General features: G+C 43.2%; 1 protein-coding gene and 1 long non-coding RNA gene across 2 annotated transcripts; both read right to left on the minus strand.

Annotated features, from left to right (window-relative positions):
• Positions 1-112,745: 112,745 nt before the first annotated feature.
• Positions 112,746-113,404, minus strand: LOC120940611 (secreted RxLR effector protein 161-like). The gene has a single exon (XM_040353566.1). It carries the CDS (start codon positions 113,390-113,392, stop codon positions 112,769-112,771), a length of 624 nt encoding a protein of 207 aa, XP_040209500.1. The 5' UTR covers positions 113,393-113,404; the 3' UTR covers positions 112,746-112,768.
• A 369,960-nt stretch (positions 113,405-483,364) lies between these two features.
• Positions 483,365-488,489, minus strand: LOC120939624. Its single transcript, XR_005749320.1, has 3 exons — positions 488,361-488,489; positions 483,693-483,832; positions 483,365-483,529 (listed from the first exon to the last, which is right to left on the minus strand). It is a non-coding gene; the product is annotated as an uncharacterized LOC120939624 (long non-coding RNA).
• Positions 488,490-576,716: the final 88,227 nt, after the last annotated feature.

Genomic DNA, 576,716 nt, shown 5'->3' on the forward strand with positions numbered 1-576,716 from the left:
ACTCTGGAGCCATCTGGAAAACGCTGTCTGGGAAAAGACTGTATCATCCGACATCCGGCCATTATTCCCCATGTCCACATTTAAAAACTCATATGTCGCCGACACCACCGCCATCAACACGATACTATTGAACCCCTTAAAATTAAAATAGTATGACCCTGAATGCAGTGGTGGTACGATGTGGACATGTTTCCCATCTATTGCTCCTCCGCAGTTGGGAAAGTCCCACCAGTCGGCAAATTGGGAACCCACATTCTGCCATTCCTGTTTCATTGAAGGAAACTGTGGAGTCAAACCAGAAAAAAAAAATACTTTTGCACATAACATTGCAAGCAGATTAGACACAAACATTCTTGGCCAACATCAGTATACATTTTTTTTAAGGAGTATTTAAAGACAAAAATATAAGGTCCACTTATGAGATTCCTCACCCCCTCTGATGGCCCATTGTAAAAATGTAATGGGGGAGGGGTTAAAAATGAGTTTGGTATCCCAAAAAGGCCTCTAGCACTCTGCCTGAATTTAATGAGAACAATAACATGTCTACACATTTTAGGGGTGTTTAGGGTAAAGAACTACAATAGAGCTGACAAAATACATTGTTAAGTGACTAGGCTAGGTGTGTATGGGCCCAGGGTTGCATGCTGGAGAGGTTAGTGAAGGCAAATATGCATGTAGGCCAAAAAAGAAGCATTAAAATCTTACAGTATGCATGGGGACAAAGGGAACATTCACAGCATATTACAATAATGGTAATTAGGGAATGATGAAAGAAATACATACATTAGCATACATTAAATACATAAAATGTGATGTTAAAGGAGAAAACTTAATATAGTCCTTCTGCAGGACTTGGATGATGGCTGATGGCAGATCAGATCTCTGGAAAATTGATCCCCAGAGCCTGGGGGGAGATACCTGTCATGAACTTGAGGTCCTGCAGACTTCTCCCTGTCGCCAAGTACCGCAACGTGGCGACTAGCCTTTGCTTAGGGGTGATTTCTTGCTGCAAGCAGGTGTCCTGCTTTGTGATATAAGGGGACAGCAAAGCCAACATACGGTGAAAAACAGGGTCCATCATCCGGAGATAATTCCTAAAATCATCAGGATTATTCTCCTGGATCTCCCGCAGCAAAGGCATATGACAGAATTGGTCACACTGGAGCAACCAATTCTTCGTTCATGAACTCCTCACCATCCTCTTCATGGACTGAGCTTGGGTCAAAGCAAGAATCCCAAAACCAAGCCCCCCGTACAGTACAAACTCTACGACGAGTACGTACCTGCATAATGTCTAGAAAACGGTCAGTTGGTCAGAACGAACTAACAGAATACACTGAAGAACAGAAAGGCTTATTATGAAGGACCTGAAAATTAGAAACAAGCGGACAATAACGCACTAAAAACCAGATACAAACTGACTACACGCACTGAAAGCAATGTCTCTGTGACTCAATTAAAATAGCATGTGGCTGCACAGCATAGTCTCATAAGTCAAAACCACAACATGTAGTTTAGTTGAGATTTTACAATTTTTTTTTTTTTAATTTTGATAAAATTGACATTCAAGGATGAATCTTGGTCATTATTGGGACACTTCTAGCATACTCTATCCATGTAGTTTATTCATATACATCTCCTTTTAACTGTATCCATGGTCCTTAAGCAAATGAAAAGAGATGCGTGGCTTGAAGAGAGGTCACACATTTTTTTTCAATTGTATCCTATGCTCTGGGTCTGATTATGATACTGTTTTTAACTGAAAACACTTACAAAACCATACGTATTTACTTGGCATCTCAGTAAATTCGTCTTGTACAACTCAGATGTGTTTGCTAACATTTCAAGCCAAATATCCAAGTATTTTGCTAGTATTAGCCATTAAAAAATGTAATCCAGGCATGAGATTGATTTGCTAAATCAACAGTGTCTGTTTACCCAGAACTAATGTATTACTTAATCCTAAAAGAAAAAATAGCTGTGTTTTCTGGCAGAGATTTATGGATCACATTGACTGGATGGAATTACAAAAACAGTTAAAATATGAGCATTTTAACTCCCTGCTAGTTATAGGGTGGACGTCGAACTTTAGGCTTCATTCACACCTGAGCAGAGCAATTTTCATGCATTTTTATTTGAGAATGTTTTAATTATTTTAGAAGTGTATTACTTGCATTTCAGGAGTGCATTACATTTTACATCTTTTGAGTCTTTTTGTTTTGTCGGTAGAAAACACTAGAGGAAGGAAATGTCAAGGAGATTAGGGGCTAAGGGGATAAGAGCTGCTGTTTGAGCATAAAACACACAACAAATAGCTTGTAAAATGTTCATGTTGTGCATGTTCAGCCATTCCCTTGAAATAAATAGGATTTGCCTTGTTGAATGTTTTAGAGCTTCAAGCAGAAAATAGCTGAATGGGGCCTACAGATTGATGTTCTGGAAATTGATAAATTAATCCCAAATATTGCAAGTTCAGTTCTGAAGTGCAAGAACCTAACATCTATGATATTTGAGTGCACTAAAAGAGGAGCTCCAGTCTCCTGTGTAAAAATTAAAAGTCTGAAATTTAATAAAAAAACACTCACCTGTCCCATTAGCCAGTGATGTGCTCTCCCCAGATGTTTTCACCTGTCATCTTCTGCCTTCTGCGCCAGCATCTTAACTGTGGGCAACTGGCTGTGACAGCTTTCGGCTTCACAGACGGAAGCCCACTGCGCATACGCGAGCCATGCTGCACATTGGGAATGGTCCCACAATCTGTGATCTGTCAAGTGTATCAGAAGGCTGCGGGGGAGTAAAACTTCTGCATCCCAAAAGTGCCACTACTGAAAGAGGAGAGGGGGAGGAGGCCTTAAAGCAGAATGTCCCCTTTTGGTTGGAGCTCCATCAATTAACATTATTGACCACCAGTGGCGGCTGGTGCTCAAATTTTTTTGTGGGGTGCAAACAAACGCAAAAAAAACAAACAATTGCAGCCTCTCTGTGCCCATCAAATGCAGCCCCTGGGCCCATGAAACGCAGTCACTGTGCCATCAATTGTCACCACTGTGCCATGCCATCAAACGCAGACACTGTACCATGCCATCAAACTCAGCCACTGTGCCAATCAATTGTCGCCACTGTGCCAATTGTCGCCACTGTGCCCTTTAATTGTTGCTACTGTGCCCTTTAATTATCGCCACTGTGCTTTGTATTTGTCGCCACTGTGCCAATTGTCGCCACTGTGCCAATTGTCACCACTGTGCCAATTGTCGCCACTGTGCCCTTTAATTGTCACCACTGTGCCCTGTAATTGTCTCCACTGTGCCAATTGTCGCCACTGTGCCCTGTATTGTCGCCACTGTGCCTGTAAAATGCTGCCCCCCCCAGCCCGGCACTTACCTTTCTGGGGTCGGCCATCCTCCTTCCACGGTCCCTCAATGTCTTCTCCCGCCCTCGATGACGCTTCAGCCAATCAGGTTACCGGTAACCAGGACCGGTGAACCTTATTGGTTGAGACGCCTGTCAGTCTTATCCAAGGAACGCACCCCCCAGTGCTTCCCTGGATAAGTATTTGGAATCTTGTTACAGCCTGAGGGATGTAATCAGAAAGCCTATCAGAGCCGCTGGCTCTGATAGGCACTTCCACAGCCAACCAGCTGCCTTATATTTAGATGGCCGGCGCTCACCAGGGAGCCGGCCATCTGAATAGTCGGCGGCAGCAGCAATACATAGATTCATGCAATGCATGTATTAGCAAATCAGTCTCATGCCTGGATTACATTTTTTAATGGCTAATACTAGCAAAAGGGGAAGTTCCAATCGGATAGCGCCACTCTTGGGGCTGCTTTTGTGTTAGTAAAAGACGATTCACGCTTTTCAGTCTGTTACAGCGTGATGAATATGCTATCTCCATTATGAAAGCTAGTTTTACCAGAACGAGCGCTCCCGCCTTATAACTTGCTTCTGAGCATGCACGTTTTTTTTTCATGCCGTTAACGCCCACACACGACCATTTTTTACGGCGTTAAAAATGACAACGTTAAAAACGACGTGAAAAATTAGAGCATGTTCTAAATTTTTAATGCCCATTTTTTACGTCATGATAAATGCTCTGGTGCCCACACACAATCGTTTTTAATGACATTAAATTTTTTTTAATTTTTTACAACCCAAAAAACGGTTATGTGTACGCGGCTTTAGCAGCATGAAATCACAGCATTATCTGCTATAATCATGTTGTACAAATCATAATCAAGTAAATTCAATTATATCAATTCATATCATGATTAATAAATAAGATTGGATAATTAAAATAAATAAAAATAGATTATTGACTTCTACAAATAAAAAGTTGTGTTTTATGATATATATATATATATATATATATATATATATATATATATATATATATATATATATATATATATATATATATAAAATCAATTACACAATTATATCCTTCCCACCTAAAATCAACTTTATTATTTAATCATGTGTGGTGTGGATTGATATAATTTAATTGATTAGATTATAATTTTAACAACATGATTATAGCACGGTTTCATGCCGACAACGGTTAATTCATTGATAAGTGGGCGATGCATATATAGGAGGTTTCTTCCGTAATGCTGTTGACTTGAAAAAGTGGGATACGCCTCCCAAAAAAGCATCATGGCTACCTAATGACACCAAGCTCCAGAACAGCTGGTGTATTTTGGTTTGGAGGTTCTGGAGGTTCCCTTTAGCCATAAGGGCATTCAGCCTCTCTCAGCTACTGGCTCAGGTACATGATCACAGATGCCAGCTTTATCCTTTGTGATTTCGAAGCAGACTTTGAGCCTCTTAGCTGCAGACATTACTAGTAATAATTTGGTTATTAGTGCAGGTTGGGCAGAAATGTATCTGAAATCTATACAGCAGGTTTGCACACCTGGGGTGCTCCTCAGGATACCGAGGTCGGCATACTAATTGATGGGCTTGTGAATTTATCTACAAACTACAACAAAAGACAGAGTGCTACTCCTCCTAAACAGTGCATTAAAGGACAATACATACAGTTGAAACTCAAAAAATTTAAATATCGTGCAAAATGTCATTTATTTCACTAATGCAGTTTAAAAGGTCAAACTAATATATGAGATAGACTCATTACATGCAAAGCAAGATAGTTCAAGCCGTGATTTGTCATAATTGTGATGATTATGGCTTACAGCTCATGAAAATCCCAAATCCACGATTGCTGAAAATTAGAGTATTGCGAAAAGTTGCAATATTCTAGGCTCATAGTGACCCACTCTAATCAACTAATTAAGCCATAACACCTACAAAGGGTGTCTGAGCCTTTAAATGGTCTCTCAGGCCCTGTACACACGAGAGGATCCATCTGCTGGAATTGATCCGTGGACCGGCTCCAGCGGATAGATCCTCTGGTGTGTACAATCCAGCGGATCTGTTTCCGCGGATTTTTATCCCCTGGGATGGATTTCCAGCGGATAAAAATTTTAAGACATGCTTTAAAATCTATCCGCTTGGGGGCGTGGCTTGGCGCTTGATGGCGACGGACGCACACTAGAGAGGCTCCGTGAGGAAACCCGGCTCACAGCCTAAAACCCTGCCAGATCCACGCCAGAAATGGGCAAAAAGCTATTCCAGACCCCGCAGACGCGATCCAAACGTGGCACAGCGGCGGTACCGGCCCGGAACATACCAGACCTCTTTAAAAACAGCGCGGTCTCCAACAGCAGCATGGCAGGCCACAAAATGGCGCGGCCGCAGCGGGAAGAAGACGACTCGAGCGAGGACTCACTCTCGGTGACGGAGGACTCAGGTAGGGGATACAACCACCCCAACCACCCCCTGACTTATGCAGACATGTCAGGATTTGCAGCGGACATTAAATCCACTTTCTCAGCTGCCATCACCGACCTCAAATCCAACCTGCTTGTCCTCACTGAGAAGCTGACAGCAGTGGAGGCAGGTGGACGGCACAGAGATAAAAGGCTGCAGAGACTGGAGAGCGCAGTGATCTCCCATTCCTCCCATCTTATTGAGATAAATCGACACCTGGAGGACTTGGACAATAGAGGGAGAAGGGCAAATATTAGGGTAAGGGGGATCCCTGAGTCCGTGGAGAACGTGCAGATCATTCCTGCCCTACAGAGAGTGTTCAACAGCCTCCTAGAGAGACAAGAAGATGCAGCTATTGACTTTGTCCGCGCTCACAGAGCCCTCAGACCTAAAGGCCCTGATACGGCGCCTCCACGGGATATAATTTGCTGCATGCAGAATTACCCACGTAAGGAGGAAATTATGAACAGGGCACGGAGAAACGACAGTGTTGTGTTCAACGGAGAGACTATCATGTTATTCCATGACCTATCACAGATCACTCTCAGAAATCGCAGGGCTCTGCGGCCTTTACTGGAAGCGCTGAGAGAAAAAGAACTGACATACTCATGGCGATTCCCATTCGCTCTAGCCGTAACACGCGCCGGCAGACAACACGTGCTGCGCACTCCTGCTGACCTTCCTGACTTTTTTGAGGCGCTGGACATAGAACCTGTTGCAGTCCCGGAATGGTACCAGGAGTTTGCTCTCCCTAAAGCTGAGGGAGGCCAGCTTCGTTCCCCGCTCTCAACTCCAGAGAAGAGGCCTACCAAACGCCCTAAACAGAATCGAGGCCACGGTTCACAAAGCGGAACACCTAGGCCCAGGCAAGGTCCGCTTAGGGCTCAAGAGGATGAATAAACAACGCAAGTTCTGAACGGACCGGATTCTTTTTCTCCCATTTTTTATTTTTATTTTATTATTATTATTATTTTTTCTCCCACCATATCTCAAGTCAACACCCTTGTTACGCGATCTCCCCAAATATGGTCTGGGAAAGCTCTAAGGACAACAGTGAGCTGCCACGATCACCCTCATGCAGGCCTCAACAGACCCTATGGTCATCTTCCGCCATCTACTGGCCATCCAGAGGAATGACGCTTAGTATAGAGCGACATGAACATGATAACCTACTGACAATTGCCAATGATGTCTGCTGAAGGGAGAAAGCCAGACGGGGTCATACCACATGACCTAAAGTGGTACAATACACTCGCCACCCAGAAGGGTGGATACCGTACTCAGGGTTATTCCGCTGACCTGATGAAGGAACCACACGGCTTAGTGTTGTCTACTTCACATGGGGCTCCATGAGAAAGTGCCTAGTTAGAGGAAGACACTTTATCCGAAGTAGCATAACGCCTGAGATTCACCGTTCTTAATTTTATTTTTTGTTTTTTGTTTTGTTTTTTCTCCTCTATGTTGCCTGCTAGTTTTGTGTTCTGCTCTACATTGATGGCTGATGTACTCTACATGTTTATGCTTACACCACTGAGTGATATAAGGCCAAAATATCCTGATTTACCTACCTATAATCAAACCTCGCAGGGTTTATATGTCATCACTCCAGCCTCCATGCTCCTTGAGTATGAAGGCTGGACATACAGTATTAATCAAAGGCCGGGTTTCCTCTCTTCTTGCCTGAGCTGTGAGAGAGAGTTGTTATATACTTTTTTTAAATTTGTTTAAATTTTTATTTTTCATTTTGCCAGATTTACTTCTGCTACAATAGAACAGCTTTTTACTGACAGTAACGGATTCCACGGACTGCAGTTTATTGGCAGGGACGGGAAATCCTGTGGCAGCCTCCTACGGGTGCCACAGCGGCACCCGCCTCCGTTGTTGTCTTGTTGCCACGCTACGACCTCGCAGAGTGGGCCCGCGGTGATCCTTTTTTACGCTGCGGACCCATTACTTCTAACCTCGGGGTGATCATCCCATCCCGAGGTGCTAATTGAACCCTCTCCTTACCACACCTTCCCCTCTCCCTCTCTCCCCTCTTTTCTGGCTCTCTCCCCCACCCTGTCTTTCCCCCTGGCCCTCACTCTTATCACTGGAACATTCAATAGTGGGAGAAACGTCATATCACCACACCAGTACCTGTCTAACCGGTTGTCTCATTTTTCAGATTCTGTCAGATAAGACACAAGTGAACACTCCAGATGGCGTACTCAACACTAGGTAACGGACCTACGATCATCTCACATAACGTTCAGGGTCTGAACATACCAGAGAAACGGACCACACTGCTTAGAGAATTAAAGAAAGGTAAACCACATTTCGCTTTTTTGCAGGAGACTCACTTTCAGACCAATAAGGTTCCGAAACTGACTAACCAATATTTCACGACGGCTTTACACGCGACAAATGACCTAAACAAGTCTAAGGGTGTTTCTATCCTAATAAGCAAAAATGCGCCCTTTCAAATGACTGAAAGGCTGACTGATCCAGAAGGCAGATACATATTCGCCAAGGGTAGCTACGCTGGCTCCCCAATTACGCTAGCGAATGTCTACTTCCCCAACTCCGCACATGTGAGCTTTTGCCAACGTATGGTACGGGCCCTGACAGGTTTTATGTCCGGTTGCCTAATATTGGGGGGGGACTTTAACATCCCACTGCACCCACTGTTGGACACATCGACAGGTAAAACTTGCATATCCTACAAAATCCTTAAAAAAATAAAATCACTCTTACAGTCCTTACATCTGGTGGATACGTGGAGATTTCTCCACCCAACAGATAGGGACTTCACTTTCCACTCCATACCGCACAATCGATACTCCCGCATCGACCACCTGTACATCTCCCAAAGGGATTTGGCCAGAGTGACCGAGGCTAAAATAGGACTCCAGACCCTGTCGGACCATGCACCCACTTCTTTGACGATCATTGAGTCCACACCCCCGACCTTGTCAGCCTCCTGGAGACTAAACGCGTCGCTCCTGACGGATCCAGAACTGCTACCTCAAATAACAGACGACATAGTGAACTTTTTTAAACAAAATGAATCTGAAGAGACTGACCCTATGATGGTATGGGGAGCTCACAAATGCACAGTCAGGGGTGCCCTGATTCGCTTAGGAGCCCGACGCAAGAGACTACAGGAGGCTGAAATTACTAAACTACTGAGCACAATCTCCACGCTAGAGGCCAGACACAAACAGTCTCTGTCTGAACAAACGGCCTCAGAGCTGTTAGAGGCCAGACAGAAACTACAGGCTGCTATGGCCATCAAAACAAAGCGCTTCCTCTACTTTAGGAAAAAAATATACTATGAGGCAGGAGACAAGTCAGGTAAATTGCTGGCGAGGGCCCTGCGAGATCCTCACTCCTCCGCTCATATTGCTGGGATCAGGAATGATTCCGGGGCTCTGGACGTTAGGACGGAGGACATTGCGAGACACTTTCACGAATACTACACAAAATTATACAACCTGCCACTACAACACAGACCGACGGGGGGGGAGGGAGATAGGAGTCAAGCCATATTAGACTACTTAGAACAAAGCGGCCTACCCAGATTGTCAGCAGATGCTACTTCCGCCCTAGAAGAACAGATCTCCCAAGCAGAAATTCACGCTGCCATCAAAGCCTTGAAATCAGGGAAAAGCCCAGGTCCCGATGGCTTCACCTCGATTTACTATAAGACCTTTAGCAATATCCTGATGGGCCCTATGCAGAAGGCTTTCAACTCCCTAACCAACCCCAGACCCCTCCCACAAGATTTTCATGCTGCACACATCACGGTCATCCCGAAAGCAGATAAAGACCCTGAGGCATGCGCTAGCTACAGACCCATCTCCCTCCTAAACATCGACCTGAAATTGCTGGCGAAAATCTTGGCAAACAGATTGAGGCCACTCCTACCCAATGTAATAGGCCCGGAACAAGTGGGCTTCATGCCGGGAAGGGAGGCGAAGGATAACATCATTAAAGCCCTCCTACTGATGCAGGCCTCCCGTACGCAACATGTCGAAGGCCTTCTCCTGTCCACCGACGCGGAGAAGGCTTTTGACAGAGTGTCATGGGACTTTATGTTCGCGACGTGCGCCCACATAGGCCTCAGTTCACGCATGATGGCGTGGATTACATCCCTATACCACCACCCCTCTGCCAGGGTCAAAATTAATGGGACATTATCAGACGTGATAGAGATTCGAAACGGGACACGTCAGGGTTGCCCGCTGTCCCCTCTACTGTTCATCCTCGCCCTAGAGCCATTCATCCGTATGGTGAATAAGGACAACGCAATACAAGGGATCTCGGTGCGAGGTAGGGTGTACAAAACAGCGGCGTATGCGGACGATCTCCTTTTCTTTGTAACGGGTCCACATATCTCCATCCCAAACCTTCTGAAAGCATTTGGCCACTATGGGTATCTCACCAACCTCAAAATAAACTTGACGAAATCGGAAGCGATGAATCTTACGTTGCCTGACCTGACTCTCTCCAAAACACAGACCAATTGTCCTTTCAGATGGGAAAGCAAAGCCCTAAAATATCTGGGAATATGGCTGACTCCATCCCTAGCATCACTATACGACGCAAATTTCACACCACTACTACACAGAATAGAGGCAAACCTCAAGCTGTGGAATACAGGATACTTTTCGTGGTTTGGGAGGGCAGCCATCATCAAGATGGTGATGTTGCCCAGGCTCCTGTACCTTTTGAGGGCACTGCCCATAATTCTACCCACTAGATTCTTTAAAAAACTCCAGACCGCTCTTCTGACCTTTCTATGGTCACATAAAAGGGCAAGGATCAAATTCGCTCTCTTGACCAGGCCAAAGGAAGGGGGGGGTATGGGATTGCCGGACTTCAGGAAATACTACATAGCGGCACATGTTACTAGAGTGGTGGACTGGCACTGCCACAAAAGGGCTAAGGACTGGGTGACTCTGGAAGAGGATCTTAGTCCTTGCCCTCTCCTTTTTTCCCCCTGGAACCCTGGAGTAAGAAAATCGCGCTTGCTGCTCCACCAACCCCTTATAGCTAACACCCTGAAGGTGTTTGACATGGGGACCAAATGTTCCCCCATTTCATCAGTAAAGGGCCCGCTCACACCACTCTCAGACAACCCAGACTTCCAGCCAGGAGTTGGTACGCGGACGCTTAGCCGTCCACCTCCTAAAACACAACTCAAGGCTGGAGACTGCTTTAAAGAAGGGACATTTCTGGAATACCAGACACTTAAACAAACCACCGACCTGCCTACCCTACCGTTCTGGACGTACCTACAAATACGTAGCTATACTTGTGACAAGATGAACAAACCGCACTTCACCAGACAGCTGACTGATCTAGACGAGGTCTGTCTCAAAGGTGATCTCCTGCAAAGAACGACGTCAGTCATATATAAGTGGTTGCAAACATCCTCTACTACAACAGAGGATAGATTTCAAAAGGGATGGTCCAAAGCATTAGAGAGGACCATTTCAGAAAGACAGTGGCGAAATGCTTGTATCCTTGCACACAAATGTTCTATTAGCACGAAAATGCAGGAAACGTCCTACAAACTACTCACGGACTGGTACGTTACACCAGCTAAGCTGAATTCCTGGTATGCTCAGACACCTAGCGCCTGCTGGAGATGTGGAGAGGGAGTGGGCACGCTGATACATATCTGGTGGTCTTGCCCTTGCTTAGCTACATTTTGGCAACAGGTTAAAGATTTAATCAAACAAATCACAGAGACCAGTCTGGAGCTGGACGCTGCGTGCTGCCTACTCCACATCTCTACCTTTTCATTGAAGCGGTATAAGAATTCGCTGACGAAACATTTGCTGAACGCCGCCAAAACCCTGATACCGATTCTTTGGAAGACCCCGAAGGCGCCCACGGTTAAGCAGTGGCTAGGAAAGATATCGGAGGTCTATGAAATGGAAAACACACTTGCGCAAGCCTCGGATAGTGTAGAGAGATTCCACAAGACTTGGTCCCCCTGGTTTGAGTTCCGCTTCTCTGAGACGTATGAGACACTTCTGGGTGACTGCTGAGCACCTGAGAGTTGTCCTCTAGTCGCACGACTAGGTGCTGGTGTGGTAGATTGACTGATATAGATAGTGAATGCTCCTCACCTCACTGCTCCCCCCCCTTCCCCACCCCACTCTTTCTCTTTCATCACTGACCCCCTCCCCTGCCTCTTTCCCCTCTACCTGCTACGGCCCTATCTATCAGGCCCAGCAGGATGGTTAAGCCCAACCTCAGGGTATGGTAGTGAGGAATACACACCAAAAGTTATGGATGTCTCTTTCACATTACAACATTGTTTAACTTTGTATTGTCGAAGCTTAACCTATAGTTTACAAATACTGTTATGTATTCAAACATTTGAAGACCGAATTCACTTTCAATGTTGGTTGAGTTTAGCTTAATGCATATCACATCAAGGAACATGATGCCTATAGTTCACCGAAACAGTCCTGGTTGTCAACTGTGGATGTATAAAAATTTTGTGTGTAACTGTCATTATCATCCTATACTGTTATGTTGGCTGCATTTGCTACTCTGTTCTTTTCTGGAACACTAATAAACTTGGAATGTTTAAAAAAAAAAATCTATCCGCTTGAATCCATCCCAACGGATTGATCCGCTGGTCTGTACAGACTCACCGGATCAATCCGTCCGAATCAATCCCCCGCATGGTGAGTACACTCCGATGGTGAGTACACTCCATCGGATCAAAATCCTCGGAAATCCTCGAGAGGATTTATCCACGGAAACGGTCCGGTGGACCGTATCCGCGGATAAATCCTCTCGTGTGTACTAGGCCTCAGTCTTGTTCAGTAGGAATCACAATAATAGGAAAGACTGTTGACCTGACAGTTGTGCAGAAAACCATCATTGACACCCTCCATAAGAAGGGAAAGCCTCAAGAGGTAATTGCAAAAGAAGTTGGATGTTCCCAAAGTGCTGTATCAAAGCACATTAATATAAAGTAATGTGAAAGGGAAAAGTTTCAAGAGAAAGGTGAACAAGCAGCAGGGATGACCACAGCCTGGAGAGGATTGTCAGGAAAAGGCCATTCAAAAGTGTTGGGGAATTTCACAAGGAGTGGACAGAGGCTGGAGTCATTGCATCAAGAGCCACCACACACAGATGGATCCTTGACATGGGCTTCAAATGTCATATTCCTCTTGTCAAGCCACTCCTGAACAACAAACAACATCAGAAGCGTCTTACCTGGGCTAAGAAAAAACAGACCTGGTCTGTTGCTCAGTGGTTCAAAGTCCTCTTTTCTGATGAGAGCAAATTTTGCATCTCATTTGGAAACCAAGGACCCAGAGTATGGAGGAAGAATTGAGAGGCACACACTGCAAGATGCTTGAAGTCCAGTGTGAAGTCTCCTGGCTGTGTTGATTTGGGGAGCCATGACATCTGCTGGTGTTGGTCCACTGTGCTTCATTAAGTCCAGGGTCAATGCATCCCGCTACCAGGAGATTTTGGAGCACTTCATGCTTCCTTCCGCAGATGAGCTCTATGGGGATGCTGACTTCATTTTCCTGCCCACACTGCCAAAAGTACCAAACCTGGTTTAATGACCATGGGATTACTGTGCTTGATTGGCCAGCAAATCCGCCTGACCTAAACCCAATAGCGAATCTATGGGGCATTGCCAAGAGTAAGAAGAGAGACATGAGACCGAACAAAACAGAAAAGCTGAAGGTCGTTATTAAAGCATCCTGGTCTTCCATGACACCTCGGCCAGAGGTTGATTGAGGTTGATAGCTTCCATGCCACACCATATTGAAGCAGTAATTGCTGCAAAAGGGGCCCAAACCAAGTACTGAGTACATATGAATGCTTATACTTTTCATAGGTCCGATATTGTCCTTGTTTTATTGATTAGTTAATATTCAAATTTCTTGAGATTGTGGATTTGGGGTTTTCATGAGCTGTAAGCCATAATTATCACAATTATGACAAATCACGGCTTGAACTATCTTGCTTTGCATGTAATGAGTCTATCTCATATATTAGGTAAATAAAGTGCAGCGCCAATACGGAGCCCGCCCCTAAAGCGGGTTCTAAATGCTGTGTCACAAAGGAAAATAACACCCTTAAAATTATGACGTGGCTAATACATATGCTATGGAGTAAAATTAAATATTGTCTTTAGCGCTAGCCAATAGTGAATAAAGTGAGGTAAAGCCAAAGAGAATGTGCAATCAAATCAGAATGCTGCTCAAATCTATGTGTACAAACACTAGAAAAAAACTTTGGAATAGAAAAAGGGGGTGACGAGCACAATCATAAATGCACTGTATCGTGAACAAATAATAAATAATTAGGGGCAGATCCACAAAGCGAGTTTGCCGGCATATCTACTGATACGCTGGCGTACTTTCAAATTTCCCGCGTCGTATCTTTGTTTTGAATCCTCAAAACAAGATACAACGACATCTGGGTTAGATCCGACAGGCGTACGGCTTCGTACGCCTTCGGATCTAAGATGCAATTTTTCGGCGTCCGCTGGGTGGCGTTCACATCATTTTCCCCGTCGAGTATGCAAATTAGCTATTTCCGACAATCCACGAACGTACGAGCGGCCGTCGCATTCTTTTACATCGTCTCTAGTCGGCTTTTTCCGGCGTATAGTTAAAGCTGCTGTTTCGTGGCATATAGTTAAACCTGCTATGTTAAGTATGGCCGTCATTCCCGCGTTTAATTTGAATTTTTTTTTTCGTTTGCGTAAGTCGTCCGTAAATCGCGGGATGGACGTAATTTATGTTCAAGTCTAAACAATGACGTCCTTGCGACGTCATTTTGCGCAATGCACGGCGGTAAATTTAGGGACGGTGCATGCGCAGTTCGTTCGGCGCGGGGATGCGCTACATTTAAATGAAACACGCCCCCTACCCGCCCAATTCAAATTCCGCGCCCTTACGCCGCGAGAGATAGACTACGCCACCACAACTTATGACGCAAAATCTTTAAGGATTCGAACCAAAGCCAGGTAAGGTACGGCGGCGTAGCGTATCTCAGATACAATGCGCCGGGGCAGATCTTTGTGGATCTGCTCCTAAATCTATAAAACCCACATACGTGTTATATAAAAATCAGGCAATGAGCAATTCTAAAAAAAACAAACAGGTGAAAAAGTAAAAGGTTTAAAATACCAATCAATCTAAACATATAAATGACACATCTGTGTCAAACCTCAAATATAGATTAAATAGTGTAAAGGAATAATAGCTGGCTGCTATAATAGACTGTGCCAAATCCTGTGAAGGAAATCCATAAACGCAAAATAAATGTCCAATAGCTGTCAGATGAATGCTATCAATGGCAACACACATAAGCTTCACAGATGAGCCTTCCTAGATGATGGGCTCACAGAGCGCTTACCTCCCTCTTGTAAATCAATAGCCTGAAATAGCTGCAACCATGCTTGATAGATACTGCGGCGTCCTGATGGCTGTGCTGCAAATCCTGATCTTCAGCAAGATGGAGACTCACCGTGAAATGCAGAGGTCAACAGGGAGGAAACAAAAAATAAGAGGCTACCATCGTGAAGTACATAAAACAGGGGGGGGTTTATTAAAGAATAAAAAACTGCTTACAAGCATGTAGTTAAAAAACGCGAATAACGAAAGTTCCGGTCGGACGGGATTCACGGCACGTGACTTCATCAGAGGATTTCCTTCTGATGAAGTCACGTGCCGTGACGTAACGCGTAAGGACAGCTAGACGTGACCGGAAGTGACGCGGAATACCGTCCGACCGGAACTTTTGTTATTCGCGTTTTTTAACTACATGCTTGTAAGCAGTTGTTTATTCTTTACTAAACCCCCCCTGTTTTAAGTACTTCACGATGGAAGCCTCTACTTTTTTGTTTCCTCCCTGTTGACCTCTGCATTTCACGGCGAGTCTCCATCTTGCTGAAGATCAGGATTTGCAGCACAGCCATCAGGGTGCCGCAGTATCTATCAAGCTTGGTTGCAGCTATTTCAGGCTATTGATTTACAAGAGGGAGGTAAGCGCTCTGTGAGCCCATCATCTAGGAAGACTCATCTGTGAATCTTATGTGTGTTGCTATTGATAGCATTCATCTGACAGCTATTGTACATTTATTTTGCGTTTATGGATTTCCTTCACAGAATTTGGCACAGTCAATTATAGCAGCCAGACATTATTCCTTTACACAATTTTATCTATATTTGAGGTTTGACACAGAGGTGTCATTTATATGTTTAGATTGATTGGTATTTTAAACCTTTTGCTTTTTCACCTGTTTGGTTTATTTAGGATTGCTCATTGCCTGATTTTAATATAACACTTATGTGGTTTTATAGATTAATTATCATTTATTATTGGTTCACGATACAGTGCATTTATGATTGCGCTCGTCACCCCCTTTTTCTATATGCTATGGAGTGATATTGAAAGTGTCCAAAGCAAGGACTCCCCTCTAAATGGAGTATCCTTGTAACTGAGTGTTCATAAACAGTAAGGCCGGGTACACACGGACAAACATGTATGGTGAAAGCGGTCCGTCGGACCGTTTTCACCATACATGTCTGCCAGAGGGCTTCTGTACGATGGTTGTACACACCATCGTACAGAAGTCCGCGCGTAAACAATACGCGGGGCGTGTCCGCGGTGTCGCCGCGTCGATGACGCGGTGTCGCCGCGACAATGACGCGGCGACGTGGGCGGCCCGCCTTTAAAATGCTTCCACGCATGCGTCGAAGTCATTCGACGCATGCGAGGGACGGCGGGCGCCTGGACATGTACGGTAGGTCTGTACTGACGACCGTACATGTCCGAGCGGGCAGAATTCCAGCGGACTGTTTTAAAACAAGTCCAGGAATATTTGTCTGCTGGGAAAAGGCCCGGCGGGCAAATGTTTGCTGGAATTCGGCCCGCTCGCGCCCACACACGACCAAACATGTCTGCTGAAACTGGCCTGCGGGCCAGTTTCAGCAGACATGTTTGGTCGTGAGTATGGGGCCCTAAGTGTACTCCAGTGAAGTGATGAGTAGTCCTGTGAAGTTCAAGGGTTAAACCTAAAACACCCAATCCACTTCAAATAATTATTAAGTGTCCATACACTCTGGAAAGTGATAATGAAACAATCCCCGTGAGGTCAGCAAGGAAGGTTCCCCTCAAACATGTAATCCCAGGAACTCAGAAAAGATGAAATACCCTTACTGGAATACGTGGACCCATAAACACACCATACGGCGGTGGGTCACTAATGCGTATTGGGCCGATTGCCCTATCTGGTCACTGTCGCAGGGAAATTCATTGCTTGCGCTAGACGTGGTTCACCTTAAACTGCGTCTGGATAGGACTGCCGCCAGATATGGAACTCCAACCCAAATTCCAATGGATGAATTCAGCTGTGCTTAAAACAAGCTCCAAACAGGGGAAAAAGGAGAAAAACTCCTCATAGTGTAAAAAAAGCTTAACATTTTATGTTAAAATTGCAAAAACGAACCCTGAAATCGAAAAATCACCACATTCAAATCCACATCAGTCAAAAATCCACAAATTGAAAATGCAAAAATGTCATACAAATTGCGCATCGGGAGATGGATGGGACCAGTGTACCCGACCGGTTTCGTCTGCAAAGACTTCTACAGGGGCATACACTGGACCCCCATCTCCCCTGCACTTTAATAGATGTCACCATTACCCTTACATGAGACCCTATTCTCCTGCACACCTCCGAATCGACGTGCATGTCAAATCACTTCCTGCTTCCGCCCTGCGTCTGAAGCGTGCACTCCAAGAACCGGAAGTGGAAATAGTGGATCTGTCCCCTAATTGGACAGTTCTAATCCTTCAACAAACATGGGCTCCACCTGTTCTATGTGCACTTCTCACGCACGTCTACGCATGGCCAATTACCTTACTGCGGTGATGAGATGGACACCACCGTGCGTGACGACGTGCGCTCCACGGGCACGCAACCAATCATCTTGAGGCAATAGGGAGGCAGGCACCACCATCAATCCCACGTGACTGGGAGGCGGCACTACTTCCCATTACAGGTCATTAGGTCACATATTAGGGATGACAGAACTGCCCCCATATCTAAATATATGGAGGAGGGCAGTATCTCATCCATCCACATCAAAGACCTCCCATGATGTACAACCCATTGTCCAGGCGATACCATCTTATTTAAGAGACACACATCATACCATCTCTCGGTTACAGGAGGTTAGATACAGCGAAGACATTTTGTTAGGAACGGCAGATGTTGCCTCCCTGAATACATGCATAGCCCATGACTTGGGATTTTCAGCTGTTGAGTCTTTTTTGGGTAGGGTAAACAACCTTTCTAATACCCAGAAGAGATTCATTATGGACCTTCTGGAGTTTGCTACAAGACACAACTACCTTTGGTATGATAAAGAGTTCTATCTCCAACAAAAATGGGTAGCCATGGGGGCCAAGTTTTCCCCCAGCCTGGCCAATATTTTTTATGGCCAAATGGGAGGAGGATGTCGTCTATGCTTTAAACCGACCAGAGATTGTTCTCTGGGTATGGTACATAGATGACATCCTCCTCCTATGGAAGGGGGATCGACAATCCCTTGATGATTTCATGGCCAATTTGAACCATAATCAGATTGGGATTAACCTTTCCTATGAGGCCAGCTACTCGAATATACATTTCCTTGATCTAGAGATTTTGGCGCAAGACAATCAGCTGATGACTAAAACATATTTTAAGACCACCGACCAGAATGGGTACATTCCGGTAGACAGCTGTCACCATCCGTTGTGGTTAAAATTTGTGCCAATGTTTCAAGATTTCCATATTCAGGCACAGATTTTGAAGGCCAGATTCATTGATAAAGGCTATCATAGCCACCTAATAGATCAGGAGATCGATAGGATCACCACAGTGGATAGGAATATTTTGACACTAGAACGTCTAAAACTTATTCAGGAACCAAAATATAAAAATTCTTTCATTACTACTTTCTCTACTCAACATAAACAAATCAAAAAAATTATAGAGAAACACTGGAAAATTTTGAAATGCGATCAAGTTCTGGGACCCTCTCTCCCTGTCAAGGCTGGGGTGATTTATAGAGGAGCGATGTCCCTTAAGGGCCAAATCGCACCCAATGTACCAGACCCCCCCTATTCAGCCAGCCTTTTTCCCTCTTTCAAAAGGATTTCATTCTTGTCGGAGATGTAAAGTTTGTATACATAATGTCTGCGGAAGGAAGAAAACTGTATGTTTTAAGTCCACTACCACCTCTTTGGAGTACCCCATGAAACATTTTTTCACCTGTGCCACCAAGCACATTGTATACCTTATCACCTGCCCTTGTGGAAAACAGTACATTGGTCATACCATACGGGCCTTTTCCACAAGGGTAGGTAAGGTGAACATATTACCAGCATTAAGAAAGGCCGCACAAATCATACGGTGCCTAGGCACTATCTTGAGCGACACAACAAAAATGAAGAGCGTACCAATTTTCAGATTATAGATACATTTGTTCCCCATTGGAGGGGTGAACCCAATGCAAGGGGTGTATCCAAGCTTGAAGTTTTCTGGATATACCAGCTCAAATGCTATGTGCCTTATGGCCTTAATGTGGACTGGGACATCAACGCCTTCATCAACCAGTCATAATTTAATACTTGTTTTTTGTTTCTTGCTTAAACAATTTAAGATATTTTGAGTTTAATTATTATTTTGTTGCTCCTTTTTTGATGACCCACATTGTCCCAACTATTTGGGTCATATTTGGGACTGTGGGATTATTTATATAATGTGTATTACCCATATTTAAACTATTCGTGAGACCCACCTCATAGTTAAATCATCTCCATAAGGTACATTTGGCATGATCCCCCAGAAAGACCAGTGACCATTTGCAAATGTGCGGTTCGTTTTTGGGCTGCACGTCCCCATCATGGGAGGTCTTTGATGTGGATGGATGAGATACTGCCCTCCTCCATGTATTTAGATAAGGGGGCGGTTCTGTCATCCCTAATATGGGGATGTGACCTGTAATGGGAAGTAGTGCCCGCCTCCCAGTCACGTGGGATTGATGGTGGTGCCTGCCTCTCTATTGCCTCAAGATGATTGGTTGCGTGCCCGTGGAGCGCACATCGTCACATAGAGGAGGAGACTTTATGGGGAATCACCGAGCATCCTCCAATGCGCATATGATGAGGCCTGCAGCGATACAATTAAGGATTAGAACAGTCCGATTAGGGGACAGATCCACTATTTTCACTTCCGGTTCTTGGAGCGCACACTTCAAACGCAGGGCGGAAGCAGGAAGTGATTTGACATGCACGCCGATTCGGAGGTGTGCAGGAGAATGGGGTCTCACGTAAGGGTAATGGTGACATCTATTTGCTGACCTCACAGGGATTGTTTCATTATCACTTTCCAGAGTGTATGGACACTTATTAATTATTTGAAGTGGATTGGTTGTTTCAGGTTTAACCCTTGAACTTCACAGGACTACTCATCACTTCACTGGAGTACACTTACTGTTTATGAACACTCAGTTACAAGGATACTCCATTTAGAGGGGAGTCCTTGCTTTGGACACTTTCAATATCACTCCATAGCATATGTATTAGCCACGTAATAATTTTAAGGGTGTTGTTTTCCTTTGTGACACAGCATTTAGAACCCACTTTTGGGGCGGGCTCCGGATTGACTCTGCACTTTATTTACCTATTTTTAATACAACATATCCTTTTGTTGTGTTGGCTGCCCACTTTTTTGGTCATTTTAGGATTAGCGCAATATATTCACTTTTTATATCTCATATATTAGTTTCACCTTTTAAGTTGCATTAATGAAATAAATGAACTTTTGCACAATATTCAAATTTTTGGAGTTTCACCTGTATAATAAAAAACACACCAGAAAAAAACACAGACAAACAAAACATAGACCAGCAACATGTGATCATTCTGATAGTCAGAATAACTAGTGCACTCCCAAAGGATGCTTGTATAGTATAAAAAGCATAACTAAAGTAGAATAATTATTGCTTTGCTTCACCTCTATATTTTGTGTATTGAGCTGTTAACTTGATTTAGTGTAAAAAAAAAATCTAATCTAGTTCTAATTTTTTCATCATTAATCAATTTTTAAGAAAGAATATAGATCTGACTACATGATATATTATAATTTTATCACTAAAATTGCAGAGATACAAGTTATAATCACAATTTTATTGTGAACTTTTCATTCACACAATATATCTTTTAACTGGTGTTGTAATTTTTAAAAATACATTTTACTGCTGGATGAAGTTTAATTCTAAAGAATAGTATTATAGAATCACAGAACATTTGCAGTATCATTTGTCATACTTACATTTTCCATCTCAATGTATGTATGTAACTTACATGGCTGTATTTCTAATGCAGAGGTTTTTTTTTGTTTTTTTTATATATTTCCTCTAGTAGCCTTATGTATATTAAACATGGCAGTTAGGAACTCTTCTATGTGATAGAAAAGAACATGATAAATTATAGTCAACATGTATTTAAAAAATACTGATGTTCTGAAACAAATTCTTAAAAAATTTGTCAGATAGATGAATGTGACAGATATATTGTATGAATTCAGAAGATATACTGTAAGAGAGATGTAAACAAATAGGACCCACATTTTAAGTATTTTTGATGTGAAAAGTCATTTTTTACATTTTGGATAGAGTAGAGGATGGTGAAAACCCCTGTCAGATGTTAATTTTCCACTAATGTCCCTCTATGGTGGGGGGGGGGGGCGGGGGGAGTCTAGGGGAAAAAGAGAAAAGGAAAAAGAAAAAAAGGTATATATATATATATATATATATATATATATATATATATATAACTATCTAAACATAGAGATTCAGCTAAGGAAAGCTACTGCCTCCAGGGCAGAGTAATCCTACTGTAGGTAGTGGTAAGGCACCACAGAGTCCCGGCCATCGGAACCCCCACAGAACAAACAATCAAATTCTGATACACCGGTAGAACCATTTAAGGTTAAAAATGAAACTCAAATAAACATTCAAGAACACAAATATAACATGTAAACCAGGATTATAAATGCCCTTCATTGGGTAGAGCCAACATCCAGGTATAGCAAAATATTATGGCTCCAAAACCAATAGGGCCCCGGGTTTATTAATTAGTACCAGAACAGTGCAGTGAAATGCAGGAGAAGCCATACCTCCAGGAGCGCAAAGGGCAGCCAGGCAAATAATGGCACACATGCAATATGGAGACCATTCTGAGGAAATGAAAAAAAAAAAAGCAATTGGAGCATGTGGTCACCACTGTGAAAGCCCACAATGCTGGCAACGTCACATCTGCAAGGGGGAACCATCTCTATGTCAGCGGATAAAGCGGGGCGATCACAACAAAGTAGAGACTGCCCTTCTCAATACCGGCTGAGGGTCTGGCTGCTCAATGAGCCCCCTGGAGGAACTAAACTGACATCTAATAAAAGCAATAATGTATTGCGGTTCAGATGCATTAAACAGGCAAACAATTAACAGCATAGGCCATGTGGCATTTAAAGAAAAACCTGCCAAATTACTAACTTGGGGAACCCAAAAGGCTAATACGGGCAGACCTAAACTCTCAGATCACCCCAGGCTGAATCAATGAAAGAATCAATTCCCATGGGATCAGCACAAGTCAAGGGGATGTGTAACCTCAAGTTGCACCACAGTCCATTTTGGTCAGCTTTGTTATCCCCAGCTACTGCATGTCCAGACCAGGGTATCAGGGGTCTGCAGCTGGGTGGTCCTGAAATGAACCATGTTGTGAGCATTGGTTATTCCTGTTTATTTGTGGTTTGCTCTGAGAAGCTCGACATTGTGGGCCTGTGGGAGGAGCAAACACTGTGAGTCAGTTAGACACAGGAATCAGATCCATGCCAGCAAAGGTGAACAGATCTGGGAGTTCCGATGAGTGGCATAGGGAAAAGGTATCTGGCCCCTTATGAACAACGAGGTGGAATGGGTGGCCCCACGTATATGTGAGACCTCTCTTGCCCAGACCATCCAGAAGCAGTTTAAGGGACCTTTGCATTAGCAAGGTTCTTCTTGAGACATCTGGAAGGAGATGGATTGCTGCCCCATCAAATTCTAGCACGCCCACTTGCCAGGCCCGCCGCAGTATATACTCTAAGGCCTCGTACAGACGGGCAAACATGTACGATGAAAACGGTCCGCCGGACCGTTTTCAGCGTACATGTCTGCCCGGAGATTTCTGTATGATGGCTGTACACACCATCATACAGAAATCCGCGCGTACTCGATACGCGGCGACGAGGCCGCGCCGTCGCCGCGGCAATGACGCGGCGACGTGCGCGACCCTGGCAGTTCAATGCTTCCACGCATGCGTCAAAGTCATTTGACGCATGCGAGGGATGGCGGCCGCTCGGACATGTACGGTAGGTCTGTACAGACGACCGAACATGTCTGATGGACAGGATTCCAGCGGGCATGTTTCTAAACATGTTTAGAAATACTTGCCCGCTTGAAAAAGGCCCGGCGGGCAAATGTACGTTGGAATCCTGTCTGCTTGGCTGTACAGACGACCGAACATGTCTGCTGAAACTGGTCCGCGGACCAGTTTCAGCAGACATGTTCGGTCGTCTGTACGGGGCCTTAGAGGTTAATGCAGGCAGCACAGAAAATTCCTAGTTCTGTCCGACACAGTGGATCTCGGGCCCAGGGTTCTGTGTACTCTGCCGATAACTATGTCTGAGTGAGATGGTCGATCGAGATAGTGATTAAAGATGGAGGTCACTGTTGGGTGGAGCTCAGACTGTGGGACAGTCTTGGGCACTCCATTCAACCGGATGCTTTGTGTGCGTCTGGGATTTTTCAGATTGTCTATTAGTAAATTCAGCTTGATGATCTAATCTGTAAGGTCAGTATTGGAGGATCATAGGTTATGCACAGACTGGGACATTGTGGCCTGCTCCTGCTCCAGAGCAGTAACGTTTAGATTAGATACATCCTGCTTAAGGTTCTGCATCAATGTATGGGAAGGCAGCCAGTGATCTGGTAAGGCAAGGAGAGAGGTCACTAGGTGGTGAGAAGGGCGGCATGAATTGATCATCTGCCAGCTGCCGAGAGGCCATGTTCTGTGACAAGTCCCGCTGCATCACATCATGGCGAATCTTCTCCATCTTGTGGAGCGCTGGGGTAGACACCTCTAGCTGCTGCGGCCTCAAGAAGCAATCCATAGCCCCACAAGTTGATGCAGAAGCGTGCACATGCTATCTGGGCTCCAGAGGGACTGGTAAGTACCAGCAATCAAGCTTTCATCTGATGTGGTAAGGCTGCAGTAGAGCGGATGGCCATGAGCTCCAGGAAAGAGCTTCCTCACACCGCCATGCCAAAGCCACGTCCCAGTAAGCTACCTTTCTTACTTTTTGCCAGAAGATATATTTAGTGATACATTCTGGGGTTGCAATGAAGTTATATCTTTTTAGCCAAAAAGGGAATTTTTATTTACATTTATCCTCACTCTTAGGCCGCGTACACACAATCGGTTAAACCGATGAGAACGGTCTGATGGACCATTTTCATCGGTCCAAACCGATCGTGTGTGGGCGCCATCGGTTATTTATCCATCGGTTAAAAAAAAGCCAACTTGTTTTAAATTTAAGTGATGGATTCCTAACCGATAGAAAAAAATCGTTAGTAGGCACAACCATCAGTTAAAAATTCACGCATGCTCAGAATCAAGTCGACGCATGCTTGGAAGCATTGAACTTCGTTTTTTTCAGCACGTTTTGTATTTTACGTCACCGCGTACTGACACGATCGGATGGTGTGTAGGCACGACTGACAATCAGTCAGCTTCATCGGTTAACCAATGGAAACGGTCCATTAGACCATTTTCATCGGATGGACTGATCGTGTGTACAGGGCATAAGGGGGAGTTTATATTTTTTGCAGCATGTATGATCATGATTACTAACCATGACCATGCATAATATGATAGGAAGGATTTTTTATTTATATTTTACTTTTTTGTCCTTTTTATTGCTTTTCATACAGTTTTGATGTTATTTAGATGTTTAAAAATGTATTAAAAGAGCAACTTGTATACTTTTAACACTGGGCTTATATTTTATATTGCTCTCTATTATTTAAATGCTTTAGATTGATGTTTGGACATTTATATTATTACAATATTTACCTAGCTTGTTTTTTTTACTAACTAACAGATTGAGAAGTGACACAATGATAATGAGGCTATTAGAAAAAATATAACTTTTGCATTAGATCAGAAGAGTGCACCTTATGAGGTTGTATCCATGCCTTCAAATGACAATGGCAATCACCATTCTTTAGTACTTGTGCATGCTGTGGAAGAGTTTGCAGGCATGCCAACTGCAATAAGCAATGTGGTTATATACAGACCATTTCACTTTACTGCATTTTCCTTATGTTACGCTCTAGTTAATTAAACCCACCCAATTAAATTAGGAAAAATCTGTCAAATATAAGTCTTTACATGCAGCTCAAGAAGTTAATACTCTAAATGTCAAAGCCTGCCTTTACTCTCACATCTCCCACACATTATCATTTGCTTATAACTATAAGACAGGATGGGGTAAGCAAACTTTGATGCTACCAATAAGTCCCTGAGCTTTACCAAGCAGAACTGCCCAGGATTTGGTTGAAATGGGTGATAGGTGCCTGCACATACAGAATCTTGGCACTGTTAGAAAATTACTGGCACAGCCATCAGTAGCTTTCCCATGTAATATTGCTGCATATGCTATAACAAGGGTCGGCAAACCCCGACACTGGTGCCGCAAGCGGCACGCAAAGCCTCTTTTTACGGCACTCGACTCCTTCCCCATCAGCAGAGCAACGCAGGGAAGTGTCAGTGAGGCACTAATGCATTCGTCGAATTTCAGAGTTCCCCATGCTGCAAATGCACTGTGCTCCCACACATTGTAAAAGATTGGAAACATTGTTTGGTTTTTTAACTTTGCTTTAGCTGCGATTGTCAGCTTTTGTGATGGGGAAGAGATTGGGTGCAGTTCTAAAAAGGGGGTCCCTGTTTCCAGTAGGAGGAGGAATGTCATTTGCCACTGCTAAAGCCAATCACAGTCCTACCATCTGGAGATAAATGACTCATTTGGTTGCCACTACCAATCTCAGAATGAAGGGATTTTACTGTGATTGAAAAAAACACAATCAGGTTACAGTTTGTGGAATTACTGTTGAGCTTCTGGGAACTTTGTTGAAATTATTTCTGAACCTTTGTGTCACTTACTACTGTACCCCTGGACTCTTTTTGCCACACTATTTCTCAGCTGCGGGGGCCCAACTCATAATCATGCACACATGCCCACTGCTTTCAGAAAATGCCATTGACCGAAGCTCATAATTGCGCATCTATTCCAAATGCTTGTATGTGACATCACATACAAGCATGTGGGCTGAATGTGAGGGTTGGATCAGCAGGGTGAATGTGCCAGGACAGGTACATGCGTCTCATCTCTGCTTCCTTTCACCAATTTTCATATCACGCATATCATAGATGAAAAGGGGGTACAGCGGTGGAGCAGATGAGCAGGAGAATACAGCGGTGAGGAAAATGAGCAGGAGGAGTTCAGAGGTGGGACAGATGAGCAGGAGGGTACAGAAGTGGGGCAGATGTGCAGGGAGGTACAGTGGTGGAAGAGATCAGATGGGGTTCAACAGTGGGACAGAAGAGCAGGGTAGTACAGTGGTGGGACAGAAAAGCAGGGTGGTACAGTGGTGGGACAGAAAAGCAGGGCGGTACAGTGGTGGGACAGAAAATCAGGGTGGTACAGTGGTGGGACAGATAAGCAGGGGGTTAGAGAGGTGGGGCAGATGTGCAGGGGGTTACAGTGGTGAGGCAGATGAGAAAGGGGTACATTAATGGGGCAGATAAGAAAGGGGGTACATTGGTGAGGCAGATGTACAGGGGGTTACAGTGGTGGGGCATAAGAGCAGAGGGTACAGTGGCGGGACAGATGTGCAGAAGGTACTTTGGTGGGGCAGATGAGAAAGGAGGTTACAGTGGTGGGGCATATGAGCAGATAAGTTCAGTTTTAGGACAAATGAGAAGATTCTTCAGCGATGAGACAGAAGAGCATGGGGTACAGCAGTGGAGCACATGTGCAGGGAGGTACAGTGGTGGGGCAGATGATAAAGGGGGAAATTGGTGGGGCAGATGAGCAGGGGGACATTGATGGGGCAGATGGGCAGGGGATTACAGTGGTGGGGCAGATGAGCAGGAGATTACAGTGGTGGGATAGGAGAGCAGGGTGGTACAGTGGTGGGGCAGATGTACAGGGGTTACAGTGGCGGGGCAGGTGTACAAAGGGTTACAGTGGTGGGACAGATGTGCAGGGGGTTACAGTGGTGGGACAGATGTGCAGGGGGTTACAATGGTGGGGCAGATGTGCAGGGGGTTACAGTGGTGAGGCAGATGAAAAAGGGGGTACATTGGTGGGGAAGATGTGTAGGTTGCTACAGTGGTGGGTCAGATGAGCAGGGGGGACAGTGGTGGGGCAGATGTGCAGGGTAGTACAGTGGTGGAGCAGATGTGCAGGGTGTTATAGCGGTGGGGCAGATGAGGAGGGGGTACAGTGCTGAAACAGATTTTCAGAGGGTACAGTGATCTAAGGTGTGAAGGTGCATGAATTTGAGCTGATCTGAAGTGTGCAGTTGCAGGAATTGGGGCTGATCTGAGGCGTGAGAGTGCAGGATGTTAATTTCTCACTACATATGTAGTTTACAGCATTTCACAGAAAAAAAGGGAGATAGCTGTGCCAACCCAAATAATAATATATATCTTACCACACCTCTTAGAACAGTGAATATTCATGAATAACCCATCAATGATATATCAAAAAGCCATTTAGTGCATATTAAGTGAACTAAAATAAAAACAAGTAAATGTTTATATATTAATAAATTAACAACAATCATATGACAGTATCCAATTGTGCTTCCTGAAGACACATGATTGGATGTGAAATGCATAGAGGCTTCTGGGTAACACCAACGTCACTTCCTGCCCCAACCCGCACCAGATCGAGGCTTGGAGCGAACGATAGTTCCAGGGAACCGAACGACACATACTAGCCCCAAAAGTATCGCTGGAAAGACTGTGCCGGTCCATAGGCACCATATTTGTGAGTGAGAATATTTTTTATTCATTTTAACAAGTAAAGCATAATATATTGCGCAATTATGGCTGTTTGCTTTCTATGATATCTCTTTTTGGTTGTCTGTATATAAAATGAATAAAAAAATGATTTGATTTAAAAAAAGAAAACTATGTTTGGTAAATTATCAGCAGAAAATATATCCTATGTTGCAAGAGTTTTTCAACCATTGTTACTATAGCAATTGACATCCCTCTCTATATTCATTCAAAATGGTGAGTAACTTTTAAGGTCATATATCCAGCGGGTCTCCATTCTGGAGATTTCCCGCCAGATATTACTACCCTTCGAATGTGGAGAAAATCTGTTAATTCCCAAAATCAGTGTCCCCTTTGGGTTCTTTGCATGACAAAGCACGTAATGCTTGGAAACACTGTTTAGGAAAACCATGCCGTATATTGCCTAAATGTTCATTGACTCTAATTTGCATAGTTCTAATTGTCTGGCCCACATATTGCAGGCCACATGGGCACTGTAAACATTTTTTTTTTGAGGAGCAGACAATAAATGATTTGATGTCATATGTTCTGGAGGTTACCACAGAGCGACAATTGCATACCCTTCTCTCTTTTAAAGCATTAATGCTGCACATAGCACATTTCCTACAGGGGGGGAAAACAATTTAAGTTTTAAAAAAAAAACTTTTTTAGGATTGTCAACAACATTAGGGGCCACATATAGCCGTAAAGGTTGTACTCCTCTGTATACAACCTGAGGTTTATCTCCTAGTCTAGGGCCCAACAGGTTATCATTTTTAACCACTTCCATACAGGGCACTTATACACCTTCCTGCCCAGACCAATTTTTAGCTTTCAGCGCTGTTGCACTTTGAATGACAATTGCGCGGTCATGCTACACTGTACCCAAACAAAATTTTTATCATTTTGTACCCACAAATAGAGATTTCTTTTGGTGGTATTTTATCACCTCTGGGATATTTATTTTCTGCAAAAAAAATTAAAACATGACCGAAAATTTAGAAAAAAAAAAGTTTTTTTTGGTTCTGTTATAAAACTTAGTAAATAAGTACGTTTTCTCCTTCACTGATGGGCACTGATGGTACTGTACTGACGGGCACTGATAAGGCGGCACTGATGGGCACCGATGAGGTGGCACTGATGTGGTGGCATTGATGGGCACTAATATGCGACACTGATGGGCGGCACGGATGGGCACTGATAGGCGGCACGGATAGGCGGCATGGATGGGCTTGGATAGGGGGCACGGATGGGCACAGATAGGTGGCACAGATAGGCGGCCCGGATGGGCACGGATAGGCGGCATGGATGGGCACTGATAGGTGGCACAGATGAGCACTGATAGGTGGCATGGATGGGCATAGATGGGCACTATCATATGTGTTGTACTAATGGATGCCAATCAGTGCCAAACAATGCCTGCCAATCAGTGATGCCCATTGTGGGCACTGATTGGCATCCATTGCAGCACTGATTGGCATCCATTTTTTGTGTCCTCCTCATCCCTGGTGGTCTAGGGTGGCATATTTTTTTTTTAATCCCTGGTGGTCTAGTGGCCATCCCTGGTGGTCCTGTTGGCATCCCTGGTGGTCCAGTGGGCATCCTCGGGGGGGCTGTGCTGATAATTGATTAGCACAAACCCCCCCTGTCACAGGAGCTGAAGATCGGCTCTCCTCTACTCGCGTCTGACAGATGCGAGTGAGGAAAAGCCGATTACTGGCTTTTCCTATTTACATCGTGATCAGCCGTGATTGGACACGGCTGATCACGTGGTAAAAAATCTCCGTGAGAGACTCTTTACCTTGATCGGTGTTGCGGGGTGTCAGACTGACATCCTGCAACAACGATCGCCACGATGCGCGCCCCCGGGGGCGCGCAGCGGCTCAGAATCCTGAGGACGTCATATCTACAACCACTTTGCCGACGTCAATTTGTCATTGGCGGGCGGCAAGTGGTTAAGGACCTTCCGATGACGGGCAATTATTTGTTTAATGTCTTGATGTTGATTGGAGTAAGTAACAATAAAAGAAAAAACTGTTTGATTCAAATCCTTCTTGATTCTCGGCTTGTCCTTTAACAGCTGTGTTCTATCTAGAATAGCAATCTCAGAAATATCACTATACAGCTCGTTGGGATTATAACCTCTATCAATAAATCTAGTTCGCAACATGGATGCCTGTTGATGATAATCATTCAGGATGGTGCAATTCCAACATAGTCTGAGGAGCTGGCTCTTAAGAACCGATAGCCAAGAAGGATGATGGCAACAGTAATTAAAGCACCATCCCTGACCTCCACGTTTAGATCCAGAAAGTGAATATTTTCTTTGCTGGCTTCATGTTGTAGGACAATACCCAAAGTGTTATCATCCAGAAAGTCAATGTAGTTGTTTAGGGGAGGAGGATGTCATCAATATACCTCTGCAATAGGAGGAGCTCAGACCTCCGATTAGTATAGACGACATTCTCCTCCCACTTGGCCATGAACAAGTTCACCATGCTTGGCGCAAACTTTGCGCCCATGGCAATGTGAGTGCACTATATATAGTTTTTAAATAAAATTGTGGTGTACTTACATCTTTTGAGGTTAAAAGGCTGCAGTATATTCATATATACATCCACTTACCTGGAGAAAGTGCTTCCTGGGCTGGAAATGCATTTTCCATAACTGACAGGAGTTATGATCTTCATCACATATGCGTTCCCTGACTCTTTATGATTTTAGAGTCAACTTCCTCTGGTAAGCAGGATTGCCTCTACACACTGGTGGTGATGTGTGCATTTAACCGGTTTTCACAGTGCTGGTGCTAGGACTTCTTTACCAACTTGTAATCCAACATTGTTGGCAGTTTTTGAATAGGACTGTTCATCACAGAGCTTATATTGCAATTTTTACCTATTGGCACTGCACCCTCATATATTTGTTTTTAGTGGTTCTATGATCAAAACCTTTAGTGCTGGCTGCCGTGGTCACTGTTACTAGCTTCATTTTTTTGCCAAAGCACAGATTTAATTTGTTTTTATATACTGGGGAATGGCTATAGGCAAATACATAGTAAACGGAACAAATAATTAGGAGACCCAGTCAATTGTATCTAGTAGGTTTATCTATGCTGTAAAAATATCACAACAAATCCCCTTTCACACTATAGGGGAAGATCCACAAAGAAATTACGCCTGCATATCTACTGATACGCCGGCGTAATTTCAAAATTCCCGCGTCGTATCTTTGTTTTGAATCCTCAAAACAAGATACAACGGCATCTCGGCTAGATCCGACAGGCGTACGTCTTCGTACGCCGTCGGATCTTAGATGCAATTTTTCGGTGTCCGCTAGGTGGCGTTCCCGTCGTAATCCGCGTCAAGTATGCAAATTAGCTATTTCCGACGATCCACGAACGTAGGACCGGCCGTCGCATTTTTTTACGTCGTTTTCGTTTGGCTTTTTCTGGGGTATAGTTAAAGCTGCTATATAGTGGCATACTTAATGTTAAGTATGGCCGTCGTTCCCGCATTGCATTTTGAATTTTTTCCGCCGTTTGCGTAAGTCGCAAGTGAATGGGGCTGGACGCCATTTACGTTCACGTCGAAAACAATGATGTCCTTGCGACGTCATTTGGAGCAATGCACCCTGGGATATTTTAGGGACGGCGCATGCGCAGTTCGTTCGGCGCGGAGACACGCTTCATTTAAATGAAACACGCCCCCTACCCGCCAAATTTTAATTCCGCACCCTTACACCACGAGAGATACACTACGCCACCGTAACTTACGGCACAAATTCTTTCAGGATTCAAACCAATGCAAAGTAAGTTATAGCGGCGTAGCATATCTTACATACACTGCGCCTGGCGCAGATGTATGTGGATCTGCCCCATTGTATTTTAAATTTCTTTAAATAATTAGGGAGAAAATTATAGGGGATAGGGGGAAACTCTGCCTAGTTCCATTTGTGATAGCAGACAGGGCTGGAAGGTATCTTGAAGTCCATGTGTTGACGCTGGAACAAATGTATAAAGTGGTTATAGTGGTTAGAATGTGTCCCGTAAAAACAAACCTCCAAAGTACCTCAGTCATATTGGGCCAGAGTACCCTAACAAATGATTTTTCAGCATTCAATGAGATTAACAAAGAGGGTATATGGTAATGTTCTGCCCATTTAATACGATTAAAAGCCTAAAGTTTGGTATACAATTCTGTGTTCATATTAAGGAGGGAAATGGGGCAGAAATATGTGAAATTATCCGATGTCTTACCTGGTGTGGGGTTTGTCACTATAATAGATTCCAGAACTCTTTAGGGCATGTGCCACGGTCTATACTATTAATAAAGTAGTCCGTTAGGTAAGGAGTCAAATTAATTAAAACATCTAGTATTCATTACCAAAACCATCAGGTTCAGGGTCTTTGTGTAGAGGAAGATATTTAATTGCTTTGGAAACTTCTGCAGGGGTAAACAGGGAGGAGAGTTCCATTAGCTGAGCATCAGAGATAGAGGGAAGGTTGGTGGAGTCTAAGGGGGTTATTTACGAAAGGCTGTTGTGTGTGTGTATATATATATATACAGTATATATATATATACTATATGGATAATATATTACATAGACTGTTGGTTCTGTTTCACTAGTGACTGGTCTTCTTTTGGTTGTACAATTAACCAGGCATTAATAATGCCATTGTCTTGGGAAAAGCTGAATCAACACTGGTTGGTTGACTTAACCACTTAAGCCCCGGACCTTTAGGCAGCTAAATGCCCAGGCCAGGTTTTGCGATTCGGCACTGCGTCGCTTTAACAGACAATTGCGCGGTCGTGCGACATGGCTCAAAAACAAAATTGGCGTCCTTTTTTCCCCACAAATAGAGCTTTCTTTTGGTGGTATTTGATCACCTCTGTGTTTTTTTTTTTTGGCGCTATAAACAAAAATAGAGCGACAATTTTGAAAAAAAAACAATATTTTTTACTTTTTGCTATAATAAATATCCCCCAAAAACATATATAACATTTTTTTCCTCAGTTTAGGGCGATACATATTCTTCTACCTATTTTTGGTAAAAAAAATCGCAATAAGCGTTTATCGATTGGTTTGCCCAAAATTTATAGCGTTTACAAAATAGGGGATAGTTTTATTGCATTTTTATTAATTATTATTTTTTTACTACTAATGGCGGCGATCAGTGATTTTTTTCGTGACTGCGACATTATGGCGGACACTTTTGACACATTTTTGGGACCATTGTCATTTTCACAGCAAAAAATGCATTTAAATTGCATTGTTTATTGTGAAAATGACAGTTGAAGTTTGGGAGTTAACCACAGGTGGCGCTGTAGGAGTTAGTGTTCACCTAGTGTGTGTTTACAACTGTAGGGGGGTGTGGCTGTAGGTCTGACATCATCGATCGAGTCTCCCTATAAAAGGGATGACTCGATCGATGCAGCCGCCACAGTGAAGCACGGGGAAGCCGTGTTTACATACGGCTCTCCCCGTTCTTCAGCTCCGGGGAGCGATCGCGACAGAGCGGCTATAAACGAATAGCCGCGCCGTCATCACGGATCGCTCCCTGCGGGTATCCGACCGCCGCATGTAGCGGGGGGGGGGTCCCGATCGGACACCCGATCCGCGGAAAGGCGGGGACGTACCTGTACGCCCATCTGCCTGTACGTGCCATTCTGTGGACGTACATATACGTACATATACATGCGGCGGTCGGGAAGTGGTTAAGGGGTGATCTTACCCTTTGAAACAATGGGGTTATTTACCCTGGCTTCCTTTTAACAAAAGCCTTGATATCTAGAACTCAACATACCAGGTGAGTATTATCATTTGGTTTTGTGTGAGGTGGCACCATTGTTTCCACATAAGGTTTGTCTTTTGACCTCAACGCTCCTCTAGATAGGATGATTCACTCAACCTTTTCTGGTGGGGGGGGGGGGCGCTCCCCTGGTATGACAACTCCTTGGCTGAGTTTCACAAATTATGAACATTTTAATGTATTCTGGTCATGACAATGTGAACCAAGAGCTACCACAAGCTGAATTTTGAAGAGGCAGAGGAACTAGAGATCAAATTGCCAACATTCGCTGGACCATGAAGAAAGCAGGGGAATTCCAGAAGAATATATAGTTCTGCTTTACTGACTACAGGAAAGCCTTCCATTGTGTGGATCACAACAAGATGTGGCAAATACTGAAAGAAATTGGATTACCTGACCACCTCACCTGTCTTCTGAAAAACCTGTATGCAAGTCAAGAAGCAAGAGTTAGAAAAACACATGGAACAACTGGTTAAAAAAAATTAGAAAAGAGTTGGGAAAGGATGTATATTGTCATCCTACTTCTTTAATTTATTTGCAGAGTACATCATGCAAAATGCCAGAATTGACGAATCGCAAGCCGGAATTAAGATCACATGGAAAAATTTCAACAACCTGAGATACAGTATGCAGACGATACCACACTAATGCCAGAAGGTAAAGATGAACTAAAGAGTTTCTTAATGAAGTTGAAAGAAGAGAGCACAAAAGCAAAAATGAGCATTAAGAAATCTAAGATCATGGCAACTGTTCCTATCACTCCTTGGCAAAGAGAAACAGAAGAAATGGAAACGGTGACAGATTTTATCTTCCTAGGCTCCAAGATCACGGCAGACGGTGTCTGTAACCATGAAATTAAGAGACGCTTGCTTCTTGGGAGGAAAGCAACGGCAAACCTAGTAAAAGGGACACCGCCCTACCGAAAAAGTGCCTTATAGTCAAAGCTGTGGTATTCCCAATAGTAATCTATGGCTGTGAATGTTGGACAATAAGGAAGGCTGAACACTGAAGAATTGATTCTTTTGAACTATGGAATTGAAGAAGACTCTTAAAAGTCCCTTAGATGGCAAGACGATCAAACCAGTCAATTCTAAAGGAAATCAACTCTGAATATTCACTGGAAGGACAGATCATGAAGCTGAAACTTGAATACTTTGGCCACCTAATGTTAAAAGAGGACTCATTGGAAAAGACCCTAATGCTGGGAAACATGGAAGGAAAAAGGAGAAGAGGACATCAGAAAACAAGATAGACAGTGACATAAAAACAATGGACATGAAAATAAGCAAGCTCCGGGAGGCAGTGGAGGACAGAAAAGCTTGGAGCGCTATAGTCCATGAGGTCAAGAAGATTTGAACACGACTAAATATCTGAACAACAAAAATTTATGAAATTGGCAATTTCAGATTTTTCATCATGTTTATATAAAAAAAATGTATTTTGGAGGAAGCCACTTTGCATTTAACAAGTTTAACTGTTTAACAAGTAAAATGAAGGACAAAGTAATTTGATGTAATAGTCATAAGCATGTTTAAATAAGTCGCTAAGTTGAGACCAAAGATCTCTCAATTTAGCAGCTATGAAGGGATTTAATCGTTGCCATTTTGGATGTCCAGGGGGTGTGAGCCACTAAAGAATTTGGTAAGCTTGCGAGACCCACCGGAAGATTTTTTCTTCAGGGACATGTTGGCGGACAGTAGTTTTGGGACTCACATTGCTGCAGATGCCAGTGAGATTGCAGCTGTAGTAGATGTAGGGACCGGATAGTTTCCCCATGCAGGGCCATCTCTGTGCGTGGCCAAGCTCCACCACCTGACTGACATAATAAATCAAATTTTATTTTGGAACAACATGTGTCTTATCTCTTCTTTTATCATAGTAGCCATGTAAAAATGCTTGCATAATGTGCAGCAAGTCTATGCAACATTTCTGTCTGTTGTCCTTGAAAAAACAAACTAGTTGTGATTCCTGGAATAAAATGTATTATGGGCATTCGTCGAGAGTGCCAACTATGCCTGCCTTTTCCACCCTCCTCCTCTTTTCATAGACGTTGTACTATACAATGGCTTTCAGCAATGAATGATATAGCTCACCTCCTCTTTTTGTAGATTATTTTTCAAGCACGCAAATAGAATTATATCTCATTTTCTTTCAGAAAATTATAAATTCTGAGACTGAGTTGAGTAGATGGGTAAAAAATATGTAAAAACTTTAAACCCTGTGTGCCTGCAAAAAAGTAACAAGCTACTGTACCAAAATGTGCCCATAGGTATTGCTTTGAAAACTATTACAGCTCAATTATTTAAAGTTAACTATGAGTAATGAGATAAAGACAAGCAACAAACTGGTGGAAATTCCTCATCACAAGATTTTTCTAAGAAACTAAATGATGTTAATGAATAAAACAGCTTACAAGCATCTACAAAAGCTAAAATATTTTCACCACATACTTTTGTTGTTTAGCACAAAGACCTTAGAGCCTTCTTTATTTTTGATATTTGTTTTTAAGAAGAACAAAGTACATGCTTCCCACAAAGAGTTTCAATTCAACATATTAGCTGGGTAATATATTTTATTCTGAACTTGTTTTTTTTATCATCTGGAGTATGTAGCTGATTCATTCTTTGGCAGAAATAATTACATAACACACAAAGAACAGGTTAATGTAAATGATGCATGCAATTTTAAATTGTACAAATGTATTGGTCATGCAGACTGCTATTGTTTTCTTTGAAAAAACAGAGAAAGAAAAAAAAATCATGTAAGTAAGATGTATTGGCAGGAAGCCATAAACATTCACCAGCTGCAGAGCTAGTTGGGACATTATGTTTCTTGACAGAAAATGTGTCATTCAAGTCCACAGTGCCATTGTATTCTCACAGCGTGAAGTGTGTATTGGACGGGCAAATGGGTATGTTAGTTACAATTAATCCTTTTGTCAGCCAAGGCTTTGGTAGCTTCTTGTGTTACCGAATGCTAAAAATATGTATGTGAACACTAGAAAACAAGTGACTCCCCTTGGAAAACCAAGCTTTTAAAGTCAGTCTTATAAATTAATTTATAAGCAAAAATAAGGTCTTCCTCATAGGAAAGAAAAAACAAGATGACTTAAAGTACATAACCAACTCATTTTCCTGAAGCAGTCACATTTGTAGCTACATGAATTCTTCCAATTGTTTTAAATAGTAAACAAATAAATCAGGTCATGAAAAATGCATTGAAATCATGAAGGCATATAAATAAATATTTTGCACATAAGATTATATACAATTTCTGGTAGCAGGTGTCCTTAGGCGGTAAGACTTTGGATGTAGCAGTTTCTGGAAGGTCTTTACAAAATGTAGAACAATATACTAATATATATTTAATATGATTTGAAAAATAAGCTCTATCTGTCCCACATTATCCCAGTAGTTTCATTAGATAAGTAATATGGGATGTTTAACCACCCCAATACTGGGCACTTTCACCCCCTTCCTGCCCGGGCCAATTTTCAGCTTTCAGTCATGCAACACTTTACCCATAAGTAACAAATAGAGCTTTCCTTTAGTAGTATTTAATCACCACTGGGTTTTTATTGTATGCGCTACAAATGAAAAAAGACCATCAATTTTGGAAAAACATTTTTTTCCTAGTTTCTGTTATAACATTATGCAAATAAGTAATTTTCCCTCATACATTTTGACGAAAATGTTTACTGCTACATTTCTTTGGTAAAAATAACCCCAAATCAGTGTATATTATTTGGTTTGTGTGAATGTTAGGGTCTACAAGGCTATGGAACCAATCATTGAAAATTGATCACACTTGATTTACCAACATCCTATCTCATTTCTTGAGGCCCTAACATGCCACGACAGTACAAATATTCCCCAAATGAACCCCTTTTGGAAAGAAAACAGTCAACGATATTTAGTTAGAGGCATGGCAGGTTTTTTTGAAGCTGTAATTTGTTCCCACAATTCTTTGGAAAATTAAAAAAAAATATTAACAGGTTTCAGGTATTTCTCACACACAGCATAGGCATACTTGTAACTTCATCCCAAAGCACATTATGCTACTCCTCCTGAGTATGGAGATACCATTTATGTGAGACTTTTCACAGCCTAGCCACATAGAGAGTCACAACATCCAAGGAGTACCTTCAGCCTTATCTACTTTAAGACCAGATCTTATTCCGGCACGTTTTGTAAAAACCTGTATTTTTGCTAGAAAATTACTTAGAACCCCCAAACATTATATATTTTTATAGCAGAGGCCCTAGAGCATAAAATGGTGGGCTTTGCAAATTTTTATGTCACACGGTATTTGAGCAGCAGTTTTTCAAACACTATTTTGCACATCATTTTACACACTAACACATAATACATTTTAAAGAATATCAAAGCACAGAGACAATATAATATCCAAATTTTTAACAAAATATAAAATATGGTGTTGCCCTGGGTAAATAGATGCCAAACAAATCACGCTTTAAAATTGTGCACGCTTGTGAAATGGCGCCAAACTTTGATATTTAAAAATCTCCATAGGCAACGATGTATAAGCCTTTATTGGTTACCAGTTTAGAGTTACACAGGATGTCTGGTGCTAGAGTTATTTCTGTGATGTTCACAGTAATACCTCACATGTGCAGTGCGATTGCCATTTATGTATGTGCATGGGACCAATGTGTGTGTTCGCCTTTGCATGCGAGCATGGAGCATGGAGGGAATTTGTTTATTAATTTATTGGTGGGACACTGGTACACTGACAGATGTTTTGTGCACTTGTACACTATGACAGATGTTTATCGTCCACAGGCGGACACTGACAGATTTTGATGTCACAATGGACACGATTGCACTATTGCAGATGTTGCATGTGTGATGCATTTGCATTTTGCAAATTGCAGATGTGATAGGGCACTGTGACAGATATTTTGTGCACTGGCATAGATGTTATGGGGCACTGTGGCAGATGTTTTGTGCACTGGTACAGAGGTTCATGGGGAAACTGTGCCATATGCTCATGGGACAGGAACAGTGGTGCTTGGTGTACTATGTGTGGGGATGGCTGCCGTCTGTAAAATCTGTGACAGCTCTGTGTGTAAAATCATCATCTACGGGAGGAGCATGTGTGGAAGCTTCCAATATGGCTGTGTAAGCCGGGATCTCATCACTGCCTCAGTCAGCAAGCAACCCTGGCTCCGGAACCAGGCCAACAGACAGTGGGAATCGCTCTGGGAACACCCCCGCAACATTCTTATGCCAGGCAGTTTGGCCCACCAGGATCTGGGACCGCAATTCTCCCCCGAGGGAACCCAGGCCGAATCCAAGATGGTGGCCACATCTCAGCCACGAGACCAGCATGCAGGGGGACATACTGAAAGCAGGCAAGACATTGCCCCAGCCATTGCCCAGATTCAGACATACCCCAGAATGCAGGAGATTTATTTCTTAAACTATCTTGAGAGGGGCCTATCTCACACAGCAAACAAAATAACTAATGACCATCGTTCTGATTTCCAAAACCTGGGCTCCAGAATGGAAGCAATCGAACACAAGCTTGACATTACAGTGTCCAGGGCCAACCAAAACACTGACCACATCCATGTTATTCAGGAGCAACTAGATATGGCCCTGAACAGGATCGACCACCTTGAAAATCATTCAGGAGGTATCCCAGAGTCTATTACGGATGTCCCCAAAGCAGTCCAGGACCTTATCAAAGCCCTCATACCTGCCATCACCCCACACAAACTGGAGTTGGACAGAGCCCATAGATCACTGGCCCCCCCAGGAAAGACAGGTCCCCCAGGGATGTGGTAGTGAAACCGCACTACTATGGTATGAAGGAGGAGATTATGAAAATCTCACGCCAACAATCTTGCATCTCCTTCCAAGGACATGACATCCAGATCTTTGCGGACATTTCTCCCATGACCAGCCAAAGACGCAGAGCCCTTAAACCACTGCTAATGATCCTCTCGCAGAAGGAAATCAAATACTGGTGGACTTTGCCCTTTGCTTTAAAATTTGCCTATAAAAGGTAAAACCAACTCCTTCACTAACCTCCCGAACGGGCGAACGGGTACTCCTTTCCCTGAAATTCATCTTGCAAGACCTAGCAATAGACACTTCAAATCTTTAAGCAGGATCCTAGGCCCTGTACACACGAGAGGACCGTTTCCGCGGATAAATCCTCTGGCGGATTTGGATCCGTTGGCATGTACTCACCATCGGATCCAAATCTGCACGGATTTCAACCGCGGTGACGTGTCGCGCCGTTGCCGCGATGATGACGCGGCGACGTGCGTGACGCTGTCATATAAGGAAATCCACGCATGCGTCGAATCATTACGACGCATGCGAGGGACGGGTTCGGACGGATCGATCCGGTGAGTCTGTACAGACCACCGGATCGATCCGCTGGAGCCGATTCCAGCGGATAGATTTGTAAGCATGCTTACAAATTTTTATCTGCTGGAAATCAGAAATATCCGCGGATAAATATCCGCTGGAACGTACATACCAGGGGATCTATCCGCTGAAACCGATCCGCTGAGATTTTTCAGCGGATGGATCCTCTCGTGTGTACGGGGCCTAACTCCTACAAGTCTGATTTCCCCCACATGGAAATCAAACAAAAGCAGGTGAATTAAGGAATCCATGCCCACCTGACAGCTGAGAAGACGCTAACCCTTCCATTTCACTCCTTTTGGCTCAGCCCTGTTCGGCAATTTAAACTTGGATCTCCTCTCAGATTCTGTACTCCTGACACCCCTAAAACCACCCTATCCGCTTTCTCCAACAGGATTGACTTTGCATCCGCTTTCATGAGCAATCGCCCTTTACCAAAATAGCGGGACAGAAGGAATCCAGCCTAACAAGCGACTGGCTTGAGATGCAACATGCAAAGACTTTCATGGATCCCATGCTGGTCTCACGTCAGTTTTCCCGAGGGACAGTCCTCACCCCCCCAGATCACGGGGGGGTGGACTAAAGCAATTTTTCTGATTTGAGGGTCCCTCCTGGCACCTCTCTCTAAAATACTTTGAAATGTGATACTGTACCTAACCCCTACCCTCCCCCCTCCCTGACCCGTCCATTTCCCTCAATTTCCTTCCCTTCTTCCCTCCCATTCCTTACCCCTTTCTCCCTGACTTGTTTAAAATGACTAAGTTCTTGCTTTCCTGCTGACTTTGATCCATTCACTTGCTAAATTTATAGTTTTTATTAATGTTACTGTTTTTTCTAATCCTCAGGGATGGCCGAGGCTGGGGCAGCAGTCATGCTACTCCATCCATCTTTTGACTATGGTTTCTCCATTTTCGGGTGATGGATTGTTAGTCCACTTTGAGTGCTACAACTGTTCTTTGTACAGCGACAAGGGGAGGGACCTTCCCCCTCCCATTGTCGCAGGTCCATTTTAGGCCAACTTGCACTTTGTTTTTCCTTCCTTTTTCTCTTTCCCACTAACCTCTTTTCTCTGGTTGCCAGCCCACAGAAGCTACTTCTACTCTTTCCCGCTCCAGGTCCCATGTCCAGGTTCATACTTCACTCAAAAATCGCTCCATCTCCCACAGAGAGGGATAAGTGATGTCTGTAACGTTATGCTCCTCTCCTCCACATGTCATGCCAATTAACACCATGCTCCTCTCCTCCCTCAGAGTATTCTCCCATAATGTTTAGGGCCGTAATTCAGCTATCAAAAGAAGAAAAGTGCTCCAGGCATATCACTCTCAAAAAATGGCAGTAGTTCTGCTACAGGAGACACCTGGTACTCCCCCTCCTTTCTACATGCTCATTACCCCCAATTATTTCTAGCAAATGCTGAAGATAAGACGAAGGGTGTAGCGATCCTTTTTGCGAAAACATGTAAGTTTAAGGCCCTACAAGTACACAAGGACCCCAAGGGCAGGTATCTTGGTAAAGGGGGTGTTAGATGACCACGTGTTCTCATTCATCTCTTACTATACTCCCAATAAGGGCCAGGCAAAATGTTTCCAATTTTTCTTTAAACCTTAGGGCCACTATTGGAAGGGACAGTGATATTTGGAGGAGGATCCAATATTGCGTTCGAGCAACGTCTTTACAAATCAAAACTTACTAAGGCACAACTCACCCGTCCCATGATAAATAGCTCCAGGATAGTGAAATTGATCTACCAACAAGGTCTGGCCGACATTTGGATCTTAATCCTACAAAACGGGTCTACATAGACTTCTCGAACCCCCACCAATCTTATTCCAGAATTGATCACATATTTATCTCATAAATACATATACCCTCAGTAAACAAAGCCTACATTAAGGACACAGCCCTATCGGACCATTCTATGGTTATCCTCACTTTACAAGGCCACCTCACCAGACCCCCCATATCACACTGGCATCTTAACGAAACTTTGCTTAATGACCCATCAAGGTCCTAGAACTTGACAAGGCATTGAAAGAATATTTCCTCCATAATGACATAGAGGGGACCTCAGCTGAGACTTTATGGGCGGCTCGCAAAGCAACGATCTGGGGAAAGCTCATCCAAATAGCATCACAAATTAAAAAAGAAAGAGCCTCGAACTAAAAGAAACTAGAGAGAGACGCTTTATGCAAACAGCACAAAAAAGACCTGTCAAAGGTTCAAATCGCCCAGCTAGACGCTGCCAGATTAGCTTTAAACCTATCGCTCACAGTCAAAGCCGAGAAATCCATACGTTGGAGTGGTGCAAGATTCTATCAGCAGAAAGACAAGATGAGCACAATGTTAGCGGCTAAGCTTTCTCCCAAGTTTCATTCCTTCACACTCCAAAAAATCCGATTACAGGATGGCTCCACTACCCTTAATCCCCAATGCATCCTACAATCATTTCAGGCATTCCACACCAAATTATACCAGAAAGACAACTCGGCAGATGAGTCCACTATAGAATCCTTTTTAGATGACCTACCCATACCCACCCTAAATAAAGACCATAGAGATATCATGGAAGCTCCAATCTCAACAGAAGAAACCCTAGAGGTGATCAAAAAACTAAACAGTGTCTTGGCCCCTGGTCCTGATGGTCTCTCCTCCCAGTACTATAAGACTTCCGCTCACACCCTAGCCCCACGTCTAACAATTTTTTTAAATTCTAAACAGAAGGGGGACCCAGTAGATACCCACCTAAATGCAGCTTTTATTTCTGTAATTCCCAAACCTGATAGAGACCCAGAATGAGTAGAAAACTACAGGCCCATCCCTAATTAACAATGATTAAAAAATACTAACCAAAATTCTAGCTAATAGAGTAGGCTCCTTTATCAGCCGCTATATTAACAAAAAACCAAGTGGGATTTATTCCAGGGAGATAAGGCCCAGACCAAGTAAGGCGGGCAGTGGACATTGTCTCAATCCTTCAATCTTGGTGGGATGGAGGCCCCTACCAAGAGGCCTGCTTCTATCATTGGACCTTCAAAGACCTTCGATTCTCTCTCCTGGCCTTACCTTTTTCAGTCCTAAGACTCTGGGGGTTTGGTGAAAACTTCCTGGGGCTATTGAGATCCCTCTACTCTGAACCAGAAGCTAGGGTCAGATTGCAGGGTTACTACTCCGACCCCATTAAAATCACCAGAGGGACCAGGCAAGCCTGCCCTTTACCCCCCACTGAACTTTACAGTTGCGATTAAAACTCTGGTCATTGCGATTAGATCAAATCAAAACATCAAGGGTGTTCGCTGCGGACAGGCTGTCCACAAGTGCGCACTATTCGCGGATGATACTCTTTTCATCGCCTCGCCAATAACCTCACTACCCAATATAAGCAAGCTCCTTGAATCCTTTGGGAACGTTTCAAGTTAACATGACCAAATTCCAAGCATTAAATCTCACTGCAACCTCCAATGGTAGAACAGCTGAAACCATCTTTTAAACTTAAATGGAGTGACTCCTCGATCCGATATTTAGGCATAAATCTAAGCCCCAAGAGCGAACAACTATACCAGGCAAACTTCCCTCCCATGTACCGCAAACTTGAAACTGAGTTTAAAGAACAACAGGCAAATAGCTAAATATACAATTTAAATACATATGTACAAGGGGTCTTCACAAAGTTTCCACACTTTTTTTATATTTAATAGAGTTAAAAAAAGTGTGGAAACTTTTTGTTTTAAAAAACCTTTGTGTATATATAAGTTGTTTTACTATTACTAGTTATTTTGGCCAGCCAGCCCTAAGATTTAAAAAAAGTGAAGAGACAGCAAAATACTTAAAGTCATTGTTGTGCTCTCTACTCCCAGCTAAGCAATCCATAAATTGATCAAAATTCATTCACTTCCGGAGGGACAGCTGAATTGTGATACAAGTATAGGCACTGAGGTTGTACAGAAGTTGATCTACCGATCAACTACTGTACAATCGCCCTGTTTGAATTCACCTTTGAATGTGTGGATAGGGGAATCGGGTCAATTTTTTCCATTCAACCTGCTGGTTGATTGCAAAAAACTGACTCATCTATGGGATGTTTTAGTTATTTCCAGTAGTGCACCTGATAGCGTACCTGATAGCTCCCTAGTTCTGCCCCTCCCTTTACCAGTTTTGAATGTTATTGTATTAGAGATTACAAAAGGCTAACACCTACAGTAGTCAAATATAGGCACTGCACTTGCTGCACTTAAAAATAAATTGCATTGCCCTCTATACATCAAATCATGTAAAGACAGCTAGTGGGTTAATCTGAGACTCATAGGTCCTCCTATTACAGTAAGTGGAACAATAATTACAGGAGTCTGACCCACCCACTATCATTGCACAATTGTTTTCATTTACACAAAATATTTTTATTGACAAATTGAGTAAAGAGTAGACTACAGTAGGATAAATGAAGGGAGGGGTGAGAGTATAGCTACACAATTCAGTCTAAACATTGGGTTTCAGTTATGGCGTCCCCCATATAATAATAAAAACATGCAATGATGCTTTTTAAAACTGTCCGGTAAGGCTGCGAGCGGCGAAAGAGCTGCACGTTGATTAGCGGAGGCCCGAGCCAGGACTTTTGTCCATGCTAGCCACCGTCTGGTTTGAATTTGAACACAGGGGAGGCTGGCTGGTTAATCGGAGCGGAAGGGATTCTAAATATATGGAGACTTCATTACAAAATAAGCGATGAGGACCAGAAGCAGACGTCGAGGGTAAAGCCAGACCTAGGGAAACGTCTGAGACCTTCATCCCCAGAAGCCGACCCACCGAAAGTTCGGGTGGCAGCACCAGGCCCTGCATGGCTCCTGCAGTTGCTTTACCTAAACCTCAAGTAATTGGTCGGCAGTCTCTTCTAGTAATGAATGCAAGAAACAGAGCAAACGCATCAGCTACAGCTGTGACTGCACCAGCACCCACTCAGACAGCAGGCGCAAAGAAGCGTGCAGCCTGGGATTTAAAGGGTCAGGTCAATGATATGAGGGACAAAGTGACTTCTTATAAGGGAAAGGTGCAGTCCCTCTCCGGAGAGAACGCTCGTCTTGCGAGCACTAGGGATGAGCCGAACATACCCGCGTTCGGTTCGCACCAGAACGTTCGAACAGACCGACCGTTTTGCGCGAACATTTAGAACCCCATTGAAGTCTATGGGACTCGAACGTTTGAATTCAAAAGTGCTAATTTTAAAGCCCAATATTCAAGTTATTGTTGGAAAACGTCTTTGAGAACCCGGGTCTTGCCCCAGGGAACATGTATCAATGGAAAAACAAGTTTTAAAAACTGTAGTTTTTTCTGGAGCAGCGACTTTAACCACTTCCATACAGGGCACGTATACACCTTCCCGCCCAAGCCAATTTTCAGCTTTCAGCACTGTCGCACTTTGAATGGCAATTGCGCGGTCATGCTACACTGTACCCAAACAAATTTGGCGTCCTTTTTTCCCCACAAATAGAGCTTTCTTTTGGTGGTATTTGATCACCTCTGCGATTTTTTTTTTGTGCGCAACAACTAAAAAAAGACTGAAAATGTTGAAAAAAAATATGTTTTTATTTTTTTCTGTTACTTTTTTTGTAAATAAGTACGTTTTCTTTCAATTACGGGCACTGATATGGCGGCACTGATGGGCACCGATGAGATGGCACTGATGGACATCGATGACGTAGTACTGACGGGCACAGATGAGGTGGCACTGATTGGCGGCGCTTGTATGCGGCACTGATGGGCACACATAGGCGGCACTGATGGGCACACATAGGCGGCACTGATGGGCACACATAGGCGGCACTGATGGGCACTCATGGGCGGCACTGATGGGCACTGATGGGCGGCACTGGGCACTCATGGGCGGCACTTATGGGTGGCACTGATGGCTACTTATGGGTGGCACAGATGGGCACTGATAGGTGGGCACTGGGCATGGATGGGCACTGTGGGGTGGCACTGATGGACACTGTAGGGTGGCACTGATGGACAATGTGGGGTGGCACTGATGGACACTGGGGCGGCACTGATTTAGCTATGTTGCCAGTCAGTGCCCATTTGTGGGCACTGATTGGCATCTTTTTTTTTTAATGCTTTTTTTTTTTTTTTTTTTTTTTTTTTTTTTTTTTTTACAGACTTTTTTTTTTTACAGACTTTTTTTTTTTTTTTTTTGCCCACCCTGGTGGTCCAGGGTGGGCTTCCCTGGTGGTCCATGTGGCGATCCGAGGGGGGGCTGCGCTGATAAACAATCAGCGCGAGCCCCCCCCCTGTCAGGAGAGCCGCAGATCGGCTCTCCTCTACTCGCGTCTGTCAGACGCGAGTGAGGAAGAGCCGACAACGGCTTTTCCTGTTTACATCGTGAACAGCCGTGATTCGACACGGCTGATCACATGGTAAAGAGTCTCCGTGAGAGACTCTTTACCGAGATCGGTGTTGCGGGGTGTCAGACTGACACCCCGCAACAACGATCGCCGCGATGCGCGCCCCCGGGGGCGCGCAGCGGCTCAGAATCCTGAGGACGTCATATGACGTCCGGTCAGGATCAGACAACCACTTTGCCGCCGTCAATATGTCATTGGCGGGCGGCAAGTGGTTAATGATGCTTAAAGTGAAAAAAAAATAAATCCTTTAAATATCGACAATAGTCTATAGTAGTGGCACATGTTTAGAAATGTCCCTGCACAACATGAAATTACTCTCAGAAAAAAGTAATTTAATACTTCTTGCGGCTTTAATGTAATGTTTGGTCCCTGCAATATGGATAAAAATCATGGAAGAAAATAGCATGACTCACTGTGAGTTTCCCCGCCACTACTCCCCCCAGGTCATTACAAGACCCAGTGCCGATCCTGACCTCCCTGGGGCCCTAAGCAAAATGACATGGCACATTAAAAATGAGAAGCAGGGGGCGCTGACGACAGTGACATGTCACATTAAAGAAAGTTGAGAAGCGGTGTGGTGGACGTGCTAAAATGAAAATGTTATTTTATGTTATGATTAGAATCACTGAAATATTTCTCTTTCTATATCCCTCATACTGTTTATTTGTTTTCATACGCATTATGCATATGTATGTATGGGAATGATCAATACTGCTTATTTTCCTTGATACGATTTGTCAGATATGATATTAAGTTTTAAAAGTCAAAAGAACACAGCATTGAAAATGAAGGATAAAGCTATTTTGAAACCAACAAATGTGTTCAGCCCATCCCCCCACTGCATTCCTAGACGGCTTTTATTCCAAAACCCCCTTTCTCGTTCCTTGCTCAGTTGTGACAGGAAAAGCACTGATGGCTACTTATGGGTGGCACAGATGGGCACTGATAGGTGGGCACTGGGCATGGATGGGCACTGTGGGGTGGCACTGATGGACACTGTAGGGTGGCACTGATGGACAATGTGGGGTGGCACTGATGGACACTGGGGCGGCACTGATTTAGCTATGTTGCCAGTCAGTGCCCATTTGTGGGCACTGATTGGCATCTTTTTTTTTTAATGCTTTTTTTTTTTTTTTTTTTACAGACTTTTTTTTTTTTTTTTACAGACTTTTTTTTTTTTTTTTGCCCACCCTGGTGGTCCAGGGTGGGCTTCCCTGGTGGTCCATGTGGCGATCAGAGGGGGGGGGCTGCGCTGATAAACAATCAGCGCGAGCCCCCCCCCTGTCAGGAGAGCCGCAGATCGGCTCTCCTCTACTCGCGTCTGTCAGACGCGAGTGAGGAAGAGCCGACAACGGCTTTTCCTGTTTACATCGTGAACAGCCGTGATTCGACACGGCTGATCACATGGTAAAGAGTCTCCGTGAGAGACTCTTTACCGAGATCGGTGTTGCGGGGTGTCAGACTGACACCCCGCAACAACGATCGCCGCGATGCGCGCCCCCGGGGGCGCGCAGCGGCTCAGAATCCTGAGGACGTCATATGACGTCCGGTCAGGATCAGACAACCACTTTGCCGCCGTCAATATGTCATTGGCGGGCGGCAAGTGGTTAATGATGCTTAAAGTGAAAAAAAAATAAATCCTTTAAATATCGACAATAGTCTATAGTAGTGGCACATGTTTAGAAATGTCCCTGCACAACATGAAATTACTCTCAGAAAAAAGTAATTTAATACTTCTTGCGGCTTTAATGTAATGTTTGGTCCCTGCAATATGGATAAAAATCATGGAAGAAAATAGCATGACTCACTGTGAGTTTCCCCGCCACCACTCCCCCCAGGTCATTACAAGACCCAGTGCCGATCCTGACCTCCCTGGGGCCCTAAGCAAAATGACATGGCACATTAAAAATGAGAAGCAGGGGGCGCTGACGACAGTGACATGTCACATTAAAGAAAGTTGAGAAGCGGTGTGGTGGACGTGCTAAAATGAAAATGTTATTTTATGTTATGATTAGAATCACTGAAATATTTCTCTTTCTATATCCCTCATACTGTTTATTTGTTTTCATACGCATTATGCATATGTATGTATGGGAATGATCAATACTGCTTATTTTCCTTGATACGATTTGTCAGATATGATATTAAGTTTTAAAAGTCAAAAGAACACAGCATTGAAAATGAAGAATAAAGCTATTTTGAAACCAACAAATGTGCTCAGCCCATCCCCCCCACTGCATTCCTAGACGGCTTTTATTCCAAAACTCCCTTCTCGTTCCTTGCTCAGTTGTGACAGGAAAAGCTTTCCCCTCCCCCTCCTTTTCACTCGGATCTCCTGAAAGCTTGTGGAGGAAACTTGTCTGCTTTACTGAGAGAACTTTGGATTTGCAAGAAGAGCATGGAATGGACTTGTGAGAAGAAACCACCCTTTTATGTGAACTGATCAATGAGAAGCTTCATGCCAAGGACAAGCCACACAGGGGAGGAGGGTAGAGTGGGTGTATGATGTGAACCAATCGGGGGCGCATGCGCGGCGCGATGCTGGACAGACTCGCCTGAGCCGCGCTCCACGAGACCCGGGCCTTCTAGGCGGATTACCCAGGGCATTTTAAAGATTTTAGTGGCGAATCCACCTGGCACCCCTGCGGGAACATACAGCGCATGCCATCCGCTAGGAAGAAGCGGAATCGGAGCTCCGGGCATACCCTCACCAACTTTCTCATCGATATGGAGCAGAGGCACAAGAAGGTGTCCCAAGATGGCGCCGGCCAGCTCGTGTGGACACAGGCCTGCACAGACTCTAACTCATCCGAGGCACATCCTGAGCAGCACAACAGTGAGTACAACTCCCCTCTCTCCAAGGCTGACCTGGATGAGAGCCTTGCTGCTATATTTAACAAACTGGTGGAGAAAATAGAAAGTGAAGTACACAAATCTACAGCAGCCCTCTCCCAGGAGATTGCCAGCATAGGCAATCGTACTGATCTCCTGGAGACAAAACACGATGAGCTCGCCCTGGCTCACAATGATCTTAGAAAGGACCATGAGAACTTAGCTGACAACTTTGCTTTCATGCAGGCACAGGTTTAGGACCTTGACAACCGAAACCGCCGCCATAATATTAGGCTGCAGGGGGTCCCAGAGACAGTCACAGATCTGATGCCTGCAGTATCTAAGTTCTTTCATGATCTTCTACCAGACAAACCACCATCTGCCTTCATATGTGACAGGATTCACAGGGCGCTGCGACCAAAACCCCCTTCAGACAGTCCACCAAGGGACATTATGTTGTGTATGAGGGATTTTCTTATTAAAGAAGAAATAATGCGTGCCTCTAGGAACTCCACCAACCTCACCATGGAGGGTAAAAGAATCCAAATATACCCTGATATATCCCCTGCGACTCTTGATAGGAGACGCAGGATGAAAGAAGTAACCACCATCTTGCAGGCTGCCAGGATTAGGTATCGCTGGGGGTTCCCCTTTAAGCTTACGTTCCCACACAACGGATCGACATATACGGTCTACAATGTCATCGAGGGCAAAGAACTGCTGGTGAAATTGGGCCTGTTAACTCAGGACCCTCTTATCCGCCCCCCCGCTACACCTAGGCCTTCACCGATCTGGTCCACCCCATCATCTAGACATAGCCAAAGAGACCAAAGAAGATTGATCCATTCCTTTCAGAATCATCCTATGTGAGCTGATATGATCATCCCACGATTTGACTTAAGTTATTTTTTTTTCTCCCCTCACAGGAACTTTTTTTTCTCATTTTATTTTATTATTCCTCTCTTCAAAAATGGATACTGGCTCGGGACACATCATAATTTTTCACCTCAGAATTCTCCCGTGGATTCATCTCTAATGACCTCCCCAACTAACCTTCCTCCTACGGATGGACTATGGTAGGTCAACACAACCATCATGAGTTCATAACCACGTGTCCTTGCTCTTACACTGCCTGAGCATAAGCTTGTCATATCCAGAACTTACACTCTCACTGCACGCTGGTCCAGTCTCATCCAGACCTTGCCAGTTTAATTATTTTTTCTCTTGTTTTAAATTTTTCTGATCAACCTCTGTTGCTTTCAATTACCAGCCACCTGACTCGCAATGTGTGATACTAGATCATCTGTTCCACTTCATCACTCCATTTACTCCGGTGGGGGCTCCCGCCAAATGCACATTGAACCAAATCTTGTTTAAAGATTATTTCAAATTTTTTCTATTATTTTTTTTTATCAAGAAGCCTGGAGCATCCGTCGTCGCTAGATTGACCCCACTCCCACAACCGTTCTCGACTGCTGTTCCATTTCAGGATGGGGCATCACTCGAGCAGTTTGTGGGCCAGGGACATTTTTGTCCCATGTCCTATTACATGTTCATATTGTAAGTTTAAACAAAGTAAGAATATGATAAGCGCTCCAAATATAAGGTAAATCACAACAAAGGTATAAACATGTGATTAAAATGAATATAATAAACCAGAATATGTGACAAAACTCTAATGTGTATAAAGAGTGTGTCCAAAAGGTGATGCAGGGGTATGACCTCTAGCTGTGGTGGGTATCTACCCTCTGCGTATCAACATGCATCAAAAACCACAGAATTGTGCAAAAAATGAGTGATAAAAATCAAAACAAAATAAGTGATGATCTAGCAGTCTATGAAAATGATGATATATGATTCCAATTTTCAGGTTCTTCACTCTGATTGTAGTGCAATATCCACACAGATGTTGTAGTGCCCTTACCTTAAGGGTGCTATATGTGCGCATATAGTATTATCTCTCAAAGTCCCGAAGTCTCAGGTCTCATCTGTCCCAGGATTGCTGGCTTGAGCTGTTCAGATGCTCCAAAGGATCCAGGTTCAATGATTCCGAATGTGTGGTGTAGAAGGGAAAAAAAAAAAATGCCTCCAATGGTGTAGTATATAAAAATCCCAACAGGGTTTAATGCACCAAATGCGGGGAGTTGCACAGGCAAAAAGTAGATAAGATGTACAGGCAGCGTTTTGAATATCGCGGGGACGCGGCGTACAAACTACTGCCTTATGTCCTGATGGCCATTATTTTATTTACTATTTCATTGTTTTATAAGAGATATGCACACTTACCTTACACATTTTCTCAAACTGTATATGATTTTGTGCTGACAATTACTACATATTTGCTTGTGTGTTGGGTTAGAAATCTGCTTTCCTGGTTTTATTCCCGATCAGAACTTATTCTGTCGATAATTCACATAGTGCCTACTCATGGGTATTAGGATAATTTCCCATAACACACAAGGATTTAACTCGCCTCACAAACGTAAAAAAGCATTTCAACATTATAAGAGATTAGAAGCTGATATTGTCTTACTCCAGGAAACGCATTTTGCCACATCCAATCATCCTACTTTTTTTAACAGATCATATGGACAACACCATTATACTACTTTTTCTAATAAAACTCGTGGAGTAGCAATTTTCATTCGTAACTCTGTCATCTTTGATATCCAACATATTTTAAAGACCCAGATAGCCGTTTTATTATACAGTACTAAAGGGCACCATTAATAACAAAGGGATCACTATAGCATCGGTATATGCCCCAAATGACTCTCAAACTTATTTTTTTTCAGATTTTTTTAACACCCTAGATAGATTTCATTCCCCTCACATAATTCTTGGTGGGGACTTTAATCTAACGGCACATCCTGCTCTAGACAGAAGTAAAACTACCCCCTCCACAAAATCTTTCTCCAAAACGATTAACAGACTCATCAATAAGAACCAGCTAATTGATTCCTGGAGGGCCCACAATGTAGGAACAAAGGCCTATACACATTACTCCCACCCACATGACTGTTACGCCAGATTGGACTACATCTTTTGCACCCCCATCCTGCTAGCAAACTCCTCGCAAGCACATATTCACCCATGCCCATGGGCTGATCATGACATCACCTCTTTTGACACATCACATATAGGCCTCCCCTCCTCTACTTATAATTGGCGCCTTAATGACTCTATTCTGACAGACCCGGGGAATAGAAACTCCATTTCAACACACATCGACAATTATTTCCAAGACAACATCAATGAAGACACACCTCCTACTTCCCTTTGGGTTGCCCATAAGGCAGTTCTAAGAGGCCACATTATTAAAATTGCCACAACTAAAAATAGAGAAAGACTTGCTGAGATTAAATGTCTGACAAATGACTTAAACCACTTATATAATAGATTACAACACACAATGTCCCTAGAAATCACACAACAGATCCAAGCCAAACGTAGGGCCCTTGACCTTATTTTATCGGCCAACACGGAAAGATCTTTGAGGTTCTCAAAGGCCAAATTCCTTTTACATAGCAACTCGCCCTCGGCAATGTTTGCCAGGAAATTGAACCAGGATGTCAACCCCACACATGTCTACAAACTACGTGACAACCGCGGAAACCTCATTACACATCCTCAGGGAGTCCTTGACATCTTTACAGACTTTTACAAACAACTACTGTCGGACCCATGTACTGATTCAAACACACTAGCCAACTCCTGGTTAAATGACCTACAACTCCCCTCCTTAGACGACCATCAATCAGATTCCCTAAACAGACCTTGTACGATTGAAGAGATTACCAATGTAATTAAATCCCTCAAAGTATCCACAGCCCCAGGCCCGGATGGATTCACAACATCCTACTACAAAAAGTTTGCCCCCTTATTAGCTCCTAGTCTTATGAAATTATTTAATCACGTCTTGGAAGGTAATCATTTCCCAGAAGAGATGCTCTTAGCTAACCTCTCCTTGATCCCTAAACCCGATAAGGACCACACCCTCCCCCAAAACTTTCGTCCCATTTCAGTATTAAATAACGACCTTAAAATATTTGGCAGAATCCTTGCTGACAGACTGGCCACAGTAATCTCTCCCCTAATTCATCAAGACCAATCAGGATTCATCCCTGGCAGGCAAATAGTCGACAACATCAGACTGGTGACTAATGTAATCCAAGATGCTAATTTGAATTCCAGACAAGCCCTCCTCTTGAGCTTAGACATCCACAAAGCTTTTGACAGCGTTAGCTGGTCCTACTTGAATAAGCTCCTCCCCAAATTCGGAATCGCAGGCAATTTTCTTCAGGGATTTAATGCCCTATACCATTCCCCTCACACTCGCATTAAGATCCCGGGCAACAATTCGGAATTCTTCCCGTTAGGCAGAGGCACTAGACAGGGATGTCCCTTATCCCCACTCCTCTTTGCTCTAGCCATAGAGCCCCTCGCCCAAGCAATTAGGTTCAACTCTGATATTCGGGGATATCTGAGAAACAACTCAGAATTCAAGATCAGCCTATACGCTGACGACGCACTAGTATTCCTTACAGAACCCCTCCTCTGTAACCCAGTTCTCCTGGACACACTAAATACTTTCCATGCCCTCTCCGGCCTTAAAATCAACCCTACCAAATGCTCAGCTCTCCCACTTAACTTAAACTCCGATCTACAGGCCACACTACGTAATAACTTCCCATTCGTATGGTGCCCGGACTCATTCAAATACTTAGGGGTTAATATCACCTCATCATATAATCACTTATATAGAGCCAACTATCCCCCCATCATCACTCGTATTGGTTCCCTCCTCAATTCCTGGTCCTCCTATCACATCTCCTTTCTGGGCAGGGTCTGCGCCATTAAAATGAACATTACCCCTAAATTATTGTACTATTTTCGATCCCTCCCAATACTTGCCCCAAAAACCAAAATTGAAAGCATACAAAGAACTATTAACAAATTTATTTGGGCAGGCAAGAAACCTAGATATGGCTACGCTCTCCTACACCGTCCACAATTGAAAGGTGGCCTGGGTCTCCCCAACCTTTGGCATTACTATTTGGCCACAAAACTCTCCCAATTATCCCAGTGGTTCTCCCCATTAAAAAATTTACCTTGGAAGAAGTTCGAATCTATAACGGTCCTCCCATACCACCTTCAGGGCATATTGTGGTCCAACACTGTCCTTTATAGAAAAATATCCAAACGTAACCTTGTTGTTGCCCATCTCTTTCAATTATGGGTTAAAATAAAAGACTCCCACTTTCTCTCATCACCCATATCCCCTCTCACATCATTTCTTGGTGACACCAGATTTAACCTCGCATTCACAACCAGACCACGGTTCTCATATTGGATTGATAATAACCTCATAACCCTAGCCTCACTTCAATCTAATTGGGACTTTAAATCCTTTGCAGCGTTACAGAGGGACTGTGGCCTTCCATACTCAGAGCTAGAAAACTACAGGCTTATAAAATCCTTTTTTGCACAATTCTTTTCTCTCTCCACCCTCCCCACTAGAACCTTATTTGAGAGGATATGCCTAACCTCCTCAAGAGATAGAGGGATGATTTCTCGTTTATATGACTACCTCAATAACACAAATATGAATGAAAAATCCTCCCAGATGCTACATTGGGAAGAGGATTTAGGTATCACAATCTCCCCTGAGACATGGTACTCTATGGCGGAGAATCTCCGTAAATGTAACAAAGCCATAACCTTTAGAGAAACACCAATTAAGATATTCTCCAGATGGTATTTCACCCCCTCTAAGCTACATTCCTTCTATGTATCTGTCTCCCCAAACTGTTTCAGAGGCTGTGCGGAACTTGGTACCCTATTGCACACCTTTTGGAGCTGCCCCCTACTAGACCAATTATGGAAAACTGCTGCAGCAAAATTTGAAGCGACCACAGGACACAAAATTTCCCTCACTCCTCAAATCGGTATCCTCTATGCGGGGATCCCTGACATTCCCATACCAAGCGTCAGACTACTACACTTCATGTGTAGCTCTATACAGTGGATGGTCGCACTTAACTGGAGAACCAGCACAATTTCCTGGCAACAGGTCTTGGATCGCATGGAGACTCTTAAACTCTCTGAGAGAGTCTACCATACTCTTAATGATAGCCTACATATATATTACTCTAAGTGGTCTACCTGGTCCACCCCTTATTAGGACTGACCCCGTCTCCTCTCCCCCCACCTTCACTGTTTGTGTACAACATCATTTCTTTTCTATATGTAAGCAATGGCTCTAGTTCTATATAACACAAGATTAAATATAGCTATTTGATATCTCGTGCAAAATTTCTACATTATTTTTATACCATGATTTATGTACTTTCTATTACAACACTTGGCTGTATTTTGTTCTGCCTATTTTATTATTGTCTGTATGCCTATTCACATTTAAATTTACAATAAACCTTGGTAAACATGATGTGAACCAATCAATGTATGCTTTGTGATTTCATATGACTAATAAAACTAAAGTGAGGAGGGCTTCCTCTTCCTGTTGGGACTGAAGCTGAGAGAGGTGAGATGTGAATCTTTTTGTCTGTAGATTGCACTGTCTCACCATAGTAATTTCAATCAGACGGCAGAGATGGGTTAGGCCTGAGATTGTCAGGAAATCAATTAATTAGTCCATATCATTTTGGCCGCCCAACGTGTATTTTGCTCTATTGGGGGGGATACAGCACCCGGGATGCGGTGGGGTGCGTCTGTGCGGATGGAGACAGATCACCTCCATGGATGCGCTTTTTGCAGCAATCTGCTTCCGTGCAGACGCACTTCATTCTCTCGGTTGTGCTGTGCCTCACCCAATCAAAGATGGGAAAACGTTCTTGAGCAAAATGTTTGACCCATCATCCCTTTCTGCCGGTCTGACGTTTGTTTTCTGTTTGATGTCTTTGTTTGATGTTTGTGTTTTTCTGTTTCACGTGTTGTGTTAGTTTGAATGTGGCTGTTTCAGGGGTCTATGTCTGTAGGCGATGGGTGGACAGTATTTTTCCTTCAGGGGTCCTGAGCCGGCCTTGGGGTGGAGATGTTTATGTGTGCATGCTGTCCCTGGATTCCTTCCTGAAACATCCATAATTTGCTGGTGTTGGGTTAAGTGAGGTTGGCAGTATGCACATGTCAATATGTCTGGTCTGAAAGAAGAGGTTTTTGGGGTTCATTTAATTTTTTTTTTGGGGGGTTGACTTTTGGGGGTTGTCTTGGCTAAGGGCGCTAGGAGGTATGTATTGGACAGACAATACATACACAGAACACAAAATACACGGAATACGACGTTTCAGCCCTCTGTCTGTAGAGCGTTAATTCTGAACCCCTAACCCCAAAAATATGTATATATATAAAAAAATATATATACATAAATGTATCTTGTCTACATACACATATGTAAAATGTAGCCAAATACCCTTAGTACCCCTAGTTCCCCCAAATCCTGGCCCCGTGCCAGGCCAAATCTCAGCTCACCTAGCCAAGCAAAAGCAACCCCCCGTTATATCCCCCAAAAAAACTCACTTAGCTCCACTTAGTTAAGTGAACCCCAAAACCTAGCTCGCTTAGCCAGGCCAAAGCACCCCCAATTTAATCCCCCCAAAAAAACTCACTTAGCTCCACTTAGTTAAGTGCCCTTTGCCAGTTTGATTGTTGTAATGTGATACCCAGGGCCTGTTGCTATGGTTATTGCCCCTTCATTTCCCTCATGTTGTGCCCACGATGCACCGGCTGGTGGAGACATGGGCCCTGCCCGAATGCTGTTCCCTGCTGGAAGCATGGGCCCCGCCCGAATGCTCAAGGCCTTGCCCCGTCCTGCCCCTATCCCATGTGCTCAGTATTGCCCCGTCCTGAACGCAGATGGTGTCACCTCCTGCCCGCTGCCCGCTGCCCATACTGGATTCTGTGCTATACGGCACATACCCTCATTCTCTCCTTCGTTTTTGTCCTAAGGGGGGCTATTATGCCATTTTGTTGGACAAAAAGCGAAAGGATGAGAATACCTGTTCTGGATGAACATGATTGTTCTGAACTCATGGAGGTAGAATCCGCTCATTTGCTGTCCTGGATGCCCTGACCCCAATGCCTTGATTCACCTTGTATGTTGCTGGCTCCTAAGGTAGCGCTGAGGTGGTAGAGAGTGAGTAAATCCTTGCATTCATTGCTACAGTCCTTGTGTTCACAGTCACAAATGAAGGATGAGGAGATTCTGGGTATCACATTGGAACATTTAAATGGTTTTATTCCACATACCATGCCAGGCCACCCTCAGGGTTAGTGGGTAAGTGGCCCCAAGGGGGGAGCATTCATTATCCCCTTTTTGAAATCTTGTTTGAGACAGTCTCTAGATTAGGTTGTTATAAGCTATGACAGTTGCAATTACAGTCTGATACTTTGAGAAATTATGTGACCGCCCTTGGAAAATAGTTAACTAATATCCGTGTACAAGTTTTTTCTCGCATTTCTGATGTAGGTACTGATAATTACCGATATCCCCTGGGTGATGATTAAGAGGTTCCTTCGAAAAACATTCTCTGGAGATGAGATATGATGGACTGTGCCACCCACATCTGAATGAAACTTTATATCTTTTTTCAAATACATGTGATTGTGACCACTGGGGTTTGTGGGTTGGAATATCCCAAAGGGGGGTCCCGGATTTGAGTCCAATAATCACTGTGATATATTACATAGGGTAATTAGTTAATTATTGTCAGAGTGTAAAGAAGTTCTTTAATGAAATAATTAGGTTTAATTCTGCCTGTAAATGTTTATAAATATGTTATCCCCAACAACTGAAAATATATTATGATATGTCAAAGCATAAACATGGGATTAGAACAAAGGTTTAATAGAAAAATTGTTGATTGAGATTGTGTGAAGAATTGTATACAATTCAGATAATGGTAAACAACATGGTATTTTGTATTTAACAGGAAATCCTACATATCTGGTTGTAAGAATTAATAAGTTGAGGATTGAGCAATGTTTACAACAGATTCTAAACTTGGGTTTGGTTTATTATAAGGTTCCCCAGGAAAAATATTAAAATATGAAAGTTATGTTCAATCTAAAAACTTTATAAAAAATTGTAAAAATAAAATTAAAAAACAAACAAGTGCTAAAAGTTCTTATAACATGGTGTTTATGACAGGGTGGAGATATTGGATTGGGAGGAGGAGGTTCTCGTGAAAATGGCCACTTCACAGTTCATTAGGCTGGAGCTAGTCTGTGAATTTCGCGAGTTTGTCCTCTAAACGATCTTTTGTCGCTGCTGTAGTCAAGAAATGTCATATTATAATGTAATGTACATGATTTTTGGCAGATGTACAAACCAAATATGTTTAAAATTTTTAGAAAAAGGGTTAAAAATGAGAAAAACGATACAATTTGATTGTAGTCAGATTGTATGGTATATGGTGTATCGTATAGATCTTGTCCAATTTGGGCAAAGGGGGGGGGGACAGATGTTTCCTCTTAAGAGATTGTCGAACAGATGTGTTTTCCTGTGGAGAGCACTAAGGACATGTGATCTGGCTGCTAGAGATCAGGTTACGCAGCCTGACAGAAGCCATGTAACTTTCTACTGATGGGTTTTAAATGACTCTTAGGCCTCGTTCAGATGGGCAAACATGTACGATGAAAATGGTCCGCCGGACCGTTTTCAGCGTACATGTCCGCCCGGAGATTTCTGTATGATCGCTGTACACACCATCATACAGAAATCCGCGTGTACACGATACGCGGCGACGAGGCCGCGCTGTCGCCGCGACGATGACGCGGCGATGTGCGCGGCCTTGGCAGTTCAATGCTTTCACGCATGCGTCAAAGTCATTCGACGCATGCGAGGGATGGCGGCCACTCGGACATGTACGGTAAGTCTGTACAGACGACTGAACATGTCCGACGGACATGATTCCAGCGGGCATGTTTCTAAGCAAGTTTAGAAACATTTGCCCGCTCGAAACCGGTCTGGCGGGCAAATGTACGCTGGAATCCTGTCCGCTCGGCTGTACAGACGACCGAACATGTCTGCTGAAACTGGTCCGCGGACCAGTTTCAGCAAACATGTTCGGTCGTGTGTACGGGGCCTTAGAGTCCACTGCGATGTTTGAAGGCAAAAATATATATTTGTCTGAAGTAAATATTAAGTGAACTATAAAAGCATATTATAGGGCAAATCTTTATTTAATAATAAAAGGTAATTTGTACACAATCATTTGAAGATCTGTAAGAAAGCCCATATTAATTTAGTAGTTTGGTTTGATATAGAGATCTCTCTTTATTTCTTTCTCTCTATTTCTCTCTTTCTCTCTCTTTCTTTCTTTCTCTGTCTCTCTCTCTTTCTCTCTCTCTCTTTCTTTCTCCCTCTCTCTCTCTTTCTCCCTCTGTCTCTCTCTCACACACACACACACGCACACACACACACACACACACACACTCTCTCTCTCTCTCTCCTAAAATATGGTGTTAAACTGCATAGCTAAAGAAAAGGTCAGTTAAAATAGTGAAAAATAAAGATACAACATGAACAGATGATGCAGTATGATAGAGCCATATTTATGGAACAAAATGTCACTTTCCAGGCTTCAGATTGACAGATGTATTAATGGAAGGGATGCTGTGTCCTTTATATTTGGATCCATGTGGAGATACAGTTAAACTTTCTGTATGTTCGTTTATGCTGAAGGCTGCTATGTTTGTTTAAACAGTCATGTGACAAGAGTATTCATACTGTATGATCAGTTCTGAAAACTAGTGTAATGTAATGAATATGTTTCGTTAGGAAATAAAATATTTAGGACAGAGCCCAATATAAAATTAAAACACTTATGAAGGAAAATATAGTAATTAGGTGAAATGGATGCTTTTATGAAATTTAACTTAGTAATGGGAATGTAGATTGGATAAATTATGTTTGCTATGGTCAACAGAGGTTTGTTAACTGTAAACAAGGATGCATTCCAGCATATTACTGAACACCTAGTGGCCACTTCACAAACGTCTTTGTTAAAATCGCATGACCCTAAACATATGGCCTTATACATGATATTAGGTGACAAGGGGGGTGCATCTGGAACCATACCTGCGGACCGTATTTTGGGTGATAACACATTTGTGCTCAGGTATATCAATTTTGTTTATATTGGTCACGATAATGTTTTGTTATATTGACCGTGTCCTCCATTACCGTCATCTGTTAAAGAAAACACATACCACATTTTCACGTGAGGGAAAGAATAATGTTTGACCGCCTCCTGAAGTTTCGTTGAAGAAGGACAACGGATAAGCCCTGTCTGGGAGCTATACGAAAAATAAAAGAGTTGACAGTAGGGAGGCCAGACCAGGGACAAAGAGAGCATAGGGCAGTACTGATAAAATAGTAATTTTAAGGGGGGACTGTGGTGGACGTGCTAAAATTAAAATTGTATTTTATGTTATGATTAGAATCACTGAAATAATTCTCTTTCTATATTCCTCATACTGTTTATTTGTTTTCATACGCATTATGCATATGTATGTATGGGAATGATCAATACTGCTTATTTTCCTTGATAAGATTTGTCAGATATGATATTAAGTTTTAAAAGTCAAAAGAACACAGCATTGAAAATGAAGGATAAAGCTATTTTGAAACCAACAAATGTGTTCAGCCCATCCCCCCACTGCATTCCTAGACGGCTTTTATTCCAAAACCCCCTTTCTCGTTCCTTGCTCAGTTGTGACAGGAAAAGCTTTCCCCTCCCCCTCCTTTTCACTCGGATCTCCTGAAAGCTTGTGAAGGAAACTTGTCTGCTTTACTGAGAGAACTTTTTTATGACACGTGGATTTGCAAGAAGAGCATGGAATGGACTTGTGAGAAGAAACCACCCTTTTATGTGAACTGACCAATGAGAAGCTTCATGCCAAGGACAAGCCACACAGAGGAGGAGGGTAGAGTGGGTGTATGATGTGAACCAATCAATGTATGCTTTGTGATTTCATATGACTAATAAAACTAAAGTGAGGAGGGCTTCCTCTTCCTGTTGGGACTGAAGCTGAGAGAGGTGAGATGTGAATCTTTTTGTCTGTAGATTGCACTGTCTCACCATAGTAATTTGAATCAGACGGCAGAGATGGGTTAGGCCTGAGATTGTCAGGAAATCAATTAATTAGTCCATATCAGTGGGGGGAGGGGGTGTTCTGCTGTCGGAAATGACTCAGCCAGCAAGTTTAGAAGCGGGGTGAGGGGGCGAAAATTACTTCTCACCAGGCGGGGCCTCTAGTAATTTGGGGGGCCCTTTGCAGCTTTGCGGGGCCCTAAGCGGCTTTCATAGTGAGCCTATAGGGAGGAACAGCCCTGACAAGACCCTTTGGCTCTATATACTTTTAACAGCAATATACATGCGGTGCAAACAAGATAAGGACTGTAGGTTTCTTAAGAATTATATGAACCATGTCAGACTTTGCTGCTGCATATTGCACAATTTCCTAAAGAGACCCCCAACAAACTACATGACACTTGTGACTGATGAGGCTACTGATGTTCCAGTGGTGGTGGCCCGTGAGACTGTCCATGCAGGCTTGGCCCCCCAAAGCGCACGTGCTGTGTGGCAACAATATGTCGATTATTTTAGGGGTGGGGGGGCCATTACAATGCCTGATCTTGGCTCAATCATTTTTTTTTTTGGGAAAGAAAAATTCTAGAAAAAAGGGGGGTTGCCATCCGGGGCCCCCTTTGAACAAATTCTGTGAAGAACTCCTGTTCTCTGAAGACCTCCATTATTTCTGCAAGTCAAAATTAAGCAAAAAAAGCTAATGTCAGTCAAGCCTTAGCTTTCTCCCTATATCTAACCCACAAACTCATCCACTGATCATAAAGTCCAAAAATCAAGTTTTGTATCGTGGTACTGCACGATCGTTCTCCCGACGTTTTCTACCGACTGCGAACGACGTTCTCACTTACGCAATATCCCTTATACACTATGCATGCAAGAAGCTCCGCACGCCTCCCCGCCCATGACAATCGTGCTAGTAATTACCGCGGTCGGTCAGTGCACTTCACTGAAGACATGATGGAGGACACTCAGGAGAGACAGGAAGCTTCAACCCTCAAGTAAGGAGAGAGGCCAGGCACACACCAGGAGCAGGAGCATGAACAAAGCCACCAACATGACCTTCGATGAGATGGTGGAGATGGTTGCCATTGTTGAAAAGGGGGACTATGATTGTCTAAAAGGGCCTTACAAGAAGCCCAAGAAGGTAAAGGCCCAGATAATGTAGAAGGTTCAGATGACTTTCCATGAGAAATTCAAGGTGCAGAGGTCAAGGCAGCAATTAAGGAAGAGGTGGTCAGACTTGAAAAGAAGAGACCCGGAGCAGATGGAGAGAATTTGAAGAGTCCTCATAAGACGTAAGTAATTTTCATGTGTACTCCGAGTATTTGTTTTTATTATTTTGCGGCATGTGCTTTTTCTTTCAGGTTGTGTATATATACAGTTCAAGAATAGATGTCTCAAGGTTCATGTTTGTGGGCATAATAATTGGTTGTTCATTCTATTTATGATCATTTTATGTGAGACCAATTTTTTATTTAATGTAGATGTGTTATTAACTAGATTTAAATAATTCAACTTAAGTCAATATACAGTAAAAGGAGAGTATGCTCAGCACAGCAGTTGATTACACATATGGACTCAGTAGCACAATGGTTGGCATGGCCGATCCACCTTATAGGCTCACTATGCAAGCCGCTTAGGGCCCTGCAAAGCTGCAAAGGGCCCCCCAAATAACTAAAGGCCCCGCCTGGTAAGTCATTTTCGCCCCCTCTCAACTCGCTGGCTGCATGGGAGAAGAGGCAACAAGTCAGCACCCCTTGCTTCTCAATTTAATGTAAGATGTCATTTCTGACAGCAGAACACCCCCTCCCCCCACTTCTCAACTTTCTGTAATCTGACATGTCACTGTCGTCAGAGCGCCCCCCGCTTCTCATTTTTAATGTGCCATGTCATTTTGCTTCGGGCCCCAGGGAGGTCAGGATCGGCAACTGAGTGTTGGTCACAAGAACAACCTAGTTAGGGTGTCACACAGAGGTGATCCAGTGTATACTTGTTGTTTTTCCATGTAGGAAACTTGGCCAAAGATAGAATAATGCAGCAGCTTTGGTAATGGAACAAACCTTGTGTTAAGCTTAGATGGATTGTAAAAACAGACAATTTTACCACACTTTTTAAAAAGAATGATTGATATTCCTCTTTCAGGCCTCTAATCTTTTTGATTCATCTATCTCTTTTTTTACAATCTCATAGGGCGCAATGAAGCTGCAGCAGTGGAGCCGACCAACCCCACACAGAGCCAAGCCCCACCTTCGCTGGATGTGCAGGAAGTGCAAAATTCCACCACATCAGGTCAGTGTCATACAACACAGCTTCAGGTAATACATGTAGGCCTGCATAATTTTAATACATGTTTTTTCCAAATTTCAGGAGGTGTCCGAGCTGTTGGGGGCGGATTGGACACCTACAGTGCCCATGTTCTAATTGGGGAGATCATGTCCTGCAGGGCAGAAATAGAGGACACAAACCTCACCCTAGAGAATAGTCTAAACAAAAACAGAAAGCTGGAACAAAAAATGAAGAATCTTATTGATATTTTAGATTTGTGGTGTTTACATTGACAATGATGAGTATTTAGTACAGGAAAATAAACATGACACTATGATAACGTAGGAGAAAGCTAGAATGAACTCAAATTAGAAAATAATCAAACAAAGAAAAGCCCCTCACAGATAATGTAATTGGAGCGCAGCAAAGAGCCACATGCAAAGTATTGCATCAAAAATTGTTATTAGACACCCCTGTTAAACAGGGGCAGAAACATTGGGCCTTAGGAACAACACAACACTGCAGCCCCTCACAGATACTGTAATTGGAGCTCAGCAAAGAGCCACATGCAAAGTATTGCATCAAAAATTGTTATTAGACGCCCCTGTTAAACTGGGGCAGAAAAATTGGGCCTTAGGCACTGGTGGCAGAGCCCAGAAACAAAAATGTTTTACTAGCTATCAGCAAGATCAGTGAGGAGGAAAAGGATATTCAGTCAGAAGCATAACAGGACAGTCACTCAGCATCAGCATAGGCAGTATCCAAGGGATCTGTCATTTCCAAAAAAATATTCAGTTACATCAGCATCAGGTGCTTGGTAGCTGGTGTTGATCCAAGCCTGATTAATTTTTATGAAGGTCAGTCGATCGACGGAGTCGGTGGAGAGGCGCACCCTGTGATCGGTCACAAAGCCTCCAGCAGCACTGAATGTGCATTCTGAAAGAATGCTGGATGCAGGGCAAGCCAGTAGCTCAATTGCGTACTGTGCAAGCTCTGGCCAGTGATCCATCCTCAAGACCCAGTAAGCCAGAGGATTTTCGGTGGGGAAGGTGTCCAAGTCTGATCTTGTGCCTAGGTATTCACGCACCATGTAAACCAAACACTGGCGATGGTTGCTGGAACCGGTCATACCTTGGGGCTGCTGACTAAAAAATTGTCTGAACGCATCGGTCAGACGGCCACCTTCTCCACCGCTCCTTCTGTGACTCACCGAAGCCTCAGCAACACGTTGTCCAGGAACAGGATTTGGTAATCCCCCAGGTTCTGGAAACGCGTTGCACAGACCCTTCTGCAAGGCCTCCTGAAGATGTTTCATCTTCTGCTCCCTCTGCGACGGCAAGATAAGCTCCGCAACCCTACTCTTGTAACGTGGATCAAGGAGAGTTGCCAGCCAGTAATGATCCCTCTCCTTTATACCACGAACACGAGGATCCTTACGCAGGCTTTGCAGGATCAGGGAGGCCATGCAGTGTAGGTTTGCTGAGGCATTCGGGGCACAGTCCTCTGGGTCACTGAGGACGACAGGATCCGCAGCCACCTCATCCCAGTCACGTAAAAGTCCACGGGTTCCTTGGGACTGTAAGTGATCCCTTGAAGACTGCTGCTGCTGATGCTGAGTGCTAGGCTCCACCTCCATGCTGCTGATACAATCCTCCTCCTCCTCCTCCTCCTCCTCATCCTCCTCCTCCTCTTCCTGTGTTCTAGGTGGGCAAGCAGGAACAGTGTCTGGATAAAGGGGGCCTTGAGAGGTAAGGAAGTCCTCCTCTTCCTCCCTCTGTTCTGCCTCAAGGGCCCTGTCCATTATTCCACATAGGGTTGCTGCAACATGTGAATAAGCGGGACAGTCTCACTGATGCATGCACTGTCACTGCTCACCATCCTCGTGGCCTCCTCAAATGGTGACAGGACAGTGCATGCATCCCTGATTGAGGCCCACTGGTGTGGGGAAAAAAAACAAGCTCCCCTGACCCAGTTCTGCTGCCCAGAGGCAATTTAGTTTGCATGTGCCGCGCTATATACGTTTTTCATTCATTCATATTGGCACAGGTACTCATTGATGGCCCTCTGCTGCGTGTGCAGCCGCTGCAGCATGGACAATGTAGAGTTCCATCTGGTGGGCATGTCACAGATTAGGCGGTTCTTGGGCAGGTTGTATTCCCTTTGCAGGTCTGTCAGCCGAGCAGTGGCATTGTATGACCTTCGGAAATGCACACAGACTTTCCTGGCCTGCTTCAGGACATCCTGTAAGCCCGGGTACCTGCCCAAGAACCGCTGCACCACCAAATTCAGAACATGAGCAAAACAGGGCACATGGGTCAGTTTTCCCTGTCGCAGGGCAGAGAGGAGGTTGGTGCCATTGTCGCTAACCACCATTCCTGGCTTAAGCTGGCATGGCATCAACCACCTCTGAGCCTGCCCCTGTAGAGCTGACAGAACCTCTGCCCCAGTGTGGCTCCTGTCTCCCAAGCACACCAGCTCTAGGACCGCATGGCATCTCTTTGCCTGCATTCCTGCGTAGCCCCTCGTATGCCTACGGAGCACGGCTGGTTCAGAGGCAACATCAGCACAGGGAGAGGCCACAGAGGAAGAAGAAGATGAGGGGGTGGAGGAAAAAGGTGTGTCACAACCAGTAGTAGTGTTTTGGAGTCGTGGTGTCGGAACAACCTCCAACACTACTGTACCTTGCCCTGTGTCCTTCCCAGCTGCCAGCAGAGTCACCCAATGCGCCGTGAAAGAGAGGAACGTCCCTGTCCATGCCTGCTGGACCATGAGTCCATGGTAAGATGCACCTTACCACTGACCGCCCTGTCCAGCGAGGCATGGACATTGCCTTCCACATGCCGGTAGAGAGCGGGAATCGCCTTCCGTGAGAAAAAGTGGCGTTTGGGTACTTTCCACTGAGGTACCGCACATTCCACAAACTCACGGAAGGGGGCAGAATCTACCAATTGAAAAGGTAGCATCTCGAGATACGCCGCGTAAGTATAACTATGCGCCGTCGTATCTATGCGCCGTGCCCACAATCTGAGATACGCCTAAAAATAGGCTTCCTACGACCGACGTAACTTGCCTATGCCGTCGTATCATGGGTGCATATTTACGCTGGGCGCATTTGCCGATCCCATAGATTTTCTATGTACATATGCAAACGGGGTTATACGCCAATTCACGAACGTACTTGCGCCCGGCGCATAATATACGCGGTTTGCGCAAGTTGTACTTTCGGCGTAAAGTTATTCCCCATATAGGAGGCGCAACCCATGCAAAGGTATGGACCAGGGAACACAGCCGTCGTATTTTACGTAATTTATGTAGTGCGTGAATATGACTAGGCGTAGGTTACGTTCACGTCATAGGCAGTGATTCGACGTATCTTAGGCAGTTGTTTCGACGTGATTCTGAGCATGCGCACTGGGATGCGGCCACGGGACGGAGCATGCGCCGTTCATTTTAAGTACTTCTATGACGCTTGGCCCATCATTTGCATGGGGTCACGCTTCATTAGCATGGCTCACGCCCACTTCCACCTACGCCGGCTTACACCGAGGAAACCCAGCGTATCTTTAAGGCCCCGTACACACGACCAAACATGTCTGCTGAAACTGGTCCGCGGGCCAGTTTCAGCAGACATGTTTGGTCGTGTGTAGTTACGAGCGTACATAATTTCACCGTACATTTGCCCGCCGGGCCGTTTTTCAGCAGACATTTATTTCCAAACTTGTTTTAAAACCGTCCGCTGAAATCCTGTCCGAACGGACATGTTTGGTGGTGAGTACACAAAACCAACGTACAAAAACCCCGCGCATGCTCAGACTAAATGAGGCCATGGGAGCGCTCGTTCAGGTAAAACTCACGTTTGTTTGGGATATGGCACATTCGTCAATAGAAAGATTAATTCTAGCAATAGAACACTGAAGAAAACGAAACAATAAACAACAGTTGATGCCGTAGTTTTATTCATTCTTCTCTTGCTAGAAATAATCAGTTATTTAGCTCATGTTATTTCAACTGAGTTGTTCCATACTGAAAAGTGACATTTGTTAGCTGGGATGTAGTAAGATTTTAGCAATCTTTTATTGGCCCGACGTATCATATTTTTAGTGGTCCTCCACATGTATATTTTTTATTTTTTAAGGTTTAATGTTTATCTTTGCCACTTTTTTTATGTGTTTATAGTTATGTCACCATTTAGAATTTTTTAATAGCAAATTGTTAGGATTTTGCTTTTGTTTGTATATTTAACTGGATTATTTTGAAGGTTGTTTAAATTGTCTACCATGTTGGCACACCAAATGCCCCCCCCCCCCCCACATGAGTTAGTGAATTTTTTAGATGAAACATTTTATTTGTTTGTAATGTTTGATGCCTAAAATAATCCCCACAGTATTACAAACAATAGGCACGTTTTTAAATTAAAAAAAAAAACGCTTTTATTTTAGCAAATGATAAAAAGGAACAAAAACAGAATGGCAGCACTTGAACAGCTAGCAAAATACATGCAAACTTGCATTGTCAAACATGGTGAAGGCTAAACTAGCCAACCTCAGGAGGCACACAAACTAAAATCTGAAGCAGCAGCACATAACACCAAAGGAACCCAAGCTGTGGTAGTCCAAACAAGATGCCATTTGTGGGGGATCAAATGGAAGGCAGGGAATCAACGTCTCCTCTTCCTTGCAACCTTCCTTCCAGGCTGCCTTCCAGCGGGTCTTCCCTGGGCCCTTGCAGGTGGGGATGATGTGGCAGCAGGAGTATGGTGTTGAGCAAGCCGGGCCGGGTCACATAGCCCAGTGTCTGGGGTCAGCAGCTCCCTCTCCATCCACCAAAGGGCCTGGTTGATGACGCCCTTTGCCAGTTGCCTCTGCTCCTCCGTGCCTTTGTTTAGATCATGTGCCAGGGAGGCACTGTAGGCCTCAGTGGGGTTGAGGGGGGCCCTCATGATGGCACTCGCCTCCCTAATCATTTGGAGGCTGGCTTCCTCCACTGCCCCCAATTTCTTCTTTCGGCCTGGTGGCCTAATATGGAGGGGAGGAGCCTGGCTGGTGGTGGTTGTCCTGGGGAGCTGCTGAACGCCACTGGGCCCGGCCTCCTCCTGGCTGCCACTGACCCCTTCGGCCTGGCTGTCAGTGAGGAGAGGATCTGCCACCTCCTGGCTGGTCTCTTCTTCCTGTGTTAAAAAAAGGGACATGTTGTAATATATTTAGAAATATAATCACTCACATTTTCATGCTTGAATCTTCTTTTTTGCCGCTAATTTAAACTTGAAAACAGACTCACCCTCTGACCCCTGCAGTTGTCATCCCTGACACCTATTTGTTTGCCCACGACTTTTGATTTTTGCTTCCCAGCTTGTATTTTATTAACCAATATCAAGTCAAGAATCAAACAATAATTAATATTATTCCATAAATAGTTATGAAACTACTATACCTCATCATCGTAGAGGCGCAGATCTGCCTCTCTGTCAGCCAGGCCCTCTTCATCCGACTCTGCAGGGCTGTGGTGATCTGGGGAAGTCCCGCTGGAAGGTAGCGTGGAGGGAAGGCTGGGATTCAGACTTGACATAGATGGCCTGCCTTCCAGTTGATCCCGCAAAAAAGACATCTGGTTGTAATACCATAGCTTGGGTTCCTTTGGTGGTCTTGCTGCTGCTCCAGATCTTAGCTGCTTTTGGTGAGCTTTGTATGCTCTCCTATATGTGCCCCTGAGGTTGGCAAGTTTATCCTTCACCATGTTGGCACTGCATTCTGGCACCCATGTCCTCATGTATGCTGCTAGCTGTTCAAGTGCTGCCGCTCGTATGTCCTTGTTATGATAATGGTCCTGCTTTGAATCCCACAGGATGGGCATTTCTCTAAATTTATCCAGCAAATGCTGGATAATGTCTTGGGTCTGCAGTAGATCCATTGTAAATTTTTATAGTTGTAATTTTAGTCTAGATTACAAAAAGAAAAAGAAACCAAAAACACGATTTAAAAAAGGCTCAGCATTTACATTGATAGAATATGTTGTTAAAAAAGTAGGACCTATATAGAAATACAAACACAGTGTCTCTTGTTTACAAAATGCTGGCCAGCTCTGCCCCATTGGTTGGTTGTAGCTAACATTTTTTTAATACATGCCGCCCCTTTGGTTCCATTGCAGGAAATAATAGAAATCTACAACCATACACAATTATTACAAATGACAGCATTCCTCAAGGCACTATTGCATGTGTAGATATCCTGCCCCTCAGCATTGATTACATGAAAGACACTTCCTAATGACCTCTGTCCAACCAACACAGAACAATACTTGGCCTGATCTGAATACACCCTACATAATTGGTAATGAGTTACAGCATTTTTGACATCTATATTTTGTGATGTCTACAAAAGCATTTGGGTACGAAAATCACATTCTGGTATCCAAGAGACATAATAGCTTAAGAAAACTGTGCAACCAACAGACCAAACCCCCATCCCATGGCTCTACATTTTATAGCCCGCTGCTGATCCCATGTTTAAATTTCTTACCTGCCTCTCTCAAAATCCTCGTTTGTTACGCTCGATGAATTAACACGTAACCAACGTAATCACGTCATGCGCCTTTTATCCACTCCGCGTATGTATGAAACGTCGCCCTCGTCACCTTTGCCATGCCCCTAATCAATTGAAAATGTAAATATGGCGTTAACTGTGTAGGTTCTGGAATCGCGCGAATATTCTCCGCGTAACCTAGGTCAATACGTTGTTGGCATTCGCGACACTCCGCATATGCAAGAATCCCCGCCCTCATCTCCACCCATGACGGGACATTTCCTCGTTTCCACGCCCCTAATCTCTGTGGGAAGGAAAGATGGCGATGTCACACGAGCGGGCACGGAGCTCTCATGGCGCAAGTGAAGGGACAGAGGCAGGACGTCCCGATCCAGGCCTAAAAGATATAAAGCCACTAATATGGCGTTTGAAGAAATGGTGGAGTTGGTTTACATCATGAGGAGGAAGGATTATGATGGTGAATGTGGGCCCTACAAAACACCGAACCGTAGAAAGTCACACATAATGGACAAGGTGGCAAGGAGAATGAGGAGAATGTTTGGTGTCACCAGGTCCAAGGAGCAACTCCGGAAGCGTTGGTCCGATTTAAAATTGAGGGAGCCACATCACATGAAGAAGATCCTCAAAATTCTGCGTAAAAGTAAGTCCATATTATTTAAGGGGGGGGGGAATGTCTGCAATAATGTTTTGATATGTAGTTTTTGACATCTGCCTCCTTGGCCTGCTTGTACTTTTGAACACGTGTAGATACTGTATTGTGTTTATGTCAAATAACAACCTTTACCAAATATTGTGAAATAGTTAACACGCGTAATATGACATTGTTTCGCAGAAATGCGAGGTTAGTCCAGGAACAACACACCTGGACATGGCTGACTGGCCACAAACTTTGTTTGCAAACATTTTTGAATAGCAAAATCACAGAAATTTACTTGAGTGAATGTGACAGGCAAACAAGATTCATTCTCCAAAATGCAAATAAAGCTGATGTTTTAACATCTGGAAATGCAAAGCACCTGTGTCTCAAAAATCAAAGGATATTTATTTGGAGGGTCGACGAGAATTAATGTTTTGGGGGGACATCCATGTGTGTCACTTCTTTGCAAAAAAGGGGCAGGATCAGAGCTTGGCCTAGAACTATGCCAAAAATGGAGGATTGCTGAAAGAATAAACAAACAAAAATCATCATAAATGTATCGTCTATGCAATGTGTGCGATTTATGATATACAATATCTGTGTGCTGATGAGTATACCTTTTGTTTTTTCGTATTTCTTATAGGGGAAAGAAGACGCCAGCAATTGGAGGAGGCAGAGAGGGCCAGACACCCACAAAATCAAACACCTCCACATGTGGAGGAGGAGGAGGCTGTGGAAGGAAGAGAGGAGGCTGTGGAAGGAAGAGAGGAGGCTGTGGAAGGAAGAGAGGAGGCTGTGGAAGGAAGAGAGGAGGAAGACTTAACTCTGGATTTAGAATTTGGTGAAGATGAGGCAGAACTGGACGAAGCAGAATTACGTGATTTTGAAGGGGTATTGATGGATAAAGAAGGAGTTCTGGAAGAAGATGGAGGAGTCGTGGATGATGAGGGGGAGGTGGTGGAAGAAGGAGGAGTCGTGGAGGATGAGGCTGAGGTGGTGGAAGAAGGAGGAGTCATCGAAGATTGTAAAATTGTGGATGTGGAAATTATCAGGCCATCAGGTCAGTGTCACCCCAACATTAATAGGGCCAAAGATATGCAGATAGGCTGGAAACTCTTTACATATTTTAAATGCCAATTTGTTTGTTTTTAGGGGATGAAGATGGTGTAGCACATTTTTCACGTGCAAGTGCTTCAATAATTGTACAGCAAGTAATGGAGTGCAGCACGGAAATGGACAATATGCGGGAAAGGATGGTCGTCATGGAGCAGAATGTTCGAAATGTCATTTCAGAGTGCAGCACGGAAATGGACAACATGCGCCAAAGGATGCTAGTCATCGAACAGAATTTCAAAAATATCATTGACATGATGGGCCGTGTCAAAGACTGAAACACAAAAGCCCATCCCCCGCCCATCCCCCGCCCACAAAACCATTTTTAATTTTTGTACTTTATAATACGCCAAAATTTCTAAATGCACACACAGTGTGCCAATATGTGCTATCTGCCATCACAGACTATCTATTGTCTGTGCTTTGTGGGTACAAACCCCTCCTCGATCCTAAAGTAGTTGAGAGGAAGAAGGGTTTGCTCCCACAAAACACAGACATTGATCACCCATGATGTCAGATAGCACATGTGGCCATTTGTCTGTTTAACCAATGACATTTGGCGATTTTTCACTGAATGTGTGCATTTAGAAATTTTGGCGTGTTCCAGTGTGAAAGCACACCATCCATGACTGACTGCTGTTGTTATTTTTTTTTTTTTTTTTGGTGTTGATCTTGTTTTGGTTGTAAATGTTTACAGTTTCAGATCACAAAACGAACAAGAAATATCACCTAAAGAAATAAGTTAAATAATTAGCTTAAAAAAATACCAAACTTTTTGGTTGTGTTAAAATTTATAAAAATAATATATACACAAAAAAATACAAAGCACAAAAATGTTTTGTAGAAAAACACTACCCAAAAATGTTTAAATGTAAATAAATTTCGTAGAAAAAACAAGCAAATTGTAAAAAAAAAATGTAAAAAATATTTTAAAAAACACCCCAAAAAATAGAAACATATAAATTATTCTGGGTTACTGAAAACCAAACTAAATAAAACCTTTAATTTTGTTCTAAAGTAGTAAAAATATATGTTTAGAAGTGTGTGTATATATATATATATATATATATATATATATATATATATATATATATATATATATATATATATATATATATATATATATATATATATATATATATATATATATATATATATATATATATATATATATATATATAGATAGATATATAGGAGACAAGCCAGAAAATTCTGGGGTATATTTTCACAGAAATAATTATTACATTGTGTTTCGATCAGTATTCTTGATAATCACTGTAAATAAAGAAAAAAATGAAAGAATTACAAGCAAATATTTACACCACAAAATTTCAAAAAAGTGTTTGAATCCAAAAAAAAGCATTTTTTGGGGAAAAAGGACTAAAATAAAAAAATATAGTTGTGACATCAAAAGCTGAAAAATGAGTGGCTTCTTATTTCTAGACTGAATACCCAGTTTGTAGATGAGTGAATAATGTGCAAATGTGGTTAGTTAATACATCTGAGTAAGTAAATTTTGCACTAGAAGTGCACTATTTTTGGAGACAGAAAAATAGAGAAAAAGCAGTAATGACAAACAACTGTATAAAGTCCAATGGTCTAATTATTTATTAGTTCTGAGAATATTCCTTTCTTTTGGGGGCCGATTTAGAAAGAAATATGATCTGGCATAGCAATGGCCCCCCGACCCATGAAGTACTCAACATATTTGTCGCGTACCTCACGAGCAGATTGGGGGGCCAAGCCAGCGCGACCAGTGTCCAGGCCAGGAATGTTCTCTGAGGGTAGTCCTGCCTCAGAGCCCATGGGGGCTAGGTACGTCTGGAAGTGCCTGCGTAGAAAATTGTGCAAAATGCAGCAGGCAAATATAATGGTGTTCAATTTATATTCCGCCAAATGTATCAATGTCAGGAACAGGCAGAACCGGTTGGTGAGGATCCCAAAGGCATTCTCGACTACCCTCCGAGCCCTGGACAACCGAAGATTGAACACCTTCCTCTCTAAGGTGAGGGTCCTCTGGGGAAAAGGCCGCATTAGGTGAGGTCCAAGCCCGAAAGCCTCGTCTGCTAGGAACACAAACGGAAGTCCTTCCACATTATCTTCATCTGGTGGCAATGCCAGACCACCAGTTTGGAGACGATCATAGAAATCAGTCCGTGAGAACACTCCCCCATCTGACATCCGGCCGTTCTTCCCCACGTCCACATATAGAAACTCATACTGTGCCGACACCACCGCCATCAACACAATACTATGATAACCCTTGTAGTTATAATAGAAGGACCCCGAGTGGGGTGGGGGCACTATGCGGACGTGTTTCCCATCTATTGCTCCACCGCAGTTAGGAAAATCCCACCGCTCAGCAAATTGGGAAGCCACAGACTGCCATTCCTGTGGTGTGGGGGGTAGCTGTGGGGACAAACAAAAAAAGAGATTTAGTATTTTGGCACATAAACATTCCAAACATAATCCTACAAGCATCCTTGTGCAACTTTACATTTTTAAAATAGCATTTTAAAATTATGAAGGGAGAATTTCGGGGCACAAATAGATAGGCCCACTTAATTAATAAGAGACTCCACAGCCCTCTGATGGGGACAAAAACACTTTGAAGGGGGGGGTGGGGGGTGTTTAAACTGTTTTAACAAAAAATAAATAAAAAAAAAATAAAGTGGCAAGGTGGGGGTTTGCCCGAAGATAGCATGCTGGACAGGTTAATATTGGGTAAGATCCAAATATGCAGGTAGGCCAAAATAAAAAGAACATGTAAAAGCTGATATCAACATGCATAGGGAGAAAAGGGAACGTAAGTTAAACACACAGCATATCTGGGAACTTAAAAAAAATGTTAGTTGCCAACATTATTAAAGACACATTGTGAGGTTAAAATGAGGAAACTTACCTTAATATACTCCTCGTGCAGAACTTTGATGATGGCAGCACACGTGTCCGGTATGATGACCCCAAGCGCCTGCGGAGAGATGCCTGTCGAGAACTTGAGGTCCTGCAGGCTCCTCCCAGTCGCCAGGTACCGCAACGTGGCAATAAGCCTCTGCTCGGCCGTGATGGCTTGGCGCATCACAGTGTCCTGCCTCGTGATATAGGGGGACAGAAGTTCCAGCAGACTGTTGAATACGGGGTCCGTCATGCGGAGAAAATTCCTATAGTCATTAGGATTATTCTCCTGGATTTCCCTAAGCAGAGGCATATGTGAGAACTGGTCACGCTGGCGCAACCAATTATTGGTCCAGAAACGCCTCCGCCCCCTGTTTCTGGCCAAAGTACTGGAATAATGAACATATCCAGCAGCCATCCCATAAACAGCACCAACTCGCGAAAATTGACGCTGCTGCTCCATCATGGCTTCAAACCGGCCGGCTGGTCAGTCAAGAACACACTCCAACAGAAAGCACAATCAAATCCAGCGGTACCTGCAAAGAACGCACGACACACAGATACGATCGCACAGTACGAAACTGCAAAGCAGAACGAACTGCACGCCTGTACCCGAATGCCAACTACGTACCCACAAGCACACGCACTGAACCAGAAAATACTACCTGCTAAAGCCTGGAGACCGAGAAGCGCGAATCAGCTCTAACCAAACGTTCACTAACACGAGCAAAGCCGTAACTAGCAAAAGCGGAACAGAGAGCGTCGCCATTGACTTTGGCCTTTCCCTTTATAGTGACGTCAAACGTGGATTACGTGCACGCGTTCTGGTCCGCCGGGAAATATGGTCCGCTGGTGTGTACAAGCCAGCGGGCCAAATGACAAAACAGCCTTGTACGCCGGAAACAGCCCGTCGGACATTTCCAGCGAACATGTTTGGTCGTGAGTACCCGGCCTTAGAGCGAGTGGGAGCAAGTGCTTTGTGAATCCAGTGCTTGCCTCTCTGCGCTGCGTCGGCGTAGCGTATTTTAGATACGCTACGCCGGCATAAATATGCGCCGATGTATATGAATCCAGGCCGTATTATTTTGGTTTTATGCACATGGATGTTTAAAAATGTCATTTAAAATGATCGTGTGTGGGCTTCACAGCATTTTTCGGGTTCTGAAAAACGACCAAATTTTTTTTCAAACATGCTCTATTTTTTCACGACTTTTTAAACAATGTTGTTTTTCGGGTCGAAAAAAATGATCGTGTATGGACTTTAACGACGTGAAAAACCCGCACATGCTCAGAAGCAAGTTATGAGATGGGAGCGCTCGTTCTGGTAAAACTACTGGGGTAGATTCAGGTACAGCTGCACGCTCCTTACGGAGGCGCAGTGTACCCTTTTTACCCTGCACCTACGCAAATTATCTGCGCTACGCTTCATTCATGAAGCAGTAGCCATGTAATTTGCGTGGGCGCTCCTCAAAAATGCCCGGCGTACGGGCGCCTAATGTAAATGATCCCGTAGGGGGCGGGAATCATTTAAATTAGGCGCGTTCCCATGCCGAGCGTAGGGCGCATGCTCCGTCGGGAAACTTTCCCGACGTGCATTGCGGCAAATGACGTCACAAGGACGTCATTTGCTTCAAAGTGAACGTGAATGGCGTCCAGCGCCATTCACCATTCACTTACGCAAACAACGTAAAATTTAAACCTCGCGACGCGGGAACGACGGGTATACTTAACATTGGCTGCCCCTGCTATTAGCAGGAGCAGCCTTACGCGAAACCCGACGTACGCAAACGACGTAAACTGCGTACGCAGGGCTCGTGTAACATTGTGAATCGGCGTTAGTATGCAATTTGCATACTATACGCTGACCACAATGGGAACGCCCCCTAGCGGCCAACGTAAGAATGCAGCCTACGATATGACTGGCATAAGAGCCTTATGCTAGTCATATCTTAGGCTGCCATCGGCGTAACAAGGTTCCTGAATCAGGAGCATTCGTAACGCCGGCGCAAGTAAGCAATTGCGCTGCGTAACTATGGTTACGCAGACACAATTGCTTCTTGAATCTAGGCCAGTGTTCGTAATGGAGTAAGCAAATTCATCACGCTGTAACGAAATCAGCTAAAGCAGCCCAAAGGGTGGCGTCATCCGAATGGAACTTCCCCTTTATAGTGCCGTCGTATGTTTTGTACGTCACCGCACTTTGCTAGAGCATTTTTTTTAATGATCGTGTGTAGGCAAGGCTGTTTTAATGATGAAGTTGAAAAAAACATAATTTTTTCTAGAGCCTGAAAAACTTTGTTTTTTACAACCTGAAAAATGATCGTGTGTACGCAAGCATTAGTCTTAGCAATTTTTTCCACTTAGTGCTGTTTTTCTGTCTGGAGCATCAGGTTGATCCTTGGTGCCCTCAGCCTGGGTTGTGGCAATTTAGAAACTGCTGTCTCCATGTGATGCCTTCTCCTCTGGTGCTCCAACTAGTCAAACAGGGGCAGCTGGTTTTTGCCTGTGGAGGATTGGATCTGGATTCCCTTGGACCCGGTGCTATCATTGTGCGGTTAAATCAATCCATGGTCATCCTATCTGCTTAAGGCTATTCCCTCTTATCGATCTGGTAAGAGGCTGTCTATGTGGTGGTGGTTTCACTGATGATTTTATCCTGCACTGCGGTGTTGTCAGTTTCCAGCTGAATACCATTTATTGCTTCATTTTTACTGGGACATTTTTTAGGACTGTTTCACTTTGATCAATATACTTACCTTGTTCTGGCATCACAGCTGGCTACATTTAGTTGGCGCAGTTTTTACCTTTTTTTATTAGTCTTATGCCGCGTACACACCATCACTTTATATGTTGAAAAAAAAAACAACGTTTTTAAAAACGTCAATTAAAATGACCGTGTGTGGGGAAAACTTTGTTTTATGTCTTGTGAAAAACCAAAAAAAAAAACTGAAGCATGCTTCAATTTTTTGTGTCGTTTTTCAAAACGTCGTTTTTTGTGTCACAAAAATTGACCGTGTGTAGCTAAAATGACGTTTAAAACGATGTTTTTATACCCGCGCATGCTCAGAAGCTAGTTATGAAGCAAGCTTCAATGGAAAAGAGTGGTGAACGTAACCTTGCTTTGCTAGAGCATTTTGAAAAAACGATGGCGTGTAGGCGACGTCGTTTTTGAAAATGAAGTTTCAAAAACGTTGTTTTTTTACTTCACAAAAAATTTAGTTTTTTTTTCATCACATAATGTGATGGTGTGTACGCGGCATTAGAGCTGGTGGGAAACTGGCGGGGGACAGATGCTGCATCCACCTAGGTAGTAAAAAATACTTATCTTTTAAAGAAATAAGTATGTTTTCAGTTAAGTGGGCATAGAGGCTTATGTTATGGCATTAAAGTGGAGTTCCACCCAAAAATTGAACTTCCGCACCCAATCTCACCTACATTTACTCAGTCACAACTACAGTTTCTATTACTTGATAGAACATTTGGTTTCTACAAGCAACAGTGAATTGAAGAGACTGTGTCATTTGTAGATACCTCTCTAGAGCGCAAGGCCATAGATGCTCTTTCTTGGTGGAAGTTGTCATGTCACAGGATTTAGAAAGGTATTTCTCTTAAACTGTGTGGCCCGGATTCAGATAGGAGATACGACGGCATATCTCCTGATACGCCGTCGTATCTCTGAGTGCGGGCCGTCGTATCTATGCGCCTGATTCAGAGAATCAGTTACGCATAGATTTCCCTAAGATCTGACCGGCGTAAGTGTCTTACACCGTCGTATCTTAGGCTGTATATTTACTCTGGCCGCTAGGTGGCGCTTCCGTATAGTTACGCAAGGAATATGCTAATTAGGTATTTACGCCGATTCAGAAATGTACATCCCGCCGGCGCATTTTTTTACGTCGTTTACGTTAGGCTTTTTTCAGCGTATAGTTACCCCTGCTATATGAGGCGTAGCTAATGTTAAGTATGGCCGTCGTTCCCGCGCCAAGTTTTGAAAATTTTACATTGTTCGCGTAAGTCGTTCGCAAATAGGGCTGGATGTCATTTACGTTCACGTTGAATCCAATGCGCCCTTGCGGCGTACTTTGGAGCAATGCACACTGGGATATTTCATGAACAGTGCATTCGCCGTTAAAAAAACGTCAAAAACACGGGGTCATCTTAAATTTAAATAAATCACGCCCACAACATCCCCATTTGAATTAGGCGGGCTTACACCGCCACACATACGCTACGCCGCCGTAACTAAGGGCGCAAGTTCTTTCTGCATACGGAACTTGCACCCCAAGTTACAGAGGCGTAACGTATCTAAGATACGTTACTCCCGCAGATAGATAGAGCATTCTATCTGAATCCTGGCCTATATTTTTAATATAAAAAAGTGAAGTTGTATTATGCAAATATGTAGTGGAAGTAATAACGCAAACTTACTTGTATTCCAGAGTTCAGACTTGAATGGAATATTATATGTATGCAAAAACTTTAAATCATGCACCATTATTTAACCTTTTCAGTGTGATCTTTTATAAAGATTGCACAGTTTGGCTTCCTTATATACTTCATGAAGAAATTTGTTCTCTTTCTTTGGCATTTCCTGGCTTAGAGATGCAACTGAATTTTAATGCAGTTGAACGGATACAAATAAAGATGTAAAACAGATGCACTTAGAATCTCAGTTTTAAAAATCTTAACAGCATATCAAAAAAACAACTTAGAGCACAGACATTTTAAGTGATGCAGCCTGGAGCTTACAAACGAAGGTGTCATGCTTTTGACTCCACAACATAGAACCAAGATATTTTAATATAGTAGTATCAGAGAAATTCAACTTCCTTTATTGGAGTTAATTGGGTAAAAAATAGACTCAAGTATCCTTGGTTGGATATTATAATACAGTACAATGCATTGAATATATTTCTTTAAAATGTAAAACAAAAAATACCTTTGGAATCAGATATTGTGGGCCAGATTCACAAAGGACTTACGACGGCGTATCTACTGATACGCCGTCGTATGTCCGAATGAGCGCTGTTGTATCTATGCGCCTGATTCTTAGAATCAGTTACGCTTGAATTTGGCCAAGATACGACTGACGTAAGTCTCCTACGCCGTCGTATCTTGGTGGCATATTTAGGCTGGCCGCTGCTGTCTATGGCCCCATACACACGAGAGGATTTATCTGCGGATACGGTCCAGCGGACCGTATCCGCGGATAAATCCTCTCGAGGATTTCAGAAGATTTCTATGCGATGGCGTGTACACACCATCGCATTGAAATCCGCGCCGAAATCCTCTGGCGATGACGTGTCGCGCCGTCGCCGCGATTATGACGCGGCGACGGGCGCGACGCTGTCATATAAGGAATTCCACGCATGCGTCAAATCATTACGACGCGTGCGGGGAATCCCTTTGGACGGATGGATCCGGTGAGTCTGTACAGACGAGCGGATCCATCCTTTGGGATGGACTTCAGCAGATGGATTTGTTGAGCATGTCAGCAAATATTCATCTGCTGAAAATCCATCCCAGGGGAGATTTATCCGAGGATAAATATCCGCAGGAGTGTACACACCATAGAATCTATCCGCTGAAACCCATTTGATGGGATTTATCTGCGGATAGATTCTATGGTGTGTACGGGGCCTTAGTCTACAGATGCAGCAGCAGGAAAAATGTGTGTCATATTTATTTGTGTGAATCCACAGGAGTAAGCATGACATAAGTATGCACAAATCCACTATGAGCATGCTATTAAATATGACGTTTTTAGACATATGCTCAAAATTTCATAACTTTAGTAGGGCAACTTATGCCGCGTACACACGGTCGTTTTTTGTGATAAAAAAAAACGTCATCTTTTCTCATTAAAAAAAAACGACGTTTTTCAAACTTCATTTTAAAAAACTACGTTGCCTACACACCATCGTTTTTTCAAAATGCTCTAGCAAAGCGTGGTTACGTTCAGCACATACAGCGGCACTCTGTTCCATTCAAGCTTGCGTCATAACTTGCTTCTGAGCATGCACAGGTTTAAAAACGTTGTTTTAACTGTCGTTTTAGCCTACACACGGTCATTTTTTATGAAACAAAAAACGACGTTCTGAAAAACTACATAAAAAATTGAAGCATGCTCCAATTTTTTTTTGTCGTTTTTCAGAAGACATAAAACTATGTTTTCCCCACACACGATCATTTTAAATTACGTTTTAAAAAATGTCGGTTTTTTTTCATCACAAAAAACGACCGTTAGGCTTAAAAAATGTATCTGTATAGGGGTTGGAGTTTTAGGCTTCATATTTTTGGCTTCAGGTACTTTTTTAGGGCCATTAATTTAAGAAGCTCTCTTTACATATACAATGTACATTTACATTAGCCCCTGCCCTCTAGGAGCTTACAATCTAAGGTCCCTAACTCACATTCATACATACATGTACTAGGAGTTAAAATGTAAAGTGTTACTCCTCTAACCCAATAAATAAAAAAAGAAGACGAGCAAAAAACAGCTGCTTAATAAGAATGTGACAAGATTTTGGAGTAAAGGATGATGTGAAATATAGCGCTAAGAATAGTGTACAGGAAACAATGTAAAAATGGTATATAAATAGTGATTGGTTGATGAAATCAATCTTAAATATAATAATCATATATGGGTGAGTAAAAACACAAGTCAATCAAGTCCAAACAGTGAATGAATCCTAGGTTAGGCGTGTAAAGTCCCTCACGGAATGGTAAAAGAGAAGGATCGGGGCAAAATGAGCACAGTGGAGGCAAATATGACATGTTTGTTAATTTGTTATTTAAAAAAAAAAAACACAAGGGTTTCATAACCCCTTGGGTGAAGTTCTGACTTCAATCATCCAATGTGTCCCCACTGTGGCTACTGCTGCTGCCACTGCAGTTATACAGGAGTGAATCTACCGATTCACTTCTGTTCAGCCACCCAAGTCTGAGTATTCTACCCACTGTCAGAATATAATAGGTATATAGAGTACTTGGATCTAAGGTCTGGTGTCGTTGTTTGGTTGTTATTATTTTAATTTTGTAACTGTCTTTCTGTATTTTGAAATAAAAACGTATCCTTTTTTTATACATTTTTATCTTGCTTTGTAACTCTACACCGGTACCGCGATAGTCCGCATTGGCCCCTTTTGCTCCTTCTTGGCTCTCTGGTTCAGGGACCTTAGACCCAAGTACTCTATATATCTCGATATTAAGGATGATGGTACCCCCCACTACAATATTAATTCATCGTACCACTGAGGCTCTCTTTCTCAGAATATAATAGGTGTAGTGGGGAGGATTCCCTCATGAGCAATTTGTGGAAGGGGAGCCGGTTCAGTTTTTTCATTCATCACACTGGCTGAATGAAAAAAATTGAACTATGTATGGCCAGCTTTATTTACTACTGTGTGTTTAAACTTTCTAATGGTCATAATGGTAAAAACAAAATAAAAATAATATTTATATTATATTGAGGAAAAAACTCTTTAGTATATTAATACATTTGACTGTAAGCAGCTCCTGTTGAGTGTCACAGAAAAAATATCTTTATGTATGTAAATGCAATATGTGACACCTTACATTGTAGATACTTGTTTATACTTTTACCCTGCCTTTTATTAAACTTTATTAAACTTTATTTGACAATATTCCTTCAGTTCAGGTTAATATTAATTATATTTTTCTCTCTGAATTATTAGGTGCACTTTGCTTTCTTCACGCTCTGCTACTTAGATCTAGGGATCATGTTACTTATCATTAATTTGCAGTTTTATTTCACTTTACACTGCTGAGGTTACTAAAAAGAAAGCAAACCAAATGTATAAAGATAAAATAATTAAAGGAATATTCAACAGCTTCAATAATATTTGAATTTATGGCTGGCAAGTTGATAATTAAATTAAATGGGTGTAAAATGTTACACATATAATGCAAATGAAAGCCTTACATTTTAAAAAGCTGCTTTTTATTTAATTTAAATGTATTAAATGGCAGTCAATCTTATTACCAAATCAAGTTAAATATTTGACTTGTGGGTCAGAAGCAGAGAAAAATGACTGAGCCAACCTCTGCAAGGAGACTACAGGACCCTTTAGGCTGAGTTCACACTATCGCTGCATAAGGCTTACAGCAGGGGTCCGGTGCATCCCTGTTCAGTTTCAGCCCAATTTTTTGACTGAATTCAGACCTGAAAGGGAACAAAAGACGCACAGGACCCCTGTGCAAATTCGCACCGGAGCCTCAGAGGAGATATGTGAATCGGCTGCATAGAGAGTGGGTCAAAATCTCCTGCTATTGCCAATTCAAAATAGTGTGAACCCAGCCTTAAACATAGTAACATGTTTGCGGATAATTAGTAATTTGTGTCATCCCTAGTATCCCTTCTAATGTTTTACTACCATCCAAAGAAGCGAGTCAGCAGGGATGAATGGCATGGGGACTCACCCCATCTTAATCCACAGAATATATGCTCATATTCAGGGCTCTAGTCCTGCGGGAACGCGTGGGAACGGAGTTCCTGCACTTTTTTCACAGCAGGAACGCAGTTCCCTTTGCAGGACTAGAGCAGCTGAGCCGCCTGAGCCAATCCTTCTCTAAGCGGCGATGCCCAGCTTGAGTCACTGTCAGGGGCAGGCCAACCTTAGTAATCCTTTATGTTACTGGCCGCTTCCTGTATATGGATTCATCGGGTAGTGTGCGGGTATTCCATCACTTCCTCGATGCCGTAATGTCTCCTGGGAGCTTTTGTCATTGTTCCCAGGAGACATTGCGGAGGTCTGCTGCGAGTTATTGTGGGATTTAGAAAGAACTTGCTTAAAAAAACATGCAGTTTAGTAATTTTGCATATGAGCGTATTATTTTTTATTTTTTTGGTGGGGGAGTGGATCTTGGGTGGGAGTTCCCACACTTTTTTCCCCAGGACTTGACCCCTGCTCATATTGCCATTTATGTGCTATGTTGTGTAGTGAGGTGAGGGGCGCTATATCAAAATAGTGGATGCGTGTCACAATGTGCGTTTGAGTAGTACACAGTGTAACTGTGTGCCCAAATCTATGTGAAAAACCAAACAGATTATAGTTTAAACTCTATAAGTACAATAGTGCCAAATGCTGTGGAAAATAAATAAAAAAAAAAAAAAAAAAAAAAAAAAAAAAAAAAAAAAAAAAAAATTAAAATTAAATTAAAAGAATGTCCAGCAAATAAATAGTTAAGTGCAAAATGGATCCAGTGTTGTATCAAGTCCTGTTGTACCTAGGAGGCTGAGGTGGGATGTTTACCCCAATGATGGTTTGGAAGATCTCACACTAGCAGATGAATGGTTCCAATTTTTTAATGCTTGCGAGCAAAAACTCTTACAATTAATGATCAGGAGACGTAAGGCTAAAAATGTTATCACAGAAGCCCATATCACTGATCTCAAAACATCTATGGGACCCTTTATGGGATCCAAAGAGTACTTGGAGAGGGCTCAAACCCTCCAAAGTCACCTGACCAAATATGATGGGAATATAAAAAACAAAAAATTAAAAAAGTACCACAGGGATACCAAAGACTACCAGGACTCCAAGGTATACAAATGGCAGATCAAATCTGACCCTATTGGCTCCAAAGATTCCTCCATAGATAGAGACATCGAAGTACACAATTTAGTTACCTTAGCCGCTAACAAATTCAAAACCCAGTCCTCTACCCCCAAAAAAACGAAAAAAACATCACAAGGGCCTCAACAGCAGGGAGGGAGGGGACCCCCACCCCAGCCCCCATACAATAGTGGGTACCATCCAGGACCTCCTAATAATTATCAACCTGCTCCATATATGGCACCCAATTACAACCGGTTTGCACCCTTGGACAATCGCCCAATGGATTACAACTATTCCAACTATTATCAGGGTCCCCAACAGTATGCCCAGAGACCCCCTAGAGGCAAATCCAGGGGCAACCATAGAGGCAAACAGGGACAACAACACCCTGGACAGCAGCCAGGGGGGGAATGGAGGGGCTGGAACGAGCCCTACAAGATTCCCACCAATTCATCCCAGCCCCCGAAAATAAACGCAGAACCAGAGGCAAAAGAGGGGGAACCGGGAAGAAAAAGAGCCAGGGACAACTAGGGGAAGGCATTTTCAATTTGGCGGGGGTAGACCTTTCTCAGGCAGAATTAACAGTCCTGTCACAGGGTCTAAAATTCGCCCCCAACAAATGCCTGGATAAATTTGAGGCCTTCATAGATGTGGAAAAATTTGTGAGAAAATTAAACATTAAAAAACATTTTTCAAAACAAACCACATATGAACCCCAAACAGAAAATACAGGATTCCAACACAGCGGGTTAAGAAACAGTTCGGTATTCAATCCACAAAAAGGGACTCACCATCATGTGGAAGTCTTCAAAAGTATGGTGCAAGGGAAAATCCAAGATTTGGAAATTAAACGCACCACTCATAGTAACAAATTGGTGATGGAGGGAATTAAAGCATTGGAACAGAATAAAAACATAGTAGTACGCCCAGCAGACAAAGGCGGAGGGGTAGTCATACTCAAGAGGGCGGACTATTATGGAGAGATCGACCGTCTTCTGAGTGCTACTGACACCTATTTACCACTCTCGGGAGATCCGCTGGGTAAACTTAAATTAGAACTTTCACTATGGGTGGAAGATGGGAAGGTGCAATCCATCCTAACGGAAAAAGAAGCACACTATCTAGTGCCCAAAGTACCTCGCACACCTGTCCTTTACATTGTGCCTAAGATACACAAAAACAAGACCCATCCACCAGGAAGACCCATCATCAGTGGGATAGGATCACTCTATTCCAGAGTGGGAGAATATTTGGATTTCTTTCTCCAACCCCTAGTTGTACAGGGGAAAGCCTATCTCAAGGATAGCAAAGAACTCATAAAATCGTTAGCATCCATCACAGTTTCAGAGGAAACGTGGTTGGTAACTGTAGACGTAGAGTCGCTTTACACCAACATCCGGCAAGCAGACGCAATTCTGGCAGTAAAGGAGGCCTTGGAAGAAAAATCTTCATTACCCCAGGCCCAAATTGGATATTTGGTGAAGGGTCTTAAAATAGCTATGGGAAACAACTACTTCTGGGCCCAGGGAGACTTCTACAAGCAAATCAAAGGAGTCGCAATGGGCGCCAGGTATGCCCCCAGTGTAGCTAATCTGGTACTTAACAGATGGGAGGAAGAGACCATTTTTAAGGACAATATTACATCGCTTATATATTACCGAAGGTATATAGACGATATTTTACTATTCTGGGAAGGTCCCCAAGCATCATTGGAACAATTTTTATCCAAAATGAATACCAACAACTACGGTCTCAGTTTCACAGCAGAGTCCAGTAAGACTTCCAGCCATTTTTTGGACCTTACGCTAACGAAAAAGGGCAGCCGGGTCCTCACAAAAACGTATTTTAAACCAACGGACCGCAACGGATTCGTGCCTATTTCAAGTTGCCATCACCCAAAATGGCTGGGTGCAATACCAAAAGGGCAATACATGAGGATCCGTCGAAACTGCGATGATGTTGCGGATTTTGAACTACAAGCCGCAATATTAACTGAGAAGTTTATAGAAAAAGGTTATACCCAAAATGCATTGTGGAAAACGCAGCAAGAAGTCTTGGCAATGGATAGGGAGTCCCTCTTGGAAACTAGAGTGAGACCCCCCAGAAAAGAAGATGTACCTTTTATATCAGGTTACAACAGGCAATATAGAAGTGTGGAGAAAATTGTCAAAGAGTTTTGGCCTATACTTTTAAAAGACATGGATTTGGTCAAAATCCTGCCGAAACATCCCACCTTTATCTATAAGAAAGCACCAGGCCTGAGAAATATGGTAGCCACCAATGTCCCAGATCCTCCAGAAAAGCCATACACTTTCCTGGACGGATCCAGCTTCCACTACTGCACCCGCTGCAGATCCTGTAAGAAAACAAAAAGGCAAGGAAAAAAGATCAGTAAGTTCACGTCCAGTGTAACTGGACAAGAATTCACTATCAAACCATTGATAACATGCCATTCCAAATTTGTAACGTACGTCCTAGAATGTCCGTGCACTCTGCAATACGTGGGCCGGACTACCCGCGAACTTAAAGTCAGAATAAACGAACACGTGGCCAATATAATTAAAGGGTACCCAGAACACAGCGTGTCTAAGCATTTTGACTTGTACCACAACAGGGACCCAAGTCTGTTAAAATTCTATGGAATTGATAGGATTACCAAACATTGGCGCGGTACTGACCTTACTAAGGCAGTATCTCAGAACGAGACTCAATGGATACATCGTCTAAGGACTATGCGACCACTAGGGCTCAATATAGAGCTCGACCTTAATTGTTTTTTAACTGATACGTGAACGGCAGACCTATGGGGTGAGCAAACCAACAGTTTAGTGCATCATTCCATACACACACCCAGAGGATTTTGGGAGATCCCCACTCCAAGGGGCTGGGCAGTTTGCACATCACCCATCGGCCAACCCATCTTGAATTGGGCTCACACAAAACAAAAGGGTAGAGGGAAAACATACATTCCTTGCACCACCCGAGCCTTGGAGTGTAGAATTTTGATTGTTTTACAACTATAGTTACATACACACTCCTTGTATTACTCGAGTTGGATTGTATAATTTTTATTATTTTTATTATTTTATAACCTATTTTAACTAATTTACAGGCTACGCAAATGGCACACATATTAAATAATAATATAACTGGGAGAACTAAAAACGCACTGCATCTAGATGGATTTAGAATACTGGTGCTATTTTGCACAATACCACATAACCCCTCTAGATGGCGCACAGAACACTATGGACCCATTGCATAGCATATTAAAAATGACAGAGTTTTAAACAAATTCAACATGTCCAAATAAGAATTTAAAGATGCATTTCAGGTATTTTAAGCAGCGAGCAGATACATGTATGTATTGATTTATGATTGGAGACAGTTTGCACAGCCATAATGTGTTTAATATGTGAGCTTTGGTAACTGGGACAGAGGCTGTCACATGATCCGATTGCCCCTCCCACAGGCTGATAAACAGACCTATATAATAGATGTCTGTTGCGTGTGCTGGATACGCTTCCTGAAGACGGTTTAACTGAAACGTGACGTCGAGGCGGTATCCAAGCGCGCACGCATAGCCACGCACTTCCGGTCTCACTGGTTGATGGACAACTAGCGGTGGAACGCACGCTAGTGGACCAGGACGCGGCCATCTCTTATCTTGTCTTACTATCCCCACCACCTACAGCCTCAGTGCCGGGAACGGGCACCAGCAACAGTAAGAGGCCATTTGGCATTGTAATTTTAACTTTTGGATATTAAATGGTTTTACACTATGGTGGTATCTCTTCTCCTTTCTTGGTACACCATTTGCTGCAATCGCTGACATTGGAATCCAATGAGACCCTGCTGATCCTCATTTAAAACAAGCCTGATTGACCATATTTTAAGTAATCTGGTCAACACCGTGTGGTAAGGAGCCATCCATTATTATTCTGGTGACCTATAGGTGAAGGCGGATCACTTCTTTCTCGCACTTTGGCTATTTTGATGATTCACAAGCATTTTAGCATTTGCACTTTTCCCTGCGATTTGGGATTGGATTATTTGCATTTTGCACCTGGACTTGATACAACACTGGATCCATTTTGCACTTAACTATTTATTTGCTGGACATTCTTTTAATTTAATTTTAACTTTTTTTTTTTTTTTTTTTTTTTTTTTTTTTTTTTTTTTTTTTTTATTTTATTTATTTTCCACAGCATTTGGCACTATTGTACTTATAGAGTTTAAACTATAATCTGTTTGGTTTTTCACATAGATTTGGGCACACAGTTACACTGTGTACTACTCAAACGCACATTGTGACACGCATCCACTATTTTGATATAGCGCCCCTCACCTCACTACACAATATATGCAAGTCAGTCACCTGATTTTATTTGGGAGCAGCTTCACTCAGTTAGTCACTTGATTTACCAAGTATATAATTTAGTGTAATTCATTTGGCGCGAGATTTATTTTTCCTGTACATTTATGTGCTATGGACTAAGGAGCAGGGCAAAAAAAAAAAGGTAGTGTGGCACTTGAAATTTAGACAGAGTAGAAATATTTCCAGTTGAGTCTGTCAAATCTGTCAGCTGGTTTACAGTGTCCTCTAAACATTGTTTATCATTTTTCTCTGCAAGTTACTTTAACATTAGTGTCTAGTTAGATTACTAAGTGGCTCAGTTCTTGTGCAGTAATGTTCACTACTGAACTCATACAGCTTGTATAATTTTACTTTTCTTCTAACACTTTAGAGTCAATATAATATCGAATTATTACCTGATATAGGTATACAGTACCTGTTTGTTGTAACTGCATTTTTTATGCATTCTGGGCCAGATTCACGTAGAATCGCAGTGGCGTAACGTATCGTATATACGTTACACCGCCGCAAGTTTTCAGCGCAAGTGCCTGATTCACCAAGCTCTTGCGTGAAAACTTAGGGGCATGTGCCATTTAAATTAGGCGCGCTCCCGCGCCGGACCTACTGCACATGCTCTGTTTTGAAATTCCCGCCGTGCTTTGCGTGAAGTGACGTCATTTTTTTGAACGGCGACGTGCGTAGCGTACTTTCGTATTCCCGGACGTCTTACGCAAGAAAAAAAAATTGAAATTCGACGCGGGAGCGACGGCCATACTTTAACATGTGCTGTGTAAAGTTAGGGCAGGTAAATGACGACTAACTTTGCGAGGGAAACTAGACTAGCAACGACGTAACGAACGCGAAAAACCGTTGTGGATCGCCGTAAAGCCTCATTTGCATACCCGACGCTGGAATACGACGCGAACTCCACCCAGCGGCGGCCGAGGTACTGCATCCTAAGATCCGACGGTGTAAGACAATTACACCTGTCGGATCTAAGGGCTATCTATGCGTAACTGATTCTATGAATCAGTCGCATAGATACTCTGAGAGATACGACGGCGTTTCAGAGAAACGCCGTCGTATCTCTTCTGTGAATCTGGCCCTCTGTGTTTAATGCTTTTACATGTATATGAGATACAGAAAAAATAGGAAAATTTCCAGATGTATAAGGGCTCTTTCACACGGAGCGGATCTGTATTGATCCGCTCCGTTAGCCCGTTTGGCTCAGCGGGGATTCCTCCGTAAATCCCCGCTGAGCTGTCGGCGGACAGGGCGGTCCCCGCACACAGTGCAGAGACCGCCCTGTCTCTCCTCCGCTCTCCCCTATGGGGAATCGGATGAATACGGACCGTGTGTCCGTATTCATCCGATCTGTTCCGCTGGACGGAAGAAAAATAGGGTTTTCTTCCGTCCGCAAAAGCGGATCTTTGCGGACGCGGATGGTTGCAGAGGTTAGCGGATGCATCATCCGCTAACGTCTGCAATCCCATAGGGATACATTACAAGTCCGTAAACAGACTTGTAATAAACGGACCGTTTGTCCGTAGGTGTGAAAGGGCCCTAAGGAACATAAAAACACTGGGCAGCTTACAGCACAAAAGTCCATCAATTATAAAAAAAAAAAAAATCAACAATCAATGACTACAGTAGGGATGAGCCCGATTTTCGAGTCAAACGTAATAATAGAAATAATGCACTTCAATCGTTCGTTTTTGCGATACGGCACTGTGTCGATTTAACTGACAATTACACAGGTGTGCAATGTTGTACCCAAACAAAATGTATGTCCTTTTTTTCCCACAAATAGAGCTTTCTTTTAGTGGTATTTGATCACTTCTGTGGTTTTTATTTTTTGCTCTATAAACAAAAAAAGAGCAACAGTTTTGAAAAAAAAATATATATATTTTTTTAACTTTTTACTATAATAAATATCCCCCCCAAAAAAATTCTTCATCAGTTTAGGCCAATATGTATTCTTCTACATATGTTTGGTAAAAAAAATGCAATTAGTGTACTTTGATTAGTTTGCGCACAATTTATAGCGTTTACAAAATAGGGGAAAGATTTATGGAATTTTTTTTATTTTTTATTTACTAGTAATGGTGGGACCGTGACATTGCAGTGGACAGATCGGACACTTTTGACACATTTTTGGAAACTCTGACATTTATATAGCGATCTGTGCTATAAAAATGCACTGATTACTGTTTAAATGTCACTAGCAGGGAAGGGGTTAAATGTGTTCCCTGGGAGGTGTTTCTAACTGGGGGGATGGGACTGACTAGAAGAGGAGAGAGATCTATGTTCCTAATCACTTGGAACAGCAGATCTGTCTCTCTTCCCCTGTCAGAATGGGGATCTGTCTGTTCACATTGACAGATCTCCGTTCTGGCTTTCTGTGCATCGATCACGGGTGGCCAGCTTACATCGCAGCCACCGGCCATGCACAGGTCCTTTTATACTCCTAAATACATGTATAGAGCCATAACAGGTCCTCTTTATACTCCTATATACATGTATAGAGCCATGACAGGTCCTCTTTATTCTCCTATATACATGTATAGAGCCATGACAGGTCCTCTTTATACTCCTATGTATATGTATAGAGACATGACTGATCCTCTTTATACTCCTATATACATGTATAGAGGCGTGACAGGTCATCTTTATACTTCTATATACATGTATAGAGCCATGACAGGTCCTCTTTATACACCTATATACATGTATAGAGCCATGACATGTCCTCTTTATACACCTATATACATGTATAGAGCCATGACAGGTCCTCTTTATACACCTATATACACGTATAGGGCCATGATAGGTCCTCTTTAGTTATCATGATATCAAATAATGGATGTGGGGGCCTTTTGGTGGGCGTGTTTTTTTTTTTTGGGGGGGGGGCAGCATTTCATTCTTGGTACCAGGCAGCACAATATCTTAGGCCGGCCCTGTGTCTTTGACTTGACTAGAAGACCGCTTTGAAAACAATCGTTCAACACAGCATTCCCTTTACCTTCAAGTACTTCTATGAGGTAGGTAGACAGCCAATTAAGTGAAATATATAGAGCAAAGGGCCAACTCTGTATGGCTGGAGCACCGCCCCCTCTGGCTCTCGCACAGCCACTGAAATACATAGATTCATGCATGGCAGGAATCTATGTATTTTCGCCGCTGCCACGCACTATTCAGATGGCCGGATGCTGAGTGCCGGCCATCTGAATAACGGCAGCTGGTTGGCTGTGTGGAAGTGCCTATCAGAGCCTTCAGGCTGTAGTCGGCTTCCTGAATGCTTATCCTCGGGACGTACCGGCGGTGCATTCCTTGGATAAGACTGACAGGCATCTCACCCAATCAGGTTCACCGGTTATGGTTACCGATAACCTGATTGGCTGAAGCGTCATCGAGGGCGGGAGAAGACATCGAGGGACGGTAGAAGCACGACTGACCCCAGAAAGGTAAGTGTCAGGCGGGGGGGGGGCATTTTACAGGTCACAGTGGACGCATTTTACTAGGCGACAATTGCGGGGCACAGTGGCTACAATTGCTGGGCACAGTGGTAACAATTGATGGCACATACAGTACAGGTCACAGTGGCAGCATTTTACTGGGCACAGTGGTGACAATTGCGGGGCACAGTGGCTACAATTGCTGGGCACAGTGGTAACAATTGATGGGCACAGTGGTAACAATTGATGGCACAGTGGTAACAATTGATGGCACAGTGGTAACAATTGATGGGCACAGTGGTAACAATTGATGGGCACAGTGGTAACAATTGATGGCACAGTGGTAACAATTGATAGGCACAGTGGTAACAATTGATGGCACATACAGGTCACAGTGGCAGCATTTTACTGGGCACAGTGGTGACAATTGCGGGCACAGTGGCGACAATTGTGGGGCACAGTGGCTACAATTGATGGGCACAGTGGTAACAATTGATGGGCACAGTGGTAACAATTGATGGGCACAGTGGCGACAATTGTGGGGCACAGTGGCTACAATTGATGGGCACAGTGGTAACAATTGATGGGCACAGTGGTAACAATTGATGGGCACAGTGGTAACAATTGATGGCACAGTGGTGACAATTGATGGGCACAGTGGTGACAATTGATGGGCACAGTTGTGACAATTGATGGCACAGTGGTGACAATTGATGGCATGGCATAGTGCTGACAATTGATGGCACAGTGGTGACAATTGATGGCATGGCATAGTGGTGACAATTGATGGCACAGTGGCTGCGTTTGATGGCATGGCACAGTGACTGCGTTTGATGGCATGGCACAGTGATGACAATTGATGGCACAGTGGCTGCGTTTGATGGCATGGAACAGTGGTGACAATTGATGGCACAGTGGCTGCGTTTGATGGCATGGAACAGTGGTGACAATTGATGGCACAGTGGCTGCGTTTGATGGCATGGCACAGTGATTGCATTTGATGTCATGGAACAGTGGTTGCGTTTGATGGCATGGCAGAGTGGCTGCGTTTGATGGCATGGCAAAGTGGTGACAATTGATGGCACATTGGCTGCATTTGATGGGCACAGTGAGGCTACAATTGTTTTTTTTCGTTTGCACCCCCCCAAAAATGTTGAGCACCAGCCGCCACTGCTATATAGTAAGATCAAATTACTCTCAGACATTGAGACCAGGAGCGAGGCCTGTGCCTAGTGCAGCACTGCTGTCCCCACCCACCTCGGCACCTCCTCCTTCTCTGGCACCCAGCGGCAATCAGCAGGGACTGGTGTGATCTTCACTCTCCAGATAGTGATGCCACTCCTTTCCTTCTACACACGTGGCTCATTCAGAGGGAATGACGGCAGCACTGCATCTGGTGGCAGGCTGGCAAGCGGCGCTGCATCTGGTGCCAAGTGGCACCTTCACCTGACAAATAACCCGCCGCCAAATTCCCCATCAACCCTGAGGCCCCGTACACACGACCAGTTTCCTCGGCAGAATTCAGCTTCCGACCGAGTTTCTGGCTGAATTCTGCCAAGGAAACTGGTCGTGTGTACACTTTCGGCCGAGGAAGCCGACGAGGAGCTCGACGAGGAAATAGAGAACATGTTCTCTATTTCCTCGTTGTTCTATGAGAGCTCTCGTCCCGCCGAGCTCCTCGGCGGCTTCAGGGCTGAACTGGCCGAGGAACTCGATGTGTTTGGCACGTCGAGTTCCTCGGCCGTGTGTACGAGGCCTGAGACTACATTACCCCCCCACCTAATCTTTTTTTGGGGAAGGTGAGAGAGGGGGTGTGTCCCTGAATGACAGTTTAGAAATGTGGTCACCCTACCCTGCACCCACTGCCACCCCAAGGCCTGGCATCGGTGGCCTTGTCGGGAATCTGGCCCTGGGTGGGCCATGTGTCCATGGAGTCGCCAGGTCACTCAGGTTTCAACTGTTTAAAGTTATCTTTTCATGTGCAATCTAGCCAATAGAGCCAGGTGGAAGTCAATTTAGACTGTGGGCCAGATTCTCAGCAGAGTTACGACGGTGTATCTCAGGAAACACCGTCGTATCTCTGTTTTTTGGCCTGGGTATCTATGCGAGTGATTCCTAGAATAATTTTCGCATAGATACGGCCAAGATCCGACAGGTGTAAGTGACTTACACTGTCGGATCTTAAATGTAATTTGCCGCCGGCCGCTAGGTGGCGTTTACGTTCAGGTCTCATTTGTTTATGCAAATGAGCCTGATACGCCGATTCCCGAACGAATTTGGGTCGCGTAGCCGTCGCTTACGTCGTTTGCGTAAGCGTAAGGTTACCCTTGCTATATGAGTGGTAACCTTACGCCAGTCCGCCGTATGCCATGTTAAGTATGGCGTCGGTCCGCGTCGTCTTTTCCCATCGGGTACGTCATTTTCCTAAGTCGCTCTTGAATATGTCAGGCGTCATTGACGTTTTCCGTCGAGAACTGGAGCATGCGCACTGGGCTATTTTAAGCCCGGCACATGCGCAGTTCGATCGGCACGGGGGCGCGCTTAATTTAAATACAAGCCGCCCCTTTGAATTACGTGGGGATACGCCGGGCCTTTTACACTACGCCGCCGCAAACTACGGAGCAAGTGCTTGAGGAATACGGCACTTGCTCCAGTAAGTTGCGGCGGCGTAGTGTAAATGGCTTACGCTACGCCCGCCGCAAAAGTACGAGAATCTGGCCCTGTGTGTTTTTCAATGAGGCAATAAGACTTTCTATATTCCTAATGTTCTCCACTAGTCTGATCCATGGTCGGTAAAGAGGAGGATTTTCTTAGCACCAGAATGCATGATCGAACGGTACTTATTGGTGAAGGACAGATGTGTGGTATGTGTTTTTCGGGAAAGGATTTGTGATGCAGGAGATAAAATGCAGGTGATTTGGAGCATTGCTTGGCTCCGATGCTGAATGGCTGCCTGATCTACTGACCTACTAGAGGAGGTAATAATGGCACTTACTATCTGGAAAAACAACTCGTTGTGCCTTGGCTACCTGCTTTCAATCCCCCGGGACAACGACACACAGTTAAGGCAAAACACCCTGGAGATCTTCCTCTCTCAACAGCGGGAGTCCTAAGCTCCCTCACAGGCCTGCTATAAAAATTCACTGACTATGGTGTAAATGTCACTGGTAGGGAAGGGGTTAACACTAGGGGCAAGCAAGGGGTTAAATGTGTGTTCCCTCAGTGTGTTCTAACTGTATGGGCATAGGACTAAGTAAGATGAGACATATTGTTGTTCCTGTTAACTAGGAACAAACAACATGTCTCCTCTCCCCCGACAGCACAGGGATTTGTGTGTTCACACACACAAATCCCTGTGCTGGCGCATGTATGCGAGCGTGTGTGGCCGGCGGTGATCGTGCCCACTGGCCACATGCATCGGGTCCCCTGCCGTTGATCGGGAAAGCGCACACTCTCGCAGCTCTTAAAGGGCCGCTGACATACCCATATAGGATTTTACGCAGCGGTGCCACTTTGCCAATGTATATCAGCGTGAGCCGGTCGGCAAGTGGTTCTAAAGGCAAAAGTTATTTTTTTTGTATCTTAATACATAAATGCATTAAGATAAAAAACCTTCTGTGTGCAGAAGCCCCCTTCAGCCCCCTATAATTACCTGAGCCCCATCGCGATCCTGCAATGTTTCACAAAAATCTTGGCTGTCCGGGACTCTCCCTCCTGATTGACTGAGACACAGCAGCGGGCGCCATTGGCTCCTGCTGCTTTCAGTCAGTGAGCCAATGAAGAGAGAGAGGCGGTGGGGCCGAGTCAAAGCTCCATGTCTGAATGGATACACAAAGAATTAGCTTGTCTCAGGTGCCCCCATAGCAAGCTGCTTGCTATGGGGGCACTTGGCAGGAGAAATGGGGCCAGAAGCACCTGTGTGGGAACCGAGAAGAAGAGGATTGGGGCTCCTCTGTGTAAAACCACTGCACAGAGCAGGTAAGTACAACAAGTTTGTTATTTTTAAGCAAAAAAAATAAGACTTTAACCACTTGCCAACCACCCTATAGCCCATTTACAGCTACAGGGTGGCCACACTTCGCAGGATCACATGATCCTGCACTTCTGGGTATCAAGCGTGAATGCACGCCTCTGGTCGCTGGTTTCCAATAAAGTGTCAAAAGTGTCAGTTAGGAGTCCGATTTGTCCTCCACAATATCACAATTCCACTATAAGTCACTGATCGCCCCCATTGCTAGTAAAAAAATAAAAATAAATATCAATTCCATAAATATAGCCCATAGTTTGTAAACGCTATAACTTTTGTGCAGACCAATCAATATACGCTTATTGGGAATGTTTTTTTACCAAAAATATGTAGCACAATGCATATTGGTCTAAATTGATGAAGAAATTAGATATTTTACATTTTTTATTGGATATGTTTAAGAGCAGAAAGTAAAAAATATTTAATTTTTTTTCTAAAATGGCGGTAATTTTTTTATTTATAGCGCAAAAAAATTTAAATGGTGATCAAATACCACTTAAAGAAAGCTCTGTTTGTGTTGAAAAAAAGTACATACATTTTATTTGGATACAGTATTTCACGACTGCGTAATTGTCATTTAAAGTAATGCAGTACAAAAGAACAAATTCTTCTGGACAGCCGCACTCCGAATAAAAATTGCCTTTATTGTAAAATCCAAATAGAAAAACAGCACTACATGTCATAGCACACCGGCAGAGCTGAGGCGTTTCACACTATACTTATGCCCTGTACACACGATCGGTTCATCCGATGAAAACGGTCTGATGGATTTTTTCATCAGATATCCGATGAAGCTTTCATCAGTCTTGCCTACACACCATCAGTTAAAAAAACGATCGTGACGTAAAAAAAAGCACAACAAAGTGCTGAGAAAAATTAAGTTCAATGCTTCCGAGCATGCGTCGACTTGATTCTGAGCATGCGTAGATTTTTAACCAATGGATTTCCCCACAGACGATCGTTTTTTTCTATCATTTTTTTTAACCATCAGATAATTTTAAAACAGGTTCTAAGTTTTTTCACCGATGGGAAAAAAACTGATGGGGCCCACACACGATCGGTTTGTCTGATAAAAACGGTCCATCAGACCGTTTTCATCAGACAAACCGATCGTGTGTACGCGGCATGAGTGTTTAATCATAGCTATGATTAAACACTAAGGGCCAGATTCACAAAAGAGATACGACGGCGTATCTCCTGATACGCCGTCATATCTCTGAGAGTATCTATGCGGCTGATTCATAGAATCAGTTATGCATAGATAGCCCTAAGATCTGACAGGTGTAATTGACTTACACCGTCGGATCTTAGGATGCAATACTTTGGCCCCGCTGGGTGGAGTTCGCGTAGTTTTCCAGCGTCGGGTATGCAGATTAGCTTTTACGGCGATCCACGAAGGTACGCGCGTTCGTTACGTCATCGCTAGTCGTTTTTTTTTCTGTCGCAAAGTTAGGCCTGCTTTTTCATGGCATAACTTAAAGACGATACGTTACGCCGCCGCAGTTCTCTATGAATCTGGCCCTAAGTATAGTGTGAAATGCGTCAGCTCTGCCGGTGTGCTGTGACATGTAGTGCTATTTTTCTATTTGGATTTTACAATAAAGGCGATTTTTATTTGGAGTGTGGCTGTCCAGAAGAAATTGTTCTTTTGTTTTGCAATCTCACATGCATTGCCTGCACCCGTGGTTCTGGGAGAAGCAATTATTTTGAGGATTTCCACACCTGAGCAGCATTTTTCTCTTAAAGTAATGCAGTGCCGTATCGCAAAAAATGGCCTGGTCATAAAGAGGGGGTACATCTCCTGGAATTGAAGCGCTTAACCACTTAAGGACCGGAAGATTTGCCCCCTTAATGACCAGGCCATTTTTTGCAATACGGCACTGCTTTTACTGACAATTTTGCGGTCGTGCGACGCTGTACCCAAACAAAATTTACATCCTTTTTTCCCACAAATAGAGATTTTTTTGGTGGCATTTTATCACCTCTGCGTTTTTTTTTTTGCACTATAATCAAAAAAAAAAGACCAACAATTTTGAAAAAAAATATATATATATTTTTTTTACTTTTTGCTATAATCAATATTGCCCCAAGAAATGTAAAAAAAACTACTGGTAATTTCTTCATCAGTTTAGGCAATTTTTTTCTCTGATCTTTGGAAATATTTGTATTCATTGTCCTTGTGGGTATCTATTATCTTTCTAATATTTCCCAAAGAATACAATATTTTACCAGGTCATACTTTTCTTCATATATAAATCTTTTAATTTGTATAGAAGCCTGAATAATTATTTTTATAGGTTGTCTTTAAAGAACAGGCTTCTCTCATTTTGTACTTTTATTAAGCATATCCTCCCAAATGACTGAATACATTTTGAATATGTCAAATATTGTATTAGTAGGACAGATGTGTATAGTAAAAGGATTCAATCAAAATGGGATTAATCCTCCCAATAGATCAATTCTAAATACCAGGCCTCATGGCTCCAGATCCTTGAAGGATAAATAATTCCTATCCTTTAATGAAGGATGGTTTAAAATCTCCGGTACCACACAAAATGTTCCAATAAAATGACCCGCTACCAGTATTTTACACTCTACAAATCAAACACATACATCTTATTTTCAATAAATTCATTAAAAGCCATCTCTCATTCCTTATACCATATTTTTATGCAGAAAACCCATACACTAAAAATATATTTTTGATAAGAAATCACACTCCAAATAAAATAAATCCCTTACTTCTTTTTGATAGTACAGTATTTGCAGTTAGAGATATTATACTGTATTCATTAACCACTTAAGCCCCGCCGCACGACTATATAAGTACTCTTTTTGAAGAGGGATATCTCGGTAATGGCAGCAGCTGATGCCACAACCGAGATATCCATCTCTTCAGGCGGCGGTGCTGTAAACGATAATGGTGGTCTCCGTGGTGGATTCACCGCAAGATCAGCGTTATCGCACCCTCCGTCGCTTACCGGAGCCGTCGGTAGCGGCAGAGGCGATCGGGTTCTTCTTCCTCTGTGGTATGGATATGAGTGAGGGCAAGATGGCCCCCACCCGTCTCCATACCATAGCAGGGCGGAAGCAACGTCAAAACGTCACTTCCGCCCATACGTCTTAAAGGCACATTTTCTTTATTGCATTTTAGTGTAAATATGAGATCTGAGGTCTTTTTGACCCCAGATCTCATATATAAGAGGACCTGTCATGCTTTTTTCTATTTTTTTCTATGTTTACAGTACATTCCTTGTAATCGGAATAAAAGTGACCCATTTTTTTTTTTTAAAACAGTGTCAAAATAAATAAAAGTACAATAAATAAGAAAACAAACAATTTTTTTTTTAAAGCGCCCCGTCCTGATGAGCTCGCGTGCAGAAGCGAACACATACGTGAGTAGCGCCTGCATATGAAAACGGTGTTCAAACCACACATGTGAGGTATCGCCGCAATCGTTAGAGCGAGAGCAATAATTCTAGCCCTAGACCTCCTCTGTAACTTAAAAGATGCAACCTGTAGAATTTTTTAAACGTCGCCTATGGAGATTTTTAAGGGTAAAATTTTGACGCCATTCCACGAGCTGGCGCAATTTTGAAGAGTGAAATGTTGGGTATCAATTTACTCGGTGTAACATTATCTTTCACACAAGTGGGCCCAATTTTGAAGAGTGACATGTTGGGTATCAATTTACTCGGCATAACATTATCTTTTCACAGAAAAAAAATTGGGCTAGACTGCTGTCTTATTTTTTAATTAAAAAAAGTGATTTTTTTTAATTTAAAAGGGCTCTTGTAAGATCGCTGCGCAATTACGGTGTGACAAAAAGTATTGCAATGACCGCCATTTTATTCTCTCGGGTGTTAGAACAAATATATATATTAGGGCAGATCCACAAAGAAATTACGCCGGCGAATCTATTGATACGCCGCGTAATTTCAAAGTTCCGCGTCGTATCTTTGTTTTGTATCCTCAAAACAAGATACGACGGCATCTCGGCTAGATCCGACAGGCGTACGTCTTAGTACGCCGTCGGATCTAAGCTGCAATTTTTAGGCGGCCGCTAGGTGGCGTTTCCGTCGAATTCTGCGTCGAGTATGCAAATTAGCTAGTTACGTCGATCCACGAACGTACAACCGGCCGGCGCATTTTGTTTACGTTGTTTGCGTTCGACTTTTTCCGGCGTATAGTTAAAGCTGCTGTTATGAGGCGTACTCAATGTTAAGTATGGCCGTCGTTCCCGCGTACAATTTTGAACTGTTTACGTCGTTCACGAATAGGGATTTGCGTAGAATGACGTCACCGTCGTGAGCATTGGCTTCTTCCGGTTTAATTTTGAGCATGCGCACTGGGATACCCCCACGGACGGCGCATGCTCAGTTAAAAAAAAACGTTGTTTACGTCGGGTCACGACGTATTAACATAAAACACGCCCCCATCACAGAAATTTGAATGGCGCACCATTACGCCTCCAAAGATACACTACACCGATGTAACTTACGGCGCAAATTCTTTCAGGATTCGAAAAAAAAGCACAAAGTTACGGCGGCGTAGTGTGTCTTAGATACGCTGCGCCCGGCGCAGAGGTACGTGGATCTGCCCCATAATGTTTGGGGGTTCTAAGTAATTTTCTAGCAAAAAAAAAAATGTTTTTAATGTGTAAAAACTGAGGCCTAGTACACACGAGAGGATTTATCCGCGGATACGGTCCACCGGACCGTTTCCACGGATAAATCCTCTCGAGGATTTCCGCGGATTTGGATCCGATTTAGTGTACTCACCATCAGATCGAAATCCACGCCAAAATCCCATTGCGATGACGTGTCGCGCCGTCGCCACGATGATGACGCGGCAACGTGCGCGACGCTGTCATATAAGGAATTCCACGCATGCGTCGAATCATTACGACGCATGTGGGGGATCCATTCGGACGGATTGATCCGGTGAGTCTGTACAGACCAGCGGATCAATCCGTTGGGATGGTTTTAAGCGGATAGATTTGAAAGCATGTCTTCAAATTTTTATCTGTTTGAAATCCATCCCAGGGGATAAAAATCCGCTTAAACAGATCCGCTGGATTGTACACACCAGGGGATCTATCTGCTGGATCCAGTCCGCGGATCAATTCCAGCGGATGGATCCTCTCGTGTGTACGGGGCCTCAGTCTGAAAAACAGGCTCGGGGCTTAAGTGGTTAAATTAAATTGTTGGGACTGTATATGAGACAGCGACTGCTGCATAGTTCATATGTCTCCATCCCTTCACATGTGTGAATCCAGCCTAAATCATATAGAAAAAAGAGGGGAAAGCGGAATGGGGGAATAGTGGGACTTTAGGGACTTTATATGAAGCACAACACCAGAACCAAATGAATCACTTAGTAGATACTACGGTATTTCATGGTGCACATAAATGAGAGTGGGACAGTAAATAAGAAGTAATAAATAACATAATAAATACATATAAATGTATACACACACATAAAGTGTTTCTACATAGTAAATTATATATATATATATATATATATATATATATATATATATTTTTTTTTTTTTTTTACAAAAGTTTTATTGTATAGTTTAAGATGAATATAAACATAGACAATATGTATGAAATCGTCTCAAGAGGTACAAAGTATAAACATAACAAGTAACATGGTATGCAAATCTTACACGAGGTACAGCAATTTGGTGAGTCCGTTGATGAGGAAATAATGAATAAAAAAAGAGAGAAATTAATATTTTGGTCATAGAGTAACTTGTGGGTGAGATTGAGATTATTGTGTAATAGACCAGTACGACCATTTATCATCAAATATATGCAGGGTATCATTTAGTGTGTGGTAGATCTTATCAGAGAGTTTTAGCAATTCCATCCTATCTAGAACCTGTGACCATTGTAAGGTATCTGTCCTCCAGTTAAGAGCTATCATCCATTGGATGGAGCTACAGAGAGAGTGAAACAATCTGCTACATGGGGGAGGAACATCAGGGATACTAAAATACAATAGGCATATTTGGGGGGTGAGATTAAGTTTATGTTTTGAGGATCTTTCAAATCTATGTAGTGCGGCTTTCCAAATTGGAGTTAGGTGGGGACAGCTCCAGAAAATATGCAATAATGTGCCCTCTACCGGGCAACCCCTGAAACAATTAGGGGAGACTGAGGGATAATACGTATGAATTTTGGAGGGGATAAGATACCATCTGCAAAATAGTTTTATCGGGGTCTCTCTGAAGGAGGCCGCCCTGTTACTTTTACGGAGGTTTTCCGACATAGATTTCCAGGTATCAGGAGTGAAGATCGACCCTATATCAACTTCCCAATGCAACATTGGTTGTGATTTATCAGGAGTAGAAATGTCATTGAGGTATTGATAAATTCTTGAGATCATCCCTTTGTCTCTAGAAGTGGAGAGGCAAATTCTCTCGAATAGTGTGTTCGTAGGTTGGGTGGAGAGGGAGAAGTGGGTGGAAAAGAATTATTTTATCCTAAGATACCTTTCATGCTCGGCAAGGGGGAATCCATCTACTCTCTGGAGAGGCTCGAAGGACTTGAATTGCCATTTGTGTTGAAGTGATCCTAGTGTGGTCTTATTGGTGTTCATCCAGCATGAAAATAAGGATCTATCGTCAAATGCTGAGGCTAATCTGGGGTCTCCAAGGAAGGATGTGAGTGGCGAGATGGGGGAGGATAACCCGAATGTGTCCTTAATTTTAAGCCATAATTGAAGCATGTGTGCCACTATCAAATTAAATTTGCGGAGTTTACTGTATAGGACTAAGTCGGACCATAATATCCCCTGGAGATGAAAAGGGAGGATGGAGGATGTTTCAAATTTGATCCAGGGGATATCCTGAGAGGGAGAGAACCACTGTGATATTTGTGAAAGTCTGGCAGCTAAAAAATACTTCCATAGATTAGGGAGGCCTAGCCCACCATTGGAGAGGGTTCTATGTAATAGAGTGTAGCTATATCTGGGTTTTTTGTTGGAGAATATGAATTTATTAATAAGCCTTTGGATGGATTCTAATTTGGATTTGGGGATGTTGATTGGAAGGGTACGGAAATAGTATAACATTTTGGGTATAATGCTCATTTTAATAGCACAAATTCTTCCAAGGAAAGAAATGTTGTAAGTGGACCAGGTGTCGAGGAGGGAACTAATATGGTTAAAGAGGGGAATGTAATTAAGTTTGAATAAATCATTATGATTAGGGGTAATATTGACCCCTAGGTATTTCACAGAGCGTGAGTTCCAAGAAAAAGGGAAGTTGGCTTGAAGTAGGGTAAGGGTGTTTTGTGGGATGTTAATGGGCAAGGCTGAGCATTTATTTAAATTTATCTTGAGTCCTGAAATGTCATGAAACATGTTTAGTTCCCTTAGGAGGACCGGGATAGAGATATGGGGGTCTGTAATATATAGTAATGCATCGTCAGCATAGAGACTAATTTTGTATTCCAAGTGATCTTTGGAGTATCCCCTAATATCGGGATTAGCTCTTATGGCTTGTGCTAGGGGTTCCATGGCCAGAGCAAAAAGGAGTGGGGATAGGGGGCAGCCCTGCCTGGTGCCTCTACCAAGAGGGAAGAAATCCGAATTATAACCCGGGATCCTAATGCGGGTTTGTGGGGCATGGTAGAGAGCGTTAAAGCCTTGTAGGAATTGGCCTGAGATTCCAAATCTAGGCAGGAGACTGTTCAAGTATGTCCAACTGACACTATCGAAGGCCTTATGTATGTCTAGGCTGAGTAGGCATGTTTGGCGCGAATGTAAGTTGGCATCCTGTATAATGTTGGTCACTAATCTAATGTTGTCGGTTATCTGTCTATGGGGGATGAAGCCTGATTGATCAATATGTATGAGTGGGGAAATCACCTTAGCGAGTCTATCCGCAAGAATCCGTCCAAATAATTTAAGGTCATTGTTTAATACTGATATTGGTCTGAAATTTTGTGGGAGAGTATGGTCTTTGTCTGGTTTGGGAATGAGAGATAAATTTGCCAAAAGCATCTTGTTAGGAAAGTTGTTACCTTCGAGAATGTAGTTAAACAACCTCGCAAGATTGGGGGCTAGGAGTGGGGCAAACTTTTTGTAATATGAGGATGTAAATCCGTCAGGGCCAGGGGCCGTAGAGGTTTTAAGGGTTTTAATGATATGGGTTATTTCTTCGACTGTGCAAGGGGAGTTGAGAGAGTCAGTTTGTTGTTGTGTTAAGGAGGGGATAGAGAGAGACTCCAACCACAATTTAGATGCATCTCCCGGAGCCTCCCCAGGGCCTGCCATGAGCTCTCTGTAGAAGGAACTAAAAATTTTAAGAACCTTTTGTGGGTGGGTGACCAAGTCTCCCTTACCGTTCCTTAATTTATAGATATGTGTGGGTTTACAGTCCTGATTTAGTTTCCTGGCAAACATCGCCGAGGTAGTGTTGCTGTAAAGCATGAACTTGGCCCTGGATAATCTAAGGGATTTCTCTGCATTAGTTGATAAGATCAGGTCAAGGGCCTGCCTTTTTTCCTGTATCTGTTGGGTAATAAGGGGTGTGGCAGAGTGTTGTAGTTTGTTGTATAGATGGTGTAGGTCTCTAGTGAGTCTCTTAATGTCCGCTTGACTTTCTTTGTTTTTGATGGAAGCTATATTAATTATATGGCCTCTTAGGACCACTTTATGGGCAACCCATATTGAGGTAGGCGCAGTTTCGTCGTTTATGTTTTCAGTGAAATAATTGTCAATATGGTTGGAGATAGTCGCAATGAATGTAGGGTCAGTAAGTAAAGAGTCATTAAGACGCCAGTTAAAGGTGGAGGGGGCAAGGCCGATATAAGAGGTGTCAAAAGAGGTGATATTGTGGTCTGACCACGAGCAGGGGTGGATTTGTGCTTATGTGGAGTTTGCCATGAGGGTTGGGGTGCAGTATATATAGTCAAGCCTAGCGTAGCAATCGTGTGGATGCGAGTAATGCGCAAGAGTCAATTAGCTGCATCCTATTAATAAGTCGACTGATTGTCTTAGTGAATGATTTGGTGTGGGGGGAGATCTTGCTCCTATCTAGAATCGGGTGAGCAGCCAGATTGAAATCCCCCCCAATCACCAGATGTGGGGAGTGATATTTGTCTATGGAGTCGAAGAATTTCGTGAAAAAGGATGTATGGGTGTCATTTGGGGCATATACAGATGCAATTGTGATATCTCTGTTATTTATTTTCCCTTTAAGGATGATGTATCTACTATCGGGATCTTTAAAAGTGTGGTGGATGTCAAAGATTATTGAGTTGCGAATAAATATCGCCACTCCTCTGGTTTTATTTGTGAAGGTGGTGAAGTAGGCCTGGTTGTAAGATCTGTGAAAATATTTAGGATGGGCTGAGGTGGCGAAATGTGTTTCTTGGAGCAGTATTATATCTGCCCCTAGTTTTTTATATTGTTGGAATACTTTTTTGCGTTTATTAGGGGAATTAAAGCCATTTGTGTTGTGAAATATTATTTTAAGGCCCATATTGCGTTTTTCCTAGAACTATCGACTGAGTATCGTACAAAACTATTACTATTGTAGGGTTATAATAATAGAATGGCACCCTTCTGTGTCTTGAGACAAAACCGCGTATAAGTATAAGAAGGGGTGTAAAAATGATTCCCTCAATGTGTGGGGGAGGTCTGGTAATTCTACCACAAATCAAGCAATATGGACACAAAGCTGTAGGAGCATACATACCATTAGGAACCAATGAGATTGCATATTTATAGTCAAAAATTGCTATATAACTATAGGTCCAAAAAGCCTTGGAAAGGTAAACTCTGCTGGTGCCTACTAGCATCAGTGGGACAGGGGAAAGTCTGTCAAAATTAACCTGTAAAGAACACAGTAAAGTGTGGAGGACCAAAAAGGGGTCCATTTCCTGCAGTAGACTCGGGTGCTGTAGTGTCTGACGCGCAGCAGTCGAGTCTCTGAGCAGGAGTGGGGTCAATCCAGCAACTGCGGATGCCCCCGGTCATTGGAACAAAAAATGCAGGAAAAATAAACATATATTATAATACATTTAGTTAGCTTGGTGCATGGAGTTAGTATGCATAATCATAAACATATGACCTGTTAAGAAGGAAGTACAGATATGCCTCTAAGTTATAGATTATTACATGTTCTCCTCTGAATCAGCTATATATTGTGTGAGCAATAGGAGATTTGTCTGATCGTGCCAAGTTATAGATTGACACAATCCTACAGGTAGGTGGTGGTTGGTGGGGTTGTCACAGCTCACTCGGTGGGTGAGCATGTATGGCTATTGGATTATCAGGTACTTTGGCCAATTGAGGGTATCAAGACAGGGTGAGATAGATACGTGACCCAGGATAGGTTGTTAAAACCTAGAGAGCTGGAGAGGGGTGGGGGGGGGGAATATCTGTGACATAAACCTTGGTCAAAAACCTTTATCACATTACTCAAAGAAAAAATCTTTCCTTCACAGCTACTCATCATAAACATATGACCTGTGGAAGAAAGGTATACTATTAGAGCTGTCCAAGGGTTGTAAGTCACCATACATACTCTCCAAGATAGTTACAAGTCTTTTATATACCAGAAGAACAACTGGGCATATTAGACAACATTGTGGTATGTTTTTGGAGGTTAGTGGTTAAGATATAAAAGACTTAAAGAGCAGGGGGGGGGGGGATCTGTGAGGTAAGGGTGGATTCGCTCCTCAAGGACTTCCAAAAAAGAAAAAAGGAAAAAAAAACATATCATATTCTTCCAAAAGAAAAATATTATATAGTATAAGGAGGGGGAGGGGGAGAAAAATAAAAAGTAAAAATTTAGGGGACACAGGAGGGAGATGAAACAGTCACAACGCAGTCGGTGCAATTCTGTGCAATTCTTATGTAGCTGGAATTATCAATTATGTTGATTTTGAAAGGAATTGATCAGCCTCCTTTGGTCCCTCTGGTTGCGCCTGTTAGAGGGGGTGGACCAAATAGGTGAGGGTCTTTGTGTGGATGGAGGGCGGGCGTGAGGGTCTTGTGTCAGCAGGCCCAATTTTATCAGAAGCTCCTTGCCTTCAATCACATTAAAAACAGTGTATGTGGATCCATTGTGGGCTACTGTGAGCTTAAATGGGAATCCCCAGCGATACCTTATTCTGGCTGATTGTAGAACAGAGGTGACCTCCTTCATCCGACGTCTTCTATCTAGTGTGGCAGGAGAGATATCTGGGTATATCTGGATTCTTTTCCCCTCATGTGAAATATTGGGAGTATTTCTAGATGCTCTCATGATGTCCTCTTTAACCAAGAAGTCCTTCATGCACATGATAATGTCCCTGGGGGGGTTATCAGCTGTGGGTTTTGGACGAAGGGCTCTGTGAATCCTGTCACATGCAAAAGCAGTTAAAGGCTTGTCTGGGAGGAGACCATGAAAGATTTTAGATACTGCAGGCATTAGCTCTGTGACAGTCTCTGGGACCCCACGCAGCCGGATATTTTGGCGGCGATTTCTGTTGTCCAAATCTTCAACCTGTGCCTGCATAAAGGCAAAATTATCTGCCAAATTCTCATAGTCTTTTCTCAGGTCGTTATGAGCCAGTGAGAGCTCGTCATGTTTAGTCTCCAAGAGATCTGTGCGTGTGCCTATGCTGGCTATCTCATGTGAGAGGGCTGTTGTAGATTTGTGCACCTCTCTCTCTATTTTCTCCACCAGTTTAATATATATGGAGGTGAGACTCTCATCCAGGTCTGCCTTTGACAGAGGGGAGTTGTACTCACGATTGTCCTGAGTGCTGGGCTGTAGTGAGGCCTGCTCTCCCCCTCCCCACGTGAGGCCACCGGCGCCATCTTGGGATGCCTTGCTGCTCCTCTGCTCCATGTCCAGGAGAAAGTTAGTGAGGCAGTGCTGGGGTCTTTTAAACCGATTCTTCCTCGCTGATGGCATGCACCCTTTGTTCCCACGGGGGTGCTTGTTATTTTCGCCGCGATCTGTGCTGTATAGCCCCGGGGAAATGAGCCAAGAGGACCGGGTGTGACGGAGCTGAGCTCAGGCGGGTCCTTTCAGCATCGCGCCGCGCATGCGCCTCCATATATATATATATATATATATATATATATATATATATATATATATATATATATATATATATATATATATATATATATATATATTAAATGTAATGTAGCCCAAACTTGCATATAGACATGATTAATTGTACACATGATAATATTAAATTGATTCAAATGTCTTCAAGGTAGTCTACAGTAGACACATGGTAGCTGTGACAATACATCAATATGTAGCTCTATGCTCGTTTCATGGATAACTTCCACTAATCAGAAACAAATGCAATATAGGTATGCCTGTAATAAAATATAAATACCAAATAATATACCTGTAGTAACTAAAATAACAGGAAGACATGGAACCACAACTTAATACCAACACTCTTACCTATAAGTAAGCTACAGTATTCAACAACATGGGTAGTATAAGTGGCTGGAGGCACCATGAGAACATCATCCCTGGAAACTGAGGTGGCCGTGCGGCAGTACAGCGGTGAACAGAAAACAAGGAGTGAGCATCAATATAGATGTTGTCATTAATAAGTAACTGTGGTTGTAATAAGTGCTGAATAGGGGCCCATAGGGCTTCTGTGGAAATGTTTTTATTAAAGTGTATCAGCAAAGTGACTACACAATAAATAATTGGGAAAGCTATAAAAACCATTACCAAAGGGAAGAGAAACAGATACCAGATTGTGAGTGTAAAGTAGAAACAGGTGAGTGACTCACCATATAATGGGTGATATAATCAAAGATAGCACAAAAAAAAAAATAGATGAATAGAAAGCCAAATGTTACCATTGAGAAAAAACAAACAAGGAAAAACGGCCTCTGAGTAATTTGTTTTAATAGAATAGCAAATTAGTATATTCAACACTTACATAGTAGTAAATGAAGCGATGCTCGGGACGGGACAATGGCATAGTCCTAGCTGGTATAAGGCCCAGAGACTGAGGGTACATCCAGAGGTGTCCTCGGTTCCAGGCTGTAGTGGCTGCTCGGAGCCGGGGAGAGCCGACTATGTCCCAGACACATCAACCCACATCAACCCACAATTCTTTATTTATATATAGTGCCTATGCTAGCATCTTTCCAAACATCAGCTGAAAGTTGCAGATCTAAGCTATTTTGTATACTGAAATGGCTGAACATGTTGACAGGTCTTATGCAGCGTACACACCATCACTTTATGTGATGGAAAAAAACAACATTTTCTGTGAAGTAAAAAACGTCGTTTTTGAAACTTCATTTTCAAAAAAGACGTTGCCTACACACCATCGTTTTTTCACAATGCTCTAGCAAAGCGAGGTTACGTTCACCACTTTTTTCCATTGAAGCTCGCTTCATAACTAGCTTCTGGGCATGCGCAGGTTTAAAAACTTTGTTTTAAACGTCGTTTTTTGCCACACATGGTCAATTTTTGTGAAACAAAAAACAACGCTTTGAAAAACGACACAAAAAATTGAAGCATGCTTTAATTTTTTTTTTGTCGTTTTTCACAAGACATAAAACAACATTTTCCCCCACACACTGTCATTTAAATTGACGTTTTTAAAAACGTCGTTTTTTTACATCACATAAAGTGATGGTGTGTACGCGGCATTATACATCAATACATGGTGTATTAATGAGAAGGCCCGATTACAACAATAAGTAAGCTAGAGTATTCAACAACATGGGTAGTATTAGGAGCTGGAGGCACTATGGAAACATCATCCCTGGAAACTGAGGTGATGGTGACTGCGGCAGTACATCGGTAAACAGAAAACAAGGAGTGAGCATTAATAGAGATGTCGTCCCCGATAAGTAAACATGGTTGTAATAAGTGAAGACTAGGTGCCCATAGGGCTTCTGTGGTAAAATTGTAAATAAAGTGTATCAGCAAAGTGACTACACAATAAATAATTGGGGAAGATATAAAAGCCATTAGCAAAGGGAAGAGAAACAGAGACCAGAGTGTAAAGTAGAAACAGGTGAGTGACTCACCATAGAATCAAAGATAGCACAAAAAAAACATAGGGCCAAATTCTGGTACATCTGGCGTATCTCCGTGGCGGCGTAACGTATGTCATTTATGTTACGCCGCCGCAAGTTTTGTCATGCAAGTGCTTTATTCACAAAGCACTTGCGTGTAAAGTTGCGGCGGCGTAGCGTAAATCACCCGGCGTAAGCCCGGCTAATTCAAATTAGGCGGGTAGGGGGCGTGTAGAATTTAAATGAAGCGCGTTCCCGCGCCGAATGTACTGCGCATGCGCCGTCCATAAAATATCCCAGGGTGCATTGCTCCAAATGATGTCGCAAGGACGTCATTGGTTTCGACTTGAACGTAAATGGCGTCCAGCCCCATTCACGGACGACTTACGCAAACAACGTAAATTTATAAATTTCGACGCGGGAACGACGGTTGTGCCTCATATAGCAGGGGCAACTTTACGTCGGGACAAGCCTAATGTAAACGTTGTAACTTTACTGCATCGGCCGCGCGTACGTTCGGGAATTCACGTATCTAGCTAATTTGCATACTCGACGGGGAAAACGACGGACGTGCCACCTAGCGGACAAAAAAAAATTGCATTTAAGATCCGACGGCGTAAGAGACTTACGCCTGTCGGATCTAATGGATATCTATGCGTAACTGATTCTGAGAATCAGTCGCATAGATACGACGGCCCAGATTAGGACTTACGACGGCGTACATGGCGCTGCGCCGTTGTAAGCCCTTTGAGAATCTGGGCCATAGTCCTCCCACGTCTGAGAAACAGTAGGGGAGGGCCCCAGGTCATGTCACAGTTCCCGGGAATATACTGTATATCTTACAGCATGCTTGAAAATAATCAAAAGTAAAACTCCATAACGTTATAAAGGTTTTCTCTAGAGAACCATTACACTCTTGTGTGTATTCGTATTTCAGTTGACACATAAGTTAAAAATGTCCATCTTGTGGATTAGAAATAATGTAGGGAGTATCCCCTGAAAAAAAATAATAATAGAAAATATGAATTCCAATTTATTTTATACAAAATTCACAATTTTAAAATGGTTGGCATTGCATGTTGTAAAAATAGGTATTTTTGTTCAGAAAAATACATCTAACAAGAGTCAAGGTCATGCTTTCATACACCCTATATAGATTCCAGAACGTTTCTGAAACCATTCCAGAAAACCGTTCACTGAAATCTGTACGTAGCTTTATGCCTGAGGAGGTGTGTTGTATAGGGATGTAAACTAATATTGTTACAGTAGTATTGTCACAGTGATTAGCAAATGTATGCTTTCAATACATTTCATTAAGGTCATTTAGTAAAAAAAGTTACATAAAATAAATATTTTTGGAAAGGGAGAGAATACCTAGGTTACATCAACTGCAAAGAAATGTTGAATAACTACATTTATGAAGCTACTTGGTAAATGGCAAAGTCATAGGTCATATTATTAGATAACAAGTGGGATTGCCCTTGAGTGTGTAGCGCTACCCCCTCAGGAGCCGCTGGTTAGATTTGGGACGGCATGATTATGTTACCTCTGTGATGTGTCTAGGGATAATGATGATGGAGGGGATGGTGATGAGAGAAAATGATGCAATGTCCAGACAGCAGGGTGACGTTTTCTGTGCTTTTATTACTGGTCCAACATGACCAACAATCAACTCGAGGTAGATAGAATAGGTTGGTGAAAGGAGAGAAACTTGCAGATTCAGGCCTTTAGATAAGTCTCTGACACCGACTTGGCTCTAGTAAGATTTAGATTTGCAGTGAGACCTCTGCCACAGGCCCAATACTCATGAACATGGACGATAGAGCGAATCCTCCCAGTAAACACAATTTCGCCTGAATCTTCCTCAGGTAGACTTGTTAGCTTGGGGTCAGTGACTGACAGTTTGCAGCATACAACCTGTCAGTGTCCGGTCACCCAGATCTGTTAGATATAATCTTTTGGGGCTAGACAAAGTACAAGCAGACAGTCTGTTGTTTCTCTGGAAAAAACTGCGACAGGAACAGAAACTCTTTTATTACTTATAAGGCATAGACAAAACATGAACTCACAAACGTAACACTGCCATCTAGTGATCATACAATGTAGTAGGCACACAGCAATGACATATAGTGGTTGTTGCTTATTAAATACAAACCTTGTATGCTAACACCCCCACTCAACAACTACTATCTATGTCAATCCCATTTCTGATCTAAGATCAACAAATCTGTTTCTAGCTAGTGGCTTTGTCAAAGCATCAGCAATCATTTTTTTCCGACTCACAATACACAAGTTCAATCACTTTTTGATCAACTAAGTCATGAATGTAATGATGTCTGACATCGATGTGCTTGGTTCTTCCATTAATCTTCTCACTTGTTGCAAGCTTAATGCAACCCTGATTGTCCTCAAATAAGAGGTAGGTTCTGATGTTGCTTCTCCAAGATCCTTGAGTAATTGCTGTAACCACACAACTTCTTGACTGGCATAAGCTGCAGATATGTATTCGGCTTCTGTAGAGGACAATGCCACTGACATCTGTTTCTTGCTGGACCATGATATAGGACTTTCTCCCAATTTTAATAAGTAACCACTTGTGGATTTGCGTGTGCTGTTATCACCTGCCCAATCGGAGTCCACATATCCCACAAGGTTTAAATCACCACTTGCTGACAGTTTCAAATTTAAGTCTTTTGTCTGTTTCAGATAGCTCATAACTCTTTTGATCGCATTCCAGTCTCTTTGACGTGGTTTATCAACTCGCCTGCAAAGAAGAGACATGCTGGCTGCAATGTCTGGACGTGTAGTGGTTGCAATGTAGAGAAGTGCCCCCACTGCTTGTCTGTATTGTTCATTGGATGTGAGAAGATCATCTTCTCCTTCTAACTTTGGATAGGCTGTACCCATAGGTGTGCTTGCTCCTTTCGCCTCTGTCATGTTGAATTGCTGAAGAATAGATTAAATTTTTCCACTCTGATTCAACAGGAAACTTCCATCTTTCTCACGCTGGATGTCAATTCCAAGATAATATGTCACTTCACCTAGGTCTTTAGTTTCAAAGTGCTCGTTGAGTACTCCTGTTAACTTTGCAATTTCATTGTTGTTTTTGTGAGCAATGATCAGGTCATCTACATAAATTAGCAGATACATCCACTCAGTGTCTACTTGTTTAGCATATAGGCACGGATCAGCTTTGCTTCTTGTAAATCCTTAATTTAGTAGAACTTGATTAATCTTCAGGTTCCATGCTCGAGCTGATTGTTTAAGGCCATAAAGAGATTTATTCAACTTGCAGACAAGATGCTCTTGTCCCTTTTTCAAATATCCTTCTGGCTGTGACATGTAAATTTCTTCTTCAATATCACCATTAAGAAAAGCTGTCTTAATATCGTGATGTTTCACAATCATTGTACGCATGGCAGCCACTGTCATTAGTGTTCTGAAAGTACTTTGTTTAGCAACTGGAGCAAAAGTAGCATCATATTCCTCACCGAACTTCTGTGAGTAACCTTTAGCAACCAGCCTTGCCTTGTACCGACAGACTTTCCCTTCAGAGTTACATTTGGTTTTAAAAACCCATTTACATCCTATGGCATGTTTACCTTGAGGTAGCTCTGAAAGTGTCCATGTCTGGAGATCTTTGAGTGATGTCATTACTTCATCAGCGGCTTTATTCCATACTTGTTTCTCATGCATTGTCAGTTTCTGCATCTCTTTCCATGAACCTGGTTCAGTTTGAACAGCTCTGCGAGCTATGTAAGATAAACGTTCAGCTGGAACACCTTTATTGATTCTGGTTGATTTTCTGACTGAAGGTATTTCTGGTTCAGATTCAGGTTTTGATTCTTCTGCAGTAATTTCTATTTCTGTATCACTTTCCTTATTTTCTTGAGTGACTGATGTTGATTCTTTCTCAGTTTGAATAGTTTGTGTCTGTTGTTCAAACTTTGAGCACATAGAAGTTTCATCAATAATCACACTTCTGCTGACTGTTACCTTGTTCGTGTCTTGATGTAAAATCCTGTATCCTTTTTGAGATTCACTGTACCCCACAAGTACACCTTCTTTTGCACATGCATTCCATTTTGTACGTTTTTCTTTTGGAATGTGTACATAAGCTTTACTTCCAAAAATTCTGATGTGTCTTAAATCTGGTTTCCTTTTGTTCCACAGTTCATATGGAGTTTTTGTTGTTGCTTTTCCCGGCAAGCGATTTTGAAGATAACATGCAGTTGTGATAGCTTCTCCCCAGTATGTAGTTGGCATATCAGCATCAAATAGCATGCTCCTCCCACTTTCACACAGTGTGCGGTTCATTCTCTCTGCAACTCCATTTTGCTCCGGGTTATATGGAACTGTTGTCTGGAACATAATTCCATGCTTCCTGAGAATGGCTTGTGTTTTATCACTTGCATATTCTGAGCCATTATCTGTTCGTAGTACTCTGGGCATTCCGCCAAAAATTATTATTAATTATATTAATTATTATTTACTTGAGCGAGATACTCTTCTAATTTCTCTGGCACTTCATCCTTATTGTGAAGTAGAAATACTGTGGTATATCTGGAGTAATCATCAATGAAGGTCAGGAAGTACTTTTTCTTTCCTGGAGTCATAGTTTTCATTGGACCACAAAGATCTGAATGTATTAAGTCCAGAGGTTTTTGAGCTTTGCTGTTGGTCTGCTTGGGAAAAGGTGTCCTTGCCATTTTTCCTTTAATACAGCTGGTACAAATCATTATGTGATCACATGGATTAATCTTAATACCACTTGCATAGTTATTCTCAACTATTTTCTTTATTGTATCAGAATTTCTGTGCCCCAATCGTCTGTGCCAAGTGTGGATGCAGTTTGAATGTTTATCCTCTTTGGCTATTTTAACCATTTCACTGCAGTTCAGCTGATATAGTTCATCTATGATTTTAGCCTTTGCAAGCAAGCAATCCCCTTTTGTTATAATACAACTGTCACCCTGAAATGTGACTACATTGCCTTGGTTAGTGAGTTTCTTTACTGACAAAAGGTTGCTTTCAAGATCTGGCACATACAGAACATTCCTCATATGGATCTTTTTAGTGATATCTGGAGAGATAGTACAGTATAGAAAGCCATCTCCTATTCCCACTGATTTCATTAATTGTCCATTAGCTGTAGTTATCCCTTCTGTTTTGCTTTCATCAAGCTGAGCGAAGAAACTTTGGTCATTTGTCATGTGACTTGTAGCACCTGAGTCCACACACCATGCTTGCACAGAAGTGACACCATTTTTGGATCCAAATGCATACTCCTTTGTTTCTATGACATTCTTAGCTTGTTGCAATGCACTTTGTTTTTGCATTCTAGCTTTCCAAATTCTACAATCTGCTTTTAGGTGTCCTGGTTTCTTGCACACAAAGCATTCCCGCTTTTCTAGCTGCACGTTACTGTGTTTATTTTTGTATTTCGTCTTTAAAGCCGTCTCTGAACACACACTCACATTACTCATGCTTTCAGTTTTGCGCTTGTATTCATCCACAAGCTTGCCTTTAACATATTCCAGTGTCAGATCATCATCTGGACGTGCATCTAGTGCTGTTACAAGTGTCTCATAACTTTCAGGAAGTCCACTTAATAATAGCGCTGCAACATGGAAATCTTTTATCTCTTCTCCAATCCCTCGCAGTCTCTCCACCATCTCTAAGGTCTGTCTTATATAGTCCTGCATGTCCTTGTCTTTCTGTAGCTTAGTCTGATAGAGCTTTCTGATTAAATACAGTTTATTGCTGAGATTAACTCTTTCATGTGCTTTCTGTAACTCTTCCCACATGTCTTTAGCAGTCTGACAGTTACATATATGTATGATTTGATCATCATCTATGCAAAGGGAGATTGTGCTCTGCGCCTTCTGATCTCTGTCTAACCACTCCTCTGTGGGCTGTGCAGGTCTTGGTTCATTTATACATTTTCACGTACCTTCTCTTATAAGCAGCATTTTCATCTTGAATTTCCAAGATTGGTAATTCTGATTCGTCAGATTTGCAATGGAGAACTTTGCTGAGGGGATGGCAGCAGCCATTTCTGCTGTTCGTCTTTCTGATGCTGTCTCTTGCACTCAATTGCTCTAGCTCACTGTATCTGGCTATATCCAGGGGTAATCTGTATTATATCCTGGGCTTCTGTAACATGTCCTGGGCCCATAACCTGTTAGATATAATCTTTTGGGGCTAGACAAAGTACAAGCAGACAGTCTGTTGTTTCTCTGGAAAAAACTGCGACAGGAACAGAAACTCTTTTATTACTTATAAGGCATAGACAAAACATGAACTCACAAACGTAACACTGCCATCTAGTGATCATACAATGTAGTAGGCACACAGCAATGACATATAGTGGTTGTTGCTTATTAAATACAAACCTTGTATGCTAACAAGATCCCCGATGGTTCGTCTAAGCCCTATTGGATCACCTGCCTCTGGGTTCACCTCAGACCGACTCCCGACCGAACAGCAGAACTCGCTTGGGATCTTCTTAATAAGAGATGGGGGACCCAGTAAGTCACTGGGGCCCCTTGGCAGCATCAGTCGCTCCGGGCCATGAGGGCCCAGAGTCAGAAACTCCGCGTGGCACATGTGCCCCGGCCTGGTAGGCCAAATTTGCCGGGGCCCGTGATGTGCGCACACCATAAAGGTAGGTGCCGCACCTGAAACCAGGAACGGGCGAAGACCCCACAAAATGGCGTCTGTCACAGAAATACCCTCCCCCAGCATGCCCAGCGAGGGAAACACTCCTCTCATTGGCTGCTGGAGAAAGGCGCTCCGCCTGGACCCCTCTGGCGCCACCTGCTATCCAAAGATGGAAAGGTATTTCTCTATGCAATATGTTTTTAGAGATTTCCTTTAACTCTGTTAATGAATTTTTGGAAAACAATATGTGTTTCATAACTCATTTCTCAGCAAGGCAAATAAATCTAAGGCCCCATACACACGAGAGGATTTATCCGCGGATACGGTCCACCGAGAGGATTTTGATCCGATGGAGTGTACTCACCATCGGAACGAAATCCGCGCCGAAATCCCATCGCGATGACGTGTCGCGCCGTCGCCGCGATGATGACGCAGCGACGTGCGCGACGCTGTCATATAAGGAATTCCACGCATGCGTCGAATCATTACGACGCATGCGGGGGATTGATTCGGACGGATTGATCCGGTGAGTCTGTACAGACCAGCGGATCAATCCGTTGGGGTGAATTCAAGCGGATAGATTTGAAAGCATGTCTTCAAATTTTTATCCGCTGGAAATCCATCCCAGGGGATAAAAATCTGCGGAAACAGATCCGCTGGATCGTACACACCAGGGGATCTATCCGCTGGAGCCGGTCCGTGGATCAATTCCAGCGGATGGATCCTCTCGTGTGTATGGGGCCTAACGTATTAAGGAGTGTTCACTCTTACACTCTTATTGTTGCCACCAATTATTTTTTCAGTGTTTGCTGTAAATCTGTAGTGCAAGAATATTCTAGGACATAACCCCCCTGCCCCAAATCACCCCCCATGTTGAAGGTATGTGACCTGGTATGTGACCTGGTATGGTTCGGGGGGGGGGGATGAGCGGGCGACCCTTTCCTGACCTGCCAGGCTGAATTTGCCCAAATATGCCCAATCAGGACTTAGATTGCACTGTGCAGCATGCAGTGCATTGCAGGGCTCTTGGGGGGCAAACACCTGCCAAAAGCCTTGCAAATTTGGGTGCCAATGTTCGGTCCAAACTCATGCTTGGGCTGAACCATTTGCCTAACACTACCGCCATGGAACAGGAGCGCTATACACTCCTGACAACAGAAGTACATTAAAGCGGATGTTCCACCAAAAAAAATATTAAAAGCCAGCAGCTACAAATACTGCAGCTGCTGACTTTTAATATTAGGACACTTTCCTGTCCTGGAGTCCAGCGCCGTCCGCAGCAGATGACGAGCGATCGCTCGTCACCCTGCTGCTCCCCCCTCCATCCACGCTGAGGGAACCAGGAAGTGAAGCGCTGCGGCTTCACTGCCCGGTTCCCTACGGCGCATGCGCGAGTCGCGCCGCGCCCGCCGATTGGCTCCCGCTGTGTGCTGGGAGCCGAGTGTTCCCAGCACACAACGGGGGGGCGACGGGATGTTACGCAATGCCCGTCTTTTGCCCGTGAATGCCGGGCCGGAAGTGGGTGCAAATACCTGTCTATAGACAGGTATCTACACCCCCCTCCCCCTGAAAGGTGTCAAATGTGACACCGGAGGGGGGGAGGGTTCCGATCAGTGGGACTTCACTTTAGGGTGGAGAACCACTTTAACTAGAGTAACCTAAGGTTCTAGACTTAGGATTGAAATATGCCCATAAGAAAGCACTTTTTAAACCTATAAGATCTACAAATAGGTAAAGATAAATGTAATATTAAGAAATATTTGATACAATTCTAGAACCTATACTGAAGAGGAACGATGTTGCAGTTTGTTAGAATAGACATAGTGGTCTTGCCAACAGGTTTATTTTTAATCTGCAACAAATTTCATATCGGTTTTTAGATTTTTGTTTAGAAAATATAACCCAATCTCTGTGACAGTGTCCAGGGGTTCTTCCTCCAGGATGTCCATTCACATAATGATGGTGTAGCACTACCCCCAAAGGAGCTGCTGGTTTGATTTGGGTCTACGCTCTGGCTATCAACCCCTGAAATTGGCTCGAACCCTCCCTTGGCACAACTGGTATCAGTAAGGATTGTGGACCCCAATGGTTGTTGGGGAGCACAATATTTTATCACACCACAGTAAATATGTAAACAAATTGTTACCTTGTGTTGCACTGGTCCCCCAGTAAGACAGATGGACTGATTTAACAGATTTAACTTAACTAATGGACCTTTACTAGGTAAGCATAAAAGCAAATGAACAAAGGTAAGACAATAGTGGACTGCTTACAGAGCCCTGTAAGAGTCAGAAATATTAGTAACAAATAAATGCAAGTTCAATTATAATTATGAGGACCTTTGTAAGTGCACAGCAAAGAGATTCCTTCAGCAAGATGTTCACACTGAAGGATCTCTCAGCCAGGCCTCATCCAGTTCTCTCTGATAACAATGCTGTTCAGCTTAATATAATCAATTGCTTAGTTAAAGAGTAAATAAATAGATATTAACAGTCTACTTTACCTATCAGGCAGTCTTTAAATAATATACTTTACTAAGGTAGTTTGGTTGATCAGACCAAACGTTAATATGATCGTTCTTAGTTGTTCACACATGTTTTAGTTGCATGCGTTGGTGCATTAAGGTTAATATGTAATCTAAAACAAGGAACCCATAAATGATGAAAGAAACCAGGTAGTCAAACTGCAATTGCAAGTCTAAACGATCCACCCTCCTGCAATACAGTCAGTATGTTAGGGCAGGTGCCCGTTTCACCCAACCAAATTAGGCCTTGTCCTTCTGGATTGCTCTGTCTGCAAACTCTGATCCACAGTCTCTGGTCCTCAACAGGTCACCGTTGCACTGGGACACCATCCGATCGCTCCGTCCGAGATCCTCTCTCTACTGATGGCGATCCGCACAGGCGTGGGTAGGCCTCAAGACTCTGGCCTAGATTTCCGGAGAGACACCTCACACAGGCGTCCTCCTGGGTTGAAGAGGCGGTCCAGAGAGAGTGCGCCAAACACGTCCTTCTCCTTAAATTACCTCCCCCAGCAGGCTGTGGGGGGTGAAAAGCATTCTGGGATTGCACAGTTGCTCGCTGGGTATTGTAGTTTATCCATTAACCAGGGCAATCAAGTATTTTTCTCCCTGTACTTCGTTTCCCAACTTTCCTTGCTGTATCAGTACAAAAAACAAAAAGGAGGTGGCTATCCAACAATTGGCCGCCAGAGGGAGCTGAGTTCCTTCTATATCTGCAAATGGTAGTCTTTGAATCACATAGAAAGTGATACCTCGCTACATACTCCCCACTCAAAAATATTTGGTCCCCAAAGATGGTAACAGTTCGTAACCTGGTACATGCTTTCTCAATTACACGCAGAGAAACTTAGGTTAATGCATACATGACAATAAACAATTTGCATCTTCATAAGAGGAGCCCAAACTCAGGCAGCTCATTTCATAACACAGAGTTGACAGAGGAACCTCCCACCAATTGTCATAGGAAGGGGGGTTGTTCTGTGCACAGGTCACCTAAACTGGTACGGCCCTACCATATGTGCCAGGGGGTGAGCCAGGGTTTCCCTCCACTAAATTTACAGTAGATGGACCAGTCCAGGCATATCAACTGTCCTTCTAAAGGTGAACACCGCCTCTTCAGAGCATTTACCCAGTTGGCTGTAAGTCAGTTTTTTTTGGAGGGTGAATGGCTCTTCTTTCTTCTTCCCCTTGTTCAGGCACGCAAATTTCCACTTCTTCTGGAGCAGCTACTTCTTCTTCTGGAACTTCTTCTTCGGAGGCATCTGCTTCTTCTTCTGGAACTTTTTATGGAGCTTCTGCTTCTTCTGGAACTTCTTCGCATGAAGTTTCTTCTTCTTCTGGAGCTTCTTGTTTTGAGGCATCTACTTCTTCTTCATGAACTTCTTCAGAAAGATATGAAGTCTCTTCAGGGTCCACTGATGGCGGGGAATCCGGATCATCTTCCAAGTCCTCAGAGAGCATAGCATGAGGCACAAACTCAGGAGCCTCTGGCCGGAGAGCCCCACTGTCGGTCATCCCAGGAGGAGATAGAGAAGGGCCGGTGGTCTCTTGGGACTGAGACAGCCATAGCCAATCTGGTTCCATCTCTTCTTTCTCTGAGTCTTCATCCTTCTTATCTTGAGGGGACGACTGGGATCTGGTAACTGGCTGTGACCCTTGAGAAGTTGAGGGGGTCACCTGTGGATCTGACATGGGAGGCAGGCAGACTGCTTCAGAGAGAGGCAAAAAATGATTCTGGTGCCAAGTCTTTAGTGGTCCAGTGCCCCCTTCCGGGTTGACCTGGTATACGTGGAGACCCGGTAGCTGCTTGAAGATGACATATGGCTGAGATTTCCAGCGATCTGCCAACTTGTGCTTTTCAGGAACGTCCAAATTCCTCAGCAATACTCTATCCCCTGGCTGCAAGTCTTGTATCCTGACCTTTAAGTCATAGTTCTGTTTATTTCTCAGTTCTCTTTGGTCTGATGTAGCTAAAGCTTTTTCATAGGCCATTTTCAGGCTTCTCCGAAGACGGTCCACATATCCCTTGTGGGAAGTGGCTGAAGTATGGTCAAGGGAGATCCCAAAGGCTAGATCCACTGGAAGCCGAGCTTCTCTTCCAAACATTAGCCGCTAAGGGGAGTACCCTGTTTCATGCTTACTCCACTGCTGCTTCTTCTCAGTGCTCAAAGTTCCCAGCATGTCTAAGAGAGTACAATTAAAATGCTCGGCTGAGCATCCTCCTTAGGGTGACAGGGAGTGGTTCTGGACTTTTTTTATGCCCAACAAATCCAACAGTTTTCTTATGGGATTGCTCTCAAAGTCTCTTCCCTGATCTGAATATATACATTGGGGCAACCCATAATGGACAAAAAAACGTTTCTACTAATACTTTCGCCACTGTGGAAGCTTGCTGGTCCTTGGTTGGGAATGCTTGGGCATATTGGGTAAAGTGATCAGTTACCACCAAGACATTCCCCTGTCCACTCAGATCAGGCTCCAGGCAAAGGAAATCAATGCACACCAGTTCCATGGGTCCCTGACTATGAAGATGGCCCATTGGAGCAGATTGATGTGGCAAGGTCTTCCTCTGGATGCACCACATGCAGGAGTGACAGTAACCTTCAACTTCAGCCCGCATGTAAGGCCAGTAAAACCTGTCCCTTACTAACTCAAAAGTTCTTTCAGGTCCTAGATGACCATGGTTGTCATGAAGGACATTTAAGGCCATCTCCCTGTGCTTGGCAGGCAGGAACAGTTGCCATTTATCTTCCAAACCATCAGAAGGGCCCCTTCAGTAGAACATCCCTTGATGTAACTGCAACCGGTCTCATTCTTTATTCAACAGTCAAGCCTCTTTCGGAGATTCTGTAAGAAGCACATCTGGGCATTATTCTTCCAAAGCCTTCAGTACTAGTCTCCCCGGGGTGTCTTCTTGCTGGTCTCTCCTTAGGTCCTTCGACAGCTTTGGTAGGCCTTCTTCCCACATCTGGGTTACGTTACAGTAACATTTTGGTACCCCAGAAGCCAAGACTCCAACCTCTTTGGCCTTGGACCCTTCTTTGGCCTGAAGTTCAGCCCCTTGGTATAGGGCTTGCACTCCTTCTGGGGTCAGCTGAGTCCACTCCTCTATGGGGTCACCAAAACCATGTGGCCTTCTGGATAGGGCATCTGCATCCCTATTCCCAACACCTGGTCGGTATTTCAGGCTGAAAGTAAATCCTGAAAGGGCAGCCAACCATTGGTGTCCTGTAGCATTCAGCTTGGCAGTAGTGAGAAGATAGGTGAGTGGGTTGTTTTCAGTTCTCACCACAAATTCAGCCCCATATAGGTAGTCCCTTAACTTGTCCACAACAGCCCACTTTAGGGCCAGGAATTTAAGCTTGTGTGTTGGGTAGTTCTTTTCAGCAGGGACCAGACTCCTACTTGGGACCTTGTCTTTGCAGAACTACAACTGCAGTGTCATTGTGAATGGTGGACATCATGTGCACGACCCTGTTATCCTTCCACCTCAAGCCCAGCACTTCATTGCACCTCAGTGTTGCTCTTTCCCCCCTTTGCAGCTTTTTGTTTACTATGGATTGTGGGAAGCCCTTCCTATTTTTTCTGGAGGTTCCGCAGGCCAGGGTTTTTTCGATCTATAAGTGTCTGAAAAGGGGCAGGCTGGTATAAAAGTTGTCAAGGTATAGATGATATCCTTTTTCAGAAGTGGGTAAGCCAGGTCCCATACAATTTTTCCAGCTGTGCCCATGTAGGCCGGGCACTCAGGGGGCTGGAGATGGAAATCTCTTCCTTCATATATGTGTAACGCATAAAGATATCCCATGACTCTCTCACAGAGCTTGTAAAATTTTACTTCGTATTTGGCTTTTTTGCTAGGAATATATTGTTTTATTCATAGCCGGCCTGAAAAGGGTACCAGGGACTCATCCACACATATATGCTTCTCGGGGGCATAGAGTTCTGCAAATCGGTTGGAAAGGAATTTTATCAGAGGGCGAATTTTATATAGCGTATCGGAACCTGGATGATTACGGGGGGGGGGGCACTGGGTGTTGTCATTAAAATTAAAGAATCTCATTGTCATCTCATATTGGGACCTGGGAATTATGACAGAATAAATGGGCATGTGGTAGATGGGTTTGATGGACCAATAGGCACATCCTTGATTTTAAGCCCCATGTTTATTGTGAGGCCCATAAACAATTTGAACTCCTCCAAATTAAGATCTCTCCACTCAAATGGATGGGCATAAGATGATTGGGGGTTGTTGGTAATATACTGCTGGGCATATAAAATTGTCTGGTCGACATTGAACTGCAGAAAAGTGTCGGACAAAAACGGATGAAAGTAATCGATCTCTGTGAAATTTGGGGTGTTGGCCTGCACACCTGGCTGTGCTGTGAAAGAGGGAATAATTGCTGATCCTGAGTCGGAAGGCAGCCATGTTGGGTTGGCAAGACCAGTTGGCATGTATGTAGTGGCCCTGGCTCCTGGGTGAAGTGACACTTCAGTAGTTGGGGGAGTTGAATTTCCTGTGCTGGTACTCAGGTGTGATGTGGCAGCACTGGTACTGGACCTGGGCATTTGTTTGCGGGGCCTTTGCTGGTGGCAGCGCTGGTACTGGGCCTTTGTTCCTGGGGCCTATTGCTGGCGGCAGCACTGGTACTGGGCCTTTGCTTCCAGGGCCTATTGCTGGTGGCAGCGCTGGTACTGGGCCTAGGAATATAATCCTGGTTGCTGGCAGCTGCCTGGTTTCCAGAGTGCCATGCCCTTTTAGAAGGGACCCATTCTTCATCCGAATGATTACTATATTCGATCGGTTCAAATTCCGAATTCCGACGGGTGACAGAACACAGTCACTGATGGGTGACAGGGCACGGTCACTGATGGGTGACGGGTGACAGGGCACGGTCACTGATGGGTGACGGGTGATAGGGCACGGTCACTGATGGGTGACGGGTGACAGGGCACGGTCACTGATGGGTGACAGTTGCACCGCTGATGGCCACTGATGGCAGTCTCTTATGTAACAGGTGAACTTTATGGGTGACTGTTGGGTGACAGATGACAATTGGGGGGGGGGGGGTGATGGGACAGGTGTGGTGTTGGTGCAGACACTACTGTACATAGATCTGTAACTCACTGCTTCTAGCTCTTCTCTCCTCACACTGGAAACGGTGTGTGAGGAGAGAAGAGCTGGTAACAGTTAGTTACAGCTCTATGTTTACACTTAGTGATCAGGCTGTGAATGGATCACAGCCGATCTCGTGGTACACAGCTATGACTAATGGCTGTGTACTATTGTTGGTGACGAGCAGTGTTCCCGGGAACACGCTGCCACCGAGGGACACGAGCAGCGAGCTTGCGCGCATGCGCCGTGTCAAGTGGGACGTTACCATTCGTGATCAGCCGAGACTTCATCACGGTCGATCATGTGGTAAACAGCACTTCAGAGCGGCTGTTCACCCCTGTCGGTGATGAGCAGTGTCTCGGTGACACGCCGCCACCGGCAGTACAGGGATGCAGGCATTCCCTGTTTAAATGGGCCAACGTCATATGACGTCCGGCAGAATAATAGAGTCTTAGTTTTGCGTGCGTTACTGCCAGTTTAATGCCATATAGTTTTGCGTGCGTTACTGACAGTTTAACGCCATTTAGTTTTCCATGCGTTACTGCCAGTTTAACTCCATATAGTTTTGCGTGCGTTACTGCCAGTTTAACGGCATATAGTTTTGTGTGCGTTATTGCCAGTTTAACGTCATATAGTTCTGTGTGCGTTACAGCCAGTTTAACGCCATATCATTTTGTGCGTCACTGTACGTTTGGCGCATTATATTGCAGTATATCATAGGTGTGCGCAGCCCATTGCATTAGGGTGTGCACCCCAAAGCTCAAACACATATGCATGTGTGTGTGTGTCTATATACTGTATATATGGCCCTGGCACATTGACCTCCAGTGAAAGAGAAGCACATAAGCTCCTCTCTTTTGGCAGAGCCGGTAAAAAGGAGATCTTTCCCATTTTCCCACTGCTACAGAGAGCGATAATGTTAAAGTGCACTAGGTGATTAGGGTGTGCCCAGGCACACCCGGCACGCCTATGCAGTATATTATATTGTATCTGTGGAGTGTGTCTGTGGAGTGTGTATCATACATATTATTGCAATTTTTTACAGCAAGGCAAATTCTTACTTACATCAAGATTATCACTATAGGGTTACAGTGGGAAGGCACCACGACACCCAAAGACCATTTTTTTCAGCACCTGTTTGACAGGTGCATATCATTGCAATTTTTTACAGCAAGGCAAATTCTTACTTACATCGGGCCATATTCTGAGTATAGTTACGACGGAGTATCTCAGGATACTCCGTCGTATCTCTCTTTTTTGGCCCGCGTATCTATGCAAGTGATTCTTAGAATAATTTTTGCATAGATACGCTTAAGATCCGACATGTGTAAGTCACTTACACTGTCGGATCTTAAATGTAATTACCCAGCCGGCCGCTAGGTGGCGTTTACATTCAGGCCTCATTTGTTTATGCAAATGAGCCTGATACGCCGATTCCCGAGCAAATTCGTAACCGTCGCTAACGTCGTTTGCGTAAGCGTAAGGTTACCCCTGCTATATGAGGGGTAACCTTACGCCAGTCCCACGTACGCCATGTTAAGTATGGCGTCGGGTCCGCGTCGTCTTTTCCCGTCGGGTACATCGTTTCCCTAAGTCGTTCTTGAATACGACTTTACGTCAATGACGCACACGTCGGCGTCATTGACGTTTTACGCCGAGAACTGGAGCATGCGCACTGGGCTATTTTAAGCCCGGCGCATGCGCAGTTCGTTCGAATCGGGGGCGCGCTTAATTTAAATACAAGCCGCCCCCTTGGATTTACACGGGGATACGCCGGGCCAATTACACTACGCTGCCCCAAACTACGGAGCAAGTGTTTGGGGAATACAGCACTTGCTCCTGTAGGTTGGGGCGGCGTAGTGTAAATTGCTTACGCGCCGCCCGCCGAAAAAGTACAAGAATATGGCCCATCAAGATTATCTCTATAGGGTTACAGTGGGAAGGCACCACAACACCCAAAGACCAATTTTTCAGCAACTGTTTGACAGGTGCATATCATTTCAATTTTTTACAGAAAGCCAAATTCTTGCTTTCCTCGAGATTATCTCTATAGGGTTATGGTGGGAAGCCACCACGACACCCAAAGACCAATTTTAACGCACCCGTTACTTCTATCCAAAGTCAAAGTGACACCAGAATGTATCAAAAAACTTTATTTATATTTATACATGTCCCCCAGGGCAGGAACCGGACCCCTATAACCATTGTATGCCCAAATACTTGCATTTTAGCCTTCAAAATTAGCACTTTTGATATTTGACGTTCCGGTCCTATTGACTTTAATGGGGTTCGTTATTCGGGCCTGAACTTTCGCGGTGTTCGAACGTTCGGGTTCGTACTGAACAGGGGTCCGTTTGGCCAGGCCCTATTGGTATGGTAATGTGTACAGTAAACATGCACTTTGCAAACTGAACAACTATTACTCCTTTGGCAAATAAGCCTTAATGGCTTTGAATTTACTTGATTATTATATCATATTTGCACCAATTAAAATATTATCTATCATTTTAGCTAATAGCGTTTTTATGATCTTCATAATGTCTACATTTTGCCACTGTGAACTATTGGTGTTATATCTGCTGCTTATTTTAATGTTCCTGATCTTTGCCACTGTGAATTATTGACATTACTTCTGATGCTTATGTTCCTGTATTTTTTTTGAAAAAAACAGTCACCTAACCGCAGATCTCTGGATCACATCTGTTCTACAATTATTTAGTATTGTTTTCATCTTGTCTGATATCAAACTACATATCGATTATACATCAGCAGCATTTGTCAATTTTCAACTCAAATGACAAATTATGCAAAATTCACAGTTTACACTCCAAAGAAGAATGTAAAGATAAATGTGATGTTCTAATAGGAAATGTTGCAGTGGATGCACTGTATTCAAGCCAAAAGCACAGCAAAAGGAATTACAAATCAATTCAGACTTAAATCTATTAAACATTCATCAGCCATTCATACAAACTGTATGTGAGAATTGCAGTCACTTGCAGTGCCATCTTGTGTCAATATAGGAAACTAAATGTTTTACACAGAATATCCATCAATAATGTAATTTACAATGCTAGATAGAAAAATACATTTTAGTTTTTTGACCTATCATCTTAATAATAAAAAATAGAAATACATTTAAGTTGCCAATATTTCATTATTTTTAAATGTCTCTAAATCATATTTAATACTTGTTCTTATTTAGTATAAATTGATTTTAACTATTATTGATGTTTTAAATATAATAATTGGACTCTGGAGTATTGTAGTGCTGACTGTTGTGATGACTCTGTTTTAATGTTTGTAACTTTATTATGAAAATTTAAATAAAAGGTAAAAAATAAATGTTGGACTGATTTTTATACTTAAAAGATTAGGAAGGGGAAGAAAATGTATTTTGGGCAAGAGAGACCATGAATAGTAAAGTAAAACATTGCAAGAAACAACTTAGCTCAACGAGATCTTAGGTAAATATGTGCTTGTTAGCGTTATCAGTAGTTTCATGGCCTTACAACTCTTGGAGAGCAAGAGTTGTTTATTTCAATGTGATACAATTATGGGACTAAATAGTAACACCTGTTAAACATATATTGACAGATGTTTTCAAAGTTTTCTTCTCATATAATTTAAGGCAGAAAAAAACTGTCTTTGCAATACAACAGAACCAATGTTGATAAATTGCATTAGCTTGCATTAAAAAAAAAAAAAAAAGTGCGTGTGCCCGGCCGTGAAGCCGAAAGCTGTCCTTCCCAGTAACTCACTCAATTGACGCCATGACGCGGCGTACGTGAGGTCCGCACGCTGAGGGAGGAGCAGCCCACGCCACGGACCTAGCCTGCTGACGGGAGATGGAGGACGCCGGAGGATCTAAGGATGTCCCAGCGGCGGTGGCTACGAAGCAGGGTGCGAGACTGCTGAGCCGCTAGCCCGCTGATGGTACACCCCATGCGTGCCTCTCTCCTGTCTTCCTTGTGCCGCCCAGTCGAGGCCCCCCCTCGCTTTCTCTCATCCCCGCTCACCAGCTGATCGGGAAGCCATAGCTAGGAAGCGTCGCTCAGTACGGAGGTGTTTGAGGGTTCCCTGTCCCTCGCCCCCCCGCGGATGCCGACACCCCCCCTCTGCTCTCAGGAAGCACGGCCTCAGTAAGGTAATATACTTGCTTTATCAGCTCCAGCTACGGGGAAGGTGCATATCTAGAGTGATCAACAAGGTAAAACAACATGGGACCGGTAAGAACTTTTTCTCTTGTATAAATCACCGATTGTATACTGCTCCTCCTAAATACTTTTGAATTGAAATACATCACAGATTGGGTATTTGAAATGGGACTGTGATACACTGATATAATGATGACGGGTTAACAGTGTGAAGGGAGCAACTGATGGATGGAATATATAGTGGGACTTGTTTTTTGACCTCTTATCTTTGTACTGTGCCTACCCAGGCAGATCGCAACGCTCCCCCCGGCCACCCCGGTCCCTGAACAGTACTCAGCAACTGGTCTACTGCTATTGCTTTGAGTCTAGATTTCGGGTGTACGGCAAGAGGGTAAGCATCCCAACCCCGCAATTAGCTCAGCGATACCTTGCAAGTATAAATTAAATAGGAATATAAACATACCAGAATATCAGAGAATACCAATAAACTGGCACAGATGATAAGCCCCCAAGCAAAGGCATAAAATTGATTCTACCCTTTTATGCTCTCTGGTGGTGTTGGCCTATTGTGGCCCGGGGGTTGTTGTCCGGTGCTCGCGGAGGGCGCTGGTCGGGGGAGGCTTGGTCTAATAGGGGCAATTCCAGACTTTAACAGAGGTACTACACCTACCCTTAACCCTCCCTTGATCATCGCAAGCGGTTGGGTTGGGCCTGTACTTTTGGGCAAATTCATTGTAACACGATAACCGTACTTGGGGTGATTAGTGAGCACGGCACACAGAACGCAGCAAGGGAGGTTAATTCGTGAGATGGTGGCGGTGCCCCTGCAGAGAAATTAGCGGAGGGTAATCGCACACAAAACACCCACCATTCTAAATGATACAACACAATCACTGGACCTTCATAAATTATACCCCAGTATACTTAATACAGTGAGTTACGGTCGGACATTAAAAACCAAAAGGGGTAATACCCGCCGTTCAAACTGGGGAAACGGATTAGAACAACAAAAAAATACAACATGAATAAGTCAACAAGGGGAAACGCCCCGAAAATTCCCAAAGACAACCCTCCTACTTCCACCATTAGACACTACATGACCCCGGACGGGAGCTCTAAAAGCCCAGCATTGGGAAAAAAAGTAGAAAAAACGGGCGGAACTAAAAAGGGAGCGGGAGGGGGGTTCCCTCCAATAGTAGATACGTCAACGGAGGGCGAACAGGAAGTCAGCCATATTGAGGACCCCCGCACAGACACCCATATCCCCACAAAGGTAGAATTGGAGGGGATGTTAAAGAGACTGGAAAATGTAATACGAGAAGAAGTTAGTGCATTAAGAACGGACATAACTTATATGTTGGAGAGAGTGGAGAAAGCCGAGGCAAAAATCGAACAACAGGACTCAGAATTAAATGAATTAAAAAATCAATTTCATACACTGAAACAAAATCAGAGGCAACTACAATACCGATTAGAAGACCAAGAGAATCGAAATAGAAGGAAAAATTTAAGAATACGATCTATCAAGGAGGAGAAAGGGGAAGATCTTAGAAAAATTCTTAACAATCTGTTTCTCCCCCTGCTGGAAAACGGCGCGGAGGAACCCCTAAAAATTGAACGGGTCCACCGCATAGGAAGAATTAGAGAGGGGGGAGGGAAATGGCCTAGGGATATTATTGTAAGGTTCAGATATTTTGAAGACAAAGCTGTGGTATGGTCAAAACTGAGAAGGAAGCCACCCCTGAGCTATGACGGAGCGGAGATCCAGATTTTTACTGATCTAGCCTGGGAAACTTTAGCCAGAAGAAGACATCTGAAACCCCTTCTGGAACAGATGCGCCAGCTTAATATCAACTATCAATGGGGGTTCCCGGCATGTCTGATAGGCTACAAAGATGGGGTATCAGCAAAAATAATATTCCCAGAGGACTTGCCATCTTTCTGCCGCAAATTTGATATGCCAGCTATGGAATTACCCGGTTGGGTGGAATAGCCTCGGATTGCTCCGGCTTTCCTCCCCCTATTTTTCATCCACTGATTTGTATTGTCTTTTTGTTTCTTATTTTTTCTCCATTTTTCTTTTTTTCCTTCCAGTTCTCATGAGGGGTGGGTAGGAGAGGCGGGATCTGTGGGAGGTGGGGGAGGTTAGAGGGAGGGGGACCAGAGAGGAGGGCTAGGAGAGCAGGTCCGCAACCCCACCCAGATAAGAACAACCCCTAGGGATTATCCCAAGGGGGTGAATGGGAGGGTTGGGCGTTGGGAGGCCTCACCTCATTCTTGAAGAACCGACGAGTAGTGGGGTGTGAAAACCCCTACGGTTCAGAGGCCATGTTTAGGCCTGGGCAGGGGGGGGAGGGGAGAAGGGAGGGTTGGGGAGGGGAGATGGGAGGGTTGGGGAGGGGAGGTGTGGAAGGAGAGAGGGTACTCTCCCTTTTCATAAAGGGGTTGGGACAGGGAACGTGGCTCCCAGTAGATCTTTTGGAAAGTATAGGGAAAGGTTTCAATGGTAGGGAATGACAGAAATAAAATTTTTATCTTACAATGTGAAGGGATTGAACTCGCCTACTAAAAGATTGAAGGTGCTAGCAGAGATTGAATCATACAGAGCGGACGTAGTCTTTCTCCAGGAATCTCACCTGTCGATAAATTCAAACGTAAGGTTATACTCACCTAGGTATCCTTCCTGGTTCTATAGTGATTCCATCTCTAAGCGTTCTAGGGGCGTAGCAATTGGTTTCGCAAAAGAGACTGCGTTTACTCTGGAGGCGAGGTTGACAGACCCGGAAGGGAGATTTTTATTCTTAAAAGGAAGATTTGGTGATACCGCCTACACTTTAGCAAACATCTATGCCCCGAATGTACATCCAACCCATTATCTAAGCAGAATCTTGGGCAAATTGAAAAATTTCGCAGAGGGGTACACTATCATGATGGGGGATCTTAATTTTGCCATGAATCTGAAAGAAGATAGTACGTCCCGGGGGAAGGAGACAACGAACGTGCAGTTACAAAAAATCAAGCACAAGATCCATGACAGTCAATTAGTGGATGCTTGGAGGATATTCCATCCAAATACAAAGGATTACACGTTCTTTTCCCCTCCCCACGGAACGTACACTAGAATAGACTACATTTTGGTAGATCACAGGCTGCTTGACTTGATTACTGAGACAGACATTGGAATTATGACTGTCTCAGACCATGCGCCAGTGACCATGAAAATTAAACTCTCCATACAAAAGAGCCAACGGCCGGTATGGCACCTAAATGATAGTCTGATTCGCGATGAAGAAGGGGCAAGTAGGGTGGAGGCGGAACTAAAACAATTCTTCCTTTTCAATGATACTGAAGGGATTTCAAGCGCAACCCTGTGGGAGACACACAAAGCATATATTAGAGGGATACTAATCGCTGAGGGTGCCAGGGAAAAAAAAGAGAGAAAACGTAAATCCGACACCCTGATCAAAGAGATAGTGATATTAGAACGTAAACACAAAGAACATGCGCAAAAAGAGAATTACCATAATCTAATTGTGAAAAGAGATGCGCTCAAGGAGATTATGGAACAGGAAGCAAGGAACAAACTGAACTGCATTGCCAGAGAGAGGTATCTATGGGGTAACAAACCCAGTAAGCACTTAGCCAAAATGGCCCAAAAAAAGAAAACTAGAAATTACATTGAAAAAATTAAAAGGAAAGATGGGAAATTGGTACATACAACTAGAGAAATTGCAGATACCTTTAAAAACTACTATGAGGAATTATATACAATAAAACAGTCAGGTTGGTGAAAAAGAGGCTAAAACTCATGATTTTCTGCAGAAAGCGGGTCTTCCTAGATTGGAGAGGGTAGAAAGTTTAAATATGTGCCTTCCAATAACTGAAGAAGAAATTAAAATTGCTCTAAAAAACACGACGTGCGGGAAAAGTCCCGGCCCGGACGGATTTTCGGCCCTATACTATAAGAGATTTAGTAACATCTTAATACCGAAGATGTGTGAGGCCTCGTACACACGACAGAGTTTCTCGGCAGAATTCGTCGAGAATCTCGGTGAAGAGCCGGATTCTGTCGAGAAACTCGGTCGTGTGTACATTTTCGGCCCGATGGAGCCGCTGAGGAACTCGTCGAGCAAATAGAGAGCAGGTTCTCTATTTTCTCGATGGCAGTGGATTTTGGCTCGACGAGTTCTTCATCGGGCTGTTTTTTAAACGAGAAACTCGGTCGTGTGTATGCTAAGAAACCTGTCAAAAACTTAGACACTGGAGACCAACATAGGTAAAACTAGCGTTTGGAATGGAGATAGCACATTCGTGTCGCTTCCAACATTATTTAATCGTTTATTTGCAGCGCTTTACACAATTTTTCCTAAGGGCACAAAACAGCAATATAATAATTTTTTTTTACGATATTCACACAGAGTTCCTTAAAATTAGGTGGAACCTTTTTCTTACTGGACTCAATATTTTTTTTTTTTTTTATTGTCACCTTATTTTGGTCGTGTGTTTTAAATCCTGCTTTTAATCACCTTAATTTTAAATTTTTAAAAAATGCAAATCCTTTTATTTTTTGTAATGTCAAGTTCCCCCCATAGAAACCTTATTGCTTTGTCTTATCTCATGTGTCCCTTTCAAATTACACCTTATATCCAATTTTTACAAAATAAGAACCTGCCTTCTCACTTGCAAAATTGAAATGTAAAAAAATACAAGGACAAGTATGAACTGTAAAAAAAAAATGTACCATTTATTTTGGTAATAAAAAAAATTTTTATATGCAAAAGTCAGCACTGGAGAGCTTGCTGCCATTTGTGCACAGCCAGGTGTGGCCTGATGTGACTGGTGATCAGTTGGAGGCCAAAATGGGGACTTGAGAGGTTCATTCAGGAAGTCACGCATCAAGGTCTTGGACTCCCCGAGGTCAGAAACTGGAGCAGGGCAGGCAGATGTCACCAGGTTGTGGTACTACAGCAGCCTGAACTCTGGTACACCACATGGAAGTAAGGGAGTCACTTTCTTGATTTCTTCAAGGCCTTCCTTGGTGGCTTCCCTGCAGCCTGCTCTTTCACCTTCTCTGCAGCCTTCTCAGCAGCCTTCCTCTTCTGCCTGGCTGGAGGTGGTGCCACAGGGGTAGTACTCATGCCAGGAGGAGGAGTAGACGAAGGTGGTGGAGGATGAGTAGCCGACGGTGGTGGAGGAGGAGGTGGAGGAGGAGGAGGAGCAGTAGAAGGAGGAGGAGTAGTAGAAGGAGGAGTAGAAGGAGGAGGAGCAGTAGAAGGAGGAGGAGTAGAAGGAGGAGGAGCAGTAGAAGGAGGAGGAGTAGAAGGAGGAGGAGCAGTAGAAGGAGGAGTAGAAGGAGGAGGAGCAGTAGAAGGAGGAGGAGTAGAAGGAGGAGGAGCAGTAGAAGGAGGAGGAGTAGAAGGAGGAGGAGTAGTAGAAGGAGGAGGAGTAGAAGGAGGAGGAGTAGAAGGAGGAGGAGCAGTAGAAGGAGGAGGAGTAGTAGAAGAAGAAGAGGAAGCAGAATGTTCAGATGGAGCAGGAGAAGAAGAGGAAGAAGAATGTTCAGATGGAGCAGGAGAAGAAGAGGAAGAAGAATGTTCAGATGGAGCAGGAGAAGAAGAGGAAGAAGAATGTTCAGATGGAGCAGGAGAAGAAGAGGAAGAAGAATGTTCAGAAGGAGCAGGAGAAGAAGAGGAAGAAGAATGTTCAGGTGGAGCATGAGAAGAAGAAGAAGGTGGGGGAGCTTGAGAAGGAGCATGAGAAGAAGAAGAAGAAGAAGAAGAAGGTGGGGGAGCTTGAGAAGGAGCATGAGAAGAAGAAGAAGAAGAAGAAGGTGGGGGAGCTTGAGAAGGAGCATGAGAAGAAGAAGAAGGTGGGGGAGCTTGAGAAGGAGCATGAGAAGAAGAAGAAGGTGGGGGAGCTTGAGAAGGAGCATGAGAAGAAGAAGAAGAAGAAGAAGGTGGGGGAGCTTGAGAAGGAGCATGAGAAGAAGAAGAAGGTGGGGGAGCTTGGGAGTTATGTGGTGTGTGAGGATGGGGATGGCGGCAAATCACAGTGTCCTCCGTGAGAAGACCCCTCACCCCCTGATTTGCGAGGGTGATGAGGAGGCCCTCAAAGAGGAGGCGTTGGTCTAATGTCATTTCTGACATTTTGGCCAAAACCACTGTGACAAATCCCTCCTGAGCAGTGGGAGGCTGTTGCAGGGTTGCATGGGCGTCCCGAATGAGGGCTAGTGAGGCGTCACGCACCCTTGTATCCCTCACCTGCCTTCTCGGACGCAGACGAAGAGGAGACACCTGGCATCTTGTGCTTGGCCCAGCAACCTCGTGCAACCCACTTGGGCCTGCCACCTCATCCGCTCCACTTGGGCCTGCCACCACGTTACTGATACTTGGGCCTGCCAACACGTCCAAGATACTTGGGCCTGCAGCCTCCTCCAAGCCACTCACCCTGTCCTCCTCCTGCCTGGCATTTTCCTGATCCTCCTGCTGCCTGGTCTCGTCCTGTGTATGGAAAAAAAGTAAAGTTTTACTATTTAAAAAAAAATTTGTTTTATTTATTTAGGCTCCTGACTGTTGCATTTTTTTTTGTCACGACTTAGCTAAGCCAATCATTCTGACCCATGTTTTATGGTCAATCACACCACAAAAATTCATGGCCAATACTGACAAATTTTAGGAATAACACTTTTAGATCTAATTTTTATTTACCTTTAATATCTTAATTTACATCCCTTTAACAACATTTAAACACCACACATTTGCACATTGAAAGTACTATATACCTGGCTCCAGCTGGGCAAATCCGGATCTTCATCCAGGATGGAAGGCTGCTGAGAGGGTTCTTCTGCAGAGGGAGCAGCAGGTTGGCTGGAGGGAAGGCTGGACCTTCTGTGGCTTCTGGGGCGAAGGCTAGAAAGTGACTCCCTTACCTCCAGGTGTTCATCCAGGAAGCTCAGTTTGCTGTAGTACCACAACTTGGGTTTAAATACCCGCCCTGCTCCAGCTCCAGACCTCATCGAAGCCAAGACCTTGTTGCGTGCCTTCCTGTAGGTGCCTCTCAAGGTCCCAATTTTGACCTCCAACTGGTCAGTTGTCACATCAAACCCCACCTGTCTCCGCACAAGTGGGAGCAGGCTCTCCAGTGCAGTTTTGCGCAATTCTCTATTTCTAGAGATGGGGTCTTTGGTGGCCCACAGAACAGGAAGTTCTTGCCACCTATCAATGAAGATCTCCAAGAAGTCGGGTCGGTTAAAGAGATTCATCTTTTCCTGTCCAAAACCAAGGATAAAAAAATAATGTCACTACACAATCTATAAAGTCAATTACTCTTTCTCACAAGCTAGCCCTTAAAGGGTCACTAATGGATAACTATATTTTTGGAGGAAATGACTGTTTACAGTGTCTAGAGACATACAAGTGCATACATATAATGTGCCTCTAGTTTCACTTTTGTTTTTAAATTTATTTATTGTTTCTGTGAAGTAAAGAGACACACAGAACCCAAAAAAAATAAAAGCAGGGCATATTTTAATTTCTAAAATTATTAGCATTGTTTTGGTTGATTTTTAGACACACAGCTTAGACCACAGTGACAAGCTCCCCTGATAAATTTGAGAGGGAGCAGAACCAGGAAGTGATGATTTATGCAAATGATTACAGCTGCTTAAAAGCAAAAAGGGACAATGAGGACATGAAATCAAGACTGATATAATGTAAAGTTAGTTATTTCTGCCCCAAACAATTTTGGCTTATTGCTCCTTTAAATGTCTGTCTTTCCTGAATATGCCACTGCTGTCCCAAGTTCGAAGCATACCTACACGCTTGTCGTTCAAACGTCTTTCTTACGCAACCCGGTCGTATGGACGCTACATGTGTTCGAGCCTTATATACACTCCGCACACGACATCCGCCCATGCTTAAAAAAAATTGATGTTTCCCCCCCGCCCCTTATCTTCCGTCGCAAAAACGACAAGGTGGAATTGGCAGCAGATCATGTTGGGTCAGTTCCTAGGAAACAGATGACCAGTTGTGTCGAACTAATAAGCCAGATCTCATCCTCATTTGTGTATGAAACGTTAGTTAGATAAAAGCACTCCCGATATAGTTTGGTCAAGACATAAAAGCGACCATTTGCATCATGTTTAAACCGACTTGTTTTTAGAAGACATCCTGATGAGAACCGAGATTGCCCACACAACAGTAGTTGGATCAAAATGCATAATCAAAGCGTTGTTTACGTACGACGGCACTATAGCGGACCATTACCTTCAAATTTCAAACTGGCTATGTTTTAATTTATGAACCTAAGATGTAGGCCACAAAATCATTCAATCAAGAAAAACATGTAAAATGTAGTTACATACCGGTCTTTGACCCGATCGTTATCTCCGCCGTCTTCCACAAACTGTGAACGCCCCTTTTACTCACGTGGTAGCCCTTTATACACGCGCATGTGGGACTTTACGCACGTCTCCCCGCCCCTGACGTTCATGGTATCGTATTTTCCCCGCCCCTTTTCCATCTTTTTTTTGTTGGAAGCACATGGAGAATATGGCAGCACGGCGAATCCGTTGTAAGGCCTCCAACATGACCTTTGAGGAAATGGTGGAGATGGTCCTCATCCTCAAAGCAGAGGACTACGATGGGAGGCATGGGCCATATAAGTACCCGAACAAGGTCAAGGCCGCAATAATGGAGAAGGTGAGGAGGAGTCTCCATCGCAAATTTGGAGTGAAAAGGTCCAAGGAACAGATCCGGAAAAGGTGGTGTGACCTTAAGAAACGTGAGCCGGAACAAATGAAGAGGATCAGGAGAGTGATTAGAAGAAGTAAGTTTGTTATATATTTTGTAAGATTTGTTCCGCGCCATGTGTTTTTTATTTCAGGTTGTACTGTAATATTTTTTTATGCACAATAATTTGTCGTCAAACTGGACGTCCATTCGGAACGACTAAATATTGTGTTTAAAATCCTACAAATTATGACATTTTTTTAAAATTGTGGTGAGATCAATCGTGAAAATTATGTAGATGTGATATTAAAACCACAAAACTTTTTTTATTAATTAAATATACAGTAAAAGGAGAGTCTGCTCAGCAGTCGGTGACACATGTGGACTCATTTGCATAATTGTTGTCCCCTTTAATAACCCATTTTGGGCTTCACACAGAGCTGAGGTGATCCAGTGTATACTTTGTTGGCTTACATGTTTAAAAGTAGACCAAAGCTACAAGATTTGTCAGGATCTTTGTGAATGCCTTCAATCCTGTGTTTTGCCCTGAGGGGTTTTTCTAAACATCAATAGTCCCAGAAATTTTATAAAGTGAATCATATTCCTCTTTCAGGCCTATAAGCTATAAAAATCCTGTTTCCATTTTCTTCATTCTCGTAGGGCGTCATGAAGCAAGAAGGGAGCAAGAAGTCCAGCAAGCCACACCCCCGAGGGATGGTGATGATGCGCAGCCTGCCACCACATCAGGTAAAGTAACATATAACTAACCCAGCTTCAGGTAATGTAGATGTAGGCCTGCCTAATTTAAAAAAATTGTTTTGTCCCACATTTCAGGATCAGGTGGTGGCTTGGACAGGCATACTAAACAGATGCTGATCTCCGAAATATGGGCCTGCAGAGAAGAGGTGGAGGAGATACATCTGGCCAACAGAAAAATAAACGAAAGAGCAAGGAGGGTGGAAACTAAATTAAAAAATTTATTGGATGTTTTGGGGAGAGTCTGAATCTGAAAAAAATACCAAAAAAAATTTTAAATACCAGATTTTGATGTTTATTTAATTAAAAAAAAAAAAAAAAAAAAGAATATAACCAGATTTAGCTGTTTATTTAATTAAAAAAAAAACAAAAAAATAATAAAACCAGATTTTATACTTTATTTAATAATAAAAAAAAAAAAAAAATAATATAACCAGATTTTATACTTTATTTAATAAAAAAAAAAACAAAAAAATAATAAAACCAGATTTTATACTTTATTTAATAAAAAAAAAAAAATAATAATAATATAACCAGATTTTAATGTTTATTAAGAAAAAAAACCAAAAAAATTACAAAAATGATTGTATATTGTATGAGAAAAAAAACCAAAAAAATTACAAAAATGATTGTATATTGTATGAGAAAAATCACCCACAAAAATACAAAAATAATTGTATATTGTATGAGAAAAAAAACCAAAAAAATTACAAAAATGATTGTATATTGTATGAGAAAAATCACCCACAAAAATACAAAAATGATTGTATATTGTATGAGAAAAAAAACCAAAAAAATTACAAAAATGATTGTATATTGTATGAGAAAAATCACCCACAAAAATAAAAAAATGATTGTATATTGTATGAGAAAAAAAAACCAAAAAAATTACAAAAATGATTGTATATTGTATGAGAAAAATCACCCACAAAAATACAAAAATGATTGTATATTGTATGAGAAAAAAAACCAAAAAAATTACAAAAATGATTGTATATTGTATGAGAAAAAAAAACAAAAAAATTACAAAAATGATTGTATATTGTATGAGAAAAAAAAACAAAAAAATTACAAAAATGATTGTATATTGTATGAGAAAAATCACCCACAAAAATACAAAAATGATTGTATATTGTATGAGAAAAATCACCCACAAAAATACAAAAATGATTGTATATTGTATGAGAAAAATGACCAACAAAAATACAAAAATGATTGTATATTGTATGAGAAAATATACCAAAAATTTTTGTAGGGTATTTATGAAAAAATAAAAATAAAAAAATTAAGAAAATAAAGAGCTTTTGAACATCAAAAAAGTGTGTGGTGTTTTTCCTAAAATACGTAAAATTTTCTATGTGTTTGGTTTGGGGGTCACCTGGGAAATGTTTGCTAGTTGATAATGAAAATACACTTAGTTACACTTAGTAAAGAACTCCAAACAACACAAGCAAGACATAAGTTTAGAAAAAAGATTATGATTTATTTTTTTGAAAGCTACAATTAGGGCAAATTTGATTGAGATGGTATTGCCCCCCTACCCATGAAATAGTCCATGTATTTGTCCCGGACTTCACGGGCACTCTGGGGGGGCAGTCCTGTGTGGCCAGCTTCAAGGCCCGCCAAAGTTTCTGCAGGGGTCAAATGTTGTGCCTCGGGCCCAACCAGGGCCATATAATTTGGAGATTGTCTCCGCAAAAAATTGTGGAGAATGCAGCAGGCAAAAATAATTGTATTCCACTTATATTCCGCCATGTGGAGAGAGGTGAGGAAAAGGCGGAACCGGCTGGCCATGATGCCGAAAGCGTTCTCAACCACTCTACGTGCTCGGCCCAGCCGGAAATTAAAGACACTCCTCTCTGGGGTGAGGGTGCGCTGAGGGAATGGCCTCATAAGATGGGGTCCCAGGGCAAACGCTTCATCAGCCAGGAAAACAAATGGCAGGCCTTCTACATTCTGGTCATCCGGTGGCAATGACAGATCATCATCCTGAAGGCGAAGCGCGAACTCCGTCTGCCTGAAGGCTCCCCCATCCGATACCCGTCCATTCATCCCGACATCCACAAAAAGGAATTCATACTGTGCTGACACCACCGCCATCAGCACAATACTGTTGAACCCCTTATAATTAAAGAACTGGGATCCTGAACGGGGTGGAGGCACGATGCGGACGTGCTTCCCGTCGATGGCTCCCCCGCAGTTGGGGAAGTTCCATCGGGTCTGGAAGTCCAAAGCCACAGACTGCCACTCCTGTGGTGTGGACGGAAGCTGGGGAAGAAAAAAAGAAAAAATTAGCCACATAACCTTGCAAGCAGATTATACAAAGACATTATAAGCATTATAACATTTCTGGGAACTAGCATATTATATCTAAATATATTTAGCCAATTAACACATTAAACACCCCCTCTGATGGGCCAGTGCCCAAGTTTGGGGGAGGGCTAGATGAGTTTGGGAGTACTAAAAAAAATTAATTTTGATTATTGGTGAACATAGACTTTACAACACATTTTGGAGGGGAGGGCTAGATGAGTTTTGGAGTCCTAAAATTAAAATAAAAAAAAATTAAATATTGGTGAACATAGACTTTACAACACATTTTGGAGGGGAGGGCTAGATGAGTTTGGGAGTACTAAAAAAAATTAATTTTGATTATTGGTGAACATAGACTTTACAACACATTTTGGAGGGGAGGGCTAGATGAGTTTGGGAGTACTAAAAAAAATTAATTTTGATTATTGGTGAACATAGACTTTACAACACATTTTGGAGGGGAGGGCTAGATGAGTTTGGGAGTACTAAAAAAAATTAATTTTGATTATTGGTGAACATAGACTTTACAACACATTTTGGAGGGGAGGGCTAGATGAGTTTTGGAGTCCTAAAATTAAAATAAAAAAAAATTAAATATTGGTGAACATAGACTTTACAACACATTTTGGAGGGGAGGGCTAGATGAGTTTTGGAGTCCTAAAATTAAAATTAAAAAAAATTAAATATTGGTGAACATAGACTTTACAACACATTTTGGAGGGGAGGGGGGGGACATTACAATGGATATAACACAATACATTGGGAAGTGACTAGACTAGGTAGGTTGGGGCCCAGGATAGCATGCTGGGGAGGTAAGTGATGGGAAATATGCATGTAGGCCAAAAAAGGGGCATCAAAGTTTACATCATGCATGGGGGCAAAGGGGACATTCACAGCATATTCCAGACATGGTAATTAGGGAAGGAGGAGATAACTACAAGACATTAGCATACATTATAGACATAAAATGTGAGATTAAAGGAGAAAACTTACCCTCATATATTCCTCCTGCAGAACCTGGATGATGGCAGAGCAGGTGTCAGGAATGATGAGGCCCAGAGCCTGGGGGGAGATGCCCGTCGAGAACTTTAAGTCCTGAAGGCTTCTCCCAGTTGCCAGATAATGGAGGGTGGCAACTAGCCTCTGCTCAGCACTGATGGCTTCCCGCATAACGGTGTCCTGCCTGGTAATATAGGGGGACACCAAAGCCAACAGGTGCTGAAAGACGGGATCAGACATCCTCAGGAAATTCCTGTAATCAACAGGATTATTTTCCTGAAGCTCCCGCAGCAAAGGCATGTGAGAGAATTGGTTCCTACGGAGCAACCAATTCTTGGTCCATGAACGTGTCCTCCTCCTGTTCATGAACTCCTCATCGTCTAGGTCATAAACAAACAGACCTATAGACAGAAGATGCTTAGCACGAAGTCGGCGACGACTAGGTGCCTGCAACATGGCTACAAGGCTAGTTACGAACGACAAATCAGAATTGCACTAAACAGACCGCAGTGAAGAACAGCAAGACCTATGAAGAACGACCCTGACAATGAAAAACGCGGGGACAGGACCGCAATGTAAAACAATACGACCTGACCGCACGTCTCGATTGCCTAGATACGACCCACACAAGTACAAACTGAACGGCAGAGATCAATCTGAAAGCACAAAGACTGAAAAGCACGAATCGTCACTCACCAAACTTTTACTAACACGCGTAAACACGGAATCAGCAAAAGGAGCCCCAAGGGTGGCGCCAACAAAATCAAACCTCCCCTTTATAGTCGCGTCATACGTCGTGAGCGTCATCGCGCCGGAGAACGACCAGATTTTGGTATGTTACGTGTGTACGCAAAGCAAGCCTGCCGAGCTTCTCGACAAGTTCAACAAGAAACTCGATGAGCAACTCGACGGGCTTGGCATGTCGAGTTTCTCTGTCGTGTGTACGAGGCCTAAGTATTTTAATGGTCTAGGGTCTGAATTCGAAGCCTGTAGGGAAGCAATAGCGGCCACGGTGGCAATAATTCTGAAGGAGGGGAAAGATAGCTCGCTCTGTTCGGGATATAGACCAATCTCGTTGCTCAATGCAGACACCAAGCTTTTTGCCAAAATCCTTGCAGAACGCCTGAAAGGGGTGATGCACTTTTTGGTGCACCCCGATCAGGTAGGTTTTATCCCCAACAGAGAGGGCAAAGACAACAGCATAAGAGCGATTCTCCTGCTCCAGAACATAAGGCAGAATGCGCCTCCAGGCCTATTCCTATCAGTTGATGCTGAAAAAGCATTTGATAGGGTAGACTGGGGGCTTATGATGGAGACTCTTACAGCTATGGGAATAGGGAATAGGATGATCCGCTGGATCAACACACTATATTACCATCCCTCTGCCAAAATTAAAATAAACGGCTCGCTATCAGATTCCTTCGAGATGAAAAATGGGACAAGACAGGGCTGCCCTTTGTCCCCCCTTTTGTTTATTCTGTCCTTGGAGCCTCTTCTGGCCACCATTCGAAACGACCCAGAAATCAATGGTGTTAGAATAAAAGAGGAGGAACATAAGCTCTCGGCATTCGCCGACGATATTTTATTTTATTTAACCAATCCGGTTAAATCTATTCCCAAGCTCTCTAAGATATTACAACAATATGGCGATATCTCCAACTTCAAAGTTAATGCCACAAAATCTGAAATCTTAAATATAAACTTAAGTAAAAGCGAAGAAGCTCGAGTCAAAGAAATTTGTATTTATCCATGGAAAAAAGAATTAAAATACCTTGGTATTAAACTTGCTAATACAGTTCAGAAGATATATAAAATAAATTATGTGCCACTATTAAATGAGATTAAAAATGAATTAAAAAGAACGGAAAATAAACCTATATCATGGATCGGACGCATAAATATGCTGAAGATGGTCATAGTTCCAAAAATACTATATAAATTTCTTTTAATTCCAATTGCCCTGCCTCAGCAATTTCTGAGAATTCTCAATTCCCTCTTATTAAACTATGTATGGAAAAAGAAAAAGCACAGAATATCTCTATCTATCCTAAAACAGGGTAAGCTTCAGGGAGGGCTGGCACTGCCGGACATTAAAAGCTATCATAAGGCGGCGGTTTTGTCTCGTGCGGTGGAATGGGCGCGCGATAGGAAAGAAAAAAGATGGGTGCAAATTGAAAACGCACAAGCTAACACACAATTGAGCAACTCTATCTGGATTCCTGCACAATACAGAGCACTGGATCACAAAGCATTTGACATAACACGGGACACTTTACGTATGTGGGATAGGACCCAGTCACTACTTGAAAGGGAATTCAATTCTCCACTAATGAATTTGAAAGAAAACGCTTACTTTGCACCTGGGGAAATAAAAATAGGAGGGAACTGGATTAGAAAGGACACGGTTCACTTAGGGGATATTATAAAAGACGGGGAGATGATGACCTATGAAGATCTTAAGTCTAGAATAGATTTTTGGGACCTTGATGGGTGGCACTACTCCCAGCTCTTTCACTTTACACGGAGTCTCCCCCGCCCTCTGAGGACGGTGGCGGAGCTGACACAATTGGAGAAGATATGTAAATCTAAGGTTTCTAAGGGCACGATCACGAAACTATACGGGATACTGGTCAAGATAGGGTCACGGGGGGAAGCACCGTTTTTGGAAAAATGGGAAAGGGAACTAAAAATCACGAGAGGGACTAACACTGGTCAGAGGATTATGCAATTAATACACTCCTCAGCAATAGACATACAAACTGCCGAGGCAAACTATAAGTGCATTTCGGGGTGGTATATCACACCCGATAAAGCTAACAAAATTAATGCTGACCAGCCCACTGAGTGCTGGCGTGGATGCCCTGATAGAGGAACTATGGCCCATCTATGGTGGACATGCCCTAAAATACAAATTTTCTGGGACACAATTTTAAAGCAAATAAAGGAGATCACAGGCAAGGAGATTAAGAAAGACCCGTGGGTAGTGCTCTTTCATGGGAGTCAGGAGGGTATAAAAAAATACAAGCAATCCCTTATTCCTCATCTGCTCAATGCAGCCAAGAGACTGATCCCAAAAAGGTGGCATGAAACGGAAAGTCCACATTTGTGGAATTGGGTTGACGCAGTGGAGGAAACCTATAGGTTAGAAGAGCTAAAGGACAGCCTCTCGGAGATAAATAGTGACATCAAGGTCAAATGGGAAAAGTGGAAGAAATACAAAAAAACATGGAGCTATGCAGAGAGATTAAGAGGTCCCTAATTTATATATTCCGGTTAACATACTATATATAGGATGCCCTGGAACGAAGTTCGATTTCCCGACTGCCATTTTCAAAATTCTACTTACTTTGGTGGAATTTTCTTCTATTTTTTTTCTCTTTTCTTTTCTCTTTGTTTTTCTTGGTTTAGGATATATCCTATCCTTGTGTAAGCAGTAGACTCCTGGGAGCCACGGGGTGGGGGGGGAGGGGATGGGGGGAATGTATCATTTACAGCAGTTTTAAAAGCCAGTGATAACTCTAGATCTCTTTTGGCCTCAAAAAAAAAAAAAAAAAAAAAAAAAGATACACCACATATGATGCAAACTGAAAATAGAGACGTAAGAAGCATCAAATCATGAGCTGGTCTCTAGAATTTGGCAAAAGCTGAGGTGGTACAAAAAAAAAAAAAAAAAAAGAAGAAGAAAAAAAAAAAAAAAAAAAACTAATATATATATATATTTTACAGATGTGATGGCTGCATTATTTTTCTTGTTTTCATGCTTTTTTCAACTGCCTTTAACCACTTGATCTCTGGAACCGAATTACGAACGTTATGGGCTGGACGCGCCAAATTCGAGTGGCGTGTCACGGCCCATAATTCACTGCGGCATCACAGTGCATTGCTGACTGATGATTGGCCAAACATGCACTATGACCTGTATGCTTTGGTCAATCACCGCGCGCAAAAAACAGAGAACCATAATTGGCCAAAGCCAAGGTGGCTTTGGCCAATTATGTCTCAAGGAGTTTAGTACACGCCCCACACTATATAAGGCCGCCTCTGTGTTGCGGTGGTTAAAGACAGAGAGAGAGAAAGAGTGTCATTTTTTTTAGTTAGATTGAGCAGGCAGGCGAGTCAGTTACAGTTACAGTGTGTAGAGGATATATATGCATCCCTGGTGTTGTATATATATTTATACACTGTATTGAGTTTAGCTAGATCCGCTCTTCCTAATATACTGACAGGCAGGCAGGTGATTGCGCTAGCTGCAGTATTTTCACTTGGCTTAACTACTCTCTACTGGGAGGAGAGGGTGTCTGGAGCTTGTCAATGTTCCTCGGTTGTCTAGGACCATGTGTGTGTAGCGAGGCGGCAGTGGGCAACATTCAGCAGCATGCACCCTTGGGGAGGCGTGGGCAGCCGGGCATCCATCACTACATGTCAGTGAACAGCGAGGGGCCGGCCAAGCGCAGATAAGCCCGAGACTAGTCTCGGGAGAAGAGCTGCACCGTGGCACCACCTCCTCCTTGACCTCGTCCCCTGACTCCACCTCCCCCAGAAGGGAAGTGGGGCGCAGCGTACCCCATGCTTTCAGAGCATGGACTGCTCCAAGTTCCTCTCCGCGCTCTGATGTGAGGATCGGAGCTGGAGGACAGACAGGCTCGCCGTTCACAGGGCACAAAGCTGTCACAGAGGACGGGCAGGAGGCACAGGCTGCTTCGGGAGCCGCTGGAAGTGGACGGATCGGAGCAGGAGACTGACATCATGTTAGGGATGTACTGTCTGTCATCATACACACCTGCAGACAGAGACTGGGACAGAGGTGGGACTGCAGGAACAGGGCTAGGGGTCTCTTATCTCTCTCAGCCCCCTCTCTCCAAGCCCCCCTCCCTTCTCTCTCAGCCCCCTCTCTCTCAGCCCTCCCCTCTTACCCCCTCTCAGTCCTCCCCTCCTCTCAGCCCTCCCCTCTTGATCAGCCCCCTCCCTCTACTCTCAGCCATCTTTATAGCCGATAGAGGTGTCAAAAATAGCCTAGGGTGTCAAAAATAGCCTAGGGTGTCAAAAATCCTTGCACCAGCCCTGGCCCCACACACAATCTAAGCCTCTTTTCAGGGCAGGTAACAACTGCTCTATGCAAGCTTTATATAACATAGGCTTGTGTGCTAATGAGGCAATTGAAAACACATGCACAGCCCATGAAACACACAAAACGCAAGTTCACACAATGTAGAGACTGAACTTTAAAGTGGGTACACCTGTTAAGGTGTTATTTACTCAGAATATCATTACTCAGAACCCCAAACATTATTTTTATTTTTTTTATAAGACACCCTAGGGAATAAAGTGGCGGTCATTGCAACGTTTTATCTCCAATGGTGACCATGCCCCATGCCTATATAAGTTGTTGCGCAACGCTCAGACGGCATTACAGCGGGATAGCTTGTTGTGTCAACATCGCTGCTCCTGGCAGAAGAGGGAAGAGAGAAGACAGCGGAGAAGACCGGCCCGGCAGAAGAGGGAACAGAGAAGACCGCCCCCCCCCCCCAGAAGACAGTGGAGAAGACCGGGCCCGGCAGAAGAGGGAACAGAGAAGACCGCCGCCCCCCCCGCAGAAGACAGCGGAGAAGACCGGCCCGGCAGAAGAGGGAACAGAGAAGACCGCCCCCCCCCCCCCAGAAGACAGTGGAGAAGACCGGGCCCGGCAGAAGATGGAACAGAGAAGACCGTTGCCCCCCCGCAGAAGACAGCAGAGGAGACCAGTCCTACCACCACTTTTGTAAAAGAGCTTAAAGAAGAAAGGGGGGCGGTAGAAGAACCCCCCAGCTGACTAATAAATTACTTCAAAAATCTGTGTAGTGTGTTTTTTTAACTTTACATTTTTTCCCCAGGTGAATGGGTAGGTTAACGATGTACCCCATACTCATTCACATAGGGTGGGGGGCCGGAATCTGGGGGCCACCTTATTAAAGGGGGCTCCCAGATTACGATAAGCCCCTGCCCGCAGACCCCAACAACCAACGGCCAGGGTTCTCGGGAAGAGGCCCTTGTCCCCATCGACATGGGGACAAGAGTGCTTTGGGGTGGGGGGCGCAGTGCCCCCCTGCCCCAAAGCACACACTCCCCCATGTTTAGGTTATGCGGCCTGGTACGGCCCAGGAGGGGGGGCGCTCGCTCGTCCCCACCCCCATTCCTGTCCGGCCAGGCAGCGTGCTCGGATAAGGGTTTGGTATGGATCTTGGGGGAAACCCCACGCCTTTTTTTCCGGCGTAGTTTTTCTCCCTTACGATCCATACCAAACCTAAGGGCCTGATATGCTCCTGAAGGGGAACCCACGCTGTTTTTTTTTAAATTTGGTGCGGAGTTCTCCTTCATGGTCATCGTTAGCTGAAAACGATTCGGGCATTCACGTGCACCGCTTCAAGCCACGCAAAGGCAGCTACGCCGCCTGATATTTACCAATATTTTGCCGGCGTAGTGAAGCAGCGTGCGTAAGTGCCCGAAATTCCCACTTGCACATGCGCAGTACAAAAAAATAAACCACCCGCAGGTTTAAATGTACTTGCCGGCGCAGCGGCTCGTTTTTACAAAAATCACTTTCACTTTCAATTCGGCCGGTAATTGTTAAACAAACACATGTCACTACACTTCCCCACATCACCCCACATCCCCCCTAATAAACTCACTCCCTTCATTTTACATTTCTAAATGCCGTGCGCCAGGTCTATAGAGGCGCACCATGCGCCCCCTTCTGGGTGCACTTGGCATTATAGTAAATAAGGAATTGTTCTGCTTTAGCAGCGCATTCCTTTAGTAAATGTCAAAATGGCTATTGCTCTAGCCTTTGCTCCATGAATCATGGAGCAAAGGCTTGGTAAATCAGCCCCATTGTCTCCATTCATCTGGATAGGACTTCCTCAATAAGGCCAGCAACACTGAAGTAGTATTTTGTATGCTCAATATGTCAAGAAGAAGGATCTCAGATATCCAAGTGTCAAGCTATAAACAGTATAAACCAAACATCTTTCAAATTACCAAAGAATTGATCAATACATAGTCACGCCTAAACATGTGTGATAATAGTTTTTTCAAAAAATATAAAATGTACAATAATGTGAAGACTAATATACAGCCGCTAAGCATTGATCACACTCCCATAATTTATGCTAAAAGTATTAAATCAAAATAATGCAGTGTTGTGTGAATGCATCGTCAATACCGTAGTATCAAGATCAATGAAAAGGTGAACAGAAAGTGCTAAAGTTAAAATCAAACATAAATTGCATTAATATATACATAATCCATTTAAACTGTTTAGTGAATACAATATTGCAGTGCTCTAAATCAATTCACAGTAAAAATAAGTTTAAAAAAAGTCCTATATTAAGCAAGTCCACAGTAAAAGTAGTTGATACTGAGGTTCTATGAAGTCCAAATATTGTGACTTTGGGATGGTGCTCCAAACAATACAATGGCCCAGATTCAGGTAGATTTGCCCATTAGTTGCACATGTGAAGAGCAGCTGATTTGCTCTGCGCTGGGGCAAATTGGAAAGATTGCCACCTGATTCAGGATTCCTTTTGTCTGCTAACTTGCTCCTTTGTAAGGCAAAAATCAGGGCGTAAGGCAGCGCAAGTGAAAGTGGGTGTGCCCTATGCAAATGATCTTTTTTCCACTCAGCAGTGGTTTGCGCCTATTTTCAGGGCAAATTCTGCCCAGCTGCTTGCACTGAGCAAATAAATAGGGGCAGACCTGCGCAGGTCCTGTGCAAAATTACATCCTGCTTTTCCCACCCCCCCCCCTGAGCAAGGTAATTTTTCCCTTTTTGCTGATATGGCACCTCCTCATGAAAAAAAAAAAGAAAAGCTAATTTTATAGCTTCAGAGATGGAGATACTTCTTGCGGCACTCACGCGCCATAGTGATGTGCTGTATGGTGCCCAGCGGCAGCACTCCACTGTAGCCCAAAGGAGGGCTATCTATGATGGCATTACCCTGGACATAAATGCCCTGTGTAATGAAGAAAGGACGTGGGAGGACATTCAAAAGAAGTTGAATGACATGCGGCGTAGGGTCCGGGATAAGCTTGTGCTTATCCGTAAGCATACGAGTGGCACGGGAGGAGGACCACCCTGCAAGATCCGTCTAAATCCTGATGAGGAGGTGATCGCGCAAAGTCTAGCGCTGGAGCAGGTGGAGGGAGTCCCAGGCTACGACTCCACTGTTGGGGACTTGGGGACTGGTAAGTTTTTTGTTTACATATTTGCTGTGTATCATGGGAGGGGGTAGAAGTGAACATATGAGGGGGTAGAAGGGAACATGTAACAAGTTTTTTGTTTTCATATTTGCTGTGTATCATGGGAGGGGGTAGAAGTGAACATATGAGGGGGTAGAAGGGAACATGTAACACGTTTTTTTTTTCATATTTGCTGTGTATCATGGGAGGGGGTAGAAGTGAACATATGAGGGGATAGAAGGGAACATGTAACAAGTTTTTTGTTTTCATATTTGCTGTGTATCATGGGAGGGGGTAGAAGTGAACATATGAGGGGGTAGAAGGGAACATGTAACAAGTTTTTTGTTTTCATATTTGCTGTGTATCATGGGAGGGGGTAGAAGTGAACATCTGAGAAGTGTGTTGCTCCAGCAACATGTGTTTTTTTGTGTCATCCACAGGTGGTGATGATGAAGCTGGGCCGTCGTCGGCTGTGGGGCGACCCACGCCATCCCCACATGAGCATGGGGTCCAGTCAGGCCCCATGGACATACTGGCCATGTTTGTTGAGGAGGAGATTTTACCAAGGCCAAGTATGGAGGAGGAAGTGGTGGAGGAGTCATTTATCCTCAACCTGGAGGACTCTGGCTACCTCCAGGAGGATCCCACCATCCCTGACCAACCAACCACCCCCCCGACCATCACGTCATCCCCCCTCCAGTGTCCCCCCCTCCAGTGTCCCCCCTCCAGTGTGGCCCCCTCCCCTTCTTCTCCCTCTGTTCATGCCCCAGCCTCTCCTCCTCCCAGGAAGGCTCTTTCAAAAATGAGGGGTGTACCCTCCAGCCTCCGTCAAGGTCTGCAGGAGGAGCAGGCCCAGCAGACCCGCCATCTAGGGGCCATGGTGGTAGATCTGAGGCGGGTGGCGGACAGCCTGGCATCCTCCTCCTCCTCTGTTGAACAGGCCCTCACCCTGCATGCTGACCGGGAGAAAAAAATTGCAGAGAGCCTGGAGGAAGTCAGTGTGAACTGTTCAGCCATGGTGACCTGTATGGTTGACCAGCAGGGCGCCACCGCTTTACTGACAGCGGAGGTGAGCAGGTTGGCAGGTGCGGTGGAGGCCAACACTGCTGCTGTGCGTGAGGAGGGGAGACTTACCCGGCATCACCACCGGAACACCACCACCCGGCAAATGCGCATGTTGGCCCAGACCAACACCGTCCTCACCCGCCTGGCCAACGCCATGGAGGGCATGCAGGCACCACCTGCCAGGAGTGTTGAAGTAGGGGTTGATGCTCCTCCCCCCCTCCATCCCCACCCCATGCTTCATCTCCACCACAGGCTCAACCACGGAGACTGAGGAGCCAGAGCCGGGGCACCCTTGGCCCAAAGATGTCCAAAAAAAAAAAAAATTTCTTGGGCTGAGATTATGAGTTTTTGATTCTTTTGTATATGCTCAGAATATGATTTTTTGTTGGTTTTGTATATGCTCAAAGTTTGAGTTTTTATTTTATTTTTGTAATCCCTACACACGGTGAGGAGTGTATACTACAGTGTGACTGGTGTGTGAATGGGGGGGGGGGGGGTGTCACTCCTGCTGGAAAAGGGGTGTCACCCTCTGCCATGTGAAAGGTGTATGAATGGACAGCAACATAATTGGAGCCTTGACGCGGCGTTGCTGCTCCCTAATACCATGTGGTATCGTTGGGTCTAATCCAATTTTGGGTGCATGTGGGGTGTGTGTGCTGTGCGTGCATTCTACTTGTGACATGATTAATGTGTGTGTTTAATGTGAAAAGAGACGTTCCACGAGACCACTCCTGATTGCTCTTCCCTCAGTAGACCGGGTAGAGTTTCTTGGGGGGGGGATTGCGTGGTTCAGGGGTCAGGTCATCAGGTATGTCAATCTGCATGCCCCTTCTCTCGGCAAAGTTATGCAGAATACAACATGCCCCGATGATCTGGAATACAAAGTTGGGTGAATACAACAGGGTCCCCCCGGATTTATCCAGACATCTGAAACGAGATTTAAGGATGCCAAATGTGCGTTCCACCACTGCACGGGTACGTGCGTGAGCTTCATTAAATCTTTCCTCTCCTGGGGTTTGGGGGTTCCGGAATGGGGTCATCATGTGAGGTCCCAGGGCATATGCAGAGTCACCTGGAAGGGAAAAGACAGAAGGATGTTAGTCATGCATGTGCCCCTCGTGATGTCTGCATCATGGGGGGGACAGTCATACCTGACACCCATGTCACTCACCAATCAGCCAGCTGTCTCCATACATGTTCTGGTCAAACTCGGTTGGGATAGGGCTCTGACGGTAGATAAAACTGTCATGGCTGGACCCGGGGTGTTTGGCACGGACATGCCATATGAGGCCATGGGCATCCACGATCACCTGGACATTTATGGAATGCCAGTGCTTCCTGTTACAGTAGATATACTCTAGGTGACGGGGGGGGGCGTAGTGCCACATGGGTACAATCAATTGCACCCACAGTGCGTGGGAATCTGTCTATTGAATAGAAATCGGTGATTGCCTTCTGCCGCAGGTCATCCGTGGTTGGTTTGATAAATTGGTTGGCCATGCGCCTGAGTATTGCAGGGATCACTTGGTGGACACACCTGCTCATGCTGGATTGGGACATCCCAGGCACCATTCCACCTGTGTGCTGAAATGATCCACTTGCCAAAAAATGCAGGGTTGCCACAACCTTCACCAGTGGCTGCACTGCCTGGCCACGATGTGTCTGGCTGCTGATGTCATCCTGCAGGATTCTTGCCAATTCAAGGATTACTTCAGGGCTGAATCAAAACATGCGATACACCTCAATATCACTCATGTCAAAGATGTTGTGGCGCAATCTGTATACCCTCTCCCGTTCCCTCCTACGAGTCGGTTCACTCAATAAGATAGCAAGAACCATAGCTGCCCCTGGCATGTTGGCACACAGATGTGAGATCCAGAAAGTGTGGGTGCTCTGCTTGTTCAGCTCGTCCGACTTGGTGCTGCTGTAGTTGCTCTCCAGCTGACCTGTGGCCATCTGTTGCTAACTTGCCCCTGCTTTTATAAAGTGCAAATTTGCCCCGGCCAAACAGCTTGCGCGCTTTGAGAGCAAAATGCTCCTCACACGCGCAAGTTTATGAATCAGTGGCAGTTCCTCATTTGCATATTTGCTGAAGGAAAACCATGAGAGCGCAAGTTGCTCCCTGAGCAAAATTGCCCCTTAATTGCGCCGGGGCAGAGAAACTGCCTCCGTGCAAAAATGGCACATTTCAGGCTTAGCTTGCTTTCTGGGTCACCCGCAAATTTGCCTGGGAGCAAATCCGTACTTGCGCGGCGCAAATCACACTTGCTCCCGCGCAAGTCGTACCTGAATCTGGGCCAATGACTTTAAACACATGCTCCCCCACCCTGTGTGATTATGCTTACCTCAGGGTATGTGACCGCACAACTAAGTTTGGTCTATAAAAGAAGCTGAACCACCTCCATCAGATCGGATTTCTGATGGAATAAAATCCGATGGAATTTTTCGTCGGAAATCCGATGAAGCTTACTTTCATCAGTCTTGCATACACACTATCAGACTAAATTCCAACCGTGACAAAACGTGGTGACGTAAAACACTACGACGTGCCGAAAAAAATGAAGTTCAATACTTCCGAGCATGCTTAGACTTGATTCTGAGCATGCGTGGATTTTTCTCCGATGGATTTCCACACAGATGATCGGAATTTACTATTGTTTTTTTTTTTCATCTAAAATTTTTAAAACATGTTCTATTTTTTTACACCGATGGAAAAAAGTCCGATGGGGCCCACACACAATCGGTTTCTCGGAAAAAACGATTGTGTGTACACGGCATAAGTGTAATGATCTCTGTAATGAAATCTTATGAAGCTTTCCTAAATTTAAATTAAAAAGAGGCTGGATAGTGTATTATCGTTTTAAACATACATTTATTAAAAGTAAAAATGTCAGGGTACTCACACTTTTCATAATGCTTTAAGCTATAAACTACCTTGTCGCTACCATTATCAGGCAGACAAGCTCTAGTTTCTTCTTCAGCACTATCCAAGGGTCTGCATCTTTTCATCTGGGCTAGGACATCATCCTTCCAGCATTTCCAAACTGGAATGTCTAAATTATCACAAGCATTGGAATTAGACTAGATGAATAAATACGTGGCAGTGGCTCTTTCTTCAAAGATCAAAGGATGGGCCCCTTAAGCCTAGTGGCAATAGAGGCGGCACTGTTAGTGGTCGAGGTAGTTCAAAGGGCTTAGATGGATATGGAACAAATCTATCAATTGAGTGCAGAGATTGGTTTACCAGACGGATCATGCATCTTTGGACAGAACTCAAGAGAGCACAAGTTGGGCCCATTTTAAGTGGACCCAGCGGCCTTTATTAGAATACACTTTGCTTGTTTGGTTTTGGATAGACCCAATCCTTGATTTAAACACTTGAGCATTACCCACCCTTGTTCCTTGGTTCGTGTTACATCCCACACAAATGTGCTATCATGCTTGTGTCAGGAAACCTCCTTTTGTGAATACGTGGAAAGAGGTTAAGCAAACTTAGAAACCTACTAAATGGCAAAATCCAATAGGAGAAAAATCAAATGAATTCAGATATATTTATACAGCGAAAGAATTATGGAAGTGTAAAAAAATATATGGTTAAAGGGGTTGTAAAGGTAAATGTTTTTTTACCTTAATGCATCCTATGCATTAAGGTGAAAAAACATCCGATGGTACCGCCCCCCCCGAACCCCCGTTTTACTTACCTAAACCCCTCGAAAGTCACACGCGCGTCCACGTGATCCTATTCGGTTCCCAGCCTGGCCGTTGATTGGCCTAGGCTGGACGGATTGATAGCAGCGCAGTCATTGGCTGGCGCTACTGTCAATCACAGCGGATGACGCGGCGCACCGGGGGCAGGGCCGAGTGATACAGTCACTATGCCCACCGCTGTATCACCGGAGCGCGCTCTCAAAAGCTTTCCACCATGCTCGCTCGCTCGCATGAAGGTGGAAAGCTTTTGCAAGGAGCCGAGACAGCCGCCGAGGGACTCCAGAAGACAGGGTTAGGGGACACTCTGTGCAAAACGAGCTGCACAGTGGAGGTAAGTATAACATGTTTGTTATTTAACCCCCCTGGCGGTATTCCCGAGTCTGACTCGGGATGAGATTTTTTGGCTACGATCGGTAACCCCGAGTCAGACTCGGGCTTGCCTCGCTAAATACACAGGCATGGTTTACTTACCTTGCCCCTGGATCCAGTGATGCCACCGCTCTGTGTGAGCGAGCGGGACCTCGCTCGATTCACACAGTGTCCTCCTGTGCCGCCGATCTCCGTTCCCTGCGACGTTACGACACACGGGAGCGGAGAACGGCGCCAAATTCAAAAAGGTAAACAAACACAATACATACAGTATACTGTAATCTTATAGATTACAGTACTGTATGTAAAAAATACACACTCCCCTTGTCCCTAGTGGTCTGCCCAGTGCCCTACATGTACTTTTATATAATAAAAACGGTTCTTTCTGCCTGCAAACTGTAGATTGTCCATAGCAACCAAAAGTGTCCCTTTATGTCAAAAATGGTTTTAGAGCAGCTAGAAAACAGTGATAATAAATTATAATCACTTGCAGAATTGTGTGATAGCGATTTGTGGGGAAATTCGTCATAAAAAAATAAAAGTAATGACAGCGACAATTCTGCAACTGAGCAAATTTCAGTGATTTTGAGTTGATTACATTATTGAATCATTTTTATTATAATTATATTATTAGTTGTTATATTTATTTATAATTATTTATTATATTATAATTTATAATTTTGTTTTTAAAAAAATTTCATACCCGGGATGCCTACTAGACTCTTGTTTGGTCAGATTTAAATGAGTTATTCCTAAGAATTACAGGCCTACAGTATAAAACGCCAAATTTCCTTGCAAATAATGGTACCGCTTTCAGCACCTTTTTTCTGAAATAATCATACCGCCAGGGAAGTAAAAAAAAAAAAAAAGTTTGCCTTTAGTGTTCCTTTAAAGCTGATCTTGCAGTAAATTACAAAGTCTGCTTTATACAGGTACATACAGTATATCAAGACCATCTTCCATATTAAAAAAGCAGCTGTGGACAAAAATATTAAACATACTTACAGTGACCAATAGGAATGAGCCGAGAGTTTGATCTGAACACAAGTTTGGACTGAACTTTTGGCTGTTCAGAATGTGTTGCAGAGGCAAAAAAAAAATTCTCTCTCAAAGGGTTGTTGGTCGTCAGGCATCGTGATTGACATTGATTTGCATTATTGGATGATGTACTTGATGATGGAATAGCTTTTTGGCCGATATTTTCTTTTTTAATAGAGGTCTTATCTAATGTTTGAGTGTCTTTCTTTCTAATATATTTACAGTGTGTGTATATATATATATATATATATATATATATACACATAAAATAGTTTTTGGGCATGAGCAGGGGTACTATGTATCTTATGTATCTCATACTCATTTACGTGAGGGGTGGTATCTAGGGGCCCAATTATTGTTAAAGGAGGCTTCTAGATTCCAATAGGCCCCCCCAACTTGCAGATCCCCAGGAGAAAGATCCACAACAACATGAGGACAAGGTGTTATGCCAGTAGGTCCCCCCTGACAAAACATTCCCCCGTGTTGAGGACATGTGTTCTGGTATGGTTCAGGAGGAGGAAAGCACACACATCCCCTCTTCTTTGCCAGCCATATAGCCAGCCAGTCTGCATGCTTGGACTTAGGATCTGGTATGGATTTTTAGGGAGACCTCATGCAATTTTTTGGAGTCCCCCCTTTCGTGTTATAGGATGTGCTACAGCAAAACTGACATCTACAGAAATGTAAAGACATTTAAAGAAAAAAAATAAAACTTTTTAATTTGCTGGCAAACAATATTCATTGCAGACCCCTCTATATGCCTTCAAAATATACAACAGACCCGTGGGGGCTGTCTGCGAATGTCAATGGTAGCTATCAAAGTCATTCACTGGTAATTTTAAATGTTTTTCTTGTGTTGAAGTCAGTGCTAAAGAAAATTACTAATCAGTGCTTACATATTATTTTTTTGCATTGATACACGTATGTCTTTGAAGTTTACCTGCTGACATGACCCTTCCTGTGAAGCCTCGTACACACGACCGAGGAACTCGTCAGAAAAGATACATTGTTTTTATCGACAAGTTCCTTGTTAGGCTTGTCGAGGAACTCGACAAGCTTGCTTTGCGTACACACGCTTAAGACAAAATCTCCTCGTTCTTAAATGCGGTGACGTACAACACATACAATGGCAGGGGAAGTTCGATTCCACTGGCATAACCCTTGGGCCTGCTTTTGCTAATCTCATGTTACTGCATGTTAAAGCGGGGGTTCACCCCCCAAAAAATTTTTAACATTAGATACAGGCGAGTTGTTAGAATCACAATCGGGTGTTTCTTTTTTTAAAATCGTTGCCGTACATACCGTTTTATAGATATATGTTCACCGCGGCTTCCGGGTATAATCTGCGGGACTGGGTGTTCCTAATTGATTGACAGGCTTCCGACCTTCGCATACAGCGCGTCTTGAGTTGCCGAAAGAAGCCGAACGTCGGTGCGCAGGCGCCTTATAGAGCCGTCTCGCAGTCCGGCTTCTTTCGGCAACTCGTGACGCGCTGTATGCGACGGTCGGAAGCCTGTAAATCAATTAGGAACGCTCAGTCCCGCAGATTATACCCGAAAGCCGCGGTGAACATATATCTATAAAAATGTGTTATCTTTATTACAAATGCTACTTTTACTCCCGTCTCATACTTTATTCTGAGCAAGCGCGGGTTTTTTAGCATACACACGCTCGAGTTTCTTGTCAAAAACCAGCCCGACTAGGAACACGACGAGGAAATTGATACTCCCGTCGAGGAAAAAGAGAACTTGTTCTCTTTTTTTCTCGTAGAGTTCCTCGACAGTTTCCTCGATGAAAAACGTAGGCCGCGTACACACGACCGGTTTCCTCGACAGAATCCATCAAGAAACGTGGTGGGAGAGCTTTTTTGCCGAGGAAAACGGTCCTGTGTACGTTTTTCATCAAGGAAACTGTCAAGGAACTCTACGAGAAAAAAAGAGAACAAGTTCTCTTTTTCCTTGACGGGAGTCTCAATTTCCTCGTCGGGCTGGTTTTCGACAAGAAACTTGAGCGTGTGTATGCTAAGAAACCCGCGCATGCTCAGAATAAAGTATGAGACAGGAGTAAAAGTAGCATTTGTAATGGAGATAACACATTTTTCACGCTGTAATAGACTGAAAAGTGCAAATCGTCTCTTACCAAACTTTTACTTAACACTCAGCAACATGAGATTAGCAAAAGCAGCCCCAAGGGTTGTGCCAGTAGAATCAAACTTCCCCTGCCATTGTATGTGTTGTACGTCACCGCGTTTGAGAACGAGGAGATTTTGTCTTGACCGTGTGTACGCAAATTAAGCTTGTCGAGTTCCTCGACAAGCCTAATAAGGAACTCGTCAAGGAAAACGATGTGTCTTTTCTGACGAGTTCCTCGGTCGTGTGTACAAGGCTTCACACACAACCGTTTTCCTCGGCAAAAAAGCTCTCCCACCAAGTTTCTTGATGGATTCTGTCGGGGAAACCGGTCGTATGTACGCGGCCTGAGACTGCAAGGAATGCTGATTATTCTAAATCTCATGAAATGACACTCCTGCACTGTGCAGGAGCATCCTACTGTGATATTTGGGATATTCGGCATTCTCGAGAATCTCACTGGAGGATAATGATGTTAAAATGTGCAGTACAGAATCCAGTGTACAGTACTATAATTATTAACTTTAAGCTGGTATTTATTATGGAGGATTAGGGCCTGTTATTTTAAGTGGCACTTAATTTTTACTGCAATGTCAACTTTAACATTTTCTACATCAATGTTCTTTCACATTACAAAAAATTACAACATATTTTATATTTTATTCTTGGTTGAGTTGGGGGTCTCCAAGATTTCTGAGGGCTTCATACCAGAATATGAACAGTTCTTTCAACCTCCCACTACTTTAATTAAATCCTTACGGTATTGTGTCCGCACATCATTTTGTCTCCTTCTCTCTGTAAAGCGTTCAATGTCCCCAGTACACTACATTCATTTCATTATTTTCTCATTGCTTTCTTGAAAACTGTAAAATCATATTAATACAAAAAGAAACATACAAGTGAGACAATAGCTTTTTAGAAGATTTTTTCAACTCTGAATTGAAAGGGTAAACGATTTTTAGTGAAGCTGGCTGCTGGTTAGCTCTGTGTGTCTTGAGATTCTATCCTTCCTTCACAGTCATTCTTGCTTTTCAAATTCCTTATTGTTTTGATTAATGGTGTGGGTGAGGAATCCTGCTGCCCATGAAAAATGTAAAAGTCTATTTAAGATAGCAATATGAAAAACTAAACACACTATGTTCATCTCAAAAAGATTTACACATCATTTACACTGCTTCAAAGAAGTCAGTTTATAAAAGCTGCAGGCTTCATGTTCAATAGGAATATCTTTAACAGAAGGCAATAGAATAGTTTTACCCCTTAAATTTAGATGTCAAGTTTTAGTTCTTTAACCTAGAAATGTATGTTTAAAGAGTATGAAGTATTTGTGCACAGAGCCCATATATGTTGATGGTGATAATAAAAATAATAATTATTATTTAAACAAAACAACATCAGCCTATGGCCCCTTTCACACTGGGGATGGACGTGCGGTGGCAGTATAGCGCCACAAAAAATAGCAGCGCTATATCGTCTGAATTGCCGCAGAATTGCGGCGGTATTCGGCTGCTACCGGTGTGGTATTAACTTCCGCTAACGGTCGAAAAAGGGATAATACCACCCGCAATGCGCCCTTGCAGAGGAGCATTGACGGCGGTATTACCGTGGTTTCCCATTGTTTTTAATGGGAAGGACTGGTAAACACACCGCTCCTCTCACCGCTCCAAAGATGCTGCTTGCAGGAGATTTTTTTGTATCCTGCCAGCACATCGCCTCAGTGTGAAAGCCCTCGGGCTTTCACATTGAGAATGCAGTGCAGGAGTTTTTCAGGTGGTATTTAGGCGCTATTTTTAGCGCTAAAACATCTGAAAAACTCCTCAGTGTGAAAGGGGCCTATGTCAGGAGAACATTTGTTAGATTGAAATGCATTTTTCTACAATGTCCTTTAAATTGTGAGGTTAAGGTGACATTTACTAAGTCCCCCTGTTGACTTGCTGCCTTCTCAGTCACCCCACTTTCTACCCTATCCCACAAGTAATCTTTCACAGTTTTAGATTTCAGGATATCAACATTGCTTTAAGGAAGCAACTCTCCATGGTTAACATCATACTCAGTCTTCTAAAACCAGTTGACTGCCAATAGAAAATGTTCCTGCCTTTTTTCTAGCTATGATATTGTGTGCTGTAATCTGTAATCTTTGGGGAATGTATGCAGCAATTACTATTGCCAATAATTTGACAGTGTTAGCATTCACTGATTTATCACCTATTCGTGTTTATTTAGTTCATGCTTATGGCAATTTAGTAAATGGCACACAGATACAGCAGATTTAAACAAGGCCAGATAAATAATGTGCCAGTTTTTGTGGCTCACCGTAAGATCAGGATGCATCTTGATGAGAACAGGGACAAAGAAGATTAGGTGTGTGTTATGCTTTGGTCTATTAAGGTTACTTTGCAGTATAAGCCAGGAAGTTCAGACCTCTGCAGTGTATAAATGTGCTTTTACTGAACAAAAATTATGTACATACAAACTGCTATTACAATTATACGAATACAATACAAGACTAATAGATAAACCTATAACAAGAATAATGCTACCTACTTCCTAGCAAAACTATTGTCTGTTTACAATAAGAATAAGCTAAACGGTTATATAGCTCTGCTTATAAAGGCTTCATGATCTCTGTCATCAATAAGGGACCCCAAGCTTCGATTGCAGGAGATCGGGCAATAAGCATCTTCAGGTTCTAGCAGAGACCTTTCTCGGTGTTGTCATTATAGAGTCCTGCTCTCAGTTTATGTTCTTGGCTTTTATTTGGGAAGTTTTGAGAAGACAATCCCACCTGGGCATATCCTCTTCTGCCTTTTTACACCGATGTCAACTATAGTAAAACATTCTCAAATTCAGCCACTAGATGGCTCTTTCGTATCAGACATGCCATAGGTCTTTCATGTCAAAAGGTCAAGCTAAAAGATTACATATATTTATAGCTGACCAGAACGCCTGTATAAACAATGGGAGATGAGAGGGTATCTTGTGCAAGCATTCAAGGACATCTGTTGGACAATTGTTTACTGGCAGAAATCCTTAGTAAACACACCAAGCGAGTGTGAGTCTGAGAAAGTCACAAGAATATATAGGGCCAGATTCAGGTAGGGAGCGCGTAACTCTGTGCGGGCGTAGCATACAAAACAAAACAAAAAGACAAAAAACAAAAGACATGGATTGGATTCCCCCATCCATGAAGGGCAGCAAGGCCTCTGATACTACGGTTCTTTCTTGACATCCAAAGAGAACTATATGTAGACATTTGATCTATCATCAAGGATCCCACTTGTGCGCAGGAGTTTGTGTGTTTTTTATTCTGCGGGCGTAGCATATCCTATTTACGCTACGCCTCCGCAACTTTGACAGGCAAGTGCATTATTCACAAAGCACTTGCTCCGTAAGTTGCGGCGGCGTAGCGTAAATTGGCCGGCGTAAGCCCGCCTAATTCAAATGTGTAAGATGTGGGCGTGTTTTATGTAAAATCATCGTGACCCCACGTAAATGATGCTTTTTCCATACAGTACTTAACATTGGCTACGCCTCATATAGCAGGGGTAACTTTACGCCAGAAAAAGACTTACGTAAACATCGTATGTTCGTGAATAGGCGTATCTAGCTGATTTACATATTCTAGGCGTAAATCAGCGTACACGCCCCTATCGGCCAGCGTAAATATGCAGTTAAGATACGACGGCAAAGGAAACTTACGCCGGTCATATCTAAGCAATATTTAAGGATAGATAGATAGATAGATAGATAGATAGATAGATAGATAGATAGATAGATAGATAGATAGATAGATAGATAGATAGATAGATAGATAGATAGTGTATATACACACACATATTAAAACACATCAGATGCAACATTAAAAACTTGAGTTCTCAAAATGACAAACAAATTATTGTCTTTCTCTCCTAAAAGCATCACTAATTGGTTAAATTGACACTTTATTTTGCATTTTAATTCACTCCTGCTGCCTGAAAAATACTCATTATTTTCTGTGTAACATTGATAATCTTCAAAAATATAATTATAATACTAAATATATCAAATACTGTCTCTTAGGCCCCATACACACCATAGAATCTATCCGCAGATAAATCTGCGGATAGATCCTATGGTGTGTACACGCCAACGGATATTTATCCGCAGAGAAATCTCCCCTGGGATGGATTTCCAGCAGATGGATATTTGCTGACATGCACAACAAATCCATCTGCTGGAATCCATTCCAACGGATGGATCCGCTCGTCTGTACAGACTTACCGGATCCATCCGTCTAAAGGGATTCCCCGCACGCGTCGTAATGATTTGACGCATGCGTGGAATTCCTTATATGACAGCGTCGCGCCCGTCGCCGCGTCATAATAGCGGCGACGGCGCGACACGTCATCGGCAGAGGATTTCAGCGCGGATTTCAATGCGATGGTGTGTACACGCCATCGCATAGAAATCCTCTGAAATCCTCGAGAGGATTTATCCGCGGATACGGTCCGCTGGACCGTATCTGCGGATAAATCCTCTCGTGTGTATGGGGCCTCATTCTTTTTTATATTTGGAAAAAAAGCTGTTACTGCCATGGATGTCAGGCCTCGTACACACGACCGAGTTTCTCGGCAGAATTCAGCCAGAAACTCGTTTGGAGCTGAATTCTGCCGAGAAACCCGGCGTGTGTACACTTTCGGCCGAGGAAGCCGACAAGTTCCTCGTCGAGCCTAATAGAGAACATGTTCTCTATTTCCTCGTTGTTCAGGAAAGTTGGCTCGCCGAGATCCTCGGCGGCTTCACACAGAACTCGACAAGCAAAACGATGAGTTTTGCCCGTCGAGTTCCTCGGACATGTGTACGGGCCTCAGGCTTACATTGGATCAGAATTGTTTCCTAATGGCTAGGTCAGCAGCCTTACATCCTTAGCAAAGGCTAAGTTTCAAGGCAGTTTCAAAGGCTGTAGGTTTATTGTAGCTTCCATGCATTGATGAATTAATCTGCTTGGCAGCTAACACGAAATCAACCTCATTCATTCATATCCTTGACACAGCTTCCCTAATGCAAATTCAACTGCTTGCCATAATGTAAATAAAGCAGAAGCGGCTCTATGAGGGAGCACAGAAAACTTTATGAATGGATGTGATCACTTCCATTTATATGTTTTTTTTCTACACTCCTCCACTCTGTTTTGTTAACACTGCTGGAGAGTGGCGGTGGCAGCATTTTGGAGCAGAGAGATTGGTAATCATTACAATAATGTTTTCCAATCTTCATGTATAGTAAAACTGAATCAGAAGTATTCATTTATGAACACATATGATTCAGTGCAGTAAAGGAAGCTGGGAAAGAAGAAAACGAAGAACTCTGTGTCCTCATTTTCTTCCCCCAGCACACAAACAATACATCACAGGTATTTCAGACCCCATCTACTAAAGCTGACATGTCATCAAGGGGGAAACGAGACAAAGGACTCAGTGGGGTTGATTTAATAAAACTGGTGAATTCAGCTGTGCATGGTAGCCAATCAGCTTCTGACACCCGGTTCACACTGGGGCGGCACGACTTCGGGGGCGACTCGGCAAGGCGTCCTGAAGACGACTTCAGAGGCGACTTGCAAAATGACTTCTGTATAGAAGTCAATGCAAGTCGCCCCGAGTCGCCCCCAAAGTCGTACAAAAACCTTTTTATAAGTCGGAGCGACTTGCGTCGCTCCTATTAGAATGGTTCTATTGACTAGAATGGGACGCGACTTGTCAGGCGGCTGGGTCGCCTGACGAGTTGTCCCAGTGTGAACCGGCTCTAACTTTAGTTTGTTTAATTAAGCTTTGACTAAAAAAACAAACAACAAAAAAACTGGAAGCTGATTGCTTTCTATGCAGAGCTGCACCAGATTTTGCACACTTCAGTTTTAGTAAATCAACCCCAGTTTTCTCAATTTCAATCTCTAGCATTAAAGGGAAACAATTGGAGTCTGAGACTGATAGACCCTTAAGCCCTGTACACATGATCGGATATCTGATGGAATCTATCCGATGGATTTTTTCGTCGGATATCCGATGAAGCTGACTTTTATCAGTCTTGCCTACACACCATCGGTCAAAAATCCAACCGTGTCCAATGCGGTGATGTAAAACACTACGACGTGCTGAGAAAAATGAAGTTCAATGCTTCTGAGCATGTGTCGACTTGATTCTGAGCATGTCTGGATTTTTGACCGATGGACTTCCACACAGACGATCGTTTTTTTCTATCGTTTTTTTTTATCCATATGAAAATTTTAAAACATGTTCTATTTTTTTTCACCAATGGAAAACTAACCTCTGTTTTCATCAGACAAACTGATCGTGTGTACAGTAGACATGTGCATTCGTTTTAGTCCGAATGCATTTTCGTCCGAATTTCAGGTATTTTCGTTATCGTTTTAACAAGCGCAGAATACGAAAAATGAAAGATCCAACATAAATAAATGCTTTATTTTCGTTTTTGTTGCAACAACAATTCGATATAGATGGGAGATTCGACATGATGCTGACAATAACAATCTGTGTCTATCAAACCTGTGGTCGAATGTGCCTAACTTTAACTTTATTAGTCCAAGATTATTCTACATAGAGAGGAAATAATCCACATTATAGAGAGAAAAGATTCGACATTATAGAGAGAAAACATCCAACATTATAGAGAGGAAAGATTGTTGCTGGAATTGGGTGGGGGAAGTAGAATAAAAATAATGATGAGGATGAATTTTATTGGCTTATTGTAACCAAAGAGGAGGAGCAGTAAAATAGCTAGAACTAACTTGATAATTTCTTGTCAAAGTATCTTTATTGAGTTGATAAAGAATTGTACAAGCATAGTGAAGAGAACAAGTTACAAGGAGAAGAAACTCTTTAACAAACAAACATAGTCATTGTACATTGCAAAAGTCACTTATTTCAGTCATCCTAACAATGTATACAGTAGCAATAGTGACTGAATAACTGGCTACCTAGGTTCACTTTGCATTACTTCTTTTAGCCATTGTACGCTAAACTGGGCCTAGGGCCATGTCCCAATGTACAGTCTTTTGGTGCAATCGTTGGGAGTTTCAACGATATTCAACATTGTAATAGTAGTTGCGAAAACAACATTGTTAAGCTAAGAACATGTTTCTGAAGGGGGGGGGAGAAGGGAGGCAGATAAGAGAGGGGTTGAGGAAGAGGGGGTCTGCAGGAGCAATCTGAGTTCTGAAGTCATTGCAGTATGTTGTTAAATTGGCTGGGCTACCATGGCTGTAAAACATCGTTATTCATTGCATTAGGAATTACATATGTGAACCAAGGCTTCCATATTTTCTCAAATCTGGTGATCGTATCCATATCGATTGCCATCATTTTGGCGTGAGACATTGCGTTGTTCATTCTATTTGTCACTTCATTTAGTAATAAATTAGGTGACTTCCAAGCCTTCGCGAGTATCTGTTTTGCGTCTGTAAGAAGCTGCAGAATTAGTTTAAATTGCATATTTGACACATTGTCAGGTTTTAGGTTTAGTAGCGCTATTTTGGGATCTAGGGGAATTGTCTTTTCGAAGAGGGCGCTGATAATATGGAAAATTTCTGACCAAAATGATAGTGCTTTTGGACACGACCACCAAATGTGAAAATATGTCCCAGGTGATGAGCATCCCCTGAAACAGTGGTCCGGGTAATTTTGCACATATTTCGCAATCCTGACTGGCACTAAGTACCATCGAGTGAGAACCTTGTAGTTTGTTTCAACCGCTATTTCATTCAGGGATGTTGATTTAGTGTTATTCCAAATTTGTTTCCATTCTGATGCGTCTAGCTCTAGATCTAAGTCCTTTTCCCATTTACACACATAAGGTACAGTAGTTTCTCAGAAATGGAACTGGTCAGTAACTGGGAGTAAATAGTTGAAATAATTCCCTTAGTATGGGGGTCATTTCTACAGAGATTTTCGAAAGTGGATAACCGTGTCGGCGTCGGGGAAGAGTCTAGAAATGACTTGAAGAAATTTTTTATTTGTAGATATCTAAATATCTCAGCTTGTGGAATGCCATATTTTTCACGAATAGTGGGAAAGGACATGAAAGAGGAAGAGTCTGTCAGCTTGTATAAACATGTACAATCTTTTTTTACCCATTCATTAAAGGTGTTGGGATATATCAATGCCGGGTAGAACGCCAGGTTCTTGTAGAATGAAAGAAGAGGAGTGTGAGGGGATTGCAGGTAACTTTTGACCTTCATTCGGTCCCAAAGGGATAGTGAGTGTTTTGTGATAGGGTTGTGTATATGTTTACGCGCTTTGGGAGAAATCCATAATATGTTAGAGATTAAAATAGGATCACATTCTACTGCCTCAATCGATACCCAGAGAGGAGGTTCGCATTTAGCGTGATATTTCACTAGGTTAGCTAATTGTGCTGCCCTATAGTAACTCGCAAAGTTGGGTACCCCCAATCCACCGTTAACCTTGGAAAGATGCAGGATTTGAGGTTTTATTCTTGGTCTGGTGGGTCCCCAAACAAAGGTAGATACTCTTTTTTGTACGATTCTTAAGAAATGTGGTGGAACAGGGACGGGAAGAACTCTGAAGTGGTAAAGGAGTTTCGGTAATATTATCATTTTTACCGCGCTGATTCTTCCGAACCAAGACAGAGGTAAATGGGCCCATGAGCTTAGAAGATTTGATATCTGTTTTAAGAGACTAGGGTAGTTGGAGGAAAATTTCTCAGATGGTGTCCCTGTTAGGCGTATTCCTAGATAAGGGATACTTTTGTCAGGCCATTCGAAGGGTAGACCGGTTTTGACTGCGCTTAACTCTAGGGCTGAAAGTGATATGTTTAGAGCGAGACATTTTTTGGGGTTAATGGATAGACCTGAAAAGGATGCAAAATGGTTTAGAACTGACATTAGGTTGGGGCCTGATACTTGTGGAGATGCAAGAAAAAGGAGGATGTCGTCGGCGAACAAGCATAACTTATGCTTATGGCCACCTACTTCTATACCAAGGATCGTTGGGTCTGACCTGATTTTTTGTGCCAGTGGCTCTATAAAAAGGGCAAATAATAAAGGGGAAAGCGGACATTCTTGTCTCTTGCCTCTATTAATGGAAAATGTGTCTGACTTGTATCCTGCATATTTTACATATGCTTTTGGGCTATTATATAATTCCAAGATCCATTTCGTAAAGTTGGGGCCAAAGCCCCATTTTTGTAGCGCATAGTTCAGATATGACCAGGATACAGAGTCAAATGCCTGCTTTATATCTAGAGAGAGAAAGCATGCTGGGATTCCTCTTTTCTTTGCTATATGTGCCAAAAGATTTGCCCTTCTTATGTTGTCACCTGCCTGTCGGTTAGGCATGAAACCTACTTGGTCACGGTGGATCAGTGTTCCAATTATCATGTTTAGGCGATTCACCAGAATTTTACCTAGGAGTTTAATGTCCGTATTTATCATTGAAATGGGGCGGAAGTTTTCACTGAGGGTATTATCCGCGTGCAGTTTAGGGATCATGCAGATGGTGGCTAGGAGTGATTCCTGTCTAAAGGTTTTTTGGTTAAGTAGATCATTAAAAGCTTCTGCTAGTCTTGGGGAAATAAGTTTGTTGAAAGTCTTATAGTATTGGGCTGTGAATCCGTCTGGACCGGGCCTTTTGTTTAATTTGAGATCCTTGATCGCAACGGTTACATCTTCTAAAGAGATAGGTTTATCCAAGTGCTCTTTTTGGGATTCAGTCATTTGGGGTAAATGGATTTGCGAGAAAAAGGAGTCTGCGGCTATTTCATTAAAAATATTTGTTTCTGAATAAAGCTTTTTCAGGTGAGCGCTGAATTTCTGCACTATTTTAAGAGGGTTGCTAGAAATAGTGTTATTTGATAGTTTCAATTGTATAGGAGAGTATGACTTATTGATGTAATTAAGCGTCCTAGCTAGATATGCGCCAGTTTTGTTAGCATTTTTATAAAAAGTATGTTTGGACCTATTTAAAGATTTGTTTGCCGACTCTGTAAGAAATAAATTGTACTCCAGACGCGCTTTATCCAGGCGGATTTTGGCATTGGGGGAGTGATCGTTTTGGAAAGCTAAGTAAGCTAGATTGAATTCAGTTTCCAGTCTCATTGCCATCTGTTTTCGATCTTTTTTAAGGATCCCTAATTGTCTTTGAAATGTCCCTCTCAGTACAGGTTTATGTGCCTCCCAGAGTGTGAGAGCAGATATTTCTGGGGTCATGTTAAATTCCAGTTAGTCTTTCAAAGATTGTTCCATTTCTGAGCAATACGAGGGATGCCTGAGTAGTATATCAGGCATATACCAAGTGGGATCTTGTTTTTTGGGGATAGTTGACGCTATTGTTATAGAAACAGCGTTATGATCTGACCAAGGAATGGGCATTATAACGGAATTAAGAACTTCTGGCAACATTCCGATTGTAAGAAATATATGGTCTATTCGGCTAAGTGACTGATGCGGGTTGGAGAAGTAGGTGTAGTTACGCTTTGTAGGGTTCATTTCTCTCCAGAAGTCTACTAGGTTATATTTAGAAAGGAGATTGGATAGTGTCCATTTTGGGTGATTTTTCGGTTGAATGTAGGGAGATCTGTCTAAGAACGGGAGAATTACTTTATTTGAATCACTGCATATCAAAAGAGAACCTATTTTATGCGTGTTGAAATAGGTGTGACAGAAACGGCATAGGGTTAAGGTTAGGGGCATAGTAGGATACTACCGTAACTGCAGAGTCTAGGATGTATCCTGTTAAGATCAGGTATCGGCCTTCAGGGTCTCTGAGTTCAGATTTCAGGGTGAATGGGGTTGATCGATGGAAAGCAATCAGGACTCCTCTTTTCTTAGCTGAGGCAGACGCTGTGTATACTTGTGGGTAAGCGGGGTTGAAGTGTTTAGGGGTTGAATCTGGGGTAAAGTGTGTCTCTTGTAGACAGACTATGTGGGCTTTTTTGGATTGAAAGAACCTAAAAGCTTTCGTACGCTTTTGTGGTACATTCAAGCCTTGTACATTGAGTGATATCATGTTCAAAGGTGCCATGGTAGCCAAACCAATAATCTCATCTTACCTTGCTTCTTCGAATGAAGATTGCTCCATGCAGACGGGATGAGGAAAGGGGAGGGAAAGGAACCAAAATTGGAAATCTTAAAAGAAGAATGAGAAACACAATACGTTAATGTACAATCATACAATATATAACATGTTGAGTATTGAAGTCCCCCACCAAGAGAAAAAGGGCCCGCGTCAAATCCCCACATATTAGAATGGGGATCCGAGGTGGACCTAATGGGACGCGTGTTTTCCCATGAGTCGGAGCACCGCATTCTGAAGTGTAAAGATGCACCTTTGCGGATGCAAAATGTTTCCAAGTTTAATAATTACTCGTGAGACGAGTGGGATCGTTTAACTGCTTATTTTCGTAAGTAATCTTCAATGGTATAAATTGCGGGACCGTGTGGGATATGAAATCCGACCAGGAGATAGAGCGAAAGGGCCACATCCCTATGGGGTCCAGATTTTGCGACATGTGGGATAACAGTTCCGTAGCAATAAACAAGTATTGCTACCTTCCATAGCAAAAAGAACAAGGAAATCATGGAACTAGGACAAGACAAACTAGCTGTCAATGTCCATTTTAACGACCTGAAAGGGAAGAAAAGATGGTTAGAGGTGAGAGAAGTTCAGTCCATTGAGTCTTCTTGGTCCTAAGGCTGTGGTGCATATCTGCCCCGCTTGTGTGATTGTTGAATGCCTCCATTCTGCTCATGCTGTGTGGAGTTGTTATGAGAGGAGGTGGAAGCAGCTCTTCTGCGTGAGTTGGATGCAGAAGAGGGGTTTTCAATCAGCTTAAAGTCCATAAGGGCCTGATGTAGTTGATCCGGCGATCTGCAGACTATTTTCGTTCCCTGATATGTAAAGCGGAGGGCGAAGGGGAACCCCCATTGATATTTTATGTTGCGTTGTTGCAGTTCAATTAGAAGAGGTTTCATAGCTCTCCTCTTGGCGATGGTTAACTGCGAGATGTCTGCAAATATTTGATAGTTGTGACTCTGGAATGACAGATTGCTCTTTTCCCTTGCTGCCTCCATTACTTGTTCCTTGGTTCTATAAAAATGAAATTTGGCTATTATGTCCCTGGGGGGACCATCTGCCTTTTTAGGGGTGAGTGCTCTGTGTCCATTTCCAAATGCTCCACTGCAGTACCTGGAAGCAATTCCTGGCATAACGCCAGGATGGTGGACTGAAGGTCAACTACAGACTCTGGGATGCCTCTGAATCTAAGATTAGACCTCCTGGCACAGTTTTCGTAATCTTCCAGTCTGTTCTGTAATGTTAGATTTTCTTCCTTGAGCAAGTCTATCTCAGTTAGGCACTCTTGAGTATATACCTCAATTTCCTCCGTTTTAGCTTCCAGGACCTCTGTGCGGTTTCCCAGCTCCCTAATTTCTGTAGTGAGATTTGTGGTAATCTGGTCAGAGGTCTGTTTCAATGCTTTATGGAGCATTTTTTCAAACTGTTTAAGAAGTCCTGAGGGGACAGTGTCATCTTGACTAGCGGCTTTTGTTGCATTGCTAGTGTCCTCTTCCTCACTGTCTGAGGTAAAATTAGTCGGGGTAGCCATGGGTATCAAAGTTTTAGCTGTGTGCTTCTTTCCCTTCTCTGAGGGGAGCCGCTCTGAGGTGAATGGTGCCTTCTTAGCAGTGCATTTGTTCTACTGCGCTCCGCTGAGGGGATTCGTTTTGGCTCTATTTCTTGAGCCTCCCAGCACCATATTGCCCAGAAAATGTTCCTCTCACCTTCCTGCAGCTCTGACCCGACTTTTTATCCAGCAATGCCGGCTTGGGAATAGTTTATCTGCGGTTTCTCTCTCTCATGAAGCGGAGCTCTAGTCAGGCATGTCAGTCCCGCTAGAGCCCGCCCACACGACCTCCTAACTTGATAATTCAACATGAACGACGAAGATTCGACAAAGCATCGAAAAACATACAAACGTTGAATCTGTCATTGCAAACTTATGGTGTCTGTCAAAAGTTCTAAGAAGATTTGACGGAGCAGCTAAACTGTACGACGCTGCAATCATACATTTCCGGTCAAATGCTCGGCCCATAGGCTATAGAAAAATGTGAATGGTGGCTGACTAGTAATAATAATTAATAAATATAATTATTACTAGTCATACAACATTATAATTCTACTATAGCTTGTAGGCGGAACATTTGATGGAAAAAGGGTCGTACAGTTTCGCTGCTCGGTCAAATCTTCTTTGAACATTCGACAGACACCATAAGCCTTCACTGACAGATTCAATCTTAATTAATTCAGATTTTCGGACAAATGCAATTTCTAACGAAAAACAAAATTAATAAAAACGAATTTCGGGGGTGAAACTAAATAAATGTATCTTTCGGACGAAAACGAAATTCTGAAACAAAATATTTCAGTGTGCACATGTCTAGTGTACAGGGCTTTAGTGTTTCATCAAAGAGGACAGTACGTCTAGTACCTAGTGACAGTACAAAAAAAATACAGAAACACATCCACTCCCTATAAACACACCATTTTTTGCATTGTTGTTGTGTATTACTACACATACATTAAGACACATTGGGGTTGATTTACTAAAGGAAAATCCACTTTGCACTACAAGTGTACTTGGAAGTGCAGTCGCTGTAGATCTGAGGGGAAGATCTGAAATACGGGGAAGCTCTGCTGATTTTATCTTTCAATCATGTACAAGCAAAAATGCTGTTTTTTATTTTCCTTGCATGTCCCCCTCAGATCTACAGCAACTGCACTTCCAACTGCACTTGCAGTGCAAAGTGGATCAATCTAGATCTCAATGCAGACAAACATGTTACAGGCCCATTTACATGTTAGCAGGGCCTTAGCATGTATTAATGTGCAATGTATTAAGTGAGCTCATTCAAATAAATGAGCTGACAATGATCCCTTATGTTCCTAAAAATGCACATAATCCTTTTTGCTAATGCAATGCTCTACTGCACTTCATGTTTCCTAAGTCTGTTGTGGTGTTATTCACATGAATGTCACTGACACACATGGCACTTCAGATTGTGATTTACCACAATGATTAGATGCAAAGTCAGCCTCAAGGTTTTTAATATATCCACTTACCACTAACTCCTGGGGCCTCTTCCAGGGGTTCTTAATACCAGGGGCATTTTGTGGTCTTTCTGTTAATGTTACCACTTTGACTGGCTGTCATGGTGATAACATTATTGGGAGCCTGTCCTACCCAATCCTAATGTAAACAGTGATGGACAACAGGTTCAGGTGTATGTAAAGGAAAAACATATATATTTAGTTAGAATTTGGGGATTTATTTTGTATTCTGCTGTGCTAATATATATTTTTTCTTTTAAATATAGTTTTGACAATCATTTGCATAACTATCATGAAATGCACCATCATTTATTTCAGTAGGCCCTGTGCTTTCGGAAAAAAAATATAGGCTGGTGAGTCAATTACTAACCTTCAAAAGGTAAGTAAAAAATAGTGGTAAAAATAACCAAAAAGTAAAAAACTGCAAAAATAGTCAGGAACTGACACCCACAGTGTTAAAGAGTTGTCATTACCAACCATTCTATAAGTTGCACAAAATATAAATTCTTCATGTAAAGCTTAAAAGTAAACACATAGGGGGCGTGGAGCTCCGACAGTATCACAGCCTCAACCTATCTCTCTGCATCAAGCCTGCACGATAATGAGCAGGAACATCAACTGCACAACGCACACCAGATCCCACCGTCTATTGGCAGCCTTCAAGGGGAGAAACATCACAGATCTCTTCAGGAATCAAATGGCTTCCTGGAGCAACATGCCTGGAGGCAAGATGTCACTGCCGCACATGGAGGAGGACTTCAGCAAGGATTCCCAGTCCGCAGCAGAAGATAACGGTAGAGGTGGCTTTGCAGCGGACATTAAATTCACCTTCTCAGTGGCCATAACAGACTTCAAAACCAACTTCCTTGTCATCACAGAAAAGATGGCTTCCATGGAAGCTGCTGGGAAACACAGAGAAGGGGCAATACACAGGCTAAAGAAGGTGACAACCTCACAATCTCACCATCTTATTGAAATAAACAGAAACCTTGAGGACTTAGATAAGAGGGGAAGGAGGAATAATATTAGGGTCAGGGGGATCCCTGGGTCTGTGGAAGCTGACCAAATTACATCAGCCTTACCACGGGTATTCAACAGTCTGATGGAAAGACCTGAAGACACAAACATTTAATTTGTAAGGGCTCACAGTGAACTTAGGGCTAGATGCCCAGATACTATGCTTCCACGTGACATTATCTGCTGTCTGCAAAACTTTTCACTAAAGGAAGATATCATGGGTAAGGCCCGCAGGAATGAATAAATAGTTTTTAATGGAGAGACAATTATGCTTTTCCACGACCTCTCTCATATTACTTTAAAAATCGCAGATCTCTGCGTCCACTCCTGGAAAAACTGAGAGATAAAGACCTGAGGTACACATGGCGCTTCCCGTTCACCCTTTTGGTAAACCACAATGGGAGACAACATTCCCTTCGTACGCCAGAGGATCTCCCTGAATTCTGCCAGTCACTTCAACTCGGTCAAATAGACCTACCTTAGTGGTACCAAGAATTCACTCTTCCCCCTTGGTAAGAACCCCTCCCAGATTACCATTTGCCTCCCCGGAAAAGCATCAATCTAAAAAGATGAAAGCCTCCCGCTCAGGCGGCTCACAAGCTGGCACACCGAACAACAGGCCTCACTCTTCCAGAGCATTTGAGGATGCCTGACGACAACCACTACCATCCGAGCATTACCCACCGAGACTGCAGTTAACTTTAGTAAACAACGCCACCAAGAGCTTTAGTTCCCTAGACATCACAGCTGGACTACACACACAATTTTTATAACACAGAGCAGACTTACTGCCAGTTCTTACGCATCCAGTTTCCCGGACTGCTACAGGCACTCTCCCCACTAAGAAAAAGTGTAGAAATTCAACTGGATCCACCGTACTTCCCAAATCGTGTCCATGGAGGCATGTTTCTGACTTTATTTTCCTATGGTCAATAACACTCTTTGATGTAAAGCACTTGGGCCATCTTAACAAGACTTATTTTCTTCCTGTCCAATTGAGCTTACCAGCCCTTAGATCTACAGACGGTCTGAAGATTGCTCTACCACAGGGGTGCCCAACCAGTGGCCTGCGGAGGCCTCTGATGTGGCCCGCGACCTCCTGCTCGGGGGTTGGAATAGAATAAAATACTGTTAATAAAGGTCAGTTTATATCTGTTATGCAGTGGTTACTGGGCTGCTTTCAAACTGATCAGCAGGTGCAGAGCAGTTTACTTGCGGGTTACCTGCACTGAGCCATAGACTTCTGTTATTACCTGCGAGTTTGGTGAGCTTTCTGAAAGTGCACCAAACCTGCAGAATATAATAGAAGTCTATTGTAAAGTGCAGGAAAGCCAAAGGTACACTGCGCTGAACCCGCGGTGTGAGAAACTGCAGCGCATCAGTGTGAAAGCAGCCTTGGGCCTCTTTCACATGGTCAGTCCGACAGCCTGACCAATTGAACCCCCCATTCACATCTAAGTAGTGGCAGACATAAACTAACTTGTGTCCTACCTCCAATCTGATCCGCTAAAAGAAAAGAGTATAGTGGGCACGGACATGACATCCACCGCTCCTCTCACTGTGGCCCACGACTGGTTACCAAGTTACTTAAGTGGCCCTCGGTCTTCAAAAGGTTGGGCAGCCCTGCTCTACCCCTATACTCATACATTCAAACTAAAAAGCAAACACTTTAGCAGTCATCTTTCCCCCACGCAGTCATCATCAACAAGTTTGAACTAGACTGCAGTTGGAGATGTAGTTGGCACTACAGTTACCTCATTTGTAGCTTTATTTGTGGTGGTAACCCAAAGGTTAATTTTGCTAATATGAGATTCTCGGTAGGTCTGTTGTTTAGATTTAGTTACTGGTCCAATGCAAAATGTCTTGACCCACCTCTACTTACTGCATGGGAACAGTATGGACCAATCTTCTCATCCCTCTTTTTCCCATCTAACGCAGTGGTTGCCATGCTCAAGTTATGGTTTTCTACTTATAGTTTTACTATTAATGGCACCTTAAGTGAAGAGTTAACCCTTTAGATAGACAGGTTGCAGTCATTGTAAACAGTAATGAATCTAAACATATTCAGGTTTTACTGTTCTGTTCCTCAACATCCTGATAGGACTGTCCGGGTTGGCTGACTCCTTCCTAACCCCCACAAAGTGCCTCCTGATGCGGCAACTAGCCCTTGTTGAGAGGCACTAATTTAAATCTCTTGGGTCCAATTTTGGACATTGAAGAGGATTACTATATCTCTCTTTATCCTTTTTTTCCCCTCTCTCCTCTACTACCTACTCCCTTTTCTATATCCACTACCCCTCTCTCTGAATTAGCACCATGGCTTATTCATCCCTGGGCCACAACCCCACAGTGATCTCACACAATGCCAAAGTACTGAACATTCCTGAAAAGCATACCACCCTTCTGAGAGAACTTAAAAAAGGTAGTTCCTGCTTTGTCTTCCTGCAGGAGACCTATTTCAAAACACAGCACATACCCAGGCTCACTGACTAATTTTTACTGAGACATATCACGCAACCAATGACCTTGCCAAGTCCAAGGAAGTATCCTTACTCATCAGTAAGGATGCTGCTTTTGAACTCACTGACCGAATGACTGATCCCGGTATATTTTCCTAAAGGGGAAATGCTGTAGAATCCCCATTACACTAGCAAATGTATATTTCGCTAACACATCTCACCTAGCCTTTTGCCAGCTCATGCTTACTGAACGCAGAGGCTTCAGTTCAGGCTGCCTGATACTAGGGGGAGATTTGAATGTGCCCTTGAACCCCCTCACAGACACATCTTCTGGAAAAACGTACATGACATACAAAATTCTCAAACAAATCAAACTACTGTTGAACTCCCTACAACTGATAGACACATGGCGCTTCACCCACCCTAAAGATAGGGACTTCACTTTCTATTCCATACCACACAATCGCTATTCAAGAATTGATTACATCTTTGTCTCGCAAAGGGATCTCAACATGATTTCTGAGGTCAACATAGGGATCCAAACCATCTCAGACTGCGCCACCATCTCCCTGACTTTTAATTTGTCAGAACCCCAACCTAAACCCAACACTTGGAGACTGAACTCATCATTATTGACCGACCCAATACTGTTCCCCAAAATTTCCTCCCTACTGAAGGAATTTTTTGAACACAACATTACACCAGGGGTAGATCCTATGATGGTATGGGAGGTGAAATGATCATGTAAAAAGCCCCTTGTGTTTTGTAATCTGATATATGAACTACACCTTTAAAGTTAATATTTTGCTGATTAAGTAAATATATGTTGTTTTGTAGTATCTTGTCTTGTGATAATCCTATGTATCTGTTTGGTATGTAGAATGTTTTTATAACCGCATACCCCCTATTGTGTTTATGGGAAAGCCTTTGAAACCTGAATATCCTGTTTACCTTAAGCAATAAGCTTAGATTTATGACTTAATGACGTAGCCCATGGGACTAAACACCCCTCCTTTATCTTTTGTCCTGTATTCCATATATACTGTATGCCTTCTCAGTAAAATCAAACACCTTACAAATGCACAAATTGCCTCTTGTGTCTCGTTATTTAGGTGTCTCCAGATATCTGAAAGAGCACTGTTGGTAGACCTAGAAGAAGGATGGTTCATCCAGGATATATAATATTTTCTTTCAGGAGGCACATAAATGCTCTATCAGAGGTGAAATTATCAAGTTAGGTGCCCAACGCAAAAAAGAAAAAGAGAAGTAAATCAAACTCTTGAAATTTGCATGGCACCGCCTCAGACGACATCCAATGATGAAACGCGTAAGGTGGAACTACACAAAACACGTCATCACACCGAAAGGTCCTGAGAGCAAGTGGTTGGAACGCACGGTGAGTTGCAAACCATGTCACTTGGAAGTGCAGTCGCTGTAGATCTGAGGGGGACATGCAAGGAAAATAAAAAACAGCATTTTAGCTTGCACATGATTGGATTATAAAATCAGCAGAGCTTCCCCTCATTTCAGATCCACCCCTCAGATTTACAGCGACTGCACTTCCAAGTGCACTTTGGATTTGCCTATAGTAAATAACCCCCTATGTATTAATTATTATTTATTATATTGATGCACCTTAGTCACTATAGTTATATTTGTGCATGGTCTATTTATTGTGTTATAAACACACATTTTGCTGGTCTATATATTGGTACATATACAGACTATACTGAGGATCACATCTGTTTATATATTCAACCCCATCTGGAGGCTTCACTGTTTTGTTTGTAATTTACGAGGATTTATAATTTATATTGGTGTTTGGACACCTCTTCCACTGATATTTGACGAGCAATTAATGTGAGGTAGCGCCATCACCCCTCCTTACCATTCATACTTTTATTCTCCTTAGGGAGTTTTTAGGGGGGCTGCAACCTTTGTTTGGCTTACCTAAGCGCGGATTTATCACTTTTTCTTTTTTCAAATCAAACTCTTGACAGAAAAAATTCACTCCCTCAAAACACAACATAAACAATCCTTAACTGAACAATTCGCCCTGGCGCTTTTAGAAACCAGGAAAGCCCTCCAGCAGATTTTTGACGCAAAGACTAAACAATTTAATTTTTTTTAGAAGAAAAATATACTACGAGCATGGGGATAAGATAAGCAAATGTCGAGCAAGAGCCCTAAAATGCACCACAACCAACCAGAACATCTTAGGCATACGGACAAAGGAAGGGAAAATTGACATTGCTACTAAACAAATTGCCCACTATTTTCATGACTATTACACTGCCCTGTATAACCTCCCTAACCAACAGAAACCTGGAAATATTCAAGGTAATAGGCAATGCATTATTCAAAACTATCTCAAAGATTCTAACCTCCCCACATTGACAGAGGAAGACGCAGATCAATTAGAACGATTGATTAAAGCTTTAGAACTCCAACAGGCCACTTAAGACCCAGGCCAATATGCAGGTAAAGGACCTGGCCCCTTTTTGCGATTCGGCACTACGTCGCTTTAACTGACAATTGCACGGTGGCTTCCAAACACAATTGGCATCCTTTTTCCCCTACAAATAGGGCTTTATTTTGGTGGTATTTGATCACCTCTGTGATTCTTATTTTTTGCGCTATAAACAAAAATAGAGCGACAATTTTAAAAAAATTCAATATTTTTTACTTTTTGCTATAATAAATATCCCCCCAAAATATATATAAAAATATTTTTTTTCATCAGTTTAGGCCGATACGTATTCTACATATTTTTAGTAAAAAAAAATCACAAAAAGCGTTTATTGACTGGTTTGTGCAAAATGTATAGCGTTTACAAAATAGGGGATAGTTTTATGGCATTTTTATTAATCATTTTTTTTTACTACTAATGGCGGCGATCAGTATGGCAGACAAATCAGACACTTTTGACACTATTTTGGGACCATTGTCATTTTTGCAGCGAAAAGTGCTATAAAAATGCACTGATTACTGTGAAAATGACACTGGCAGTGAAGGGGTTAACCAGGAGGGGGCGCTGTAGAGTTTAAGTGTGTTCTGAGGGACTGTTCTTACTGTGGGGGGGCGTAGCTGTGCGTGTGACATTACTGATTGTCGTTCCCACAGGGAACAGACGATCACTGACAGCCACACTAGGAAGAACGGGGAAGGTTTGTTTACACTTACCTCTCTCCGTTCTTCCTCTGTGACCCGATTGTGTGATACCGGTGGCGATCGGGTCCATGAGTCGCGGTCCTGGAGAATAGGACTGTGCCGGCGGCGTGCTCGCGACCCACGGCTGGGCTCTTAAATGCGACATACAGGTACGTGCCTGTGCCCAGCTGTGCCCCAGCGGGTCCTTAAGTGGTTAAGGTGTGGAAAAGTCCAGGCCCAGATGGCTTCACATCCATCTATTACAATACATTGTTTACTGCTCTCCTCAAACCACTACTGGAGGCCCTGAACTCCATGTCAGCTCCTAGGAAGATCCCACCAGCTTTTCTCTCAGCCCACATAATGGTTCTTCCCAAGCCAAACAATGACCCTGTGAGCTGTGCCAGCTACAGGCCAATCTCACTGCTCAATATAGATGTCAAACTTATGTAAAAAAATGATTGCCAACAGGCTGCAGTCCCTGCTACACAGCCCGATCAGGCAGGCTTCATGCCAGGCAGAGAAACAAGAGATAATGTTATCAAAGCACTCAATCTGATACATGCTACACAAATGAAAAAAAAAAACGAAGGCCTTCTCCTGTCGAATGACAGAGAAGGCATTTGATCGAGTGGCCTGGGACTTGCAGGTTCATTGGCTTGGGAACCTATGTGATGGCATGGATCTCTTTACTCTATAAAAACATGACTGCTTAACTAAAATTCAATGTATCGCTATCGAACACAGTAAACATTAATAATGAAACGAGGCAGGGCTGCCCCCTCTCACCCCTCTTTTTTATTTTAACACTTGAACCGCTCATTAGAAGATAATAGCGGAGAGATCAGTGCAGGGGTTTAAAGTGGCAGAAAGGGAATTTAAGGTTGTGGCTTATGCAGATGACCTGCTGTTCTTCCTAAATAATCCACACACCTCATTACCCACCTTGCTGAAAGAATTTTCCTTATATGGCTATATATCAAATCTAAAAATGAATTACTCCAAATTGAAAGCAACAAACATCGCCATACCTGTAGACACCCTTAGTAGCATAAAATCCAACTGCCCCTTTAAATGGGAGGACTCTGCACTCAAATATTTAGGGATATGGCTGACCCCAAAACTTTCTCAAATCTATGAATGTAATGTTGTACTCTTACTTAAAACAATCAGCAAAGATCTTCAAACTTGGCATCCACAACACTTTTCTTGGTTGGGTTGAGCAGCTATTTGCAAAATGTCTATTTTACCAAAAGTTCTCTACCTGTTTGGGAACTTGCCGGTAAAGATTCTCTAGAGCTTTTTCAAAACTACGAATCTACTTGAATCTACTCGATTCAACTGAAATTTATCTGGGCCCACAAAAACCCTAGAATTAAATTTACCTTGCTGACTAAGCCCAAGAAAAGAGGAGGGATGGGTATTCCAGACTTCTTAAATTACTACTTTGCCTCCCACGTCACTGATTGGCACTGCCACTACAAAATCAAAGACTGGGTCTCTCTGGAAGACGAGCTAAGCCTTATACCCATGCGATTCTCACCCTGGATCTTATGGACAATCTATCCAGTAGCCTTAAAAACACACCCTCTATTAGGTACCACACTAGCATTTTTTCATAAACTAACCAAACTTTCTAACATCTCTTTTCCCCTGAGTCCGCTTACACCTCTACAGAACAACCCTGATTTCTTACCAGGGCTAGGGAATCACTACCTATGTCCCCCTAACTCAAACAAGCCCATTGCTGGCTTCGCATTGCTTCCACAACAATGCATTTAAAGAACTCAAAGCTATTAGGTCAGACAATAATACTCATGACTTACCACTGTGGACGTATTTTCAAGTTCGCAGCTACCTTAACATCCAGAAAAACAACTTCAGTAGACAAATGACCGAACTGGCAGACCATGTGGCAGTGGATTCAGAGAGCGCTTGTCAGAAGCACTGGGTATACCAATAACGGATAAGCAATGGCAAAGGGCATGTATATTCCCTCAATAATGCTCACTCAGTACCAGAACACAGGAAACAGCATACATGTTGCTCACCCACTGGTATGCTACTCCACTGAAACTGCATTCCTGGTTTCCACATACACCAGACCCATGTTGGCACTGCCACAATGATAAGGGCACCCTACTCCACATATGGTGGCAATGCCCTGTGTTAAAGCCTTTCTGGTCTAAGGTCATGGAGACTATATTTCACGGAGACAAAGCTGAAACTTGATGCGGCATCTTGTCTTCTCCACATCACAGATTTTCCAATCAAGAGATACAAAAACTCACTTTCTAAACATCTACTTAATGCAGCTAAAGCTCTCATTCCACTTGTTTTAAATCCCTGCGCATCCCAACCATCCAGGAATGGCTGTGCAAATTATCTGATATCTGCAAGATGGAGGAGACCATTGCTCAGTCAAATGACAACTCCGAACGCTGCCACAAAACATGGTCCCCTTGGTTTCTATTCAAATACTATCAATAAACTTGATAAATATGCGCTAATGCATCTACCTTTTGATGATCCCTGAAAAAGCTTCATGAATAAAATCGAACATATACACCCTGGTTTCTACATCATATGTTTTTTTTAAGTATGGTAAATGGTAGCGACTATTGACAGGCAGGATAGCAGATAGGATAGCGGTTACATCACTCCCAAATATGGCCATGTGACCATATTTAGGCAATGACATACCCACTCTATTCTATCCCTACTTGCTTAAATAACCAGGAATTCCCAGCCATGTATGTAAGGGATTGGGCCAGGTGACCCCAGTGGTTGGTAAAGACACCACATCTGCAAGCATCCACTGCTTCCTTAGCATCCATTGACAGCTGAAGGCTGTCACATTTATCCATGCCGAATGCCCTATACATTTGGCATTTGGACAAACATCTGAACAGCCAGTGTTTGATGTGAAATAATGTATGGAGCTAGAACTAAGCTCAACCCCACTATCCATTATTAATTATAATAAATATAGTCATTACTATTAGGCAGCCTTACTTTTAGATTCTCACTATAACTCAAAATAGGAGAAGTCAGAAAGGTAACCTAATTTAAACTAAAGTAGATCTGAACTCAAAACTGAAGATTTTTACAGGGAAAAAAAAAAAAAAAAATTGCGTAAGTATTACCTTGAAAATTTACCTTTTTTTCCCCTGAACTCCACCTTAAAAATAACAGTGCACTTTCTCATATGCAAGTATGCATTGGCACTCTGTTATCTACAGCCCAACACCTCAGCAAAAACTTTGGCATTATTTTATTAAAATGATCATGGCATGTTTGCTTTATACAGATTCAACAAATAAAGAGCTATTGTAAGATATTATATTTGGTTTGTACCATATCCTATCCATTAAGTTATTGATATTTTTTGTTTGGAATACATTTTAAGCATTATACATAACTCTCATATGAGTGTTTGGATGGACCTTGTATTTGTTAATCTATCTGCAATGTTTTTACTGTTGACTTTATTTCTGTATGAGAACCATGCTCCTTGTCCAGGTTGATTGCCATTTTATGGGAGCCTGTAGGCCTCCGATAATCCCCTTATGATGTAAAATTTGATAAATAAAGAATTAAAAAAAAAACAATCACATAAATGATTTGTATCCATTAATAAACAGAGGTAGTCAGGGTAGGGGTTTTCATTAATAATGATGTGATCAGTTCTTGCAAAATGTGGAGGAACAAAAAAAAAGACATAAGTCAAATGACCTCCAATAACTTCCAATATTCCATGAAAAAGTGAAATCAACTTCCTAATGAAAGAAAATTGATACAAGCAATATATTTATCTATATAATATTTCTAGTAAAATTATGCATTTAAACAGCTTATCACATTTAGCATTTTAGTTTTCCACCTAATTCTAAGCAATATACCTAATTTAAAAATATTCAAATTACAACTATCAAAGTCTGCATTGTCTCTCTTTTTCATTAGTGTATCACGCTGTTTACTGTAGATTGTTTATCATCAAGAGGCTTTCCTAAAGCTCATAAAGTTAGATTCCATCTGGTTGTAATGCCGTACCTGATATTATAGAATAGTAAATTGCAGTTCTCTTCATGTCGATGTTTTCTTCATGTTGCTGCTGAATGAAAGCATATACACTAGAACCTATTTGCCTGTGTATAAACCACAAACATACACTATATTACCGAAAGTATTGTGATGTCTTCCTTTACACGCACATGAACGGTAATGGCATCCCAGTCTTAGTCCATAAGGTTCAATATTGAGTTGGCCCACCCTTTGCAGCTATGACAGCTTTAACTCTTCTGAGAAGGATAAGATAAATTAAGCAGTAGGTGTGGCACTGTTCTTAAAATGATACCAAGAGTCTAGTTGCTCCAATGTCGCACTCTAGCCAATACCTGTTGTTAAAGCGGAGGTTCACCCTAAAAAATAACAATGTACCATCCAAACCAGCATACTAGCGTCAGCTACAGTATGCCTTTTTTTTTTTTTGCGCTGTACTTACTGTTTAATCCGTCACTTTCTTTTCCGACTTCCGCTGGGAATAGGCGTTCCTATGAAGAGGGGAACATGATTGACGGCCGGCTATGGCGCGTCACTCGTTCCGAAAATAGCTGGAGTAGGACTCGGCTCTTCACAGCGCTATACAACGCCCAGACTAGGAGCTGACTGCGCAGGCGCCGTATAGCTCCGAGTCCTATTTCGGCTATTTTCGGAAAGTGTGACGCGCCATAGCCGGCCGTCAATCATGTTGCCCTCTTCATAGGAACGCCTACTCCCTGCGGGAGTCTGAAACTAAACTAAAGGATTAAACTGTAAGTACAGCGCCAAAAAAATAGATAAAGGCATACTGTAGCTGACGCTAGTATGCTGGAATGGATGGTAAACCAATAATTTTTTTTTTTTTTTTTTTAGGGTGAACCCCCGCTTTAATGAATGAATGAACAATCCTTAGTGCATAAACAGTAAATAAACATAAGGTAAATGATGCTTGGAATGTGGCTAGTACTTTGGCAAATTAATAAATCATATGCTTAATGTGACATAAGTGCAACTGTAAATAAAGAAATAAAGTGACTGGTGCTTTAATAACAATTGCTTAATCAATCATATGCATATACACAGGGCTTTTTTTCCTCAAGTAATATGTGCTGGATCTTAACCACAGCCCCATAAAACCCCTCCCCTTACACACACCCTCCAAATCACATTAAAATAGTGGGTGTGTTCAGTCAAATTTCATGAAAACAGTAGGAGGGTCTTAAAGGGGCATTAAAGCTGATATCCGCCAAAAAATCTTTTTTGAAAGTCAGCAGCTACAAATACTGCAGCTCCTGACTTTTAAAATAAGGACACTTACCTGTCCAGGGTGCCCAAGATGTCGGCACCCAAAGCTGAGCTGTTGCTCGGCTCTTGAGTGCTGCTGCCACCATCTTCGGTAAGGGAATCAGCCAGTGAAGCCTTGGAGCTTCACTTCCTGGTTCCCTACTGCACATGCACAAGTCACGCTGCGTGATCCGAATGGTCCCTGCTGGGACCAGTGTGTCTCCCAGAAGACAGCGGGGGGAGGGAAGTGGCGTAGATAAATCGGCTATCGATGCCCAGAAGTAGGAGCAAATACTTGTATTAAACAGGTATCCGCTTCCCCCTCCCCTGAAAGGTGCCAAATGTGACACCAGAGGGGGGGGTTTCCAAAAATTGGAAGTTCCATTTTTGGGTGAAACACTGCTTTAAATACAAAGAGTGTAGAGCTGTCACTTGTAAACACAGAAACCAGACTTCTGTGTTTACAAGTGATTGTGGTGAGCAGGCGCCAAAGGGTCTGAGCCAGAGGTGGTGGAACCAAGTTCCCCATGAAAAAAAAGCCCTGCATATTCATATTGTGACATATGTGCAATATAATTTTTTTTTAACAATAGTTTTTAATACATTTTTACAAATATAGACATACAAAGCAAGGTACACACCAGTTTCTCGTCAAGAGTGTGTATGCAATACACAAAAACAGTAAACATGTTACAAAGGTAATGCAGGTTAAGCAAGAAAAGCAGGATTAGCGGTCATGGAAAAATGGATCCTACAGACATGTCGTAAAATGACTACGATATCTAAAATACTGTCAACCCAGGTGCCTCTGCGACCACCGGATTCACAGAAATAATGCTGCCCTAGACCAACCTGTCCGTGCGAGCCACACTGCGTGAGCTTCTCTGAGGCGGCCTTTGCCAGAGGCCAATGTCAGCTCATAGTTATAGTGCAGATTTATCAATTCAATAGTGCTTTCTATTGTCGGTGGTTTTGTGGATTTCCAGAGTCTGGTTATGCTCAGCCGAGCGGCCAGTAGGATATTGGTGGCTACCAATCTGATGTCTGATGAAGTGGGGATCAAGTCCAAATTCACATTAAGCAGTGCCAGAGCTGGGGATGGAGGTAGAGGGTACCAATTATGTCTGACAGAATTTGGAAAATGGCGGACCAGTATGGGCTAATGGACGGACAGGACCAAAGTATGTGTAGAATATCGCCTTTAGCACTGGCGCATCTCCAACATGTATCGGGGGTGTTCCCTCCAAATTTAGCTATTTTAGCTGGCGTGAGGTACCAACGTAGGGAGATTTTTAATGTAAGTTCCCACAGCGCCGCATTCCGGGTAGCTTTGTGAATGGACCTGAGTGCGGAGTGCCATTGGGCTTCAGTAATTGTTTGGCCCATGTCTATGTTCCATTGGCTATGTGGTTTGGCTTTGGAAAAAAAACTGTTTTTGACAGAAAATGTTATAGAAGAGGGAAATCCCTTTCTTTTTCAGGGAGTGATCGGTCAAACACGACCACACTTTAGGAGGGATAGAGTAGCATGGCTTGGACATCTGAGATATGCAATGTTTAATTCTGATGTAAGTAAATAGTTCCGTTTGGTTGAAAGTTGAAATTTTTCTTGTAGCTGCGGGAACGTGAGTAATGTTTCTCCACTAAATATGTCTTGAATGTGGCATATGCCATTGGCTTTCCATTGTGTTAACCCAAGGTCTGCAGTGCAATGCGTCAGGCTAGTCAATGGTATAGGAGGGTGGAAAGGATGAGGGTGAGTTTCCCCTTGCTGGACAAGGAATTCCCAAGCTAAGGCCAACGCTTTCATTGTGGGAGAGAGTGAATTGGAGACAAGTGTACCATGTGGGACCCCCAGGATCCAGTCACGAAGGTTGTTGTGTTTAATCAGTGATGATTCCAGCCTCCCCCATAAGGTAAGGGGGAGCAGCTGGAACCATTCCCTAAGCTGAGTGAGAATCCATGCCCAGTAGTATTCTTTAAAATCTATGGACCCAGCACCTCCCGCGGATCTATGTTTGGTGAGAAGTTGTTTTGCGCAGCGTGGTTTCTTGCATTGCCATAGCAACTTATTCAGGGTAGTTTGTAGAAAATGGAAATAGGACCCTGGGATAGGGATGGGGAGTGTCCGGAATAAGTACAGTAGTTGAGGCAGGTGCATCATTTTGAATGCTGCGAGCCTACCAGACCATGAGAGTTTGTGTTTGGCTAGAGCAGTAGTGTCTTTCTGTAGTGTATCGAGGAAGGGCTTGAAGTTACTTTTAAATACATTTTTGGTGGAGCTTGTCAATTGGACTCCCAGGTAGGATATCTCGTGATCTGCCCATTTGTAAGGAAATTGTGTTTGCAGCAGGTTCCTGGTAGTGGCGTCAAGACCTAATTCTAGTATATAGGATTTGTTGGCATTAACTTTATAGTATGACACCTCACTGAACCACTGAAGGGTCTTTTGCGCTTCCAGAAGTGACGTTGTCACTTAAGAATGACATTGTCTGCGAGCAGACTTATCTTGTGAGAATCGGGACCTATTTGGAATCCTGAGATGTATAGGTTTTGCCTAATGTGTTCTGCAAGGGGTTCTATAAGTAGATTGAAAATCAGTGGTGACAGCGGGCAACCTTGCCTGGTGCCGTTTGTTATGTTGAATGGTTGGGAGAGCATGTCGGCAGAGAACACTTGCGCTGACGGGGATGTATAAAGAGCAAGTAAGGTGTTTAATATGTGTCCCTGGAACCCGAATTTTTGGAGAACTCGATGTAAATAGAGCCAATGGATTCTATCGAACACCTTCTCTGCATCCAAAGCTAGGAGCAGAGAAGGCGTTCCGCTGGACTTGACGTAATGCAAAATATCAATCATTCGTCTTGTGGCGTCCGACGCTTGTCTACCAATTGTGAATCCAGATTGGTCCTTGTGGATCAGTGTGGGCATGATATTAATAAGCCTTGTGGCAATCGTTTTCGCCTAGATTTTTAGGGCGAGGTTGAGGAGTGATATCGGATGGAAGTTTTGGGGTGTTGTCGGGTCTTTTCCCGGTTTGGGCAGAGTAACAACAAGTGCTTGCAGGGATTCTTTAGGGAATTTGGAAGAGGCAGTCGCGTTGTTTAATACTGCTGTTTGGGTGGGCGCTAGGTGCTGGGAAAAGTGTTTAAAATATTCCCCCGGTGAGTCCATCCGGGCCAGGGGATTTTCCCAGCGATAGAGAGTGGATGGTTGCAAGAATTTCTGAAATTGTGAAGGGTTCATTCAGCCAAGCCAGTTGGTCTGCTGAAAGGGACGGGAGACATACGTGGTTGAGAAAATTGTCTATATCTGTCGGGGAGGGTTGATGCGTGTCCTGGTCATTACATAAGTTGTACAGGTCTCCATAGTATGTGCTAAATGCATCGGCGATTGCTTGGGGATTTTTACGGAGTGCCTTGGTATGCGGGTGAAAGATATGGTCTATCCTATTTTTAGTTCTCCTACCCTTGACACGTTGTGCCAGAACCTTACCAGCCTTATTAGATGTGGAGTAATAAAATGCTTTCAATTTTCTTTGGTTATGTTCAAAGGATTGTAGAAGAAGGAGCCTCAGCTCCTGTCTCAGGAAAAGTATGTGAGCGGCCCTAGTCGGATCTGGGTTGGATTTATTAAGGCGCTCGGAAGCGTCTATTTGCGATACAAGATTATCTATTTTTAACGATCTGTTCTTTTTATGGGCAGAGCTCAGCTGAATTGAGATTCCCCTAATAAATGCCTTATGCGCGTTCCACACCATGCCTGGATCGGGCACAGAGCCCGTATTGGAATCAAAATATTCCTTCAGAAGATCAGAAATTTTTGGTGAGAAAGATGGGTGTTGCAGAATGTAATTGTTAGCTCTCCAGATATACGCAGGTCTTACGTTTTGAGAGTTAGAAATGGTGATGGTGATGGGGGCATGGTCCGACAAGGTCGTGGTGTGGATCACAGATGCGCTGACAGATTGCAGAAACCATTTGTCGGAGAGAAACAAGTCAATGCGTGAATACGTTTTGTGTAGGGGAGAGAAGTATGTATAGTCACGTTCAGAACCGTGACAACATCTCCAGACGTCAAACAGATTGTGTGAGGCGATAAAGGATTTATAGTGGGGACTCCCTGCGTTTAGAGGGAGTGGTGGAGTCTAAGGCCGGGTACACACGGGCAAACATGTACGATGAAACCGGTCCGTCGGACCGTTTTCACCGTACATGTCTGCCCGGGGACTTCTGTACGATGGCTGTACTAACCATCGTACAGAAGTCCACGCGTAAACAATACGCGGGGCGTGTCCACGCCGTCGCCGCGACGATGACGCGGCGACGTGGGCGGGCCTGCCTTTTAAATGCTTCCACGCATGCGTCAAAGTCATTCGACGCATGCGAGGGACGGCGAGCCTCGGACATGTACGGTAGGTCTGTACAAACGACCATACATGTCCGAGCGGGCAGGATTCCAGCGGACAGTTTTAAAACAAGTCCAGGAATATTTTCCCGCTGGGAAAAGGCGCGGCGGGCAAATGTTTGCTGGAATTCTGCCCGCTCGCGCCTACACACGACCGAACATGTATGCTGAAACTGGTCCGCGGACCAGTTTCAGCATACATGTTTGGTCGTGTGTATGGGGCCTTAGAGGACTTCCGGGACTAGATTGAAATCTCCACATACAATAAGGCGTCCCTGCTTGATGGGGTGGACGATTTTTATCACTTTTCGGAGAAAACTGATCTGTTTGACGTTGGGAGCGTAAATGTTAACCAAGGTGTAGTCTACACCATTTACATTACATACAAGTACAAGATAACGACCGTCCGGGTCTGTCTCTATACGTTTCAGAAGGATTTTGACAGTATCCCTGATTGCTATGAGTACCCCTCTTTTCTTGGAGGCGAAGGGGGGTGGAAAAATGTGGGGGAAGTGTCTGTTAGTACAGGTAGGTGCACCGGTAGAAAGAAAATGTGTTTCTTGAACACATAGTATATCACACCTTAGGTTTAATGCAGTTTTCCATAATGAATGCCTTTTTGCCGGGTGATTCAGTCCGTTGGCATTAAGGGACAAGATAGTAGCCGCCATTAGGGTCTAAATGCGTGTGAAAAGTGGAAGAGAAAGTCACTTACGGTTTAGAGAGAGGGATGAGCTTGACCGTGCTAGGAGGACGAAGTCACCTATGAGGCTGTTGTCAAACGTAGCTCTGTATCGTGCAGGTCCCTGCACTGGTAGCGGGTTCACTGTAACAGTAAGTCAGGTAATAATAAACTGAACAAGCAAGAAAAACTGGTAGGAAACAACAAGCGCAAACTTACGGCGGAGGTGCTGCCAAAAACGTTAGACAATGGAGTAAAGGGACGGGTTGCCTAGCTAAACCACTAGGTTGGGGTAACGAATGTCACAAATCAGCTGTATCAAACCAAAAAAAAAGAAAACATGCAGAGAGCTGAATGCCAGGGAGAGCATCTGTCACGTAGATATAGAGATAGAAACCCTAGATCTTTAAGACATCGGAGCCGGGCCCCCGCTTTGATTGTCGTGGTTGCGCCGTGCAGACCTGGATCCATGTTGATCTTTCGGGGGGGTAGAACCCTAAGGTGAGTCAGGGAGGATTCCCCATGAGTGGAGCAATTGCATCCCCTTCTGCAGGTCTTGGATCGCGTGCGAGGAGCCATTTCTCACGACGAGTAAGGTAGCTGGGTAGCGCCATTTATACTGGACCTTGTTGTTGTGGAGGCCCTTGGTAATCGGGTTGAGTTGACGTCTAAGGCCCCGTACTCACGACCAAACATATCTGCTGAAACTGGTCCGCGGACCAGTTTCAGCGGACATGTTCGATCGTGTGTAGGCAGTAACGGACAGGATTCCAGCAAACATTTGTCTGCCAGACCGTTTCCCAACGAACAACTGTTTCCTGGTCTTGCTTTAAAACAGTCCGCTGGAATCGTGTCCGCTCGGACATGTTCGGTCGTCTGTACACAAAAGCAGCGTACAAAAATCCCGCGCATGCTCAGTCAAAATGAGGAGACGGGAGCGCTCGTTCAGGTAAAACTCGTGTTTGTTTGGGATATGGCACATTCGTCATTTGAAAGCTTTTATTCTAGCAAGAGAACAATGTCTTAAAACGACGCACTAAACAACAGTTTATTGCCTCGTTTTATTCATTGTTCTCTTGCTAGAATAACCCCATTCTCTTGCTGATGCAATTTCAACTGAGTTGTCCCATACTGAAATGTGACATTTCTTGCTTGTGATGTAATCATTTAAAAATGTTTTCTAGGCCAGACGTGTGTTTTTGTTGGTGGTCCTCCATATTTTTAAATGTTATTTTTGTAAAGGAATGTTCATCTTATTATTTTTTTGGGTGTGTTTCTAGTTATGTCACCATTTGTTCATTTTGTTATTACATGTTATATTATTTTTTTATGGCATTTTTTTTTTTAATTTTTGAATATTTAACCATGTTGGCACACCAAATGTCCCCCCTCCCCCCAAGGAGTTTGTGTCCTTTGTAAATGACCCATTGTATTTTTTTGGAATGTTTGCTGTCTAATAATCCCCACAGTATAACAAACAATAGACAGGTTTTCAAATGAAAGCAAAAAGCCATTTATTTTGGCAAATGTCATCACAAAAAATAAACAGAACGGCAGCACTAGAACAGATAGCAAACTATATGCAAACTCGCATTTCCAACATGGTGAAGGATAAACTATCAAACCTCAGGAGGCAAACAAAAAAATCTGAAGCAGCAGCACAGAACCAAAGGAACCCAAACTGTGGTAGTCCAAACTATATGTCCTTTGTGTGGAAGGAAATGGAAGGCAGGGAATCACTATTTCCTCCTATTTCCAGCCTTCCCTCCAGGCTGCCTTCCAGCGGATCTTACACAGGCTCTTGCAGGTGGGGTCGATGTGGCAGCAGGAGGATGGTGTTCAGCAAGCCGGGCCGGGTCACATAGCCCAGTGTCTGGGGTCAGCAGGCCCTTCTGCATCCACCAAAGGACCTGGTTCATCAGGGCATTTGCCAGTCTTCTCTGCTCCTCCCCCCCTTCATTTAAATTGTGTGCCAAGGAGGCACTGAAGGCCTCTGTGGGGTTGAGGGGGGCCCTCATGATGGCGCTTGCCTCCTGGATCATGCGGAGGCTTGCCTCCTCCACAGGCCTCAACTGCCTCCTTCGGCCTGATGGCCTCACCTGGGGGGGAGAAGACTGGCTGGTGGTGGTTGTCCTGGGCGGGGGGACCTGCTGCAGGCCACTGGGCCCGGCCTCCTTCTGGCTGCCACTGACCCCGGCCTCCTCCTGGCTGACAGAGACGTGAGGATCTGCCACCTCCTGGCTGATCTCTTCTTCCTGTGTCAAAAAAAGGGACATGTTTTACTATTTTGCCAAATCAAAACACACACATTTTCATGTTTTTCTTTTATTATTTTTGGTTCATTATAACTTGAATAGACTCTCCTTTTGACCCCTGCAGTTGTCATCCCTGACACCTATTTGTCTGGCGACCTTTTTTTTGGTTTTCCCAGCTTGGCTTTTCTTTTACAATATCAACTCATTAATCCACCAATAATTATTTACGCCAGAAATATAGAGGAAACTACTATACCTCCTCATCTAAGGGTGGCAGATCTGCATCTCTGTCAGCCAGGCCCTCTTCTTCCGACTCTTCAGGGCTGTGGTCATCTGGGGAAGGTCTGCTGGAATGTAGCGTGGAGGGAAGGTTGGAATCAAGACTAGACATCGATTTCCTGCCCTCCATTTCCTTACGCAAAAAAGACATCTGTTTGTAATACCACAGTTTGGGTTCCTTTGCTTGTGTTGCTGCTGCTCCAGACTTTTTAGATTTATTAGCTTTGTATGCTCTTCTATATGTGCTTCTCAGGTTGGCAAGTTTATCCTTCACCATGTTGGCAGTGCATCCTGGCACCCATGTTTGCATATAGTTTGCTAGCTCCTCTAGTGCTGCCGCTCGTAAATCTTTATTGCAATAGTATGTGTTTTTTGAATCCCACAGGATGGGCGTGTCCTCAAATTTTTCCAGTAAGGCCTCTATTGCTTCCTTAGTTTGGAGGAGGTCCATTTCCCGGCCTTATTTTCTTATGTGATTTTGGAGTCTAGATTAGCAAAACATAAACCAAATAAAACTAGATATTAAAAAGGCTCAGCGTTGACCTTGATATAATATGTGTCTCAAAATGTATGACCTATATATAATTACAAACACAGTCTCTCTTGTTGTAAAAATGATGGCCAGCTCTGCCGCATTGGTTGTACCAAACATTGATTTGCTACATGCAGACCCTTTGGTAACATTGCAGTAACTAATTTTAATATAGAAACATAAACAATGCTTACAAATGAGAGCATTCATCTAGGCACTCTTTCATGTGTAGATCTCCTGCCCCTGAGCATGGATGACATAAAAGACACTTCCTAATGACCTCTGTACAATCAACACTGAACAATACTTTGCCTGATCTGAATACACCATTCAAAAAGATTTAAATGAGGTACAGCATTGTTCACATCTCTATTTTGTGAGGTGTCCAAAAGCATTTGGATACCAAAATAACATTGTGGTACTCAAGAGACAGAATAGCTTAAAAAGGGTGCAACCAACAGACCAAACCCCCATCCCATGGCTCTCCATTTTCTAGGCCTCTGCTGATCCCATTTTGAATTTCCTTACCTTCCTGTCTCTCGCTCCTCGTTTCTCACGCTCGCCTAATTACCGCGTAACCTGCGTAATCACGGCGTGCGCCTTTTATACACTCCGCGTATGTATGAAACACCGCCCTCGTCAGCTTTGCCATGCCCCTAATCAATGTGTTTCGGAAATATGGCGTTAACTGTGTATGTTCTGGAATCGCTCGAATATTCTCTGCGTAACCTACGTAAACACGTTGTTTGCATTCTCTACACTCCGCGTATGTATGAAACGCCGCCCTCGTCTCCGCCCATGGCGGAACATTTCCTCTTTTCCCCGCCCATAATATCTGTGGGAAGGAAAGATGGCGATGTCACACGAGCGGGCACGATGCTCTCAGGCCGCAAGTGAAGGGACAGAGGCAGGGACGTCCCGATCCAGGCAAAGAAGATACAAAGCCACTAATATGCGGTTCGAGGAAATGGTGGAGTTAGTTTCCATCATGCGGAGGAAGGACTATGATGGTGAATTAGGGCCATACAAGACCCATAACCGCCGAAAGGCACACATTATGGACAAGGTGGCGAGGAGAATGCAGAGGATGTTTGGGATCACCAGGTCCAAAGAACAGCTGAGGAAACGCTGGTCCGACTTAAAATTGAGGGAGCCACATCAGATGAAGAAGATCCTTAAAATTCTGCGTAAAAGTAAGTTCATTTTTTTGGGGTTGGGGGGGGGGATTGTCTGCAAGAATGTGTTGACATGTATATTTCGACATCTGCCTCCTTGGCCTGCTTGTACTTTTGAAGACATGTTGAAAGTTTTTGTTTTTTACGTAAATACCTACCTATTTAAAAATAGTGTTCTTAGTAAACCGCGTAACATCACATAGTTTAGCAGAAATGCAAGGTTATTCCAGGAACAACACACCTGGACATGGCTCACTGGCCAAAAACTTGGTTTGCAAACATTGTGTAAAAGCTAGTTTAGAAAAATCAAATTAAGAGAATGTGAAAGGCAAACAGGATTCATTCTAAAAACAGTGATAATAAAGCAGATGTTTTCCCATCTGCAATGCAGAGCACCTGTGTCTCCCAAAAAAATGACAAGTTTTTGGTAGGGTCTCCCAGAAATAAAGTTTAGGGGGGACATCCATGTGTGTCACTTTGCTAAAAAGGGGCAGGATCAGAGCTTGGCATAGAAGTCTGTCAAAAATGTAGGTTTGGTGAAAGAAAAAACGAAATAAATGAAAGAATCTTCTAAGCAATGTATGCGATTTCTGCTCTCCAATATGTGTGTGCTGATGAGTATACCTTTTGTTTTGTGTTATTTAGGGGAAAGAAGACGCCAGCATTTGGAGGAGGCAGAGAGGGTACAGACAAGGCCAAAATATTCCATCTCGCCATGTGGAGGAGGAGGATGTGGAAGGAGAAGAGGATGTGGAAGGAGAAGAGGATGTGGAAGGAGAAGAGGATGTGGAAGGAGAGGAGGATGTGGAAGGAGAAGAGGATGTGGAAGGAGAGGAGGATGTGGAAGGAGAAGAGGATGTGGAAGGAGAGGAGGAAGGAAGAAAGGAGGAAGGAAGAGAGGAGGAAGAAGTCATTTTGGATTTAGAATTTATAGCAGATGAAGGGCAAGTTGCGGAAGAAGAATTTGGCGAATTGAAAGAAGGTGGATTGATGGATGAAGGAGGAGTTGATGATGATGGGGAAGTGGTTGAAGAAGGAGGAGTCGTGAAAGATGATGGGGAAGTGGTGGAAGAAGGAGGAGTCGTGGAAGATGATGGGGAAGTGGTGGAAGAAGGAGGAGTGATCGAAGATGGCGAAGTTGTTGAGGTGGAAAGGAGCAGACCATCAGGTCAGTGTCACCCCAGCTTGATTTGGCAAAACATATGTAGATAGGCCTCATCAAATATTTTTGTTTTGATTGCCCATTTTAATTATTTTTTAGGGGATGAAGATGGTGTTGCAAATTTTTTGCGTGCAAGTGCTGCTATAATTATTCAGCAGGTAATGGAGTGCAGCACTGAAATGCACAATATGCGTGAAAGGATGGTTGTCATGGAACAGAATGTAACAAATGTCCTTTTGGAGTGCAGCACGGAAATGGACAATATGCGGCAAAGAATGATGGTCATCGAAGCAAATTTTAAAAATATTATTGACATGATGGGCCGTGTCAAAGACTGAAACACCCCCCGCCCATCCCCTGCACCCACAACCATTTTTAAGTTTTGAATAATGAATACGCCAAAATTTGAAGATTTGAAGAATTTGCTATCTGCCATCACAGGATATCGATTGTCTGTGCTTTGTGGGTACAACCCCCTCCTCGCTCCTCAAGTAGTGGAAGGGTTTGCTCCCCCAAAACACAGACATTGATCACCCATGATGTCAGATAGCACATGTGGCCATTTGTCTGTTTAACCAATGACATTTGGCGAATTCACACTGAATGTGTGCATCTTTAAATTTTGGCGTGTTCCAGTGTGAAAGCACACCATGACTGACTGCTGTTGTGAATTGTTTACATTTTTGAATGTTTAAGTTCTATTGGTTTGCCATTTTGACCTTTTGACCTAAGAAAAAGGTGAGAAAAGCAACAACCCAAAACAAAACAAAAAATAAAAATTTGGGATATATCTATATATTTCTAATTATATATCTTCAAAAAATAAGACTAAAAATTATGAAGTCTATATTTAGATGAAAAAAAAGAAAAAAGAAAGCTTAATTTAAAAAAAAAAAAGAAAATAACAAAAAAAATCACTTTGAAGGAAATAATGAAAAATATTAGAAATTTAAAAATATTATATTTTTTACGTCAAAAAACTTGAAAATATGAAAATGTTTTTGAAAAACGAAAAAAAAAAAGAAAATATTTTGAGATTTTGCGAAAAAGCAGCCAAATCAATATTTGATGACCTAGATCTTTTTTTTCTTAATTTTTTGTGGGAAACAATTATATTGTATATATATATATATATATATATATATATATATATATATATATATAAAAAAAATTAAAAATTTTTGTAAAAAAAATGTCAACATTTTAACAAATGTATATTGTAACAAAAATTTTGGTCAAAAATAAAATGGTCACAAAAAATTAAAATAAAATAAATAAAAAATATGACTCAAAATTTTAAACACATGTTTGGCGAAAAAAAAGACTACTTTTTGGTGTGGTCATGAACAAGCTGAAAATAAAAAGCTTGACCTAAAAATTGAAAATATGAGTGGCTTCTTATTTCTAGACTCAATACCCTGTTTGTAGATGAGTGAATAATGTGCAAATGTGGTTATTTACTAAAAGTGGAGAACTAAATTTCGCACTATAAGTGCAGTAGTTAGTTTGAGACCCAAGAAGACAGATAAAAAGAGAAAAAGCATTAATGACAAACAACTGTATAAAGTCCAATGGTCTAATTATTTATTAGTTCTGTGAATATTTCTTTCTTTTGGGGGCCGAATTAGAAAGAAATATGATCTGGCATAGCAATGGCCCCCCGACCCATGAAGTACTCAACATATTTGTCGCGTACCTCACGAGCTGATTGGGTGGCCAAGCCAGCGCGACCAGTGTCCAGCCCGGGAAGGGGATCTGAGGGTAGTCTTGCCTCAGAACCGATGTCGGGTAGGTACGTCTGGGAGTGCCTGCGTAAAAAGTTGTGCAAAATGCAGCAGGCAAATACAACGGTGTTCAATTTATATTCCGCCAAGTGTATCGCTGTCCTGAACAGGCGGAACCGGTTGGAGAGGATCCCAAAGGCATTCTCGACTACCCTCCGAGCCCTGGCCAACCGATAATTAAACACCCTCCTTTCTCTGAGGTGAGGGTCCTCTGGGGAAAAGGCCGCATGAGGTGAGGACCAAGCCCGAAAGCCTCGTCCGCTAGGAACACAAACGGAAGTCCTTCCACATTATCTTCATCTGGTGGCAATGCCAGACCACCAGCTTGGAGACGATCATAGAAATCAGTCCGTGCGAACACTCCCCCATCAGACAGCCGGCCGTTCTTCCCCACGTCCACATATAAAAACTCATACTGTGCCGACACCACCGCCATCAACACAATACTATGATAACCCTTGTAGTTATAATAGTAGGACCCCGAGTGGGGTGGGGGCACTATGCGGACGTGTTTCCCATCTATTGCTCCACCGCAGTTCGGGAAATCCCACCGCTGGGCAAATTGGGAAGCCACAGACTGCCATTCCTGTGGTGTGGAGGGTAGCTGTGGGGACAAACAAATAAAGCAATTTAGTACTTTGGCACATAAACATAGCAAACATAATCCTACAAGCATCCTTGTGCTACTTCACAGTATTAAAATTGCATTTCAAAAATGTGCAGGGATAATTTGGGTAATGAAATATATAGGGACACTTAATTAAGAGACTCCACAGCCCTCTGATGGGGACTAAAAAAGTTTTAAGGGGGGGGGGTTGGAACAGAAAAAACAAAAAGTCCTGTTTTAGAAATTGGCAAGGTGGGTTTGTCCCTAGGATAGCATGCTGGACAGGTTAATATTGGGTAAGGGACAAATATGCAGGTAGGCCAAGAATAAAACATGGACAGCTTATATAAACATGCATAGGGAGAAAAGGGAACGTTAGTTAAAAAACACACAGCATATCTAGGAAATAAAATAAATAGTTAGTTGCCCACATTATTAAAGACAGATTGTGAGGTTAACATGAGGAAACTTACCTTAATATACTCCTCCTGCAGAACTTTGATGATGGCAGCACACGTGTCCGGTATGATGACCCCAAGCGCCTGCGGAGAGATGCCTGTCGAGAACTTGAGGTCCTGCAGGCTCCTCCCAGTCGCCAGGTACCGCAACGTGGCAATAAGCCTCTGCTCGGCCGTGATGGCTTGGCGCATCACAGTGTCCTGCCTCGTGATATAGGGGGAAAGAAGATCCAGCAGACGGTTGAATCCGGGGTCTGTCATGCGGAGAAAGTTCCTATAGTCATTAGGATTATTCTCCTGGAGTTCCCTAAGCAGAGGCATATGTGAGAACTGGTCACGCTGGCGCAACCAATTCTTGGTCCAGAAACGCCTCCGCCCCCTGTTTCTGGCCAAAGTACTGGAATGATGAACATATCCAGCAGCCATCCCATAAACAGCACCAACTCGCGAAAATTGACGCTGCTGCTCCGTGATGGCTTCAAACCGGCCGGCTGGTCAGTCAAGAACACACTCCAACAGAAAGCACTCGCAAATCCAGCACTACCTGCGAGGAACGCGTGACAAGCAGATACAAGCGTACAGGACGCAACTGCAAAAGCAGAAACAACCTGCAAGCCTATAGCCGAATGACAACTACGATCCCGCAAGCACACACACTGAACCCGTGAATACAAGCTGTAAAAGCGTGGAGACCGAAAAGCGCGAATCAGCTCTAACCAAACCTTCACTAACACGAGCAAACCCGTAACTAGCAAAAGAGGAACAGAGGGCGGCGCCATTGACTTTGGTCTTCCCCTTTATAGTGACGTTGTACGTGATTTACGTGCACGCATTCCGGTACGACGGAAATTTGGTCCGCTGGTGTGTACAAGCCAGCGGACCAAAAGATAAATCAGCCTTGTTCGCCGGAAACTGTCCGTCAGACAGTTTACAGCGGACAGATCCGGTCGTGAGTACAAGGCCTAAGTTGCAGCGTATATTTCGAGAGGTCAGGGAAAAGCAGGACTCCCACAAACGGATTCTTTAATGGTGGTCCCCCTCTGACGGTCATCAGCAACTGTTCTTTAATATGGAAAAAGTGAACTCTCATCAGTACGTCTCTAGGGACTGAAGCAGCCAGATGTGAGGGCTTGGCTATGCGATGAATTCTATCGATTATGAGTAGGGTTGAGCAAACCCGAACTGTAAAGTTCGGGTTCGGTAGGGACTTTGGGTTTTTCCCGAAACCTGGACCCGAACCCGAATAGTTGGAAAAAGTCCGGCTTCGGGTTCGGAGTTCGGGTATGTTTTGGCGCGCTGCACGGCAGCCAATCGCCATTCGTGTTACTACTGTGACTGGGAACTGATCACAGCCATGCCTACTTATGGCATGGCTGTGATTGGCCAGTGCAGCATGTGACCCATCATGTGACGTGCCTCTATATTAGATAGAGGCACACAGCACAGATCGTCACTCTGCTTCACTCTAGATAGGGAAAGGCTGCTGGAATCTGCTGCTTAGGGAAAGTCTTAGGTGTATCTGGCTCGTTTTCACTGTATTTCACTTATGTGAGGGAAAGGTTGCTGAATCTGCTCAGGGAAAGTGTTAGGTCTATGCTGTTATACTGCTCCAGAAATATCAAGAAGCAAACTTTATTTCTTTGATATCTACATCATCTTATGGCATCTGGCTCGTTGTCACTGCTTCACTTATGTGAGGGAAAGGTTGCTGAATCATAGGGACAGTTTTAGGTGTATGTTGCTCCTGAAATATCAACAAGCACTCTATTCCTGTGACATCTGCTGTGCTTCATATAGTTTAGGAATTTTGTTCAACTATAGGGGCAGTTTGCAATCTATAGGTGACTCTGAATATTTCAACAGCAGTACACCTGCCACACCACCTGTGCACCTGTGATATACTGTGTTTCTGTCAAGTACATAGTCAGGGAGAGTTTGCTGAAATATTTTTTCTATGGTGGCAGTCAGCACTCTATAGGTGACTGAGTATTTCAACAGTCATTATATTTTTTATTTAAAATTTTTTATGTTATTTTAAGTTATTTCCCTATCCACATTTATTTCCAGAGTACTTGCCATGCTCTTCCCGACATTTTGCTGCCATTTGCAGCCCTCCAGCCCTTTCCCTTAGTTTTTTAGAGACATTTTTGTAGTCAAAAGTCTGGGTCCCCATTGACTTCAATGGGGTTCGGGTTCGGGTCAAAGTCCAGGTTCGGGTTCGGTCCCGAACCCAAACTTTTGTTTCAAAGTCTGGGTTCGGGTCCGAACCCGAACATCCAAGTGTCCGCTCAACTCTAATTATGAGGTCTCTAGGCGAAGCTTCAGGTAAAATCATGTGCATAAGTTCTTTGGCGTATTTGGGGAGATCAGCAGGCAATATGGATTCCGGGACCCCTCTAAGTTTCAGGTTGTTTCGCCTGGATCGGTCCTCTAAATTGGCCAGCTTGGCCCTCATCCATGTCTGCTCTTCTGTTATGTCATCATAGGAGTCCACCAGCTCATTCACTGTGGTCGTGCAGTCCTCCATGCTATTCTCCAAGTGCGTCACTCTGTCATCCATAACATGCAGGTCAGTATTGATTTTAGTGAAAACGGAGGACAGGTCTGTCATCAGGGAGGTTTGGAGGGAGAGCAACATGTCTTTTAGTGTGGTGTCCACCACTGGTTGCCCTGTAGTAGGGAAGGAGGCCATGGATGATTGCAGGGCCTGGTTCGCCGGGAGTAGGCCGCAAGCCGGGGCCTCAAATTGTGAGGACACTCGCGGCAGGCCGCGATCAGTGCGCATCCGCGCTTTTGCTGGGCTGCCCGTTATTGGGTTTTCACCTGTTTTGAGTGCGGGAGGTGAGGAAGGGCAGAGGGAGTCCTGTACATTGGGGTCTGCGTCTGGGAGCTCCGAGTAGGCCTCCGACCCCGCGCTCCTGACGGCGCCATTTTGCAGCTGACTGACCTGGGACGGATACTGGAAGAAGGCTGTCAGCTTCCTCGGATGGTGCTGGACATCGCTCCTGGCTGCGCTCTGGGTCTCAGGAGGCTAGGTGGGCAGGTTTTTTCCATCCGAATCCGGCTCCTATCGCTCCGGTACTCTCCCTTGGCAGACGAGTGCTGGATCTAAACAGCCATTATCAGTGCCGGCAGACCACGCCCCCTGTGCAATATTAAATTGAAGTGACATGTGATTCAGTGAACAAATTGATATGGTACAGTTCTTATATTAGATGCAAAGTCTTTATTAAAAAGTGAGAGTTGCTTTTTGATAGTGCCTCTCTGCTGGTGCTTCATATGGTGCTCCCCTGTAGGTATTGCACTCACCGGAGGTATTCACCCTGCAAAGGGGTATTTCACATTCACAGTGTTTGCCTGATTATACTGAAAATAAAATCTTGTACCCTGTAAAAATTGATCAAAGAAAATTTGTGGTAAATAATTTGCAATAACTGCACTGTGTGGGGGTTAATAAAGAAGAAACACATCTCTACAGAAAAGTCCTTGGTGTCAATCACACATATTTTCAATCATGCTTGAAAACATGTGTGAAACCCATTGAGTCGTGTGAAGAGAACTGGCAACCTTGACAATAAAAATAAGCAGATGTTGGCTCTTCAGTTGCATTTGTTAAAATGTGTCTATGGTCATCTTGTTTTATAGAATTTCCTTTAATGAAGGACTGTTTCTGTATTTTCTTTAATAATGGCTAATATAAAGAAAACAGAAGCAGGGATGAAATCACTTATCAAGTTCAGATGGATGATTGGTAAACAAATGTACCGTACTTATTCAAATTATGTTGTACCTGAAATCTTTATTGTGTATTTAAACAATTGATATTAACATGATTGCATCTTCTGATTGACAAAAATATTTTTTAATGGCCAAAATGGTCATAGTGTGTTAAAGAATTGTCTTTTGCGAAGGGTTGTTTCCTGTCTTTCCTTGACTAGATAAAAAAAAAAAAAAAAAATCAGAAGCAGAGAAGAAGAAATGCCTTGATATAGTCCTATACTAAAAACAAGAATGATTGCCCCTCAGCAACAGAGTGCTTCAAAATGAGGACCACAAAATGTATCATAAAAAGGGGTGCAGGATTTGAAGGTTTATGTGCAGTTTCTTTTCCCTACAACCTCATGTTTATTTCATATGGTTAACCATTTAAGACCCAGACCATTATGCAGGTTAAGGACCTTGCCCCTTTATGCGATTCGGCACTGCATTGTTTTAACTGACAATTGCGCGGTCGTGCGACGTGGCTCCCAAACAAAATTGGCGTCCTTTTTTCCCAAAAATAGAGCTTTCTTTTGGTGGTATTTGATCACCTCTGCGGTTGAATTTTTTGCGCTATAAACAAAAATATAGCAACAATTTTGAAAAAAATGCTATATTTTTTACTATAATAAATATCCTCAAAAAAGATATAAAAAAGGGGCGTGGCTTGCACGTGAGAGGAATGGCAGCTTCAGCCTAGAGCTCCCTATAGCCGGCCGGACAAACACGGAGCAAGGACGGGATACACAACCCATCGAGTACCCACACTGCTTGCCACTACTCAGCGGACACTGCTGGAGCGATGTCTCGCAAAAGGAAGGAGGATAGGAACCTCCAAAAGCTGACAGCCTTCTCGTTCATGCCTGAACGACGGGGGAACAGACAAGATGGCGCCGCCGGAGCTGCCGCGCGGCGCTCCACTGCATACACGGACCTTCCGAGCGGGGATCCGCAAGACAACGAGGGCGAATCATCGTCTCCCCCCCTCGCCCACTCTCCCCTGCTGTCTCCAACACTGTCTCCAACACCGCAAAGCCCTGCAAAAGCGCGGATGCGCCTGGATTCGGAACCACAATCCGGGACCGCAGTGAGTACAGCTCTGCACAACGCACATGCTATCTCCTCCCTGCAATCATCCATTGCTGCATTTCCCACTTCAGGACAACCTGTCCTAGATACAACGATGAAAGACATGCTGATGACCCTGCAGTCCTCCCTCATGTCTAACTTTTCATCCCTGATACATAAATTCACAGCAGACGTGAGACATCTGGGGGACATTGAAGACAAGATGGAGGAATGCACAGACACAGTGAATAGCCTGGTAGATGAATGCTTGTCACAGAAAGAGGACATGGCCTGGGTCAAATTAAAGATAGCGGACCTCGAGGACCGATCACGCCGCAATAACATCAAGATTCGCGGAGTACCGGAATCGGTTCCCCGCGCAGACCTCCGCAAATACGCCAGCGCCATGTTTTCCACCCTGCTACCGGAGCTGTCCCCTATAGAGCTCACCATTGACAGGATCCACAGGATCGCCAAACCACGCCATCTGGAAGAAGCGATCCCCAGGGACGTGCTCCTCCGCGTTCATTTTTTCCAAGCAAAGGAACAAATCCTTGCTAGAGCCCGAGCACTCATCAACCTCCCTGCGCCATACGCGGACATACAACTGTTCGCCGATCTGTCCCAGCACACCCTACAACTACGAAGGCAGCTGAAAACGGTGACAAAAGCCCTTGCCAACCACAAGATTATTTATAAATGGCGCCATCCAGCCACCATTCTTGTAACTCACAATGGCATCCCCCACACCATCTCTATGATTGAAGGGGGGATGAAGCTCCTCCATTCCTGGGGCATCATACCAGAAACCCAGCAGGTTAACCACGCTCCTGTGGGGAAATCCAATCCCTTTAACGCGGGTGCCCAACGCGGTGCTCATAAGGCACAATGACCAGAGTATGCCTGTCCGAAGTAACAACGAAATTATACCCTAGGTCCGGTCCGGCCTATTGCTCGTTCCTCTACAGAGCCTGAACTTTCCCCCAAGTTCTGTCAGCACAATCCTGCTGTTATATTGTGCTGATTTGTTTGCACTCACGTTTCTTATCGTTTTTTTTTTTGTTGTTTTTTGTTTTTGGTCAGTTTCTCTAGTTTAACTGCCTTTTGTTTCTCAGTTTTCTGCACTGCTAAGGACCCTACGATAGGACTCCGCGTGCCAACCAGAGCACCCTGAACATCTTTACACCCTGGTACCTGCATACTACACTCTGATCTACTGGAGGACGCAAAACAGCTAGGTGTGCCGCACTTCTCCCTGAGAACACCACTACTTTGCCACTACTAACCGTGAGTTACTGAACTGCACCTATCCCAATCTCACCTACCAACATGTCCCTCTCGATCCTTTCCCTGAATGCGAAAGGGCTGAACCACCCAGCCAAACGTTCGTCCATGTGGAAGACTGCAGTGGCACATAACTGCGACGTCTTATGTGTACAAGAGACCCACTTTGCCCAGGATCTTCCCCCCGTATGCAAGCATAGACTCTTTCCCCATGTATTCTCCTCCTCCTACAATAAGAAGCAGAGAGGGGTCCTGATAGCTGTCCGTGATACTGTAACTTTCGAACTCCAGAGCTGTATGATTGACCCTGAGAGCAGATTCATTATATTATTATGCAAACTCAACAATGTCCAATACACCCTGGTGTCACTGTATGCCCCAAACCAACGTCAGATGTCATTCTTCAAGAAACTCCTGAAAAAGGTGAAAGGTCTTCGACAGGGCCACCTACTATTTTGCGGGGACTTTAACCTGGTTCCAGATTATGACCTAGACTCCACAGCTGGAGCTAAAAGACATGTATCACCATTAGCTAAATTAATTTCTTCCAATGATTTGTTCGATGTGTGGAGGTGTTGTCACGCCAGCGAACGAGATTACACGTTTCTGTCGCCCCAGTACAACACCTACTTACAGATAGATTTGTTTCTCTCTGACAAGGACTTATTACACAGAATATCGGCGTCGGCGATACACACTGCCACCTGGTCGGACCATGCTCCTATCAGCATCACTATTGATGCCCAATCGCAAATTCCCAAATCATATCTTTGGAGGGTGAATAATTCTCTCCTCCGCGATGCTGTCTCTGCAAACAGTATCCAAAAACATCTGGAGGAATACTTCTCCTTGAATGCCCACAAGGCTGTTGTTAGAGGTATTCTACTACAACTGAGTGCTAGAGCCAAGAAAAATAGATCAAGAAGGATAGACCAACTCACGGCCGATATTGATGCCACTGACATCCAAAATAAATCCCATCCCTCTCCCTTCCTTCAAACCAAAATCTTCAAATTGCGCCAGGAGCTGCGCGCTCTCCTACTGGAAGTCCATGAAAAAGCCTACACTAAATTCAAAGCCTCCACATACGCCACAGGTAACAAAGCAGGCAGACTACTGGCCCTAAAAATTAGAGGCCACAGGCTCAAATCAAAAATACCTTTCCTGTATCACCCTCACACTAAAAGCAAACTACTTAAACCTCATGAGATAGCCAATGCCTTCAGCGCGTACTATGCTGACTTATATAACATTAGTAGAGATGCCCATACTGTGCAACCTTCCCAAACCGACATAGACAAATTTTTAGCACAAGTCCATCTTCCCTCTCTGTCGCCATCACAACTAGCCTCTCTTAATGCCCCTTTTACGGTAAATGAAATAACACAAACTATTCAACATCTCCCCGCCTCCAAGTCCCCAGGACCTGACGGGTTCACTGGGGAATACTATCAAAAGTTCCATCACATCCTGGCTCCCAAACTATGCAAAGTTTTCAACTCTGCCGCATCCTCCTCCTCCTTCCCCCAGGAAATGCTGAACGCAATTATAGTCACCCTTCCTAAACCCGGTAAAGACCCGACATCGCCCCAAAACTTTCGCCCTATATCCCTACTTAACGTAGACGTCAAAATCTACGTGAAAATGATTGCCAACAGACTAATCGATATCCTTCCCTCCCTTATACATATGGACCAATCATGGTTTACGAAGGGTCGACAAGCCTCCGACGCTACAAGGAGGATGATCGACATCATCCACCAAGTTGGTTGTTCCGGTACCCCCTCTATTCTCCTGTCCCTAGACGCCGAAAAAGCGTTTGACAGGGTGCACTGGGGGTACCTCTCCTCAGCATTATTAAAGTTCGGGTTCTCGGGATCAATCCATAACGCAATTATGGCCCTATACTCCAACCCCTCAGCACAGGTATATTCAGCTGACTCCCTATCATCCCCCTTCCTCATATCCAACGGCACCAGGCAAGGGTGTCCCCTCTCCCCCCTGATATTTAACCTGGCGATGGAACCCCTAGCACAACACATACGCTCTAACACTAACATCACGGGAATATCTATGGGAGGCCAGGAACACAAAATCAGCCTTTTTGCGGATGATGTCATTTTAATGCTTTCTGATCCCACTACATCCCTCTCGGCGGTTCAGGAGATGCTAGCCTGGTTCAGCAGAATCTCCTATTATAAAATTAATGAATCCAAATCTCATATTTTAAATTTAGGTGTTAACTCCCCAACAAGCATACTATTGCAGCAACAGTTCCCATATTCCTGGGCGGACCAAGCAATAACCTATCTTGGAGTTCAGCTGACCAAATCTACAAATATGCTCTTTAAACATAACTACGTTACACTACGTGACAAACTACAAGAGGACCTGCGCAGGCTTGCGTCTCAGGAACTATCCTGGCTAGGCCGACTGGCGACATTTAAAATGTTTCACCTTCCCCAGATATTATACTTATTCAGAACTATCCCTATTGTCATCCCCCTTCACTATTTTAAATCTCTACAAACACTACTCTCCTCATTCATCTGGCAAGGTAAAAAAGCTAGATGCGCGCAATCCAGACTGATTAAACATCAAAAAGCCGGTGGTACCGGATATGTGGACTTCAGGGACTACTACATGGCCTCGGTGCTCACCCAGACCAGAGAGTGGTTCTCGCCTTCCCCGCATACCATATGGGGGCGGATAGAAGCTACCTATGTACCAAGTATAGACCTATCCACATGGTTACTCTCCACCTCCCTAGTATCTAAATTACCATCCTTCATTCCTCCAACCATGCTAGCTACAGTCCGAGTGTGGAACAAATTTGTACTCCTCAGTCGCGACCACCCTGATATGTTTAAGCTAAAGATCCCCATTCTCACACTGCAGCACAACATCAGCCTGATATCTTATAACAAATGGAGAGAATGCGGCATCTTACACATTGATAATCTTTTCAGTGGTAACGAAATTAAATCCTTCCCTGACCTGCAACAGATATATCACCTCCCTGCATCAGACCTTTACCTATACCTGAGAACAAAACACTACCTCCATGCATCACCCTCGTGGGAACGCAATATCCCACGCCCTGCTTGGATCTTTCTTAGCACTCCCAAACCCATGCCGAAGGGAATATGGATTTTCTACAACATCCTCCAACAGAAGGATGTTTTCTCCAAAACACCTCCCTTGCTCCGATGGGAATCGGACTTGGGCCGCTCGTTTACAACTAAACAATGGGCTACAGCTTGCAACTCAATCTTTAAAGTCACATGCTGCTCTACACTCTGGGAAATGTTCATTAAAATTACCCAAAGATGGTACTTGACCCCTGATAAGATTTCTAAATATGGCATCCCCAATGACGACAAATGCTGGAGACTCTGCGGAGAGAAGGGGGACCTGCTCCATGTCTTTTGGAGCTGCCCTTCCTTATCTCACTTCTGGGAATCTGTATTTCAGCTACTGTCTGACATATCCTGTCGGACAATAGTCCCGTCAGCTAGTCTGGCGATCCTGCTTCTCAACCTAGATCAATTCCCAAACTGTCTGAAACACACACTGGCCCACGTACTGCTATCAGCGAACCTGAACATTGCCAGAAAGTGGAAAAACCCATCTCCACCCACTCTAGGAGAAGTGATCCAAACAACCCACTTGCATTTCACATACGAACATACCCTGGCACTACGGAATAAAAATAAGGACCTAATCCTCCGTCAATGGCATCCATGGTTGCTCTGGTTCAATAATAACCCCTCACTCCCTTTACCTCCAGGGGGTCTAAACTGACATCCCAGGAACCTCAGGGTGTACTAAAGGTATCTATAACTGAAATAATTGTATCTTTGACTATACTGTGACTTTCCTCCAACACTACAGGTACCAACCCTGGTTCCTACTATATGGCTCGATTGGCTTTCACATCAGGGGGAGGGGGGGATCTGGCCTAGCTCCTGGACACAGTCATGCTCCCGAAAGGGGTGTCTAGGGGAAGGTCCCTCCCCCTTCCCCACGACATACTCAGTATGAGGTAATGACCAATTTGATCTCTCTGATGAATGTTGCCTTAGCAGTCATACCTAATACTACGATATTTGCAGTGTTGTCCTTAATTCCTGCATGTTCTATAATAGTAATATGTATTGCACTACAGGCCTGTAGCCTGGTTATGTATGTATTTCTAATTGTCAAAACAAAATAAAAATTTACTGTTAAAAAAAAAAAAAAAGATATAAAAAAGGTCATTTGAGAGGATGTACCCTTGGACCCAGGCTGGGGTCTTTCAGCTGCGACATCTGGTCCATCCTGTTACACGCGTCTTTTTACCATTCCCGGAGCTCAAAGCGAAACTAGATCTCCCATCCTCCTTTCAATATTCTCATCTACAATTTAAGCACTTCTTCCTGTCTTCATTCCCCTCACTTACGCTGGAAAGACCCACGGATTTCGAGCTCCTATGTGTGGCAGGTCCCTATGAGCCAAAACAGATCTCATCCATATACAAGATTTTACATGAATTTTCCCCTATGACAGATGCTTTGCATAAGTATATGACCAAGTGGACCTCTATCTTGCAGCGTCCGATCTCGTTGCTGGATTGGGGGAAAATTTGGGCTAGTACATCCAAAATTTCACGTTGTGTGATACAGAAAGAGACAGCCTTTAAGATTTTGATGTTTTGGTATAGGACCCCAGACCTGTTGCATGCCCGTGATCCTGCCCTTACTAATCTTTGTTGGAGATGTCAGGAGTCTGTGGGTTTCCCTTTTCATATTTTTTGGGAATACCCCCTCATCAGCCCTTTCTGGATACAGATACAGGAGCTTTTACAGAAATTACTGTCTCATTCTGTGCCCTTGTCGCCTATACACTTCCTTTTGGGTTTGCCTCTTAGGCCTGGTACACACGATAGGATTGATCCGCGGATACGGTCCTCTGGACCGTATCCGCGGATAAATCCTCTGGCGGATTTGGATCCGTTGGCATGTACTCACCATCGGATCCAAATCTGCGCGGAATTCAACCGTGGTGACGTGTCCACGCATGCGTCGAATCATTACGACACATGCGAGGGACGGGTTCGGACGGATCGATCCGGTGAGTCTGTACAGACCACCGGATCGATCCGCTGGAGCCGATTCCAGCGGATAGATTTGTTAGCATGCTAACAAATTTTTATCTGCTGGAAATCGGAAATATCCGCGGATAAATATCCGCTGGAACGTACACACCAGGGGATCTATCCGCTGAAACCGATCCGCTGAGATTTTTCAGCGGATGGATCCTCTCGTGTGTACGGGGCCTAACAGATATACCTAAACCATCACAGAAACGTATGTCCTTTGTTCTCCTAGCTGCCAAAAGGGCCATCCCTAGGTTATGGCTTTCCACTTCACCCCCCACCCTCCATCAAGTCCTCTCGATTGTAGCTGACACACGTAAGATGGAACATCTGACAGCTAAGGTTGAGGACACTTTGCCTCTTTTTGATAAGATATGGTCCCTATGGGATGATTCTGATTTCTCGTCAGACTCTATATCTGCAAATCTTCAAGATACTTGATTCTCATGGTGCTTTTGTTTATTTGTTTGTTTGTACGTTTGTACACCTACTCATTTGTTTATGTTTCTATACTATTCATGCCTTTGCTTTACTATTTTAAGTACGGAACTGGCTAATCTCTACAGGTTATGTTTGCAATGGATCACGGTTGGTTTATGAGACTTTAAGGTTTACCAGTCTTCCGTGATTTAGTTTAAACCTGCATGTTTACACTTCTTTGTCTCAGATGTGATTAGCTGTGTATGTCTGATTGTTGAACTTATATGTCTTATTGTCGGACGCTGTATTTTGTTTTTGAAAATCTTTCATAGATAAACAATTAAAAAAAAAAAAGATATCGATTTTTTTTTTCCTCAGTTTAGGCCAACCTGATATTATTACATTAAGGCACGCTCATCTCAGTGTCTGTGACAGGTGAAAGACTACCCAGCTACATGGATCCGTCAAGGATAGACAAACCATATAGATAGGAGTTGGCAGTCCAATATGCAGCATATCTCATTGATATAACATTGAAGTGAATATCATAGAATCAAAGACGTAAGTAAAGGACAATAAAATAAATAGACAAAAAACAAAACAAATAAACAAATAAAACGACTGTACCAGACGGGACCATGTTAGCTTTCACTTAAATATTCGAAGAGGGTTTACTGTTCAGGGAATTTAGATATCCAAGGTAACCATTGAGCATGGAAAGCTTGGGATTGTCCAGATTGAGTTGCAAAATATTTTTTGTATGAGTGTTGCGTAGAGACTCTCTGTATTACTTCACTAAGATTAGGGAGCTGAGTAGTCTTCCATTTTGACGTAAGGGTCAGTCGCACTGCTATTAAAATATGTATCATGATGCTTCTCAATTGGATTGGGACAGAAGTGACAGTGATGTTCAGGAGAGCTAGTGGTGGGCTGGGTCGTATGAAAAAACCTGTGACAGAGGATATTAACTTAAAAACAGCGTTCCAAAAGCTACGCACGCCTTTACAATCCCACAAGATGTGGGAGATATTACCTTTAGCTCCACACTGCCTCCAACAAAGGTATGATTCGGAAGGGAAAATTAATGATAACCTGACTGGTGTAAGGTAGGATCTGTGTAGGGTTTTCAATATATTATCCCAGTGGTTGATGCAATGGGTATATTTGTACGTCAACCGGATCGCTGTTGTCCATTCTCCAAGTGAGAAGGTGGTACCCCAGTCTTTCTTCCAATTATCCCAAAACCGAATGGCAGAAACATTCATTTGTGTGGCACAAAACAGTTAAGCTTAACAGCCAGCAGTCCCTCACTATCTTGGTTGCATTCTGCTGAATGCAGTAAGCGCAAACTCTGCGTTCATAAGTGAGTTGTCTCAATAGGTGTTTACAATGGATGTGTGTCAATTTATTTTAAATATATTGTCAAATAAAATAAACATTTTGAACTGTATTTTAAGCCACATTTAAAGCATGTGAACGATAACTTGTTCAATGTTCATTCTTACCTTTCAATGCTATTGCATAGCTTTGTAGTGACTTGGAAAAATTGATGGGCCTCAAACTTATGGGAACTGCCTTGTACAGGTTTTCAAAGTTCCAAAAGACATCAACATCTTTGAAATTACAGCATCAAAACTTGTGTGGTTGCACGTTTGGCAAACATCTGCTTAAATTTCAGTCAAATGAAAAGATACTTTTTTTCAAGTAAATGCAACTCAATTAGAATATGGAAATGCACATACCTTAAAAGTTTTGTCTAGATTACCCAATATTATACATTATTTTTGTAAATGTAAAAGGTGTGTTTTAATAACTAATGGGAATTAAGTAAGGTACTTAAAATATCAAAGTAAATAATTAACATGTATTTATTTGTTGAAAATTATACAAATTTAATGTTAAAATTACAAGCCAACAGAATAATTTTTATCAGTGTGCATAATTGAGAACTGACTATGGTGTGTTTTCTAGCCTAGTGTTGTCAGTTTTTAATACGAAAGCAGAGGAACTGGCAGGAACACCAGGGATTTTTTTTACACAAAGAAAGCAATACAAAGATAACTTTTTTTTCATACATGTACATCGTACATTTCGTACAAATCAGGAATATGAAGTGTTTGGTTTACATACTCTTTAACCTGCCTGGCGGTATTCCCGAGTCTGACTCGGGGTTAGATTTTCCTGCTGCGAGCGGTAACCCGAGTCAGACTCAGGCTTGCCTCACTAGATCCACAGGCACTGTTTACTTATCTTGTCCCTGGATCCAGCGATGCCACCGCGCTGTGTGAGCGAGCGGGACCTCGCTCGATTCACACAGCGTCCTCCTGTGCCGCCGATCTCCGTTCCCTGCGACGTTACGATGCACGGGGACGGAGAACGTGGCCAAATTCAAAAAAGTAAACAAACACATTACATACAGTATACTGTAATCTTACAGATTACAGTACTGTATGTAAAAAAATACACACCCCCCTTGTCCCTAGTGGTCTCCCCAGTGTCCTGCATGTTATTTTATATAATAAAAACGTTTATTTCACCCTGTAAACTGTAGATTGTCCATAGCAACCAAAAGTGTCCCTTTATGTCAAAAATAGTTTTAGATCAGCTAAAAAACAGCGATAATAAATTATAATCACTTGCAGAATTGTCCGATAGCGATTTGTGGGGAAATTCGTCATAAAAAAAAAATAATAATGACAGCGACAATTCTGCAACTGAGCAAATTTCAGTGATTTTGAGTTGATTACATTATTAAATAATTTTTATTATAATTATATTATTATTTGTTATAATTATTTATAATTATTTATTATATTATAATTTATAATTTTGTTTTTAAAAAAATGTCATACCCGGGATGCCTATTAGAATCTTGTTTGGTCAGATTTAAGTGAGTTATTTCTAAAAATTACAGGCCTACAGTATAAAACGCCAAATTTCCTTGCAAATAATGGTACCGCTTTCAGCATGTTTTTTCTGAAAGAATCATACCGCCAGGGAGGTTAAGGTGACCCCCTGACACCTGCAGGACATGGTAGTAATATAGGGGTCATCTGGATGAAGCACAGCAGCCAATGGTGGAAAAGCTCTTCCACAAATCCTGAAATGTGGGGTACTGTATCGGCAGTAAGAGCCCTACTATAGAGCAATATTTCTGCCTATGGAAAGGTAAACATTATGGGCCAGATCCACATAGGGAGTACACCGGCTTACTTTCAAATTACCCACTACGTATCTTTAGTTTGAATCCTCAAACCAAGATACGACGGCTTCTGGGTTCGATCCGACAGGCGTACGGCTTCGTACGCCTTCGGATCATAGGTGCAATACTTCGGCGTTCGCTGGGTGGAGTTTGCGTTGTTTTCCGCGTCGGGTATGCAAATTAGCGATTTACGACGATCCACGAAAGTACGCGCGGCCGTCGCATTTTCTAACGTTGTCTGTAGTCGGCTTTTTCCGGCGTATAGTTAAAGCTGGTATTTTGCGGCGTATAGATAGACTTGCCATGTTAAGTATGGCCGTCGTTCCCGAGTCAAATTTTTTTTTTTTTTTGCGTAAGTCGTCCGTGAATAGGGATGGACGTAACTCACGTCTAAGTTAAAAAAATGACGTCCTGGCGACGTCATTTAGCGCAATGCACGGCTGGAAATTTCGGAATGACGCATGCGCAGTTCATTTGGCGCAGGGGCGCGCTTCATTTAAATGAATCACGCCCCCTACCCACCGATTTGAATTCCGTCGCCAGAAATACACTACGCCGCCGTAACTTAAGGCGCAAATTCTTTGAGGATTCGAAGATCCGCCAGGTAAGGTACGGCGGCGTAGCGTATCTCTGATACGCTGCGCCCATCTAATTATCTGTGGATCTGGCCCTAAGTTGCTTTCATCACAGGTTTTAGAAATGTTCTTTTTTTAATACCCTAACAGGGTCCCCTTAAATGTATTCATTGATACCTGGCACTGCCATTGCTGATTTCCTGATGCAAGTTGTTAAAAACAATAAAACCAAATGTTGTGTGTTACACGAGTCCAGGTCACACTGCACAGCATATTTATTAGTTTGAGCTCCCCTCCCATACACCTTACAGCTTCTGTGTAAGTGGATGACATAGAACACATTATCTCCATATTTTGTTAAACCGCTACAAAAACTGTTGGCACTATATAAATCCTGTGTAATAATAATAATACCGTATTTATCGGGGTATTGCGCGCTCTGGCGTATAGCGTGCACCCCTAAAGTGGACCCGCATTCCTGTGGAAAAAATATTTTTGTACTTACAGTTTTGGTGTCTTGCGCGGCGTCCATCGGCGGCCTCGGTGGGTCCGGCGTCCGTCTGTGGCTTCGGGTGTCCTCTTCGTCGGGTCCGGCGTCTTTCTGCGGCATCCTCCCCGCTCGATCCCCGCTTTCCCGCGCCGAGTTTGAATACTGCACCGGCATATACCAAGCGCAGTACACTCGTGTATAGTCGGGCAGGCTCGGCTACTCTCGCGCTCACGTCCTGTACGTTCAGGACGTGAGCGCGAGAGGAGCCGAGCCTGCCCGACTATACACGAGTGTACTGCGCTCGGTATATGCCGGCGCAGTATTCAAACTCGGCGCGGGAAAGCGGGTATCGGCGTATATCGCGCACCCACAATTTTTCCCTGATTTTCAGGGCAAAAAAGTGTGCGGTATACACCGATAAATACGGTAATAATAATAATAATCACCATCATCATCATCTGATACAATAAGGATAAGTTAGGTTGATTTACTAAAGGGAAATAGGCTATTCATTTTGCAAGGGAAGTTGCACTTTGCAAAGGAATTTTTCACAGAGCTAAGTGGATCATCCAATAATGTGCAAGCAAAATGCTATTTTTTTATTTTCCTTGCACATGATTGGTTATTCTTTTCAAAGTGAAATGTCACCATATTCCATTGCACATTGAAGCTTTCCTTGGAAAAATTAAAAGTCCTGTTTTCCTTTAGTAAAATAAACCCCAAGTACATTCTACTTACTTAGATTCAACACTGTATTCACAAATATAGAGAAACACAACAACTTGCAGTATACTATTAACTGCTATTCCTAGCATTTTGTATATGAAGGGTATATTGTGGGGTATATAATGGGCTCTTCAGTTTCTCTCTCAGATAAAACTATCTGGAAGTTGTGTGCACCAAATAGGACACAAACACTGTGAATGATACCACCTGAAGTCCAGGGAGAGTGTTTATAGCAGTCTAAGGCCCCGTACACACGACAGAGGAACTCGACGTGCTTGGCACGTCGAGTTCCTCGTCGAGTTTTGGGATGAAGCCGCCGAGGAGCTCGGCGGGCCGGCTTCTCCCATAGAAGAACGAGGACAACGAGAAAATAGAGAACATGTTCTCTATTTTCTCGTCGAGTTCCTCGGCGGCTCCATCGAGCCAAAACTGTACAGACGACAGAGATTCTCGGCAGAATCCGGGTTTTGACCGAGTTTCTCGGCGAATTCTGCCGAGAATCTCTGTCGTGTGTACGAGGCCTAAGACAGTCTGTTGGTTTTGTGGGAGACGGAATACCAGCAGACAGGAAGTGTAAAGGCTGTAATGCTTTTCAATTAAGTTTTAGATGGGGAAGGAGGTGTAGAAAGGGGAGAAAATGATACAGCAACACAGTTGTCTACCAAACACAAGCAGAAGCAGGTAGACCAGAAGCAAATGAAGATGGAGTTTGCTTTAAAATGTCCATTATTCCCTATGCCAAGTCTCCACTTCTCTAAAAATCCCTATTTAAGATTAAAATATTATGGAAAAATCTGAGACTTCTCTCTGTTATTTGTTCAGATGGCAGACAGATTACCAAAACATAAAATTCAAATATCTGTGATTCTGAAAGAATGTGCATGTAATAATTTCTCATTCTCTTCCTGTGTCTCCTCTTCTAACATCGTAGTATAGAGATGAAGGTAAGCCATGCTTGTAAATAAAGAGATTAAAACAGCTTTTTTCTTTGTGTACAAAGCTTTGCTTTTCGGCTTGCCATCTGTGGAAATCTTATGTTATGTTATCAACTAAATGTATGTGTTTTTCTGCAACACATAAAATGTATTTTACTTGCACTAGAATGATTTACAATTATGTTTCTTTTTAAAAGATGAATTATTGTGTAAATATACAAGAAATATATTTTTCTTAAAAAGATAAAATAAACCATATGAGTGTTTTATATACGATTTCAATCAGTTGTCTCTAAATGATGATAAAATCATTCTTAAATTTGGTGCTCAAAGATAATAATTAGAAAAATTCGAAATGGCAGTTTTCCTTGGTAACTAATTTATCAATCACATTAAGACATAGTGTTTTTTCCTCCCAGTTGTTTTATAATGGTGGCCAGTGTAATCAGCTCCCGGAGGCCCCTGCTGGCACTAGCACTGGAACCTCTGGCTGCCAGTGACAGCCAGGGACCAGCACTACGTACAGGAGATAAAACAATCAAGTGGAGCTGGGACAGAGCTATTACAGATCTGTGCAGCCTTTATGTACAGCAGTAGGTCATGGCTATAATGACCTATTGCTGGCTGTATAATGCAAAAGGTTTTAATTGCAGAATTGAGACATCATTGAAATGTAAAACAATGCTGATGGGAATTTAGTGCAAAATAAGTCTGCAGGATCAAGTGGTTAGAAAAATCTGTCATATAAAACCTAGAGGCTGCGTTTGCTGACCTCTCCTTCTGAAAATGTCAGTAGCCAGGCTGTCATGCTGATCCACATGCTTTGACTAATTACCTGGAAAAAGTATGAAGAAAAAAGATTTAGTAAATTTCCACTGACCTTTTTAATTTGCAGATGTTCAGAGGGAGCTGACTTCTTATTAAGGAACAGTGATTTACAATGAAGCCAGTAGAACAGCAGAACAGCAGAACATACAGGCATTTTCACAAGGAGACCAGGAATGGCAGAGAACATATTTTTCTCATAACATGTTTACTTTGTCATATTGAGCAATTCACATTCAAACTCATTCAGGGTGCACCTGTTACCTGACTTCATATGGAAACAGAGCCAAATTTATGGCTAGGCCACAACGGACATGGTATAGGGTGGTGTAGTCAGCATTGAAGGAACCTAGTCTCTCAGTCCACTTTAAAATACTGGTGTTCAGATGCCGGACCCTATTGAAATAAATGTGAAGTGGATCTGTCAAAAATAAAATGCCTTTTACAAAGAAAAAAGAGTTTGAAATTGCTGGAAAATGACATCCCCCTTCTGCTTCCTTTTTTTATCTTACGAAAAAAGACACACAGACTCCTAAGATTCCCCAAATTACCTAGCAGACCCTTGAGGGTCTGTTATGTAATGTGAGGGACTTTTGTAGGGGGTCTGTGTTTTTTTTATTTAAAGCCAGCAATACTGTTATGTTTTTTCTTTGTAAATGCCACTTTTGCTATAACACATTCTACAGCAAGAATGATAGGAAAAGGGGAAGGCAGTTTTAATTTTCCTCATGGGAGAGTGGCAGGAATGGGCAGTTTTTTAATTCCCCCTGGGAGTTCCTCTCAGGGGCAATGGCATTGTCCTCACATGGCTTGGGAGAGGAATACAGGTGACCTCTCCTGAGTCTCATGTATAAGCCCGGTAAAATCCAGAAGAATCTGGATGAAACTGGTCTGGATTAGGGCTATAAAAATAGGGTGCTGTCCAGTAAGGCTCATTTGCCTCAGAAGACAGAGCTGTGGTGTTCTAGGAGATATCTCCATTGAGCAAACAACGTCTTCTGAGGCCAGAAGATGAGCCTGATGCGACAGCTGATTGAGCCAGCTGGAGAAGAAGGCGTAGAAGCGTGAATCCGACAGTGCTTAGAATTACCTTGGTTGTCGGGTCAAGAGGCTCCGGTGGGGGCTACAACATCCGCCACCGAAAATGGAATGAGGCAGAATCTAGTAGAAGCGGTCATCTATGAGCATCAGGTGGCCATTGGAGGAAGTTCCAGGCTGTAGGCGAAAAGGAAAAAACACCCAGACGAGGAAGTGAGGCGGTGAAGAGGCCCGCGACCTAGGTACTCCACCTTTCCACCTCGTTCAGCATCATCAGGAAGACTCGGGCAGCCCCTCTCAGAGCGGTGCAGCGGGAGGCGGAGCCTTAGGTGTGGCCAGCAAACGGATGAAGAGAAGAAGCTCAGGCATGTGTGGCTGGGGGCAGGAGCAGAGGCATGTTCAAAGGCGGGGCGAGAGGAGTCTTGAGAGGAGGAACAAGAGGTGCTTTGAGAGCCGGGAACGGAGGAGTATCCAGAGGCGGAGCAAGGTCAGAGAAGCGAGCATCATACCAACGAGCAGAGCCGTCGCCAACAGCTAGTGTAGCAGATTCTGGGCATTTGGCTGCTGCCTTATCAGCTCCTACCATTCCAGCTAATGAAAATACTGACGAAAATGGCCAGGGGTTGTCTAACCCAATGCAACCTTCACAGCAACAGAATTTGGGTGAGTCAGCATCATTGACTATTTTAGCTAATATAGCGGAGCTATTGTCTAAACTGGCTAATAATATGCAGTCAGGTAATGGACAAGCTCAGTCTATGCAAGATAATGCTTTTCAAACAAATGATCTTTCTGTTGGAGGAGTTTGGATGCCATCTAGTGGAATTGCTGCTAATGGCGTTCAATGTCAACAAATTAATATTGATTCATGTTTACCTTCATATCAAACTGCAAAAACTCAAAATTTGCCTTAAACTTGTTTAAAGGAGTCTATTTTTTTTTTCCATAAATATTTTTTTTTTATTGAGAGAAAGCATAACATCAGGACATACAGACAATAAAAAAAAAAACATGAACATATGTTTATGCGAGCTTACAGGGCCTATTAATATAGCAAAGACATTCCAAGGCTAGTATGTCTGCCAATATTCCAATCCCACCATTTAGGATTGGTAAAATATAGCAACATGGCCGTTAATAAAAACACAACACAGAGTACTTTTTGAGGAAAGAGAGAATGGTAGAGTAGAGGAGGAAAGAAGAGAGAGAGAGAGAGGAAGAGCAAGAGAAAGAGAGAGATAGAGAGAGAGTGGGAGAGAGGGAAAAGAAGAAGAGAAGAGAAAAGGAAGGGGAAGGACCAGGGGCAAGGGGTCATCAGTGTCAGCGGTCCTCCACCAGGGTAGTCACATAGGTTGGACTCTACATCGCTAACTCGATATGTCTAGGCCAGTAATGACTACAATCTAAGAACTATGAGCCCGAAAGCGTTGAGTTGTTTTATAGTGAGCCCAGCATGCCCATGTGTTTGTAAATTTCGTAATGCGCTCCTGGGAGATATGGACTAGTTCTTTCATTTTTTCGATCCTAGAGATCCTACCAAACCATTCCCCAATCGTCGGAGCGTGTGTGGAGCGCCATAGTACCGGGATGCAGAGTCTCGCTGCATTCACCGTATGCCAGGGACTTAAAATATTCAGGTCTGGTTAAATGCATGTGATGCAAGAGGTATTGTGCCGGGGGAATAATCTAGGGTATAAGTAGTAACATGCGCAATAATCTCATGCACCTCTTTCCAAAATGGCTGAAGGGAATCACAATCCCACCATATGTGGAGCATGGTCCCCTTCCTGCATTTCCAGCATGTTTCTGGGACAGCTGGGGAGAATTTGTGTAGGAGAACCGGGGTCCTATACCAGCGTGTTTCAATTTTGTAGCAGTTTTCCTGTATAGCAACATTAAGAGACCCCTTATGGGTATTTTCATCAATACAAGGCCAGTCCTCCTCATTCCCCCTTCCCCTTCCTGCATTTCCAGCATGTTTCTGGGACAGCTGGGGAGAATTTGTGTAGGAGAACCGGGGTCCTATACCAGCGTGTTTCAATTTTGTAGCAGTTTTCCTGTATAGCAACATTAAGAGACCCCTTATGGGTATTTTCATCAATACGAGGCCAGTCCTCCTCATTCAGGGAGATCTGAAGATCAGACTCCCAGGCAATACTAGCTGAATCTGGGTACCTGGGAATGTTATCTAAAAGAATCTTATATACACTAGAGATCAAGTGTCTCTGTGGAGAAGTCTGTGTACATAGGGATTCGTAGGGCGTCAGTTGTCGCGTCCAAGTCTCTGATGACGGCTGGGAGGAAAGAAAATGCCGCAACTGTCTGTAGGAGCAGAAGGGGAAAGAGTTGGATGGGGACCCAGACACCAGGTCTGCAATGGAGCGAGGGGACCCGTGAGAAAAAAAACTGACGCGCTAGAACCTGGTCATGCGGCCAGTCTCGTCTCAGGAACGAGGCTGATAGGCCTGGTGTAAATTCAGGGTTACCTCTTAATGTGGTTAGAGGCCCAGGCACCGAGGAGAATGATGGATTTTTTGACGCTCACCCAAAGGCCCTAAGAGAAGGATGAAGAAGGGGATGTGTCCTGATTTCTGGGGACCCTGCATGGGTCTACCAATTGTACTCACAGCGTGTGGACGTGTGTAACTGCAGCTCCTGTCAGCTCCTGTCAGCCTGACACAGGGCTGCATCTTTTGGTTCTCTCCCCGTTCCCTCGGGTTCGGCTCTCCGCGACCACCCCTTCCTCCAGCGGCATCCATCCATCCAGAGCCCCTTCATCGGAGCTCCGTGGGATCCAGGATTGGCGGCTCCCCTCCTCAGCACTCACGCCCCCCTTCCAGCGGCACATCTGAGCCCCGACCCTCGGATCGAGACCTTTTACCCGCCGCCAAGCACCCTTCCGTGGGACCCAGGACCCGCGGCCCCCTGTCACAGCTCTGCTCGCCCCCTACGTAGCCGCCGCCTTCCCCTGTGGACATCCAGGCGTCCACGGGCGCTCCCCCCCTCTCGCGGGCAGAGCCACAGGAAAGACCGCGGCTGCGGCCTAGCCCCAGCCAGCCACATCATCTCTCCTTTTTCCACAGGTTCCCCAGCCAGACAGGTCCCAGGAACACCCGGAGGCTGGTAATCGGCGCCCACTAGCGGCATCTCGGCTACCAGAGCCTAGGAAAGGCCGTGGCTCGGGCCTAGCTCCGGTCCCGGCGGCCATCTTGGTACACCCAGCCAGCCTTGCAAGCTCAGGCCATACAGGCACTGGAACAACTCTCACGGGGTCCACTGACAACTCATACCTGGATGAGTAGCCCAGGGACACAACCCGGTAAGTAAAGGACTTTTTGGCACCCCTTCTTGACCATTCTTCCTTTTCCCCACCCCATTTTACACTTTTCTTCCCCAGCTCACCCATCGCATCCCAGCCAACACCTGCCAGGTAAGTCCATCCGGGGTATCACTTAGCAGTTGATCCAGGGTTTTCCGATCGCCTAGGGGTCAGGAAGGAATTTTTCTCCCTTGCTACAGCAATTGGCCAGCTCGGCTAGGGTTTTTTGCCTTCCTCTGGATCAACTGAGGGGGGCGGTAGGCCAGGCCATCATCCTTGCAGCAACATCACAGATCCGCTTCACCGTCACTGAGCTAACACCGACCGAACCTCCGGGAATATCAGCTCCCCTGATCACCATCTTCATCTTCGCTGGATCAACAGGATCACTGTACCATCACATCACCATCAAGCCATCTCCCACCATGCTCATCATCAAGTACGCAGCAGACACTCTCCGCAGCCTAAGGAATTTGGCCTCAACGCTACCAACCTCCACGCAAAGAACACTACGGAAAGAACAACTACTAAGATTCTACCGCCAACCAAAACTGAAAAACGAGAAGCCACCGCCCCAATTACAACACTTAGAATGCGCCCTGATCAACACAAGATCGGCAGTCAAGCACAGACAGGAAATCCACGACTTCATCATCCAACACAACACAGATTGCCTCTTTATCACAGAAAGTTGGCTAACACCCGACTGTAATCCCATCCTAGCAGAATTAGTGCCCGAGGACTATCGCATCCTAACCGAGCACAGAACAGGACAAAGAGGAGGAGGCCTAGCAGTGATCTACAAATCCCACCTCGCTCTCACCAAACCAACTCTACAGAACTCACTGCCCTTTATGGAAACACTCACCCTGCAACTTCAAACAACACCTGAGGAAACCATCCACATACTACTATGCTACAGACCACCCGGACCAAAGATGCATCTCCTCACACCCTTCACCGAATTCTTCTCGACGTACACCCTGAAAACCAAAAACTTGCTGTTACTTGGGGATTTCAACCTCTGGGCTAACTCAACCCAGGATCCCATCGCTACCGCTTGCATCGGCCAACTCGAAGAACTTGGTCTGCAGCAACTGATAAAGACGTCAACACACGCGTCAGGTCACATTCTGGACCTCATCTTCAAACAAAACATGAATATTAACACTCTGGACAACAGACCTTTACCTTGGATGGACCACCACGCCATCAAATTGATATTAACCATCGACACCATCCTTCAAAAACCCAAGCTCCCAACAACAATACACTGGACAAGATCGCAGAAGAAACTACACTCTGAGCTCTTCAAAACCACACCAGCGACCAAAATAGAAGTACCAAACCTGAACCACTCAACGGATCAAACACTCAACGCCTTAAACAAAGCATTACTGCAAACAGCCGACACAGTCGCTCCAAAACGCAGAGCTCTCAGCCGGAAAAACAACTCGGGCTGGTTTAACGACACTCTCACTCTACTGAAACAGGATCGCAGAAGAGCTGAAGGAGCCTGGAGGAGGAACCCATCAAAAGAAAACCTCACAAAGTACAAAACCCTCACCAAGAATTACCACAAAGCAATCTTTAAAGCCAAAAAAGAGCACTTCGCAAACACCATCTCAAAAGCCCTAAACCGTCCACGGGAACTTTTTAAACTAGTCGCTAAGACTATGAACCCCGCATGCTTGGAGCCCCCTGCAAGTGAGACACAAGAATTTTGTAACAAATTATCTGACTTTTTCATCGACAAAATAGAAAAGATTCGGCAAACAGTGCAACAGAAAAAAAACATTAACCCCACTCAGATACAGCAAGAAGAAGCAATCCACATGAATAGTCCACGATCAATGATTTTCGAACTGGTCCCAATTACCATCGACACCACAAAAAACATCATCGGAAGCCTCCGAGACAACACATCACCAAATGACATCATCCCTACAAAACTCTTGAAAGAATGCACGGACATCTTGTCACCCATCATAACGCACATCATAAACCAATCGTTCAGGGAAGGGATGGTTCCGAGCACCCTCAAGCAAGGCATAATAAAACCCCTCCTAAAGAAACCCAACCTCGACCCTAAAGACCCAAACCATCGCAGACCGGTAACAAGCCTGAAAACCATCTCCAAGATCATGGAGAAAGCAGTAGTACAACAGCTTCAGCCCCATCTTGACGACCACAAACTACTAGATGCCCTACAATCAGGTTTTCGCCCAGGCCACGGCACAGAAACGGCTCTCCTCAATATATGGGATGACGCTCTAGAAGCAGCAGATGACGGAGAATCCTGTCTCCTAGTGCTGCTGGACCTTAGTGCAGCCTTCGACACGGTAGACCACAACATATTGCTCGCGCGACTCAAGGAAGTAGCAGGAGTCTCTGACGCAGCCCTACCATGGTTCGCATCTTTCCTAGAAAATCGCACTCAGACCGTGAAACTTGGAGATTTCACATCAGAAACACGGACCATCACATGCGGAGTCCCGCAAGGATCACCCCTCTCACCGGTACTCTTCAACATCTACATCCTCCCGCTCCTCAAAATCATCAGCAAACAGGACCTGTGCTACCACTCCTATGCGGACGACACGCAGCTGTACCTTCGAATCACCAACAAAAAAGACCAATTTCATGAACTAGGAAAATGTCTTACACTGATGGACAATTGGATGACGGAAAGCTCCCTCAAACTCAATGGATCCAAAACAGAGCTAGTACTCACCCTTCATGCAAATAGGAAATCTATCTCCAGCACCACATGGACACCACCCACCATCCTCGGACAAACCATCGCGCCAAGCAATAAAGTCAAAAGTCTCAGAGTCATCTTTGACGCAGACATGACGATGGATGCACAAATAGGATCAGTCATCAGCGGTTCTCATCATCTGCTCCGCATGCTACGTAGACTCATCCCCTTCATCCCGGAAGAGGACACAGCAGTAGTGGTTGGAACAATCATCAACTCACGACTCGACTACGCAAATTCACTCTATTTAGGACTACCGAAATACCAGATTTCACGTCTACAAGTCGTCCAAAACACGGCAGCCAGACTGGTAACTGGTAAAAAGCCGTGGGAATCAGCCTCCCCGGCCTTGAGGTCCCTCCACTGACTGCCCGTACAGGAACGGGTGACATTCAAGACACTCTGCCTCACCCACAAATGTACACAGGGTAAAGCTCCTCAATATTTAAGCGAGAAAATAAAACCCTACGTCACCAAGCGCATGCTCCGATCAACCAACCAAAACCTTCTCCAAATCCCCAAATCTCACTACAAATCTAAGGGAGAACGTAGATTCTCGGTCCAAGGACCACGGCTCTGGAATGCTCTACCCACGACCATCCGCTTGGAAGAAAACCATCGGGTTTTTAGGAAAAAACTGAAGACCCACCTCTTCTGAAAGACCTGTACAACTCTGGATGCCAAGCGCCTTGAGGCGATTAAGTTCGCATTTGTTGCGCTATATAAGTTTCTCACTCACTCACTCAATGTCGAGGCACTATCCAAGGGAGCGAACCAAGGGGGGACTGTGTGAATGACTTTTCCAGGACCACCCAACCCTTCCTAGACTCATGGATGTTCCAGTCCACAATTTGCATAAGGTGGCTTGCCAGGTAGTATTGAAAGAGGTCTGGAAGACCAATGCCACCTTTTGCCTTCAGGCGAGTGAGCCGCGAGTATTTAATACGGGGAGGCGAATTCTTCCAGATAAACGATGAACAGGCTGTCTTGTACGTCGCAAAGAAGGAGGGAGGCAAGCTGATCGGGATGCATTGTATAAGGTACAGTAGACGCGGCAAGACTAGCATCTTCAGGAGGGCCGAGCGGCCGAACCAGGAGACATTGAGGGCCCCCCAGTCTTTTAAATCCTGCTGGGCTTTTTTCAGGGCGACTAGAACATTTTCATTATAAAGGTGAGCCACATCCGCCGTAATTTGAATGCCCAGATACGTGATGGCTTTCTTACTCCAAAGAAACGGAAAGGAACTCTGACAACAATCCACGTCACACTTCGGAAGTGACACATTTAGAGCATGGGATTTTGAATAATTAATCTTAAAATGAGATAGCATTTTAAAGCTCTCTATATCTTTTAACAGATTCGGTAAGGAAACCCTCAGTAACGTCAAGGAAAGGAGTATTTCATCAGCGAAGGCTGCCTCTTTATATTCCCTACCTCCTACCCTCAAGCCCCTAATATCGGGATTGCATCACAATTTATTAAGGAAGGGTTCCAGGGATAAGATAAAAATCAGGGGAGACATTGGACAGCCTTGACGTGTACCATTGCTTATAGAGAAGACGCCGACAGGTGACCATTAACCCGCACACTCGCACTAGGAGTAGAATACAGTGCAGAGATATGGGCCAACATGCGAGGGTGAAGGCCAATTGTTTTCAAAACCTGCTGCATGTAGTCCCAGGCCACTCTGTCGAAGGCCTTCTCCACGTCTAGGGATAGAAAAAAGCCCCGGGTCTTAGAAATAGTGAGCCAATGGTGGAGATTCAAAGCCCTGATGGTGTTGTCCCTGGCCTCTCTTCCAAGGACAAAGCCTACTTGGTCCTGGGAAACCAAGCTGGGCAAAAGCGGAGATAACCTGTTCGCTAAGATCTTAGCGTACTGTTTTATGTCCACATTGAGAAGTGATATTGGTCTATAATTCTGGACTTGCATAGCGTCCTTGCCCTCTTTCATTATAACCATTATATGGGCCTCTAACAAACGACCCATTGGGGAAGAGGGGGATTCCAGAACGTTAAAGGTATCTTTCATCTTAGAAGACAAGACATTCAAAAAGGACTTATAATATTGCAATGTGAACCCGTCGGGTCCTGGGCTCTTACCTGGCTTCATTTGCTTTACAGCGGTTTGGAGTTCATCAACAGTGAGGGGTAGTTCCATTTCCGTCGCCCGTACCTCCGGAATTTGCTTTGGACAATACTGAGTCAAAAAATTCTTAATTGCCTCCACTCTCCTTGCCACTTGGGCAGGATTCTGGCTTGAGGGCATCAAATTGTAAAGTTTTGTGTAGTATTGTTCAAAACATTTTGCTATGTCCTCGTTTCTAGACAGGGCCACACCACGTTGATCCCGAATCTGATGAATTGTATTGGAGGGTCTGGAGGCTCGTATCGCCCTTGCCAGAAGTCTCCTGCACTTATTGCCCTGTTCGTAAAATACTCTCTGGTGTAGCACATAACGTTGCCTCGATCGCTTCCCTAGTTCCTCCAGAAGAAAGGTAGAAGGAATGGGTGTGTGAGAGCTCCTGTAGAGAGCGCTGCAAAAGGGAGGCTTTATGAGAGGCTTCCAGCCTCCTAATCTTATTCGTTAGATCCGCTATGGTCTCCTGGCGTAGCTTTTTAATTTTCTCTGCCTGGGCTATAAGTTCCCCCTGAATTACACACTTGTTGGCTTCCCACAATGTGAGTGGGGACATGTCCGGAGAAGCATTTTCCACAAAATAATTGTGAATTGTAGATTTTAGATGTGCAGTAAAGTCTGCATCGTTAAGTAAGGATGAGTCAAGTCGCCAAGTTTTAGTCCTGGAGACCGACTCTGGGAAAGCCAGGGTGACCAAGATGGGGAGGTGATCAGATAGGAACATGGGGTCTATTGTAGCTTGGGTAAGGTAGGTTAGGTCAGGTTGGGAAAGGAAGAAATAATCTACACGGGAGTACTTTTGGAACGGAGCAGAGTAAAAAGTGTAATCTTTGGTCGAAGGGAACAAGGTGCGCCACATATCATGCAATGTAAGGCCCTGAAGTTGTAACTTGATTTGACGTAGGGCTCGGTAGTGCAGTACGGTGGTGCCTGAAGAGGTGTCAACTTCCGGGTTCAGTGGGACATTAAAGTCACCTCCCAAAAGAACCCTCCTTACAGGAGGTCGTTAATCTTCCTAAAAAAGGAAACCCGGTGTTCATTTGGGGCATAGATATTCGCCAGGGTCAGAGGCCTGGAGGCGTACAAGCCCTTGATAAATAAGAACCTACCCTCTGGGTCCACCAAAGAGTCTGCTTAGATAAGACAAGATTTGCGATCGTATTTCCGGTACATTCAGGCCTTTTACATTTAGCGACACACACTTCAGCGAGAGGGGGTTACGAGACTCCGGAATTTTCTTCATTATTTTTTTTTTCCTCCACTTCAGACTCAACCACAGCAGGAGACCTACTCATGGTTTTATTCAATAGTTCCGTCTCAACTTCGGTTTCGCATCATATGTGGAGTTCAAAATGTTAGTTTGTATCTTTATTATTATTATTATTATTTTTTGTGTATAATTGTTATTATTATTGCTTATTTCGATTTTCTATTTCTTTTATCCTCCTGTAGTTTCTAAAATCTCTTGTCTTAGTGAAAATGAATTCCCTTCCCCCCTCTCCTGTCCCTTCCCCTTCTTACCCCCCCCACCCCTATCCACCCCCCGGCCTCTCTCTTATCCCCGTTGTCATCAGTTTTCACCTTCTCTAACCCTTATGGGTGCTACCTCATATCATTTATATTATATTGTATTAAACATCCATCATCTCTGCATATTCCATCCTGGACTTGAACCCTTTCCAAACTTTCCATTTCTCTTCAAATTCCGCCCAATTTTCTCCATCTCTAAATCTTAGGTATTCCATACTGTAAATTTCATCTATTTTATTGGACCGTCCTACCAGTGTTGGTCTCTCCGGTTGTTGCCAGTTACTAGATATTTGATTCTTTGCCACGTTCAAGAACTGTGGGATCAATGTCCTCAAGTATTCTTTAGTTGACATTTGGGCCCAGTGTAAAATACAGACCCACGGGTCATCTGGGAGATCTAGGTTTGATATTTCTCAAATTTTTTGTCTAATCTCCGCCCAGTATATTCTGATTTTGGGGCAGGTCCACCAAATGTCGGTCATTGTACCAATTCCATTGCAGCCTCTCCAGCATAGCTGCGTTGTGGTTCCTGAGAACGTATGTACCCTATCGGGTGTAAGGTACCATTGTACCAGGCATTTGTAGTTCTGCTCCATTATATTGTTGTTTACCTACGTCGCGTGAACTCTCTTTATTAACTGCCTGATCTCATGTTCATTTACAGATGAGCCCGTCTCCTCCTCCCATTTCTTGATGAACGGTGGTACGCTCTGCAATTTTGAGACATTCAGGATTTTATAAATCTTTGAGATTGTCCCTTTTTAGATCTTATCCACACATAGTTTTTCAAAGGGCCGAAGATTTATTTCAGATCCAATAGGCTGTGGGAGACTTTCGAAGAAATGTTTCAGTTGCGCGTACCGCCATTCATCAATCAGAATAACTTCCTTCCTATTTTTAAATTCCTGTAATGTTAGTAGCTTGTTTTGTTCCATAACATCTTTTAATTGGGTATTGTCTTTAATTATCCATTTACCAAACCTTTTTTCATCCCCTGGTGGATAGAATTTTGTGTCATTTAAAGGTATAAAAGGTGAGTTATGATCCCATTTTTCTTTCTTGTGCATCTGATCCCAAAGTTTTAGTGCGTGCCCTGTGATATAGTGAGCTTCGGAACTTAATCCTCTATACTGTGCCGGGACCCAAATTAATTTCCCCAGTGCTATTTTACTAAGTTTATTTTCCATATTTACCCATCCTTTTTCTATATTATTTTTAGCCCAGTCCACTATTTGTGAAAGGACAATCGCGTGGTAGTACTTCCTTATATCTGGTACCCCTAACCCCCCTTGTGTCTTATCCTTAGTCAATAGTGTTAGTTTAATACATGTTTTTTTTCCTCTCCAGATAAATTTAAGAAACATTGACTGTCGTTTTTTGAAGTAGGCTTGGGGTATTGGGATTGGGAGAATCTGTATTTTATAAACTATTTTTGGAAATATTATCATTTTGAAGATATTTATTCTCCCAGTCCATGATAGTTGACCTGGTGCAATTCTATTTAGGTCATCTTTGACCTTGTTTAATAATGGGATGTAATTGATCTTATATAGAGTCTCCCTAGAAGTTGCTAATCTAATTCCCAAATATTTTAGTTCTTTTTTCCAACTAAATGGGAAGTCTTCCTGTAGAGCACATCTTTCTTTTTTAGGGATGTTTATGCTCAATATTTCTGATTTGGCAGGGTTTATCTTAAAATTGGATATCGTGCCAAATTCTTTAGTCGTTTTCATTAGATTGGGCAGGGTTATCCTGGGGTTTGTTACATAAAACAGTATATCCTCCACGTAACCCGCAAGTTTATGCTCCTCTCCTCCTATTGTTATCCCTTTAATGTCCACGTTTCGCCTTATCCCTCTTAACAGGGGTTCTAATGCAAGAGTGAACAACAACGGTGACAATGGGCACCCCTGGCGGGTGCCATTTTCCATTTCGAAGGGTTCTGAGGTGGTTCCCTTAACTTTGATTCTTGCGTTATGTATTCTGCATGAAGCCCCAGTCTACCCTGTCAAAAGCCTTTTCGGCATCTATTGACAGGAGTAGTCCCGGGGCTCCACTTTTCCTGATTTCCTCGTTAATCAGGAGGGATCTAATTCCATTATCTCTTCCTTCTCTCCCTGTATTAAAACCTACTTGGTCTATATGGACCACGTCTCATTATTTTTTTTCAGTCTATTGGCGAGAATTTTAGAAAATATCTTTAGGTCAATGTTAAGGAGCAAAATTGGTCTGTAACTGGAGCATAGGGAGTTGTCTTTACCCTCTTTAGGAATTACCGTTAGTAAAGCTTCTAAGGCTTATTTCCTCATCTCCCACGTCTCTCCTATCCCGTTGAAATAGGAACATAATTTTGGGGTTAAAATGTCGGACAGGGTTTTATAGTACAGTATTGTCAGTCCATCGGGACCGGGGCTTTTACCGTTAGGCAGTTCTTGAATAATTTTAAGTATTTCTACTTCTGTTATAGGGGTTTCAAGGTTATTGAGTTTGCTTTCTGGAATTTTAAGTCCAAATCCTTCAGGTATGATCTAATTTTCTCCTCTTTTAGTTTTACTTCTTCTTTAGTACCATTCTTATTAATTGCATAGAGTTTCCCATAAAATTCCTGAACATTTTTAATAATATCTGAAGTCCTGAATCTTGTGTTTTCCCATCTTATTACCCCATTGATATTGTTCTTTTTTGATCATACTTAAAGCTATTCGGGATTCCTGTTCAATTAATTCTCTCATTTCCTCCCTTTTAAAACTAAGATTCAGTAATAGATCTTTTTGGTCTGTTTCTTTATGTAGTTGTTCTAATTCAAAAATGTATTTAGTTAAATTTATTTTTTTCTATTTATTTCTTTTCTTTTTTTCGGCTCCTTCTTTTATTAGGATTCCCCTGATGTAAACCTTGTGGGTTTCCCAAATTATCGCCTCGGACATTCCCTCTGTACTGTTCTCCTTAAAGAACTGATCTAACTCCTTCCTTATTCTCTTCTCTAATTCCTTATCTAATAAAAGTTCTTCGTTTAACCTCCAAATTCTTTTCTTATTTTCTATCTCACCTATTTTCAGTTGTAATGCGATTGGTGTGTGGTCAGAGAATGTTGAGATTCCTATCTTTGTATCTTCCAACAGTTGTAACAGCCTATGCTCTACAATAAAATATTCAATTCTAGTGTACGTCCCATGCACCGGTGAGCGAAATGTATAATCTCTTTGTCTCATATGTTGTGCTCTCCAAGTCTCCATGCGTCTACCAGCTGGTGTTGGTACATCTTCTTATTTAATTTATTCCTTTGGCCCATTTCGCTCCCCTGTGAATGTGACATACTATCTAGTTTAGGATCTAAACATAAGTTAAAATCCCCTCCCATGATAACCCCTCCTGTCTTAAAGCTCATGAACTCTTCCACTAATGCAGCCAGGTATTGAGCAGACTTTTTATTCGGTCCATAGATGTTCGCCAGTGAGATCTCGGTCCCATTTAATTTCCCATTGAGAAATAGAAAGCGACCATCCGGGTCCGCCCTCCTTCCCTCCAAGGTGAACCGAATGCCCTGGCGAACCCTATGGCCACCCCTTTAGCGCGGGAAATAGGGGAATCTGCATAGAGCCATAGGGGAAACTCATCCAAAACAATTCTACGACTTGTACCCAAGATCAGGTGAGTTTCCTATAAGAATATCACATCAGCTTTTAAGAAAACTAACTCACTTATTATGTTTGCATTTTAGATGGGGGCATTTATGCCACGGACATTGTAATATATTATATACATTTTTGACATTGAATGTTGTGAGGGAGCTTTTTACAGCTAGAGCTTTCTTATAGATTCTCGTAGAGGCCTCCCCTCTCTGTCCCTCCCACCCTACCCTCCCTCCCCCTTCCCCCTGTCTTGGGGGCTATTGGCCTCCCATAGGCCTATAGCTCTGTGGCCCTCCTCCATCTGGCCCTACGGTTCTCCCCCCTCGAGGTTGTACTCTGGGAGGGCTTTTGTTTGGGAGCTTGTGTCCTCCCTTGTTGGGAGATTCCCTGTGCCCCCGTCGATCCCCTTTCATCAATATTCTAAAGATGACGTGCCCATGCCCCACTTCTCCCTCCATACCTCCCTCCCTTCTCCCTCCCCGCTCCCCCTATGTGTATATCTTCCCATTTTCCCCCTCCCACCTCTCTTCGTTTTCTTCTCTTCTCAACTCAACACCCTGCTACTACTTATATGATAAGTTATTATTATTTTTTTTCTTGGGATCTGTTGCCAGGGCTGCTGTTCTACTTTAGGCCTCCTCGAATCTGTTTCCCACCAGCCTGGGATTTCTATCTCTGGGATGTTCAACTTTTTGCAGAAGTTCACTGTATCTTTGGGAAATCTAAGGCACCATACAGACGAGCGGACTGTCCGCCGGACCGTTTTCAGCGGACATGTCTGCCCGGAGATTTCTGTCTGATTGTTGTACACACCATCAGACAGAAATCCACGCGGACAGACAGCACGATGACATGGCCGCGCCGTCACGGCGACGATGACGCGGCGACGTGCATGACCCTGGAAGGTCAATGCTTCCACGCATGCGTCGAATCACTTGGTGGCCGATCGGACATGTCCGGTGAGTCTGTACAGACGACCAAACATGTCCGACGGACATGGTTCCAGCGGACATGTTTCTTAGCATGCTAAGAAACATTTGTCCGCTGGAAACCTGTCCGATCTGCCGGACATTTGTCAGGTCGGCCGTACAGATGACCAAACATGTCTGCTGAAACTGGTCAGCGGACCAGTTTCAGCAGACATCTTTGGTTGTCTGTACAAGGCCTTAGAGTAGCAGAGCATCCTTCTTTTCTTCCAACTAAACAGGCTGGGAAACCCCAGAAATATTGAATGTCCTGTCGCTTTAACCACTTCCCGACGGCCGCATGTATATGTACGTCCACAATATGGCACGTACAGGCAAATGGGCGTACATGTACGTCCTTGCCTTTCCGCGGGTCGGGGGTCCGATCGGGACCCCCCTCCCCGCTACATGCGGCGGTCGGGTTCCCTCGGGGAGCAATCCGGGACGACGGCGCGTCGTCCCGGATAGCCGTTCCATCGCGATCGCTCCCCGGAGCTGAAGAACAGGGAGAGCCGTGTGTAAACACGGCTTCCCCGTGCATCACTGTGGCGGCGTATCGATCGAGTGATCCCTTATATAAGGGAGACTCGATCGATGACATCAGTCCTACAGCCACACCCCCCTACAGTTGTAAACACACACTAGGTGTACCCTAACTCCTACAGCGCCCCCTGTGGTTAACTCCCAAACTGCAACTGTCATTTTCACAATAAAGAATGCAATTTAAATGCATTTTTTGCTGTGAAAATGACAATGGTCCCAAAAATGTGTCAAAATTGTCCGAAGTGTCCGCCATAATGTCGCAGTCATGAAAAAAAATCGCTGATCGCCGCCATTAGTAGTAAAACATTTTTTTTTATAAAAATGCAATAAAACTATCCCCTATTTTGTAAACGCTATAAATTTTGCGCAAACCAATCGATAAACGCTTATTGCGATTGTTTTTACTAAAAATAGGTCGAAGAATACGTATCGGCCTAAACTGAGGGGAAAAAAAATTATATATGTTTTTGGGGGATATTTATTATAACAAAAAGTAAAAAATAATGCATTTTTTTCAAAATTGTCACTTTATTTTTGTTTATAGCGCAAAAAATAAAAACTGCAGAGGTGATCAAATACCACCAAAAGAAAGCTCTATTTGTGGGGAAAAAGGACGTCAATTTTGTTTGGGAGCCACGTCACACGACCGCGCAATTGTCTGTTAAAGCGACGCAGTGCCGAATCGCAAAACCTGGCCTGGGAATTAAGCTGCCTAAAGGTCCGGGGCTTAAGTGGTTAATTTCTCCAATAGTGGTTTCAGTATTCTTTTCCTGGCTAGTGTCTCAGCTGCAAGATCTGGGAAAATCTGTATCGTGGACTCCTCAAACTTAGCAGGGCCCTTGGATTTCAAATGTGAACGAATCTGCTCTAAGGCCCCGTACACACGATAGAATCTATCCGCAGATAAATCCCATCGAATGGGTTTCTGCGGATAGATTCTATGGTGTGTACACTCCGGCGGATATTTATCCGCGGATATTTCCGAATTCCAGCAGATAAATATTTGTCGACATGCACAGAATATCTATCTGCTGGAATCGGATCCCACGGATGGATCCGCTCGTCTGTACAGACTCACCGGATCCATCCGTCCAAAGGGATTCCCCGCACGCGTCGTAATGATTTGACGCATGCGTGGAATTCCTTATATGACAGCGTTGCGCCCTTCGCCGCGTCATAATAGCGGCGACGGCGCGACACGTCATCGCCAGAGGATTTCAGCGCGGATTTCAATGCGATGGTGTGTACACGCCATCGCATAGAAATCTGCTGAAATCCTCGAGAGGATTTATCCGCGGATACGGTCCGCTGGACCGTATCTGCGGATAAATCCTCTCGTGTGTATGGGGCCTTAGTCTTGAAAATTGTGGAATCGCACGATTACATCTCTTGGCAGTTCCTCCGCCACTCCTGCTGGTTTTCTTATCCGGTGAATTCTTTCAAGTTTTATTTTTTCTGTTACTGTTTTGCCTAACATCTGGCCGAATATTTTATCGTTTTTTTTCCTATAACCTTTAGTGGGGAGTTGGTCTTCTACCGTTCCATTCTCTTCAAAATCCTCGTCTTCTTCATCTGGTGTTATAGGGGGCCTTGTCCTTTCCATAACTTCTGATAGTATTCTGAGCCCAGTTTTATGCAAATTATCTGCGTTTTTTTTTCTTCGTTGACGCCATTTTATCCGGGCTATCTTTTAGCTGGATTTTTTATCATATATTTTTTAATTGTACTCGGACTAGTGCTTATTTTTGGTGGATTTGCTGTAGCGCCTCTTAGCGGCCTTCCCCTCATCGTTGTTCAGCTTCCTTCTTTTCTGAAGTTCTATCTTTTTGAACACAGATCTGGCGAGTATTCTGTTTCCAGTTCGTTTAATTATTTATTATTTATTCCCAGCACTGTAGCCGTAGAGCTCATCCGTTATCCGTGACCGGTTTTATATGTAATATATATCTGTCTGATCTACTTTATTTGCTTGAAATTAATGTGTGTAATATATTTGATGAGCTCTGTTTAAATAGTTATCCTTGGCTGAGAGTTTTGAGATTTAAATATTAAATATTAAGACAAAAAAAAAAAAAAAAAAAAAAAAGGAGGTTATCAGCTTTGGAATTTATTCTGGTCGCTCAGTTCAGTTTTACGCTCCGTTCGATTTTCTCAGAGTTTAGTTATGGAAAAGACACGATTCAACCCTTATGATGATTTGGCACGAGTATGTAATGCCGCGTACACACCATCACTTTATGTGATGAAAAAAAAACGATGTTTTAAATCATGAAATAAAACTACGTTTTTGAAACTTCATTTTCAAAAACGACGTTGCCTACACACCATCGTTTTTTCAAAATGCTCTAGCAAAACGTGGTTACGTTCAGCACTCTTTTCCATTGAAGCTAGCTTCATAACTTGCTTCTGAGCATGCGCGGGTTTTAAAACGTTGTTTTAAATGTCGTTTTGCCCACACACTATCATTTTAATTGACACAAAAAACGACGTTTTGAAAAACGACACAAAGAATTGAAGCATGCTTACATTTTTTTTTGTCGTTTTTCACAAGACATAAAACAACGTTTTCCCCCACACACGGTCAATTTAATTGACGTTTTTCAAAACGTCGTTTTTTTCATCACATAAAGTGATGGTGTGTACACGGCATAACACTTCAGAAGCTTCTAATGCTGTTTGAAGCGCCTCAATATTGTATGTGAACCCTAGATTCACACGTGTCCTTAGTGATCCATTGTTTGCACAACACAGGGTAGCAAAGTATAACTTCATCTCAGAAAGAAATATCATGTGATGGGGATAACGAAAGGAAGTCCATCATGTGCATATTCACTATTTAAAAAGAGAGGTAGACAGGGGGACAAAGGCTTTCTAGTAAACGCCCGTACTAATGTCGGGGCCTCTGCTCCCCCAAATATTTCACCCACCGCTCACCACTTTCTGCTCTTCACCCTTCTTTACTTATCCAGCATTCAGTATGGGCACCTGATGTCTCTCTACCGGCCAAAAAACTGTTATAAGTAGCCCAGTAGCCAGCTATCACTCAGGGCAAAGTCACTCTCTGGAACTTAAGCATCAATATCACCACAACCCACCTGTAAGTGTCATACACGTAAAAGCATTCCCCACATATCAGAGGACTTAATGTAACAAATCCTGTCAAAACAGCCAGTTAATAGTCCGTAACATTATCAATCGGGGTAGGCAAAAATAAATATCGCCGAGCCCCTGGGTGGAGTAACATTTGTCACGGGCATAGAGAGCATTGTGTGAAGGGGAAAATCCCTAGCTAAATCCAAGCGGATAGCCAGGTCCCGGTTAACAGGTGGGGGACACAAAAGCAGGAATCATGAGCATGTCCCCTATAAATGTACAATAATAATGAAAAAAAAAAAAAAAAAAAATATATATATAAAAAAATAAGCAAGGGCATCCCCCCCCCCCCCCCCCACCACCATCGAAGACCTTGAATGGCAGGAAGACCTCCCACAAATCACCAACATCCGCACCAGACTGTCCAAAATAAATAGATTCAAGAGCAACTATTTGAGCCCCAAGGCAATAGGCCAGGACATTATGTATATGCACGTTGGTGACCTGCGAGACGTGACCAGAACCATAGCCAACCGTTCTGTGACATTACAACACAGTAGTGCTTTCCACTATGAAGACTAGTAGACCATCAATGGCTAATCCTTCAGGCTCTATGAAAGGCGTCAGTCTGCAGGTCTGAAGGACATTGCAAATGAAAACAGCATAATACAAGGGTTATTAAGCAAGACATATATACATTTCAAAAAGCTTCCTATCCGAACCAAAGCCACTATCAAGATTCCCAATCGGCGGACGGAGAACAACCTTCCCCTCACGCCAAAGGGGAAACCCCGTCAGCTATCTCACGTCTTCTCATAAAAAAAAGGAAAAAAAAACCCTAAGGCCAGGGGGGATGGGTGGAGGTCGGGGGGAGGGTATAGATGGCAAGTGGGGGGGGAGGTAGGGGGTGGGGGGAGGGATAAGGAAAAAAAAGGGGGGGAAGGGGAGAAAAGGGTAGGGGAGGGGGGGCATGGGAGGGGGGATGGGGAGGAGAGGGGGAGCACCATTTGTATCATAACGGAGTCTTCAACTGGCGACTGCAGACAGTTCCAGCAAGCGCAATATTAGTGCAATATTAGTGCAGTCATGAAAGTTCAAGTGGTGCATGAGTTGTCCCAGGACCTCTCGCCGTGAGGTCCTGGGAGTACAGACAGTAGTAATCGGCTATAGTGCAGGAGTACATGTCTATGGAACCACAAGCATGTGCTCAGTTTGAATCAGGAATGGGCATAACTCACCACCCAGGGGCAACAGTCCAGCTATCGCCATTGGACAATCACAGCTGGCAGGACCAATTTGACGACAGGTAAACTAAAAACTGCCTCAAAAACAAAACAGAGTTAAATGGGACTGTATGCACTCACAGGTGGGCAAATCCAGCAGGCGCAGGGGTCTTCGGGCTTCCGGGTGATCTCCACGAGGAGTAGCAGGATGATCCGGGCTGCGTGATCCAGCTCTCGGCGGGATACATGGGCTCTGGGCGAGGAAGGGCCCGATCTCCGTCTTCTGGAGCGCTGCCTCAGTGCCTTTGGGGAGGGATAGTGCGACACCGGGCGCCACGGCTCTGTTGGGAAGTGGAAGGAACACCAATCCGGCAGATCCACCATGGGAATATCAAGTTGCTCGCAGAAGGGCTGTAAGTCATCTGGCGAGCGCAGGAAAGCAGAGCGTCCCGTGGCGGAGGTTGCCAAACAAAACAGAAATTTCCAGCGATATATTATGTTGCAGGACTGTAGGAGTTCCAGTAGGGGTCGCAAGGCCCATCTGTTCTGCAGGGTAATTTGGGAAAGGTCTTGAAAAAGTTTCACTTCAGTTCCATTGTGCAAAATGCGACCCCTTTCCCTAGCTTTTCTTAATATTTCTTCTTTTAGTGGGAAGTTCACTATGCAACAAATAACATCCCTTGGGGGGTCTCCATTACGGGGAGGGGGCCTGAGTGCTCGATGCAGCCTCTCCATCTTCACTGGGGAGTCAGCCGGGCGACCTAGTAAGTCATTAAAAATGGCACAGATGGTCTGCGGCAGCACCCCCGCTTCAATCCCCTCCAGGACACCCCTGACCCTGACATTGTGTCTGTGACCTCTATTGTCGAGATCTTCGACATGGCGGTGTAGGTCAAATTAGTAAGAAAGCTGAGAATCATGAGCATGTTGCACTTGCCTTATGGCTGCCGCGTGTAACTGTGTCGTCTGCTCCACGTCTGAAAGGCGGGCCGCCACTGCTCGGAATTCTGTCTTGAGATCGAGGATGGCTGCCAACAGAGTGCTGGTGATGTCAGAGGCCACTCAATTAAGGTCGGCTAGGCTCACCGAGGGACCCGCACGCTCGCCAGACAGATCCCTGTCCTCTGACTGCGAGTCCGAGGCGGCACTCGGGGATGTAGGCCTCGGAGCCTGTGAGATCTTGTGGCTGTCGGAACGGAGGGAACAGCTCCGGTATGTTCCGACCGAGCTGTGTTTCGGTCTCCTTCGGTGTCCGGGAGGCTGAGGCACTCCTGTTCGACTTGCCCATGGTTGAGAGGTGCTGTGGGTCCCCCAGAAAGCAAATAGAAGTCCTCGATCTGCAGGAGCTCTGAGTCCAGAGTGGCCATCTCTGGACTCAGCCAAGCCACGCCCCTCAAGGGAGTCTATTTTATGCGAAGTAACTCTGTTAGGATTTCATTTATTTAGTCTAATTAAAGAAAAAAATTGGCGCAGAGAGTTAATTGACATTTTGTCATTACTTCCGTCTGCCAAAGACTATTAGTAAATCAGAAAAAAAGGAAGAAGAAGATAAAAGGAGACCCGTATCGAAGTCTTTTAATAATTGGTTACAGGTTTTTTGTATTTTTTGGGGAAATTGTGTGTGAAAAATTCCTGGAAAAAAAGCACTGGACTGTTCCAGCATTTAGACAGTGTTATTGAAACATTTAGGAATGTTGGTGGTTCTGATTGGTTTAATTATGATGAGGCCTTTCGTCAAAAACTATCAGTACATCCAACATTAAAACGGGGAGTAAAGGATGTGGGCCTCTGGCTCAACCTTTTTCTACCCCAAAGGCAAATTTATGCAAAGCAGAACCCAAATGCTCAATCGTCAAGCAATTCTGCATATAAAAAAAAAGGAATTTGCATCAATTGCAATGACAGTCAATGCAAATGGCCAAACTCATGCAAGTACAGACATGAAAGCGCCTTTTGTGCCGAGACACATCCAGTATCGAAATTTTTAAGAAAATATCCGCATCAAATCAACAGCCAGGGAATTTTTCCAAAGGCATCAAAACCGGTGAGGTTGCAAAATATGCTCCCATGGCTCAGAACATTTCCAAACACGCTGAGGGCCCAGCTTCTAATTGAAGGTTTCCAAGACGTTTTTTTACTACCTACGTTTTCTGGTCAAGGGTGTACTTGGTAAAAAATCAAAAATCTGTTGAAAATTTGTTGGACATAGTATTAGAAAAAAATTAATACAGAAATTAAAGAAGGTAGGTTTGAAGGTCCGTTTAATTCTCCTCCTTTTATTAATTTTAGGATTTCTCCTATGGGTATCGTCCCAAAAAAAGAAAAAAATGCCTTTGGATGAATTCATCGCCTACAGATAAATTTCTTAATGATCAAATTGATGATAGCCTCACATCTGTCACTCATACTTCTTTTGAAGACGCTTTGATGAAGCTCAGATGCCTGGGCAAAGGATCCCTCATGGCAAAGGCTGATGTAAAATCTGCATTTCGCCTTCTTCCAATTAATCCATTATGTTTAAATTCCCTGTTTTTTTTTCTTTAATGGCAACTTTTATTTCGATAAATGTTTACCAATGGGTTGTTCTTTATCCTGTTTTTATTTTGAATCATTTCTTCTTTTATAGAATGGGTCGTTACTATAGAATCTGGTTCTAAATCTTTTTTTATTATTAGGCCCAGCCAATTCTTCTGATTGTTCTTTATTATTAGAAATATTTAAAATTTGTGCTCATTTTGGTATTCCTTTAGTCCTGGAAAAGACGGTTTGGCCCTCAACTTGTCTGGAGTTTAAAGGTATCACTATTGATACTGATTTAATGGAGTTTAGGTTACCTGAAGAAAAGGTAAACAAGCTCACGAATATGTTATTGATTATAATTTGCAAAAAGAAGGTGCAGTCACTTCTAGGTATTTTGGTGTTTGCTTCTAGGATCATGCCAATTGGAAAAGTGTTTTCTAGAAGTTTTTTTTTTGTGGTATAATGTTTTTATTTTGAAGTATTAGATTACAACAGTTACAGTATGTCAGATGACAACAATTAAGAATGAGATACAGTATTGAAATACAGATCAGTGCAATAATAATCTTACTGTTGTAAGAGTTGAAGTATTATACAGATATAAATAAACATAAATAAAAGTTGTTACTAATAAATGGAAATGGACTGAAGGGAGAGGGTAGTGTTGTTCTGAAAGTGGATTTTCACTTATTTTATTTCACTATTTTCCATGAAAGGGTGTCAATACCATGACATGAGGACTCTTGAGTCAAAAGTGTCTGGCGTATAGTATATGGCCCAGGGTTTCCATATACTATCGAATTTCTCCAACCCATTTTTGTCTAGCGCTTCCAGTTTAGCATGTACGAATGAAAGATTCATTCTCTTTTCAGCTTCCGGTAACATTAATGCAGGCGATTTCCATGCGCTAGCTATTACCTGTTTCGCGGCTATCATAAACAAAAGAAATAGCTTATGTTGATTCCGAGAAAGGGTTTCTGGTTTAATGTTAAGTAAGGCCGCCATTGGATCTGGTAATAAAATACAGTTAAATATTTTAGAAGCAATCCGGAAAATCCCCTCCTAGAATTACCTTACAAGTGGACACTGCCACCAGATGTGGATATGTGTTCCTTTGTCTGGGCAACTGCGGAAACAGAGATCTGAGCAGCTTGCTGAAAATTTTGCTACTCTATTGGGAACCAGGTACCAACGGGAAAGCACTTTATATGATGTTTCCATTGCCGCTACATTTATAGATGGAGAGCTAGTATTAGACCAAATGCTTGCCCAGGTTTCTTTATTAATTGTACATTCTAAGTCTTATGCCCACTTAGCAGTTTAAGAGGGTATTATAGTGTTTGATTTAGTGATCAGTTTGGAATAAATTGATGAAATACGGTCTTTGGCATATGGATCTTTGAAATATATCCTTTCAAATTGGGTAATATTATTTAGGTTATCACTAAGGCTGAGGGAGGGTCCATAAAAGTTATTGATTTGAAGATATCTGAAAATTTCTGTAGTGGGAAGGCTGGATGCCTCACATAGGTCTGGAAAAGGTCGAATTGTAGTTGTTGATGCTATGTGATATAAGCATGTAATTCCAGCCCTGATCCAAGCCTTAAAGGTTCTTGGAAATACTCATGCTGGATAAAAGGACGGGTTTTTATAAAAGAAAGGAAGTGGGATGTGTGTGGATTGTAATCCATGAGAGGTTTTGTACCTATCACATAGTGACAACAAGTGTTTAGAGATTGGATTTTTCAATTTTCTGCTGTATTGAGGGCTCAGCCAAAGGATATTGTTAGTGGGGAGAGGATCAAAGTCTATTGCCGCAATAAGTACCCACAATGGGATTTCTGTGGTTGAGTGGTACTTAGATAGTTGCGCCAATTGTGCTGCTTTGTAGTATGTTGCAAAATCTGGAAATCCCAGCCCACCCATCAATTTGGGTAGAATTAATGTTTTTTTTAGGCAATCTGGGTTTTTTCTTCCCCCACGTGAACTGTGTTGCTTTATGTTGGATCAATCTAAGGAAATAAGCAGGGATGTGAATTGGGAGGGTTCGAAATAGATATAAAAATTTGGGGAGTATAGCCATTTTTATTATATTGATTTTCCAAAGCCAGGAAATCGGTAAAGAAGACCAGTCAGCTAACAATCTAGTGACACTTTTCAGTAAGGGAGGGTAGTTGGCAGCAAATAATTCGGAAGCATTAGCCGTAAGGTGTATACCCAGATATGGTATACTACGGTCTGCCCATTTAAAGGGTAGAGAGGACTGTAAATTTTGTTTCCCCGTGTCACTGAGTGAAATATTCAGTGTCAGGGATTTTTGGCTATTAACTGTGAGGCCGGAAATGTGGGAGAATTCATGAAGTACCCGCATTAGATTTGGGGCCGATACCTGCAGCGAGGATAAAAATAGGAGTATATCATCCGCAAATAAAGGTATTTTGTGATGACATCCGCCTAACTCTATACCCGTGATCGTTGATTTCATCCTTATCCTTTGTGCTAGAGGTTCGATAATTAAAGCGAATAATAGTGGCGATAGAGGACACCCTTGACGAGTCCCTCTCTGAATATTAAACTCTTCCGATTTGTAACCGGCATATTTGATATAGGCCTTGGGGATTGTGGTACAGTGCTTCAATCCAACCCATAAAATGTGGGCCAAAGCCCCACTTCTCAAGAGCGAACCGCATATACGTCCATGAGACTGTATTGAATGCTTTTTTTATGTCGATAGAAAGAAAACACAAGGGTATTCGACGCGTTTTGGCTGCATGGGATATTAGAGCAGCACATCTGATGTTATCGCCAGCTTGTCAGATAGGGATGAAACCAGTTTGATCACAGTGTATTAGTTTGCCAATTATCATATTTAATCTGGTTGCTAAAACTTTGGCTAAAATTTTCACATTGATATTCAGCAGAGAGATGGGGCGATAGTTTGACCAAACTGAATCGTCCGCATGTGGCTTAGGCAGCATGCAGATAATTGCGGTCAAGGTTTATTTCCTAAAAGAATGGTTGTCCAAAAGAGAATTAAAGGTATTCGTCAAAATTGGTGACAGGATATCTGTAAAGGTTTTATAATAGAGGGCAGAAAACCCATCAGGCCCTGGTCGTTTATTTACTTTCAAGGTTTTGATTGCCTGGGACACTTCTTCACTAGACACTGGTTCCTCCACCATTTCCATTTGTGCCTTGAATAATGCAGGAAGGGAGAACTGGGAGAAAAAGCTGTTTGCCTTTGATTGATTCAACTCGTTATTAGATGAGTATAGACTTTCTAACTGTGTTTTAAATTTTTGTAGGATTTCCACAGGGTTAGTGGAGTATACTCCACTTGAAAGCTTAAGGCAAATTGGTTTATTATTATTTTGACAGGATTTCAATGTTCGGGCTAGAATCTATCCGCTGGGCTCTATCCGCTGACTCAGTGAGGAATAGATTAAATTCCAGCTTGGCTTTGTCTAGTCGTAATCTGGATGATGTAGAGGGATTTTGCTGGAAAGCCATATGACAGGAGTTAAAATTTGGTACATATTTTTCCTTTCTCTATTGCATAAATTAGCTTTGCGTAAACATATACCCCAGAGAACAGGTTTATGGGCTTCCCATAAAGTAGTTGGGGAAATATCCGAAGTGGAATTGAATTTCAAATACTCCCATAGTGCAGTTTCAATATTCTGTTTATAAATAGGGTTTTTGAACAAAAAGTCTTTAAGCAGCCATGTGGCGTCATGCGCTTTCGGTATTGTAGATGATATGGTATTGAAGACTGCACTATGGTCAGACCATGGGGTGGGTAAAATTTTAGAGATGAATATTTCCGGCGTCATACCTATGGGTAGAAAGATGTGGTCTATTCTTGAGAACGACCGATAGGGATAAGAATAGTGGGCCAGATTCAGGTACCTGTACTGCGTTGTAACGTATCTCGTTTACGTTACACCGCCGCAAGTTTTCAGCGCAAGTGCTTGATTCACAAAGCACTTGCCTGTAAACTTGCGGCGGTGTAACGTAAATGCGTTCGGCGCAAGCCCGCCTAATTCAAATGGGGCTTGTACCATTTAAATTAGGCGCGTTCCCGCGCCAAACGTTCTGCGCATGCTCCGTAAGGAAATTTCCCGCCGTGCTTTGTTCGAAATTACGGCCCCCCCGACGTGTTTTTTGAACGGCGACGTGCATTACGTCCTTTCGTATTCCCGGACGTCTTACGCAAAAAAAAAATATTTGAAATTTGACGCGGGAACGACGGCCATACTTTAACATGGCTGGTCTAAATCTAAGCCATGAAATAGCAGGCGTAAGTTTGCGACGGGAAAAGCCGACTAGCGACGACATAAGAGAGTGCGACGAACGTGCGTACCTTCGTGGATCGCCGTAAACAGCTAACTTGCATACCCGACGCGGAAAACGACGCAAACTCCACCCAGTATTACACCTACGATCCGAAGGCGTACAAAGCCGTATGCCTGTCGGATCAAAGCCTAAAGCTGTCGTAACTTGTTTTGAGGATTCAAAACAACGCTACGACGCGGCAAATTTGAAAATAACCCGGAGTATCAGTAGATACGCCGGCGTATTACAACTGTGAATCTGGCCCAGTGTGTATATTGCCTCTTAGTTGGATTCATTTCATGCCAGGTGTCGACTAGGTTATATTTTGCGAGTAGTTTCAAAAAAGATTGCTTATCTGCCTTTTGGGATTGTGGGATGGGTGATTTGTCCAGAAAGGGCAAGATAGTCTGATTGGTATCTCCCGCTAATATCACAGTACCTATTTTATGGGAATCGATGACTTGTAATAGATGAGATAGGAAGGAGTTGGGTTGCTTATTGGGAGCATAATATGACACAATGGTGATTTCGGAGTCTAATAGATGCCCTGTAAGAATCAGATACCTGCTTTCTGGGTCCTTGATCTCTTTTGTAATTGAAAAAGGGGTACTACTGTGAAATGCTATGAGCACACCCTGTGTCTTTGTAGAGGCCGAGGCCATATAAACTTGTGGGTAGGACCTGCTAAAGAATTTGGGTGTGGATAGTGGTGTGAAATGCGTTTCTTGGAGGCATATGACATGTGCGAAAGGCTTTAGTGCATTTTTGTGGGATATTTAATCCCTGAACATTAAGGGAGAGAATGTTTACCGGGCCATGATAATATGAGGATGTTAGATCTAATGTTGCCCAGACATGGAGTAACTGAAGAAGAAACCACCTTCGAGTCATAAGGAGAAAATGAAGTTGAGGGGGAAAAAGGAAAAAAAGGAAGACTCAGGGAGGAAGTACAATTTAAAAATATTTTCAAAAGAAAGCATAATAAATATAAGTTCATGACATTTCTGTTGAGGGGAGAAAACATCTCCCTCCAAGGGCACAAGAGCTACTGTCAACCGTCCACTTGGTTACTGGGCGGCTGAGGGTAGCAAGGGGAGGCACAAGAGAACAGTCCCGCGGAACTCGGGGAGACAACCAATTAAATTACATTTTAACAAACTTTAAGTAGAAAACATAAACCATATACCAGATAGTAACAATCGCTCACTAACTGGGGGCTAGTGGGGTACATACCATACTTATGAGGCCGAAAATCGGGAAAAGGCGGGCCTGGAGAGTTAAGGATGTCCACTTGTCATCCAGTAGGCTAAATAATAAATAGTTGATTACACCCGAAAATTTCAATTAGAACCGACCAAAACATGGAAATAAGATATTGGTTATTAACAGTGTACTAATTACTATATATTCTGTATTGCAAAGAATAACAGATTAGGCCTGATAGGTAGGGAGACCGCCGCTCCAGGTGAGCACAGGCAGGTAATCAATGTCCACTCAGGAATCACACGGGTGCTGGCAATGCATAGAATTAAGCAGGTGGGAGAATGGATGGACAGCCGCACTCCAAAAAGTCTTGTTGAAAAAAGACGTGCTCTTTATTGTAAAAAGGAAAAAATGCACAGCACACAACAGCATACAGTGGGATAGACAGCTGACGCGTTTCGCATTAACAACTAATGCTTAGTCATAGCTAAGCATTAGTTGTTAATGCGAAACGCGTCAGCTGTCTATCCCACTGTATGCTGTTGTGTGCTGTGCATTTTTTCCTTTTTACAATAAAGAGCACGTCTTTTTTCAACAAGACTTTTTGGAGTGCGGCTGTCCATCCATTCTCCCACCTGCTTAACAGATTAGGTCTGGTAAAAATAAAAAACAACAAAAGAAAAGAGGGAAACTTGAGAATAGTCACTGCACCAATAACTTATGCGTAACTGAAATGGGAAAGTCACCAAGTAGTCATATAAAGGCTAGAACAAGACCAACAAGGTCAAGCAGATTCCCCCAAAAAAAGGGGGGGAAAAAGGAAATAAGCACATTTTGTGACCCTATTCAGTCCATTGAGTCACTTGGATCTGGAACAGGTGACGACTTGCAAAGTCTTTTGTTGGGACTATGGTTCCCATTTTCTCCGGAGGCTGAAGAGGAAGTATATTTATCAGGAGGCGAGGAATATCGTCGGTGAGCGTCAGAGGCGACATTGACGGCGTTCATCAGTCCTATATTCTGCAGAGTAGTTTGCAGTTCCATTGCGCTACGGCAGGCATATTTGCGATTTTGGTAGGAAAATCTCACAGAGAAGGGGAAACCCCACTGGTAGATGATAGTATTGTGTTGCAATATTTGGAGGAGTGGTTTCAAAGCCCTTCTTTTGTTAATAGTTACTGTAGGTGACCGCGATATTGTGTCAATCTTGCTCCCTTTCTCGGCGAGATTGACAACCTACGAGCCCCATCGCAGGAGCCAGCTCGCCGCGATGGGGAAAAAGCCGGCATAGAAGCGACGGGGATCCGACTTGGATTGCCACCAATTCTAGCCACGGCATTTTGTATGAATCATGAGGGGGAACTCCACGCCAAATTTTAAATAAAAAAACGGCATGGGTTCCCCCCCAGGGGGCATACCAGGCCCTTAAGTCTGGTATGGATTGTAAGGAGAACCCCCTACACCGAAAAAACGGTGTGGGGGTCCCCCCACAATCCATACCAGACCCGTATCCAAGCACGCTGCCTGGCTGGTCAGCAAAGGAGTGGGGACAAGTGAGCACCCCCCCTCCTGAGCCGTACCAGGTTGAATGCCCTCAACATGGGGGGTTGGGTGCTCTGGGGCAGGGGGTGCCCTGCAGCCCCCCCCACCCCAAAGTAACCCTGTCCCCATGTTGATAAGGACAGGGCCTCTTCCCAACAACCCTGACCGTTGGTTGTCGGGGTCTGTGGGCGGGGGGCTTATCGGAATCTGGGAGCCCCCTTTAATAAGGGGGCCCCCAGATACCGGCCCCCCACCCTAGGTGAATGAATATGGGGTACATCGTACCTCTACCCATTCACCTGGAAGAAAAATGTCAATAAAATAAACACACAACACAGGATTTTAAAATAATTTATTAGTCAGCTCTGGGGGTCTTCTCCGCTCTCCGGGGGTCTTCTCCACTCTCCGGGGGGTCTTCTCCACTCTCCGGGGGGTCTTCTCCACTCTCCGGGGGGGTCTTCTTCCATCTTCTCTGCTCTCCGCTGTCATCTCGGTGCTCCCCGGTTCTTCTTCCGCTCGCTCTCCGGTGCCTTCTTCTTCAGGGCTGGCCGCTGCTATCTTCATTTTAGCTCAATTACTAGTGGCGGCACAAGCCCGCTCTTCTTTGCCGTCTTCCACCTACTTTTCTTCAGATGTTGACGCGTTGCTTCCTCCCGCTGTAATGCCGGGTACGCGTCTCGCACTGCAATATGTGTATCTATCTATCTATCTATCTATCTATCTATCTATCTATCTATCCATCTATTGAGATATATATATATATATATATATATATATAATATATATATATATATATATATATATATATATATATAGATATATATATATATATATATATATATATATATATATATATATATATATATAGATATAGATATATACATATGTAGCACTGGGTTTCTAAAGAATAGGCGCTATAATGTAAATTGAGTTGGTTATCTGAATTGTAAATAGTTCAGACTCATTGTGTAAATTTAAGTTTTACTTCTGTTCCTATTTTGGTGTGTTGTGTGCATTTCCCACTGTTGCCAGTAGGTGTCACTGTCACCACAGGCCAGTGTAAGAGCTACAGCAGGCTGAAGTGCATTGACTATTCTTTTCCCAGAAACAGCCCAGTGGGAGTGTTTTACTGCCGTGCATTCTGGGAGAGGATATTTAAGGGACAGATGCCATTTTTCTCTCTCTCTGACCTCATGGCCCTCCTGGCCTAAGGTATGTGACAACTGCTCTCTCCTACCTCGGGCCCTGCTGGCTCGAGACTGAGTTACTACAAGTAGGCCCGGAAGTTTGTCTGGGGCCTACTTAACTGAAGGTGGTCCTGTGCTGTCTTGCCTGTGGGAGGAAGCCACTCAAACAGAGAGGATTCCAGGGGAGGACCTTGCTGGAGAGAACCGAGCAGAAGGCTGGTTTCTCAGAAAGGGCCTGGTGACTCATTTGAAGGATGCACTCAAGTTAACCTACCTCACAGCACTGCCGGATGGCTTAAAGGTTCTGGTACTGTGCAGCTGACCTACAACTAACTAACTGCTAACCAGCAGTTATAACCATACAATCCCCTGCCACAGGATTGTATAACCATACAATCCTGTGGCAGGGGATTATCCAGGAGTTTCCACATATTGTTAAGTCTGTGGCAGAGACTTTGGCCCAGATTCACAAAGGAGATACAACGGCGTATCTCCAGATACACCGTCGTATCTCTGAGTTGTGCCGTCGTATCTATGCGCCTGATTCTTAGAATCAGTTACGCATAGATTTCTATTAGATCCGACCGGCGTAAGTCTCTTACGCCGTTGGATCGTAACTGCATATTTACGCTGGCCGCTAGGGGCGTGTACGCTAATTTACGCCTAGAAATATGTAAATCAGCTAGATACGCGAATTCACAAATGTACGCCCGGCCGACGCAGTACAGATACGCTGTTTACGTTAGGCTTTTCCCGGCGTAAAGTTACCCCTGCTATATGGTGGCGTACATGCGGCGTACCAATGTTAAGTATGGACGTCGTTCCCGCATCAAATTTTGAATATTTTATGTTGTTTGCGTAAGTCGTCCGTGAATGGGGCTGGACATAATTTACGTTCACGTCAAAACCAATACGTCTTTGCGGCGTATTTGGAGCAATGCACACTGGGATATGTCCACGGACGGCGTATGCGGTGTTCGTGAAAAATGTCAATCACGTCAGGTCATGGTTATTTTACATAACACACGCCCCCCTGTTCCAAATTTGAATTAGGCGGGCTTACGCCTGCCTATTTACGCTACGCCGCCGCAAATTACGGAGCAAGTGCTTTGAGAATACAGCACTTGCCCGTCTAAGTTGCGGAGGCGTAACGTACATCGGATACGTTACGCCCGCACAAAGATACACGGATCTACGAGAATCTGGCCCTTTGTCCGTGCATGGTACCGGCTACTAGGTCGGGGTGAGAGGCCTGTCCGGTTGTTGTAAAGATCCAGTGACAGAAAGCTGTTGTCTACTGGATCCATTACAATCAGGCTTCCGTCCCGGACACGGGACAGAAACGGCCTTACTCAAATTATGGGACGATGCCCTCGAGGCCGCAGACGAAGAAGAATCTTGTCTCCTGGTTCTGCTGGACCTAAGCGCAGCCTTTGACACGGTAGACCACAAACTGTTACTGATGCGACTAGCCAAGGTAGCAGGAGTCGCAGAAGGTGATTTACCATGGTTTTCTTCCTTTCTTGAAAACCGATCACAAACAGTTAAACTGTGTTCTTTCACGTCGGAAAAGCGCACGGTGTCATGTGGAGTCCCCCAAGGATCCCCCCTGTCACCGGTGCTTTTCAACATCTATCTTCGCCCTCTCTTTGATATTATCAGTAGCCAAGAACTACTCTATCACTCTTATGCAGACGATACGCAACTGTATTTTCGCATCTGCAACAAAAAGGATCATCATCTCAGTTTAGAGAAATGTCTCTCTTCGATAGAAAACTGGATGACAAAGAGTTATCTTAAACTCAACAGTTCAAAAACAGAACTCCTTATGTTTCACGCCAGCCGAAAGAGTCAACTGGCAACAACCTGGACCCCCCCGCCCATTCTGGGCCAAATCATCACCCCTAGCTCCAAAGTCAAAAGTCTCGGGGTCATCTTCGACACCTTCATGACAATGGACGCACAAATAGGGTCAGTAGTCAGCGGATCGCACCATCTGTTGCGCCTACTACGCAGACTTATTCCATTTATCCCCAAAGAAGACGTAGCAGTCGTGGTGGGAACAATCGTGAATTCCAGACTGGACTATGCTAACGCCCTGTACCTCGGACTCCCAAAGTACCAAATCTCCCGTCTGCAAGTCGTTCAGAATACGGCCGCCAGACTGGTGACTGGGAAAAAAAAATGGGAATCAATCTCACCTTCGCTGAGAACCCTTCACTGGTTGCCAGTAAAAGACAGAATTGCATTCAAAGCACTCTGCCTGACACATAAGTGCATCCATGGGAAGGCTCCGCAATATTTTTGCGACAAGATAGAACTTCACAATTCGAATCGCGTTCTGCGATCCACCGACCAAAATCTGGTCAGGGTACCAAAAACCAAATACAAGTCCAAAGGAGAAAGAAGGTTTGCTTTTCAAGGTCCGAGACTATGGAACGCTTTGCCAACCAGCATTCGGTTGGAGGAAAACCACCTGACTTTCAGAAGACAGATCAAAACTCTGCTCTTCTGATGTCATGAGACACGAACAACTAGCGCCCAGAAGCGATTCAGTTCGCATGCGCCGCGCTTTATAAGTTTTTCATTCATTCATTCTGGATCCAAGAAATTCTTCAGTGATCTGCAAACAAGGTATCTGAACTTCCCCTAACCCACTATCCTTTTTACTGCTGCAAGTTGTTTAATAAAGCATTGGAAAAGATTGAAGTGACTGAGCCACATCTAACATTTTCATAACATAGACTCTTATGCCCCGTACACACCATCACTTTATGTGATGAAAAAAAACGACATTTTCTGTGAAGTAAAAAATGACGTTTTTGAAACTTAAATTTTCAAAGACGAAGTTGCCTACACACCATCGTTTTTCTCACAATGTTCTAGCAAAGCGAGGTTACGTTCTCACCACTTTTTCCATTGAAGCTTGCTTCATAAGTAGCTTCTGGGCATGCGCGGATGAAAAAACTTCGTTTTAAACGACGTTTTTGCTACACACGGTCAATTTCTGTGAAGTAAAAGTTGACGTTTTGAAAAACGACACATAAAATTGAAGCATGCTTCAATTTTTTTTGGTCGTTTTTTAGAAGACATAAAACAACGTTTTCCCCCACACACGGTCAATTAAAGTGACGTTTTTAAAAACGTCATTTTTTTTCATCACATAAAGTGATGGTGTGTACGGGGCATAAGTACTGGGACGGTGAAAGGTGGGGTAACAGCAGGACCCGGAAATTTATCCAGCGGCCCTCTAGGGGGTAACGCTACATATATACTGTATATCTATATCACATTTAATGTTTATACATATGAATGTATGCTTTCTTTTTATTTATCAATAGGTTTGTTGTTATTACCTTGAAATTACGCCTTCTTGAAATGGTGAACTTAGCTTCACAATACATGTTGGAAGGATATAAACATATGACGTACTTATACTATATCTCTATGACATTATATTCTACATATACTGTGTACAAATTGGTTTTGTGTTTGTGATATTGAGAGACTTGTTACATTGTAATATTTTTTAATAAATAAGTATATTATGTTTTTTTTTAAATCTTGGTGTTTTCAATTGCTGAATGGCCTAAAATGCCCCACTATATATATATATATATATATATATATATATATATATATATATATATATATATATATATATATATATGCTATTTTCATTTAAAGAATAAGTTCACCTTTTAAAAAAAAAAATGCACATCTTTTTGCAAGTAAAAAAAATGTCCACTAAAGATCCTTTCCTCATGTAGAACCATCATTGTTTCAGATTTTTTATTTTAGAGATGTGTCAGATTTGCTACATCAATTTTTCACCTTTATGAAGTATGTTTTTTTTTCCCCAAGACAAATATGCCTTAAATTATGTAGCACATTTGAATATCTTTGAGTCCTTTTTAAAAAGTAGAAAGAAATAGAGAAATGTATAAACTACATTTTGCCCACTGCGACTTTCATGTAATCAGTACAACTCTAGAGGTTTAAAAAATGTTTATTATCTAGTAAGACAATCTCTTGGGCTCTCTTTTTCTGCACTTAATAGAATTGTACAGCACATAATATGAAGTCTCTGCCTCTGGTTAAAAAAAAAAAAAAAAACTTTTAACACAAGGGCAAAGAATATTTTTGCATATCAGTGGTGAAACAATAATATAAACACAAACTAGGACAGTGGTTCTGTTATTTTTATTAATCACAATAGCTCTAAATTATATTTTCATACTCATATATAAGCATTTTATGTTCAATCATACAAGTAGGTTAAAGGTTATTTTATTTTTTTGGTTCCTATTTACTTGCTGGATAAAGTCAGGGAGAACATTTATGCAAACATCATATCTATTTCTACTGAAATATTGTTAATTGTTACAAAAAACAGTTAATGAAAATCTTATGTTTTATAGATTAATGATAGGTTTACCAATGGGGTGATCTTCAGGTTTGGATCGAAGTTACATTTTTCGTGAATTTCCCTGTTTGGACAAACTAAATGGGGAATTTTAGAAAATAGAATGGAGTCATATATGTATATAAATATATAGTAAAGACCCACCAATCATTTGAAATAGTGATTGTCATGGAGTGCCAAACCTGGTATTGAAATATAACAAAAGTAAGTAATGGATATAGGGCAGCCCTCAAAATTTAACTCGCCTGCTCGCATTTTGCGAGTAAATTTTGAGGGCTGGCGAGGAGCAGGGGGGGGGCGAGCAAGGAGAGGAGCCGCGACGTTCAAACCACTGGGAACATTACACAGCATTCAATCCAATAGCTGTGTGTTTCCCGCAGCGCATGTCTTATACAGCCCCTCCCCTCTTGTCCGGGAAACTTTGATAGACATATCACCCATCCCAGGATTGGATAGGTGATATGTCTATCAAAGTTTCCCGGACAAGAGGGGAGGGGCTGTATAAGACGCACGCTGCGGGGAACACACAGCTATTGGATTGAATGCTGTGTAATGTTCCCCGCGGTTTGAACCATTCGGCGGCGGCTCCTCTCCTACCCAGCACAGGTAGGATGCGGGAGGGGGGATGACGACTCTGGCTGCAATATCATTGGGGGGGACTCTGGCTGCAATACCCGTGGGGGGGACTCTGGCTGCAATACCCGTGGGGGGGGGACTCTGGCTGCAATACCCGTGGGGGGGGACTCTGGCTGCAATACCCGTGGGGGGGGGACTCTGGCTGCAATACCTGTGGGGGGGGACTCTGGCTGCAATACCCGTGGGGGGGACTCTGGCTGCAATACCCGTGGGGGGGGACTCTGGCTGCAATACCCGTGGGGGGGACTCTGGCTGCAATGCCTGTGGGGGGGACTCTGGCTGCAATACCCATGGGGGGGGACTCTGGCTGCAATACCCGTGGTGGGGACTCTGGCTGCAATACCTGTGGGGGGGACTCTGGCTGCAATACCCGTGGGGGGGGACTCTGGCTGCAATACCCATGGGGGGGACTCTGGCTGCAATACCTGTGGGGGGGACTCTGGCTGCAATATCTGTGGGGGGGGACTCTGACTGCAATATCTGTGGGGGGACTCTGGCTGCAATACCTGTGGGGGAACTCTGGCTGCAATATCTGTGAGGGGGACTCTGGCTGCAATATCTGTGGGGGGGACTCTGGCTGCAATATCTGTGGGGGGGACTCTGGCTGCAATATCTGTGGGGGGACTCTGACTGCAATATCTGTGGGGGGGACTCTGACTGCAATATCTGTGGGGGGACTCTGGCTGCAATACCTGTGGGGGAACTCTGGCTTCAATACCTGTGGGGGGACTCTGGCTGCAATATCTGTGGGGGGACTCTGGCTGCAATATGTGGGGGGACTCTGGCTGGAAAATGGGGACATTTTGCTGCATTGTTAGATATGGCCAGGCTGCATTTTTGGGCACGGATAAAGTTGTTGTTAATATTTATTTGTATAACTTAATTCTACATAAAACATTTAAGTGTAATTTCATGAGATTTATGAGGGCGTGTCTAGGGGTGGGATTAGGGGCGGGACATGGTAGGGGTTGGGCGGGGCAGCTGGTGGCGAGTATGCCTTGAGGCCTGGCTAGTAGCTCAGGACTTGAAATTTTGAGCCCTGATATAGGGTGTTAAACAGTCATCTCCAGACAAGTATAATTTAACACAAAATTTAAAATATATATGTAGCGCTTCCCCCCGAAGGAGCTGCTGATTTGTTGTTGGGATCGGCATATTAAGTTACCTTGATGTGGCCCAGGGGTGCAGTTGTAGAATCAAAGTAGTGAGCGAAGGTCCAGACATTGAATAAAGGGTTTTTCCAATGCTTTATTTCCAGGCCAACATGGCCAACACGGCCAACATCAACATCAAATGGGAAGAAAAGGGTGATGAAGAGAAAGGGAGAACCTTGCGGTATCAGGCCTGGATATGAACCGAGCAGTCCTGCTCTCAGTAGTATCAAATTGTGATTCGTCACCACTCTAGCCAGAGTGGGTGAAGTGCCCCCGGACAGACCTCTCTCACAAGCCTGGCAGCCGAGGTGTCACTTTGAATTGCTGGGAGAGACAGATCTCTCTCACAGACCTGGCTCTAGGGCCTCTGCCACAGGCCAATTACTTTAAGTGAGCTAAATGGATGAATGGAGCGAATCCTCCCAGTAGGTTTTTAGAATAAGTCACCAGATGACAGCAGAGTATACCTATCAGCATTCCGGTCACCAGATCCCTGATTGGTGCGTTCAAGCCCTGTTGGACAACCTGTCTCCGGGTTCCCCTCAAGCAGACCCCCCAATCGAACGGCACCCAGCCTGGGATCCTCTCAATAGAACTGGGGACCCAGTAAGTCACTAGAGTCCACTTTTACCTCCGGATGAGGTTCCGTGTAGTCTGCAATTTTGGCCAGGTGGCCCGCGAAGATTTTGAGCACATGACACCTGTCACAGATATACCCTTCCCCAGCATGCCCTGCGAGGGAAAAACGCCTCTGATTGGCTGCTGGGGAAAACTTGCTCTGCCAGAACCCCTCTGGTGCCAACTGCTGGCCAGGGATGGTACCGCATCCCTGGAGCACAGACTGACCCAGTGGACTTTTCTGGAATGACAGAAAGTCTCAATTTAGTAAATTGGGAATGGGAGCAACTAACTCTCCCATTCCCCACTAACTTTAGCGTAGTGCCCATACTGAAAGTAAGGGGGCGCTACATATAATTGATTATTGAAAAGAGACATACACATATATAAACAAGGGACCAAATGTATTCCCTATAAAACAGTAAAGTATGTACAGTAGGTACATTATATACAAGCAGTCAAAGCTGACATGTTTCACAGTAATATAGATACATCCGCTACTTCAAGGCTCAATTGCTTCATACTTTAATCAAAATCTATTTACAAACAAAAAGACACTATATATATATATATATATATATATATATATATATATATATATATATATATAAACAGGTCTGCAGATAATACATGAAGAAGGAAAAAAAGGAAGGGGGAAGGGGAAAGAAAGGTAAAAATGAACCTCAAGGTCTTCCTGTCCGTCGGAACTGAGAGGAGGCTGAAAAGGAACACTCTAAGCACGAACTCCACACATCAAAGGACCAGATATATATGACTATTGTAGTCATCACTTAAAGGAGAACTTTGCATACACAGTGAGTAATGAATCTGTAAACATATATAAGCCCATTAGGGTAACACATGCCATGCTTAATTAACAGTTACAAACATCATACACAGATTAAAAGAGAAAAGATATAAAAGATATATAACAATGTGTCAGAGAACTACTGTTGTCAACCCGGCTTGCCTGACCAGACTTCTCCATGCTTGACCTCCGGCTTGTTTCCCGGCTTATCCCGTGTCTTGTTCCTACCTGTCTGATCCAGTGTATGACCCCGGCTTGCCTTCTGACCTGTTCCAGTAACTTCTTCTCTGCTTGCTACCAGTGTATGACTTCCGGCTTGGCTCCTGACTCCGCCCCTGGGTTTCCCTGCTACGCAGCCTCATCCGGTACTTCCGTGGTACCCCTGCCTGACTGTTTATCCTGGTCCCCAGCATCAACTTAGCAAGTCGCAGCTGGCAACTCCTGCATCTTTGGGCATAGCACTCCCTGTGTCACCTTCAGGGGACGCTCTGCACTCAGTCGCAAGGGAATTCCTCTCAGCACTTCGGCCTCTGGTTAAGGTACGTGACACAATGATACACAATGCCGAAAGGCATTGCATCATTAACCAGGATGCCAAAAATCAATGCTGACCTTAACCTCCCTGGCGGTATGATTCTGTCTGGAATTACGTACCAAAAGCGGTACAATTATTTGCAAGGAAATTTGGCGTTTTATACTGTAGGCCTGTAATTTTTAGGAATAACTCACTTAAATCTGACCAAACAAGAATCTAATAGGCATCTCGGGTATGACATTTTTTTAAAAACAAAATGATAAATTATAATATAATAAATAATTATAAATAATTATAACAAATAATAATATAATTCTAATAAAAATTATTCAATAATGTAATCAACTCAAAATCACTGAAATTTTCTCAGTTGCAGAATTTTCCCTGTCATTATTATTTTTTTTTATGACAAATTTCCCCACAAATCGCTATCGCACAATTCTGCAAGTGATTATAATTTATTATCGCTGTTTTTTAGCTGATCTAAAACCATTTTTGACATAAAGGGACACTTTTGGTTGCTATGGACAATCTACAGTTTGCAGGCAGAAAAAAAAGGTTTTTATTATATAAAAGAACATGCAGGGCACTGGGCAGACCACTAGGGACAAGGGTGTGTGTTTTTTTACATACAGTACTGTAATCTATAAGATTACAGTATACTGTATGTAAGGTGTTCGTTTACGTTTTTGAATTTGGTGCCAATCTCCGCTTCCGTGTGTCGTAACGTCGCAGGGAACGGAGAGGACGCACAGGAGGACGCTGTGTGAATCGAGCGAGGTCCCGCTCGCTCACACAGCAAGGTGACATCGCTGGATCCAGGACAAGGTAAGCCAGCGCACGCTGCAGGCTCTGCATATCTACCCCGAGCGTCACTCGGGGATACCGATCGCAGCAGAAAAAATCCAACCCGAGTCACGCTCGGGGTTACCGCCAGGGGGGTTAAATAGAGAAGGCTATCATTGAAGGTGTTCCTGCACCCTAAATCATTTACTATTAACAGATATCCAAAAGGTCAACAACTTTAAAAAGATTTATTATAGTCTGTAAGACAAAATAGAATATGTATGTGTCTATCTATTAGGTAAAACACACCAGGCATACAAAAGCTGGCAGAGGTAGACCCAGAGTCCAGCTCCATACAATGAAGCAAAAAGGCAAAGCCTTACCTAGTGCATATCCTGGACACCAGTAACTTCCAAGTGCCTCTAGTATAGTGAGCCCAGAAGATAAAACAGCTGCAGAAGATGCTCCTTTTGGTGTGTGGTCCAGTCGATGCATAGCAACTCTGGGTCTCCCAAGAATCCTGCTCCCTAGCATGTCCTTCCCAAAGCAGATCCTCTCCTATATAACCAGTATAGACAGGGGAGGATCCAAAGAGTACTGGTCCTCTCCCCATAGTTGTAGGCTCCTTAAGTTCATTCTGACCCATAATGCTTTTGTGTTTGATGGCTCCCACTACCTCCGGGTGCAGGGGGTGGCTATGGGGACTACAATTTTTGTATCCATGGACTTGGCGGCGGTACATCGACAATATTCTCATTTTCTGGACTGGGATAATGGATTTGCTCAGTCAATGATAATCTATTCAATTTGTGGTTCACAACCAGTGTTGGTTCTCCACCTGGTTATTCAGCTGTAAGCCAGGGATTCCCAGCTCACCACTCAATGTAAATAAAGGGACAGGGATTGTGGCTGACATTACTATCCAAATATGACCATGGCCATAGAATATACAGTGGGACCCCAGAAGAGGATGATTGGGGCCACTCTGTGCAAAACAAACTGCACAGTGGAGGTATGACATGTTTGTTATTTAAAAAAGAAAAAAACTTGAACCTATAGTCTCACTTTAATGTTTCACTTTAAGTACCATTACAATCATGACTCCCTGCAAAACCGTAATCCCCTGCCTATTATCCTTGAAAATAGTCACAATTGATCTTAAAGATTCGGGTTCCACTGACTTCAGTTTGATTAGTCTTCAGAATTTTTGAATTTATTCAGGTCATTTACCGAGAATTATATAGCAGCCAAAGCACACAAAGACATAGAACACATATGTGGATTTTTCTTTTTTTTAGCTTTGGATATTTCATTTGCCCATTGTTGCTAAGAGCTTCATTTAAAGGGTAGGACAATTCTGACCATTTTTTTTTTATCATTTTTACTCTTTGTTTATTATCCTTAAATATATATATATATATATATATATATATATATATATATATATATATATATATATATATATATATATATATATATACATACATATATATATATTACTTAACTTGACATAAGAAATGAAGTAATGATTTACTATTTTCACATCCATTTCTATCAAAACAAGCTTAGAAATAACTCTGTTCCAATATAAATGTGTATAAAATAATTATCGCTACCAATAAATATACTAAATAATATACGCAAATGTAACAAAATCCCACGTTACAATAAATAACGTGAAAATTAATAGTATTTATGCACATGTATGTGTATATTCACAGTGGCTGCTGTATACTCTTAAGGCGTGTACACACGATCGGTTTGTCCGATCGGTGTTAAAAAATAGAACATGTTTTAAAATTTTTCTATGGATAAAAAAACAATAGAAAAAACTCCATCGGATAAAAATCCACGCATGATCAGAATCAAGTCGACGCATGCTCGGAATCATTGAACTTAATTTTTTTTCGGCTTGTCGTAGTGTTTTACGTCACCGCGTTTTGGCATGGTCGGATTTTTGACTGATAGTGTGTAGGCAAGACTGATGAAAGTCATCTTCATCGGATATCCGACAAAAAAATTCATTTTTTCAATCAAGTTCAATCACTTTCAATTAGTGATTTCACCACACCAAAAATGCATAAAATGTCCCATATAGTGCAGCACCACTAGATTCCTTAAATCCTGTGCTGAGATTACATCATTTTTTATTAAACACAAAGGGGCAGACCCACAAAGGTATTACACCGGCATATCTCTTGATACGCCACGTAATTTCAAATTTTGCGCGTCGTATCTTTGTTTTGTATCCTCAAAACAAGATACAACGGCATCTCGGCTAGATCCCACAGGCGTACGTCTTAGTACGCCGTTGGATATAAGCTGCAATTCTTCCGCGGCCGCTAGGTGGCGTTTCCGTCGAATTCTGCATCGAGTATGCAAATTAGCTAGTTACGGCGATCCACGAACGTACGACCGGCCGGCACATTTTTTTACGTCGTTTGTGTTTGGCTTTTTCCGCCGTATAGTTAAAGCTGCTGTTATGAGGCATACTCAATGTTATGTATGGCCATCCTTCCCGCGTAGAAATTTGAAATTTTTACGTTGTTTGCGTAAGTCGTTCGTGAATAGGGATTTGCGTAGAATGACGTCACCGTCAGAAGCATTGGCTTGTTCTGGGTTAATTTCGAGCATGCGCACTGGGATACCCCCGAGGACGGCGCATGCACAGTTAAAAAAAACGTTGTTTACATCGGGTCACAACGTATTTACATAAAACACGCCCCCATCACAGAGATTTGAATGGCACGCCATTACGCCGCCAAAGATACACTATGCCGCCGTAACTTACGGCGCAAATTCTTTGAGGATTAGAAAAAAAAAAAGTTAAGGCGGCGTAGTGTACCTTAGATACGTTGCGCCCAGCGGAAGATTACGCGAAGGTACGTGGATCTGCCCCAAAATGTCAATCAAAAATATATCAAGCAAAATCCATAGAATATGTAGGTTCCAACGCTGTTCCATTATAGACTCTGAGCCTAGGTTCACACTGCTGCGAATTCAAAATCGCGGTAAAATGCGCGATTTTACCGTGATTTCGCGGCTGCGATTTTGCCGCGATTTCGGCCGCAATTTAATGTAAATCGCGGCCCGAAATCGCAAAAAGTAGTACAGGAACTACTTTTTGAAATCGCAGATGCGGCATCGCACTGATTAGGACAGTGCCATTGCCGACAATTGCCGCCGATTTGAGATGCGATTTGACATGTCAAATCGCATCTCAAATCGTTCCAAATCGTACCCAGTGTGAACCAGGGCTGACAAGTATTCTCCTCATACAAAACTCCAGCTTTTTTGTTTGTCCTGGCTGACCAAAATAAAATGCAATGTGCCGCAACAAAGGGTAATTTTACTATCCTTCTTGCCAACATAATAACATGCAACAAAGAACCACCTGACTGATTTTTTTTAGACTGTCAGTTCACCTTGTAATTTCTTTAAAACTTAGCAGTTCTCTTTTGCATGGAGGGTTTTTAACAATTAACTAATTAAAGTGGAACTTCACTCAAAAAATGAAGTACTGCTCATTCTCTCCCTCCAGCCTGTAAGTGAGTTGCAGGCTTTTTTTGGGGGGAGAAGTGAGTACTATTTTATTCAGGTACCTGCTCCCACCTTGTAGCTGCTGACTTATATAAAAAAAAGAAACAAACCTTAGTGAAGTTCTTTATAAAGAACACTTCATGAGCAACCCAAATTCAGACAATACCCATTATTCCAGGATTACTGATATTAAAAAAAAAAATGTTTGTGTTTGTGTTAGTATCAACTTAGAATATCTTTGAAAAAAAAAGAAATTTGTTACAACTTGCAGCATGTTTGCTAATACTCTTCTGTGGGGCAATCCAAATTGGAAGCATCAAATAAATGTTATACATTGTCAGCTGAATTAAAAGACGTCTGAACATAAAACAAAACGTACCTGTCCAAGAAGTTTGATATAGTTCCTATCACTATATATATCAATGTAAAAGGTAATAGAGAGAAGAAATGTGAAAATGCATATTCAATTTAATGATTTGACATGTTTTCAAGCATCGCTAAATGCCAGCTATTTTTAGTTTGCTTGTCCAATGTATTTGGAGGACATTTGTGCATGCTTTTCTAAATTATGACTGATGTACTCATGAAAAGTAAGTACAGTACTTTATTGCCAGGAGTTTTCCAGCCATTACACAAGATTGTCGTTGATTTGTGCAAGTACTGGGTTGGAAAAAACATTGCTTCAGGCAACATAATAATTAGGTCCATTGCTTGTAAGGGCACACAAAATAACTTTGCGTGTCAAGAAAATATGCCTATTTATTAAAATAATAGATTATTCAGTTTCACACAGCATTTCAACAAATGACGATATTTTGAAAAAGTTCTCAACACCCTCAGCAATTGCTGTGAAAGATTCATATTTATATGTTTTCTACATTATTATGTAGTGTATTGGTATTTTTGCCAATTATATACATATATATATATATATATATATATATATACAGTATATATATATATATATATATATATATATATATATATATATATATATATATCTGGCCCAGGTTCAGATAGAGATACGACGTATCTCCTGATACGCCGTCGTATCTCTGAGTTCCGTTCGTCGTATCTATGCGCCTGATTCATAGAATCAGGTTCCGCATAGATCTCCCTAATATCCGACAGCTGTAAGTGACTTACACCGTCGGATCTTAGGCTGCAATTTCAGGCCGGCCGCTAGGTGACGTTTTGTTTTTTGTACGCGACAAATATGCAAATGAGGAGTTCCACCGAGTCAGAAACGAACGCCCGCCCGGCGCTTTTTTTTTATGTCGTTTGCGTTCTGCTTTTTCCGGCGGATAGTTACCCCTGCTATATGCGGCGTATCCTATGTTAAGTATGGCCGTCGTTCCCGGGTTGAATTTTGAATTTTTTACGTTGTTTGCGTAAGTCGTTCGTGAATACGGATGAACGTAATTTACGTTCACGTCGAAACCAATGACGTCCTAGCGACGTCATTTGGAGCAATGCATGCTGGGAAATTTAGCAGACGGCGCATGCGCAGTTCGTCCAGCATGCCTGATTTAAATGTTACACACCCCCTAGCCGCAGAATTTAAATTCCGCCGGGGGATTTACGATCCGGCGGCGCAACTTTAGAGGCAAGTGCTTTCTGAATAAAGCACTTGCCTCAAAAACTTCCGCTGGTGGATCGTAAATCAGATAGGTTACGCAGATCTAAAGATCCGCTAACCTATCTGAATCTAGCCCATATATATATATATATATATATATATATATATATATATATATATATATATAGCCTACAAACATGCAATACTTCAATACTTTTTTCCCCCTCTCTGCTTTTTTTTTGATAGCCAACTTTTTTGTGGACTTCAATCCAATTGTCTATTGAATACAGAACGTTAAGTTAAAGAAGTTACATTAAGTGGAACATTAAGGTGTATTTGTGGTGATAATTGTATAAACATACACAAGCGTTGCTCTCTAAATTACCTGAGAACTTGTGTAAAAGTTGTAAATAAAGACATTAATAGAACAATATCAGTACCCTATAGAATGTTATCAGTACCTACGGGAGTTATCTAAGATAAATGCAGCCTTGCTTCATTTTCAGCCCTGTGTACTGAAAGGCGTCTTAGGATATTCTATAGATTAGTATGAGTGCTTGGACTCCAAAGGGATGCACATAAATATAATGTAGCAACCACTCTATCAGCCCACTGTCTGAGTTGACTTAGAACAGTGCTTGTCAGATGAAAGAAAACATTTTTGCCTCAAAGGAACAATGTATTCCATAAGGGCCATATACTCACTTGTTCAGCAACTGTATCATCTTACCATAAATCTTTGTGCATTAATGAAGGAGGAGTTGTGTCAGACTGCTAGGAGCGGTGTGTGATATACTGTAGTCTGCAAAGCTGTTTACAAGCTGTACTTTTGGAAGTACTGTACTCCCTCATAGGATTCGGACTCCAGTCTCTGTGTTCTTTAACCTGTGTAAGAGTAAATGCAAACTTAGTGCTAGGAATTATTAAGAATCTGCATGTTAAAGTTTAGTCCAAAAGAAACTTGCTGCCAGCAGTTCAGCAAATGTGTCCCTCAGATAGTCTGGCACATGCGTGGTTGTGACCGTCAGCTTTAACACATCAGCGACTGCCATAATTTAATTATTTGTATCTCTTTTGAGTCCACACACTCAACATGAATTGATTGATTACCCTTATGCCGCGTACAGATGGTCGTTTTTTGTGATGAAAAAAAACGACGTTTTAAATCATGAAATAAAACAACGTTTTTGAAACATCATTTTCAAAGACGAAGTTGCCTACACACCATCGTTTTTCACAATGCTCTAGCAAAGCGAGGTTACGTTTCACCACTTTTTTCCATTGAAGTTTGCTTCATAACTAGCTTCTGAGCATGCACGGGTGTAAAAACGTCGTTTTAAACGTCGTTTTTTGCTACACACGGTCAATTTCTGTGAAGTAAAAAATGACGTTTTGAAAAATGACACAAAAAATTCAAGCATGTTCGAATTTTTTTTTGTTGTTTTTTTGAAGACATAAAACAATGTTTTGCCCACACACGATCATTTTAAATTACGTTTTTTAAAACGTTGTTTTTTTTCATCACAAAAAACGACCGTCTGTACGCGGCATTAGAAGCCTTTCAGTACACAGGGCTTAATATGAGCAATAGACAATCCTACTTTTAATTTAGATAACTCCTAGGTACCATTATAATTTTATATGACACATATATTATTCTGCTGATCTTTCTATTTACAAGGTATTGTGATAGTTTATAAAATAACCTCTATATACAAAAGGCCAAAACACTGTACTGTTTTTATTTCAAATCATTCCTTTTTATTACAACAATGCTTAATTCTCAGAATACATATATTTAAAACAGTTGTATAGCTTGTCCTTTATGTAATAAAATATCATAACTTTAACATTAAAGCAGAGCTCCACCCAAAAGGGGAAGCTCCGCTTGTTTGCTTCTTCTCCTCTCACATTTGGCACCTTTTGGGGAGGAGTGGGGAGCAAATACCTGTTTTTGACGGGTACCCGGTGCCACGTCTGCCCCCCTTCGAATCCCCCCACTGCCGGGTCATTCACAAAGTGCAGTGCACTTGGCGCATGTGCAGCAGGGAACCAGCTGTGATGCCGCAAGGCTTCACTGCTGGTTTCCCTTACAAGAGATGGCAGGGGCAGCACCCTAGAGCTGATTGAAAATTGGCTGGGGTGTGGACATCACAGGATCCCTGGAAAAGTAAGTGTCCTAATGTAAAAAATTTCAGCAGCTACAGTATTTGTAGCTGCTGACTTTTAATTTTTTGGTGGGGGGGACTGGAGCTCTGCTTTAACTCCCAATGTGTTATGTACTGAATGTACCGTGTAGTAGAGCCTGACTTTGTAGCAGGAGACCTCTCTTACAGCCCTGGCTGAAGAGCCACTGGAGTGGGGACAGTGAGCTTGTGAGCGCAGTGAGGTAGGAATAGTTATAGTAGCTAGCAAAGTAGAAGGATGATGACCCTCTAGGGATGGCTGGGACTGCAGGTGGCAGCAGAGGTTGTTGCAGGTCAGCGGCCTGATGAGCTGGTGGTGCAGGATCAGCAGCAAGCTGGAGCAGGGTGAGACAAGCCGGGTCAGATACAGGAGCAATACAGAGCAAAGCATCAGGCAGTAGCAGGGTCAGACAAGCTGGGTCGGAGCAAGAAAACAGGCAGTTAAACACAGCAGAATAAAGCATGGTCAGATGAACACGCAAGGTTTGGCAGCAGGTAAACATCATAAGATTGAGCAGGGTCAAAGGCAAGCCAAGGTCAGAATTGGAGATAACGGGTAGTCAAACAGAGCGGGGTCGGTACAGGTAATAAGCAGACAGGTTACTAGGTACAGAACTGCAGATCAAACAGCAATGCACAAGTGCAGCTGCTGTCTTTTTAAAGGCCCATTGGCGCCAAGTAGAGCTAACGTACACGTGAGCCTGGGGCACGAGCCTGGGTGAACACGGAAAGCATAGGTGCCATTGTCGGATCTGGACAGGCATGCATGTGCGCATGCATGCACGCACGCACGCACGCAAGAACCTCTGTTCTGTACCAGCAGGTCTCTGACACAATGTTTGTTAAAGATTCTTCCAACACTCCAGCTCCACTCAGGTTTTTCGTACACATTCTTTGATGGTCCCATATTTGATAGATAGATGAATATTGTACATTTTGTTTGGCCCCATATATTGTAAAACAAAAGTTTTTTTTTTGAAAATGGTTAAAGGGGTTGTAAAGACAAACATGTTTTCCTCTAAAATTAATGTCTGACAGGAGCTGATAAAGTAAAAAGTAATGTTTTGCATTATAACTATTTTGATACCTGTTGAAATCGAGCTGTTTTATTCACCTCCGTCACTCCTGAATCGTTATTCTCACTGACTTCCTGGTTTGCGGTGCGCATTCATTCTTGCTACATCGCGGCCTAATGGGAACTACAGTTCCCATTAGGCTTAGCCTCCATGCCTGTGAGGGATAAGAGAGCATCTTCAAGCAGGGCTGTAGACATAGGGAGGGGGTGAGCACATTCTGCTTTCCACCAGGCAAAACGGCTCAGATGATGGTGGAAAGCAAGAAGAGGAGTGACAGGAAATGGCATTTTCAAACCTGGATTACTGTATTTTGGAGGTCAAAAGGAAGTGATATTTAAATGCTCTAGCTCACAGCAATCAATTGATCTATTAAAAAACAAACCTTAAGTGTTCCTTTAACAGAGAAAGTTGCAAATAGAGAAAGCAACAGAACAATATCTGTGACATATAAAACTATACCTGTACCTGTGGGAGTTAAATCGAAAATAAATGCAGTCTTGTCTCTTGCTAGTTTCAGCCCTGTGTACTGAAAAGCTTATTGAGGTAATCAATTGAATAGTATTCATTGCTTCCTGAAATAAACTCTATATACAAATACACAACAGGCCAAAACCCTTTGTTGTTTTTCAATTTTCTGAGCAGGAATATAGGATTAAGCAACAATCCAGTATTAACTGTGGATTGACCTATGTAGTGTATCTTATTTAGTGTACTGATTGCAATTGTCAGTGGGAAGCATGACCCCTGCTTTGCTCACCAGGTTTGGGGGACATTTTTATGACTTTTTGAACCCTAATGGCAGAAATATTTCTCAGATATCTAAACATTTTTGTCATATCCATAAGGGTAATATGTATTGTTTTACCTTTTTAAAGGATGCAGAATTACATTCCTGGTGGTGAGATGTTGATTTGTTTCTCAAGTATGTTTTATGTTTGTCCCCTAAAACTTATTTTCATGTTTCATTTTTATGTTCAGCCATATTAAAATGTATATTTCTCCAGGGATACTTTATATTTGTTTCCCTTTTTCCTTATTTTCTCTACTTCTGCCCTCAAACTTGTATTGGTGTGGGTCATATAGTGTTTTAATTATTTATAACAATATGCTTTCTGTTGGTTGTCTAGTTTTTGAGTTTAATAATTTCATTTGTGTTTTTCACTTTACCTTTGTATTTTTACTGATGACTTTGATTCCCTCCCTTGTACCTTAGCACATGTGATAGTGATCCACTATTTAGGAATGTTATCTAGATGGAGCATTAATCATAAGTTAAGGCAGAGTGACAAATGTGTTGACATTTTTAAAGATGTATTCCTCTGCGTGTCAAAATAAACTACACATTCCGCTGTTTTATCCATTGTGCAGGCTATTTTTTGTGGATCGTATATCTGTCAGTCTTCAAGGAACTTTTAAAGCTAGAGCACCAGAGGAACACAAATGGATCAAAGCTAAACTCGCTGACCTAGAAGATCCTTTGAAGCCAAACAACCTCAAACTTAGGGGGAATACCTGAGTCAGAGACATCACCTCTGGAACTCACTATAGATCGCATCCCTTGGGTTTCAAAACCGCCATTCCTCCCAAGCTCTGTGCCTAGAGACATAATTTTGAAAATCCACTTTTACCATGCAAAAGAACAAATCCTGGCCAAATCCTGATTACTAGGAAACCTACCAAATCCATACAACAACATTTAAATCTTTGCAGACCTGTCAAAGTACACGCTGGACCTCAGATGACAACTCACTACAATCACAAAGGCGCTTCCCAACCACAAGTTGGTATACAGATGTAAACAACCGTCTAAAATCACGATCAACAGGAGCGACAGAACATATACCATCTCATCCGTGGAGGAAGGGCTAGCTCTACTTCGCTCCTGGGATATCATCCCTGATCTACCTCCACCACAACTAGACACCCAGAAAGAGCATCTACATCTTGGCACACTGTCAATGAGTGACCATGACAACATTCAGGATGAATTTGTCACACTAAGACCTCCCTGAGTCCACTCATTCAGAGAATTACTTTGGTCATTGGGACTTATACCCCCACTAAGAAAATGCAGCTTTGTCTTGCATCATACAGCTGCACTTATAAGTTCTTGTTTCTTTGTTTTGTTTTTCTTCTTTCCAGTTTAAGCTTGCAAGTTCAACCGGTTCACACAAACAACTATGCCTCTTTGAACTTCACTCAATTAAAAATGTGGCACACTTCACACCATCCAGACCAAATCCTACCTCCTCATCCAACCTGCTTCCTACCTACATGTCAGTAAGTAAACACGTATTTTATCTACCTCTGAATTTAAATGATATATAAAGAACTAACTTTAAATGCCCACGGCTTCAATCACCCGGCCAAAAGAAACTCCATGTGGCAAACAGCAAAGGCACAATCGTGCTTTATCCTTTGTTTTCAAGAAACACACTTTACACACAAATACTGCAACCCTTAGGCCCCATACACAAGGGAGGATTTTTCCGCGGATACGGTCCAGCGGACCGTTTCCGCGGATAAATCCTCTCGAGGATTACAGCAGATTTTAATGCGATGGAGTGTACTCACCATCGCATTGAAATCCGCGCCGAAATCCTCTGGCGATGACGTGTCATCACGTCGCCGCGATTATGACGCGGCGATGTGCGCGACGCTGTCATATAAGGAATTCCACGCATGCGTCGAATCATTACGACGCATGCGGGGGATCCCTTCGGACGGATGGATCCGGTGAGTCTATACAGACCAGCGGATCCATCCGTTGGGATGGATTCCAGCAGATGGATTTGCTTGGCATATCATCAAATATTCGATCTGCTGGAATCCATCCCAGGGGAGAAATATCCGCGGAAACAGATCCGCTGGAGTGTACACACCATAGGATCTATCCGCTGAAACCCATTTGCTGGGATTTTTCAGCGGATGGATTCTATCGTGTGTACGGGGCCTAAGAGGCACTCGCAAAGACTACCCACATATCTAACTTGCATCAGGCCCTAAGAAAACTGGAGGGGTATTGATAGCAATTCACAAGTCTGTGTCCTTACAACTCCTGTACCAAGTGTCCGATTCACTCAGGGGGTAGATAATCCTAATTTGCTCTATTTACAAAACTCTCTAAACATTGGTAACTGTATATGTCCCCAACAAGCGGCAAGTGAACTTTCTCCAAAAGGTTAACAAGACCCAACGTATCCATAAAGGATATCTTGTTCTATGCGGACACTTTAATAGCATACCAGAGACATCTATGGACACCTCCAACCCCACCCCAAGATGAGTCCCCAATTTGAACAAATTCATCCATAAAAATGCGCTCTATAATGTATGGCGTTGCCACCGTTTCACTGAAAGGTGTTACATCTTTTGTTCATCAGTGCATAATACTTATAAAGACTATTTTCTAGTAAGTATAGATATGGTCCAGAAAAGAGAGTTTCACCCAGAGAAAAAGGCACCTAATCCCAAATAGGTAGAGAAAGTTTTTTCCCAAAAAAAAGGGGAAAGGAAAGGGGGATAATTTGTGGTGCGTGTTTTTATGAGATGATAGTGATGAGTAAGCATAAATTCGTTGTTATAAAATTTACAAAAAATACTTTATTCATTTAGAGATACAAAATATACAATATACAAAAATGTCTTAAAAATAAGTGGACAAGCAGTTATTGAATTGATTCTCTGGGTAACAGGAAACATCATTCAGTTGAAGGAAAGATGCAACTGGAAAGGAAATCGCATAGACCCTACATGTTTCGCGGACTTCCGCTTCTTCAGGGGAGGGAGCGATATCCAATCAGAATAAATAACTGAAAAAATATACAGAAATATTAACCAATGAAATATGATACACAATCCAAAATATTGAGTAACATAGATCTAGGATGGCACAAATCATAAAATGGTTCCAGTGTTTTAAAACACACAACATCTTACCCACAGGTTGCCCACAAACGATGAATGCCACAGGGTCTCGCCAAATATGGACTGGTCATGTGCGTGTTCCTGCAGATAGCAGGAAAGATTTTATATTGGCCACAAAAGGACAGTCAATAGAAGGTAAATGTGTGAGTGGGAGATTAATATATATTTAGAAACAAAGACATAAATAGCTGTCCAAAAAGGATTGCTGAATAATATAATAATTATTAAAGAGTAGCCATAGTGTTAATTAGCATACAAATAGGGTTGCCACCTCATCCCTTTAAAAAGGAACACATATTAATTACACAGGTTCTGTGGCTAATTAAGGTGGTAATTAGATTCATTTGGTGCCTTACCTGCATTAAATTAACCTCAGAACCTGTGTAATTCATATGTGTTCCTTTTTAAAGGGATGAGGTGGCAACTCTACATACAAATGGCCCTTGACAATGTTTGTTCTAATGAAAAAAAGCATATGATACTCACATAGGTTGCACTGTGAAAGGCTAAATAGCCAGTAATATCAGCAGATAAAATGAACTTCAGGGTTAATTCAGAAGAACTGTGCAGGTTTCACAAATTAGCTGTTTAAAAAATATAGCAAATGGCTGCAGTTACAAAAGGGTCTCCAGCCTCCAAACCGGACATACATAGAAATAACCAAGATTAAACAAACAGATACAAATGTGTCAATGCAAACACATTGAACACAGAGTGATGAAGGATCACAAGTCAGTGACTCATTAGTGAAATGATTGCTGCAGAGAAGTTCACATACCTGCAAGCCATCTGTACAAGGATCAGAAGTAATATCACAGACTCACATAGCGTGGTATAGTAAATATATCTGATGCCAGAAAAAGATCAGCTTTTGTACCTCCCTTTTACCACACTTTTGCTTTTTCGTTTATTTGTTTGAGAGTACCCTTCCTCTCTTCCTTCCTTCATTCAAACCTCTTTCCTTTTCCCTCCTTCCTCTCCCCATCTTTCCTTCTGTCCCCCTACCCTTTCTCCCTCTGCACAATCCTTCCCATATCTCAGGCACTGCATGTTTGTTCCCAACTCACATCCATCACCTGCAAGCCCAGTTAACCCTCCTTTTACATATACCTCTATCAATAGGTCTTTTCTAGGATTTTCCTTTTGTGAACCCCCCAATTGTTGGTCGCTCTAGGACTTTGCTGGGAGACCCGGACGCTGTGCCCATAGGTAGGCGACATGATCCTCAATCCCCTTGCTTACTATGTTTTGGCCTACAGAGATGGTCCACCTGACAAATCTCCACTGGCCATAGTTATAATTATATGTGTTTCTTGTTAATGATCTTTTTTCTCTGTACTCCATCTTGTACATCGTCTCCTAACGAAGTGATTAATAAATCGCAAAACTAGTCGAGACCCAAGGCTGTTTGTCTCATGGCGCTTCTGGTTCACCTGTACCCCCTCCTTATCTCTGAAGGGATTGCACATCTTGTGACCTAATCGCTGTATATGTACTGTATTTTAAATGTATTGTCTGTTCTTTTTAAAATATATTTTTTATGTATATTTTGTGAATACATCTTTTTAAAAATTACTCTTTTGTATCACTCTGGTTGAGTATAAACACTTTACCCCGTACCGGTATAGTCCTCCCCACCCACTCATTGTCTGTCGGCTTTCAGGGTTTCTGGGGATTCCCTGAACCTGTCAACTTTATCTTTGATACTAGGATGATGGTACACCCCTAACCCCTTTGTACTTTTTTTCACCTGAGAGGTTCAAATCTTATCTTATTTACATCTGGGTAGTTTGGCAGGCAGCAAGGCTGGATTAGCCTGTAAAGACAGGTTCCCTAAATATATGGCTCAGCCAATTAGGAAGTGTCCCAAAGGGGTGGGTGGGGTTACACTGACAGCGCCCGAGCTGGTGGCATGCAGCACCAATCCAACATGCCAACCATGCAGCTGATAACAGCAGGGAACCAAGCTGCTCTGCCAGACTGACGTGTAGTCATGCATTCCCCGCATCTGCCCACCCATTGGCTGCAGTATGACATCAGACACAGGAAGCCCACTAATGCACATGAGGTACGAGGTACCATAGTAACCACAGAACTATCTGCTCATAAGGATCAATTGGGTGCCGCCAGCAACATCCAATCCACAGCAGCTGGTGGTCCCTGTGGCCCAGATAGGCAAAGAGAGCCCAAGGATTGAAAGTGGGTTCACCTAGTGGAAGAGGGCAGAGAAAACGCAGCAGCAGTCTCAGGAACACAGAAATACATTAGAGTCAGCCATATGACAATAAAAAAAAATGGTAAAACAAATAGAGATGGCAATGAAGCAGTTTAACGCCTCGTATGACAGTTCAAGAGTTTGTATTTAAAAGTGAAATTGCCAGTGCTGGAATTGATCAGAAAAAATATATATGAATATACATTTTTTGATCTATAACAAAACGTTACATTATAATGAGCAATTTGAGAAAAACTGTGGAAAAGAGGGGAAATTTATTAATGAAATTTACATATGCTAGTCTTATTTGCCTATATTGCTAGTCGAATTCAGCACCCCCTGACACAAAACCATCTAGAAATGGCCCGAGGGACAGGAGTTTGTTCAAACTTGGAGAAGAGGCCGCGTTTAGTCTAAAAATCCATCTTTGATCACGCTGCAATATAATTTTATTACAGTGGCCACCACGTGAACCTGGATGCACACTACTCAGGACTACAAAAGATATTTGTGTGGAGGCCACATGTCTTCCTAGAGGGAGATCTGGATTACAAGATTTCATGATATTAGGATGTTGATAAATGCCAGAACGCCAACATAAAAAGGATACCACTCCTCTTGTCTTGCAGTTGTCAAAATTCTTCATTTGGTAAAGTAAAGTGATTTGGTATCTTACAATCATGTACCTACAGTAATTACATCCCTCTGCATGGGTCTTTTTCATCACCAACTGTATATTCACACTACGTGCCATTATTTATGGTTCGCTTGTCCCTAACTATTACATTACACATTGGCTTGCCTCTTTCCTCATAGATAATTTGGATGGTGAAATTGAGGATCACTTTTAGATTTTTATTAAGTCTTCTATGTCACAATTCATCTTCCTCCCCTCTCTTCCTAGGATTGTTTATCCCTCTGCGATCTTACCACTCAAGTAAGATTTCAAGATATGTACCATGTGCCTTTATAATAGTATAGCTGGGGCTCCAGCATATCATTATACTATACTATATGTTTATAGATTGTGCTTTATATATATACTTCACAGGCTACAATGGAGTTATTTGAACTGAAATTACCCTTGTTTACAAGCTAACCAAAGTATGGTTAGCTTGAATACTGAATCTTGTATTATATTTGGCAGATTTGCTTTCCATTCTAATAGACTGGGGGTTAGATTCACGTAGATCGGCGTTTCTTTGTGCGGGTGTAACGTATCCTATTTACATTACGCCTCCGCAACTTTTACAGGCAAGTGCCATATTCTTAAAAGAAAGTTGCGGCGGCGTAGCGTAAATAGGCCAGCGTAAGCCCATCTAATTTAAATTGTGAAGAGGTGGATGTGTGTTATGTAAATTAGGCTTGACCCGCATGCGCCGTCCGTGGAATTTCCCAGTGTGCATTGCTCCAAAGTACGCCGCAAGGACGTCATTGGTTTCGACGTGAATGTAAATGATGTCCAGCCCCATTCACGGACGAATTACGCAAACGACGTAAACAATTCAAACTTTGACACGGGAACGACGGCCATACTTAACATTGTTACGCCACCATATAGCAGGGGTAACATTACGCCGGGAAAAGCCTAATGTAAACAGCGTAAATGTACTGCGTCGGCCGGGCGTACGTTTGTGAATTTGCGTATCTAGCTGATTTACATATTCTAGGCGTAAATCAGCGTACACGCCCCTAGCGGCCAGCGTAAATATGCAGTTAAGATCCGACGGCGTAAGAGACTTATGCCAGTCGGATCTAATAGAAATATATGCGTAACTGATTCTATGAATCGGGCGCATAGATACGACCAGCCGGACTCAGAGATACGACGGCTTATCTGGAGATACGCCGTCATATCTTGTCTGTGAATCTACCCCTGGGTGTATTTTTATGTGGGTCTGGCCCGGTCCCTTATGGGTGGAATTGCATGATTACCGATGCCTATACCTGGTGGATTTTGGACAGCATGCAGCAGCAAAGGTTTATAAACCTTATATTATGTGGTCCTGTCTACACGGGTCAGTAAACAATGCATATTGTGATCAACTTTTATATTGTGTATATCTACATGATATCCAACTGTACCCTTTTCCTTGTAGATAACCCCTATAAAAACCACTTACCCATGAAGAAGAAAATATAAATATACATATTTCGAAATGCATTGTATAACTCAGTTTCTGAAAGAATCATCTGGTTATTTTTGTACTTTCACAAGAATACTTGTTATGTAACTACATCAACATTTTATCTGTAATCTTTTTTTTTTTTTTATATGTACAAATTAAGTTTACTGTGAATCTTTATATGTTGAAATGTATGCCCTAAAAAATCCCACTCAGAGGGTTTTGTCCAAGGAGTATAGTCTATTAGGGGTATGGGCATCTGTTCCCCTTTAACAGCAATTTACACACACAGGCCCGGATTCACAGACAGCGGCGCACATTTATGCCACCGTAGCGTATCTCCTGTACGCTACGCAGATGCAGCGCAGAGGCAAGCACTGCATTCAGCAAGCTATTGCTCCCAAAGCTGTGTCGGCGTGGCGTAGATTTCGAAGGCGCAGGCTGGCGTAGGTGGAAGTGGGCTTGCCCCATGCAAAGCCATGCAAATGAGGCGTGACCCATGCAAATGATGGTTTCAGGGCCAGACAAGTACATTGAACGAACTGCGCATGCATCGTGTCATGGACGCATCCCCGTGCGCAAGCTCATAACCACGTCGGAACAACTACCTAAGATACACCGGATCACTGCCTACGCCATGAACGTAATCAACGTCCATCCAGACACACGTCCAACGTAAACTACGTAAAAAACGCCGGCTTCTGTTCCCTGATGCAGACCTTTACATGTCTGCTGCTGAGTTACACCTCCTTTATGGGGCTTAACTTTACGCCGGACGTACAACTTATGCGCACCTCTCGTAGCCTGCGTCGGGCGAGCGCAGGTTCGTGAATCGTTGTATTTTCCTCATTTTCATATTTGAATGGCTAATCAATGGCAGCGCCACCATGCGGCCAGTGTAAATGTGCGCCCACCCTACGCTGGCGTAGACAAGTTACGTTGGCGGAATTAAGCCTGTTTTTAGGCGTATCTTAGTTTGTGGGTACGGCGCACAGATACGACGGCGCATATTTACGCGGCGTATCTGGAGATATGTCGGCGCAAGTGCTTTGTGAATCCGGGCCACAGTTTCTAGTCTTGAGAACATTAAGTTTAAAAATAAAATGGGTAGCAAACTAGAAGGATATTAGTGGCGCTTAGAGATTGGTAATGGAAGAAGGGACTCAGCCCAATGACAAGTATAGAAAATACAATTGTTAATGATGCTCATGGTAAAAAATATTCATAATAAATATATAAATAATAATGTCCAAAACATAGAAATGTCCTTGTAATACATCAGTCCATGTTAACAACATTGCAAGTGTAAGCAGCCAGCTGTCAGAGTAGAAGTAGCCCCGGAACGACAGTCATACAAGAAAATACAACAGTGCTATCTGAGTGTAGTAGAGGGTTAAAAAATGCTGTTTTAATTAATAAAATAGAGGAACTCACAAACACAGGGTGTAAAGGTGCATCTCACATATGGGGGCCTCTCTACTGCAATTCATATATGGCCTGCTGTAGGCAAAATTGTCCAGGGGCTGCTTGGCCGGTATTGGTGGTTCCCAGGGCTCCAAGTCACAAAGCCATCAGGTGTGACATCACAGGAGGGAAAAGCAGGAGAACCGTCTGAAAGGCACACGCTTGAAGCATGCATGCTCCTTCCTCAGACCTGACCTAGTCCAGATCACAGCCCATGGACATTTTGCCTATAGCAGTCCAGATATGAATTGTAGCAGAGAGCCCCCCATATTTGATATGCACCTTTACACCCTGTGTTTGTGAGTTGCTCTGTTTTATTCATTATCCCCCTGGTTCCGGCTGAACGCAAATATGCAGCCTGTTGAGGCCTGGTCCTTGGCACCAAGGGGCTGCATATTTGCATGAATTTCAGTCCAAACAGCTGTGCTAAGAGCGTGTGCAGTGCACACTCTTGAGACAGTTACCAGCTCCTAACCAAAAGCTTGAAGTTTTCCTAAGTCACTCCTCACCTCCCGGCATCATAAATATCTTAAAGGATCGGGGGATGCCAGCGTGAAAAGGTTAAAACAGCATTTTTTAACCCTTTACTACACTTAGATAGCGCTCCTGTGTTTTATTGTCTTAAAAATAAAATGTCAGCTCCTAGCACTAGAACATTATTTACTTTAGTAAAAACAAACTTTTATAATAAGCATCGGTTTGAAAATAAATTGATACATTTTCAGGTCACTCTCTTCCAGCCAAGAAGCTAAAATATGGATAGTTGCTGTGACTTAAACAACAAGGGGGCAGATCCACAAAGCACTTACGCCGGCGTATCTCGAGATGCGCGGCGTAAGTGTATCTATGCGCCGTATCCACAAAACGAGATACGCCTGAAAAATAGGTTTTTCCGACCGACATATTTTTTCTCCGCTGGCGCATCGTGGGCGCAAATATACGCTGGACACACCATTGATTTGCTATTCAAATATGCAAATGAGGGAGATACGGCGATCCACGAACGTACGTGCGCTCGACGCGGGCTACGCGCGCCGCGCATAAGACATACGTCCGGTCTAAAGTTACCCCTCCTAATAGCAGCTGTAACTTTGCACCAGACGTGTGCAGGTCAGCTGGAGAGCAGCTTCAGCAGCACTGTTAGGGATGAGCTGAGCATCCACACTTGCAGGACAACAATCTGTATGCCAACATGCCAGGGGCATCCATGGTCATAGCTATACCACTGGCTTTACATGCGCGTAGAAGGAGGAGGGCACGGAGGAGGGCATGGGAGAGGATATACCGACTGCACATAAACGTCTTTGGCATGGGGGATTCGGAGGTGTATCACATCTTCAGATTCAGCCCTACTGCCATCCTGGAATTAGCCACAACCCTGAAAGATGACATCACCTGACAGACACAACACTCACAAGCAGTGGAGCCACTGGTCAAGGTACTGGCAACACTCCATTTCCTTGCCAGTGGCTCGTTCCAGCGTACAAGTGGAGTTGTGGCTGGGATGGCACAATCCTCCATTAGCAGATGTGTGCACCAGGTTATCCCCGCAATCCTCAGACGCATGGCCCACCACATTGTCAGACCCACCCAGGAGCATCTGCGGGTGAAGGTAATGCGTGATTTCTACAGAATTGCAGGATTCCCACGCATCGTGGGGGCCATTGATTGCACACATGTGGCACTACAGCCCCCCCCCTCGTGACACAGAGCACATATACCGCAATCGGAAGCACTGGCACTCCATCAACATACAGGTGATAGCCGATGCCCAATGCCTCATATGGGGTCCAGCCACGACAGCTACATATATCGTCAAGGCCCCATCCCAACAGAATTCGAACAGAACGCATATGGGGACAGCTGGCTGGTTGGTGAGTGACATGGGTGTCAGGCATGACTGTCCGCCCCCATGATGCAGACATCACGAGGGGCACATGCACGACTAACATCCTTCTGTCTTTTCCCTTCCAGGTGACTCTGCATATGCACTAGGACCCCATCTCATGACTCCATTTCGGAATCCTGAAATGAAACCCCAGGAGAGCAAAGATACAATGATGCACACATACGTACCCGTGGAGTGGTGGAACGCAACTTTGGCCTCCTGAAGTCCCGTTTCCGATGCCTGGATAAGTCTGGGGGTACCCTGTTGTATTCCCCAAACTTTGTGTGCCAGATCATCGTTGCACAACTTCGCCGAGAGAAAGGGCCTGGAGATTGACCTACGTGATGACCTGACCCCCGAACCAGACAATCCCCCCCTAACCGAGGCTACCCTGTCTTCTGAGGGAAGAGCAGTCAGGAGATGCCTCGCAGTAGGCTTCTTTGCACATTAAACACACACATGCATCACGGCACAAGGAGAATGCACGCACCCCACATCATCATCACATTGGATTAGCCCAAGTCCACCAATCAGGACTTGGGAGCAGCAACGCCACGGCAAGGCTCCAATTATGTTGCTGTACATTCATACACCATTCACACGGACCTGGGGATCACTTCTCCCTGGTCCTGGGGATCACTTCTCCCCGACAACCAAGGGTGACAGCCCTTTTCCGGCAGGAATGTCACCCCCACATTCAAACACCAGTCACACTGTAGCCTGCACTACTAACCGTGTGCTTTGGCTACAAAAAAAAAACACATAACCTGAGTATATGACAAAAAGAAACATAAAACACTCATAACTTTAGTCAAAAAGAAAAAAAAATGTTTAGCTCCACATGGGAGACTCGGAGACTAGTGGGGGGGGGGGGAATCAGGAGGAGGATCATCCTATGGTCTCTACACACCTGGCGGCCTGCCCTCCAACGCCAGGGCGATGCGGGTGAGGACCCAATTGGTGTCCACATGCAGCTGCACCCCCACCTGGATGGCTGCCGTGTTGTCCCTGACAGCCTCTGTCAGGGCGTGGAACTCCTCACCCAGGCCTGCTGTGGTGGCCTGCAGATCAGCCAGGCAGGTGACCACAGATAAGGAAATGCAGCCCAACTCCTCCACAGCTTCCTTCACGGAGGCCATGTATTGGGCCATGTGGTCCATACTCTGGGCAACCTCACCCAGATGGCAGGTCTGGCGGGCCTGGTCCCTCCTGAGGTGGTCAGGGATAACATCTGACACCCCCCTTGTCTTCCTAGCCACCTTCCTGGGTCCTGAAGTGGCTTGGGGCCTGGGAGAAGGGAAGACCATTGGGGGGGAAGCCCTGTTGGGGGAGGAGCAGGAGGGGCTACCCGTGATGGTGGGTTCACTGGTCCCAGCCACAGGGGAAGACTCCTCCAAATGGAGCCTCACCTCATTCCCACTCATCACCTTCTCCTCCTCAACCACCTCCTGAGGAGGGGTGTGGCCACTCCCTTCCACAGAGGACTCCTGGCTTGCCAGGTGGTCTGACTCAGCCTGATGTCCGGGGGATGGTGTGGACTGGCCAGATGGCCCAGCACCCTCCTGCACATCTGTGGATGACACAAAACATTCACATGTTGGAGGATCCACACACTTGTCACATGTTCCCTTCCACCCCCACACATGCTACACACCAGATAGGAGATAAAACACACTTACCTGTCCTCAGGGCATCCGCAATGGAGTCAAAGCCCTCAACTCCCTCCACTTGATGCCTGTGGAGGCACTGGGCAACCACCTGCTCCTCAGCAGTGAGCGTCTCGGTAGTTGCAGGTCCCCCTCCAGTGCCCCTGGCATGAGTGGTCATCCTGGCCAGCTTACCTTGGACCAGGCGACGCAGATCGTAATTTTTTTTCGAAATGTCATTGGGGCTCCTGCCCTCACTCCCCAAAGCATTAACATCATCAGCAATCTGCACCAGGATCTCCCTCCTCCTGGCCTGCGTGGTATTGGCACTCTCTTCCCCATGGAGATACCTATCATACTGGGCCATGGGTCGTCCGTTCAGCCCTTAATTTGCATGGGGTCACGGCTCATTTCAATGGAACACGCCTACTTCCTTCCTACTTTCACTTATGCCGGCTTACGCCTCGGAATTTACGTTGCGCCGGCGCAACGTCAGGCGCAAATACTCTGAGGATACGGTACTTGCCTCTCTAAGTTGAGCTGGCGTAGCGAAAATGAGATGTGCTACGCCGGCCTATATATGCGCCAATGTACGTGGATCTGCCCCTTGGTCTTTAAGAAAAACAAGTCTCATTTTTTTTACACCAAATAAAGTTAAACTATTTGTTTACTGAGTTCGGAATTGATTTTGTGTCATGCGCCAAAAAAACAGCATTTTATTTTGTCAAGACAAACCTTTATTCTTTCTAAAATAGGTGTAAATTTTCATACCATGACTCTAGAAAAAGAGGGGGACCGGGAATAGAGAGGTAGCGGCTGCTAGTACCGCAAACCCACACCAACTATCACCCAGACAAAAATGTATGAATGGACTTTCTCGGTACTGATAACACAAATCAATATGGCATGCGCCGTCCCCTAAATTTCCCAGCGTGCATTGCTCCAAATGACGTCGCTAGGACGTCATTGGTTTCGACGTAAACGTAAATTACGTCCTCGACCGACATATGGAAACAACGTAAAAATTCAAAATTCGACCGGGGAATGATGGCCATACTTAACATAGGATACGCCGCATATAGCAGGGGTAGCCATCCACTGGAAAAAGTCGAACACAAACGACGTAAAAAAAAAGCGCCGGGCGTTCGTTTCTGAATCGGCGGAAATCCTCATTTGCATATTCGTTGCATGAAAAAAACGAAACGCCACCTAGCGGCCGGCCTGGAATTGCAGCCTAAGATCCGACGGTGTAAGTCACTTACACCTGTCGGATCTTAGGGAGATCTATGCGGAACCTGATTCTATGAATCAGGCGCATAGATCCAACGGAACTCAGAGATACGACGGCGTATCAGGAGATACGCCGTCGTATCTCTATCTGAATCCGGGCCACAGCTTTTTAAAAAAAAACAGAGCTAAGACCATCAGCCTCACTTAAGATACAGCGACAGAATTTACAAACGGAAAACCGTGGGATATCTGGGATTGTGAGGTGGAGTCATAGGAAGACCTCTACCGGTTTCACGGATAACCGCTTCTTCAGGAGGTAGTCAGGGATCGAGGACCATAGAGGAACTCGCTGACCAGGGTCCCCCGTGGCGAACAAGGGGAAAGAAAAGCAGATAATACTCTATGCTAGTAGTAGCACTAGGTTAAGGGCGGATGGGGAGCAGGCATTAAGGCAGGTATTTAAATTCAAAAATGGCGAGGCAGCTGGAGATGATCAGCTGTAAGCCAGAAGAGACCCCCAACAACACTGGTTAACAGTGGAGGTTAAGGGAGCCAAAGAGATGGGGTACCGCACAGCCACACAGCATCCCAGTATTCCAGCCCAGGGAGAGTCACAAAAGCTGTATTTTTTTTGTATAATAAATTAATTTTTTACCATATTGATTTTTGTTATCAGTACCGAGAAAGTTCATTCATACATTTTTGCCTGGGTGATAGTTGGTGTGGGTTTGCAGTACTAGCAGCCGGTACCTCTCTATTCCCCCTCTTTTTCCTAATCAATTCCGGATGATGGTACATTTTATTTTTATTTAAATAATCTAATCTGAGGCTATACTCAAAATGTATGCACTCTAGAAAATAAGTATTTTCTAATGGAGATGTATTTTTATTTTTACATAGTTTCAGCTCATAGACCAAAAACACAACCATATTTTGTCAAAACAACCCTTATTTTTGGCCCAGCAGTTCAGCACTCTGAATTTTATAATATACTGAGACCTGTAGGGCCAATTTAGCAATGTATCATTATTTTGTTTCTTCAAATACAGCAGATTTTACTTCAATGAGATTGGAATTGTTTTATAAATAGTAATATTACATGTGTTTGTAATCTGCCACCAGCCTGCCAAATGCATATAGCCCTCTGCTACACTCTCCTTCCCAAAACATAAAATATGGCCTTTACCTCTAAGTCTATGATATGGGAGATTTGCTACACCCATTCTGCCAAACTAGCGTGTTTATTAATTCACAATGCACGGGATATATTCATGGGCGTCCGCTGAATTTTTTTCAGGGAGGGGCACTTCGGCAGCAGTGATACACAGTCGCATTTAACCCTTTCTTCAAACGCTAGCGGGGGTTAAAAGCGCCCCCGCTAGCAACCCAATAGATGGTAAAGCGCTGCTATTTAGCGCCGCTTTACCGATAATATGGCCAGCTGGCAGTGTGAAATAGCTCTTGAGATAATTCAGCTTCACTCCATGCCCATATAAATATAGCCTAGAGAATGTACAGACCCCCCTTCAGCACAGATGGACCCCCCATTCCGCACAGACCCCCCTTCAGCACAGATGGACCCCCCTTCAGTACAGACCCCCTACAGCACAGATGGACCCCCATTCAGCACAAACCCCCCCCTTCAGCACAGACGGACCCCCCTTCCCCCATCCCATTCAGTACTTCAGATCAGCCATCAACGCTGCACAGGCACAGCAGGTTCCCTCCCCCTGTGTACACATAAACACTGGCGGGGAGGAGGCTTCACTCTGCTCGCTGTGCCTGTGGACAGCTCAGACAGCCCGTGGCCGCAAAACTCTTCAACACCTTCTTAATTTTCCAGGGGGGGGTCAATTGCCCTATGGAGCGGACGCCCATGGATATACTGTATAATATGATACAATTATTGAACTCTATCCTGGACACGGTAGACTAATTCAAACTCACCTGGGAACCCTCGGCCACACATATTGGGGTTGTTCTCTGACCCCGGTATAGAGAACGCTGGACACTTACCTATCCAACACAGTGTCTAAGCTTCCCTTTGCCATTAGCCTTCGGTGTACTTCCTCCTCTACTACCCCACCTCTCCTACCCCTCCTCTTCTCTCTTACTCCTTCACACTTGTCTCTATCTTTCTTTCTTTTCGCAGTTTTTTGATCTGCTCCTGCACTTGATGCAGGCACGAACCCCAACAGGCACTTATTACGTTTTTTCCTCGATGGGGGTTCTGCTTTTTTCCTTTGTTCTCAGTTTTATCGCTTCCATTTAATCCACAGAATTTCTTTTAGGATCCAGGGCGGGATAGATGTTTCTCTTCCACCTAAGCTCACATGGTTGCGCTTCATTTTTCCTATTTTCCCCTATTGCTCCTTGTAGCGAGGGCAAATCACTGAATCCCTGACACATTTTTACTATAAGTTCAGCAGTCACACCTAATGCTCTTTTTTCTAGTTGTTAGATGACCCAATCTGGCTACTTCCTGCACAGCTTGATCCCGGACAGGGTGCAGGAGGTGAAGGTGACAGACACTACTGGATTGCTCATTGTTATATGGGTAATGTATGTACATACACTGTTGATCAGTTTCTTCTGTACATGAATATGCTCTGGACACTGTTGTTTGTCCTTTCTTGTACTATCTTACATTTTTTCAATAAAAACTACTTGAAAAAAAAATATTGAACTCAGGAAATTGATTCAGAAGCTCTAAATTACGATTTCTGTAGATACTCTGGGGTAGGTTTACTAAAGGCAAATAGACACTTTGCAAAGTTCAGTTGCCACTCTGTATGAGCTGTTGCTCTAGAGATTTGTAAATAAGCAGACGTTATGCTGTCTTCATCATCCAATCAGCACAATGCAGTTTTTTTTATTTGCCTTACCTTATTTACTAAGCTGTGGAGCAACTGCACTTGCAGAATGCAACTGCCCTTTGCAACGTGCACAGACTATTTGCCTTTAGTAAATCAACCCCTCTGTCTCACTTCCAAGGGTTTTCAGAGGCTGTTACAGCTATCTAACTTGATTCAATTTAACCATGCATTTTCCTTCAGGTAACATTCAAAGGATCACACCAATTTCCTTTATTGACTTTGTGGTAGGGGCAACAGAACTGATAGGTGATTCAACCCAAGAGTCCACCAAATGCAACCTTTGATAAAGTCATGCACCAGCTTATAGGATGACAATTTATTTTAATTTTTTGGTCTACTGTTACAATGTCAAGGGTGCACTTTAAGGCAAAATAGATGAACTCATGTGAGTGAGTATGGGGTATGTAGTCCCACTACCTATTCAACAAAAAAGTGTAAACAGTGAATAAAATCAGGAGGCAGTTTTTGACAATTCCTTTATTGAAAATCAAAAACAGTGTCCCCAATGTAAATCTATCATCAATCACAACACCGACGCCACTGCCGCACCCTAAGAAAAAAAAAACGATCTGCTGGCTTACCAAGTTGTTATATAGGTAAGGGGCAGAGCCACCTGGCGATGTCACCTGTGACATAACCGGCCGGTGCATGCTGGATCAGTGACATCACAAGGTGGCGGTGCCACCATGTGACATCGCCAGGTGGTTCTGCCCTTACCTATGTAAAAAATGTCAAATGGCAAAACAAACATTCTGAGGTTTGCCTTAGTTTACCCCGAGTGTGAATTTTTTATTTTTCGGGGACAAGGTGCTTTGGGATATGTGGCAGAGCCCCCACTGCCCTAAAGCACCCACCCATGTTGAGGGCATCTGGCATGATATGGTTCGGATGGGAGCACTTGCTTGCCCCCTCATTTCCTGGCCTGCTGTGTTGCATGCTCACATAACGGTCTGGTATGGATTTTGGGGGGACCCACACCATTTTTTTCTATCTATCTGGTGTGGTGTTCCCCTTAAAATCCATACCAGACCCTAAAGTGCCTGGTATGGATAGGGCGTGACCCCACACGTTTTATTTTTTTATTATTTACATTTTTCTATTGCCAGCAATGCTATCGTATTGCTGGCACATTAAATGTGATTTGACTTTTTTTATTTTTCTTTAGAAATGTCAGTTTTGCTACAGTAGGTTATATCCACAATACAGATGCTCTACTTTACAGGCAGACCAAGGGGACCCCCCAAGCACTATATTTATTATTTTTTTATTATTGTATTATTTTTTTTATTGGTACACTTTAAGCATCATTGTTACATTTTAAGCATCACTGCTCCTGTAAAAACAATATTTAAAAAAAAAAAACATTTTTGCATTGATACATGTCCCCCAGGGCAGTACCTGCTCCCCCCATACAATTCTTATGGCCAATAACTTATAAGCCTTCAAAATGGGCACTTGTTTTTTCAAATTTGAGTTCCATAGACTATAATAGGGTTTGCTGTTCCGGTCAGAACTTTTTCTCTGTTTAGGAGTTCTGGTGCGTACTGAACAGCGGGGAGTGTTTGGCCCATCTCTAATCAACAATGAAATACCTATTGTAGTACGCTTCCAAACTAAATGCTCATATGGCATGGAGTACTTTGGGTTAATAATTATTGAGCATCCTGATAGACACCCTGCTAGAACATCTTATCGATGCATTGAAACCCCATTTAAAAAGCAAAGGGTCTTTTCGACCATCTTTTTTAAGTGCAAACCTAAATGATACCTAAAGCCCTGTACACACGATCGGTCCATCCGATGAAAATGGTCTGATGGACCGTTTTCATCGGTTAACTGCTGAAGCTGACTGATGGTCCATCATGCCTACACACCATCAGTTAAAAAAACGATCGTGTCAGAACACGGTGACGTAAAACACAGCGACGTGCTGAAAGAAACAAAGTTCAATGCTTCCAAGCATGCGTCGACTTGATTCTGAGAATGCGTGGATTTTTAACCGATGGACGTGCCTACAAACAATCGTTTTTTTTCTATTGGTTAGGTATCCATCGGTTAAATTTAAAACAAGATTGTTTTTTTTTAACCTATGGATAAATAACCAATGGGGCCTACACACGATCGGTTTGGTCCGATGAAAACGGTCCATCAGACCGTTCTCATCGGTTTGACCGATCGTGTGTACGCGGCATAAGATATTTCTGTTATGATGGTTGCAAAAACGATGTTTTTAGTAAAAATATGTATAAAAAAATATTATTATTATTATTATTATTATTATTATTATTATTATTATTATTATTATTACTTCTACTAATAATACAAATAATAATAACAATAATAACATTTATTCTTAAATAAAATTGTACTTAGCAGCTTTGAGATTTGACCTTGCAATGTCCTTTAAACAATTATCGGCAGGATACTAAACACTTCTGGAAAGTCTCCAGATTATGAAGTTCCATTTTCCTACTCTTTATTTTCTTTCTTTAGATAATATAAGTTTTATATTACAAATAGTGATATCTTTTAATCAGGAACCCAGTCTTCTCATTTAAAAAGTGTCTGCAGCTGGCAGATATTCTCCAATGTAATGAGTGCATCCAATCTTTATTGACCCTAAGATAATACTAAGAAATATATATACATACACTTTAGTGCTAAACTATGAAAAAAAATCAATACAATAGCTTAAAGGCCATACACTATTGATGTTCACATTCTATATAGTTTATGATGCAACGTACCATATTTTCTCTTAGGGATAAGTTCAAGAATTAAGGAGAAAGGAAATGTTGAGTAGTTTTGTAGTTTATTGTTCAAACAGCGAAAACAATGACGACGGGGACATTAAATGTATAATTAATAAGAGTATGATGCATTTTCTATATCTGCAGGCGATTTTCTTTTAATCTCATATTTTTAGTGAAGCTTTTCTAAATTTATGAAGCTCACACTTCAATAATAACTTTGCATGCCTGCCTTTCACATTCTGCGGTGTCATGTACATTCTCTTTTCAATGAAAACCCCTGGGAATCCAAAAGCAAGTACATTTGGCACATCAATCAAGATATTATTGTATAAACAGGCATGCATCAAAAAGCCTAAGGTACAATACATCTAAATATTTTTTTCAAAACCAAAAAATTAAAGTAATTTCTCTTTCAGGTTGTTTGAATAGATTAAGCATGCATTGACAACATTGGCAAACTGTGCATGATCGACAGATTAATTAGCTAGTGTTATTTTAAACTTTTATAAGGCAATGATCATTTTGTATGTATATACTGTATTTTAAGTAAAAATTTGACTTGCTGGGGGCACATGCGCAGATGCCTGAGAGAGCGGTCACATTGTCTTAGAGCTCCGCTTTGAGGATAAACACACTGGAGGACTAATAGCCTCAGAGTAGCCGCGAATGTTACCCAGCACTGCCGGATACCTCCTGGAATCTCTCAGCACAGTTACCATGGTAATAAAAGGCCCAAAAATAAAGTATAAGGCTGTTTATTCTAAAGTGAAGCCATCGAGGCCATCGTCCAAGATGGCGCGGTCAGATACCTCACAGCTCTGTACACAGCGCGCTCTCACTACCTTGTCACACAGCCTGCAGGCACAGGAACTTGCTGGTGAGTCTGATTCTGATGCTAACAATTCACAAACAATAATCCAATCAAGCATGTTCAAACAATTTGAACAAATGTATTACAGTCCCATTTAGAAGATCAGGAAAATAGGGACCGCCGTTCTAATTTGAGAATAAGGGGAGTACCTGAGACTGTTCTTGATCTACAGGCTATCATGATAGCACTCTTTCAGGAACTACAGCCTGGTATACCGGTAGAGAGATTTGAAATGGACAGAGTGCACAGAGCCTTAGCCCCACACTAAACCAATGGTCCTCCCAGGGACATAAAATTCCACTATTATCGCACCAAGGAGCAGCTATTAGCAGCAACCAAAGGGAAATACACCTGTCATGAAAGGCGGTATGGCCATCAGTAACAATGGCAGGGGAATCCAGTCCTGACGCGGCGGCGTGCGTGGCGCGCGCGCATGGTGATGGCATTTGACGCCAAGACACGCTATTTAAAGCAGCCTGGTCCGTCGCTATCTTGCTTTCCAGTCTACAGCGTATCCCTGGAGAATCCTGCAATTGTCTCCAGCCTGCAACCTGTCCCTGACCCCGGCTACGTCTGACCACCGCACCTGCTCAGCCCCTGGCTCTGTTCTCTGCCCGCCTGTCATACCGACCGGCCTGAACTTTGACTACCCCTTTGGACTTTGCTCTGGCTTCTGATCTGCCCGCCTGTGTTTGACCCGGTCTGCCTCACCTGCTTGATTCCTGTCCCGCAAGAGCCGCGCCTCTACTCCAGCTTGCCATTGGCATCCTGTCAGGACCTTGGTGCACCTTCCTGCTCCCGCATCCGGCCCGCTACTCAGCTTACCACCAGGCGCTTGTGCCCCTCTGAACTCTTGACCCCCTGTCTACTCTACCAGGGGCTCCTGAGTCAGAGGCTTACGAGAGGCCGCTCCCTGCATGTTGGGCTCCACTACCAGGTACGTGACAGTACTGGACAGCCATGTCTGAGCCCACGCAGGGAGCGTCTCCCATGGAGGACTTATGCCGTCATCTGGATGGTCTCACTGCCACTCTAAGAAACCTGCAAGAAGGGTACAGCCGTCTGGAGGGACGCATTCAAACTCTGTCCGCAGCAGCCCCTGCAGAATCCGGAACCTTCCTCTGCCCCCTCAGTTGTGATGTTGGATTGAATTGGAATAAATGCTTATAGAGCGCCGAATGCGAGTTGTGAAACTTGCGTCTAAGCGCTTACCAACAAGCTGGGGGTATCCACTTCCCAGGAGAAAAAAGAAGAAACTAGGACATCTAAGTAAGAGAGGGGAACAAGCAAGAAGTAAACAGAAATATAGAAAGAAGGGAGGGGAGGGCAGGACACAAAAAGCCTATCCTTACTCCCTGACCATGGACCGCAGCCTGAGATTAAGGCAGCGCCCTGCTAAGAGTTGGATGGCCAGGTGTCTATCCGTAGGCTTGTGAAAAAAGCAGTGCTTTCAAGCCCTTACGGAAGGCCATCAAGGAGGAGGATGGTCGGAGCTGATGAGGGAGCTGGTTCCAAAGAGAATTCCCCAGTGTTTGGAGCCGGCGGCCACCCTTTGAAGCTGATCGACTAGGTTGAATAATCGCTAACAGGGCGTTAGTCGAACAAAGCTCTCTGGGTGGACAGTAGTGTTGTGTCATATTCGATAAGTACATCGGGCCTAGTTGCCAATAATGTTGCCACCTGAGCCCAGAGTTCCCACTCCGGAAAGATTTTCTGGGGACCGCAACAAGTACAGGGCTTTTTGCAATGCCTGCAAACTTTTCTTCGCTCTGCAACTCAGGAATTTCTCACTCGAATCTACAAAGGTGGGCTTTGTCATTTCATTATTATCAGGCGAACCCCAAACTTGGGCTCATCGTCTCCTGGAACGCAAGGAAGATTGCCTTAACCTTTCTGAGTACCTTCTTCCAAGCCATGGACCTCATCCATAAGGATACGCAGCTAGCGGCCACCGCAGAAGCGGCATTATGTGCGCTGCAACAGGGGCGCAGGACAGTAGAAGACTATGTGGCAGAATTTAGACAGTGGAGTTCCGATACCAACTAGAATGATGCTGCCCTGCGTTACCCATTCCGTATGGGCCTTTCGGAACCCTTAAAAGATGAACTGGCCCGAGTTGGCATCCCTGCAATGCTTGAAGCTCTAATCCTTCTATCAGTCCAGATTGACAGGCGATTGAGGGAAAGGCGAGCTGAGCTTATGTCCGGCCCTGCGCGCCCAGTATGGATGATGCCACACGTACCTAGTTCTCCTTATCTGGCTCCTCCCAATCCTGTACCAGCCTCCGCCCATACCTCGGAACCAATGCAACTAGGCCTGCTCCGCCCATCTCTGCCCAACAACCTCTGTCTGTACTGCAGGGAACCCGGGCACTACGTGAGGACTTGCCCCGCCAAGCTCCGTAAGTGCTCAACCCTCTCATCTGCTTTTCCCTCCACTTTATGTAACATTGACACTCATCTGGCTATCTCCATCTCACTACAGCTTCCAGGAAGGAACGTCCAGGCCCCCGTCACTATTGATTCTGGTGCCTGCAGCGGCTTCATGGACGCTTCTTTTGCCATCAAACATGGTGTTCCTCTACGACCTAGACGCCAGGAACTCGCCGTCCATTTAGCCGATGGATGAGCCATCAGATCCGGCCCTGTTACACAAGAAACAGTCCCCTTGTATGCTCTCATCTCCAACAACCATTGGAAGCTACTATGTTTAGACATTATTGAATCCCCACTGTTCCCCATCATTCTGGCATTGCCCTGGCTGAGGGCTCACAATCCACAGATTGATTGGGAGTCTGGGAAGATCCATTTTCCTTCCTCTTACTGTCGCCAGCATTGCCTTCAAGAACCTGCATTCACTTTGTCCCCTCTGCTGTGTCTGGAAACCAAAGCTGAGAACCGTTAATTAGTCCCGGAGGCCTATCACATTTTTTTGGATGTTTTTAGTAAAAAGGGCGCTGAGACTCTACCACCACATAGGTCCTACGACTGCCCAATTGATCTTCTTCCTGGCATTCGGGAAAATATTCCCCTTGACTGAATTGGAACTGGGCACCTTAAAGTCTTACATAGACGAAAACCTAGAAAAAGGCTTCATACGTCCTTCCACATCTCCCGCCGGAGCTAGAATATTCTTCGTAGAGAAGAAGGACCATTCCCTACGCCCCTGCATAGATTACCAGGATTTGAATAAGATCACAATTTAGAATAGGTACCCTCTTCCTCTGGTCCCCGAATTATTTCAGAGACTCGGACCCGCTTTCATCTTCACCAAGCTTGATCTCCGCGGGGCCTATAACCTGGTCCGCATTAGAGATAGTGACGAGTGGAAGACTGCGGTCCACACCCGATTCGGGCATTTTGAATACCTGGTTATACCCTTCGGTCTTTGCAATGCTCCCGCCACCTTTCAACACTTTGTAAATGACATATTCAGAGACTACCTCGACCTTTTTGTCATAATCTATCTGGATGACATTCTGATCTTCTCCTCTTCCCTGTCAGACCATCGGGAACATGTCCGAAAAGTATTAGCCCGGCTTTGTCAACATGGCTTCTGATCTTCCCGCCTGTATTTGACCCGGTCTGCCTCACCTGCTTGATTCCTGTCCCGCAAGTGTCACGCCTCTACTCCAGCTTGCCATTGGCATCCTGCCAGGACCTTGGTGCACCATTCTGCTGCCGCATCCGGCCCACTACTCAGCTTACCACCAGGCGCTTGTGCCCCTCTGAACTCTTGACCCCCTGTCTACTCTACCAGGGGCTCCTGAGTCAGAGGCTAACGAGAGGCCGCTCCCTGCACGTTGGGCTCCACTACCAGGTACGTGACAACACCCTAGACTTTCAGGGCAATGTATATCAGATTTTTGCAGACCTCTCCCTACTCACAGTGGCTAAGAGACATGCACTCAAACCCCAATTGCAAGTGCTTCAAAGCAACCAAATCACATACCATTGGGGGTTCCCATTTTCACTCTGTTTTACTTACCTTGATACCAAATATACATGTTGCTCCTCAGATGAATTACAATTGACTCTAATCGACCTGGGACTCATGGATAAAGTCTCAACCAGGGATCAATCTCGTAGACGCTCGGCCTCTCAATCACCTCAACAACAAGCTATAACAGGCTCTGATCCATCATGCTCTACGCCAGAATAACCATAAGCGAGGACGCTTTGATAATTCATCACCAACCAATGAAGATTCAATGGACTGATTCCAATCTATTGATCAGATTGATTCCCATTAGTAGTTCATAGCAGACGATGCTGGATTTTGTGCTCTTCTGTAGGGAATTTAACAGCTTCATAGCCTGGGCCTCATCCCTTTTTTTCTTTTCCAGGAATTTCTTGTATTTTGTCTTTCTTCTTAGGGTAAAGAGACTCACTCATTGTTACATATTGCCTAGTTTTTTTTAAGTATCCCCATGGATTTTTTTATTATTTTCTGTGATATTTTGACCTACTGCTTAGAGCAGGGGTGGGCAATTATTTTTTCGATGGGGCCACATGAGAAACTAAAAATATTTTGGAGGGCCGGGCCAAAAGGCTAAACTCAATACTGCATAAAATCAATTGTATTTCTTTATAAAAAGCAGTAAATATCATTGTTGGACAACTGGTACGAGTACTTGTTATAGTTAAACAATGAAAAAGTGAGGTTGCCTTACAAGAAATGTTTTTTAATTTATTAAACAAAATTTCCCAAAACAAGGAACATTTTTCACTATTTGTGACTCATATTAGTGAAAATTTCCAATCACGTTCACTCAAACACATTTTGAGTTTCATTTACTGTTGGAAAGAGTTCTTTGGCGGAAAAGGAGACATGACGGAGGAAGCCTGAGGAGCCAAGCGGACACAGGAGCCACAGCCGCCGCTACAGAAGAAGAAGGAAGTGACGCGTATGCATATGGAGGGCACAACTGCTGCGCATGATGGGCACAAGTGGCTGCAAATAGTGGGCACAATGGCTGCGTATTATGGGCACAAGTAGCTGCATATGATGGGCACACTGGCTGGGTATGAAGGGCACAAGTAGCTGCATATGGTGGGCACATTGCCTGCGTACGATGGGCACAAGTGACTGCATATGATGGGCACACTGGCTGGGTATGACGGGCACAAGTGGCTGCAAATAGTGGGCACAATGGCTGCGTATGTGTTATACCTGAAGGGTTTCACATGTACTGGCACTTTAAGGCTGGCTCCACCCAGCAGTGATGACAAGGGTCAAGGGGCATAGTAGCCATCTTAGAGAGACCACATGTAAGAAGCAGAGATATGTAATGTCCTGAGATGCATGTTGCAGTGTACAGCTGTACTGAATAAACATCCATTGTTCCAGCCCAGAGTCTTGTGTCCCTCACAACACACAGGATATAACAGTGGCGACGAGGATGGGATTTACAAAGTGTCTATCAGTCTGAGAGAGAGACAAAGACATTGTGGATTGTCACCTGGATAAAAGCAGTCACAGATCCCAGCAGGAAAATGTCATTAATCGGGACATTAAGTGAGTTTGATGGAGAACAGACATCCTGGAGTTCCTGGGTTGAGAGACTGGAACAGTATTTCAGTGCAAATGCCATCCCAGACAACAGGCAAGTAGCAGTGTTTCTGACAGTGGTTGGGGCCAAGACATATGACACTCTGAGAGATCTGCTTTCCCCTGTAAAACCAGCAGCTAAGACATTGGCAGAGCTGCTGACACTGCTAGAGGATCACTTCCAGCCTAAACCACTAGAGATTGCAGAAAGATTTCGCTTCTATCAGAGGCAGCAGCAGACAGGTGAAGAGATTAAAGTTTATGTGCTCGCCCTTCGCAGACTAGCCTCTACCTGTTCTTTTGGGGACTACCTACCTACTGCACTGAGAGATAAGTTTGTTATGGGACTGAATTGTGAGTCAACACAAAAGAGACTGTTAACAGAGAAAGACCTTACCCTTACAAAGGCAATTGAGATAGCTTCAGTGATGGAAATGGCTGTGAAAGATACAGAGGAATTGAACCCCCAGAGCAGAAGGGAAGAGGTGAAGCAGGAAGTTTTCAGAACAGTAGTCAAGCCAACTGTCGCAAACTGGAACTACAGACCCCCACCAAGCCGGGAGTCAGCTTGCTACCGTTGTGGGAATACAGACCATGATCACAAAGTCTGCCGGTTTAAGGATCAGACCTGTCATAATTGCGGTAGGACCGGCCATCTGAAATGAGTTTGCCGTAGCAAGAAGGTGCGAGATAAACAACCTCTGAACCCCAAGACTAAGACATATATGGTGGGAAGATATACATCATCATCTGAGTCAGAGGATGAGCAAGTGCTCCACAGGTTAGACATACATCATATGCATTCAGCACCCTCCGCAATGACTGTAGATGTGACCATTGAGGGAAAGAAACTCAGGATGGATGTAGACACAAGAGCAGCAGTTTCAGTTATCACCCAGAAACAATGGAGACAACTTCAGACCCGAAAAACTGTCCGCCCAACACCAATCAAACTGCAGACATACTCAAAGCAGATACTCCACCCACTGGGTTACGCAAAAGTAAAGGTATTGTACAAGGGTCAGACAAAGAGACTGCCATTATATATCCTAGAAAATGGGGGACCCCCTCTATTCGGGAGAGACTGGATTGCTCACTTTGGTATGCCAGACATCGCCATAAGTCCCTGTAACACCGTTACCATTCCATTAGGAGATAATGAGGGATGGTTGGTGTCCCTGAAGCAGCGGTTCCCAAAGATTTTTGATGACCAGTTGGGAAAAATAAAGCATGACTGTGTGAGACTCAAGCTGAAACCCAACGCTCAGCCTAAGTTCTTCAAAGCTCGGACAGTACCTTTCGCACTCCGAGCAGGTGTGGAAGCAGAACTAAGTCGGCTGGAGGAACAAGGTGTCATCTCAAAGGTAGAGCACAGTGAGTGGGCATCACCAGTTGTACCGGTAAAGAAATCGAATGGGGACTTGCGCATTTGTGGCGATTTCCGCATGGCACTGAACTCTCAACTGGAAATAGACCAGTATCCCCTACCCAGAGTAGATGACATTTTTGCCTCTCTTGCAGGAGGTCAAAAGTTCACCAAGCTTGATCTCAAACAAGCATATTTACAGTTTGAGGTCCATCCTTCTTCCCGCAAGTTTCTGACCATCAACACCCACAAGGGACTGTATCAATATAATCGGATGGTGTTTGGGGTAGCCTCTGCCCCAGCCATTTGGCAACGAAAAATGGACAAGATTTTGGCGGACATTCCTTTCACTCAGTGCCTGCTAGATGACATGCTCATTACAGGACGGACCGACCAGGAACACAAGCAGAATGTGGAGCTTGTGTTGGCGAGACTCCAAGAACAGGGTCTGAAAGTGAACTTAGCAAAATGCCAATTCATGGTGCCTAAATTGGAGTTTTGTGGCCACCTTGTGGATGCAGAAGGTATACACACCACGGAAGCCAAGGTTGATGCTTTAGTCAAAGCTCCAGCCCCAACCAACGTCCAGCAGCTGCGATCATACCTTGGCTTGCTGAACTATTACCACAAATTCCTGCCAGATCTGGCACACACCTTGTTTCCGTTGAACAAGCTTTTGGAGAAACACTCCAGATGGGACTGGTCGGCTGCATGCCAACGTGCTTTTGAAGTTTCTAAGCGGAAGCTGTTGGTGTCACGCATGCTCGTGCACTATGACCTCCAGAAGCCTCTCACCTTGGCTTGTGATGCCTCACCCTATGGTCTGGGGGCGGTACTATCCCACATCTTACCAGATGGGTCAGAAAAACCAGTGGCATTTGCCTCCAGGTCTTTGACAAAAGCAGAAAGCAATTACTCACACATTGACAAAGAGGCTCTTGCGCTGATATGGGCAATTAAGAAGTTTCATCTTTACCTGTATGGTAGGGAATTCACCATACTGACGGACCATAAACCACTCCTTCAGATCTTTAGCCCTGACAAAGGCATCTCCCAGACTACTGCGGCCCGCCTCCAACGCTATGCCCTATTCTTGGGGGCATACAGCTACAAAATTCAGTATCGTGGTCATGATGCAAATGCTAATGCGGACGCTATGTCCCGACTGACAGGGAGGTCTATGGACTCTACTCCACTGGTCAGGAGTTGTCGTTACACCAGCCTGTCCTTCTTGTCTTCTGGGGAGATAGCAGCCCATACAAACAAGGATACCTTTCTGAAAACAATACTCTCCTGGGTACGTTCCGGTTGGCCTGCAACTGTCACACAGGAGTATGAACCTTATTTCCGTAGGTGTATGGAATTAACTGTGGCTGGCAACTGTGTTTTATGGGGAGACCGAGTGATCATTCCACAGACCCTCCGGAGACACATTCTGGACTTGCTACATACTGGTCATCCCGGGAGCACACGTATGAAACAAAAGGCCAGAGGCTATGTGTGGTGGCCAAACCTAGACTCAGATATCACAACATATGTGAATGCTTGTGCTGGATGTGCACAAACGGCAAGAGACCCTCCTCGAGGGTGCGTCCAGCCCTGGACTTGGCCTACGGTTCCTTGGTTTCGCCTACACTTGGACTTTGCAGGCCCGATCAGAGGACACACCTTCTTGATCATAGTGGACGCCCATTCAAAGTGGCCTGAGGTCATTCCTGTTACTCAGCCAACGACTAAGGCAACGGTTTCCATACTGTTACATCTCGCTGCTACGTTTGGATACCCCAGAGAAATTGTCACAGACAACGGTGCACAATTCACCAGTCAGGAGTTTCAGCGTTTCCTAGCTGCCCACAACATCAAGCACAAGTTGACCGCACCTTACCACCCGGCTACAAATGGTCAAGCAGAGCGGTTTGTGCAGACTTTTAAACACTATTTCAAAGCTACAGTGGCTGCAAGTAAACAACAGTCCCTGTCACCCCAGCAGCTGGACTCCTTCCTTTCTGCTTACAGAAACACACCACATGCAACCACTGGGAAAACTCCAGCAGAACTCCTTCTGGGGCGGCAGCCATGGACTGTTTTGGATATGCTCCGCCCTCAAACAGTCCAGGAACATGTACTACAGTCCCAAGACAAGATGGTCCAACACAATGAGCTCCCCCGATTCACAGCCCAACAAAAGGTATGGGCCCGATCTTATGGGGCTTCCAACACCCGTTGGCTTCCTGCTGTCATTGCAGAGACTTTGGGACCCAAGATGTACAAGGTCCGCCTGGAAGATGGTTCCATTTGCAGACGTCATGCGGACCAACTGCGTCCTCGTTCTCAACTGCCCGAATCCCTGATGCCAGCTGAACCACCAGTGTCTCAAGGATCTGCTCCCAGCGAATCAGGATGCACAGAGACTGATGATTGTGGGGACTCTGAACTTTTGAACTCGTCTCCAACAGAGCCCTCCAGCTCTGGTCCGGAGGTCTGTTTACCCTCTGAGCTGGGGGATCCCTTCTTGGCCCCGCCGGTACTCATTCCGGCCAGCCCTGTATCCTCCGGTCCAGAATCGCTGGATGCCCGGCCTCAACGACACTGTCGCCCTCCTGACCGGTTTCAGTTGCAAGAGCGGTTACGAGACTTTCGACGGGGCCGACGGAAGTGATCCGATGACATATTAACCCCGCAACTGTTCCTGGAAGCTTGAAGTCCCGTAATTCTCCTGTGTTTGGAGGACTGTTATTGGACAGCTATCAGTTAATGTTTTGTGCCCGTTATTGTTTTGTTGTGTTTTTTTTTTGTTTTTGTTTTTTTTTTAGGGATGGATGGAAGGTGTTATACCTGAAGGGTTTCACATGTACTGGCACTTTAAGGCTGGCTCCACCCAGCAGTGATGACAAGGGTCAAGGGGCATAGTAGCCATCTTAGAGAGACCACATGTAAGAAGCAGAGATATGTAATGTCCTGAGATGCATGTTGCAGTGTACAGCTGTACTGAATAAACATCCATTGTTCCAGCCCAGAGTCTTGTGTCCCTCACAACACACAGGATATAACAGTATGACAGGCACAAGTAGCTGCATATGGTGGGCACACTGGCTGCGTATGATGGGCACAAGTCACTGCATATGGTGGGCACACTGGCTGGGTATGACGGGCACAAGTAGCTGCATATGGTGGGCACACTGGCTGCGTATGACGGGCACAAGTAGCAGCATATGGTGGGCACACTGGCTGCATTTGATGGGCACAAGTGACTTCATATGGTGGGCACACTGGCTGCGTATGACGGGCACAAGTAGCTGCATATGGTGGGCACACTGGCTGGGTATGACGGGCACAAGTAGCTGCATATGGTGGGCACACTGGCTGCATATGATGGGCACAAGTAGCAGCATATGGTGGGCACACTGGCTGCGTATGATGGGCACAAGTGACTGCATATGGTGGGCACACTGGCTGGGTATGACGGGCACAAGTGACTGTAAATGGTGGGCACAACTGCTGCGTATGATGGGCACAAGTGACTGCATATGGTGGGCACAACTGCTGCGTATGACGGGCACAAGTGACTGTATATGGTGGGCACAACTGCTGCATATGATGGGCGCAAGTGACTGCATATGGTGGGCACAGCTGCTGCGTATGACAGGCACAAGTGACTGTATATGGTGGGCACAAATGTTGCGTATGATGGGCACAAGTGACTGCATATGGTGGGCACAACTGCTGCGTATGACGGGCACTTCAGCAGAGCAGGCTAGGGTGCGGGGGTCTCGACCTCGGGAATAAGCAGGCTACTGTGTGTTTACACGGGGCTGGAGGCGGTCCTGCCGATTCCCATTACATCTGTATGTCTTTCCCTCCGGCCCCCCCCCCCCGCTCTTTAACGCTCTCTGTATCATATCTGTATGTCTCTTTCATTATATCTGTTTGTCTCTTTCATTATATCTGTATGTCTCTTTCATTATATCTGTATGTCTCTCCCATTACATCTGTATGTCTCTTTCATTATATCTGTATGTCTCTTTCATTATATCTGTATGTCTCTTTCATTATATCTGTATGTCTCTCTCATTACATCTGTATGTCTCTTTCATTATATCTGTATGTCTCTTTCATTACATCTGTATGTCTCTTTCATTATATCTGTATGTCTCTTTCATTATATATGTATGTCTCTCTCATTACATCTGTATGTCTCTTTCTCTCCCGCTGCTCCCTATCTCAGAATGCTGCCGCTCTGTGTATGTTTCCTCGAGGGTCACATGTCTCTTTGATTATATCTGTATGTGTGTTTCTCCTCCGCCCCCCCCTCCGCTCTGTGTATGGTTATCATCTGTGTCTCCAACGCCCCCCCCCCCCCCGCCGCTCTGTGTATGCCTCCTCGTCACTTCCGTGACAAATTCTGATGGATTCACTGAAGGGTAGTGTCGTGAATGCCCTGGAACGCATCGCATGTTGCGTTGGAACGCATTGCGCATGCGCATTTCGCCGCCACGTGACTTCCGCAGCATTCTGAGATAGGCAGCAGAATATGACACTGCACCGTAACTAGCGCTCCGCCCGGGGGCCGGATTAAAAGGTCCGCCGGGCCGTATACGGCCCGCGGGCCGTAGTTTGCCCAGGTCTGGCTTAGAGGATATTTTCTTTACAGCTCACTTCTTCATTGCTTAATCTTAATAGCCTTTTATTCCCATTGATTCTCTTTACTTAGACTATAGCTTTTTTATGCTGTCAATTTACTATTTATATGTCATTTATTAGGTACTCGGCTGACCAATCTTCTAGCCAGTATGACTCTGATGACATTGCTTTATTATATATGCATTTAACCACTTAAGACCGGGACCTTTAGGCAGCTAATGGACCCGGACAGTTTTTGCGATTCGGCACTGCGTCGCTTTAACCACTTAAGGACCGCCTCCTGCACATTTACGTTGGCAGAATGGCACGGCTGGGCACATGCACATACAGGTACGTGACCCGGTCTGAAGCTCCGTGACTGGGACCGCGGGACCTGCGGACCCGATCACCGCTGGAGTCCCGCGATTGGTCCCCGCAGCTGAAGAATGGGGAGAGCCGTGTGTAAACACGGCCTCCCCGTTCTTCACTGTGATGGCGTCATCGATCGTGTGATCCCTTTTATAGGGATACATAATCGATGACATCACACCTACAGCCACACCCCCCTACAGTTGTAAACACACGTGAGGTCACACATAACCCCATCAGCGCCCCCTGTGGATAACTCCCAAACTGCAACTGTCATTTTCACAGTAAACAATGCATTTTAAATGCATTTTTTGCTGTGAAAATTACAATGGTTCCAAAAGTTTGTCAAAATTGTCCGAAGTGTCCGCCATAATGTCGCAGTCATGAAAAAAATCGCTGATCGCCGCCATAAGTAGTAAAAAAAAAAAAATTATAAAAATGCAATAAAACTATCCCCTATTTTGTAAACGCTATAAATTTTGCGCAAACCAACCGATAAACGCTTATAGGTAGAAGAATACGTATCAGCCTAAACTGAGGAAAAACATTTGTTTTTATATATTTTTTATAGCAAAAAGTAAAAAATATTGCATTTTTTTTAAATTGTCGCTATTTTTGTTTATAGGGCAAAAAATAAAAAACGCAGAGGTGATCAAATACCACCAAAAGAAAGCTCTATTTGTGGGAAAAAAAGGATGCCAATTTTGTTTGGGAGCCACGTCGCACGATTGCGCAATTGTCTGTTAAAACGACGCAGTGCTGAATTGCAAAACCTGGCCGGGTCCTTTAGCTGCATTTTGGTCCGGGTCTTAAGTGGTTAACTGACAATTGTGCGGTCATGCGATGTGGCTCCCAAACAAAATTGGCGTCCTTTTTTTCCCACAAATAGAGCTTTCTTTTGGTGGTATTTGATCACCTCTGCGGTTTTTATTTTTTGCGCTATAAACAAAAATAGAGTGACCATTTTGAAAAAAGTGCAATATTTTTTACTTTTTGCTATAATAAATATCCCCCAAAAATATATATATTTATTTTTTCCTCAGTTCAGGCCGATACGTATTCTTCTACCTATTTTTGGTAAAAAAATTGCAATAAGCGTTTATCGGCTGGTTTGCGCAAAATTTATAGCGTTTACAAAATAGGGGATAGTTTTATTGCATTTTTATTAAAAAAATATTTTTTTTACTACTAATGGCGGCGATCAGCATTTTTTTTGTGACTGTGACATTATGGCGGACACTTCGGACAATTTTGACACATTTTTGGGACCATTGTAATTTTCACAGCAAAAAATGCATTTAAAATGCATTGTTTACTGTGAAAATGATAAATTGCAGTTTGGGAGTTAACCACAAGGGGGCGCTGAAGAGGCTATGTGTGTGACCTCATTTGTGTTTCTAACTGTAGGGGGTGTGGCTGTAGGTGTGATGTCATCGATTGTGTTTCCCTATAAAAGAGAACACCCGATCAATGACAGCGCCACAGTGAAGAACGGGGAAGCTGTGTTTACACACAGCTCTCCCCATTCTTCAGCTCCGGGGACCGATCGGGAGACTCCAGCGGCGATCGGGTGCGCTGATCCCGCGGTCACGGTCACGGAGCTTCAGACCGGGTTGCGGGAGCGCGCCTCGGACGCGCGCCTGCGACCCACGGCTGGGCACTTAAACAGGACGTACATGTACGTGCTTGTGCCCAGCTGTGCCATTCTGCCGACGTAAATGTGCAGGAGGCGGTCCTTAAGTGGTTAAGTTACAGTTATCTGATGCTTACTAGTATTGTTTTTATAGTTCTTTGGTCTTTGTCCCTTAGGAACTTATTCCCACCCCTTCTACTACCCTCAGACCCTCGCTACAGTTATGCGGGTTTCAGACAGTAGCTCAGGAACCTCTCTGGGACTTTTTGGTGTTCCCCTGAGAAACTACTACACCCTACTGATATGCTACTACATACTGACATTTTGTACTTCTATTAGGGTTTTTCGATTATTTTATGTTCTCTCCCTCTCCTTTTTTTCCTCCTTTCTCTTCTCTCCCCTAGTGGTAGTTTTGGCTCACGTCATGGGTTTTGATTTCCTTGTCAAGGCAATTGACTTGAACATGCTATGGCCCCCATAAATATTTTATTGTTGAATGTGTAAGGCCGCGTACACACGATCAATCAAAACTGATGAAAACGGACTGACTGACCATTTTATCGGTCCAAACCAATCATGTGTGGGCCCCATCGGTCAGTTATCCTTCGGTCCAAAAAAATAGAACTTGCTTTAAAATTTGGTTTATTTGGTTATAAGTCCACGCATGCTCAGACTAAATGAGGGGACGGGAGCGCTCGTTCTTGTAAAACTTGCATTCGTTTTTGACATGGCACATTCTACATTTTTTAAATTAGTGTATCGTTTATTGCAGCGCATTTTTTTCTTCGTTCTCTTGCTAGAATAAACACGTTGTTTTGCTGATGCTATTTAGACAGAGTCCTCCCATACTGACTTCTTTTCTTTTTTGCTTGTGATCTAATTTTTTATTATGTTTTTTTAGAAAGCCAGATCTCCAAAATAATTTTTTGTACTCCACATATTTATTTTGTATTTTTGTTATTTTTTTTGTCAAGTTATCACACCAATGTTTTTTTTTTTTGGTGAAATTCTTTCTTTTTTTGTCAAGTTATCACACCAATGTTTTTATTTTTTTTATTTTGGTGAAATTCTTTTTTTTTTTGTCAAGTTATCACTCCAATGTTTTTTTATTTTTTATTTTGGTGAAATTTTTTTTTTTTGTCAAGTTATCACACCAATGTTTTTTTTTTGTTTTTTTTTAGTGAAATTGTTTTTTTGTTATTTTTGTCAAGTTATCACCCCAATGTTTTTTTATTTTTTTATTTTGGTGAAATTCTTTTTTTTTGTTTTTTTTGTCAAGTTATCACACCAATGTTTTTTTTCCACCCTCCTCAAGGAGGTTGTGTCCTTTGTTAATTACACATTGTATTTCTGAAATGTTTAATGGCTATTCCCCAGAAAAACACAATTGGGCCAGATTCATGTACAATGGTGCAGATTTGCACCGGCGTGGTGCATCATTTTTAGACTACACCGGTCCAGCGCGGAGCGGCAGTTAGGTGATTCAAGAAACTTTTTTTGTCTACGATGCCCCAGCGGGGCGGATTTTAGACGGCGTAAGGCGGGGTAAGGCCAAATGGGAGTCACCCTATGCTAATGAAGTGCCGACCGTGGCGCAGGGGTCACGCCGGGGGGGAATCTTAGACCACACATGCTCAGTGACATCCAGGGGTAAATGCCCCAATCTGCACATGCTCAGAACTGCGCCCTGGCGTGACCCCTGAGCTACGCCGGCCCACTACCAACGACCAGTCCATAAATCAGCCCAGACTTCCGCCCTGCAGGTGCAAATGTACTGAAGCTTTTTTTTTCCAAGCTAGGTCGTTTGCATTGTGGTGGGGCAGTTATGGCTGATGAGGAATCCTCAGGTGGGCGGATGACCAATTTCAGCCCAGAGGAGAGGGCTGTAATTATTGAGGGCCTCTCCCAACATGGGGACCGCCTCTATGGGCCACAGAGTGGCTGCCCCTGGCATGTTGGCACACAGATGTGTTGTCCAGCAAGTGTTGTTGCTCAGTTCGTTTGTAACGCTGCTGCTTTAGCTGCTCTCCAGCTGACCTCTGCAAGTGTGGTGCAAAGTTACCCCTGCTTTTATGAGGTGTAACTTGGCGCCGGAAATTTCAGCTCCGCGCACCGGGAGTAGCCTGCGCCAGTCAAGCTTAAGTTGATGAATCGGCCCAAAAACCTCATTTGCATATTTAAAACACAAAAACCGGGGGGGCGTGGCCGACCGCGAACGAGAGAGGACGCATCCTGGAGGAGCTCCGTCGGGCCTGATTATATCCGCTCCCATCTAGAGCAGGAGACCGCAAATCAGCCCTCTAAACCCCCCTATTCTAACTCCTGGTTCCCACCTAAGCAGTTCCATACCTTTGCTGGGACCGGGGGACGCCGGATCGCTCCACGGTGCGGGCTCAACCCGCCGCCATCCACTGCCTCTCTGCCGCCATCTTGAGGCCTGCGATGCCTGCCAGACCCACCGAGTGACACGTCCGCGGGACGGACGGCGCTCACATCCGGAGCCATCCGCTGCAGCAACACCGGAGGTAGGACTTTTCACTCGCCCTCCCGGTAATCCGACTGCGGACCCCCGGCCATCCGTAAATCCAGGCCGCGGCTCGGGCCTACACACGGCGGCCATCTTGCTCCTCCCCAGCGCCAGGCCATTCCACACTAAAATCCCTGTATCCAGTTCCCTGACTGGTCACTCTCTCCCACTTACCCACCAAGACACTGTACCCAGCTGCCTGATCTGTGACACCCCTGTGGAAGTGACTGCAGGCTCTGATATCCACCCGTGGCCATCTTAGTACACCCCAATAGCCCCTATACCTGAGTTGTACATCCAGCCATAAAGTGTCCTGCAGTGGAGGGTGCGGACTGTGGAGGACCCAGTAAAACTACATGTACTGAAAATTTCAGGGGGCGCATGCACGGTGCGACAGTTATGAGTCGCGCCTAGGCACAGCTCTGTTGCACCCGGCCCACTAAATAAGAATCCCCAGGGCTACAAACCTCATTTCACCCCAGAAATCATAAGCACCCCTGCGGGAACACTGCGTGCATGACCGGCTCCAAGAAGAAGCTCGGCAAGAGACAGCAGCACTCGCTCACAAACTTCCTTCTGGACATGGAACAGAGGACCGGGAAATCGTCCCAAAATGGCGCCAGTGGCAGTATGTGGGGAGAGGGAGAACTCGTCTCACATCCACAAATGGGACAAGACAACCGTGAGTACAACTCTCCCCTCTCCAAGGCAGACTTGGATGAGAGCCTATCCCTAATCTTCAATAAGCTTGTAGATAAAATTGAGAAAGAGGTGCACAAGTCCACGTCAGCTCTCTCCCAAGAGATCGCTAGCATAGGAGGCCGCACAGACCGCCTGGAGGCCAAGCACGATGAACTTTCACTAGCACATAACGACCTTAGGAAGGACTATGAGAACCTTGCTGACAATTTCGCCTTCATGCAGGCTCAGGTCGAGGACTTAGACAACCGTAACCGCCGCCAGAATATACGCGTGCGCGGTATCCCTGAATCCACCATAGACCTCATGCCTGCAGTGTCAAAAATATTTCATGACCTTCTCCCAGAGAAACCGCTATCTGCATTTGCATGTGACAGGATCCACAGGGCCCTCCGCCCCAAACCCACCCCTGAAAATCCTCCCAGGGATGTGATTATGTGTATGAAAGACTTTCTGGTGAAGGAGGATATCATGCGAGCATCCAGAAATACTCCCAATATTTCCTTTGAAGGCAAAAGGATTCAAATTTATCCTGATATCTCCCCGGCCACCTTGGATAGGAGGCGCAGGATGAAGGAGGTCACCTCTGTGTTGCAATCTGCCAGGATAAGGTACCGCTGGGGCTTCCCCTTCAAGCTCACGATCCCCCACAATGGCTCTATGTACACTGTGTACAACGTGATTGAGGGGAAAGAACTCCTGGTAAAGCTGGGCCTCCTGCCTCCTGAACCGCAGGCTCGCCCCCCGCCACTCCTAGGCCCTCACCCATTTGGTCTACCCCATCCAACAGGAGAAGCCAGAGAGATCAGAGGAGACTGTTCAACCCTTTTCAAAACCAGCATGCATGATCTGTCCCTGACCTCCTCCAATTATCACACCTCAATTCCTGCACAGATCTTCACTGTCCCCTGACCACCCTCTCATCTATGTTTGGCCCCTTTTGGCCACAAGTTCTCTATGTTAAATGTCTCCATCTGTGCTCCTAGCATGCTGCTGACCATCACCCTTCGTTTTTGTTTACCATTTTTTTCTCGTACGCACTAAGGTTACTCCGGGTCTGACTTTTCCACCTACAGGTCCACGACGAGGATATGGGTCCCCGAGGTAATCACACAATACTGTTACCTCGCTGACCCTCCCTCGCCTCGGTTCACCTCTGATTGCAACCTTGTCTAAACTCTCACGCACTTATATTTTTTGTCTCTATGTCATTTCATCCCATGCTATTATGCATTGCCGCAGGTATTTTCTCATGTATTTTCAACATAGCCATCCTTACAGGGCCGGGTGAATCCACCGTTGCTGGATTGACCCCCTTCCTGCCTTGGTTCTCTCCTGGACCTCCACCTCCCGTGGTGGTCCGGCTGGAACTGATGCCGGAGATGGACCGTTTTTTTTTTTGGTCCCTCATTTTTTATTTTATTGTTTTGCCTGATGGGTACCTACCTGTCCCAAGGTTCCTGGTAGTTACCAGGTCTGTATACTACTTCAATATATTGTTTAAAATGTTTAGAATATGTTACACCGTTATTGTATGCAAGCTTTCTCACACATCTATATCTTTGGATATTATTGGTCAACATAGGTCAGTTTGTTGCCACCCCACAGCATCCACATGCACTAGGTTCACCTTCAAATTATTGCTTAAGCCGTTTAGACTATGTCACACCAATATTTCTTGCAAACTCTTACGCACATCTACACCTCTGGGTATTATGGATCAACTTAAGTTGGTTTGCCGCCACCTCCTTGGTCCCATATATACCATGGTTACCCTCACGCTAGCTCTTTTTGTCTGTTGGAATGGGACTTAAAATACTATCACATAATACGAACGGCTTTAATTCTCCTCATAAAAGAAAAAAGGCATTCCAGCAGTACAAAAGGTTAGGCGCTGACATTATTCTATTACAAGAAACCCACTTTGCCTCACCCAACCATCCTAAGTACTTCAACAAACTATATAATCAAGCCTACTATACCACTTTTAACAACAAAACCAGGGGCGTTGCTATTTTCATACGCAACTCACTGGTTTTTGACATTCAGAATATATATATAGAGACCCCGATAGTCGATTCCTTATACTCAAGGGCAATATCAACAACCGTGACATCACGATAGCCTCAGTATATGCCCCCAATGACACCCACACCTCGTTCTTCTCTAGGTTCTTTGAAACTCTAGACAAATTTCACTCGCCACATATGATAATAGGTGGTGATTTCAATCTAGCCGCCCACCCAATACTTGACAGGAGCAATATTTCCCCCCATACCAAATCCTTCTCTAAAACCATCAATCGTCTTCTTAACAAATCACAGCTGATAGACACCTGGAGAGCACACAACACAGGCACTAAGGCTTACACACACTATTCACACCCACACGACTGCTACGCTAGACTTGACTATATATTCTCCACACCTATCTTACTGGCCAATTCTGCTCAAGCTCAAATATACCCGTGCCCATGGTCTGACCATGACATTGTGGCATTCTCCACATCCTACATAGGCCTCATCCCATCACCTTACAATTGGCGATTCAATGACTCCCTTCTGACAGACACAGCAAACAGGTCCGCAATCTCCTCCTATATTGAAAACTATTTTGCAGATAATGTGAATGGAGACACATTGCCCACCTCTATATGGGTAGCCCATAAGGCGGTCCTGAGAGGCCAAGTTATCAGTATTGCAGCCGCAAAAAACAAAGAAAAACAAGCAGACATCAAAAGACTTACTAACGAATTACACCACTTGTACATCAAATTACATCATTCTACCGATCCTATCATTACCCAACAAATACAGGACAAACGTAAGGCATTAGACCTGATCCTTTCTGCCAACGCTGAGCGCTCCCTCAGATTCTCCAAGGCTAAATTTATTCTACATAGCAATTCGCACTCGACAATGTTCGCTAGGAAACTAAAACAAGATTGCAACCCTACTCATATATATAAGCTTAGAGATGAGAGAGGCAATATTGTGGCTCACCCGCAGAAAGTGATGGAAATATTTAACTCCTTCTACAAAAACCTCATGTCAGATCCTAACACCCCACCAGGGACCGCCTCTAAGTCATGGCTCGAAAGTCTCAGCCTTCCCTCCCTTGACCCAAATCAACTAGATATCCTTAATGCACCATGCACGACAGAAGAAATCACTCAAATAATAAAATCTCTGAAAACCTCCACTGCCCCTGGCCCTGACGGTTATTCTTCCCTATACTATAAAAAATTCGCTCCACTTCTAGCCCCACACTTAAAAAACCTCTTTAACCATATTTTGGAGGGCAACACCTTTCCAAATGAAATGCTTCTGGCTAACCTGTCACTGATCCCCAAACCCGATAAGGACCACTCACTTCCCCAAAATTTCCGCCCTATTTCAGTGCTAAACAACGACCTCAAAATTTTCGGTCGCATTTTGGCTGACAGACTTGCCAAAGTTATCTCACCCTTAATCCACATTGACCAGTCCGGGTTCATTCCCAATAGGCAGATCACCGATAACATTAGGCTGGTCACTAACATTATCCAAGACGCCAATCTCCACTCACGCCAAGCTTGTCTCCTTAGCCTTGACATACACAAGGCTTTCGACAGTGTCAGCTGGTCATACCTAAACCATATACTGCCCAGATTTGGTATCTCAGGTCGTTTCTTACAGGGGTTCAATGCACTATATAGCTCCCCTCAAACCCGTATTAGGCTCCCAGGAGTTAACTCAACATTTTTCCCTCTTGGTAGAGGCACCAGACAGGGTTGCCCACTGTCCCCACTCCTATTTGCCCTGGCCATAGAGCCCCTAGCACAAGCCATAAGATCAAACCATGACATATCAGGATACATAAAAGAAGACCATGAATATAAAATCAGCTTATATGCGGACGACGCCTTGGTTTTCATCACGAACCCTCACACCTCCATACCTGTCCTTCTTAAAGAACTAGACCTATTTCATAAAATATCGGGTCTTAAAATTAATCTAAATAAATGTTCCGCCATGCCCATTAACATCCCCATAAACACCCTCAATCTTCTCCAGTCTAACTTCCCCTTTACATGGGTCACCTCCTCGATTAAATATCTGGGGGTCAACATCACCCCTAATCACCGAGAACTATTCAAAGCTAATTACACCCCATTATTCAAACGGATCAACACACTTTTGAACACCTGGTCCCCCTACCATATCTCCTTCCTGGGCAGAGTGTGCGCTATAAAAATGACCATTCTTCCTAAACTCTTATATTATTTCCGCTCACTTCCAATTAACGTTTCGAGATCCAAGCTGGAAGCCATACAGAGACTTATAAACAAATTCATATGGGCAAACAAGAGACCCAGATATAGCTACGCACTACAACATAGATCCCAATCTTCCGGCGGCCTAGGCCTCCCGAATATCTGGAAGTACTTCCTGGCTGCGAGACTATCACAACTATCCCAGTGGTTCTCTCCGGTCAGGAACATTCCCTGGCTGATGTTTGAGTCCTCATCCATCGCCCCACTATACCTACAGGGGATTCTGTGGTCAAGATATGTCCTATACCGTGACCTCATCAAGCGCAACATTATAGTAGCCCACCTGTACCAACTCTGGCTCAACACTAGAGACCTTTTTCAGTTATCCTCAGAGATCTCCCCCCTCACATCATTTCTGGGAGACCCTAGACTTATCTCAGTCTACTCACTTTGAATTCACTGCAATCCAGGTGGAGATTTAAAACATTTGAATCCCTACAAAGCGAACACAGTATTCCCCCCTCTGAACATGAAAATGTTTTACTGATCAAGTCCTTCTATCAAAAACACTTTTCACTCTCCACCACTCCCACAGTCACTGTTTTCGAGAGGGTGTGCCTGTCCTCCTCCAGAGACAGGGGTATGATCTCCAGATTATACAATTACCTTAATTCCCACTCCATCCCTGAAAAGTCCCACCCTATGCTTCAATGGGAGGCCGAACTGAATGTCACCCTTCCCCTGGACACCTGGCTCACCATGTCGACTAATCTTAGGAAATGTAATAGAGCAATCTCTTTCAGAGAAACCCCAATGAAACTGTTCGCCAGATGGTAACTTACCCCGTCTAAGATTCACACCTTTTACCCTACACTCCCTCCATATTGCTTCAGGGGCTGTCAGACAGAGGGCACACTGCTTCACATATTTTGGAACTGCCCACGCTTGTCCCCCCTGTGGCTGGAAGCAGCCAACAGATTTGAAAAATCTTCCAAACATAGATTCCCTCTCACGCCTCAAATTTGCCTCCTCTATGACAACATCCCTGATGTGCCCCTTCCATGTTCTAGACTTTTCCATTCACTCTGTAGCTCTATTCAGTGGATGATTGCATTTAACTGGAGATCTGATGTTATATCATGGCCTCAGGTACTTGATAGGATGGATCTCTTGATGCTCACTGAGAGAATCTACCATGTTCTCAATGATAGCCGTCACATCTTTGAAACAAAATGGGCATACTGGTCACTCCCTGATTGAATGTACCATTCCCTCTATAGATATAACCATGTTTTATATTGCTGATTGGTTAGTCTAAGCCTCAACATAGCACCGATATGATTACCCATCATTGACCATTCTATGTATCTTCATGTGTGTACTTCTATGATGTACTTTTTCCACAACTTACATGTACTAACGTTGCTTGTATGCGATTTATTGTTCTACAATAAAAACTTTTGTAAACAAAAAAAAAACACAAAAACCATGGCCGCGCCAGATCCGACCAGCGTAAATCTGCCCCAACGCCGCGCCGGCGTGGAAAGGTTACACCAAGGCGATGAAGTCTATTTGGAGGCGTAATCTGGTTCTCTGGGTACAGCACAGCGATCCGCCGGCGCAAATCTGCACTTACGCCGCGCATCTACCAAAAAAACGGTGTAAGTGCTTCATGAATCTGGCCCAATTGACAAGTATTTTACTTAAATTAACTATCCATTTATTCTAGCAATTTAGAAAAAAAAATCATGAAGGGCAACACTTGCCCAATCTGCCAAATATCTGCAGATTTTGGATACCAAAGGCACATTCCACCATGATCCAGAACAAAAGCTACAACATCAGGACTCCCTCACAATGTGCTCCCCAAATCCCAGAAATCAGAAGCAGCAGCAGATGTCATACATTACCCCAAGCTGTGGTACTACAACAACCTCAGTTTGGGGCCAAATCAGCTTGAAGCCAGGGAATCACTTTTTGGTCTTCCTTACAGCCTTACTTCCAGGCTGCCTTGCAGCGTTACTTCCACGGCCCCATCCACAGCCCCTTGCAGGTGGTGACAATGTGGCAGCAGGCGAAGGAGGAGCCGCGGCCGAGTCCCACAATATTGTGGTCCTAGTCAGCTGGTCCCTTCTTGCCCACTGTATCACAGATGCCATCATGTCTTGGGCCAGGCCCCGTTGTCCCTCCCCCAAAGCTTGCAGCTTGTGGGCAAGGTAGGAGCCATAGCTCTCAACTGGGTTAAGGGGGGCCCGCATGATCGCAGATGCCTCCCTGATGACCTGAAGGGACTCCTCCTCCAGCTGGGTCCAGCGCCTCTTTCTTCTAGGTGGGCGCATCTGGAGGGGAGGCACCTGTGATACAGTGCTGCCGCTGGGCCTGGGCACCAGCTGACTGCCACTCGGTCCAACCTCCTCCTGGCTGTCACTCACCCCTTCCTCCTCCCGGCTGACACCTTCCGGAGCTGCCGCCTCCAGGCTCATCTCTTCCTGTGTAGAAAAAAGGGACATGGTTTAATTTTTAGCAAAATCAATCACACACATTTTCAGGCTTTTGACTGTTTGTTTATTTTTCTTTTTTTTTTAAATTGAACAGACTCTCATTCTGACCCCTGCAGTTGGCATCCCTGACACAATTCTTTCTGCCCCCGACTTTTGTTTGTGTTTCCAAGCTTTCCTTTTTGGTTACAAAATCATCTCGTTAAACCAATAATAATTTGCAGCCAAGAAATATGTTGCAAACTACTATACCTCACTGAAGATGCGTAGATCTGGCCTCTATGTCAGCCAGCTCCTGGGCACACTCTGCAGGGGTGGGGGGAACCGTGGAAGGCACGCTGGAAGGCACGCTGGAAGGAAGGGTGGGAGGAAGACTTGAAAGTGATTCCCGGGACTCAAACTGATCATCCATAAACCGCAGGTATTTGTAGTACCACAGCTTGGGCTCCTGTACATCATCTGCTGCTGCTCCTGACCTCCGAGAGGCCTGCACTTGTAGATATCTCTTCCTGTAGGTGTTCCTGATGTTATTGATTTTGTTCTGGATCACGGTGGAAGTGACCTCTGGTATCCATGTCTGCATGTATTTGGCAAATTGGACAAGTGTTGCCTTTCTGAAATTCTGATTTTTGTAATGGGGGTTTTTTGCATCCCATAAATAGGGGGATTCGCGGTACTTGTCGATGAACTTCGTGAGGTTGTCTGTTTCATTGAGTTTTTGTATTTTTTTTGTCTAGAATAGAAAAACACAAACATATAAACACTAGGTCAGCTTTTCCATCGCCAGAATCTTTTTAACACAATCTTTTGACCTTCAAACACAGTGTCTCCTGCTGCCACTAAAATGCTGCCCAGCTCCGCCCCATTCTTGTGTAAAATTAGGATTTACCTGCAGACCCTGTGTTTATATTTCACTAAATAAGTGGCATAATAACATGCAAAAGTAATGAGAGCATTCATCAAGGCACCATTCATGTGTAGATATCATGCCCCTCAGCATTGATGAGATGATACACTGCTTAATTACCTCTGTCCAACAATCACATTCATTGCCTGATCTGATACACAGTAAAATAAAGAGGTTTTGCAGTCTCACATACTGTATATATATTGGAGATGTCTCCGAGCAGATGGAGAGCAAAATTGCATGTGGGGCCCCAAGATTAAAAATTGCTCCATGGTCCAATCAACATATAAACCCCCCATCCCATGACTCAAGTCTATAGGCCTCTGCTGGGCCCATTTTCAGATTTACTGTCGTTTCTGCCGGTCGTCACTTCTGCTCGTCCAGACTCTGCGTAACCAACATAGTCACGTTGTTCTCCTTATATACCCCGCGAATGCGTGAAACGCCGCCCTCTTCGCCCACCCATGACGGACCTTTTCCTCTATTCTTCGCCCCTAATCATTGTGAAACGAAAATATGGCGGTGGCACAGAGGCGTGGTATACCCTGTCTCGACAAGGAAAGCCCGGTGGCGGGAACGTCACGATCCAGGCCCAGACGCTACAAAGCCACAAATATGTCACTTGAAGAGATGGTGGAAATGGTGGACATACTACGGAGGAAAGATTATGATCGAGATCATGGCCCATACAATACCCCTAATCGGAGGAAGGCCCATATAATGGACAAAGTTTCGAGGAGACTTTATGAGTATTTTGGGGCCCGGAGGTCCAAGGAGCAGCTCCAAAAAAGGTGGTCTGACTTGAAATTGCGGGAGCTAGAGCAATATAGGAAGATCAAGAAAATTATTGACAAAAGTAGGTAATTTTCATGTGTTTGGTGCAATTGACTTTACTATTATGTGCTTTTTTGGCCTGGTTGTACTATTGAAGAGGTCAAATTGCTGTTTCCAAGTTGGCAAAGTGTAGTATTTTCCATTTGTAGTAAACATCGTTCCTCCAAAATCTGATGTTTTCCGCAGATCCAGAAAAAACACACGTGGTCATGCCTATTTGGCGTAAAACAACGTTTATAAACATTGTTGTCAAGATGATGTGTTTGTTCAACCTTACTAGAATGTGAAAGGCAAACCGGATTCATCACACAGTGATAATAAGCAGCTGTTTACACATCTTGACTCAGGAGCACCTGTGTGTCCCCCATAACTAGCATATTTATTAGGGTCTCCCACAAATGATACTTTGGGGGTGCATCCATGTGTGTCACTTTGCCAAAAAACATCAGTAGTCCAGCTTGGGGTAACTCAGAAAAACAAAGGTGATGTTTTTAGGAAGGATCCCAAACAGACAATTGTACCCCACTTCTAAGCAATGTTTGCTATTTCTGCCCTCCAATATCTGTGTGCTGAGTATACCCTTTGTTTCCTTTTATTAGGGAAAAGAAGAGGACACCATTCTGAGGAGACGAAGAGCCACAGACAGAAAAAACCCCACCAACTTCAGCATGTGGAGGAGGTGGATGTGGAAGAAGGTGTTGTGGAAGAAGGAGTTGTGGAAGAAAGAGAGGTGGAAGAAAGAAAGGTGGAAGAAAGAGAGGTGGAAGAAAGAGAGGTGGAAGAAAGAGAGGTGGAAGAAGGAGATATGGAGGAAGGAGAGATGGAAGAAGGATGTGTGGAAGATGGAGAGGTTGAGATTATCAGCACAACAGGTCAGTGTATGTCACCCCAGCTTCACAGGGATAGGTAGGCCTGCACATTTCTAATAAACCCTTTTGTATTTTTTTAGAGAATGAACATGGTGGTATCACAGCATCTGCTAGGACACCTTTCTCCAGTGCTAGTACCCAAATCGTCATCCAATAAATAATGGAATGCAGTACTGAAATGGACATTATGAGGAATAGGATGAATGTCATTGAGCAAAAATATAAGAACATCCTTGACATAATGGGCCGTATAGTAGATTAACCCCCCCCCCAAACAATTTTAGATGTTATGTTTTGCACACCAATTTGCATTGGCTAATCCACAAGCCAAAATTTGAAGATGCACACAGTGTGTCAACATGTGCTATCTGCCATCACAGGATATTGATTGTCTGTGCTTTGTGGGTGCAACCCCTTCCTCGCTACTCAAGTAGGTGAGAGGAAGGGTTTGCACCCCCAAAACACATCCATTGATCACCCATGATGGCAGATAGCACATGTTGACATTTGCCATGGGATCAGGATAGAAATCCCCATTTTGCAGCTCAAAATGTGTGCATCTTCAAATGTTTCTAATAAGGTTGAACTTTGTAAGTTCCATTGTTTGTAGATATTTCCTTTTTTTTTTTTTAAAAAAAGCCTGGTTTTCGTACAACATTAAAATATATATATATTTTGTTACCTGAAAAATTAAAAAACGCACAAGTTGAGCACAGAATAACCCCCCTCCCCCCCCCAAAAAAAAATGAGTGGCTTCTTCTTTCTATGCTCAATACTAGTTTGTAGATTTAAAAATGTGAGCGATTACTGTGCAATTGTGGTTATTTACTAAAACAGAGAAATACATTTGGCACTAGAAGTGCACTAGTTGGATAACCAGGAAGACAGATAAAAGAAACCAAAGCAAGAATGACAAACAACTGTAATTCCAATGGTCAAATTATTTATTAAATAATATTTCTTTCTTTTGGGGGCCGAATTAGAAAGAAATATGTTCTGGCATAGCAATGGCCGCCCTACCCACGAAGTACTCAACATATTTTTCAAGTGCCTCACGAGCAGATTGGGGGGCCAAGCCAGCACGACCAGTGTCCAGGCCAGGAAAGGTACCTGAGGGTAGTCCTGCCTCAGCACCAATGTTGGTTAGGTACGACTGGGAGTGCCTGCGCAAAAAATTGTGCAAAATGCAACAGGCAAATACAACAGTGTTCAGTTTATATTCCGCCTGGTGTATCGCTGTCTGGAACAGGCGGAACCGGCTGGCGAGTATCCCAAAGGCATTCTCGACTACCCTCCGGGCTCTGGCCAGCCGAAAATTGAAAACCCTCCTCTCCAGGGTGAGGGTCCTCTGGGGAAAAGGCCGCATGAGGTGAGGTCCAAGCCCGAAAGCTTCATCCGCGAGAAAAACAAACGGAAGTCCCTCCAAATTGTCTTCATCCCATGGCAGTGCCAGACCACCAGACTGTAGATGCTTGGCAAACTTCGTCTGAGCAAACACTCCCCCATCAGACAGCTGGCCGTTCTTCCCCACGTCCACATACAAAAATTCCCACTTATCAGACTCCTCACCCCTCTGATGGGCCATTAAACCTTCTTAGGGGGGAGTTCTAGCTGAGTTTAGGCCCTAAAAATAAAAACAGGTAGTACTCTGCTAAATTGAAGGAGAAAAAAAAACATTGGGACACATTTTAAGGGGGGGGCAGGCCCGGACTGGGACAAAAAATAGGCCCGGGCATTTTAGACTGAGCAGCCAACTTTTGCAGGGGGGGCTCGGTAGACATTTTTGGGTGGCTGGTGTCGGCCCTCCACACTGTAATGTACAGGGGACACTGTAATATAAAGGGAACTGCATTGTAAAGGGGCACTGCAATGATTACAGTGCCCCTTTACAGTGCAGTCCCCTTTATATTACAGTGTCACAGTCCTATTATGGCCATACAATGCTAGTACTGTCTGTCTCCTATTGTGCCCACACTGCCTAGTGACACTGACCTGCTCTCTCTCTGGAGGTGCAGGAACAGTGTGGCTCTCTCTCTCTGGTGTGGTAAAGCGTGGCTCTCTCTCTGGTGGTGTGGTACAGCGTGGCTCTCTCTCTGGTGGTGTGGTACAGCGTGGCTCTCTCTCTGGTGGTGTGGTACAGCGTGGCTCTCTCTCTGGTGGTGTGGTACAGCATGGCTCTCTCTGGTGGTGTGGTACAGGGTGGCTCTCTCTGGTGGTGCGGTACATGGTGGCTCTCTCTGGTGGTGCAGTACAGGGTGGCTCTCTCTGGTGGTGTGGTACAGGGTGGCTCTCTCTGGTGGTGTGGTACAGGGTGGCTCTCTCTGGTGGTGCGGTACAGGGTGGCTCTCTCTGGTGGTGCGGTACAGCGTGGCTCTCTCTGGTGGTGCGGTACAGCGTGGCTCTCTCTGGTGGTGCGGTACAGGGTGGATCTCTCTGGTGGTGCGGTACAGGATGGCTCTCTCTGGTGGTGTGGGTACAGCGTGGCTCTCTCTGGTGGTGCGGTACAGTGTGGCTTTCTCTGGTGGTGCGGTACAGGATGTCTCTTTCTGGTGGTGCGGTACAGGGTGTCTCTCTCGGGTGGTGCGGTACAGTGTGGCTCTCTCTGGTGGTGTGGTATAGGGTGGCTCTCTCTGGTGGTGCGGTACATGGTGGCTCTCTCTGGTGGTGCTGGGGCTATTAGTTCCCCCAGCACAGTCCTCTCTTTCATTTTGCATGTCTCCTATAATAGCTGCTATAAGCACTCCACAGCATGTTTTTGGGTCCCCCCCAGCAGAGTGCATGCTGGGGAGTGTAATCAGCTCCCTGCTATCTCTGCCCACCTATCTCTGGGACTGCATTTCCCATGATGCCCCTCTATTTCTTCCGATTGGCTGCTGTTGTGGGGACATCTCCTCACATGTGCTGCTGAGTCCCGACAAGTGAAGGGGAGGGGGTGAGCGGGGGAAACGTCCTGCCAGCAGCCTGCAGCTCTCCCCCTTTCCCCACCGTGCAGACGCCTTGGCTGGAGTAGGAGGAGCAGCCCCTGGGAGCAGAGGAGCGGAACTGTTCGCATCGGCTCTGAGGCTGAGCTGTGTGTGAGAGAGACACACAGCTCAGCCGATGCAGCCGAAAGTTCCGCTGGAGACACAGGCATGGCCGCATAGCGGTAGTGGCGAGCGGCGGCCTGTGTTAACCATGTTCAGGCCGCGGTCGGCGCTTACCTCCCGCTGTGCGACCTGAAGAGCAACAGGCTACGGCACGGGTGGCCCTGGCCGGGTCGGCCCACCGGGCATATGCCCAGTCTGCCCTATGGCCAGTCCGGGCCTGGGGGGGGCAGAACTACAATGGAGCAGACAAAAATTTAGGTTGTAAACAGACTGGGCTAGGTGTGTTTGGGCCTAGGATAGCATGCTGGACAGGTTAGTGAAGGGAAAGATGCATGTAGGCCAAAAAAGGAGCATTGAAAGCTGACAACATGCATGGGGACAAATGGGACATTCACAGCATATTACAATCATGGTAATAAGGGAAAAATGCTAGAAATACAAGACATTAGCATACATTAAAGACATAGATTGTGATGTTAACCACTTAAGCTCCGGACCTTTAGGCAGCTAAATGCCCAGGCCAGGTTTTGCAATTCGGCACTGCGTGGCTTTAACAGACAATTGCGCGGTCGTGCGACGTGGCTCCCAAACAAAATTGAAATCCTTTGTTTCCCACAAATAGAGCTTTCTTTTGGTGGTATTTGATCACCTCTACCATAGGTTTTAAATACCATAGTGTTTCAATGCACTTCAGAAAAATGCATAATAGAGATCCGGCAAAATTAAAAATATATGCCATAGATAAGGTAGAAAAAACTGGCGAAAAACCAACTTAAAAAGAGAAATTTCTAGAAATGAAACATATTGGATTTTCAAACTAGATACGTTCAAACCGAAAGGAATGAACATAGAGTTGAACATAGACTGTTTCTTGGAAAATTACTGAGGTATTATGGTTATTTATATTTAATTTTTAATTTTATTTATTTTTATTTTTATTTTTATTTTGGTTTTCATTTATTTATTTTTATTTTTATTTATTTTTATTTCTATTTTTATTTATTTTTATTTTTATTTATTTTTATATTTATTTTTATTTTTATTTTTATTGTTTTTCATTTTCATTTTATTTTCGTTTTCTTTCTTTAATTATGTATTTATTTATTTCCATTTATTTTGATTTTTGATTTTTTGGGATCCTATTAGGATTTTTTAGGATTTTCCAATAATATCCAATATATTTCCTGGCCCAATGACGCTAAAAGAATGCGCAAACATATGTCCAATTAAAGTAAAATTTTTATCGTTTTAAGTTAAATTTTGTTAATGTTTGTAAAGTTCGTCCAAAGTTACTGCCTGGCAATAGCATGAAAATACCATTTCAAAAATGGCGACAGGGGAACATCCGGTAATGGCGGAATTAACATTTCCGGTAATGGGTCATTGATTAAACATCAAAATCCACTATAAATAGACACGAGGAGGGTACACCCATAGCTTCCTTATGACGCATGCGTACATGCGAAACGCGTAGAGGCCTATGGGTAATATTTCTTCTTAGTTGGAAATACGTCACACGCCTCCTCCACGGCACTTCCGCACGCTGAACCGCATCACAACCGAGGCGTGAAACGCACGCCGAGGAGAGATTGAGCAGTAACGCTGGACAAACTAGTGCTGGTTGAGCACTTTAACATGTGAGTGCACATTTTAATGTTTATAAACAAACTGACTTTTTATACATACTACACCATATGAGGCTTTTTTCTTTTGGGAGCAAAGAGATCTTACTGGAAGCCGATGTGGATGAGAAAAATCCTTTTTATCACATATTGGGTGTGATACAATTATTGGAGATAAATGGAACCACTGCTAGAAGTCTGAGGAGACGCATACCGGGATATGATTACATGCTGTATTTTTCTGGTGATCTGATCTGATCTGGTGAGCGCATAATATATTAGAGGTGGCGGTGACACTAAATAAGGTTGAAAAGTCACAACATTTTATTGGCAAGAACACAAGGCACTATTTTCTTGGAAATTCTGAGATATTTCTGGAAGTCTGAGATACTGGATTTTATTTTATTTTGTGCATGCGCACATTGCATTATTTATTGGACTTTATTTTGCGCATATGCACATTGCATTATTGATTGAGACTGCACATTGAGGATCACATTTATTTATCCATTTATTTTTTTTGGAGAATATTTTTTTGATGTTTTTGATTGGTGTTCTTTATTATATATATATATATATATATATATATATATATATATATATATATATATATATATATATATATATATATATATATATATATATATATATATATATATATATATATATATATATATATATATATATATATATATATATATATATTTTCTTATGCATGTGATTTAAGCAAATTATTCACAGTATTAATTAATTTTTATATGGGGTCAGCACAGTAGTATATGTTCCACATATGCAAACACTTATAACTTTATTTGATCACCTCTGCGGTTTTTATTTTTTGCGCTATAAACAAAAATAGAGCGACAATTTTGAAAAAAATTCAATATTTTTTACTTTTTGCTATAATACATATCACCTAAAAACATATATACAATTTTTTTTCCTCAGTTTAGGCCGATACATATTCTTCTACCTATTTTTGGTAAAAGTAATTGCAATAAGCGCTTATCGGTTGGTTTGCGCAAAATTTATAGCATTTACAAAATAGGGGATAGTTTTATTGCTTTTTTATTAGATATATATTTTTTTTAATACTAATGGTGGCGATCTGTGATTTTTCTCGTGACTGCGACATTATGGCGGACACTCCGGACAATTTTGACACATTTTTAGGACCATTGTCATTTTCACAGCAAAACATGCATTTAAATTGCATTGTTTATTGTGAAAATGACAGTTGCAGTTTGGGAGTTAACCACAGGGGGCGCTGAAGGAGTTATGCTTCAACTAGTGTGTGTTTACAACTGTAGGGGGGTGTGGCTGTAGGTCTGACATCATCGATCGTGTCTCCCTATAAAAGGGATGACACGATCGATGCAGCTGCCACAGTGAAGCACAGGGAAGCCGTGTTTACATACGGCTCTCCCCGTTCTTCAGCTCCGGGGAGTGATCGCGAGGGGGCGGCTAGAAACGAATAGCCGCGCCCTCATCCCGGATCGCTCCTTGAGGCTTAGCGACCGCCGCATGTACCGGGGAGGGTCCCGATCGGACCCCCGACCGTGGAAAGGCAGCGACGTGCGGGCACGTTGTTCTGCCTGCCCGTGCCGATTTGCCGACGTATATGTACATGCGGCGGTCGTTAAGCAGTTAAAGGAGGAAACTTACCTTAATATACTCCTCCTGCATGACTTGTATGATGGCAAAACACGTCTCCGGTATGATGATCCCAAGCGCCTGGGGAGAGATGCCTGTCGAGAACTTGAGGTCCTGCAGGCTCCTCCCAGTCGCCAGGTACCGAAACGTGGCAATAAGCCTCTGCTCGGCCGTGATGGCTTGGTGCATCACAGTGTCCTGCCTCGTTATAAAGGGGGACAGAAGATCCAATAGATGGTGGAAAATGGGGTCCGTCATACGGCGAAAGTTCCTGAAGTCATCAGGATTATTCTCCTGGATTTCCCTAGGCAGAGGCATATGAGAGAATTGGTCACGCTGGCGCAACCAATTATTGGCCCATAATCTCCTCCTCCTCCTGTTCCCAGCCAAAGATCGAGCAACATTATGAACTCCAGAAGACAGCCCATACACAGCACAAACTCGAGCATGAGAACGCACCTCCAATATGGCTTCAAACCGGTCGGCTGGTCAGAACGCACTTGAAACAGAAAGCAACCCAAATCCCAGCAAGACCTGTAAAGAACGCACTTGAAAAACAGATACGAGCGGACAGGAAGGCTCTGCAAAACAGAAACGACCCATCTGCAAGCACTGAATGTCAAATACGAACCCACAAGAACAAACTGAACCCGAGAATACGATCTGCAAAGCACGGAGACTGAAAATCGCAAATTGGCTCTAACCAAACTTTCACTAACACTCGGTTACACGGAATTAGCAAAAGCAGAGGCAAGGGTGGCGCCAAAGACTTTGGCCTTCCACTTTATAGTGATGTCGTACGTGGTTTACGTGTCCGCGTTCTGACACGATCAGTTAATTAACCGATGGTGTGTAGGCACATCAGACCATCAGTCAGCTTCATCGGTTAACCGATGAAACGGTCCTTCAGTCCGTTCTCATCGGATGGACTGATCGTGTGTACATGGCTTCAGGCTTCAACTTTCCGCAAAAGCACACCAAAGCAATGCGCTTTTTCACAGCTAAGAAAGAACATATTATTTGTCTTCAGGAAACACACTTTATTGATAAAGCCTCCCCTAAATTCCTTTCGGCCTCATATCCGCAATTCTATATGGCCTCAGCCACAACTAAGCAACGTGGGACCCTTAATAAGATATATCTTACTCACGGGCTCTATTTCTGATATTGCAGTTACAATAGTATCCTATTATGCCCCAATTAAACGCCTAGAAGCTTTTTTATCACATCTCTTTCATGTTGTAGAAACACACAAATTGGGAACAGTCATATTATAAGGAGATTCCAGTGCAACCATTTTCCCTTTCCTAGATAAATCCCCACCAATGTCAAACTCCAACCTCAACAAACATACCCTCCAACACCTGCTTACTACACATAATTTGGTAGACACTTGGTGGGAACTTAACCTGACGAGTAGACACTTCACACACTATTCTTACCCACATAACTCCTTTTCACGCATAGATCATATCTTTACCCCATCTAGCATGCTCTTTGAGATTATTTCTTCTAAAATTATTCCTACTCATGGACAGAACATTGTGCAGCTTTCACCACCCTGGCCTCCCCAATTCCTAGGTCACATGATGCTACTTGGTGTATGAATGATTCTATGCCAACTCTTCCGTCTCATCACTTAGTGATTGAAACAGCTCTCTGAATACCTTTCAACTTAATGATACGGAAGATATATTCACCCTTACACTATGACACAGGTGTCAAACACAAGGCCCGCAAGCCGAATCCATCCCTCCAGGCCATTTCATGTGCCCCTCGCACCTCTCCTGCAGCTGCAGGAGAGCTCCAGTCCTCCTCTGGTCCTCCTCCAGACCCTGTACTTTCTGCTTTCAAACAATGCATCCAGCTTCTTCCCAGTAGCAGCATAAGGAAAGAGGGGTGCACTGTGATGTAAGGGAGAGTGGGGGACTCATCTTCTGATGGTGGGGTGGCTCTTGACATCTAATGTAAAGGGGAGGGAATGTGCTGGATGTCTAATCTTACACATACAACTGGCCCTTTTGTGGGAAATCCTAATGCTGATGCGCCCCACAATGAAATTGAGTTTGACACCCCTGCACGATGATAAGCCCACAAAGCTGTCATTCTGGGCAGATTGATATAGCAAGCCACAGTCCTTAAAAGAGAACATAAGACCATGTTCGCAAAGTTGGAGGCTGCCTTTAATGCATGCAACATGGCTTTTCAATCTACCCCTAATCCCATCAATCATACTAAATTAGATAAAGCCTGACTTTTTTTGACTGATTCAGCGATTAAACTTTTACGTAAACATCAACATATTCAATACCCTAAAGCCAACAAACCAGAGGCGCCTATGACGTGCAGTCTTAAGGCAATACACCACATACGAACACCTATTAGACTTAAAGTGGACTAAACCCGAGAAAAAAAACATTTTTTTGATGTCACAATGTACAGTATAATATTTCCTATCGGTCTTGCCACGCAGCGTTAATCCAGCTCTGAGCAATTCTCTTTAATTGTTCAGTGAGATAAAACGGACTTACAGAGAAAACCTTGGTCGATCTGCCTCCTTGCTGTGAGTGACAGGTTATTACATATCTCATGCACTAGCTTGGAGACTGGCATTATTTTTTAATTCCCCACACCTCACTCCTTTTATGAAGTCATGTGGTTAATTTTCTGGATTTTGACTGGATGTTAGTGATCATAGAAGAATTTCAGTGTAAGGGGTAGTGTAGAGGAGGGTGGGGAGTCTACTGACAATCACGACTCCATAAACAGAGCTCCAGACAACAGATCCACCCACAGAATCTGCAGTTTTTCAGTTCTTATAACAGACCATAGGGGAGACATTTGACAGGAAAGGATACATGCAGGAGGCATGTATCCTTATAGATCAGCACTAGGGCAGTAGTTTAGAAAGGATGAGAGTGGGTTTACATCCACTTTAAAATATCCCGAGACGCGTACACTAGTAATCCAGTAAAAATGTTGGTGATAATTTCACTTCAAACCTGGCTAAATTGTATTTCCCTGCTCAAAACTTTGATGGGAGTAAAGCAGATACTCTATTCTGTGATATAAAGCTTCCTACCTTGACACATGAACAGCTTGATTTTCTCGAAAATCCCATAACTACTTTTAAGTTCAGAGTACTATTAAAGTATTGAAGCCTCATAAGAGACTGACAGCATACTTTAAACAATATGAGCTAGATTCAGGTACAGCGGCGTACCTTTTGGCCGGCGTAGCGCATCTCATATGCGCTACGCCGGCGTAAATCGGGAACCCAGAACGGTATCAGCAAGATCTGGCGCTGTACGTTGCGCCAGCTTAGGGTAAATAGGCAGGCGTAAGTCCGCCTAATTTAAATGTGTAAGGTAGTGGGCGTGTTGTATACAAAGTAGCCGTGACCCCATGTACATTTTTTCACGAACGAACGGAGCATGCACACGCATGCTCAGAGTCACGTCGCATATTTTCCCTAAGATACGTTGGCTCAATGTTTTCGACGTGAACGTAACTACGCACAGCCCCATTCACGTACCACTTACGTAAAAACAACGTAAATTTCTACGGCTGTTCCAACGTCCATACTTTTACATTGGCTGCGCCTCATATAGCAGGGGTAACGTTACGCCAGACGTAAGCCTTACGTAAACGGCGTAGCGGGCACAAGTACGTTTGTGATGCGGCGTATCTAGGTCATTTACATATTCTACGCGTAAATCTACGGAATCGCCCCTAGCGACCAGCGTAAATATGCACCCTAGATACGACGGCGTACTAACACTTAGGTCGGTCGGAGGAAGCTTTAATTCAGGCGTATCTAGCTTCCAGAATGGCAGGCATAGATACGACGGCGCATCTTTCTACTTACGCCAACGTAAACCTATGCTGAATCTAGCTCTATGAGTCTAGTCTCACGCCTGTATTAACTAGAGCCTTCAATTTTTTGTTAGCTGGACACTCATTTAGAACTGAGACGTTAAACTCCATAATATCTATGCTTCCCAAGCCTAGATAAGATTCCACCTCTTGGACCAATTATCATCCTATATCCCTTCTAAACCTAAGCATTAAGGGCCAGATTCACGTAGAATCGCGGCGGCGTAACTTATCCTAGATAAGTTACACTGCCGCAATTTTTCATCGCAAGTGCCTGATTCACCAAGCACTTGCGATGAAAACTACGCCCGCGGCCTCCGGCGTAAGGCAGGCCAATTTAAATGGGCGTGTGCCATTTAAATTAGGCGCGCTCCCGCACCGGACCTACCGCGCATGCTCCGTTTCCGAACTCGCGCCGTGCTTTGCGCGCCGTGACGTCATTTTTTCGAACGGCGACGCGCGTAGCGTACTTCCGTATTCCCGGAAGGCTTACGCAAACGACGTTGATTTTTAAATCTCGGCGCGGGAACGACGGCCATACTTTAGACAGCAATACACTTGCTGACTAAAGTTAAGGCACAAAAAAAAAATGTAACTTTGCGACGGGAAACTTGACTAGCGGCGACGTAGTGAACGCGAAAAACCGTTGTGGATCCGCCGTAACTCCTAATTTGCATACCCGACGCTGTTTACGACGCAAACTCCCTCAGCGCGGCCGCGAACTGCATCCTAAGATCCGACAGTGTAAAACAATTACACATGTCGGATCTTAGGGATATCTATGCGTAACTGATTCTATGAATCAGTCGCATAGACAGAAACAGAGATACGACGGCGTATCAGGAGAAACGTTGTCGTATCTCATTTGTGAATCTGGCCCTAAATTATTGGCCAAATTTGGCAGCTAGACTAAACACTATTATAGGTAAGGTAATCCACCGTGACAAAAGCATCAGGCTGAACACTCTTACTTACCCACACAGCTAAAAAAAGACATATCCCAACATGCCTCCTTTCTCTGGACATTAGGAAGGCATTTGACTTGGTTACTTGGTCATACATGCATTACACCCTCCAAAAATGGGGTTTAGGAAAAAAAATCTTAACCTGGGTCTCCTCTTTATACAGCAACCCGAGAGCATATATTAAATATGCTGATTACAAATCAGGCATGATAGATATTAGCAGGGGAACAAGACAGGGCTGCCCCTTATCACCTTTTGTTTTTTGCCCTACGTATAGAACCCTTAGCACACTTAATCATATCCAATCCAAATATCAAAGGTATAGAATTAGGTGGATGCCAACACAAATTATGCCTTTTCGCAGACATATTTTTTTTTTTTTAACACATCCTCATGTGTCCGCCCCAAACCTACTAGATGTTTTAGACAAATGTTCTCATATCTCTGGACTATATGTCAGCCATACCAAATTCAATGCACTTAACGTCTCCTTATCACAACCTGAACTTCAACAAGTCCAAACATCTTTACCATTCAATTGGGTAACTCACCACATACTGTACTTAGAAGTACAACTCACAACCTCATCATCAGACCTGTTTATAGCAAATTATTTACCATTATTGAAACAAACCACTGGTTTACTGGAACAGTGGTCTTCCCTTGTCTTGGCTTGGGAGGATTAATGATGGAAAGATGTCGATCTTGCCGAAATTCCTATATTTATTTAGAGTATATTCCATTCAAATACCATCATATTTCTTAAGACTCATGGCATTTATTTGGGGCACTACCAAACCCTGCATTTCTGAATCATGCTCTATCGAGATAAACTAAAAGGCGGGTTAGGTTTACCAAATTTTCTTCCTATTATTATACGGCTCAATTATCACAATTGCCTAAATATCATACAACTGTGGAATCACCCTTATGGGTTGCTATCAAATCCATTGATAGTGATCCTATTTCTGTGGCCAACATGCTGTGGCTACAACCCAAATATCTTAATAGAGCTCATCTCTCTAACCCAATAACTAAGCACTGGTTACTGTACATAGGATAAATTCAAAATTTCTCATAACCTTCAATCCACACATAACCCACTATTTTCCTTTATCAGAAATCCTGCCTTTTATCCTCCCTGGAAGTTTCCAAAGTCATTCGCAGCCTGGTCTTCCTTAGACTTTTTTTAAATCTCTTCTTTTTATTTGAATGTTTGCTCTTGTAATACACACTGTGATTTTAGTCATATACAAAAAATACATAAAATACACATTTAAAAATAATTTTTTAACCTTATTTCCACAAAATATTATTTCATCATTAACTGTGTACCTTTTGTTCATTTTTTTCCTCCCTCCTTTACTGTGATACATGTGTATTGTAAGTTAACAGACAGCTTAAAGGTCAGGTGTATGAGTCATCAGCTGTAGTTAATTAGCCCATGCCCATGTCAGGAGCCGAAGTCAGAATGTCTGTTAAAAGATGTATTGAGGAGGATGTGTATTGGGGCTCATTAGGTAAACATTGTGTGATGTTGTGGGTGGAGTTGGGTCATTGTTCATTTGATTACTGCAGTATCCTATAGTGTATATAAAGAGCCTGTATTTCTCAATAAAGGGTCATTCCTGTTGAACCTCAAACAGAGCTGTGTGTCTCGTTAATGGGGGAATTCTTAAGGGTCGTGTTCGCCGGATTGTGGGGTGTCGGTAGCTGCCTTGTGTTCGGGAATGGAATATCCTAAACGGCTTTAACCCCTGTCCCACTTGGGGTTCCGTCACAGTCACTAAATTCTCCCCTTTAAATTGTTTTGCATTAGAAACTAACTTTAAAGTCCTGGTACGTTAGTATTTAGTACCAGCTAGGATAGCTAAATTTGTTCCTTCCTATCCAGAAACTTGTTACAGCGACATACCAGAGCCCCACTTTCACATCTGGTGGCAATGCACGGTGGCCCAGGAATTTTGGAAGAATATATTTGATATGGCCTCTACAGCCTTGGAGACCTCGATCTCTCCAGCATTGGTCCTTCTAAATCTTAAATCTCCTGAACTCACCCGGACTCAATTCCAACTACTTATTTATCTTACTACTGCAGCTAAATAAACCATAGCTAAGGCATGGAAAACCCATACCTTGGTTGTGGCTGAAGTCAAACCCAGAATTAATAGAGCCCTTATTTTTGCTAACATGATGGCTATTGAAGGTAATAAAATCGAACAATATAATATGGTATGGCAACCTTGGGTTTTGACCAAATATTGTTGATGGCTTGCTAATTTTCCTCATCATTTTATTTAATTTTGGACATTCCCTTGTCGTGGGCCATGCTACTATTGGGAGATACTTTTCCTCCTTTATCTCCTTTCCTCCTCTATCCACTACTTCTCTATCTTCTTATTGAAATCGACCCTCTAATACATGCATGACACAGTTTTTTGATCCAAAAATATAATAGCCCGCATCATCTGTACACTTTGTCCTCTTTCCTTTCTATACCCTTCTCTTTACTTTCCATTAAATGTCCCACAAACATGAGATTACGCTACACTACAAGATATCTATCCAATATAGAGATTAGAACATATCATCCATACTGATATTTTATTCAATGCCATTTTCCTTTGACCTATTGTGCAACTGAGAACTATATTTTTTAGTACCATGTCCCCTTCTTATCTCATATCACATACCTTCTATGTTTATTGTACATTATAGCTTACCTTTCTAATGTGCCCCTACCTGTTCGCAGTTTGAACCCATTAGGGGTGGATGGGTGGTCTGGAGGCACGATACATTGCATACATCTATTAATTGGTGGATTTTGTTATAATTTCATTTTTACTTTATATATATTGTTCAACGGTTTGCTAAGTGTCCTCATTCACATTTTACTTTGTCCATGGATCTGTAAGCGAATGTCGGACTTTATTGGCTTTAGATATATCCCATGTATACATCTTTATTCTCTGTTTTTCTTATGTAAACCTCAACAAGAAAATTTGACTTGCTATGCATAAATTGTATATATTTTGAAGGACACAACATTTTTTTTTTAAAAGATAACTTAGATTTTTAAAAGATAACTTAGTGGAGGGGCATGCGTGGAGCTCACAGAGACAGACATGTCCTGCTGAGGCTCCCCTTTTCTCAGGACTTCACGGCCAGCATACACACCTGAATGGAAGGGTAATTATTTCAAAAGCTTACCCTGGTCTTCCTCAGTACCCTGGGAACATTTTAAGATGGTTTATGGAGCTGTCCGGGGAAAAAATAAGATGAAACCCATCAGGGATAATTCATCTAGAGGCCCCAGTAAAATGCCTAAATCTCCTCACACAGTTTTACCTCACGCTGCCAAGCAGCAGCTGCAGTTACCTCATGAACTATATGATACAGACTGTGAGGACAGCACCATCTGCCAGCCACAACAGACAGGCTCTTTACACCCAAATTTTCTAACTCAAATAGAAGAAATGCTACAGAAAGCATTAAAGCAGACCTCCGACCATATTACCGAGAAATTAACAAAAGAAATACGTGACTTAGGTCAGCGCACGGCTGAATTAGAAAACAGAGTGGATGACATAGAAACTAATGTAATGACTCATGAAACTGAATTGGACACACTTAAAGATGAAAATTTCTCGCTGCAAACTCTTTTAAAAGATTTTGAAAATCGCGCACGTCGTTCAAACCTTCGCATACGAGGTATACCGGAGTCTATTATTGATCTACAATTGATCAACAATTACTGCCCTATTTGAAGAGTTATCACCATCAATTCCAATTGAGAGACTGGAAATGGACAGAATACATAGAGCATTAGCACCGCGCAAATCTGAAGGTCCCCCCCCCGCGACATAATTGCGAAATTCCATTTCTTCCACACCAAAGAACAGCTTATGGTCGCTGCAAGGAACAAAGAATTCCTTATCTTCCAAGGCCACCTGTATCAGATCTTTGCTGACCTTTCCCCAATAACAGTCGCTAAACGGCGCTCGATGAAACCCTTATTACAAAACCTACAACAACATCAGATCCCATACCAATGGGGATTCCCTTTTTCACTTCGCTTCATATATCAAGGTACCAAGCACTCAGGAGGAACCCCTGATGAACTACAGAACACCCTGCAAAAACGTCATCTCTGTGAAAGACCTTCAGCCAGCCCTCGCCGACGTACAGCATCCAGTTCTCCACAAAATTTCTCCAAAGTCCAAAATGACAGAACCAGACAAAGCTCATCGAAGAGGGGTCGATTCAACTCTCCAAACCAAGATACTCCGGACTCAATGGACTGAATACATTTTGCATATCAAATTGAATTTCACTAAATATTTTTGATCTTTCATCCACTTTTTGGATGCTAAACACTTAATGTCATTTAACCATCCTGAATTTACTTCCCCTAAGCAGGCTATTGTCCTTTTTTTTATTATTATTATTATTATATATTTTTTTTTTAATTCCAATTTTTATCCCCTTTTTGGTCTAGGATAATTGAAGTTTTAAATTGTCCAAATTTTTTTTTTCCCTATTCCCATTGCACCCTTCCCTCCTCATCCCATCCTTACTTGCCTCACCCCCTTCTACTTCCCTCATATTACCCCCTCCTCCCCGACCCTTTCCCCTAATCCTTTTTTACCCACAACAAGGGTTCTATATTATTTTTGTACAAAACTGTTTACTGAATAGAAGTAAATATTACTAATATATTATTAATAATTGGTATTTTATTTCTTCTCATCCTAATTATTAATGACATTACTGCCTCTCCTACAACTGGCAACCCAGAGGTAATTTGTATAATTCAACACAATTTATAATCTAACACTCTCCCCGTGAAAACATAAAACACAATTGTTAGATTAAAATTTTACATCTATTAATGTTGAAAATATTATAATATTTCTTAGATTTGATTTATTTTTGCTTACTTCCAGTATGGGTGTCATAATATATTTTTTCTTCTCTAGATATATTTTTGGTCGTGAGGGACTCGAGAAACTGTCACTGCTCCCTCCATTTTTCTGTCCTTGGACTCTCCCACACACCTTTTTGTGTGAGGAGCCTCCCTGGTCAGACTCTGTGCCTCCGAGCTTGCACTTTTGCACGCCCGGAACGCCAACGTTTTACCTTCTTGCATTCTAAACGTTTTTGTTAATTATTTGTTTAATAATGACTCTCATTTTCTCTTTATTTCTCAACATTCTGTCTCCACTCTCCCTTTTCTCTTTGCTCCTCCCCGGGGTAAGTATGGATTTTCAATTGTTTTTAAATATGTCTTATAATATTCTCTATAAAATATCATTATGGCTCCTTTAAATATCCTTACCTTAAATGTCCAAGGTCTAAATGTTCCACAAAAATGAACCAAAGTTTTTAGATCATTATCTTCTTCAAAGGCGCATATAATTTGCCTACAAGAAACCCATTTCACTGAAACCTCGACACCTAAATATTTTGGTACAGTTTATCCCCAAGTTTTTACTGCTTCCGCTAAAACTAAACAAAGGGGAGTGCTAATTCCTACAGCTACACCCTTCTCTCTTCTGACAGAAACTAAAGACCCAGAAGGTCGCTATCTCATTCTTACAGGGCATCTATGTGATACACCAATCACAGTAGTATCCTATTATGCTCCTAATAAAAATCCAACAGCATTCCTCTCCCATTTGTTCCAGGTAATAGAGACTCATAAAATGGGCACAGTTTTGATCTGTGGAGATTCAAACCAAGTTCTATACCCTTATTTAGATAAGTCCCCAATTCCTATCACTTCCAATTCTCAATCTCGTAGGTTCCAAAGACTTCTACAACAACATTCCTTGCTAGATTCCTGGCGAGAAATCAATCCCACGAAACGTCAATATTCCTTCTATTCCCATCCACATAAGTGGACTGATCATTGTGCAATACTTTCTACTCTCACTTCCCTCATACCTAAAAATCAAGACCCCACATGGCACATAAATGATTCAACCCTATCCCATCCATCACACTCTACAGACTTAGAATTAGCCATAAAAGACTATCTGAAAAATAATAAAACCCCTGATATTTCTCCATTAACCTTATGGGAGGCACACAAACCCGTCCTTCGAGGAATCTGCTTATGCCAAGCATCATATCTTAAAAAAGAAAAAAACAAGCTACAACTAATACTAGAAACAAAATTCAACACTTGCCACGCAAATTTTCAAGCGAATCCTACCCCTGTGACAAAAAATCAACTAGATGAAGCTAGCTTAAATCTTGATCTTTTCTTATCTGAATCCGCAGATAAAACCATACGCAAATCCAAGCATAAATTGTATATCAAAGCTAACAAGCCTGGCACGCTTCTCGCTCGAGCACTTAAAAAATTAAACAACCCACACAAGCCGATTCGATTAACCACTTCCCGACCGCCGCATGTATATGTACATCCACAGCATGGCACAGGCAAATGGGCGTACATGTACGTCCTTGCCTTCTAGCGGGTGGGGGGTCCGATCGGGACCCCCCCCGCTACATGCGGCGGTCGGGTTCCCTCTGGGAGCGATCCGGGACGACGGCATGGCTATTTGTTTATAGCCGCTCCGTCGCGATTGCTCCCCGGAGCTGAAGAACGGGGAGAGCCGTGTGTAAACACGGCTTCCCCGTGCTTCACTGTGGCGGCGTATCGATCGAGTGATCCCTTATATAAGGGAGACTCGATCGATGACGTCAGTCCTACAGCCACACCCCCTACAGTTGTAAACACACACTAGGTGAACCCTAACTCCTACAGCGCCCCCTGTGGTTAACTCCCAAACTGCAACTGTCATTTTCACAATAAACAATGCAATTTAAATGCATTTTTTGCTGTGAAAATGACAATGGTGCCAAAAATGTGTCAAAATTGTCCGAAGTGTCCGCCATAATGTTGCAGTCACGAAAAAAATCGCTGATCGCCGCCATTAGTAGTAAAAAAAAAAAAATTAATAAAAATGCAATAAAACTATCCCCTATTTTGTAAACGCTATAAATTTGGCGCAAACCAATCGATAAACACTTATTGCGATTTTTTTTACAAAAAATAGGTCGAAGAATACGTATCGGCCTAAACTGAGGGAAAAAAAATATATATGTTTTTGGGGGATATTTATTATAACAAAAAGTAAAAAATATTGCATTTTTTTTCAAAATTGTCGCTTTATTTTTGTTTATAGTGCAAAAAATAAAAACCGCAGAGGTGATCAAATACCACCAAAAGAAAGCTCTATTTGTGGGGAAAAAAGGACGCCAATTTTGTTTGGGAGCCACGTCGCACGACCGCGCAATTGTCTGTTAAAGCGACGCAGTGCCGAATCGCAAAATCTGGCCTGGGCATTTAGCTGCCTAAAGGTCTTTAGCTGCCTAAAGGGGCTTAAGTGGTTAAAATTACCTCATAGTACTTACACCAGTAATCCAGAAAAAATCCTACAAACCTTCCACAAACACCTTACATCTCTTTACAACAATCAGGGATCTTTTGACCAATCCTCTGCAGAATTATTTTTCTCACAAATCAAACTTCCAATGATTCCTTTAACTCAACATGAACATCTTGAAAGTCCCATTACATCTGCTAAGGTTGAATTAGCCATTAAATCCCTTAAACCAAATAAACGCCCGAGTCCTGATGGCTTTTCTGCCCTATATTACAAAAAAATGTACTTATCTTCTTGCGCCATTGCTGACAGATGCTTTCCATTTTACTTCTGAACAACCAATCCTTTCGTCCTGAAACCTTAACAGCAATAATCACAATGATCCCCAAACCTCATTCAGATGATTCATCTTGTGCTAATTACAGGCCCATATCTTTACTTAATCTTGATATCAAACTACTAGCTAAAATTCTAGCAACTCGTTTGAACAATATTATTGGTTCATTAAAAAAAAAGACCAAGTTGGTTTTATTCCTTTTCGCCAAGCAGCTGATAACGTACGTAGGGCAACGTTATTAATCCAAACAGCTAAAACACGACAAATACCTATGTGTCTTCTGTCGTTAGATATTAAAAAAGCATTTGACACAGTATCATGGCCCTATCTACATTTTGCCTTACAAAAATGGGGGTTCGGTCCTCACTTTCTTAACTGGGTTTCATCACTATATAATAATCCCAAAGCCTAAATTAAATATGCTGGATATAAATCTGGTTGCTTTAACATAAATAGAGGAACACGTCAGGGTTGTCCAGTCTCCCCACTTTTATTTGCCCTACTTATTGAACCCCTAGCTCAGGCTATACGATCTGACCCTTCAATCAAAGGGATAGACTTAGCAGGTCATCAGCACAAATTATGTTTGTTTGCTGACGATATACTAATATTTATGTCTTCCCCTCATATTTCTGCTCCCAACCTTATAAGTAAGCTTGATCATTTTGCACAGCTATCTGGACTTATTATCAACTCTCAAAAATCTACAGCCTTAAATATCTCCTTACCTTCCCATACTTTACAACAAGCACAAACTTCCCTCCCATTCTCTTGGTCTACATCGCACCTGACTTACCTCGGAATCACTATTACTCCCAATTTAACTGAATTCTTCTCGGCTAACTTTCCGCCATTACTAAAGCAAATTACCAATCTCCTTAAACAATGGTCCTCTTTACCAACCTCATGGATTGGTAAAATAAACATAATAAAGATGACCATTTTACCCAAGATACTATATCTATTTCGGGTTTTGCCCATTCCAGTTCCAACATACTTTCTTAGAAATCTTCAACGCAAAACACTAGCGTTCATTTGGGGCTCTTTAAAACATTGTGTATCTAAACAGACACTTTACCTTTCCAAACTTAAAGGTGGACTAGGATTCCCCAATTTCGCCTCTTATTATCATGCAGCTCAAATAGCATGCATCCCCAAATATCACGCAAAATACGAAACCCCACTTTGGGTTGCAATTGAAGCAATTGTCTGTGATCCATTTTCTATAACAAATTTAATTTGGTCCAAACCCTCAGATTGTAAAAATATTAAAAATAAGATTACCAAACACATAGTTACCATCTGGGATAAATTTAAACTTATCAAAGGACTGCAATCTCCTCATGTTCCCCTTCTATCATTTATTAGAAACCCACTATTCTACCCAGCCTGCACATTCCCTAATTCATTTAAAAAATGGATTTCCTCTGACATAACTCAACTCTGTGATATGTCAACATCTACCTCACTTAAAACATTTCCTGAACTATGTGATAGACATCAACTTCCCCAATCAGAACTTTTTCGATATCTGCAGATCAAAAACTTTTTCATGCCATATATACAAAATATGAGTGAAATCGATGAACTCACGCAATTTGAACGTATATGTAAACGCGAACCTCACTTTAAGGGTCTCATATCAATAATATATAAACACCTTATTACTTTGCCTACTGCAGAGCCACCATCATACATGGAAAAATAGGAGAGAGACCTTGGACTTCAGTTGGAATCATCTGATTGGGATAAAATTTGGACCACTACAAAATCATCTTCACAAAATATAATAGCTCTAGAGACAAATTATAAAGTACTTTTGCGCTGGTACTTGGTTCCTGTCAGAATTGCGAAATATATTCCGCAATACTCCCCACTCTGCTTCTGTGGCTGTGGTGAACTAGGATCACATATAAACATATTTTGGGAATGTCCGGTTACAAAATGTTTTTGGAAAGAGGTTTTTCTAATCCTCTCCACCTTATTCAAAAAAAAAATCAAACCTGACCCTTCAATTGCACTACTAAATCTAAAACCGACTTCTATTTCCCACACTCAGGCCCCATACACACCATAGAATCTATCCGCAGATAAATCCCATCAAATGGGTTTCTGCGGATAGATCCTATGGTGTGTACACTCCGTCGGATATTTATCCGCAGATAAATCTCCCCTGGGATGGATTTCCAGCAGATGGATATTTGCTGACATGCTCAACAAATCCATCTGCTGGAATCCATTCCAACGGATGGATCCGCTCGTCTGTACAGACTCACCGGATCCATCCGTCCAAAGGGATTCCCCGCATGCGTCGTAATGATTTGACGCATGCGTGGAATTCCTTATATGACAGCGTCGCGCCCGTCGCCGCGTCATAATAGCGGTGACGGCGCGACACGTCATCGCCAGAGGATTTCAGCGCGGATTTCAATGCGATGGTGTGTACACGCCATCGCATAGAAATCTTCTGAAATCCTCGAGAGGATTTATCCGCGGATACGGTCCGCTGGACCGTATCTGCGGATAAATCCTCTCGTGTGTATGGGGCCTGAATTCAAACTCCTTCTACAAATCACTACAGCAGCAAAGCAGACAATCGCCAAAGCGTGGAAAACCCCAACATTAATGATCTCAGAAACCAAAACCAGAATAAACCAAGCCATGACCCACTCAAAAACGGAAACCATTACTAATGATAATATTGCAAAATTTGAAAAAATCTGGAATCCTTGGGTGACTCATTTTTTCCCTCCCAACTTTGACATCACATTATTAAGACCTTGGTAACATAACTACTAATAGCTATTTAATATGCTAATAACATAAGACAAACATAATAAGATACCCCGGGGACCCTTTTGACCTTTTCTATCTTATCTACGTACTATCTTTATTTTTTTTCTCTTCTTCTTCTTCTTCTTCTTCTTACCCTTCCCTCTATTCTATCTTGCCCCTTTAGTTTTTTTTTTTTCTTTCTTAGCATATATTGTTATTATATGCAAAAATGGTAGCAGCATTACTTTTTTTTATGTTTTAATTTATCAGTATATTTCAGCTTTAGAGCTCCATTGAAACAGTACAAACCTAATGTCTATACAATAAATCCCTGTTTATCTTCATTATATATTACCCCAACATTATACAAGGTCTAGAAATTATGACCCTTAATGTTTTTCTTTATGTATTCTCATATTACCTTACACTGTTAATATATTACTATATCTGGTTTTTAATTACTAAATTCAACACTAAGCATATATTTTAGCAAGTCTCCAGATAATGGTCAACATATGTTAAACTCAAATTACTGTTTTTTTTCTTTTGTTGTTACCTTCTAAAAAAACACTGGAGCTTGATGTAAATATCTAACTGGTGTTCTCCTTAACTGCTACTATTTATAATGTCTATGTTTATTGACAATATATGCTTGTAATTTTGAAAATGTAATAAAAAAAAAAAAAAGATAACTTAGTGCAGACTTCATAAAATACTGTGGAAAGATTCAGACTTTTGTATTATGCTAACAATGGGAACATTTAATGGTATCATGCAAAACAGGTAATTTTAAAACCACCCCAATGCAACTGGCTAGTGCATTACAGCACATATTTAATGTATAGCACCATATTGCTCTAATGTTATATAAATGTGCACTGTAATTAGGGATGATTTCTCTGTTCAGTCTGAACAGAGGTTGCGACTAAACTATGCTTATTCAGGCATTTGTCCAAATGCAGAAACTTTGGTGGGAGCTAAACATCATACGGTATATCAAAGCATTTTTTCTACTGCTACTATATATGACAAAATCCTTATTCCGATGTCAATAGTTGTTAAGTAAACAGTGGGTACTGTCCCCCACCACTTCCTTACCAACTAGTGACATTGCATGTGCCCATTTGTTTGCTGCTCAGGGATCCCTAGCTATGTAAACAAAGGGGAAGGGATAATGATTGACAACAATGCTCACATTTGTCAATTACATCACTTGGTATACCACACCAGATGCATCTATTGGTCAGAGTGTTTTTTTCTTTTGGCAAGTCAGAAGGCATCATTCATAATGATTGGTGAAGATCTGCATCACTGGAAGATTATTCCGATCCTCTGTGACTTTTCCCAGTCAGTATATTCTACAACTCAAACGCAATCTGAACTCCATAACCTAAACCCTATTGAACAATAAACTCAATAAACTCACCTACAAATGGAAATACCCAGCAAAACTGAGTGTGACCTACAAAGAGAAATCATACATAATCACCTCACTGGAAAAAGATCCCAAGCTCCTTATCAACTGGGGAATCATACCCGAAGTACAATCACCCCCTAAAGGTTCCTCACACCAGCTGCCTAAGCATGTGCATTCTGACTGGCAAGTTCTGTCCAGGAAATCCTCCTCCTCACAAAATACCTAGAGATAACATCTCTACAACTGAGTGCTTCTTCTCATGATGGGGGGCTTTTATGAATGCAACAATACACCCAGAGTCACTTAAGTCTATTCATAGCCTTTTCATTTTCTACAAGAATCTCCTGTCACAAAAGGATAACAATGTCACTCCCTGAGCTCCTTTTCACTCTTCATACCCCCTCCACACACCTACCGGGTTTGGTTCGAGACTGTTCACTTCTACCAGCAAATGACCGACTTATAGGATCAACTCTCTACCTTTGCCTGACAAACTAGTTATTAAATTTTACATCTTAGGAAAAGTGCTGCAGGTTTCACAATTTTGTTTTCTTGTTATCGGAATGATCCATCCAGTTCTGTATTGTGGTTTACTAGTTATTGTCACCGGTTTCACTGGATTTACTGCTTTATGTCGTCTACCCATGTTAAAATGTACTATCTCGGGCAACGCAGAGTTGCTCCTGTTGCTCTCAATTTTTTTATCTGTATGTCGATTTCTTCAATAAATTATTTTGAAAAAAAAAAAAGATTGTTTTCTCAAAAGGGCAATAACTGCATTGAAATTGTTTAGTTCCCCAACAATGTGCTTATGTGCCCTGGTTTCCTTCCACAATCCAAAAATATACTCTTGGAATAGAAGCCAGAGCTGACCATACTGTGTATGACTGTAGTAGGGAAATTAAACTGTACGTTCATTCAGGTTGAGTCCTGATGTTAATGTTCCCCTATCCTCTATAGGCTTCGCAAAAAGTTTTATAGAACATATAAACATAAGCTCTGTTAAGCTTGATGTAATAAAGTTTGTTTTGATGAGTTTTCATTTTAGTATTGTATACTTACAAATTGTATAACAGTAAAAAAAAAAAAAAAACTTACAGTAACGTATCATCAAGCTAGAATTTGTTCATTGTGTGTGAAAATATAAGCCAAGACAAACCCCAAAAACTACATTTTATATTTACGGTAGTCTGATTTCCCTATCAATGTACTGCCAAGTCTGCTAAGCAGAAATCTGTTAAAATTATACAAACCTATCTTTAATACATAGTTAATATCAAATAAACTTCTGTCAAATTAAATTAATTGCCTGGAAAAGCACAATTGTAAGTATGTAGAAAAGTGGTATTGAACAGATGCAATTTACACAGTCCAGAACACATGGGTTAATAAGCAAAAGATGTTATAAAATAGGGTCCCAATGGAACCACTATACAGATGGAAAATTATCTGCAAAGGCAATAAATTTACACATTTCATGCAATTAGTACTAGTGTGCTTTAGAATGAGATGATATCATGGAAAATCATAACACACAATAATTTGCAGAGATTGTTCATATAACAACCAGTTCAACAACAAAACAGATATTCTTTTGCACATATATTGTATAGTCCAGTGGTTGCCACTGCACACATACAAGAGCAAATGGGCCCAGGTGCTCAGCAAAGCATAAGATACAAACTGTATAATCCAAAAGAAAAGGCACAACTCATAGCATCTTAAGAAATGCAATAAGAAATGTTAATGTTTCAGTGAGACAGTGAGGCACAAGCTCATCTTCCTCAAGCCCTGAGAAAGATGAGCTTGTGCCATGTCGAAATGTCAAAATTAACCTTATCCCCTTTCAATCCACATGAGTGCCACCTTTTCTTTTGAATAACAAATATATTCATAAATGTTCTGACATGATTACAATGTTTTTGTATGTATCTGTTTTATTATAAAGGGTTAGAGGGCAAACATTTAAATGCTTTATTTTTCCCCTCAAATGGACAGCATTTAACCACTTCAATACCGATCACTTTTACCCCTCTACTGCCCTGGCCAACAGTTCTCTCACATTTTGAATGACAATTACTCAGTTAAGCAACACTGAACCTAAACAAGATTTTTATAATTTTTATGAGACAGATAGAACTTTATTTGTGTGATGATTAAATACTGGGCTATTTTTTCAGTGATATAAGCAAAAAAGAACAAACATTTTTTTTTTTGTTTCTATTATACCATTTTGCAAATAATAAACTTTTGTTCATAAATTTAGGTCAACATTTATACTGCTACATTTCTTTGTAAACAAAACCCAAATCTGTATATATTGTTTAGTCTGTGTGAAAGGACAACAGGTGTTGAAAACACAGAAAAAATTTACTTTATAGGCACCAATTTGGTTAAAAAATAAAACACATACAATACATAAAATAAAAGCTTAAAAAGAGAACTGCAGCAGCAACTGCAGAGACCATATATTAATCCAATAATGGTCCAGAAAGTCAACACATTTCACAAAGGACATGAATAACTGTAATGCATGATATGACAACATGTTTCGCGGTGACCGCTTCTTCGGGAGCTTGGTAGTATCTCTAAGGCCTGGTACAGACGATAGGATTGATCCGAGGATATGGTCCGCCGGACCGTATCCGCGGATAAATCCTCTGGCGGATTTGGATCCATTGGCATGTACTCACCATCGGATCCAAATCTGCGCGGAATTCAACCGCGGTGACGTGTCGCGCCGTCGCCGCGATGATGACACGGCGACGTGCGCGACGCTGTCATATAAGGAAATCCACGCATGCGTCGAATCATTACGATGCATGCGAGGGACGGGTTCGGACGGATCGATCCGGTGAGTCTGTACAGACCACCGGATCGATCCGCTGGAGCCGATTCCAGCGGATAGATTTGTTAGCATGCTAACAAATTTTTATCTGCTGGAAATCGGAAATATCCGCGGATAAATATCCGCTGGAACGTACACACCAGGGGATCTATCCGCTGAAACCGATCCGCTGAGATTTTTCAGCGGATGGATCCTCTCGTGTGTACGGGGCCTTAGGGGAGACAGACTTTTATTGGTTTTGGATTTACATGGCATTATAACACATTATTAAAATGCAACATAACATTTAAATACAACATCATATCAACAAAGAGTTGATATACATTGTAACGGTCAGGGGTTAACACCATTTACGATATTCCATTCCTCCAATCCGAGACAGCTTATCCGACACTCCACAATCCAGCAGACACGATCCATATGGATTTTCCCCAGAAACGAGACACACACAGCTCTGTCTCTGGTTCCAAACGAATGAACACTTTAATGATAAACTTAGCTTTCTTATATACAGTTACAAATCATGCTGCAGTAAGAAAAGGGACAATGACACACACCACCTACAACATCACACAATGGGTGCTTAATGAGTCCCCCTAAATCCACATCTTAGACAGACTTTCTCCGCGATAAGCTATTTCCACCTGCTACATAATCCACATTCCTTTAGTGAACATGAGTCAGACGTCTGACCTTTAGAGTGTGTTAAGTCACAACACATATTATCATCAATAGAACTTCACACAATGAAAGGTTATTGAGAGACAGACTTAATCAGCACAATAGACAATAGAATGCAATCACAGCAAGCTTTTATCATTACAGCCATGTAGACTTAATTAGCACCTCAACAGTCTATGTTCCACATTGAAGGAGACACTCTATTGACCTTTTGTGTTCAGAAGGAACAACTTGTAATATTTCAAGATATCCTGCAATACATGAATTATAATTATTGTCCCATCTCGTGTAATTCATGATATCATTTCTCAGTCATCCTATGCCCCTATTGGACATAGGATGACCCTAGACACAAGAGTCATTGGTGAAGCTGGCACAGGAGTACCCCGCATCCTTCAAAAGTCTCTGGGTATCATGGGCCATTCCGTTACATACATATTAATTAGCTGTACCATGTGCTTTAAAGCACCATTAGAATCAATAAGAACATGCAAACAGAATAGGGGGGGTATCAAGGGGTCAACACCAAAGGGTCACATGCAAAGGCTCTGCAAAGAGATGTGGGGACACACCCGATAGAATGAGGTGAAAGAAGTGTATATTATATTATCATAAGAAGGGTCTGTGGATATTGAAAGATTGAAAAATCAATACAAAGTAATATATTATCCACCAAATAGCAAAAAATACAAAAGGAAGGACAAGGTGGTGTGTACGTTAAACCAGGTATATAGGGCCAGATTCACAGAAGAGATACAACTGCATATCTCCTGATACGCCATCGTATCTCTGAGTGTATCTATGCGACTGATTCATAGAATCAGTTACGCATAGATAGCCCTAAGATCCGACAGGTGTAATTGACTTACACCGTCGGATCTTAGGATGCAATACTTCGGCCGCCGTTGGGTGGAGTTTGCGTCGTTTTCCAGCGTCGGGTATGCAAATGCGGTTTTACGGCGATCCACGAAGGTTTTCGCGTTTTTCCCGTCGCAAAGTTAAGGCTGCTTTAACATGGCTTAACTTTAGATGAGCCATGTTAAAGTATGGCCGTTGTTCCCGGGTCGAATTTCAATTTTTTTTTTATTTGCGTAAGACGTTCGGGAATACGGAAGTACGTTACGCACGTCGCCGTTCAAAAAAGTGACGTCACTTCGTGCAAAGCACAGCGGGAATTTCAAAACGGAGCATGCGCAGTACGTCCGGCGCGGGAGCGCGCCTAATTTAAATGGTACACGCCCCATTTGAATTGGGCGGGCTTGCGCCGGACGTCTTTACGATACACCGCTGTAAGTTTACACGCAAGTGCTTGGTGAATCAGGCAATTGCGCTTAAAACTTGCGGCGGTGTAACGTAAACACGATACATTACGCCCAGAGTGCCAGCCACCAAAAATAAACACAAGTGAAATAAGGTAAGAATCACGCGTATATTACGCATAGACATACCATATAAAGTGACACTCTGTAAATGTAAAATTTTTCATCGCAAGTGCCTGATTCACCAAGCACTTGCGATGAAAACCTACGCCGGCGGCCTCCGGCACAAGGCGGGCCAATTCAAATGGGTGTGTGCCATTTAAATTAGGCGCGCTCCCGCGCCAGACCTACAGCGCATGCTCCGTTTCCGAACTCCCGCCGTGCTTTGCGCGAAGTGACGTCATTTTTTCGAACGGTGACGCGCGTAGCATAATTCCGTATTCCCGGACAGCTTACGCAAACGACGTTATTTTTTTAATTTAGTCGCGGGAACGACGGCCATACTTTATACAGCAATACGATTGCTGTGTGAAGTTAAGGCACCAAAAAAAACGACTAACTTTGCGACGGGAAACTAGACTAGCGGCGATGTAGTGAACGCGAAAAACCGTTGTGGATCGCCGTAACTCCTAATTTGCATACCCGACGCTGGTTTACGACGCGAACTCCCCCCAGCGGCGGCCGCGGTATTGCATCTTAAGATCCGACAGTGTAAAACAATTACACCTGTCGGATCTTATGGCTATCTATGCGTAACTGATTCTATGAATCAGTCGCATAGATAGAACAACAGATACGAATGCGTATCAGGAGATACGCCATCGTATCTGCTCTGTGAATCTGGCCCTAAGTTGTTTTCTATGCAAGTAGTTTAGGAATAACTGATTTAGGGATGAGTGCACCTGTATACATTCATTTATTAATCAATCGGCCAATTCAGCTGATAAAATCTGCTTTATAACATTGATTGGGTATGAGCTCACATGAACTAAATAGCTCTTTTGGTTTGTGTCTGTCCCACACCATGCAATTTGCTCTTATCTATTTTTCCTCATTTGATTTTCTCTTATCCATGCTTCTTTAACCATCTGTTTTATTTATTTTTCTTACCGATTTCATTTTTCTCTTGATTTGGGCCATTGTGAAAGTTACAGGTATTATGAATTTCTCGTGGTTATTGTGATAAGAGTTGAAAGTATGAAACTTATTATGATATTCTTATGATTATTTTTTTTGCTTTCTCCCATTGACAATACCATTTATTTTATGTTGTATGTATTATCAATACATGTATAAAATATATCATAATTTCATCATTTTTTTTTTATGTATACATGTATTTCCTGGATGGTTCCTGCTTGAACACAAGCTCAACCTGAACCCAAACCCCATAATTCCTATATTAATAGCAGTGCATTCTTAATATTGTTTTATTCCTACATTGTATGTGCTTTAAAAAAAAAGAAAGTTTGATAGGCCAAAATACAAAAATCTAATTGGTATTTTCTTGTTCAAATTATTTTATTGGTACAGTAAGAAAAAGATAACAAACAAGTACAGTAACACTTGTAGAATATAACATTCATAATAGCACGCCAGTTGCGTTACGACGCAGCCCATATTAGTTTGGTGAGAAAAGCATCCATAACAGATGATAAACGTGCAATAGCTGTTGTGTAACTCTATATATGGGGATGTGGTTAACCCCAACTGTTCAGCTAGGTCATACATAGGAGGCAGGGATGTAAGGATCACCCCTTATTCTCCGTAACCACACGATCAGAAATTCCGACAGTAAAAGTCCGATGTGAGCTTTTGAACGGAAATTCCGACCTTGTGTATGTTCTGTCGGACTTTTGCTGTCGGAAATTTCCGCCAACAAAAGATTGAGAGCTGCTTCTCAAATTTTCCGACCAAAAAAAATCCTATCGGAAAATCTGATCGTCTGTAGCAATTGCAACGCCCAAAATTCTGACGCATGAAAGGAAACAATTAGACGCATGCTTGGAAGCATTGAACTTTATTTTCTCACCTCTTTAAAGAGTTGTACATCACCGTGTTCTTGAAGGACGAAAGGTCAGAGAACTTTTGTGTGACCGTGTGTATGCAAGCCAAGCTTGAGCGAAATTCCATCAGAAAAACCATCCAAGGTTTTACCGACGAAAAATTTGATTGTGTGTATGTGGCATTAGGATGACTAAAAACCATATAAATTGCATTGCAATATAACTTTAACATTAGGGGTATGTAAATAGGGGTATTGGGCTAGACAGATTGTGGGAACAAAATAGGCTGTTTTTAGAAAGATTGAATGGAGTATGGTTGGATGACGTTAGGTGCAGCTATCGCCTTATTCATGTTATTGTATGGATAGGCTACATCTGTTTGGAAAACACATTTTTGTTTTAGCCATGCAACATTCGACAGCAAAACACACTTTCTACTTAAATTCTGTATATTTTTGCCGTTGCCATTATGCACAAATGTAAAGAAAAATAAATAAGAATACCACTTGGTTTTCCACACAAGATCAGCCAACACAGCTTGCATATCTCTTGATAAATACAACAGGACTAGAAAATAGTAAGCAGAGCCTATTTAAATAATGGATACTGTAAACGTGACTTCCGTTGTGTACATTTATGCATTTACATACTGTGCAGAGAAACATAGGCATCAACATACAACAGTAATATTTAAGCATTATTATTACTTTATTTAAGTAAAAATGTCACAAGTTCATTTTTTTTCTTTAGTACAAAACATTTTCTTTTTTTTTTTACAGATTTGTTTTATATACTAAAACAAATTGTGATACTTTTACATTTACTTAAAGTATCATATCTACTCACTTTTCTATGGCACTGCTACATTCTCTGATAAATATAATAAATTCATGTTAAATTCATGAATGCCATTCCAGCAAGAGCGGGGCCACTAAGCAACACATTTCCTAAGAAAGAATTACAAACAGACCTCATTGTAAATAACCTGTCATGAGGGGTCAAAACTGATAAACCTTATTTTTATAATAAAACAGAAATGATGAAATTGGATTTCCGAGTCATTATTTTCCCAGATGACCATGCTAAACCTGCAGAAGCAAATGTCACATTCTCAAAGAGAATTGACATTTCCTTCATTTTGCATGCTTGCAATGAAAGCCCTTAAGGCATCTGTGAAATAAGTGCAGACCACTTCTATAATCAGGATATTTATAGATATATTATGACTCTCAAATTCATGTTGGCTAGGTTACAAAAGAAAGCATTAAAAGCAATGAAATAAATAATTGTCCAGAGGTAATATTTTAAATAAATGTAATAGGTAAATAATATAATAATTTAAACAATGTCCGTCACTAGAATATATTTATGACCGCATCACAAGGATGTATGGTAGCAAAGCGGACTCCAATGCCGCTGTGCTGGAATTTGTCACCACACATGCCGATGACCGGGTCCCGGCCAATGGTTGACCGATGGGACACGGTTATCGGCTCTGAGCTTTACCATACACAGCTCTGTAAATGTAAACAACGCAAAGCTATGTTCAGTGACAGAGGATCTCATTGTTTGTTCATTCCCTGCTGAGCAGCGAATGTAAACAAATAGATCCCTAGTAAAAGCACCACACAATACACACATAAACACTAGTTAGGCACACACACATTTAACACCTTGATTGCCATAGATGTTAACCCCTATCTGCCCAGTATCATTAGTACAGTGACAGTACATATCATTAGCACTAATCACAGTAATAATGTCACTGGTGATGTCAGTGGCAGTTAGTCAGTTCCCCCCAGCATCAGTTGGTGTCATATTGGCAGCAGCACTACTGCAGCCCCTTTATAAGTTGCTGAATACTGCCATTACTAGTGTAAAAAAATAAAAATTCCAGTATATATACTGCAGTGCTACCTCCACAGGAGCTGCTGCTATGTTGCCCAAGTCTTCAGCACATCTTTCTGCACTCCACAACCAGGCTTCAAACAGCCAGCTGCACACACTCATTTCAGTTTGTTACTGGAGAACTTGGATAGGGTAAGGGGTATAGCAGAATACTTACGAACTGAACTATTCATACCAAGGATTTTAACTTCCTTTCCTAGTGGCTGAAGTCCTTGCAGAAGGCAGATACAGACTTCTTAACAGCAGCAGGAAACTGATTGCAGAACTGAGCAATGTCCCTTAGTAAATTAGTGGACAGTCTTGGACAAAGCTCTAAGAACACTAGCTAGTGTTTTCTTTCTGTGGACCCTCAGGTGACTTAGAGCACAAGAGGGAAATTAACTGTCTAAGGCTTCTTAGGGTGTTTGTACTCACAAAGCTCATGAAGCTCCACCGGCAGCCTTCTCTCTCCATGATAGCAGACAAGATACACTGTAGACACTCCCTCTGTCAGCTAAGGTAGAACCAGGGTCAGCCACATAGACTTCAGACCCTCAGGTCGCCCAACTGAGGTCACATGGCATCAAGTGCCAGGGAAGGCAGCACCTCTTCCCCAGTCTGGTGGAATCCTCTTCTAGAAAAGACCAAGAGCCAAGAGTAGGGACAAGCTGGATGTTTGAGCCGAACGTAGGGCATTTGCGTGAAATTTGAGCACCGTGGAATGCCCCATAATGCGCTGTGAGATAGCAGTGCATTGATGTCGGATGATTGGCCAAAGCATGCACCGGACCTACATGCTTTGGCCAATCACAGCATGCTCTGCTGCAAGAGCCATAATTGGCAAAGTCCACGCCCCACACTATGTAAGGCTGCTTACATACTTACATAGAGGCTGTGTATTGTGTGTGACTGTGGATGGAGATAGATTGAGCTAGATTAGGCAGGAGAGTTAGTTAGCTAGTGGCAGTATATATATATATATATACATATATATATATATATATATATATATATATATATATATATATATATATATATATATACTCTGCATTTAGTGTAGACTAGATATTCAGTGTAGACTCTATGGGCCAGATTCACGAACAATTACGGCGGCGTAACGTATCCCCTTTACATTACTCCACCGCAAGTTTTCGTCGTAAGTGCTTGATTCACAAAGCACTTGCATGTAAACTTGCGGCGGCGTAGCGTAAAGCCGTCCGGCGCAAGCCCGCCTAATTCAAATGGGGCGTGTACCATTTAAATTAGGCGCGTTCTCGGCATGGGGGTCCCCCCTAAAATCAGTAGCAGGCACTTCAGGTCTTAAATGGATTTGAAGGGGAGCCCTGCACCAAAATGTAAAAAAAAATGGCATGGGGTTCCCCCCAAAATCCACACCAAGCCCTTCAGGTCTAGTATGGATTTTATTGGGAACCCCAGGCATTAAAAAAAATAACGTGGGGTCCCCCCAAAATCCATACCAGACCTTTATCCAAACATGTTCAGGGTAAGCAGCCTGGTATAGTTCAGGAGGGGGGTCTCTCGCTCACCCCACTTTCCTGGCCTGCCATGGCTGCTTGCTCAGAAACCCCATGCCATTTTTTTTTATTTTGGCACTGGGGTTCCCCTTAAAATCCATACCAGATGTCATTAATATGCATCAAGTCTGTCTGCCTATCTGATCTCCATGTGTTCATTAGAGGCAGATCCTGTTCTGGTTTCCCTTCTTATCACTTCCTCTTCCTGTATGGCTCCACCCTAGTCCATCCCAGGAAGCCTATATTAACCTTTGCTCTACAGGTCTGCAGTGCTGTTCAACAGTGTTCCTATGCTTAGTTCCTGTCTGCAGTGTATTGCTAGTTCCTGTTTGCAGAGTGCTACGATCATCTTCCGTGTACCGTTTTGGCTTGTCCCCGACTTCCTTGTCTGCCTGTGCCCCTGACTATTTGCATGTTCCACGGTTATCCTTGTCTGCCTGTTGCCCTGACCTCGGCCTGTCCATCACCACTGTTTGTCCTGCTGGCTGCTTCCCCCTTCTCCCTGCGGAGTGTGACTTGAGGAATCCCGGGAACGCGACCTGGACCCAGTTGCGGCCAAGACCATCCCTACCATCAAGGGCTCTGGTGAATACAAAACTGGGTCTTAGACTCCGCGCCCTGGGTGATCTTGGGTTACGCTTCCTCCCTGCCAGCAGTAGTCAGCTATAGGGTTCACTTCCCTGTGGTGCATCCCTGACCCCTACAGGGTGCACTTGTCACCTGGCCACAGGTGACCTGACAGTTTGAACAGCCATGAACCCGGCCGACGTGCCGCTTTCTGCAGATGACCCATTACAGGGCATTGTTCACAGACTCGAGACGCATGAAGCTAATCAGGCTCAGGTGATGCGTTTCCTTCAGGATCTGGCTTCCCGCTTTGATCAGCTTCAGACCTCGTTGGGAGCCCCGAATCTACAACCCCAAGTACAACCAGCGGCAGCGGCTGCGCCCGTCGCACCAGTCGCAGAGTCGCATTCGCTGAAGCTACCACCTCCAGTCCGTTTTTCTGGAGACTCCAAGGCCTGCAGGGGGTTTCTTAGCCAGTGCACCATCCATTTTGAACTACAGCCTCAAAACTTCTTGTCTGATCGGGCAAAGGTAGCCTATATTATTTCCCTCCTTTCCGGTGAAGCTTTAGCCTGGGCTGCCCCTATGTGGGAGAGGAATGATCCGGTAGTTTCCAGCCTGTTCAACTTCCTAAAGCTCTTTCGGAACATCTTTGAAGAGCCGGCTCGGGCCTCTTCAGCAGCCAGTGCTCTGCTACGTCTCCGCCAAGAATCTCGTTCAGTGGGTCAATATGCTCTTCAGTTCCGTATACTCTCAGCTGAATTGAGCTGGAACAATGAGGCCCTGGTCGCTATCTTTTTACATGGCCTCTCTGACCCAGTGAAGGACGAATTAGCGGGAAGAACCATCCCCGTCGGTCTGGACGATGTCATCTCCCTGTGCAATCAGATCGATATTCGTTTTCAGGAGAGGTCCATTGAGAAAAGACACCAGCACTCCCTAGGTCGTAGTCAGTCTGTTCTTCCCTCACTTCGTCCCGTGGACCATCCTCTGCCTGCTGAGGAACCTATGCAGCTGGGCCGGACCAGACTAACACCCGAAGAACGTGCTAGACGCAGAACTCTGGGCTTGTGCCTCTATTGTGGAGGCAAGGGCCATCTTCGTGCCTCCTACCCGCTTCGCCCGGGAAACGCTCAGGTCTAATACATTTAGAAGGTGGAGTATTGGACCCAGAAACATCACCTTCCCGTCTACTTCTTCCGGTGTCCCTTCATGTAGGCACTTCTCCCCTATCGATCTCTGCATATCTGGATTCCGGGGCTGCCAGCAACTTTATGGACTGGAGAACTGCTTCTTCTATGAAGCTTACCCTTTCACCCCTCACTACACCGCTGGTAGTCTCGGCAATTGATGGCACTATTCTCCCAGGGGGTCCTATTCGCTTCCAGACACTACCCATTAGGATGTCGATAGGGATTCTCCACCAGGAGTGGATATCCTTTCTCATCCTACCTAAAGCCTCCACTCCCATTGTATTGGGCCTTCCTTGGCTACAGCTCCACTCTCCCCATGTGGACTGGGCTTCTGGGCAGATTCTGGCTTGGGGCCCTTCATGTTTCTCGTCATGTCTTTCCAAGGTGACTCCTAAGGGGGAACTTCCGGTTGCTACCACATCAGTATCTTCGGATCTTCCCACTGCTTACAGCGATTACCGGGATGTGTTCTGTAAGAAATCAGCTGAGGTGCTTCATTCCCACAGATCTTTTGACTGTGCCATTGACCTTGTTCCTGGAGCAATTCTGCCCAGGGGTCGCACATACCCTTTGTCCATCCCAGAGACCCAGGCCATGTCTGAGTATGTCGCAGAAAACCTTGACAGAGGTTTCATTCGGAAATCGTCATCGCCTGCAGGAGCAGGGTTCTTTTTTGTTGCCAAGAAGGATGGTACCTTGAGACCCTGTATTGATTATCGAGGATTAAACACTGTTACTATTAAGAATCGTTACCCCTTACCCTTGATATCTGAATTGTTCGATAGGTTGAGGGGTGCCTCCATTTTCACTAAGTTGGATCTCAGAGGGGCGTACAACCTCATTCTAATACGAGAAGGTGATGAGTGGAAGACTGCGTTTAACACTCGAGACGGCCATTATGAGTATCTGGTCATGCCTTTCGGGTTATGTAATGCCCCAGCCGTGTTTCAAAACTTTGTCAACAAAATCTTCAGGGACCTGCTGTACCAGTTTGTTGTCATCTATCTGGATGACATTCTAATCTTTTCGGAAAATCTGCGTGTCCACAGGAACCATGTCCGCACTGTACTCCAGCGCCTCAGAGAGAATAATCTCTATGCCAAACTGGAGAAATGCTCCTTTGAATGTTCTGAGGTCCTGTTTCTAGGATGCTTTGTTTCAAGCTTGGGCCTTCGTATGGATCCTGGGAAGGTCTTAGCCATTACCAATTGGCCTCTTCCTGCTAGCCTCAAGGCCACACAGCGCTTTCTTGGTTTCACAAATTATTATAGGCAGTTCATCAGGAATTATTCTTCCATTGCCGCGCCTATTATCGCTTTGACCAAGAAGGGTGCTAATGCCAAAGACTGGCCTCCCGAAGCTATCTCTGCGTTTCACGATCTGAAACAGGCCTTTGTCTCTGGACCTCTTTTGAGGAGACCAAATCCTGAGGAGGCATTCTTTATTGAAGTGGACGCTTCTTCAGTGGGAGTGGGAGCGGTGCTTCTTCAACTTTTTGAGAAGAGACGTCAACCATGTGCGTTCTTTTCCAAAAAAAATTCTCAGGCAGAGAGAAATTATGCCATCGGTGACCGGGAACTTCTCGCAATTAAATTGTCGCTAGAAGAGTGGCGTCATCTTTTGGAGGGTTCTCCTCACTCCATAACGATCTTCACCGATCACAAGAATCTACAGTACTTACAGAATGCTAAACGTCTGAATCCCAGACAGGCCAGGTGGAGTCTCTTCTTTTCCCGTTTCAGTTTCACGATTACATACAAACCTGGTTCCTGCAACGGTCGGGCTGATGCGCTTTCTAGATCCTTTGACACCTTGGACGAAGATCTCACTCTTGAACCTGAGCCGATCATTCCAACTTCATGCATTGTTGCCCATTCTACCACCCTGGACTCAAAAATTCCTCCTGGTAAGACCTTTGTCCCCACTGAGCTAAGAGCCAAGATCCTTCGTTGGGGACATGATTCCAAGGTGGCGGGCCACGCTGGTTTCCTCCGGTCCTTCCTACTCATTAGTCGTCACTATTGGTGGCCAAATCTCCGCTCAGAGGTTAAAGACTATGTCAAGGCTTGTCATGTCTGTGCTCAGTTCAAATCCTCCACACAAGCTCCTGCTGGTCTCCTTATGCCCTTGCCCATTCCCAAGGAGCCCTGGGCTCACATTGCCATGGATTTTATCACCGATCTTCCACTGTCTGACGGTAATACGGTCATTTGGGTGGTAGTCGATCGGTTCTCCAAAATGGCACATTTTGTTCCCCTTCCTGGTCTGCCTTCTGCTCCTGCCTTGGTCCCCATTTTTGTTCGAGAGATTTTCCGTCTTCATGGGGTTCCTTCTCATATTGTTTCGGACAGGGGTGTTCAATTTACGTCTCGTTTTTGGAGAGCCTTTTGCAAATCCCTCAATATTGCTTTGGATTTTTCCTCTTCTTACCATCCTCAATTCAATGGGCAGACGGAGAGTGTTAATCAGGAGTTAGAGGTTTTTCTTCGTACCTTAGTCTCCGCTCATCATGACGATTGGTCCTCTCTACTTCCATGGGCGGAATTTTCCCATAACAATCATGTAAATACCAGTTCGCAGAGAACACCCTTTTTCTCAGTTTATGGAAGACATCCTCAACTTCCACTTCCCATGACCTGTTCTCTGGATATCCCAGCTTTGGCTTCAGCTCAAGAGTCATTCAATTCCATCTGGAGCGACGTCCATGATTCCCTCCGGGCAGCTGCCGACAAATTCAAAGGCTTTGCTGACCGCCGCAGGTGTAAACCGCCTTCTCTTCAACCAGGGGACAAAGTCTGGCTCTCCTCCAGAAACATCAAGCTCCGAGTTCCTTCTCTGAAGTTTGCTCCAAGATTCATTGGTCCATACACCATAATGGCTAAGCTGAATCCAGTTTGTTTCAAACTTCAGATTCCCAAAAACCTCAAAATCTCTAACTCCTTCCATGTTTCCCTTCTGAAGCCTTTAGTCCTTAATAGGTTCTCTCGTCCTCTCCCCACCACGGCACCAGTCTCTGAGGAGAATCAGGAATATGAGGTCAGTCAAGTTCTGGATTCCCAACTCTGTAGAGGCGCTCTTCAGTACCTTGTTCATTGGAAAGGCTTTGGTCCTGAGGAGAGGTCTTGGGTTCCTGCATCAGAGGTCTTTGCACCTCGTCTATTGAAGAATTTTCATCTGAAGTTTCCCTCTAAACCCGGACCCAGGCGGGGAAGGGGGAGGCCTCGTAAGAGGGAGGGTACTGTCATGAATATGCATCAAGTCTGTCTGCCTACCTGATCTCCATGTGTTCATTAGAGGCAGATCCTGTTCTGGTTTCCCTTCTTATCACTTCCTCTTCCTGTATGGCTCCACCCTAGTCCATCCCAGGAAGCCTATATTAACCTTTGCTCTACAGGTCTGCAGTGCTGTTCAACAGTGTTCCTATGCTTAGTTCCTGTCTGCAGTGTATTGCTAGTTCCTGTTTGCAGAGTGCTACGATCATCTTCCGTGTACCGTTTTGGCTTGTCCCCGACTTCCTAGTCTGCCTGTGCCCCTAAATATTTGCATGTTCCACGGTTATCCTTGTCTGCCTGTTGCCCTGACCTCGGCCTGTCCATCACCACTGTTTGTCCTGCTGGCTGCTTCCCCCTTCTCCCTGCGGAGTGTGACTTGAGGAATCCCGGGAACGCGACCTGGACCCAGTTGCGGCCAAGACCATCCCTACCATCAAGGGCTCTGGTGAATACAAAACTGGGTCTTAGACTCCGCGCCCTGGGTGATCTTGGGTTACGCTTCCTCCCTGCCAGCAGTAGTCGGCTATAGGGTTCACTTCCCTGTGGTGCATCCCTGACCCCTACAGGGTGCACTTGTCACCTGGCTACAGGTGACCTGACACCAGACCTGAGAGGTGCATGTGCGGCAGACTCCGGGATGGCAGCCTAAGCCAGGAGCTCCGCACTATCGCAGCTGTTCAGGTCGCCTAGCGGGGGACACAGAGCGATGAGACGCAAGTTTTTGGCACCATCCGATGGTGGAGTGCACAGGGAACCCCCCAATGTCCGCTGGATTGGCCCGAAGAGACCTGGGACCGTAATTCAGCCTAGAAGCCGAGCAGACTGAATCCAAAATGGAGGGGCGCCATGCAGCCACACACGCTGCTCTCTGAGGACACGCCAAGATCACGGCGGCCCCTGGCTCCCGCTACCTGAAAATACACCCCAAAGACTCCTGTGAGTATTCCTCAGGCTGTGGCACATTCACCGGCCTCCACAGAATCGCTTATTGGGCAGACTATGGAGGAATTTCTGGACTCTCCCTTGGGGCCTAGCTTAGCCCAGACCTCAGATAGGCCTGACTTTGCATCCCTGCCACAATTGGCAGTCCTTACAGTCCCTGATCTTCTCTCTCATCTGACTGCATTGTTAGACAAGGGCCTCACACAAACTGCTGCTCAGATAACTGGTGATATCAGGAAGGATTTTCAAAAGCTGGGTGCAAGGATGGACACTATTGAAAACAATCTACATATGACAGATATGACAGTTTCCAGAACCATACAGAATTCTGATCATATTCAGGTCCTTCAGGATCAATTGGATATTGCTTTGTCCAGGATTGATGACCTTGAAAATAGGTCCAGGAGAGAAAAATTTTGCATCAACACTGTAACAGTCGTTCAAGACTTTTTCAAACAATTGATACCAAACATCCCTCAGTATAAATTAGAGATTGTTCGTGCTCATAGATCATTAGGCCCTCCGAGAAAGGACGGTCTCCCCAGAGACATAGTGGTGAAACCTCATTTCTTTTCCATCAAAGAAGAGGTGATGAAGCTAAGTCGCTCCCAAGCTTCTTTATCATGCCGTGGACACGATATTCAAGTCTTTGCTGACTTATCTATAGAAAAGAGGTACGGCGCAAAAACCTGTAAACAAATGTGAGACCCTGAGATATAAACACAAGGTATAAAATAAATAAATGAATACACAAAGTACATAAAAAAGTGACCTGAGTGTACAGGCAATCAATGAAATGTGAATAAATGTTAGTGATAACAAAGTCCAAACATATCAAATGAGGGAACAGTGAATATATTATAGGTCCAAAAGATAAATTCTCCAGTGTAAATCGGTGAATCACTAATGTAAACTCAAAATGTGACATCAAAAGAAATCCATGTGATCTGTCCACCAGAGAGAACACCCGAGTGACATAGTGTTGTAGTCTTCTTACCAGAACAAATGACCACAACAGCGGTCAGTATGGACACAGGGTTTGTTTAAAGTCTCCCAGACTTGGGGGGATCCGGTTCCTAAATCCCGGATTTGGCTTTCACATACGTCTCAGAAGGGAGAGAAAATAAAAGATCCCCATAGTGTAAAATTGCTAAAACAGGGTAATTTATTAAAAGTAATGCACTTACAGAAATATCGGCATTGTGCGCAGTGTTTTTTTCTTATAAGAAATTTATTTTCTTTGAAAAAGTTTTTTTATTTTGCTGACTTATCGCCAACAACGATACAAAAAAGGAGATCTTTGAAACCTCTTCTGAATATCCTGTCTAAGCATGAGATAAAATACAGGTGGGCTTTCTCCTTTGCCCTAAAATTTGACCTCATGGGGAAAACGCACTCTTTCCGTAGCCTCCAGGAGGGCGAACAACTTCTGCTGGATCTACACCCCATCTCACAAGATGCGATGATGGACTTTGCCAACCCCAATTCTGGTTCTGCAAAACGCCCGTCTATGAGCCCGCTTACCGTTGTCTGGAACAAACCTAAAACCAAACAACCCAAAGATGCTAGGCCACCTTAATGCTCCGAGGTTCTGGTGCTTCTTATTGAAACTTTTTCCTCTAAGTGATTGTCGGGAATGTGTTTTTTTTTATTACATGTTCTTTTTCCTTGACTCACTCGGGGATAAAAAAAATTCCCATATATATTTTCCTTTTGCTTCGAAAAATGTATTTTGGATTTTTGCTCAGTTGCCTTTTGTTCTGTTGTTCTCCTAATATGTTCTTTTATTTAACAGCTGCTCCCATGCAGAGTAATCTAGTTCCCCATACATTAGCGATTACTTAGCTTTTTTTTTTTTCAGGTGATCTGCTGCTGGGGTAATTCTGCTGCGCCTCCACCTAAGCCATGGACTGGGTTTGCCCTTCTTCGTGGATTAGGTTGCCACCCCTGAAGCAGGTTGTGACTTGTTTTGTGATTTTAATAGCGACAGGCTATCTTTGCCCTGTTGCTCACTCAGGGCCTCAAATGTCATAAGCTCTTCTCTTCTTTCCCATTTTCTTTTATTCTTTCTAACCCTTTTCTCTTTTTCAGTCCTCCGCCGGCCTCCGATCAGAAGGTTCATCTCCTGGGGTTTGTCTTCTTCTCATGACGCTAAGTCTCACGGCAGAATTCTGATCTCCTTTAAGGTAAGTGGCGTTTGGTTGTTGATAGGTCCCACACCTAGGCTCCATGACGAGTGACACCATACATGATACTCCTTTAAGAATGGTGACCCACAGTGCTCAAGGGTTGAACTCACCTATTAAACGTAGAAAAGTTCTTGACTATATGAAATCCCGCAGAATAGATGTTATCCTTCTCCAGGAAACACATTTCCCTACCCGGTATAAACCCCCATTTATACATGCCCAGCTCCCTTTATTTTTTCTCTCTAACGCTGAGGACAAAACTAGAGGGATGGCTGTCCTCTTTTCAAAAAATTGTATCCTTGCTGACCACGTCATTAAGGTTGAAATTGAGAAAGACATTTCTAAATATTTCTCTCTTAACGATACTGATGATATCTCTGCGGACTCACTTTGGGCAGCACATAAGGCCACGATTAGGGGAAAACGTATTCAAATTTCCACCCAATTAAAAAAATCTAGACGGTTAGATGTAGAGAAACTTGAGAAACTTTTATCTCCCTCCAAGCAGATCATAAGAGAAATCCTGATCATGTACCTTTTTCTCTGTTACATAAAGCCCATTTGGAATTGAATCTAGCGTTAATAGCTAATGCGGAAAAGACTATTAGATGGAGTGGGGCGAGGTATTATCATCAGAGAGACAGGGTAGGCTTTCTCCTGGCCTCTAAACTTACGCCTAGACCTAGATTGCACGCTTTCCCTAAGATTAGAATAGGGGGGTAGGCCCTTGACTGCGAACCCTATTAGCATAATGAAAGAGTTTCATAGATTTTATGAGGATTTGTATGGCTCCCATGGTACGCTAAGCTCCTCGGAGCTGTTGAAATTTTTTGAAAACCTCCCAATCCCTAATTTGGCGACGGAACATAGAGACAGACTTGAGGCTCCTTTCTCCACAGAGGAGGTGCTGGAGGTGATTAAAACTTTGAAAACTAACTCTGTCCCAGGCCCAGATGGATTTTCGGTGATTTGTTACAAAACTTTTGCGGGCACAGTGGCTCCCTATATGGCTATATTTTTTAATCATACAACCAGTGGTGATCCCCTAGATGGGCAGCTAAACTCTGCGTTTATAACCGTCATCCCTAAACCTGATAAAGATCCATCTAAAGTAGACAATTATAGGCCAATATCTCTGATCAATAATGATCTGAAGATAATGGCTAAAGTGATGGCTAATCGTTTGGCTTCCTTCATAAGTAATTATGTCCATAGAGACCTAGTGGGTTTTATCCCAAACAGACAAGGCCCGGATCAAATCCGAGAAGCAATCGATATTGTTTCACTTTTACAGTCTGATTGGAATGGCGGTTCTAAACAAGCCGGAATGTTATTGTCACTCGATTTACAAAAAGCGTTTAACTCGGTTGAGTGGTCTTACCTGTTCTCCCTTATGGAGCTTTGGGGTTTTGGTCCTAGATTCATGGGTCTCATTAGGTCACTTTATTCTTCCCCGGTAGCTAGGATACGTATGCAGGGTCTTTATTCAGATCCCATTAAAATAGCAAGGGGTACTCGTCAAGGTTGCCCGTTGTCACCGTTAATTTTTGCTATAGCTATAGAATCCCTGGCGATTGCCATCGATTCCAACCCCGATATAGCGGGTATCAAGTGTGACCCCAACATTCACAAGTGTGGTCTATTTGCGGATGACCTCATCCTTTTTATATCACTTCCCCCACCACTTCCCTCCCTATAGTTTGCAAATTATTGGATGACTTCCACAAATTATCAGGCCTAAAAGTAACAGGCACTTAATATTTCTCTCCAGCCTTCTTTGGTGGCCCAGTTGAAAGAAATATTTAATTTTCATTGGTCTGACTCATTTATTAGATACTTAGGTATAAATCTCACTCCTACTTTTGAACAACTCTACTCTGCTAACTACCCTCCTCTGTCCTGGAAATTGGAAGCGGATCTAAAGACCTGGTCTAGTCCTGAACTATCCTGGCTGGGGAGGATTAATTAAGATGACCCTTCTCCCTAGGATACTTTATCTTTTTCGTTCTCTTCCAATTTTAATTTGAAGGGATCATTTACGTTCTTTCCAAAGCAAAATTATTAAGTTCGTGTGGGACAGAAAGAGTTATAGACTCTCGAAACATACTGTATATTGTTTAGGTTGAGGAAGGAAGGTGGTCTGGGTTAACCAAACCTCTTCTGGTATTTCCAGGCCGCACGTCTTGCTCAGCTTAAACAACCTTCCTCTTTAGTTTCCACTTGCAAACCCTTGGCCCATTTATTCCACAACCCAGACTTTCCTCCAGGGATGGATATTAGAGCCTTTAGATGGTGGTTAAATAAGGTGGATGTTCCGCATCAGACGTTTCTTCACTTCTGCGGGTCCCATCTCCCATACTAAATGTATTAAAGATCTAGACCTCCCTGATTCTGAGCGCTTTAGGTTTACACAAATCTCTCACTATTGGCACCCCAATTTTCCCCATATGAGCTTTGGTGTGGTCAAGCTACAGATCAGAGGGGTGGGATCTTAATTATCTATTCGGCACTTGCCCATTCTGATGTGAAACTTACTTACATGACTACCTGGGAAGCTGACTTGCAGGAAGATTGGAATTTGAATACCTGGCACTCAGCATTTTTTCGCTTCTATAGATGTATTCTTAATATTTCCCTCTCGGAAGCTTGCCTTAATATTATTACTAGGTGGTATATGACCCCGTCGAGACTCTCAAGGATTTTTCCTTCAGTGTCTCCCCTTTGTTTTCGGGGTTGTCAAATGGAAGGAATGATGCTGCATATCTGGCGGGATTGCCCAAGGATTAGAGATCTCTGGAATAAGATTTTTCATATGATCTTTAAGGTTATGGGTGTCAGAGTTCCGAAGTCTCCTTCTATAGCTCTTCTAAATTTTCAAATTCCTAAGATTTTTAAATATGCCCAGAAACTTATATTTTTCATCTTTTTGAGAGTCAAGCTTACTATTGCAAAATCCTGGAAGCTTCCCAAGGTTTCTCTTCGAGCTGCCAAGAACAACATTTCTTGGATTATGTCACAAGAAAAACTGGTGAGCTTCCTATTAGATACTTCCCAACAGTTTGAAAGGACTTGGGGTCCCTGGGCCACATATGTAAGCAGCAGATAATCTCAGGAAAAGTTGTAATTTCTTGAGCCACTATGGGCATCTCGGTGGAGGATCTCTATTCTCTTTTTCTTTCTCTTCTTTTTCTAATCTATTCTTTTTCTCTTGCTTTGAAGAATCTTCATTCTCTTTTTTGTTGATGATTGATTAAGGATAATTTTTTGTATCTATATTGTGGTACTACGAAACCGCAGAAGTCATTGTTTGAGATGATACATGATAGCTCGGTCCTCTGATCGCTCACACAGTCAGATCCCTTTAGGGGTGTGAGTGATATAGAGGCCTGATTGTGTGATTTTTTTTATGGTGATTCTCTTTTTTTGTATGCTTTTTCTTGTATCCGGATATCCTTCACTATGATTGTTGTTTTGCTTATGTCTGCATTATTTACATCCTGATTGTACTGGATTTGGGTTTTGTAATCCTTTTTCTATTTATCTTTGATGATTGTCATTATCTTTACAAAATAAAAATCTTTTAAAAATTATAAAGTTATTCAAAGCAAAAATCCATACCAGACCTGAAGGGCCTGGTATGGAATTTTGGGGGACCCCCGTGCCATTTTTTTTTTCATTTTGGCGTGGAGTTCCCCTTAATATCCATACCAGGCTTTTCAGGTCTGGTATGGACTGGGGGGACCCACATAATTTTGTTTAATGGTTTTTCATCTATATTACCGGGAGCCGACAATGCATTACAGCCGCAAGCAATTTTAAATTAAATTTCTTCCTTTAGAAGTGTAATTTTGTTGCGGCACAGTAAAACACATAAGAAAGATGCATTACTTTACAGGCAGACTAAGGGGACCCACAGGCATGATATTTAAAGGAATATTTCATTTTTATTGTTTCATTTTAAGCATTATTAAAATCACATCTTGGGGGGCGGAGCTTGGCGGAGATAGAGATGGCCGCATGAGACCGGAGCTCTAGGCGAATCAGGGACACAGCGGCACCTAGTAGCCCAGTAAACGGCGAACGAGACGTCTGCAGCCGGCGACTACATCCCACTACACGCAGCCATCATGATCAACAAGAAAAAGTTGACAGAGTTCTTTACATGGGAGCAGAGGCAAGATGGCACCAGATCACCTAAGCCATCCGTAGCTAGTACTCCTAATTCCACACAGAACAAGGCAAAATCTCCTAAAAGGAACTCACCAACAGGCAGCGGTCTCTCTCCTACATCTTCTTCAGCATCTGAGAGCCCTGAGAAGTCCAGATTTAAGCTGGATGCCACGGATCCTTCTCACAAGGTGAGCATGGGCCTAGACTCGGGGGATGACTCCATTGATCGCTTCCCCACTAGCAACCAGCCTGTATTAGATACCACACTCAAGGATATGCTAGTCTCACTCAGAAGCTCACTTCATAGTGACATGCTGATATGTGTCCACAAGTTTGGGAAAGATATACAAGCTGTATCTGAAAGGGTGGATCATGTGAAAACTAAGATGGGGAAGTTTTCCTCCACAATCAATAGCCTAGTGGATGCGCATGATGCCAGGGATGAGGAGATGGAATCTGTACAATCCAAAATCGCAGATATTGAGGACCGCTCCAGAAGGAACAACATCAAACTTAGGGGGGTCCCAGAGTCTATCCAACAGTCAGATCGGCGCAGTTATGCCACAAAGGTGTTTACCTCTATCCTGCCTGACCTCACAGAAATGGATGTTACAATACACAGGATCCACAGGCTCCCCAAACCCTCTTATCTCCCAGACAAGGTGCCAAGGGACATTATACTGTGTTTGCACTTCTTTCATGTGAAGGAACTTTTAATGTCTGCGGCGCGCAATAAAGATCTCATCCTAGCACAGTATAAAGACTTGCAGTTCTTTTCTGACCTGTCTCAATTTATGCTACAAAAACGGAGGAACCTTAATACAATATCCAAAGCTCTGCGCAACCACAAGATTGCCTACAGATGGTGGTTCCCAACAAAACATATCACTAATGATGGGAAGGAGCACACAATAGACACCCTCACTAAAGGCTTGGAACTGCTCAAAACATGGCACATCATACCTGATGACCCTCCCCAGGGTTCCAACAACCGCATCCCAGACCACTCTGTGGAGAAATGGAACTTGGTCAATGCCAAAAATGCTTGCACTCACCGCTAGCTGGGCTTACAGGCTGATTTGAGGCCTGCTGATTATTCACATTTTGTCCCTTTTCTGAAGACTACCTGTTGAGCCAGACTTTTTTTTTCTTTTTCTTCTCTACCCCTTTGAATTAACGTAGCCACCCGCTACAACTCGGTCAACATGTCCTACAAGTTTTTTTTGTGCACCCGCTTTTATGTTCTTCTTAATTTTTGTTTGTTTCATAGCTCAACAACCGATTTTGCAGTTGATTATGCAGCTGCCTTTTTTTCTGCTGGAAGCCAAATGAAAGGACATTTGCCTGCCAGGGCATTCGTGGACACTGACTTCATTGTGGTACCGATATGGGGACCTTTGTCATCTAATCTAAGTGTTACACACACACTTTTTAATTACTGGAAATGTTGCGCCTTTTAGAATGACTATCACTTTCTTGACTATTAACGCCAAAGGGCTTAATCATCTGGTAAAGAGGAAGTTACGGTGGAATGAAGCAACTCGACATAAATGTGATATCCTCTGTACCCAAAAGGTCCACTTTAATAGACAGAAGAATGCACCCATCCTAATTTCCCACATGTTTTTACTGCGAGCATGTCTGCTAAAAAACGTATAGTTATGACTGCAGTTAAGGACTCAGTTGCTTTAACACTACACAGTGAAACTGCTGACCCCCAAGGTCGCTATCACATTCTTGTATGTGATATCAATTCCGTCATATACACTGTGGTCAACGTGTATGCGCCCAACAAGCATCAGGTATGTTTTCTTAATCAAGTTCTCAAAAGAGTTAGAGGGGTTCAACTAGGCTTTATTTTGATTTGTGGGGACTTCAACCTCCCTACAGACCCCCATATGGACTCCTCGTCTACCTCATGCAGACACCGCCACTTCAATCAACATTGCATGCTCAAGATCTCTATGACGCCTGGAGATGTCTCCACGGCACTGAAAAAGACTACTCTTTTTTTCCACAAGCCACAGGGTTTATACAAAATTGGATTTCTTTCTTACGGATAAATTGCTGACGCCTAAAATGACCTCCTCAAAGATTAACGACATTACCTGGTTGGATCACGCCTTGGTGATGCTTTCGGTCGACGATTAGCCAAGCATTAATACTTGCTTTTTTTGGCGATCCAACCCGAGACTGTTCCAGGCTGATCCCTCCAAGTCCAGTTTGCAGGTAGAATTAACTGAATTTTTCTCCATTAATGCAGGTTCTGTGTCTGATCCCATGGTTATATGGAATGCCCATAAGGCATATATGAGGGGAGTTTTGATTAAGTGAGGGGGCAAGAGCAAAGAGGCAGAGGAGACAGCATATTCAGGAACTTATTTCTAATATACACAACCTAGAAGCCCAAAAAGAGCAGAATGCCTCTCTGAAAGTGTTCCGCCATGACCTCCGCTTAATTTTGCTAGATGACTTTGAAAAAGCTTCCAAACATCTTAAAATTACGTATTATATCAGCGGCAATAAAGCCGGGAAACTATTAGCAAACCGTCTCAGGGGTCAGAGGCTCAAAACAAAAATCTCTTATCTTCTGCACCCTACTACATAAGAACAACTATATCACCCACAGGCTATAGCAGATGCATTTAGATGTTACTACAGCTCTCTCTATAACTTAAGGGATGAACCTTCCACGAATCAACCCACAGAGTCCATGATCTCAGATTTTCTCGATAAAATTAACCTACCTCAAGTATCATCTGCCCAGTTAGAACATCTAAATTCTCACTTCTCTGAGGCGGAAATTGCTAGCACCATTGACTCCTTCCTTCCTTCCTAATAACAAATCGCCTGGGCCTGACGGCTTTACAGGGGAATACTACAAAACGTTTAAATCAATATTAGTCCCCCATTTAGCCAGGTTCTACAATAGAGCTGTCTCCTCCTCCTCTTTTCCATTGGCGATGCTTGGGGCATTGAGTGTGGCGTTACCGAAGCCAGGGAAAGATCTGAACGCTCTGCAAAATTTTAGACCCATTTCGTTGTTGAACAACGACCTGAAACTTTATGCTAAGCTCCTTGCAAATAGAATGGTGGATCTATTACCGTCCCTTATATACCTGGACCAATCAGGGTTTACAAAAGGCCGACAAACTGCTGACGCAACAAGATGCCTAATCAACATTATACATCTAGCTAATAAAACGAAAATGCCTTCTCTGCTCCTATATTTGGATACGGAGAAGGCGTTTGACAGAATCCACTGGGGGTGCCTGGCTAAGGTGCTCACCAAGTTCGGGTTTGACGGTCAGATTCACTCGGCTATAATGGCATTTTACACAACCCCTTCGGCCCAGGTGTATATTTCGGGGATGCTTTCCACGCTTTTTACTATCTCTAATGGGACTCAACAGGGATGCCCGCTTTCCCCACTTATATTTAATTTACTTATGGAACTCCTGGCAATATATATCCATTCGCACTCCCAGATAAGTGGATTCAGGGTCAGTGACGCAACTCACACCATTAGCCTCTTTGCGGACAATATCAATCTGATGCTCACTAATGTAGAAGAATCCCTGGCTTCGGTTTATCAAGCGCTACAGTTATTTGCCTCGGTGTCCTACTATAAAGTTAATGAAACCAAATCGTATATTCTAGGGTTGGGGATTTCCACCAGACTTAAACAAGTTCTCACTAACAGATTTCCATACACTTGGAAATATAACAGTATTTAGGCATTACCCTGACCCCTATAATCTCAAATCTAGTCAAAGAAAACTACATTCCTTTGCTCCAGTCCCTTCACACCAAATTAAGCAAATTTGAATTATCCTGGTCAGGGAGGTTGGCCGCTTTTAAAATGCAGATTCTTCCACAAATGATATACATCTTTAGAACCCTACTTATCCCAGGTACCTACCTTCTTTTCGTCTGCACAATCCACTATCAACAGTTTTATATGGGGGGGAGGCGGACACGATGCACGTTTAGCAAGATTACAAAGCATAGGACAGTGGGTGGCATAGGCCACACGCACATCAGAGACTACTATATAGCCGCCATCTTAGCCCTGGTTCTATCCTTCCCCACCTACCTTGTGGGCTCTACTTGAGCAACAACAAATTCTGGGTCAGAACCTTTATAATTACTTGATATCAAGCCCTTACCTTCCATGTCCAGCCCATGGTATGGGACCGACTATACAAGCATCTCTCGAAGCTTGGCACACATTAACAACGCATGTTTCCCCTAAGTCTAAACTTACCCCACTGAAATTCCCCCTATATGCACTATCCCTACTAATACCAGGCATCTCTCTAGTGCACTGGAGATCCAGTAGGGAACTGGAACTAGAGGATCTCTTTGTGGGACCTGCTCTTAAAACTTTTAGGGCCCTTCAGTTGGAATTCTCTATCCCTCCAAATAAACACTATAGATACCTACAGGTCTCACACCTACTAAAGCGGCTCACCAAGATTTCTACCTCCCTCCCTTGGCAGGTATCTCAATATTACCTATCAAAGACCATGAACACTAGGGGTATATCGCTGTTTTATTCCCATCTTCAAAACAAAATCGTGTTTACAAAATCCTCCGATTTGCAAGCCTGGGAGAGGGACTTTGGTAAAGCTTATTCAGATGATCAATGGAAAACGGCTTTCACCACAATGTATTTTTCAACCAAATGTGCCAATCTCTGGGAACTTTTCCAGCAAATTTTATTGAGATAGTATCTCACTCCCAGCAGACTGTTCAAATTTGCCAGAGGGGTGTCCCCCCCAATGCTGGAGAAAATGCAGGGGAACAGGTACACTATTCCATACCCTATGGTCCTGTCGCAATATATCACAGTACTGGAAGTTGATTTATAACCTCATTCTTCAGACAATTAAAATGCAACTGGAGCCTGCACCGGGGATGGCGTTGCTATCTCTGGGTATGGAACTAGTTCCGCACCAACTAAGACCTTTACTATCCCACATCTTGTTAGCAGCTAGGCTTGCCCTGGTTAGGCATTGGAAAGACACCATACATCCAACCCTTCAGGAGGTTATACAGATAATCAATACCCATGGTACATACAAGCAACTCTTTGCCTCTGGGGTGGGTAAATACCTTACAATTAATAAGGTTTGGGAACCATGGAACAAATGGTACAACATGAAAGTTAAATCTGATTGCTCCGTATGACGGTTTTTGGTTCAGCAGATAATTGTTTAAAGTGCATTTATAGTTTCTTTTACCCTAGTTTTGTTTTACCCCTGTTTTCTTCTTTTGAGTCATTGTAACCATACTGGCAATCCTTTATCATTGTTTTGGACAAAGTTCATTTGATCATAGAAAGCGTATGCGTCATGATAAATAGGAGGAATGGGGGGCACGGCCTTTGGCCCGGTAGCACAGTGTGATCCCTTTAGGGGTGCGTGGGGTGGGAGGTTGGGTCCTCCTGATTGAAAGCAAGCATGCAAAATGTGTAGGTCTGGTCTCTTATGAATGCATACGCTAATGTTGCCTCAAACTACCTAGGAATACTAGACAGTTTATTGCCTGAACGGAGTAATCGGACAATATCTGACTCCCTTTTGTACTGTTATCTTTATTTTGTTTTTCTTTGTGTACACCAAATGCTTTGAATTTGTTTGTGAACAAAAACGTCTCAATAAAAACTTATTGGAATTAAAATCACATCTCAGAAAAACATCTGTTTTAAAAACTTTTTTTTGCATTGATACCTGTCCCCTGGTGTAGTACCCGGGTCCCCAAACACTTTTTATGGCAAGAACTTGCATACAGTACAGTATAAGCCTTTAAAATTAAGCCTTTAAAAATGTTCACGTATTTTTTGTCTGTTTGTATGTTCTGATGCGAACCGAACTGGGGGTGTGCGGCTCATCCCTAACCAAGAGCCTATGTGCTCCTAGAATATAAATACAGGCACCCAGCATACATTGGGGCACCTCCCCTTGGCCTGGCTGTATAAATATTCATACTTCCATCTGCATGTTTCCCACCTATTATCCAGCACTGGTTGCCTAATGTCATTCCCGACTGGGGATGTTGGATGATGTTATTGACCATGAAAGGCGATAAACATATTTGGTCAATGAAGTAACCTGAGACATTAATCATTCTTTCATAGCAAAAAGAAGCAGGCTGGCGAAGGATCTGTCATTTCACTGCAATAGCTTTTTTTGATGGAGTACATCCTAAAGCTATACCACTTCAGGTGCAGGTTTAAGCCATTTCTAAAAGCATATTTTTCTAGCCTTTTGCTGCACTGACATTTATATGTTGGCAGCAGTAGGGGGTTTTACACACAGTGGGGCAGATCCACAAAGATCTGCCCGGTGCAGCGTATCGAAGATACGCTACGCTGCCGTAACTTACTTTTTTGGTTTGAATCCTGAAAGAATTTGCGGCGTAAGTTATGGCGGCGTAGTGTATCTCTCGCGGCGTAAGGGCGTGGAATTCAAATTGGGTGGGTAGGAGGCGTGTTTCATTTAAATGAAGCGTGTCCCCGCGCCGAACGAACTGCGCATGCGCCGTCCCTAAATTTCCCGCCGTGCATTGCGCTAAATGACTTTGCAAGGATGTCATTGTTTTGACGTGGACGTAAATTACGTCCATCCCGATTCACGGACGACTTACGCAAACAAAAAAAATAATTAAATTAAACGCGGGAACGACGGCCATACTTAACATAGCAGGTTTAACTATACGCCCCCAAATAGCAGGTTTAACTATACTCCGAAAAAAGCCGACTAGAGACGACGTAAAAGAATGCGACGGCCGCTCGTACGTTCGTGGATCGTCGGAAATAGCTAATTTGCATACTCGACGCGGAAAACGACGTGAACGCCACCCAGCGGACGCCGAAGAATTGCATCTTAGATCCGAAGGCTTACGAAGACGTACGCCTGTCGGATCTAACCCAGATGCCGTCGTATCTTGTTTTGAGGATTCCAAACAAAGATACGACGCAGGAAATTTGAAAGTATGCCGGCGTATCAGTAGATACGCCGGCATACTCGCTTTGTGGATCTGCCCCAGTATGCTTTAGCAGCGAGGCATGTGTGTAAGTGTTGGCTTTTGATTTTCAGATAATCTGGTGGCTATATAGCTTTCAAACCACTTCAACAGAGCCCTGGAACCTGTGCCCCATGCATATTTTACAGGCTTTACTTTCCCATTTGTGGGTAGAAAAAAAGGTAAACTTTGCATCCCTAAATTTGATGAGCACATTGATCATTATGCATTAGCATTTTCTGTGCCTATAGCAAATACCGCTCATGCATCTATAATAGGAAAACATTACGTAGAAAAGTAGATTATTCTGGATACTAAAATTTAATAAAACCCAAGCACTAAATGCTCCTAGCACGTAACTCTGTTTACATGCACTTGCACGCATTTAGGTATGTCAAGTGTTTTTTCTCCTCTGCTCCTGGATGCACTGGCTGTATTTTTTTTCTGCCTCTAAATGCTCCTGCCTCTAAACTTCTCTAAACGCATATTGGTGCATGGGCCTAACATGAAGGGGCATTTAGAGACAGGTAAAACATGGCCATATGTCCCTGGGAGCAGCGGAAAAAATGTCTAGTGTGCATGAAGCCTTACACATATTTTTTTGCATGGGCATACAAATGCACATTACATTTATGACTGAAATTTAACTTTAAATGGAGGTTAATTATGGGGACTCTGAATAAGTCCCATTTATCTACAAAAATAGGTTTATTTTGCCCAAATTTCCCAGATAGTAATGCTGAGGCCTTTGACCCATGGTTGTTTGCTTTGTATTATGAAGATAATACGTTGAATTAAAAAAAAAATGGCACTCATGCACACCCATTTTTTTTTTTTAACTGGAGGGACAGGTATCTTTATTCAACCTTATCACTATGTAACTCATTCCAAACAAGTTTTATTAAGAGAAAATTAAGTGGCACAAAGGTCTGTTAAGTTATGCCCTGTACACACGATCGGTTAATCCGATGAGAACGGTCTGATGGATTTTTCCATCAGTTAACCGATGAAGCTGACTGATGATCAGTCGTGCCTACACACCATCAGTTTAAAAACCGATCATGTCAGAATGCAGTGACGTAAAACACAACGACGTGCTGAAAAAAATGAAGTTCAATGCTTCCAAGCATGCTTCGACTTGATTCTGAGCATGCGTGGATTTTTAACCGATGGACGTGCCTACAAAGGATCGTTTTTTTTCTATCGGTTAGGTATCCATCGGTTAATTTTAAAACAAGTTTCAAATGTTTTAACCGATGGATAAATAACCGATGGGGCCTACACACGATCGGTTTGGTCTGATGAAAACGGTCCATCAGACCGTTCTAATCGGATTGACCGATCGTGTGTACGCAGCATTACAGTAATATTATTTAAGCCATGTTCAAACTTTGTAAACTAATTCAGACAGCCCTTCCCAAAAAACTCAGCGCTTAGGAAGACAGATAGAACTTATAATAATAAAACTATAAGGTAAAATAATAATAATGATAACCAAACAGAGCGAGAAAGAGTGTGCAGATCTACAGTGCACCTCCCTCACAAGCAAGCTAATAAATAGCTGGAGATGCTACTATCTCCTTTCCAAAGGCAGGTATAAAATGATGACAAACATATAAGAGACAATCTATATAAAGCAGCGCTCCTGTTGGAATTTAAATACTATGATATGAATATCCAAAGTTGATTTGAAGAAAAAATGGTCAAAAGAAATAGTCCCAAAGATGATCCGTGAAAAGAGAGATAGAAATGTCTCCTGGGGAACCAGTAATATCCTTTTAACCAACACTACCACTCGTGCAATAGTCAGGTGAAACGCTGGATAATGAGCGTTGAACAATGACACAAATCACAGCTGGGGGTAATTCAAATCCAAACCTCTTTAGATATCAACTCCCATGTGAGGAAAAAGACAAATGGTGGCACATAGCATAATTCTGTTTGGTTTAATATTTAAAAGGCATAAAAATAGGAATTGCACTTACAATTTGGTTGATATAGTCAGGCAATACATCATAAAAATGCTAATCATTAGATCAGATCACAGGCACGGGCATCAGGGACGGCGTCCACCGCTTAGTTCTTGTTTGTTTGTCCCTCTATGCTACCACATGCAAGTGCCGATCAGCGTGATGACGTTACTATGATTGACAGTCGTCCTAGCCATCCAAACGCGTTTCGTCATAGAATTGACTTCATCTGTGGGCATGGCTGTACGACTGAAGACTCAGTGTATATATACCCCGCTCACCTTTCTGCTAATTGACGTAACTCAATGCGGACATTATTCGACGCCGTCCCTGAAGCCTGTGCATGTGATCCGATCTAATGATTTTTTTTATGATGTATTGCCTGACTATATCAACCAAATTGTAAGTGCAATTCCTATTTTTATGCCTTTTAAATATTAAACCAAACGGAATTATGCTATGTGCCACCATTTGTCTTTTTCCTCACATGGGAGTTGATATTTAAAGGGGATTGCATTTGAATTACCCTAAGCTGTGATTTGTGTCATTGTTCAACGCTCATTATCCAGCGTTGTCTGGTAAGAGTTTCACCTGACTATTGCACGAGTGGTGATGTTGGTTAAAAGGATATTACTGGCTCTGTTCCGCAGGAGACATTTCTATCCCTATTTTTTTAACGGATCATCTTTGGGACTATTTCTTTTGACCATTTTTTCTTCAAATGAACTTTGGACTTTCATATCATAGTATTTAAATTCCAAGAGGAGCACTGCTTTATATAGATTGTCTCTTATATGTTTGTCATCATGTACAGACTTGTCGGATTGGTACAAACATGCATTTTACATAAACTGAGAGGGATTGTCAAATACATTCGAACATACTGGGGAGTTGCGTACTAGAGCAACATGAATGTAACCCTTTTCTCTTGTAACAGAAACTGTATGAAGGCCCAGTATTGTCTTTGTTCCTTGTTTGTAATACAGGGTGTACCAAGGGTTAAATAGCGTCACAGTTAACTTGAAATTAGAATTTGTACTGTAGTGTTTGGGTCGGTAAATCTGTGTCATCGAAGAGGCTGGGTCTAAACCTGATGTCCAAGGGGAATGTGTCACACCCATAGATTAAGGCAGTGCAAAAACATGATATGCAATAAATAGAATAAAAAAATATTTAACCAATTCACCCCCGGAAGATTTTACCCCCTTCCTGACCAAAGCACTTTTTGCGATTTGGCACAGCGTCACTTTAACTGACAATTCCTTGGTCGTGCGATGCTGTACCCAAACAAAATTTGCGTCCTTTTTTCCCACAAATAGAGCTTTCTTTTGGTGGTATGATCACATCTGTGGGTTTAATTTTTTTGCGCTATAAACAAAAGAATAGTGACAATTTTGAAAAAAAAAACAATGGGGTAGCTTTACTAAAGGGAAATACACTTTGCACTACAAGTGCACTGCAAGTGCAGTCACTGTAGATAACTGTAGATCTGGGGGAAGATCTGAAATGAGGGGAAGCTCTGCTGATTTTATCATTCAATCATGTACAAGCTAAAATGCTGTTTTTTATTTTCCTTGCATGTCCTCCTCAGATCCACAGCGACTGCACTTCCAAGTGCACTTGTAGTGCAAAGTGGATTTGCCTTTAGTAAATAACCCCCAATATCTTTTACTTTTTTGCTATAATAAATATCCCAATTTGTTTCCCCCACAAAAAAACAATTCCTTGGTGTGTTCTTCTACCTATTTTTGGTAAAAAACTGCAATAAGCGTATATTGATTGGTTTGCGCAAAAGTTATAGCATCTACAAAATAGGGGATATAATTATGCCATTTTTTAATTTTATTTTTTTGTACTAGTAATGGTGGTGATCTGCAAATTTAATCGGGACTGCAAAATTATGGTGGACACATCGAACACTTTTAACACATTTTTGGGACCATTGACAAATTTACAGCGATCAGTGCTATAAAAATGCACTGATTACTGTAAAGCTCACAGTTCTTGCTCTGTCATGAGCGATTGCGGGTGCCCGGCGGTCATCGGCTCCAGGGGCGAGCAGTGGGCGCATGCCCCTCGTGACCACAGGGCGAAGTGACGTAACATAGCGTTGTTTTGCCCAGCCAAGCCATGTTGCCGCAGTAAAACTGTGGCGGCTGGTCGACAAGTGGTTAACCTATCATTATTGTAAAACAATCAAACAATGAGCAAATAGCTGTCTGGTTTCTAAAAGTTAATGCATTGTTTTACAATAAACATGAACAAAGACCCTTCTAATATCAATAAATACAAGAACCTGCACCAGAAGTCAAATTCAGATTAAAGTAAAAAAGCCCTTTTAGAGTATAACATAAAAAGTAAAAAACAAACAATAAAAATAAAACAGTGAAATGCTATCCTGTTGCAAGCAATACCTTTACAAGACATTAAAAGCACAGTGTTGTCCGACAAAACATAAATAATTCTATTTGTGTGCTTTTTTTTCATAAAACATTAGCATATGATTAATGAAATTCTCTTTGTAAAGTATCACAGTCATCACTAGTGAAATTACTTTTAGTCTGCCTTCTGGGCATAAATAATAGTGCTCTGTTTCCTACTTGTGCTTGCTTTTATTTTTTATTCATTTGCCCTCTTTATGAAATTCAGGGATTACAAAGGAGAAATAAATATGCATATGGAATGTACTATGAAAGGAATATAGCTTTACATAAATATATATAGATAGATTTACATTTAAAACAAGCAGTGCATCATTGTAATATATATTTAAATTAAACACTGGGTTCTTTTTTTAGTTGCACTGAAGTGAGTAAGAAATAATTGTTAATCATATTTGAGACTTCCAAACTGACAGCTAAAGCATAAGTGGTTTCTGTAGTAGTTAGATCTTAAGGAAGCCTATAAATTATATGATTAAGCTTCAATGGTCCCTTAATAGGCTGCTTTAATCAGTCTGAGGAACCAAACTGTCAAAGAGATTGAAAATATATAGGACAAACACACTATAATTTTCATGGAGTGTAGTTCTTATTTTCAAGTAAATTACCTTTTGCAGCATGCAATTTGCAAAAAGAAATCAATTGAGGCCAGTCATCAATAAAGCGGTGAGCTGATACCTTACATTTATTTCAGGACATTAATGTTATATGCAAAATTGATATTCATGTAATTTTAACACTAGCATAATCATTACCAGCCCCACGAAAATAAATACCTGCATAATCTTCAATTTTTACAACCATTTTTTCAAGTTAATGAAAAGTGATACAAAATGTTTCAGTCCTGTGATGTCTTAGTCCCAAATTTCTTTATGATTTGATGCACATATAAGAAGCTTTGCGTTTTAATTGCATTTAAAAAAACTAAAAATCACTCTTTATATAGTGTAACTAATCACAAAATCATATATTTTTTTGTATCCAAACTGTGGCAATAGCATACAAGCAATTGAAAGTATTTTTTGTGTTTCTCTATACAGAAAACCTATATCAAAGATTGATGCTTGTCAAATTGAATCCATTTACATATATACAGTTGTGCTCAAAAGTTTGCATACCCTGGCATTAATATTAAAAATATGACTGATCATGCCAAAAAACTGTCTTTTATTTAAGGATAGCAATCACATGAAGCCATTTATTATCACATAGGGCCAGATTCACAAATGAGATACGACGGCGTTTCTCCTGATACGCCGTCGTATCTCTGTTTCTATCTATGCGACTGATTCATAGAATCAGTTACGCAGAGATATCCCTAAGATCCGACAGGTGTAATTGTTTTACACTGTCGGATCTTAGGAGTTACGGCCGATCCACGGCGGTTTTTCGTGTTTGCTACGTCGTCCGTAGTCAAGTTTCCCGTCGCAAAGTTAGTCGTTTTTTTTGGTGCCCTAACTTTAGTCAGCAAGTGCATTGCTCTCTAAAGTATGGCCGTCGTTCCCGCGTCGAAATTCAAAATTTAACGTCGTTTGCGTAAGCCGCCCGGGAATACGGAAGTTCGCTACGCGCGTCGCCGTTCAAAAGCTTAGAGTCTCTTTTTGACACTTGTTGTTAACAAGTTAAAATCCTTTTTTTTTTTGCTGGATAATTATAGAACCCTCAAACATTTATATATTTTTTCTAACACCCTGGAGAATAAAACGATGGTTGTTGCAATACTTTCGGTCTTGCCGTATTTGCACAGCGGTCTTATGCCCCGTACACACGATCGGAATATCTGATGGAAAAAGTCCACCAGACTTTTTCCATCAGAAATTCCGACCATGTGTATGCCCCATCGGAGTAATTCCGATGAATTCCATCGGAGTTTAGATAGAGAACATGTTCTCTTTTACTCTGATGGAATTCCGTCGCTTTACAAGCACACTTTTTTTGGAAAAAATATACTTTTTTAATAAAAAATAAGACAACAGTAAAGTTAGCCCAATTTGTTTTATATTGTGAAAGATAATGTTATGCCAAGTAAATTGATACCCAACATGTCACTCTTCAAAATTGCGCCTGCTCGTGGAATGGTGACAAACTTTTACCCTTAAAAATCTCCATAGGCGATGTTTAATTTTTTTTACAGGTTACCAGTTTTGAGTTGCTAGAATTATTGCTCTAACAATCCTGGCGATACCTCACATGTGTGGTTTGAACACCGTTTTCACATGCGGTTGCTACTGACTTATGCGTTCGCTGCTGCGCGCTAGCTCGTCGGGGCGGGGTGCTTAAAAAAAATCGTATTTATTTTACTTTTTATTTTTTGATTTTGACACTGTCTTTTTTTTTTTTAAATGGGTCACTTTTAATTCTATTACAAGGAATGTAAACATCCTTTGCAATAGAAAAAAAACATGACAGGACCTCTTAAATATGTGATCTGGGGTCTGGGGTCAAAAAGACCTAAAATCTCATATTTACACTAAAATGCACTAAAATGTCACCTGGAAAAAAAAGTCTCCTTTAACCACTTTCCAACTGCCTAACATAGATATACGTCGGCAGAATGGCACAGGCAGGCAAAACAACGTACAGGTATGTTGCTTTGAATCTGTCACCTAGCGGGCGCGTGCGCCCAACGCAAGCTCTGTGACTGTGCCCATGGTACCCGCAGACTCAATTTTTCGGTGGTGTCCCGCAATCGTGTCATGGAGCAGCATAACGGGGGATGCCTATGTAAACAAGGCATTTCCCTGGTCTGCCTAGTGAAAGGACAGTGATCTACTACTCCCTGTCATCGGGAGCAGTAGATCAGTGTTGTATCACTGGTAGCCCAGCCCCCTCACAGTTAGAATCACTTCTGTGCATGAGGGAAATCGAACACAGATGGACGTGAGAACGTGACGTCCGTATACGTAGGAAGGGCCCTGATCGTGCCGCCACCGCGAGAGGAGTGAGGAGAAGGAAGACCAGTGGTTGAACGCAAAGTGAGAGGCTGCGCTGTGATGCCACAAATGAAGCTGCCGCTCGTCAGCCCCAGCTGTAGCCGAGATTCCAGCGGCCACTTGAACGCTGGAGACAATAGAGCGATCATGTGCTGGTGAGGCTTAACAGCTCCAGTCCCCCCGTAACGTCTCTCTGCCCTGATTGGATTATCAGCCGGATGCAGGATGGCATATGGAAGCCGGTGATGGACGGGATTAAGGGCAAAAAGCCAGATGAGAGTCCACACATGCCAGAAGAGGACAATGTAAAGACCGCAAAACAAAATTAACTATATGATTGCCACTGTCCATTGTCCGAGATTTCTGGCTAATAAGAGTGGAGGTCTCCTGTGTAAGACTGTATAAGAAACTGTTGAAAAGCTGGGCTCATTTGTGGACTGTCAGGGGAAGTGGTTTGCGATTAAACCCCCCAGAGTCACTGTGCACTATTAAAATACTTGGTGACAGGTTACCAGCATGAATGGATTTTAACAGCTGTTAATAAAGGTGCCTAAGCCTAAGTGTAGTAACCTTAGGATTCTAGAAAATATACTAAATTAAATATACAGATATAGTGCCAATATAACTTTGAATTATAAGTGCCAAATCCATACACTGGAATACATAAAAAGCACCAACACTGGTGGTAGAGTCCCAATGATATGTATAACAGTAAAGTCCCAATATTCGTGTTCAAATAAATCCACCAACATATTATCTTGATAACTTGTAAGATAATTGCTGTTTTGAGTGATGTTATTCCTCCACCAAACAATACTGGTTGATGTCACTCAAAAGTGCTTGAAACTGGCTGTTTGGAGGGGGGCGTGGCTGTCGAGCTCCTGCATGGACGTCTGAGCAGTGAGCTCCGTGCCTGAATAGGGACCATCATGGTGCTGAGGATACACCAACCGCCCATACCAGCTCGGATTGCACCTAAGAGCTTGGTCACCTACCCGGGATGGACCGAAAACGAAAAGGACTGCTGCAGGTCCAGAAACTCTCACATTTCTTTCCGCCGTCGGGACGCGGCCTTGTCCAAGATGGCGCCGGCGGCACTTCTCCAGCCTCTTTCAGCGGCTCCAGCTCTGCTCCGATGACCCCGGACAACCAGGTCAGTCCTACCCGTGGCTCCCCGGATGCCTCCACGCCGCTATCGCGGAGCCCAGCTAAATCAAAACCCTGCTTATCCCCTGAGATTGCTGGTGACGCGGGAGAGGAGCCCAGGACTCACTAAATGACACCAGGGAGCTTGCAGAGACCATCAATTCCTTCCCCACAGCTGGAGCAGAAAATGGGGGAGCTTGCCTCTTCCTACAACTCACTTGTGGATGCTCATAATGACCACTCTGAGGAGGTAACATGGCTGAAAGCTAAAATATCAGACCTGGAGGACAGGTCCAGGAGGAACAATGTTAAGATCCATGGTGTCCCTGAATCTATTCCTCCTGTACAGCTCCAACAGTTCGCACAAGATATGATGAAAGCGTATGTTCCTGACATGTCTGACTCAGACTTAAATATCGACAGGATTCATCGTCTTCCCAAGCCCTCTCACCTACCTGACAGCATCCCTAGAGATGTTTTAATGCGAGTACACTTTTTTCAAGCCAAAGAACGTTTAATGATTGCTTTTAGGAAAAACAAATACCCGCCTGAGCAATACTCCCCCATCCAGCTCTTTGTGGATCTTTCACAGTTCACCATGCAGAGGCGCAGGTCCCTCCTGCCAGTCACTAAGGCCTTACGCAACCACGATATAATCTATCGGTGGAGTTACCCGGCCAAGCTCACTGTCACACGGGATGACCACACCTCGGTGATCAACAATTTGGATGAGGGCCTTGCCTTGCTGCGAACCTGGGATATCATTCCGAAGCACACCAAAGAGGTCACTCCACCTTCGGGCCAAGCTGAACACTCAGGATTCCTGGCAACTTGTGTCCCATAAGAAGAAGGGCAAGAAGCGTTCCTGTTAACTTCCTCAGCCTTCAAAGCAGCTCTACACTACAAGTTCCTATGTTCTATGTTATTTTTTCCCCTCTTTGATACATGGGCAGATACACTGCCTTTAGATGCATGACTGAATCTCCCTTTTTACTAGTTTGGCTCCAGTTTCTTTAATTGCTGCTGTTTTTTTCTTCAATGTATGGGTTGGTGCGAGCGATTTGCCCACAGAATCATCGCCTAGGATATCAGCTGACCGATGACATCGCATCCCCCCTAAGGTACTGTCATTATCGCCTTTGCCCTTTTTCATTATGGCGATCAATATAGTTTTGTTTAATGTACATGGGTTGAACCACCCAGCTAAAAGATCCTCTCTCTGGAGAGAAGCCCAAAAACTTTGGGCAGACATTTTGTGCATACAGGAATTTCACTTTTTTTCAACCAATCCTCCTTCTTTAAAGCATAAGAATTACCCTAATGTATTTTCTGCTTCTGCTTCGGATAAAAAACATAGAGGTGTTGTTATAGCCATCACGCCTTTACGCTCAGAGAACTGATTGCTGACCCTGCTGGCAGATACCTAATCCTTGTTGGGGAATTTAATAATCGCATTTACACAATTGTAAATTTATATGCCCCTAACACGCATCAGCTTAGATTTCTACCCAAATTCCCCAAGAAAATTTCAAAGGTGAAGAAAGGGGCGGTGGTTATATGTGGGGATTACAACATGACAGTTGATTATACTGTGGACACCACCTCTAGGGCCAGACGTCCTTTACCTATGATGTTGCAAACTCTTCATAGGGAGTAGGGATGAGCTGAACACCCCCCTGTTCGGTTCGCACCAGAACTTGCGAACACACCAAATGTTTGTGTGAACTTTAGAACCCTATTAAAGTCTATGGGACTTGAACGTTTGAAATCGAAAGTGCTAATTTTAAAGGCTAATATGCAAGTTATTGTCCTAAAAAGTGTTTGGGGACCTGGGTCCTGTCCCAGGGGACATGTATCAATGCAAAAGAAAGTTTTAAAAAACGTCTGTTTTTTCGGGAGCAGTAAATTTAATAATGCTAAAAGTGAAACAATAAAAGTGAAATATTCCTTTAAATTTTCTCATCGCTGGACCGGAGAGGAGATCACCCGTCGCTGGATACAGACAACGTTGGAGCAGGAAGCCGGACCGAGAGTGGATTACCACCGCTGGATTATTTTTATTAATAAAGGACTTTTTTCTACGGTGTGTGTGTGTGTTTTTTCCAACTATTTACACTTCCTTCCTGAAATGGTAGGGGTACAATGTACCCCATTACCAATTCACATAGGGGGGGGCCAGGATCTGGGGGTCCCCTTTGTTAAAGGGCTCTTCCAGATTCTGATAAGCCCCCCGCCCGCAGACCCCCACAACCACCGGGCAAGGGTTGTGGGGATGAGGCCCTTGTCCCCATCAACATGGGGACATCCTCCCCATGTTGAGGGCATGTGGCCTGGTATGGTTCAGGAGAGGGGGGGCCGCACTCTGTCCCCCCCTCTTTTCTGCGGCCGGCCAGGTTAACATGCTCGGATAAGGGGTCTGGTGCGGATTTTTGGGGGAACTCCAAGCCATTTTTCTTTTTAATTTGGGGTGGAGTTTCCCTTAAAATCCACACCAGAACTGAAGGGTCTGGAATGGACATTTTTTTTTTAATTGACGGCGGGGTTCCCCTTAATATCCATTCCAGACCTGAAGGGCCTGGTAATTGAATTTGGGGGGGACCCCCACGCTATTTTTTATTTATTTTTAGGAATGGATTCGCTCTGAATTGCCAGAGCCGACAATTCATTATAGCCGCAAGTCAGTTTTAAATGTCTTTTTTTCTTTCAGAAATTACACTTTGTGCAGAGACAGTTCTAAGTACAGGAAACATGCGCTATTTCACATGCTAACTTTACACCCCCCCTAGGTACGAAATTTTAAGGAATATTTCACTTTTATTTTTTCACTTTTAGCATTATTAAAATCACTACTCCCGAAAAAAACAGCTGTTTAAAAAAAAAAATTGCATTGATACATGTCCCCTGGGACAGGACCCCAAACACTTTTTAGGACAATAACTTGCATATTAGCCTTTAAAATTAGCACTTTAGATTTCTTCCATAGACTTTAACAGGGTGTTCGAATTTGCCGCGAACACCCCAAATTGTTCGTTGTTCGCCGAACAGGTGAACAGGCAATGTTCGAGTCGAACATAAGTTCGACTGGAACTCGAAGCTCATCCCTAATAGGGAGGATCTATATGATGTCTGGAGATGGCAACACTCTAATGAATGGGACTACACCTTTCACTCCTCAAGGCACAACTCGTATTCACGTATAGACATGATTCTTGTTGACAGATCCCTGCTTCAGGCAGTCTCCTCCTCCACCATTCATGACATTTCGTGGTCAGACCATGCGCCTGTCTCTATTTCGGTGGTGGAGGGGGAGACCCCTAACCCAGCGTATCTATGGAGAGCCAACACTAGTTTGTTCCAAATACCTGCTCACATGACATTTATTACTGAGCACCTGAAAGAATATTTTACAGTGAACACAGGGTCAGTGATGGACCCAGCAGTATTGTGGTGCGCCCACAAGGCTTTCATAAGTGGTATTTTGCTACAGTTGAGCTCGAGACTTAAACGTCAGAGGACCTTAAAATGTAACCTTCTTTTAGATGACATTAGATCTCTGGAGGTGCAGAACAAAGCATCACCAGATGCCCTTATATCGACAAAGTTGAACAAACTCCGTTTAGACTTAAGATCTCTACTTCTTGAACGTTATGACAGATTTGTTAACGCACTCAAGTTGACTCATTACTCCTCTGGTAATAGAGCGGGCAAATATCTAGCACAGCGATTGAAGGACCAGAGGACTCGTATGAAAATCCCCTACATGCGCAGGTTATCTGACAATAGTAAATTGTATAGCCCTAGCGATACTGCTGACACATTTGCGGACTACTATTCTTCTGTATAACCTCCTGTATAACCTTAAAACTGACTCTACCACTCCTCAACCCACAGACCAGGATATTCAAACGTTTTTGACAGACCTCAATCTTCCTACATTATCCCCTACGCAATTAGGAGACCTGAACTTACCCATCACAGAGACATAGATCTCGAAAGTGATCAAACAGCTGCCCACTGGGAAATCTCCTGGCCCTGACGGACTGCCAAATGACTATTATAAGACCTTCTCTGAGGCTCTCTCGCCCTCTTTGCAATCGGTCTTCTCCCAGGCATCGCTTCGGCAATGTTTTCCGAGGAGATGCTTCGGGCCTATGTTGTTACCATCCCCAAACCCGGTAAGCCCCCTGACACGCCTTTTAACTTTCGCCCCATTTCACTTTTAAATACCGACGTTAAATTGTATGCCAAGATTCTAGCACACAGACTTTTAAATATTTTACCGACTCTGATTAATCCAGACCAATCCGGCTTCACTGCTGGCAGGCAGTCAGCGGACGCCACACGTAAGATCTTTGGTGTAATACAGCATACTTGGTCCTGTCGGACGCCTTATCTGCTACTATCTTTGGATGCAGAGAAGGCGTTCAACAGGGTACATTGGGGTTATATGACTCATACGTTGGCCAAGTTTGGCTTTCAGGGTCCCATTGTATCAGCCATCCAAGCCCTTTACTCATCGCCTTCTGCCCAAGTTTACACCTCCAATAGTCTCTCTCGACCTTTCCACATCACGAATGGAACGAGGCAGGGTTGTCCCCTGTCTCCTTCCATATACAATCTCCTTATAGAACCGTTAGCTGAAAAAATTAGGATCCATTCACATATTCACAGGTTTTCCGTCCAGGGATCGGCTCATAAAATAAATTTATTCACAGACGATATTATTCTGTCACTCACTTCCCCGACTAAATCACTTCCACACGTCCAGGAGGTTTTGGAGAGCTTTGGTAACATTTCCTATTATAAAGTGAATTCCACCAAATCGGTCATACTGCCCATGAATCTTCCGCTAAAAACTAAGGTTTGCTTAGAAAACTCCCTTCCATACTCTTGGAGTAAGAAGTCTATCTCTTATTTGGGGCTTCAGCTTACTGCCGACCCATCGGAGTTGGCTGATGCCAATTTCCTGCCGTTGTTGGATAAACTCTCGAGGGAGACGACTCGCTTAGCCAGGACAGAGTTGTCCTGGTCTGGCCGCCTCGCCTCCTTCAAAATGCTCCTACTTCCTCAGATTCTCTACATATTTCGTACACTATCCATCCCCATTAAGCCTGCCCACATGAGAACACTGGAAGTTGTACTTCGACATTATGTTTGGAGCTCACGTATGCCTAGGTGTTCTAAAGCCCTCTTGGTCAAGCATAGATCGGTGGGAGGCATGGGATTTACTGACCTGCGCGATTACCATCATGCCTCTCTATTAAATCAAGTCAAAACTTGGTTGACTAACACTGAGGACGCTCCTTGGTGTGGCATTGAAAGAGCACTAAGTCCCACCAGAGATCTCCTTTCTCTACTAATTCTAGATAGGTGGAAACCCGCCCCTTTACAACACCTTTCTTTGACCATTCAAGCCACACTGAGGGCCTGGAGAGAACTTGGCGCTGCCAAGGACACGCTGTCAAGATGGTTGAATTACCTATCCCTATATCAACTCTATCTAGCGCTATCCCTGACATTAATCTTAGGGAGTGGTGTGATAGGGGGATAACACATATCTCTGAACTTTACTGCGGAGGCCGACTTGTCCCCTTCCAGTCCCTCCAATCTAAATATAATTTGTTACCTAGAGAAACTTTTAAATACCACCAGATATCCCACTTTTTAAACTCCATTAAGTCACGTAGGATATTCATACAAGCTCAAGTATTGACCTTTTTAACCTCCCCAATCTCTTCCACTAAAGGCATACCCCTGTTCTATAATATTTTCCAGCACAAACGTGACTTTGTCAAATCTGCCATTAATTCTGTCTACAAAGCATCTAAATGTACTAACCATTGGGAACTCACTCAAAAGATTACCCTGAGGTGGTACCTCACTCCATATCGGCTCTCCAAGTTCTCCCAGGGCAACTCGCCTTTGTGCTGGAGAGGGTGAGGGGAGGTGGGTACTATTATGCACATTTTTTGGAAATGCAAACATCGTATTCATTTTTGGAATCGTTTATTTCGATTTATCTCCTCAATAACCGTTTTTTTCCCCCCGCCCAAATCCTGAGCTAGCTCTGCTTAATCTAACTATAGATGCCTTTCCCCCACAGTTCCGTACTGTGGTCACACATGTGTTCCTAGCAGCTAGATTTCTTATAACCAAAAAGTGGAAATCTGATATAGCACTGAATCTGTCCAAATCCGTTGCAATCACCCATACAAATTATGTGTATGAGTCTTTGCTGGCCATTAGAAATGGTTCTATGAAGAGCTTTGATAAAAAGTGGAAGATCTGGACAAAGAGACCCAGGTGATGCGTTAACCCTGACCATCTGACCATTTAATGATTACTATCTCACACAGGCAATCCCTCTTAAGCCATCCCATAGCGAATATTTGATCAGTATTGAACTCCCATCTCAAAATACCCTCTCTCACTTTTTTTATGTTTACGCTTCAACCAACCCCTCTGGAAGCACTTTTCATTGATTCCTTTCCGTTCACTTTATTTTATGACTATGATTGTATGTTTAGAGTTGGCAATTTGTTGAGATGATCAGTTCAACCTAAGCATGCTGACTTATTCATCCTTCTTGTATGTTGTCAAAAAACTTTCAATAAAAACCTAATATTCAAAAAAAAAAGTGTGTGAAACTGAAATGCGCTTACCAGAACCACCTGACCTCTTTACTTAAAAAGAAAGTCAGGGGATCGCAACCAGCATGACGTGCGCGTGCATGTGAGGACGTGAGGACGCGTCGCGCTCTTGGGTGAGGAGGGAGAGCTATGGGAGAGACAGGAGGAAGGACGGACTACGGCAAGTGAGGGAGCGGCTTCCCCCATGCTCACACACACGCTGCACAGCTTCCGAATCGGCCCCCTAGGGAACCGCCGGGACCGTTCGAATCCCATCGCTCTGTCCTGGAGACAGCGGGCTGCCAACCCACGCCGCATCGTGCCGCGATACTGAGAGACAGAGCTCACGCAAGTGAATCAAGAAGGACATAGGAAGTCGAGCAGGGCAAGCTCAGGGAGGACGGCACCCGCTGACCACACTTTCTCCAGCCAGGTTACAATCTACAGACGTGAGTATGGTGAGCCAGTGACATGCTGAGCTCTGAGGAAATCTCTGCACCACTCCCAGTGGATTCAAGAGACATGAGGTATACTCTTAAAAACTGTTATTAAGTACCATTAAAGAAGATCTGGAAGGGTTGTATACAGTTAATCCCTGTGAACATTATTGCAAAAGTGAGACACACTAGGCTTGCTGGAGAATTTAGTCTATGATGTCTTATATTCTGCATATTTCTTATTTTTTCCTTTGTATGATAAGTTACGCCCAATAGGGCATAAAACACAGACGCTGATTATATTGGGGAAATGTACCCTGCAAGGTTGGTAGGGGCATAGAAAAATTCCCCACCTGTGAACAGGAGGACCTAAACTGCGGAGGAAACCTTGAATTTAAAGATCGGCTGCAGCTGCCGGTCCTAAATGACCCTGAATAGAAGGGCAGATAATGACACATACATTTACTAAAGGAGACTAAACACACCACAGCCGAAAAAGTCAGAACAGGCAAATCCACAAATCTGCACAAATATATTTTTTCCTATCCATCCTTATATTATCCTTAAGCTGAGCGCTTCTTTCTGTACCCTCTGGGTAGCGGTGGACCAAAGGATAATTATAAAACCCTGGGGACCCAGGGCCCCCCCCAGTACGTGACCCCCCCTCCCCCTTTCCGGAGTTCCACTCTCTCTCAGGCTATCAAATTAGGCAGAAAGAGAAACTGTGAAGGGAAGGAAACATAAAGTCACTCTATACCCCTCTCCTTTATGCTTTTACAGTGAATGCTAAATAGGGGAACTACTGCCTAAATTACTCCCCTAGTAGGAGCAGATACTATTCCTCTTGGAATCAGACCGGGCGATACCCTAAAAATATTAACAAACATATGAATCATATGCAATAGAGGAAGAACCCTATGGGAAGAGGGGGGGGGATTAAGATTAAGGTTAAAGGAAAAAAAAAAACCTTCGGACACCCTGTTCAGGTCTTTAAGGGCACTAGATATCCTGATTAAAACTGGATAACACACTAAATACATAAAAAAAAATAAAAAAAAAATAAAAACACCCCGAAAGTTCCAGTCCCATACAGGGTACCCCTGTCCACACAAAGTCTGTTTTTATCTGTTGGAAATAAAAGGCCAAGCTGGGGAAGAGAATCAGAAGGAAGGTAATTAACATGAGCAGAATGATAAGCAGATCAACAAAGGGAGGACCGCCCACCACCCCAAGCAACACAACAGCAACAAGCTCAATAAGACCCTTCGTGACCAGAGGAGAAAGCCCATGAGTCCTTGATGCCCAGGGGGCAACAAAGCAACAACAACAAGTAAATAAAGCAAAAAAGACTGAAAATAAGAAGCCTCAGAGTGAAATATTTAGAGAAACATCTATGGAATCAAGAGATGAAGGGTCTTTAGTAGGGGGACTGGAAAGCAGCAGGACAGATGAACAAAGAACAGACGCTCAGCCCCTCTCAAAAGGAGAAATGGCAGAGATGCTGCAAAAATTGGAAAATACAATAATGGGGGAAATACAGAATCTGCGGACCGATTTTGGCCATATGCTCCCCAGACTTGAATCAGTAGAGGAACAGATAGAGAAACAAGAACAAGAATCAAACTCACTAAAAGATCAGATAGAGCAGATTCAACTACAACAGAGGCATACCCTCTATAAACTAGAAGACCAGGAAAACAGAAACCGGAGACAAAACCTGAGGATAAGGTCAATACCAGAGAAGAAGGGGGAAGACCTCAGGATAATAACACAGACGATATTTAACCTACTACTGGGGAAACCGGCAGATAATCCAATCATGATTGAACGGGTACATCGAGTTGGAAATCCGAAAAGAGGGTCCTCGGAGCGACCCCGAGATGTTATAATAAGGTTTCGATTCTTTGTAGACAGGGAAGAAATTTGGAAGAAGCTGAGGGGACAACCCCAGATAGTTTTTGAAGGAGTGAATCTCCAGATTTTCACCGACGTAGCCCCAGAAACCCTGGCTAGGAGATGGCTGTTAAAACCACTCCTAAAGGGGCGTGGCCTGCAGCGGGACCGGATGGTAGCATGGTGAGCGAGCTCCTCCACCCACGAGAACGAAGCGGCACTAAACGACCGATCCAGGGCACAAAACTGACCCCAAAAGGGTGCGATCCAATCCGGGCACATACTGGGAGGATGACCAACAAGCGGAAAGGCTCCGCGAAACCCCAGCGCCTGATGGACATGTTCACGGTGCCGCGTGACGGGGGCAGGCAAGATGGCGCCGATGCAACCTCGACTCCTGCGCCTGCACACCAGGCCAAAAGCAGTGGAGGGCCTCGATCTTCATGTGGGGAGCAGAGGGCTTCTCCCGACGCCCATACCTCTTCATCCTCACCATCTGCCAGCCCAGCAAAGACTCGGATGAGGCTGGATGGCGCTGGATGCGGCCCTGCAATGAGCCCTGCCACAGATTCTGGGGATGACACACGTGAGTTACATGACTCTATTGCAACTTTTCCTACCTCTAACCAGCCTGTGATGGACACAGTCCTCAGAGACATGCTAGTGACACTACGTAGCTCACTACAGGCAGACATGGTGAATTGTATACACAGAGTGAGTGGAGAACTGAGGGAAGTGGAGGGCAGAGTGGAACACATAGAATCCAAGATGGGGGAATATGCCTCCACCATTAACAGTCTGGTGGATGCAAGTGAAGTGCAGGAGGAGAATGATGAATGGATCAGGAACAAGTTAGCAGACCTCGAGGACAGATCTAGGAGGAACAACATGAAAATAAGGGGTGTCCCCGAGTCAGTGCAACCCCCAGACCTGCGATCGTATGCGATCGATCTGTTCTCATCTCTTCTCCCTGACCTTAACAACGTGGACTTTACTATTGATAGGATCCACAGGCTCCCAAAGCCATCATTCCTCCCTGCTGCCATCCCTAGGGATGTGATCCTGTGCATGACTTTTTTCCATGTAAAAGAACAGCTCATGCAGGCGATGCGCAGGAATGAAAAAATCCCCTCCAGGTTTCAAAACTTACAATTTTACCCTGACCTCTCCCAACATACCCTGCAAAAAAGGAGGAATCTAGGTACAATTACCAAAGCTTTGAGAAACCATGATATTCCCTACAAGTGGGGCTTCCCCACCAAACTCATCATCACCTACAGAGAGAAGTCATTCAATGTAGACTCAGTCGACAGAGGTATTGCCTTATTAAAAACCTGGGAAATTCTGCCAGCTCCTAGAGAGGAAGACAAGCCAACCTCGCATAACAATGCAGTCACCCCTGTCTGGAAGCAAGTTACACAAAGAAATGCCAGATCACACAAATGAGTTCTTTTTTTTTTTTTTTAAGTTTGGTGCTTTCTTTTTAAACTTTTACCTATGTTCTCCTACAATTGCGATGCTGATCTAATCCTGGACTTATCAAAATCTCGTGGGATCCTGAATGGTTCCTGGGCATGAACTTATCCCCACCAATACCTGAGCAGCGTTCAGCTGCACCCGGGCATAGCCCTCACAAGCGTTCTTCTGTTGCCATGGTAATGTCTAGTTGTTTGCTGATATTTCGCTTAACTTCATGTTTTGTTTTTTCGTTCCTTTCTTTTTCTTCTTGTTTTTGGATCTACACAGTCACACTTGCTCCCTTAAGATGGAATCCGCTCGGAGGCTCCACCCGCTCTCCAACCTGCAAAACTCAAGCACCACCACCGGCCTCTGAGAGAATTTACCGACCCGGGACCACAGTGAGTAACCTTTGCGCCAGACACATTCATCTACTGATGTCTAGACCACCCAGAGGGACCTTAGATCCCCCAAATGTGACTTTGCCACACAAAATATCACCTCCCCTTACTACCAATGGTGATTAAGATTTTGTCTATCAACACTAGAGGTATGAACCACCCTGTAAAGAGAAAGTCCCTGTGGAGGGAAGCTATAATACACAAAAGTGACATTATATGCGCTCAAGAAACGCATTTCAGTAGAGAGTCAGCGCCTCAGTGCTCCCACAGAAATTTCCCCAATGTATTTACCGCGAATGCGGACACCAAAACTAAGGGAGTCCTAATTGCCATTCGGGACACGGTCGCCTTTACCCTGCACAAGGAAATAGCTGATCCTGGTGGTAGATACTTGATTTTGATCTGCGATATCAACTCAGTTGCCTACACCATCGTGAACGTCTATGCTCCAAACGCTCACCAGGTTCAATTTTTCAATAAGCTACTAAGGAAAATACAACCCATCAAAAAAGGCCTCCTTCTACTATGCGGGGACTTTAATGCTGTGCCCGACATAAACATGGATACCACGTCCAAGGCACTTAGAGCAGGAGTGACGCTACAAGACGTGATCCATCAGGCAGAACTGTTTGATGTGTGGAGGTGTCACCATTCAGGTGAAAGAGACTTCACCTTCTTCTCGGCCCCGCATCGCACGTACAAGAGAATAGACCTGTTTTTGACTGATTACCCTACCCTAACCAGATCCATCTCATCATCTATAAACGACATATCCTGGTCAGACCACGCCTCAATTTCTTTGACTCTTAGAGATGGCTCCATTACCAGCCCATCCCCTGTGTGGAGGGCCAACACGTTTTTGTTGCAACAACCCGCCAACAGACTACTTATTGAAAATCACCTGAAGGAATTTTTTCATATAAATGATGTACCTGATCAAGACCCATTCTCCTTGTGGTCTGCCCACAAAGCTTATTTAAGGGGTATACTTATTCAATTGGGGGCCAGGGCAAAGAGGCAGAAGCATTTAAAAATAAAAACCCTCACCGATGAAATTGCAAGGATGGATCGGGAAAATAAACAGGCACCCACTCACTCAATCTCTACTAAACTCATGCAACTAAGGAGCGATCTCAGGCTTCTCCTACTGGAGGACTTTGAGAGGCATTCCAAAAGGTTAAGAATGACTTATTATGCACAGGGCAATAGAGCTGGTAAGATGTTGGCCAATAGAATTAAGGGACGTAGGATTAAAGCCAGAATCCCTCATATATTACACCCCGAGCACAAAACAAAACTACTCCACCCTCAAGATATGGCAGATGCCTTCAGTCAATATTATGGCGCCCTTTATAACCTGAAGGACGACAAAAATACGCCCCAACCCACTATCTCTTCGATAAATGACTTTCTTAATAAAGTCTCCCTGCCACAACTTTCCTCATCACAACTAAATTTTCTAAATTCCCCATTTACGGTAGAAGAAATACAAAAAACCATTGACTCCCTGCCGGCCAACAAATCCCCGGGACCTGATGGATTTGTGGGAGAGTATTACCAGCTGTTTAAATCCATCCTGTCACCTTACATTTTAAAGGTGTTTGACAAAGCAGCCGCCTCTTCGTCCTTCCCCCCAGAAATGCTGGAGGCACTGATTGTGACCTTGCCCAAGCCAGGGAAGACTCCTGACACCCCAGCCAACTTCAGGCCTATATCACTATTGAACAATGATCTTAAACTATATGCCAAGCTTATTGCGGGTCGATTGGTGGACATACTGCCCACACTGATCCATCCGGATCAGGTGGGATTTACCAAGGGGCGTCAGGCCTCGGACGCTACGAGACGATTGGTCAATATCGTTCATCTTGCGGGGGTTCAGCAAAGGCCTTCTCTGCTCCTCGCTTTGGATGCGGAGAAGGCCTTTGATAGGGTCCATTGGGGATATTTAGAGATGGTCCTCAAGAAATTTGGATTCATGGGCCCCATTTGTGCGGCAATACTAGCTCTCTATTCAACACCCTCAGCTAGAGTGTTCACCTCTGGGACACATTCCAAACCTTTTGCTATTACCAACGGTACCCGCCAGGGGTGCCCATTATCCCCTTTAATTTTCAATCTGATTCTAGAACCCCTCGCATCTTATATACGGACACATAGAGACATTAGCGGCTTCCCTTCCTCTAATACTGTACATACTATTAGTCTTTTTGCAGACGACATCATTTTGATGCTTTCAAACCCTGTCACTTCCCTGGCTTCGGTACATGATGCACTTCAATTATTTGGGACGATCTCATACTATAAGGTCAACGAGAATAAATCCTTTATTCTGGGGATGGGTATTAATGACACTATACGGGGGGCACTCGGTTCGCGATTTCCATACGCCTGGAGCACTAAGGGCATTAAGTACCTTGGAATTGTACTACCAGCCAAGGCAAAGGAATTATTTACACACAATTACACCCCGTTCTTGGCCTCTCTCCCGGGTAGACTACAGGAGCTAGCTAAATCCGAGATGCTGTGGTCAGGCCGCTTAGCAGCCTTCAAGATGATGGTCCTCCCACAACTTATTTACTTATTCAGGACCCTCCCTATCCCTGCCCCTAACTCATTTTTTACTAAAGTCCAGGCCCTTATTAACCAATTTTTGTGGAAGGGTAAAAAAGCAAGGTGGGCATTTAGGAACTTTATAATGTCTAAAGGAGCAGGAGGAGTTGGAAATGTAGTAGTGAAAGACTATCATACAGCGGCTGTGTTGGCACAGTTGAGGACTTGGTTCCCGGACCCGCCTTCCACGAGATGGCGGGAACTGGAGGAAGTTCAATATCCACACGGAAGTCTTTATGACCTCCTAATGGCATGTGCAATTCGAGCTATACCCACTGACGGGCTATCCCCTACAATGGTGGCCTCTCTGAAAGCCTGGGAGGTACTTCTGAAGGTCTCCCAATCGCAATACGCCAAAACATCTCTCCCAATACCGGTAACATGCCTTACTGGCATCATACCAGACTTAAATATTGCCCATTGGCCCAATAAGGGAATAATCAATATATCGGATCTAATGATAGGCCCAAGCGGGAAAACGTTTAGATCACTCCAGGTGGAGTTTGGCTTGGGAGAGGCTGACTACTTCACTTTCTTACGTTTGAACCATTTCTTTAGGACTGGTCCGACTCTCTCGATCCAACTCCCATGGAAAATCGTACTTTATTTGTCCAAACAATTTACTAAGATTAAAGGAATATCCCTATTTTACAATGTTTTGAACAACAAACTAGTATTTGTAAAGTCTTCCAATATAGTAGCGTGGGAGGGAGACATGGGAGCCTCTTATACATCAGATCAATGGCAGCGAGCTATCCGTATTTCCAACTCCTCCACCAGGAGCATCAATCTCTGGGAGCTCCATCAGAAAATAGTGTTGAGATGGTATTTAACTCCGTATAGGATATCTAAATTCAGCCCTCAGGCTTCTCCTCTATGCTGGAGAGGATGTGGGCTGGTGGGAACTCTGTTCCATATATTGTGGGAGTGCCCCGTCATTCGTCCAGTTTGGGAGGAGGTCTTCTTCCTGGCTGCCTGGGTGACGGGGGTGGAGGTGCCGCTGTCCCCGGGACTGGCGGTCCTTTCGCTGGGATTAGAATTTATCCCAAAAACTAATAGAGCAGTTGTATCCCATATTCTAATGAGTACTAGATTAGCAATCACTCGCCACTGGAAGGATCACACAGCTCCCACAATGCGGGAGATAATCACAACTACCAGTACACATATTGATTACGAACGGATGTTCGCAGCATCCCAAGGCAGGTCTATGGAAGCTCACGATGGAAGCGATGGAGAGCGTGGACTGAGTGTTTCTCCAAGATATAAGGTTGATATTGTTTAAGTTTTAACTATAATTCTTAATGAATACAAGATACTATGGCTGATTGTGGATCCACATTTTAACGTTAAGTACTTAAGTTTTACCTTCATTTTTTTCCCTTTCCATTCTCCTCCCTTTTTGTCTTCTTTTTTCTTTCCCCCTCCTTTTTGCTTTCTTCTTCTCTCTCCCTCCACCAACTCTCACGGCTCTCCTGGAAGACGACCCTCTACATACATTCTCTGAGAAACCTTGACGCAACTATCAGTATTGGATGTGGGGGGTTCTGGGGCCTGATTCGGGGGGCGGGGCGGGTTGGGCCGGGGGGGGCCCCCTCGGGGGACACAGCTGGATCCCATTGGGGTGTCCGTGGGGGGTCGCCGCCTGGCGCTGTCCGCTTGGCCCTTCCGAGCGATGGGCTCCACAGGGGATTCATAAATAAAGTTATGCATTATGACTATTTTGTGAAAAATTATAGTAGTATCGTCCGATATGTGCCAGCATTATGTGGAAGTTTCTTTCTCCTCTTTGCCTTCTTTATTTTATGTTGTTCTCAACTTATGTTGTTCAATGCACATATGTTTGTGAAAATGTTACCAATAAAAACTTATTGAATCTAAAAACCACTCCTAAAACAGATGATGGACTTGAATATCAAATACACCTGGGGATTCCCTGCTTGCTTAATTGGGACAAATGAGGGGAGATCTGCAATATTGAGATTCCCCGAGGACTTAAAGGAGTTCTGCAGGAAATTAGACATTCGGGTGCCCGATCTTCCGGGTTGGAGTTAGGGGGGGGGGATGGAGAGAGAGAGAGGGGGCCCTATCTAGAGACCCCCCGTCCTCTCCGTCTCTCTCTACCCTGACCGATCTTTTGTTATATCATGTCCCTTCAGGACCTTTCTTTTGGATGGCTCCCTAAGTTTGTCTTTTTTTTTCTTCCCCCTACCTGCCTTTGGGACCCAAAAGGGCCCCTGGTGGATATGGAGGAGATGATTGCAATTTGTCCCCCACCTCCCCTATCCAAAAGATAGGGGGGGGAGGAAAATCCCAAACCTCACCCAGAGTGATCTGAACCAAGACATGGTAGTTGGTTCAGGGGTCTTTAATAATCCAATTGGGAGGGGGGGAGGAGGGGAGGGGGGAGGGGGGAAGGGGGGGAGGGACAGAGGGAGGGAGGGAGGGAAGATACCCTGTCTCACCTAGACAACCAGAAGAGAGCGTAGCGCGTAGAAGGGAAAATTGTAGACCCAGACCTAGCAACGATGGAAGGAAGTATAAAAAAAACAAAAAAACAACGAAGATGCCAGTAATTAAATGCCTCTCATATAACGTAAAGGGTCTAAATAGCCCATTCAAGAGACATAAGGTGTTAAAGGAATTGAAACATTACAGGACAGATATCGCCTTCCTACAAGAAACCCATCTTACATTAGGATCAAATACAAGGATATACTCGCCTGATTTTCCCACTTGGTTCTATGGGGATACCATCTCCAAGACGGCTAGAGGGGTAGCAATCGGGATAGCTAAGGGGACTAGGTTTGTACTAACAGATAGACTAACAGACCCAGAAGGGAGATTCCTCTTTCTGAGAGGAAAACTGGAGGAAGAAGAGTATACTCTTGCAAACGTATACGCGCCTAATACTTCCCCGATGAAATACCTTTTGGGAATTCTAGGGAAATTAAAAGATTACAGCAGGGGAAAGATAATATTAGGAGGAGACTTAAACTTTTGTATGGATCCGAAAGCTGATAAGTCACATCAGACATCAGAAACCCAGGATACACAATTAAGAAAGGTCAAAGAAAGTTTACATAGAAGTCAGTTAGTAGACACATGGAGGATTTTTAATCCAAGTCAGCGAGACTACACATTTTATTCCCATGTACATGGTAGCTATTCTCGGATCGACCACATCTTCGTTGACCATAGAATACTGGAGGAGGTGGTCGAGACGAGAATAGAGCCCATGACGATCTCTGACCATGCACCCATTAGTATATCGATAAAATTCCTGGGTAACCAAAGGCCCTATCAAAACTGGAGATTAAATTAGGAACTACTGATTGAGGAGAAAAGTTTAATAAGGGTTAAAAAAGAACTAGAAGAATATTTTAAAATAAATGAGACAGAGGAAATCTCGGCAGCAACCTTATGGGATGCCCACAAGGCAGTGATAAGAGGGGTCTTGATCTCGGAAGGAGCAAGGAGGAAAAAGGAAGCGATTAGTAAAAAAGTAAAACTAATAGACGAGATTTTCAACTTAGAGCAAAAACATAAGAAAGAGGGAAAGCAACAAGATTTATACCTGGCCCTAGTCAACAAACGAAACAAACTCAAAGATCTCATCGATCAGGAAACAAGAAAGGAATTTAACTCAATAGCAAGGGAAAGATATAGGTGGGGAAATAAAACAAGCAAACATTTGGCACGGATGGTAAAAAAAAAAAAATCAAGGAACTACATCGATAAAATTAAAAATGAAAAAGGAGGGGTTTCATATACAACAAAGGATATCGCCGAAACATTCAGATTATATTACGAAAAACTATACTCAGTAAAACAAAAGTATTGGCAGAAAGGAGAGAAAGAAAATAAGATCAAAACTTTCTTAAAAGAGGCAAGACTTTCAAATATTAGTCAATTAGATGCTGAGGAGATGGATAGGCCAATCACGGAAAACGAAATCAAACTAGCATTAACAAGCTCAGCCTCAGGTAAAAGCCCAGGCCCAGATGGCTTTACAGCAATGTATTACAAAAAATGTAAGGAGATACTACTACCAAGGATATGCCAGTATTTTAATGGCCTTGGGAAGGAGTACAAACTAAGTAAGGAGGCCTCTGAGGCAATTATTACTGTCATCCCAAAAGAAGGCAAGGACATTGAAAGCTGCTCGGGCTACCGGCCGATATCCTTGCTCAATACAGATATAAAACTGTTCGCAAGGGTATTGGCCGGGAGAGTTAAGCAGGAAATGACAAAATTGGTACATCCAGATCAGACAGGGTTTATTCAAGGGCGAGAAGGGAGAGACAACGGAGTAAGAACACTTTTGATAATCCGGAGAATGAGGGCAATGGGGTCCCCAGGTCTACTCCTGTCGATAGACGCTGAGAAAGCATTCGACAGGGTAGACTGGGGACTCATGCTTTCCACACTTAAGGGTATGGGGTTTGGTCAGAGGATGATGAACTGGGTTGACGCCCTCTACCAGTTCCCCATGGCGAAAATAAAAATAAACGGCAGTCTCTCGCAAACATTCCAAATGAAAAATGGAACGAGGCAGGGGTGCCCTTTGTCACCACTGCTGTTTGTGCTATCAATGGAACCCCTGCAAGCTAAGATCCGTAATTGCCAAAAAATAAGAGGGATCAAAATAGGAGAGGAGGAACACAAACTGGCTGCTTTTGCAGACGACGTCCTTTTCTATCTAACTGAACCCAAAACATCAATCCCAAACCTACTAAACCTATGTAACGAATATGGAGAAATTTCAAACTTTAAATTAAATATCACCAAAATGGAGATCATGAGCATAAATGTAAGTAAGACAGAAGAAAAACTCCTGAAAGCGAATTACCGTTTTGCTTGGGTCAGGGAACTTAAATATCTCGGGATCCTGTTAGCAAAATCAATCAAAAAAATCTATGCGATAAATTTTATCCCATTGCTAAACAAAATCAAGAAAGAGACAAAAAGGGTGGAAAATAGAGCAATATCATGGATAGGACGAATTAATTATTGCAAAATGGTTATCATGCCAAAGGTCCTATATAAATTTCAGATGATCCCTATAGCCCTCCCAAGAACGCTGCTCTCAGCCCTCAATAAATTAATCATGAATTATATATGGAAAAACAAGAAACATAGGATATCACTCCAGACATTAAAGCAATTAAAAAAAAAGGGAGGACTTGCTGTTCCGGATGTTAGGGGATACTACGATGCGGTTATATTAACAAGAGTAGTGGAGTGGGCCAGAGTCAACAAAGAAAAAAGGTGGGTAAGTTTAGAAAATGAAATATCACAGGTAAGGTTGGATAAGATAATTTGGAACCCCCCCCAATTTAGGACATTGGATATAAACTCACACGAGATAACAAAAAACGCACTTAAAACATGGGACACAGTTTATAAAAAAAACGTGAAGGATTATAACTCACCCCTCATAGCACTGAAAAATAATGATTATTTCGCACCTGGTAAGACACAAGTGGGGGGGCATTGGATTAAAAAAGACACTGCACAACTAAGGGATATAATGAACGAGGGTCACATTAGAACACTGCAGGAGTTAAAACTTAATAAAAAACTTAATGGAAATCAACGAATGGAGGTACCAGCAGCTAAACCATTTTATTCAAGATCTCCCATACCCATTGAGGTCAGGAAATCAGCTGTCAGAATTGGAAACAATTTGCACTACAGAAAGATCTAAAGGAACCATTTCAAAATTATATAGGATCCTACTGAAGATGGGGGAGCAGAGCACACCTCCATTCGTTGAAAAATGGGAAAGGGAACTGGGCACACAGCGGGATAGGGCCACAATAGAGAAAATGTTGACTCTGACACACTCCTCCGCGGTAGACAGCCGCACGGCGGAAATGAGCTTTAAATGTATATTTGTATATGTGTATGTTACAATAGCATAAAAAAAAAAAAAGGAACATGAAAAGAGAAGGGAAAAAACCCACATAAAGAAAAGTGACACTAATGATGCGAAACCAAAATAGAGATGCAATGGGCTGGCACGCAGAACATGAGCATAAAATAATGCACTCTATGAGGTAGAGTCTGAAGTGGAAATAAAAAAAAGAAGAAGAAAAGGAAAAAAAAAAAAAAAGAAAGTCAGATAGAGCTTTAGCAGGATTGTGCCTGCACACATGCCAGGAAATAGATTCGGTAACCTCTCCCTCGGATCCCCAGGTTAGATATGTGAAAAAATATGAGGAGAATCCATCGCATAATACTGTTTATTAAGTTAAAATAAATATAAAAAATGCCAAATGGCCTCTTACATGGAAGGTGCCTACCCGGCACTGGGGTTGTAAACCTTGCTAGTTTGCTCTGGGTTCCACTCGCTCCCACCTCCGTGTTAGGTGCGTTCCTCCAGATCAGATGACATCCACAGCGCCGGAGAAGGCGTCAGGTTAGCACGTGACCAGGTAGCGCCGCCGGTGTACGTTTCGTAGGATTACATCTTCAGGGGCAACTTCATCATTAAAACGACGTTGCCCACACACCATCGTTTTAAAAAAATGCTCTAGCAAAGCGCGGTGACATACAACACGTACGACGGCACTATAAAGGGGAAGTTCCATGCGGATGACACCGCCCTTGGGGTTGCTTTAGCTGATTCCGTGTTAGTAAAAGACGATTCACGCTTTTCTGTCTGTTACAGCGTGATAAATGTGCTTACTACATTATGAACGGAAGTTTTACCAGAACGAGTGCTCCCGTCTCATAACTTGCTTCTGAGAATGCGCAGGTTTTTAACGTAGTTTTAGCCCACACACAATCTTTTTTTACAACACAAAAAATGACATAATTTAAAACGTCATTAAAAAATGCAGCATGTTGTCGTTTTTCAGAACCCGAAAAATTATGTGAAGCCCACACATGATCATTTTAAATTACATTTTTTTAAAACAACGTTTTTTTCATGCCGAAAAATGATCGTGTGTACGCGGCATTAGAGTATCAGAGTGTATATTTGGAGTCACGCGTCAGGCTTGAAGATTCTTCACAAAAAGGTATTTAGAGGCTTTGTTTCTAATAAACGGTGACACAGCGCAGGATGAAACGTTAAAAGAGAGAGGCTGGCAGTGATTTTTTAAACATTTCAGTATTTTATTAACGGCAGCAGGGGGCAGAGACAGAGACACAGACTCCTGAGCTGACAGGCAGGGAGAGCACAGAGGAGACACAGATGCACATAAACTGACCGTCAGTTTACAGGGGGAGGGCAGAAACTGGCAGGATGGATCAGACAGCGCTGTGTTATTTAACCTGCTATAAGGGAACAGGATATATATATATATATATATATATATATATATATATATATATATATATATATATATATATTGTACAGGACACCGGGGGTGGGTCCTGGACGGGTGCTATACGGCACCACTGTTTGGACTATGGTCCATTTAAATAGAGGTAGAAGGTTCAGGGGGTCACCCAAAAGTGGGTGAAAAGTTCCAGGCAGGCGCTAATTCAGAGAGGACTGGCTTGCAGTCTTCTCTATCTTAATAAAGTAGTTTGGGGCCTGGAATTTTGGAGGCTCCAAAGTGTTATTTGGGTGGGATGGAGCCTCCACTCCTAAACCCCGGAAGCCAGCGCACAAGGGGTTAAAATCTCTCAGACAACCACCCATTAAAGCAGGAAGTGATGCTGGAGGGAGGGAGTGAGTGAGTTGGGAGAGTGCACCTGTGAGGACAAGATGGAAGTCTGCTAGCTGCTCAGAGAGGACTTTTGAGTAGTTTGGAAGTGAAGCTGTGTCTGCAGGGACTGTGTCTGTGTCTTTTGGTTGTTTTTCTGAAGAAAGACTTTTTTTTCATTTATGCTGGAAACAAGCAGGACTTTTGTTGTGACGTTTTGGATGCTGAAGAAAAGCTTTATTTTGTTTTGTTTGGTCACCAATAAAGACCCTTTGCTTTACTGACACGGTTTTACGCACTTGTCTCGCGGAGCTTAAAGACCCCCAAAGTTCACAACTGGTGGAGAATGCGGGCAAAGTGCATTTGCAGGCGCAAAAAAACGTTTAAAACTGACATTTAAAGAGACAGTATACTTATGGCATGTCTTGGGTGAAGTCTGCCCAGGCGTTGCAAACAGCAGACAAAGGCATGGAGGAGGTCGTTAAGGCTTTGGCACAAGCCACTGTGACCCAGCAGCAAGCCACTGTGGCCCAACAGCAAGCGTCAGCAGAGTCAAACCGTCGCCATGAGGAAGCGATGGCTCAGCAGCAGCAGGCCCTGGCACAGGCTATAGCTGCGCAGCAGGAAAATACACGGCTGCTATCCGCCCAGTTTACGGCCCAGCAAGAGTCCACTCAAGCACAGGTGGCTGCCTTGCAGGAGGCCGTACAGCAGCTGGCTCAGGGACAAGTGCAAGCGGTCGTTGCCACTAGCAACCCAGTGTCTGTGAGGGCCAGCCATTTTTTGCAAAAACTAACGCCCAGCGATGACGTGGAAGCCTTTCTCACCACCTTTGAAAGGATAGCAGAGAGAGAGGGGTGGCCCCGGGACCAATGGGCTGGCATTATCTCCCCTTTCCTCACTGGTGACCCGCAAAAAGCCTATTTTGACCTCCCAGCTGAGCACATCAGGGACTATGAGCGTCTAAAAACCGAGATCCTGGCCCGCCTGGGAGTGACCACAGCCCTCCGGGCTCAAAGGGTGCATCGCTGGCGGTACAAACCTGACCAACCCCCCAGGTCCCAAATGCATGAACTAATTCAGTTGGTTAAAAAATGGCCAGAAAAGTTGTCAGGTCCACAAATGGTGGAACGAGTGGTGATGGACTGGTACCTACGGTCCCTACAAGATGACCTACAGCGCTGGGTAAGCCATGGAAACCCTACTAATGCTGACCAGCTGGTCGAGCTGGTTGAACGGTATACCATGGTGGAGGACCTGCTTGGGCCTACCAAGCGTCGAGAACCCACGCCAAGGACACCCAGACCAGTCACCAACCTGAGGAGAGAAGCCTTGCCAGATGTTGACGTCCGCAGGTTTACACCATCTGCCCTAGAACCACGGAGGTCGGTTCCTGTACCAAAGATGGGAGACATACAATGTTGGCGATGTCGGTCCTGGGGGCATACCCGGGCACAATGCCCACTGCAGGAGGAGCCTATGGAGTGCGGAACTGGTCGGAGAAGCTCCTTCTATGTGCGAAGTGTGTGTACCACTCATCTTGACCTGGCTGCAGGACGGTTTGAGTGCGAAGTGTGGGTGAACCACCTTCCTGCCAGGGCTCTACTGGACTCCGGCAGCATGGTCACACTCGTACATGCCAGGGTGCTTGGGAGGATAGGCCCAGTAACTAAGACTCTACGGGTAGTATGTATCCATGGGGACACCAAGGAGTACCCCTTGGTCCCGGTAACTGTGTCCTATGGCCATACCTCGGTTACCCAGGAGGTTGGGGTGGTAAAAAGCTTGATACATGACATCATAGTGGGGCGGGACTGTCCACTATTTTTGGAACTATGGGACCAGGTACAGACGGGTCTGCCAGGAGAACTGGGGACACTGAGCTTGGAAGGGACAGAGTCCGGGGGATCCGGGCCTGAAACCTCCACAACACACCCCTCTAATGTGGAAATACCTGTTGGTGATAATGACGTTGCAGAGAATCTTAGTTCTAATAATAGTGGTCCTGTGTCAGGTCTCAAAACCAAGTTGAACTCTGAGGGGGGGGAGTCTCCCCATTACAAGTCATGCTGGGGGAGGATGACGAGGAGCTCTCCCCGATTGAGGAGGGTGAGGGGGAAACATCCCCAAGGCCAGTGCATCCAGACCTGGATGTACTCAGGGGTGCGTTTGGCACCGCCCAGTTACAGGATCCTACCTTAGTGAACGCTCGAGAGCAGGTTTCTGTCATTGATGGGGTTTCACAAATACCAGGTGCAGATCAGAGGTTTCCTCATTTTGCATTGAAGGGGGACCTAGTCTATCGTGTGGCTGAGAGCCGAGGGGAACCCATAGAGCAGTTGCTGGTCCCTCAACCGTATAGGCGGATGCTCCTTGATCTAGCCCACAACGACGCACTGGGAGGACACCTGGGGGCAGAGAAAACGGAGGCCAGGATAACCGATCGGTTTTACTGGCCAGGGGTGAAGGCTGAGGTTAAAAGATATTGTGAGTCTTGTCCTGTTTGCCAGATAACTGCCCCAGTGCCCCGCTATAGAAACCCCCTAGTACCCTTGCCAATTATTGAGGTCCCATTTGAGCGGATCGCTATGGATCTTGTGGGACCCCTGGTAAAGTCGGCAAGGGGGTACCAATACATATTGGTCATCCTAGACTACGCCACTAGATACCCAGAAGCAGTCCCATTGAGAAAAACGTCCTCTAAGGCCATTGCCCGGGAGTTATTTCAAATGTTCTCACGTACTGGGTTCCCCAAGGAAATACTAACGGATCAGGGCACCCCTTTTATGTCAAAGGTGATGGCGGACTTGTGCAGGCTGTTTCAGATTAAGCAGTTGCGGACGTCCGTCTATCACCCGCAGACCGATGGCCTAGTTGAGAGGTTTAACAAAACTCTAAAGTCCATGTTAAAAAGAGTGGTCCAGAAAGACGGGAAAGATTGGGACATGTTACTCCCTGCCCTGTTGTTCGCTATCCAGGAGGTACCACAGGCATCCACGGGTTTCTCGCCATTTGAGCTAGTGTACGGACGAAGGCCCCGGGGGTTGCTTGATCTGGTAAAGGAAACGTGGGAAAGTGAGTCCTCCCCGCACAAAACCGTGGTAGAGCATATTTCTCAAATGCGAGAAAGGGTGGCTAAAGTGATGCCGATGATGAGAGAGCACATGCAGAAGGCTCAGGATGCCCAAAGAAGGGTATATAATCGGTCGGCTAAAGTGAGACAGTTACAAGTAGGAGACAGGGTAGCTGTCCTAATACCCACAGTGGAGAGCAAGTTCTTGGCCAAGTGGCAAGGTCCATTTGAAGTAGTAGAGAAAGTGGGTGAGGTAAACTATAAGGTACACCAACCAGGAAAAAGAAAACCCTACCAGATTTATCACATAAATTTGTTGAAGCTCTGGAGAGACAGAGAACCGGTGTCCACGGTGGTGGCGGTACAGTCAGGGGACCATGTAGGGATCGACCTGGTGCAGGTTGCGGCTACCCTAACTAGGCCCCAAACCCAGCAAGTAAAAGAATTTCTGCAAAGGAATAGGGACATGTTTTCAGGGTTGCCAGGGCTCACCAACGTCATTGAGCATGACATTGTGACTGAGCCCAAGGTGAAAATCCGGCTTAAACCCTACCGTATCCCAGAAGCTCATAGAGTGTCAGTGTCTGGAGAGGTTAAAAGGATGCTCGAACTTGGGGTCATCGAAGAGTCGCAGAGCGAGTGGTCCAGTCCGATCGTGTTGGTGCCCAAACCCAATGGTACTCTCCGCTTCTGCAACGATTTTAGAAAACTCAACGAGGTCTCCAAGTTCGATGCATACCCCATGCCACGGGTAGATGAGCTGATTGAGAGATTGGGTCCTGCCAGGTACATCACCACGCTGGACCTCACAAAAGGTTACTGGCAGATTCCCCTGACCAAGGAGGCCAGAGAGAAAACAGCTTTCTCTACCCCGGAAGGTCACTTCCAGTATAAAAGAATGCCGTTTGGTCTTCACTCCGCCCCCGCCACATTCCAAAGGGCCATGGACAAAACTTTACGTCCACACCTACGGTATGCCTCCGTTTACCTGGATGACATAGTCATTTTCAGCACGGACTGGGATTCCCATCTTCCCCGGGTACAGGCAGTGGTAGACTCCTTGAGAAGAGCGGGGTTCACCATCAATCCGGAGAAGTGTGCGGTTGGGGTGGAGGAAGCCAAGTACCTAGGATACATTGTAGGTAGAGGGTTAGTGAAGCCCCAAATGAGCAAGGTAGAGGCCATACAGGGCTGGCCCCCGCCCCCTAACAAAGAAACAGGTCAGAGCGTTTTTAGGCCTAGTTGGGTACTATAGGAGGTTTGTCCCCAACTTCGCCACCATTGCGGCACCGCTAACTGACCTCACCAAAGGCCGAAAGTCGGTCATGATTAAATGGAATGCCGAGGCTGAAAAATCTTTTCAAATGCTTAAGACCGCACTCTGCCAGGATCCGGTGCTTGTGGCGCCAGATTTTTCTAAGGATTTTATAGTGCAGACAGATGCCTCAAGTGAAGGGCTAGGAGCAGTTCTGTCTCAAGAAATCAACGGAGAGGAGCATCCAATAGTTTTTCTTAGTAGGAAACTGACGCCAGCTGAGAAAAACTATGCGGTGGTGGAGCGCGAATGTCTTGCCATCAAGTGGGCTTTGGACTCCCTATGTTATTTTCTCCTAGGTAGGAAGTTTCGCCTTATATCAGACCATGCTCCTCTTACATGGATGAGACAGAACAAACACACCAATGCCAGGGTAACAAGGTGGTTTCTGTCTCTGCAGGAGTTCAATTTCATGGTAGAGCACAGACCCGGGAGACAGCATCAGAATGCCGATGCCCTCTCCCGAGTCCATTGTATGGTGTCTAATGTTGCCTCCAACACCTCCGCGTTGAGGCAGAGGGGGGGGATATGTACAGGACACCGGGGGTGGGTCCTGGACGGGTGCTATACGGCACCACTGTTTGGACTATGGTCCATTTAAATAGAGGTAGAAGGTTCAGGGGGTCACCCAAAAGTGGGTGAAAAGTTCCAGGCAGGCGCTAATTCAGAGAGGACTGGCTTGCAGTCTTCTCTATCTTAATAAAGTAGTTTGGGGCCTGGAATTTTGGAGGCTCCAAAGTGTTATTTGGGTGGGATGGAGCCTCCACTCCTAAACCCCGGAAGCCAGCGCACAAGGGGTTAAAATCTCTCAGACAACCACCCATTAAAGCAGGAAGTGATGCTGGAGGGAGGGAGTGAGTGAGTTGGGAGAGTGCACCTGTGAGGACAAGATGGAAGTCTGCTAGCTGCTCAGAGAGGACTTTTGAGTAGTTTGGAAGTGAAGCTGTGTCTGCAGGGAAGGTCTGGAGAACTTCTTACTAAAAACGTATGTGCCTTTCTTTTGGTTGTTTTTCTGAAGAAAGACTTTTTTTTCATTTATGCTGGAAACAAGCAGGACTTTTGTTGTGACGTTTTGGATGCTGAAGAAAAGCTTTATTTTGTTTTGTTTGGTCACCAATAAAGACCCTTTGCTTTACTGACACGGTTTTACGCACTTGTCTCGCGGAGCTTAAAGACCCCCAAAGTTCACAATATATATATATATATATATATATATATATATATATATATATATATATTAGGGTTACAAACACTTTATTACATTTTTAAATGTTTGTTTACATTGAATTATAAGAGTATGTGTGCATGTGTATACAGTATCTCATAAAAGTGAGTACACCCCTCACATTTATGTAAATATTTTATTATATCTCTTCATGTGACAACAGAAATGACACTTTGCTACAATGTAAAGTAGTCTTGTATAACACTGTAAATGTATACTGATGGCAACAAAAATGAGCACTCACTATTTTACATTGTAGCAAAGTGACATTTCTTCAGCATTGTCACATGAAAATATAAAATAAAATATTTACAAAAATGTGAGGGGTGTACTTACTTTTGTAAGATACTTATATATATATATTGTAACATTTGGGGGCTATAGCTCAGATTAAGTGCATAAACCGTTTGGGGGGGGGGGGGGAAGGCTGTTTGTCTTCGGCACAAAAATAAGTCAAAACAAAAACACATAGGGGCAGATCCACAAAGAGAGTACGTCGGCGTATTTTCAAATTTCCCACGTTGTATCTTTGTTTTGAATCCTCAAAACAAGATACGACGGCATCTGGGTTAGATCCGACAGGCGTACTTCTTCGTACGCCTTCGGATCTAAGATGCAATTTGTCGGCGTCCGCTGGGTGGCGTTCCCGTCGTTTTCCGCGTCGAGTATGCTAATTAGCTATTTCCGGCGATCCACGAACGTACGAGCGGCCGTCGCATTCTTTTACGTCATCTCTAGTCTGCTTTTTTTGGCGTATAGTTAAAGCTGCTATTTGGTGGCGTACTCAATGTTAAGTATGGCCGTCGTTCCCGCGTATAATTAAAAAAAAAAACATTTGCGTAAGTCGTTTGTGAATCGGGCTGGACGTAATTTACGTCCACGCCAAAACAATGACGTCCTTGCGACATCATTTAGCGCAATGCACGGCGGGAAATTTAGGGACGGCGCATGCGCAGTTCGTTCGGCGCAGGGACGCGCTTCATTTAAATGAAACACGCCCCCCTACTCGCCGATTTGAATTAGGCGCTATTACGCCGCGAGAGATACACTACGCCGCCGTAACTTACGGCGCAAATTCTTTGTGGATTCAAAGCTACAAAAAGTACGTTACAGCGGCGTAGCCCATGCAATTGTTTGTGAATCTGCCCCATACAGTTTGTTTGTAGATGGGACTACGCCCCCGAATTTCAAAAGTCCTCACTGTATTCTTAACAGCTCCCAGCAGACTCCCAGCTCATCTTCACAAGTGCAAACCCCATACTCCTCCACACACCTCTAGCACCACTTCCTGTTTTATGAGCTGTTCTCTGGAAGTGTTAACTCCCTGTGTGCTGACTCCCAGTGGTGAGTGAGTGAGTGAGTAATTTGTAAAGCGCAACACATGCAAACTGAATCGCCTCTGGGCGCTGTATCCATTTCATGGGTAAGGAACCCCTTGACCTCAGAAGAGATGGGTTTCAATCTTTCTCCTGAAGGCCAAGTGGTCCGATGGTGGTTGGTAGTGCATTCCACAGCTGAGGTCCCTGGACAGCAAATCTTCGATCTCCTTTGAACTTGTATCTGGCTTTGGGTATCTGGAGTAGGTTTTGATTGGTGGATCGCAGAATGTGATTGGGGTTATGGGCTTTTTTTCCCACATAGATATTGGGGGGCGTTGCCTTGAATACACTTATGTATTAGGCAGAGTGCCTTGAAAGTGATTCTGTCTTTTACTGGCAACCAATGAAGGGATCTCAGTGAAGGTGAGATTGATTCCCATGGTTTTTTACCGGTCACTAGTCGCGCGGCCGTATTTTGAACGACTTGCAGACGAGTGATTTGGTATTTGCGTAGTCAAGTCTGGTGGTTAGGGGTGGAGGCTCTTTCCCACCCGAATAGCACTATAGAGCCTCCGAAATTCCGGGCCCCAAAGGACTCTATCAAGACAGAGAGGACTGCGAGCCAGTCCTCTCTGGATTAACTCTTACGCCGGGAATCCCTCACCTATTTTGGGTGACCCCCTGAACACTCTCACAGCGCTTTAAAGGGACCATAGCCCAAATAGTGGTGCTGTATAGTACCCATCCAGGACCCAACCCTGGCCTCCTGTACATACCCCCCCTCTGCCTCAACGCGGAGATGTTGGAGGCACCACTTGACATCATACAATGGACTCGGGAGAGGGCATCGGCATTCTGATGTTGTCTCCTGGGTCTGTGCTCTACCACAAAATTGAACACCTGGAGAGAAAGGAAATATTGTAGGGAGTCCAAAGCCCACTTGATGGCCAGACTCTCCCGCTCCACCACAGCGTAGTTTCTCTCAGCTGCCGTCAGCTTCCTACTAAGAAAAAACATGGGGTGCTCCTCTCCATTGATTTCATGAGACAGGACCGCTCCCAACCCTTCACTTAAAGCATCTGTCTGCACTACAAAATCCTTTGTAAAATCCGGATCTACAAGCACCGGATCCTGGCACAATGCCATCTTAAGCTTTTGAAAAGCTTTTTCGTCCTCGTCATTCCACTTTATCATCACCGACTTTCTGCCTTTGGTCAAGTCAGTCAGTGGTGCAGCAATGGTGGCGAAGTTGGGGACAAACCTCCTATAATTGCCAACTATGCCCAAAAACGCTCTGATCTGCTTCTTGGTTAGGGGATGGGGCCAGTCCTGTATGGCTTCCACCTTACTCATTTGAGGCTTCACCAGCCCTCTACCCACAATATACCCTAGGTATTTTGCTTCCTCCATCCCAATGGCACACTTCTCCGGATTGATGGTGAACCCTGCTCTTCTCAAGGATTCTACGACTGCCTGGACCCGGGGAAGGTGGGACCCCAATCAGTGCTGAAGATGACTATGTCATCTAGGTAGATGGAAGATTACCATTGGTGTGGACGCAAAGTTTTGTCCATGGCCCTTTGGAATGTGGCGGGGGCTGAGTGTAGACCAAATGGCATCCTTTTATATTGGAAGTGGCCTTCCGGGGTAGAGAAGGCTGTTTATCCCTGGCTTCCTTAGTCAGGGGAATCTGCCAGTACCCTTTTGTGAGGTGCAGTGTGATGATGTACCTGGCAGGACCCAACCTCTAAATTAGCTCATCTACCTGTGGCATGGGATATGCGTCAAACTTAGAGACTTCATTAAGTTTTCTGAAGTCGTTGCAGAAGCGGAGGGTGCCGTTGGGTTTGGGTACCGACACAATTGGACTTAGTTGCGTAATCTAGGATAACTAACATGTATTGGTGCCCCCATGCCGAATTTACCAGGGGTCGCACAAGATCCATAGCGATCTGCTCGAATGGGACCTCGATAATTGTCAAGGGTACTAGAGGGTTTCTATAGTGGGGCACTGGGGCAGTTAACTGGCAAATGGGACAAGATGCACAATATCTTTTAACCTCAGCCTTCACCCCTGGCCAGTAAAACTGGTCGGTTATCCTGGCCTCTGGTTTCTCCCAGTGCGTCGTTGTGGGCTAGATCAAGGAGCATCTGCCTATATGGTTGGGGAACCAGCAACTGCTCTACAGTTTCCCCTCGGCTTTCAGTCACTCGATATACCAAGTCCCCCTTCAATGCAAAATGAGGAAACCTCTGATCTGCACCTGGCATTTGTGAGACCCCATCAATAACAGAAACCTGCTCTCAAGCATTGACCAAGGTAGGGTCCTGTAATTGGGCGGGGCCAAATGCACCCCTGGATACATCCAGGTCTGGATGTACTGGCCTTGAGGATGTTTTCCCTTCACCCTCCTCAGTTTAGGCTGATACATATTCTACATATTTTTGGTAAAAAAATATCAGAATAAGCATTGATTAGTTTGCGCAAAAGTTATAGCAGCTACAAAATAGGGGATAGTCTTTATGGCATTTTTATTAATATATTTTTTTTACTAGTAATGCCGGCAATCAGTGATTTTTATCATGATTGCAACATTATGGCGGATACATCGGACACTTTTGGCACTATTTTGGGACCATTCACATTTATACAGCAATCAGTGCTATAATGCACTGATTACTGTGCAAATGTGACTGGCAGTGAAGGGGTTAACCACTAGGGAGTGATTCTAACTGTTAGGGGGCGTGGCTACGAGAGACATGTCACTGATTGCTGCTCCCAATGAGAGGGAGCAAACGATCAGTGACCTGTCACTAGGAAGAACGGGAAGATGTTGTGTTTACACTGACATCTCCCCGTTCTTCAGCTCCGTGACCCGATCGCGGGACACCGGCAGACATCAAGTCCGCAGGTCCCGCAGGCACGATCACGGAGCTCGCGGCAGGGTTGCGCTGTACGCCCATTTGCCTGTCCGTGCCATTCTGTTGATGTATAAGTTCATGCGGCGGTCGGCAAGCAGTTAAAATTCATTGTTTAGAACAGCCCCGCAGCAAAATTACATTTCTAAAGGAAGAGAAAGTAATTTAAAACCGATCGCAGTTGTAATGAATTGTCGGGTCTCGGCCATATACAGTACATAAAAAACTCATTGAATTATTATTTTTTTTTTTAAATCGCATGGGAGTACCCCAAATTCCATACCAGGCCCATCAGGTCTGGTATGGATATTTATTTTCAATTGTATTTATTTAAAATTACATAACAACAAAAGAAACATTGTCCACATCCTATAGGTAACCACATAATAATAATAATAATAATAATAATAATAATAATAATAATAATAATAATAATAATAATATAAAAAAAAAACATATACCAACATACTGCAGGAGTCCCTACAAAACGAAGAAGAGAGGGGAGAAAAAAAAAAGGGGGAGGGAGAAGAGAAGAGGGAGATACCACCAGAGACTATCTACTCATCAATAAATTACACAATCCTATTCTAGACCAGTGATGGCGAACCCTGGCACCCCAGATGCCCCGGAACCACACACCCCATGGTGCCCATGCACTCTGCAGTGTAGTTGAGCATCATGGGAAATGCAGCCCAAAAACACCCGGGGTGCCAAGACCTGCCACCACCGCTCCCGACCATTCATTTTTCTCTCTCTTTTTTACCCTAAACAGAATATCCCTGCCTTATCTTCCTTTGTCCAATTAGATGAAATATATATTTTCCTATTCCCTATCTTCAACTCCCTCAGTGATGTTAGATATATACAACACAAAACACCCAAAACGTTTTTTAAATATATAAATGAAACTACTAGAAATAGCTACTTAAACCAAGATCTCCTCACTCATCTCAACTCTGAACCATTTTTACGTTCTCCCTCGAACCCATATACAGATTCTGTAATTCAAGGGATTCCCTTAGTACCTTCCAAGGGCGCCAAATTTGGCAGCATTGTTCATATGTGTCCAGTTCCTGCGACAGAAGAATCTCCATTCTCTCATTATTGTCCATCTCTGACACCCACTTAATCAACGATGGAGCATATGCTGACAGCCAATGGTGCGGTATTAATGCTTTTATACAAGCCAGGTAAAATAGATAGCAAAGTAATTTGCAGTGTGTTGGAAATAGTTACCCCAGTTGCTTGAGTATGAAGCTGAAGTATCATATCCCAAAAATTATACACACCCTTAGCAGAGTGACAACGCCAACATAGATCTGAGACATTTGGATATATCCGGTGGAGCAACAATGGGTATCTATACCACAGAGAAAAGAGTTTGAAATTTGTCTCATGCTAATGACATACTATGTGTAAGGATAAACACTTTTTCCTATTCCTCTGATTTAATTTGGACCTTCAGGTCCATATACCACTCATTTGTAAACTCTGGGAGACATGGATGGAGTCTTTGAATAAGGGCCCTATACACTGCAGACAAAATGTGTTCTGGTGCATTTTCTTGTAATAGAAGGGACTCAAAGGTATATGTCTCTCTATTGAATACACCCCTGCCAGGGAAGGATATTAAGGGGAACCCTGCACCATTTAACACTTTTTTTCTGAAATGGTAGGTGTACCCTGTTACTAATTTACATATGGGGGCTGGGTTCTGGGTTTCCCCTTGTTAAAGAGGGCTTCCAGTATCTGATAGGCCCCCGCCCGCAGACCCCCACAACCACCGGGCAAGGGTTGTGGGGATTAGGCCTTTGTCACCATCAACATGGGGACATGGTGCTTTGGACCCCAAAGCATCCTCCCCATGTTGAGGGCATGTGGCCTGGTATGGCTCAGGGGGGGAGGCGCTCTCTCGTCCCCCCTCTTTTTTGGCACCCTGCCAGGTTGCCTGCTCGGATAAGGGTCTGGTATGGATTTTGAGGGGGACCCCTATGCCATTTTTCTTTTAATTGGCATAGGGTTCCCCTTAATATCCATACCAGACCTGGAGGGCCTGGCATGGAATTTGGGGGGATCCCCACACAATCATTTAAAAAAATGGTTTGGGGTTCCCTTTAATATTTATACCAGACCCAAAGGGCCTGGTAATGGACTGGGGGGGGAACCCATGCCATTTTTTTCAATGACTTTTATCTGTATTGCAGGACCCAACAATTCATTATAGCCGCGAGTAGTTTTAAATGAGGTTTTTTCCTTTAGAAATTTCATTTTGCACAGGGACATGGGAAAAATGTGCCACTTTACAGGCATACTATAGACACCCCCCAGGTACAAATTTTAAAGGAATATTTCACTTTTATTGTTTCACTTTAAGTATTATTAAAATCACTGCTCCCGAAAAATGTCATTGATACATGTTCCCTGGGGCAGGACCCAGGTCCCCAAGCACTTTTTTTGACAATACCATGCATATAGGCAAATAGGCGAACACCCGATATTCGTTTGACTCGAACATCGGGCTCATCTCTAATGGGGATAAACACATCAATAAAATCTTGATAGAGGTTCTATAGACTGGATGGAAAGGAAAATTTCACATTCCGGGACATAAACAACAATAAGAAGTTGACAGGGATTAAACTCATACCCACTTTTTCCAAAGAAAATAAATGAATACATAAATAATATATAATACATGTGCATGGCATTGGACATTAACATACAGTATATCCCAGTTACCAATATGAAGCTTAATGAAGCTTTACAAATTCATTCTCAAATGGAAAGCCATTTATCCAAGCAAGCTTTACTGCTAGAGGCAGAAGATGCATAATTACAACTTTCTATTACAGCAAACTCATTACAACATTGAAACACAGCTTTTGGAAAGTCTATAAGCTTTGCAATTGGAAATCATCAAGGTAATGCCATAATCTATACAGTATATTACACATATAATTCAAGAGAGGTTTTCTCCTTAGTAATGCAACTCAGTGGCAAAAAAATACTAACTACATCTTCCAAGTTAAATCTTAAAAGTTTTAGAAGTCCTCAATAATGTAGAATAGATCATCATCAGAAAAAAAAATGAACAGTCACCCACATTGTTCCATGCATATATTGTCACATTAAAATGCACTCTGTTCACCATTTAAGTTTTAAAAATGTTATTTAGCAGGCTATTTTTTTAGATTTGTAGATGGAAGTTACAAATGGAATTCGTATGTGAAATGTACATTGGTAGTTTCATGCCTGTTGAAATCTGTTTCAATAATTTCAATTAAAGGGACTTTGGTAAAGGCCCATTTGGCACTAACCACCAATAGGAAGGGAAGTTTTATAAGAGGGAAAAGACTTTCACTGGCCTCCAGTGTAACAAGGGCTGTTGCTAGGAAAGCATCATAGACCACCATTAGGTCCTAATGCAAATTAGGCTTTTTTTTTGTTCCATAAAATTTTTTATTCAATCAAGATGCAGCATACAAAAAGTGATATGGTAATTATCACATAACAAAGAGTCACATAAGGTTACAAAAAAGGTACGCTACATGATACAACATAACATAATAATTGAAGTTTCCAGACCCGAACTGAGGTACACAGAGTGTGATGAAGCGACTAAGGGCGGAGGATCGTAATTCCAGTTTCCCCTCCCCCACGTCCCCCCCGATCTGGTGCGAAGGGGGAAAGTGGTGCAGGGTACCGTTCAAGGTCAGTAAGCAAGAAATAGTGTATCATGGCAGGCCAAAGGTCACACAACAAAAGGGGAAGAAGCGAAGAGAGAGAGAAGGGGAGGAAAGAGAAAGAGAAAAGAGAAAAAATAAAAAGAGAGAAAAAATGAGAGGAAGAGAAAAACAGGGGGAGAAAGATATAAGATAAGGGGAGGGGGGGAAGGAGGGACAAAGAGGGGGGGAGAAGGGGGAGAGAATGAGCGAGCACAGTAGGAAGGGAGAAAAGAGAGGGGACAAGAGTGGATCCACTCCCACCCCCCCCCCCCCGGGGGTCTCCCACAGTATGCGGAGGAGCGGCCACCACCCCAGGTGACTCAAGAGACCCACTGACGGTAGTGATCAGTGGTGACGAAGTGGTTCCAACAAGCCCAAGTAAAGGAAAATTTGTGGATTCTGTCCTGTGAGATGTGAATCAATTCTTCCATTTATTTTATTGAGGAAATTTGCGCAAGCCACTCTCTGACAGTAAGAGCGGTGGTAGAGCGCCAATGTCTGGGAATGCAAATTCTGGCAGCATTGACCATGTGCATGGCCAGGGACTTGAAGTAGTCTTTTTTAGGGAGTGACGTATGGTGGAGGAGGAACTGGGATGGAGTGTAATCTAGGACATAGGTCGTAATATGTGAAATGAGGTCGTGAACCTCCCTCCAGAAAGGTTGAAGAGCCCCACACTCCCACCACACATGAAGCATAGTTCCCACTCCCGTGCCACATCTCCAGCAAGTATCGGGAATGTTAGGGGAAAACTTGTGTAGGCGCGACGGGGTCCTGTACCATTTAGTGATTACTTTGTAGCCATTTTCTTGAATGGCCACGTTCAAAGAGCCCTTATGAGCGTATTCATAAATGGTGTTCCAATCCTCCCCTGACAAATCTTTTTGAAGATCTCTATTCCATGAAGTTTGTGCCAGGGTGGGAGTGTGTGGAGAACCATCCACCAGGAGGGTGTACAAGAGCGAAATCAGATGTCTTTGTGTTTTTTTTACGATGACACAGGGATTCAAAGGGCGTAAGTTGCCGCGAACAAAGTGATTGATCAGCAGTGGTCGTGAGGAAGTGCCAGATCTGCCTGTAAGTCCAAAATGATAGGGAGGTCGTCTTAGTGATAGATTTTACAGCTTCAAAGGTCAAAAGCTGACCAGCGGAGTAGAACTGGAGGGCCAGCACGTCCCCGAAGGGGCAAATTAGGCTTTTACTGGAGGTGACTAAAAGGCTACCACTGTCTGACAATGAAAATAGTCTTTAATCAGAAGGTTATATGCTGCAGACTGTTTATCCATGGAGTATTCAATAGCTTTAGGGGATCTGGAAGGATTTGTTCACTGTTGGAGCAGAATTTACAGTAGTTAAGGTGTTTTGCCTTCTCCTGGACTGACTGTAGGTTTATGGTTCTGAGGATAAAGGTTTTCCATTTATTCATTCCTGTTTTTTTGGTTGAACTTGATGGACATGTGTATTTTTTTCAACCTTACAGCTGGCCATACAATGTACAAATTTCCTCAGGGAACGGCTACAATTCACTCAATGGAAGGTCCTGTTGGCACAAACACTCTCTTCCTCCCCCTACAGCTTAAGAAGGAAACTCCCTCCAAAATAAATAAAAAATAATACCATAACATTTTAATTTCCAGTTTAATTGATTTGTCAGATGAAGACCAATCATTTTTAATGATTCAAGCTAAATTACAGTGAAGCAAATTTTGTTTGGCTAGCTTATTGCTATCTATCTATCTATCTATCTATCTATCTATCTATCTATCTATCTATCTATCTATCTATCTATCTATCTATCTATCGATTTTAAAGTGTTAATGGAGTCATCAGAACATCAGGCCATATTTTTATTTCCAGGCCAGAAAAGTTAACCCCCACTCTACAGAATAAATTCTTCCCTATTGTATGGAAAGACCCCATGAGGCATAAGGGGTCAAAATATTTCCTTGTTGTCTACCTTGCAACAGTGACAGAGAGTTCCGGACCTTATCAGGACTCAGAACATGAAACCAGAGGTGTTCAGGGCAGCAAACTGGGTTTTCTCCCTTTAAGGGGGAGGAGAGAATTGGCAAATGGGGGTTTACTAACTTTCATTTATCAGTTCAATTAATCCCTTTTTGAAATACAAAAGTAGGTTCAAAACCTACCTTTTATTGTCTCTATACAGAATATTCATTATTGGCTTTCTGGGAGAGTAGATAACTAGATACTTTAGAGAAAATATATTGTTTCTCTTAATTTACTCTGTGAAGTGCTATTTTTGACCATTTGATATATTGCAACAAAAACCAGCACATATGCAAAATGCATAAGCTTAAGAGCATAGTGCTATGTTTATTAGAATACATTCATTTAAAGAGGCTTAGAGAAAATCTTGCCTGGCTTTAAAATGTGTGTGTAAGAGGATAGCAGACATCATTGTTTACCACTAATGTTAATTTCATGATGCAATAAATCAAAGGAGAAAGGCAATATTCATGCTCTGGTTGTGACTTACATGGAAGATAAATGCAAAAGGCACATATTGTGGATAAGTTATACATCAACCCTGAAATGAATTATTTATATAGATATTTTAAGGAGATGCTTCAACATACTTTCTCACTGAGCTAAAAAGGAGGAACAAGTAGCAACTACTAAATGTGTTAATGCTTGGTTTACTTTTATTTATATGTTCCTGTTTTATGTTAACAGATAAGGTCATGCATAAAAAGTGACTGTAAGAAAGAAGCTACAATAAATGCTGATGAGTGATGCTTTTCTAAATCATATATACGGAATTACTATGTTGCTATTGGGCAGAAAATGCATTATCATTTTTGGTAAAAGCTTTGTGTTAAAATTAGTTTGTAGGATGAACATAACATATTTTCTCACAATGCATCTGTAAATTTTTTATGTAAAGCACATTTCTTAAACAGTGAGAGTAAAAGAAAGAACAAATGCCTTTGATCTTTGTCCATTATTTTATTTTTTATTTTTTTTAGCTCATAAAAATAACTCATATAACAAATCGGCAGATTATAATATTTTTTTTTTCTGTTGTGTGTGTGTAAGAGACATTCAAATTCAAATTACACTTCTTGACAACTGCAAATTAATAAAATAATAATTGGCACACAATTCCGGGGCACATCAGTCTGAGGGTGCATACATTTTTCAATGGGCTGTTTTATGCCTGTGCAAGATACAGAAAAGGTTTTGGCATGCTTTTTTAAATCACACTGCACCAAAACACGGGCGCCAATGTACACACATACTTGCTAGATGCTTGGGGGGCCATTAAGAATTAATAGCATACACTGGTATCTACATTAGGCTGCACGTTTTTGTGTGGTGCTGGAAAAATGTGCGATCGATTTTGCATGTGTTACAGCACTTCATGCCCTAAAATGTAGTTTGTAAGGCAAATATATGTGATTTGTTGGTTTTAATTTCTCCCAAATTCTCCCTCATATCACAAATTGTGTTCCTCCTCCCCCCTCCAAATGCCCACTTAACACAAAACTTCTCATTCCACCACAGCCCCCTAGCAATAAAGAGGAGCTGGAAGAGGTACAATTCAACACTGCCACAAATTTGTTGCAAGTTATCCATGCAATTTGGGCTCTGGTCAATCTGTCCCTGCAAATGTTGGTTCCTCATCTTCCCACACAGTAGAGGTGACTACTGAGGTTTGGGTGTAGGAGTAGGTGGATAGAGAAGAGGGCGAAGACTGGGCTGATTTCACTCTGCAAGTTCTTACCACACCAGGCCCAGAACCCACACTTGAGCATGTCTTTATGGTGGTGCAAAACTGCAGTACTACTCCAACTACTCTCACTCCTCAGTTCCAGCAACTTTTATCTGACATGACATGCAGAAAGTGTGCAAGCACACAGCCACTTTAGAAGGCTGCAATAGCTCCATAGAGGATGACCTGGCTCCAAAAAATTGAGAAATTAAATTTCACACCATGCCAATCATATTGGTGATATGGAAAGCTCTTGGCTCTTCTAGAACATATGGAGGGCAAGAATCCCCAGAGTTCATTGAAAAATTCCTTGCTGACACTTTTGAACACCATAACTTCACAGCATTTTTTTGAAGTGGAGCACATAGAATACCTGACAGGCCCCTCCCCAGAGGAAGGTTTCAGAGACCCTATATTCTGAAATTCCTACATTACAAGAATCAAGTTACCCTGCTTGCGCTGACTGGGAAGAAAGGCAAAGTGGAAATTAATAGGTCCAAGGTCTCATTTTTCCCAGAATTCCATTTTTTCCATTTCCACAAAGACTACAAGCTCAATACACCAATGTCAAGTTTTGTCTTCAGGATTTTCAAATTGAATATGCTATGTTGTACCTGGCCAAATTGAGGTTGCTCAGGGAGAAGCCCTCTTCTTCAATACTCCCAAGGTGGCAGCTCATTGGCTAGATAGGAATTAACAGAATTTGCCTGTACCTAGAGAAAATCATGGCTCCTGGGAAAAGGGTATTCTTGTATCTACTAAACTTGCCTGATCATTCTTCCTTGACAGTTAATATTTCTATGCAACAACCGCTTAGGAAACCAAATTGGCAAATTAACCCATTATGGCTCAAGGGGCTCCCGCAGGGGGGGGGGGGGGTTCCATACAGAGTTATCTCAGGGAATTTCTTATTTCTAATCATAATTCTGCTTCACAGCAAGTTGTGTGGGATACCATGAAGGCCTTTTTATGAGGTCTTTTGCTGCATGAAATCACCAAGTATAAAAATCCTCTTCTGAGTGGAAGGAATATCTGTTTTATGGTGTTCATAGATTAAAAGCTCTATATGTGTCTGACCATTTCCCACCCAATAGATCTTGTTTGCAGGAATGGAAAGCTTTATTTAAACAATCCAAAAAGGTAAGGCTGATCGCAACCAATTTTTCACCCATTGTAGGTATTATACTGAGGGAGAGCTTACATGCCACCTGAAGCCTGGTAAAGACCCACTATATCCTGAATCCAATCAAATCCTATCGCCCAATTTCTTTGGTCAATGCTGACATCAAATTCTTTATGTAAGTTCTGGCACTTCAAGTGAGCAAAACTATGCAACATTTAGTACACCCCAATAAATCTAGGGATATCCCTACCAAATCCACTGGGAAGCTGGTCGCAGCATCCTTAACAACCAATGAGTCATCAGCTGTCAATGGGTTTCCCTGCTGACAGCTGAACAATAAAAAAAAGTGCTGGTTAAAAAAAAAGCGGTGTGCCCCCCCCCAGTCTATACCAGGCCCTTCGGGTCTGGTATGAATTTGAAGGGAAACCCCACACCAAAATGTAAAGAAAAAACAGTGTGTGGTCCCCCCCAAGATCCATCCCAGAATCTTAATTTGGGAATACAGCTTGACAGGTCATGAAAGGGGGGACACGAGTGAGCACCCCCCTCAACATTGGCAAAAAACAAAAGAACAAAAGCTGGACAGCCGCACTCCAAAATTTTCTTTAAAAGAGATGTCTTTATTTTCAACTGTGCATACAGTCACTGCAAGCCCACAAAAATCAGTATGGCCAACGTTTCACACTGGCGTCAGTGCTTAGTCATGGCTAAGCACTGACGCCAGTGCGAAACGTTGGCCATACTGATTTTTGTGGGCTTGCAGTGACTGTATGCACAGTTGAAAATAAAGACATCTCTTTTAAAGAAAATTTTGGAGTGCGGCTGTCCAGCTTTTGTTCTTTTGTTTTTTGCCATTACCGCATTGCCAGCACCCTGGTGGTTCAACAACCCCTGATCATCACGAGGCTCACCTGGAGCGGTGAGAATTCTGTCTGTGTGTCCCCCCTCAACATTGGGTGTGGGTCTGCCTCCCCACCTGAAAGCACCATGTTGACTGGGACAAGTGCCTCTTCCCGACAACCCTGGGCTTTGGTTGTCAGGTCTGTGGGCAGGGGGCTTATTGGAATCCCACCCCCCATGTGAATGAGTATCTGGTACATAGTACCCATACCTATTCACCAAAAAATATAATTTTCAGTTTTTGGAAATACGGATGTATTCGAGTTTCCGAATTGCAATATTACCAAATTTCAACTAATCCAAATTTTTTTTTTTAAATAAAATAAGAGGAAAGAACCTATGAATAGTTAAAATAATAATTTCACTATGTATTCTAATGTGCCCTGGAAATATTGAGGGTTATTTACGAAAGATCTGAAATGAGGGGAAGCTCTGCTGATTTTATCATCCAATCATGTGCAAGCTAAAATGCTGTTTTTTATTTTCCTTGCATGTCCCCCTCGGATCTACAGCAACTGCACTTACAAGTGCACTTTCAGTGCAATTTCAAGTGCACTTTGCACTTGTAGGGCCAGATCCACAAACGAATTACGCCGGCATATCAATAGATAATAATTTCAAAGTTCCCGCGTCGTATCTTTATTTTGTATCCACAAAACAAGAAACGACTGAATGAGGGATCGATCCGACAGACGTACGTCTTAGTACGCCGTCGGATCGTAGGTGTATATTTACGCTGGCCGCTAGGTGGCGTTTCCGTTGAATTCCGCGTCGAGTATGCAAATTAGCTAGATACGGCGATCCACGAATGTACGTCCGGCTGTCGCATTTTTTTACGTCATTTGCGTTCGGCTTTTTCTGGCGTATAGTTACCCCTGCTATATGAGGCGCAGCCAATGTTAAGTATGGCCGTCGTTCCCGCGTCGAATTTTGAATTTTTTACGTTGTTTGCGTAAGTCATTCGCGAATAGGGATTTGCGTAGAATGACATCACCGTCGTAAACATTGGCTTGTTCCGGTTTAATTTCGAGCATGCACACTGGGATACCCCCACGGACGGCGCATGCGCAGTTGAAACAAAACGTAATTTACGTCGGGTCATTTACATAAAACACGCTCCCATCACATCCATTTGATTTGCGCGCCCTTACGCCGCCAAAGATACACTACGCCGCCGTTACTTACGCATTCTTTGAGGATTAAAAAAAAAAAGTTACGGCGGCGTAGTGTATCAGAGATACGCTATGCCCGACGGATATATGCGCCAGGGTACGTGGATCTGGCCCGTAGTTTGCACTTGTAGTGCAAAGTGGATTTGCCTTTCGTAAATAACCCCCATTGTCTCATTCAGGACCTAACTGAATGCCTCCTTGTAGGATCAAGGTGAACTTGTTGCCTAATATTGTGGAATTGTAAATGTAACAGAATGTTCATACACACAGTTAAAACAAATAGGTCAGTAAATAAATAGATAAATAAAATGATCACTAGAGTCAGAAAACAAAAACAAATACATGATTTGTTTCCTAGATTTATACTGCAATTATATTTGTATCCCTTGTCTTCTCAATATAAATAGGTATACCTACACTTCAGCACAGCTATGATTAAAAATACATTTAAAAAGTAAAACATATTTGTTGAAAAGGTCATTGTGACTCCTAAGAAATGAAAACTTTTCAAGACAGACTTTAATAATAATTGCTTTGACATAAGGAGAATCTGAAACATCTTAAGCATTAAATACCAAAAAAATATAATTTGAAACGAAAGGGGTAACTGAGCCTTGACTATTCTTCTATATTCAGTGAGGTAATATATGGAATAGAAGATTTACCAGCTTCTGTAATAGTGAATTTTCCTTTTGCAAAGTATTGTGCCTTCACAGGCTGTTGAACCTATTCAAGTACAGTTGTTATAAAGTATTGTGGTAGTGATAAATGTCTATGTGAATTGAATATCTTATGGGTAAAATCTTTAAAAAAAAACTCCTTACTTTATGAGCCTTATATCCATCATGAAACTATTTTTGAACAATTGTGTGAACTGAACTTTTCCCCCCCTCATTGTATTCTGTACAAAAAAAAAATACTAAACCAATCCATTGTTGTTTTATTAGATCTGCCATGTGCTATGTAAAAACATGGATTGATTCCAAAAAGTAATTGATTCTCACATTTGATTTTTACAAACTATAATGGTTTGGGGCCAATTTAATTCTATTCATTTATTTTTTAATTTATAAGCCTTTAAAGATACAGTGGATTTATCAAAACTGGAACAACCAGAATTTGGAGATGTTGTACATGGCAATCAATCAGCTTCTAACTTTTATTTTCAAAGCTTAACTGAACATTTGATGCACAGCTGCTCTAAAATCAGTCTACCCCAGTATTGATAAATTACTCTCATAATAAGTTTTAATACTCTATACATATAACATATTTTGTTAACCACTTCCTGCCCACAGTATGTCATATGATGTCCTGGACTTTCATCGGGAATATCTGAATGATGCCTGCATCTACAGGCACTGCATATTTTTGTACATTAGTCAGATGTTGTCCTCTTTTTAGACGCACACCTGGGTAATTATTTTGCTTTGATAAGCTCATCACATAAACCATCGAAAGTATATTATATATGTTTTACTTTTTACATTTCCTTTCTTTTTCTTTTTCCTTTTGACTCATTACATATATATATGCACATACTCTTTATACATTCCATAGGATGTTCATGTAGAGATCCATATGCATATGTATGTATTTTCTGTTTAGAACATGTATATATTTTTTTCCTTATAAATTGTGTAGCAGTATCTGATTAGTGGTTTGGTATATGTATGCCGGGTTGCGGATATCATTATCTGGGATCACTACGACAGATTTGGTAAAGAACATTTTTGGTTGAGATACTATACGTTTTCCTTCCATCAACTGCTCCAAACTCGTTATACTCTTATTGTGTAAAGTAATTAGAAGATGCACTATTTTGTATCTTTTCATATCTTTTCACATCCTTTTATTTCTGACATTTACGCCCCCTAAGTTTAAGATTTGAACCGTCCATTCCAATACGTGAGTTGGAATTGGCCGCGTTATTTTATGTTAATACACTTTGGAGTGCTTTAAACAAGTTTTTTACATTTCCCTCAGAGACTATTTGTCCCTATATGCACTGCGGCCTTGTCATGGTAACGCACTATCGCCATAAGACGCCGCTTTTTGCAATGAGCTTTCTGCTCTTCCTTCAGAGACTACGTGTTCCTACATGCACCGCGGCATTGTCATGGTAATGTATTGCCGTCACATGACGCCGCCTTTGCAATGATAGCATGGGTACATCAGCCGCACTCCTAAGGACCGTACTGATTGGCCGACACATACACGTGATACACACGTGATGACGTCACCCGCTGTCTGACACGGTGATCCCGGAGGTGTGTCCCGCGATACGATAGACAAGGTAATTGATAATTCACTGTCCTCCTATATAAGCGTAGGGACAGAGAGATGGAGTGCACCCCAGTTGAAGTCTTTCTTTGATGAAACGCGTTGGGTTACACGCCAGCTCCAGCTGTCCTTATCACGCTACTAGACCGGCTGTTTTGGATTTTTGGATTTTTATGTTGGAACTTTTTTATATACATATTTTTATATGTTTGATTACATTATCTGAAGTGTGAGCTGGTTTGAAGCTTTTTTTGTGGAGGATCTTTCCTTTTTTTATATATATCTGGAAAGCTCTTTTGGTGTGGACATTTAACCCCACCATATTGGGTCCTGGCTGTGGAGTCACCAATCTTGGAGGAGACGCTGTTGAAGGAAAGAGGAGACACTCTGCGGTTCCGGTTCCCTCGAATCCCTGATGAGTTAGATCCATACAGGAGGGTAAGAGTATTCATTTCTTTACCCCCACATCCCAAAGGTGAAGGCACTCCCCGGTCTCTGAATAGCATACCATCTTGCTCACATATAGACCGGTAAATTCTAGCAACTGTAAACTGGTAACCTGTAAAAAAGCGTCGCCTATGGAGATTTGTAAGTACAGAAGTTTGGCGCCATTCCATGAGTGTGCACAATTTTAAAGCGTGACATGTTGGTTATCTATTTACTTGGCATAACATCATCTTTCAAATTATACAAAAAAGTATGCTAAATTTTACTGTTTTGTTATTTTAATTCATGAAACCGTTTTTGGTGCCATATTGGTGCTGCCTAACCAATACCACATACCAATGGAACAATATATAAAATTCCCAACATAAACTGTGAATATCCAATTTAGTAAAAAACATCTAATACCATAAACAGAAACAAATTTGAAAATTAGAAATGAACAATGTAGTCCATGTCATAAATTGCTGATATCTCGTGACAAAACCAAAATATTAAAAATATTAAATGTAAAAGTACTTTGAAAATATAACATAAAAATTCAGTCCACTTTGATTATTCCACTACCATTGATTATACATCTTTTAGTGCTCTCATAGACAAATAAACAATTCTCCACCCAATGTGAGCTATTCAAATTGCGTTAACCAGAAACATTCGGCCAACAAGTGACCATCAAGCATGGATATGTATGAATAAATCTTTCCACTTGATCAGTATGCCAGACTTGATCCACACAATCTCTTATCTCCTTTCCTAAACACAGGCTTTAGAAAGGCGGCTCCACCAACTAGCCACAGAGAGGCAGATGATCTTGTAATAACATTTTTATTTCAGGACAAGTTTTAAAAAATAATTGTGTTTTGCATTCACATGTATGCAATCTTTGTAAGGCATCAACACATATGCAGCTCAAGGATCTGTGGTGTACGATCTGTCTGCTCTGTGACAAACGGAATGCATTCCTCCCGGAGTCCCAGCTGCACTCAAGAGCTCCTACATGTATGCATCTCTTTAAGCATAGTTTAGTATGGGGTTTTTATGGTTAATCAACATTGTAGAGTTTTCTTAATAGATTGCTCTGACCATTTGGAAATGGTTGGACAGTATATTAGGCTCTGAGAACTTTTAGATTTCATCATTTTTTATATTTTGTCACAAGATATCAGCAATTCCTCACATGGACTACATTTGTAATTTTCATTTGTAATTTTCATATTTTTTCTGTTTATGGTATTAGACTTGGATATTCAGGGTTTATGTAACTTGGGAATGTTATATATTATTCTATTGATACATGGTATTGGTAAGGCAGCGCCCTTTTTTCTGCATTTAATGTTTCACTAAAATAGGAACAGCAACCATTTTCACAATCACTTTTACGTTATATTTATTAGGGAGTTGGCGTCCCTTTCTTTCTCTCTTTTTTTTTCTGTTTTTTTTTACATCGTACTTCTTACTAAATACCTTTTCCTCCATACATGGGTTATTTTGGGGGTGTTTGTACAGTCCTGACATTTTAGCGCCTGAAGATATTAGATACTCAGTCAGTACAACTAGGTAAATTTCAAATTTTCAGTATATAAACTAAAGACATTGCATCAGGGAAATCACCGATGCATGTGTTCTGAAGGAACGGCATACCCGTGCCGTTCCTTCAGAGTCATGTGAGTCCTGTGTCGTAAACGACAGCTCCCGTGCACATGTATGGGAGTGACATCACCGAGCTCCGGCCACTCACACAGTCAGAGTCCGCGAACCCGGAAGGAAGACAGGTGAAGATGGAAGCGCCTTCAGCGTTGACAGCGCACCCCTGGAAGGCTTTGTTTTCAGGTAAGTTTTACATTATGGCATTGCCTTTTAGGTTTAACAAAAAAAACACCCAGTAGTTTACTATTGCTGTTAACACAATGTAACATAGAATATACAGTGTAGTGGTGAGGCGTTTACTGTACACAGTGTACACACAGTGTACAACATGAATGCAGTGCAGGGGTCCAATGTGTAATGTACAGCATAGGCTATACATTGCTGGGGCCAGAAGCATAATTTACAAACTACAGGCATCAGGACTTTAATGTACAACATGGCATATGCAGTGAAGAAGTATAACATACAACAATGTATATAATGTTGGTTTCAGGTCTATGTCAAACAACATAGTGTGTACAGTACTAGGGTCAGTAGTAGAATGTGTGTATACAGTACATGAGTCAAGGGTATACTATACAACACAGCATATACAGTGCAGGGATCCAGACTGTAAATTGCAACTTATTGTATAATTAATTATTTGGATAAAATCAGAATGTGTATGGACTGGACTATTATAGATTTTTAGTTGTTTCTTTAAAATAGCCTGTTGCTTACATTGTGAACTGTCCCTCTAATATGTAGTGTTGTGCTGTTGGCTCTGGAATAATTATTTTTAGTTCACGAGATTGGTCTACATCTATAATAATTATTGGCCTATATCCATATTAATATTGGCAGTGGTATGAGTTGGCCCGTGTGATGCACCGGTTGGTGAGGTCCCTGCCCCTACCTATATAAGAACTGTAAAATGGCAAGCCAGACATTTGGCGGTTTGCCTTCACGGCTGGAGGATCGATTATTTTTTTTTCTCTTTCGAGTTGGCATGCAGCGGCGTTGTGATTGAAGATGGATTTACATCAGGGGGGACACTGTTTATTTATTCTTTAATAAAGGAATTGTCAAAAACAGTCTTTGTGTTTTTATTACTTTTTGACACTTTTTTGGTGAATGGGTAAGGGTACCCCCATACTCATTCACATAGAGAGGTGGTGTGGGTGGGATCATCCAGATACTGATAAGCCCCCTGCCCACAGACCCCTACAACCAAAGGCCAGGGTTGTGGGGAAGATAACCTTGTCCCCATCAACATGGGGAACACGGCCTGGCATGTCAGGAAAGGGGGACAAGCGAGTGCCCCCCCTCCTCCTGAACCATACCAGGCCCCTGCCCCAAAGCACCCACCCCCCATGTTGTTGGCATGTGGCCTGGTATGGTTCAGGAGGAGGGTGAGTGCTCGCTTGTCCCCCTTTCCTGGCCTGCCAGGCTGCGTGCTAGGATAAGGGTCTAATATGGATTGGGGATGACCCTCGCGCCATTTTGTTTTACTATTTTTACCAGCTAATGTTTTTTTTTTTTATTTTATTCAGCTGTCAGTGGAGGGAAGCCCATTGACAACTGATTACACATTGGTTGTTAGGGATGCCATGGCCAGCTTCCCGGCCCTGCTCCTTAACAACTAGCTTTTACTGCACAGCACACAGTGCATTGCAGGGCGTTCAGAGGGCCGAACACTCTACAAACACTCTGCAAATTGAGGTGATTACAGAACGGACCGAACAGAAAATGTTCAGCCCTAACTTATGCTCAGCCCAAACTGTTTGCTGTACAGTAAATACAAAGTGTTTTATACTGTATCTAAATAAAGATATATTTTTTTTAACTGTGATATAAATTTGTTGTCCTAAAGTCCCAATAGAAAAAACTAGAAAATAGAAATTGCAGTATTGAAAGGATGGTGGCATCTCCAAAGGGTGTCTAAATCCTAAAGCTTTAAAATATTCCCTAGCATAAGTATACAAATTTTTATGCCAGGCTACTAGAGAGCAGGGAGATTTTGGTCATGTTGTTTGGGTTTAACAATAACAAACTTTGTAGATACAGGTTAGAAAGTGACTGAATACTAAAATTGTTTAACCTGTCCTCAGCCTCAATCCCACCTCTCAGGCCCCGTACACATGAGGAGACATGTCCGATGAAATCGGTCTCCTATTTTGGTCTGATGTGTGTACATACCATCAGACCAAAATCCCCGCGGACAGAGAACGCGGTGATGTGACGGTGACGCGGCGACGTGCGCAAACCAGGAAGTTCAATGCTTCCATGCATGCGTGGGATTTCGGTCCGCTGGTTAGACGTAATAACCAGCGGACATGTCCGATTAGGCGTACTAACCAGCGGACATGTCCGACGGACATGTTTCCAGCGGACAAGTTTCTAAGCATGCTTAGAAACTTTTGGTAGCTGGAAAAATGTCCGCTGGAAAATGGTCCGATAGGCCGTACACACGTCCGCGGACCAGTTTCAGCGGACATGTTCGACCGTGTGTACAGGGCCTCATACATTTAAATCCCAACTCTAAGCAACTGATCATTTACGCTTGCAATGGGGGCCCTCTGCACTACAAGCGTTAAATGCTGATTTTGTCTAGGTAGTATGATTAAGCACTTATACTTACCATATTCCGCTCTTTACAGCTTCCTCCATACAGCACAATTGGTCTCCCAAATCTGCTTTTCATCACCAGTCCTATATTGTAAAGTGAGAACAGCAAAGGTCCAACAAAATCCTGGAGGTATCAAAGAGTGCCAGATGCCAAGAGAATGAGGAATGATGTAAGTATAGCTGCTTTTTCTGTTTCCTCTGAACAAAGGCTGCATACAATACATCAGTGTATAAGGTGGATCCTAGTGCAATGGTTATTTTTTTAAAGTATCCTGGAGTTTAGCTTTAAAGAAAAAAGCAACTCTGGAGCTGGTACGATTCCGGAGGGGCTGGAGGCCCGTAAGTTCCAAAGATCCAACAGACGTATGCCCACGTATGCTTTAATCCAGAAGATCTGGAACAAGGTTCGACAGCTTCAGGAGGTGGAGGGGTTTACCGAATTTAGCCCCATTTGGGGTAATGACACCTATGAGGAACTGGCCAGGATTGACCAGGGCCACAGATGGAGGTTCTATGGGGTCACGCACCTTAAGCATATCTTTCAGGGGGGTGCCTTACTCTCGTTTGACATACTACAATCCAGATTTAACCTACCACATAACATGCTATTCTATTATTTACAATTACAGCATGCTGTTAGGGCCCAGGGGGCAGATACGGCGTGGGTTCATTCCCCCACGCCGATTTTCCGGATGTTGTACTCCACACAGGATACCAAGGGCATGATTTCGCTATGTTACAATATGCTTCTGGCTTCATTTCTCGAGGGACACCCTATGAAGGTAGCAGAACAATGGGAGGTGGACCTGGGGCCCATGGAAGGTGAGGTGTGGGAGGAGGCGTTACAGGCCGTAAACGCATGCTCGCTTAATGTATCGCAGAGAGTCTCCCAACTCTATATCCTGTTGCGGGTGCATTACACTCCGGTTAAACTTTTCAGAATGGGCCGGGCCCCGGATCCGCTCTGCGGACGCTGCAGAGCGGCCCAGGGAGATCTGATCCATCTACTCTGGAGGTGTCCCAAGCTACACAGATATTGGTCGGAGGTCTTGGCCACACTGAACTCGGTGTTCCAAGCCAACGTTCCATTGGAACCGCTTCATTGCCTATTGGGCGTTCTGGAGGGGGTAGTCGAGGAGGGGAACACCAGGGTGGCATTTGCCAGGTCTCTGTTCCAGGCAAGAAAACTTATTCTCTTGCATTGGAAATCAAGGGAAGCTCCGGCCCTTAAAACATGGATCCAACACATGGGTAGGACCCTATCAATGGAAAAGTATATATACCAGCACAGAGGGAGCTCAGGGAAATTTCTTAAGCTCTGGGATCCATGGCTCGCGACACCTGGTCTCAGCCCCTTGGAACTGGTACAGGATAGGCTGCTGGGTGGAGTGTAGGGGCAGGTGTGGTGAGGACAGTGGGCCTGTCGAGGTCAAGTGATATATAGTAAGGAAGAAATGCTATATGGTTATGACTCTGAGGTCTCTTAAGAATATAAGTTATATATGATGGAATGTAAGCTACAAGATTTCATTTACTTTTGGTTTTCCTGTAAATGCAAGCCTTTGTATTCTCCTGTGATTGTTTGTTATGTGAGCAATAAAAACCTTTTGATTCAAAAAAAAAAAAGAAAAAAGCAAGCATACAATATGTCACACAAAGGTAAATAAAATAAGTACCTGTAGTATTATAATGTAGTATAAAGTCTTCCATCTATAGGTTGTCATTTATCTAAAGGTAATCTGGGGAATTCAAGACATTCTTGACTGGGGTATGCATAGATGCACTTCAATCTCATTGCAGCAAAGTTTCCATCTGCTGCTGCAGTTGTCAAAAAGACAGAGCAGCAGTTGAGGATTTTCAAAGCTAGGTGGGCGGAGCCTGATGGGAATTTACAGACATTAGTTACCCATCAGGTCCACTCTCCTTCTTATTGAAAACAAGCAGTGGGTGAATCCTTAGCCAATAGACAGTCTGTTATTGGCTATAGAATCCACCTATTGTTTGCTGTTAAAGGAGAGAGCGGATCTGATGGGGAACTATTGTCCCAGCTTTCCCCATCAGACTTTACCAACTGTCAGTGTCACTCCATGCAAGGGAATGTTGAATGTGAAGCACATGGCGTCACTAATAAGGCTTACCTGTGGGTCCTGTGAATATCTCCTAAACTTGCACTGTTTAGGAGATATTCACGCTACATCATCGGCACATGCGCACTGAAGAAACAGCTCGCTTGTGCAGTTTATTAAGCTGCTGTGCCGTGACCAGCGGCTCCCACATGCATGCTGTGACGTCATCGCGGCTCTGTCTAATCACAGCGATGCATACTTGCAGGTTGTTATTTTACAACCACTTTAAAAAACAGTAATAGGTGGAAAGGATGTAGCTGCTGGCTACACAGCACTCTGCCTGTCTCTGTACACCAACTTAGAGATGGTTCTAATTACCTCTAGTTTTGTTTTCTACAAACTGAAGGTATTTATTTTTTTAATTTTGTGTGGTAATAAAAAAGAGGCTATTTACAACTACCTGATTCTGCAATTTTATTTGACATTTTAATCATTTTGTCATTTATTTATCTAAAGATAATATGTTTCATATTTGAAAGTTTAAAGAATGCAAGTTGAAACGTTGCTCTGTTTCTATTTATTTTATGTGTAGTATGGTTAATCCGCACTATCCCCAAAGAAAGGGGGTGTGCAATAATGCAACAAAGTGCAAAAAAAAATACCACCATGTGAAAAAAAAAAAATATATGTGGATAATACTTGTCCCCACTGGGACAAAATTCCAAATATGACAAAAAGAAGGTGCCGCAAATATTAAAATAGCTTGAATAGTAAACTAGAATAAATGTAATAGAGTGAAAATAATGCGCAACCTAAAAAAATCGCATTAACAGGCGAGTATAAATGTATATATATATATATATATATATATATATATATATAAGCCATATGAAAAAAAAGTGACTAGTATAAACACAAACAAATTGCCGCTCACATACAAGTGATAAAAAAACAACAATATAAATAAAAATTGCCGCACACTTTCAGCAATATAATCTTAACCACTTAATGACCGCCGCATGTACATATACATCGGGAGAATGGCACGGACAGGCAGAATGACGTGCCCGTACGTCCCTGACTAGACGTGGGTCGGGGGTCCGATCGGGACCCCCCGGTACATACGGCGGTCGTTAATCGTGTGGCAGCGATCCGGGATGAGGGGGCGGCTATTCGTTTCTAGCCATCCCCTCGCGATCGCTCCCAGCGAATCAGCTTCCTCCTCTGCCCGCCCTGCCTGTGTAAGTGTAAACACAGGCAGGGAGGAAGTGATGTCATCTCTCCTCTGGCGGTCTTTTGGTTCGGATCCAGAGGAGAGAAGACATCATAACTGTGAGTTGCACTAACAGTACACTGACACAGTCACACATAGGCACATAACCCCCCCAGATCACCCCCCCAGCCCCCTGTCACAGTGTCACTGGTTGCAGTGATCATTTATTTTCTGATCACTGCATTTAGTGTCATTTGTGACAGAAAAAAGTGTTATGGCAGTTAGCTTTAGGCCCCTTTAGGTCCAGGGTAGCCCCCTACCCCCCCTAATAAAGGTTTAACCCCTTGATCACTGCCCTAGTTAACCCTTTCACCCCCTATTGCCAGTGTCACTAAGCGATCGGTTTTCTGATTGCTGTATAAGTGTCACTATTGCCGCTAGGTAGCTAGTTTTTTTTGAGGTTCGCCGCCAGGTTTCTATAGCGTTAGGTACCCCCATAAATAAAGGTTTTAACCCCTGATTGCCCCTAGAGTTAACCCTTTCACCAGTGATCACTGTATAAGTGTCACTGGTGATGCAGGTTAGCCAGTTAGTTATTTAGTTATTTTAGGTTTGCCGCCAGGTTTTTAGAAAGCATCAGGTACCCCCATATTTTACCTAATAAAGGTTTTAACCCCTTGATTGCCCCCTAGTTAACACTTTCACCAGTGATCACTGTATAAGTGTTACGGTTGACACTGGTTAGTTAGTTTGCTGTTTATAGAATCAGGGCACCCGCCATATATAACCCAATAAAGGTTTAACCCCCTGATCGCCCGGCGGGTGATATCAATTAAATTTTAGCTCCAGTCAGGGTCTGCGTCGCCCCAGGCAGCGTTAGGTTAGTGCCAGTAACGCTTACACCCACTCGCAAAGCATACACCCCCCTTAGTGGTATAGTATTTGAACAGATCAATATCTAATCTGATCAGATCTATACTAGCGTACCCAGCAGTTTAGGGTTCCCAAAAATGCATTGTTAGTGGGATCAGCCCAGATACCCGCTAGCACCTGCGTTTTGCCGCCCAGCCCAACCCACCCAAGTGCAGTATCGCCTTCAGGCTTTCTAAGGGTGTACATTTTTGATTTCACTCCTCACTACCTATCAGGCCTTATACACACGACCGAACATGTCCACTGAAACTGGTCCGCGGACCAGTTTTCGCGGACATGTCCGACCGTGTGTAGGGCCTAGCGGACAGTTTTCCGGCCTAGCGGACAGGTTTCCAGCGGACAAAAGTTTCTTAGCATGCTAAGAAACTTGTCCACTGGAAAAATGTCCGTTGGACATGTCCGATGGTTAGTACGACTCATCGGACATGTCCACTGGTTATGACGTATAATCCCGAAATCCCGCGCATGCGTCGAATTGATTTGACGCATGCGTCAAAGCATTGAACTCGCGTGTTAGAAAACGTCGGTGTCGTATACGTCACCGTGTTCTCTGTCCGTGGGGATTTTGGTCTGATGGTGTGTACACACATCAGACCAAAAGCTCCCAGCAGACATGTCCGATGAAAACGGTCCATGGACCGTTTTCATCGGACATGTCTGCTCGTGTGTACAAGGCCTCACAGTTTTGAAGGCCATAAAATGCCAAAATAGCACAAAAAAAAACCCAAATGACCCCATTTTGGAAAGTAGACACCCCAAGCTATTTGCTGAGAGGCATGTCAAGTCCATGAAAAATGTAATATTCCATGGACTCAACATGCCTCTCAGCAAATAGCTTGGGGTGTCTTCTTTCCAAAATGGGGTCATTTGGGGGGGTTGTGTGCCATCTTGGCATTTTATGGCCTTCAAAACTGTGATAGGTAGTGATAGGTAGTGAGGAGTGAAATCAAAAATGTATGCCCTTAGAAATCTTGAAGGCGGTGCTTGGTTTTCGGGGCCCCGTACGCGGCTAGGCTCCCAAAAAGTCCCACACATGTGGTATCCCCGTACTCAGGAGAAGCAGCAGAATGTATTTTGTGGTGCAATTCCACATATAACCATGGCATGTGTGAGCAATATATCATTTAGTGACAACTTTGTGAAAAAAAAAATCAGTTTGTCATATTCCCGCAACTTGTGTCAAAATATAAAATATTCCATGGACTCGACATGCCTCTCAGCAAATAGCTTGGGGTGTCTACTTTCCAAAATGGGGTCATTTGGGGAGGTTTTGTGCTATTTTGGCATTTTATGGCCTTCGAAACTGTGATAGGTAGTGAAGAGTGAAATCAAAAATTTGTGCCCTTAGAAATGCTGAAGGCGGTGCTTGGTTTTTGGGGCCCCATACGCGGCTAGGCTCCCAAAAAGTCCCAAACATGTGGTATCCCCGTACTCAGGAGAAGCAGCAGAATGTATTTTGGGGTGCAATTCCACATATAACCATGGCATGTGTGAGGAATATATCATTGAGTGACAACTTTTTGTAATTTTTATTTAATTGTTTGTCATTATTCAATCACTTGGGACAAAAAAAAATATTCAATGGACTCAACATGCCTCTCAGCAGTTTCCTTGGTGTGTCTACTTTCAAAAATGGGGTCATTGGGGGGGGGGGGGTTTGTACTGCCCTGCCATTTTAGCACCTCAAGAAATGAGATAGGCAGTCATAAAATAAAAGCTGTGTAAATTCCAGAAAATGTACCCTAGTTTGTAGACGCTATAACTTTTGCGAAAACCAATAAATATACGCTTATTGCGATTTTTTTTACTAAAGACATGTGGCTGAATACATTTTGGCCTAAATGTTTGACTAAAATTTAGTTTATTCGATATTTTTTACTTTTTGTTATAAGAAAAATCTTTTTTTTTTCAAAATTTACGGTCTTTTTCCGTTTATATCGCAAAAAAAAAAAATTACAGAGGCAATCAAATACCATCAAAAGAAAGCTCTATTTGTGGGAAGAAAAGAATGCAAATGTTGTTTCGGTACAACATTGCATGACCACACAATTACCAGTTAAAGCAGCGCAGTGCCAAATTGTAAAAACACCTCTGGGCATTTAGCTGCATATTGGTCCGGGTTAAGTGATCACTTTAAAGTCCAAAAAAAGACTGTAGCATACGGCAGTATATTATACATTTTTAGAGGAATCAATTAAATTATTCTATCAATAAAATATATGCAGCCTTAATACTAGATGTATGTATGAATGTATCAGGTACATACAACTCAATTTCATGAATAATTTTCAATGGCAAAGAAAGCACCTTATGTTTTAGTACAGGAAGAAAGACTGTCAGTTATTGTGTTTTTGAACAAATACTTTCCCCTTTCTTAGTCAAAACAAAATGTGAAAGCTATAATTTAAAATCTTCAAGTCACAGGAAATGTCAGGACAGACCTCTGTGCTCATGGTGAATATTTATTTCAGTCATGTACCTTTGACAGACGCTGAGTAACTCCCACAGCTTAAGCTATGCTATTTGGTCTGAGAACAGAGCAACAAACAAAAAAAGCCTGCACAAAAGAAAAGGATTAAAAGTCTTAGATCACAATAATAAGAAATAAGACCACAGACTTTTGTACAAAGACTGTGTAACAAATGAAACTGATAAAATTCTAGATGAGTTCTGAGGGATTATTTTCAAATTCTGTCTGTTCTTCTGCAAGAACAATTTATCGAAACAAAACAACCACATGCTGTTTTTGTGAATTGTGCACATCCCATTGTGTTATTGCTATGTGATACTTGATGCTTTGCCAATTTGTAGGATGTTTACCATGCAGATTTAATATCAGTTTATAGTAGAAAAGGTTAAAGGAAATGAAAGTTTATTTTTCAAATGTGTAATTGCTTTTTGGATATAAAAATACATGTTTGTTAGGCTTTGATTGTAAAACGACATCCAAAGACATGGTTATCCAATTTTAATAATAGTTTTGTTATTAAATGGTGATGGAGATTAGGCATTGGGCATTCCATTATTTTTAACAACATTAGAGTTTGCTGGCATTGATTTTGTTACATTTTTATTAGCAAGACCATAACTTTAAAGATTCTATAGTTTCTTTATGGGTTTTTTTTTTTTTTAATTTCAAAATTGTATTTTCCAAAAAAGAAGTAATACATAGAAAGACATATAGGGCAGATCCACAAAGAGAGTACACTGGCGTATCTACTGATACGCCGGCGTACTTTCAAATTTCCCACGTCGTATCTTTGGTTTGAATCCTCAAACCAAGATACGACGGCATCTGGGTTAGATCCGACAGGCGTATGGCTTTGTACGCCTTCAGATCTTAGATGCAATACTTTGGCGTCCGCTGGGTGGAGTTCTCGTCGTTTTCCGCGTCGAGTATGCAAATTAGCTATTTCCGACGATCCACGAACGTACGCGCGGCCGTCGCATTCTCTTACGTCGTCTCTAGTCGGCTTTTCCGGCGTATAGTTAAAGCTGCTGTTTTGCGGCGTATAGTTAGACTTGCCATGTTAAGTATGGCCGTCGTTCCCGCATTTCATTTGAATTTTTTTCCTTTCAACGTCATTTAGCGCAATGCACGGTCGGGAAATTTAGGGACGGCGCATGCGCAGTTCATTTGGCGCGGGGACGTGCTTCATTTAAATGAAACACGCCCCCTAATCGCCAATTTGAATTACGCGCCGTTACGCCGCCAGAGATAGACTACGCCGCCGTAACTTACGGCGCAAAATCTTTAAGGATTCAAACTAAAGCCAGGTAAGGTACGGCGGCGTAGCGTATCTCTGATACGCTGCGCGGGTGCAGATCTCTGTGGATCTGCCCCATACTGAACAAAGTCCGTCAGGAGCGGCACAGAAAAAACATTCATAAAGATATACACCATGAGTTGTCCTATGCATAGCGTGGGGGAGCCTTTCTTACAACGGGATGTTTGACTTAACATTGGTTAAAGGGTGAGACCCACCGCCTCCCCGACACCCCCATTGGGATCACACTGTGTCCAGGAATGACTGGTGAGTCCATCTGCTTTTCTACCAGAGGGATAACATACATCTGGCGTCCGAGGACCCTCTCGGTGCTCAGACCGGAAGGGGGTTCCCCGGCCATACATCCCATCTCTAAATGGGCAACAGAAGCCTGCGTGTTATGACCTAGATCTTAGAACTGTTTGAGTTTGGTGGAAACTGGAGAAATCTGAGTGAGGAAGGCTCCATACTGTCAAAATAATGTCAGAATTGTACAATAGTACTGAAAATAAAAAAAAATACAAATAAATAATAATCTAGAAGAGGAGAGAGAAAAGGTAGAGGAAGAGAGGATAGAAGAGAGAAGAATCATTAGTTACGTGAATATCAGAGCCTGGGACGTCCCCTCCAGCTTATGAAAATTGGATCCGGGAATTAGGAAAATCCCTACGTATTCAGCCCATGGCTCCCAAGTCTTTTCAAATGGATTAGATGTTTATAGGATAGAGTTGACAATTTTTTTCTGGGTCATTATCCAAGATATCTTTCTTTTGGCGGCAACTATGGAGACCCCAGGATTTTTCCAAGCTTTTGCTATAGTGATCTTTGCTCCCAGTAGGATAAATAGTATCAGTTTCTGAGAGTGTTTGGGAATATTTGGTATGGGGACATTTAGTAGAGCTATGGAAGGGAATTGTGGGATTGAGAGACCAGTTACTTTGCGAATGATGATGAACAGTTTATTCCAGTAAGCCCTGATTTTCGGGCATTCCCACTATACACGAGCCATCGTGCCTGTCATGTGACAATCCCTGAAGTATATGGGTGAGGAGGAGGGGAAGATGGCAGCTATCTGGGTGGGGACCAGGTACCATCTGGTGATGACCTTTATGTTGGCTTTTATCAGCGTGGTATTAACTATACCTTTGAAGGATCTAGAAAAGGATTTCTGCCAGGCGTCTAGATCCCAATTGTCTTGTAGGTCTTTTTCCAATGCTTCCATGGTTTGCCTAGCAAGTGACAAGTAGTTTAGAGAAATGCCACCTCTTTGCCCTGACCCCTGGCCACACCAAAGCTCATAATCCGTAAAGTTTGGGGGGCTAGGTTTATTTTTACAAAGTGAGGACAAAAAGTGGAAAATTTGATGATATCTGAATTTTTCTGAATCTGGGAGATCTAATTTGTTCTTGCAATGCTGGAAGGAGAGTGGGCCTAAACAGGAGAAATAGTGTCTGATTTGGTACATTCCTTTATTGAGCCACCATTGAAAAGATTTAATGTCCATGCCTGGCTAAATTTTGGGTTATGAAAAATGTGAGCCAATGGCTGAATTTCTGAGACCAAGAAAGGCAGGTTTCTCATAGTGTCCCATAGGGCTATTGAGTGAGACAAGGCAGGAGACAAAACAGGGGGTTTATTTTTAGGGGGCACCAGAGAAGGAAATCCAGAGTGTACAATGGTACTGCCTGTCTCTCTATGTGAGTCCAGTCTGGTTTCTCTAGTCTAGAGTAGATAGTGGATAGTTGAGCTTGGTAATAACAAGTGAGGTTGGGAACTCCCATTCATCGCTGGGATTTGGAACTGGAGAGAACACAGTGAGAGAATCTATGTCCTGCCTTACCCCAAACAAATTTGATTATTTTCCCCTGAAACAATTTGATATGATCCCTTTTGATCGGGATTGGGAGAGATCGGAAAAGGTATAACAGTCTGGGGAGCAAAGTCATCTTGATTGAGTTGATTCTCCCCACCCGGGATAACTTGCACTGCGCCCAGGTCCGGAGGTCTGACTCCATTTTGTGGTACATGGGCGGATAGTTAGCTTGGTATGAGTCTTCAATCTTGGGGGAGAGGTTTATCCCTAGATATCTAATGGTGGAGTCACTCCATTCAAATCTAAAGGAGTGTTTTAACTGTGCCACAACTGAGGGTTTGAGGGATACATTCAACACTTGGGGACTTCGAAAAGTTGGCGTGTAGGCCTGATACTTTTGCAAAGGTGTCTAGGAGTTTGCAGACGTTGGGGAGACACATTAGGGGGGACGAGATGAAGAGTAGAAGATCGTCCGTGAAGAGTGCATATTTATGTACTGTTTGGCCACATTTAACTCTCTTGATATCTGGATGTGCTCAGATGGCTATCGCCAACGTTTTGATCGCTATTGCAAATATCAAGGGAGAAAGGGGACAGCCTTGTGATTTTTATGGGATCCGAGTGGTATCCCTGCAGTCTGACCCTGGCCTCTGGGCTTGAATAAAGGGACTCCAAGAGCCCCAGGAAGTTCCTTCCAAAACACCATTGTTGCAATACTGCAAACAGGTAAGGCCAAGAGACCGAGTCAAAGGCCTTCTGCAGGTAAAGTGAGAGGAGCAGACCTTCTTGGCAGGGGCAATTGTCCAATCCTGACTGTAGAATTGATATTAAGTCAATTGCACTTCTCACCTGGTCTGGGCTATGTCTCCCAGGGATAAATCCCACCTGGTCCTTATGTATGTGGGGACTTATAAAGGTGCCGATGCGGTTAGGATTTTGGTCAGGATCTTTAGGTCTTAATTAATCAACGAAATGGGTCTGTAGTTGCCTACCAGCTCTGTGTCTTTATCAGGTTTAGGGATCACTACAATGAATGAGAAATTAAGCTGATTGTCCAGTGGATCTCCCTTTCTTTTCGAGTTAAAAAACCTGGTTAGAAATGGGGCCAGGGTATCTGCAAAAGTTTTATAATAAGGTGAGGAGAAGCTGTCCGGGCCTGGGGGTGATCCCCCTTCAAGTTTTTGATAACGTCAAAAACCTCCTCAGTTGTAATAGGAGCTTCCATCGTGCCCTTGTGGTATTTCCCTATAGTCAGAATAGGAAGATTTTCTAAGAATGAGTATATACTCGGGAGGTCAACCTTATCCTCCGCTTTGTAAAGTTTGGTGTAAAAAGCCTGAAAAGATTTCATTATTCATTGGGGGTTCAAAGTTGTGGTCCTATCCTGCAATCGGATCTTCGGGAACGTGTACGAGCGTGGTTTGGGGGACAATTTGGAGGCTAGCATTGAGACAATGGCATTCCTGTGTTGATAAAATTTGGCCCTGTGCCACCTGATACGCTTTTCAGCTTTGACTGTGAGTGCTAGGTTAAGTGTGAGGCACGATGCGTCTAGTGATATGGACACTGTAGATGGGTCTTTTTTATGCTTTGAACCTAGTGAGGAAAAATCCCTCTCAAATTTTTCTAAGTTTGCAAGTCTCTCTCTTTTTAACTGGGACGCTATGTGGATGAGCTTTCCATGCATCGTCACCTTATGTGCTGCCCAAAGAGTCTCTGCTGAGATCCCTTCCATATTATTGCGTAGGAAATATTCTTTCAAAGTTTTTTCTAGTTTGAGTGTTTGAGTAGGCTCATTGAATTTCCAATGGAATCCAATGAGGTGCAAGGGTCAGACGCAATTTAACTCAGAGTGAGGAGGACCATAGAATAGTCGGATAACACTGCCTCCTTGATGGAGGCCGTAAACGCTAGGGAAATGTGTATAGAAGAAATAAAGATATGGTCTATCCTAGCGTACAATTGGTGTGGGTATGAGAAATGGGTGTAGTCTTGTTTGGTGGAGTTAAGTTCTCTCCATATATCTACCAGGCCATGTGGGGAGATTAGTTTGGCAATTTTTGAGTTCTGTTTAGTAGGGCGAGTAAGTTGCGATTTCAAAGAATTGGTTTTGTCCAGACCCTGATCGAAGGCCGTATAGGAGTCACCTCCAAGTATCACTGTGCCTCCCAATAGTGGACTCAGAGTTTGGAGCATTGTTTGTAAAAAAAAAATGTTGTCCCTTATTGGAGGCTTAATAAGAGACCAGCAAGTATAGATGGTCGTTGAGCATTCCCATCACTAGAATGAACCTGCCTTCCAGGTCTCTGTGCTCTAGTTGTGGAGTGAATTTACACATTTTAGAGATCAAGATGGCCACTCCTCTCGTCTTGTCCTCCGCGTTTGCAAGGAAAAACTGAGGGTAGTGTGCATGGAGGAAGGAGGGAATGTACCGTTTAGGAAAGTGGGTCTCCTGAAACAGGACTATATTAACTTTTTGGGATTGATAGGCATGGAAAATCTTCTGCCTCTTAACGAGCGAGTTTAACCCTTGAGCGTTATGGGAAACCATACAAAGACTAGAGCTAGCAGTGTATCAGGAGCCATTGGGGAAAGAGGTTGTGTGAGCATTCCATCTACCAGCACTTACCTTATCTTGAAGGTAGTAGAGAAGACTGCAAGGAGGCGGAGTAGTGATCCAGGGCTCCAGGAAGGCGGCTTGGTGAGTGACCGTCCAGAGTCCGACTACAAGTAAAAAGAAGTTAGAGGGGAAAAGAAGGAGAAGAAAAAAAGTGAGCGAGCAGAGGGGGCTGAAAGTTTCCCCCATAGTTCTACCATATGGGCATGGGGGAACAAAAACTGAATGGTAGAATGGTCCGCACTGCAGCTGCCTCAGCCGCAATGTCCCTAAAAGTGATAGCATGTTAACAGTATGTAAAAACAAAGAATCGCAACCAGCAGTAACAAGGTTAGTAAGTGTAATACTGTATCAATGGATAGGGGTGAGGGTTGGGGAGGGGGAGGGGGAGGGTTGGGGGAGATGGGTCAGGGCGGGAGGGGAAATGGGAAGGGGAGTGAGGGAGTGGGGAGGGTGTTTTGGGATAAGCAGGAGAACGATATAACATACTTCAATAGAATAAAGGTAGGTATATTCCCCAGAAGGATAACTAAAGTGAGAGAACAAATGTAAGGTTGGGGATTGCCTGAGGGGCCCCTCAGGCGAAACTGGCTTATACATTTCAGACCACAAGTAGCAGATGTCCAATCTGAGATATTTTAACCACTTGCTTACTGCCACTTGCTTACTGCCCAGTCTTATATACGTACTGCTTATATACCCCCTTCCTGCCCAGTCAAAATTTCACTTTAACTGAAATTGCGTGGTCGTGTGACGTGGCTCCCAAACAAAATTGACGTCCTTTCTTTCCCAAAAATAGAACTTTCTTTTGGTGGTATTTTATCACCTCTGCGGTTCTTATTTTTTTGCGCTATAAACAAAAAAAGAGCGAAAATTTTGAAAAAAACACAACATTTTTTACTTTTTGCTATAATAAATAACCCAATATTTAAAATAAAAAACTATTTTTTTTCCTCAGTTTAGGGCAATACGTATTCTTCTACATATTTTTGGTAAAAAAAAAAATGCAATAAGCGTATGGTTTGCACAAAAGTTATAGCGCCTACAAAATAGGGGACAGAATTATGATTTTTTTTTTATTATTATTTTTTTACTAGTAATGGCGGAGATCTTTTTTATTGGGACTGCAACATTATGGCGGACACATCGGACACTTTTGACACATTTTTTGGACCATTTACATTTATACAGCGATCAGTGCTATAAATATGCACCGATTACTGTATAAATGTGACTGGCAGGGAAGGGGTTAACACTAGGGGGCAAGGAAGGGGTTAAATGTGTTCCCTACTAGTGGTTTTAACTGTGGGGGGAGGGGACTGACTGGGGGAGGTGACCGATCTGTTTCCCTGTGTACAAGGGACACAGCATTGGTCTCCTCTCCCTGACAGGATGTGGATCTGTGTGTTTACACACACAGATCCACGTCCTTGTCTGTGTAACGACCGATCGCGGGTACCTGGCACACATCACATCTGCCAGGCACGCGCATCGGCACCTCAGTGGCATGTGAGTACCCACTGGGGATGAGTTATCACACATTTTTTCTGTCCTCTTACATATACACTCTACCTTTTAATAAGACCTACTGTATTTTACTGATTGATTTCAATCTATATTATGTTTTTTAGAAATTGGTGCAAATTGCCCCTGAAGAGTGTTTGATACATGAAATGTGTCTGGCATACGACTAGCACCAAGACAACAATTACATTATTAAGGTCTTCATATTGGCTTTATTCAGTAGTCTGGCCATCATGCTCATTTTAGTATGGCTTTCTTACTTAACCACTTAACCCCCGGACCATATTGCTGCCCAAAGACCAGAGCACTTTTTGCGATTCGGGACTGCGTCGCTTTAACTGACAATTGCGCAGTCGTGCGACGTGGCTCCCAAACAAAATTGGCGTCCTTTTTTTCCCACAAATAGAGATTTCTTTTGGTGGTATTTTATCACCTCTGCGGTTTTTATTTTTGCGCTATAAACAAAAATAGAGCGACAATTTTGAAAAAAAATAATATTTTTTACTTTTTGCTGTAATAAATATCCCCCAAAAATATATATAAAAACATTTTTTTTCCTCAGTTTAGGCCAATACGTATTCTTCTACGTATTTTTCGTAAAAAAAATCGCAATAAGCGTTTATTGATTGGTTTGCGCAAAAGTTATAGCGTTTACAAAATAGGGGGTATTTTTATGGCATTTTTATTAATATATTTTTTTTACTAGTAATGGCGGCGATCAGCGATTTTTTTTCGGTACTGCGACATTATGGCGGACACTTCGGACACTTTTGACACATTTTTGGGACCATTGGCATTTTTATAGCGATCAGTGATCAGAGATCAGCATTTCCCCCCCTGACAGAACCGGGAGCTGTGTGTTTACACACACAGCTCCCGTTCCCCGCTCTGTAACGAGCAATCGCGGGTGCCCGGCGGCGATCGAGCCGGGCACATGCACGGGAGTCGGGGGCGAGCGGGGGGCGCGCACGTGCCCCTAGTGGCCGCGTACGCGCCCCTAGTGGCCGCTCTAAGAGCCGACGTTATACTACGGGCTCTCGCCCAGGAGAGCTGACCTGCCGCCGTAGAATGACGGCGGCTGGTTGGCTACTAGTTAAAGCGGTTGTAAACCCGCATATACATTTTTTTTTTTACACCTGCAAGGCAAAAGCCATAATGAGCTAGTATGCACCGCATATTAGCTCATTATGAAATACTTACCTCGGAGCCAGGTGTAGGGAGCTTACCTGGTCCACGCCGAGCCGAGCATGTCTTCTGGGTATCGCCGTTTCAGCGCTGTGATTGGGTGAAGAGGCGATGACGTCACTCCCACGCATGCGCGTGGGAGATTTCATTCCGGCATGGGCCAATGACAGCCGGTCCTTCAGCCGAGGATCCCCCCTGCGCATGCGCCGCTGCAATCAGCGGCGCATTGCGAGGGGAATATCTCCTAAACCGTACAGGTTTAGGAGATATTCTTTATACCTACAGGTAAGCCTTATTATAGGCTTACCTGTAGGCAAAAGTCAAAAATGTGGGTTTACAACCACTTTAACAAGGACTCCTGTCCTGCATCATATGTGTGTTGTTATTTCATGTTCATCATGTACCAGTGATTGTATACATTATGTGATTATTGTTTGACAATTTTTGCCATCATGTTATCTTTTATACCAATAAATTATGATTATTTTTTATTTGTGACTGGTCCTTTGGCCCTACTCGCCCACCTCACTCAAAGTCCCAAACCCCTCCTTTTGTATGTATAACAGGGATGGAGACGAACATCTCACTCAAAGTCCCAAATCTTCCCTCTTTTCCCCACATTTTTTTGGCACCAGCCGCCACTAAAACCCACTCTATTATCAAGACCCCTTTCACACTGAGGCACTTTGCAGGCAATATAGCGCTAAAAATAGTACCTGCAAAGCACCCTGAAAAAGCAGCTTCATTCACCCCAGTGTAAAAGCCAGAGGGCTTTCACACTGAAGCAGTGCGCTGGCAGGGCGTCAGAAAAAATCCAGCTTCTTTGCAGAGCATTAGGAGCGGTGAACTCACCGCTCCTAAAGCGTCCCTGCCCATTGAAATCAATGGGCAGCGCAGTCAAACCACCAGCAAAGCAGCGCTGTAGCTGCACTTTGCGGGCACTTTTAACGTTTTTACCGGGTTAGAAATGCCCCGCTAGTGGCCGAAAAGCCCTGCAAAAATGACGATAAAGAGCCACTAAAAATAGTAGCGTTTTATTACCGACGCCCGGGCTCTTTAGTGTGAAAACAGCCTTAAGGAAGGTTTTAGTTCTCTCATTTACCTACAGATTTAGCAACATTTTCATATGCACCCAAAAGAGGTCTACAGCAGCATACTGTACATTCACCTTACCTGTGTTCCTATTTTTCCATTAAACCATCAGAAATGATGCTCAATTCTTTCAAGTATGGAGAAGCATGTGACTCAGTCTCCTTCCTTTAATATGACTGCATTGGTGTTTGACACCTAATCACTCTCACATAGGGCCAGGGAGATTAGCCCAGTGCAAGCTCTATTTAACTCTGAGCTCACAAAAAGCTATCTTTTTTCACATACGACGAGGAAGTAAAGAAAAGGTTCAGAATATTAGGAGTTTAGGTGATGCCGTTTTAATTTTTTTTTTATTAATTCTACTAGTTTACTAAATTGTTAATACAAAATGCAGGCACCTACCAAGCAGTTTATAATTCACAAGACATTTTGTGTTATGTTTATCCGTAGACTATTTCAGCATAAAAAAAAATCACTTTTACATCTGCAATATGTTCAGGTCCATTGCTAGACATGTACGCTAATGAATATATTGGATAGAACAATGACTGATTAAGTTTACATAGGAAGTTGTAACATCACTTTTATTTAGCTTTTATTATAGACATGATGATAAAAATATGTTTGGCTCTGGGTCTTATCTATTAGATTTATAAATGTATGTTTATAGCCTAATCTTACATGAGCTTTCTTTAAATAAGATCAGCTACTTAATAAAAATCAATAAAATATAATTAGTAACTAGGGTTGAGCGAACCCAAACTGTAAAGTTTGGGTTCGGTACGGACTTTGTTTTTTTTGGACCCGTACCCGAACCCGAACAATTTGCTGAAAGTTCGGGTTCGGGTCCGGTGTTCGGCAATGTAATGCCGGGCTGCAGGGCAGCCAATCACCATTTGTTTTGCTACTGTGACTAAGAAGCCATCACAGCCATGCCTACTAATGGCATGGCTGTGATTGGCCAGTGCAGCATGTGACCCAGCATGTGACCCAGACTCTATATAAGCTAGAGGGACATAGCACAGCTTGTCACTCTGCTTTAGATAGGGTAGGGGAAGGCTGCTGCTGATCTGATCTGAGGGAGAGATTTAGATAGGAGTCAGACTGTCCTGCTACAGAAATCATATTACACCAGCGCTGCATAGGTTGCTGTGAGATACTCTGCATTAGATACTTTAGGGAAAGGTTCCAGATTGTTCTTATAGGGACAGAAATATATAGGAGTCAGTCCTGCTTCAGAAATCATATTACACCAGCGCTGCATATGTTCCTGTGAGATACTCTGCATATTACACCAGCACTGCATAGGTTCCTGTGAGATACGCTGCATATTACACCAGCACTGCCTGGGTTGCTGTGAGATACTCTGCATATTACACCAGCACTGCCTGGGTTCCTGTGAGATACTCTGCATATTACACCAGCACTGCATAGGTTCCTGTGAGATACTCTGCATATTGCACCAGCACTGCATAGGTTCCTCTGAGATACTCTGCATATTGCACCAGCACTGCATATGTTCCTGTGAGATACTCTGCATTAGATAGTTTAGGGAAAGGTTCCAGATTGTTCTTATAGGGAGAGAAATATATAGGAGTCAGTCCTGCTTCACAAATCAAATTGCAGCAGCATTGCATATGTTCCTGTGAGATACTCTGCATATTACACCAGCACTGCATATGTTACTGTGAGATACACCCTTTATATACTTTTCTTCTATTGTGCTATTCAAAAAACATCTATATAGGGAAAAAAAACATTTTTGCTGGGTTTCTTCCAGTGTTTGCAGTGTTTCCTCCATATCTGTACGTGTGAGATAAACCCTAACCCTAACCCTAACCCTGACCTCGTCCTCCTAGGTCAAGATTTTTCTTTTTATGTTATTTTAAGTTATTTCCCTATCCAAATGTATTGGCAGAGTATTTGCCATGCTCTTACCAACATTTTGCTGCCATTTGCAGCCCTCTAGCCCTTTCCATTCGTTTTTAGAGACATTTTAGTAGTCAAAAGTCCGGTCCCCATTGACTTCAATAGGGTTCGGGTTCGGGGTCAAGTTCGGGTCCTGAACCCGGACTTTTTTCCGAAGTTCGGCCGAACCCGTCGAACCCGAAACATCCAGCTGCCCGCTCAACTCTATTAGTAACCAGTGAGTAAACTGGTAGAATACACAACCCCAGCCTGAAGTTTACAAACTTCGAACATTGTACCCCAATCCCATTGAAGTTAATGAGAGTCAACTCTTGTAATTTTTTTATGTCTTGTTTCAAGGCCTTTTTTTGAAAGCTTTGGTAAAAAGGGGCATAAGTAGTTGGAAAGTGTCATATGGACATGTACCAATGCAAAAAACAATTAAATAAATACTGTTCAGCTTGTCTTTTTATAAGGTTTAAAGGGCAAGAATAAAAATGCACAATTCCCTTAAATCGCTTCCTTGGGAATGCCTTAATGCTGTCAAGAGCCTAAAGTTGATGACAGAGCATAGAACTGCTTACAACTGGCCATCTCATTAAGTTTTATGTTCTCTGCATTCCCTATTGCAATAAGCCTATGATCAACTTATGTTCTGCCCATATTGTTCAAAGTAAATATGTGCAATGTGCCATTACAGATTATACTGCAATGTTAGTTTGACGTTGCTGCCATCTAGTGGTCAGAGTTAATTATTATTTTGCCAGAGCTTACAGGAAGTTGTATTTTCCTCAGAGAGAGAAGCAGTAACCTTTAACCTGGAACTGTATTTCCTCCATTTCATGCCTGCTTCTGGATCTAGGAAGACTCATGCTGAGAAGCTCTCAATACATTCCTGGACTAGTGATGGAATTGTCTGTAAGTACTCTTACTGGTGGACTGAGGCTGCTGTGTAATGTTTAATATACTGATACATATGTTTTGTTTATGCTTATGTTATAGTTTTACAAAGTTATTCAGAAAAAAGAATACATACAGATCTGATGTCTCATGTTTCTTGACTTCTGAATTGTTGTTAAGTTGTCTGACTAGTGGTATACAACAGTTCAATAACGCGAAGCAGAACAGTAAAAAGACAACCACGTGCCGGTCTGGAAAAAACTGAGACTTCATTACTGCAGCATGAGTCTAAGATCAGGAACACAGTGCCAGGCTGATGACACGCTACCACCGACACAGCAAGGCAGGGAGAACATTCCCAGTGCCCAGCAAGACGATGCACAATGCCGATGCCCTTCATGTGTCCAGATCTTCACGGGCTAGCAAGATGTCCTCAGCAAGTTCCTCAGCAGTTAGAGCTTGTGCCAAGGCAGAAGCTGCCCGCGTCCAGTTACAGTATGCAGAAAAAAAAGCAATGATGATGCAGGAGTTAACAGCAAAGAAAGCGGAATTAGAATCAAAATTGCTCATCCTGCAGCAACAGACTGCTGCTGCAGCTGCTGAAGCAGAGGCCGCTGCCTACATGAGAACAAGTTGGCAAGGAAGTGAAAAATCCTATAAATTCTCAGGGGTTCTAGAAAAACCTCTATTCTCTGAAGATCGTATAAGTGAGTACATCCAGAACCTTTCTGATACGCATGCAAAGGAACAGTCTCTTAAACCTGAAGCAAAGGAATTCAGGCCGAGATCAACATACCCCCTGAGCAGGCCCAATCAACCACATTCGGTCAGCGGCTGCCAACAAACCAAGAATGAAGCACCAGAAACCCCTAAGAACAAAAAACAAGTGTTCCCATCAGCTCAACCTATAGATTACATGCGCAATCAACCATGTGCAGTGGATGTCACCAAATATCTCATCCGCAAAGAAATGGTTAGCTCAGGCTTTCTCCAATTTGATGACTGTCCTGAAAACTATTGGGCATGGAAATCTTCCTTTCTGAATGCCACTAAAGGTCTGAACTTATCACCAGCAGATATGCTTAATTTAATGATAAAATCACTTGGTACCGAGTCAGTAGAGCATGCTAAGAGGATGAGAAGAGCAAACCTGTTCAACCCTGCAGCAGAACTCAACATGACCTGGAAGAGACTAGAAGAAACATATGGATCCCCAGAGGTAATAGAAGGAGCACTGTTGAAAAAACATGAAGTCTTTCCTAAGGTGGGGTACAGAGACAACGTGCGGCTACAAGAACTAAGTGATGTTCTACTAGAACTAGAATATGCCAAAGAGGATGGCTACTTGCCAGGACTTTCATATCTTGATACAGCTAGAGGCACTAATCCCATAGTAGAGAAACTACTCTCAAATCTGCAAGACAAGTGGATGTCTGTGGGAGGTAAATTCAAAGAAGATTATGGAGACATATTTCCCCCTTTCTCTGTGTTTTACAGGTTTGTCCGACAGCAAGCGAAATTCCAAAGTGATCCCAGTTTCGCCTTCACCACCAGCGACAATCAATCACACAGACCGGAGAAACCTCACAGACTTCACGGTAGGACCTCTGTATCCACACACAAAACAGCTGTACCTTCAGAAGTCACAGACTACCAAAGCACCCACAAGGTACACACCATAGAAAACCCTGATAGACTTTGCCCAATACACAAACAAACACATCCACTAAAGAAATTCAAAGGCTTTAGAAGCAAACCCATTGCAGAGCGGATGTCCTTCCTTAAACAGAACGGCATCTGTTTCAAGTGTTGCGGATCTACTTATCACATTGCCAAAGACTGCAAAATACCAGTAGAATGTACAGAATGCGGCAGTGAGAGAGTTATTGCAGCTTTACACCCAGGCCCTGCTCCTGCCCCACTAGAGACTGTAGAACCCAGGAAAGATCAGGGCAAGGAGCAACAAGAGACCCCACTCTCCTCAGTAATGTCTAATTGCACTGAAGTATGTGGACAAGGCAAGAGTGCACGATCATGCTCTAAAATCTGTTTAGTGACTGTGTATCCCACTGGCAAGAGAGAAAGGTCAGTGAAAATGTATGCAGTGCTAGATAAACAGAGCAACATATCCCTTTCAAAGTCAGGATTATTTGATATCTTAAACCTTAACAAGTGCAGTTACATACACTCTAAGGACATGTGCAGGGACAATTGAAACCACAGGGAGAAGAGCTACTGAATTTACCATTGAAGTATTCAATAAGAAAGTGCAGTTCCCACTTCCTACCTTAAAAGAGTGTGGCATGATACCTGACGACAAAACTGAGATTCCCTCTCCAGAAGTAGCCCATCACCACCCTCACCTCCGCTCAATTGCTCACCTTATCCCAGCTGTTGATCCAGATGTTTCTATCCTTCTACTTCTTGGGAGAGACATCCTTCAGGTACACAAGGTGCGCCAGCAAATCAATGGACCATATGATGCCCCCTATGAACAGAGACTGGACCTGGGGTGGGTCATTGTAGGAGAAGTTTGCCTGGGGACAGTGCACCAGCCTGACAACATGGACACACATCCCTTCTCAGTCCCTGTCACAACAGCTTTGTTGTCAAGGAAAGATTTGGCAGGTCAACACAACACTGTGACTTTTCCACACTATATGGTAAAGAAGAAGTCAATTCCAACATTGAAACAGACAATCTAGGGATTACAGTATTCCAGAAAATTGAAGATTATGATAAACAGGCCCTCTCTATAGAGGATCAGACCTTCTTGCAGATTACGGATAGAGAGGCTTACCAAGATGACAATCACAGTTGGGTGGCCCCTCTCCCCTTTCGCACACCCAGACGCGTTTTGCCTAGTAACAGGGAGCAAGCCATGAAGCGTTTGCATCCACTCAGTAAAACACTGCAGAGAAAGCCAGAAGTGAAAAGAGATTTCATTGAATTCATTAAAGGGATGCTAGAAAATTATCATGCTGAAGTTGCAGGACCACTTGAGACAGACAGGGAACACTGGTATCTACCAATGTTTGGTGTTTACCATCCACACTGTGAGCAGATAGACACAGCTAATGTTTTATCCACTCATAGAGCCTGAAGCTGACCCTGAAATCAGATCGGAAATTATGAGTTTCAGTACCAAAGCTTCTGAAGCCACACTTCACTCACATTGCTTTGATAGATTTTCTTGCTGGAAGATATTAGTTAAGACCCTAGCCAGACTCATCCATGTAGTTAAAACCTTCCGGAGAGAGAAACCAATAGCGATCTGGTCAGAAGGTGGAAAAGGTTTCCATGAACAGGTCAATCTAGTAGAACTTGCTCAGGCAAAGTCTGTTATAATTTATTCTGTTCAAAACAAACATTTCCAGAAGGAAATTGACTGCATCAAAAAACAAAAGACATTCCCAAAACAAAGCCGTCTTAGGAGGCTTAGCCCCTTTTTAGACAAGAATGGGTTGTTGAGAGTAGGTTTTTGCTGAACTTTCAGAGGAAGAGAAACAGCCTGTCAATATACTGTACCTTATGATCACCACATTGCGACACTGCTTGTAAGGTACTATCATGAACAAGTAGTTCACCAAGGGCAACACATCACAGAAGGTGCAATTAGATCCACAGGTTTCTGGATTCTTGGTGGCAAACGCTTGGTATCAGCTGTTATACACAAATGTGTCATCTGTCGCAAACTGCGAGGAAGATTACAAACTCAAAAGATCTCAGAGCTACCAGAGGACAGAGTAATTGCTCAACCTCCTTTCACCAATGTGGGCTTAGATGTATTTGGTCCGTGGTCTGTTTTAACCCGTCGCACTAGAGGAGGCAGCGCGGACAGTAAACGATAGGCAGTCCTTTTCACTTGTTTGTCCACGTGAGCTGTATACATAGAGCTACTTGAAGCCATGTCAACATTAAGCTTTATTAATGCCTTGAGGAGATTCTTTTCAATTCGTGGCCCAGCAAAACTGCTCCGTTCTGACAGAGGAACAAACTTTGTGGGAGCCTGCAAAGAGCTTAACATTTGTGACAGTGAATCACAATTGCAAGACTTTCTCCAAGACAGAGGATGTACATGGGTCTTTAATCCTCCACACTCCTCACACATGGGTGGTGTCTAGGAGAGACTTATAGGTTTTGCCAGACGAATCTTGGACGCTATGTTGCTAAAAACCAAACCTGCTCATTGGACCCATGAGACTTTAAGCACCTTTATGGCAGAGGTTGCAGCTATTATGAATGCCAGGCCTATAGTTCCTGTGTCCTCAGACCCAGATACACCTATGGTCCTTACCCCAGCAATGTTGTTGACTCAACAGGTGAACTCTTTGTCTGCTCCATCTGGAACCATAAGTACAACACAAGTTCATGCAAAACAATGGAAGCAAGTACAATGCTTGGCAGACACCTTTTGGAAAAGATGGAAGAGAGAGTATCTGTCAAATCTGCAACACCGTAGGAAATGGACTGAGGATCGCCCAAATGTAAAACTGGGTGATGTTGTTCTGTTGAAGGACAGCCAAGAGGGCAGGAACCAGTGGCCCGTAGGACTTATTGTCAATGCTCTACCAAGCAGGGATGGCAAGGTTAGAAAGGTGGAGGTCAAGATTGTAAAAAATTAGACCGCCAGAATTTATCTCAGACCTATAACTGACATTATAGTTTTGATCTCAGACTAGCTAGGATTCCATGTTTCTGTTTATATGTTTTTTTCTGCATAGCAGTAGTTATTTAGGTAGTGACATAATAAATTATGCCAGACAGGGAGTGTTCTGCCCATATTGTTCATAGTAAATATGCGCAATGTGCCATTACAGATTATACTGCAATATTAGTTTGACATTGCTGCCATCTAGTGGTCAGAGTTCATTAGATCTTTCTCACTAGTGAATAGCTGTGATCAGCAGTGAGGAGCACCCTCCTCCCTTGCTGTTACTGTTGAGCCTCAAAGACACCATTAGTTTCTTTTTTGTTCAACTGAGCTCAGGTCGGAGCAACTGTACTAACAACCGGATGTTGGTACAGTGATATCACCTGCTGTGCTATTGTGTTCTGACAGGGGGTTGCCCCCTTGCCACAACACTCCGGTCAGTGCTCTTAGCCATTGACCTGTTGTCAGACCTTATTTGAACAGCCAGCTTATGTCAGTCCAGCCACCATACACAGTTTCTTCTATGCATTAGGATAAAAAAACCTTCTGTGTGCAGCAGCTTCCCTCCGGCACCCCTAATACTTACCTGAGTCCCTTCTCTCTCCAGCAATGTCCACAAGCTCCCTGGTCGCCCGAGACTCTCCTCCTGATTGACTGAGACACCACTGGTTCCCGTTGCTGTCAAAGTCAGTTAGCCAATCAGGAGAGTGGGGATGTGAATCAGGACACTTTGGGGGTTATTTACTAAAGTCAAATCCACTTTGCACTACAAGTGCAAGCTACAGGTGCAAAGTGCACTTGAAATTGCACTGAAAGTGCAGTTGCTGTAAATCTGAGGGTTAGATCTGAAATGAGGGGAAGCTCTGCTGATTTTATTATCCAAACATGTGCAAGCTAATATGCAGTTTTTTATTTTCCTTGCATGTCCCCCTCGGATCTACAGCAACTGCACTTCCAAGTGCACTTTCAGTGCAATTTCAAGTGCACTTTGCACTTGTAGTTTGCACTTGTAGTGCAAAGTGGATTTGCCATTTGTAAATAACCTCCTGTGTCTGAATGGACATAGAGAGCCGTGACTAGGCACAGGTCAAACCATAGCAAATTGTTTGTTGTGGGGGCACTAAACAGGAGGGAGGGGCCAGGAGAATCCAAGGGGGATCTGCAAAAAGGAGGATCTGGGCTGCCCTGTGCAAAACCACTGCATAGAGAAGGTAAGTATAAAAAAAATATTTTTAGAGAAAAAAAGAGACTACATTTACGTTATCCTCCCACTGTGCTCTTATAGTCTTACAATCTGCTCCCCTCTGTGTCTGTACAGCCAGACCACTCACTGCACAGCCCACTGCTCTGTGACCTCCAATCTAAATTCAGTGGCCCGGATTCACGTAGAGCGGCGTACATTTGTGCGGGCGTAGCGCATCTTATATGCGCTACGCCGACGTAACATAGAGAGGCAAGAACAGTATTCACAAAGCACTTGCTCCCTATGTTGCGCCGGCATAGTGTAAATTGGTCGGCGTAAGCCAGCCTAATTCAAAGTAGGAAGGAAGTGGGCGTGATTCATTTAAATGAAGCGTGACCCCATGCAAATGAAGGGCCGAATGAACGGTGCATGCGCGCGCATGCTCAGAATCACGTCGAATATACTCCCTAAGATACGATGGCTCAATGCCTATGACGTGAACGTAACCTACGCCCAGCCCCATTCACGTACGACTTACTCAAACAATGTAAATTACGACGGCTGTTCCGTTGTCCATACCTTTGCATGGGATGCGCCTCCTATAGGTGGAATAACTTTACGCCGGACGTACGCCTTACGTAAACGGCGTATACTACTGCAACTGGCGCAAATACATTCGTGAATCGGCGTATCTCGGTCATTTGCATATTTGACGCGTAAATCAATGGAAGCGCCCCTTGCGGCCAGCGTAAATATGCGCCCAGGCTCCAACGGCGTAGGAAACTTACGTTGGTCGGATGAAGCCACATTTCAGGCGTATCTAGCATTATGAATCAGGCGCATAGATACGACGGCGCATCTGTGCACTTACACTGCGTATATAAAGATACGTTGGCGTAAGTGCTTTAAGAATCCGGGCCTATGTGTGTATGTCTCAAATTTACAGACCCTTTACTTTCTTGTATGAGCATTAGGGAATTCTATGTTGATCACTCCTGGGTCCTCAATCTTTTCTTCCTTTTTCTCAAAAGTGAAATATCAGAGGTCAGTTCGGATTCCCAATACTTCACCAAAGCCCCACTAATACAAATATTAAATAATAAAATAGAAAACACAAACATAAGCGTTGTCTTTGAAATTGCATTATTTATTTATTAAGTTTAAGCATTGCAACACATTGTTGAGTGTTGTAATCCAATACATTGCAATACAATGTATATCTGAATAATTCTAGGGCAATACACTTTAACACAGCACCCTGGATCAAGCACTATCACAACACATACTGTATGTGTGAAACCAACCTCCAGATTTTCAATATAAGTTGCTTATTTACAGTTCTGTTATTTAATAACTTAGATTTGGTAGGGACGGGTATTTCCCACTTGACTCTCTGCCTGGCTGCTGAATGTCAATAAACTGGCCAGGGATACTGGGTATGTTAGGTCAATGATATCACCCGTGATGCCTACCAGCTTGTTTACAATTTGATTCTTCAGTTGTCATTTAGTGGTGGTAGCAACGTATTGGGCAAAGTGACCAAATCTGACCACTTAGTTTGCCCATTTAATAAAGTAAGATAAGCTTGGGTCCAGATCAAACTCACAATGATATTGATGGGTTAGAAGAAACCTTTATTTAAAAATCCCTGTCTATGCCCTGGTTCACACTGGGTACGATTTGGAACGATTTGAGATGCGATTTGACATGTCAAATCGCATCTCAAATCGGCGGCAATTGTCGGCAATGGCACTGTCCTAATCAGTGCGACGCCGCATCTGCGATTTCAAAAATTAGTTCCTGTACTACTTTTTGCGATTTCGCCTAGGTTCACACTGCTGCGAATTCAAAATCGCGGTAAAATGCGCGATTTTACCGCGATTTCGCGGCCGCGATTTTGCCGCGATTTCGGCCGCAATTTAATGTAAATCGCGGCCTGAAATCGCAAAAAAGTAGTACAGGAACTACTTTTTGAAATCGCAGATGCGGCGTCGCACTGATTAGGACAGTGCCATTGCCGACAATTGCCGCCGATTTGAGATGCGATTTGACATGTCAAATCGCATCTCAAATCGTTCCAAATCGTACCCAGTGTGAACCAGGGCTCAGGGCCGCGATTTACATTAAATTGCGTCCAAAATCGCGGCCACAAAATCGCGGTAAAATCGCACATTTTACCGCGATTTTGAATTCGCAGCAGTGTGAACCTAGGCTACAGCTCTTTTTTTTGCAACAGATTTGGACTAGTTAAAAAAAAAAAAAAAGAAAACCTTATATAGTATTGTGTATGCATATAAATGCCTTAAAAAAATAAAATAAAATGTTCACAGACAGGTAGAACATTTGGATAAATATTAAATTAAAGTTCAAAGTTGTTTTTTTAGAACAGAATAGCAAAATGAATATTGTGTAAACTGTGAAGCTGACAACTTGCTTCAATTTCCTCATTGCAAACAGCTTGTTAACCGCCCTGCATAGCAACATTGCCAGGTGTGGAAATCAGCACAATTTCCACTCTGCTTCATGAAAGGCCTGTTTGATGTTAAAATGTGCCATCATTTAAATTATCTATTTAGTCACATTTTCCTATAGCAAAGTTTATTGTGTGTGTTTCAATTAAGTATGGGATTTTCAGGGTCTAACAAACTCAGAATTTGAATTTCAAATGTAATTTCACATTATACTGTATCTTAATGTTCATCTTTTTACTCTTTCAAAGAATATTTTGCAGCTTGACCCTGCTGCACAAGAAGCTAGTTTACTCAAAGCTGTTGATTAAGCACTTGCAAATGCCATACAAGTTTTTGGTAGCTCAGTTTCTGCATCTTCTTCACCACTGAGGGTACTGAATAATATGACTTTTTGGAAAAAATAATAAAGTTACAATTTTACATATACATTCACAAAATAATTTATTCTCTGTAGGTGATGTCGGATGGTTGTTTTTGCTCTCTGAAAGTGCCTTAACCACTTCAATACAGGGCATTTTCACCCCCTTCCTGCCCAGACCAATTTTTAGTTTTCAGCGCTGTTGCACTTTGAAAGACCGCACAATTGCCTGCTCAAAGGAAAAGCCTATACAAAACTGGGTAATCTACATGAAGTAAAAGGCACAAAAATGTAATACAGTGTTATCCTATTGATGTTAAAGCGGTGGTTCCCCTAAAAATAAAATGTTGACATCGCATTTAGCAAATAAATTACAGTTAGAATCGGGTTGTTTTATTTAAAAAATACCTCCGTACGTATCGTTTCCATTAGTCGGTCCCACCGCCACTTCCGGGTACGATGCAGGCGGTGGGCGTTCCTAATTGATTGACAGGCATCCGAACGACGCATCCATCGCGTCACGAGATGCCGGAAAAAGCCGAACGTCGGTGCGCATGCGCCGTATAGAGCCGCACCGACGTTCGGCTTTTTTCGGCATCTCGTGATGCGATGGAATGCTTCGTTCGGATGCCTGTCAATCAATTAGGAACGCCCACCACCTGCATCGTACCCGGAAGTGGCGGTGGGACCGAATAATGGAAACGATACGTACGGAGGTATTTTTTAAATAAAACAACCCGATTCTAACTGTAATTTATTTGCTAAATGCGATGTCAACATTTTATTTTTAGGGGAACCACCGCTTTAAGTTTATGTGCTGGATACATACTATAAAGTGTGCACAGTGTGGCACTGAGTTCACAGTCACCTTAATAGTGTAGGTGGATACCTACAAGGACTTTTAGTCTATGAATAATAGTCAATGGAGAGTTAAAACATGGAAGGGGGAGAGGGGAGGAAGGAAGGAGGAAATTAATTAATGAAATTAACTGAATTGGGAATTAGCCACACTCAGAGCTGCCATCATAGTGGAACAGAGACCAGGTGCCAGATTCACAGCCGAGATACGACGGAGTATCTCAGATACTCCGTCGTATCTCTCAGAGTATCTATGCGACTGATTCATCGAATCAGTTACGCATAGATATCCCTTAGATCCGACAGGTGTAATTGTTTTACACTGTCGGATCTTAGGATGCAATACCGCGGCCGCCGCTGGGAGGAGTTTGCGTTGTAAACAAGCGTCAGGTATGCAAATTAGTAGTTACGGCGATCCACAACGGTTTTTCGCGTTCGGTACGTCGCTGCTAGTCTAGTTTCCCATCGCAAAGTTAGTCGTCGTTTTAGGTTCCCTAACTTTACACAGCACACTTATGTGCTGTATAAAGTATGGCCGTCGTTCCCGCGTCAAAATTTAAAAATGTTTCCTTCTTGCGTAAGACGTCCGGGAATACGGAAGTACGCTACGCACGTCGCCGTTCAAAAAAATGACGTCACTTCGCGCAAATCACGGCGGGAAATTCAAAAGGGAGCATGCGCAGTAGGTCCGGCGCGGGAGCACGCCTACTTTAAATGGCACATGCCCCTTTGAATTACGCGGGCTTACGCCGGAGGCCGCTGGCGTAAGTTTTCACGCAAGTGCTTGGTGAATCAGGCACTTGCGCTGAAAACTTGCGGCGGTGTAAACTTGCGCCGGTGTAACGTATCTACGATACGTTACGCCGCCGCACTTCTACGTGAATCTGGCCTTATGTTCCCAGTGCTGAAATGAAAAGAGGCACCTCAGAGGTGCAGATTTTACAACAAATTTAATGGTAAAGTTTTACTTAAGATGTACTCACATTTATTAAGTTTAAAAGCAGGCATTGAGTCATATCCCATTGTGGGGCTGTCCTGGGTGGAGTCGATCCCTTGATCTTCTTATTTGTGTGTCTTGTGCGTCCTGGGTGGTTGTTGGCTCTACACCGCTGGATGGTGTTCAGCAGGCTGCGGTGGAGCGTGTCCTCAGCACAAGACTTGGAACGCAGGGAGATGTCAGACGAAGAGAGATGACGTCATCGGAGTGTGACCAAGTTTCGTGAGCGTACAGGCTGTGGATGGAGTAAACAGCCACACTCCTTTCTCAAGCTAATCTGACCAGGTTTCATGAGCACGGCTGTTTACTCCATCCACAGCGTGTATGCTCACGAAACCTGGTCGCACTGCGATGATGTCATGTCTCTCCGTCTGACATCTCCCTGTGTTCCAAGCCTCATGCTGAGGACATGCTCCACCGCAGCCTGCTGAACACCATCCAGCGGTGTAGAGCCAACAACCACCGAGGACACACAAGACACACAGATAAGGAGATCAAGGGATCAACTCCACCGAGGACTGCCCCACAATGGGATATGACTCAATGCCTGCTTTTAACTCCATAAATGTGAGTGCATCATAAGTAAAACTTTACCATTAAATTTGTTATAAAATCTGCACCCAGAGGCGCCTCTTTTCTCCCCCTCTTGTAATCTAAATGAAGTCTTCTCTTGTGCCTCCCCAGAACATCCACCTATCTCTATGGGTAATTTTGCAAAGCAGCTTGTGAGATTGCTTTTTCTGCCACAAAGTGTAGTTCAAATTGTAGAACCAAGATGGCCACCATGTGACACTTGTGCTAGCTTTTACGAGCAATCTCCTGCCACTTCTGAGGAAGATGTTTAGTGCTTTACATACCATCCAAAATATGGTATTGAGACAGCTATTGAGACAACTTACTTGTGCGCACACAAAGTTTGCGCATACTGCATTCTGCAGAATGCAACCAGGATGCAGGGTGAGGGACCGCCAGCTTAAAAACTATTTTGTGTCACAAAAATGAATGTTTCAGCCGGTTCGTTTTTTGAGATATTGGATTTCAAATTCAGATTTTGTAACATCAAGTCCCACCCACTTTGCACCCAATGTTATTAAAATTTTAAAACAAATATAACATTTGTTTGCACTGCTGATTTGTGCTGCAAAAACGAACGTATGTGCTGGTTTGGTTTCAGAGATATTGCACATTATAGTTGATGAAACCTCTCCCACTTTGCACCACATGTTATCACATTTTAAAAACAATTCTACAATATGTTTGTGCTGCGTTTGTGCTGATTTGTACCACAAAATCAAACTTTCTGTTTGTTCAGTTTTTGAGATATTGGACATTCAACGTTAGATTATGTAACCTAAAGTCCCACCCACTTTGCACTATGTTATTACATTTCAAAAACAAATATTCCATAGTTATGCTGCATTGGCAGAAACGACAAGCATATTGGTATAGTGTATTTTTCTTTTTTTTCATATAGCACTCTCATTTTGCATCAGAAAGAATGATTATGGGACTCATTTATGCTTTTAGCCTGAGCTACCCTGAAAACCTAAAATATACCTTTGAAGTTTTTCAGAAGATCTTTTTAGAGCTAGATGTGGGGAATCTTCAAAAGTTCACACTTTAACCGCATGCTGACCAGCCACCATCATTATACTGCGGCAGGTCGGCTCTACTCCACAAAGTGCCATAGGTTTACGTTGGTCTTTGCACAGGAGATAACGGCTGTGTGCACGTGCCTGCCGCGTACCTCGGGAGCATGCCCACGGGTCTGTCGGACTCAATCGCAGTATAAAGAGGCAGAATGGGGATCTGCCTATGTAAACAAGGCGATTTCCGGTTTGCCAGATGACATCAGAGATCTATTGTTCCCAGTGATCGGGAACAACTATCTCTGTCATGTCCCTGGTAGCCCATCCCCCCTAGAGTTAGAACACACCAGGGAACACACTTAACCCCTTGATCGCCCCCTAGTGATAACCCCTTCCCTGCCAGTGTCATTTATACATTGATCAGTGCATTTGTATAGCACTGATCAAAGTAAAAATGGCACTGGTCCCCAAAAAGTGTAATTTCAGGTCAGATTTGATCGCCGCAATGTCGCAAAAAATAAAACGATCTAAATCTATCCCATTGTTTGTAGATGTGATAACTTTTGTGCAAACCAATCAATACCAAACATATGTAGAAGAAGTCATTTTTTGTTTATAGCACAACAAATAAAAACCACAGAGGTGATCAAATACCACCAAAAGAAAGCTCTATTTGTGGGTAAGAAAGTCAGGTCAATTTTGTTTAGATACAGTGTCGCACAACTACACAATTGTCAGGTAAAGCGATGCAGTGCCGTGTCGCAAAAAATGGCCTGGTCATTAAGGGGTCAAAGTCTTCTGGGTCTGAAGTAGTTAAAGTGCAAATTATTTCCCTAAAATGCTTAAAAAAAAAGTTAATACATTCTGTATTATATGTTCTTTACATATATACTGTATATACATGTGTTTCAGTCTGATTTGTTAGCTGAGAAAGAGGCTTTTTTTTTTAAATGTTTAATTTACGTTTAATGCTGCTTTAATAATATTACATTTGTAACACTTTATACATAATAAATGTTAATATGTTTTAAAAGCCTGTTTCATGAGACTATTCCTTTTGATAAAAACTAAATGATTGTATTATTTTTATATAAAAACCTTCAAACATATATCAAATACATTAACTAAGTAACTAAGTAATAGGCCAGCACAGTGGTGTAGTGGTTAGCAATTTCATCTAGCAGCTAAAAGGGTTGTTAGTTCAAATACTGCCCACAACACTCCCTGCCTGAACTTTGCATGTTCTACCCTGTGCCTGCATAGGTTTCGTCCCACACACTTGTAGGGTAATTGACTCCTGTGTAAATTGCCCCTAATATGTGTATGTATCAATGCGAGTTAGGGATCTTAGATTTAAAGCTCCTTGAGGGCAGGGACTGATGTGAATGTATACGTAAAGCACTCTGTGAAATTGACAGTGCTATATAAGTACTTGAAATAAATAAGTTGATATATGTGTTCCTAACTTAAACTTTTCTAGAAACTGGAAAAGTTGAGTTGGCTTTACTTGAACCCATTGGGCTAGATTCATAAAGACTTACGACGGCGTATCAGTAGATACGCCATCGTAAGTCCGAATCCGCGCCGTTGTATCTTTAAGCGGTATGCTCAAATTGAGATACGCTTAAATGTTGCTAAGATACGACCGGTGTAAGTCTCCTACGCCGGTCGTATCTTAGTTGCATATTTACGCTGGCCGCTAGGGGCGTGTACGTCGATTTCCGCAGAGAATATGTAAATGACGTAGATACGACTATTCATGATAGTACGCTCGCCCGTCGCATGTAAGATACGCCGTTTACGTAAGGCGTTTCCAGGTGTAAAGATAAACCACCAAAAAGATGGCGCAGCCAATGTTATGTATGGACATCGGACAGCCGTCGAATTTCACGTCGTTTGCGTAAGCCGATTCAGAATGGGGCTGGGCATAGGTTACGTTCACGTCGAAAGCAAGGAGTATTTGCGACGTGATACTGAGCATGCGCGGGCATGCGCCGTACGATCGGCGCTTCATTTACATGTATGGTAATGAATCGTGAATTCATTACCATACAACACGCCCCCTACCTGCCTATTTTGAATTAGGTGGGGTTACGCCGGGCCATTTGCGCTACGCCGACGTAACTTAGGAGGCAAGTGCTTTGTGAATACAGTACTTGCCTCACTATCTTACGTCGGCGTAGTGCAAATGGGATGCGCTACGCCGGCAGAAAGATACACCGCCGTATGTGAATCTAGCCAATTGTCTATAAACTGGAAACATTTAGTTGGCTTTACTTAAAAATACAGTTCCAGATAGGTTAAAGTGGTTGTAAACCCAACCACACATCTTGTACCTACAGGTAAGCCAAGAAATATCTCCAAAACCTGCACGGTTTAGGAGATATTTACACTAATTATAGGCGCCGATGTCAACAGCGCAGGTGCACTGAAAGTGCTGTTTTTCTTAATGGCATAACCAGGGTCAATGCCGTATTCCTGCGCATGCGGAGGTATCTCCCAGTTCTGCACGCATGCGCAGGAGTGACGTCATCGCCGCTCCAGCCAATCACAGTGCCGGAGAGCTGAAAACAGGAAGCATGTGCGAGGGGACATGGCGGCGGCAGCGAACAGGGAGGACTTTGGGGGCTTCGATCTCAGGTAAGTGCAACATGCTATGCAGACTAGCTCCTTATGCCTTTCTCTTTTAGGTCTTTTTTTCCACGTTGTTTTTTTTTGGGGGGGTACTTCCTCCTTAAGGTATGTATTCCTAACTTAAAACACTATGGTCTATAAATTAAAAAAAAAATAGTTGGCTTTACTTAACCACTTCCTGCCCGGTCAATAGTATATTGACGTCCGGGAAGTGGTTGTGTTTTCCTGACTGGACGTCTATTGACAGGATAACATGCCGGCACATGCCCGTGGGGGCGCGCAGCGCGGCGAGCGGTGATGCGGAGGCTCTTTACCATGTTTACAATCACGGCTGATCACAATGTAAACAGGAAGAGCCGGTGATCGGTTCTTCCTCACTCGCATCTGACAGACGCGGGTAGAGGAGAGCTGATCGGCGGCTCTCCTGACAGGGGGGGTTCGCGCTGATTGTTTATCAGCACAGTCCCCCTCGGATGCCCACACTGGACCACCAGGGAAGCCGCCAGGACCCAATAAAACAATAATAGGCAACAATAAAAAAAACAATAAAAAAAATGAGCACAATAGATGCCAATCAGTGCCCACAAATGGGCACTGACTGGCAACATGGGCACTGACTGAAGTGATGTCAAGCAATGCCATCAGTGCCACCCCTCAGTGTCCATCAGTGCAACCCCTCAGTGTCCATCAGTGCCACCCCTCAGTGTCCATCCATGCCCAGTGCCCACCTATCAGTACCCATCAGTGCCACCCATAAGTGCCGCCCATGAGTGCCCATCAGTGTCGCCTATGAGTGCCCATCAGTACCGCCTATGAGTGCCCATCAGTGCCGCATACCAGTGCCGCCTATCAGTGCCCATCAGTGTCGCCTCATCTGTGCCCATCAGTGCCACCTCATCAGTGCCCATCAGCGCCACCTCATCAGTGCCCATCAGTGCCACCTCATCGGTGCCCATAATTGAACAAGAAAACTTACTTATTTACAAAAAAATTAACAGAAAAAATAAAAACGTAATTGCTTTCTAAATGTTCGGTCTTTTTTTAGTTGTTGCACAAAAAATAAAAATCGCAGAGGTGATCAAATACCAGCAAAAGAAAGCTCTATTTGTGGGAACAAAATTATAAAACAATTGTTTGTGTAAAGTGTAGCATGACCGCGCAATTGTCATTCAAAGTGCGACAGTGCTGAAAATTGGCTTGGGCAGGAAGGTGCGTAAGTGCCCAGTATGTAAGTGTTTAATTCAACTAAGTTGAAAACATGAAAAATCTAATGAGTCAGACAAAAATAAGATTAGTTGACAGTACCTAAATAGTTGCCTCAATTATTTTGAGTAGACCCAGCACAATATTTTTTACAGTGTAGTTTGGCATTAGAGTAATTGTGTAAAAATCTCAATTTTTGGTGATAAAATTACTGAAACCCCTAGACATTATGGCCCGGATTCTCAAAGCACTTGCACCAACGTATCTTCAGATACGCCGCATAAGTGCAAATATGCGACGTCGTATCTGTGCGCCGTACCCACAAACTAAGATACGCCTAAAAACAGGCTTCATTCCACCGACGTAACTTGCCTACGCCAGCGTAGAGTGGGCGCATATTTACGCTGGATTTTCTATTCAAATATGCAAATGAGGGAGATACGCCGATTCATGAACATACGTGCGGCCGACGCAGGCTACGAGTGGTGCGTGTAAGTTGGACATCCGGCGTAAAGTTAAGCCCCATAAAGGAGGTGTAACCCAGCAGCAGACATGCAAAGGGCTGCACCAAGGAATACAAGCTGGTGTATTTTACGTAGTTTACGTTGGATGTGAATATGACTAGGCGTAGGTTACGTTCACGCTGTAGGCGGTGATCCGGCGTATCTTAGGCAGTTGTTCCGACGTGTTTGTGAGTATGCGCACTGGGATGCGTCCACGGGACCGCACATGTGCCGTTCGTTATACGTATCTGTCTGGCGCTCGGGCCCATCATTTGCATGGGGTCACGCCTCATTTGCATGGCTCACTTCCACTTCCACCTACGCCGGCTTACGCCTAGGAAACCCAGCACAGTTTTGGGAGCAAGTGCTCTGTGAATTCCATGCTTGTTCAGAAAGCAGAGACACTGTAGAAACAAAAAAAAGATGATAGTTTTTTATGTTGCATGATATCTGCCAAAATGTTTATTAAATGCAAACTCTCAGGAAAACTATAATAAAAGGAATTTTAGTGCAAACATGCACAATAAAGTACCAATGTTTTGGTCAATATAAAAGATGAGGTTGCATCAAGTAAACGAATACTAAACATGTCAAGTCTTAAAATTGCATGTGCCTGTGATAACACAAAAAAAGTTCAGTACCCGAAAATCTCCATAGATGGTGCTTTAAAGGCCTTTACGGCTCATCAGTTTGAAGGTAACTAATCTCTGGTGTAAGAATTATTGCTCTCACTCTGATGTTTGCGGTGATACCTCAAATGTGTTGTGTGACTGCGGATTACATACGCATGTGCACCCTAGGCATGTGTTTGCATTTGCAGGTGTCTGCAGAGAAACAAGGGCACTTTTACCCCCTTACTGCCCTGGTAAATTTTCATCTTTCAGTGCTGTCATGTTTTTATTGATAATTACTCACCTATGCAACACTGTACCCATATGTAATTTTAATTTAACCCCCCACCACTTAGCCCGTTGGCAAGAGCACCTGAGAACAACACATGTAGAACAGGGTCATCAATGAGTATCTGTGTTAGTATGGCACAATTATGGTCTCAGGCTGGCTCAGCTTTTTTTCCCTACACCAATGACTTCTGGTAAAGGATGCATGTACTGTATTGTTACCATTTGAGGAGGTGACAAGGATGATAAGCCATGGCAATGCATGCATCGATGGCACAATCCCTGTTGTGTTCCTACTGAAGCAGACTCTGCATGGCATTATGGACAGGACACTCACAGCAGAGCAGCTGGAGGAAGAGGATGACTTCCTTTCCTCTCAAAGCCTGCTTTATGCAGACACCTTTCTTTGCGACAACACAAAATAAGAGAAGGATGAGAATTATGGCAGTTTTGGAGGCATTGAAGCAGAGGAAGACATACGTCAAACCTTCAGACATGGTTTTCCATTCACAAAACTTTTGGGAGTAGTACATGGCTAGGAGGAGGCAGTCCAGATACAGTGATCCTCAGTGACCCCTCATTCTTCAAAGCTTGCAAAAGGACTCAAGACTTTTTGGCATCAAGGAGAAGAATCACTATTGGTTGGCAACCCTCCTTGACCACCGTTACAAGGGGAAAGTCTTGGAACTCATCCCGTCCTTACAGAAGGAGTGGAGGTCACCTTAAAGAGAAGTTTTATGTAATGCCTTTCCAGACTCTGCTAGGTTACAGTCTCATGGAAAGGCTTGTTTTGAGGCTTCTGTTGGTCCAGAGAGGAGCAGTGGAAAAGGGGGCCACCTCAGTGATGCATTTAAAAAAAATGTAGTCCTCGATGTCCAGGGCTGTCAGCATACTCATCCCATCTGCAGCATCTGCATCATATGGTGGGAGATTATTTAGGGGCAAACACAGACATGGAGAGCTTACCAGTTGACAATCCACTGGGTTACTGAGTCATGAGAATAAACCACAACATGGTAAAGGTCACATAGCAGGTTACAGGTCACATAGCCAGGTACAGGGCACACCGAAGGGTAGAAGTCACATAGCAGAGTACAGGTCACATAGCACAGTACAGGTCACATAACATAGTACAGGGCACATAGCAGGGTACGGGTCACATAGCAGGTTACAGGGTACACAACATATTACAGGTCACATAGCAGGGTACATGGCATACAACATGGTACAGGTCACATAGCAGGGTAAAGGGCATACAACATGATAATATGTTACAGGGCACACAACATGGTACATATCAACAAGCAGGTTACAGGTCACAAAAGAGGGTAGGCGTCACATAGCAGGGTATGGTTACATAGCAGGGTACAGGGCACACAACATGGTACAGATCACATAGTAGGGTACAGGGCACACACCATGGTACAGATCACATAGTAGGGTACAGGGCACACAACATGGTACATGCCACATAGCAGGTTACAGGGCACACACAAGGGTACATGTCACATAGCAGGTTACAGGGCACACAAAAGGGTACATGTCATATAGTAGGTTACAGGGCACACAACAGGGTATGGGTCACATAGCAAGTTACAGGGCACACAAAAGGGTACAGGTCACTTAGCAGGTTACAGGGCACACAACATGGTACAAGTCACATAGCAGGTTACACGGCAGACAACATGGTACAGGACTCTGCTGGGGAAGGGGCACACAGCAGAGTACAGAAGGGTGCAGGGAAAAGGGCACACAACAGGGTACAGGAGGGTGCAGATAATGGGGCACACAGGAGGGTACAGGTGTGTGCAAGGAACAGGGCACATGGCAGGGTACAGCAGTTTTTAAAAATGCAGAGTAGTGCTGGAAGCTGCTGTAATAAAACCTCTTTCATAGCGCAATCCTTCCCGCTGGCCCCTCCTTTCCTCCATTTTACCCCAGGTGCTTGTATATGACTAGAGATGGGACAGTGGATATTTTCTAACCCGAACAGCGAACCCCATTGGAGTCTTTGGGAGCCCAACAGGAATAATCAAAAGTGCCCATTTTGAAGGGTTAAATGCAAGTAATTGGCCATAAAAAAGGGAAGGGGGTCTGGTTACTGCCCTGGGGGAACATTTCTAAAGACAAAAATCCCATTTAAAATGACTTACGGTTACAATTAAGAATTAAAAAAAAATGGCGTGGGGTCCCCCCAAAATCCATACACGACCCTTATCCAAGCTTGAGACTGGCAGGTCGGGAAAAGGCGGGGATGAGAGAGCACCCCTTCCTGTACCATACGAGGCCATATGCCCTTAACATGGAGAGGTAGGTGCTTTGGGGCAGGGTGGTGATTAGGAAAGATAAATGAGCAGTGATTTTAATGATGCTTAGAGTGAAACAATAAAAAAATGAAAAATGATTTTTTTATATAGTTCCTGGGGGGAGTGGTGCCCTTAGTCTGCCTGTAAAATGTGCCATATGTATTGTGTATAGAACCTGCTGCAGCAAAACTGACATATGTAAAGACAAAAATGACATTTAAATAGATTTTTCCTGTTTATTTTGTAAACGGCTTGGGGAGCCACATTTTAGTGCACTCAGAACAAGATTATAGATTTTTTGTAGATTAATTCTGGTGTCTCTTTGGCAGATCTTAGATAGAAGTGACAGGTGCAGAAAAATTGGGCCTTGGATGTTGGTGGGGCCTTCACACCGCAACCCTATAAAGGTATTTTTGATGAAAACAAGAATTGGACTTGCTGTAAAAAATATAAATGATATGCACCTGTCAAATGGGTGTGGAAAAATTGGTCTTTGGGTGTCGGTGGTGCCTTCACACAGTAACCCAATAGAGCTACTCTTGATGAAAGAAAGTATTGGCCTTGCTGTCAAAAATTGCAATGATATGCACCTGTCAAAAAAATTGGTCCTTGGGTGTTAATTGTGCCCATGAAACCTACACCAAAAAATTTCTTCCAGATGAAATTAACACCCACAAAAAGGCAACCTAGACAGTCTTTCAGAGATTCAATATCCATAAAGCACTAAATCAGCAACATGAGCATCAGGTGCTTGATAGCTGCTGCTAATTCAGGACTTATTAATTTTGATAAATGTCAGTCCACTGATTCTGTGGACAGTCACGCTCTCATATCTGTCACAAAACCTCTGGCAGCACTGAATGTCCAATTGCATACTGGGAAAATTCTGGCCAGTGGTCTATTCTCATGACCCAGTAACCCAGTGGATCATCTACTGGAAAGCTCATCATGTCTGTTTTTGTCCATAGATAATCCTCCACCACATGATGCAGACGCTGCCAACGGGATGTTGAAGCTGACATCCCTAGGCGCTGAGGACTAAAAAAAAGTTTTAAATACATCACTTAGGCAGCCCCGTTCTCCACCGCTTATCCTTTGACTAACAGAAGCCTCAAAAATAAATTTTCCATGAGAATGTAACCTACCATAGTCTGGAAAGGTGTTACATAAACTCATTTTTAAGGTGTCCTCAAGATATTTCATCTTGTGCTCCCTCTGCGAGGGTAGGATGAGTTCTGGGACTTTCCCGTTGTGACAGTGGCCAAGGAGGGTTGTCAACCAATAATGATCCTTCTCCTGGACCACGTGTCAGCAGTAATGTGGACCTTGATGCTGACTGCCTTGCCCAAAGATGCCACAACATTGCCTTCCATGTGATGGTACAGAGCTGGGATGGTCTTACATGCAAAGAAATAGCTTCTGGAAACCTGCCGTTGTGGTAAAGCACATTCTGAAATTTCATGGAAGGGGCCAGAATCCACTAGACATAAAGGCAATAGTTGTAAATCCAGCAATTTGTTAAAGCTGGAATTTAGACACTGGTCATATGGGTGGCAGGGAGTGTATTTTCTTCACTACAGCAGCAGAGGGTAAGGGAATTACCTGTACTACTCTACAGCTGGTCAACTGCTGGCAGACTTGTTGCAAGAACCTGTGACACCCTTTTCTATATCATCATCCCTGTCAGTGGAGGCTGCTGAGAGGTCATCATCATGAGATATAGCTGGGTTAGAGATTAAAGTTGAGGAGTGAAAAGAAGTGTGTCCCCTTTGTGTGGCTTTCAGGTGCTCTTGCCAATGGGCTGAGTGGTGGGAGGTTAAATGCCTTGTCAAGCATGTGGTACCTAAATGGCTGATGTTTTTGCCATGCTTTATCTGCTTGAGGCTGAGTTTGCAAATTGCAACGGTACGATCAGCTGCACATGTGCTAAAAAAGACTCACAGAGCTGAGCTGTGGGAAATGGACCGGGAGATAAGAGCTCTACAATCTGATGGAATTGGTTGGCTGCTCTCTACTGTTCCAATCATGGCTGCCTCTAGAGGACATCCTGCCACATTGGGGTTGTGCCTCACTCTCATTTTCCTCTACTGCTCTATCTGGCACCCAAGTCGAATCAGTGAACTTATCTTCATCCCCTCTATCCTCATCACTGGAGTCAACTTGGAAATAGGCTGTGGCTGGGGGAACATCACTGCCAATTTGATGTTCATCAGTGTTCTCCCCTCTCTGTAGGCTCATGTTACTCCCTTCCTCAACCTCAGAACCAACATTAGAATCAAGGAGCTGACTCCTTTTTGCATGATGCTGGGGCTATGGCAAGTGTAGCTATGGACAAGAAGGCATAGGCCGCTCTGGCAGTTGCGGTGGACTGTAAACTAATGTCAGCTTGGGTAATAGAGAATGAGGAGGATAAGGATGGTTAGTAAACCAGTCCACCACCTCCCCTGCATGCTGTGGCTAGATAGCACAGACAACATCACTAAACAGAAACACATGTGCCCTGCCTGAGGACGGACCACTTCCACCTTTGCCTGTTGACACAGACACTTATGACTGACTCATAATGACATGGGAATATATGCCTCAACTTGTTGGCCTCCCAGACATGATGGGGGTGCTTAATACCCAAATTTAATGGTAGGGATGAGCTTTGGGCCAGATTCTCATAGATACCGCGTTGGCGTAGTGTAAGCCATTTACACTACGCCGCCGCAAATTACTTGAGCAAGTGCCGTATTCGCAAAGCACTTGCTCCGTAATTTGCAGCGGCGTAGTGTAAATGGCCCGGCGTATGGCCGCGTAATTCAAAGGGGGCGGCTTGTATTCAAATTAAGTGCGCCCCCGCGCCGATCGAACTGCGCATGCACCGGGCGGAAGAAAAGCCCAGTGCGCATGCTCCAGCTTACAACGGAAAACGTCAATGACGCCGACGTGAGCGTCATTGAGGTAAAGTCGTATTCGCGAACGACTTAGTAAAATGACGTAACCGACGGAAAAAGACAACGCGGAGCCGACGCCATACTTAACATGGCATACGGCGGACTGGCGTAAGGTTACCCCTCATATAGCAGGAGTAACCTTATGCTTACGAAAACGACGACGACGCGGCGCAAATTCGTTCGGGAATCGGCGTATCAGGCTCATTTGCATAGTCAAATGAGAACTGAACGTAAACGCCACCTAGCGGCCGGCGTCGAATTACATCTAAGATGCGACGGTGTAAGTGACTTACACCTGTCGGATCTAGGCCGTATCTATGCTAAAATGATTCTATGAATCATACGCATAGATACCCGGGGCCAAAAACAGAGATACAACGGTGTTTCCTGAGATACACCGTCGTAATTCTTCTGAGAATCTGGGCCTTTATGTTTGGGTCAAACATGAGTTTCGCCTGTTCACTGAATAGCGAACAATTTGGGGTGTTTGCAGCAAATTCAAAAGCCGCAGAACACCCTTTAAAAGTCTATGGGAGAAATCAAAAGTGCTAATTTTAAGGATTAATATGCAAGTTATTGTCATAAAAAGTGTTTGGGGACATGTATCAATGCAAAAATAAGTTTAAAAAATGGCAGTTTTTTGGGAGCAGTGATTTTAATAATGCTTAAAGAAAAAACAATAAAAGTGGTACCCCTACCATTTCACCCAAAAAAGTGAGAAAAAAGGAAAAAAAAACACACACACACACACACAAAGTTGGGACAAGTCCTTTAATAAAAAGAAAAAAAATTCCAGTGCCATAATCCTTCTACGAGTGCGACCCGCCGCTACGAATGATACTGCCTCCATAGGAGGCTCTTGGCCGAATGACGCGTGACCTGTCTGACAGCTCTTTTATAATAGAGGGTGGGGCCACCCGTCTCTTGTCCTCCCCTCTTTTCCTGCAGCCTGCCAGGTTGCGTGATCGGATAAGGGTCTGGTATGTATTTTTGGGGGAAACCCCACGCCTTTTTTTTTTATTTGGCGCAGGGTTACCCTTAACCACATGCCGACTGTTGCACGCACATATACATCGGCAGAATGGCACGGGCAGCAGGCTAAAGGACGTATATATACGTCCCCTTTGAGAAGCGGCATTGTGGACGTGCAGATGATGGAGGATTAAGCTGTGCAATGTCCATTGAACTCAACCTTCTGGTGAGTAGAAACCCATAAGGGGAGTGTGATACACTGGAGAAGTTTGAAGTGGAGTGTACATGGTGGAAGCTGTTTTCAGTGGAGACTTTACCTTACCCTAGAAGCACTTTTTTACTGGACTTTTGACAAACCTTCTGTCCTCTAGAACTATTATTATTATTATTATTTCTCTTATGGACTATCGTAAGAAAGAGTGGTCACGCCTGATTTGTGACAACTAGCGCTGCTTGAGTAACTAACACGTTTTATTAGATTACTTGTTATCTGTTTACTTTTTTTTTATTAAAATCACTGTTCCCGAAAAAACGGCAGGACCCAGGTCCCCAAACACTTTTTATGACAATAACTTGTACAGTAGCCTTTAACCTTAGCACTTTTGATTTTTCATGTTCGTGTCTCATAGACTTTAACAGTGCTTGTGTGTTCAAACAAATGTTTTGCTTGTTCGCAATTGTTCTGCTGCAAACCAAACTGGGGGGTGTTTGGCTCATCCCTATTTAATAGATGCTGGAAATTGGGTGATTGGATGCACTTTTATTAATAAAAAGTGGTGTTTGGTGCACTTTAAACTGAGGACTGCCACTGACAGATTTAAAAACTGTATAAAAAATAATACAAAGGGGGAACACCGGCGTTGCAGTAAGAAAAAAAGGAGGCAGGCAGGGGACCAAAAAAAATACACAGGAACAAAAAAAAAGAGGTAATACTGTTAAATACTGCACTACACTCACACTACACTAACACTACACTATACTGTACTTAAGTAGCGCCTGGCTATTTTCAGAGCCGGTGCTATTGTAAATTTAGAGGGAGTTCAGAGAGGTAGTTGGCTCTGAACCTGTTATTTGGTTACATTTTGGGCCTCTTCTCCAGTTTTGGCTGTATTGCTTGTGCATACTATCGTTGTCTGGGGTTGTGTTCCCACCCCAGGCCGATAGGTGGCAGCAGTGGGGTCAAGTGTAGTTTGATATCTCTTCCCGGCAGCCAGGAGGGTTGATCACCTCGCTGTGCATGCTGTGAAGGGGTATTTAAAGGGCAGACGCCATTGGTTCGGGGTCGCTGTGTTCCTGCCCTTGAGCTGGGCAGTCGTCCCACCACCCCCCTGTTTGTGGCCCTCCTGGCTGAGGTGTGTGTGTGTCACAGTGTTCCTGGCTCCGGGACCACGTTGGTCCGGAGCACATTCACCTAGATTGTGGATTCAGTGAGTCAACTGGGTCCCTATTTCGCCAAGTGGTCCTGGGCTGTCCGTCCAATTGGAGGAAGCTGACTGATGAGGAACTTGTCTGGGAGATACCGAGCACGAGGCTGGTGTTTCAGGAGAGGACTGTCTATTCATCGGAGGTAGGGGTAAGCGAACATCTCCCTGTTCAGTTCGCACCAGAACCTTCGAATGGACCGAACGTTCGCGCAAACTTTTAGAACCCCATTAAAGTCTATGGGACTCGAACATTCAAATTCAAAAGTGCTTATTTTAAAGGCTCATATGCAAGTTATTGTTGTAAAACGGGTTTGAGAACCTGGGTCTTGCCCCAGGGAACATGTATCAATGGAATAAAAAGTTTTAAAAACTGTTGTTTTTTCTGGAGCAGTTACTTTAATGATGCTTAAAGGGAAAAAAAAATTGAAAAATTCCTTTAAATATCGTACCTACTGGGTGTTACTATAAGAAAAAAGTCATTTAAAACTACTTGCGGCTTTAATGTAATGTCTGCAATATGGATGAAAATCATTGAGAAAAATAGCATGGGTTTCCCCCGCCCCCCTCCCCCAGGTCATTACCAGCCCCTTTGGCCCTATATACTTTTAACAGCAGTATACAGGCGGTGCAAACAAGACAGGGACTGTAGGTTTGTTGTTAAGTATAATCTGTTTGTAATTTTGAACTAGTACTTTTTTAAAGTGTAGCTCCAGCCAAAAAATCTTTGTTAAGCTTTTCTGAAAACATAGAGAAGGGTTATCACCCCTGTAACATTTGTTTTGCTTTCTGTGCGCATCTGTTCAGAAGATTGCACTGCACTTTCTGTCCCAATGACAAATGATTTTTAGAAAATGTGGGTCTTTTGGTGCCCTTCGGCCTCCTGACTGTGTTTTAAAGGTTCAACTTCACATATATGTGATACATCAGAGTATGTGCCTTGCTGCAGAACAGCCTATTAATTTGAGAATGAACTGCCTGCCACCCCTCAATAGCACCAAAGTGCATGGGCCTTGTTTTAATTTTATTTGTTAATGCCGCTTAAGTTCAATTTTTGAAAAGCGTTGGACTTCTCAACCACCTATTTAGAGATATGTTTATCCTTGATCTCTCTGTATATGTGTAGTGGTAGTGCTGTCTTGTACATGTATGCATTTCATCTTGTATGATTTTTGGTAATCTCTAAAGGAGTACCATTTTATGGTTCTTCACCTTTTTGTATCAATACAAATATATTTTTTATATAAACTTTTTCTTTTTTGACTTTCAAAATTGCCTTTAAAATTCCATTCTTTTTGAGGTTCTTTCCATTTAAATCAGGGATGCTGGCAATTTCATTCCAATTCATTTTTTTATATTTTCTGCTGGAAAATTACTTGGAACACCCAAACATTTTTTTTTTTTTAGCAGAGCCCCTAGAGAATAAAATGGTGGTTGTTCCAATATTTTATGTCACACAGTATTTGCACAGCGGTCTTTCAAACGCAATAAAAAAAATACCATTATAAAAATTTTTTTAAAGTTAGCCAAATTTCTTGGTATAATGTGAAAAATGATGTTACACTGCAAGAATCGTGAACTTAATTCTAAGCAAAAAAATTGTGATCCTCATTTTAGCCAAAATCGTGCAGCTCTATATATATATATATATATATATATATATATATATATATATATATATATATATATATATATATATATATATATATGTATATATATATATAGTAGAGCTGCACGTTTTTGGCTAAAATGAGAATCACAATTATTTTGTATGTGTGTCACCACATCCACTAGGCTCGTGGCTCAAACCTCTATGCATTGCTGGAGAATGTGGTTATAATAATTGATCCTTGATCACTATTGTTAGAATGTTTATGTATGTAAAATGTATATAATAATGTTTTGCTAAATATTTTCATTGTATATTTCTTGTTTACTTAGAAATTGTATATGTACTCAAGGTCCTGAAGAAGCGCAATGCATTTTTTCCGTTTCCTGGGGGAGGAGTCGGAGGCATGGCGGACTAGCGTCCTCGCTAGGAGAGTCTAGCGGTTCCCGGAGGCACTCGCGATCAGGAAAACGGCCACTGTAGCGGCCCCCCCACCTCCATATGACCCCCCGGCGAGGTAAAGCGGAGCCGTACAATCGCAGGAAAAGATCACTGGGCACAGCTGATGTCGCGGCGAGGTAGGAGCGGCGCGAAGTGCAGCAGAGGAGCACCCGCCCAAACAGGACATTCCTATATTACGCGTTACATGACAGTGCGGGGTGAACAGCAGAAACAACACGAGGACCGCGGAGTGAGCAGGAGGACCTCACTTATTGAAAGCGCAGCGCCCGCATCTCCAGTACTTACCGTGTCTGTCCCTGCGGCAACTCCCGATCCATCTGCGGACATACGGCCAACGGAGCTCAGGAGGACACCTGCTGAGGAAGTGCCAAAGTCCACGTGGAGCCAGGTGAGAAATACCACACACACAGGAGGCTCTGCAGTGCTAGGTGATGCCCAGACAAGATCACTGACAGTCGGGTTCACGGCACAACACACTACAGAGGCACAGTTAACCCTATCCCCCCCCACGGAGGCCACATATCCATTAAACAGGTCACCAGAACGTATAAGTGAAACATTATTGTTACCCCTGATACTTATGGAACTCAATAATCAAGTACAAGTGGGAGAATTGTCCTCCCGGAGGGAGATAAAGGCTGCGGGTGAACTATATACCTTCGCACCATCAAACAGTATGTTGCAGGCAGGGGTGGAAGAGTTGGAACCCCCCCCTGAAAATAGGCAGATTAGTAGGCTTATCCAGGCACTTCCCACTAAGGAGGACATTCAACAAATTGTAGCCAACATCACTGCTGCAATGATGGGAGATATTGATAAAGTGCGTATAAAAGTGGTGGAGGTGGATCAAAAAATTGAGAGGTGCGGGGAACAGCAAGGCTCCATGGAAGCCAGGTTGGTTGAATTGGAAGAGAAAGTAATGTTCCAACAGCACCAACTGATTAGTCTCCAGTTGCAGGCTGAAGAGACAGACAATCGTAGTAGAAGAAACAACTTGCGTATAAAAGGAATACCGGAAAAATTAGAGGGTCTTGAATTGAAAAAAGCTGTTATCTCAATACTGAACAAAATCTTGAAAAAAACACCTGAGACCCCAATGGAATTAGACCGTGCCCATAGAATTCCGTCAGGGAGGTATCAAGAGCAAACTAGCCCCCGCGACGTGCTATGCAGAGTCCATTTTTACAGGGTAAAAGAAGAAATCCTTAGGATGGCCTGGAAGGAGGGGACAGCAGGGGCGATGGAAGATGCGACTATTGAGATATTTCCTGATCTTTGCCCACAAACCAAGAGTAGAAGAAGGACATTAAAACCCCTATTAGATCACATACGAAAAAATGGGGCCACTTATCGGTGGGGGTTTCCTTTAGCATTGATAGTGAAGAAAGAAGGAGCGAGCTACTATTTAAACGAGCCACACAGCTATCAATGTTTTTCCAATTTCTGGGTACTGAACCAATAACTGTTCCTAACTGGTTGGACTTACCCAGTCTTGGGGAAAGAAGAGCATTTAATTGATACAGCCAACGCAAATGCTAGCATTAATTCATCCCTTTGGAAGAGAAGAAATTATATGAACATAATTTGCTCTCTGTTTTTTTTTACCCCTCCCCTTTTTTTTTTTTTTTTGGGGCTGTGGCCTATGGGCAACCGCATCCTCCCCATTTTTTTTTTTTGTTTTTTTTTTGTTTTGTGTTGTGAGGGGAGAGATATAAAAATAAGTAAACTTTCAAAGCCCAACTTGTAGCAGGTAAAGCGGGAGGATGAGGTGAACGAGATTGTGGACCCCAACTCTTACAGAACAACGGCTATTCAATAGCATGAATTCTACTCCCCTATAGGGCCGTACAGGGTACATTCTAGATGTGGAAATTTTTTTTTTCATTTTTTTTTTTTTTCTTCTAAGCACGTCAGGAGGGTTAAACAGGGGGTTATGAGCTTGGGGGGAGGGGGGGAGGGGGGAGGGAAGGGTGAAGGAGGGGTACACCGTACTCGAACTTTAGGTCGATAGGAGGGGAGGAGGGGAGGATAGTGGGAGGAGTGGGTGGCTTGGTGGGGAAGGGGGAGGAGAGGGATGGGGAGCATTTTCAATGACCCAATCAATGAGTGAAAGATCCATATAAGGTGGAAGTGTGGATATGGGTGGAGAGTAACCGACGAGGAACATGAGAGGGGTATCATAGAATATAAAAAATATAAATAATAGGCCTGGCAAAAAAAGAAGACAAGGACGGACAGTGGGGAGGGAAGAGGGGAGGTCCAAGCTATTCGCGCTATAGGGCAAGGTATCTACGAACTCATAATACATGTGATTATTGTATAGCTGGTTGTCTCCCCTATTGTTGTTTTCCTATTTTTTGGGGGTTAGGAAGGAGTTGTTTTGTGTATAAAAGTTGTGTAATAAACTGTTTTTTTCTGTTTTTTAGGGGTAGGCAGAGAACAAAGTTTAGTGGACAGTTCAGATGGGACTTAAGGTTGTTATAATTATAGGGTTAAAGTGATGAAATATAAAGGGGGGAACAGGCCCATAAAACAAAATTAAGAGGTTGAGTGCCGGACTGGGAACCGGGCGAGACTCGCCGCGGTGCTTTCACACTTTCCCCAATAAGCGTCTCTCCTCCATTTGGAGGGAAGTCGGAGACGCGGGGGATATTTTTTTTTTTTTTTTTGGTTTTTGTAATATCCCCTTTTTTTTTTTTTTTCTCTCGGATATCTGGACGGAGGACTTGAATCCGAGTTACAGGGGGGGGGGGGTGGTTGGGTGTTTTTTTTGTTGTGTTTTTTTTTTTTTTTCTTCCTTTTTTTTTTTCGCTCTCCAGTTTGTTGTCGCCATCGTCTCTCACATACCTCCTCTCTTTGAAATAGGGTCCCGGGGCCGAGGGAGAGAGTGGCGGAATCCGGGAAGTCGGGTACTTAATGCTGACAAACAAGGTGTCTCGAAATGAACAGAATAAATATAATATCGTATAATGTGAAAGGGTTAAATATCCCAGAAAAAAGAACAAAACTACTGCTGGAACTAGGGAGATCAAAATCACAAATTGTTTTCTTACAGGAGACACACTTTAGAAAAGATAAGATTCCAAAATGGAAGAGCCAGAGATTCCCAGTGGTTTACATGGGGGCATCCCAATCGTCAAAAGCTAACGGGGTAGCAATTTTACTAGCCAAAAATATAAAATGGAAAGAATCTAAGGTGCTGACAGACGAAGAAGGAAGGTTCCTGATGATAAAGGGGACATTAAACGATCAACAGGTTACGTTGGTAAATATCTATCTCCCCAATATAGACCCAGTAGCCACTCTGAGTAAATTTGCAGAATTGATAAAAGAAAACAAAGAAGGAGTTCTGATATTAGGAGGAGATATGAACATGCTATTGGACCCTACACTGGATTCGTCCAGGGGATTCTATGGCATATCCAACTCTAAACTGAGGCAAGCAAGAAACACGCTGTATGACCTGCAACTAGTAGATAGTTGGAGGTCCCAACATGCCCATGAAAGGGACTATAGTTTTTTTTCCCATAAACATAAAACTTATACACAAATTGATTACATTTTTTTAGATCGAGCGGTTTTGATGAATTTAAGGGAAACCTCAATTGGTTCAATCACAATCTCAGACCATGCCCCAGTCAGTTGTAGCATCGACTGGGGAGTTTTAGGACCTAGGGTTTGGAACTGGAGGATCAATGAATCCTTAATTAAAGACCCAGACTATGAGGAGAGGATAAGTCAGGAAATAGTCGCATTCTTTGAAAGGAACAATGATGATGAAACATCCCCACTTTGTAAGTGGGAAGCACATAAGTGTTACTTGAGGGGAATACTTATTTCAATGGGTGCCCATAGGAAGAGAAAATTAGGAGCAAAATTGGATACCTTGCTGGGGGAAATTAAGATAGCAGAAAATGAACATAAGAAAGAGCAAAAAATAACAAACGAGGATAGACTGATGTCCCTTAGAGAGAAGCTTAATCTATTATTGATGGACAAGGCGAAAGCCAAGCTGAATAGATGCAGAAGGGCGTACTATGAGTTTGGCAACAAACCCACCAAGATGCTAGCAAACGCACTGAGAGACTCAAGAGCCAAGAAACACATAGAGAAAATAAAAACACAGGGAGACAATTTAGTGAGCTCCTCACAATCAATAGCGAAAGCATTCAGAGAATATTACAAAGGATTGTACCAATTAAATAACCAACCAACAGCTGAGGAAAGACAGAGAAAATGAAAGAATACCTAGAGAAGTCAGGGATGCCCAAAATTTCAAAGGAAAGTATAGGGAGTATGGAGACCCCGATTACATTAGAAGAATGCCAAGAGGCAATAAAGGAAATGAAACCAGGTAAATCACCAGGGCCAGATGGATACACGCTATTATATTACAAAACATTTCAAGATAAATTAATACCGAAATTCCTAGACGCCTTCAACTCATTGAAAGAAAGAGCCCCGATGAGACGAGAAACAGTAGAAGCCCATATATCGGTCATTCCTAAAGAAGGAAAAGATCCGTCAGTATGTGCGAGCTACCGACCGATATCTTTGCTGAATATAGATTTAAAAATATTCTCAAAGATAATCGCTAACAGACTAGTAAGATATATCCCCTCTCTCATACACCCAGACCAGGTAGGGTTTGTTCCTGGAAGGGAAGGGAGAGAGAACACGCACAGAGTGCTAAGTACCATCTACCTGGCCCAACTTCATCATATGCCAGTAGCACTTATTTCAACAGACGCGGAGAAAGCCTTCGACAGGGTGGACTGGATTTTTTTGAACGCAACATTGAAATTTATAGGCCTGGGGGTGGGCATGCAGAACTGGATTGCTAGCCTCTATTCATGCCCTTCTGCTAGAGTGAAGGTAAATGAGGCTCTCTCGGACCCATTCCCAATTTGGAACGGGACTAGACAAGGTTGCCCGCTTTCTCCGGAGTAGAGTAATACACTTCGAGGGAGATATTTCAAGGGCAAGAAGAGAGGAAAGGGAGGAGGCAATAAAAAAAGAATTAGATGTAATGAGACAAAATCAACTGAAGACGGCTATTAAAGCATTAAAATTAGGACCGCTCAGAGATCTCACAGGATTCGAGGAAATATGTCTGAAGGGAGGGGAGTTGAGACATGGTCTTTCAGTGATGTATAGTATTTGGGTGGAGATGGGAGCACCAAAGGACTTACCGTTCATACGTACCTGGGAAAGGAAGCTGGAGGTCGAGTTTTCAGAGAATCAGATAAAAAAGATTTTTGACTTTACACATAAAGCCTCATTGGCGACCAGATACCAAGAGGGAGGGTATAAAATCCTTACCAGATGGTATAAAACGCCCGTAGCACTAAACCGGATATTTCCGGAAGTTTCAAATAGATGTTGGCGATGTGGTAAAGAGGAGGGCACAATGCTACATGTTTTCTGGTCCTGTGTAAAGTTAAAAGACTTTTGGAAAACGGTCAGGGATACAGTTAAAGATATCTTGGAGGTGGATTTGGGAAATAACCCGACCACATACCTTTTATTGGATATACCAATTTCGTTGGCCAGGTTCAAAAGGTCCCTGATCAGACACCTATTGGTTGCAGCAAGGGCATGTATCCCAATTCTATGGAAAAGTGCAAACACCCCAAATAAACAACAATGGTTAGGTAGAATATCGGAAATCCAACAGATGGAGAAACTTACCATGGGCATAAGAGAACAAGAGGATAAGTACAGAATGACATGGACTCCCTATATAAGATATAGAGAGGGAGACCCGTGAGTGAAAGGGGAGGAGAGGGGGGGGCACTGGCGACAATAACCTGGAGAGAACCGTCTTTTTTTTTTTTTTTTGGGGGGGGGGGGGAAGGGTGGATGGGAGGTGTATGTATGGGTTATTCAGGAACTATAGCTACTACTATAAACACTTACAGAAAGAATGTAAGAAACAGAGAAGTGGAATGTTTTCAGTTATGTTGTAACATACAGAAGGCATATTTGTGTGTAAATTAATATGGTGTCCGTTTATGAAGCAGTGAAATCTATTCACTGCTTCTTTCTCCGGCATTCACGGTGAAGATTTTTCTCCTCTGTGTGCCAGTTTATGAAGCGGAGAAGATAGCTTCACCCTTGGAGGAGTGAAGTGATCTTCCAACGCTTCAAACAGTGGAGAACGGACCAGAAATTCACAGAAATACGGAGATGTCAGTTTATTGAGCAGTGATAAATTATCACCGCTCAGTTCACTGAAAGACACGTGGTTAATGTAATTAAAATAACGAGTCCCCCTGCATAATATATATATGTATACACACACACACATTGTATATACATGTATATACACACACATTATATATATGTACATGTATACATTATATATATTTATGTATATATATGTATACACATAAAAATTACAGGGGGACATGGTTACAGTGTTGGGGGGTCTGAACGAGGTTGAAGGAAGACCTGTGTGAAGTTGGCACCCCATGTTTGTAAAATCTGAATAAAAATATACCATTCGTTTGTGCCGCGTTTGTGCTGGTTTGTGCCGCTAAAACGAGCGTTTGTGCAGGTTTGGTTTCTGAGATATTAAACATTCAATTTAATGCAAGCCCCACCCACTTTGCACCCCATGTTGCTGAATTAAAAAAAAAACTGCGCCATTCGTTTGTGCCGCGTTTGTGCTGGTTTGTGCCGCAAAAAGAAATGTTTGTGCCGTTTTGGTTCCGGAGATATTGAGCGTTATATTTTCTGTAACCCCGCCCACTTTGCACCCCATGTTGCTGAATTTTAAAAAAAACTGCGCCATTCGTTTGTGCCGCGTTTGTGATGGTTTGTGCCGCAAAAAGAAACGTTTGTGCCGCTCAATATCTCTGGAACCAAAGCGGCACAAACGTTTCTTTTTGCAGCACAAACCAGCACAAACGCGGCACAAACGAATGGCGCAGTTTTTTTTTTAATTCAGCAACATGGGGTGCAAAGTGGGCGGGGTTACAGAAAATATAACGCTCAATATCTCCGGAACCAAAGCGGCACAAACGTTTCTTTTTGCGGCACAAACCAGCACAAACGCGGCACAAACGAATGGCGCCGTTTTTTTAAAAATTCAGCAACATGGGGTGCAAAGTGGGCGGGGCTTGAATTAAATTGAATGTTTAATATCACAGAAACCAAACCGGCACAAATGCTCGTTTTAGCGGCACAAACCAGCACAAACGAATGGAATATTTTTATTCAGATTTTACAAACATGGGGTGCCAACAGGTTTAGCCTAGGTTCACACTGCTGCGAATTCAAATGCGCGATTTTACCGCGATTTCGCGGCCGCGATTGCGCCACGATTTCGGCCGCAATTTAATGTAAATCGTGGCCCGAAATCGCAAAAAGTAGTACAGGAACTGCTTTTTGAAATCGCAGATGCGGCGTCGCACTGATTAGGACAGTGCCATTGCCGACAATTGCCGCGGATTTGAGATGCGATTTGACATGTCAAATCGCATCTCAAATCGTTCCAAATCGTACCCAGTGTGAACCAGGGCTGAAGGAAGTTAAAAATCTTCCTCCTTCCTCCTCAGAACCCCTGGGATTCCCTCTTCACTCCCCGCTTCACCAGCTCTGAGCTGGTGAATCAGGGAGTGTGAATTCTGACACAGATCACCAGTGAAGAGCTCAGATCACAGCTTCATAAACTGGCCGTTTCTGTGTCAGTCTATGAGACTTCACTGTGTGTAGAGATAATCTGCAGGAGAACAAGTTCAAACACTTCTCCCCCCGATTATCACTGTTTCATAAACTGTTTATGGGCTGTGATCACTGGTGATCCTTGGGATCACCGCTCTTCACTGCTTCATAAACGGACACCTAAACATGATGTGGATAACTTTGAAAAAAATAATAAAATAAAGAATTAAAAAAAAAAAAAAGAAGCGCAATGCTGCAAAACATGTTGAACTTCAACAAGCTACGTTAACCCATGCCAGCCTCCTATCCTCTGTCTGATACAGCAATACATTCATGGGCTTGGTCTAGGGCAGGGATATGCGAGTAGTGGACCTCCATCTGTTTCAAAACTACAAGTCCTATCATGCCTCTGCCTCTGGGTGTTATGCTTGTGGTTGTCAGAGTCTTGCTATGCCTCATGGGATTGTAGTTCTGCAACTACTGGAGGTCCGCTAATTGCATATCCCTGGTCTAGGGTTTGACATTAAGGTAGACTATATCTTGAATATTCTATTCTATCTTTTTATTTATTTTGTATACGTTTTCTATGTGATTTATATGTATGAAATAACATTTGGTATTTTTATAAAGCCATCTTTGTTGTGGTGCCTAAAAAGTCCATGTTTTTTGTGCTATATCTTCTAACTTTACCTGGTTACCAAACCATTATGAAATGTTTACCCCAATGTTTAATATTTGTTTTTTTATTGTTCATGTGGTGACTGCCCCTATTATTGAAGTGTATAAAAACCTATATTTCTGTTCAATAAATTGATTCCTTTGGCTTTTACCTCCACATCTTGTCTGTGTACGGTGTTTGGAGTAAAGGACTGGTATTAGCTATCTGTCTGCTGGAAGGGTTTGGAAGACAGGAGGCACTGTTTGGCAGAGGCACTCAGGTGGGGTGCCAGGTGGTCCATCACAAATAGATACCGGTAGATAGATAGATAGATAGATAGATAGATAGATAGATAGATAGATAGATAGATAGATAGATAGATAGATAGATAGATAGATAGATAGATAGATAGATAGATAGATAGATAGATAGATAATGGCGTCATAGTCTGCAGTTTTTAATATATATATATATTATGAATAATACATAAGCGTATAGAATTATGTTTCTTAACATATGCAACAAATCTGTTTTGTAAACTGAAATAATGTTCTCTTTACTGCAATATGTTACATTTAGTAACTAGCTGTTAGTGTAATTACAGTAGTGTCGTTTCTCTTTGAAGACATGGTAATTTTATGTTTACCTTTTTATCTTCCAAGTTGTTTAGAATATTTTAGAGAAACCTGAACAAGGTCATGTAGCTAGCTGGCAGAATGACAGTATCTCTTTTATTTGTAATCTCCCAGGAGAATATTGCTTTTCTAATTTTTTTATTCGCTTTGTAGTGTCAGTTTTTATTATACCACCATTGCCTTTATTTGCTTTGTAAAATCTTTAACATTCAATGATAAGATGATTCATAACTTGATGTTCATTCTCCATATAAATGAAAATAGTCAGAAAATATGTAAAAAAATATATATAAGGCTAGACATTAGAATATTGTAATGTATTTTTTAAACTCTTGTTCATTACTTTGCAATGGAAATTTGACTTTCTAAATTAGGTAAATTACAATATGCTTTTATTTTATTTGCATATGATGGGGTATATGTGTGCTAAGTGAATTGTTATATCATTCACTAAAGAAATAGAAAAAAATTCCTTTCAAAGTAAAAATTGACTTTACTAAGTGAACAGGCCTTAAACTTTTAGTAAATACGTCACAATGGGGGTTATTTCTGAAAAGGCAAACTACAAATGCAAAGTGCACTTGAAATTACACTGAAAGTGCACTTGGAAGTGCAGTCACTGTAAATCTGAGGGGTTGATCGTAAATGAGGGGAAGCTCTGCTGCTTTTATCATCCAATCATGTGCAAGCTAAAATGCGTTTTTTTTAATTTTCCTTGCATGTCCCCCTCATGTCTATGGCGACTGCACTTCCAAGCGCACTTTCAGTGCAATTTCAAGTGCACGTTGCACTTGTAGTTTGCACTTGTAGTGCAAAGTGGATTTGCCTTTCGTAAATAACCCCCAATGTGGGAGGGCGCATGCGCGGCGCGATGCAGGAAGGACTCGCCTGAGCTTAGCTCCGTCCGACCCGGTCCTTCCAGGCCAGCTACCCAGGGCTATTCCACTCCAAACCTGGCGATTTCACCCTGCACCCCTGTGGGAAGCATCCGTGCATATCACTAGCGAAAAAAACACGGAAACAGCGCAAGAATCATAGCCTAACCAACTACCCCCTGGACATGGAGATAAGAACCAGCAGGGTCTCCCAAGATGGCACTGGCGCTAGACAACACATGGATCCAGGAAAGGCTCCCTCAGATCCCTCACCATGGCGGTCAAACTGTGAGTACAACGCTCCCCTGTCCAAGGCAGACTTAGATGCCAGCCTCACAGCCATATTTGAGAATATAGTGGAGAAGATTGAAAAGGAGGTACATAGCTTGATGTTATCTTTAGATGTTGGTATGTATTTTATCCCAAACCTTTCATATGGTAGGCCCACAATAGATCTTAATGGGATGGTCCACACTATTACTCTTCCATGCAATCCTCTCAGGCCACTGTTCATAGCCCTACCACATAGATATATGCAGGGCCGGACTGGGAGTAAAAACCAGCCCTGGAAAACCTTTCATACCAGCCCCATAGCATTATTATACCAGCCCAACATCATAACGTCATTATTTTCTTGTTTATAAAAGAGAAAACCATACATTTTAAAGAAACATTTAAAGAGCGTATTATATAAAGATAAGACAGATATGAAAGCACATAGGGCTAGGGAGATTAATATATATATATATATATATATATATATATATATATATATATATTACAGTGGAACCTCAGATTACGAGCATAATCCGTTCCAGGAGAATGCTCGTAATCCAAAGTACTCACATATCAAAGTGAGTTTCCCCATTGAAGTTAATGGAAACAAAAATAATTTGTTCCGCATTGACTTCAGATGCATGCAATACCGCATGTGGCCAGAGGTTGGGGGCACCGGAGAGCATCGGAGACACTCGGAAATGTCACTTGCCACTTGTCCCTTGTCACCAGATTCAGCATGTCACAACAGCAGGGGACTGGGTGACAGAGGACTGGGCGACAGCAGGGGACTGGGCGACAGAGGACTTGGTGACAGCAGGGGACTGGGTGACAGAGGACTTGGTGACAGCAGGGGACTGGGTGACAGAGGACTTGGTGACAGCAGGGGACTCGGTGACAGAGGAATTGGCGACAGCAGGGGACTGGATGACAGAGGACTTGGCGACAGCAGGGGACTGGGTGACAGAGGACTTGGCGACTGGGTGACAGAGGACTTGGCGATAGCAGAAGATTGGGTGACAGATGACTTGGCGACAGAGAACTTGGCGACAGCAGGGGACTGGGTGACAGAGGACTGGGTGACAGAGGGCTGGGTGACAGGGGACTGGGTGACAGCAGGGGACTGGGTGACAGAGGGCTGAGTGACAGAGGGCTGAGTGACAGAGGGCTGAGTGACAGAGGGCTGGGCGACAGCAGGGGACTGGGTGACAGAGGACTGGGTGACAGAGGACTGGGCGACAGAGGACTTGGTGACAGCAGGGGACTCGGTGACAGAGGAATTGGTGACAGCAGGGGACTGGATGACAGAGGACTTGGCGACAGCAGGGGACTGGGTGACAGAGGACATGGCGACTGGGTGACAGAGGACTTGGTGACAGCAGGGGATTGGGTGACAGAGGACTTGGCGACAGAGAACTTGGCGACAGCAGGGGACTGGTTGACAGGGGCTGGGTGACAGTAGGGGACTGGGTGACAGGGGACTGGGTGACAGAGGGCTGAGTGACAGAGGGCTGAGTGACAGAGGGCTGAGTGACAGGGGACTGGGTTACAGAGGGCTGAGTGACAGGGGACTGGGTTACAGAGGGCTGGGTGACAGCAGGGGACTGGGTGACAGCAGGGGACTGGGTGACATAGGGCTTGGTGACAGAGGCCTGGGTGACACAGAGGACTGGGTGACAGAGGACTGGGTGACACAGGGGACTGGGTGACACAGGGGACTGGGTGAAAGCAGGGGACTGGGTGACAGCAGGGGACTGGGTGACAGAGGGCTGGGTGACAGAGGGGACTGGGTGACACAGGGAGCTGGGTGACACAGGGGGCTGGGTGACACAGGGGACGGGGTGACACAGGGGACTGGGTGACACAGGGGACTGGGTGACACAGGGGACACAGGGCTGGGTGACAGTAGGGGGCTTGGTGACAGCAGGGGACTGGGTGACAGAGGGCTGGGTGACAGGGGACTGGGTGACAGCAGGGGACTGGGTGACAGGGGACTGGGTGACAGGGGACTGGGTGACAGCAGGGGACTGGGTGACACAGGGGACTGGGTGACACAGGGGACTGGGTGACACAGGGCTGGGTGACAGCAGGGGACTGGGTGACAGGGGACTGGGTGACACAGGACTGGGTGAGACAGGGGACTGGGTAACACAGGACTGGGTGACACGGGGGAGACTAGGTGACACAGGACTGGGTGACACAGGGGACTGGGTGACACAGGACTGGGTGACACAGGACTGGGTGACACAGGGGACTGGGTGACACAGGGGGCTGGGTGACACAGGGGGCTGGGTGACACAGAGGACTGGGTGACACAGGGGACTGGGTGACACAGGACTGGGTGACACAGGGGACTGGGTGACACAGGACTGGGTGACACAGGGGACTTGGTGACACAGGACTGGGTGACACAGGGGACTGGGTGACACAGGACTGGGTGACACGGGAGACTAGGTGACACAGGACTGGGTGACACAGGGGACTGGGTGACACAGGACTGGGTGACACAGGACTGGGTGACACAGGGGACTCGGTGACACAGGGGGCTGGGTGACACAGGGGACTGGGTGACACAGGGGCTGGGTGACACAGGGGACTGGGTGAGATAGGGGACTGGGTGACACAGAGGACTGGGTGACACAGGGCTGGGTGACAGCAGGGGACTCTGTGACACAGGGGGCTGGGTGACAGCAGGGGACTGAGTGACACAGGGGACTGGGTGACACAGGGGACTGGGTGACACGGGACTGGGTGACACAGGGGACTGGGTGACACAGGACTGGGTGAAACAGGGCTGGGTGACACAGGACTAGGTGACACAGGGGACTGGGTGACACAGGACTGGGTGACACAGGGGACTGGGTGACACAGGGGACTGGGTGACCCAGGACTGGGTGACACAGGGGACTGGGTGACACAGGACTGGGTGACACAGGGGACTGGGTGACACAGGACTGGGTGACACAGGGGACTGGGTGACACAGGACTGGGTGACACAGGGGACTGGGTGACCCAGAACTGGGTGACACAGGGGACTGGGTGACACAGGACTGGGTGACACAGGGGACTGGGTGACACAGGACTGGGTGACACAGGGGACTGGGTGACACAGGGGACTGGGTGACACAGGACTGGGTGACACAGGGGACTGGGTGACACAGGGCTGGGTGAGATAGGGGACTGGGTGACACTGGGGCTGGGTGACACAGGGGACTGCTTGACACAGGGGACTGGGTGACACAGGGGCTGGGTGACACAGGGGACTGGGTGACACAGGGGACTGGGTGACACCGGGGCTGGGTGACACAGGGGACTGGGTGACACAGGGGACTGGGTGACGGCAGGGGACTGACACAGGGGACTGGGTGACACATGGCTGGGTGACAGCAGGGGACTGACACTGGGGACTGGGTGACACTGGGGACTGGGTGACACTGGGGACTGGGGGACTGGGTGACACTGGGGACTAGGGGACTGGGTGACACTGGGGACTGGGTGACACTGGGGACTAGGGGACTGGGTGACACTGGGGACTGGACTCTCTCTCTCTCACCATTCCATGGTCAACCCCCCCCTCCCCTCTCTCTGAGATAATTAGACAGACTGATTACATTTTCCAGGGGCAGCAAAGAGAGAGGAGGGGGGGGGGCGGGGGGTGCACCGTTATATGGTGAGAGAGAGTCGAGAGATGCACACAGTATACAGGATTTGTTCATCACCTTGTGCTCCAAGGATGGCCGGGCCGGGCGTTCACTTCTTCTCCTCTGGCTGCGGCTGAAGACACGTGACTCTGCACTGGGCGGTGCTGGCGCCGCACGGGAAGATGGAACAAGGTCTGACGTTCAGTTCTTCTCCCGCTCGGCTCCTCCCCTCCCTCAGACACGTGACGTGACACGATCGCTCCAGTCCACACAGGCACAGCGCGGGAAGGAAAGTGCAGCATGGCGGCCGCAAACCGCCGGCGGCCGGCCGCCGCTGCTTTTATTAACATACATAGTGTGAGTGAGACTTTAACATGACACTGGAGAGGGCAGGCGCATAATTTAAAAGTGCGGCCGCGATGGCGGCCGCCGCGGCCCACAGGCAGCTGAGCTGATTAATATTTGATTGACAGCCGGCGGCCTACCGGGAATTTTCCCGGTATCCCGGTAGGCCAGTCCGGCCCTGGATATATGCTTAAATCGGTCTTTGTCTCACAACTCTGCTCCCCGAATATAATCTTTAATGGGTCTTAAAATTATTTCCCACAATGTCCAGGGATTCAACTCCCCCCATAAACGAAAGAAGGCATTCCATCATTACAAAAGACTTTAAGCGGATATTATCCTGCTTCAGGAAACGCACTTCGTAACTAATAATCACCCCAAATACTTTGACAGGACCTATAGTCAACTTCATTACACAACCTTTACTAATAAAACCCGTGGCGTTGCCGTTTTTGTCCGTGACTCGATCATTTTTGACGTTCAGAAGACTTAAGGACACAGAAGAGCGCTTCATTATTCTCAAAGGCATTATTAATAACCGTGCTATTACTATAGCATCAATATACGCCCTAAATGAGTCTCAATCCACGTTTTTTGCGATTTTTTTTTAATTCTAGACCGGTTCAACTCTCCTCATATTTTTGTAGGGGGAGATTTCAATCTCTCTGCCAAGCCCACCCTTGATCGCAGTACGGTCACCCCTTCATCTAAGGCCTTTTCTAAATCTATGAACAGCTCCTTAAATAAACTACAACTGGTCGACTCCTGGAGGGCCCATAACACTGGTCTGAAGTCATACACCCACTACTCTCACCCCCACGATTGTTACGCAAGACTAGATTATATTTTTTGCACCCCTATCTTGCTGGCCAACTTGTCCCATGCACACTTCCACCCCTGCCCTTGGTCAGACCACAACATCACCTCTTTAGAAACCTCTTACATAGGCCTTTCCCCTTCGCCCTTTAATTGGCGCCTTAATGACCTACTTTTAACAGACCTACATGACACTCACACTGTGTCCACTCACATTGAAAACTATTTCTCTGAGAATCTCAACGAGGAAACCTCACCATCCACTTTATGGGTAGCCCATAAGGCTGTCCTGAGGGGACACTTAATTTCCCTGGCTGCGTCTAAAACAAAGCTAGACTAGCGGACATTAAAAGTCTTAACAAAGACTTGGAGCACTTATATAATAAACTACACCAATCCCCCTCTCAGGAAGTTACCCAACTGATCCGTACTAAAAGTCATGCATTAGATCTCATTCTCTCTGCCAATACCGAAAGATCTCTTAGATTTTCTAAGGCCAAATTCCTCCTACATAGCAATTCTCCATCGACTATGGTTGCAAGGAAACTCAATCAGACAACAAACCCACTCACGTCTACAAATTAAGGGATAATAAGGGGAATTTAGTCACTCATCCCCAGGAGGTACTTCAAATATCCACTGCTTTTTACAAAAATCTGCTGGCTAGCCCCCAAGACTCCCCAGATCCCTCCTCTAGAGCCTGGCTTGACAACATACAACTTCCCTCCCTCAACCAACAACAAATTGATGTTCTTAATGAACCTTGTTCAATAACTGAAATTCTTTGTGTCATTAAATCCTTGAAAACCTCCACAGCCCCTGGACCTGACGGTTACTCCTCCTCCTACTATTAAAAATTTGCAACTATCTTGGCCCCCCACCTAACTAATTTGTTTAACCACATCCTGGCCGGCAACCAATGTACAAAACATGAAATACCCCCTCAAGGGTGGGACTTTATAAGTGACACAAACACGTGAATGAGTAGAAAAATATATAGCAAATGTATTTAAATAATTCAAGTCAGGACATCGTACAGTGTCCTAGCAAGGATAAAAGACCACATGCAAGTGGTATACAGATCCTATTTGTAAAGCAATAAAACAGACATGAGACAAAAATTGGTCCAACCCGACAGCCGTTTCGGTATCTGTGATCCTTCTTCAAGGGGTATTACAGACGATCATTGTGTCAGAGAAATACATGTCTATTAGAAAAGAGATATATACACATATTACATAGAAAAAATTCAACTTAAACAATATTTACAACTCAAGTGACCGAAATTGTTAAAAAAATGGGGAAGGGGAGACAAGAAAAGGACAGCCATACAACTATGTCATTTATCAAAACAGATATGAGCTACTTACAGTCAATAAGATCTGTAGATAGAATCCTGTCTCAGTGTGAAAGTACGCCAAAAACAAGGGGAGAATGCTGTATATGGAGATCAATGTCTCTGTGTTCACGGGGAGGATATACAATCATAGCCTACCAAAAAGGTCCACGCCTAGGGAAGGAAGGGAAAGAGGGAAAAAAATAAAATAAAAAAAAAAGTATATATAATATGCAGTGGCGGCCCGTCCATAGGGGGCGCATGGGCGCCGCCCCCCCTCTCCCCAAAGCCAGTAAAAAAAAAAAAAAAAAAAAATGAAAAAAATTTTTTTTTTTTTGGGCCCTTTAAGAAAAAAAAAAGGTCCTTTAAGACGGTGCATGTTCAGGGTGAGCGCCGGTCAAAGACTCAGAGCACTGCTATAGCATCATTGAAGCGTCATGCCAATGCAGCAGGCAAGACGCTTCATTTGCAGTTTTTTTTTAAGCTCTGTGGCTATGTGCTGTGCGCCATGAGCCAATCACTCTCCAGTGTCTCCACTCTCCTCTCTAATTGGGTCCTGCTGCTTCCTCACTGCAGAAGGAAATGGGCGGTGCTTTCCCCAGGGCAGTGTTACTTCGGTTTTGACTCCAGGAGGATTAAGGTAATTAACTTTATTAAAATACTTTATTTGTCTCATTGTCTGTCCTGTCCACCCCATCATGTCCACCACCTTATGCTGTATGCTCAGCCTGTACTGTGATCGGACTGAGAGAGGACAGGAGGGAGGGGGAGGGTGCCGTGCTTCACATCTCCTGTCTGTGTGTGAGGGCTTAGAGTACCTGCGTCCTGCAGCTGTACAGATCTCTTATCTCTGTCTGTCTATCTAATCTATCTGACTGTCCTGCCTGTCCTCTCTCTCTCTCTCTCTCTCTCTCTCTCTCTCTCTCTCTCTCTTTCTTTCTCTCTATCTCTCTATAGCTCTATCTATCTATCTATCTCTCTTTCTATAGATCTATCTATCTATCTATCTATCTATCTATCTATCTATCTATCTATCTATAGCTCTATCTATAGCTCTATCTATCTATCTCTCGATCTATAGATCTATCTATCTCTCTCTATCTATAGCTCTATCTATCTATCTATCTATCTATCTATCTATCTATCTATCTATCTATCTATCTATCTATCTATCTATCTATCTCTCTATAGCTCTATCTATCTATCTATCTATCTATCTATCTATCTATCTATCTATCTATCTATATATCTATCTATCTATCTATCTATCTCTCTATCTATAGATCTATCTCTCTATCTATAGATCTATCTCTCTATCTATAGATCTATCTCTCTATCTATAGATCTATCTCTCTATCTATAGCTCTATCTATCTATCTATCTATCTATCTATCTATCTATCTATCTCTCTATCTATAGATCTATCTCTCTATCTATAGATCTATCTCTCTATCTATAGATCTATCTCTCTATCTATAGATCTATCTCTCTATCTATAGCTCTATCTATCTATCTATCTATCTATCTATCTATCTATCTATCTCTCTATCTATAGATCTATCTCTCTATCTATAGATCTATCTCTCTATCTATAGATCTATCTCTCTATCTATAGATCTATCTCTCTATCTATAGCTCTATCTATCTATCTATCTATCTATCTATCTATCTATCTATCTATCTCTCTATCTATAGATCTATCTCTCTATCTATAGATCTATCTCTCTATCTATAGATCTATCTCTCTATCTATAGATCTATCTCTCTATCTATAGATCTATCTCTCTATCTATAGCTCTATCTATCTATCTATCTATCTATCTATCTATCTATCTATCTATCTATCTATCTATCTATCTATCTCTCTATCTATAGATCTATCTCTCTATCTATAGCTCTATCTATCTATCTATCTATCTATCTATCTATCTATCTATCTATCTATCTATCTATCTATCTATCTATCTATCTATCTATCTATCTCTCTTTCTATAGATCTATCTATCTATCTATCTATCTATCTATCTATCTATCTATCTATCTATAGCTCTATCTATAGCTCTATCTATCTATCTCTCGATCTATAGATCTATCTATCTCTCTCTATCTATCTATCTCTCTATCTATAGATCTATCTATCTCTCTATCTATAGCTCTATCTATCTATCTATCTATCTATCTATCTATCTATCTATCTATCTATCTATCTATCTCTCTTTCTATAGATCTATCTCTCTTTCTATAGATCTATCTATCTATCTATCTATCTATCTATCTATCTATCTATCTATCTATCTATCTATCTATCTATAGCTCTATCTATAGCTCTATCTATCTATCTCTCGATCTATAGATCTATCTATCTATCTCTCGATCTATAGATCTATCTATCTCTCTCTATCTATCTATCTCTCTATCTATAGCTCTATGTCTCTATCTATCTATAGCTCTATCTATAGCTCTATCTATCTATCTCTCGATCTATAGATCTATCTATCTCTCTCTATATATCTATCTCTCTATCTATAGCTCTATGTCTCTATCTATCTATCTATCTATAGCTCTATCTCTATCTCTCTCTCTCTCTCTATAGATCTATGTCTCTATCTATCTATGTCTCTATCTATCTATGTCTCTATCTATCTATCTATCTATCTGTTAGCTACCTCTGTCTAATTATCTATCTATTTATCTATCTAATTATCTGTCTGTCTATCTATATCTATCTGTCTGTTTAATTATCTATCTATCTATCTATCTATCTATCTATCTATCTATCTATCTATCTATCTATCTATCTATCTATAGCTATCTGCCTAATTATCTATTTATCTATCTAATTATCTATCTATATCTATATGTCTGTCTGTTTAATTATCTATCTATCTATCTATCTATCTATCTATCTATAGCTCTATGTCTCTATCTATCTATCTATCTATCTATAGCTCTATATCTCTATGTCTCTATCTATCTATCTATCTATCTATCTATCTATCTATCTATCTATCTATCTATCTATCTATTTGTCTGTCTATCTAATTATCTATAGCTAGCTGTCTGTCTGATTATCTATCTATCTATCTATCTATCTGTCTATCTATCTATATCCATCTAATTATCTATCTATATCTATATATCTGTCTGTTTAATTATCTATCTACAGCTCTATCTCTTTATCTATCTACAGCTCTATCTATCTATCTATCTATCTATCTATCTATCTATCTATCTATCTATCTATCTATCTATCTATCGCTCTCCCTCTCTCTCTCTCTCTCTTTCTCTGTCTCTCTCTATCTGTTTAATTGTCTGTCTATCTATCTATCTATCTATCTATCGCTCTCTATCTAATTATCTATCTATATCTGTCTGTCTGATTATCTATCTATCTATCTATCTATCTATCGATCTATCTATCGATCTATCTAATTATCTATATCTATATGTCTGTCTAATTATCTATCTATCTATCTATCTAATTATCTATCTGTATGTTTAATTATCTATCTATCTATCTATCTATCTATAGCTCTATGTCTCTATCTATCTATCTATCTATCTATCTATAGCTCTATATCTCTATCTATCTATCTATCTATCTATCTATCTATCTATCTATCTATCTATCTATCTATTTGTCTGTCTATCTAATTATCTATAGCTAGCTGTCTGTCTGATTATCTATCTATCTATCTATCTATCTGTCTATCTATCTATATCCATCTAATTATCTATCTATATCTATATATCTGTCTGTTTAATTATCTATCTACAGCTCTATCTCTTTATCTATCTACAGCTCTATCTATCTATCTATCTATCTATCTATCTATCTATCTATCTATCTATCTATCTATCTATCTATCGCTCTCCCTCTCTCTCTCTCTCTCTTTCTCTGTCTCTCTCTATCTGTTTAATTGTCTGTCTATCTATCTATCTATCTATCTATCTATCGCTCTCTATCTAATTATCTATCTATATCTGTCTGTCTGATTATCTATCTATCTATCTATCTATCTATCGATCTATCTATCGATCTATCTAATTATCTATATCTATATGTCTGTCTAATTATCTATCTATCTATCTATCTAATTATCTATCTGTATGTCTAATTATCTATCTATCTAATTATCTATAGCTCTATCTCTCTCCCCCTCCCTCCCTCCATCTATCTATCTGTTTAATTATCTATTTATCTATAGCTCTATCTAGCTATGTCTCTCTATCTATCTATCTGTCTGTCTATCTAATTATCTATCTAATTATATATAGCTCTATCTCTCGCTCCCTCCCCCTCCCTCTATCTATCCATCTATCTATCTATAGCTATCTGCCTAATTATCTATTTATCTATCTAATTATCTATCTATCTATCTATCTATCTATCTATCTATCTATCTATCTATCTATCTATCTATCTATCTATCTATCTATATATTTGTTTTATTATCTGTCTGTCTATCTATCTATCTGTCTCTCTGTCTGTCTGCAGGTCCCATTGTCTGCGAGTTGCGGGGGGGGGGGGGTTGACTGGGGTTTTGTTTGCGCCCCCCCAAAAAAATAGAGCACCAGCCGCCACTGATAATATGTATATATCATTGTTTGTTGCATTCAAAGAATTAAATGCAGACACACATTTATAACAAGGAAGAGTAACCCCATAGAGCTGGTAATCCAAAAATGGAGAGTAACTTACCAGATATGGAAATCCATATAGGAGAGGGTATGCATGTGCCAGAGAACAAAAGTTCAGCCACAAGGAGACAAACTACCCAGATTATCCTATGATTCAGGAAGGGTGGATTGCTGGGTGATCGCAAGCAGAGATCACTGGAAAAAGGAATTTAAGAGTATATATAAATAATATGTTTGGCTAGTCTGGTGAAGTGTGCATAAAGGCACAGCACCAAAAACAAACAATAAGCCAAACATCAACAACCAGTGGTCCTACCTGCATGTGAGAAGTCTCCATAAGTCCAGCAGACACCATGACAGTCAGAGACAATAGCGTCTGCAATGGGCTTAAAAAGAGTCCATTGGTGGCTATGGCGCATGCGCGCGCACGTGCTGCGTAGTGACGCAATTGCGTCTTGAAAAAAAAAAAAAAAAACGGGATGGGCTTGAATAGAGTACATTGGCGGCTTAGGCGCATGCGCGCGCGCACGCGCTGCGTAATGACGCATTTGCGGAAATGACGCTATTGTGATGAAGCCCGCAAGTGGACACCAGCACATTAATATCAGTGCGGTGACTACACTCGAACATCAATGCCTACACAGTCCAAATAAGTTTAGCAGACGCCATGATAGTCAAAAATATGGACGTCCACAAAGGGCCCAAGTAGAGCCCATTGATGGCACAAGTGTAGTACGCATGTGTCAATCAGCATGGTAGCACCATTGCTGCAATGACACATATAGTATCGTTGGCATGATGACGCAATCGCGGCAGACGGGCATAAAGTCCGCAAGTGGACGCAATTATATCAATGTCAATATGGTGATTCCATATATGACATTGATCAAAAATTGAAAATAAAATAAAATTAAAAATTAAAAATAATAGAGGGAGGAGATATCACTTAAATAAGTGATATTGCCAGTGCAAATCCACCCTTACACAAGTATGTAACCCGAATTAGGATGACAATGCCATCAATACGGGACAAAAAACAAAACAAAAAATTAACCAATTTCCTGAGGAAATGCTCCTTGCTAACATGTCTCTCATCCCTAAGCCGCATAAAGATCATTCCCTCCCCCAAAATTTCCGCCCCATCTCGGTTTTGAACAATGATCTAAAAAATCTTCGGTAGATTACTGGCTGATAGGCTATCCAGGGTCATCTCACCTTTAGTTCACTTGGACCAGACAGGTTTTATCCCTGGCCGACAAATTGTAGATAATATCAGACTGGTAACCAATATAGTACAAGACGCCAATCTGCACTACCGTCAAGCTTGCCTACTAAGTTTGGACATCAACAAGGCCTTCGATAGCGTAGAATGGTCCTATCTCAATTACCTCCTCCCTAGATTTGGTATCCCGGATAAATTTCTTCAGGGCTTCAATGCCCTATATCATTCCCCTCAAACTCGAATCAGGATCCCTGGGAACAACTCCCAATTTTTTACCTTAGTTGTCCTCTGTCTCCCCTCCTTTTTGCCTTAGCTATTGAACCTCTGGCTCAAGCTATTAGGAACAACACAGATATCAGGGGTTACACCAAAGGCCAAAACATGTTTAAAATTAGTCTGTATGCGGATGATGCCCTTGTTTTCCTCACTGAACCTCTCATATCTATCCCTGTCCTCTTGAAGGAACTCGATTGATTCAAAAATATCTCGGGCCTCGGTATTAACTCTAGTAAATATGCAGCCCTCCCAATTAACCTCCCTCAGAACTTACATGATCTATTAAAAACGAATTTCTCATTTACATGGTGTTCCCATTCCTTTAAATACTTAGGTGTGCACATCTCATCCTCCCATAAGCTCTTATACAAATCTAACTATACCCCTCTCTTCTCACATATTGAACATCTCCTCAATACCTGGTCCTCATACCATATATCATTTCTCGGCCGGATATGTGCCATCAAAATGAACATTATCCCCAAGCTCCTCTACTATTTTCGTACACTTCTCATTAACATCTCCAAATCCAAATTGGACTCCCTCCAGAGGTCATTCAATAAATGTATATGGTCCGGAAGAAAACCTAGATGCAGTTATGCTCTTTTACACAGACCCCAATCAGACCCTAACCTCTGGCACTATTTTCTTGCAGCAAGGCTGGTACAGCTTGCCTAATGGTTCTCCCTATCCCATGATATCCCCTGGAGGAGATTTGAAGCTGCTTCCATTCGCCCCTATCATCTACAGGGTATCCTATGGGCGAATTCCATTTTATACCGTAACCTCCTTAAATGTAATACTATTGTGGCCCACTTTGTGCAAATTTGGCGCAAGGTGGAAACCCCATCTTCCAACCCGCCCCCACTAGCTTCTTTCTTGGGAGATCCCAGATTCCCAACAGCATATAATGATGAGAGTCAATTTTTCTATGGATCGCCAATGACCTAACTACCCTGAGATCACTCCTTACCAAATGGGAGTTCTCGTCATTCTCCTCATTACAGTCAAGATTTGGTCTACCAGACTCAGAACATGAACACTACACTAGTATTAGAGCTTTTTTTGCTAAATATTTTTCGTTGTCTACCAGTGTGACCAACACAGTGTTTGAAAGAGCCTGTATCTCCTCCTCTGGTGATAAGGGATTCATTTCTAGACTTTACAAAACTCTTAATTGCACTACACAGTCTGATAAATCAGAACCCATGCTCTGGTAGGAGGTTGAACTGGATAGTTCCTTCTCGGTGGACACATGGAATACCATGGCAGATAACTTACGTAAATGTAACAAAGCCATTTCATTTAGAGAAACTCCACTGAAATTGTTCTCCAGATGGTATTTAACCCCCTCCAGGATTCATACCTTTTACCCCACGGCTTCCCCTGGCTGCTTCCGGGGATGCCCAGACCCAGGTACATTTCTGCATACCTTCTGGAACTGCCCACACCTGGACCAAATCTGGCATTTGGCTACAGTCAGATTTGAATCCTCATCTAAACTCAAACTAAATATCACACCCAGTATCTGCCTGTTGTTTGATGATATCCCAGATATTCCTAAACCAAGTGCTAGTGTTTCATTCCCTGTGTAGTTGTATATTGTGGATGATTGGCTTGAACTGGAAATCAAGAAATTTGATCTGCTCACAGGTACTCGCTAGGATGGAGATGCTAAAAATTTCAGAAAGAATATTTCACACCCTCAATGATAGTCTCCATGTCTATGATGCAAAATGGTCATATTGGAACCTAATGTAAGGTCCCTCTTTATCCTCCCCCTATTCCCCCCATTTTCTTGTTCCCATCATTTTTGTATATTCGTGTTTGCTTTTATGGTTGTCATGTACACATACTACCTCTCACCTTCTTCCTTAAGACGCAATGTTTGTACTACTACTGAACAAGTATTTATATTAACCATGTTTCTCTTTACTCTCCCCAACCATGTCATGTAACTTCTCTGATTTTTATTTTTTCAATACAACTTTTGTAAACAAAAAAAAATAACCCCCAATGTGTACTATGTGTACTCATTTTTATACAGTACATAACTATATCATATGGATAACATTTGAATGCATGCAGATCTGTTTACGCTTCTTGTCTCCTGATTCCATTATTGTGTTTAAATACATATTTTTACATTCATTCTCCAGGGAAAACAGCATTCTTTCCTAACTGCAGGGACAAAAATTAATTAATGGGTCAGCCAAAATAATAATCATTGTGTAGCATGACGAAGATAGAAGAAACTCTGCATGAATAATGAGTAAAAGTGTTTTCCCCGTTACCATGTGTAATTGCAGATTATACAATGGAATATATATATTAAAATACCCACGCTACTGATCTCTATAGTAACAGCGGCTGTGCAAAAGACAATCAATGTTGTTATAATTATTAAAGCTCAGTACACAGCACTCAATTGTGTTATCCTGTTGCTCTTATCTACTATTAATTAACCATGTGAAACATATAAATTCATCATTCACATTAATGCTCCTGTGCATGAATCATTTCAAAAACTGCAAAAATTTCCTGTCTCATTAGTGAACTGTAACATCCATATGCAAAGTGTCCAATTGCTTTACAATGTTGTTCCTCTGTAAATCAATCAGTGATGTCTCTTTTCAAAGTGCCAAAATATAATATACATATATTCTCTTCTGTGTTACTTATCCTCAACTGTACTTGTACACTCGCCAGATGACCAAGACCACTCTGAAAAGAGGCCTTTTGGAACCTTGCTTTGTGCACTGGTCCAAATCATTTGGTGAAGGGGGGATTATGATGTGGGGTTGTTTTTCAGGTGTTGTTTTCAGGTGTTGGGCTGGTCTCTTTAGTTCCAGTGAAGGAAACATGTAAGGCGTCAGCATACCAAGACATTTTGGACAATTTCATCCTCCTAACTTTGTGGGAATAGTTTGGGGATGGCCCCTTCCTCTTCCAACATGACTGCGCACCAGTGCACAAAGCCATGTCCATAAAGACAAGGACGGACGAGTTTCGAGTGGAGGAACTTGACTGGCTTTCCTCAACCCGATTGAACACCTTTGGGCTGAATTAGCATGGAGACTGCAGGTCAGATCTTCTCATCCACATCAGTGCCTAACCTCACAAATGCACTTCTATAAGAATGATCAAACATTCTCATAGAGACACTCCTAAACCTTGTGGACAGCCTTTCCAGAAGAGTTGAAGATGTTATAACTGCAAAGGTTGGGCCAACTTAATGTTGAACCCTATTGACTAAGACTGGGATGTCATTAAAGTTCATGTGCATGTAAAGGCAAGCATCCCAATACTTTTGGTAGTATAGTGTATGCACATACTGTACCTGGGTTAAATCACTTTTGTATCACCAGCCGACTTCACCATCTCTCTTTAACCTCCCTAGCGGTATGATTCTTTCCAATTTTACTTGCTGAAAGCAGTACCAAACAAGAGGTAAATCTGTCCAAACAAGAGTCTAGTAGGCAACCCAGGTATGACATTTTTTTAAAAACAAAATTATAAATTATAATATAATAAATAATTATAAATAATTATAACAAATAATAATATAATTATAATAAAAATTATTCAATAATGTAATCAACTCAAAATCACTGAAATTTGCTCAGTTGCAGAATTGTCGCTGTCATTACTTTTATTTTTTTATGATGAATTTCCCCACAAATCGCTATCGCACAATTCTGCAAGTGATTATAATTTATTATCGCTATTTTCTAGCTGCTCTAAAACCATTTTTGACACAAAGGGACACTTTTGGTTGCTATGGACAATCTACAGTTTGCAGGCAGAAAGAACAGTTTTTATTATATAAAAGAACATGTAGGGCACTGGGCAGACCACTAGGGACAAGGGGGGTGTGTATTTTTTACATACAGTACTGTAATCTATAAGATTACAGAATACTGTATGTAAGGTGTTTGTTTACCTTTTTGAATTTGGCGCCGTTCTCCGCCCCCGTGCGTCGTAACGTCGCAGGGTACGGAGATCGGCGGCACACAGAGGCACTGTGTGAATCGAGCGAGGTCCCGCTCGCTCACACAGCGCGGTGGCATCGCTGGATCCAGGGACAAGGTAAGTAACTTTGTCTGCGGCTGCAGGCGAGCCCGAGTCTGACTCTGGGTTACCGATCCCAGCACAAAAATGTAACCCCGAGTCATACTGCTAGTAGGTGATTAATATCTCACCACTCTCAGGTGTCAGGCTCTCATTCAGCATTTTATCCCCCCCCCCACTTCCTTTTCAGGAGCACTTTTCATGGTGGTGTACATCATCACTATTTTTTCACCGCAAGAAGAAATGTTGATGTTTTGAAACTGAGCATTTTTTACACTTTATAAAACTTTTGCATACATTTTGACATTATATATGGACTTGCTTTATATGGATTTGTTAATATAAGATGTGTTTATTATATGTTTAAAGGGTCACTAAAGGAAAAAAAAATTGCTGAAATGACTGTTTATTGGGTATAGAGACATAAAAGTTAACTGATTCCTTTTAAAAATGATTAAAAATGATTAAAAATTGAATTTAATCTATCATATAATGTGCCTCTAGTTTCACTTTCGGTTTTAAAGGTACATACATGAAGTTCCGGGTGAGAGGTGAGTCGGGAAGACTCACAGAACAAAAACAAACAAATCCAGGGCAGTGTTTTGTTTTTAAAATGAATCTGATTGGTTCTGAGGAGTTTTAGACACACAGTAATGACAGCTTAGACCACCGTGAAAATCTCCCAATACCATGGTTATAAGGAAACAGGCAACCAGAAAGTATGGAGATCACAGCAGAATTACAGCCACTTCAAAGCAAAAACGAACAATGAGGACATGAAATCAGTACTGCAGTAAGGTAAAGGAAGCTATTTAGCTAAAAAAAAAAAAATTCCTTTAGTGACCCTTTAAGGCACTTTACTGTGTTTCTTAAGATATGTATTAATTTGTATAAGGACAGCACACTTTGAAATATTGTTTTATCGCACTAAATCACTTGCCATCAGGGAAACTCTTGTTTATTTTTCCCCGAGACGTATGATACCTGCTTTTGGGGTTGCCTCTCTCATGGCTCATTGGTCCACATATTTTGGGAGTGTGAGAGATTTACACTTATAAGCCAAAAAAATTCAGATAATGCTTCTAATGCCGCGTAAATACGATTGGATTTTCCGTCAGAAAAACCTTGTATTGTTTTTGCGATGGAATTCTGCTCAAGCTTGGCTTGCATACACACGGTCACACAAAAGTTCTCATTCTCAAGAATGTGGTGACATACAACGTCAGAATTGCTACAGACGATCTGATTTTCCGATAGGAATTTGTTCCATTGGAAAATTTGATAACCAGCTTTCAATCTTTTGTTGGCGTAAATTTCCGACAGCAAAAGTCCGATGGAGTTTTGGAATTTCCGTTCAAAAGCTCACATCAAACTTTTGCTGTCGGAATTTCCGATCGTGTGTACGGGGCATAAGATTCCAGGCTACAAAATACAAAATGTCTTTGATCTCCTTAACTGTAATGATTACAATCTAAAGTTTACAATGACTTATGATAGAAGTAGCATTACCTTTTTGGACGTGAGACTTTATGTAGATGCCAGCAGACACCTTTGCAGCACCCTATTCCGGAAGAGCACAGCTGGAAACACAGTACTCCACGCTGACAGCTCCCATCCACTCCCCTTGAAGAATTCCATACCCTTTGGACAGTATTTGCGACTACGTCGCAATTGTTGCCCTTTTTCTCGAGGAAGCCGGCAAACTGCAAGACCACCTCCTTTGCTGAGGCTATAGCCGTAAGTGTTTGCGGAAGGCCTATAATAAAACCAATTTGCTTCCCAGACACACACTTCTACACAAAAAGAAAGTATTGCCCAATCCTGACTTAGATGTCACCAAATTCATTCTACGATTTTCCCGTCAACATAAATCTATTCAACAAATCCTTTCTAAAAATTGGACCATCCTCACCGATGATCCAAAGATTAAATCACTCATTGCGGATCACCCCTCCATCACTTTCAAACGTGCTACTTCGATCAAGGATCGTCTAGTCCAAAGTGAATACAGGGATGCCGCAAAGAAGGATAAACATTGCCCTATACGTGGTACCTTCCCATGTGGCCACTGTTCTCATTGTCCCCTCATTAAGAAAGCAAAGGTTTTTCGGCTTCCAAATGGCAACCTTTTTAAACCTCTCCATTTTTCTAACTGTCAAACTCAGGGTATTGTTTACTTAATGGAATGTGAATGTGGGGCTTTTTATATCGGAAAGACGAAACAACAATTCTGGTGCAGAATGGCGAAACATATTTATAGCATGGAAATAGGGAACTTACATCTCCCAATTGGGAGACATACAGTAACTCATCATAACTACATTGTACCTAAAGTTTCCTTCACCGCGCTCTACAGAATTCACATTCCAAATAGAGGCGGTGATTGGAACAAAATCCTGCCCCAAAATGAGCAGCGTTGGATTTTCAGATTGCAAGCTACAGCCCCGCCGGGCTTAAACAAATCAGTTTAGTTTGCCCCCTTCCTTAAGGGCTTTGTATCAGGGAAAACACAATAACACATACATTTTCCCTCCCTGTTCTACTATCCATTCTCTGCCCATCTCTCGCACAGCTGTTTTCGACCCTCCACAGAGAACCATTAGGCGTGTGATTCCCCCACACATTTCCCTTTATGATCATTACAATACTGGTTGCTTTAGAACTCGTAGCAACATGATACATTCATTCTCTATACTGATCGGATTACTATGTTTTTGTTGAAAATGCTTGTTGAGGTATCTTTCTGTGCTGCACTCTATGTTCTTTTAGAATAACATACACACAACCATATTCAGGTAGTTACATATGTATAGTGGGTAACAAAAATTATTGTTGGTTTTTGGATCATATTCTTGTTGTCGCATATTCACTGCTACCCAGTTTCTGTAATGCGAATTTGGAACACTACCGTGTATTAACTAGTATTCATTCTAATTTTATCTGCAATGACCTTTTGAATGTATGAATGTCCTTTATTTATTGTTCTTTTCTTTGTGCTGTCTGATTAATCCCTTTCTCCACAGCTCTCCCGGGGATGTCCCCTTCAGATTTCCAGCAGCGCGCATTCCCCACTGTACTCCTGCCCACCGCCCAGCAGGGTGAGAATATAGCGTACTTGTGCGCTTTAGCTTTTCTCCACATGATGACAGTGCACGGCCGTCACCAGTGCACTCTCCCCCTGCTGGCGGCATGTGAAACTAATCCTGCACCCTGTGACAGGCTGCGCGTGTGCGCGGCTGGTCCGCGCACACGCGATGATGTCACGACGTTACGCCCGGGTGTCGGAAACGGCGGCTGTCGCCGACGCTGCTTGGCATGTTCACACGCCGAGGCGGCCACCCCCTCCCATAAACCTCGCATGATTGCCAGGTGTACACCTGGAACCACGACCATGCAGGTAAGGCTGGTTACTGTGCGCCCAATTAGGGAAAGAGGGTGGGTTAGGCTAAACCCCTCCCTTCCCCCCCTCATCTATAGCATTGCTGCACTATATATACTTTGCCCATTTGCTTCTCCTGGAGGCATATATTGCAACCTCCAGGACTAGCACATTGCTCATCGCTCTGCTCTGGGTAAGTTATGCCATTATTCTCTTTTACCTTTAATACCTTCCATTTGGCATTCCTTTGTTTCCTCTCCTGATGTCTAAAAATGTACTGTTGTATCTACTTCATTACTATAGAGAGAACCTCGCTTGTTAAGTGCGGCTTTCCCCCGGCCCTAGCGGTCTTTCCATCAGAGAGTTTGACACTTGTCCTTTGGATGCCTGAAAATTGTTCTTTTAAATATAAAGAAAACTCTTTATTTATAAGGTAACTGGTTCCTCTACTCCCCATTCACTCCATGTTGTCTGGGGTTCTACCCACCCCTCATCCCCCCACCCCCCTCTTCCCCCCCCCTCCCCCTCACTTTTCCATCCTGTCCTATCCCATCACTGTCCCCCGGCCCACCTCCCCTACCCACCCTCCCACGTTCCCCCCCTTCCCCTTTCCCCACTCCCCACCATACCCTCCTTTTTTTTCTCTTACTCACTGTCCCCTGTCCTTCCCCGTTTTTCCCCCCCCCCCCCCCCATTGTTTCTTGCACTTCCCATCATTTTCCCTGCTCATGTTTCATTTTCCCCCTATGTCTCTCACACTCAGCACGTCCCTCACATTTCCCATTCATTACCCCCCTTTTTAGTCTTCACTTCCCACTAATTTTCTTGCACACCTTTTCCTCCCCTTCCTTCCTCACTACATGTCCTCTTCTCTCCAAACAGCATGTCCCCTTCCCACCATTCCCATACATTTCCTATACTATTCCCATACACTTCCCCCCTTTTTTCCACTCTCCTATTCACTTCCTCTTTTTCCCTTTCTTCTTCCTCCCACCACTCTTTTCCCTTGACCTTTTAACTTATCCATCACATCCTTTTCTATCACTCGCATCACTTCTTTTTACCAACCCCCCCCCTCTTTTCAATTCCCTGCACCACACATCTACACTTCCATGGCTGTTCTTTTCACTTTTCTCCCCTTCCTCACTTCACCTCTTTCCCCTCCGTTCTCCCCTTGGATTATTCCCAGTTCCTTTTTGTATGCTGTTTTTTTCTTTTAATTTTATTTTTGTTCTGTTTTCACACACTATCCCATTTTTTTTATGCCCTTCCCCTTCCCTTCCTTCTTTGTTCCCCCCTTTTTTTCTCCCCCTCCTTTTTTCCTCCCTTTCCCCATTCTCCTCTTTTCCCCTTCCCTCCCCCCTTCCCCTCCCTTATGTTGTCCTATTCACTATTTCTGGCCCCTTTGGCCACGTTCCCCTTTTCCCGTTTCTCCCTTTTTTCTTCCTTCCTGTTTCCCTCCCCCCTTGGAATAGTACTGTGTTCCGGCCCCTTAAGAAGTCAATACTTTACTCCTCTACCCTCAGCATTTTAGAGCTCACACCTGATCATTGTCTGGCATCTACCCTGTTTGTATACATAATCAAACTCTTATAATTGTAACACTTATCATTCCGATTGCAGGTTTGTTTTCCCTTATCTTTGCACACATTTTCCTCTCCTCTCCCCTGTGGTGGTCTAATCCATCACGGGTTCCACCCCTTTTGGGGGTGACCCCCTGTTGTGTGGAGCAGAGCTCCTTGGTGTGGATGCGCGCCCATGACATCTGATTTTCGCACTACCCCTGGGAGATTCTGTTGGATACCCCCATTCAGCATAGAGCAATACACTGTGACGCCTTTTACATTCATATTAAGGTAAATAATAAACTTTAGTCTCCCATATATTTTTTATACATATACCATTTTTTTTTCCTTTTTGTTCTATCCACTTGTCCCTTATTATTTAAGGTTTTTCTATACGGATGTAATAATGGGTCTTCTTAAAGGTGCAACCTGTTACCATTAAAAAAAATTACGTTATGAGATTTTAATTCATGTGTGTTCCCTTCCAGTTGCAATAAATCCTCTGAAGAAGACTGACAAGGTCGAAACGTTAGGAACTATTTATACTGCGCTACAATTACTGGCCATATGAATGTAATATTGTGTACTGTTTATACATTATATGTAAATTGTGTCTTTGTGCCATGCCACAACTTATGCTCTAATTTGTAATCAACAATTGCCCCACTTTGTGAATCCCCCCTTTTATACATGTGAATAAATACTTATTTTTTAACTACACTGTAATTTATTTGTTCTAATCTGAGCTGCCTAAAAACCCCACTGGGAAAATTTCTTTATCATCGGCATAAGATTCCAGGCTATACCTTGCAAATCACTCTTCCCATGAACCTTTTATTAAAGCGGAGTTCCACCCAAAAGTGGAACTTCCGCTTAATCTACTCCTCGCCCCCTTACATGCCACATTTGGCATGTCATTTTTTTTGGGGGGGAGTGGGGGCTTCAGGAGGAGTGGGACTTCTTGTCCACCTCCTCCTTCCGCCGAGCGGCTGCTAAGGCAAATAATCTAATCGCCTTTTGGCAGCCCCTCCCTGTAGGCGATCGCCTGGGACACGTGACAGGTCCCAGGCGATCGCCTGTCCAATCGGATGGCGCAGCGCCGCTCGCGCATGCGCAGTGGGTGCCCGGCCGTGAAGCCAAAAGCTGTCACGGCCGGGTGCCCACACTTAGAATGAAGACGCCGGCCGGAGAGAGGGGGAGAGGAGCGGAGCCCCAGCTGGCTCGTCGATGGAACGTGGAAAAGGTGAGTGTATGTTTATTAAAAGCCAGCAGCTACACTTTTTGTAGCTGCTGACTTTTAATAAACATTAAAAATGACTGGAACACCCCTTTAATACAATACCTGTCATCCTTGCTGTGAATAAAAGCTTAGCCATAGCATACAGTATGTGTAGCTACACAGTGGGCCATAGCCTTGAATTGGAAAACTCATGTGATTCCCTTTTCACAAATCATTGATAGAATATATATCATTATGCTGATGGAAGCAATCTTTTACCCACTTCCAGATAACATGCCACATTTTACGGCCAAATGGGATGCACAGCTCACCAACTGACGCCTGTTTTTATTATGATTTGTTTATATTCGTCTCCTATATATTTTACTCTTATTTTTTTATTATTTTGGCTTTTACTGTATAAGTCATTTACCCTTACAAATAAACAGTTTGTAAACAAAAAAGTAAATAAAGCACATGGATCACATGGCAAACAGCGACTTGCCCTCAAACATCCAACCAATATTGTACAATTGATTTTGCAAAAGCACTTAACGCAGTAACCCACAGAAAGTTATATCTAAAGGTCTATAAGCTAAGAAAAAAAAATATCTGTAAAAAGATAGAAAACCATATTTATAGTGTTTATTGATTCATACGTTGAATGGTACATGGTTGTTAGTGGTGTATCTCAAGGTTCAGTGTTGAGAACGTTACATTTTAAAGTGATTGTAAATGATCACCTTGTAAAATAACCCATTCATGTTAAAATAGAAATGATTGCAAAACATTTTTGTATAGTTATTTAAAAAAAAAAAAAAACATTATTAATACCTTTTTTTCCCATTTTTTTTTTAATAAGTGATAACATTCCCTCTGTTCTCTGCTTCATAAGAGCTGGAGGGAGGAGAAGTAGCAGCACACTGAGCTTCACAGTGAATGACTGTGCAGTGGGAGCGTTTCAGGACAAGTCTGATCATTGGAGGAGAGTACACACAGTTCTCAGCATAGCTGACCTTGGTGTGCTCTCCTGCTTAGTGTGGTCAGTTTTTAATAGGAAAGCAATGGGACTAGCAGGAACACCAGGGATTTCACATAAAGGAAGCAATACAAGGAGAACAGAATACTTTCTCATACAAGTACATGGTACAGCAGGATCATATTAGGAATATGAAGTGTTGGAGTAACAAACTTTACAGTAGTAATACATTTATAATGAATAAAAGGATTAAAAGGGTTGTTTCTGTGTTTTCAGATAACACAAAGCTTTGTAGTGAAATAACATTCTTACTGGATGTCTCCAACTTACAAACAGAGTTTAATGCACAGTTTGACTGGGCAACAATGTGACAAATAAGGTTTAATACTGATATTTGTAATGTTAGGCATTTGGGGCTAAAAACATGCATGCATCATATACTCTAGGGCAGCCCTCAAATTTTCCATTCGCCTAATGATTGCTGTAAACGTGGGCTGCCTTGCAGGGTGTTCGACCACCACCGGCAGGCAAGGTTGAATGGGTGCCATTCTCCCAGCCAGGGGAATAGAGAGTAGAGGAAGAGGAGAGCCACACAGATTATCAGAGAGCTAGGATTGCCTGCTGTAACAGCCTTCTTTTGAATTGCCGGGTGATCTCGACACTCACCGTCACACAGTCTCGCCTCTTCATCCAGCGCATTTGATAGACAGAACACTGGTCCAATGCCGGTACATGTCATCAAAGGCGCTGGGCCAGGAGGCGGGACTGTGTGACAGTGAGTGCCGGGAACACCCGCAATCGAATAGAAAGCTGTTACAGCGGGCAATCACCACTCTGTGATGACCCGACTGGCACGCCTCTTTCTTTGCACATTTTAGGCTGCATTGATGGGTACAGGCCACGCTGAATTGATGAGTACAGGTCACGCTGCATTGATGGGCACAGGTAAGGCTCTATTGATGGCCACTGGTTACGCTGCATTGATGGGCACTGGTTACACTTAATTAATGGGCACAGGTGAGGCTGCATTGATGGACATTGGTTATGCTGCATTGATGGGCATGGGTGAGACTACATTGATAGGCACTGGTGAGGCTGCAGTGATTATGAACAGGTGAGGCTGCATTGTTGGGCACTGGTCATACTGCATTGATGGGCACAGGTGAGGCTGCATTGATGAGCATAGGTAACGCTGCATTGATGAGCATAGGTAACGCTGCATTGATGGGCACTGATTACGCTGCATTGATGGGCACTGGTCACACTGCATTGATGGGCACAGGTCACTCTGTATTGATGGGCACAGGTCAAGCTGCATTTATGGGCACAGGTGAGGCTGCATTGATGATTAATGGTTACGCTGCATTGATAAGCACTGGTCACGCTGCATAGATGGGCACATGTCACGCTGCATTGATGGGCACAGGTCATGCTGTATTGATGGGCAGAGGTCATGCTGTATTGATGGGCACAGGTCACACTGTATTGATGGGCACTGCTCACACTGCATTGATGGGCACAGGTCACACTGCATTGATGGGCACTGGTTACACTGCATTGATGGGCACTGGAAAGGCTGCATTGATGGGCACTGGTGAGGCTGCATTGATGGGCACTGGTGAGGCTGCATTGATGGGCACTGGTGAGACTGCATTGATGGGCACTGGTGAGGCTGCATTGATAGGCACAGTTGATGCTGCATTGTTGGGCACTGGTCACGTGGCATTGATGTGCACTGGTCACACTGTGTTGGTGGGGAACAGGTAAGTCTGCATTGATGAGCACAGGTGAGGCTGCATTGATGGGCACATGTGAGGCTGCATTGATGGGCACTGGTGAAGCCACATTGATGGGCACAGTTAAGGCTGCATTGTTGGGCACTGGTCATGCTGCATTGATGGGCACAGGTCAGACTGAATTGATGGGCACAGGTTACACTGCATTGATGGGCATTGGTGAGATTGCACTGATGGGCACTGGTGATGCTGCATTGATTTGCACTGGTGAGGCTGCATTGATGGGCACTGGTGAGGCTGCATTGATGGGCACTGGTGAGACTGCATTGATGGTCAGAGGTGAGGCTGCATTGATGGGAACTGGTCACACTGCATTGATGGGCACAGGTGAGGCTGTATTGATGGGCACAGGTGAGGCTGCATTGATGGGCACTGGTGAGGCTGCGTTGATTGGCACTGGTGAGACTGCATTAATGGGTGTATTGACGATTCAAGTGCGTTGGCCAGGTTGATGGGAGTGCAGAAAATGTAGTCCAAGTGGAAATATAAATTATGAGGGTGTGAATAGAAAGTATATTCAAGTGCCCCAATCTTAAGTGCTCTAAATGGGGCAATAAGTTGCATTTCATTGATACATCTAGAGGTTTATTTGGAGAATGTTTTTGAAGATTGGTGTTGTTTACTGCGGTCTAGATTTGGTTGTAGTACTGCTTTGAAGTCTCCTCCCAGTATTATATATGGTGAATGAAAGCGTTGTAACGTGTGAAAAATGTGGTTTGTGAATCATTAGGTGCATAAACATTAGCCATTGTCAATTCTCTACCTGAGAGGATACCCTTGATAATAAAGCCGCTGCACCTCGAGGGGGAAGGAATGATGGATAAATATAGCTACTCTTTTGTTTTGGTGAATGATGAGGTATAGGATGATTGGTTATATGCCTTGTGGAAGAAAGCTGGGTGATTGTCTTTCATGAAGGGAGTTTCCTGGAAAAGGATTATTTTTGCATTTAATTTCTTATATTGTAGGAATGCTGTTTTCCTTTTATTTGGGGAGTTGACGTTATTGCACGTTATGTGCGATAAACCTAATGGTCGAGGTGGGAGTTTAGAGCTTGGGGGAACCATCAGAAAGTATATATGACAACCATATATCAAGGAGTCTATGGGTGGACAGGTGTGCAAGTAGTACTAAAGAAGTGCGTTTATCTTAGTATTTATGAAAATAATAAAGATTAGAAACGTTGTACCATAACAATTATTATATGTAAGAACAAATGATTTAATCGTAACATGTTTTAAATGTACCTTTTTTTTGTTATAAAAAAGTGAATGGGGGTTGAGAGAGAGGCAATTCTTCAACCGACAGTGGAAACTCAAGCGATACATATGTCTCAATCTCAGTCAAATTAAATTATAGTCTAAAACACTAATAATGCATAAAAATTTTATACAAAAAATAAAAAATTATAATCAATTGGATCAAATCCAAAAATGTGGTGACATGTGAGTGACTGAGTGGGGGTGATTCATGTCGGCATACGGAAGGAAGCCACATCAATTGAAAAAGCTATAATAAACTGTGCATCTATTTATTTAATATTCAATTGCATTTAAGTGAACTCTATAAGATCCTCTCCTTTCTTATTTTCTTTCCTTCTCCTTTTTTAAACACATCGGGCCAGATTCATAAAAGAGATACGACGGCGTATCTCCTGATATGCCGTCGTATCTCTGAGATACGATTGTCGTATCTATGCGCCTGATTCATAAAATCAGTTACGCATAGATATCCCTAAGATCCGAAAGGTGTAAGTGACTTACACCGTCGGATCTTAAGCTGCAATTCTAGGCCGGCCGCTAGGTGGCGATTCCATTGCGGTCGGCATAGAATATGCAAATGACTAGTTACGCCGATTCACGAATGTACGCTTTGCCCGTCGCTGTAAGTTTACGTAGTTTCCGTAAAACTAAACCTGCCCTCTAGGTGGTCTAGCTAATGTTAAGTATGGCTGTCGTTCCTGCGTCGAAATTTGAAATTTCATGTCGTTTGCGTAAGTCGTCCGTGAATGGCGCTGGACTCCATTTACGTTAACGTCGAAACCAATGACATCCTTGCGACGTCATTTAGCGCATTCGGGAAATTTCAGGGACGGAGCATGCACAGTACATTCGGCGCGGGAACGCGCCTAATTTAAATGGTCCCCGCCCCATTTGAATTAGGCGGACTTGCACCGGGCGGATTTACGCTACGCCACCGCAAGTTTACAGGCAAGTGCTTTGTGAATCAAGCACTTACGCGGTGTAACGTAAATGTAATACGTTACGCCACCGCAGCGTAGGGCGATTCTACCTGAATCTGGCCCATCATGCCTAAATTAGGCATGCCACGTTTTTCCTTTATTTTATATTTTCTTAAAGAAACATATTACTCACTAGAGTTCTGTGAGAATAAAGAAAAAACTAAAATATAAGAACCCAGTAAGAACTATAATTATCTCTATGACCGTATAAAAGGAACTGGTCATTATGTATAACCATCAAGAAAAACATAACCCAAGTGGGTTTTACCAGAGAACATATCATGTTGCAAAGTCTACAACTTTCGATTATTATTATTTTTTTTAAAGAATATGTATCCAAATGTTTAGGAACATCAAAAACAATAATTGGTCTTCTAGCTAATAAAGTCCAGTGTAGAATATGAAAGAGTTTGAGATGTAAGAGCATAGGTCCTTTATGAACCAGGAAGCTTCCTGTTTGAATAAGGTGAGTAGTAGAAAAAAATGGTGGGAAACTGTGATTCATTGGATTATTTTAGAAAATCAGCAGTACCGTTTAAAGTCATTAGGTGTCAGTGTTGGTCCTTTGTTGGGATGTGTAGAATAAATCAGGTAGTATTGAAAAGGAGGTACTTACAGTTCCAGTTTAAGGCAGTAGGTGTCAGCGTTGACTTTGTAATGGGCTAGAGAGAGAATAATTAGCTGTAAAACATAAATTAAAAAAAGTTAGTACATGTGGTTAATATAGCTAATTGTGTCTATCCATTGTAGCTATGGAACGCCCGTTGAATCTAAAAGGACCTTATAATTACTCCGGATGTCATTGACTAGAATAAAACTAAAAACTGGAGTTGAAAAATGAATGTTGGAATGAGTTTCTGGTTATTCCTGACAATGAGACTATATTAATTAGGTCTCCATTGTCCAGCTTGATGCCTGAATCTGCGTCTTTCTCCATGTAGTGCGGGAGTGTTCCAGATCGGGGCAGGATGGGGAGTGGAAGGGGTGCAAGGAACCTTTTGAGGGTTTATAAGTCCCAATTTAATCAAGATATCCTGACCTTCTGGGATAGATGTGACAATATATGTTGTGCCATTGTAAGAAATTATCAGTTTAAAGGAAATGCCCCATCTGTATCTTATTCTGGCTGAAGAAACAGCAGTTGTGATTTCTTTCATTTTCCTGTGTCTATCCAGAGTTGCTTGTGAGATATCAGGGTATATTTGGAGTTGTACTATGTCCAGGTTGATATTTCTTATATTGCATGAAACTCAGATTATTTCCTCTATAACCAAGAAGTCCTTCATGCAAAGAACTATATCTCTGGGTGGTTTATCAGGAGGAGGTTTATCTCTTAATGCACAATGTATGCGGTCGCATATGAAAGACTGGGGGTTTTGTTTAGGCAACAGAAACTGGAACCTGGTGGAGTATGCAGGTAAATCTGTAATGGATTCAGGAACACCTCTGATCCTGAGATTGTTCCTTCTGTTTCTGTTGTCCAAGTCCTCCACGTGTGCCTGTAGCTGTGTAAAAGCAGTGGATAGACTTTCATGTTTTCTGGAAAGATCATTAAAAGCTATTGCTAATTCATCATGCTTGTTTTCTAGCAGATCAGTATGTGTGCCCAGTGCTGAGATGTCTTGTGAGAGGGTAGTAGTGGATTTTTGTAATTCTGTTTGTAATTTATTCATTAATTTAGAGCCTAGAGCTTTTAGGCTGGTGTCCAGGTATTTTTTTGTTTGGGGAATGTACTCACTGTTCCCTGGGGTCTCCTTGATTTGCAGCATTGGTTCTTCTGCAGGGAGAGATGCAGTAGGTGAGGTGGACTGGCACAATTTTTGCCATGCCGTCCCGCTCTAGAGATCTGAGGAGGTAGTGGATAAAATACTTCTTCTGACCTCCTTGCTTGTTCTTTCTGGACGTAGGCAAGCACAATTGCTTGTGTGCTGGGGTGCCTATAATATGTGCCATTTTTCAGGAGGCTGATGTCCCTGTAATGTGGCCGAAAGCCCTGTATAGAGCGGAGCTCTCAAGCTCTCGTTAGAAGTGGCTGCCTTGCTCAATGCCTTGGCCTCAAAACTGGCAAAGTTTGTTGTGCTTTTTGCACACTATTTTTAAAAGAGGAAACCCATTTGGCTTTAAAAGGGTATTCAGATTGGTGACATGCCACAAGAGATTTAAGCAGGCATGAAAATAGTGCTGGCCATGGAAAAGCAATTGAAAACCTCATCAGGAGAAAAACTTCTGGCCAACGAATAGACAATGGCCTTGTTAAGTAGTCTGAGAGTCAGAAAAAATATTGGCATAAAATACTTTGCCGTATCCTGAGTGTTATAAAATTACTGTCATCGAGAGGTCTTCCTTGTCGAGGAAATTATGAAATTATTGGATCCGTACATAATGAAAATGATTTGGGCTATCTTGAGCTGTTAGCTGAACATGATCCATTTCTTGCTGAGCATATTCAAAAGCATGGCAACAAGGGAATAGGTCACATATCATACTTATCATCAATAATATGTGATGAGTTTATTGAACTGATTTGTCAGCAGGTCTTTTACAATCTGCGGACACATTGGACACTTTTGACAAATTTTTGGGAACTTTTTGTCATTTCCATAGCGAAAAGTGCTATAAAAATGTACTGATTACTGTGAAAATGACAATGGCAGTGATGGGGTTAACCAATAGGGGGCGCTGTAGGGGTTAAGTGTGACCTCATGTGTGTTTATTACTGTAGGGGGGCATGGCTGTACTTGTGACATCACTGATCATCGTTCCCTATAACAGGGAACAGACGATCAGTGACACTGCCACAGAGAAGAACAGGGAAGGTTTGTTTACACCCACCTCTCCCCGTTCTTCAGCTCCTGTGACCCAATCGCAGGACAGCGATTGGGTCCGTGGGTCCCACGGGTGCGGTCACGGAGCTTTGGACCGGGTCGCGATCGCTCCGCCGGCGGCGCACTCGTGACCCAAAGAGGACGTAGATGTATGCCCTTGTGCCCAGCCGTGCCATTCTGTCAACGTATATCGTCGTGTGGCGGTTCTTAAGTGGTTAAGGAACATATTTGTATGAGCCAAACATCATACACGTATATTTTAATTGTTTATATGGTTTACATTTATTTAAAAATTGGTTGTTGGAAATGTTCTATTTATAATAGTTTTATTTAATTAACAAGTTTTCTGTTGCTTACAAAAAATAAATATTTTCAATATGTTTCTGTTTTGACACTTTAATGGTAATTGAAATATTGAATTTGTTTTAACTTTTGCATCTTCATTTTATTTATTTCCAAAAACAGGCCCAACGAAATCCTCAGCCCCAGGCCCATGATGCTCTTAATCTGGCCCGTGAGTATATATATATATATATATATATATATATATATATATATATATATATATATATATATATATATATATATATATATATATATATATATATATAAATAATGTTACATTAATACATGCCCCTTTTTTCAACAAAACCTTGCAAACTGACCGTGTCAAAGGGGCTGGAAAATAGAAAATATAATACGATTTGGCTCCCATGGGCTTGATTTGAGTTTGGCTAACCAAACTTTTCCAGGTTCACTCATTCCTTGTTGTGACATGCATATTTCTTACATCATGTACTTATGTATTGTAGAAAACTGTACAATATATTGTACATTCTTTATATAAAGCAGCAGTGTAAATGAATACATAATATATATGGCTCATTGTTAGCCAAAGTTCATAAGACTCATGAGATCTTATTTTCTGTCCATTAAGCATTATTTTATGTTAATTGCAATGTTAAGTGGAATCTAATTAATTTAACTTTATTCATTTTTTCACAGATGTACACACTTGCTAATTTCCCATTGCCTTATAGCCTTATCAAATCATATATTGAGAAATAAACCAATATCTTCTGTTAGGACACAACATCACATGTATTGTAAAGGCTTTAGCGCTTTGAGCTGCGTATTTAGCATTAGAAGTAATATTTGATGGTCTCTATAAGCTTTCACTTAGTACTAATTTTGCTGAATGAAAAATTTGTACAAGTACTTTATCAAACAAATGACACTTAAGCTGCAGATTTTAGCTTTGTAATAAAGCAATAAATCTTCAATGATACAAGCACTATAAAACATAGCAAACTGAAAGAGAAAATATCTCCTGATACCACCCCTTCAGTCTGCTTCAGAATTAGTTAATGGGCCATGATGTGTAGTTGATAAGTTGATACATCACAAATGCCTCAGGGGAGTGTGTATACTCTCAAACCAGTTCTACTTGAAAGGATATTTGCAGCCCTCAATATTGATGTGATTAAAATTCTATCATACCATGTACAATGATAAAATACCTTGAAGATTTTTATAATCACATTTAGAAATTATATATTCCCACAGTATGTACACAATACTGACAGCATATCACTGGCATGGTATTGTTTCACTTTTTTGAAGTTGAAAAAATTAAACTGAAGTATTGAAAGTCTGAATATAGTTACTATGCACATATATATTTTAGATCCATTTATATCGATTATTATACACATTTACATTACTTCAAGTGCCATGTTTTAGTCACAGATCTTTTTCAATCAGTGATGCTCATTCACACACCTCTCACTGTTTGAGCTTGACAAAGAGGGACAGTTATTAAACGTGTGAAATTAGGAGTGCATAGTTTGCTGTGAATATTGGGTGTGGCCACTGGAAAAGGGTGTGTGGCCATACAAATGCCATTTAGAGAGGCACCTGAAGCAGCTTTAACATAAATCCCACAAAGCTTCTGTACACAGGACTTCAGGAATACTCTGGAATTTCAGGACAGTCCCACACAATCCAGGATTGTTGGGAGGCATGCATTCAGTTGTTTGTGTATAGAAATGAGAAACAATTTATGCAATCTTAGATCTAAATCAGAGCTGATGGAGTCTCATATAGCAGATATCTCCAAAAACGTGTTATCCTGAGAGATGCCAGCCCAGTACATTTGTCATATGTACTGATATATGCAAAGTAAAAGGGCAACAATGTGATTCCATTGGACTGGTGTTTCAAGATGTATAGTCTGAAAATAACATTGATCTCCAATAAACATCAAGGCTTAACCACTTGCTTACTGGGCACATATACCCCCTTCCTGCCCAGGCAAAATTTCAGCTTTCAGCACTGTCACGCTTTGAATGACAATTGCACGGTCGTGCGACGTGGCTCCCAAACAAAATTGACGTCCTTTTTTCCCACAAATAGAGCTTTTTTTTGGTGGTATTTGATCATCTCTGCGGTTTTTATTTTTTGCGCTATAAACAAAAAAAGACTGTCAATTTTAAAAAGAAAACACAATATTTTTAACTCTTTGCTATAATAAATATCCCATTTTCTTCTCAGTTTAGGCCAATATGTATTCTTCTACATATTTTTGGTAAAAAAAATCGCAATAAGCGTATAGTGATTGGTTTGCGCAAACGTTATAGCGCCTACAAAATAGGGGATAGAATTATGCAATTTTTTAAATATTTTTTTTTTACTAGTAATGGCGGCGATCTGCGATTTTTGGCAGGACTGCGATATTACAGCGGACACATCGGACACTTTTGACACCATTCACATTTATACAGCGAACAGTGCTATAAATATGCACTGATTATTGTATAAATGTGACTGGCAGGGAAGGGGTTAACACTAGGGGGCGATCTAGGGGTTACATGTGTTACAGGACGTAGATCTCTGAGTTTACACACAGAGATCCACGTTCCTGGCTCTGTGACCGCCGATCGGGGGAGCCTGGCGGACATCGCCCCAGTGGCAAGGGGCCAGAGGCTGTAAATTGACGGCCTCCCGACATTATAGAGCCACCTTGTGGCTGTCAATTGTCGATGTCCCGGATAGGAAGTGGTACCCAGATGCGGATCAATATTTGGATTCTCCTCCAGCAGAGCTCAGGAAGCACGTCTTCTCAGTCCGCCATCCGGCATGCTGGAGTGTTCCGCTGGTCAGATGCTGGACTTGCTTCAGTCACTATGCCTGGGGGAAAAATTCAGATTTTTGCCCCGTTTTGGGCCCCCAGAGGTTCTAGAAGGCATTCAGGGGCTAAAAGCCCAATATTCGGATTCTCCTCCAGCAGAGCTCAGGAAGCACGTCTGCTCAGTCCGCCATCCTGGCTACACCCCCAATTGTTTCACTTTAAGCATTATTAAAATCACTGTTCCCGAAAAAAAATGCCGTTTTTAAAACTTTTGTTGCATTGATACATGTCCCCTGGGGCAGGATTCAGGTCCCCAAACACTTTTTATGACAATAAAATGCATATTAACCCTTAAAATTAGCACTTTTGATTTTTCATGTTCGTGTTCCATAGACTTTAACGGCGTTCGCATGTTAAAACAAATTCTTTGCCTGTTCGCATGTTCTGCTGCGAACCGAACCAGGGTTGTTCGGCTCATCCCTAACAAATAATTATAACTTCAAAAAATCTACTATTCCCCTCACAAAATACATTGGATTGTCTACCTTCAGAAAAGGGGGCATTTGGGGGATAGTTATTATGTCCTAGCATTTTCGGGTTTCAAGAAATGATTGATCAGAAATCAGGATTGATCGGATTTCAGATATATATACCATAGATTGTGGACTTTCAAAGAGACTAAATAATAAACACAGATTTGAGTTATTTCTACCAAAGAAATGTTGAAAAATGCAGGCCTAAATTTCTGAAGAAATATTATTTATTTGCAAACTTTTATAACAAAAACAAAGAAAAACAAGTTTTAAGAAAAAAAAAAAAATGTTGTTTTCATTGTTTAGCAAAAAAAAAACACTGGTGATTAACCACTACAGCCACCGAAGCATTTACCTATTTCCTGACCAGGTGAATTTTTGCGATACGGCACTGTGCGCTTTAACTGACAATTGCACGGTCATGCAATGTTTTACCCAAATGTAATTGATGTCCTTTTTACCACAAATAGAGCTTTTTTTGGTAGTATTTGATCCCCATTGCGTTTATTTTTTGCATTATAAACAAAAAAGAGCGACAAAAACAAATGCATTCCTCAGTTTGGGCCAATATGTATTCTTCTACATATTTTTTGGTAAAAAAAAAAACCAGGCCCTCACTACCAGGCTGAACAAGCCTACAGCTTGTCAGCTTCCACATCAACTGCTCCAAAAGTATTCACCAACCTCCTTGCTCTCACAGACCAACACTATCTGTGTTTCCCAGGCAGAGCAAAGGCTGTCTGTTTAGGTGAGCTTTATTTGACCTGGGAGAGAGGACCAACACCTGAACTGGATCCTGGATCAGAGATTCCTGAACGTGTAAGAGAGGAGCCTGGGAGATGTATAAACCCCGAACAGGACTTTCCCAGGCTCTCTCTGGGATGCTCTGCTACACATCCTCCCCTCTTGTTTCAACCCCAAGATTGATACACCTTTAGACCAACAGGAGTGAACACAGGACAGGGCATCTACATTCCCCATCTCAACACCTGGCCTGCGTTTTACAGTAAAGGAGTAATCTTGTAGGGTCAAAAACCACCGATTTACCCATCTATTAGTCTCCTTCTTTTGGGCCATCCATTTCAGGGGAGCGTGGTCAGTTATCAACTCAAACTGGCACCCTAACAAGTAGTACCTGAGCACGTCCACGGCCCACTTTATGGCTAAACATTCCTTTTCAATGACTGCATACTTTTTTTCATGGTCATTGAGCTTTCTGCTTAGGTACACCACAGTATGTTCTTCCCCATTGTGTACCTGTGATAGTACTGCCCCGATACCAACATCAGACGCATCTGTCTGAACCAAAAATTATTTGGAGAAATCGGGGGAGTACAATACTGGCTGTGCACAAAGAGCCTTCTTCAGAACTTGAAAAAATTTGGCAATAACCTTTTGTCAAGTCCAAAGTGGTCACATAGAGAGCCTTGACAAGTCGGTCTCTAATTTCGTCTACTCTGGGCATTGGGTACGTGTCAAACTTTGTCAATGCATTAAGCTTCCTGAAGTCATTACAGAACCTCCAAGTGCCATCTGGTTTTGGGACTAACACGATGGGGCTAGACCAGTCACTATTGGACTCCTCAATGACATCTAGCTCCAACATTCTTTTAACTTCATCACTGATGTCCTTTCTCCTCGCTTCAGGAATTTGGTACGGTTTGAGCTGACCCCAGGTTCAGTAACAATATCATGCTGAACTGCTGAAGTCGTGCCAGGCAACTCTGAAAATGTTTCTTTATTCCTTATCAGGAACTTACTAGCTTCCTGTTTTTGGGAATATGACAGGGTGTCTGGAATCATGACCTCAGGGATCAGAGGGGATTCAGTACCCTTAGGTGTTTCCAGGAGGGAACTTGCAGTTAATGCCAGTCTATCCTTCCAGGGCTTTAACAGGTTTATGTGGTAAATCTGTTCGGGCTTCCTTTTACCTAGTTGATACACCTTGTAATTGACCTCCCCAACTCTTTCAATTACTTTAAAGGGACTCTGCCACTTAGCCAGGAACTTGCTCTCAACAGTGGGAACTAACAGGAGGACCCTGTCACCAGGTGAGAAAACACGGAGTTGGGCCCCCCTGTTGTATATTCTCTGTTGGGCTTCTTGGGCCTGCAGTAAATGTTCTTTCCCTACTGGCATGACTGCTGCAATCCTGTCCTGCATTTGAGTGATATGCTCAATGACAGTTTTGTGGGGTGTATGCTGCCCCTCCCAAGTTTCCTTGGCTATGTCTAAGAGTCCCTGAGGCTGTCTCCCATAAAGCAACTAAAATGGAGAGTACCCTGTGGAGGACTGGGGAACCTCCCTGATAGCAAACATCAAGTATGGTATCAGGAAGTCCCAGTTTTTCCCATCTTTGTCAACAACCTTTTTTAACATGCTCTTTAACGTCTTTTTTGAAAGGTTCCACCAAGCCATCCGTTTGAGGAAGATACACCGAGGTTCGCAACTGCGTCACCTTAAATAACTTGCACAGTTCCCTAGTTATTCGTGACATAAATGGGGTGCCCTGGTCTGTAAGGATTTCTTTACGGATACCAACCTGACTGAACACCATAAACAGCTCTTTGGCAATGTTTTTAGCAGACGCAGTGCGTAAGGGAACTGCCTCGGGGTATCGGGTAGCATAACCCATGAATACAAGGATATGCTGATGACCCCGGGCAGACTTGGGGAGTGGACCCACAAGGTCCATGGCGATCCTTTCAAAGGGTACCTCAATGATGGGTAAGGGCACTAACAGACTTCGGAAGTGGGATAGTGGGGCTTACATTTGACACACAGGACAAGATTGACAATAATTTTCAATATCTTTCTGTATCCCGGGCCAGTAAAACCCATGCATCACCCTTTCAGTGGTTTTCTCAACCCCTAAATGGCCTCCAGCAAGTGCCCATGGGCAAGTTCCAACACCACCCTTCCGTAAGGCTTAGGGACCACCAACTGTTCAATAACTTCATCATTCTTTTTACATATGCGATACAGTAAATCCTCATTGCTGCTGAAATAAGGAAAACAGGGCCTGTCCCCTGGCTCGACAGGTACATCATTAATCACCATTACATTTTCCCAGGCCCTGGCAATGGTAGGGTCTTTTCTCTAATCAGTACCAAAATTTTCCTTGTGCACATTAAGGTCAGCAAACTCCAACGTAGGCTCAGATTCAGCAGATGGCTGTCCAGCTCTACTGGTTGTGGGAACCTCCTCAGGCTCCTCCAGGTCTCCTGCCATAACTTAGAAAGGATAACCCAGAGAGCCCTGAGAGGAGTCCTTTGAACCCACAATGTCAGTAGTGGCCAGGAGTTCTGGCTCTGTGACTGAGTAAGGTACTGTGACCGCCACAGTTCCCAAAACTTAGGGAAGTCCTTACCAATGATGGCCTTGTGCACCAAGTGGGGCACAAGTCCGACCGGATGGGTCACCGTACCTAAGCCAGTTTTTTATTTCAATCGTTTTTATTGAAAGAAAGAAAGAATACTATAACAATACAGAAGCATCGCTACAAATTCTGAAAATATCAATGAACACCTGAGAGGTCTCAATCATAGTACAGAACACCATATAATGTTTGGCATCATTGTCATGACAAATAAAAAGAATACATAACAAAATACTCCAGGGTATAACACAGAATGTAATCCCCCCCAATTATTCAATGACCCAACCTTAGTAGGTCCACAACCCTCCCGTCAAGGGTCCCAGACCTGGAGACCCCACTTCCAACCAACCACCAGTTTTGCTATCCGAACGGGAGGACCCGCGTTGAAAATCTTCCGTGAGAAAGGTGGAAGTGTAAAGAAATGGGCAGAAGCGTATAAGAGAAAGAAAAGAAAGAGAAGAAAAAAGAGAGAATAGATAAGAGAGCGACCGGCCAGCCCCCAGGAGTCCACCAAATGGAACCACAACCGTGGCTCACATCTCCAGCGATCTTAGATCGTTAGTTAAATAAGCCAGCCATGGATCCCAAACCTTATTAAAAATATCCAGCTTGTCCTGAACCAGTGCTGTCAATCTCTCATTTAACATTAACCATGACAGTTTCCTTTTAAGCTGTTCGAGCGGCAAGGAGGCGGAGCTCCAATTTCTAGCTATCGTAATTTTAGCTGATATAAAAATAAACATAAGCAATCTCCTTTGGGCTTTAGAGGCCCCCACCACCCTGTCACCCAATAGAGCCTGTTTTGCAGATTTAGCCATGTTTAACTGGGTCAATGAGTAGATGAAATTATATACCCGAATCCAAAATCTCCTGACCTTTGGGCATGACCACCAGATGTGATAGGCAGTCCCCACCTGGCCACATCCCCGGAAACAGGTAGGGGCGGCCCCATGAACAAATGTGGCTAGTCTAGCCGGCACCATATACCATCTAAGCAACACTTTATAGTTGGCTTCTATTATGGATGTATTTATAAGGGACTTGGAGGCTGTCTCCGCCAACTCCATTTATTTAGATCAAAAGATTCCTGCAGGTCTTCTTCCCACCGGAGCATGTAATTTAGCTTAATTGCAGAAGACATCAGTATTGCATATAACTCAGAGATATGACCCCGTAAACTGTCATAGCGAACGCAAAGATACTCCATGGGAGTATGAACCTCCAGGTCGCCCTGGCGGGCCAACGTTCGTATGAAATGACATATCTGAACATATCTATAACATTCTACCAATGGCATTTGATACTTCTCCCGCATAACCTGCTCCGATAGAACCTTCCCCCTGTCACAAACATCCGCTATACGCAGCAGTCCCTTGTTCGTCCACCATTGAAAAGCAACTGGATCGAGACCCGGGGTGAATGCACGGTTTCTCAACAAAGAAGCCAATGGGGAATGGGGCGATTTGAGATTCTGTATTCTAGAGACCCTGTCCCAGACATCCAAGGAAAATGACAAGGATGGGCATAGAATAGTGGGTCTGTCTTTAGGCGGAAGCCACATAATATGGGAAATAGGAAACGGGCGACAAGCGTAGGATTCCATAGTCATCCAAATCGCCTGTGATCGCTTTGAGTGGAACCTGGAGAGTTGGGCTAGTTGGGCTGCATAGAAATACTTCTGCAGGTTAGGTAAGCCCAATCCTCCCTTCCTCTTCAAAGTATACATAGTGCGTTTATTCACCCTAGGTCTCTTCTCTCTCCAGATGAATTCAAGGATTTTTCTCTGCAACATTTCCAAATCACTGCGTACCAAGGCCACCGGTAGTGTACGGAATAAGTACAATATCCTCGGTAAGACATTCATCTTAATTGAGTGGAGTCTGCCAAACCACGATGGTGGATGAATTCGCCATCTCGCCAGGTCCTCGGTTATCTTTTTAATGAGAGCTGGATAGTTTTTACTATACAAAGTCTGGAAAGATGAGGTCAGATTGACCCCCAAATAGGAAAACGTCTCGGATTCCCAATGGAACCGGTGCGTTCGTTCAATCACTGACTGAGCCGAGCTAGGCAAAGATATATTAAGAGCCCTGGATTTACTGTGGTTTATTCGCAAGCCCGAAATATCCGAAAAAGGCTTAAGGATCTTATATAGGTTGGGAAGGGACGTGATTGGTGAGGACATTGTCAGCAATAGATCGTCAGCGAAGAACAAGCATTTATGCTCATAGCCACCCCCAACGATCCTCCTAACATCCTGGCTGTCCCTGATTTTTATTGCTAGCGGTTCTATTGCCAGGACAAATAGGAGTGGGGACAGGGGGCATCCCTGCCTAGTGCCCCGTCTGATGTTGAAAGATTGGGAGGGGTATCCCCTAATCATCAATGTGACTGTCGGTGCATCATAGAGCGTTCGAAGGAGAACCAGAAAGCGCTCCCCAAATCCGTATCGACGTAACACCTCAAACAGATAGTCCCAGGAAAGGGAATCAAATGCTTTCTGGATGTCCAACGAAAGCAACATACCCCCTCTAGCACCCTCCCCATCCCAATTAGATTGAATCGCCGAAATCAGATTAATAATTCTACGGGTTTGGTCCGACGCCTGCCTATTAGGCACAAAGCCAGCCTGGTCCGGATGGATATATTTGGGAAGAAATGTGTTCAGTCTCAGGGCTAGGACTTTGGTCAGTATTTTCAAGTCGGAATTGATCAAAGAGATCGGGCGATAATTCGCACAATCTCCATGATCCTTGCCCGGTTTCGGTATGACGTGGATGAATGCCGCGTTATCGTGTGTAGGAATTTTGCCATCCCGGCGTAAATCATTAAAATATCTACATAAATGAGGGGTAAGAATGTCTCGATATTTTCTGTAGTAATGACCTGAGAAGCCATCCGGTCCAGGGGCCTTCGTAGGGTTCAAAAGTTTAATGGCCGCTCCTACCTCCTCCTCAGTAATTGCATCATCCATCAGGTCCGCATGGTCCCGGGAGAGGTTGGGTAATTTAAGGTCATGAAAAAATGCCTCAAGCTTAGCCTGGTCCAGGCCGTCTCCCCAGAGATACAACGACGAGTAAAATTTGTAAAATTCCCGGACGATCCGTTCAGGATTTTGTGTGAAGTGACCGGTCGGTAAGCGCAGTGTATGGTCGGGGCACTAATTTCCTTGCTAACAGCGTAGACGGTGTATCTCCCATCGTATAGAACCGATGTTTGGACCAGCTGACATGTTTTTCAGCTTGCGTGGTCAGGCTAAGATTCAATGCCAATCGTGCCTCATCAATTTTAAAACTCAAATCAATCTGGGGGTTCCTATGTTCAGATAGTAATGCCTCTAAGTCATCCTCTAACCCGCAAAATCGTTTGCTCCCGAGTCCGCTTCAATCTACTCGCTATTTGGATCAATTTGCCCCGTATCGTTGCCTTATGGGCCGCCCAGGTGATCGCAGGGGAAGTGTCAGTTGATTTATTAACTTCAAAGTATGCCTGTATCTCTCTCTCAATTTCTACATAGTGGGTAGGGTCGTTCAATAAGCTAGCGTTAAGGCGCCATGGCGAGGGGGTGGCTTTAGTCCACAACCCTCTGGTGGTCAATTTTATCGGAGAGTGGTCTGACCAAGGGGTAGTCAAAATTTTTGCAGAAGTTATATATGGGAGCAGCGGGGTACGAACCAACAGATGATCGATTCTAGAAAAGGATCAATGCACCTGAGAGTAAAATGTAAAATCCCTCGTTGAAGGATTACACTCCCTCCATATATCAATCAGATCGCATGAATGAAATAAACATGCAACCTTGTAGCTACTGGCCGGGGGACGTCTCAAGATCGACTTAGTCGGATCCGATTTATCCATAGTCCTATCCAATGGAATATTGCTATCCCCACCCATTATTATCTGTCCCTGAAACTTAGGTAGTAATATCCGAAGCATATTTCGGAAAAATTCCAGCTGACCCGCGTTCGGGGCGTAGTAGGAGATGAAAGAGACCAGCTGATCATGTAAACGATCCACCGCCATCAAATATCTCCCCTCCCTATCCTTGACTATAGTTATAGGTGTGAAGGGAACTCTTTTAGAAAAACAAATGGCTACTCCCCCTTTCTTTTCTGTACCACACGAGAGGAAATACTGTGGATACCTTGTATTGAGATAACGAGGCGATGAGGACCTGGCAAAATGAGTCTCCTGTAGCAGGAGAACATCAGCTCTCTGTTTATGACAAAACTGAAAAGCCTTAGTCCTCTTGATAGGGGAGTTAAATCCGTGGACATTATGAGTAATGACCGCATAATCAGTTGAATATGACCTAGCCATCGCAGTAGGGCAGAGCACTCTTACCTTGGGACGTCAAGTGAGTTGAGGACATCGCTGGAGTGAAGACTGAGGATCGCAGGGCGTACACCGGAGATGCGAGGCGGACCGGGGACTGGAACGGTGCTCCCAAGAGAAAGGAAAAGAAAGTAAGAGAAAATGAAGCCAGAAGCAAAGAGAACAGCAATGGCCCTAGTGGCCTAGATGTTAAGTGGACATATCTGTAAGAACAGATCAACATCATACCCAAACGGGGAAAAACCCCCACCGGGAAAAATCCACGGAACAAAGTGCGCAAGGGTACCGTCCTCCTGAGAGGACGAGTAGTCTTGCAGTCGGGTGGCATGAATAACCACTCCGACCCAAAAATCAAACACACCTGTGCCGTCAACTGTGACGGAAAAATTGCATGGTAAAACAACATTCCTGCTAAGAGGGAAAAAACAGGTCAACCAAGCAAGCAATTACTCAAACATTCCCAACACTTCCCCCCCCCCCCCCCCCCCACAGCAGCACCCCAACCCCAGGCAGTCCCTCAGAATAAAGAGTACATGGTAATACTGAGTTCCAACCTGTCTGGGTTCTATCCATCGAAACCCCGAGGGGGGGCCAGATGGCCCAGGGGGGCAGTATGATGCATGAGAAAAAAACAAAAAAAAAAACAAGTAAAAGCCTAAAAAATAAAAATAAAAATAGATAAAATATAAAAATAAAAAGATTTATTTTCTTTATGAACATCAAAAATACAAAAATGCAAAATCACCCTCCGCACAAAAAGGCGCGACAAGGGAGGTCACAGGGGGGGGAGCTCCAAAAAGACAACCAAGCTCCTTCTTTGGCGGTGAGACTGTCATGTCTCACCACAAGTAGAAAGCCACCGAGGCAATCGGGCGCCCGTTCAGGTCTTTCGTTGCGACTGTCTGGTCTGGCGCCTCTTGACATCCTGCCATAGCGGAGAGATGGGACGATCTTCATCCTGTCGAGGCGACGGGGTCGGAGAGCTCCGAGAGATAATTCCTAATTCCAGGAGTAGGTCTTCTCCCGCCTGGAACGTTGTGAATGAATAAGGGCGACCCTTATAGGCGAAAGACAGTCTAAACGGGAAAGACCACCTGTATTTTATCTGCTTGTTAATCAATTGCTGCAGTAAAGGTTTCAAATTTCTGCGTTTCATGACTGTCGATGGAGCCAGATCCGTGAACAGCTGTATCTGAGCCCCCCGTAACGACAGGTCCGGTCTGTTTCGAGCTGCCAACATCAGTTTTTCCTTAACACGGTAAAAATGCGGCTTGGCTATCACGTCTCGCGGCAGACCATCCTGCCGAGGTGCCGTCAGGGCCCTGTGGATACGGTCGATCTCCATATGGTGGCCAGCAATGTCAGGTATCAGTTCCTTCATAAGTTCTCCCATGGCCTCCTCCAAATCCGTGCACGTCTCAGGAAGGCCCCGTATGCGAACATTATACCTGCAAGAGCGGTTCTCTAAATCTTCGATTTTATTATTGGCTTCCTCCAGCCTGTTTTGGAGGTCAGTGATCATGCCAGCATTCTGATTGACCTTCTTGATCGTACCATCTACTTTAGTTTCTATCCGATCAAAACGTTCCCCAAAGCTGTGAATGTCCCTCTTGAGATCTGTAGTTATGAGGGTACAGGCCTTGGCTAGCTCCTGCTGCAGCATGGTGGAGAAACGGGCCAGCAGCACAGCATCCGGAGAATACTGAGGGATCTGAGCCATCCCAATGTCCTGGCCTCGCTGGCTAGCCTGGCTGGCCTGGCTGAACATGGCCTCAGCTAACTCTGCCATATTCCCCTCTAGGGATGAAGCCGGGGAGTCTATTGCCTCCTGTTGGGCCATATAGGGGCCTGGGGACGGACGCTGCACAGTCGACTCACCCCTCCTGTAGGCCGCCGAATCCCCCGAGGACTGGGACGCAAATGGGTCCCCCACCAACTCCGGGAAGCTCTCCTGACTCGGTGTTCTAGCCAGAGGGGTCCTGGAAGTGTCGCCGCCTCGTGCGACGCTCCGTCCTGACGCTATCTTAGGCTGCGGCCTAGCTTCAGGGGAAGGCCCCGGGCCGCCGGATGATCCGGCGTGCTTAAACTGGCCCCTCTTCGGCTGTCCTCGGGCCCGCCTGTTCATCCCCCTCCAGGGAACACTGCCGTGGGTATTGCGGCGCTCGGTCCCCGTTGTCGGCGCTGAATCTAGCTGTGTCCAGGGCCGGAGCGAGCGGAGCTCAGCTAGAGCGTGTCTGCTCCGGAAGTCCCGCGCATGCGCACCCCTAAGCCAGTTTTTAACTGCACAGTGGCTACAGGATACTCCCGGGTATCCCCATGTACACAGATCACGGCAACCTTTTTAGCATGAAAATCCACAGTTTCAACCATCTCAGCTGTAACCAAAGTAACTAGACCTCCAGAGTCCAGCAAGGCCGTAATAGGCTTATCAACAGTCATTTGACACATGTGTTTTCTCACATTTGGCACTGCAGCGCATGAAAAAACAGCAAACTTAGACTGCCTTCTAATATATAGATCACACTGCATTGGTTCATCTGTCAATGGACAGTTTGCTGCAACATGTCCCAGTTCTTGGCAATGAAAACACCTGATGTTTCCCCTGTTTGGTTTGCTGACAGGCAGTGGCTTCCCCTGTTTGGGACGCCAAACTTCAGTCCTGGCACCAAAAATCCTCCCCCCTATTTCCTTGCCATGCTTACCACCCACTTCCCCTGAAACAGTCTTACCGGTTGCCTGGGGAGACCGTGGCTTTGGGTGGAAAGTCTGTGCGGCTGTAGGGGTGGTGACCAGGGCCCAGATTCACAAAGGAGATACGACGGAGTATCTCAGATACTCCGTCGTATCTCAGATACTCCGTCGTATCTCTCAGAGTATCTATGCGACTGATTCATAGAATCAGTTACGCATAGATATCCCTAAGATCCAACAGGTGTAATTGTTTTAAAAAATGGAAGGTTGGGACTTTTTTTTTTTTAAACCCTTTTAGGGATGGAGGCCTGTGGTGGTGCAAACCACTTGCCTCATATAAAGTCCCAACCCCACTTTTTTCTATAACACAGGTGTAATTGTTTTACACTGTTGGATCTTAGGATGCAGTACCGCGGCCGCCGCTGGGGGGAGTTTGCATCGTAAACCAGCGTCGGGTATGCAAATTAGGAGTTACGGCGATCCACAACGGTTTTTCGCGTTCGCTACGCGCCGCTAGTCTAGTTTCCTGTCGCAAAGTTAGTCGTCATTTTGGGTGCCTTAACTTTAGTCATCAATCATATTGCTGTCTAAAGTATGGCCGTCGTTCCCGCGTCAAAATTTAAAATTTCACGTCATTTGCGTAACACGTCCGAGAATACGGAAGTACGCTACGCGCGTCGCCGTTCGAAAAAATTACGTCACTTCGCGCAAAGCACGGCGGGAGTTAAGAAACGGAGCATGCGCAGTAGGTCCGGCGCAGGAGCGCGCCTAATTTAAATGTTAGCCGCTCATTCGATTTGGACCGCCTTGCGCCAGACGTATTTACGATACACCGCCGCAAGTTTCCAGGTAAGTGTTTGGTGGATCGGGAACTAAAACTGAAAACTTGCGGCAGTGTAACGTAAACGGCTTACGTTACACCGGCGCTAATGTACCTGAATCTGGCCCCAGGTTCTCTGCAGCAAAGTACCTTTCAACGACTTCCACCAGGTTATCTGCCGACTTGGGGTCTCCTTGACTCACCCACTTCTCCAGGGGAATTGGCAGTGACCTCAGGAATTGGTCCATGACCACACGCTCCACTATTTGTGGCGCAGACAGGGACTCCGGCTGTAGCCATTTCCGCACCAGGTGGATTAGATCAAACATCTGCGATCTGGGTGCCTCTCATCTTGGAAGAACCAGCTGTGGACCCGCTGTGCTCGAACGGCCAAGGTGACACCAAGTCGCGCCAGGATTTCCCGCTTTACCTTTTCATAGTCTCCCGCTTCTGCCGACTCTAGATCATAGTAGGCCTTCTGCGATTCTCCAGAAAGTAAGGGGGCGATCAGTCCTGCCCACTGGGTTTGAGGCCAACTTTCCCTCTCAGCGGTCCGTTCAAATGTTAGTAGGAAGGCTTCTGGATCATCATCTGCAGTCATCTTAGAAAGAAAGCGACCCACATGGATGGCTGAGGGCTCAGGTGAGCTTTATTTGACCTGGGAGAGAGGACCAACACCTGAATTGGATCCTGGATCAGAGATCCCTAAACGTGTAAGAGAGGAGCCTGGGAGATGTATAAACCCTGAACAGGACTTTCCCAGGCTCTCTCTGGGATGCTCTGCTACAATATATATATATATATATATATATATATATATATATATATATATATATATATATATACAGGTGGTTCTCAAAAAATTAGCATATTGTGATAAAGTTCATTATTTTCTGTAATGTACTGATAAACATTAGACTTTCATATATTTTAGATTCATTACACACAACTGAAGTAGTTCAAGCCTTTTTATTGTTTTAATATTGATGATTTTGGCATACAGCTCATGAAAACCCCAAATTCCTATCTCAAAAAATTAGCATATCATCAAAAGGTTCTCTAAACGAGCTCTTAACCTAATCATCTGAATCAACTAATTAACTCATTAAACACCTGCAAAAGATTCCTGAGGCTTTTAAAAACTCCCAGCCTGGTTCATTTCTCCAAACCGCAATCATGGGTAAGACTGCCGACCTGACTGCTGTCCAGAAGGCCATCATTGACACCCTCAAGCAAGAGGGTAAGACACAGAAAGAAATTTCTGAAGGAATAGGCTGTTCTCAGAGTGCTGTATCAAGGCACCTCAGTGGGAAGTCTGTGGGAAAGAAAAAGTGTGGCAGAAAACGCTGCACAACGAGAAGAGGTGACCGGACCCTGAGGAAGATTGTGGAGAAGGACCGATTCCAGACCTTGGGGGACCTGCGGAAGCAGTGGACTGAGTCTGGAGTAGAAACATCCAGAGCGGTGTGCAGGAAATGGGCTACAGGTGCCGCATTCCCCAGGTCAAGCCACTTTTGAACCAGAAACAGCGGCAGAAGCGCCTGACCTGGGCTACAGAGAAGCAACACTGGACTGTTGCTCAGTGGTCCAAAGTACTTTTTTCGGATGAAAGCAAATTTTGCATGTCATTCGGTAATCAAGGTGCCAGAGTCTGGAGGAAGACTGGGGAGAGGGAAATGCCAAAATGCCTGAAGTCCAGTGTCAAGTACCCACAGTCAGTGATGGTCTGGGGTGCCATGTCAGCTGCTGGTGTTGGTCCACTGTGTTTTATCAAGGGCAGGGTGAATGCAGCTAGCTATCAGATTTTGGAGCACTTCATGCTTCCATCTGCTGAAAAGCTTTATGGAGATGAAGATTTCATTTTTCAGCACGACCTGGCACCTGCTCACAGTGCCAAAACCACTGGTAAATGGTTTACTGACCTACTGTGCTCAATTGGCCTGCCAACTCTCCTGACCTGAACCCCATAGAGAATCTGTGGGATATTGGGAAGAGAAAGTTGAGAGACGCAAGACCCAACACTCTGGATGAGCTTAAGGCTGCTACCGAAGCATCCTGGGCCTCCATAACACCTCAGCAGTGCCACAGGCTGATTGCCTCCATGCCACGCCGCATTGAAGCAGTCATTTCTGCAAAAGGATTCCCGACCAAGTATTGAGTGCATAACTGAACATAATTATTTGAAGGTTGACTTTTTTTTTATTAAAAACACTTTTCTTTTATTGGTCGGATTAAATATGCTAATTTTTTGAGATAGGAATTTGGGGTTTTCATGAGCTGTATGCCAAAATCATCAATATTAACCAGTTAAGCCCCGGACCAATATGCAGCCTAAAGACCCAAGGTGTTTTTACAGTTCGGGACTGCGTCGCTTTAACAGACAATTGCGCGGTCGTGCGACGTGGCTCCCAAACAAAATTGGCGTCCTTTTTTCCCCACAAAGAGAGCTTTCTTTTGGTGGTATTTGCTCACATCTGCGGTTTTTAGTTTTTGCGCTATAAACAAAAATAGAGCGACAATTTTGAAAAAAATGCAATATTTTTTACTTTTTGCTGTAATAAATATCCCCCAAAAACATATATAAAAACATTTTTTTTCCTCAGTTTAGGCCGATACGTATTCTTCTACCTATTTTTAGTAAAAAAAATCGCAATAACCGTTTATCGATTGGTTTGCGCAAAATTTATAGCGTTTACAAAATAGGGGATAGTTTTATTGCATTTTTATAAAAAAAAAATTTTTTTCCTACTAATGGCGGCGATCAGCAATTTTTTTCGTGACTGCGACATTATGGCGGACACTTTGGACAATTTTGACACATTTTTGGGACCATTGTCATTTTCACAGCAAAAAATGCATTTAAATTGCATTCTTTATTGTGAAAATGACAGTTGCAGTTTGGGAGTTAACCACAGGTGGCGCTGTAGGAGTTAGGGTGCACCTAGTGTGTGTTTACAACTGTAGGGGGGTGTGGCTGTAGGAATGACGTCATCGATTGTGTCTTCCCTATAAAGGGGATGACACGATCGATGCGCCGCCATAGTGAAGCACGGGGAAGCCGTGTTTACATACGGCTCTCCCCGTTCTTCAGCTCCGGGGAGCGATCGCGACGGAGCGGCTATAAACAAATAGCCGCGCCGTGGTCCCGGATCACTCCCCGAGCGGACCCGACCTCCGCATGTAGCGGGGGGGTCCCGATCGGACCCCCCACCCGCTAATAGGCAAGGACGTACAAGTACGCCCATGTGCCTGTACGTGCCATATTGTGGACGTATATGTACATGCGGGGGTCGGGAACTGGTTAAAACAATAAAAGGCTTGAACTACTTCAGTTGTGTGTAATGAATCTAAAATATATGAAAGTCTAATGTTTATCAGTACATTACAGAAAATAATGAACTTTGTCACAATATGCTAATTTTTTGAGAACCACCTGTATATATATATATATATATATATATATATATATATATATATATATATATATATATATATATATATATATATATATATACATATATATATATACACACACACAATAATCAAACCCAACTCTCAATATAGCTTTCAATACTTGTATCTTTCCATTACCGGTGAAAACTGTGTAATTTATGGTAAGCCCAGAATTATTTCAGCAACTTTGGAGATAACTTAAGTATACTTATTAAATACATACTAAAGTTCTCTATTTTATGCCTAATGTATGTTTTAGGTGTAATAAAATGCTTTCTCTGCTTTGTCTTGATCGAGCCATTTGGTCCCAAGAGTTACAATGATTTGCACAAAAATGCTATTTTAATTTGTTTTTAGATATTTATTTAGTTACTGGTATTCCCTCTGCTATGCGTATCTGTAGCTCATATGCATTTAATATTTGTTTAATATTAGATTACAGAAAATAAATAGGGCACCAGCAAAGGTAAATAAACATCAAAGATTATTTTTAAGCCTGCACTGTTGCATAAAAATATATAGACATATTTTTAATTATTTTTCAGATGTACTACATTAAAATATTTAGTTGAGTTGAAAAGCAAAGTGTATGTAGGTTTAGTTAGTCATAGCTGTGCATTTTTTTAGAAAAAAATATTAAGTTCAGACTTATGAGCTTTTTAAAGCAGCAGAATATTTCCCCTGAGCTTACACTATATGAAGGTTTGTGTATTTCTGTTTTTTTTATGCCAGAATATATTATATTAACATGCATATTGAGAAAATGAACTCAAAGGCTACACTTGCACGCTTTGAAGCGACCCAGAAAATGTATTGAATCAATATAGATAAATATTGTTCTATAACAGTGAGACTTTGGTTTGCTAAAACATAAACTTGCAGCAAATTTTGTAGTTTCACATTTTCTTTTAACTGGCAAATTTCAAGTCAATTTGTGATTGGTGAATTTTGGCTCTAGGTAGCCTCTGACCTTGGTCAGCAGTCATTAATGTGCAAGATCTGGATAATCCAGACCCTCACTATAAGTCCTGGTTCACACTAGTGTGATGCGGGAACCCTGCAAATCCAGTGCGGGTTCCCACATCGCACCTGACTCGCAAGGCAGTTTATGCTGCCATATGCAAACTGCTGGGAGTGTCAACACAATGTTAATGACACCCCCATTTCAGCTTGGATATCGCACTGCAAACTGACAGTTCCGACTTGAATCGGATTGCATGGTTGGTCCGAATATGATGCAAATTCAGTCAAATTCAGTCATACTATCTGCATGGCTGAAATTTCATCGCACGGACATTGCATGTGATTTGCAGTGTGAATCACATGCAATCTCTCACTATGCACTGGTGGAAACCGGCACTAAAAGGTTTAAATGAGAGCAGCCAAGCATCTATATTGCCAGAATGTTTGAGCTGCTTCATTAAGAGTATAGGGAGGTAGATATAGATTGGTTAATTGGATTACATAACAAACTGTGCTGCCGGTCTTTGAATGTCAGAGGTGGGGTGACTTCCCTCATGTGTTTACAAATATTTACAGAACCCAAATGTCCATATTACGACTACTATCAGTGTGAGCTTGCTGCTTTAGTAAGGTAGAGCTTATTTATTAGGAAAATATTTGTATAGGTAATTTGGTGAACTACGCTGTTTTGTATATTGCAGTGGATACATTCAATCCTTTCCCCTCCCTGAGACCCCCCTACACATACACAGACACCCCCATTTATATATACCCACACATTTTTTCCTATAGACCTGTATCGTTTTATAGACAGTCTAGATCTGTCCTCTGCTCCTCCAGCAGCAGTACTTACTACTGCACTGATATGTGGGCACCAGTTATTGCACTAGTATTTTAAAGCCAGGATGCATGGCAGAGCACCCTCAGGAGGTTGGTCCATAAAAGCCTTGGCTCAGAGGAAGTGGAATGAATAACACTGGCTGCTTCTAGAGGAGGAAAGATATTATTGAAAGGGGCAGTGCTTTATTGGAGTTAGTCATTACAACAAAAGCTGATTTTATAATGTTAATAATGGTACGTATATGTTTTTATATATATATATATATATATATATATATATATATAATTAGTGGTATTGATAAAAACGTTGAATCAATCAATCGTGATTCAGCCTTAAATGATTCTGCATTGATGCAGAGAAAGGCTGAATTGTGATTGCACCGATGACGTCATCCCGGCATGCCTCGGTCAGAGTCCTCCCCTCCCCCTCTGTGACTTTATCTTACTGACCTTGCCCAGGGCAGCCGCTCCCCAGTGCCTGGATGGATCATACACAGCAGCCATCTTCCTGTGTCACAGAGCTTTGATCTGAATATTTCCTGTTGTCCTCCTTCCTCCTCCTCCAGCAACCGCTGTAACAGAGTCCCACCTTCTAGACGGGGTCCTGTGATAGATGGAACACTGATCCAATCAGTGTTCTGTCTATCACAAGATGCGGTCTAGAAGGCGGGACTTTGTTACATTGGCCGCTGGAGGGGAGGATGGGAATGCCGGGATATTCAGATAAAAGCTCAGTGACACAGTGGGAGATGCTCGATGTGTATGATCCATCCAGGCACTGGTGAGTCTGCATTGATGGGCACAGGGAGACTGATTGATGGGCACAGTGAGGCTGATTAATGGGCACAGTGAGGCTGATTGATGGGCACAATTAGGCTCATTGATGGGCACAGTGAGGCTGATTGATGGGCACAGCATCTCTGCATTGATAGCCACAGAGAGGCTGATTGATGGGTAGAGTGAGACTGATTGATGATGGGCACAGTGACTCTGCACTGATGGGCACAGTGAGGCTGATTGATGGACACAGTAAGGCTGATTGATGGGCACAGTGACTCTGCATTGATGGAAACAATGAGGCTGATTGATGGGCACAGTGAAACTGATTGAGGATGGGCATAGTGACTCTGCATTTATGGGAAGAGTGAGGATGATTGGAAAGCCCAGTGAAGCTGATTTATGGGCACAGTGACTCTGCATTGATGGGCACAGTGAGGCTGATTGATGGGCACAGTGACTCTGCATTGATGGGAACAGTGAGGCAGATTGATGGGCACAGTGAGGCAGATTGATGATGGGCACAGTGATGCAGATTGATAGGCATGGTGAGGCTGCATTTGATGGACACAGTGAGGCTGCACTTGATGGGTACTGGTGAGGCTGCATTTGATGGGCACTGTGAGGCTGCATTTATTTACGGGCAGAGTGAGGCTGCATTTGATGTACACAGTGATGTTGCGTTTGATGGGCACTGGTGAGGCTGCACTGATGAGGCTGCAGTGATGGGATTTTGATGAAATGCATGGGCAGTAATCGTGATGCATCACAGAATCTAATCAAGTCGTTGACATGATAATCATAATCAAATTGAGACCAGTGAATATGCACAGTTCTAATAAATATTATTATATATATATATATATATATATATATATATATATATATATATATATATATATATATATATACACACACACACACACACACATACTATATTGCCAAAAGTATTGAGATGCCTGCCTTTACACACACATGAACTTTAATGGCATTCCAGTCTTAGTCTGTAGAGTTCAATATTGAGCCTTTGCTGCTATATCAGCCTAAACTCTTCTGGGAAGACTGCCCACAAGGTTTAGGAATGTGTCTATGAGAATGTTTGACCATTCTTCCAGAAGCACATTTTGGGAGGTCAGACACTGATGTTGGATGAGAAGGCTTGGCTCACATTCTCTGCTCTAACTCATTCCAAAGGTGTTCTATCATTTTAAGGTAAGGACTCTGTGCAGCACAGTCAAGTTCCTCCACCCCAAACTCGCTCATTCATGTCTTTATGGACCTCGATTTGTGCACTGGTCCAAATCATTTGGTGAGGGGATTATGGTGTGGGTTGTTTTTCAGGGGTTGGGCTTGGCCCCTTAGTTCCAGTGAAGGGAACTCTTAAGGCATCAGCATACCAAGACATTTTGGACAATTTCATGGTCCCAACTTGGCGTGAAAACAGTTTAGGGATGGCCCCTTCCTGTTGTAACTTGACTGTGCACCAGTGAGCAAAGCAAGGTCCATTAAGACATGCATGAGCGAGTTTGGGGTGGAGGAACCCGACTGGTCTGCACAGTCCTGACCTCAGCCCGATAGAACACCTTTAGGATGATTTAGAGCAGAGACGGCAAGCCAGGCCTTCCCATCCAACATCAGTGCCTGACCTCACAAATGTGCTTCTGGAAGAATATTCAAACATTCCCATAGACACACTCCTAAACCTTGTGGACAGAAGATTTAAAGGGTTGGCCCACTCAAAATTGAACACTATGGGCTAAGACTGATATTATATATATATATATATATATATATATATATATATATATATATACACACATACACACACAGTAAGAGCCGATTCACACTGCGGCGGCTCGACTTTGGGGGCGACTCTGAAAGTCGCCCTGAAGACAACTTCAGAGGCGATTAGCAAAATGACTTCTGTATAGAAGTCAATGCAAATCGCCCCGAGCCGCCCCCGAGGTCGTACACGAACCTTTTTCCAAGTCGGAGTGACTTGCGTCGCTCCTATTAGAATGGTTCTATTGCATAGAATGGGACGCGACTGAGCCGCCTGACGAGTCGCCCCAGTGTGAACCGGCTCTTATGCTCATAAGTTTACATACCCTGGCCGAATTAATGTTTTCATGGACATTTTTAAGAGAATATGATAACACAAAAATGTTTCTTTCACTCATGGTTAGTGTTTGGCTGAAGCCTTTTATTATCAATCAACTGTGTTTACTCTTTTTAAATCATAATAGCAACAGAAACTACTCAAATGACCCTGATCAAAAGTTTATATACCCTGGTGATTTTGGCCTGATAACATGCACACAAGATGACACAATGAATGATAAAATACGGACATACATGTATCCCTATGGGAAATCGAGTGTCAGCAGATGAATATCCACTGAAACCGATCTCATCGGTCCCCGCTATGGTCTGGTTCTCCAGACGGAGGAAAATCCTATTTTTCCAATCCGTCTGAGGATCGGATCAGGTGAATACGGACAGACGGTTCGTGTTCATCCGATCCCTCCATAGAGGAGGGCAGAGATATGACAGGGTGGTCCCTGCACAGTGTTCAGGGACCGCCCTGTCATCTGCCTGCTCAGCGGGGATCAACAGAGCGATCCCCGCTGAGCATGTACTAGCTATGACTAAGCACTGAAGCTACAGTGCGCTACGTTAGCTTTTGTTCCAATTTTTTTGCTGTGGCATGTTCATTTTGTGATCGATTTTAATTAAAAGAAAATTTTTGGAGTGCGGCTGTCCAAGTTTCCTTCGTATTTTTGCACCACTGAGCAAGCGGATGAGAAAGGTACAGATCCTCACGGGATCCGTACGTGTGAAAGGGGCCAAAGGGGTTTTTATGGCTAATAAATGTAACCACGATCACCTGTGATCTGATTGTTTGTAATTAGTGTGTGTGTATAAAAGGTCAATGAGTTTCTGAACTCCTGGCAGACCCTTGCATCTTTAATCCAGTGCTGCACTGAAGTTTCTGGATTCTGGGTCATGGGGAAAGAAAAGAATTGTCAAAGGATCTGCGGGAAAAGGTAGTTGAACTGTATAAAACAGGAAAGGGATATAACAAGATATCCAAGGAATTGAGAATGCCAATCAGCAGTGTTCAAACTCTAACTAAGAAGTGGAAAATTAGGGGTTCTGTTGAAACCAAACCACGGTCAGGTAGACCAACTAAAATTTCAGCCACAATTGCCAAGAAAATTGTTTGTGATGCAAGGAAAAACCTACAAATAACTTCAGGTGAAATACAGGACTCTCTGAAAACATGTAGTGTGGCTGTTTGATGCACAGAAAGGAAGCACTTGAAGAAAAATGGGCTACATGGTCGAGTCACCAGAAGATGCCACAAAGTATCCTGCTTTCAATATGCCAAACAGCACAGAGACAAGCCTCAAACCTTCTGGAACAAATTAATTTGGAGTGATGAGACCAACATGTTGCTTTTTGGCCACAACCATAAACGCTACATTTGGAGAGGAGTCAAGGCCTATAATGAAAGGTACAGAGCTGGTTTGCTGATGTTTTGGGGATGTGTGAGCTACAAAGGCACAGAAAATGTGGTCAAAATTGTTGACAAGGTGAATTCAGTATGTTATCAAGAAAAATTCTGGAGGAATATTTGCATTCATTAGCCAGGAAGCTGTTCATGGTACGTACTTTGACATTCCAACATGACAATGATCCAAAACACAAGGCCAAGTCGACCTGTCATTGGCTACAGCAGAATCAAGTAAAGGTTCTGGAGTGGCCATCTCAGTCTCCTGACTTCAATATCATTGAGCCACTCTGGGGAGATCTCAAATGTGCAGTTTATGCAAGAGAGCCCAAGAATTTACAGGAACTGGAGGCTTATGGCCAAGAGGAATGGGCAGCTTTACCATCTAATAAAGATAAAGAGCCTCATGCACAAATACCACAAAAGACCTTTTACTGTCATTGATGTTAAAGGGGGCAATACACGGTATTAAGAACTGGGGTATGTAAACTTGTACACACGGTCATTTAGGTAGTTTCTGTTGTTATTATGATTTAAAAAGAGTAAACACAGTTAATTGATAATAAATGGCTTCAGCCAAACACTAACCATGAGTGAAAGAAAAGTTTATGTGGTGTTCATATTCTCTGAAAAATGGCCAAGAAATCATAAATGCTGCCAGCTCTGCCCGGGTATGTAAACTTATGAGCACAACAATAAATATATATATATATATATATATATATATATATATATATATATATATATATATATATATTCATAGTGCTCACTACTAAAAAGACAAAGACTGGAGCAGAGATCTGCAGCTTCCCCAGCCGCCTTCTCACTGCTATATTCTTAGTATACACTGCCACAAAATGCCTGAAATGTTGATTGAAATAGAGGAGATGTTCTAATGGGAGTTCCTGGCTAAATGAGGATACATTCTGATAAGGATTCCATTGCTGTGGCTGCCTATGTGATATCATCCCAGAACCTCTTATCATGCTGTGTGTGATCTCTTATTATCTGGAGATCAATTCCATCCGGTAAGAGGCCCTTTATAACCTTGGTGGAGGATCTTTCCTTTCAAGCACTCTTCTTGTGGATTCGTTGGTGCACTTGGGAGATTGTTTTATGAATTTGCCTGTGTGGCGAGACTACTCATTTATTGATTCGAACTTTTTCACCATTCATTTTCACTGTTACAATTTAGCGCAATCTCTTTACCTTTTCATTTGTCTTTGTGTAGTATAACACTTTTTGATCGCAGCTTCACATATTTTTGTTAAATAAGCGCAATATTCCTTTTGTACTACTTGTTAGTAAAAGATGATTTGTGCTTATTTGTCTGTGATGAATGGGCTTACTCCATTATGAATGGTAGTTTTACCTCCCGTCTCATAACTTGCTTCTGGGCATGTGCGGGTTTAAAACATCGTTTTTTCCCACACAGAATCATTTTTTACGACACCAAAAAAGACATTTTAAAAAATGACATAAAAAATTGAAGCATGTTCGAAAAAATTTTGGTCGTTTTTCAGAAGACAAAAAATGATGTTTAGCCCACACACGATCATTTTAAATGACGTTTTTAAAAATGTCATTTTTTTTCATCACAAAAAGTGATCGTGTGTACGGGGCATTACAGCCTGACGAATGTGCTATCTCCATTACGAACGCTAGTTTTACCAGAACAAGCACTCCCGTCTCATAACTTGCTTATGAGCATGCACGGTTTTGTCACATCGTTAAAGCCTACACACGAAAAAAATAGAGCATGTTCTAAATTTTTAATGACTATTTTTCACGTCATGAAAAATGCTCTGGAGCCCACACACGATCGTTTTTATTGACATAAAAAAAAATGTCATTGTTCACTTTCATGAAAAACGGTTGTGTGTACGCGGCATTACTGTATAGGTGACCGTAGAGCTAACATTTACAATTATTTTTTATTGAAAATAAAGAAAATAGCTTGATATATATCCTTCCAGTGTGATTTACTGACTCAAGGGCACCATTCAAAGGGTCTGTGTTTTATGTGTTTTCTTTCTTTTACACCCCCATGGCAATTCCCAGCTACCAATCCAATTTTCAACAATAGCTTTTAAATTGAAAAAGGCCAGAGGAAAATAGAAATATTTAGCTCCCATATATTTAAAGAGAGTTCACAAATATGTGAGGGGTTTGTGGACTTCCTGCTGCATTTGCTAAACCACCTGCGGATAAAGCATTGCTTGCTTCACTTATCCCTACTTAGGACTTTAGAACACAACCCTCTCTTATCATCTCCATAACATAGGGTGAAGGGGTTATGTTGTTCACAGAGATAAATTGGTCAGGGAGAATAAAAAATCTTGAGATAACTCTCCAGAGTGCTCAGGTTCTGATAGACCAAAACGGAGCAGGTTTAAAAATAATATATTGTGTTCAATAATAATAATGAATAACAGTATTCTATTTGTAGTCATGAACAAAAAATACCTGCACATATGTACTAGTCAGCTTGTTGTGTGCATATATATTAATATATAGGACTACCATAAATAATTACACAGCTTTTCATTTAATTTTATATCACACATTTTCATTCTTACTAACACCAATGGGTCTTCATCCCACAAAGCTAACCTTTTGTATTATTATTTTTGATTTCCTGATGTTACAGATGCCCTGTGTTCTATCTTGTGTGCTATAGGATTACTCAATGACTTGAAAAGTCTATTTGGAAAATCTGCCAGTCGTGAACAGGCAACATATGGCTGAAGAATATGGAGCAGAACCTTCCAATAACTATACTGCATAATAGTAAGTTAATACCCTGACCCCCTCCACCCCCTTGCAGTAATTCACCTTTAAGAACATTTCCTGGCAGCGTGACTCCCATATGAATCAGGCTACCAATCATGGAACATTTTAAATGTGAATACAAAATTGCATTTCAATGAGCTAAGGTGTAAATAAAATGTATGGAGCTAACATCCAAGATATGAAATATTATTTTTTTTCCCAAAAACATGACAGTTATTTTTAGCCTAATCAGATTTAAAAAAAAAAAAAAAAACACATGATCAAATAATAAGATCCTTACCATTGTATTAAAGCTTGAGTCTATTATGCTGATACTTTGGTAAGAAGTATGTTAAGTATTTTGTAACAAACTAAAAAAAAAATGCAAAAAAAAACAGAGCAGGTAAAAAAAAACAATAACAATGCAAATAACCCTTTGTTTTTCAAGTAATCCTGCATCAGAAATACTTAGGGCATAGAAGTGGCTTTTTTCTAAACCTCAGATAAAAATATTGATTAAACACATTTGAATTTCAGTACTTATTTACAATAAAACTGGCTATGTTATGTGACATGAGAAGTAATTGTACTCTGTACATTATATTTATGTACCAGATGGACCGGTGATCATTTGAATAACATCCAAGCAATAAGTTTTGTTTGAATCATTTAGCCAGCTGGCTGGAAGCTTAAACTTGAACATTTTTCAAGTGTATCCAATATTCCAGCTGGTACTTTTCTACTATGAAAAATATGAAATAGGGCTTTAATTGTCATTGGTCACACAGCATTAGCATATCTTCCCAAGTACTTGAGTTTGCCAAATAATAATTTTCTGTAATAATTAAATATGTTGTAAACATGCCTTCACTGATTTGACTATTGTGCACTTCTATTTTTTTCCTCCTAAAGAATAAAACCTTACTCTACCAGCCAAGGCTATTAACTAAAATTACCAACACACTTGTTTATGGTATCAGCAATGACACAAAAGTCAAACTTGACTGCAAATTAAGGATGATGTGTAAGTAATTGTTGTAAATTTATTAATGTATGCATATTGAGCTGGCATAAATCAACATTAATATTGACAGCTGACAATGCACTTCACTAATCAAGATTTCACTTTGAGCTTGCAAAGCATACTTATACAACTTCTCATAATAGTGTATCTACTTTTAGGAAACATGAGATTTTTGCAATCTACCAAAGAATGTAATAGAGGTTGTTGAAAAATTCATCATTACAAGCTAGTGTCTTAAAGATGCATTTAGTGCCCTCCTAGTCCTCATTAACATTTTAAAACAAAATATATGATATCATTTTTTAAACCTTGCTTAGTTTCCTAAACTGTCCGTGCACATGTAATTTCAAACTTTATCATCAATCACATGACATACACATTCATTATTAAATAGTACTCCATAGTAACTACCAACATTTCTTATTTTCCAGATTCCTTCAAAGACCAAATAAATTACTAATTTTAAAATATTACTGTTTGTTCTGTCTTGTAGTCTTGCATATGTTGTAGTGGTCATTGTGGAATTAATACACACTGCTGTAGATCATAAACTTGGTTTGTATCAGTAGTGCTTTTTGTATATGCTTACTTGCATAATGTCAAGTGTATTACCAATATTTAAAATAGTGATAGCAACTAGATATAAAAGCAAAATGCAGGTATTTAGTAAGACTTTGAAGAAGAAATCAAATTTAACATTTTATAAAGGCACCACAATCACTACTTGTGAGGGTGGAACCCTGTCCTGCTGCATTGTCACACCACCATCTCTCCCCCTAAAGCAAGACCAAGCAAAATAGTTATTTTTTTAATATATATTTTTTTAGGGCTGTTACTGATTAAAATTTTCGTGTTCGATTAATTGTTTTGTTTTTTAATCGATTAATCGACTCATTTCGATTAATTATAACGCACATTCAGATTCAACTACTTTTAGCTGACCTCCTTGCATTGCAACTCTGCATTAGTCAGTGGTATACACTATATACAATCACCCGACACTAGTTAGTTTCCACACTCCATGACTTAACTTCACAGTTCACACAAATACATTTTAAATTCAAACTGTAGCACTAACGTAAGTAATTTTTTCTTATTAAACTTTAAGAAAAACGTAGAAAGTTAGTTTAACTTTAATTATAAAACGTATCTAGTATATTGACGGTCAGTCACTTTATAGTAGGCAAGTAGGCATCACTTTAGCCAGTCACGCAGACATACCCGAGTGTTTACATTTTCTAGAAGCAGACATGATCGCATTTTATTGACAATATACTCTGAAGAACTGAACAGTCTTTTGCACGGAACAGATGTTGCCAATACACAAAGAATTGTCTGCACAAAACTGCTTAGGACAGGAAAACGATGGTTATTTTTGCCCCCTTCCCCTGATGGAGCCTGATGCATCCTCCTGCTCCACAGATGCAGAGGTACCTCAATCCAATGGGTGCAGTTTGCTCGCATTCAGCAGGGTAAGTCTCACTGTCTAGGCTGCCGGTGATGTCACGAATTTTGATCGATCAAAAAAATTCAAGATTAATCGAGGAATTAATCTTTAATTTCCCCAGCCCTAATTTTTTTCACTAGAATTGGTGCAGTAATGATTTTCTTAACTTGTTTGCTTTGTCTTTAACATATATTTGCCTCATACCTGGATTAAAGCCTGGTACACACGATCAGATTGTTGGCCACAGAGCATCAGACTTTTGTCAAAAGGGCGTGTGCCTGGATCTTGTCTTGCATACTAACGGCACACACAATTGTCGGCCAACAAACACAAAAACGTAGTGATGTACTATGTGAAATTTCAGCTCTTGAGTGCCACCCTTTGGGCACCTTCTGCTAATGTCATGTTTGGTGAGCATTGATTCCGAGCATGCATCCACAACATGACACAATCTCAATTAAGATTTAATTACACAGTGGTAAAGTGGCTGTCAGGGACCTGCCAATAGGCTCCGGCATGCACGCATGCGCACACATACTAATGGTCGGAATCAAAACCAGTCACCTATTCATGTGAGCAGGCGCGCCCCACATGCACACGGATATGTGCCAAATGCGCGCATCTGCACGCCAAATGTGCGCGCGTGTATGCGCGCGCATTCGCCTACTATATGCACACGTGCACGATGGCGGGAACGCGCGCGTGCTCGTTAATGCGCAATTGGCGCCACTCAGCCTTTAAAAAGCTAGCAGCTGCAGTGACACTTTGCTGTCTGATCTGCAGCGTTGTATCAGTGAAATCTGTGACCTGTTGTAACCTGTTACCTCAAACCGACCCGGCTCCGTCTGACCATCTGACCCTCTCCATTCCGACCCCTGGCTTGCTCTGACTCCGGTCTGCTCTCCTGCCCACAGTTACCAGACCCTGTGCCTGAATCTGACTACGCTTGCTTAACCCACCTGATTATCTGCTTACCCGGTTTGCTTCACCAGCTCCTGCTATCCAGTGCCTGTGCCAGCTCCAGAGACGCTGTCTCCTGCAACCACCGTCCCGAAGGACCACCAACTGTGCCGAGCTGCTATCATCACCAGGCACTCCTACCTCGCCGTGCTCCCGAGCTTGCTGTCCCAACTCCAGCAGCTCCAGAGCCGGGGCTGTAAGAGAGGCCTCTTCCTGCACACTAGGCTCTGGCTACAAGGTACGTTCCAGTACATAACAGTGGCATGTTATAGTTTGCCAACCTACAGCTAGATTCACGTACAGCCACCTATCTTTAGGTCGGCGTAGCGCATACCATTTGCACTACGCCGACGTAACATAGTGAGGCAAGTACTGTATTCACAAAGCACTTGCCTCCTAAGTTACGTTGGCGTAGTGCAAATGGCCCGGCGTAACCCCGCCTAATTCAAAATAGGCTGGTAGGGGGCGTGTTGTATGGTAATTAATTCACGATTCATTACCATACAATGTACCATGTAAATTAAGCTCAGTATCACGTCGCAAATACTCCTTGCTTTCGACGTGAACGTAACCTACGCCCAGCCCCATTCTGAAACTACGTAAACGACGTGAAATTCAACGGCTGTCCAACGTCCATACTTAACACTAGCTGCGCCATCTTTTTGGTGGTTTATCTTTACGCCTAAAAACGCCTTACGTAAACGGCGTATCTTTACTGCGACGAGCATGTGTACGTTCGTGAATAGGCGTATCTTGCTGATTAACATATTCTAGGCGTTAATCAGCGTACACGCCCCTAGCGGCCAGCATAAATATGCAGCTAAGATACGCGTAGGAGACTTACGCCGGTCGTATCTTAGCAACATTTAAGCGTATCTCAGTTTGAGCATACGCTAAAATATACGACGGCGCGGATTCGGACTTACAACGGCGTATCTACTGATACACCGTCGTAACTGTACCTGAACCTAGCTATAAGTATTTTCTTTTTAATCCTACGGTATCCAACACCTCTCTGTCCTTGTACTGCTCTTTTTATGTTCAATACATTTTTATTATAAAACATTTTTAGACAAGCATATCGGCATCAACCCAACATGGGGTGACCCGATTGATAGTGGGATAATGGGAAAAAGCACAAAAATAATGTTACACATAGACAAAATTGAGAGTATAGCCTCATATAAACAATAATATGTAAAAGTAATGTACCATCATCCCAGTTAATTGCGAAAAATGGGGAGCATGGGGGGAGGGGAACAGTTGCTGAGGCTGAACCCACAACAGCCCACACAGTTGAGTAGAAGCGGGACTATCTCGGTACAGATGAAACAATATAAAACAGGAATAGATAAAAAAAAGGGGGAATTTATTATTAAAATAGACAAAACAAATATATATATATATCAACAGTTGGTCATGGTCGACTAGTTTCGCGGAGGTTCACCGCTTCATCAGGAAACCAATCTGTGAATTATATAATAGAATAAACATATATAATACATTTCAGCAGTACAATATGTAATGTACAAGGGAATAAAAACTTACCACATGAGTGAATTGATAAGGCACAGAACCAGGGCGCCCGAAGGATGGTTCCCCCCACGGCGGGCATGGGGGTATTGGTAGTGGAAATCTGAATATAGGCATAACAGTGTAATAATTATATAGATATATAAACCAGATTGGTTGTTTTGGTAGGGAAGGAGGGAGGGAGGTGGCGGATTGTTGATAGGTAAGGAACAGGCAAGATTAGGTAAGGACTGAGTGGTAAAGGATAGAATGAAGGAAAAAGGAGAAAAGAAGGAGAAAAAAGGAAGAGAAAAAGAAAGGGAGGATGAATAGTGGGGGGGGGGGAGAAAATTGAAAAGGGGGAGAAGGGACAACCAAGGGGAATGGGGGGGGAGAAATAAAAGCAGGGGGGGGGAGGGGGCTGGGATGGGATGGGAGGGGAAGGATGAGGTGAGAGAAAGGGGAATTTGGTTGGGGATTATGCCAAAGATAATGCTTACCACGTTAGTTACATCCGTGGAATTTGAAAGCCAAGCCATGGTGGAGGATGGGATAGTCTCGGTACAATAAGGCAGCAGGCTGGTTGCAGGAGCGTGGCAATGTGAGGGGATCAAAGGTGGTGCAGTGTTAAAATGAAGTCCAAAATTACTGGTGAGAACCAGTGTTGTGTCATCCATGGAAGTACCCAAAACGGAGACAATGCACTGTAGTGCATGGACAGAACCATTGAAACAAGGGACTGCACGTACATCCAAGAGGATCCCCAAGGTTGCCGTTAGACTCCAGACCTGTCACTGCCCAGACCGGGAGCCACAAGAGGCGAGATCCACTCAACTCATCCGGGGGCCAAACGGCCCTTAAATGAGCTACCCCAACCCGGAGACATCACCTACGCCGCCAATTGACGGCGCCGTGACGTCACCGGGTCAGTTTCCCCGCACTGCACAGGTGCGCAATTAGCCCTCCTGTGCAAGCGCGCTCCACCTAGGCCAGCGGGCTAGACGCCCAGCCGGGGGAGCAAGAGAGGGTGGGGGGGGAAGGGAAACACACCCCCTCCAGGGGAAACACATGTCCGCCGCAGTGGGGAAGCACGGGCACCCCGGGACCGCACACAATGCACTCAAGGGGTAATATGGTAACAAGAATAAACATCATGATAATACAGTAAAAAACAAGGGGGTAAGTATAATAAGTGGGGGTATGAATCCCACAAACATGATTGCTAATTTATGGCGACCTAGAATATTGATCAATAATGACAGCTGCCATTGCAAAAAAGAACCTGCAAGAGGGCGGGGGATAAATAAAAGAAAACATGTGATATAGTGCAATAGGGTGGTGAAAATAAAAAATAAAGTGAAAATTAAGAAACTGGGGAGGCTAAGCCTTATGGGGCAACCAAGACTGATATCCCCTATTGCACAGAACCCAGGATGTGCTTAAATTGAGCTATAATAATTTAATCATAATAACTAGATAATTATAGTGTCTTGTGGTGAATGTTAATTGAATAAGTGAAGGTGATAAGAATAGAAAGGGTGAAAGAGAGAACGGTTGTTTAGATGTGAATACAAAACTAACCGAAGTGATACATTGTGAATAGTCCCAGAATTGGGACAAAGTGATACAAAAGTGTATTTATATAATGCCCATAGTTGTTTAAGATAACAAGGTAGCTAAGTTGGAATGCAGTAGGTTGGTATATATGAAGAGAATTAAAAAAATGGTGTGGGAAAGGATCACCACTAAATTACACCTGTAGACAAAAGCTGATATTCCCGAGGCGATGAGGGTGAACATTAGAACAATAATCTAAGTAACAAGGTTAGGGATACATGGATCATAATGGTAGATAATAGACAATTTAAAGATAAGGAAAGTTATCTAATAAATGTTAACTAATAAAGCCACATGAAAAATGTGGGATGTAATAATTTCACCATGTTGGTCGGGGAAATACAGTCTAGTCAAGGTGCAAGTATATACAAAGTTACATGATCATAACAATAAGTTAGATAGTAATTTGCCTGTCCCATATAGGACATGTCAAATATCCAGCCGGCACTACATACAATATCAGACCTAGGTCACCAAGCATTCATTGAAGTAATTAAATGTAATGTAAAAGGGGTAATGAGTTAGAGGCACTCAGGGGGGAAGAGAAACGGGTGTGTTATCCACCCAATGAATATAGACAAAATTGAGAGTATAGCCTCATATAAACAATAATATGTAAAAGTAATGTACCATCATCCCAGTTAATTGCGAAAAATGGGGAGCATGGGGGGAGGGGAACAGTTGCTGAGGCTGAACCCACAACAGCCCACACAGTTGAGTAGAAGCGGGACTATCTCGGTACAGATGAAACAATATAAAACAGGAATAGATAAAAAAAAGGGGGAATTTATTATTAAAATAGACAAAACAAATATATATATATATCAACAGTTGGTCATGGTCGACTAGTTTCGCGGAGGTTCACCGCTTCATCAGGAAACCAATCTGTGAATTATATAATAGAATAAACATATATAATACATTTCAGCAGTACAATATGTAATGTACAAGGGAATAAAAACTTACCACATGAGTGAATTGATAAGGCACAGAACCAGGGCGCCCGAAGGATGGTTCCCCCCACATAGACACATAGTTACACATAGAACAAGAAACATTTAAATTACCATATCAGTTGTTTTAAGAGAGAAGAAGGGAAGAGAAAGAAGAGAGACGGAAAGGGAGAAAAGAAAAAAAAAAATTGTAAAGGGGGAAGGAGGAACACAAATAGGTATTAGGTAGGCGCAATGATGATATAGACATGTGTAAATGGTGCAGCCCATCGTCGAATAATAAATAAAAAAAATAAAAAAAAGTATGTAATAGAGTTACTATAGACTATAGAATTAAGTTAAGAAAAAGAAAAACAGAAGGACAAGGGGAGAAAGAGTAGGAGAAAAGAGAGGGGAGCAGCGTGCTCCTTTTCGAGGCGGCCCACTACACCCATAGGGTGGAGTAGTCCAACACTTTGTACTAAACGAAGATTTAGGGTAAGTTCAACCTAGATTTTACCTTATCTGAAGTGGAATAATGTTTCCATACACTCCAGGTAGAGAGAAAATTGGCATGGATATCAAAGGATTTAGCTTGTAGTTCCTCCATAAGCATAGTATTATTCATCTCACATACCCATTCGACCAATGTCGGGGGGATAGAGGATTTCCAATGTCTGGAAATCAGTTGTTTGCCAGCGTTCAGACAAAATTTCAAAAGGGTATCTTTTTCAAACCTGAACGAGCCTGGAAGAATGGAGAGAAGAGCTATAAAGGGGAAGGGAGCGAGTGGTTTAACATAAAGATCTACATAGATCTGAAAAATGAAATCCCAAAAAGGACGAATTAGATCACACTCCCACCATATATGACAGTACGTACCTATGGCCTTGTCACATCTCCAGCAAGAGTCAGAAGCGGATGGAAACATTGTCCTGAGGGTGACCGGGACACGATACCACCTTGACAATACTTTATAATTCTTTTCTTGAGCATAGCTTGAGATGGAAGACTTGTGTGTGTAAAAAAAGGATTTACGCCAATCTGCCTCGCTAATATCTCTGCCAAGGTCCTCCGACCAAGCTGCAGTAAACCTGGGTAGGAATTTGTGTGTGTGATCCAGGATCAGTTTGTAAATCTGGGAGAGGGTATGTAACGGGGTGTCCGGGAGTGAGCAAAGTTGCTCAAAATCAGTCAAAGGTCTATGGACTTGGCCAGTATCATAAAGTGATTTACAATACGTTGAGAGATGTAGCCCGGTAAGCCATGTTACCCGGGAAAGGGTGGGAGGTTTAGGTGAAATAAAAGTCCCGGAGGAAACGTCAACGAAACAGTGGGCGGTAGGCCAAGAAGCTCTCTCATATTCATCTATGCTCTTTTTAATACACTATTTATTTATTTATTTTTCCTTCCTCATTTTCAACTTTTCTACTGGTGCTACCAGGACATCAACAGATTAAGGATGCAAATCATGTGATTTTAGGAGGTTTACTTATCAAATAACACTTTTATGGGTTTAATTTACTTCAATGTTACTGCCCCACATACTCAGTGCTCTTTGCTCTACTAATAAATATTATAATTACAATGCTGACACCAACCAAAAGTTTTTTGCTATCCTACATATTATCTTACAGAACAGATATTGCGCCTAAAAGACTTATCAGCTTACAGAATGTTTGAAAATTTTGTATAAATATATTGTTTTGATATATAGACTATCAGGAGTAGAAAAGTGCTGCATAATTTACATAACAAAGCACTAGTTAATAGGTGATTTATTTATGTGCAATATTAACATCAACCCTAAGCTCCTCTCCCCTTGAAAGCCTATCTAAGTACCTTGCTATCCCACCACAGGACAGTCACTAAAAGCCTGTTTTCACCTCAAATCACAGAAAATTTAAATATTTTAGTATAAAAACATTGTTTTGATAATTGGATTATCTGTAATAACACAAGCTACACAATTTTAGTAGCAATGCATTAGTGATTTTTTTTTTCCATCCTGTACCTAGAGTTAAAAAATGACAAGTGCCTTCGCGCTAATAAGGATACCTTAGTGACGATAACCTAAAACAAATAAATAGGGTGCAGCAAAACCTAATCGTGTTTACACTACACAAGTACAGAAATAATTAATATGCAAGTGGGGTTCTGCGCAAACCAACACGCTAACGTGATAAGTGACAATGGTGAACCACTAATATGTATAAACAATAATAATAGTGTTCAAAAGACAAAGCTCAAAGCATATATAATAATAATAGTATAAACTGTGCAAACAATATTAATCAGGAGAGCAAAGCTCAAATCATGTGAAATCAATAATGTGGAAAACATAAAGTGCAAAAAATTTCCCAATAGTAGTGTGCCAAGCTGCCAGATGAGAATAATATTGTGGCTGAGCTTCCACTAGGCGGATGATTGACAGATGTATGATCAAATCCCTCACCAGGCTCCCAGAACTCTTACCTGAAAACTAGAGATATAGGGCATCAAAGAGATCCTTAGTGTCAGTCATCTGTTAGCAACCATCTGTAACGCGTAGGGATTGGACGGACGTACACCTGGAGTGATGTAAGCAGGCGCTGAGGACGCTGCTCGTGGATTTTTACTATTGCACGGTTTTATTTTGTTTGATGTAATCACAGGTTATTCTATTAAACTTCCCCCTGAGTCTTACTATACTACACCATTGGAGCCTTTTGTGTTCTCTTTCTCTCCCCCCGCTCGGAGTACTATTAGGGATTGGCCGAGGAGACGCTTCAGTAGTTAGAGGGAAGATTTGTGTGGTTTCTAACAGATGACTGACACTAAGGATCTCTTTGATGCCCTATATCTCTAGTTTTCAGGTAAGAGTTCTGGGAGCCTGGTGAGGGATTTGATCATACATCTGTCAATCATCCGCCTAGTGGAAGCTCAGCCACACTATTATTCTCATCTGGCAGCTTGGCACACTACTATTGGGACATTTTTTACACTTTATGTTTTCCACATTATTGATTTCACATGATTTGAGCTTTGCTCTCCTGATTAATATTGTTTGCACAGTTTATACTATTATTATTATATATGCTTTGAGCTTTGTCTTTTGAACACTATTATTATTGTTTACACATATTAGTGGTTCACCATTGTCACTTATCACGTTAGCGTGTTGATTTGCGCGGAACCCCACTTGCATATTAACTGTACCTAGAGTTGCTCTTTAATTATTATTTTTTTACAGAATTTAAAATAAATTCCCAACACTAAGCATCCATATACATATTTCTGGGCAATAAAACATCCTGTTTTCTTACTGTAAATCAGTGATTCTTGCAAAATAGTGCTATCAGTCTCTAATATATAAACTGTTATGGGAAAAGCAATTATTACTTTTCTTCCTATGACCTAAAATTTCTGACCATAATCTGAAAAGTGAGAAAAAAAATGTAAACCTCTTTTTGCGATGTGCTTGCAGAACAGCTCAGTATAAATCATCCTTTCCTATGGGCAATGATGATCTGAGGTCTGCCCTGAATGATTGTTGCTTGTATATTTTAAGATTCATTGGTACTGACCTTCAGTCTTATGACATTATGTATAATAAAAAATGAAGGACACGCCAGTATTATTAATCGTTATAAGCTGCCCATTCCACAGGGTATACAAAGCATTTACTATGAAAGTAACAGTGTTCTGCATGCTATTTACAAAACTATGAACATTATATGGTAATTGAAAAACACCCACATGTCTTTTATAGCAAGATATAAAATAGTCCCATGTTTATTTTATTTACCAGCTTTAAGAAAGGACATATTACCAACAGATTTTAATATTTAAACTCAGTGGCGGCTGGTGCTCAATTTTTTTTTTTTTGTGGGGAGGTGGCGCAAACAAACTTGCAGAAAAAAAACCATCAATTGCAGCCCCACTGTTCCCATTAGTTGCAGCCACTGTGCAATCAAACACAACCATTGTACCATCAAATGCTGCCACTGTGCCCATCAATTGCAGCCACTGTGCCCATCAAATGCTACTACTGTGCCCATTGAAGGGTAACACTGTGACCCTCCCGCCCGCTCTCCATCTGCCGGCACTTACCATATCTCAGTGGGGCAGCAGGTGAGCTGTGCGTCTCCTCCTGATGGGCATCCAAAAACAGCTCTTGTCATTTCAGCCAAACAGGTGAGGGGTAAAACACCTGCGCTTCCTGAATGGCGGTGAGACGATTTAGTGTTTGAAGAGCGAATATTCATTTGCTGTTCTAACACACCTAGGTGAACTGCAAGCGCAATGCTCTGTGCTTGCAGTTCACCTTTTTTAAAGCCAATTAGAGCCTATGCTCTAATCAAGTGCTTCAAAAATACATCCCTGCCGCTGTAATTCAGGCACCCGGCACCAAATGCAATGCATGCATCTATCCATTATTCATATAGGGGGTGGCTGGAGAGAGGGGGCGGCATATGTGCGCCCTTAATGAATGCACTGTTTAAACTACACATTTTGCCATGGTGAACAATACAAAAAATTCCCATGCACCCTATCCAGATAGTCAGCACAAAAAGTCTAATTAAACTGTTTAAAAAGTTTAGGTTAAATAAACTTTGTTGTATTTAGGGATGGGCTTTGAGTTCGAGTCAAACTCATGTTCAGCGAATAACAAACAATTAGCGGTGTTCGCGGCAAATTCGAAAAGCCGCGGAACACCCTGTTAAAGTCTATGGGAGAAATCTAAAGTGTTAATTTTAAAGGCTAATATGCAATTTATTGTCCTAAAAAGTGTTTGGGGACCTGGGTCCTGTCCCAGGAAACATGTATCAATGCAAAAAAAAGTTTTAAAAACGGCCGTTTTTTCAGGAGCAGTGAATTTAATAATGCTAAAAGTGAAACGATAAAAGTGTAATATTACTTTAAATTTCGTACCTAGGGGGGGGTGTAAAGTCAGCATGTGAAAAAGCGCATGTTTCCCGTACATAGAACTGTCCCTGCACAAAGTGTAATTTCTGAAAGAAAAAAAGCCATTTAAAACCGGCTTTGCGGCTCTAATGAATTGTCGGCTCTTTCAATTACAGAGATGATTCATTCATAAAGAAAAAAAAATGTGTGGGGGTTCCCCCAAATTAAATTACCAGGCCCTTCAGGTCTGGAATGGACCCCGCCGTAAAAAAAAAATGACGTAGGGTTCCCCGCAAATATCCACACCAGGCCTTTCAGGTCTGGTGTGGATTTTAAGGGGAACTCCACCCCAGATAAAAAAAATGGCGTGGAGTCCCCCTAATAATCCACACCAGACCCTTATCCGAGCACGTTAACCTGGCCGGCCGCAGAAAAGAGGGGGGGACAGAGTGCGGCCCCCCCTCTCCTGAACCGCACCAGGCCACATGCCCTCAACATGGGGAGGATGTCCCCATGTTGATGGGGACAAGGGCCTCATCCCCACAACCCTTGCCTGGTGGTTGTGGGGGTCTGCGGGCGGGGGGCTTATCAGAATCTGGAAGACCCCTTTAACAAAGGGGACCCCCAGATCCTGGCCCCCCCTATGTGAATTGGTAATGGGGTACACTGTACCTCTACCATTTCACAAAGGAAGTGTAAATAGTTAAAAAAAAACACACACAGACACCATAGAAAAAAATCCTTTATTAATAAAAAAAAAATAATCCAGCGATGTGAATCCACTGTCTCCTATCCAGCGATGGATGATCTCTCCAGCGACGGATGATCAGTGGTCCGGTCCAGCAATGCAGAAGATCCATCCATCCAGAGCGCAGCAGGGGAGCTCCACTCTCCGCTGGACACAGCCCAGCGGAATGATGCGCTGGAGCTGTGACATTTCTTATATAGGGGAAGCGGCCACCCATCACGTGACTCCGCCCCCTCTGACGCACCCTCGTACGCCACTGGGAAAGACCCTGAAAGACCGGGCTTTCCCAGTGACGTACGAGGGTGCGTCAGAGGGGGCGGGGTCACGTGACGGTGGCCGCTTCCCCTATATAAGAAATGTCACAGCTCCAGCGCGTCATTCCGCTGTGCTGTGTCCAGTGGAGAGTGGAGCTCCCCTGATGCGCTCTGGACGGATGGATCTTCTGCATCGCTGGACCGGACCGCTGATCATTCGTCGCAAGGAGAGATCATGCATCGCTAGATAGGAGACAGTGGATTCACATCGCTGGATTTATTTTTATTTTTTTTATTAATAAAGGATTTTTTTCTACGGTGTCTGTGTGTGTTTTTTTTTAACTATTTACACTTCCTTTGTGAAATGGTAGAGGTACAGTGTACCCCATTACCAATTCACATAGGGGGGGCCAGGATCTGGGGGTCCCCTTTGTTAAAGGGGTCTTCCAGATTTTGATAAGCCCCCCGCTCGCAGACCCCCACAACCACCGGGCAAGGGTTGTGGGGATGAGGCCCTTGTCCCCATCAACATGGGGAAATCCTCCCCATATTGAGGGCATGTGGCCTGGTGTGGTTCAGGAGAGGGGGGGCCGCACTCTGTCCCCCCTCTTTTCTGCGGCCGGCCAGGTTAACGTGCTCGGATAAGGGTCTGGTGTGGATTTTTAGGGGGACTCCACGCCATTTTTTTTATTTGGGGTGGAGTTCCCCTTAAAATTCACACCAGACCTGAAGGGCCTGGTATGGATATTTGCGGGGAACCCTACGTCATTTTTTTTTCTTTTACGGCGGGGTTCCGCTTAATATCCACCCCAGACCTGAAGGGCCTGGTAATTTAATTTGGGGGAACCCTCACACATTTTTTTTTTCTTTATGAATGAATCATCTCTGTAATTGAAAGAGCCGACAATTCATTAGAGCCGCAAAGCCGGTTTTAAATGGCTTTTTTTCTTTCAGAAATGACACTTTGTGCAGGGGCAGTTCTATGTACGGGAAACATGCGCTTTTTCACATGCTGACTTTACACCCACCCCTAGGTACGAAATTTAAAGTAATATTACACTTTTATTGTTTCACTTTTAGCATTATTAAATTCACTGCTCCTGAAAAAACGTCCGTTTAAAAAAAAAAAAAATTGCATTGATACATGTTTCCTGGGACAGGACCCAGGTCCCCAAACACTTTTTTAGGACAACTTGCATATTAGCCTTTAAAATTAACACTTTAGATTTCAAATGTTCGAGTCCCATAGACTTTAACGGGGTTCTAAAGTTCACACGAACATTTGGTGTGTTCGCAAGTTCTGATGCGAACCGAACAGGGGGGTGTTCGGCTCATCCTTAGTTGTATTCATTTGCAATTACAATTTGTGTTGGAAAAGGGGAAAGCTAGCCAAAGATCTAGTCACTTTGCACTTGACACTCTACCAAAACTTCAAGAAAACGCCCCATCGGGTAGGCTTTTTCAATAATTTACTGGACAGAGCCCCCACCACCCCCATAGGAATGGAATGCATCCATCGCGCCCTCCGCCAAAGAGGCAGGGATTCGGATCCTCCCAGAGATGTGGTATTCTTTATAATTGATTACCAACTTAAGGAAGACATTTTAAGCAAAGCCTGCGCCAAAACCTCACTTAAGTACAACAACACAGATTAACGATTGTTCCAAGACCTTTCCACCACCACACTTCAGCACCGGAGAGAACTCTGGCAGGTACTACACGCCAAGGGAATCCAATACAAGTGGAAGTTCCCTTACCTCCTCTCAGCCTCCACACAAGGCCGCTCTGCACTGCACTGCTGAGTGCCAGGAGATCTATGTCACTTCTGCGACACACTGAAGATCCTGTATAGAGAGGTACCCAAATGGTATGCAGAATTTCGCCCTCTGACTGCAAGACGCACTCCACCCAGTAGTGAACCTATGGAAACTCAGGAATATCGCTTCCGTAGGCAACGTTTGCCATCCAAAACCAGGTCCCACCATCCCACACCAGGCCCTAACCATGACTCTAGCCCAGGGGTGCCCAACCTTTTGAAGGCCGAAGGCCACTTAAGCGACTTAGTAACCAGTTGTGGGCCACATTGAGCGGAGAGGGCAGATGACAGGTCTGTGTCCACTCTGCATATGCAAAGCAGACACAGGCACATCCCTAACTACTCTATAGGCCCTCTGATCCAATCAGATGAAAGGGGATGGATCCACTTCTATTTTTTTTGCAGATCGAAGTGGAGGTAGGCAGGGTGTAAATGGACAAAAAGTCTTACATATTCCGCTCCATAGAGGTGAATGGAGGTTCCGATTGGGTTGGACTGTTAGTGTGAAAGGGGTCTAAGGCTGCTTTTACACTGAATGTCTGAGGTCTACCCACACCGTGGGTGTGGATCAGTGTTCCTGTGGTTTTCCCGCCAGTTAGCTGCATTTTGCCATAGATGTCTATTATATCCTGCAGGTGTGGTGCACTTTCTGAAAAGCAACTTGCTTCCTCTACTGCCGGCTTTATTCGCAACACTGATGCTCTGAGATGGCAGGTCAGCAACCTGCAATCAGGGCTTGCCAACCAGCCATCCCAGAGCAGGAGGTCATGGACCACATCAGAGGGCTTCACGGGCCACTGGTTGGGCACCCCTGCTCTAGCCCATAGAAAGCACCTCACACAAGAAGAGCCCGCCGTGATCGCTGAACAGTAGTGTTGAAACCCTCAATGCTCAGTTAAGTTGTTTTTCGTTCTTCGCCCTCTGATCCCCTTCCTTGCAGCCCAATTTATCCCTCCCATTATCCAAATTACATTATTTTTTTATGTAGACCCCCAACCACAATCCGAGACTCTTCACAGGGGTCTTCACCTTCTGAATACTGTGCCCCTCACCCCCAGCCATTTGCTCATCCAACCGTGTCAGTCCGGGACTGCGACTGCAATGGAAACTACAAGAAGAGGTGGCTACACTAACTACACTATCTCATCTTTTTATTTTATTTAATTTTGCTCTAGCAGATGTTATGTCAATGCATGAATAAAATGTGGTAACACTCTTGGAGAAAAACAGTGGGAGGACCTCCCAGTTCCCAAAATGGATAATCTACACAACCCTAGCACCCCACCCACAAATTATCACCTCCTCGAGGAGGCTTATGTTGGTTTGCCAAAATGACCCAAGCTTTAACAATTACACATCTAGACATATAGTGCATGTTGGGCCAGATTGAAACTCCCTACCCCCAGCGAAAGATCATACTAATCTTTTGCACCCCAAGCCCCCCTTCCTGTAAGGGCTTGGGGGAGAGGTCCATGCAGATTATACTTGACTCAACACATAGAAAATACCCACTGATTATCTTCTGGTGCAGAACCTGTCAGCAATGTCTAGTAGCCTAGCATATACCTTGTGCCCATTTGCAATCTACCACCCATGATTAGGCTCAAGTGTTAATGGGGATTAAGTACAATATCCTGCAGAGGAAGCTGTCATAGCAAATTCAACATGGATACTAAATTGTGCACTGCATGATTCCATAGATCCTGATGCCATGCAGATTTCAACCCCTATAGCAGAGTACACAATTAATAATATCACACCATGTAGCCGGCAAGACAACTTCAATGTCCTCCCAGGGAGGCAGATACCCCATTGATACACCCTACTAGAACACCAACCTTGAAGATGCAGTTTCCCCATATAGGGACCATCGTATAACACAGCACCTACCTTATACTACCCGAAGTGCATGAAATAAGTAATAAATGTATATCATACCCTGAAATGCACCTCACAAGGGATACTTTCTAGATAGACCTTGCTACCCCACCATAAGAGGGATCAGACAGCCCCATGTACCATACAACTCATTATGGGCTAAGCACCATTACACATAGGCCACAGGTTATAAAAGGATTGACTACTCGTTTATACACCTCTTCAAACCCTTGAATGCCATTAATGAGCCATAGACTTACTCCCTTCCAGAAACCAATACTCTGCCTGGCCCGACTCAAGGACAGGAACTCGGTTCACTCCTACCCCGCCCTTAGGTATTGATCAATAAGCCAGCTCAGATAATGCAGGGCCACACTACAATTTGACAATATGGGATAATAGAATTTTTTTAAGTTGCTCAATGTATTTGTGTTTGGCTTTTCCCAGTTAGAAGATAGGCATGTTTATGATTTTAAAGTGTTTTCTTAGATTTTACTGTTTTGAAGATTGGGTACTGTTAGATGACACTACTCCCAGAACCCTACCATAAGGTACTCAGGCTAGGTCCCCACTCCTGTACGTCTAACCTGCCTGCTTCCAAAATCCCCACTCCCTCCCAGACTAGAATGCCCCTCCAATCCACTAATCGGTTTTCAAGTGGCGCTGCCTCCATCATACCCCATCTCTTCCATACGCAACCTCCTCCATCCAAACATTCCCAACCTCCTCTGATCAGTGGGTGTACTTCCCATTCACTGCATATATTACTTCCCACCATTGCTGCCCCCCCCCACGGTGGTAATCAGCACTTCCCATTTAGATCCTCAACCACACTCACACATTTTACCACTGAACCGCTCTGGCTACACCTTAAAATATGTACATTGTCCACTTGGACTAGCGAGCTGGTCCTTGCTAATCGCCGGACATGATCTCCTGTTCACACATCCTTAACTCTTCAACCTTCATCCGGTTGCCCCTTCACTAAACTTCCTGAAAGACACATTCTTCTTTGATCCCACCATTACACTCCAGTCCTTCCCTTTGCGTTTCCTTATTGGTCTTGACCCCCTGCTCTACACCAAACTTCTACCCTTTCTTTCCACTTTGTTGTCCTCCTCCGATGCGTCCCTATCGGAAGCCAGCAAATTTATCTGCCTAATTAATGCCAAGAAAAACTAGCTTTCCTTGAACAATGGCTCGATCCTCACATAAACAAGCTAATTCCAAAACCAAAATCATCTCCCTAAACATTTGTGGTCTAAACCTCCCAGAAAATCCTTCCAATTACTTCTCTCCATGTAAAGAAACAAAGCGGACATCATATTCCTTGAGGAAACACATTTGAAAACAGGCTTCATATCATAAAACTTGTACAGAATTTCTGTGGGGCAAAGGACGCCCAAGACTCAGCTTCGAAAGACTAACAATACCCAAACTAATAGGCGGCATAGGCCTTCCTGATATTACCAAATATCACTGGGCGTGCCATCTGACAAGAATAATAGATTGGAATGTCCATGCACAGACGAAAGAAGTTTCAACAGGCTGCAATCAACACCCCTTATCTACAACACACTACAAATCTTCCAGAGGGCAAGCCGTAAATTCCAAATTTCCTCCTCACTGGGTTCACAAACCCCAGTACTTAAGAAAGATTACCAACGCTCACTATTAAAAATATAAATTCAGAAAAATTTGGTCTTGCTGGCAGCACTTCAAAACGACTGACGAATATACATAACTATTGTCTCAATGATACTTGACAGAGTGTGCTTTCAGATCGGAAGAGGAGGAGAAGCCCACCCCTTTCTCCTTTCAGTTACCCCCTCCCACTTTTCCCTTTCTACTCTTTTAAATACATACTACACTATGGGCTAGATTCAGGTAGGGGGATGTACAATTGTGCGGACATATCGTATGTTATTTACACTACGCCGCCGCAACTTACAGGGGCAAGTGCAGTATTCACAAAGCACTTGCTCCGTAAGTTGCGGCGCCGTAGCGTAAATGGGGCCGGCGTAAGCACGCCAAATTCAAATGAGCATTAGGGGGGTGACCCGACGTGATTGACGTTTTTCCCGAACGGCGCATGTGCCGTCCGTGGAATTTCCCAGTGTGCATTGCTCCAAACTACGCCGCAAGGACGTCATTGGTTTCAACGTGAACGTAAATTACGTGCAGCCCTATTCGCGAACGACTTACACAAACGACGTAAAAAATTCTAAATTAGACATGGGAACGACGTCCATACTTAACATTGCGTACGCCTCATAATAGCAGGAGCAACCTTACGCCGAAAAAGCCTAACGTAAACGTCGTAAAAAAATAGCGCTGGGCGTACGTAAATTTGTGAATCGGCGTATCTAGGTCATTTGCATATTCTCCGCCGAAAACGTATTGCGTATCTTGCTTTCTGAATACAGAAAGAAGATACGCCGGCGCAGCTTTTAATTTACGTGGCGTATCTATAGATACGCCGGCGTAATTCAATGCTGAATCTAGCCCTATGAGTCCAAATACCATATTTTCCAGCATATAAGACAACCTTTTATGCTTAAAAATATCCCCCAAAAATCGGGGGTCGTCTTATACGCCAGAATAAGACTCTGTATGCAGAGTCAGACTGCGGGTGTCCATTGTTCAAAAGCCGCTCTGAGGACGAGAGGGCGTCTCTGATAGGTGGAACACTGAGCACAGGCTCTGCTGGGAAACTGAGTGTTCCGCCTATCACGGAACAGGATGAGGAGGAGGCACGGCTTTTGAACAATGGATGCCCGCAGTCTGCATGTCAGGTATAAACTCTGCGGTAACAGCCGACTATCCACTCTGTAATCCTGCGGCTTTTCTCTTCCTCTTGATGATCCTCTGCACAGTGAGCAGAGGCTGCAATGGTGGCACAGGTGAGCAGAGGCTGCACTGGTGGTACAGGTGAGCTGAGGCTGCAATGGTGGCACAGGTGAGCAGAGGCTGCAATGGTGGCACAGGTGAACAGAGGCTGCAATGGTGGCACAGGTGAGCTGAGGCTGCAATGGTGGCACAGGTGAGCTGAGGCTGCAATGGTGGCACAGGTGACTTTAACACATGTTGGAATAGCGATTATTGTGGCGGATGTAAAGTATGCCCATGTGTCTTAGGTCGGTGGTGAATATGTGGTGGAATCCATGTTTTTTTTTTAAATGGTGTTGCCTTGGAAGGGGGTAGTCTTATACAATGAGTATAGCCCAAAAGCTATGTTTTAACTTGAAAAATAGGGGGTCGTCTTATATGCCCAGTTGCCTTATATGCCGGCAAATATGATAATACATCTCTACACTAAATATGACACCAATCACCCCCTTCTACCTAGGCCTCTCACCCCTCCCATAAACTAGATCTGTTATAGCTGTCCTTACCCGAGAGGAGCTTCTCTACCCAAAGTTCCCTCCCCTCCCACTCCAATGACCTAACAGATTCTCCCCACTGACTCAACTGACCTCCCTGAATGTGGAATATGCCCACTAGATTCACCTCTCACCTATGGATTGCTAGTGGTCCAGTGACTGCAATCCCATAGGAATTCAACTGACCTAGAGACATTAGACATCTAACCAATGGATACCATTGTGCATTCAAACCATAACAACATACAATGTATCCCCAAAAGGGAAGCATGATCAGTAAACCTACACTCACCCCCTATTATCACCAATGTTACCTAAAACGCATACCCTTGACCAACACCGCTACAGTGAAAAAAAAAACAAGAAACACGAGGGCTCACAGATACCATACCGGTCATGGGCACTATCGAGATAGGTTAACTCCAATACGACAACCGAATTGAGTAACAGCGATGATAATATAACTACCCGGTCACTTTCAGGGCTTAGTGCCCATGTTGTTCATCTATTGCTGTTTTTTTGTAGTAGTCATTATTGTTACACCATACTGAAATATAATGTACTATTCATAATAACATCTCTGATAATCTGTAACACAGCACTGTTTTACAAGCTAGACATTATAAAAATGTATTCTTATTGTACATTATATTGTTTGTATACAATAAACATTGATTTTTGGGAAAAACACTCTTTAACTAAGCAAACTGAAGATAGAAGCTGATTGGTTGTCATGCAGAGTTTCTCCAGATCTTGGTTGCTTTGTGTTTCACATTACATATTCCTGATTACTGCACTTTGTACGCTAAGCTGTATATAGCACGCTCTTGAGCACTGCACTCTTACATTATTTGAAGATCTTTTTTTGGTAGACTGTGTTTAAAAATGCATATGTAATGGAACCGTTTAATTGCTATTAAAATGAGTGTGCCACGGTTTATCATGTTTGTTAAACATGCTTGTGTCACAGCCATTAAAGCATATTTTTCTTCTGTATCTTTCAATCACAAATTATTGAGCTGGGATTGATAGATAATAATAATAATAATAATAATAATAATAATAATAATAATAATAGAATATTATAGATTGTGTTTTTTTATTCACTTTTTTTTAGAACATATGCTTATTGTAATTATATAATATGTACATGGGGTATTTGTACGTTGTGTATTGATTGTAATTATAAAATGAATAGAAAAGATCTAATGATTTCAAAAAGAAAATGCCCTAGTCACTGCAATGTTTACTTTAAATAGTAAATTACACAAATTAATCCCTGGATTAATAAGAAAATATTTGCTTAAATCAATGAATGTGTTTTTAATACCAGTACATAGTGATTTATACTTTCATTGCAAGCATATGAAACCCTTTACGATCATTACATACAGCCAGCATTCTAGGTCTTACCTGTAACAAAAGCTGCTCATGTAAATTGGCATCACAGTTCTATGTTTTGTCCATTTCCACAATAGCAAATCCTCCCCACCAGCAATAAATATAACACATGGTATACAGCTTCAAAATTGGTGATTCAGTCAGCAAAAACTCATATTGTGAGAAAACAATAGAAGTGATCGTACATAAGCCACATACTGGCATTGCTGTAGCCCCATGCAACGCCTTCTTCCGTAACAGCTATTGAGAATTAACATTTATGAAATTTCTCTAATTCTTTAGTACTATTTTTATAATTACTGGGAACAGAAACAATATCAAGTTACAGTTTTATTCTTAAAGTGGAGTTCTGGCTTAAAAAAAAAATAAATAAAAGTCAGCAGTTACAAACACTGTAGTTGCTGACTTTTAATAAGGACACTTACCTGTCCAGGGTGCCTGTGATGTCGGCAGCTGAAGCCGAGCAATCGCTCGGGTCTCAGCTGCCCTGCCGCCATCCTCAGTGAGGGAATCAGGAAGTGAAGCATTGCGGCTTCACTGCTCGATTCCTTACTATGCATGCGCAAGCCGCGCGGCGCTATGCGAATGGGCGGATGTCTCCTGGGACACACACAAGGTCCCAGAAGACACCGCTCCCCATTTCCCAGGAGGCAACGCGACAAGGAGAAGAAAGAAGACCCACCGCGGACAAGGAAGAGGCAGATTAAGAGATCTGCCTAGTTACAGCCACTTCTGGCAAGTATATATATTTTTTATAATTTTTTTGTAGCCTCTTTGGCTATTTTTTTTTTTTTTTTTAGGGTTGACCTTCGCTTTAAGTGAAATGCATTCCACATGTGATCTGCATACTGAAGCTAATTCTTAATATAAATATATCTAAAATAAACCTGATTGTTTGGAAATTGCTAGGATTTTTTTTTCAAGTATATAAAACAAGAAAAACATAAAACTGGTTACAAACATGCCAGATGATTTTAAAATGTATACAAAGTACAGTTGTAGGTGTTATAAATAATATGTTAAACCTAAGAAATGTCTCAGTAATGCAAGATGTCTTTTTGCTGATAGATTCTAGCAGCTGGGAAATATGTCATTACCAGAAACAATGTCACTCAGGTTTGTATCTAATCATCTGAAAATAAATGAAAATAGCATTTTCTGAAAAGGTTCCTTCATGGATTTAAATCTTTATGTCTTTTTTCTCCAATTGGTGATAGAAAGACATGTGTTAGTGAGCTATTATAGCTGTAAATGTACGCCATGGTCTTCTGAAGTTCAAAAAGGCAAATCCATTTTAAAAGTCACCTGAGCAGTGAAATGTAAAAATCACAAATTACCATCAAACCTATTTATTAAAAAGATAAAACACATACCATCACATGTTTCATTGCTTTTATGTCACTTTGGCATATTTTACAGAATAACAGCTCCAGAATTTCGTAAACTTCAACTTCAACTTACTTCAACTTATTTGATATTAAATTATACAAACTTGCCATTTTAAATATTGGTGTATCAACATGAAAACAGATTTCAAGACCTCAGCCTTTTTTACTTTTAGGCAAAGAAATTATGAACTATCCAAACTATTCAACAAATTAAAGTTTATCTATATTTTTCTATATGTTTGGCATCATGCCTCAATGCATACAGTTTTCCTAGGCAAATCTTTATGTTGTGATTATGTTGTTATTTTTCTTACCCAAGAATCCTAATAGTAACAACATATCCTGTTAAAGGCTGACAACACTAACTCACTACCTCGCAGTTAGCAATAGCTTTGTCAGTCTCTCATTCAAGACCCTTACATTGGCTGTTGGGCTGCCTATCCTGAAAACCTGATAGGAAACTCAATGGCCATCTGAAGGAGTTGTATCTTAGCAGTTTCATCCTGCAACAGGAAGTCTTGTTACTGGCAGGATAGTTGGGTAAGAAACTGCACCAAAAATATTTTAATGTTAATGTACATTGAGGCATTTTGTCTAATATACTGACTTTTGTTTTTGTTTACAGATAATTTAAGTCTAAGTAATCTATCTTTTTCAGTTTCTACAGCAGCTAAAAGTTATTCTTTATTTTTTTTTCTCAAAAAAAGGATGTTTATTGAATAATATGACAAAAATACATGGTTACAAATATTATGTCTGTTACATTTCACTTCCTCTTTTGTACATCCATATATAACCGTAAAATAATAAAATAACAAGACAAACAAACCACACAAAACTTCTGGAATGCTACATCCTCCTCCCGCTAAACCACCTCATTTTGCATTAGAGCAATTTACGAATATCAGCAAGCTCCCACACTCCTGGACCCGCTCCACTGTATACAGGGGTGCAATCCCCTGGCCCTCTCCCCCCCTCACAGAGTGCCTCTGATCCGGTCTTAAATCCTCGCCTCCGGCCTTTTATATGAGCAGCCTGTCCAATACCAGCTCAAGTGGGGCCAATCCCGGGGAATTTAACCAGGGGGCCCACAACATTTCAAACCTGCCCCACCGTTTCCTGTGCTGATAGATGTATTTCTCTGCCTGGAGAGTGAATCCCATCTGGGCTATCCACTCCCCCAACCTTTGGGGCTCCACATCCTTCCAGTGCCTAAGGATAAGTTTGCGGGCCTGAAAAAGGGCCCTACCAACAGCCTTTTTAGGGTTATCCTCCAGTGGGAGGTATTCTATAATACCCAGGATACACACTTTAGGGGTCTGTGGTACTTGAATCATAAACACATCATTCAGAGTTTTGAGAACCCCTGTCCAATATAGATGTAGCTTGGGACACCGCCACATCAAATGGATGAGGTCTCCATGGTCCCTGGCACATCTAGGACAGTTGTCATCCTCAGCCAGCCCCATCCTGTGCAATCTGGCCGGGGTAAAATGTACTCGCAGAACAATGTATAGTTGTGACAAGCGGTGTGCTACGTTGAGCGAAGCCCCCTGTATAGCTAGTAACACCTCTTCCCACTGTTCCTCCTCAAAAAAACCCACATCTCTTTCCCAGGAGTCCACCACCCTAGAAGGGAGGGCCGGCAAAAATTCTGTCAGTAACATGGCGTACAAGCTTGAAATGAAGCCCCTAAAGCTAGTTATCCCAGTCATAAAGTGGAAGATCGGGGCAGGGGACAATATCCAAGGGTTGTTTCCAGCCTGGGCCCTGATGTCATGCCTCAACTGCAAGTAGGAAAAATGCATTGTCTGAGGAAGATCAAACTTCTCCCGGAGCTCCGCGAAAGAAAGCAGACGGCCCCCAGAGAAGATATGCACCAAGTGTGTAACCCCATACCTCCTCCAACGCTCACCACATGTCAGGGACATCAATTCTTCGTAATATCGGTTGTTCCAAATTGGGCTGTGTCCTGTAAACCCCTCTATGTTCTGTAGTTGGCAGGTTTTATTCCAGATTTTCTGCATTAATGCATATGTAGGGAAAAGTTTTTTTGGACTTAGCACATTGTAGCGACTCGAGACCAGTCACCATATTGTCCATGTCGGTCATGTGATTGACTATGTCAACCACGAGTCCCCCCGCCCCTTACTCATAGCCCGGGCTATATGTTGTAGTTGTGCTGCTAGGTAGTACACCCAAGGTTTTGGGAGAGCGAGCCCTCCCGCCTCCTTCGGTTTTTGTAGTTGCTCTAACTTAATCCTGGGGGGCTTGTTAAGCCAGAGAAATGCACGAAATAGGGAGTTAATAATTCTAAAAATCCTGAGGGGGACAACCATAGGGGTGTTGTGTAAAATATACAACAGCTGAGGCATAAAAACCATTTTCGTGAGGTTTACTCTACCGACTAGAGACATTTTCAATTTTGACCATATTTAAATTTTGTCTCTAATCCTGCCTACTAAGGGAGTGAGATTTAGAGTGACATAATTGAGCGGTTGAGGGGTAACCTAAACACCCAGATATTTGAATTTAGTCGCCACTGGGATGTCTAGCAACGTACGATCCTGCGGACTCGACGAGTCCAGAAGCATAATTGCGGACTTAGTCCAATTTATCAATACACCCGAAAAGGACCCGAAAGTCTGAATTACCGACATCGCCTCCCGGAGAGAGCCCGACGTGTCGCCTAGTAACAGCATGGTATCGTCCGCGTAGAGCATAATTTTTTCATGTGTCAATCCGTACTGGAACCCCGTAATTAGGGGGTTAGAGCGCACCAGAGCCGCCAACGGTTCTATGGCAACCGCGAACAGCAAGGGTGAGAGGGGGCACCCCTGCCGGGTCCCCCTATGTAGCGGGAAGGGAGAAGATACTCTGCCCTCCTCCCTAATGACCGCCAGAGGGGAGTCGTACAGGAGCCGCACCCAGGACTGGAACACAGGCCCAAACCCAAATCTGGATAATGTCGCCCACAGGTACTGCCACTCAATGCTGTCAAATGCTTTGTGGGCATCTAGAGACAGCAATGCCCTATACCCCCTGTTATCCGCCGTTGATTGCATATTAACAAACAATCTCCTGAGGTTAATAGCTGTAGATCGCTCCGGTATAAACCCCGATTGATCTGTGTGTACGATCGCCGTGATCACCTTATTCAGCCTTATTGCCAAGACCTTTGCCAGTATTTTTATATCACTTTGTAGAAGTGAAATTGGCCTATAGGAACCAGGGTCCAATGGATCCTTTCCTGGTTTAAGTAGGAGAACTATGCTTGCTTGTCTCATGGAGTCCGGAAGCCGCCGTGCCTCCCTGGCCGCGTTCAAAGTATGAAGCAGTTTCGGGAGCACGACGCTCCCATACTGTTTGTACACTTCGATCGGTATGCCATCATCTCCTGGGGCCTTAGAATGGGGGAAAGAATTGGCAGCCTCCGTCATCTCCTCAATGGTGATGGGAGTCTCAAGGGACTCCGCTTGGGACTCCGTTAAACACGGTAGCTCTATCCCTTGCAGAAAATCCTGAGTCTCCTCTCCAGTATGCGCTTGCTTTGATTCGTATAGACTAGCATAGAATCTGACCAATTCCCTCATCACCAGGTTGGGGGTGTTTACCAGGCTACCTCCCTCTGTCCTAAGAGCACCGATGGATGGGGACGGCTGTTGTGATTGGACTATCTTAGCTAAGAGTTTGCCTGTCTGCTCCCCCTCTTCATAGAAAGCCATTTTAGAGAAGAAGCGTTTCCTGTCAGCCCTAGATGTGTCCAGCCTGGTCAGTGCATCCTGAGCTGCTATCCATGCCTCCCGGGAGCCCTCCCCCGAGTTGGCTATATACTCTGCCTCTAAGCACTTTACCATCTGTGCTACCTGTTCCCTCTGTTCTGTAGTGTTATGTTTAATTGCGTTCACCTCAGCAATAAAAATACCTCTCAAAAAGGCTTTAAAAGCATCCCAGGCAGTGTCTGTTCCAGGATGATCCGCATGTCTCTGCCAGTAGGCCACAATATCCCTCTCAATTTTTTCATGAGAGGGGAAAAGGTTGAGCCAAAAGGCTTCCACGGTGCTCTAGGAAGGGTTCTAAGAGGCCTGACCCTCAATAAGAGCCGGACGGGAGAATGATCCGAGACACACCGGGGAAGGTAATGTATATCCTCAATATACTGAGTCGCCGAGGCCGAGCACAGGCATAGGTCTATCCTGGACAGAGACATATGTGTCTTGGAGAAGCTGGAAAATTGCTTCTCAAGGGGATTTTTCCATTTCCAAGGGTCCACCCAGCCCACCTCCTCCATGAACTTAGCCAAAGCTGGTCTTGTCACCCCCGGGGCAGGGTGTCTATCCAAGTACGGATCCATAATCCCATTAAAATCCCCCACTACCACCAATGGGATCCCAGGACTGGGCAGCTGAAAGGACAGGAGGGCACACAATATTTGACGACTGAACGGAGGAGGAACATATACTGCAGCCAGAATGAGCGTCAGTTGGTATACCCTGCAGAGCAAAAATACATCTCCCCTTTTGATCCACCCTAAAGTCTATGCACTGAAAGTCCAGAAACCTATGTATCAATACACTCACACCCCTTGAATAGGAGGTGTGAGTGGAGTGATAAGTCCAGCCTTCCCAAGCAAATCCCAGCCATGATCTAGTATCAGGGGTCAAATGAGTCTCTTGCAAGACACATATAGCCGGAAAATGCTTCCTGAGGGAGGTAGACACCATGGTTCGTTTGAGTAGATCACCCAAACCCCTAACATTCCATGAGATTACAGCAATTCCCGTCATCATTTCACAATTAGATTGGCATCACATGACATATTAAACCTCCACCCGCCAGAATGACCACCATTATTCCCCACCCTGTCCAGCGGTGGCACAGTGTATAGCATTATTAAGGAAGAGTAGGCGATATACCTGGGGTTCAAAAATAAAAAGGCAAAACAGGCAGAAAAATGAAAAAATAATAATACTTGGGTCGACAGCTTCAAACATACCACCATGTCCCAGCATAGAATGGCAGTCCAGGTCCACCTGCTTAGCACAGAGCCGTAGCAGGAAATGTGAGAGTGGAGCAGCAGTCCTTCTGGGTGCGAGAGATAGAGAGCAGCATCCAAAAAATAATAATGGAGCGAAGTCAGCAGCACCAGAAAAAGAACAAATATTAACTGTGCAGCAATCAGCCACTGGGCAAAACTTGTGCCCATATCATACCACAGACGCAACAGGCAGTCCGTGGCTCCAACCTTGCGCCTCTGCGGGCACTCCACTTATGATCCAAGTCGCATGTAGAACTAGGTAAGTCAGGGGAAAATAATGTAAAGTAAACAGTTCGCTCAGTTCCTGAGTAGAAAAAACCTACATATATTGTTCTCCTGGTCCTGCGACCACATGGGTGATGGCTGAGTAAAAATCGCCAGCCTTCGGTAAGTAACAAGCAAAAAAGTCCTTGTCCTTAAAGTTGAGAAGTTTGGCCAGCATGGTGCGTGGCGGGTTGCCCGGAGGGAGAGGCCTAGGTGGCACTCTATGCGGCCTCTCCACTGAATAGAAGGGTGTAAAGGCGTCTTTGCCAAATACTTCCTGTAGCCAGGCCTCCACAAAAGCGGTGGGGTCCCGGCCTTCTGTCTTTTCTGGGAGGCCTACTATGCGAACATTGCTCCTCCTCAGGCGGTTCTCAATGTCTTCATTACGGTTCTCATTAGCCGTCGCAATCCTGGCCGTGACCTGCAATTCTCTAATGAGGGGGGCCATTCTGTCTTCCACCTCGCTAACCCGACTCTCCACTGCCGTGGTGCGCTCTCTAATTTTTTGGAAGTCATGCCGGATCAGCCCCACCTCCTCCTTTAATCCCACAAAGTGCTGTTGCAGAGTCTGCAGCGAAGCTGTACACTTGTTCACTGCTTTTAATATCTGAGCCAGCGTGGGTTGTTCAGCGCCCTCCTCTACCTCACCTGTATTCACTTCAGACGTATTCTGGGCAGGGGCCTGCTGCGAGGCCTGGGCAGATGAGGGCCCATGCGACAGAGCCTGAAAAATGTCTGGCGTGGCGTCCAGCTCCTCGTCCGAGGGGCGGTCTGCCAAGTTGTTCATCTTTTGTGCATAATACACCATATCTTTAGGGGCCTCTTTTCCAAGGGCTTTAGGTGTCTTGGGGGGGATCTTACCAGCGTCCCTCTTGTCTCCTCGTGTCTTCCAGGCTGCCGCAGCGCCATTTTGCAAGTCAGGGAGCTCATCTCCTTTTAGCTGTTTGCGGGTCATCATGCCATTGATCGGGCGGATGAACGGATCGATGCGTGCAGCGGGTGCTGTAGATCAGCTGGGTGGTGTCCGGTACCAAAAACGAACAGTATTTCGGCCGGGAGAAGGATCACTGCAGTGTGCTATCAGGGAGCTCTGTGAGACACGTTCGCTCACATGCCGCTCTTGGCCACGCCCCCAGTTATTCTTTATTTAGAAAAAAACGTTCATTTGCTACAATGTTTCTACCACTCCCATTATCTTCTATGTGGTTTATTACTTTAATGTTTCTTCCTTCATAAGCCATAGATAAGTAGTAGGTACCTTAGTGACGAGGCTGTTCTAATAATGTTTAAAGAAATATAGGGGTACCACATCCAATAAAAACTGTTAGAAAATAGTTTTTGGACATTTGAGCAGACATTACCGGTACCAGAAAGGAACACTATATAGGTTTACAAAAATAAATAGATTTATTTAATGTTTCAAAATGAATAAACATATTTAGAATTAAACAAGACAAAATTGAGCTCTCATTTGTACAACCACATATACATAAGGTATGTATATATTCCCTATTACTGCTAAGTCAAATTAGAACAACATTTCGCTGTTGCTTCTTCAGGACCTATTTCCATTGACAGCAGGCGGAGGGATTCTGCATGGGAAAGAAAAGAGTATCATGACTTCATCAAATGGATGACAGATGCAGAGAAAACATATATAGTAATCTAAGCCCCATAGATGTTATGGGGACAGTGTATATGAGGTGCCATTCACATAGCAGAAATAGCCCTCCCATGTGCGGCATGCCATACGCTACCTAGGAGCAATCAGATCAGCACGACACTCCCTAAATCAAGAAGATCAAAAAATACCTGATTCCCAATCTAAGAGGAGGACAAAAAATAATAATACGATGAATAAGCCCGCATAAAGATATGTGGGGTAATATATATATATAATATAATATCATCTTGACAAGGTACTCACAATGTCAGCAGATCCACAACACCACTGCATCAGGGTGACCATTTTTTCCACAAAATATATGGAGCTGACCTCCTATTGATTCCTATTATATAATATAGATATACAGACTACAAAAAAAAAAGTGTGGCAACATATCATATTCTATAGCAATATAGACAAAAAGATACAATAGTTCAAATATCTAAATCAAATGATTCAGGACGAGGGTCAGTGATCGATTGGACTATATAGAAAGCTTCCAGATGGCAAACAGATGATCAACTAGGACCTATACGAACCAGATAATACAGCAGTCACCATTAATTAGTATTCAACTCATAACAAATTGGACCAAAAGCAAACCACATAGTAAATCTTACCAAAAAACTGGCATAGAATAACATTCAATGATCTGCATTAATAGGCAATTAATATTGTCAGTGCTGCTAATGATGACTGCAGGTATAGATTTAAGGAGCAAACTAACTTTAATTACTCCCCAGCATACTAAATCATTAACCTCCCTGGCGGTATGATTATGTCAGATTTTAGGTGCTGAAAGCAGTACCATTATTTTGCATGAAAATTTGGCGTTTTATATTGTAGGCCTGTAATTCTTAGGAATGACTCACTTAAATCTGTCCAAACAAGAGTCTAGTAGACATCCCGGGTATGATAAAGTTTGAAACACAAAATCATAAATTATAATATAATAAATAACTATAAATTATTATAACAAATAATAAAATAATAATAATAAAAATTAATCAATAATGTAATCAAATTTAAAAACACTGAAATGTGCTCAATACTTTCAGTGACTGAAGACGAATTTCCACACAAATCACTATCACTCAATTCTTCAAGTGATTTAAATTTATTATCGCTGTTTCTAGCTGGTCTAAAACTACTTTTGACATAAAGGGACACTTTTTGGTTGCTATGGACAATATCCAGTTTCCAGGCAGAAAAAAGTCTTTATTATATAAAAGTGCATGCAGGACACTGGACAGACCACTAGGGACAAATGGGGTGTGTAATTATTTTATACAGTACTGTAATCTGTAAGATTACAGTATACTGTATGTATTGTGGGTTTTTACTTTTTTGAATTTGACGCCGGTCTCCGCCCCGTGCGTCGCAACGTTGCAGGGACCGGAGCTCGGCGGCACTCGGGCACTGTGTATCGAGCGGAGGAGACAGCTCGATCACACAGCTGGGAGACATTGCAGGATCCAAGGACAAGGTAAGTAACTATGCTTGGATCCTGCAGTGCGATCCCGAGTCTGGCTCGGGGATACCACTAATGGTACTGAAATTCCATCCCGAGGCAGAATACCGCTAGGCAACAATTTTCTAGCTGTTCTCATAATGTTAATTGATTATTGCCTATGTTTTTTTCTCCCTCCTTTGTGCAAAAGTATTTTACTTGATGTATAAGCAGGGTAAACTTATACAGATTTTTTTCACAGAAAATGGAGCCATGGTGTGATTTTTAACAGAGATTCCACAGCATACTTAAAAGCCTGTGCCAATGACTTTGCATTTCAAATCTGGGATTTCAGTCCCCAATACATTTTGATTATAGACAGTGTGACAGTATGGTAACCTGTCATGGTATAAAAAAAAGTGGGGGCATGGTGACTGCTCACCAAGATGGTGGCATGAACCCTTAGCGCCAAAAGTCTTCTGGGGAAATAGCCCATCCACATTCGCCCAGCGCTGCACAACTGAGCCACCAGTGTCACACCTGCCTCCTGAACCCCTAGCAATGTCCCAACAGTGACAAGAAGAACCACAGCTGCAGATATTTGTGGGTTTCTCCACACCAGTCCAGAGAAGCCCACAGCAAAATGGTTTGCGGGAGTCATCCCTGCATCCATCTAGAAATGGCCTCACAAGCTGACACAATGGGGTTGATTTACTAAAACTAGAGAGTGCAATATCTGTTGGAGCTCTGCATATAAATCAATCAAATTCCTTGGCATTTTAGGGCCTCAAGAAATGACACAATCTTAAGCCTTAAAGAGGTTGTAAAGGTTCATGTTTTTTCACCTTAATGCATCCTATACATTAAAGGGTCACTAAAGGAATTATCTTTTTAGCTAAATAGCTTCCTTTACCTTACTGCAGTCCTGGTTTCATGTCCTCATTGTTTGTTTTGCTCTGATGTTGCTGTAATTCTTCTCTGTTCTGGACACTTCCTGGTTGTCTGTTTCCTGATGACCACAGTACTGGGAGATTCTAGTTTCATTTTCCAAACCATCACTGCTCTATGGCTCTGTACATGCACACAGGCAGGATAACACGCAAAAGCGAAACTAGATGCAAAAACAAAACTAAAGGTACATTATATGATTGATTTTTATCTATTTTTAATCAATTTTAAAAGGAATCAGTTAACTATTATGTCTCTATACCCTGTAAACAGTCATTTCAGCAAACATTTTTTTCCCTTTACAACTCCTTTAAAGTGGTTGTAAACCCCACTTTATGACTTTTACCTACATGTAAGCCTATAATAAGAATATCTCCTATACAGTTTAGGAGATATTCCCCCCGCAATGTGCCGCTGATTGAAGCGGCGCATGCGCAGCGGGGATCCTCAGCTAAAGGACCGGCAGCTGCCGGACCTTGCCGAATTGAAGACTCCCGCGCGAATGCGCGAGAGTGACATCATCGCCGCTCCAGCCAATCACCGGAAGACACGCAGAGTCAAGATGACATCTCGCTCGGCGTGGACCAGGTAACTTCCTCTCACCTCGTTCCGAGGTAAGTATTTCATAATGAGCTAATATGCTGTGCATACTAGCTCATTATGCCCTTTGCCTTTCAGGTGGAAAAAAGAAATTATCGCAGTTTTACAACCGCTTTAAGGTGAAAAACACCTTGCACTCCCGGGCCCCCCCGTTTTACTTACCTAAGCCACCAAACTCTGTGGGCACGTTCCTGCAATTGTTTTCCCAGCTTGAGGCAGCTCATCATTGGAGATTGATAGCAGCGCAGCCATTGGATCCCGGGGACGGGGCCGAGTAATACAGTTGGCGGCTATAGCCGCTGGCTGTATCACGTGAGCGCGCCCGCAAGCTAACCCCCTTGGGAGAGCGCTTCCCATGAAGGGGGTTAGCTCTTGCGGGGAGGAGCCGAGACCGACACCCAGGGATCCCAGAAGACCAGGATCGGGGCCACTGACGAACTGCACAGTGGAGGTAAGTATGACATGTTTTTTATTTAAAAAAAATATATATATACCTTTACAACCCCTTTAATATGTTGGGTATAATACTCAAAAATACAGCGCTCACAGCAAGATTCAATTAGATGCATAACCAACCAAACTATATATATATATATATATATATATATATATATATATATATATATATATATATATATATATATATAATAAAATACAAATAAAACTATTAACGTTTTAAAAACAAAAATTAATTCAGTGACCATTAAAATAAATTTCATTTCAGTCATTTAAAGTGCTGTTGCTTACCAAAATTTAAATAAATCAAAAATGTCCATAACAATATTAGTGTCCATTTCAAGCAGAAACATGCAAAAAAAATCCACTCTTTTAAAGTACTGCTACTTTATACCTCTAAAATTGCATTCCCAGTGGCTCAGTATCATTCAATAGATAACGTGGGGTTGATTTACTAAGAATACACTGTGCACTTTACAAGTGCAGTTGCTCCAGAGCTTAGTAAAGAAGGTTGACCTTCACTTTGCAAAGAATACCCAATCACATGCAAGGGAAATACAAAAAAAATGCATTTTTGCTTACATATGATTGGATGATGGAAGACAGCAGAGCTTCTGCTCATTTATTAAGCACCGGAGCAACTGCTCTTGCAGAGTTCAACTGCACTTTGCAAAGTGCACAGTCTATTTGCCTTTGGTAAATCAACCCCTGTATGTTCGATCTCTCATTACAAGATGGTCAAACAGTGCTTTGTAATGATGCTAGATAGGCAAGGAGATCGATGGCTTCCTTGTTCCTTAATTATTAGTTCATGGATTAATTAACCACTTCCCACCCAGCCTATTGCAGAATGACCGCCGGGCAGTGGTTCAGTTATCCTGACTGGGCATCATATGACATCCAGCAGGATAACTGCCGGTGATCTGTGTAGTGGTGTGTCAGACTGACACACCGCTACACGGATCTCGTTAAAGAGCCTCTGACGGAGGCTCTTTACCACATGATCAGCCATGTCCAATCACGGCTGATCATGGTGTAAACAGGAAGAGACATCTATCGGCTATTCCTCACTCGCGTCTGATAGACACAAGTAGAGGAGAGCTGATCGGCTGCTCTCCTGATGGGGGGTCTGTGCTGACTGTTTATCAGCACAGCCCCCCACGGATTCCCACACTGGACCACCAGGGATGCCACCAGGACCACCACGGATAACCAGAACAGTTGGATGACCAGGGATGCCACCCATGGCCACCAGGGATGCCAGTAAGTGCCCAAAAGATACCAGTAAGTGCCCGCACATCTTGCCAGTCAGTGCCAACTATTATTGTCTATCAGATGTCTCCTCATCAGTGATGCCCAGCAGTGCCACCCATCAGTGTCCATCCGTGACACCTATCAGTGCCACCCATAAGAGCCCATCAGTGCAGCCTTTCAAAGTCCATCAGTGCTGCCTATCAGTGCCCATCAGTGCCACTAATGAGTGCCCATCAGTGCCGCCTATGAGTGCCCATCAGTGCTGCATGCCAGTGCCCCCTATCAGTGCCCATTAGTTTCGCCTATCTGTGTCCATCATCAGTGCCCATCAGTGCCACCTCATCAGTGCCACCTCATTGGTGTAACCTCATCAGTGCCACCTTATCAGTGCCTTTCAGTGCAACCTCATCAGTGCCATCAGTGAGGGAGACAACGTAGAAACAGAAACAAAGAAAAACATTTTATTTTTCAAAATGTTCGCTCTTTTTTTGTTTGCTGCGCAAAAAACAACAACCCAGCACTGATCAAATACCACCAAAAGAAAGCTCTATTTGTGGGAAAACAATTATAAAAAATGTGTTTGGGTACAGTGTAGCATGACCATGCAATTCAAAGTGTGACAGTGCTAAAAGCTGAAAATTGGCCTGGGCAGGAAGGGGGTGTAAGTGTCTGGTATTGAAGTGGTAAGTAAAGTACAGAGAAAAAAAGGTTCATAGCACAACAATCTAGCTTTATTAAAGCAGTACGTTCAAATGTTCAAATATCCTGCAATTTAAACAACTACCACTATTTTATTTTCCAGGGTCTGGGATTTCAGAAAATGTATAGTGTTTGGGGGTTTTATCTTCTGAAATTATTGTTTAAACATGTGTGCAAGAAACATGCAAAAAAAAAGCTTTGACAGTGAAATGGTTAAAGTAAGGGGACTCGCATATAACAAGGTCCCAAGTACCGATACCTGTACCACAAAACTGGAACCCAGATTTGTTTCGCAAACTGGAAAACTCATACCTATAATTCTCTATGCTACTTCTACTTCAGTATAAGCAAATTAGAGATTAATACAAGGAGAACTATGGTATATTTTTATATTTTATTGTTTTATTATTCTTAAAAAAAAAGCTGAATAAATGAGGCTTTATCCTTTTTAAAGTACAGATTAACTGGTATAAATTATTACAAGCTTGAGTAAAGACAAGACTTTTCCTGCTTACTCACAGGAGCTGCTGCACATTCTTATTGTCCTCTTAGGCCTCGTACACACCACAGGACATGTCCGATGAAAACGGTCCGCGGACCGTTTTCATCGGACATGTCCGCTCGGAGATTTCGGTCTGATGGCTGTACACACCATCAAACCGAAATCCCCGCGGACAGAGAACGCGGTGACGTAGACGACACCAACGTTCTCTATCGCGCAAGTTCAATGCTTCCACGCATGCGTCAAATCAATTCGACGCATGCGCGGGATTTCGGTCCGCTGGTTAGACGTACTAACCAGCGAACATGTCCGACGGACAGCTCTCCAGCGGACAAGTTTCTTAGCATGCTAAGAAACTTCTGTCCGCTGGAAATCTGTCCGCTAGCCTGTGCACACGATCGGATCTGCCCTCTGAAACTGGTCCGCGGACCAGTTTCAGCTGACATGTCCGGTCGTGTGTACGAGGCCTAAGAATGCACAGGAAAGTCAGCATTCAGTCTTTAACTCAGTCTTTAATTCAGTCTTGCTATTTGAAAAGAAATGTACAAAAATCCACTCATAGAAGGTGACAAGGAATACAAGCAAAATAGATTCTTTAGAGGACATACAGTAGAAAAGGCTATTTTGTATTCCACTACTCTAGATTATCTTGCTTTAGATTTCAGTTATACCTTTTTTGCTAGCGAAATTGTATGAAAGGATTATTTAATGCATTTTTAAAATTGCTTATGTTACAGTTACAGACTCCTACTCATCTATGTATCTATTTTTTGTTGACCTTGACATTTAAGTAAAATCAAGAAAAAAAGCTAACTTCATTCATATTCAGCATGTAAGATTAATCAATTGTAATAACAAGAAAACACATTTATTTTCTCAGCCAGTCCTTATAACTAATACAATTGCACAGTTTTGCCTCTACGTGTAACAACTGCACACATATTACACAAAGTTGCAACATAAAATATCAATGTAAATTATGCGCTGGAATATTACACAATAAATGCGTGCTGAAGATTAAAACAAACACATGTAGTGGGAATTCCCCCTGATGAAGATAAGATTACCCTGTATCGAACATGTGTAGGGGGAGGGGCCAGGATGACACAACAGCCAGTCTACCTGCTTAGGAGGAAACATACACCATTCCAAAATCAGCCGCTGTAATATTTCATACCATAGGTGCACTAACGCACCTGGTTCATGTGAGTACACCCACTGGGGGGTTGTTCTTATTTGTTTAATAAAACTTTTAAAGCGATATTACACTATCAAGGTTTTTTATTCCCCATTATTCTCGAGATATTGCATGGGAAGCCCAGGATCCTGTTACCATTATAGAACCCAGGGGTGGTTCACAAGCGTGTACTGACTGAGCATAATCGCTCCAAGGTGAGCATTTAATACCTTTTCAGATGCATGGATTTATAAGCAGTGCTATTTCTGGATACCACGCATATGCACTTTTTTCAACAAGACTGTCACAGCATTGTTTTATAAAAAGACTTGTTTTTGCACAATAGCTTTTTTTCATTTAAAATGGGACTAGTGTTGCTCACTATATACCACTGGACACTTATATCTGTGTTACAAAGCACTTGGATGCACATAAGAACTTTATTATTAATGTTTTAATTGACATAACTATTGTTTTTGTTTTGGTCATATCACATATGTCACATTAACACTACATGTGTTTGTTTTGATCTTTAGCACACATTTATTGTGTAATATTCCAAAGCGCAGCGTATAATTTACTATTTTTGTCTATGTGCACAAGCTTATAAGATGTGTGTAATGCTTGCAGCTGGTAAATGATATCTATTAGGCTTTGGGTTGATTGAGGCTTGCAGGAATTCTATTACTTTTTTATCAAATATCAACGTGAATGGTTTAAAAAAATCATACATTTATAATTATTAGTCGGAAAATACAGATTAATTGAACTTTTAAGTTAAAAAATATTACTTTTAAGTTAAAAAATGGTCACAACCAGGCCCACGATGCACAAAAATCCCCAATATCATGATTTTCCACCCACTAATGTAGATAGAGCAGAATCAGATTCCTCATCTGCTTCCTTTACCTCCTATGGTCCCATAGTATTGCGATTTGAAAAAAACAGTAGAATCTTCCAAAAAGAGAAAAAATTAAGGAGACACAAGTATACAGGGACACTCAAGATCACATTTTCCTCAGAAAGATAAATGCTCGAGATCCCAGAGATCACATCAGTGTTCACCGGGAGGGACACTGAATAATAACACACTGGCTTTGTCATCTTCCACAGCCAGTGTTGAATCAGTGTCTATACCAGCAGAGCCAATAGTACAGCAATCAAGTAATGATGCAAACTTAGGTATCAGCATTACATCAGAGCTGCACACAGCACCAACATTTACATCTGGTATGACACAAGAACATCAGTGACGGCCACTACATCACGTACTTTGAACCAGACACCAAAGTAGGCTCCCCCGGTCTCCATCCAGGTGGTGGTTGGGAGAACTTTGATATTATTAACTTATCTTCCCATTCCCTAACTGAAGACCAATACACTGTGATACCTTCTGCCCTGATGGTGAAGCCAATAAATTCAAACTAGTTAAAGACCTTCACTTGTTTGCTAGGTGCCTTATGTATAAGGTCCTACAGTATATGATAAAGAGCGTAACCCCAATATTCCCTTAAACTATAACAACTCTGTATTAGACAACGTTACCATTGAAGAACTAAGAGCATTACAAGATCTCATGGAAGTATGGGATGAAAGTAACCCAGAAGAGGAAGGCTGGACATATACGGTGCCAGGTGTTAATCCTGGCACCATTACTCACTCTAGGCCATGTAAACCCATCTTTATACCTCCCAAAACATATAAGCCTAAATCTCGATTGTTCCCCGTATTACAAGGGAACCCTAATATATGGGCATTTGTCCTTTAAGTCACCAAAGAAATTGAGGCCACCAATTGGATATCAGGTCCATCTCTCAACCTTCCTACTAGGCTCAAAAAAGCACTTAACTCCCTGCGAAATGACAACAGTGTTGTCGTCAAGCCTTCCGACAAGGGGGGCAACACCATCGTCATGATCAGGGAAGTATATGAACAAATGTGCTTTGATATCATTCGAGACTGGTATCAACCGGTGTCCGCTGCATTTGTGTCATTAAGCATTAACAAGTACAGGGATATCATTGCTCGTGCATACAATGCAGGTGTCATAGATATGAAAATACCTACACATTTTTGAAAATTCAGAATACACGCACATCTACATTTTATGCGCTACCTAAAATGCATAAAGGCAAACTACCTCCACCAGGATGCCCAATAATTTCCAATTGCGGTTCTCTTACAGAGAACGCAAGTAGGATAATAGATGAATATCTTTATCCACGTGTATCGAACTATTGAAAATTATAGATGGTCTACAAGTTCCGGAAGGAGCTTGGTTAGTTGCAATAGAAATAAAGTCACTCTATAACTCTATTCCACGCAAACAAGGTGTAGATGTAGTACGTTCCTTCTAAGACGAAAGAGACAATGACTCCCACACATATAATGAATTTGTTCTAGAAATGTTGGCCTTCATACTAACAAATAATGTTTTTGTATTCAAGCGCTCCCACTACCTCCAGGTGCAGGGAATGGCTATGGGGGCGGGTTGTGCCCCCCTAATATGCCAATCTGTACCTGGGGGGGTGGGAGTGTAACCTCTTTTTGGAAAACTGTACAACAGTACACATGATCAATGCAATGACATGGCATTGATATATAGACAACGTCCTAATGGTATGGGCAGGATCAAAAGACAAACTGATTAGTTTATTGCACTGCAAACAAATTGCTTTAATCTAAAATGTACACACAACCACAGTCAAGACAGAATTACATTCCTGGATGTAGAGATTTTCATTAATGAAGCAGGTAATTTATTCTCCACCCTATATAGAAAACCTACTTCAGGTAATACACTGCTCCATGCAACGAGTTTGCACCCCAAGTCATTAATAAACAGCATTCCATATAGCCAATACCTTAGAATCAAGCATAATTGCACTAGGGAAGAGGATTTTAAAAAGGAAGCAGATTTGCTCTACCAACATCTGAAAATAAGTAATTACCCAAAATAGGAACACCTTAATATACAAACCAACAAGCAGAATTTACAGTAAGTTCTGGTATCTTCTCACAGTTCACAATAAAATTAACACATTTGTGCATACAGTTCCCGAGATAACATTTAGGAGGTCACAATCAATCAAGGACACCACAGTGTCGAGAAATTATGCTACTACTGCAACTAAACAAAAAGCTAAAACTGGAACATACCCATGAAATTACTGTCAATACATATTGCAGGGAGAAACTATAGACCTCCCGAATGGTACTGTATTTTCCTGCGTATAAGATGACTTTTCAACCCCTGAAATTCTTCTTAAAAGTCGGGGGTCATCTTATACGCTGGTAACCTAACATGCAGACCACGGCCGTCCATTTTTCAAAAACTGCGCCTCCTCCTTCTGCTGTTCGGTGATAGGCGGAACACTCAGCTTCCCAGCAAAGCCTCTGTTCAGTGTTCTGCCTATCACGGATGCCCTCTCGTCCTCGGTCTTGGATTCAGATAGGAGTTACGACGGCGTATCTCCGGATACGCCGTCGTAACTCTGAGTTGCAGGGTCGTATCTATGTGACTGATTCATAGAAACAGTTACGCATAGATTTCCCAAAGATCAGACCGGCGTAAGTCTCTTACACCGTCGTATCTTAGGCTGCATATTTACGGTGGCCGCTAGGTGGCACTTCCGTAGATTTACGCGAGGAATATGCAAATTAGGTAGATACGCCGATTCAGAAACATACGTCCGCCCGGCGCATTTTTTTACGTCGTTTACATTAGGCTTTTTCCGGTTTAAAGTTACCCCTGCTATATGAGGGTTATCCTATGTTAAGTATGGACGTCGGGCCAGCGTCGTATTTTCCATTGATTTAGCCGTTTGCGTAAGTCGTTCGTGAATAGGGATGGGCGTAATTTACGTTCACGTCAAAAGCATTGGCTTTATGCGGGTAAATTTGGAGCATGCGCACTGGGATATGTTCACGGACGGCGCATGTGCTGTTAGCCAAAAACGTAATTTACGTGGGGTCAGCCATCATTTCCATACAACATGCCCACTGCATGGAGAATTTGAATTCCGCGGGCTTACGCCGGACCACATACGTTACGCCGTCTTAACTTAGGGCGTAAGTTCTTTCTGAATACGGAACTTGCGCCCTAATTTACGGCGGCGTAACGTATCTGAGATACGTTACGCCCTCCGATAGATACACAAGTGTATCTGAATCCGGGTCAGTGTCTCCTGGGAAGTTGAGTGTTCCACCTATCACAGAAACAGCACGAGGAGGAGGCGCGACTTTTGAAGAATGGACGGCCGCGGTCTGACAGATTCTGATTGTCAGGGATAAGGTAAGGGATCGTTGAGACATGCAATGGCACAGTGAGGTATG

The sequence above is a fragment of the Rana temporaria genome, chromosome 5, assembly GCF_905171775.1.
Source record: "Rana temporaria chromosome 5, aRanTem1.1, whole genome shotgun sequence".
Classification (NCBI taxonomy): domain Eukaryota; kingdom Metazoa; phylum Chordata; class Amphibia; order Anura; family Ranidae; genus Rana; species Rana temporaria.

Coding starts and splice junctions, on each gene's coding strand:
- LOC120940611 (XM_040353566.1), bottom strand. CDS start 113,392: ATGACAGAGGCGAAAGGAGCAAGCACACCTATGGGTACAGCCTATCCA.